This window comes from Arvicola amphibius, chromosome 3, assembly GCF_903992535.2.
Source record: "Arvicola amphibius chromosome 3, mArvAmp1.2, whole genome shotgun sequence".
NCBI classification, from domain to species: domain Eukaryota; kingdom Metazoa; phylum Chordata; class Mammalia; order Rodentia; family Cricetidae; genus Arvicola; species Arvicola amphibius.
The window spans coordinates 84929283-85505998 of NC_052049.1; the positions used below are offsets into that span (position 1 = coordinate 84929283).

General features: G+C 43.2%; 1 protein-coding gene across 2 annotated transcripts; it reads right to left on the reverse strand.

The window, feature by feature from the left end:
- Positions 1-19199: 19199 nt before the first annotated feature.
- Fat3 (FAT atypical cadherin 3) lies at positions 19200-478305 on the reverse strand. 2 transcript variants are annotated; one of them, XM_038323652.1, is made up of 27 exons: positions 475017-478305; positions 346222-346536; positions 183163-183224; positions 135549-135863; positions 134228-134438; positions 125351-125490; positions 112855-113130; positions 110296-110506; positions 102420-106493; positions 98748-98944; positions 97457-97610; positions 94544-94777; positions 73091-73480; positions 70469-70683; positions 69434-69571; positions 68470-68613; positions 65384-65581; positions 62403-63201; positions 50231-50365; positions 47889-48046; positions 40574-41042; positions 28966-29119; positions 26248-26900; positions 23356-23469; positions 21163-21222; positions 20427-20462; positions 19200-19807 (listed from the first exon to the last, which is right to left on the reverse strand). In XM_038323652.1, exons 1-27 carry the CDS (start codon positions 478303-478305, stop codon positions 19200-19202), a joined length of 13749 nt encoding a protein of 4582 aa, XP_038179580.1. The 2 variants fall into 2 exon arrangements, with proteins under 2 accessions (XP_038179580.1, XP_038179581.1); XM_038323653.1 differs by lacking the exons at positions 20427-20462; positions 21163-21222.
- Between the last annotated feature and the right edge of the window lie 98411 nt (positions 478306-576716).

The following is a 576716-nucleotide window of genomic DNA, read 5'->3' on the forward strand; positions in this document are numbered from 1 at the left end:
GTCCAAGATGTGGGGGCACATCTTCCTAGTGGGTGATGTATTGCAGAATGCAGAGAGAAGGGCACACTCCTCAGGTAGGGAATGGTGTTGGAGTCTGATGTGGCATGCTTGTCTGCTCCCCAATGCATTTACCACTCCTCACATGGTCAAGGTCCTTCAAGTGTGCCTGGGACCCGAGCAAACTCAAGGTGGAAAGGATCACCACTGGGGTCTCCTGCAGAATGCTCGAGACCAGTAAACACTATTCCATGGAGACCTCATCAAGAACACCGCCAGGGATACTTCCCAGGTTCTTCATATCCTCAGGGACCTTCATACAGCTTGGGTAGCCCAGGCTCTATTTACAAGGCTAGAGGAAGGAAGTGTAGCCTTGGAAGTGTCTCCCTCACTCCCGTCAGACATCCACCTGAAAGATTAGGGAGAAGATGCTCATCACTTGAATGAAAGGCCCTTGTCCTTGGTTTTCTGGTTCTGAAGCAAGTAGATAGCTTGGGGACAAAGAGACAGCAGCTGATGGACATTTTATGGCCTACATGAATGCATCACAGGTCAGAAGAGTCCTTATGCACCACACTGAAGAGTTCTGTGAATTGCTTTTGAGTTTCTGGGGACTGTCCCTATGCTGTTCAGCTCTATGTGGAATTTTGGACAGCCTGAAGCTCTACTGCCGCACATATGATGTGCCTCTCTCCCTCTGTGTAGGATTACCAGGAGTATTTGCTGTGCGTCAGAGCACAGGAAGCCTGCAGGCAGGTCTCTTCAAGAATAGATAGACCACATGTACACACTGCTATTGCCCATCCCTATGTCTCCAGTCAGGCCTGAAATACCTCATTGTGCTGGTGAACAGGACAGAATTGACTGAATTCTTACAGCACCAAACAGAATGCTGAGAACTCCACTAATGGTGAGATCCTCCCACAACACTTTGCCATGGCTTTCATGCCTGTCTTAGACTGCAATAACATGCAATAACACGTTTGAGTTCAGTACCGGGGTGTCAGGTGGCTGGGCAGTACAAATGGCCTTGGACTGGGTGCCAGAAACCACATCCCAGACTCACTTCCACTCTACCTCTGGGCAGGGGCTCTTCTTCAATGATGAAGAAAAAGAATAATCTTATGGGTGACTGGTAGGAGTTTTGAACTCTGCCCTTTCACCTTCTTGCTGGGCCAGCATGCCTCTGAGGTCATCACTCCAAGAGTGTATAAGATTGTGTGAGGTGGCTACAGGCTGGGCAGAGTTGAGAGCAGAGTGCTGATCTGATTGTGGCTTATCAGGGTTCAAATCCTGTCTCTTTTTTGATTTGGGGTAAAGTACAAAAGCTCCCTGAATCCTATTATTGTGGGATATAGCATCCTCAGCGCCTTCTAGGATGTGCTATTGTGTGCACATGGGCCCTGTTACCATAGGAGGAATTTACTGCACACATGATCGGATATCTCTTGCAAAGACCACATACCTCAAATACTGATAATTCTGACTTAAAATGGGTCACTCTCCAGGAACCCGCTTGAACCGCGACTGAGTCAAGCTGGGAATACCATTACTTCTGTTTCGAGATTCTGAGGTGGTGGGCTGGAGGTGTCATTCTTCAGCTTCTCAGCTATCAATAACATTGCCTTTTTCTCCTGTCAGGTTGGCTCCCTTTCAGGTTAAATCTCCTGGGAAACCCTGACCCAGCACAGACCTGGAAATCATAGCAGGAAGCGATCAGACCTGTCACGAGACAGATATCAAGAACTTCACTCAGTCTCCTGTTCTGGGAAGCCTGTCAGAGTCCAGCTGCTGCCAGCATGAGCCCATGCCTACTGAGACCCAGACCAAGCTGCAGAGCACCTAAAGCTGCCAGTGTCATCAGAAGCCACCTGTGCTGGACGGGGATCCAGGCAGGTGAAGGGGCGGTAAGGATCAAAGGCTAAGTGCTCACATGTTGTGCCCACCTCTTTTTTGAGGCCTGCACAAGATGACAAACCATTTCATCCAAATTTCTTTGTTTACGTTTGCATGAATCATAATTACAGCTTTGCTGAAAATGAATGAGAACTAAGCACTTATCTCTGAAGCACCCAGAGTTCTAGTGTCACCAAATAAGCACTGTGCAATGAGAGGACATCTCTCTCTCTCTCTCTCTCTCTCTCTATATATATATATATATATATATATGTGTGTGTGTGTGTGTGTGTGTGTGTGTGTGTGTGTGTGTACGTATATATATACATATATACATATATATATGTATATATATACGTATATATATACTGAGATGAGTGAAGGCATGAATAGATGTCAGCTCACTCTTAATTCTCAAAAATTCAATGCTTGCCATTGAGGATGGCTTCAAAAACTAAATTTGCAAAGAAAACTTAAGACATCAGTTGTCCTGATGTGGTTCCTGTTGCTGCGATAAAACACTGGCAAAAAGCAACTTAGGGAGTAAGAAGTTTTGGTTTGAAGCTTCTCATCCATCTTGGAGGGACGCTGAGGCAGAGAGGTGGAGGCAGGAACAAAGGCCACAGAGAAATGCTGGTCACTGGCTTCCATCTTAGAGCCTATTCAAACAGACTAGGCCCACCCACCCAGGGGTGGTACTGCCTACAGTAAACTGGGACCATTTACATCAATCATTCTTCAAGAAAGTGCCCCACAGATGTGCCCACAGGCAATTTCTCAACTGCTGGTCCCTCTTCCCGGCGACTCTAATTTGTATCGAGTCGACAATAGCTGATCAGTATATCAACTAACTCTCAAGTACTTGTCCTCTCCTAGGTCATTTCTCAGTGGACATCCAAAAGCACCTTTTAGGGAAAAGGCAATCATATATTTTCTGATGCGTGGGCGATCCAGTCCCATGAGTATTTGGGGCAGCCCTACAATAAGGCAAGCAGATTTAGAAGTTTCATAGCAGGTAATGGCTGCTACATGCAGACAGAATGTAAGAGCTACATCCCTAGATAGAGAGAAAGGCTGGTAGCTTTCCTCTGATAGGTCGGTAGGGGCTGGTGATCCAGAGTCCTACACAGACCTTAGCATAATGTAAACGTATCAGAGACATCTTAGTGGAAATTATTGGCTGTTTTGTGGTTGTGTGTCAAGTATTAGGAGTCTTTACTAGCTCCATTTGCTGCCTACTGGGCAGTACAATGAAACAATCCTCTGCTACTCACATTTCCATGAGAAGTTTCAAAGTGATTAGGTCGTCTTCAGATTCACATGATCACCCTGCTCCTTGTATCCAACTGAATCTAACAGAATGGAGAGTGTCCCAACTGTGCATGGCGATTGTGGTGACCTGGAGTGAGTGTAGGCTTTACCACCCAGGCCTCACAGTCTAGTAGGGGGAGTCATACATGTAACAGAAGACCAAATGCCGGCTGTCAGAAGCACAGCGATAGGGGAAACTTAGTAGGCTCTGGAGGAACCTGAGATCTAACGAAGAAAACTGAAGAACAAGAGGAAACCGATTCAAGAGGCAGAGGAACTGACCTATGTTAAAGTATGTGCTAGGGTTGGCATGGTGAGCATGGGGGACAGATGGCTGGCCTGCAGCATGGATAGACGAATAAATGGCCATCTTGTGTGGATTTTACCCTGACCGTCCGAGCTGGATGTAGAGGCCAAGAAAAGTCATGTAGGATATAGCTGGCTGACTTTTCTCTAAACGAGGAGTGTGAGCTTTAAGCTGTCTCAGAACTGGAGTTGGTTCTCATCTATGACATAGGCCATACCTTCTTGACCTGATATGGCCCAGTCAGGATGAACTCTATGTCACTGTCATAGAAATAAATGTTCAAGACTCCTATAGACTGAGATAGTCCCTTCTCTAGCCATAGGCATAACTGAAATTCTGAGAAGATTCTCTTATTTGTTGGGACACAATTGTTCTTGTGATATTAATCCAAGTCCTAGACAGAGGAAACAGAAACCTAGGCTTCTATTGTCCGTTCAGATAAGCAGCTGCGGTCTCAGCTTCTCTGGGATGCGCACCAGCTCATGATGTCAGAGCTGTTCGAGTTTGATGGTAACACAATCCAAATGAGAAAAGTCACCCTGTTTTCCTTCTAGTCGATTCTACTGCCACACATAACAATATGTCAACCACAACACGAATATTACCAGACTAAGATTCCTAAAGAGAATCCTGCCCCTCACCACGATGCTCATCCTATTTTCCTATCAAGAGTTGGAAATATTTCCATGGATAAACCTTTCTCTACTTATGTTCCCATTTTCCCATAATTACCAAGTCCTCATTATTTTCTATATTGTCTCTGCCACATTAGTTTTGGGAGACAATGGTGCATAACTCAAACACAGGGCCAGTCTAAATGAGAAACTGGCAGAGGGCTCTCGGGACAACTGCATTATTCATGAAAAGACATCAGAACAATTGGAAGATAACATTAGCTTTTACATCACAGCAGCAATTACAAGACAATTATCCCAAATAGTATAATTGTCTGAGCTACGGGTTGTGGGGCGGAGCCCACACAGCGTCTGTGCCACTGTCTTACAATGCCACCATGAAAACTGGTGTGCATATTGTGACAGGAGAGTCTAGAGAGGAAAGCCCTTGACTTCTCTTCCCTCCGTGGAGCCTTCCAGCAAATAGCAAGCTACCAGACACTGAGTGGGAAAGGCAGCCTGAAGCCACGCTTACATCATTGAAACCACTTGCTTCTTCAGGATGTGTCCCCATTAGCTGCCAACTCCTGTCTTTGGATAAAAAGGAGTCATCACAGAGCCCAGTTCTCACTTCTAGATGTGGTCCCTCAACAGGAACCCCCTGTTGTATGAAGGTGTATGTTTGGGTCAACTAGACGTCTGACCACTTGCTGACAATGGACCTGGGCACCTACTAAGACGCCTCCCTTGTACTCGGTGTGTATCATGGATGTGTAAGATAGCTGCCATGCCTTCCTCATGCAGCGTCACTGAACTTCACTCTGCACACATTCATTTTGTAAACAGGATTTTACCCATGCCTTCCTTTGGTTTGGGCTCTGCTCTGAGAGCTTTTGTTACATTACCAACAGATCACAGCTGCGCTTCCTGGGGTTTGGCTAGTGACAGTGGTTACACACTGTCTGTGGAGGTACAGGGTGCTGTCTCTGGCACTGACAGAGCAAGATTCAAATGGGGGTCACATACTATCTTCTCTTTCCTAATTCCGTGTCTCTCATGTTCCCTCTAGTTCTCCCATCTTTTCTCCTCTGCTATCTAGGACTTTAGAGTAGAAACTGGAACTCCAGGTCCCACACAACCGTGTGTTTCCTTGGCACTCCAAGGAAGTATTTTCTCCAGGCAACTCCTGTGTCTCCTGGTTGTCACTGACCCTTGATGTTCCTTGACTTGTAGAAGCAGCACTCAGCCTCGTGGCCACATGACTTTCTCTTTGTCTCTTTCCTTCTTTTTGTTGGCAATGGTTATTTTGAATTAAGAACTCCCCTAATCTGGTATGTCCTTACTTTAAACTCGCATACATTTGCCAAGACTCTACTGCCCAATATGGTTGTTCATAGGCACTGGGTAAGAAAGCATGAAATATCTAGTCAGGGATACAGTAAACCTCAGGACAGGACAAACCCAAGTCTCTGAAATCCTGTGTGAGGTGCTCAATCTTCATAGTGCAATTAAGGGAGGAGCTTTATCGGTGTAAAAATAAAAATCAGTACATACTAGGTGATCATTAAACAGTCTTGAACACTCTCACTGGTCAGTTGAGGAATTCATCTGTGCCATGGGAAGCCTTGGAAACTCTGAGAGAAGCACTGCCTGGAGTTATGTGGAAAGCAGGAAATTCTGAAGCTGTAGTAAACTGTAGCACATGCAGATGCTGGGTTTCACACACACACATATATATGTATATATATACACATACATACATGCAGAAATGTATATACACATATATGCACACATAAGCATACATACACATACACACATGCAAACAAACACAAATTCATATACACTGATACATACCCATACACTCATATGTAGATACACATACAAAGATTCAATCATACATATTCATATACACACATACAAAAATACATACACACAGGTACCTATACACATATACACAATAGACACATGTGTACATATATTCACAAAAGACATAATACATACACATTCACACATACACACATGTATATGCACATACATACACAGATTATAAATAAGAGTGATTATAGCTTCATGTCAAGGATGACACAAAATTGAACTAAAACATTTCCTTCAGGTATTTTTTCATGTCCTACAATCATTTCCCTAGCTTTGATTCAATTATCTGGTGCTGATTTTCACTGGAAAATCAAAATCAAAGGAAATAACTTAATTTTCTGATGCCATTACATAAACATCGCTCTTCACATTACCCGAATGCGAGTCTATGCCATGTGACCAGAACATTACGTTCTCTCATTGTTAAAAATAATCAGAATAATTGAGCAGAATGCCTCCAGGGTACGGCTCCTCTAATTACCTTGTATCCTGAATTCTTAATTAATTATATTCTGAGGCATGAGGAAGCAAGTCCCCTTATGCGCTGAGCCCTCTGAAGCTGTCTCTGGGCTGGATGACTTGTCTCTTTTCATGGTCTTTCAGGTTGTCCCTGAAGTCGCTGTCCTTTTGGTCATTTTGATCTCATCCCTCTCGAGTCAATTTCCTACCATTTAGAACAAGCACTCAGAGTGTTAGCGTTCTCCAGCCCAGATTGCCTCACCTGTCACCTCATTCCTTTGTGACCTAGTTAAATGCTGTTTCTGGGTCACAGCAATGATGCGGTCCTAAAGCCTAGCACTCAAGATCAGCTTCTGACATTGATGGGAATCTTGACTTCCTTAGAAAGTGAGTGAATGGATGAGAGCCTGCGTGGCTGGGTGGCACACTAAGACCCCAGTGCTGGAGACACTGTTCATCAGTTGGCTAGGCTGGCTGGCCAGCATGCCCCAATTGCTCTGCTTGTCTCTGTTTCCCCAGAGCTGGAAGTTCAAGCATGCTGTGTCACACTCGGCTTTTAAAGGTAGGTTCTGAGGATCGAACTCACAACCTTATGTTTGTGCAGCAAGCACTGTCCCAACTGAGCTATCTCCTCAGCCTGGACATGTATACTTTAAGGATGATTTGGGGTTTTCCTATGTTGCAGAAACAGGCAATGCTAAGGCTAAAGGTTGTAAAGTCATGACCATTCCAATGTGAGCTTCTGTAGTGGACACCAGTATGAACTGCTTATGTGAAATCTTTTCCCACATACTTTGCTGTCCAAGCATCCAGCCTGAGAAGAAGGTGTCTGGTGCCTCTGAACATGTAACCTCTACAGTTCTGGCCTTCCACATGTGCTTTCTCTGTACAAAGTGAGGGACACTACAATTGACAGTATCTATGTCTTAGGGTTTCTATTGCTGTGTTGAAACACCAAGGCCAAAAACAAGTTGGGGAGGAAAGAGTTTGTCTTACGCTTATTGTTGTTCATTACTGAAGGAAGTCAGGACAGGAGCTCAAACAGGACAGGAACTTGGAGGCTGGAGCTGATGCAGAGGCCGTGGAGGGATGCTGCTTGTTGGTTTGACCCCATGACTTTCTCAGCCTGCTTTCTTATAGAACCTAGGATCAGCACAGGGATGGCACCATGGGCTGGGTCCTTCCTCAATGATCAGTAATTGAGACTATGCCTTACAGCTGGATCTCATGGAAGCATTTCCTCAACTGAGGTGCCTGCCTTTCCGAGGACTCTAGCTTGTGTAAAGTTGACACAAAACCAGCCAGTGCAATCTACAAATGTGGAAGCTGAGAAGCCAGATTTGGGGGATGGTAGTGAAGGGCCACGGCATTGGAACCCAGGGTCTTTTGGGAATCTTAAAGAACATAAAATCAGTTTCACTTAGCTGACAGAGTGAGTGAATTGAATAGATTGCTATATGTGGAATGTGTAATATTCATAGGATTATAAATTATTCTATTTATAATTATTGAATTGTCTCATTGGTAGTTAAAATGGGAAGAAATTCTTAGAGTTAAAAACAGACAGGCACATCTTTTGACCTAAAATTTTCTCTTTCTGGAAGTCTGTCTTCAGGAACACCTGCAAGTGTGCCTGTTTTCACAACAATGCTCACTGAAACATCAATGTCAGACATTAGCCTATCACTAAGAGTTTACTTTTATAAGCCATAAACTGATCACAGTGCAGTGAGGAGCACAACCATTGAACAGAGACACACAACAGACTAATGATCCTAAACCCCATCAGTCAATCCAGCTTGGACAAGGGAGGTGTTTAGGGTGGTAAGCGACACAGCGAGTCTCATGAAAATTTATACATACAAAACAAATCTTGTTATGAACCCTCCTTTCACCTGTACATGGGACTTAATGGGCTACATTTGTTTATTTGGGATGTGATTACTAAATATTATAGGCTAGAAAATGTATAAACAGCCAAGTCTTGTCTTTTGCAGTTTTAGAGAGTGAAAGTCTGAGATCAGGGTCCCCGTATGGCTGGAGTCGGGGGATCTCTCCATTTTGCAATGCCCACTTTTTATTATAGAAGAAGGTAACAGAAGTGTTCTCAGGGCCTCTCCTCTCATAGTAAGGACACTAATCCTCTTTGTGAGAGCTTCACACTCATAACTGATGTCTTTCAAGTCCCCACTTCCCAAACCAGAACATTAGGATTGGGGTCTCAATATGTGTATTTTGGGGAGACAGAATATTTAGCCCATAGCACATATATGTGAAGTTGCTTCATCTGAACTTCTCAGTGGTTATAAGGTTCAGTGAGATTACCCAATCAAGGAGCACTCCTTGCAAGAAGTCTAGGGGGAGTATGCAAAGCCAAAGAAAGGGATCCTATGGAGAGCAGTGGGGATGTCTGAAGAGCTGATAGGTCATAAAACCCATGAAAAAGAGTAGCACAAAAAGGTGCTGATAAAAGAACATTTTTTCTGTCTTCATTTTCTTGGTTTGTAATGAACTTGTACTGCTCAGGAAATAATAAAAAGAAAGAAGTAATACAACTTGGACGTCCATAATCTGAAGCTCCAAGTGCTGCAAAATCTGAAACATTTGAGTAGTGACACACCACAATAGGATCACTCTATATTGGACCTCACATGACAGGCTCCAGGCCCACTAAATATATCCTTGATGTGAAACGTAAATGAACTGCATGTTTAGACTAAGGTCCCATCTTCAACACAGGTCATTATGTACATACAAGGAGTCAAACTAAACAAAATTTGAAATTTGAAACACTTTTGGACCCATACATAAGGGATAAAGGATAATCAGACTGTAGTAAATAAATATTTAATGAAATAAATAAATAGAAGAAACCCTTTTTTAAGAGAAATGTCTTACACGTCTGTTTATTCAGCTGTAAATGTAGGTACAGCCTAAACAACCAAAGAGGAGAGGTGACGGCAGGGGACAAAGTAACGGGGGAGGACAGGGTGGGCGGAAAGACATGAAAGAAGGCAAGGGGTTAGGGAGGACACACTACTACTGTGGGAAGATACTTTTGCACCCTGGAAAGATTTTTTGCTCATATTAGCTTAATAAAATGATGATTGGCCAGTATCCAGGCAGGAAGTATAGGCAGGGTGACCAGGCTAAGAGAATTCTGGGAAGAGGAAAGACAGAGACGCTGCTGCAAGTCAGAAGCAGAGGAAGAAAGGTGAGAATGCCTTACTGATAAAAGATACTGTGCCATGTGGCTAAATATAGATAAGAATTATGGGTTAATTTAAGTTGTAAGAGCTAGTTAATAATAAGCCTGAGCAATAGGCCAAACAGTTTATAATCAACATAAACCTCTGCATGTTTATTTGGGACTGAACAGCTGTGGGACCATGTGGGACAGAAACTCTATCTATACAGAATGGGGCATCAAGGTTGAGGCTGAGGATAAGGGGGGTGAAGAACCACTAAAACTCACTTTGTTCAAGAAATCATGGTATGTGACACCTTATATGTAAATTTTTAAATATTTATTTTTCTGTTTAAGCCATTTTAAAGCTTGTTAAAGTTATATATTTGTATGTGCATATATATGTATGTGTGTACAGGTAAATGTTGCCACTTAATGTTTGATGTGCAGATTGATCCAAATTTTCCTTATTAAAATGGTATAGTGTTGGCAAAACTGTTTAAAATTTAAGTTGAATTTTAAAAGCAAAGGAGTAAGGCAAAAGTGGCAGAAATTTTGAAAAAACAATGCAAGTAAACCAATATTTCTCAAGATAAACTTCTGGGTGGAAAACTCTTCCCTTCTGTGCAGATAGCCTGTTCCTAACCTGATAGTGAGTTTTGGTGATGTTGTACAAGTCCCATAGTTGACAGAATCACTCCGTTGACCTTCATGTGCTCACACAGGATGCTCTGGCAGAGGCATGGAGGGTCATTGCCTCTACTGCTGTGGAAAAGGGAAGGGAAAACCATAACAGGGGTGCCTGTGGGCTCTTAGCAGGCTTCAGCTCCCCACAGCGCACTGTGAGAAGCAGAAACCATTAACTGCTGAGTCTGCAGAACCAGGGATGTCACTTTGGTGCAAATCTTAAGGAACTGTGCTTAAAATTTCTTTAAACTTGACTGCAGTCCTGTGAAAGATTGGCCCTTGATGGTATCTGGGCACTGGGCTTTGGTAAGGCTCTGGTAGTTTCTGCTCAAAGGGATTCATTCTTCAGTGTTTCTGCAAAACAATGAAAATCTACGAACAGCATTGTTTGTAGTTCACACCCTCCTTTCCCCATGCAGCTGTTTTTCTCCCTGTATTTCCTTTGCATTCTTTCATTTAGGGAAATCATAGGTGTAAGTATGGTTGCTGTAGCGTCATGTGAATCTTCCTGGTGAATGTCAAACTGGAAGTAGTCTTTGGGACTGATCCAAGGAGAGAACTTTTGAGAGAGTTATTTCCAAATTAGAATCCTGATCTTCTACTTCAAAGACACAGCACAGAAAGCAGGCAGATGAAACCTACTCTCTTTCCCCATCTAAGATACCAGTCTCATCTCTGGGTTGCCTTACCATTTTACAAGGAAAGGGGAAGATTTAAGTCAAGGCTTTCCTGCAAAGGGAGGCACAGGAAGACACATCTGTGATTGAATGTCTTCTTCCTGCTCAATACCTGAGCACATTGCTGTGTTGGCACAGGCCTGGGCCGAGTGGGATGGAGTAGACGGGATGGGAAGAAATGTGAAGTACTGGTGATATAGATATGAATAATTTGCATTGATATGAATTTTGCTTTAGTGATTTAAATTTAAGGTCAATTTTGTTATATGCATATGTATTTCTGATCTTAATTAAGGTATTATGATTGTGTAGTTCATTTTAAAAATGTACTGTATAATTAGAAAATATAGGTTGTTAATGGATAATCATCAATAATAGTCAAGCTTGTAGTCATGTTAGTTAGATGTTCTAGATGTGAATAGATATATTTCAGATAGGCATTCTTCATATCTTTCAAAGACTACAGAATATGGCATTTAAATGTTTTAGTAACTTCGAGCTTTTCATGACAATGAGACACATCTGCTCCTGGCAGCACCAATTTACTTCAAGAGGAAGATGGGCATCGAAGAGGCTCCTTATTGAGTTTGATAGCCATTTGGGCAAGAAACTGCTCTTGCCTGGACTGATGCATAGACCGGACACAAAAACCCGCAGAGAGAGGACTGCTGAACTTGCCTAAATGTGAGATGATTCTTTGGGGTTCCTGACTTATGAAAGAGTCTGCGAGAGATTCTATAGGACACAACAGATACTGACTGAACTGCCTTTGAAATTTCCTGCTTCATGGAAATATCTGCTGGATACTATGGGCCTGTAGGCCGAAGATGGATGCCCCAATGGTACAAAAGAACTTTGGGTGACTGTCCAGGTAGCAAGATGTCTCTGTGATTTCTAGAGTTTTGGAAGTAGCTTACTTCTTGTTCACCTATGTAATATTATATCTTTCTGGAGTCTTTGATGGAGTTGAAGAATAAATAGATAGAGTTTTCCTTAGTTATGATAAAAGATAAAGTAAATATAAATATTGTAACTGTAATTCTTGCTTGATAACTGTTTTGTTATATGTAACTTTACTATGTTAAGGTAAAAGCCTTCTTCTTTTTTGTTTAAACAGAAAAAAGGGGAAATGATGTTGGAGGGTCTTCTGTTTGAGTTGATTTCATTGGTTAATAAAGAAACTGCCTGGCCCATTTGATTGGCCAGCCCTTAGGTGGGCGGAGTAGACAGAACAGAATGCTGGGAAGGGAAGTTAATAAATCGCCATGGCTGCTCTCTGGGTCAGACGTGATGAAGCTCCGGCCCAAGATGGACATACGCTAGAATCTTCCTGGAAAGGCACCACTTCGTGGTGCTACACAGATTATTAGATATGGGTTAATCAAGATGTGAGTAAGAGGCTAGAACTAATGGGCCAGGCAGTGTTTAAATGAATGCAGTTTGTGTGTTGTTATTTCGGTGCATAAGCTAGCCAGGTGGCTGGGAGCCGGGCGGGAGGAAAAGCAGGCCTGCCCACAACTCATCACTACAATTATAACCGGAATAAACATTACACAAAGGTTAGTGATGAGAGACAGGAATTGAATCTTTAAATTGTGTGTTATCTAGAGAGTCAACAGTCTGCTAAAGCAGCAGGTTAGCACCCTAAGGACTGTCTTCTATCTCATGCCCAATGGACTTTATGAGAAGCATGAGGAAACAAAGGGAATGAGTTTTCTTGAGTTTACTTTTGTCCCTCTGGTCGGATGTGAAAGAGTTCTTACAGCACAAGGACATCTTGGCATTTGGGAGCCAAGGGATACTACCAAGTCACACCACGCAGCAAACTCACACGAGAGGTTTACTGGGGAGAAGAATAGAATGGTGACTGCCTCTGCCAGGAGCAGACACAGTGCCCGGCTGGGCAGAGGGGCAGGCCTTTTGTAGGCCTTTGGAGCATGCCCAGTGAGATAGTGCAAGAGTATGGACAGTTGCTTCTGGCTATTAACGCTGAGTCGTTGGGCTGGGGGTTTCAGGAGCTCTGAGTCAAGCCCAGGGCAGGGGGCGGTCCCTGATCCCTGGTGTCTACATCCTGGCCAGCCACGTTTCTGAGACTAACATCTGTGCTTCTCTCTCCATCATCCCTTGCTCTCTTCCTTTGCTCCATGAATGTTTGGGTTCTGGCATCTTTTAGATAACAAGTCAAATTACTATTTGCTGATCTCAACCTTAATCTCCTCTGGGTTAATGCAGAGCAAAAGACTGACATTGTGTGTATATCCTAAGCTGGTAATAATACATACATACAGATTCATTTCTACAGTATGAAATTCAACATATTACAATGAATAATATGAAATTCTCTATCCATCCCTTCTGTTATTTAACCAAATCAGCCGCAATAGGAATATTTATTCAAAGAATTGGTGTATAAGTTGGTGCCTATCTTCCTAACCAACTTTCACTACTTACCTGTGTCTCACAAGTCACCAAGGGTTCTCTGCCGAAGGGGAAGCCTTGAGCTCAGAGGATTTCTCTGAAAAGCCTGAAGGGGACTCGTGCATAGCTGTGGTATTCCAGCGGGCTTGTGGTTGAAGACTTTGGCATCCTAGCCAGAACCCAGAAGGTGTAGTCCCACAGTGGATGGAGTGGATGAAGGAACAGCCCACTTTCCCAGAAGCTCAGGTGCCTTTCCTGCTGACCCTGACCCACCTCGCCAAGGGGAGACACACAGTATCCCTTTTTCAAAACCTTCAAAGTCACTTCCTCAGATTAGCATTTGAGGCCTACTCTCATGAGAGAGAGTAGGATTGGCGGGGTGGGGGAGTGGAGCCCTGCTTTGGAGAGCTGGGACTGGGCGCAGTGATTCCAACTGAGGTAGAAGTTGGTGACCTCTGCTGTCTAGTCTCCAGTATTCAGTAGTTCATGCGTCAAATGCCCACAGACTATATGCCCATAAGACATTACATAGATTTTACTATATTGGCTTCAGAATATCATTTAAAAATATCTGAGATGAAACAAAAGAACCTATACCATGTCCTTCAGAATAGAGACCCTCTCTGAGGCATCGGCAGAGCTGGATGAGTCTTCCTGTCAGAGCACTTGCTCCTGAATGCCAGAGGCATGTGAGGCGACATTTAAGAAAAGCCAACACGACAGAGTTTCATAGCATTTTTTCCCTTTTACTTGAAAACGTGTTTTAATGATCAAATTTGGCAGTTACAAACCTGGACACCATGGGGGAGATTTTTTTTTTCTTGTTTTAGTTTTTGGCTGTAATTTTGTATCCTTTTATTTCATTTTGTTTTCCTTCATTTTTTTCTTTTGTTCTATTTTCTTTTCTTTTTTTTCTAAGAAAAAGAACATAAGACTGAATATCGTCAATAGCAATATGTGCAGAACAATCCATGTCTGTAAGGGGCAAACTTCAATGAAGTTGCCACTTTCCCCTTTGCATAAGGTTTGCATTGATGTGTGTGGGAGCTGAGGCGAGTGTGCATGGAGCTGAGGCGAGTGTGCATGGGGCTGAGGCGAGTGTGCATGGAGCTGAGGCGAGTGTGCATGGGGCTGAGGCGAGTGTGCATGGAGCTGAGGCGAGTGTGCATGGAAGTGGCAGACTGACAATTTATTCCATCTAGGAAATGGTGTGAAGGTCGAGTGCTTAATAACCGGGCCAAACACATTCATCTTTAAAAAAAGTCAATAGAAACACTTTTTTCTTTTTGAAAACGGAGTTAAATGAAAACAACAGAATCTAAGGAAAGACACAATATACTTTGAAATGAATAGAAACATCTTTTTCAAATCTAAAGTCCTCTTTCTTCGTGGGTATACCTCAAAAGTTTGCAGACAACAATGTGGATGACTAGCCGGGCGGTGGTGGCGCACGCCTTTAATCCCAGCACTCGGGAGGCAGAGGCAGGCGGATCTCTGTGAGTTCGAGAGCAGCCTGGTCTACAAGAGCTAGTTCCAGGACAGGCTCCAAAGCTACAGAGAAACCCTGTCTCGAAAAACAAAAAAAAAAACAAACAAACAAAAAAAAAAAAAACAAACAAACAATGTGGATGACTAAGAATTCTATTTGACCCTCCAAATTAAAGCATCCGGATAGGCATCAAATACTGTATCTACAAATGCCTGGAAAATGGAAACCACCTATGTACAATTTTATAAACATTTAAAACACCAAAAACATACATCTTTTACAAACCAGCCTGTTTATAACAGACAAATGAACACCATGGTCTCTGGTAACAGTGCTTTCCAAGGACCCCCTCCTCATTTCCAGACACATCTGTTTCTCCCCAAATCCAGTAGTATGGGCTCATAGCATTGTTAAATAGGAGCAATCCAGGGGCTGGTTTGCTGAAGGGTGCTGCAGGACACACTAATGGGCCCAACATACTCCAAATGACTACAGAATTCTCTAGTGAATTCCGAACACTGGAAGAGACTAATTATGGCCTTTGTGTATTGTTAAACACTTTGTAATTATTGCTTTTCATTATTACATAAGGAAAGAAATACCTTATTCTTAGCCATCTGGCTAAATATTTGCTGATGTCAAACCCATGCATGGCGACTTTAAACTCCCTGCGACACACCGCCGGGAGCTCAAAAGGTAGGTCTGGATCAGCAGTACAGCTGGAGGTTGCAAGACAAACGAACAATCACACTCACTGCCTCCTCACGGACCACACAGAAAGACAGCACTGAAGAAATGCCCCGTGGAAGCCCCATGTCCCACAAACCTAAGCACACACAACCAGGGTCTGCAGCAGTGAGGAGGCCGGACGACTGCCCGACAATCCACGCGACACGAACACTAGATCTTCCTGAATTATTTCTTCATCTATATGTGTCTTTAATGGTTTATTCTGATCCTCTTTGTCTTTTTGTTTGTTTATTGTGTTTTGTCCCCCCCCATCATCCCCTGCCAGCATCTGCAAAGAAGACAGAGCACTATGGGTAGGGAGTCAGCAGAAAAAGGCCAATAGGAAATGTTTCCTTTTCTTCTGAGATAGTGATTTCCTATGGCAGTTCCAGGTAAATCTCCCAGGCCTTCCTGTGACTCCAACAGCTTAAAATGTAAGATTATGGCCTTGACCTAAGTATATTGCTATGACTTTCTCATTGCATTTTGTGAGTGGGCAGGAAAGGGGTACACAGAAAGCAGGCATGGGATGAGGCTCAGCAGCAAAATCCTCTCAGAGGAAGGGGATGAGTGAAGCACATGTCTGTCCTTTATAGCCCTATAGCTCCCGCTTAGAGTGTGACAAAGGCTGACGGCTTCTCTCACACTAACCAGAACGTGTGCCACACATCTCCCAAGAGAAACACAGACACTCACTACACTGGCTAATTTTCCATCACGGTGAACAGGACAAGAACAGACAGTAGGCAGAGCTTATGAGGAGGAAACAAAAACATCAAAACCATAAGACACACTTAGTGTGTGTGTTATATACCATCAGTTTCACTACCAGGGACGCCTACAGTCTGAAGAGTTCTGTACTCACTCCATCCCCATCCTAGAAACATTCATTTGGCAAAAGCAGCATTCCGTTGAATGTCCAAATCTCTGGGCCCATCAGAGTCCCAGAGAAAAGGTCTTTGTTTTATCCTTGCATATTTCAGTGAAGGAACAGTGGGAAGTTAAGGGTTTAGGAGAAGGAAGCAGCTGCCGGCTCAGGGCAGCTTAGCGGAGTGTAAGGTTACAGATAAGGAGTTGTGCCTACGTGGATGGGTGGCAGTTTGGGTCAATGAGTTAACTTTTGTTTGAGCCTGGGCAAGTCTCTTCCTCTCTCCGGGTGAGCTTCCTCCCTTATAAAGTGTGGGGGCTAGCCTAAGAAATCTTAAGGACCCCGTTCTGCTAAACTGTGGTCACCCCATCCAAGATGCATGTGAAGTCACTGTACTCTATCCTCTAGTCTATAAGGAAACCTAATTTTTAGAAAGTGAAGAACCCAGTAGACCCGGCGCTCATCTGGATGTCTGTAGAGCTATTCTGCTGAAATTTAGCAGGAAGGTGTCCTAAAGAAGAAAGGATTTTATGTAGGTCAGAGGAGAGGGTGGGCAGGGATTTCTTCGGTGACTCTGCCACTGCCTGCAGATAGCTCTATTTATGCCTTCATTATAGGGTTGGCCAGGCATTCTCTCTAAAAGAGATGCTGGCTAAGCACGGGTGACTCATTGGTGTGGATCTCATCTCATATTTCCTGGGGGCAAGAAATGAATTGTTGGTTTTACTTTGATGGTTTTATGCTGTTGTGTTATTAAAAGCACAGCAGTGATTCAATTCTGGACCATTAGTTTGTCATTTTCTTTGTGATTCTTGCAAATGTGCTTCTTACATAAGAAAAAATACTAAGGACTTTATTCTTAAAAGCAGCCTTAGTGACATTCATTTATTTCAAGACCACAGTGTGGATAATGCCTCCATGAGTGAGTCTAAGCTAGAGAATACAAGAGAAAAGCCAAGAAACGGGACAAACATGTTCTCTAACTCAGGAAGTTTGGGAATGAAAGGACAGATGTTCAGAAACATCAGCTCCTGCAGAGAGGTAAGTGGATTAAAGACAGCCGCGGACTGATGGGCAGATCCCAGACAGCTCCCTTCACACATCCATACAGAGATTTGCTCACAGGCAGATGTGCAAATACGCATTCCTTTCCCGGGCTCACTGCAGAGGCGGTGGCCACAGCTGCTCAGAGTGAAAGAGCCAAGTTAACTCCACTGCCAGCTTTAACCTTCAAATGCTAGGTTTCTGTATTTTCAGTGGGATGAGTATTCTGTCATGGGAAAGTGATGGCCAAAGGCCACATATTCGATGGGAGGGAGACCCCAGGGTGTAATTAAATGTTACTCAGTTTCAAATAGTAGTTCTGAAAAATTAGAAAATACTGTCTTTAAAAAAATCACGGTACTTGCTTTAAGTTACTAGAAATGGCAGTACTAAAATAAGGTTAACTGAATTGGAGTAAGATATGGCATTTGGTGTTCCTGTTAGACTAGAGATCAGGGAAATCAGAAGGTGAGCAACAGCAATGCTTGCTCCCCTCACGATTTCAAACACTGAATCCTAAACCCTTTGGGGCAGCTTCCCTCAAGAGCAGCTGTGGTGAGTGCACGCTCAGAGCAATACTTAGGCCCTCCTCTCACACACACATGCACACACACATACATACAATTTAATTTATACATGGTCACTACCTATCTTTTTCTTTAAAAACCTAAGAGTATTTATAATGACACCACTACCAGTTTAGAACGACACGTACGGTTTTCCCCTTCAGTGTGAAGAAGTGTGGTCCCCTAGGGGGAAACGTCTGACAGCATCACATCCTGTCTTCCGCAAATCTGTGAATTCTGTTTAGGCTTCCACTACATCTCATTCTAGAGAGCAATAGACCAGCAGGGGCCTGTTCTTGCAGGAATGTTAGAACCAAGCTACGGCTAGGATTATTTGCCAGAAAACACAGAACAAGATCGTCACAGTCTTTCTGGTGTTTGAACTTTAACCTCCCCCAACCCACCCACTGGAGACTAGATAGCCTCTTATTGCTCTTTCATGGTAACTTTCTCAGAGATCACAAACCCAACTATATTAATCTGGATGCTTAACACAAACAAGAAAAAAATCTGAGCACACTAAGCATTTTACACAAATCTAATTTTATAGCTGAAAAATTAGACAGCTTATTTAAAAACAGAGCCAGTTTTAAAGGCTTCCATCCACCCTGTCAAACACTGCCATTCTTTTCTCTCATCTAGAACACTAACTTCTACGACAGACAGCCCTGCTGTTTTCACTTCCTTGGCTCAAAATCACATGCGATGCTGCCCCTCTGACGGTGGCGGGGCTAATACTGCAAGGACCTTTGCTTTCTCACTTTCCGGGGCACAATAATGCACAAAGCCATTTGTGTTCTCCCCTTTGACAAAGTAAACTCATTTCTTCTCCTTTGCACTCCAAGCCATAAACACAGGTATTCACAAACAAGGACTGTGAGCTCCCCCTCCCCCAGAAACAACGTCTGAGCCGCTCCTTGTCACTCTGGGAGTCAAGCTTGCTGGGACAGTGAGACTTGTGAAGGGGTTCCTCATAGACAATCCACATTTCCACAGACTTCTCTCCGTCCAGACCCAAGTGCGGCTTGTTTCTTTCTACGCTGTAAGAGTCAGGGCACAGCACCCACGGTGTCCTCTACACCTGGGTCTGGTGCTGCGTTTCCACGAAGGGAATGTGAAGGCTGGTGAGGCCGAGCTCACCGGCGCTTTCGTAGTCCCTCATGGCCACCTCAGAGTCGTCAAAGCCACGGTGGGCTGGCGTATCTGAGGACGAGGTGCCTCTGGGATTGTGCAAGGACAGAGACACGCTGTCTGCCGGACCCTGGTTCATGCTCACTGCAAAAGTACTAAAATCACAGCCAGAGGGTGGCCCCCCCAAATCTGTTTCGTTGGGAAGCGGGTGAGGAGGGAGGTACTGGCTGGGGTGAAACCGGGGCCTTCTGTTGCAGTCTGGGCTCATGGTGCCAGCTAGCGAGGCGGGCTGCGAGGGAGGCAAGGCCTCATACTGTTCAGGGAAGTCCTCCGGCAGCGGAGGAGGCAGCTGATCCTGACTTAGGAACTCTTCTTCATGAGGTGGGGGGTATTCACTGTCGATGTCGTATCCGCCCAGGTAGTAGTCGCTCTCCAGCTCTCGTGTGCTGCCCTGGTGCGCTGATCCTCCATCTTGGCTCTCGTAGTTGGGCATTTCCTCGATGTCAGACAGCCGTGCCCCGGGCATCCAGTCGGAGGTGTCCCAATGATAGGCTGTGAGAGGAAATCCAGATGATTAACTGCCTCCAGACCAGAGGTGGGTGAATGAGGTACAGGGATGGGCTGCCATGCACAGACCAGAGGTGGGGCGAGGGGGGATAAGGAGCAGGGATGGGCCTGCCGTGCATTACTGATGCCAAGGAAACCCCATAGCCAAGGTCATATGCAAACTCTCTGAGGACCCATAGGGCCAGCCATGCTCTGGCCTGCAGAGAGAGAGCACAGAGAGAAGGTGCCTGGCTGTGCAGACTCCTAATCATGAGGCCCAGAGCAATGGCCAACAAAGGCATGCTGATGGAACAGGCTCCACAATATCCACCTTTTCCCCCCTCCCATCCACATGCTGTGCACAAGGCCAGGCTGGCAACATGCGGGCAGAGTTGCACTGTGTTCCGAGAACTGCAGAGAGCATGGAGCCCTGCAGGAAAACGAGTGAGTTTCACACACAGGGCTTGAGGCTGCTAAATGCATGTGGAGCTGAGCACACAAGACGCCTGGAACATGCAAAACTCAAACTGGGAGACTCAGAGGGGATGGAGGGGGCATGGTCAGTATGAGGGGAGAGGTGCGAGACACAGAAATAAGCTGTCATCCTGGGTGGTGGCAGAGTCACCTCTGTTGTAGTTCTGTCCTTGGTCCATGACAGACACTGTTCAAACACAAAGTGAAAAGTGAACCGGGCCATCTAGGCCATGGGGAGACAGACAAAGCAGATAATTCAGAGGCGTGAAGATCACTCCTTAGGAACCAAGGCTAACACTAAGTTTAGGCTTTTAACCCCCTCCCCTCGTCACTAGTTAGGAAATTAAGAGATAAGTCCCATCTGTATTTTGTTATAATTTTATTAAAGCACTGACAAAATTAATCCTCATAAAAATTTTCATTTCTGATGATTTTATAAGTATCCACAGCTCACAGCAGGTATTCAAAAACATACTATAATGAATGTAATGTTAACTGATTAACCTGGATTGCAGATGAATGTTCTTTACTTTGAAGGCATTTGATAAGAGAACCTAGATATTTAAAAATATGAAGTAGATTTTCTCTCAAAATTATTAAGTTTATTGCAATCAATAGAGAGACATCTGGCATTGAATTTGATTTGTTTTCTGGTGCTGGAGAACAAAGCCAGAGTCTTGGGATAGCTAGGCCAGCTGTCTATCATTGAGCTACATCCCCAACCCCATTATCTCACTTAAAACCACTATCATCATGCACTTTCTGTTGGTTACAGTCAGTTCAGATAAAGTACCACAGAAGAAAACTTTCTAGATGGACACAGACATGCCACAAAAGGAGGAGACAGACAAACAAAAATCAAAACCAAAAAAAATAACTGTAAATACCTTCGTTCTCTATAGAGTCAACTACATTGTTGACAAGCTGAATGACAGTCACTATGGATGCTTTTGGCAGGAAAAGAAGACAGGAGGGAGGGGAGGGACAGTTCCTGGTTAGTCACATATTTCAAACACATGTTAATGACTAATAACAACAATAATGAAGACATTGCACACAAACTCCTTTCCACACTCTGTCCCTCAGGGCTGGTGTCAAGAGGACACTTAGATATGGAGGCCTGGGTTCTGTTGGAACAGAATGGAAACAACAGAAAGCTAGGAGGCCATACTTCTAAAAAAGCATGATTGTCAAGGATCCCTGTGCCATCTCTTCCCACTCTATGGACTGTCACTTCAAACCAGGAAGACGGTGGCCCAGGGAACTCATGGAGAGTTCTCATTAGCACCATCTGAGGCCCTCAGCGGAAGCCTATTCCTGGACATAATTCCTTGTTGGTCACCAATGTGCTCTGAATACAATGTCAACTGTGTAGGAGTTTGGGTATTGTTATGAGTCTGATGGCCTCACACATGCCACTGATGGTCCAGACAAACCTGAGACCTGTCTCTTGCTGCTGAGGCTTGGGGTATGTGAAGGAGACCTCTGGTCTATTTTAGTTGCTTTAGATGACGTGACTTCAGATGAAAGGGCCTAGCGCTTCCTGCCCAGATGCAGATCCTGAGGGGGGTAGGCGTGTGAGTTAGAGAGCCTTTGAGAGCCATCAGCCAGACATTATGGCTGGAGCTACTGCCTAGTCTCTGAAACTATATGTTCTCAACGTTTAACATAAAATGCAAGGTTGCCATAGTATTTTTTAATCTCACTGGAGGTAAAGAAGGGAGGATGCATCATATACCTGGGTTAGTGCCTTTATTTCAATAATGGCCAGAAGAAATTAAGATACATGGTTTGTTATCCCAGCAGATAGATACATCAGTGTGTGTGTTTGTATGTGTGTATTTATATGTGTGTGTGCTCATGCATGTGTGTTTGTGTGTGGTGTATGCATGTATTCAGGCTCATGGGCCAGTGCATAAGTATGGAGGCCAGAACAGAATGCCTAAATGTTTATCTCTCTCTCTCAGCCTCACTGCCTCGAGGCAGGTTCTATCAGTGGACAGGAAGCTTGGAATGTTGGCTTGCCGCCTGGCCTGTCTTTCTCCCAGGGCTTGGGTTAGCCATGCACCGCATGCATGTGATTTTTTTGTAGGTGCCAGGGACCCTAGCTCAGGCCCTTATGTACAGAACAAGTGCTCTTAACGTATGGAGTCATTTTCCCAACCCCCAAAATGAAACTTCTTCAGGGGTGGCTAGTGTTGGGGGGACCATGTGGGAGAGGTTTGGGTTACACATGAGAAAGCAAACTACAATTCTACAACTGCCTCTTGGCCACTTTCCCTGTTTGCTCAGAGACTGGGACTGTGTTGTTCTTAATCTTTTTGAAAGATCACATTGATTAGCAAGTGTGTTTTTTTTCTTGCCAACTGCTGTTAAAAGAGAGGCCACCTAAGGTGTTGGCTGGGGTGGGGCCGCCTGCCCCTGGATGATCATGTGAAATAATTCTTGCTTTAGCACCATGTGACAAACATTGCTAGTTGGACTTTCTTCTTCCGTCACTGCCTACCCTCCACAGCTGGTTTCTTAGCTAGAAACACCAGCATCTTCTCCATCAGTACAGGTTTGTGGGAGCTGGATGCACCCGACTTGGAGTTATCAAAGCAGTCTGTGAAGCACAGGGACTTGCGTGCGGCATTCTGGGCAGACAGGCATTTTTTCCCCTAAGAGTCTGTGTCACAGTTTTTAAATCAGTTCTCCAAAATCCCACGACCCCAAATGATTGATTAGAAGGGAAATTCAATTGAACAAAGGCATCACTGGCTCTACAGAATAGCCATCCTGTCTCCAAAGTAATGTCTAATGATGTGGTGGCTGAACGCAGGGGGTGCGAGGACACAGGCAGCAAGAAAGGGAGTTGCATTGTCAGGTTTGCTCTGAAGCATCACGGGGAGGAGGCAAATCTGTCACCGTCCAAGCCCCACGGACGCAGATCCTGCCCTGACCAGTGGCACGTTGGGTCCTCTGGCAAGGATTCTCAACAATGGGTAAAAACGGAAAAAAGCCACCACACAGACAAGAAACAGCAGTGCTAGCCCTCACCTCTTCCGCTGACCCCAGCACAGGACAGGGAATGCGCTTACCATTGTCGTCACCAGAGTCCGACTGGAAGGAGCTGAGGGACTGAACTTCGGAGTTGCTGCCTTTGTTACTGCTTGTGAAGCAGGTCACCTCTCCCGGGTCATCAGCCCCTTTGTCTTCATGAACAGGCGAGAGAAAGCAGAACCGTCACTCAGCCTTGTGCAATCCTTCAGTCTTGCTCTCTCCCTCCCTACCCCTTTTTCTTAGAAGCTTTCTGATTTGCTTCGAGAAAATAAGTTAGCTCCACAAAGGAAAATTGATTGTGCCATAGGGGGCAAAGGTCTGTCAATCAAGTGATTTACATTATGGATTTGGAACCCTTAACCCGTGGTAAATGAGCTTCCGAATAGCTGTCAGCTGAAAGTAAGTGTTCCTGCCTCCAAGTGAGGACTGTGGAGAGAGTGCGATGAGGATGGAGTAGCTGAGCTGCTCTTCATTCAGACTTAATTTATGTCATTTACATGAACCAATGTGGTGTCAACACCAGGTTAAATGAGATTACTTTTAAAACAGGGGCATAAATATTTTATAGGCAAGAAAGCCGTTATATTTCTCCCAGCTTCCATCTCCGGGGAGGAGTGGAATTTTCAGCTCTGCCTTCTAGAGGGCAGTGGCGCTTCATCTCGTGGCTGCCAATGTTCTCTGTCTGGAAAGAGGACAGGCTGATGTGAATTTTCCCTTATTCACTTGGTGTTTATTTTTCTATCTGTCTCTGCTACAGGAAAATAGCTAGACCCCCTGGATGCACACAAACCCCTCTTTCTAATTTGAGAGGTGTAGGAAGCAACAAAAAGCACCATATCTTGAGGTGGTCAAGCCCACAATGAATTAGTTGTCAGAAACTGTCTCGCTAGCTCTAACTGTGGCTTGTTTAACAAAGAGGAAAGCGTGCTCTATAAAATCCAATGATACTTCAGGGGGAAGTGTGAGTTTTGGCCTGAGGTCGATTCCGAAAATAAAGCTGTCATGTCATGAGGTGGTGACGGAAAATATTCTCCAAGAAATACTGCAGAGCATCCTGGAATGTGAGGGTGCAGAGACACAGACCTGTGATTATGGGAATAGTTACTTTGTTTTGCAGCTGCTGATCCCCCCATAAAGAGCAACATCAGGAGCAAACATGAGAGCCCCCACATGCTTTCTGCTAAGCCAGGGCCTTAGACAAACAAGTGATAGAGGTGTAGAGAGACACGTGCGTGCGTGCGTGCGTGTGTGCGTGTGTGTGTTCGCATGTGTGCATGTGTGTGTGCACTCATGTGTGTGTGCATGTGTGGGCGCGCGCGTGTGTGCGTATGCATGTGCCCGTGTGCGTCTGCACGTGTGTATTCACCTCCAACAGCCTCAACTCAAAGCTTGGCCATGCAAAGGACAAGGCGTTCATGACTGAACCCTGAGCACCGAAGAGCCTGCAGGTGGTCATCCGGCCCTGGGGGTGGCAGTAACACCTGCAAGTCCCTTGTTTTGCCTTTAACTCAAAACTCCTTTAATTTCCAAATAAAAAAGGAGTGTTTTGGCTGGGTGTGTGGTAGCATCAGCTTTAATTCCAGGACCTAGGAGGCAGAGGCAGGCGGAAACCTAAGTTCCAGGCCCTAGTCTACACAGTAAGTTCCAGGACAGGTAGAGCTGCATAGTGAGATCCAACACACACACAAAGCAATGACAACCAAGCAAGGGTCTCTCCACAGCATTCTATGATCCCTGATTCCACTTGAGAGCCCAGGGGATGACTTCAAAGGCATGTGTGTCCACAGGACGGAACCAGCAGGTGGCATGTTGGTGACATTAGAATAGAAAGACCTCCTCTTGAGTCTCCCCTCCCATGGAGCGATGCTCTCTCTACTCTGCCTTGCCTCTTTCCTGCTGAGAGCAGACTTGGGACCTGTCTGTGCCCAGATATGGCCTTTGCTTCCTTCAGGCTAGTCTTCTCCAGGAGCTGGTGATGATACCCGTGCTGCACAGCCCATCACATGGCAGACACACAGCACTGGCAGCTTTATCCCTGCACTCTCTTCAAATCACAGGGCCTATGTCTTCCTTTGTCTCGGTCGGTTCCTTGTGCGGCACACTATGAACCTTATGGACGTGCTCAGCTTCTGTAATAAACGCCATCTCTCTTCCCCCTTCTCTTGCTTTTCAGGGAGAATTTGTTTTTCATCCTGCTCTCTGCCCTCAAACAGGGATCTCCAAGTTTCTCCCCGAGGTCCAGCGGCCGACTTTCTCTTTCCCCATGTGCACATGATGGTCAACCATCATCTCTTCGACTTCTGGATTGCCCCCACCCCTGCATGCATCCTTATTATTGATCTAACAGCTTCCTGATTCTAGGAGCCCCTCTGCAATAGTTTCCTACTGAAATTGACTCATGCTTAAGTCATGTAATGCCTCCGTAATGTCTGCTTTGTCCAGGAGCACGGTTTACCTCCTTGTCTGAACATGCTCGGTAGGACCGTTTGAAACCCACTCCATCCTCCTCCCCCATATATAGCACAGTACAGAAACTCAGGCTTCTCTCTAGCATACAAAAAGTGTGCAGCCTGCTGATAAGCCAGGGGACAACAGAGTCTGCTTTAGTCTCACTCTGATGCCAGGGCAGGGAGCAGTCACCTGCTTTGCCAACACAGCCTTCCTTCTAAGTCTGATTCAGTCCCTGCCGGGTCTGTCAGGGCGGTCTTCAAAACTGTAACTAGCTCGTGCCACTCGCTTGCTTAAACACCTGCCTCCCTGTGGATGCTAAACCCCACCTTCTGCCCGATGCTGGGCGACCCCAGCCACACTCAACTCAGTCATGAGAGTGCCTTTTTCATTCCTCCTTCCTTCTCGGAGGTTAGCATGGCTTGAGTTGCTGAAACCCAGGGGCTTCCCAGGGCACCCGCCCATTATTGCATCTCACTCACTTTCGGGTCCTGTGTCCCAGCCGTTCTTCCGGATGGAATCGCAGTCCGAGCGACAGGGTGACACAGCTGGGAGATTGGGGGCCACGCTGCATACCACCACACCCCGACGCGCAGTCAGGATGCGTGGGGACTCCGGGTGGAACGTGCTCATCTCCTGTGGCTCACCACCCAGTACATCCAGGCCCTTGTCCAGATTGCTCCTGGAGTCGCTCTGGAAGCAGGGTGTGTAGGCCATGGGGCGCACTGGCACCTGAGGCGGCCCCACCTCCTGGTACACATTGCGCCCATCGCCCGCACGCAGGCTGCGGAATGGGATGCCGTTGCTCTTGTGCAGGAGCGCGGCTGTGGCTGGGTCCTGCACTAGCGTGATGTTGTTCCGAGAGTAGTTCTTTCTAAAGACCTTCTTGCGAAAGACGATGAAGAGCACGACCAGGGTGAAGATGACGAAGAGGACCACAGCAATGCCTATTAGTTCCTCCTTGCCCACATATGAGTGGCCAGCTTGGATGTTGGGCACGACCACGGGACGCAAGCCACAGTACTGACCCACATAGCCCGGGGTGCAGTTGCAGAAGAAGGAGCCGAATAGGTTGACGCAGGCGCCTCCATTCTCACACTCCTCTCGCTCACACTCGTCCACGTCATCCTCGCACCTTTAGAGACAAAGCACACAGAAGACCTTCCAACTTCAGAGCTCAGACAAAAGGCTTTAAAACAGACAGAACCCCCGAAAGAGGACCATGCCATGTGGCTGTGTGTGTGTATATATATATATATATATATATATATATATATATATATATATATGTAAGAATATGTTTGATCATATTCATAGCTGTGTGTTCATATCTGTGTGTGCATTGTGTACGTACACAGGGGCATACAGTTAAGGATGAATTTATATATTTCTGTGTCCACCGATCCCTTGCCCATTTCCTTGCGTCAAGGTGTGCCCTCTCAGGTCTCCATGGGATTTGGAGAAGGACAAGCTGGTGGGCGAGGAGCATAAAGGGAAGACCAGATGGTGTGGGAAAGGAACCCTCTCCCATCCTCTGGGTCAGGCGCACATTAGAATTTAAAACTGTGCAATTTCAGAAATAGCATATAGCATGCATTTCTCCCATCATGTAAAACACTTCTGCACCCCTTCCCCAAGGGTGCCATGTAGGACCTCATAATCAAGTCCCCCAATATTTCCACAGGGAAATATGGATGGTGGCACCAGGTGGGAGAAATGGACAAGGAAGGGATCTGTGGGCAGTTCTAGGCCTCTTTCCCCCGCCCAGTAGTATAACTACAAAGCAGACATCCAAAGACATTTTTAATTTTCACATGTGTGTGTGTTGTGAGTCTGTCTGTCTGTCTGTATTCCATGTGTGTGCAGGTGCCTGCACAGGCTAGAAGAGGTCACTGGGTCCCTTGGAGCTGGAATTACAGGTGGTTGCAAGCCATCCAGCATGGGTGCTGGGAACTGATTTCAGGCCCTCTGGCAAAAAAGCAAGTGGTCTTCGCCACCGGCCTGGCTCTCTGGCCCCCACACAGCAAGCCTTTAGTTTGATTTCTTCTTGAACACTGACAGCACGTGCTGGAGCTTCTGTCTTCCGTGCCTCTCTACTTAAGCAATTGTTCCAATATGCCATGGAAAAGGCTGATTCATCTATAGTTTTGGTAATCCACCTTTTAAAATGTAGTCCAAATATCCCCAATTTGAACAGATTGGGGCCAGGTCAGCCAGAAATTAGAATCACAGGGTGTTTAAAAATAAATGCGGCCTTATCAGTTTAAATCACTTCCAGCAGCTCAACATCAGCTAAGTATTTCTAGGTGGAGTCCTTAGAGACTCACTCTAATGAGCATGCCACGCTGACCTGTAATTAGACTAGCCCTCACCGAGAGCACACTCTGAAACCATCACGCATGCCTGGAAGTGGCCTTTCACTCAGAATTTAAAGTATTCCCTTTCCACCTGACTAACACTTAAATTTCCCTCATTTCCTGGAGGAAAAGGGTTTTCAAAGGACTAATTTCTCAGAATAGCCATTAAACATGAGATAGTAGAGTCCAGTTGGTGGGTTCTGGGAAGTGAGTTTTATGTAGATCTCATAATCATATTGGAAATTTTAGCTAATGCCAAGCACATTTGAAGTGCTTATAGAATACACAGGGATTGAATAAGCCTGAAAGTACAAAGGAATATAGTAAAATATACAAATTAGATGCAATCCTAGGGGTTCCCTACTGACATTGTAAGTACTTTTAAAAAATGTAGTTAGTGGTGTGTGTGTGTATGTGTGTGTGTGTGTTGGTGTGTCTGTGTGTGGTGTTTTCTCATCAGTGTGGTTGTGTGCACATGCCTGTGGAGACCAGAGGTGCACATCAACGTCTTCCTCTATCACTTTCCATCTCTGTTTTGTGATTCCCATCTCTCACTGAGCCTAAAGCACACAGTTTGAGTAGACTGACTGACGAATGAGACCCAGGAAATACCAGCCTGAAGATGACAAGTCTATGACACCATGCCCAGGATTGTATGTGGGTGCTAGGAAATCTGAATGCCTTCTTGCACTGCAGCCACTACTCTACTGAGCCAGCGCCTTTGAGTGCTGTGTGGGAAAGACAGCCGCATGTCCATTTATTCTCATGAACTACATGCTGGGTTGTTTTCTTAGGACAAGAAGCAGTGTAGAGAGAGGGGAGTCTGTGAACAGTCACACTTACGTGACGCCCGTGAGGCCGGCTTTACAGCTGCAGACAAAGGTGTTTCCTATGGGGTCACAGGATCCTCCATTCCGGCAAGGGTTGGGGAAGCAGGCTGTGATCTCTGCTTCACAGTTTCTCCCCGTGAACTGTGAGAGACAGGAACACTGATAGCCTGGGGAAAACAGAGGGCCTCATGAGCTGAGGATGCCACAGTGGTACGCAGAGTTCTTAGACTCACCTGTAACAAGCATTCCTAGCTCCTTATCTTGAGCAAGGCTCAAAAATGATCAGCACATTGGCTATGTGGAACCCATTTGCCATAAAATACCCGGGTAAAGTTTGGATTCTATATTAGTCCACAAAATATTCACCTAATTGTCTAGATTGGAAAGAATGCCAATGATATTGTCAGAGACACTAAGAGCAGAGACCAGCATGGTTAGCAAGGTGACAGTGCTTTCTCTATCACCTTCTGCAAATGGTGACAGCTCACAATGGGAAAAGTCACTGGTGCCATGCTCCCTCAGATCCTGAGCTCCAAGTGAGGCCAAGTCAACTCAATTGAAACTCAAGCCCTAACCCTTCACCTTCTCTATGCAAAGCCTCATCTCTGCATCTCCTTCACATTCTATTCATGAACTTTTCATGTAAAAGTAGGCACGGATGTCTGCACTACAGAAAACATAACTAGGAGAGGAATGCAGACTCTCTGAGTATTACCTGTGTCGCGGGGTGGAAAGGATACTTTATTACGGTTATTGTTTTTCAATAAGAAATTGTTGTTGCCCTTAGAGTTAGATTTACAAATGGGAGAGGTTCTTGCGTTCTGCGTTGTCAATCACAGTGTTTATACTGCCGTAGAAACGGCCCAGCCATCCCTTTTAGTATTTTTATCTTTTCTTCTGTGGAATGTTGGTACTTTGCGATTGTGTCTAACAACCATTCTCTGTTGGCTTCGCATTATATCTTTTATTTCAAACATCAATCACACCACATGTGGACAGTCTTCTTATGGCCTTCCTTCAATATGATGTAGTCTTTTAATGTTAATTAAACAAGCAGTATTTTCATTATTTTAAATAGCTATGTCACTGCTTAGCGAACTATGACTTTTTATTTTCATGCATGTCTTTGTCTTAAAAAATTAATCGAAGGTGGACCTGTGTTGTGGATTGCTCTTTTTCTGAAGACTTATTTAAATTGACCTCCAGACTTTTCACCAGGTGGGTTTCCCTATTTGAACTGCACACGGTGACTCATATTTCCCCACACTAAGGTCTCTGTGAAGCTTCTGGGAGCTCTGCCTCCAATAGTTGACCCTTTATGCAGCTCCTGTGTATACCTATGTTAAAACTCAATTTCGGAATCACCCGGTTTATTTGCTCTTTCATTTGGAGATTCTGTAATTACCTCCCAGGGGAAGGGGTTGTAGGAGGCAAATTTTATGAGAATTTGTATGGTTAAATCCTTAGGCCTCATTGAAAATTAGATTACATTAGGAAATTGAAACAATCTTCTGCTTATTGTTTTTGGGGAATCCAAAGTCTCTGAAGATTGTAAGAAGCCTGATTTTTTTTCTCCAATATGTTGGTAGGCCATAATTTTGGAATTTGATGAGCTTTAGCTATTCTGTGATTTAGCATGGACCTGTTCTAGCCTGTGCTGGATCCTCAGTAGACCCTTGTAATCTTGAAATTCTCATCCTTCAATCTGGTAAATTTTCTGGCATCATTTTATTGGTGATTTCCTTTGTTCTCTCTTCCATCTTCATGGAAGTTTTCTTATTTGCATCTAAGATTTAGACCTTCCCGGAACTCTCTATCTTGACTGTGCTCTTAAATGCTCACTTCTTGCTTGAGTTCTGGGGACAGTTTCTCATTTTGAATTGTTTTTGAGACTGACATCTTCCAAGCCCCCCATTTTTTATGTCACCGAAGTCCCCTCCCCCACCTCACCGGCCTTTTCTTTTGGCTAATGTACAGATTTAGCCTCAGATTTGTGTATTATGATCATAGAATCTTATCTCTCTGAGGATATTAATAATAATTCATGGTGCTTTTCTGCCTGTATAGTTTCTTCTGGAATTTTGATCTCTGTGATAGGCTACTTTGTGTTTTAGGCCAGCTAGGTTACTGTGCTTTTGCCATTTAAACACTGCCCTAAATGTTTAGGTGTTTGTAAATTTATCAACTTTTACAGTCAGCTAGGTCTCGCCGTAATGTGTGTGGGCCCAAGAATTTTTTCCTTAAAATCAACACCAAAGAAATGTTACCCATTTCCAGATAATTGGCTTGCTTTATGGATTATTATTTCAATGCTGCAAAAACCAGTTCTTAGATGGATTTCCAGCCGCTAGCCTGCCCTACACATTTTAGACTTGCTAGCTCCAACTCGCATTAGTAAATTCTATAAGATTAAATCTTTCTTTCCCTTTCTGTGTATGGGTGTGAATGCGCATGCGTTTGATATGTGGTTGGTGTGTATGTGGGGGGGAGAGCATGACAGATACTTCCTGTTGATTCTGCTTCTCGGAAGTACTCTCTCTTCCAAATTACAGAAATCCCTTCGTGATCTTCTGGAGGACGCTGTCTTGATGGAGCCGTCAACTTGACTGACTTCCTGCCTCTAAAGACTGAATGGTATGTGTTAGGTGAAGGTGCTGGTGCCGGTTCTCAGCAGTTGGGGTTTAGCAGGCCAGTTATTCCACCCCTGGTCCACCAATTAGAAACAGGATAATCACAGACATCAGCCAGCACTGCAAACCAGGGCCTTCACTTCAGTAGGGAGTGTTACCAGCACACACCCAGGAAAGAAACTATGAAAAGCACCGGGATCCAAGATCGGAAAAGATGTTTGCAGCCCAGGAATCTAGCTGTAGAGAAGCCAATACTTGCTCACACTCACTCACACAGCTGGGTGGACTTAAACTCAGGCCTGGTCAGAGTCATCCTGCCCTTTTTTCAACACCAAATATTAGTTCAACAACAACTCACTGCACATTTCTTAGTCATCAGACAAGAAGCAGACTGTCTCAGAGCTGTACTGTGACCTCAGACCCACAAGACAAGGGGTCAGAGGGCTCTGGGAACAAGCCTGCTCCTAAACCTTTAATTTTGGAGGAAGTTTTTGATACACAGTGCGAGAGGAATCAATGGGTTAAAATACTCAAATTAGATTTTAAGTCAATAATGACATCTATTGTTCATCCTCCTTGTGTCTTGTTTATCAAAATTAACCTGTTACTACCATGATGTTACTATCTTTATTCTGTCACAGAACTGTGTTTTAACAATCTTCACATCAGTAAGTCTGCCCTAATAGTCCCAAGTGATCTAGTGATTTGGATGTTACTTCCAGTCACTCAACAGAGAAGCACAATGATCCTAGGAGGGACAGGGGAATGGTCCACTAACATTCCCCCAAGAGACACTGGAGAGGCTATTCTAAGACATAGGACTGGTGAGTGACTGAGCCTGAACTTGAATCCAAGCTTCCCAAGTCCAAGAACTTTCTATAACAATGTAGAGTCTAGACGTTGTTGAGTGAGACTATGGCTTGCCAAGAAGAGCGGGGAACTTGTGATAATTTCACATAGTTCTCCCGGGAGCAAAAGAGAAATAGTAAGACAGACAAGAACAGACAATCCTTCTGGGATCCAAATAATCAGTAGATGAACAAAGTCATGTATGTTTCTGTTCTTTCCAAGAATTCCTGATGTTGCTATCACACATGCACACAAGCATGTACATACACACATGTACACACACTCTAACACACACATATGCATGCACACATACACATACTAACATATAATCACATACACCTATATGCATGCAATGTACCAACACATGCATACCTATATGCCAACACATATACACATTCACATACAGTTATACACATGTACACATTTATACATGCACAACTATACCTACACATACTAAAACATCAACACATAACATAACCTGTGCATGCACATACACGCATTCCTAGACAAAGTATCAAATGATCACAAATATTATCTAACAATGTCACAAATATAAAAGATAAAAAAATCATTCATTGTATAATTTCTCAAAGTATGAATAAGAATTGTCTTTGAGGGAGGTGGGAGAGAAGTTACAAAATCACTAACCAGAATAATAACTTTTCAAATGACTAGGAAAATGTCTAAGTGCTTTCTATAACGTAGGTTTCATTTACTTCTTATAACGACTGTATGCATCATATTCTTTAAACAGTAGTTATCATCACGGCTACTTTACAAATGAGAAAACAGGCCCTTAGGTAAGATGGTCCTCACAGGGTTCTGGAAGCCAGCGAGCAGATGGACGGTGAACACTTCTCAGCCCGTACAAAGGAAATGGTCCTTCTGGCATTGAAATGTGTGTACAGAAAGAGCCACAGCTTCTTTCCCTTCAAATCTTGGCGACACGGCAAGTGTATTTTTAAGCCTCGCTTCCAAATCTGCGTTCCTGTTTACACTCCCACTTATAGCCATGCAGATGGTTCTGAAACCTGTACCCAGGCAAATTAAAGTGCTTCTCCTCCCCTTCCTCAAAGAAGAACATCACAAAATTAAATGCAAAAAGTAGAACCAGAACAGGCAGTTATAGAGGAAATTTGGGTGTTGTAGGCAAATGATCAAGACCCTTCCTGTCTTGATCCTGCCTTGCCTGGGTGTTTTTCGACCCAGTTCACGTGGGCAGTGGCCTCAGCCTTCTGCTCTGCTCATCAGTGTTGATGAACATCAATTCTTTTGGTCCATTGTCATGATAAGAAAACAATGTCTTCAGCACTGATGTGGAGAGGCACAGACAGACAGACAGACAGACAGACAGACGCACGCACGCACGCGCGCGCGCACACGCGCGCACGCACACACACACACACACACACACACACACAGTATCCAAGACCTAGAGTTTCATCCTCTGCCACGCTGGCTGAAGTATGACATGGTCATGACTTGTGTATTTACTGAGGACCTGGGTCCAGGGCTGAGTCCTGGCTGTAAGCCATCACTGCATGGGGCCACTGCTGCCCATCACTGCATGGGGCCATGTCCATGACACTTGCCTTCTGAGAACCCCCTTGCTTTTCCTGGATCATCATACTCGTGAATGCTCTGCCAGAGAAAACAGGGTTCTAGATTCCAGAAGTCAATGAACCACACAGGTAGTAGGAGCTTTAGTGGATTGGAATCACTGTGGACTCTGAAGTCAGTCTCACCTCCCTGTTGCTTATAAACCCGATAACTCCAAGCAGAGGAGATAGCTCTGCCAGCCAAGTGTTTGTCTCACAAACATGAGGACTTGATTTTGGTCCGAGCCCCAGAACCACTGTAAAAAGTCCAGCATGATGGTGCGTCTTGTAATCTCAGCGCCTGAGAGGGAGTTAGAGGCAGGAGAGTCTCTGGAACTCAGTTAGCTTAACTAAATTATTGGATGCCAGAGATGTCAGGTGAGCCATGTGCTGAGGAACAACAGTGGAGGTGACCTCTGGCTTCCACTTGCGTGCACATACATGAGCATGTACATGCACCCAAGTGTACTTTTTCTTTCTCTCTGTCTCTGTCCCTCTCATCTATCTCTGTCAATGCCTCCCTCCCACCAGCTGAAGCCAGAAAAGGTTTTCACCATGAATTTTAGGCTGAGTATCAAGACCCCCAGACTCTGCAAACCCCAGCTAACATGGGAAATGTGGGGGGGGTGGGAGAGAGAGAGAGAGAGAGAGAGAGAGAGAGAGAGAGAGAGAGAGTTCAGGTGAGACTCATGCTAAACACGAGTGGGGATAATTTTACTGCTGATATTGTCCCTTATCATTGTCAGTTTGACTTTTTTTTTTCTTTTGCAAGCAAGGTACATTCAATGGTTTAGGAACCTGTCAAATGAAAACCTCTGGAGAATACTGTGTTGTTCCCCAGGACAGGTGGGTCACATTTCAGGTACTGTGTGTTCAGCCAGACCTTGGATAGGTTCCTTGAGGGTGTGTTAGCTTTTCTGTGCTCACATCATGAGGTATATAGTAGAATTTTATCTTCTAGGCTATTCTTTTGTGTCTTCTCATGACTTAGACCTTTTGAACTTTGCTGTTAGCATCTGTTGTTACTAATGCTACAAAAATAACACCTACAATTAATGAACTCATTATTTCGAAGAAAGTCACTCAAATATGAAAAACATTTTCCATATGTTTCAGAGTTCATCTAAATGATCTCCACTGTATAAGTACAGCCGTCAGATCCACTCTTCCTGCGCCTCTATTCAGCGGGCCGACAGCGGAGCACATGTGAAATGGAAGGAGAAGAAGGCTACACACATGGCACCTGCTGGCTATGACAACAGCCGTGGCACTTAGGACTTGATGTGGGTCAACACAATGCAGCCACTTGATAAAGTCTGATAGACGGAGCTTCTTAATTCTTACAAGAAGAGGAACTAAATACTTCACAAAATAGGGTCCAAGGTGGCTAAAGGGGCTTTATTGCCAAGAACACATCTGTGTCCATCTCTCTGAAACATCTAAGTGCCCATCATGGGACTTGATATGTAGAATATCCAAGGTGGGGGTTGGGCAGGTACTATTATTTTGACCTTTGATGATCTTGGGGTAACCTGATTTTGTTGACAAGAGAGTGATGTTCCAGATCTGTCCATCTGACCTTCAACTCATTTAAATGTCCTGGGTCTCTTTACCTCTTCTGGACCACACAGATCACATTCCTGTAGATAGAAAACTCATAGGGTCCTCTGGTGTCAATAGTTTTCATACTTGAATGTGCACAGAATTTGCCTTGTTAAAACAGAGATGCCTGAATTCCTGGAGATTCTGATACTTCAAGTTTGGGTCTCCTCCCCATTGCCCTTGAGTTTTTCTTGGTAAAACATCCAGGAGTTTGCAAGCATGATTTGGTTACCCAGCAGAGGGTTCTTCTGATGTGGACAACAGAAGTCAGAGACAAGCAGATATATTTCCTTTGAAACAAACAATCAAGAGCCACTTCAATATCAAGACCTCATTTTAACAAGTGTCTTGGGTCATCTGATGTTTCTTACAGAGAACCAATATCCACAACACAGTGGGAAACAAGAACTAGAAGATTCCCCAGATTCCAGGGCTACTCGGAGCCAGAAGGTAAAGTCAGAGTATTGTCTAGTGGACTTGCTGGGCTACAGACTGAACCAGCAGGTTCGGGTGGGATCTGAGATGCATCTTTCCAGCATCTTCAGTGATGGTGTAGCTTTTCCTGGGACACACAAGTAGAGTGAGGAATAAAATTCTGGCTTCATACTTTCCCTGGTGTGTGATGCTAGACTTTTTATTTATCTTTGCTGACGTATTTAATTTAAAGTGTGAGAGGGTGGTAGAAGGGAAGAATGTTCCCAGAGTATTGAAAAATAAAATGTCTTAGTATACAACCGTTTGCAAGGTAAGCAATAGTCCAGTACTCTGTGCACTCAAACTTGTACCCATGACCACTGAAAATTTGCAAGGGCTTCCTTTCAGGATTTAGGCTTCCAGTTTCATGCAAAGCTGTCTGAGGATTTGCTTCTAGCCTGGTGACAGCACGGCTTAATGCCCTGCTTCACTAAATTACAGCTTAGTTTCCTCTGTGTTTTCCCTTAATTGTCTGGAGTTGAACATCACGACGTATGGAGAACTGTGCACATCTTATTCAGAATGTGGGTGCTCCCTGGTCTGCGCACCACCCAATGGGTCTGAAAGTGTGAGGGTTAGAACCGGTCGCAGCCAGTTCTTCTTCATGGTGGTTGCTGTTTGCAGGTCATGTTTATGAGATGTATGTAATTTTAAGACATTATCAAGGGTGAACCTTTCTTCTGTGGTTGATTTACAGAGTCACGTTCCAAGCTTGCACTCTGTGTGCTGACTCCTTTGGGGTTCCCAAGGACTGCTTCTTGGGCAGGAAGAATTATAAGGTTGGTCAGAGCTGCTGACTATGCCATTCTAGGCTGGTTGATGCAACTCTTTGGTCTTTGTGCCAAGGCTCTTGTTGGTTCGGGGCAGTTGGGGGAGGAATCCATCCTGAAATGAAATGTTGCTTGCTGTGGGTTGACTGCTTTGCAGACTATTAATGTTCTGGAACACCATACCACAGTTTGAGAATGGAGTTTGTGACCACGAGATCCAACACCCAGTCGTCCAGTGTTGTTCCATGATCAAGGGGATGGTGATAGCAAATCATGCTCTGGTACCATACAGAGATCCACGGGGGAGAGTTAAAAACCAAACCAAACCAAAAGGAAAAAGCAGGTTGATGTTTCAGTGAACTCTGTCATCAGATTGTTGTGGGCAAGGGCTTACCTCTGTGACCTCAGTCTATGTCTTTAATTCAAATGTCCTCTTGGAATGCGGCATGTATCCCAGCTTTTGATCTGGGAGCCCAAGACTATGGCTCTGTGATTAGACCTCTCCGGCAGGTGTAGGAGTTCATGAGGCCATGGCTGTACTTCATCTCACCGTGATTTATAGAAGGTGATTCTCGTAAGTAACTTTATGATTAATTTAAGGTTCCATAAGCAGGAAGTAGAGGCCTGACTTTTGGCTCATCCCTTTCTTGTAACCCACCCCCCTAACTTGGCAAAAGGGATTTTTCAGGTAGGAAAAACAAGGACATGATAAAAATGCTCATGATAGGTGCTCGAGAGACAGCCCAGTGGTTAAGAGCACTAGCTGATCTTCCAGAGGACCCAGGTTCTGTTCCCACCATTCACATGGCAACTGCCTTTAACTCTAGTTCCAGAGAGCTTGATGCCTTCTTCTGGCCTCCCTATGCACCAGGCATGCACATGGTGCAAGGCATCCACGTGGCCAAAACACCCATACACATAAAATAAAACAAAAACAAACAACAAATCTTTTTTTTTTTTTTTTTTGGTTTTTCAAGACAGGGTTTCTCTGCAGCTTTAGAGCCTGGAGCTAGCTCTTGTAGACCAGGCTGGCCTCGAACTCACAGAGATCCGCCTGCCTTTGCCTCCCGAGTGCTGGGATTAAAGGCATGCGCCACCACCTCCCGGCTCAAACAACAAATCTTTTTAAAAGTCTTTTTAACAATGCCTTTGATATTAATAGAAAATGGAGATAAGAAAAATAGATCCTTTTCTTTGAGGTCAAGGCTTCATCCTACAGCCAGGAAGCCTGTGGGTTCCCCCTCACATACCGGAAGAGGATCTCTGATATTCTTGGTGGTTGTTCTACCTGGAGCCACGCTTCCAGAGCCAGGGTCTCTCAACCAGGCTTGCAGTGGCTTGTGGGATGGCTGCCCCTGTGGGGTCCGCTCAATCAGCAGAGCAGTGGGCTTGAGGCAAGGGAGTGATGGAGATGGATGTGAGAGAGGACGCATGCATCATGTTAGGAAAGCATAACTCTTAGGTGCAAAGAGAAGACCAAAGCTGACAAGAGACTACGTCATCTTGGAAGGAAGAGGGGCTGAGGAGCCCAGACTTGAGAAGAAAGCCCTATCATGGAGGAAAATAGAACATGGGGGAGCAAAGAGAGACAGTTAGCACAATACACAGCAAGTCTGACCCTTAGGGAAGGGAAGGAAGGAGTATGGGAAACAGTGAGTGTGCAGTTCAGCTGGTGGAATCCATGAGGCCCTGAGTTTGATCCCCAGTGCCATGCACACTGAGTGTGGTGGTGATGCCTGGGGTCCCAGTGCTCAGAAGGTAGAGGCAGGAAGACCAAAAATCTGAGCCTGTTCTTCGTTACCTACACATTAAGTCTGAAGCTGTCCTAGGATATAGGGAACTTTGTCTCAATGAAACAAAACCAAACAGGAAAAAACTGGGTGTTCCTCAGAGGGGCCCTGGAGCCATTTGGTTATATAACATACCTGCTCTGGGTACTTAGCTAAAGGATTTCATGGGAGTTAAAAATGCACCCTGCTGAGCCAGATTCCCCTTTGTTCGGTGACTGTTATTATTTTAAAGATAACCCTCTGTGGAAGACCTTTGCTTTGCCAGGAAAAAACAAGGCTCTGACATGGCTAAAGTATGTTACAATTTGTGGCTGCGTACCCAGGATTTGACATGGCGTGGTGTTCCATTTCAACCCAATTTAATTATATGGCCCTTTCGTATATTTTCAGTGGCTCACACTGGTAGAGCTTTTTTCGCCTCATGAAAAACTGGCCATGATTTCTCATCAGGGCCTGGTTTACAGAGCAGCCAGAGGAGAGTCACTGCTCATCATTCGGGAATTATGGAGCCATAACCACCCTTTATTTACATATACTGCTGAGACAGTGAAAACAGCAAATAGATTTCTTAAACTGAGACTGTAGACACTTCCCCCAGGGCGCTGGGCCCTCACTGTGACAGTGACGTATGTGAGTCTGAACAGCTCTGCTGTCTGTTCCTGCACCACATCATCCCACGGACAGTTTATAACATTCTAATAATAAAGCGGACTCTAAATTCAGAGTCAGGCTGCACGAAAAGTAGATGCTAACGCCGAGGAGTCTCGAGCGATTGTGAAGAACGTTTAAATCCACTACTCAGGCGGCTGCTGAGTAAACCTGCAAAGGGGCCGGGAGGGGACCAGGTGGGGCTACTGAGAGGCGGCAGCTGGCCAGAAGGAAGCCTGACCCAGTGGATCACCACACAGGCCCTGTGCCAGGTGGAAATTCTAAGATCTCAGGCTCCTGAGCCTTCAACAACTGGAGAGATGCTCAGTGGATCTGCCTCTCCTCCTTCCCCCTTCATTTCCTCCCCCCACCTCCCATCTCTCTCCTGCTCTCCCCCTCCCCCTTGACGATATCCCTGGGGAAGACACCCACCCTTGACTGGCTCCCCTCCTGAGATTCTCAGTATATTGTATATTTTCATCTCTATATAGAGTGTGTGTGTGTGTATGTGAGTGTGTGTGTGTGTGAGAGAGAGAGAGAGAGAGAGAAAGAGAGAGAGAGAGAGAGAGAGAGAGAGAGAGAGAGAGAGAGTAGGAGGGTGTAGTAAAGGCTAGAGAACATCCTTAGGAGTTATTTTTCAGACACCCCATCTTTACTGATTTGGAGATTGGCTGGCCGTCAAGTCCCCTGTCTCCCCCTTCCCAGTGCTGGGGTTACATCACCATGTCTAGCTTCTAATATATGACTCGTAAGGATAAAACTCAGGTTTTCACACCTGCAAAGCAAGCACTGGCTGACTGGAGCATCCCCCAGGCCCCTCTCCTTTATTTTGATGCCTTGCATCCTTGTAGAGTTAAGATCAGAGTTATTTTCAAGACACATCTCAAAAGCAGGCTCTAAAGACCCTTAACTCTTGATATCTTCCCAGAGTGGCAAGTCAACTCCTCCATTAATTTTAGTTTTGGGTAAAGTTCTATCCAAGTTCGGATAGCAGCTCCAGTCAGTGCAGGCTCCTGAAGTCACACCTTGCAGGGAACTGAAGTCTAGAAGGGTGTGGTGTGTGTGTGGGGGGGGGAAGAGGCAGTTGCATCTGCAATCTGGCATCCAGTTACTGGCTAACCTGAATCACCTGCAACCATCAAGATTCTGCAGACCAGAGGTTTCTCAAGGAGGGTCCTGGGGAAGGAGGGAGATGCTGGTTGTGAGGGCGAGCCTCCCACAGGTGAATGTCCTCCCCTGCCTGCACACAGGTGCACTTACCACCAGAGGGCAGACCGCTGCAGCTGCCCCCGTGCTGACAGGGATTGCGTTGGCATGCATCCGGGTAGAGCACGCAGCCCAACTTCAACTCCGTCAGACCCACAACTTCCGCGAAGCTGCTGCGCTTGTTTTGGAGGGGCAGCTCGTTGTGATTAAGCACCACCGAGTCCAGACAACCCTGGAAGCCACCGAGGACCTGGGTGACTCGTGTGTCCGTCAGACTGCGGATGTTATCGGCCTGCACCAGGGCACCAAAGAAGATGGCACTCTCGGTGCTTAGAGTCTGGAAGTACAGGGGCGCCCTGCGCCGCTCCACATAACTGTCGTCCAGGGCCAGGCTGGTGAAATTGCGATTGAGCTCCAGGAAGACCGAGTGCCAGCTCCCGTCGTTGACAGCTCGGCTGGAGATGCCCAGGATCCCAGGGCCGCTGCCACAGTCCAGCTGGAACCACAGTTTGCCTTCCACGATCTGCGCGGGGAAGAAATGCAGAGAACCTCGTGAGTCTAGCTCCGGAACGCTGTGAACCCAACCGGGCAGATGTTCTGTGTCTGCACCTGTGTGAACTAAGTCCTCCACTACCTGCCAGGAAAACATTGGCCTGAGGAAACACTTCTCAGATCTTCTCGCTACCTTTCATAGGGGCGACCAGGTAGCTCACAGTGGTATTTTAAAAAGGTTCTTTCAGCCGATCATCCCCGCTTTAGACTCACTACGATATCTTGTTTGTTTTTGCACCCATCTCAATCACAAGAATGATTTCCATGAACTCACCAAAAATCACTGGACACCCACCATGTGGTAGGCAAGAAGCTTACGCGACGAAGCCAGCCCTTCTGGGGCTTGCTAGTCTAGTAGGCGATTGGCCACATGTTAGCTCTGCAACATCCTCCCGAATCAGTTTGCAAGAGTGTGATGTAGGAGAGACGAGAGCCAGATAGAAGCAAGGCTTCCTGGTGCCCCGCTTTGTGGATACTGCGGATTTTAAACTCCCTGTGTTGATCACTGATGTCGTTTTTAAGCCTGGTTTTCCTACACTGTTATGGTGTAGACAAGAGGCACTCCCAGAGTGTCCAGGCTTGGCTGCTGCATACAGCAGGGGTGGCCAATCTTCTGTCATCCCTGGACTACACCGTGTGAAGAATAAATGTTTATATTCCTTTTTGTCATCTATAAAAGTATGAAAATTCATATCTGAGAACTTCACAATTGAGTTATAAAGTGGAAATCATGGAAAATCTAATAACATTGAAGTGAGTTTATAATTTTGTGTTGAGCTGCTTTCATAACTACACTAGAGTGCATTGGCTACGAGTTAGGCACCCCTGGCTTGGCGCTCACGCGTATGTAACAACAGGACCTTCTGGTCAGCTGTTTGCATTCTGGAGGTGTTCCAGTCCCTCGTCAGGGTGCTGCAGGGGAGACCTCAGGGCGTCCTCCTCATCTCCTGGAGGCTAACACCAGGGAGCATTGTCCTTAGGTGAGAAAGCTATACCACAGAAGGATCCTAGCTGTCCATGTAGACCCAGGCTCCCCTGCTGTTGAGGAGATGGCCTTTGATCCTTGCTTCTCCACTCTAAACTGTATTTCTTAGGAATGCTATATGGCATCAGGATGGAGGGATTGGGAACCAGGTCCCTTTGTAGCCAAGCTTAAACTTGGGATCTAGGAGATTTACAGCTGGGCACCATGAGACATGGTTCTGTGGACTCCAGTACCCAGTTGTGAATGGGGTGGGGTGGTCTGTTTGTCCTGACAGGGGCTGACACCTGCATTGCTGAGCATAGCGCAGACTTTCGTCGAGAGAGAAAAAAAAAGAGAAAGGAAGGATAGAAGTGACAGACCAACATGGACTCCTTCCATGTCACCAGCAGCTAGCGAAATGAAATGTTAAATGGATTTTTAGAAATGAGCAGCGCTGATCTTGGCACGGTGCGTTTTCCTTGTGAAGCTCCAGTGGCATCCACAGCACGCTCATCCTCACGGGCATTCTGTCTCCGGAAGTTCCAGAGTCAGACCATCCAGTGACTCTCACTTCTGCTTTGTGACTCTATCAATTGTCTCCCCTGCGAGTCAAGGTCACAGATTCATGCCCCATTAACACTGGGAGCCTGGAGAGCAGGGCAGAGCCAGGGACTCAGAGAATGCAAAGCTTAACTCCAGGTCTGCCTGCACCACCCTGCTCTCTGGATAGCATGGCTCTACCTTTGTGGGCTTGGGTTTGGAGAATGAAAAAATGTGCCATGGAGCCTGTTGCAGAATGGCTGGCATCACACATGGCACATCACACACACACACACACACACACACACACACACACACACACACTGCTCTGTAATATACCTATTTGGATGTGAAAAGGGCTGAAAATATACATTCATTTCCAAAGAGCTTTCACCTATAATCGTGTGCAATTGCTGGCTTTTGTTGTTTAGCAAACTAGACTGAATGGCTGTTGTAAATTGCAGCAAACTTGCGCAGGGACAGTGCACAGCTAATACCCACATCTGTATTTGCGTGTGAACAATAAACTGATAGAATACAGCTTTGGAGACACCTTCTTCCGCAGAAGCCCATCTGCTGTGGAGCCCCATGGCTACAAAACACTATCCCCAGTCTGTCAGAGAAAGTCTGGTGGTGAAGGCGCAGTTCATGGAAGTGTTCCAATTAACATATTACTTGGTTCATTCCCTTCCCCCATCATCATTGCCTGTGGGTAATAACCAGAAAGAATTGACATGTGTCTGGTACATGCACACACATCAAAATTCTGCAGCTAAGGAACTAAACTTATCCCCCGTGAATACTGAGCACGGTTAAGTCTCCTTCCCCCTTTTATAACATAACAGCAGCAGGATTGCTAAGTGAAAGAAGCCAGATGCCCATAGTTTTTACTTTTTTCCCCAAAGAAACATCACCTGCATCTTCATGGTTCTAGGCATTTTGAAGCATTAGGCTTGTTGCCATGACACTCTAGAATATTGGTGCCCAAAGTTACCCTGTGAGAAGTTAATAACAAGAGGTATGCTATGCCAGAGACAAAAGAACACTTTCTCCTCTTTGAAATATCTGAGTCACCTTCATATGGGAAAGCCATACTTCAATATTAGTTAATTTTTCTCTGTCAAGTTTTAAAGCATTTTTCCTTGCAAAAGGTGAACTTCCTCAAATCAGAGCACCAGTGAGACAGTGGGTACTGAAGTGTTTCTGGGCTGTGAAGGCCGGAGTCACGCCATTGAGATGGCTTATCCGTTGGGCAGGTGGGCGATTGTTTTCAGTGATATGCAAAATTCAGAGAAAGATAGATGCCCTTATGTTATAAAACATCTACACCTTTAGAGTTGTGTGAAGTCAGTGGTGTACACGGACCAATTTTCAATGGCTAGGGAATTAAAAGACAAGAAATCAGACCCATAAAAGTCATTTTCACAGGAAAGGATTTTGAGTTCAAATTTTAAATTATGGATCGCTTTGGAGCCTTAGTATATCTCTGTAGGGTTCAGTGTAGCATAGTCTTGCTAGAGGGCTGTGTTAGCTAGCTTTATCATTGCTGTGACCAAAATGTTTTACAGAAACAGCATAGAAGAGGATTTATCTTCAGCTTGCACTGTCAGGGGGCCTTGTGCATCCCACCCAGGAGGGTATGATGGGGAGCAGGACAGCTCCCATCTTGGTGGTCTGGAAGCAGAAAAAAAGTAGGCTCCGAAAGGAGTCTCCCACATTTGAGGTGGGTCTTTTTTTTCGGTTAATTATCTCCGAAAGCCTCTCCCAGCCATAGCTAGATGTGGGCCTCATGCATCCCCTAAAGTCTAATCAAGTTCTCCATTAAGACCAATCATCACAAGGGTCATTAAGTAGTCTCTGGAAAGGATACCTTCAGTCATGTCTTTTCAAGGCCACTTAGTGGCTACTGGACATGTCGGGTACCTTAAGAAAAATAATAACTGGATGAGGAAATAAACAACCGGGTGGCTGCCTCTTCTTGACTCCCGGGTGCCTCTAAGCTGCTCACGGTCACGCGTACTGTGGAGTAGTTGTTGCTCGTCAAAGACGTCTGTGAACTCCTCCAGGCCCCACTCCTCTCACAGGCAGACATGGGCACTGCCTTTGGGGTGGGGGTGGGAACCAGAGAGAGACACATGAGAAAGTACTCTGCAGCCTCTGTGGTCCGCGACGGAAAGACCCGTCCACACCACCTACAAACGCACCCTGTCTTTCTTTCAGTTTTGGGGTATCAAGTCAAATCAGAGAATAATCTGGTTAGATGACTTGTTGACATATCACATTCCTAAATATGTTTTTATATTTAAGAACATTTCCACGTTAGCAACCGAGGTTTCCGTCTGCTCTCCACTTGTTGCCAAAAGGTCTGATGCCAAGGCTCTGAGCTTTGAGTTGTCCTCATGTCAGCTCTGGAAATTGGACACTTTGCTCTTAACAGGCATGAAGGGGACTGAGCCCTTACATACTCTTTTGCCTTGGTTGCCAGGAAGCTCAGAAGTGGGTTTGTGCTCGACTAATGTATTTTCTATGCTGTTTTTTCAATCATGATATTTTTCTTTTTCTTTTTAACTTCATTGATTGCATTTTAACCTTTTATTTCCATGTCAATGGTGCTTAGATTTTTATTGCATTTTTGTGTTTATGGTAAGTCTCAAATCTCTTTTGGAAGCCAGGGTTGTAATGGGAGATGGAATGACAAGTGCTTTTTATTGCAGCTAGGATACAATGATACTTCTGTCCGTGAAGGTCTTTGTCCTGATCACCATGCAACTCTTTACCAGATGTCAGGGGATGCCCTCTGCCCCCTGATTGTCTTAAATACATTTTTACAGAACACACTCTGCTTGAGAGAATGCAGGCAATGAGGAGGTGCAATTTAAGCCAGGATTTCATATTAGTGGCTGAAGCAAAGCACAAGGTGTGCACTGTACCCAAAGCCAATGAGATCAAATCTTCTGTGAGGCTCAGTGTTCAGCAAGCCCCCTATGAAGATATTACCGGCAACATGGGTGAAGATCTGCCCCAGTTCAGTACAGCTGCCTCCTGCTCTCGGCAGACCCAACATGTGCAGAAGAACAGAGAGGGAAGTGATGGCCCACAACCCAAGGCCTTCACAGGGGGTCTCTTCAAATAGCAACCAGCCCTAGATTATTGGAATTCATATTTAGGAATTTGATCATCCACTTTCAGAAACACATTTGTTTCATGCAGTACCACACACCCGTGTGGCGAGGGCTCCTTCAGGGGCTTCTTCTTTTCTCTCCCCAGAGAGGTACACTGGTAACACACTTGCCAGGGACGGGCAAAGGACCAGATTCAATTCAGGATCGACTCATCCTTGTTGGATATTCTGTTCCCTCTCAAGCTTAGTGCTACGCGGGGATTATCTAACAGCAAATATTGACACCACTGTAACCTGTTAGAGCTTGAAAGAGGAGAGGGAGGGCAGAGGTACCAGGCCCTGGTGGCTCTGGTGAGGCTCCTTCCCGTTACATTTCTAGCTGCTCCTGTTGCATGCTCAGTTTTCACTGGGCAAGCACTGCAGACTCCTAGAGCCCTAGCAATAGCACAGTGGAAAAGAGGCTGAAACAAAAACTGAGATACAGAACAGGACAGATTATGGAAGGCTATTTCTCCCACACTCCCACGTCCAGACCCTGGATCTGGTCTTCTCTGTCTGCTAGACCCCAAAGCTAGATCTGATCTAGAGATGCGCAGGATGTAATCTGTGGTCTGCTGAGCTAGAACGTCAGGACAGTGAGTGGAGGGGAGCTTGGAGGCGAAGAGCATGGGGTGGGATATGCTGCTCTGTGGTCTCGGGCCTCGGCTCTCAGTAACTGAGCAACCTCGGATGAATATGCAAAACTCTCTGGGTTGTTCTTCTTGATCAGGTAAGTGGGGATAACATGTCCATAGAAGATTAATATTAAATTTGAAATTAGAAAGAGACAGATATATCTATTAGTATTCTTGGTGTAATCGTGAATTTTCTAGATTATTGCATACAAATGCCAGGTTTATTTTAAGGGAAATATGGCTAGTTTAGGCAAACTTTTGAGGTCAGAAAATGACTTAAAAATTGTTAACTTCGCCAGGCGGTGGTGGCGCACGCCTTTAATCCCAGCACTCGGGAGGCAGAGGCAGGCGGATCTCTGTGAGTTCGAGGCCAGCCTGGTCTACAAGAGCTAGTTCCAGGACAGGCTCTAAAAAAGCTGCAGAGAAACCCTGTCTCAAAAAACCAAAAAAAAGAAAAAGAAAAAAGAAAAATTGTTAATTTCCCAATCGAAGAGAGGGAGGAGTGATAATGTGAGCAAAGGGGTCAAGACTGTGATGGGGATACCCACAGAAACAGTTGACTGATCTAAGGGGGAACTCACTGACTGGGGAATGACAGTGAGGGAACCAACATAAGACCAAACCACGCCCTCTGAATGTGGGCGACAGTTGTATGACTGGGGCAGTCTGTGGGCCACTGGCAGTGGTACCAGGATTTATCCCTACTGCTTGAACTGACTTTTTGTAGCCCATTCTCTTTGGAGGGATTCCTTGCTCAGCTTAGATATAGTGGGGTATACCTTGGTCCTGCCTAAAAATGATGTGTTAGACTTTGTTGACTCTGTATGGGAAGCCTTACCCTCTCTGAGGAGTGGATGGTGGGTGAGGTGGGAGGGAAGGTGGAGGAGGAGGGGTGGGAGTAGGAACTGGTATTGGCATGTAAAATGAGAAAAGATTGTTTTTAAAAAAATAAATAAAAAAATTTAAAAATTGGGTGACTTGGGTCATGATAGGATATATAGAATATCTGTGCCCAAGGTCTCCTATATCCTCCCCAGCGACAGTGTGGCTAGCCAGAGTATGGAGAGACCTGTGGTGGACATGGATAGTCAACCGGTCAAAGGACTGGCCTTGTCGTGGGATTCATGGAGAGGTCTGTCCTAATGAGATATAGGGTGACTGGAATATAAATACATATTCAAGCCCTTTCCGTAGGTGGGTATCTATTCTCCTCCAGCCAGCTTTAAGATACAACTAAGCAGAAGGATGTTGGCACACTTTCCAACCCCGTTTCACTCTCTTTGTCCTGAAGTCTGTTCTGGTTTCCAAACTCACAAGACAATAATTTCAGTATCTCACAATCTAATAGTCAGTATAGCCATATAAGAAACGATTGTGTTGGGGCATGGTGGCTCATGCGTATAACCACAGCACAGAGAGGTTGAAGCGGGGAGGAATGTTTTAAGTTTGAAGTTGTCTTCACAACAATGCAGATGACTACAAGACAGAACTGCAGAAGCATGCAGCCATTTTACGAACCTTCAGAATCATGCAGGGGTTGGCCCGGGTGTACATTATAATCCCATTGCTTTGCAGGGTTCTCAGGCGCAGGGCTAGCTTGAAGTCCTCTTCCTTGCTATTTTCAGAAAGCCGGTACTTGATGTAGCTGTTTCCAGCAAAGCTGAGAGAAGTGTGCCCTGAAAAGACCATTCCAATGGCAAAGGCGTTCATTTAAAATCCAGAGATCAAGGACCCCACCCCACACACACCAGGAAAGCTGATTACAGACCACAGCAGGAAAGGGTGGAACCCAGGCATCTCAACTAAAGCCGGTTCACACAATTCTACGTCATTAAATTATTAACCAAATTCATGCCACTTATTTCATGTTCAGAGCAACTTGGTGAATTCCATAATGTGGATTTTCTTAGTATCATTAGATTCTTAACTCCCTCTTTCCAAGCTTTGCATTATTAAAAGATATCATTTGCTTCCTCCCCCACCATTGCCTTCTCTTAGACACGTGAGCGTGCCTGGGTCAGGCAGTGCATGACGGAAATCTCAGCAGTAGGAGAGGTTGCTGCAGGAAGCTCTCAAGCCTAGATTACAGAGTGAGTTCATTGTCACCCTGAATGACTTATTCTCAAATGAAAAAGCAAATGAAAGCTTAGCTCGATGATAGAGAGCTTGCCTTGCATATACGCAGTCCTAATTCAATCCCTCATAGTGAAAAATAAAATCAAATAAAAAGAATTTTCAGTTTTATGAAAGAAGGCCAAGGCAGTGATGCTACTCTTGTGGAATACTTATGTTCTCCAGGATCTCAGTGGCAAACAGCCATCTGGTGTCAGTGGTTGAAGAGAGGAAGCCCTCTGCAGTCACAGTTCCTTTTGCTGATCATGCACTACAAGGCTTCCTTTCTCAGGCTCTCTCTCTCCTCTCTCTCTCTCCTCTCTCTCTCTCTCTCTCTCTCTCTCTCTACTCTCTCTCTTTCTCTCTCTCTCTCTCTGTGTGTGTGTGTGTGTGTGTCTGTCTCTCTCTCTCATCTCTCTCTCCTTCTCTCTTAGAAAAGTGCAGGCTTAAGCTTGAGGTCAGGAGAAAAGAGGTTTTCAGAGGAAAGTCAGGCAGAGCGGCCAGCATGGCTGTGGGCTTCTCAGCAGAACCACCCCTTCCTAACCTGTGTAGCCCAACCCACTTACTCACCCGATTCTGAACCCACCTCGTTCTGAATTAACCCTCTTTTTAATTCCTTAACCCTTTCTCCAACACAATGCTGCAGCAAACAGATGGATAGCCATGTAGAGTGAAAAGCAGGGAGAATGGAAATAAAGCAAATGGATGATGGTCACGAGCAAACCAAAGTTCTCCATTTAGAAGTTGGCAGGAAGGGATGCTGTGTGCGTGAGATGTGTGCTGGGGTAGGGACCCCTTCATGACTTGCTCAGGCTTCCTGGTTTTCCCTTCATTTCATGGGCAGCTCTAGACTGAACACCAACCATGATGGAGTTTGGTTTCCATTTTTATAATAGGACTTCCCTTTGCAGAAAGCTTCTAAAGGCTCTGTTCAGCGAAGTGCCTTATACATAGGCACGAGAGCTCTTATTCCCACGATCACCAGTGTGATTATCATCCCTTACACTGCTCATCATTACCCACAGCCATGCTGTTGCGTGTGCATGAAATACAAGAAATAGTAGCTCTCTTTGGTTCCAAGATTGGCATCTGTGTGCCTGGGTGTTAAACACACCTCACTACCAGTGTAGCAAATGAAGATGCTTTGAGAAGCAAAGGGAGTGAAATCAAAGTGAAAGAAGTGGAGAAAAATGTCAAAGTGGATGAAGATCCGAAGTTGGAAATTATTTGGATGAAATGATGTAAACACTGATTTTTCTTCTTTAAGATGCAAAGGTGAACATCTCAGTTTTCTGCAATGTGGACTCAGCTAGAGCTCCACCGGGAAGAGCTGTCTTACTTGGTGTTCAGGGCTGGGTTTATTCTACGGGGAGCTGATGAGAGTGGCTCACATCTACCTCCTGCTGGCCTGGAGATTTTAAGGACAGCGTGGCACAGCCTTCTGAATACCAGCGGCTCTGTCTCCTCTGTCCTGATAGCAGCACCCTGTCTTCCATAGCTGCACACTCTCATCAGCCATGAAACACGGCCGTGCACCCAGGATACGGCCTCCGCTTTACACAAGGACCTCCGCCTTACCTCTTGTTAGCATAGACCAGCTGAGACATGTTCCAGTTAAACACGAGGGTGAGCATAGGCCATGTGTCGCATGGCACATCTTTTGGAGGGGCCTGGGCAGAGACATTCACACAAAGAGAATGGTTCAGGAGTGGAGATCCAACCCTGAAGCTGTCCATGGCACTCCGTACCTGAGCACTCTCCGAGCTTCCCTGGTGGACACTGGCAGAGGAATGGTCTCCTGCTGGCCTCATAGCCCACACATTGCATGTCCTCTGGACACGGCTTCTCCACGCAAGGATCATTAGACCCTGGACACACTCCTCCTGTGGCAAAGGCAGAAGAAGCATGATCAGGACACTAAAAGATCAGCACCAACTTTATGGATCATGAGAAATTGTCAAGGCCTGGGCTTTATGTGAATCTCAAGTGAGCTACAAAGGGACCACCCAGAAATGTGCATTAAGATGGGTCAACATGGGGTATTGGTGTCCATTACAGATCTCTGTGTCTGTCAGCATTTTAGGGGCAGGCAGAAGCAGGATAAGGGCAAAGGAAAATCCAGAGCTTATCTTATTAGGACAAAACATGCCAAAGTTTTATTTGAGCCAATTTCAACTAAAGAAAGATCACCCCCATCAACTCTGCCAGGAGGTACCAAAAGTTTCCAAAATCCTAGCGTCATTTGTAAGCACCGTGAGCTTATCTCTCTTCTACAGCCCAATACCACTCTGACTTGAGGGCAGATTGTAAGAGATGTTAGCTGTTGATTTCAGGGAGAGAAGGCATGTGTGTGTGTGAATGTGTGTGTGTGTGTGTACATGTGTGTGTGTGTACGTGCGTGTGTGTGTGTGTATGTGTGTGTGTAGGTGATGGTTAGGGAGTACATATTCCTAAATAAAAGTCTAACTGTAAATTGTGAAATCACAGCCTATTTAATTTCCTAATCCTTTCTGTCACATGGTATTTTATTGATTATCTATAATGAGCCCCTGACAACTATAAGAAAAAAAGCAGAATTATCCTTGGCTTCCACTCCACTGTTCCATTCATGCTTTCAGATGAAAGTTTAATCCCTTAGAAGGGAAATCCCTGGAAGAAGATTAAAATGAACTAGGGCCCAGGTGAATTAGGTCAGAACTAGGGTGAAGGCAGGTATCGCCTATAAGTCCCAGTCTCTGGCCTCCATCTTTGGAGGCCCGGTCCCTGTGCCCGCCAAACCTTGACCCCTCCCCCAAGAAGGGGCAAGGTAGCCAGCCAAAACCTTGACCACTTCCCCAGTCTATTTAAACTGCTCCCCGGAAAGTCCCTTCTGTGTTCTCCCCACCCCTGTGATCACGTTTGCAGTTTTCTGGTTTCCCCTCGGGGCCACCCTAAGAGCTCAGGAATCCCATTAAACCTGGGTATTCTTTAATTTGGCTTGTCCGTGATTTGGCTTGATTGGATTTTTCTTCGGCAGAGAGTTAGTGTTAGGATCGTCGGCAGAGAGCTCGTGTTAGGAATATTCTTAACACTGCCTTTCGAAAGAAGCAGGTTTTTCACAGGCCTCAGGGTATTTTAAATGTATCTTAGGACTTTTTCAGCCTGAAAGAATTTAAGGGTCAAAAGACTTTTGAAAAAGTGAATCAACTGAAATTAAGCCTCCAATGCAATGACAGATGCATTTGAGTCCTCAGTGGCTTAGTGCTCTCGCTGGGGTGCTTCTTCCACTGAAGGAGGAACACACCAGACTTCAGGTGCCGCCTTCACTGGTACGAGCTGGTCCTTGAACACACTCCTCTCCATGATGCCTTCCCTGGTCATTAAGACTGTCCCATGATAGTCATCTCTTTGTCCAGGAGAAAGCAGGAATATGGAGCTAACTGCCTACAAACATTTTTTGGAACTGTAGCCCTCAAGAGGAGCATCCAGTACCAGCAAAGTCAGGATTCACCAATCCCATCTGCCTCTAGCTGGGGCCCAGTTGCAAAGCTCACTCTTGGCATTGATGCAGCTCTCGGTTTAGAAGATGGAGGAATTTTAAACTCAATATTTAGAATAAAAGTCAATCTTGAGATTGATTTCACCCCAAGTCAGTATTAGTGAGATATCAACTGATGTTTGACCATCTCATAAGCCACTTCAAGGAGCTCTGATGACCAGTTTTTAAAATAACTTAGGTATATTTGTTCAACAAATAATAACTTGTTGTATTCATTCAACAAGAAAACTAAAAATATTAATTCAATAAAGCACGTGAGACCAATGAGCTAAGAATCCAGGGCCTACAAAGATGGCAGGAAACCATATCCACAGACATGAAAGGCACATATACATTTACATATCAGATCACTGTTTTGACAGGTGTGTGAGATCAAGGGATGTCCCAGAAAAGGGATGGTAACTCCTGGGAGAGCATCAGACCTCTTTAGAGAGGAGGAGGTTTTATCTGGGTTATCTGGGTAGACCCTTCCAGCTAACAGTAACTTCCAAGAAGCCCCACATGTGGTAGTTTATGTACAGAAGCCTGTTGCTCTTGATCCATTACATTCCTACACCTTTCTGCTTCAGGGACACCTAGGGATGCCGTCTCGGATAACTCTACATTTTGACACCGCTGTAGAATTTACATTCATTATCTGTTATAACCCTCACACGTTACTCTACACTTCTAAGAAATCTCACATTCTCAAAACTCTGATTTAAAAGCACCCATTGTCAAAGAAGAAAAGGTTGTTTAGGTAAGTTTAGACACGCGACAGCAATACATTTATTCCCATAAATGTTGCGATAATATTTTTAAAATTAAACTAACATCTGTGAATGTATCTAATGAAAGGTAATGATCATGCGTCAGAGGACATTCAGAACTGAGGTGTTTCTCCATTTCATTCGCGCGTGGCCTCTCACCGCCACTCTCCTCGTGATAATTAGCGCAGGACTGTTCACTTGATCTGCCGAATCTCTGACTTAGCGATAGAGCACAAACTCACTTAGCAGCAATTGGATTTCAAGCTCACAGCTCTTTTTCTTCTCAAGGCTTTGTGTCATAATACACAGAAATGCATGTAATTAAACCACAGCCACCAATTAATGAATGTTTTAGATCCAATCCCCACTAGGGAAAAGCAGCATGAGTATGTATGAAAAATAGTGATACAAATACAGCAAGTGAATAACAATATTCCATATATAATTATGTACATATGTTTTTCATTCTATCTGATTGGACTTAGATCATGTCTTCCTTCTTTTTTGCTTTAATAAGCTCTATATTGGGGAAGGGGACTTTTTTGGGTAAGGAATGTTACTCTGGCAGCTTTCGGTACCTGCAGGGGTCCCTTGGCCTTCATTCCAACCTGGGATCTGCTTAGCCATAAACAAACAGTCAATCCAGCTGCCTGTCAGAGAGCTCGGCTCACAGACCCACACTCTGGTGGCTTAAGGAACTCTAACATCAAACAAGAGTCTGCAGGCCAGTCTGCATTCAGTATGCTTTGGCAAAATGCAGTTAGGTCAACAAGTTTATTCCAAATAAATGCATAAAACTATTGAAAACAAGCTTCCTCTGAGCAGGGAAGTCTCTACATCAAACTCAGCAATTCTCTGCTCTCTGAAAGTGGCAAAGGAAGCAGGTCCTTTTGAAGCATATATTGTCTGTTGGCCTCTGATGGACCCAGGGCTGGGTCCTGGGAACACTTTGGGGATTCATGCTCTTTTCAGTGATGGTCTATGTTTTCTAGGTACAAAGGAATGCAAGCCTGCCTGTGTGGCGCCGAGTGGTTAACTTGATTTTAGAAGTCCCCATGTTTATGTATTCCTTCTCAGGCAACTGTGGACACCCAATTACTGTTGAGAGCTTTACAGACCTCTATCTGGTGGCAGAAAGCGGCTCATCAGCTCCAAGTACCAGTTAAGAGATGACAGTGTCAACTCCTGTTGGCTTCTGGGAGGAAGTTTATCTTATTAACTATCATTAATAATCCAGGTTTAATGAACTTGTGCTGTGCTCTGTGACCGCTCAGGGAGTGGGGGCCGTAGATCTGGCATGGTCTGCATCTCCAGCATCCATTAATGGGGAGTGAGCATGAAGGGAGAAGACTCCCACTCCATCAAGTCAAATGACTCTATTTGTCCTATGCTACTATAGGGTGGGCGGCGGTAGCTTCCCTCACAACACCAAGCAGGATGAATGAGCTCCCCTGGGGAAAGGGGGTGAAGTGTGAGGGGAAAGGGTCCTGATCTTATTGACAAGCTGAAGACCTGGCTAGTTATTTCATTTATTTACTCTGTGGTCTGAACATGTTGCTTGCTTTTCTGGATTGTGATTGCCTTTCAGAAATTTAGGACAAAGATTTTTCATAGCTCTGTGGAAAGTGAATGGGCCAGAGCCTGAGAAAATAGCTTCGTGGGAACCTTTGAAAGAGGCCTGCAAAGCTGGTGATGCTAAGACAAACCGCAGAAGAGACCCGATCCTTTCACACCTGGTGCTGGACTTGGGGCAGATTTGTAAAGTGAGCAATGACATTGAATACCACAGTGTATTGGAGGTATAAACTCAGGCCTGGAGCCCTTTGTTCTTCATGCTCACAGGGCTGGGGTAAGCTATGTGTCTATGCTTCCAACCCCATCCCAGGTAAAAGCCTCCTGCTTTCTCTAATCCCTGGGATAGCTCTTGTCTTCACCCTATGTACAGTCCCTTACCTCCACCTCCGCTCCAAAGCCATTGGTTTTCCACCTTAGGTAGAGTCCTTTCCTTCTCCATCTCAGGCACAACCCTCACCTCCACCTCAGGCACACCCCTCTCTTTCTAGGTCTCGGGCATGACTTCTCACCCTTCTCCACCTCAGGTACAACCCCTCACCATGTCCACCTCAGATAGAGCTCCTCACAGTCTCCATACCACAACACCGTCCTCACCAGGTCCACTTCAGGCACGCCTTACAGTCTCTTCGTCATCACAGTCCCTCAGCCTCTTCCACCTCAGGCACATCTGTTCCCTCCTCCTCCTGCTCCTTCTCCTTTGGCTCCAGGTGACTATCTTCCCTACCTCAACTATGGCTTGTTCTTCAAACCTCAGGGGAATGCACATGAGATGTGTTCTGTTCTCTGCAACTTTTCCACTTTCCTGAAGTTCTTCTCAGGTGGAATTTTGTTCTCTTTCTACAACACTGACAACAGAAAAGCCACCTGAGCATTCATACTTCTGTGCAGTTCAAGGGTGGTTCCATGGAGACTTTTGGAAGCTTTTGCTTCCATATTTACGATTCTCCTCATTGCCAACAGTATTCCCACAGCCCTTGGAATTAATGTCCTGATCATGGCTAATAAATACATCAGCTTCTAGTTGTAACTATTAAGCTGCCACTTGGAGCTGAGTCCATTTCTTGATTTATGTCATTGCTTCATTATGCTGAAGAATCCAATAACTAATGCTAAATCCCGATCCCAAACCCACAAGCTTTGCTGAGAGGCTGTGTCTTTGGTAAATGCTGTGTAAGTCAGTGAGATGCCTTCTTGATTCATGGCCTGCAAGAAGATATAGGACCTATTCCTCCTGAGATTTGAAGCAGTCTGTGTGACTCTTCAAGAAGCAGAGACACGGCCAGGGTATACAGTATGCTTGGCTCAGCCATGTTTATTATTATTATTATTATTATTATTATTAATTATCACACTAATGGCCAAGCTTTGTTTTATTCAAGATATCCTCCCTGGAGCCATCTTGTGTGGATGAAATGTCCTCAGACAATTAGCACCAACAAACTCTAGCCTGAGAACGAACCCAATTCAGAATTGTTTTTTTCTTTTAAAAAGCTCAAAACCAAGTTTCAAGTGTCATGTTGTTTCAGAATCCTTCATTTTACTTAACTATATTTACTAGAATGTGTCACGATAGCCATCAATCAATAGGCTCCCCTTCCTGTCCTATCTATTGGTATCTATTCCAAAGGACTGTTCTTTACTCCTTCCTATCCAGACCAGCCCAGCGCTGCTCACCTTCTTGATATCATGGTGCTTCATGGGAATAAGGACTTGGGCCAACTATTTCACCATGCATCTTCACACGCTGCCCAAAGTTTGAGCTATTTTCGTCACTGCTTCCTTAACTCAACATGCATTCCTGATTGGCCAAATCCCATCATTAAAAACCCCTGCTTCCACATATTCTTCTCGTCCTCTCCAATTAAAACTGGGCACTTCCTTCCTTCCTTTTTATCTCCTCTGTACCCCGATTTTGTCCCTTCTTACTCTTGGTAGCATGCTATTGTTTATATCAAGGAGTAAAAGAACACTGGTGTTTGGTTGAGAAAAGAGGACCCGCGGACTCAATAACCATTCCTGTTAGCTATCTGAGGGCAGGGTGCAGGGCAGGGATGAGCAGGCAGGGTTTTGTGTGTTTGTCAAGGCTGAATCTGTGGTGAGGCAAGAGGATGGATTTTTGGTGGAGCGGTATACAATCATCTGGAGAGACCCTGGGCTTGTATTTAAACTTTAGCTCAATTTTCACATCTGCGATGGAAGCAGACCAGATATCCTGCGGTTGGGTTGAGTGGCTTCCAAGCTCATCTTATAGCTGCCCAGAGGTAGCAAGGTACTGAGGCCAACAGCTGCTTCAGTAAGACGGTCAGATAGGAACCTGGGCTCAGCTGTTTGAGTTCTGCAGCTGCGAACCTGTCAACAGGTTCATCACATCTCGGGTTCATCAGTTTTTAAAGAAAGCTGATTCCTTTATAGGGTCACTGTGTCCAGGGTTATTCTAACAGTGTAAAATAGAGTTGGAAACTGGTCACGGACCAAGAAATATTAAGGCTTTTGTCCATCCCTACTTCGATCTGTGGGTGCACGGTACACGTCTTCATTTCCATGCCTTGGGTCTCACACTCTTCATCATGAACCCTCACCCCCTCCCCTATGGCCTCCTGCCTAATTCCAGGCATTTTGCCAGACCCCACTCAGTTCCCAGTGAGGCAATATAGAAAGACAGGAGAATTATATGGACCTTGGGAGAAAAAGGAGCCTCTCATCCCTGAGTCTGGTAAAGGCCTTTAGCCAGGTAAAAATCAAGAATTCTAGTACAAGTAACATTGACTGTAAAGACTGCCGTCATAGAGAAAATATTCCTATTAGAAATATTAAAATAATAGACTCAGCTTAAGTCTTGAATGTCTATGTCCTCTAGAGGGCCCCCCCTCTCTTCTGGATATTTCCTGAGAGTCTCACAAACAAGTAGACTGACTTTGTTTATGGTGAGTGACGCGACCCCAACTTCCTGCATCCTCGGCATCTACACGTTTATGTAATTAACTGTAGTCCTGTCTGATAAACCTCAGGAGCCACCTTGTGATCTTGTCTAAATCCCTTAGCAATCTTTCAGCCATAATAACTTCAAAAACACTCAATTCATATTTATGATTGTAAAAAAAAAAAGTAGTGAGCTGTGACTGTCTTTTGGGAAGCCCACACCTAAGCCCACACCCTTTCTTCCTGTGTGCCTCTCTACTAATCCTGGAGCTTAAGATCTGTGATAAATCCCTTATCAACTCCACCTCTACGCTCACAAGTGCTCTTCCCAAGTTCATTTCGTTGCTTAAATGTCCATTTCAGGCCTTATCTGAATGGAATTGAGATAAGGGAATCGTCAGGCTTCCAACCCACCACAGCTGACGCCATCACCTCCAGTGCCCAGACGCTGCTCTGCGCAGCTGCTGTGCCCGCCCTTGCTGGTGGAGGGCGTGCCTGCTGTCTCACTCATCCTGCCTATCATAGAGCATACCTCATAGGAAATGTCGCAGCCATCTCCCTGGGCCCTCTAGGTTCCATTCTCTGTTTCTTATCTGAATAAACATGACAAACCAGGCAGCTGCTTCCGCCACAGTGGCTATAAACACACTGACTTTAAATGCTGATGGTCACCTTGGGAGCCTATTCTAGACAATATGTCCTTTTTGATATATGTCTATTTCATATTTTTTGAGCAGCTAATGAAAAATTTAAAATGAGTATAATCAGTATTGTCTCACGTGTTGTTTTGACGCCCTTCCCTTTTGCTTACCTATGGGAGGGCCATGACATCTATCACTCCCTATTTAACTTGATGTCAGACTTCCTGACTGGCATGCCAACGCTCATTGACTTCCCAATGTTCACGTGGAGTCATCTCAGGACATCAGAACTCTCGCCTTGTCTCTCCGTCTCTCTAGTTTTGTTCAAAGGGATTGTCTCAGGGTAGCTGGGATTTAATGAGCTTATTTGGCAGTTAAATTCACATTGGATTCCACTTGTTAGCACAACTCAGCATTTTGGTTCAAGATGCTAATGATGATAATTGGACCCAAAAATCTGCATGAGAAAAAGATGAGCTAGAAGTTGGGAGGGGGGGCAGAGTACTGAGGCCAACTCTGTATAAACATCACTATATAGCCCTAAATGATCACTACATTCATTTATCATGCTAATTATTCCACCAAGTGGTGGGAAAGACCATTTAATGAATCTGTCAGTCTCCCAGGATAAACAGAAGAAGCGCCACACTAGTGAGTGAGTTAGAGAGTGGGTGTATGCATGTCTATGTGTGTTGGGGAGAGTAATGTCTGTTGAATTCAGTGATCCCTGATTTTTAATAAATGAAAAGATGCCTCAAAAGCTAGCACCTGCTAACTGTTTACATTCCTTTGTTCTACTTCCACTTCCACGGAAACTACAGAGAGGGACAACAGCTTGCCCCTTGAGCCCAAGGGAGAATTTATTCTTCTCTAACTTGTGACTCTCCTTCATGTTTGGTTTCCTGCTCATCAGCAGTAGAGGCACATGTGTTGACAGACTCCTGGCTATTACCCAAGCCTACTGTCTACACCTGACTATGAGGCTTGGCACCTGCTGCAAACCCGTTACAAACTATGTCTGAGACACCATCTGTCTTCCCGGGATCACGCTGACCACTCTACTAGGAAATATGATTAACTGAGAATTCTCAGGGAGCACATATCACTGAGATTCTCATTGATATGTAAAGAAAGGTAACTGCTATTATGATGGAGATCTGTTCCTTTTTGTTATTTCTCCCACCCCTTGCCTCTGTGATAAAATACCTGAGTAAACTAAGCTGAAACAGAAATGTTTGGTTTGGCTCATGGTTTCAAAGGCTTTGACCACTGTCACTGATCCTCAGTGCCTGGAGGTAAGGCAGACACCATGGTGAGAGACAGCGATGGAGCAGGGTTGCTCACCTCCTGGCAGCCAGGGAGCAGAGAGACACAGAAAAGAATTAATGAACAATCTCTTCAAGGTATGCTCTTCGATCCATCAGAGCCACCTCTACAAACTCTCCAACTATGTATTCATGAGTGGACTAATTCACAGATGAATTTAGAACTGGCAAGCTCCATTCACCTCTTGAAAGCCCAGCAGTGGGGCTGAGGTGATAGATGAGAGAAAGGACTTTCCAGTTCTGAATTCAGACTGCCCCAAACCCACACGAGACATCAGAGCACAGACTACAGTGACAGGGACAAGCTTACTAGATAGATTAATCAAATTAGAAAGCTCCAGAGTCAACAAGAGAACCCCGCCTCAATATATAAAATGCAGAGAGGACGAGAAAGATGCCTGGCATCTGGCCTCCATATGCACACACACATATACACATGTACACACGCAGGCACATATGTGTGAACTCATGTGCAAGTATACACATATTACATACACACACACACACACACACACACACACACACACACATTTTAAATGAATTCTATCAGCTGGAAACCAAGCCTTCGACACACAGGCCTTGAGGAAACAGTTTCTGATCTCTGTGTTGAACCAGGGTGAGGTCATATGCGATTTTGGTCAAGACACACAGCTCTCTTGTTGGAGGTTATCCTTGCATTGTCTGCTGAAGATGAGCCTGAGCCAGATATTTCCAACTCTATTTATAGTACATTTTAGAACTTTTCTTTTCAGCTTCATTTTAAGATTGACTTAGAGCCGAGGACTTTCCTGACCAAGCCAAGTCTCACTAGAGAGAGGCTTAGGGTGTGTTCGGAAGGCCTCCTCTTCCCTTCCCGAGGGGCTGAGTAACAAAATCATTCACATTCTAGGTTTATTGAGTAGAAAGATTTAAAGTGGCTATAGCAGTCCTAGGTGGGTACATGACCTTGAAACATTGCATTTATAATACAAGAATAATATATAAACCACAGAGCAAATCTTTGCATTAAAATAATAAACAAAACAATAAATAATCCACTATGTCTTTCCTATAAAGCTGGCTAACCCTTATGTCTTGAGCTTATATTTATATCTGAAGAGCCCCCACATATTTGGTCTCTGTGTAAACACTCCACAGAAGGCTTCCTTGGGCTACAGGAGGGTGCTTTCTCTCCCTGAGCTTCTTTCTAGCAGGCAGGTGCTAGCAAGGCTGCCTCGTCATCACGGGCTCCTGAGGAGGCTGCGCGCTTTGCATTGGAATCCTCACTGTCTAGAACATTGCTGCCTCAAAGTATTCTGCTTTCCTCTGAGTTCGCAGAGTCTGAGGATTGATGTGTTGCTGCAGTTTCCCCTGCAGAGTTTACCCCGTCCTGTCCCGAAATCCTTGTGAACCCTGCCGTGAACCACCACGTGGGTTCTTAAACACAGCTTTGCTGCGTAAATCAGTTTGTCTGCAAAGGACACCTAGACAAGACCTGGACAGCTGGCACTCATAAATTGTTCATGGTGGCATCTGCTAGAAATGCATTTCCCTAGCATGCTTGTGCTGAATTACTTCGTAGCTCGCTTTAGTACATATGCTGCAGATCTGGCTGTCGCTGCATTGCTGATGAAAATGCAAACAAAAGTCACTCGCACCAGAGGGCACGTGTCCATTCTTGAAGGATGCTCTGAGGCTGTCAAGATGGCTCTTGCAAGGGGCTGAGGTCCTCAGCTTTCCCTTTGATGAGGTTTTTCCCCAAACTGCAACCAAAATGGTGCTTAAGATGCCTGAGTTGCTGCCTGTTTTTAAGTCTCCACAAGGAATTTTTATAAATGGCTTCTCTTACAGCCACAGTCCCTGTGGACCGAATTCACGTTGGATAGAGCAACTCCAGTGTGGTTTTCTTAGAGAGGGCCGTGAATTTATGGCTCCCAAGTCAAAGAGAGGAAAAGAGTCAGAGAGAACAATTCTTCTCACTGATTACTGAGGGCCTGTGACTGTGCAGCTATGACCTTTGACTAGCCAAGGTCAAGGTTCAATGACAAGCAGGAAGCTTAGTCTGTTCTGCTCTGAGGTTAGCCTGCCCGTTGACTGCACTTGTAGACATCTGGCCTGCTTTTCAGGGAGGCAAATGGTGCTGCTATTAACCTGTGCTACAGCTTCCTAACTCATTCGCCAGCAGAACCCTCCAGCCTGCCTGTTTTGCACCCTTTGTAATGGACATACCCTACCCCATCACCTCTTCCCTTCTAATCAGTGGATGTCTCCTGCTGCTTCAGGGTCCTTCCTAATTCTTCATCCTAGCTAATGGCTGAGGGTGGATATGGCCCTCTCTAGTCTCATTTGTCATGGCTGCCACTTCTTCCAGAGGGGGAAGCATTTTCGTTCTCGCTGGGATGGGTTCCTCTCTCATCCTTTAAGCTTCCCTCAGGCAAACCCTCCAGTGATGATCCCTACCTGAGTTTATCTCTGTCTACAGGAAGCTGCCTTGGCTGAGCCTGCCGCGGGGGCGGGGTTTATACTCCAACAGTAAGATCAAAGCAGGCGGCAACAAGGGTCGCAGCATTTCGTGCATCAGCTGCTCTTTGTGCAGTGACATCAATGGCACTTGGGAGTGGTCATCCCTCACAGACTAAGCTACAGTTCCATGGCTATGGGGCCCAACGTTTCCCTTTTCTAGTTTCTTCTACAGCCTCAGCATCTGTATTAGGCACATGAGAATTACTGTTTAGGTGAATGAGTGACGGAATGCAAGAGCTGCATGTGGGTTTCCCTCTGAGTTCTCAGAGGTGGGAGGTGGGAGGATTCATCTTCACCGTTAGCTTGACTAGATTTGGAATCACTATAGAAATACCCATGTGTACCTACAGAGCTTTCTAGAAAGGTTTGATTGATCTGACAAGACTCCCCGTGAATGTGGGCAGTGTCACCCATGGGCTAGGGTCCTGAACTAAATAAAGAAGGGGATGAGAACGAAGCACCAGTATTCCCTGCTCTCAACGTTATGACTCCAGATACAGATGCCATCAGCTGCATCGATGTCCTGTTGTCATAACTTCCCTTCAATGACAGACTGGAGCCTCAAACTGTGACACAAAATAGACTCTCATTTGAGTGTCTTTGCCAGGTATTTTGTAAAAGCAGTGAGGAAAATAACCAATAAAGAAGGACAGCCATTTAGCTGAACCTACCATTACAGGTGCAGCGCACGTTCCTATAGAAACGCGGACACACAAAGCTGATGCGAGCTGTGCTGTAGGTCATGAGCGCGTGGGAATCCAGAGACAAGCCTTGCTCACAGTGCTGCTCCTGACAGTCCAGTCCTGAGCAGTTCTTCTCCAGGATGGCTGCTATATGCATGACGTTCTCCAGGTGCCTCCTGGCGTTGGACAGCTTCTGGATCAGGTAGGCTGGCTTGTAGAACTCGCTGCTGCGCATCTCCACAGCAAACAGCATATCTAACTGGTTGGTGCCCACCACAGGCTGGATACTGATAATGCGCAGGCTGTCCTGCTTCTGGGTGAGGACCGCATTCCGCAGGATGCGCCGGAACCCATGCATGTGCAGTCCCACGAAGTCCTCGGGGGACACATTCTCAAAGCGGATGGTGACAGTGTTTTGCAGCATCTCATGCACGAGCTGCTCCACGTGCACGACGACGTCGATGGGCACTTGGAAGCGGCCGTCACTCACAGAGACGTTCAGGACGTACTTCCCACTGTCCAGCCCTCCCAGGGCGATGATTTTCCCATCGTGACTGTTCACTTTGAACAAGCTCTTCTGCTCTGACTTCAGGGCGAATGTGAGCACGTCATACATGTCCTGATCTGTGGCATGGATCTTTCCAATGACCCCACCAGGAAAGTCATCCTCCATGGTGACAATGAAGATTTCCAGAGGGATAGCTGTGGGTTTGTGGGTGCTCTCCTCAATGACCCGCACCCGGATGTAGGTATGAGAAACTTGCTGCGGTTTTCCCGAGTCCTTTGCCTAAGGATACAAAGAGGCGAACAAACAGAGAGTTAAGACTAATAATTGAAATGTCACCCCGAGACAGCAGCTCTCGGGACCTTCTACCAGGTTCGCTTCTTCCTCCATTCCTTGTCAATATTCTGAAAACTGCGGAGGTGGGCACTCAAGTAGAGGAGCGGTTTATCACATTCTGTCATTCTCTGGGGCTGGGTGACGGGCAATAAAATGTGTCAACACAATCAAGCCAGTGGGGTGAGCCAGGCATTATGGGCAGGATGCTACAAGACCCAGCTTGCCCACACCAGGCTTGTCTTATTTTAATTTTGGACAGAAAACAGAAAAAAATATTCCATCAAGGATGTTCTCACTTGGAGAAGGAATCTTTGTTTTCTGTTGGATTCTTTCCTTTTGGCTGGACCAGGTGACACCTTTTGGCACACAGAAGAAATGCCATTACTTAAATGAGAATTACATCATAGAAAGATTCAGGATACAAAAGATGACACACCGAAGGGGAAGCTCAAAAAACCCCCTTCTCTCTTAACAGAGGAACTGGTGAGACAATCACCTTGACAACAGGTCTTTAATGAGCACCTGTCATGCATGATAGAGGGGTCAATGGTGTCATGTTTCAGAATAAAGTCAGGTCCCCATGGGTCAGATCTTCAGGGATTCAGTGACCCTGTAGACAGAGCTATTGCAGAGGAAATGTATCCTCAAATGTAGACGGCAGTGGGAATCCAAGCCCTGGGCATCATACAGGCTTTGAATCTTAGCTTTCTACACATTTTGTTTGTGGTTTTAAGTTAGTTTTACTTGATCTCTCTGAGCTTTAAGCTTTGCATCTTTAACACATGAATATAACAGTGGTTTCAGCCCCCTAGGGTTCTTGTGGGAATTAAAAGAGGAAGTGATTACAAAGTGTTCACCACAGGCATCGCCCATACAAAGACTTAGCGAGCAGTTGTGTGCACGGTATTAGCATGGTTACCACCAGTATCTGTTTATTTGGATATGTGAATCACAAGATGCTAAAACGGAGACTTCCCGGAGGTGGAAGGAAGTTTGGTAAATTAGGTTGAATCTGGAGTCAAACTGTGGCCACCTCGAAGGACATTGACGATTTTGAATTTCATAGATCTGCCAGAGGTTGCCAACCCCGGTGCAAGAGGTCAGACAACTATCAGAAAGGCATGATGTCACTGGACAGAAGGTGGCAGCACAGGGAGCCTGTGAAGGATGGTGAAATGATGTACAGCTAAGGACCCTGGCATTCAGAATCTAAAGACCAGAGGCTGAGGGCCCAGGCTTGCAAGGCTTGCCAGCCATGGACAGTTTTAGCTTAGCTGGTAAGCACTTTCCATAAGCACTGGGTGACTGTAGGATGTTTGGGTTATGTTATCTGTATAAACACCCAGCCATGTCTTTACAGCCCAGGGGCAGCCATAAAAGCAGACATCTATAGGTAAAGTTGTGCCCCGATAAAGCTTTTTTTTGATAAAATGAGAAAAAGTGGACTAGGGAATTTTCATTTTCTTGTCTCTTATGATACAAAGTAAAAGGATTGGCCTGGGATGGGCGCAGAGATGGTTTGGAAGAAAATGAAGCCGGAGCAGGCTCTCACAGAGAGAGTTTGAATATGGACGAGAGGGTAAAGTAACAGGGACCCTTGGAGGAAGAAAGGTTCTCGTGGATGTTTCCTATGAGGAAGTCAGAGGGCTAACTGTGGGAGATGAGATGTGATACCCAAGCTCTAGGCTGCGTGCAGAGAACTGTGCTGGGCAGTGAGCAGACACTGAAAATTCCCCTTTGTCCCTGGAGTCTATGTTCTGAGACAGGGCATTGTTTAGATAGCTGGACACCGTAGCCACCCTTCACAACGGTCAGGCAGCTTTCTGTGGGCAACAGCGGCTTGAGCATCATTCAGGTTTATGGCTAGAATCCAAATATTGGTCTAGGCAATGTCCTGGGCAGGAATTCCATGTGCTTGGCCATTCATGGCTCCCTTTTGTGATCCTTGCACAACTCGTGACCGCCATTTCTGCCTCTTTGTGCTTTTTTCCCCATACAGGCATTGAATTTGGGCTTAGAAGAGGAACACTCATTCACTACCATGAGCTACTATGTTGACTTAGTGAAGGCAGAAGGGACAGGCATGGGAGAGAGCAGCACCCAGTGTGGACAGACGGCCAAGCTGTACCTGAATGCACAGCAGGTATTCTGGGGACTCCACGTGCCGGAAGACCACCGCTGACCTCAGGATCCCATGGGAGTCCAGCACAAACTCCTCGTCTTCATTTCCCGACAAAATAGAGAAGGAGAAGGGAGGCCCGTTGTGAAAAGAGTCTCTGTCTGTCACCACAAGTTGTAAGATGCTGGTACCCACTGGCTTGTTTTCCTGGATAAAAGAGTGTTGCAAAAAGGAGGTTAAAATAAAAACAAAACAACAACAACAAATAAAACATCATTACTGGCTGGGAGTGCTAAGTTAGAGCCAGGCATTCGCCATAAGGAATTCCCCATGGTACTTATGTCTTCTGAAAACAGACTGGGGTTGCAGGTATCCTCTTTCCCTTCTGTAGTAGCCTCCTCACTGCCGTGCCAGGAGACCACAGTCTCTGCAGATGTGGGTCCTCACTCCAGTCACAACATGATTATGCTGTATTGTGATTGCGTGGAGGCCCATCACTGTAACACGGTGTCACATTAGACATTTTGGGGAGACATGCAAGCAACTTTCCAGTCAATATATGAAAGCAAGTGAACTTTCACAACCCACCCCACAACTTGGCTGTTCCATGTTCTTCTAGGGAAAAGAAAGTAGATAGAACATTTATCAACTTGAGAAGGGGGGGCAGTCTTCAACTTTTGCAACCATTTTGGAAACCTGGCCTCACAACAGGAACATGAGGATGAGTCATGCCTTCTTCTGGGGTCAAAGTTTATCTTCTTCACTCTGAAAGCCCTTTTTCTGTGTGAGCCACCGTGCTCAGCAGCACATAGTTATCATAAGTTAATTCAGCATATGAGCCTTGGGCTCCACCAACACCCTGTACCCTGCTCCTCATCTCTTGGGACCCAATCATCTTAACCCTGGTGTCATCAGCAGGCTAACTCCTAAAACCAACATCAGCCTAGACAGCGCCAAGGCCAAAGTCTAGTGCAGTGAGTCAAAGAGACCGATACTGGCTCACACAGGTATTTCTAGCAGTTGGGTAGCAGAGGCAGGAGGATTGTCATGAGTTTGAGTCCAGCCTAAAATACAGAATGAGTTCTAGAAAAGCCATGGCTACATATGCTGAAATTTAAATAACGAAAATTTAAAATTAAAAAAGAAAGAAAAAGGGAACAGGGAAAAAGATAACCAGGTGCTGGGATAAGCCCATTATTCTGGGCGTGAAAAAGGGAGGAAGCCTTGGAAAAGGAGGAGGAGCGAACCTCAGAGGTTTCTGTTCTGCCCCTTCTCTGCCTGCTTGAGCACCAGGCTGCAGGCACTGCCTCTCCTTGGAGCCCACCGTGGGACCATGTCATCCCAGAGAAGATTTACTGCTTTACACAGACAACATACTCAGCACCACACAAACAGAAGATTTATTGATTTGTTTGCTCATTCTCTGAAGGCCATTTCCTCCGCAGAAAAAAATGTAAAGAGTGAGAGAATGTGTGTCCTTGGGGTCACCGTCTAAGAAGGAAGGGTGTGAAATTACAGACAAGCCCAGCCTGCAGGGGAAGAAGTCCTGGCTGACTTCCGCATCTGAAACAGTCTGTGCAGCTGATGGATGCATGTCGTAAACGGAATGTTGAGAAGGCAAAGTGTATTTTGTCTGAGGAGGGTACAAGGGCGGGGTGAGGCAGAGTGCGCCTCGGGAGTTCACAACCACAGAGATCTAAGAGAAAGAGGGGAGGAGGGACGGGGATGAGGAAGGAGAGCGATCACATGTGTGGCTGCTGGCAGGAGCAGATGAGAGGTAAATCAGAATCTGAACAGGAAGGGCTGAGATTGCACTGACAATGGCCAGGGATGAGCAGACAGGGATAGCATTTGTTTCAGGAACATCTCAGCCTGGTTACCAGACAGCTCAGTGTCACTGTGTGAAGGAGGCTGGTTATAGACAGCCACACTCAAGATCATCCATCTTATCCCAAAGGGCTCTCTAGAGACCCGAGCACTCTCTCCTTCCACTCCTTCTCAGAGGCTCTGGGAGAACTTGAGAGCCACTGTGACAGCAAAGCCAGCACAATAATAGCTTCTTCTTCAGAACTCCTGTGCACCTGTGTAAGACATGAGCATCTCTAGCTGTGTCTCCAAGTCTTCCACACTCACAGTCTGGGTCAGCACATCTTCCTAGCCTGGCTTCCAGCCTCCAGTACCCTGCTCACGAGCTAACTGCTGAACAGTGGTCTAATGGAGAAGCCTGTCATCTACCCTGAAAGCAGAAGCCAGCTGTAAGTTACTCCATCCTGCAGCCTGACTTTAAGGCAAGCGGATTTAAAGCAGTAAACAAATTGCGATGGAAGCTGAGCTTAAAAAGGAGCTGCTCTCTCTGAAGTCCTGGGCTGGTTCCTATTGATATGTCTCCCACTCAGAACAGGGTTCTTAAAGATAGCCTGTCACTGCAGAAAGATTTTTTTGTATTATGTGTTTACATGATAGATTCAAGTTCGAATCCTGGCTGCTTTCCAGCTGCATGATCTTGAGAAGACTATTCACGCTTACAGATCCTTGGCTCTTTCAACGGTAAAGTGTGTGAGGATGGGGTGGGAGAGTGGGCGTCGGTATACATCCTCCATGACACACAGTGATGGGGACAGGCTGTGCATATGAAACAGCTAATACGTAGAAGAAACAGGACTCAATAACTCTTCTCAACAATTGAGGTGGAAAAATAGGTTGCTTTCATACCTTCCCTAGGAAGAGACAAGTTGATACTGGATATTCATAACCTACAGGCTATAACTACGTCCCAATGCAATGGTACTGAGAGACAGGTCTGTTGAGGTCCTGGAGTCCTCAGAGAGAAGCCTAAAGGAGCATGTTCTTCTTTTTTTGCCAAGTGAGGACACAGCTAGCAATCACCGTTATAAACAGAATGCAACCCTTTGCCAGATACAAGATCTGGGAAAGCCGTGATCATGATCTTCTCAGCCTCTGAAATTGTCAGCAGTAAACTCCCAGCATCCAGAGTCTCCAACTCTAAGTTATTTTCTATAGAAGCCCCACTCAACAAGCCAGCGTGGAGGAGGCTGAGCCACACAGGTAGTAACCAGCTGGCAAGACTTGCTTACCTGGATCACAGCAGTATAGTTGGCAGGTGTGAACACTGGGCTGTTGTCATTCACATCAGAGATATCAATGTTGACAGTTGTAGTTGAAGACATTGCAGGGATGCCACTGTCTACTGCTTGGATGAGCAGGGAGTATCCCGACACCTGACAAGGCACAGAGGTGGCGTTAGGAACCGCAGAGCCTTGGCCTTCTGCACATGCTCAGATTACCTGAAGTCTCTGGCTGTGTCACCTTTTCTCATATCCCGATGACTTTGGTGCCATCATCATTTGGGGCTGGCTCTCTCTCTGTTGGGAGCTGGTTTATGTATTTCAGGGTGTTTAAGGTTGTCCCAGCCTCTGCCCACTAGGACTGTGCCCACCAAAACTGCAGCCTGATAGTTCTAGCTCTTCCCCGAGGGGAGGAGCCACTGCCTTTAAGGCTAGGCCTGAGCCTCTGTTTGATACAACTGTCATCACTGACCTACACTGCTGATTTTGGTATTCCTGGGCTAGAGGGCTGTATCACTAGAAGATTCAGTTTGCCTCTTAGTATTATTGCTCTGGAGTTTGGTTCTAGATTTCCCTTTCTTTGAAAACATACATTTCAGTCAAGAATTATTTCAGTCTGGGACGAAGGGATTTTCGGAATCATTCTTTTCCTCGAGTGCCTTCAGATGATCTTTCCTGACCAGCTCACGTAGGGCTGAAGTTGCTGATGAAACCAGGGGCAGTGTCCTGGCTGAAGGGTTCTTTTTTCTCTGACTCATGAAGGACTAAAGTTCAATCTATGCAGAAAGGTACACATTTGTCATTTTTGCTAAGATCTCCAACGTCTGCCAAAAGCTATTATCAGTATAAAATTCTTTCAGAAATCTAACCCAAATGTCTACCTGCATTTCTTGCTACTCATAATGAGCCTATGCCCATGAGCCCAGTAATGGTGTAGGTGTTGGATGGTGAGGAATAACCCAAACCCACTCACCCGTTCCCGGTCCAGTTTCTTCTTAACCTTCACAAGTCCCAAGAAGGGATCCACAGCAAATTCATTGTCCCTATCTCCACCCACGATGGAAAAACGAATCTGTCCATTGGGCTTGCTATCTGCATCTTCTGCTATCAGCTTCACAGAAAAGAAACAAGCAAAGGCAAGGTATAACGCAAGAGAAAGACAAAAGGTTGATGCTTAGCATCTCTGGCTGGCAGTATTCTAGGACTACCCATGATAAGTTCCCAGGGGAGGAGATGATTGGTAGGACCAAAGAGGGCAGCAATAGCATGGGACATTTATTTCCTTATTAATTTGTACCTTCCCAGAGTCTGACATCAGTTGGGCCTGATTTTCATCAGGGTTTGAGATAATGATGACAGACCCCAGGGCTAAGGGACAAAGCTGTCGGGAATCACTTGGAGACACAGCTCTGAGGACTATTTGAGGGTTTCTATGGATGACATCATCCCTATGAGTTGGGGCCCTAGACGGAATGGAAAAGAAGATTACAGAAACCTAGTGGAGCATTGCTCTCTGCTTCCTCACTGTGTAAAGCACGTGACCAGGCTTGTTCTTCTATTGCCATGCCTGTCCACCACAGTGGGCCGTGCTCCCTCTTTAATCACGGGCTTTTCTCACACTCACAATGGAGAATCCCCACTCTCTAGTAGGACGATACCCATGTATTTCCTCTTTAGTCACGGTCAGTTACTCTGTAGTCGTGGATTATCTGCCTCGGAGCTTTAACAAGCTCATCTACGCTATCTTGCATTTTCTTTAAAAGTATATACTTCTGTAAGGAAAGCAATTACTAGAAATTTATAGCTTGATATAAATGAACCTGTAAGACGCTTTCAAACACACACACTGGGGAAGGAGCTCTTCAAAGCCCGCATGTGACAGGCATCCTTGGAGGAGGGTGTACTGAAACACTGGATGGGGGATGGGAACAGAGTCTAAGACAGACCTTGCTCATTTCTTCGCTGTGAGGATGTTTTGTCCCAGAATTCAGATGCTGCTGGCACCTACCAGAATGACAGAGTCCCCCTCCAAGGCATCCTCACTGATGACGGCGCTGTAGACATCTTGACTAAATCGAGGAGGGTTATCGTTCACATCTGTGAGGTCGATGCTGACGGTGGCTGCTGCGCTCAGAGCTGGGGTGCCCCCATCTTTAGCTTCTACCACCAAGTAAAATCTTTTGCATACTTCATAGTCCAGAGCTTCCAAGACAGAAATACCCCCTTCGAAGGAAAATAGGTAAGTTTATATTTGATTAGGGGGGAATCTGGTTCAGCTGTTCTGTAGGCAAAGTGTGATTTCTATCATTCCTAGCCAAGACTGCAAGTTTGGGTGTTTGCTTGTGACTCCCTGAAAACTTTGTGGAAGACTGATGAACACCGTCAGTTAAAGCGTGGCCATCTCTCAGACACGTTCCTGAAGAAATGGGCAGTGCTCACAGTTTCTGTGAAAATTCCAGGGTTTATTTGAGGCAACAGAAGTCTCTGCTTGTGAAACCAGAGAGCTGGACAGGGACAGCACCCTGAGCAGTGTCTCTCGAGTCTCTGAGTGGCCCCGGCAAAGGAAGTACATGTGATGTGCACTCGTGACTGGAGGGCACTGCCCCACTCCCTGTCATCAGGCAACAGCTCACAGCCAGCGCTGGACTGAATTAACCACACAGATGCTGTGCCTGTTGATAATGTGCCCGTCTGGAGTGAGCATGCACAGAGGGCGAGGACACAGGGAATCTCAAGGCAGGGTGGCATGAGGTGAAAGGGCTCCTGGAAACCAGCAGCTCTTCAGTGTCTACAGCCACATGGCTGAGGTGTTCACACCCAGGTAGCCCAGGAGTCCACACTTATGTAGCCCGTGTGTTCACACCCACATAACCCAGGTGTCCACACTCACGAAGCCCAGGTGTTCACATCCATGCAAGCCCAGGTATTCACACCCACATAACCCAGGTGTCCACACCCATGTAGCCCAGGTATTCACACCCGCATAATCCAGGTGTCCACACCCATGTAGCCCCAGGTGTTCACACCCATGTAGCCCAGGTGTTCACACCCATGTAGCCCAGGTGTTCACACCCACATAGCCCAAGTGTTCACACTCATGTAGCCCAGGTGATGCTATAAGGAATCACTTGAGCAGAACAAAAGAAGGCTTCTAGTTGAGGGTGACCTCTAACATGGACTCTGAAAGTGAGCCACCCATCCTTCTTGTCCCAACCCCATCTGGTAGTGACCGGGTGCAGTGCTCTCAAGTTGCTAGCTACCTACTGTGCCTAAAAGACAGCTCCCAGGTTTTGGTCTTTCTCTGGAAAACAATCATTAGGTCAAATGAGAGGTCATTTTCTTGGGCATAATCAGCCAGAGAACTCTAGTGCTAAGACTGCCAATAGTTTCCTTCAAATTATGGTGGAAACAAATCATATCTCTATCAAGAGCCCATTGTGATTCATAATTGGATTTTCTGAGCACTTACTACCCCTGGAGCTTAACTTTTCCAGTTTAGTTACCTAATGACAACTTTAAACTATCCTTAGCCACCTCCCCATGGTGTTCATATAGAATTGTCATAGCTGGACAGGGCAAAGCTAATGCATATTGTAATGAGTGAACTCTTCATCCAGTTGGATCTGAAGTAATGACCCTAATAAACACTTTCTGCTGGGAGGTCCTGCTAATGCAGCCTGTCAATCACACTTCTACTTCTTTTACTCTAGGGTACATTTTTACATTTGTACACAGTTATGTCATGACAGGATTGAGTGTGCATTCCTGAGCCAGGAAGAAAAAAAATTAAATATTAGATAATCCACTTACCAATAGCGAAGGGTGGGGAAATTATTTAACTGCTCAAAAGTTCCGTTTTTCTCATCTGGAATATATGAGTATACCCAAAGATTTCATAGGATGGCCGAATACTGGCAATGGTGATTGAACGTTGGTGATCCTGGTACTACCCTTTTCCTATGTACCGACTAAGGAGGAATGGCCTCCTCTGCCATCTTGCACAATAGCAACATGTTCCCCGAGTGGTTTAGGAAACGGGCAAAGGTCAGAGGTGTGAGGAACTTACCTCCTACCTGGAAAATGGGAATAGCCTTGACTATTAGAGAATAGCTCCTCCAGAAGGGTGCACACCAAAGGTTCGCTGAGCCAAGAGGAGTGGAAACCACCCAGATACACACTGTTTGGACTGACAACAAAGCACCCGTTTGATGTGCAGGGGATCATGGCCAGTGTCAGTCATAGTGCTGACCAGGGGAGTGGTCAGCTACCTGCAGATGGGGTACAGAGGCAGCTCATCTCCTGTTCCCTTCCTACCATAGGCACATGGGATCCAAAAAGAGCTAACGGAAAGGAGACACAAACACATTCTTGTGCTTGAATGTAGACATTACAACTTTACAGCTGTTACACAGAAAACACTGCTGACCTAAGCCTCCTAACTAGATGTTTTGTAGTCAACGCATGGGTCAAGAATTTGCTAAGTGAGCCCACTGCTTGGTGTTTGGAATTTAGAAGGATCATTGTTAGGAGCTGGGCACTGAAGTCTGCATGCAGGCCCTGCCAGGGAGGCAGGAGGATGACGGGATGGGAGAAGAAACAGGAAGTATTATTGGAATTGTCATGTACCCACCTGTCTTTGGGTTGATCCTAAACTTCCCTTGTTCATTCCCAGACCGGATGAGATACGTTATCTCAGCGTTAGTGCCGATATCTTTGCTGGTTGCAAACACAGAGAGAACTTGGGTACCAAAGGAAGTGTCCTCGGGTACCGTTACTAGGTAATCCCTCCTCTCAAACACAGGAGGGTTGTCATTGATGTCCAGGACAGTGATGGTGACCGAAGCGAGTGAGGAGAGGGACTGTCCAGGACTCTGGTCCGTGGCCCGGACACTGATGTCATAGGATGACTGTTGCTCCCGGTCCAGAGGCTGTTCCAGGATGATGACACCAGAGGAGCTGTCGATGGAGAAGACGCCACTGGCCGAGTCCTCCAGGGAGTACACAACCTTCCTGTTGATGCCTGTGGGAGGTGACACAGGATGAGAAGGCAAAAGCACAGCACCAAGATATTCGCTTTTCCTTATGAAAGACCTGCCCGGGGAAGAAAGCCATTGTGGAAATAGCTCTGGCCATACAGAAATGGAATCTTCAGTTTGAAAACGAGAACAAGATTAAAATTGGTAAATTGACAACAAATACCATAATTCTTTGGTTATTATTAATATATAACCTTTTTCAAATTAATTTCCCCTGAAGAAAATTTAGAGGCCAAATGGGTATTAAACCCAAGATTTGCTTCAGTCATTAAAATTCATAAGAAGGAAAGTAGGATGAATTCATTGTTGAAATCAGCTCCATTTTATTATAAAATTCTCTTTAAAATAGATTTTGTTTTAGTTTTTTAGTTATTTTGCGTATTTGTCTTTTTGTGAGGACGCACAAGTGAGTGTGAGTGGCTGCGGGCCCAGAAGAGGGCGTCAGGTCACTAGGAGCAAGAGTTACAGTGAACTGCCCGAGAGGGTTCTGGGAACACAACCCTGGTCCTTGGCAAGACAGTGAGCACTCTTACCTGCTGAGCCATCCTTCCTAGCCCTCGTAAACGCTCTCAGTAAGGAGAGCCACCTGTCAGAGGCCTTTGGCTATGATGACCATCTGCGATGCCATTTGTGAATCATGGTACCTGGAACACAGGTTTTTCTACTGCAAGGCTTTTTGTACATTTCCTAGCATGACACCTTGCCAGGAGGTGAGGGTGGCAGGCATTTGGCAAATAAGAACTGAACATTTTACTTCCCCATATACAGTTTCCTTGAAAAACAAACAAATTCCTGGCAAATCAATAAAATCAAGTATCTGGAAGGAAAGCCCTAAATCGTATTGTATGACTTTGACTAAAAGGCCACTGTAGAGAACACGTTCTTGGTCCCCTTCCAAAGAGGCCATTTTTTCACCCTAAGTTTCATCATTTACTTTTATTTCTGTTGCACAATAACCATCCAGCTATAAACATCAACTTCCAATATTTGTATTCAGACTGGAAACAAATGACAAATGGGCTCTCTTCTTCCAGTCTTGTCCCTTAACTGTGGCTTCAGGGAAGGGCTGAAAGAATAAACTCTTCCATAGAAATTCCTGAAGTGGACAGGCACGCAGAAAGGATCGAGTTTGTTCCTTTAAAACAATCACCTGGCTAAGTGTCAGAACAGGAGCTCTGGATGCTGCCTAGATTGTTTCTGTGTTCTCAAGACAGTGTTGTAAGCCACAGAGGAGTGTTTACAGGAACACAGCAGCGGCTGACATGAACACACCACACACGTTTTTTAAATCGCACACATTCCCTACAGGTTTGAAGACCACCCCCAGCATATGGCACACAGTTCTTTCCCAGAGCAGGAGGCTGAAAACCCAGAGCCTCTCGTGGGCTGGGAGCTACTAAATTCTTTCTGCCAGTGCAGGAGCCCAGGGCTGAGGGCCTGGCCTTGTCCTCTCAGCATCTTTAGATATGAGGGGCATGGAGCTAAGTCTTGCTTTTCCTGAATTCCTTGCTCAGCTTCTTGAAGGTGTTGTAGAAGATTTTATCCCTTCAGGCCCAAAGGTCAGTTAAAGAGAAAGCAACTTCTGATTTGCTGTTGAGAAACAAGTCGAATTAAGAGAGACAAGAGGGGATGGCTCACAGTGAGGTCAGTTGGAATGTGACTTTAGTGGACCTTGGTTCCCTTTATGGGGACAGGCAGTTGAAGTGTCATTAGAAACAATATGATGTCATTCAGTGGTGGCACACGCCGTTAATCCCAGCACTTGGGAGGAAGAGGCAGGTTGATCTCTGTGGGTTTGAGGCTAGCCTAGTCTACAAAGTGAGTTCTAGGAAAATCTTTGTTTTCCTAGAACAAACAAACAAACAGTTCCAGGTCTGCAACTTTCTCCTCTGACCTCCAAATTAGAGCCCATCTCTATGAGGAGGAGATGCTGTTCTCTTAACTCCGCGCTGGCCCTCCTGCGGGAGGGTTGCATTTACAAGGCTCATATGAGTCAGCCACACTGGTCCAGATTGATTCTGCTCTCTGTGACTTGGTGACAAGTCTTTCCTGCTTTGCTGTTACAGAATAGCAGAAAGCCATACTTCCAGCTCCTCAGAGTCACTTTTCCCAAATTCACCTCTCTAGACATTTTCGAATTCAGCAAATGGAGCTAATTCTCTCTCTCTCTCTCTCTCTCTCTCTCTCTCTCTCTCTCTCTCTCTCTCTCTCTCCCTCCCTCCCTCCCTCTCTCCCTCTGTCTCTGTCTCTGTCTCTCTCTGTCTCTCTCTGTCTCCTCTCTCTCTCTGTCTCTCTCTCTCTCTCTCTCTCTCTCTCTCTCTCTCTCTCTCTGTGTGTGTGTGTGTGTGTGTGTGTTTCCAGTGGACTTCCAGTTCCTCTTGTGAGGTGTCTACTGCCAGCATGAACCAGAAAATCCCTTCCCTGAAAGCTGGGCCATGAGGAGCTGCTGGAATCTTGTGGATGGAAAGGAAATGGAAGATCGACACTCTTCAGTGACTGCCCAAAATTCAGCCACAGAGCTTAAACAAAGTTTATTGCTTCTGTGCGAAACAATACCTTGTGTACTTGGATCATCCCCAAAGAGTCAACCCAATGTCAACACACTTAGCTTTATATCTGAAGCTGTCAACGGTATTAACAACAGCACCAGGTTTGAAAAGATGGTTCGGTGTTTGTCTTCTAAGCTTGGGGACCTGAGTTCAATACTTAGAATTCTCAGGAAAATAAATAAATAAATAGTCAGCCCTGTTACAGAATTCCAGAGCTGGAGTGGTGGCAGAAAAGATACTTTAGTTTCCCTGGCCAAGCAACCACCCTAGCCTACTTGGTGAATTCCAGTCGGTGATAGGGTTGTCTTAAAAAACAAAGTAACGTCCAAGGAATGACACTTAGGTTGTTTTTGGACTTCTACATGCACATGTGTGTGCACACACACAGACAGACCCACAGATACACACACACACATGCACACACACAGAGGCACACACATGCACACATGCATGTGAGCACACACACAACAACTCAAAATCAAATGGCAGGAGTCATCACCACCACAAGCAGAGTGAAATTACTTAGATCTGAGTTTTAAGATATGTGTGCTCTCCTTTTTAACAGGCTCTGTAGGCACCAAGAGCCTTCAGGATTGGCTGCATCCAGTCTGGTGTCTGATGCTTCTCTGTCCACCCTGCAGAGGCTTGTTGGCGACATCTATGTGCTCTTTCCACCTGCATATGGTCTGTCCCACAAGCCCTCCCACCAGACACATACCAAATGGCTGTGAGCGGGTCTGTATAGTGGAGTAGGGAGTACATAGCAGAGGAAGAAATAACTTGAAGAAATTTGAAAAGGTTTTCTTATGTAGTCTTTCTAGAAATTATTTTTATTTATTTTTAAAATCCATATGCATATTTGATGTATTTGATAATATCTGTCCCTAAACCAGGGTCCCCTTACGTCTCCCTCCTGCACTTAGGTACCTTTTATATTTATTTCTTGCTTACTGAATCTAATAAATGCTGTCTGTGTGCATATGAGTGTTGAGTCATTTACCAAGACATGGGGAACACTCCTAAAAATGATGTTTCCTCCCTGGCAGGCATCAACTGCCAGTAACTCATCAGATAGTTGTAAACCTCAGGTACCTCTCCTGCCTCTACGTTGGGATTCTTAACTAGCTGGATTTTATGCAGGTTTGGTGCAGGTGACCACAGCTGTTGTGAGTTCATGTGTCTACACAGCACGTCTTGTCTAGAGGACAGTATCTCACTGCTCTCTTCCCCACCTCCTCTCTCTTATGCTTTTTCTGCTCCTTCTTCCCTAAAGTTTTGATCACTTTTATTTCACTTCATTGAGGTGTTATAATTTATATGTAATAATAACATGAACACAGAACTCATGAGAAAATTCTGATAAATACCTACCACATGGAAATTGAAAAGTGAACTATTGAACCACCCCTGGGTTGAAAAGGAAATAAAGAAAGAAATTAAAGACTTTCTAGAATTCAACAAATTGAAGGCAAAACATACTCAAACCTATGGGATACTATGAAAGCATTACTAAGAGGAAAGTTTATAGCACTAAATACCTACATAAAAGCTCTAAAACAAAAAGAAGCAGACTCACCTAGGAGGAGTAAAAGACAGGAAATAATCAAATTGAGGGCTGAAATCAATGAAATAGAAACAAAGAAAACAATACAAAGAATCAACGAGACAAAGCTGGTTCTTTGAGAAAATCAACAAGATAGACAAATCCTTATCCAAACTAATCAAAAGGCAGAGAGAGAACACACAAATTAGCAAAACCGGAAAAGAAAAGGGGACATAACTACAGACACTGATGAAATCCAAAGAATCATTAGGTCATACTACAAAAACCTGTACTCCACAAAATTGGAAAAGGTAAAAGAAATAGATAATTTTCTGGACATATATCATATACCAAAATTAAGTCAAGACTAGGTGAGCAATTTAAATGACCTATAAACTGCAAGGAAATAGAAGTTGTCATCAAAAACCTCCCAACCAAAAAAAAAAGCCCTGGGCTGGATGGTTTTAGTTCAGAATTCTACCAAAATATCCAAAAAGAGCTAATACCTATACTCCTCAAAGTGTTCCACATAATAGAAACAGAAGGAACATTGCCAAATTCTTTTTATGAGCCTACTGTCACCTTGATACTAAAACCACACAAAGACTCAAACAAGAAAGAGAATTACAGACCAATCTCACTTATGAATAGTGATGCAGAAATACTTAATAAAACACTAGCAAACTGAATCCAAGAACACATCAAAAAATTATTCACCATGATCAAGTTGGCTTTATCCCAGCAATGCATGGATAGTTCGACATATGAAAATCTGTCAATATAATCCATCATATAAATAAACTGAAAGAAAAAAACATATGATCATATTATTAGATGCTGAAAAAGCATCTCAAATTGGAAAGGAAGAAGTCAAACTTTCGTTATTTGCAGATGATATGATAGTACACATAAGCGAACCAAAAAACTCTACCAGGGAACTCATTCAGCCAATAAATATCTTCAATAATGTTGCAGGATACAAGATCCACAAAAAAAATCAGTAGCCCTCCTGTATACAAATGATAAAGAAGTTGAGAAAGAAATCAGAGAAACATCACCTTTCACAATAGCCATGAATAATATAAAATATCTTAGGGTAGCACTAACCAAAGAAGTGAAAGGCTTATTCAACAAGAACTTTAAGTCTTTGAAGAAAGAAATTGAAGAAGATACCAGAAAATGGAAAGATCGCCCATGCTCTTGGATATAATAAAAATGGCAATTCTGCCAAAAGCAACCTATAGATTCAATGCAATCCCCATCAAAATCTCAACACAATTATTCACAGACCTTGGAAGAACAATAACCAACTTCATATGGAGAAACAAAAAACCCAGGATAGAAAAAAACAATCCTGTACAATAAAGGAACTTCTGGAGGCATCGCCATCCCTGACATCAAGCTCTGTTACAGAGCTTACAGTAATGACAACAGCTTGGTATTGGAATAAATACAGAGAGGTTGACCAATGGAATAGAATCAAAGACCCAGATATTAATCCACACAACTATGAACACATGAATTTTTGACAAAGAAGCTAAAATTATACAATGGTAAAAAGAAAGCATCTTCAACAAATGGTGATGGCATAACTGGATGTCAACATGTAGAAGAATGAAAATAGATCATATCTATCCCCATGCACAAAACTCAAGTCCAAATGGATCAAAGACCACAATATGAATCCAACCACACTGAACCCGATAGAAGAGAAAGTGGGTAGTAGTCTTCAATGCATGGGCACAGTAGACCACTTTCTAAATATAACCCCAGTAGTACAGACATTGAGAGCAACAATAAATAAATGGGACCTCCTTAAACTGAGATGATTCTGTAAAGCAAAGGACATGGTCAATTAAGCATAAAAGCAGCCTAAAGAATGGGAAAAGATCTTCACTAACCTCACATTAGACCAAGGACTGATCTCCAAAATACATAAAGGACTCAAGAAACTAGACATCAAAATCCAAATAACTCAATTAAAAAATGGGGTTCAGAACTAAACAGAGAATTCTCAACGGAAGAATCTCAAATGGCTGAAAAACACTTAAGAAATATTCAACATCCTTAGCCATCAGGGAAATGCAAATCAAAACAACTATGAGTTACCATCTTACACCTTTCAGAATGATAGATCAAAAACACCAATGATAGCTTATGCTGGAGAGGATGTGGAGTAGGGAACACTAATTCATTGCTGGTGGGAATGCAGACTTGTACAACCGCTTTGGAAATCAGTATGCCGGTTTCTCAGAAAATTGGGAATCAACATACCTCAGGATCCAGCCATACCTCTCTTGGGCATTTAACCAAAGGATGCTCAATCATATTACAAAGGTATTTGTTCAATTATGTTTATAGCAGCATTATTTTTTTTTGTAATAGCCAGAACATGGAAACAACCTAGATGCCCCTCAACCAAAGAATGGATAAAGAAAGTGTGGGACATTGACACATTAAAGCATTATTCAGTGGTAAAAAACAATGACATCATCCCATAGCCACACTGATGAATATCTTGCATATCACCATAGAACCTTCATCTGGCGATGGATGGAGATAGAGACAGAGACCCACATTGGAGCAGTGGACTGAGCTCCCAAGGTCCAAATGAGGAGCAGAAGGAGGGAGAACATGAGCAAGGAAGTCAGGACCGCAAGGGGTGCGTCTACCCATGGAGATGGTGGGACTGATCTAATGGGAGCTCACCAAGGCCAGTTGGGCTGAGACTGAACAAGCATGTGATCAAACCGGTCTCTCTGATTGTGGCTGACAATGAGGACTGACTGTGAAGCCAAGGACAATGGCACCAGGTTTTGATTCTACTGCATATACTGGCTTTGTGGGAGCCTATTCTGTTTGGATGCTCACCTTCCTAGACCTGGATGGAGGGGGTTGGACCTTGAACTTCCCACAGGGCAGGGAACCCTGACTGCTCTTAGGACTAGAGAGGGAGTGGGAGGAAGAGTGGGAGAAGTGGGAGGTAAATGGGAGGAGGGGAGGAGGTGGAAATTTTTAATAAATAAAAATAAATAAATAAAAATAAATAAAAAATAAAAAACAAAGACATTTTGAATTTAGCATGCAAATGGATAGAGCTAGAAAATACCATCCTGAGTGAGATAATCCAGACCCAAAAAGATGAATATGGTATGTACTCACTCATAAGTGAATATTAGGTATAAAAAAGGATATGGAGCCTATAGTTCATGATCCAAGAGAAGCTAAGTAATATGAGTGGAAGGAATTAGAATATGAGCAAAGAGCTCAAGACCATGATGGGTTCACCCACTGAAACAGTCTACCTGAGCTAATGGGAGCTCACTAACGTCAGCCAGACTGGGAAGGAACAAGCATAGGACCAAACTAGTCCCTCTGAATATGGCTGACAGTTGCATGACTTGGGCAGACTGAGGGGCCATTGGCAGTGGCACCAGGATTTATTCCTACTGCATGTACTGGCTTGTTGGGAACCTATTATCTTTGGATAGATGCCTTGTTCAGTCTAAATATAATAAGGGAGGGCCTTGGACCTTTTCCAAAGCAATGTGCCTTACCCTTTGAGGAGTGGATAAGGGGTGGAAGGATATGGAGAAGGAATGGGAGGAGGGGAGGGAGTGGGAACTTGGATTAGTATGTGTAATGAAAAAAGATAGTTTGTTGTCTTTTAAAAAAAATAAAAAAGCAAACAAAATGATGTTTAATTCTGTAGAAAAGAAAACTTGGTAACTATTTAATTTTCTACAATGGATACCAGCTGAATAAATTAGGGTCCATTGATATGCAGATAGAGAGCTTTGTACATGTCATTTAATATAATAGATGACATGGGAATCTGTTTATGAATCAGCATAAATATGCAGGTCATAAAATAGTATCAAGTTTATAAGTTTATTTTTATGAAGAAAAAGCTGAAGGAATTCAGCCGAAATGTTTACTATTTTGACATTGTTTTTCACATGTGCTTAACTTTCTAGATCATATACAGTAGGCACAGGACACTTTGAAATAAATAAATGAACTGTTAAAAAATTCATGCTCTCAGGAAACAATTCTTTAATACAAAGCTTGGAAAGTATCCAAGTTTTCAAGAGATTTTTCCAGCCCAGCTTTAATTCTTAATGTACATACCATTTGAATTAATTGTGGAAAATTAGCCTACATATTGTATAGGCTTTCTGCTGGTTGTTTCCATTGTTCATTTTAGCTCATCATGCTTAGAAAGATAGTAATGCGACTTAGAAAATTGCTTTTGTCAAAGGCCCCATTATAAAGTTACTGCAGAGAGTATTTTTAAACGAAATTTTACTCTTTAATTAAGGCAATTAAAGGAAATGGCTGGCCTAAAATTCCTCTCTCATCTTCAGTAGAAGGCAAATACAATCCCAGCGAGCCAAAGAGCTTAGGTTGAGTGCTCCTGTTTTATCTTCAAATATATGTTGGGATAATATAGAATTAAACTGGAAGATCCTATGATGAAGTCCAGGAACTAGCAATACTTTTAGCTTAGCAATTACTGTCCTTTTAATATACTTTCTAATGTCTTCTGCTTTAAGTGCCATTTAAAAGTTTTTCAATCAGTGATGACTAAAGCTGCCTCATTCTCCTGGGCAGAATATTAACTCCCAGGGTCTGAATCTCCCTTTAAAAGGTCCAAAAAGATAGAAGGCTGCCATGACTAGGTCAGGAAGACCCTGCCGTCTGTGCCCAGCATCGCCTGGGTGATTGCCAAGTAAGTTTGGCAGCAGCTGTTTCTCTGGGTCTGATGACAAGATTGTGGCCCCAACCCAAAACAAAACCCTAGGTCCTTTGTTTAGAAACATAAAGGCATCCAGCACAGTTACATCAGAGAATTAAATCAGGAAAAGCCTCCTATAAGTAAGGGACATTATTTTGCTTAGACAGCACTGTCTATATACCCAAGAAGCTGGCCCCTGTACAGTGAGATTCTCTGTGATATGGAGAAAGCTAAAGATCCCATAGCCTGGTCTTGTCCTAGGCCTGATGGAGTTAATTGTGGGTAAATTAATTAATCTACAAAGGGGGCTTTAGAAAAAACCACCATCTTTACTAGTATACTGGACTTCTGTGTTATGCTATGACCCAGTGATGATACTCCAGCATTGAAGATGAACACCAGACTAATTCATTGACTCTTCACTCATGCATCTGCTCGTTGGTGCCTGAAGATTCCTGCTGCACAGGACTTCTGTGCAACCTCAAAGGTCCCTAGTTTCTCAGGAGACAAACGTGCAGAATTATTAGGAAGGATTGGTCAGAAGTTTCTCAGAAACTAAAGTTACTCAGTCATGAAGAAAGAGTAGATGTCAGGAGTGCTGGAGCATTTGGGGAGATGCAAGAGCAACAGGAGTTATGGATGCTCACAAGAAGGCAAAGGGCTCCCTGTTGACAGCTCTAGCAGCAGTATTAGGCTGCCTGCTCTCAGCCAGCCGACAGTCACCAGTTCAGTATAACTGACCATTTCTAGAGTAAACTACAAACTAGGCCTAAGTACATGAGGAGGGAAATCAGCAAGGAGAGAAGGATGCCTGCTATGGGGGGCTTGGAGATGTGTGAGCAGAGTGTTCTGTGATTCCTAAGATGGAGGAACTCACCAGCAGATGATATACAGAATAATGCCTGTCAGGAAGGCCTCACGGTGGGAGGTGACTACAAATAAGAGCCTCAATGTGCCCTAAGAGACAGGAAGTCAAACCCTGGGGACCTTGGCGTTTTTACACAAAATGCCAAGAGTAGGAAGAAATTCCCCAGCTGCGAGTCTTCCTCGAGGCCATCCCTGCATTACTGTGCCTTGCACAGGGCCTGATCCAGTACAGAAAGCATGCCAACGTGTGTGTGTGTGTGTGTGTGTGTGTGTGTGTGTGTGTGTGTGTGTGTGAGTGAGTGGGGCGTGGCACAAGTCACTGTGATCACTTTGGGAGAAAATAAAATTCTCCATTTAAGCTTCTTTAGAAGGGATTCCTATTTCACTTGACAACTAGTGTTTTGATCCACACTTAAGAGAAATTGGGCTTTAGAAAGGGTAATGACAACAGTAAGTTAGGTGTCAAATGCAAAGTCTCCTAAGCTGAGCAAGGCATTAAAGTTCACTAGCGAAAGCAAATAGTTCAGCCCTGTTTACCTTACTTCAGTCTTCCCGAATCAGACCTTAGTCTGGAGCATGTCCTGTTGCTATTTTAGGATGTTTATTTCTTTAACCCTTGGTTGTGGAAAGCTTCCCAGAGGATTCTGATAGCATCTATAATTACAGCCAGGGGGTGGGGAACTTATTCAGATGGTTAGTAAAGGATGGGATTGCTATATTTAATCCATTTTTATATCCTAATGTCACTCTGGATTCATTCCCGAGTGTGACATAGAACAGGTCCGTGTCTCAAGCTTGTATTGAGCCACATGCACTACTGAAAGAACCCTGGTTCTAAAAGAAGGGAAAGAATCCAGGGGTCTTAAGGGGCCTTAGAGCCCTTCACTGTCTCCTAGCCACTACTGAACAGACCCCCGGGGAAGCCACTTAACTTTGAACAGTTTTTCCATCTGCAGGTAGGAGTAACAAGATCCTTTCCTTCAGTAATGGGGGTAGGTGTGAAAGTTCTTTGAGATCTCTGGAGAACGGCTTTATGCATATTATTATATATACACGCACACACACATATATGAAGAGAGACTCTTTGTATATGTGTACGTTTGCTTGAGTGTGGATACTTGCATGTCAGTCTGTGGGGCAGAAGTCAACCTTAGGTGTTGTTCCTCAAGTAACATCTATCTTTTTTTTAAGATTTATTTATTTATTATGTTTATAGTGTTCTGTCTGTATGCTTGCTGGCCAGAAGAGGCACCACATCTCATTACAGATGACTGTGAGCCACCATGTGGTTGCTGGGAGTTGAACTCAGGACTTCTGGAAGAGCAGTCAGTGCTCTTAACCTCTGAGCCATCTCTCCAGCTCCCATCTATCTTTTTGTTTATTTTTGAGATGGCATCTCTCACTAGTCTGGAGCTCACTGGTTAGATGAGGTTGGCTGGTCAGCAAGCCCCAGAGATAGACCTCTCTCAGTCTCTAATGTTGAGATTACGAGCATGTGCCGCTCTGCCTAGTGTTTTATTATCTAATAGACAAAAGGCTTGGAGTACATTGTTCTCCAGAAAATGTATTAAATCGCTCAGTCCTCACAGAGGGTTATTTAATTTTAGTGATATTTTAATAATTCCTCAGCATCTTCAAAGATTTAATACTTCAGACAATATTGGAGCTTGGGGGAAGGAACATACATACCTACATTTAGCCCTAACCTGTGCAGCTCAGGGGTAATGATTTCTAAGGCATCAGGAAAATCATTGATTATATGATGCTTAAAGGAGAAAGGTAGAAATTAGAATTGAATCTATCTTGAAATATTTTCTGGGAGAAATCACCATGACATAGAATATTGGCTAAAGGTGTTAGGGTCTTCTCTTCAAAGTCTTCTGTGGCCAGTCTCTAAGTCTCTTCAAAAAGTGACAGTTTGGTCTAGATTTCAGTAATGATGTTGTACACATCTACTAGGACCATGACTTTCATAGGAAACAGATCTCATATCCACCCATCCCACACCATGCCAAAGTAACTGTGGTGCCTGAACCTGTCTCTATGAGGCTTGCCATGGAACTGTGTAAGACAGTTCCAGAGATAACCACTCTGCAGGGAATTCCTAGCGAAGCATGGGTAGATAGAATTTAAGATTCCTATGAACTTGCCTTCATATATTTCTATATTGCTCCGTAGCAAGTTGTTTGGGACCCTAGCAGCGTAGTATAGTGAATGCATGCTATGATGTGCTTTCTAGGTATTAGAAATCTGGGTGTGACTTCGTTGGTTGTCTCTCCATTATGGTTTCCTGTGAAGCTGTTAGTACGTTGTCAGGTGGGATGTGAGTTCATCCGCCAGCTCAGTGAAGGGCAGCAGGTTGACTTTCAATCTGACTCATGTAGTTTTAGGTGAACCCTGGTCTCTTGCCACTTGGACCTCTCACGGCTCTGCAGTGGTTGTTCCCTAGTGTGCGTGATCCGAGAGAGAATGAGAGGGAACCTCTGGACTGACTATGACCCCTAAAATTCATGTGTCAAGGCTCTCGTCTTTAAGAGGTGGGATGGAAGACTTTTAGGAGGAAATTAGGGCTAAATGAGGTCAGGAGGAGAGCTTAATGGGAGGCAATGGGAGCTATTTAAAAAAAGAAAGAAAAATATGTTTCTCTCCCAGCTAGTATACACGTGAAAGGCCATGCTAGTCTGTAAATCAGGCGTGCCCTCCCCAGTCCTAACCAACATGTCCTGGCTCTAGAGAAGGAAACTCCAGAACTGTGAAAAGCAGTTTTCTTCTGTTTAAACTACCCAGTGGTTCATTACAGCAGCCCGAGGGGACTCAATAGAAGCCACAGCTACAGTGAACGTCATGACCTTCTTAGGCCTAATAGCCAAAGTGGTGCCAAGGGAAGAGCACATTACAGGAAGCAAGTCACTGGGCTCAGTGGTAGAGACAGCTACCAGAGGAGAGTAGCTGTGGTGCTTTGAATAAGAACGACCTCCATAGAATCTGAGTGCTTGGGTGTCAGGGAGTGGCACTATTTGAGAAGAATTAGGAGGGGTGGCCTTGTGGGAGGAAGTGTGTCACTGGGGGTGGGTTTTGAAGTTTCAGAGGCCCATGTCAGACCCAGTCTCTCTCTCTCTCTCTCTCTCTCTCTCTCTCTCTCTCTCTCTCTCTCTCTCTCTCGCCCTCTCCCCCCCCCCCCCTCCCTCCCTCCCTCTCCCTCTCTCTCCCTCTCCCTCTCCCCCCCCCTCTCTCTCTCTCTCTCTCTCTCTCTCTCTCTCTCTCTCTCTCTCTCTTTCTTTCTCTCTCTTTCTCTCTCTGCCTGTGGATAAAGTTGTAACTCGCAACTACTACTTTTCCAGAACCATGCCTGCCTGCATGTCGTCATGCCCCCTGTCATGATGAGAAAGGACTAAACCTCTGAAACTAGAAGTCAGTACCCAATTAAATGTCTTTTATTACAAAGGATTACCTGGTCATGGTGTCTCTTCACAGCCATAGAACAGTGACTTAGACAATCACTGAAATTTTCCTGTTCCTTAATCTCTATATTTGAAGGCGCGTTCATTTACCGACATAGGTAACAAAGCCAGGGGTGTATGCGGTGCCGGTGCCTTTGCAGCCGTACTGTGCTGGATATTGGTATTTATTATGTTAAAGAAGACATGCACAGTAATACACAGACACTTCAGAAAATGCTCGCATTTATATATTTAATTTGTAATATTCCTATTTTATGAATTACAAATGTTATTCTGAGAAATGATCTGTAGCTGTGACCTAGTGTTAAGGTGTTTGAGAGGCAGAAATAGAGTTCTTGAGTGGTTCTCACCGTGTGTGAGGAACGGCAGGCCATGCTTACCTGGGCACCATCTGAAATGTAAGTTACCACTGTGCTTTGCATCCTCAACCACTGAGTCCTAAACCCTGGAGGATGGCCCACACCAGGCGGCCTCTGGCAGTGGGACTTTTGACTCCTTTACATGGTCATCCTAGTGAGCTTGCTGCTGGCTGACTTCTGAGGGCTCCTGACTAGTCTGGAGTCTCTCATTTCCCTCCAGCCCTCAGGTGACACCAACAGAGATGGTCCAGGGAACTAATCCGAGCATTACTATCCCCTGCATATCTGTTCCCCAGTCCTCCTGAACTCCCTTTTATGATTCCTGCTGTCCTATCACCAGCTATGGTTCAGAACAAGCTAAATCTGCAGCTTACTCATAGAGTAAACGCAACAGCGACATGCCAACTGCAGGGTGGTTATGCAAAGTGGGGATAATGTATCTGAAGCCCTTGGCACAGAGCATGGCATGGAACAGCAGCTGTAAAGGTGGATGCTAATGGCTAATATCTTTTTTGCATTTTTAATTGATTTTTATTGAGCTCTACATTTTTCTCTGCTTCCCTCCCTGCTTCTCCCCTCCCCACTTCAACCCTCCTCCCTATAGGTCCCCATGCTCCCAAATTACTCAGGAGATCTTGTCTTTTTCTACTTCCCATGTAGATGAGATCTATGTGATTTTCTCTTAGGGTCCTCATTGTTGTCTAAGTTCTCTGGGATTGTGGTTTGTAGGCTGCTTTATGTTTAAAAACCACTTATGAGTGAGTACATGTGATAATTGTCTTTCTGGGTCTCGGTTACCTCACTCAAAATAATGTTTTCTAGATCCATCAATTTTCCCGCAGAATTCAAAATGTCTTTATTTTTTTTCTTCTGTGTAGTACTCCATTGTGTAAATGTACCACATTTTCCTTATCCATTCTTCATTTGAATGGCATTTAGGTTGTTTCCAGGTTCTGGCTACGACAAATAATGCCTTTAAGGTACCAGCTCACTTGAGCATGGTCTCTGGCTTGAAAAAGTAGCAGTAGCCGTGCACTCCCTTTCTTGCTTCGGACTCCGTTTCTGGCGACCAGATTCTTTTCCTGCTTGTGCAGAGGGCTGTTGTCTAGGATCGTGATTGGTAAGTTTTTCCCTTTAAATAAATAACCTGTTTATTAATCATAATTCCAAACTGGTGTGGGGTTGTTTTGTGACTTACTCCTTTACCTGACACCAAACTTGGGGCACGAACCCTGAGATTAAGAGTCTCATGCTCTACGGACCCAGAATTCAGTTCTGTCTACTCGGCCTACCTAAGTGCTGCCTTATTAAAAGGCCAACACAGTTTCTTCCTTCAACCAATGAAAGCAACACAGAGACAGAAGAACCTCCTACACCAAACCAATTTCCTCCTGATTCCACAGGCTGTCCCCTCCCCAGCACTGAAGGTGGTAGACACTTCAGATTGCAGATTCCCCTCTTTGTGCTTTTCTGTGTTTGCCTTTGAGGTCCTGTGAAAGGTGTCAAGTCGTTGGATGTTCAGCCACGTCCTGACCAGATAGCTCTCTCGGAGTAAGTGATGAATATATTTGCTTTTCCTCGTGAGGAGATCAGAAGGGTGATCATGGAAGCTGGTGCTTTACTTTGCCCATCAGATTTGAGAAGCTCCAGTGAGGAATAGAATACTCACAGGAAGGCCCAAGCAGTACTTCACACACCACTCCAGGGAGAGGCCAGGGCACTTGATGGTCACTTCCGTTGGTTCAAGCATTTCACCGACATACTTTCCTGTGCTCTTTATGGTTCTCAAGGAGTGACAGACTAGAAAGGAGGAACGCTGGAGAGGTTCATCTGAAATAGTTTTGTCAAAGGTATCTGGAAGACCCCCAGTGCTTCCTTTAGAGTATACCCCCCTCACGGAGTGCTTCCTTTTTTGTTCAGGGCCTATACTTTCAGAAGGAATAGTTGATCCAGCCCATTGAAAAACCCTGTATGCTATTATATGTACAGGAAGGCTGGTTTATTCCAGTTTTTGTTCCCTGACTAGTGCAGGACCCATTATGCTATGGTCCTCATGAGGGGTTTGCTACACAAATACCCAGTGGACTAAATGTGCTGTGTTTATCATGTGTCCCCTAGGAAGGACAATGCAGGGACAGCAAATCACACACTTAGGTCAGAATATAATAATTCTTCAAGAGTTTTCAGGTCCCTTGGTCTTCCTGATTCCTTCCTTTCTGTTCATAGAGGGATGTCTCTCCTGACTTACAGGAAGGGCGCCCACCTGGTAGACACAGAGTTTTTCACATCTATTAATGCATTATCTGTCCATACCACGTCTTAGTTTGAGCAGAAAGAACACTTGCATCTGTTTCCTAAGGTTGAGGTCTTGATGAGCCTGTCTTGCCATTGACCTAGTCCCTTGCCGACGTTTGCAGATTTCACACTGGAAGTCTCACTCCGGGCCTCCTCTGATCCTTCTCATTTTGGTCCTGTGGTCTTTCTCAATACCTTTATAGGATGTTTTTTCGTACCCTTGTGTGTCCTGCTCTAATCCACTTTAGATGCTCTGCTGTGTTAGTCTTCCGTGCACCCAGAATTGATTATCCAGTTCCTAAACAAGCTCATCCATTTTCTTTCTCTGATTGAGTACATGTTCCCTAGCCTTCTCGAATGATCATAGACACACCCTGCCCTATTTTCTGGTCCCAGCTCTTTTCCTCTGTCCTTGACTGTTTTCCCAGGTCTTTAGTTGGGTTTACAGAGTTCCATCTTTATGGCTTCATCTTCACGGTCAATATGTCTTCCTTAGTCTATTCTTACTGAAGATTATTCCCAAGTCCCACTTATTCTGTGGCTCTATATTTATGACTTGCTCCTTGACCTTTGAGTAGCTTGAGGATATCTCTCTAAATAACTTATCTGGGAAAGTCTTGCTGTCCCGTTTACAGTGCTTGTTACTTGGCTGCTCATTAAGTATTGACTACGTAGAAATAAAATACTAGAAGTGTGCTCTGAGCTTGCACACTTCTGAGATTCCCCAAATTCCAGTTCTTGTGGGATTACAGAACAAGAAGGGAGCAACTGTCTCATTAAATACAGAACAAGAAGGGAGCAACTGGCTCATTAGATCCATTCCTTTCTTTGTGGTCTTTATTAGTAATAAGAAAAACATTCCTCCCCACGTCCCAGTATCTAGAAATTGGCATTTCCATAAACCATGGACTGTAGCATGCTTTCCCTGCACAAACTCACACTCTATTTTCATGCCATGCTGCCTAAAATGGTCACAGTGTTTTTGTTCTGATCCTCCACACACTTGTTTCTTTTGATAGGGAAAATAAACCTCTCAAAATGAAATTCTGATGGGCAGAATAACTATTCATTTAATTAGCCACTGTATTCTTCCCTGCCTGAATAGTCCCCCAGTATAGTCTCTCTTTTTTAAGGTATGCAACCACAGTGCTTTGTAAGCCAGTTTGCTTTTCTGAATTATAAGAAAAGTATAGCTTTTCTTTTTTCTTATCTCTTTTCTAAGCGTGCTTTCTCGCATGCTTTTGGCTTCGCTGCTCCTCTCCAGAGCCCTTATCACAGCATGGCTGCCTGCTAAGCTGCAGAAGCTGACCTCCATCCTGCCTTAACTTAGCAGCATAGTGGTTTTGCCCTCTTCTCTTTCCCTTTCTCCTCCAGGAAATGGCTGAGATTTAGGGCTTGCTTGTCCAGTGCTTTTGTTTTGTTTTTGTTGTTTGTTTTGTTTTTGTTTAAATTAATAAAGTTGTCTTAATAAATTTTGGCTTTTTTGACTTTAGGAAAAACAAAGCAAAACAAGCAAAACCCAAAAAAAAAACCAAACCCTGAGCTCCTAAGAACTGTTAATAGCCTAAATGTCTACTAAATCTAGCATATTAACCCCAAGAGGTAATGCATTAAAAGACCAAAATTTCCTTGTCTTTACAGAAAAGATTATTAAACTTTCATAAATTTGGGGTCATAAAGTCATGTCACTATTTATGAAGCTGAGAATATATTCATTTTACAGGAAAACTAAGAACTTAATGCTAAAATCTGGATAGTTACCACACTATTTCTTAGAACTCATTAAATGGGTATAAAATTATCTTGTCTTCCTTTATTTTATTTTATTCCTAATGGAAGAAATTCTTATGACGTTATTTTTAGTTCATTATAAATTATTCACTGGAACGACCTGCTTGACTAAAATAAATAATATGTTTAAAATGAGAACCTAAAGAGTGAAGGCTTAAGGCTTCATAGCAAAGATTTTGGACTTGGGAATTCATGGAATCAGATTTTGGATTAATATCTTGTCATTTCTCAACAAAGCAGAGGGACCACGTATATAATGCAGCCGAATTATGGTTGTCACAGTCCACTTGGACCCACTGGTGTCTGAGGAGGCTGAGTCCTCCAAGGTGCTAGTCAGAAGGGGCACAGCACAGGCTCCCTCACGCTTTCTTGGTAAAGGCATCAAGCACTCTGTGGTCTACACTTTGTGACACGTGCCCCCTTCCCTCCAACAGCTGCATCTCAATGCAAACACATTAACACCAAGATGTCAACAAAAGCGTTTGATCAGGACACAGACGTTCATGAGCTGACACCAATGGAGCTGGTTTACCATTTCATGTAAAGGAATATCCCCCCCCCCCCCACAGACAGGGTTTCTCTGTGGCTTTGGAACCTTCCTGGCACTCGTTCTGTAGACCAGGCTGGCCTCAAACTCATAGAGATCCACCTGGCTCTGCCTCCTGAGTGCTGGGATTAAAGGCATGCGCCACCACCACCCAGCTAAAGGAATGTTCTTAACAAAAGTCTCCCGAGCTAAATGGATTCGTACTTCTCACTAGAAGTCAACTCAATAACTTGGATGAACCTGAAACAAATTATGCTAAAAGAAAACATGCCAACCTCAAAAAGGGTACAAATGATATGATTTTGGTGAGTAATATTTTAAATATTAATTATTCTTTAAATATTTAAATTATCATTTATTATTTATTTAAATGACAAATTATTTTATTTATCTAGATAATAAATTATTTTTATTTTTATTTAAATAATTATTTAAATATTAGTTATTTCAGAGTGATTTTCTTTAAGAAGGGTAGAAATTTCTTTATTCTTCACGAGATAGGTTGCAGCTGTGACTGGGTGGTACCATCAGTTAGTGGGGACCCTGTCTATAGAGTGGGTCTGTGGCTACTGATCAAGCAGCTGTAGCTATTTACCACACGATAGGACCTGAACACATGGAATTCTGATCTTCTGAGTGCTATGGTATTTATGAAGTGCTAGAGATGAAAACATCCAACAAGAACCTGACTTTTATGTAATAATAACGAAATCAAGCTCTGCTTGGCACTGTAAAAAGGAAACAAAACACACTAGACGGCTGGATTCAGCTTCATAGCTGAGTGGGAACTCAGCTTCCACACATTTGATTGGTCTGCATAGTGAATCCCTGACTCAACCACCTGATAGCCATCATATGCTGCTTGCTCTAATCTTTCACTTTAGGAGAGACAGAGAAATTTACCCTGGAGACCTGTGTGATATTGGGGCCACCACAGATCATGTCACGGGACACGCACTGCTGTGAGCTCTGATCAGCCCTCCCAGCACCTCCTCGGCTTGGCGCACAGGCAACAATAAGGCTCCCATTTGTTCTACAATGTCTACCTCGCTTCTTTCGTGCAGTAAGTTCTCTCCTTCCAAGTTTGCTTGCGTTTCATGATTTGATCTCAGGCTTCTGAAGTGAGCAAGTGACAGGAATTTTTAATTGCTGCGTCATTGGCCAGTCCAGTCATGGTTCTTTTGAGGAAATGAACAAGAGTCTGGCATCATGCAGGAAGTTTCGTAAGGCTGACATGAAGGCCAGGCACATCTATTTCCTACACTGGTGTCTATGGTACCCAGTTCCTTGGTCTCCATGGGAGGCTCTTCGAAGAAGCCTTCTACTTATCATGGAAAATGCGAAGATCAAGATATAATAAGATATCCTTTGATTTTTCTTCTTCCAGGACTTTCCAGGACATCCAGGACTGTCCGGATAAGTGATCAGAATTTAGATATCCCTCCCACCCCATCTGCCGACCTGGTGAACTGACCAGACAGACGTGAAGAAGGACACAAAGCTAACTGTGTTCTTCATCATGCACATCTCCTCTGGGGTCACATCTCTCAGTCCCGCCCATCCCACCCGCACATCGTCCAAATCGCATGTGCAGGGACCAGACTTGTGTGTCTGCTCTCTGGCCGCTTGAACACATCTGGTCACTTCATGAAGGGACTGAATGGCAGAATTCAAAGCTTTCAGCTTCTGAAATATTATCTATAGGCTAATTACACATCCTCAAGTCGAATTTTAAATTGTTAAAAGACTCATTAGCTTTAATTCTGTCCTCTTTCCCCAAAAGTCTCCAGATAAGAGTCCAGAGAATGTTTTCTAAACTTCGTTTGAAAAAGATTATTTGCAGTTATTACATAATTACGTACTAATAAACATCCTTTTCTGTTTGCCATTTTCCACAATAATATACATGCTTTTAAAGGCTTCATCTTGGCCTCAGAATTATGCTAATGTGAGAAGAGCAATAACTCAAGTGTAGCCTCTAATTTCTGTAAGGGGAAATATGAAGAGACCCTGGGTGCTACGTTCTTTGTCAGCTAATTATCATGTGTTTGCTTTTCCATTAGTCCAATAATTTTTCTGTCAATTCAGAGTTAAGCAGAAAGACAGTGAATTATATAAAGGCCTGCTTAGCATAACGGGCACACCCCATCATTTCCTAGCCCTCTGATTTACAGCTCTGTATGCCCCTTCATATTTATATTCCATCCTATAAATAACGTATGCACTCTTAGGTCTACCTCGCCATTAGCTCCAGCCCCTTCCAGCTCCTCATCTCATTATGGAAAAGGGTTTGAACATAAACTTTACTAGCGACTCCAGTTCCTGTTATTCCTTCTCTCTCCACCCTCACTCTGCTGGCGGTGCCTGTGTGTAAATAATGGGGATGGGGCTCTGGAAAACACCAGTTTAAAGAATCCACTTCGGGCTAGTAGCACATTTAAAAGTTGGTCTTTGCACCCCACCGTGGGGCAGTACGATGGAGATTGTCGTATTTCAGTGGAGGCCGTGACAGAAGTCTTCCTAGAAATAGAAATGAACTCTCCCTGCTGCACAGTGCAGTGTTTTAACTATGCGTTGGAGGAACAGGCAAATAAGAATGCTACTGTTTTTATTTTTTTTTAAATGAAAATCACAAAAGCAAAAGACCAGATCCTGTAAACTATCCCCACATCCTTAGTTACAAGGTTGAGGGATTCCTAGTTCTCTCTCTAGGACTAGAGGAGGACCGGGAAGGAGGAGGAAGAGAACAGGTGGGGTTCTTCCTGCATTGGAGGCACACCAGCTCAGCAGTAAAAATCTGGCTTACTGTTATGAGTTCTAGCAGGAGAAGCTCTTAGAACCTACTCCTAGGCGTAGTGTGCCATTGTGGGAGGAGCCTGGCCGGTGAACTGACTTACCAACATCAGGGTCCACTGCTTGCACTCTGGTCAACAGAGCCTTCGTGGCCGTGTTCTCGTAGACACAGGCAGTGTAGTGGTTGGAGGAGAACACAGGGGGATTGTCATTCACATCTTCCAGGAGCAGGAGGACATTGGAGTGGCAGAAGCGGCCGCCCCCGTCAGTGGCCCTGGCAATCAGGTTGTATACTGGGACCCTCTCCCTGTCCAACAGGGCCAAGGTCTTTAACTCACCTATGAAATGAAATAGCAGCATGGTTGTTATGGTTCTCAAAATGATCTTTTCAAGCAGAAAATCAATTGCATGAAGAATTCTAAACACAAGAAATACCAAGGACATAAGGCCTAAGTGCCCTGTAAATTGAAGACATACAGCAAATTCAATTTTTTTAGGCATCTGGGAAATATCACAAAATTTTAGATTCAATGGAAAACCAACCACTTGACCCTCAGATTAATTAATCCTTTCACCAAACTTCCTGATGTTTTTTTTCTTTTGGTGAATGCGGGAAGCTTTCACAGAGAGATGGCTCTAGGTGTATAATTGTCCCAGTGTCCATGACCCATAGACTCAGGGGCATAATATCCTGTTTCTAAACATGCCGCTTTTTACCCCATCTTTTAGAGGGAAATAAAACCACCCAAACTGGCTGGGTAACAGAAAGGTCTTGAGTGATGATTTTCAATGATTGTCAGTTTGGCAGGATGTACAAAGAATCAATAGGAGTCAAGGCTCCTGGCAGATTAAAGAGGGATTATCTAAATTGAAGCTCCTATGAGAGACTTTCTGATGATGCTGGTTGAGGCCTAAGGGCCCATCTTAAATACAGGAGGCTCCCTTCCCTTTCCTTGAGCTGTGTAAATGGAGAGAGTGAGCAGAGCACTGAATTCATTTCTGTGCCCTGACTGTGGAAGCAATGTGACCAACTAGCTACCCCACGCCGCTGCTGCAGGGGCCCTCATCATGATGGACTGGACCCTAGAGCTGTGAGCCGAATCCACCCCTCCCTGTGAACATTGCTTTTGCTAGGGTATTTTCCATAACACCTGGAAAAGCAACGAACATAGGTTCTAGCACCACAGGGATTAAGCTGAGTCTACAAAATAACCTGGTTCTAACGGACTTAGCTCATATTTACTCCTCATTACCATATCTCCTTACCTCCCTCTCTACAAACAGTCTCCCCTCTACTGTCACACCTTATAGGTAGATATAGAATTGGATCTTATTTTGCACGTGAGAGAAAATATGCAATATTTGTTCTTTCCTCCATATTACCCTCTCTTGTCACCTCCTTCTTCCTCCAAAAAAGCCTCTTTGTTACCTTTATGTCACATTCATATGAATATTTGTATATATTCATAACTGTAGAAATTACTTTTGTAGTTGCTTCAGTGTCAGTAGAGAATGGTAAGTGTAGCAAGAAGCCAGAGTAGTTGCTTTCTAGTGCATAGTGTGACTTCTGGGTGTCTGCTCCTCTTCAATAACATTGGTGCATTTGGAATAAGCCGCATGAGTTGTCAGTTGGCTCCTTCTCGGTTTCCTTCCCGAATATAGCCATTTCTCCAACACAGGTCACACTGAGTCATTTGCCTCTTTTTCAGAAAGCTCCCGGGGATTTATCAGGAGGACACCCAGACCCTGTACGATCTATTTCAAGATGCTTCTTCCTTCTCTCATGCTCTGACTCCTGCACCCTGCAGTCTTCTGCTGTAACTCTTGGAGTATTGCCTTGGTTTCCCGTCTCCTTTCCTCAGAACAGCAGTGACTTCTGTGGTATTCCTACATGACTGCCATTGCGTGTCTTCTGGGAAGTCCTTTTCTGTGCCTTTCCTTATTGGGGTTGCAGGTTGTCTATCTTCTGATAGGGCCCAGAGAGTTAGGGGCATATTCTCATGCAACTATACCCTTGCTTCCTGGTAGGATAGGTGGGCAAGGGATGAGGGGAAGGCAGTGATTTCTGAAGACTTAGCTCACTGGGATGGGCACAACAGAGGAACTATGCAGGCTGTTTGCTCTTTACACTTCATTTAAAAATTCCCGCCAGATGAACCACCCAATCCACAATGCAGAAATAATTTGCTACCACAGAAAATGACTTTTCCACCAGCTCTGACCTTCAATTCAGGCATCTGACTTTAGTTTACATAACCTTTTACCTTATAATTTTTGTCTGTTTATGCAAAGACATTTGGGGCCTCACAGCTTTGGAGAAACTAGGCATGAATGTCTAATAAAAACCAGACAAAAGTGCTAATAACAACCAGAAGGGAACCGAAGGGATTTCACCACGAAGAAACTTTTCTTACTAAGCATCACACCTAGTTTGCATGGTGACCAGCACTTGTGATGCAATTCCCCTTCAATCTTCGTCTCAATTCACAGAGCTGTGTGCTTATTTAACACTAGTAAATGTGGTGAAACAGATGGAAGGAAGGCAGGAAGGAAGGAAGAAGGAAGGAAGGAAGAAGGAAGGAAGAAGGAAGGAAGGAAGAAAGAAGGAAGGAAGGAAGGAAGGAAGGAAGGAAGAAGGAAGGAAGGAAGAAGGAAGGAAGGAAAGGCACGAGTAGAAGGAAGGAAGGTAATCACACGAGAAGGCAAGCTTTTCCGACACGGAAGCTTCCTCACGAAGGAAGAGGAAGGAAGGAAGAAGGAAGGAAGGAAGGAAGGAAGGCAGGCAAAGGGGGAGGAGAGGAAAGGGAAGTCCTGACCCTAACCAAGTCAAGTTCCTGTAGCCCAGAGTACCCAAGTACACTATGAACTGCTTGCTTATTTCTTAGCGTCTAGCACATCAGAGCCTCATATCAAGGCTCTAGCTGAGTAACTGTCTACTCATTATGAGACCCCACGGGAAGATAAACTCTCACATAAATATATAATGGCATTTTCACAAAGAATAAATTTCATCTTACCACTTTCTGGATCTAGAAAAAATTCATTGTTTCCAGATCCATAGAGTGAGTACCGTATATCTCCATTGGATCCAATGTCCGCATCCTTGGCACTGACCTTCAGGATGAGTTTATTTGATGGAATGTCTTCTGGGAGAGATGCTGAATATGCAACCTGGGCAAAGGCCAGCAAGAGTGAGTTAATCATTATTACCTGTGGTACAATATCCTCCATGAGTGTTACACCAGGCTACTCATTACTGACTGTGGTACAATATCCACCATGATGGTGTTACACCAGGCTGAATCATTACTGCCTGTGGTACAATATCCTCCATGAGTGTTACACCAGGCTGAAATGTGACTATCTGTGGTACAAATTTTATAGCCACCATTTAAGCAGATTTCTTTAAAATTCATTCATATGGTTTAATTTTTGTGGTTTCTTTTTCTTTGCCTGAGAGTACATTTCAGGGTGCAATGAAACTTAACATATTCATGTCCTTACATTTTCTGTGCGTGTTCACCTACACATATGTGTTGAGCACTCCCTGTATGTACCGTGCATGGATGTTGTGACTAGCGAGGACACAGTGGTGAAGAAACAGACGCATCAGTGCATCGCGAGACCTGACACTCTGACACTGATTGTCCATTTCTCTGTTGAGACCAGATGGGCTCCTGAGATCATTTTCAGTCTTGACAGAGTCATGGGCAACATCTGGCCTTAGTGTGTGAGACTAAGTCCACATACATCACTTTTCTAAGATGCAGAGCACAAATATTATCTCTTGGTCCACAGGTTAGAAAACATAGATTAACAATTATTTAATTTTGCCAAAAAATAACACAATCTAGTTCTTGTGTAAGCATTGTGCATTTGGACAGCAATCAAAAGGATATTTCACGGGGGATGTGGAGACCTCACTCAGCAACTGGGCTCCAGTAAGAGCTACGTGATCTGCAAACAGGCAACTCACCATATAGGGTCCATTTCTCATATCCAGAGATTTAGAAAGAGGCTATTAATTTAAAAGAACCCTTAAGAATTTCTTAAAAGTTAGCTTTAAGGCTCCTTATTCCAGTTTAATTGGGGGAGTGGCATAGGGACTGGGCTCACAATCTTTCTGGTTATCTAGATTCCCTTCACATTTAGGACATTTTATACCAGGTTCTGCTCCCTTCCCTCTTGTGTTCAATGGACAAGAGCAGATGCTGCTCTGACTGTAGGGAGAAATGTGCAATGAGTTTGGCTTTAATTTTGGAGGAAGTAAGTCGGTTTCTAAGAAGCAGTTTTATCCCTGAAGCTCACCTGATCACACACTGGACTGTTGTCATTTACGTCACTAACAATCACTTCCACCATGGCCTGTGTGACGAAGAGTCCATCAGAGGCAGTGATGTTGAGGAAGTACATGTCTTGTTCCTCTCGATCCAGAGGTCTCTTCACATAGACCTTCCACTCATTCTGCACCATACCCAGGGCAAACCGTCCTCGGGGGTTCCCTCCTGTGGTGGAAACAGAGTTTCTGAGGACTCAGAGTAGACACCCACATAAGAGCCCGTGGGGGAGCATCCAAGTGTCCCTAACTCTCTACCCTTATGATACTGGAAAGAGTAAAAAGTCCATTCATTTCTCCTGCAAAAAAAGCATGATATTTATATGCTCTTCTTGTGTGAGAAGTAAAACAGAAACTTCCAAGCAAATGAAGTCCTCTTAGAGAAGCTGGGGATGATCTTTTGTTTAGTCTCCCTTAAAGATAATCAGATTCAAACTGTGAACCATCAATTGGCTCCTCGGGATGTTGCAATTGGCTTTTCTCTTGGTCTCAAGAGAGGCGGTATTACACTGTAGTTCTTGTCAGCAAGACAATTTCATTAGCCGCTGAGTTGATTATACAATCAAGGAGAGGCAGCTAGCTTTGTTAAGCTATCTTTTAATGAACGTTTTATCATACAGCTGAGGTCTTCTCACGGGGACTGGAGTTTCGGGAGAAAAGTTGGCACCACACAGGACAAACTCCTGGTAGTAAGAGTCCCAACCAGAGGTCATTTAGGAAACAGTTTAAAGGTAAGCATTGTAATTCAATCAAATTGATGAGAACAAAGTTGTACAATGGGAGGGAAGGAGGCGAGATGGAGACCAATGGCCCAAACAGATTCTGCTTCCATTCATGAACCCACATGGAGACTAAAGCTTGGCACAGGTGGGAAGAGGAACAGAAACTTGACCTCTGCCCCGTAATCAAGAAATCATGCCAATTCTGACACCCAGAAAGGCTGAGCTAAAGACAATAGGAAGTAGTCAGAATGCAGAGGGAGGAGGCCATTTATTGGGCATCCAGTAAGTACTTATCCTCTGCGCTTGGCCACTGTTGGAGATGGCAGAGATTCAGCAGCAGATGAGACCACAAAACCTCCTGCTTCACAGGGAAGCTCAGGTTATAAAGGGGAAGAATGGCCATAGGTGGTGACCTGACAGAGTGAGGAGCTGAGACAGCCCTATCGCTTGGGTTCCTCTGTGTGTAGCCCAAACCCCCACTCTATGGAAATGCTAAAAGGTAGACTTTACCAAAAGAACCCAGCAGCTAACCTCTGTTTACTATTCCACATTCATCAACAATGTACACTTTGCTTTTGATTGCATGGGCATCCTGGAAGCCCGTATCTCTCCCTCCTGCCCCTTATCTCTCCCTCCTGCCCCTTATCTCTCCCTCCTGCCCCTTATCTCTCCCTCCTGCCCCTTAGGTGGGCCTTGAGCAGTCTGCAGCAGTTCAATTCATGGATTTTCTTTTCCTCAAATAAACTGTTTACCATTTTAATGTGAAGCTTGGTATGGCAGTGTGCACCTGTAATGCCAGCTCTGTGAGGCTGAGATGGGAGGTAATGAGTTCAAAGCCATAGTGCGCCACATAGCAAACGAAGAGCAAAACGCCTAAAGTCATCTCTGAGCACAACAAACAGAACATATGGAAATATATTGCAAACTATTATTTTATCGTTAGAGTCGAAGTGGCTCACTTCAAAATCAATCTTTTTTATTATTTTTATAAAAAGGTAAGCATTTGGTCCTAGAATTCTGAGTGTTACACTGGTTCCAGGATCTCTTCACTATAATGAAGGACACGGGAAGAATGGACTCCAGTCATATTAGATGTCACATTGCTCATCCAGGGCAATGGTTCCACTCTTTTTACAGGGATTTTTTATCATGTGTAGATATGTTTGGTTGTCATAGGATGTTTGTGAGTCTATACTGCTGGAATCCCATGGGTGGAGGGGTCAGGTGCGGCTGTGATATATAAAAGCACACTAGCTCCCGTCAGAGACTTGCCCAGCTCAGGCGGTGGTGACTGGGAAACCCTGCCCTGGGAGACTCAGGGTCCTCCCTGTAATATCACTTTCTGCTACCACTGACTAGAATTCAATTGTGCTTTAGTTGAATATGATTTCAGCACACACACACACAAATTTAACCTCTCTATTAAACGCCTTCAATGCCGGCAAGGCCACACCATTCCTTTGTTACATAAAATGATTAATGCTCCTTTGTTAGTCTGAGGCAGCATAGCCAACTTGTGCTACATCAAGAGCAAAGCTTAAATCTAATTAAAATCAGTTGGAGGTTGGCTCTGCTAATAGTATGAGGGGCTTTAAGCGGTACTGCGCTCATTACTGTAGAGAAGCTGATGGGATGGCCCTTTAAATCATCTATTGATACTTCAGAGACTATGAAAAAACAGTTGAGGCCTGGTATTTAACAATTCTTTCTAGTACAAAAGGGTCTCTTGGAGTGTCTTCCCTAGAAACAAAATACAAGTAAGTCAAAAATCCTTGCCTTTTTTCTGTCTCTCCTTACCAAGATGCTCTGTGTTTTAACTTCAGAAATACACTTTTTAAAAAAATGGAATAAAGAGGCCAGGTTTCAGAGACAGCACAAAATGTGTGAAGTGTTCTTACGTGAGAAATGCAGGCTCCGTAAAAGACTCAAAGGAGAACCTCGGGGAAGCGTGGCCTTCTCAAGCTTTCGGTGTTTGCTCCAGTACGATCTTATTCTGCAGTGATTAATTAACTTTTCCACTAACAGACTTAAGCAGAATCCGTGTCCTGAGGGCATCCTAATTAATTCATTTTTCACTCGGAATAATGTGGTTTTTCTAAGGGGAAAGCCACCTGACTACAAGCATTGATGGATTATTTAAAATCTTTTGGCACGTGGCTTATGTTCTGGCTCGGAAAGTCTCAGCATCAAGGTGTTGGCTGAAAGACCCCAAATGGTTTTTAAGAAAGACTGTTCCTGGCACTGCCAACTCTTCCTCTTCATCGCTGCAAGTGGGTCATCCCCAACAGCTGCTCCTGAGCAGGGGCAGACTTGTCACTCTGGCTGAGTTCTGCAGCCTCACAGGGCAGTGCTAAGACTTTGTGCACTCTCATTGACCTTATTCGTCCATCTTGGTTTTCCTGGTGAACAGCAACCTTTTGGGAGGGAAGATAGGCAGGCATTCCAAGGCAAAAGGGATGGCAATGAAAATATCCTTTGGTCCTAAGTTATAAACTTAGAATTTCTCAGCAAACGGTCAAACTGAGACTTCTAATTTTCATGTGTACAAGACAACACATTTCTATGACCAGAAGGAAGCTGCGCAGAAAGCTTAGTGGGTTCATCCTACTATTTCCTAGCATTATTAGAAGGTCAGAGGGGAGTAAAGTTTAAAAACACCTCTTCCTACTAAAAAGAGTCATTATTTTAATTTGTTCAGTTAAAATATTTTGCTTTTAAAAACAACAGGAAGTGATATCAAGGTTGGTACCAGCTCCTATACGAGCATTGTAGACTATGGCTGAGTGGTGAACCAACACCTGAAAATCCCCACATAATCAGACTTCTCCTTCAGAACCAGAAAGTTCCACCACTTTCATCCTGAGCTCACCTGCCTTTCTTTAGTAAGCAGACCACAGGACAAAACTGGGTGATGGGACTTACCGGTAATGTGGTAGCTCACTTGGCGATTTATGGTGGAGGTGTCTCTGTCCAAGGTGCTGAGAACAGCTACCACCTCTCCAGGGGGGTCGCTCTCCTTTACTTTTCCTCGGTACACCTCTTGAGCAAAGACAGGGGCATTGTCATTTATATCTGTCACCTTGACTGAGACCAGAGCCATGGAAGAAAGAGAGAAAGCCTCTCCAAGATCAGAAGCCACCACAGAGAAGGAGAAGGTAGGGTCTGTCTCATGGTCCAGGTCCTTCAGTGTACTGATCCATCCAGTGTTGCTGTCAATATTGAATGCTTCCATTACCTTCTCAAGCTGGGAATCTGAGTGTAGGGAGTAAGTGACTTGCCCATTGGCTCCCCAATCCATGTCTATGGCTCTCACCTGGGCAAGCTTGGTGCCGACAGGCATCCCTTCCATTATGATCGTCTCGTAGCTTGGTGTTTCAAAGACTGGCCTGTTGTCATTCATATCCAAGACCTTGATGTCTACATCCACTGTGAATACGATGTCCACCTTGTCTAGGGGTAGAGTAGCTGCTACTTTGAAGTGGAAGGCTGGGCTGACTTCATGGTCAAGGCGCTTGTCGAGTTTGATAGTGCCTGTCTCTTGTTCTATGATAAAGACACCCTCTCTGTTATTCTCTGGTCGTTCTCCATTAACCATGCTGAACCGGACACTCTGATTGGGCAGTATCCTCAGGGTGTCCACTGTGCTTCCAATGGCTGTATCTTCTGCAAGGGCAAAGGAGTACTGTGGCTGGGTAAATGAAGGCAGGAACGTTTCAGGGGGCAGGACATGGATGTAGACAGGGATGAGGGAGTGCCTGACGGGGATGCCACCATCTACTGCCTTCACAAAGAAAGACAGCACCGTATTTTTCAGTTGGTTAAAATTGCCCTTGGTCACCATCCAGCCATTATCAGGATCAATTTCCAAGAGGTCAGCCACTGAGACCGAGGCCTCACTGTAGAGGGAATATGTAATCCTAGAATTGGCGCCATCATCTGGATCCGAAGCTTGAACTTGAGTGACTAGGTGGCCCCTTCTGACATCAGCCCTGACGCTGGCCCTGTACTCCACCGTCATGAACTGTGGGGCATTGTCATTCTCGTCCACCACAATCACCCGCACAGTGCAGAAAGTTGTTCTTCCGCCACCATCCAGGGCCCTCAGATAAATGCTAATATCTCCTTCCAGAGGGTTTTCGCGGTCCAGTCTTTCCGTTGTGATGATCTGTCCATTGCTGTCTATGAGGAATCGATCCTTGGCAAAGTCATTGATGATGGAGTAGCTAATCTGTCCATATGTTCCTGGATCCCCGTCTGTGGCTGGGACATGAATGACCTTTGTCCCAGAAGCTGCATTCTCCCTCACCTCGGCTACATATGTGCTTTGTGAAAAGGCAGGGCTATACAAGTTTGCCCCCAGGACTCTGATGTGCACCTGGGCAGTGCTGGTAAACAGCCCATCGGACACAGACACATTGAGACTGTACAAAGGCTCCATGCGTTGCTTCCTGTGGCTAGACAGAGTGAGGACTCCACTCTTGCTGTCCATCAGAAAGCTGGTCCGATCATTCCCAGATAAAATGCTGTATTCCAACCGGTCAAAGTCTGAGCTGTCCGCATCTGAGGCTTGCACACAGGTTACAAAATGACCCCGGGGGGCTAATTCACTAACATAGGACTCATAAATGAGCTGATTAAACACCGGGGGGTTGTCATTGATGTCAGAAATGTAGATGTGAACCAGGACTTCAGTGCTCAGGGATGGAAAACCATTATCAGTTGCTGTGACCCTCAAGGTACAGTGTTGCACCACCTCGTGGTCTAGCATCCTCGCTGTCAGGATGAGGCCACTGGAGCTATCGATGTGAAAGTAATCCGTGCTATTGTAGGTATCCTGGACAATCTGATAATGCACCACCTTGTTGTTTCCTGAATCTGCATCCGTGGAGACAAGTTGCAGAACTGGGGTTCCAATGAGAGATGCCTCAGACAGTGTTGTGTTGTAAGTGGGCTGATCAAAAACAGGAGGGTTATCATTGACATCATCTACTAGCACATCCACTGTGACTTCAGCCCTGGCCCCTGTAAGGGCATCACTGGCTCTCACCGTCAACTTGTAAACGGATATGGCTTCATAATCCAAAGGACTAATGACTTTCAGGACCCCTGTGTCAAAGTCAATGTTAAACTGTTGGAAGGGATCCCCATCAATGATGAGGTATATGATGCCCTGGCCTTCCGGGCTGGTGGCATTGATACTGAGAATGGGAGTATCCATTGTGACATCTTCATTGATTGATGCTGTATAAAAGGGTTTATCAAACACAGGCATTGCTTTGTTAACAATGGTGATGGGAAGTTCCACTGAGTTGGACAGAGATGGATTGCCACCATCCTTGGCGAGGATGGTGACCCCATAGTCAATGTTGGAGAGGTCTGCATTGAATGCTTCTTTTAAAACCACATTCCCTGAATTAGGGTTAATTTCAAAGTGGCCATAGTCATCCTGCAAGACATAGGTCACTTCTCCATTGGCACCTTTATCTTTGTCGATGGCTGTCACCCGGTATACCAGAGTCCCTGGCTCAGCATCAACTTGCACAGCAGCATAGTAAGGGAGGCCCACAAAGACAGGAGAGTTGTCATTTACATCTTCAATGTTGACTCTGACTACCACCCTCGCCACGCGCAATTGGTCTAGCTCACGACTGGCTTCTACCACCAACTCATACAGGTCTTGTTCTTCGCGGTCAAAGGGTACTCCTGTGGTCTGAATGACTCCCGAGGTAGATTTTATCTTGAACTTATTTCCTGGGTTTAAGATGCTGTATTTCAAGGGCTCGTTAAGGCGGTTTCCAATTGCATTGACAATAGCGACTTTGGTTATGTTTGTGCTGTTCTCTGAGATGGAGGTGGAATAGAAAGTTTGTGTGAAGTGGAGGCCACTGTCCATGGCTTCTTTAACCATGATAGTGACCGTGGCAGTGCTGTAGAACTTTCCATCAGATACTTTGACTATCAGCATGTAATGATCTTTGGAGAGATTATTATTTTTTATGGTGAGCACTCCACTATTTGGGTCCATTAGAAAGTGATCCACACTGCCTTCCATGAGGCTGTATGTCAGTTCAGGGGGTACCTCAGAGTCAGGGTCTGTGGCACTCACCTTCAGAACCTCCACACCAACGTAGGTGGGGAGAAGTAAGACAGTCTCAAACACAGCCTGGGTGAACACAGGCGGGTTGTCGTTCACATCTCTCACCTCAATGTTGACTTCAACAGGGCTTTCTGCAGTCAGCTGGGGGCTCCCACTGTCTCTCACGTGCACGTGGAAATGGAAGTGTGCAATGGCCTCATGGTCTAGGTTGGCAATCGTTCTGATAGCCCCTGTGCTGGAGTCCACCGTGAAGAACTTCTTGGCTGTGGCCTCCACAATCTGATACACCAGTAATGCATTCTGGTTGCTGTCAGCATCAGTGGCTCGGATCACCAGTGGGCTGTTGTCTTGGCTCCTGACGATGCTGTTGATGGGTGCAGCCTCGCTCAGGCTGCCCGAGTACTGCGAGAAGAGAAACACTGGGGGGTTATCATTTTCATCCACGATCTGAATGCTGACGGTGGCATTGGAAGCCATGCCTGCCATGTTAGTGGCCTGGATGATGAGTTGATAGGCAGAGGTCTGCTCGTAATCCAGAGCTCTCCGAGTGGTGATGACTCCAGAGTATGGGTTTATGGTAAAGACCCCATTGATGTTTCCATCTTTGACCTCGTAAATGAGAGTTGACTGGCTGATGGCAGAGATGAGGACGACAGACGTTCCAATATCAACGTTTTCATTTACTTCAGCTTGGTAGTCTCGGTGAGTGAATTTGGGGCGGGAGTTATCAGACACACTGATGGAGACACGCACAATCGCCGTGGCAGACATTGGTGGGGAGCCTTGATCTGTGACTTTAACTGACAGGACAAACTGACCCATTGCTGTCATGTCTGGCTCTTTGGAGATGGTGATGATGCCCAGGACGGGTTCAATCTTAAACGTGTTACCTGTGTTTCCTGAAAGACAGAGACCAATGAGGGAGTGAGTTACGTGTGGGTCCTTGAAGCCTTTCAGTGACGAGAGTGAAAGCAAAAGGAGAATTTTCTTTCTAAGATACTGAGAAGCATCCCAAATGGTTCCTAACAAAATTAGATCAGATCAGTAGCTTCCCAACCCAGGATAACATTTCTAGCAACAATATAGCATTGTGTACACATCTGAGCTGGGAAATAAGAGCACTTATAGAGGAGTCCCTTCTGCTTGGAATATGTGGGGTTTCCTCATTCTTGGACCCAGGAGAAGAGGGATAGCTGGGATTGGCATGTCCCTCCACTAATACATCTGCCTCTGCCTGTGTGTATGTATGTATGCTATAACTGTAAATATAAAATGGATATATATACTGGTACAGAATAGTGCTGCATTTTCTGTCATAATCTTTAGATAGGAGCACTGTAGGAATGTGACTTGCTTTCAGCTTGTACCACTGGTAGACTTTGGATGTGGGTGCCATGCTACGTTTTCATATGAAAACTGGCTTTCTCCAAAGGTAACTTTTGGTCAGGTGGGGAATTCTTCTAAGTCATTGCTTGCTTTGCAAGTTTTAAGGATTTTTTTCAGAATTCCTCTTCCTTTATTCTTTTCTTTTATCCCTTTCCTATACTGTATGAATACACACAGGCATGGACCCAGGCATAAAAGCAGCTATCAGAAACACAAGATTGTTCCTCTAATCTGTAGTCACGCTATTTGCTCGCCTTAGAGAGCTTCGGGTGAAGGAGAGGAGCGATGATCCTGGAAACTCTCCTTGACACCAACAGGGGTCTGTTTCCTGGGAAATGGTGGCATGGGTGCTACTGTGAGATGTCTGGCATGGGAGCTAAGAAGGCTTGGCGTAGAAACAGCATCCATGTCAGCCAAGCAGTGGTCCTCCCCAAGAGATGCAGAAGCACACAGCTCTGACCAAAGGATGCTCACAGTTCATGTCCATGCACACTGATGTCAATGTCCCACTTCACAGTGAGTAGGAGAGCCCTGCCTCAGTCTAGGTCAGTGGATGACACTAAGGCTTCTTTTTACTGCAGTTGGCCTTGATACCCCTGCTGTCCCTTCTTTGTGGAGCCACAGGATACACCCTTCCAGGGTGCTGTGCTCCCACATCAGGTCCAAGCTGGGCCTCTCTGCTTTTTCCCTCTTCAATATATTGACCTTCCCTTGGAATTGGCTACATGCTTACTCTTTCCTTCTACTCATGAATCTTTGGGAAATTAATATCTGATTATTATACAAGATTCAAAGCTCTGCCACTGCCCCACACCCAACTTTGTTTTAGTCCAAAGTTAAAGCTTCAGTATGACTTTTGAGGCCAGGCAAAAGATAGGAATTTTATATCCCACTGGAAAAGAGCAAAATCTGGCTTATCTGAGGCTTGGGAGACAAGTTCAATAAAATCCAGAATCATATACAACCACCTGTCACTTACTTCTGTTTCCCTAACATTAAAGGAGCTTGCTCAGCTGCTCTGTGAGGGCCCTGCAGGTCCCAGGTCTTGCTGTGTGTGAGGGACAGGCAGGCCTAGGGATTGGCTGTGTGTGTGTGTGTGGGGGGGGATTAGGCAGGCCTGGGGATTGGCTGTGTGTGCAGGGGGAGCGGGGGGGGGGGTCTGGCAGGCCTGGGGATTAGTTGTTTGTTTGTTTGTGTGTGTGTGTGTGTATGCATGTGTGTTTGGTAAGGGACAAGCAGGCCTGGGATTGACTGTGTGTGGGTGTGGGGAGGGGGTCAGGCAGGCTGGGGGGGTCAGTCAGGTTGGGGATCTGGCTGTGTTGGGGGGGCAGGCAAGCCAGTGTGTGTGTGTGTGTGTGTGTGTGTGTGTTTGGTAAGGGACAGGCAGGCCTAGGATTGGCTATGTGGGTATGGGGAGGGGGGTCAGGCAGGCCAGGGGATTGGCTGGCGGGAAGGGGGGGTCAGGCAGGTTGGGGATCTGGCTGTGTGTGGGGGGTGACAGGCAAGCCAGTGTGTGTGTGTGTGTGTGTGTGTGTGTGTGTATGTGTGTGTGTGTATGTGTGTGTGTGTAATAGGCAGCTCTGGGATTAGGCTGGTGGGGGCTTGGAGGCCAGGTTGGGGATTGGGCTTTGTGTGAGGGACAGGTAGTCCTGGGATAGGGCTATGTGTGTGGGAGAGATAGGCAGGCCCAGGGCTGAGCTGTGTGTTTAGAAGGGGCTGAATGACTGTGACAGGTTTGTCATATACACTATAATTCTCATTAGACTTTTATGCATGCAATTAAAAGCTGTTTTTTTTTTTTCTTGAGATAGTTATCATTCCCAGAACTTTGTTTTTCTGGAAACTTGGGTTTTCTATGTAAAATATATTTTAAAGGAATAGCTTTCCTTTTGTACTTTAGTCAGTTGTCAAAGCAATGACTGAGCTCCATACTACAGTCCTGGAGGGAAAATGTAAGGGAAACAGTATTTTCAGGGATGTAACTAATATGTTCCTTGAGAACCTAATAGTAGTTTGAAAGTTATTTGAAGCACAGGAATAAAAGTAGTAAATTTATAAATATAACAGATATAAATATCCCTAAAATGATAAGAATGGCAGAACTAAAGGCTTCCACGCAGATGCTCGCAGTGACATGAGGCGATGCGTATGGACGGCACAGGAAAGGAAGAGATTAGATGGACCTTAGGAAGGCCAGCTGAGGATGAGAGCCTGGAAATGCTCGTGTGATATTTCATAGTCATTTCTTAGTGTCCTGCTTTGTAATCTAGAAGAACAAAGATAACTTATTGTTGTCATAACATTACTCTGGGGTAACCAAGAGCTGCTAAGTAGGTCTAGATCTGTGGAAACCCCAGCAGTAACATGTGGGGAAGCTCTGCGGGTGCCTGGCCATTAGCGAGCACCATCTTCTATGTGGATGGCAGCACTGACCCATTTTAAATATGGCACCTAATCTAAAAGGTAGCTTTTAGATTATCATTTGATAATGGGGATTTTAACATTATTGGCTTTGCTTTTTCTCAAATTTCTATTCCTAAGTGACTTTCCTATCCTGCTTATTTTAATTCAGATGCTCATTCAAATGCTCTACATTTAAGAGAAGGGCAGGAAGCTGTTCCTTTGCTGCCATGGAAAGAATGTGCACTTGGCATTGCTCACCACAGACAGGCTACAGAACACTTTAGGAACATGCAGCGTTAATATTCAAAAATGGCAAGATGGGGAGGGACACAGAACAGATAAGGGAGACTTGTCATTTTTAGCTTCGTGTCTTTTATTCTTCCTTGGATATTCATCTCTGTCATAACTGTTTATCTATCTACCTTCAAACTGTCTATAAACTGTTCTTCAAATGTTAACATCCTTGGAAAAACACCAAGATTTAAGACACATGCTCTCGTTTATTTATCGTCTGGTTAAGCAAACAATTTAGGTATCATAGGCACCAACTGCTCTGTTGCTCAGACTGCCTCCACCCTAGGCAAGGTGTTTGTGTTCATGGTGGTGTGCCGGGCTTCCTGAAGTCTTCAGTCCACCCACTGGGAAGTTAACCCAACTGTGGTTATTTCAGTCTGAGTCCATGGTTTGCTGATTTCTGGGTCTGGGACACTGAATTCATTACACACTTCTTTTCTTCATTTCGGAAAACTCCAAGATTGAATGCAAGGAAGGAAGCTCTTCCCTTGCTGCCAATATTGAAAGGCTAAGAACTTTATACACACCATTGCACAAATAGGTTGGTGAGTTCATGGGGCGGGCTGTGCTGCGGAGGGAGGGTGTCATGCTTTGTGCTGAGGTCTCTGCAGCTCTCACCTGCTTCTATGGAATATATGAGCTCTGCATTTTCCCCTTTGTCTTTGTCCAGAGCTGTCACTTGTAGAACAACTGATCCCAGGGCAGCTGATTCGAACACCGATGCTTCGTACAGTGGATTGGTAAAGTAAGGGCTGTGATCGTTAGCATCCTCCACGTTCACAATGACTCGGGCCAAGTTTCTTCGGTAAGGAAATTCCTGATCTCTGACCTTTAGGCAAAATATAAGAAGCAGTAGGACTAAAAACTTGAATCTCAAAGAACTCACATGGCTATGTTTGTTGAGAAAACAAAATGAGATCATGCATGCAAAGTGCTTGACCCAGGCTTACACAACTACAAAGCACTCAACAGTGGTACGACAGGAGATGGGATGGGGGATGCATTGAGAGAGGTTGAGATTAGGAGCCATCTGAAAGCAGGGCAGCAGCACCTCTGTTGTTCCACTGGATGCCCGGCCTGTGATGACCTGGGTACCACAAACCCAATTCTCTCATATGGTTTCCATAGTCATTTATTTCTTGTTATATACTTATATTCAGTCATGGAATGGTAGACAGAGATTCTTCTAAGGGGTGGGATTAATGATACAGTATTGTTATATTCATTCATTCATTCGTTCAACTAACATATATTTCTATCTGTGATGTTAGGTTCTTGGCATACATAGGGTGGTTCAGTAGTAAACTAGACAGTCTCTACCTTCACGAAGATTAGGATCTTTGAAATGGGTGATACAGGCAAGCCATAGAAAGGCATACAACCAGGCAGTTAAACGCCAGCATGGGATACAGTTAAAGGCGCTCATAGTGAGTGCAAAGAGGAACATAACCTAACATTCAACTTCCTGGAAGACAGAGCAAGGAGAAAGGAGAAGGAATAACATGATGGTGATGGCGACAAGTGACGTTTTTAGGGGGGCAGAGCCCAGAGCTGTTAGAGAACCTTGACCAACAGGAAGATGCATTCAACTACAACATCTAAGACCCCTCAGTGGGATTTTGCCAGACAAATTTGATTAATGACTTTAAAATTAACCTGAATTGCATATGGCAAAAGCTTATAAATGTGGCTCTGTTATTATTTGACATATTGCTTATTGAATTAATACACTTGCTTTGTTCAGTTTTAAGCTGCATTACTCCAGAGCAATGTGAAGACATTGGGCCATATACAAGAGGAACTCTCAAGGAGAAAAGTGTTTCATGACTGTACATGGGAGCAATGAGCAGGTGAGGCTTGGAAGAAGGTGGCCTAAAGCGGTCTTTGTTCTAAGCATCTAACTACACAAATGATGAACGATGGGCAACCAAACTGATTTTTGAGTTTGCTGAGGGAAGGATGAACAGAAAAGACTTGAAAAAAATGAGAATGGAATTATTCAGCACTCTGAGGCTTCTGTTTTTAAAATACCATGTAAATATCACCTTGGTCAGTGTGCCATGATGGAGTTCTATAGCTTGGTCATCCACACCCAAGAAAGAATACAACTGAACTCTATTTGGAGATTTTTTTTTGTTGTTTTTGAATGAATTGAACACTAGACCAAAGAGTTTGAGGACTTTGTCTATCTTGGTACTTGTGAGATTGCTTTCTGTGTAATATGTGCTCAAGAATATTTGTGAATGAATGAATGAATGAATAAATGAATGAATGGGCATACGAGTGAACCAGGCAGCCTCTGGGAACTGCCCGTCTGTCTCCTGGGGTCTCTTAAGTGGCAACCTTAGCTGAGGGCATGGTGCTCAAGTTGCCTCTTGTCCAAGAAGATTCTAGTGAAGGAAAAAGTTGTAACTGTTGTGGATGACTTGGGAGTTCATAGATTTAGTCATCTCACACTCAATTAGTGCAGGAGATTAAATCATGGTCAGCCTTCCTGTTCTTCAGGAGTATAAGGGGGCCCTGACAGGCAGAGGCTGTGCATGCCAGTGTTGTTCTGGGCTTATTACAGGGACAGAATATAGGCCATAAGGGAATCAATCAATGATGCTTCTTACTCTTCACTGGATGATTACCCCAAAGCCCCACTTGAAGCGCAAAGTCACTTCTATGTAATTTGAAGGAAGGCATGTTCAGTTCTTTTGGGATCAGCAGTATTACCCTTAGGTCCAACACCAATGAAACACACCATACATCGATGTGGATTGAGAGAAGAGTTGCCCTTGTGAAGAACTTCTCTCAAGGGGCTTCTTTCAAACTTTCCCACACAATCGTCTGGCTCCAAACAAACCCCTGAGTTGGGAACATTTGTCTGTTGCTTTCTTCTCTAAACCATCTGTCAGCAGCATTTTCTGAATAGCCAACATCTGCAGAATTAATCTGATATTTCAGGTTGACAAAAACTTTGGAGGTACTTTGTCAGAAGGACGACTCCTTGACTGAAATACAAAGGTGAAGCGGAGTGCTCCCTGTCAGCACAAAGTGGAGTGCTCCCTGTCAGTCAGCACAAAGGCTAGATTTACACACCTTAAGGGCCCTGGTTTTCTGAAGACTGGGGTATATATGCCCTGGCTGACAAATGGTTCTGTCAGGAGAGAAAAACGAAGAGTCTGGTCCTACCATTATGTTGAGGATGTGCTTGTCCTGGGCCTCGTGATCCAGCCTTTCGGCAGTGTAGAGAACGCCCGTGTTGGGGTCCATCCGGAACTTCCTCATGCTGATGGCGTCGATGCTGCTGTGGATGGTGTAGCTCAGCTTGTGCTTCTCGTCTCTGTCTGTGGCCTCGATCTGCAGTATCTCTGTGTCAGGAAGCACATCCTCAGAAATTGTCACATCATAATGTGGTTGGGAGAATTCGGGGCCATTATCGTTATTATCCAACACTTTGATAAATACCTGTAGTCAAAGGAAGACAAGAGTGATCAGGAACCCCAGCATATTCACTGCTAATGAAAGAGGTCACCTTTTTATTGCCTCTCTCTGTGTATCCCTGCATCCTAGCTTTTAGCAGCAATCTCAACATAGAGCAAGCTCTCTTATAAAAAACATTCTGCCGGTAAGTAGCTGACGACAAACCATTAGTTCACAGTAACAGCAATATCAATTATGATTGTATCTATAATCTCATTAATAATTAAAGAGCTGAGGTAGCCATGAGACGTGGTAATTCCACAGACCAATCTGAGGCACAATGTGAATGACTAGAAAGTGGCCTTCATTTGGAGGTTTCTGTTACCTAAAATCTTATCTGTACACCATTTCTTAAGGTGGACTAGCGACAGCAGTGCAGGGAGGGATTAATCTTTGTCACTTTGACTGCACCAGAAATCTCTTAGGAGACGCGCATCTTCTAGATACGGCTTTGAGATTTTTTTCTAGAGGCTTAACTGATGATGGAAGACACGTCTTGAACTTCAGTGGTAGCATCCTGTGTGCTGGGGTACCGGATTGAATACAACAGAAAGGAGAAGAAAGCAAGCTAATTAGTGACTTCACACTCCTGCACCTGTGCTTCCCTGTCGTGGAATGTATCCACTCGACATATAAGGAAAAATAAACCCTCAAGGTTTTTTTTTTTTTTTTTTGCCAGGTCTTTCTTTTACAACAGCGAACAAAGCAATTAATACAAGGTGGGAGAAATCAAGATTAGGCAGGGAGAAGGAAGGCAGGGATGGGGTGAGCTGGCTGCCCTCGGAGCTCCTCAGTAGCCACAGTATCAGCCTGTGCTTGTTCTTTGAGAGATGACTAGCCAAAAGCTTGCTCAGATGGCTCCAGTAGGAAGCTACCATTGTCTCCTCGTGAGGTCCTGTGTTATAGAATCTTCTGGGCAGGTAGAGAAGTGTACCATTAATCACCCAGCTTTGACAGCAATCGGTGGCTTCAACTGTCTACCTAATCATCCCCACCTGCCACCCAGACTGTTTTGAAGCAAATCACAGCTATCATTTCAGTCTGCATTTCTAACAGGCGGGGACTCCTAGAATAAATAAAGTCATGTGTACAAACATCTACCAGAGCATTGTTGTCCCTAACTCAAAAAGCAAAAGCAACCCCAGGAATTCTTTAATGTTAAAAGTGCAGCCTATGCCAATATTTCTCCACTGTTAAATATGCTGTATGTATGCATATATAAACTTTTAAAAATCACAACATAAAGGTTCAAGCATTGTATTCAACGTGTACTTTCACATTTTAACTTACAGAATTTCCCTCTGCCTCTGTAAATTTCCCTGATTCTCTTCCCCGTGCTGACTACTGCTGCGGAAGAGACTGAGATTCTTTCTGTTTAGTTCCCAGTCTGAATTTTGCTTGCAGCATCCCTGTGGCTTTTCTCTACACGATAAGTCCTCATATTTGTTATAAATTGGTAGAGCGGTCAAGGAGTCATGGTGTGATTCTGGTTCAATTTCCTTTCTAGTTTTACTTACTTTTATAAACATTGTTCTTGAGTGACACATGCTTCTTCTGAAGATGTACCCTATCTGATTTTGTCTCTCATACTACGATGCCCACAGTCACTGGTGATCATTAAAGACTAATCTATTCATAAAATGTTTAATGTTCTGATTCTATGATCCCTCTCTCATTTGTTATCTCTCCTTTGCATGCTGGAATGTTGACCGGCTTGATCCTGTTCGGGTGACCACAGCTGCTCTGAATTCATGGGTGCCCACAGTCCTGTCATGCCCAGAAGGCAGTGTTCACTTTAGCCCTGCCCAGTCTCTAGCTCCTTCCATCCTTCACTCTCATCTTTGTGATACTCACTGAGTGCTAACCAGCATAAGGGGTGATGCAGGTGTGCCATTTATGGCTGAGCACCATGCTGACACTCAGCCCAAGGCTGATAGGATTTCTAGCACAAGGAGAGGAAGAAATTCGCCCTTGGGTGTTGTAGCCAGCTTGATCGTATTTGACTGTCCCATTGGTTGAAGCATTCATGTTTACTGCATTGTGCATAGTCTCTCCTTGGCCAGAAGGATTGTCCTTAGGTTGGTGCTTGAGTTTTTCTGAAACAATCCTTATATTCTTTGAATTCCCCTCCCCTTTCTTCTTTTCTCACCTTTTTTCTCCCTTCTTTGATTGATTGATTTTGATGTGCTAGGAACTGAACCTAGGACCTTGCTGCCCTAAGTCAGCACTTTGCTAATGAACTGCATTCCCAGCCAGCTCCCTTACTTTCTGAAAATTGCAGCTGGTATTATTTCCAGAACTGTCCTGAACATTTTCTATTTTATTCTTGAATTATCCATTGCTCCAAAAGTCAGCATCTCCATTTCTTTCTTTTGTTAGAAATGATATTTGGAGATTACAGTCTAGTACTGGGAATTCTTCTGAGTGGATTGAGTTCAGTTTTGCTCTCATTCACTGAACAAAATTAGAAAAAAAAATTTTAAAAAATCATCAAATTTTAGTGAATTCACAAATATGTTTCCAATTGTAGTGATTTTACTTGGTGCCATTGTTTCTGCATTTGTTTTATTCTTCCTCTGAAGCTGACTTTTTTTATAATTAGTCATTTTGGTTTAAATATGAGTGCAAAGGACTCCGGATAATAAAGCTGGCATTTATCTTATAGTTATTCAGAACAAGTTGGTGCTGTGTTTCAGCTCTCTTCTTCCTGAAGTGAATCTCCAAGGAGAAACCCAAAGTTGAATGAGATGATGAACGTCCGTTACCATATTCTCCTCCAGAACTGGATTGTCATGTAAGATAATTTGTTTCCATTTATTTCCATAATTTAGAACTTCTTCTTAAAGGACAGACAATGACTTATGATCTGAACCAATAAGGAGTGTCCAGGGCGTTACTTTAAAGCAGCACCTTGCTGATTTATGAAGAAAGCCTGGGGACTTCATTATGGAACCTAGACAAGCTCACAGAAGACAGCACTGGGGCAGCCAGATTCCTTCGGGTGCCGAACGAGCTCACCCCTGAGTATGCCCCGCTTATTAAAGTTTGTGTTAAAGAAGAAAACATGTCAACTTTGTTTGGAGCAGGTTTAAGTAACATACTTGCTTTTTCAACATTTAATTTCTGTTTTTTTTGTCATTTTAAAACCATTTTAATTTTGTAGAAATTTAGGTTCTCAATGAGTGGGTCATGAAAAGGCCGTGCAGGTAAGGGGAGAATTGTCGGGAAGGAGAAGTGCATAGGGAGTGGGGGAGGAAGAGAGGGCGTGGGGTGGATATGATTAAAATATTTTATATTTTTATTAGACTATTGAAGAAGAATTTAAAAATTTAAAGAAATTTGGCTTCCCTACTGTAGACAACTTCTACTAAAAACAGATGGTTTCTCATCTCTTTTTCAATGTAGTGATACTATATACATTTTCGCTACCACAGGATTCACTTTGTATTAGAAATTACAATGAACAGAAGATGTCCATTGTTCTCAGGTATCTGGAGATGGATTTTGTTCTGATAACTGAAGGAAGGAGTGCTGGTGGTATCCATTGGGAATGGGGCAGAACTGCTTGCTGCTATTGGCTTGGGCAGTGTTGAGGACCCCGCTCGATATCCTGAAGATAAATCGGCCATACAGAAAGAAATGTTCTTCCAGGGAGCATCGTGGTCAGTCATCCTTTACGGACTCATTAAGATTTTTCTATTATTTGTTCTTAGAGTACGTAAAGAAAATGAATGTGCTTATGTTTCTTATTAATTTCCCTGGCATACAGTCCTGTCCTTGCTGTAGGAGAGTTGTTTGATGAGACAGTTTTGTGTTCCCCTCTTCCAAGGGTTCATCAATGGGCATTCCTCCATGTATGCAAGAATGACGCTCCAGCCTTGCCAACAAAGTCTGTGGGAAGACTTGGTGCCTTTGCCAGCCTGCTAGATGGAAGTGGCACCCCAGTGTTGTTTGCATCTGCATGCTCCTATTAGGAGCGAGGCTGAACTTTGGCTCCTACGCTACAGAGCCCTTTGCGTTTCTTTCTCTGTTAAACTGCTTATGCCAGTTCATTCTTCTGTGGGCTAGAAAGTTTACTTTCCTTTTTTTTTTTTTTGCTTTTGGAAACTCAGTGATAGAGATGACAAGGTGGTGCTAAATTCTGTGTGGGCTTTATTCTGGGTGCAAGTTTCTTTGGCACGCCACGCAGAAGGAAAGGCACCCAGCGTTTCCTCTGTTGTTTCCGGGTGGTGAGGCATTTTGAAATATTTTCCATTTTCCGCGATGCAGACGAACACATGCAGCACTTACAGGTGGCATTTGTGTGCTTTCCTGTTTATCACTTTCCGCTCCTGCGCAGTGGGAATCTTTCCTGCACTGTTATGTGAGGCCAAGATCTAGTTTCATTTTCTCTACGAGGCTCTGCATTTCTTTCTGTGTCTCTTTTTAGGGATGGATGTGAAACAAGAGGTGGTCTTACATTTTCCTTTATAATTCTTCTGACTCAGAGCTGGATGTTGCCTGGTTGCCCTGTGTCTTACAACACAGTTTTACACGGCAGTGGGTGTGGTGCCCATTCTATCTTACTCCTGACTAACAGGAGCACCATGAACGACTTTCCCGTTTCACTGTATCTTCGCATGTGACTGCGTTCTAGAAAATATTGCCTTTTATAAAAAATAAATTTACGCAGACATACTACCCTGACAAACAGCTGCACAGCTGCTTACAGTGGTTGAGATGTGCTGTTCTGAGTGGGGTGGTAGCCACTTTATCACCCCTGTGGCATGACCATTTTCACTTAGGAGAGATACTGGCAGGGGCAAGCTTTGTGCCCTAGCTTGTACTTGCAAAAACAGTGGAGAAGTGTGCCAAGAGGGTTTGCGGTATTGTTTTTATCTCTAATGTATTTGCAAAACCATATTGTATTCTTTGAATGCCAATTCTTTAAAAAGTTCAAGTAACTTAGTCAAGATGCTAAAATATTTGTTTTCAGAGTGGCAGTTACATCAACAGATGTAAAAAGCCTTTCTGGCCAGCAAACTGCCCTGACCTTCATGAAGTTTCAAAGCTGATGTGATCTTGAAATGCTTGCCTCTTTCTGCTTGCTTTGTCCTGAACCTAATCTATAGTCAGAACAAGTGTTCCTCTGTAAAAGACTTCCTTCTCCTCATTTGCTTTTTATTTCCCACAGTTGGGGCCATTTGTGAGCTCCTGAACTAACAAAGCAAAGTAACTCTCAAAGATGTTGTGTTCAAAATGGTAATTCAAAAGCTTACAAAAGCACAAAGGACTCAAGGCAGGAGGGAACCCAGCCTTGGGAAGTATCTCCAGGGCTGGTTCAGCGCTGCCCCCCACAAACATGTTGCCTTCCACAGGCTCTTCAAAGCTAAATCTGGGTAGGTGCCAAAGCCCTGCTTTACAAAGGCTCATGGTAGAACAGTCCGTGGGGGTGAATTGTTGGGCAAGATCAATTAAGTCTAAATTACTGGAATTCTGCTCTGCCTCTGCTGGCGTTTCTAAGACATATTTAAAACATCTTTTCCAGGGGAGAAGTGCCTCTCATTCTTCTCAAATGTGTGAATTTTATTTTGGATGTATGAGTAGAAAACTTATATCACACTTGCTTCCTGTATAGAAATGTGCATCGTATTTGCTCCTTGTCTCTATTATATCTGGTTCTTCAATGGAGAACCATGTTAATGGATGTGGCCAAAGTCACAAGAGCAAGGTCGGATTCAATTCTCATTTGTTCAGAGCCAGTCCTGTATTCATTCATGATCGTTCTCATGTGCATTTAGGTTACATACACATTAAGAATAAATTTACAGTGTATATATGTTAACACATGTGTCTAACTCTCACTTTTTTGCTATAGAGAAACACTAACTCACGAAACAGATAACTGGCATAGCTATTCTCATCTTGGGAACATTAATCAAAGAATTATTTTAATAGAAAGTTCCCCGCTACCTTGAAAATGGGAATCTATTTTCAAAAATTGGTTTTCATAAGGTGCCAGCAATAGATCTATTACATATACTGAAATTTTATCATTCTTTGTTTCTTTTTTTTTTTCTTTAAGGAAGTCTCATATGGTATTTTATCCATATGCAGCTGGCTCTCTTCGGCTGGGTCTTAATGTAACTAAACACCAGAGGAACATTGGGGTCAGCGCTGTCTTCACATGTTAGAGGCAAATGACACTAACGTGGACGTAAGAGAACTCTAAGTGGGAGGAGAGCTTTCTGAAATGTCTCCTGAGATAACAAACATCTTTAGAAAAAAATCATTCTCTTTTCTGCCATCTGAAGCATATGTGGATGGAGAATAGGATCAAGACAGATGACACATTTTCACGGTAAAATTTGTTCTAAGTGAGCAGGGCAGTGAGGGACTCCAAGCAGCCTTAGTGATAGGATTCACAGGGTGGGGTTCAAGTCTTGGTTTGGGAATCTGGTCATAGCTCTCCTCACTCCTACTCCAATCATTGCAGGCCACACTCACGTAGCTGCTTAGCAGAGCCAGAGAGTTTTGGAGGATATGGAAGGAGATGTTTAATGTCAGGCTTGGTCGTAGAGCCACAATTATAAGCTTACTCTTTTAGCTTTACAAACACAAAGCATGCCCTGAATAAGAAAAGCATATTAAAAATCGCAAACTCTCTAGTAAAAGGTGAAATATTTATACAATCTGGAGAAGGGTAGAATGGGAGAGGGGAGGAAGGAAGGAGAATGGGAGAAAATGTGTAGCTCAATAAAAAACAAACAAACAAATCACAAAATCAAATATCTCAAGTCCCTGAAGCAAATTAACATAGCTTTTAGATTACTATTTGGCCAAGACTATCTCTGTTTTCCTTCATATATAACAATAAAGGTCTCTCATGTCATTTATAGCTATCAGGTATGTTTCAATTTAAAGTTGAGTATCAGATTGTCTTAATAAAGTCTGTATACATTCAGCATGTGATAGTTCCAAGAGCCTTCTCATTTTCAGTATTACAACAATCTATGAAGCACATAAGATTCTTTCACAGTGAAAAAGACTGATGTGGCCGGGCGGTGGTGGCGCACGCCTTTAATCCCAGCACTCGGGAGGCAGAGGCAGGCGGATCTCTAAGTTCAAGGCCAGGCTGGTCTACAAGAGCTAGCTCCAGAACAGGCTCTAGAAACTACAGGGAAACCCTGTCTCGAAAAACCAAAAAAAAAAGAAAAGAAAAAAAAAAGAAAAAAAGACTGATGCTTAGAGTAAATGAGCTGCCTTCCATGGGAATATACACAGGTCAAGTGCCAACTTGGACTTGTGCAACCCAATTCTGTGTCAATACTTTTTCATTCTACAAGATACTTTCCCTACTGGATGAAGATGTATATTTTGTAACCATAAACATGTAAAGGAATGTTTTACTAATAGCATGTTTTTGCAATGGAAGAAATGGGCTTATATCTCTTTCCTGTGAACCCAGGCATCCATTTAACCAGTCTGGGCCTTGATTTCTCCCTGAAAAAGAATGATGATAATTCCAGATTCAACTTTTCCAAGGATACTGGTAAATAGACATTCCTAATGAGACTTGTTGAGTCTCACTATGCAAACATCAAGTTTTATATATTTGTGTGCCTTTTCATCCATAAACCTTTGGGAGAGCCATGTTCTACATTGTTTTACATTTTCTATGAAGATGCAGTAGCTCTGACTGATTTGGCAGATGTACAGAGAGTATTAATATTCATCATGGATTGTCCTTAGCAACATAAGTTCTTGGGGTTGAAATTATGCCAAGAGGAATCTGGACCTAGGACAGCTAGGAGATAGTCTGATGGTTACAGGTATCGTGTTTCCCAGGAGACCAACTTAAATAGGTGTACTTCTTGTAACCGCTGCCTTAGAACAGACTCTGAAGGCTTAATGTTGCCTTTGAGAGCTGGCACAGTACAGTGGATGAAAGAGCAGGCTCTGGTATCTGCCTGTGTGGGTCTGAGTTCAAGTTCTCCTCAAACCACTTGACATTGCATTGGGCCTTTGACTTAAATAGTAAAACATAAATTGCAGTAGTCAATGGGTTTCATATTTCTGGCACAAAACATCATTATCAACTTAGATAAATTAGGTGTTAAAATAACACCTGATATTATTATTATCTCATGGCTCTGAATACTGAAGTCAAGGCCAATCTCAAAGGATTGACATAGATGCATTCGTTTTTAAATATTCTCTTTTCCCATTCAGGCTCAATATAGTGCCATCCAGTCATGGGACTAGGGTCCTTGTTTACTTGCTGGGTCCCCAACATCTTGTGGCCACCTATATATTCAAATAGTCTCGGATCTGCCTTGCACTGAATTTTCTGTCTTCTCCCTTTCCTTCCTTTCCAATTCTAGCTGAGAAAAGTTGGCAGTCACATCTTTGTTAGTAGATAGGTCCTATGTGGAGACCTTTGATCTTAATTATATATCTTAAGTCTCTTCTGCCGAGTTAAGTAATACATCGAGATTCTAAAGTGAACATCTAGAGTATGAATATTTTTGGAGGGGAGGTAGGATATACCAATTCTGCCTGGAATAAGTATTTTTAGTACCTGTTTTATAAAGTCATTATGAAAGTTGAGGGATCTACTCATCTTTATCTAGTGGAAGCCAATTTAAGTAGCTTCTGGTTCCCCTTTAAATGACTCCATGAGTCTTTAGTAGGATAATGTGACTGACACTCTTGCCCTAAGTTGTGGTTAGCTATCTCTATAAAGCATCTTAGCTCTTTTCTAATGCAAGTGGCAGTGTATTGTCTGGGAACCAGGGCTGGGATCCACTTAAACTTCTATAATTCCACTTAGGTTGAGGTAGATGGTGACTCCTTGTTGGTGATGCATTCCATTCTCCGTGTGCCCCCCAACTCCCTGTATACTTTCCAGTCCTGGTGCTTAGGACTACCAGGGCTCCCGAGATTCTTCATCTTTGCCTGAAGCAGACAGTCCAGAGACAGCTTCTCCCTTTCCTCCTTCCCTGTCAATGTAGACTTCCTAGCTCATCTCTGGCTTTCTAAGATGACATGGGAATCACTTCCATACTGTGTTGTAATATGAAGAGGACAACAACATCCTTTGGCAAATCCTGCACAATTTCATGCAGACGTCTTCGTCTTCCTCATCAGGTGGCTTCTGCACATGTGGGGATGCTTTGGTTTCCTATTTTGTTCTTTGGTGTCTTTGTAGTGTGAAATGCACAGGTCCCTTTACAGGCTGCACTCAGCCTGGCCAATCCCCAGAAAGAAGGGATATTTAGGTAGCCTCAGACTCTGTAGCTCGGAGGCACAAGAATCTATGAGAGTCAGAAGAGCAGGACTAGACTGAAGACGAAGTGAAGTTTCATGTTGACACTGAATCCCTGAGGCTCTGATTTATTTGGTATTTGTGAAGTAAAATTCACCATGTTGTTTATGGCTGCTGAGAAACCCATGTTCCCACTGTGTTTTATGATCTCCTGTGAACCAAGGAAAGATAAATCACCCATGGAGCTCTGAACAGGTGTCTTGTAAACTCCAGGCCATTAACATTACATGGAGAAAGGCGTCCGTTTGGTGGTAGAGTCATTGCATTGTCTAGGGTCATGGATTTGAGTGCATTTTAGCAGTTCCTAAAAGAGTCTAGAATGCTCTGTTTATTTCCAAAACATTCTATGGTTCAAATATGCCTGACGCTGTTGCAGAGAACTATTCCTGCTGCCATGTTCAGGGAAGTCTAGGCTGACCAACTCTGGTAAACAGACAGGTTCAACACTGCCATGGCCTTCCGATGGTGACAGTCTTGATGAGGACAGAATGCGTGCTTTGGAAACTGAGTTCTGATTCCTTCAGGGCATGGTTCCTGAGAACAGCATGGCATGGAGTATTTTGACAAGAAAAATCTCATGATGTCCTTTATTAACCTCTTTAATTTGCTCTTGCTAAGGGGACCTATAAGTTCACCCCAATTCTCAGGCTGCTTATGAATGGTCTGGATTAAAGTCTAAATGTTTATAAGCTTGGAAAAGCATTTTTTTTTCAGATAAATTCTCCTTTAAAGGTCTCATTCAAAGACTTGCAATTCCATATTATTTTAGTGAGTGTAGATTAGACATTTGGCCTTAAAACTGCATTACTAGCTTAGTGTGGTGAAATGTGCCTTAGTTCCACCCACTATGTGACCTGAGGCTGAAGGATTGCTTCGGCTTAGGAGTTTGAGACCAATATGGGCAATACAGTGAGATCTTGTCTGAAACAACAAACAATTAAAACTTATCCACAGTGACCTTAAGCACCTTAGTTACCTGAATATGGCATGGAATTCTAAATGTCTTTCTACTAACTTTTTCATCGCCATTGCTAACATGAATGCTTTATGCTTCAGAGATCTGGTGCATCTTCTAGATAGATGCTGCTGGATATGTAGAATCTATTCATTCATTCTGAAAATATTAATAAATTATACATTTTAGATACGCTGAATACTGCTTTATTCCACTGGTTTTAAAACCCAGTGGAAAGCCTGGAAATGAATAGGATTCCATGCTTATTTTTATCTTACTAGACTATGCTTTGGATTTTTAATTAGCACAGAAAAGCTGGGGTTGGCTATGATAAGAAACCATTAATTTTTTTATAAAAATAGTTTGAGTTCCCATTTAAAATGAGTTAGCACTAACAACAGAGCAATACTGCACTTGGATTGTTTGGCAGGGATCTTCTAGCATACTCTTCTACTGCCTAGTTCCCATGGAATCTCAGCCAGGAGGCCTCATTTATGTGTCTAGATTTGAGTTTCAAAAAATGCCAAGGGTTGGTGTGGTTTTAAATAGGAAGAATATGTAATTTGTTGTTCCAATTGGGTCAATTTTCAGACACTATAGGGTGATATTAATACATATTTCAGGTTAACAGGTTTAAGTGAGACTCTCTAAGGCAAACAGGGTCCCCGATAAGCAGGAAGGGACCAAGTGAGAGTCAAGAGTGGTCACGCACTGGCGAATCGTTTCTGTGTATAGCTATATTCAAATGGAAAGCAAATGGTCACTTGGAATAAACCCCATTGTCCCCTCCACTTCTACTACTCTCTGATTACAAGGAAACAGTCATGTGACACTTTTGCAGCATCTACAGACCAAAAGACAGTTGTCTGGACAAGCATATGAATTCTCCTTCCTCCTGCTTTCAAATTTCCTGGTTATAAAAGTGTAAATCGTATTTAAAATAAATCATCACTTGCTTGCTTCTAGCTTGGCAAAGCTTTCTTACTCACTACCTAAATGTGTTGAGAAGAATTCTGCATATCCATCTGGGTCCAGTAGAGAACAGGGTCCAGATCAGTCATTCCTGTCTGCTGGTGTTGTGGGGACAACAGAGGGAAGCGGGGAGAAAGAGCGGAGCTGCAGTGTGTGCCATATGGGGCTGGGCTTATGGTTCTGAATAACAAAACAGAAAACTTTTATTTATGGTAAATCGTCTGTGTTGAGAGCTAGCACTGGGTCAGTCTCCCTTGGGAAGAAGTTCAGAGGTGTTCTGAGTCCGACAGTAACTCGGAAGTTTTCTTCTAACTCTCAGTGTCTCTCCTTGGCACTCGAGAAGCAGAAGAGAAGCTCAAGCCCAGCTGTATGGTAACATCAGCAGGGACTCTGGGACTGGATTCCAGATGTCAGGACTTTGGCCCTGCTCTCACCATGCTCCAGGTCAGAGGGTATGAGGTGCAGTCGGGACCGAGAACCCCTTAACACAGAGACTACTGTGGGTACCCAGGCTTCAGTCTTGTCCTTTATTGAGGCTGTTTGACCTTGGCTAGGTAACTTCTATCTCAGGACAGAATTTAACATGGGCTCCTCGGTGTCTCTAATTTAAATTTCGGTGATTGAAGAAATGAGGACGGGAAGAATCTCATGCTGTGCTAACACTGACAACATAGACGGGCTCTTTGCAAGTTGACTGCTGTCAACTACAACAGTCTACAGTAAATGACCAGAAGACACATGCACACCACTCTTGCATGAGCAAACAGCCACAGTCATCTCGAAAGAGGCAGCAAATAATTCTACAACATCACTGCTAGACCCTTTCTTCCCAGTTGTTCCCTAAACAATTCTCTGAACACTAAACATCCATGGACATAATTTATTACTCCCTGGATCTCCTTTTCATTGCTTCCATTTCTCTCTTTAGCAGATCTTTTCACATTCTTACTCTCAGTAACTCAACAGCTTACCTGAGTGACAGCAACATTGGTTCCATCGGTGACTTCCACGCTCATGTTGTAGACCGACCTTTGCTCTGCATCCAGAGGTTTTGCAATGACAATTGTCCCAACACCCTTCTCTGCATCAAAAGAGCTGTCAAAATTCCCCCCTGATGATTTCACAGAAACAACATGAAATTAGCACATCTGAGAAGGTATTAAGTGTCTGGAGGCATATATCTTTACAGGGTGTTTTTATGTAGATACATATTCTGGCAGGCATCCCTATGGCTCAATTTCATAAATCTTAAATGGGACCTTACTATTTCTAACTTAATTAGTATTTCAAAGCAATACTCTATAAGCATAACAAAGGACCCCCAAACCAATGAATTGTAAATAAAAACGTCAGCATGAATGTAAGACTCCATAAAATACCAAGAAAGCTAACAGCCCTTCAACCCGTCTCAGCTACCATGCTGCAAACTTCAGGAATTCTTTAATCTTTTCTCCGACAGAATACATTCTCAGTAAAAACTATTCCAATTACAATAAACACAAATGAGTTGATACTTTTAGATCTATTCTAGGATTGTTGGTAAACATTTGGCTGGTAGGATTCAGAGTCCCTCAATTAAATGTCAGAAATAAAATTATGAATAGAGCAAGATGAGAAAAATTTTAAAAAACATATTTCACATGAAAAAGTCTCTCTGAACATTGAGATATTCAGAGACATGTTTTTGGCATCTTGGCAGTGTAAATTAATTTTCTACCACGTTCTGTTGGTTTCACAGAAACAACATAACATCATAAAATCAGAGGGGTATTAAATGGATATTATATTGCTGATATAACACCAGTGAACTTATAAGGCAATTTACACAAAGGTTTAGAAAAAAAATTGTCTTTTGTCCTTTTGTCTTGAAAGACATACTTAAGATTGTTAGAATTGGGATCATTTTATCTCTGAACAGAAGTGTCACTTACAAACGTCCCCAAATTAGAGACCTTTTTAAGGAAGAGAAAAGAGAGTGGTCTAAGTGTTGGAACAATTTTAATTAAATGTCAGTATATGTTCACCAGTGCTATTTATTTTTGTCGGGAATTGCATGTGTGAAATACTTTTGATTTCAGATGGTAATTTTATTTAACTTTAGTATGTAGGGCAATGCATCTATTGAATTTCATATTTTAGGACAGAGAAGCATGGCTTTTTTACTTCCTACAGTCTTGGGATTTTATTTTTATGGTCATTTAACAACACATTTTCATGATATTACAATATTAAGTAGGCAGATGAGTGAAGGGGGTAAAGAGTCACATCTGAATTACTGAAATTTGTGCTACAGTGAAAAATAAACAATATGATTTACTTTCTAAAAATATAGGCATGTATAGTCTAAGTGCCAACTGCTTGCAGCTACCATGTTCACATAGGATTCTTTAATTACTGGAGAGAATATAATTGCCTTTAACATTTAATTAAATCTGTAGAGATACGGGGGTACCAGAGAGTTGCTTGGAGATGATATATGTTCCCCAAAGTTTCATCTAGAAGAGAATCATCTTCCAATTACTGTCATTAGTTGATTTACCGAGAGGCACTAGAAGCTAACTCCAAAGAAGAGTTTTGAGGACTCGGAAGAGGGGGTTCCTGGCCTGAGAGGAGAAGCGGGTCTTAGCGTGTGACTTCTTGTTGAAGGCAATGCTTTCTTGATTTGCTCATGGAATAACCCAGAAAGCTGATCTGGATGGCGGGCAGCAGTCATCTTAAGTGGCAAGGCCGATCATTTACCCCCAAGAAGTAAATGCTGGGGAAAACACAAAACAAAGCAAAACCACCTTTGCCATGGAAACCCTCAAGGAAAGCTAATAACAACCTCCAAAGCTGTGAGAGAAAGACAAGGCTACAGCTTCTCAAGCTCCTTCTGGAGGCTATTAACTCCTGGTCTCAGTCTCAGCTCAAGTAACAGTAGATGGTCTGCCCCCATCCCTGGTGCTGCTTACTTTCCTAAAGATGAAGACTGAGAGTTTTGTGTAAACTGCGGTTGTTTTGGAGGAATAGTGTTCATACTCCAGTGTCAGCTATTTAGGAAAGTCACACATGTGAGGGTCAAAGGTAGGGAATGTGCAAATTATTTCTCATCTGGAAGATGAATGAAAACAGAGCTGAGGGGCAAGAGGAGCAAAGAAGTCCAGTTTCCGTTCTTGCTCTCACTGACTGTGGCCCTTCAAAGTCTGTGCAAAACACACTTTCACCCTACCTGTGTAGGGGTATAGCATTTGAGTATTTATGTATTTATGTAGATTATATGTGTTTTCATAATTTCTGCTCTTGTTAAAATTTTGGCAACTTTTGCAAATTTGTTTTTATAATCCTCTCGTTTCCTCTTTGCACACATATGCCATGTTTGTATTTGTTTCTTTCATTAGTTTCTGCAGTTTAAATACTCCTGATGAGATACTTTTGATGTCATAGAAGAGCCAGATCATTAGCATCCTTGGTACATTTTCCCATCTACCAATGTGGCCAGCATGCTATAATACTCATTTCTAGGACATTTGCTCCTAATTAAGCCAAGATTTCATTTAAATCAAGATCTTCCCAAGTTTCCAAATGAATTTCTGACAAGGGACATAGAATCTGGACCAGCAGTTCACCATCAACCCCCCCACAATTTAATAACCTACACTTAAGCATCCTATTTCATAAGCGACTCCATGCCTTTCCCCCAGGTCTTGTTTTTCCAAGCTCCATTTTAGCCTGAAAGGTGATTTCAATTTTGTGAGAAAACAAGTCCAAATCATCTGGGGTGAGGCCATTAATCAATACGAGGAGTCCGTCTTCACTACAGCATTCCGTTTAGGTAAGATGTGCTTCCTCAGAGCCAGTAACAGAACATGCAAAGCCAGAGTGTGCTGGGTGCAGCAGCATGAGGCCAAAGAAAAGGTGGGCAGGAAAGGACACTGCAGAGCTGGCCCGAGTCCTAGCAAAGTGGGGTTCAGAAATGTCACAGCCTGTGCGTTGCTGCGGGGGTGTGCGGCAGAGGTAGTTAAAAGCAAGGTGGTGAACAGCCCACATGACAATAATTCACTTTAGGGACGTTTCTCTTGAACCATTGTTGATCAAGGCAGGTGTCACAGAGTAAAGGCAGAGCAGAGGAGGCATACTGAATTTCTCTTATACTATTATTAAATTTGATGTGTCAAGGAGGGGCCCTGGAAAGACTGTAGAAATGGGACATGGATAAAAACACTTGAAGCCAGCATCTACTGCTCAGTTCGCTGGGGTATAACTGAATTGAGCTCTTTTGTAAAGGTGGGTATCCCATTTGAGGTTTGAAATTTGTGGATTACATCATCTCTCCATCTCAAAGGGTAGGGCACACCTGACAGAGGGAAAAGGGCCTGCTGGTACTGTCTCTGCACAAAGAGACCCATTGATAAAAACAGCTCAGTTTCCAGGTTCTTCCTCTAAAAAATAAGTCCGCTCTTACACGTCTAATTATAAAAATACCAACCAAAATCTAGTAGTCACCCAGGGGGAGGTGTGACTGAGGAGCTTCCAAAATCCTGAGCAACTGCATCTCAATGAATGGAGGGAGCCGTGCACAAGCTGTTCGTTCAAGTTCAGCATGTACACCCTACTGAAGGAGAGACAGTCAGTGCCAGTTACGGTGTGATTATGAATACATTTCTGCCTTGGAATGAAGCAAGCACACAGCAGGCTGATATTTAAATGGCGGGCTGGAGCTGAGGGCAGGAAAGAGTGGCAGGAAGGGGGAAAGAGACCTAGAATTTACTCCAAGGTTCCTTTTCTTAAAATAATTAATATGTGAAGTATTTTTAGACTTTCATTATTTTTCTAAAATTTCCTCAGATATGATTCCATAAATGACACTGTTGCTATGGAGAAAATAGGGTCCTATTTCAGATGAAGTTACAGCATGAAGGTAAAATGGGAGAGACGAAGTGTTTGATGTCCACTGACTAGCTGCACAGAGTTCACCCCGACCGAGGAGCAGACGAGTTAGAAGTAGATGTGACTACCTCGTTAGAATGGACCTTGGGGTGCCCAAGCTCTGAGGTGTGACCAACCTCATGTGGTGGAGAACAGTTATGATCGTCAACAAGGCCATGACTGGTCTTTTCTAACAAGGTTTTTCAATGGGGACAAGGTCTTGCTTTATCTTGATGAAGTCTAGTTTATCAGTTCAAGTTGTTGTTTTCTTTTATTCTTTACTTTTTAGGGGGTGGCTGCCACCCAGTTCCCAAGTAAATCACAGGCACAAAAAATTAGAGAATTAGAGACTTATTTAAAACTCAAGATTTTCTTTCTTTCTTTCTTTCTTTCTTTCTTTCTTTCTTTCTTTCTTTGTTTTTCTCTTTCTTTTTTTTAACATTTAGCAGAGTAATTGTAGTTCTCAAGCATAGCTACATGAACTTGGAGGATTATATTATGTGTCAATTTCACAAGGTTGGACACACCTGGCTGAGGATGAAGCTACTACCAGTGCTGTGGGGGAAGAGTGGCTCACCTACCTGACCTAAACCTGCATCATCTGTGGCTGTGCAGGAGACAAGGTTACAAAAGGACAGGTGTAACTTGAGACTGCGACAGCCGAGGATTCCAAGTCACAGAGATCTACAACCCACTGAGGACCAAGCTAGCCTTTGTCTATTCACACAGAAGTATGGTCGAGAGGCCAGCACAGAGGGCTGGCCATCAGAGATCCCTGTTAATGTTGGCTTTTTCCTTCCTGACATTGGGTGAGGCAAGTCAGGTGATTCATGCGCTATCTGTATGCAAGGTAAAGCGTCTATTTGGTTCAGGTAAAAGCTAAACACTGGAGACCAGCATGCCTCGATTCTTAGTGCAGATTGTTAATGATGACGGCCTTTACAATTCAAATATTTGCCATCAGGATGAGATTCTGGGGCGAGCCGAGAACCAGATTGTCTGCACATTGGAGGGTATGTAAATTAAGGGATGGCTGAGGGGAAGTCGGAGCCTCCTGAGAAGTGTGAAGATACATGACAGAGCCACAAAGGATTGTGGGTTATTTTTGTTCCCTTCGTTTTCTTTCCCTCTTAACAAGGAGAGGGAGCATGCTGTGTGTTGGGCTGTTCAAATCCACAACAGCTGAACTTTATTATGTTTCCTTTTAATTACAGCTCTCTTAGCTTGGTTATAAGTAGGTCTTGTTTCTGAGAGCTGAAGAGAGTCTCTCGCTCCAGAGAAAGCTGTCTCTTTGGAGTCAAGAGAATGCAAGTGTCTGGGCATGGGGACAAAGTGCTGCTCCCATGGAGTTTCTGTGACTTCCGGATCCGGTAGGAGGCAAGGAAACTCATGGAAGTCTGGAAATGTGCAAGTGAAAGCAGTCTGTCATGGGGAAGGGGAGACTAAAGCATTTTTTGTCATTTGACTGAATGAGGATTCGCCACACTGAGTGGTTTAAAGCGGTACATGCCAGATCAGGATGGTGTTTCCTGGGCCCTTCAGTGTGTTCTTCGTGGGTGTCTGGATGCACTAGGTCTGTGGTGGAAACACGGGTTGGCGTATTCTTCACAAGTGTACTTGGGCCAAACCTGTTGGGACCCGAGGCATCATTTCAGATTCACGTGAACCTTGCCTATCCCATGCTTAGTCTCTGTATTTCTGCACTGGTCATGGGTAGCATTAAGTGATGGAGGACTCTCATTGGTTAATAAAGAAACTGCCTTGGCTTTTTGCTAGGGCAGGATTTAGATAGGTGGAGTAGACAGAACAGAATGCTGGGAAGAAGGGAGGTGAGTCAACCACCTCAAACAGTCGCCATGAAGCCAGCCACCAGGTCAGACATGCTGAATCTTTCCCGGTAAGACACCACTTCGTGGTGCTACACAGATTATTAGAAATGGGTTAATCAAGATGTGAGAATTAGACAATAAGAGGCTGGAACTAATGGGCCAGGCAGTGTTTAAATGAATACAGTTTGTGTGTTGTTATTTCGGGTGTAAAGCTAGCCATGTGGGATCCAGGCAGGATGAAAAGCAGGCCGGCCTGCTCGCAGTCCTCACTACAATTAAGTACTAAGAAGCATTGCCCACTCTTGGTCCCATCTGTGCTAGTCTGATCAAAGATGGTGCTTAGGCAAGGAGGAAGGGAAGGCTCACAAAGGAAAAATACGCAAGAAAATTTGACAGTAAGGACGAAACAGCTGAAGATGATAAAGCAAATGAAGGGCTTTAAAAGAAGGAAGAGCATGTCAGCACACTGGGTAAAATATGACTCTGGCAGACGAGCTGCGTCTTCAGAAAGGAGATTTGGTAGAGGGCAGCATCTCTCTCTACTGAAAGCCGCCAGCACCTGGGGGAAAGGACCTGACATCCTACAGTGAAGGAAAAAGTTGGCATCTCAAGACACTGTTGGCGGGATGTGAGGATGGAAATAAAATCATGATCTGTTTGGGCAGAAGGCCCAGTAAGTTCAATTTGTAGAAGAAACTTGACAAACTGTTACCAGGTTTACAGAGAAATGTCTGTGATGGAGAAGTCCAGACCAATGTGCAGAATCCCAGTCCTGGGATTCTTCATTGAAAAAACCATTCTTACTCATGCAGTAGAATGGATGGGGAGGTAGGTAATCTATGGAAGACAGCCCTGGTTAGAGACATGGAAACTAAGGCCGTACTTTGCATATCATTCCTGGATTATATTTGGATGCCAGGAAGGAAGTTCTCTATAAACTCCTCTTTCTCCTTGGAGTAGTGAGGCTACTGTGAGTGGTGTGCAATGGAAGGTCACACTGACCCTGGGCAGGGCCAAGGGTGCCCAGTAGGGTGAGCATGGCTGCCGGAGGCATCACCAACAGTCTCTGTGCTCTTCACTCCCATGACGGTGCAGAATGGTGATGGGATAAACATGAATGGAAACATACAATAGCACTGATAACATAATACAAAAAGCCTGTGCATGCTAACCTGCATACTTGTGGCCATGCTGAAGAACTGAAAACTGGCCCAAGTAATTGATGCAGGTGACTGACCATACTGAACATCTGAGAAAGGTATGCTGGTGAGATTTACCATTTATGGGCAGCCTGAAGTAAGCGGGTAGAGTTGTCTGCTCACGCAAGGGATGGGAAGCACTGTTATCCAAGAAGAGATGCTTGCAAACTGAGTTGGTAAAGGTATGGGCAAAGGTGTCTAGGCAGACAAAAGGCAACTCCCTAGGGACATGTGCAATGCTTTCTTGCATCAAGGAAGAATAAACTGGACAAGCAGAAAACTACTGAGATGGTGGTAAGACACTTCTCATGGGGCCAGAAGATGTTCCAACTCAAATATGTCAGCAGAGATGAAGAAGGAATTGAAAGGATGGTCATATGAAAAAAAATGTTGAGATTGATGTCAATTAAGTAAGACAAAGATACCCTATGTTTTGCAGAATAAGATGCAGAAGGCAAGCCCTTATTTGTTGGGAGTTCAGAGGACTCTTTGAGGTTTGACCGGGAGACAGAACATTCTTTTACTATGCTTCATTAAACCAGATGTGGAACCTCCTAAATGCTTTCCCCAGACCCAGCTGTTGTGGAGGAGTAGCTGGTTCCTACCTATACTGGCCAGACATCATGATTCTCCCACACTGGCTCTCTCCTGGCTACTCCACTGCTCACAGAGAATCGTGGGAAGCGAGCTCTGGCTCAGCCCTGATCAGCCCCTGGCAGGCATGCTCGCCCTTTCGCGGACAACAGCCTGTTTCATTTCCCCGTCCTGCACATGTTTCCTCTCCAGTGCTCTCCCTGCAGGTTTGTGGAAAGGCTGTTTTGCCCTTTTCCTTTTGCAGCCTGGCGTGGTTGCTTGCTTTCTTTCAAGGAATTTAAAGGTTGGCTCCCAAGGACTGCCCTGCCCGCTTCCTTCCATCTGCTTTCTCTATTCAGGGTGAGCGGAGGCTTGCTGGCTACACAGGCACATCTAGGTTCTGCTTCCTGCCCTTCCTCTTGTGGACAGCAGCCAGGGGACTCTCCTGTGGGGCTTTTAGTCTGAATGCCACTACTGCTGAAAAATAGAGGGGCGGGAATACATTTTCATTTATTTTCAATTGGAAAATTCCCAGTTAAATAAACTAACCTACAAAAAAGATAAAAACAAAACAACAAAAAGCCCACATACCTCCAAAGCAATGGAAGAAAATCAAAACAATCCCCCCAAACCCCAAACCCATTTAATCTCAAACAAAGAAGTCATTGGATACGGGTAATGAGATAGCTGTTAGAGGCATGTATGAAATCTGTGGGCTGCATTTCAGTCTGTCACAGGCAGTTATGAAAGATGTAATTCAATTTGTTTAAAAAAACGTAAAAGGCAGATTGGATAGCTGTATTTTAGCAAATGTGTTTGCACTAAGGGTACCTTCTGTTGAACAGTTCTGCCCACAAGCTGTCTGTAGAATATAGAACATCTCTCGAGCATGCTTGCCACCTTGAAGCAGGGCAGTCGGGAGCAGAAAAAAAAAGAACAGAATGCAGAAAAAAAGGTGAAGAAAAAGAGAGAAATGAAGGAGAGCAAGTCTAGTACCATCAATACATTTAGAAATGAGATTAGCCAAGTGTGACAATAGAATTAAAATGGCACACAGAAAGACATCAAGTTTGCAGTAAATAACGTACTATGGAAAAGTCCAGCCAGAGAGCACTTTCTGTTCAGCTTAGCTACAGAGTTGGAACGAAAGCACAGGTCGGTTATTCATTTTACTGGCTCTTTTGCATTCCAGCACTACTTTGAACCTTAGGCGTCATTGCTAGGCTTTGATTTTTTTCTTTTGCCTTTTAAATTATTTTAAAATGTATTAATTTATTTGTTTGGCTAGTTCTTTCAAACAGTGAAGTTCATTTCCTGATCTGCTCCGGAGACTTCAACTTACCAATGATGTCAAACCACAGAGGGGTGTTAGCTGGTTGCACAGACACCACCCCTACAATCTCTGTCACTCTGTCACTTTCCATGACTGTGAAGTTGTAAAATGGCTCATCGAAGGTCAGCGGGATAGGCGAAGGTGGGGGCTTCTTAATCCATTCAATATGGAGGCGAGCTGTGGAGGATTTCTGTGGCCGGCCATTGTCCACAGCCTTGATCTACTCACACATGGAGGGAACACAGAAAGGGGGCTTAGCGCTCGTGTCTGTGGAAGGTTAACTCCTTCACTAACACAGTATGGAGCTAAAAGACCATTTTCTGCAGTGTCACGAGAAGAGTGGGATCCTGTTAAGAGTGAACTCTGGAATGGGAGCCAATGATCTGTTTGGGAATAGGACCCACACTACGTTTGCCAGAAGCCAACTTTTAAGATGTAAAACCATGAAAAATAAATGTTGTACCTACAGTTCACAGTATTTCAGGGGCAAGAGTGATAGTTTACGTGAATAAAGGTCACTAATTTGATTTGTCACAGCATGACTCTGATGTCACCTCTAGTGAGAGCTGGGGAAAACTGAAGAACATGGGAGTCCCTATGTGTGTGGTAGCATGTATGGACATGTGCATACATTTGTGATCATGTACATGTAAATTTATGGATGTGTAACTGTATGTAAGTATATCAGATGTGTAAACATGTATACACGCATATGAGTGTAATTTTGTGCATAGGTACTGAGTATGCATGCTTCAGTCTGTGCATTCACACGTGAATATGTGTAAATACATTCTATGTGTGCATGCATATGTGTTTATGCATGTGTGATGTACACGTGTGTGAGCATGAACATGAGTTTTTACAGCATGTGAGAATATGTATGCACATGTGTGGGAATATGTGTGCAAATGTGCGTGCATTTGTATGACATATACATGTGTGCACATATGTATGAATGTATGTATGTTTGTGTCCCTGTGTGTGAGCATATGATGCCTGTGTGCGTGTATATCACAGCTTCTTCTGCTTTGCTCTAGATACATACTGTCCTTTATCTACAGCACCTTGAGAATGAACTAGGGACCAAGATTTGTGGTTGGGAGTAGAGGCAGTGGAATTGGAGAAGGTTTGCCAATAAGACTCATCAAAGGAAACTCATTATTTAGGACCTCACCCAACAAGGTAAGAGTTCTCTCCTGTAACTGGCTCCCAGAAGGCAGCCTTTCACAGCTACTTCTGTGCTCTGACATGAGAGAGTTACTGATCAAAGCAGTAGACATGGATAAGAGGGCTCGCCCTACCCCACTGACATTCTGGAACTGAATCTTACCGTCAGGATGTCATAGCTCCCTGCCGTGAATTGCTTTCTGGAGGAGACCATGCCAGTTTTGGGGTCAATAAAGAATTTTCCATCATCATTCCCATCCACAATACTGTAGGAGATTTCTGCATTAGGGCCTTCATCTCGGTCAAATGCAAAAGCCCTGTAAATGGGTTCTCCCCTCTTCTTGCGGTCACGTTCTGGAAGCTTGATCTGGTAAACCTTCTCCGGGAACTGGGGCTTGTTGTCATTTTCGTCCAGAACCTGAACGACCACCCAGATCGCTGACTGTTTTGGAGAAGACCCGCCATCTGTCACGGTCACCTGAGTTTGGAAAGGGAAAGACGATGCCATCAGGAAATATGCATTTTGTGATCTCCTTGTCCCCGCCCATCCCACACCTGTCCCATTTACACATCATCTCAGTTCTTCTGAGTACCATTATTTATATAGAATAGACACATTTCTCATAGTTATCGCATAAGAGAGTGAATGCCTCCAAACCAGCAACAAAAGTCATTGCTGAAGGGACAGTAGCAAAACAGAGCAGTTTGTAATTGGTATCTGCTGCTGAGCAACATGCCATGTACTAGTGACTTTTAAAGGCAGAATTTATTTGAGTGTAGAGCCTGGGGGAAGAGGCTAATCCACTCTCTGAGGTCTCCCAGATAAGCACTAATAACCTAGTCAGTTCACAAAGTCCCTCTTTGTGATGCCACCTGGGATGGTCATTTCTACATAGGAATTCAGTGGGGGCATCACAAAGAAGGCCACAGCAAGGGATTATTGTTGAGTACAGCAGAGAAGAGTTGACTTTGCAAACTTCAGACTATATAAACTAGGTGAATATAAAACATGCCTTCCCAACAGGCACAAAACACATTATATAATCATTATTACACATTGACCCATGAGGGTTTCATCAAATCCACAGACAGAGCTTTTACCATCCAAGCTCTGCTCTTCTCTTTTTTCCCCATCCTGCTGTGAGCTGAATTGTTTTCCCCTGGAAGCTCAGGTGCTGAAGCCCTGCTCCTACTTGGGCCTGTTATGCAAATGAGATCCTCAAAGAGAGGGGTTAAAAGGTTGAGAGTCCTGACCTAACTGGGTTCTTTATTAAAGATGATGTCTGATGTCACATTTCTCTCTGCCATGTAAGTGCACAGTAAGAAGGTACAAACCAAGAAAAACCCTTCACCAGAAGTAAAACCATGTCAGAATGTGATCAGGAACATCCCAGTCTCCTGATTATTATCTTAGTGTTTGTCTCATTCTTAAATTCTGGTTCCCAGTATAACAACATTAGCAGATGTGGTTAGTCATGGATGGGATTAGAGTCCTTAAAAAAGAGGTTAAGAAAGCTTGCTCGTCTACTTCTGTTACCCTAAAACACATCCAGAAAGTTCCATACGTGAGGAAGGGTACACAGCACATGGCTATTCACGGGTTCCATGTTTGTGTGATCAGTTTACAAGGGAAAACACCTTAGAGTGGAAATCTGTGAACAAAAGATGTGCTCACATAGAGTTGCAGAGCCTGGGAAGTTCACAGTCAAGGTCCCAGGAAAGTCTGTCTGTGAAGGCCTCCTATAAAAAGAGAGTTCTAGATGTGCCTCTGATGACAGACAGGTACAGACAAGCCCCACTGACCTTTTTAAAATAATGGCACTAACTCCATTATGATCTAACCATACTTAATGGTCCTGCCTGCTGATACGGTTGTAATGGGCATTAAGACTTTGAGAAGACAAGCATTTAGATAAGAACAGGGAGAGCAGGGAATCCAGCTTCCTGCTCTTACTTCTGGGGAAGGCTCATCCTGGCTTGCAGACCTAGCTTCATACCTTCTGTTCAGAATTTATATTGTTATGGGGCAACAAGAAGAGCATGAAATAATTGGTTTGTGCTATAATGATACATAATTTATAATTCACATAGCATATTTTAAATAAACTTAAGAGTTACTACAACATAACAGGAATAATGGGGGGAATCAAAATTATTGGAAAACAGATTAAAGTTTCTTTTATAAGTAGAATTGTAATGTAATTTAGCTTCTCTTACGAGCTGCCTGGTAGGGTAGCCTTAATAGACTCAAGATAGATTTCTATCAGAGTTCTTGTTTTTGTTGAAAAAAAAAAAGAACCAATGCAGTTTTCTTGTAATGTTCTGTTCTCTGTTGGTTTTCTGGGCTTTGTGAAAGTACCACTGAGGCCAGACGTATACCCAGGCTGGATGTGGGCTCCTGGGCCTGTGAGTCCTGAAAAGACAGGCTTTGTCCTGCCAGTGCTCAGATTCTACTCCAGGAGAACTGTGTTGGAAGAGGACTCTGCCACTTCCCTGCCTGAGCAGTTCTTTTCCAAGTTAAGGCAACTCTGGCTCTTGCTGTTTTCACTGTGCCTCAACCTCCTCATCACCCACTGTCAGTATGTACCCTGCAGAGGGCTCCGAAGCCAGGTAGCTGAGGAAAGAGACCCTGCTCATTGGAACATCCCACCAATTAACTAACAGCTCGTGTACGGAGCATGCAAACTTCCAAGTGCAGGCCCTTTCAGTGTGTGGAAGTACACTGACTACACCAGCTCAGAAACATGTTCTCAGGTGCACCAAGTGGGGAGTGGGGGGGGTCCATTGCCCCTCTGACATCCCCTTCCCATATGATCTCATCCCCTCACCCACAAATTCAACTGCTACCTCTTCACTGGAATTCTCTCCCGGAGCCTGGGGTTCTCTTAGTACTTGCTGCAGTATGTTACCAACCTCAGTTTCAAATTCTCATTATTGCTTCTCTAAATACCCTCCTCTACATTGCTATGTTCCTTTCTGGAGTGTGAGGCACCAATGACTCATAGCCTCAGACCTTATTACTCCAAGCTGTCTATTCTGATTTGGATGTAGAGTGTTATCACAAAGAGCCCATGTGTTGAGTTCTTAAGTCTCTAGATAGTGACACTAGATGAAGAGGTTCTGGAAACTTTAGGCAGTTGGAGATTGCTGGTGGAAGTTGATCACAGTGGGTATGTTTTGGGGACCATACCTTGTTTCTCACTCCTCTCCTTTCCTCTTTTTTGCTTCCTGTCTGCCTTGGTGTGAGCAGCTTCATCCACATGTTTCCACTGCCATGATGTGAGCAACTTCATCCACATGTTCCCATTGCTATGACTTCTGTTTGTTTGCTTATTGTGTGTCACCATGGGTTCAGAATTTACAAAGCCAAGAATTATGGACTAACATGTCTAAAACCACAAGCCAGAATGAATTCTTCCTTTCTTAAGTTGTATCTCTCAGGCAGTTCATCATAGCAGCAACAAGTCTAACTACTACAGTGTCCTATGCTCAGCACACCTATTGGACTTTGCCAATATGGAAAGAGCAATTGCATTGGAGATCAAAGCAAAACCCACTGAGGCAAATCCTCTACAGCTTCTCTGTGTCATTTCCTATGCCAGGCTCCACCATGCTCAGGCAAGATCCATGTGTAGGTGCCCTGCTTAGCTGTGGCCTGACAAATAAACACTGCTATTCTAACCTAGGTTTTCTGATCTTCTCTGTAGATCAATAATCAGTAGCACCAGCAATTAATCAGAAGCTTGAAAGATTCATTTCTTATGGGCCTACAGCTAACTCCTAAGAAAGGGGGCACAGACAAGTGTCAGGGTCTCGACTTTCAGGAAGTTACACTTCCATGTTCTGTGCCTCATCCAATGATCACGAGAATATCTGAGAACATATTTACTCTATCTGAGCTGGAGAGTTCAAATTTGACATTCCTTCCTACTGTCAGCTGATCATAACCAGCTATTCCAAGGCCAATATATTTAATATTTCAAACCTTGTTTGAGGAGAAGCCTGCATGTTCTACATTTGTCCTTGACAGTAGAACATGTTCTTACTTTTTGGTTTTGTTTTATGAGCTTATTTGTTACATTTCTTTACAAGATATTCATTAAAATATGAAACCCAGAAAGCATGACTCTACTCCATTCTGTCCAAGGATATTTCCTGCCATACAGAACAGTACTATGAAGGTCAGTTTTTGTTGTCAATTTGTCCCAATCTAGAAATACCTAGAATGACAGCCTTAATAAAAACCATCTAGATCAAGAAGGGCTTTGGTCATGTCTTGAGGATTGTCTTGATTGTCAATTGATGCAGGAAGATGCAGCCCACTGTGGGCAGCACTATTCCCTAGACACAGGTTCTAAACAGTGTCAGAGAAGAGCAAGCAAGTCAACAAGCTTGGGTGCATCATATCTTTCCACTTTTGGCTGTAGTCATGTTGTACTAAGTTCTTGCTACGGGAACTTCTTTGTTACGATGGACTATAAGCCATAATTGTAAACTAAAATGAACTTTCTTTCAGAGCATTTTATCACAGTGACAGAAATGAAACTCAAATAAATGCCTGGAATATAGTATTTAATACATTTGTGTAGAATAAATGAAAGTTATACCCAGGGGCTGGAAAGAAAACTCAGCAGCGAAGAGCATTGGATGTTCTTCCAGAGGTCCTGTTTTCAATTCCCAGCAACCACATAGTGGTTCGCAACCATCTATAATGAGATCTAGTGCCCTTTCCTGGCACGCAAGTATACATAATAAATAAATCTTTAAAAAAATCAGGCTTCAGGCAAGTCTTAGGGCATTTTCTTAATTAATAAAAGAAAAGAAAAGAAAAAAGTGATATTCAGTACTCTTCATGCAGAAACTTGAGTTGAAGCAAATTGGAAGATAAACTGAGCAACCAGCATCCCAAGAGAGAACCAAACTTCCAACATGGATTCTTAACACACACACTTGCACGCAAGCACACACATCCCCATGTCCTCTAAACTGTGAGTTTTCCAGGTTACATCTGCAGGAACTGAGGCTCAGAGGCTGCATAATTTGTATAAGGCCACACAGCCAGTTAGTAGGAGAGTGATGGCCTGCTCTGTGCCTCACAGTTTGGCACCACAGCCTCCCTGTTCACCTCTCTGACAGTCACAACCACCATGTTTACCTCCTGTCAGTCACAACTACCATGTTCACCCCCGTCAGTCACAGCCACCACGTTCACCCCCTGTCAGTCACAGCCACCATGTCCACCCCCGTCAGTCACAGCCACCACGTTCACCTCCTGTCAGCCACCACGTTCACCTCCTGTCAGTCACAGCCACCACGTCCACCTCCTGTCAGTCACAGCCACCACGTCCACCTCCTGTCAGTCACAGCCACCACGTTCACCTCCTGTCAGTCACAACCACCACGTTTACCTCCTGTCAGTCACAACTACCATGTTCACCCCCGTCAGTCACAGCCACCCTGTTCACCCCCTGTCAGTCACAGTCACCCTGTTCACCATGGAGTAGCATCTGATCACCATCTGTTTGCACGTCCCTCCGCAGTGACTTTGGGTTCACACCCAAGCATCCAGATGTCCGTCTAAACTCAAGCCGTCTGTCTTTCTTGATAGTTGGGAGCGCCTTTGGTTGTTTCCATTCTCTGGGCACTTTTCCTGTTCTCTGTTGCTTAAACCCTGACACTAGCCACAGGGTATGGGCACAGTATCCTTCAGTGTTCCAAGACTTAAGGCCCAAATATTTTGGGTGGGAATGGATTTTCTTTAGCCCCCTTCAGAAAACGTGCTGTACCATTCTGAACACAGAAGTGAAGCGGTCTGACTTCAGAGATGAGAGAAGATACGCAGTCCCAGTATTTTTCGATAGGCATCTCAGTTTTTCAGGAACTCCATTCTGTGTTGATGACGGTAGGCATTATGCTAAATTCATGGGAAGTATGAATTGTGTATCCTTATTGTGTATCAGTCGCAGAGAAAAAATGTGAGCACCATCTCCATGCAAGATGACAAAATGACACCAAGGCTTCTTCATCCAGTCTGTGGTTCCTATGCCTTCTCCCTGCCTTAAGCTTCCTCTCATCAAAATGCTTGCCTATTGGCACAGCTCAGTCTCCTTTGTCTGCACATAGTCCAAATGCAGCCCTGCCTGGCCTCAGCTTTGCCGTGTAGCAACAATGACAAGTATTGTGGCTTCTCCATCTCTGTGGCTGCTGTCCCTGGAGGCCACAGTAAACATAGTAGTTTGCTGTTTACATCAAAGAAGTTATGTGGCTTCATACCTCTGTAAGAGGGAGTTCAGCAGGCGGCGGTTACTGTCGTGGATCTGCCACCTTCCGGGCTAAATCCTTCCCTCTTGTTCCAGCAATCGTCTTACCTTGACATCTCCCCTTCCCTGCCAGCCCTTTGTTCGGGCCTCTTGATTGCTATGAGCTATTTTAGAACCTGCTATTGTTCTAGAGAAGACAATTCTTAAAGGAGGTTTACAATTTGGTACACCTTCTCATTATCTGCTCCTCGCCTAGATTGCAGGTTCTGGACAAGGATAAAGCCATTTGAATTAAGGGAGGGTGTCTGAACCCACGCAGCAATTAAGCTCAGGGGAACTGCAATACTGACCCTGGTAACTCCTGGACAACATGATGGATCATTGCTCTAGAGTTTTCCGGCTGGGATTAGTTTTCTCCTCATACCTAAAGGCAGCATACAAGTATTGACATGTTCTTTGAATATCATTTAGAAAGCCCATTGACAAATTACTAATGCACAAGCATGTTACCAGTCTCTTTGATGTCATCACAATTTAAAAATTGCTTAGATGATAATGTTTAGGGAAACAAAGAGGACAAATGGTTCTAGGAGTGGGGAATACAAGGCAGGGAAGGCCATGTCTGGAGGGGAATGTGTTCAACACACAATATTCAACTGTATTGAAAGGCCTTATACAATGGCCCTTTTGTACAATGGATATAAACCATGAAAACTTTACAAAGAAAGAATCGTAGGCTTGCAGAGATCGCAGAGTGCAAAGGACACGCTGATTGGGTAGAATTTCAGATACAATGGGTGTTAAAATAATCTTGATGAGAATAACTTTTTTTTTGAAAAGTTTGTGTATGTGTGTGCATGTTTATGTGTATGTGAAGATGCCTGGGTTTCATGGTGCACAAGCATGTGAGAGTCAGAGGGAAGCCTTGGTGTGGTCCTGTCTTCCACCTCAGCACAGGTCCTTCTGTGAGGTCAGGCTAGAGGGCCTGTAAGTTTCAGGGATTCTCCTCTCTCCACCCCCTCTTGCCATTAGAGTGCTGGGATTAGAAACCTGATGCTATGTCAGGGTTCACATGGGTCAAGGGATCCAAACTCTGGTCTTCATGGTCATACAGCAAATCCTCTCCTAGGCATTTACTTGGTGGATGAGCTGGGGGTGGTGTGACTTTTGTTATCTGTGTGTGCTTGGGTGTTTCCCTTCCTAGTCAACAACATGAAGAGGATGGATGAAGGGGCCCATGACCGAGAACTTTCAAAAACAACTCCCTTCATGTACCTGCATGCCCCCAGAAAGCCCACAGCGATTAGGAGTACTAGGGAGGAACAGGTGTGCCAGCGCTCTCCTGGTTGAGCTCGCTCAGAGGAGACTGAGGTCCAGAAAGATGAGCTTCTTATTCTGACATCATTTCACCAGAAATAACCTCAGTCAGCCCGAAACATTGGTACCAAGATTCCAAGCTGGTTTTCAAGATTCAGACAAGACATGAATTCATGAATTAATATGAATTTAGATAATTTCACATATGTGTATGGTGTATATGCACTCACAGTCAAATATATGGGCATGTGAGTATATATATATATATATATATGTATGTATATATATATATATATATAAAACTACTGAAATAGATATACACACACATATATATGTGTGAATCTCATTTAGTACTTTGAAGTTTTAATTTATATATTTCCAGAATGCTGAGTGCTTTTTAAAAAGTTACTGTTCTATAGTAGATAACATATTTATTTTCCACTTTTTATCTTTAGGAATTTTTTAAAATTTTAGATGCCTAATTCTCTGGAGATAATAGGTTGAAAGTTACTTTATCTTCTCTTTGCAGGTGAAAAAACAGAGAAATGACCTTCTCAGAAAATACTCAGGAGTAGATCTAAGGGCTGGGTTGGGCTGCAGACCTTTCTGCCTGTGAGCTCAGACTCCTGCATTTCTGGGAAGACAAGAGCTTCCTGACACTGCTATGCAGGAAACTGCGAGCAAACAGTAAACGAAAGGGTAGGTCTCAAAGGAGCAGCAACTCTTGAAGATAAACTTCAAAAGGTGAAACCATAGAGCTAAAATTAACTCCAGTGGTCCCCCGCATTCTACACGGCAGAAAAGCCCCGGAAGCCAGCGTGAGCGCATCTACCTCTAGGTTGTTTGTTTCTATAAGCAGTTTCTGTTTGACGTATAATTTGGTATTAACAAATCAATTACAAGCATGCTGTTCTAGCCCTACACCACGCTGCCTGTTGTTTCCCGTGTTGAAGACCACACTTTCTGTGAACTGGGGATGGAAGTGTCTCTGTTCCTTTCAACTTCATTCAACCAGATATTTCTGGAAAAGGCTATATTAAAATGATGGAGATGGTTGACATTATAAAAGATCTTCTGAAAACAGCAATGAAACGGCAGAAGGGGGAGGAGAAGAAGAAAAGACCGAATGAGGAAAGAGACAGGAAGGAAGGAGCAAAAAGGACAGGCAGACCTGTTATGGACCTGTTGTGGAGGGGCGATGCAGATACATGGAGCAACATTGTGAGCAGAGGTGAGCACATTGTCGTCTACACAGGGAGGATTTTACACAGAAACAGGAGAACCCACTTGTTACATCTTGTGATTGTTTGTCCCTTGCAAACAGATGGGAAAGCAGCCGACAGGGTTTGCTTTAGATTGCTTTCTGTACACAAAGTTTGTCTTTCTGAGTTCTTACAGGGATTGACACAGCCGCAGATGCTCTGTTGAAGATGCTGCCTGATCCCTGGATCCAGGATCCTCAGACTAGGACCACAAAGTCACCAAATTCATCTTCTGAAGATTTATCTTTGACCCAAGAAACTCACAGCATTGAGAGACTCAGGAAAAACTCAGACCCTAGTCCCCACACAGGGCCCTTTTGAGTACCTAAGGAAGTTTATTCTCCCTTTCCCCCTCATCTACGTGGATCTTACTCTCTCAAGTTATTAAGCCACTAAAGGGGATAGCATGGTGCCAGCTCAGGGCTGGTTCCCTTCTGTATTTGTTGGTGGAAGGTACTTGTGATTCTGGCATCTAAGACTACAATAACATCTTTTCTCCACCACGTTAGACCCATCAAATCCTAAATGACAGGGTTTTTTTTTTTTTTTTTTTTTTTTTTTTTTTTTTTTGAAAGAGCCATGACCACTTTGGTAGCACCTACTAAAATTGTAGGTTTCCCCAAGCCTCTTCCTAACACTTTAGAAAAACAAAGCCTTTTCCAGCCTGACGGCCCTCCAAGCTTGGTAATCCCCCCCCCCCCCCCCCCCCCCCCGGGCCGAGAGGTGCGGACCAGCTACTAATCTCACCGCATTTCCATTTCCTTGCAGACTTGTCTGTTCATCATTTTCTATTCACAAAACTGGCTTGATTCTAATCTTCCCCATCATCAGGGACTAAACACCTCCACCCGGCTCCTCAGAAGGTGGGTGATTACATCCGTTTGAGAACTCCCTATTTTGCACAGATGGATCCGAATGGTGTGCTCACACGTGCGCTTTAAGAGTCTTGCCATGAACGGAGCTGAGACATCATGTTAGCTTCAGGACTAAATCCTTCCGCACTGTTTCACAGTCCCCCTGACGTCCAGGTCCTTACTGATATACTGCTCCATATTACTCTCCCTGGAAAACTGAATCCACCAGGCTTGCACTTAACAAATCACCTTCCATTTCCCTGCTCTGGACCTCATGCTTTCTGTTTCTTTTGTCCTGGAAGATTTCTGTGCCCATGCTCTACTGATGGTGTTACTTGTACTTAAACACTAACGCTTCCATACATATACACACATATATTACGTCTTTCCGCAGCCAAAGCTTAATGCAAAAATAAGGACTCCGTTCCAGTTACTGGCTCAGGAAACAGGGATTTTTCTCTTCCCACTCAGAAATTCAACCTAGGTTTTCAGGGCAACTTAGCAGGTCATTTAACACCCGTCTACCTAAAAATATGGATTCTAAACTCTCAGAGAAATCAGCCCCATGTGTATAGAGGATAATCCATATGGACCCAGGTAGAGACCGTAAACCGTGGCCAACAGGTTTGCTTTATTTACTCCAGGAAGCCTATTATAAAAATTTCTGTGAACCATTTAAATTGTGCAAGATTTCCTATAAAAAGTGAACTGTTCGGTTCCTCCTGAAAAGCAAACCTTCTGGACCCAGCGTTCTCCCCTGCACCGCCAGCACTGCAGGGGTGTGGCTGTCATTCATTGCTTCTCTGGAGAAGCTGTTCTTAGGATGGAGACATGTGTCTCGCTACCCAAGCTCTCAGCAAGAGGTTATAAAATAGACACAGAGAGGACTGCTCACTTAAAAGCAAATGAAGAGCAACACATATTTTTTTTGTAAATGGAGAGATTTCCTGTCAGCATCATGCACAGACTCTTAGCCTGCTACACACTTTACTGATTTACAGTGCTTGAATGGATGCTGTAAGCCAGTGGACTGTAACTCCTGCTTCAAATCCCAGGAGAGGTTCTTTTTCATCCTTGCCATTGTTTTGATAGTACCTATACTTTAATACATGATAAAGATAAAACCTCAGCTTTTGGCAGAGTCTGTTTAGAACAACAGATTTACACATTCATTATTCCTTCTCTAGAGATATTGATTTCAGGGACTATATTTTTAAAAGAATTAAAAGAAGATTTTTTAAAAAAAATAAAAATAAAACAACCTTATCCAGGCAATCATGTATGCTAGAAATAGTCTTCCTCTGGGACACACCTCTTGTTCCCTCTCAACACCTGGTCAGTCACTAATTAAAGGTGCATACGTCTTCCTCTAGACTGCATGCAGCCGTGCACCTTAGGTGACATCTTCTCCAGACTGCATGCAGCCATGCACTTTAGGTGACATCTTCTCTAGACTGCATGCAGCCATGCACCTTAGATGACATCTTCTCCAGACTGCATGTAGCCATGTACCTTAGATTACATCTTCTCTAGACTGCATGCACCCATGCACCTTAGGAGACATCTTCTCCAGACTGCATGCACCCATGCACCTTAGGGGACATCTTCTCTAGACTGCATGCAGCCATGCACCCTAGGTGACATCTTCTACAGACTGCATGCAGCCCTATACCTGGTGCAAAGCTTGGCAGCAAAGAACAGAGGCCAGAGTCAGAGCACTGGAACCTACTTGGCGCTTTGTCCTTGTACAGGCCATCACCTGTATGTGCTCATAATTCTGACATGTTCTCACCTGGAATGCCAGTTATAATTTATGCCTTCTTCTCTATTCATGATGCCAAGCTGTCTTCACTATCTTCTCCTTAAATTGTGGCAATTGTGGCATCTGCCTTCTGCAGGGTCCTTTTACTTCCACCCTTGCCTTACCCATTCCGTCCATCACCCAAAGTCTTCTCAACTGAAATTAGATGCTTGAATGTCAATATTTGCTAGGAAACCTGTGATGACTCTTCATCACTCAGAGTAGATTTTACAAAACATGCAGAGAATGCCATACAGAGGGGAACTTGCTTTTGATTATGATCCAGGATCTCAGAAATTTGAGGAAGGCTAGTCCCCTCTTGTGGCTTTAAAATACACAGAAGAAAGTCTAAAAAATTAGCTCATCTTTTAAAACAAATCTTTCTGGATTTTATAGATAGATATAAGAACCTTGAGTGATTCTCATGAATGTCCCATGCCTGACATACAAGGGATGTGTTTAGGAAGTGCTTAATTATAGGACGAGGCCCACACTCCATTATTGACAAACAGGATTTCTGAGGTGTGATTCTGTTTGTCTGCCGGGCTTTCTTTAGCTGCAGCATCAATCCACCGAGCAGGTAAAGTTCTACTCACATAGCCAGATAGCTCAATTAACACATACTTGTTGGTGCTGGGGGGTGGGGAGTGTCTGGGGTCTGGCTATGCAGCAGTAAGAATAGGGACTTCGTTGAAAGCTCAAATATTTTCATTTTAGACCCTCGGCTACTGTTAGGGGTTCCCATGCACGGGATGTTCCTATATCTCCTTTAGTTCTTGCAAAACCTCCTGCAGCCTGCTGTAACAGTTTGCATCTTTACAACATCTCAGCACATTCAGGTGGGGTTGTTCCTTTTTAGATTTTGGTGGGCCTTGTTTATGCACCAACATACTTCCTGATCATACATCTTTGTCCTCTTAACATCGCTGCAGTCACTAGGTTATACATCCCCCGAGGGTAAAGATGATGATGTACCAACCACTGCAATGCTAGCCTCTGAGACAGAGGTCTGCTCTGTAATGGCTACAGATCTAACATCATTTTCATTTAGTGTTCATATGAGGTAGCAGGAACAAAGCCCTGCATCAGTAAATACATTATTTGCTCTATCCTGCTTCTTTCACTCATAAAGGAATATTGCTTTTATAGCAAAGCAAGGTTGTTAAATTACTAATAAATTAAGGAGATATGCTGTTGGTTAGAAACAAACATAATTCATTATCCCATTAACAGTGATTAAAAGCCCCATGCACTCTTGTATTCATCATACAACAGGTGATGTTTGCTCTTTACATATAATAAAATTAAAATCTCTCAGGAAATGAGTCTCAGGATACAGCCACTGAAAGAGACAGGTGGCTCCCCTTAGGTAGTGAAAGTATTAATTATGTGCACATGATGGCAGAGAGTACCTGTAAGTTTTAAATAAAGATCAACTCAGTAGACGTAAATGGATTCAAATTCAAGAGTTAAACACTATCCATACCAATATCTTAAGTTATAGTTTCTGTATCCAGCAAGTGTATTGTATCTGTATTGATATCCGTTAATCGTTGCTTTCGAGGGGAATGTACCACAAGGACAAGTATTAACTGTCGCTCTTCTGCTTCCTCCAAGTTCCTGCTCTTTTCCATCAAATGCTTTTGACCCCATATAAAATTATCTGTCTCTCCAAAGAGTAGATTTGTGGTTCTTCAAGGACGAAACTATTCTTTAATCTTTTAGTTATAGGGCCTGGGTCAGAATAACTGAAGGAGATGTGCGAGCCATATACTGCCAGAGACAGGGAAGCTCAAAGATGAATATGAGGAGTGAACTATTTTTGTTATCTAGAAAATAAAACCAATTCTAAATACAGAAGTGGCCAAAAGAAATGTCTAGAATTATTAATATTTGTTATGGTTTATAATGAGGCTGCTCACATCATGGCAGACAGGAAGCAGAAAGAGAAAAGGAGAGGAGTGAGAAACAAGGTTTAGCCCCCAAGAACATACCCACAGAGGTCAACTTCCACCAGCAACCCACTAAAGTTTCCAGAACCTCTTACTCTAGTGTCACTATCTAGAGACTTAAGAACTAAACACGTGGGCTCTTTGTGGTGACACTCTACATCCACGCAGAATAGGCAGCTTGGAGTAATAAGGTCTGAGGCTGTGAGTCATCGGTGCCCCACACTCCAGGAAGGAACATAGCAATGTAGAGGAGGGCATTTAGAGAAGCAGTCATGAGAATTTGAAACTGAGGTTGGCAACATACTGCAGCAAGCATTAAGAGAACCCTAGGCTCCAGGAGAGTTGCAGAGGAGGCTTAAGTCCCAGCCTCTAGTAGCTCACAGTATGTCAAGAGGTGAACACACGAATTAGTCATCTCAGCAGATTGCAGATGAATACCCACAGGGGAAGCACCCCGTTGTCAGGGTGTTCTGCCCTAGCACAAGTGCACAGCAACCGGGTCATAGAACCTTCAAACGAGACTTCAAGAAACATGAGCTTAAACAAATCCTTCTTTTTTAAAAAAATGCTTCTCTTAGGTATCTGGTATAGTAAAATAAAATGACTTAATGCAATATTTTAATAAAAATTCAAATAAAATGATTATGATGGTGCTCTAGTAGTTTGTCATATATCTTTGAAAAACTGAAACAACTATTGGAAGGATAGGCAGTTTTTTTGTGTATTTCTGTAACTTCTGAAGTTTATGTCCATGACATTAGTAGGAGAATCTATCCTTTGACTACGAAATCACACGGACTTAGAAACTTAGGAAAAGAAATAATCTCAAAGGATAATTTCTCGAGGCCTAAAATTTCCACCCAATTCCCAGTCAACATTCATCTGCTGTCACACCCAAAGTCAGGAGGAGTCTTCACTTCTATAGATGGGGAGGCAGAACATTAGGGAAGAATGTTCCCACAATGATGCCCCAGGTAGTCCCTGTCCTCAGGCCTAAATAATGTAAAAAGCTCGCTGTGGTGTCAAAATCGAGCTACATTAAATGTGCTAAGTCATGAAAGATAAATGTGAGTTACACTCCTTCAGGGGTCAATTAAAGACAGCTGAGTTAGATGTGTATCTGGACACTCTGGGAAGAGCCTTCGCCTAGTCAAAAAACCATGCCAAAGGCATTTGCAAGAGTCCCAGTCATCCTGTGGTGTCTATGCCAGGGAAATCCTAACAAACCTCCATCTGACAGATGAGGTCTTTGGTCTTGAGTTTCGCCCTTAGAGTGATATGGTGGTTGAAGTTAGGCCCCTTCTAAGAACTGGATCTGTTCAGAGCAGCGCTGCTCAACACATCAACCTGCAGCACTTGCTTGCAAGGCGCAGAATGACATTGCCAGAAGAGTCCTACTTCCTCTGCTTCCTCTCAGAAGGTCAGGCCTGTAAGTGCCTTCTCTGGTGGGAAGCCCTAAAGAGCACTGAGCAATGAATAATGGATGTCTCTTTGTAAGGACTCTCTTTAGCGGGCAGCCAAAGCTATTTTTACTTTATGGCAAAAGCACTTTGGGAGACATATTCCCAAACCACATTACAGGATGTGTGAGGTGCTGGAGACTGCCAAATGCTGGCAGAGTTTACCCTGGCAGTTCCTACTCGTGGGGTGTTGCGCTACGAGCACTAATTGTCCTGATAAGCCTTCTTCTAGACTTAAGCACAGAAGTTTGTGAATCAGTACCCTTATTTTCCTCCAGGCTTTTTCAAAAGAGTAGGCCTGGATTCAAAAAAGAGAAATTAATCTACAGACTATGTAGTTCAGATCTGGGGAAGCCTTGTACACCCAGAAAGTGGAATCATTTTCTGAAATTCACAAATCCATTAGATTTTTTTAGAATGAAAAACTCTGAGGGAAAGACAGACCAAAACGAATTTAGGAAGTGCCAATATTTGTGGATTACAGAGTTATCAACCTCCATGTTCCCATGTCTAGGAATATTACCATAGCACGAGACCATCTTCATTTCCTTTAAAGTTGGAAGAAGTCATACAATTGACAAGACAGAGGGACAAGACATCAAGGCAGTGCCTGGACAGCAGCAGAGGACCAGATAGCAAAGGAATATACCTGAAGATCTGGGCTTTGATGGACAGGAGTTTGGACACATCACTACACTGCCAGACAGACTGACAGCAAGACTCTCTGTCCTCTTAAATGGCTTCTTCTTGGATGGACCTTAATCCCCGAGTCACTTCAAGTCCTGATGTTCTTGGGTTTGGTGGATGGGTTGCCAGAGCGATAAACATCTAACAACACATGCAGGAGAAACCCATGACCTCCTGTGTTATTAGCAACGATGATACTGGGGCCATCTCCTTACATCCCTTTCAGAGCACTTTGCTCTCTGTGATCCTGTTTTAATCTCAGCAGCTTAGTAGGAAAACTGTTGAAGGAATTCTAACCCCATAGATTGTAGATAGAAGACTCTACAAGGTCAAAGTCTTTCCTCCAAGTTCCCTGACTCACAGGGCATAGGACAGTCTTGACAGACTTAGCACTTTGTAAAATATAGGCTTAGGCTCTGTAGCCCTTGGCAGACTTGCATGGTCCAGCAGAAATTCACACCAGGCCTAGAAAATATCAACTGCACACTACTGCTGCACAAGTGAAGGCATAGGGTATCTACATCCAAGAAAAAAAAATTGTATTGTTCATGTCAATATTCTTCTTGATCTCCATCTAATTCTTTTCTGTATTCACTGATCCTGGAAGATCTGTAATGTGAAAACCCTGTGGGAGACAGAGATGAGCATGAACTAAAATATAGCATCCATCCATAAGAGCTGCCCATCTCAGGAAGTGTCAGTTATGCTATAAATAATGAATGGGTGGAAGGAAAGAAGACAGGCTCCGTGTATGGGCTGTGTGTAAAAGCAATCGGGTTGAGAGTCCCTCATTGTCAGCGGTGTTGTGGTATTATTCAAATGCCACATCAGTGTTGTGGACAACTTGATATTTTAAAAGGAATGCCCTTTGCTTTTGGGAAATCAAACTTCTCTCCTAAAGAAATCGGTATTATTGAGTTCTCTTTTATAAGGTGATTATAAAATTCTTCATAAAACGGGATGCTTTGGAATCCATCTGGAAGCATGTATTTGTGCTGCCTTGGACTGCTGCCCAGAGAGTCTCTCAGTGTCCTGCTTATTCTTAAGATCTGTGCTTCTCACAAAATGCTTGGGGACAAAAGAACACAGAATTTTCACACCCTCTACAAACATAAGAATTATGAGTTAATGATGAAATGGGGTTATTTTCCTGTCTCCTGGTTACCACCCTGCCACCCTGTTTCAATATGAACAGGAGATCATAGCTATGGCCTCTCAGAAGACGGCACTGGATGCCTGGACACTGGGGTTGGAAGGACTGAGACATCATTTCCCTGAGCCTTCTTATCATCTGAACACCTCCTAGCACCACAGTCATGAATACTGTTTTGTGGTGTGTAATATATTTACTGAATTAATGCATGAAAGGCTGTTCTTCCCAAGTTATATTAACTCTTGATAACCAAAGTTTATTAATATATAGTGAAAATTTCCAGTATCTTATTTTAAGTGAATTCACACAAAACTTGATTCTTATTGAATGTCTGAATAATTAATTTTTTATATTTTTTCATTATGTGTATCTGTGTGTACATGCGAGTGCAGATACCAACAGAGACCAGAGGCATCAGATCCCCTGGAGCTGGAGTTGGAGCTAAACGTCATTGTGAGGTAACTTGTGTGGGCTTTGGGGATTGGACTTGGGTCCTCTGCAAGAGTAATGTGGTGATTTTGAATGAAAATGGCCCCCATAGACTCATGGAATTATTGGAGGTGTGGTCTTATTGGAGTAGGTGTGACCTTGCTGGATGAAACGTGTCACTGGGGGTGAACTTTGAGGTTTCAGAAGCTCAAGTCAGCCGAGTGGCAGTCTCCTGCTGCTTGTGGATCCAGACTTAGAATTCTCATTGCCTCTGCAGCACCTTGTCTGTCTGTCTGTGACTTGCCTTGCTTCCCGGTATGATAATAATGGACCAAACTTCTGAGCTTCAGCCTTCCCCAATTATGTTTCCTTATAAGAGTTGTCTTGGTCATGGCATTTCTACATAGCAATAAAACACAGAAAAGACAAATAGAATACATGCTTAACTGCTGAGCTATCTCTTCTGCCTCTAGGTCAATGGTTCTCAACCTGTGTGGCGCAACACTTCTGGGGGGTCACATATCAGATATTTACATTAAAATTCATAACAATAGCAAAATTACAGTTACGAAGTAGTAATGAAATAATTTTATGGTTGGGAGGGTCACCACAACATGAGGAACTGTATTGATGTCTTGTAGCATTAGGAAGGTTGAGAACCCCTGCCCTAGGTCATTAAATTTTGATATTCATATAAGATTCTGTTGTGGGTCAGGGTCACTCGTTTTCCTCAGTGGCTTAGGATGTAAACTTCTAAGAATGGCAGCCCCTTTATTTAGTGCCCTAGGACCAGGCCCTCCCTAGTGGGAGTGACCCAACAACGACATGCCTAACATGAAGCCTAAATTGCAAGAGGAGAGCCCAGGATTGAAACTGTCTGGATGGCTAGGAACTGGGAGTTGGATGATTCAGGGACCTAGGGGAGGGAGGAAGAATTGTAGCACCCAGAAGGATCAAGGACACCAGGAGAACACACCCCACAGAATCAACTAAGTAGGGCTCACAGGGTCACAGATACTGAAGCAAGGACTACACAATTTTGTGGGTCTGTGCTAGGTCCTCTGTATACGTGCCGTGGTTGTTTGTTTAGCTTGGCGTTTTTATGGGTCTCCAAACAGTGGAGTGAGGGGTGTCACTGACACTTGCCTGCTCTTAACATCCTTTTCCTCCAACCAGCTTGCCTCATGCAGTCTTCATATGAGGGTTTGTGCCTAGTCGTACGGTGTCTGTGTATGCCAAGTTCTGGTAATGTACTGGGAGGCCTGCTCTTTTCTGAAGGGGATGGAGGAGCAGTGCACTGGTCAGGGGGTGTGGCAGGAGTGGAGGGAGGAGAGGCTGTGGTTGGAAGGCATTATAGGAGAGACAAATTAAAAAGAAAAAAAGGGCAAAAAAGATTTGGTGTGTTTCATTCTGAATAAGCATTTATATATACAAGCTTGCTATCTGTACAGACTGGCACAGACGTACACACTGTGACCGTAGTTAGGTGAGATCCTCAACCTGTCTTGGGATTGCTGCAGAGATGGATAGAGATCAAGTTCCTTGTATCCGCAGCTACCACATTATAGTGTAACAACGCTCTCGCTGTTCCTCAGATCCTCAGTACCGTGGCTATGCAGAAAGACCCTGATGGTAATGACAGGATCCCACATGAATGGAAATCAGAGACTAAAATCAGGCTGGCAATCCTCTTTGTTAGAGTGTAATCAGTAGACCAGGCAGACTATTCAAAATTCCATTTTCTTCCCCCCTCAGCTGACACTACATTTCACCTGCTTTTCCAAACATTTTGAATTGTGACTTAGGATCCTCTGAGGTTTTACTGTTTCAGCCTTCGGAAAGTGGCAATTAAATACATTCTAAGCAGATGTCACCTTGCCATGTTTTTGGAAGGGTAACAGAGAGGAAAAAATTAGCCATCACAGGAGAAGAAATCCTAGTTAAGGCTCTTTCTTCTCTCGTAACTGCATCCTGCTCTGTCTTCACAGCAACAAAGGTCTGTAATCAGCCTGGCTCTAGCTCTGTGCAGGCACCAGAGGGAGGGCCCAGGCAGAAGTTGTCTCTCTTTTCACATGTATGAAAGGAAGAGGAAAATAAAAGACCACCTTCGAAGTGACTGAAATGGCATCTGAGTGGCAGAACTTTCAGATAAATGCATCCTCCAATTAGGACTCTATAGCCCAGACACTAGGAATGTTTCCATGTCAAAGAACAGAAATTTGTCAGATTTATGACTCTGTAGTTCTGATAGCTACTGGAGGCCTAAGAATGTCATAAAGTCTTTGGTAAGACAGAGTGCTAATGGCTTGAGATGGAGAGAAGAGGCAGATTCTGTAAAATCTCCCTTATTCTTTGAAGTCTGATGGAGGTTTGATCAAATACTCAAGGATCACCTGGGATGAACTGTGTCCTATCAGTTGACAATTCTTCCTCCAAATCCACTCTTTCGTGGTGTGATCTGGCCCTATCATATGGGCCTTCAGTCACATGCAGCTATTTCAACATGGCAGCCAGTGATTGGGAGTTGTGTTTGGCTCTGCAGAAGGTGCCTGGCTGGACTGGGTGAATGGCCTGCAAGCCTGGGGCAGGAAAGTCATTAGCATAGTCTCTTCCTGCAGCTTGTGGTCTGTGGCTGGGTTTCATTTAGAATAGTCTGTGTCTATAGATCTAACAAGTCTGGAATGAACAAAGAATTCAGTATACACAGTATGTCTCAGAGGTGGATAAGAATTTGATAACAAAAGCTCCATAAATTTTCCTGTTCCTGACATCAGCCTCATGGAATAGCCTTAATGTAGTTGACTTTGTCCTAAGACAGTGACATCATCTTCCAGGAAAACCCTCCCTCAATCTATATTTATTCCCTCCAAACTGTAAATCAGTTTTATAACCATGAAAATGACTATGATTAGTGCCCCAGTGACCTGAGTTAATGCTACTTCCCAAGGTGTAGCATGGAAACACAGGAGTAGCGTGGGTGCAGAAGAATCAGGTTCTTCGCTCAACAAAGGTGGGTGGGGGCAACTCTTTTCATGCCGAGCCAGTGTGCTCTGAAGACATAGGGAGCTTCTGAAGCGTGCCTGCCAGGATCTCTGTGTACCGTTCACACATTCACTTTTCCGCAGAGTTCTACAGATTCTAATACCCAAGCCTATCTCACATGTCTCTCTTCTTCATCCCGACTCCCGTTCACTTTTACCCCAAATAGGGCCATGACATCATATTTTACTTTGTGTACAGCTTATGTCTCCTTTGCAAGTACAGAGAAAACAGTTTCCAAAGTATCTGTGCCGGTTCATTTGTCGGCATTCTACTCTGGTCTGCACAACAGCCACATACCTGCCCTTTGTGAACACCATTCTATACACACACCACTGCTTCTTTCTGTTATTTGCACACTGTTCCTTTATCTCCTTGTCTACCTGACAAATAACTACCATTTTGTCCTTCGTTTTCAAGTACTCATCATGTTCCAAATAAACAAAGATGCTGCTTTAAAATGGATGTGTTTCAGAACATAGCCATTAGGGTGGCCAGTGGAAATTTCACATGGAACTGCTGGAGCAGATAACTTAGCCTTTAGGTCTGAGTGCAAACTTATTGCACTGTCATTTTTCCCACTCTATGCCCCTGAGCAAGGTCACCTCTGCTGTCTCTAACGCTTTACAAACCATCTAGAGTCCTCTCTTTGACCCCTTCTCTACACTCAACTGTAACTGTTTGCTTGATTTGCCCAGGTGACAATGTGTTAGCCCTCGTTCTCTAACCCAGTGTCTGACATACATTAGGACTTAGAATGGGGGTTTATGGACACGGGAGACACTAAATTAACCTCATGTAGCTTTTCCCTACCACTAGAAGTTATTTTTTTCTCTAGGAAAATGTCCATATACAGGATCCAGTTATCAAAGATTCTTAGCATAATTTTCCTAGCTATGCTTTTCTTATATGTTAAAACCTCAAAGGCTGGTGGCATATCTCAGTGGCAGAACATGTGATTAGCATGTGGGAAGAGTTGGGCTTCAATAACTAGCACCCCAAATATGAGGAAACAAATTGAAATGTTGTTCAGTGTTTTGGGTGATGATAAACTTGGCACAGCTTCTGAGGAGCCAATGTGTCACAAAGGGGTAACTGAATATGCAGGGCACATTGGCATGTTAGGTAGCAGTGCCTATTCAACTGTCAATTCCCAGCAGAAAAAATAATGCTTAATCCACCAATCAAATGTTACACCAAAGCATGCAATCCATATTATAAAAACTCATTTCAAAAACTGACATAAAAATCAAGAACTACTTAAGTCTTCAAATAGTCTTTTCTGTTCTGAGATTCCCAGATCTGTACCTCCAGCTTCAATGTCAAGGACAGCTTTGATCGTCTGCAATCAAGGTGCTCATGGGAAACTTCCCTCCTGTGTATCTTAAACTTACTCAGCCTACACGGTCTCTCTCAAAGCACAGCTGTCTGTGTGAAACTAAATGACCCTTACACTCAGCTTGCTGAGTAGGGGTCTCTTTCCTTTCCACAGTGTGGATTCTTCAGTTTTGAAGTTTTCTGTCCGTCCCTTCATTTCTCTTTCAGCTACTTCACTTCTCACCCTTCATAACTTGATGATGAAGTCCTCGTTAGACATCTGCTATGCAGTCCTCATGTCTTTTCTTCATTTAGAACACCATACGCATGGCTCTGAAACCCTCTATAGTGTGACAGAAGAGAGACCATCAGAGCCACCACATTCCACCATAGCCTCATCCATTTGAATTGAATTCTAAAGCAAGCCTTGGGCTAACAGAACCAGAATCTTACAAGTGTACCTGTTTTCATAGCAAACCTTTCAGAACACAGGATTAGTAGGTTCATTTGTTACTTGGCTATGGAGCATGATTCTTGGCTATGTCCAAAGTCTCCAGCAAGACACACAAAGTCTGTTCATATCCAGCTTCATGCCTTGGTGAATTCTGCTCAAATTTCCACTGCCCCTGTCTCCTCCCCTCTTCCATGTCTCCCTCCCAGAGTCGCCAGCTAACCATTTTTCTCTGTTTCTGGAACTCCTACTCAGATTCATCCTGGGTCCCGCCTTTATCATTTTTTACTGTCAAATTCTCTCATGGTAGCTGGCTCTCCTCAGCTTTCCTCTCATGTCATGCTCTGAGGATCTTCCAATGGCCCTCAGCAAACAGCTTCCGGAGCTTTGGCTCCTACTGAGGTTTTATTTTATGAGGCTACGATTCATTTGAGGGGATAAAATACCATCATACTTACCATTGTGCCATGGACATACAGTAGGCATGTGAACAGCCTATAGAATGAGTAAGTGTTTGAGGAATGCATAGCAAGAAATCCTACTCTACTCAGAGGAGCACATGTTGAGGCTTCTTTTGCAAACTCCTGTATGACCTAGTGATGGTTTGAAAGAAAATATACCCCATAGGGAATGCCACTATTCGGAGGTATGGCTTTGTTAGAATAGGTATAGCCTTGTTGGAAGAAGTGTGTCACTGTGGAGGTGGGCTTTGAGATCTCATATATGCTCAAGCTTTGCCCAGTTCACTTCCTGATTCCTGTGGATCAAGACGTAGAACTCTTAGCTCATTCTGCAGCCCCATGCCTGCCTGCACACCACCATGTCCTACCATGATGATAATGGACTAAACCAGTGAGCCACCCAAATTAAATGTTTTCCTGTGTAAGAGTTACTATGGTCATGGTATATTGACAGAGGTTGCTAGTTCACTTCCCGATTGTCCTGACTTGAAATGATCACACAGAAACTATATTATTTAAATCACTGCTTGGCCAATCACTTAAGCATATTGCTAGCTCTTATATTTAAAATTAACTCATTTCTATTATTTTATGTTTTACTTTGAGGTTCGTGGCCTACCAGCAAGGTTTGAGCTGGGAGCTCACATCTTTACATTCACACCAGAGCACCACATCCTCTGGTGGCTCCATTGCTTCTCCCTGACTCTGTCTTCTTCCTCCCAGCATTCAGTTCAGTCTTCCCTGCCTAGCTCTATTTTGCCCTAATCACAGACCAAAATGGCTTCTTTATTCATTAATCAATAAAAGCAAAACATGTACAGAAGGACTTCCCACACCAATGGTGTCTCGTCACAGCAATAAAACCCTAACTAAGTAGACCATAAGCCTATTTTATCTTTGAATCAGCTTATCACGGCACTAAGACCTTCTTTGTATAATAATTAAGTCACCTACTGCTGCCATGATCCTTGCATTGTCTTTTCCTGGAAGACCTTTCAGTCCTTGTTACCATGAATTAGGTGGAATTAAGTGGGGGGTAACAATAGATCCTTCAGTCAGCAGAAAGAATAAAACAGAATTCAGAAGGTGACTGGGATTCATGCTCTATAACCAAGCATGATTCTAAATCACACAATTAAAGCCATTCACTCAATAATCAGTTACTAAGTGACTTTTATGGGTTGCTATTATGAAATAACTGAATTAATTGAGGACACAAAAATCCATAAAAATTTAAAAATATAAGAGAAGACAATGGGAGAATGGAATATCATCACAATATATTATTTACAAGTGACAAACTGTCAAAAGCAAAAATGATTTTAAAAGAGAACAAAGGAAAAGCAAATATTGTTGTATCATAGATGCAAAGACAGACACTATCGACTGAACTCCTACAGGTCCTTACAGAGAGGAGTTTTTTTTTTTTTTTTTTTTTTTTTTTTTTTAAGAAAGGACTCTTAAGACTCTCAGAAACCCTTAATGATCAGAAAGCAGGATATTTTCATGACTGCACATGAGGACATGAAAGCCACTGACATCTCAAGGACACCAGGAAGAGGCAGAGTGCATCTCCATGACCTGACAGGATTGCCTCTCCCAGTCTAATTGCAGGCTGTGTAGGATCCGTGTGTTTGTGTCCTTCATTGGAGAAGGGGCTCAGCCTACTCCAGAGATGGAACTGGGCGAGAGTGCTGTTTTGCTATCAGGAGCACTTCTTATATTAGGGGTCATAGAGGTCCTCAGTGTAGGGGCTATCCTCCGTGAGCAGGTTAGTAGCTTCTTTAGGCTTTCCCCACTCTAAGTCTTGTACTAAGAGAACAACAACAAAATATCTCCAGACTTCCACCTGTCTTCTAGGGACAAAACTAGTCTTAGCAGGGAAATATTAATCTATTTGATGGGTAGAAACTATTTCTAGGCTTTAATGTTTTCTTGAGACAGGATTATAGAGCCTTCCTACCACACCCAGACAGAAGCATTTCTAGCTTTAATAGAGAGTGGAAAATGAAACAGCACTTAACTTCTGCATTTACAAATCCACGACTCAGTAACAAACACTTAGTTTTAGCGCAGCAATACAGTGCTGACCTGGTGGGCGTGGCAGACATGGGTGGAAAGGGCCAAACAGGAGATTAACTTATAATCAAGTTTTGGAGGAAAGTTCAATGTTCTAAAAAAAATCTTATTCTATTCATTTTATATAAACTGAATCAACTCTTAGGTGTAAGAGTACACATATTAAGACCAGGGAGGTTAAACATTATTTGAAATTCACATTATTGAAAGTTGTCTTTTACGAGGTCTGAATAGATAACTGAAGATAAAAGTGGGCATTTCTCAGAAATAAGGATGGCTGTGCAACTATACACAGTCTTCGTAAATGTTAATCAGGATGCTCATAAACATATTCAGAGCTGCTAGAGATCCCATAAAGAAACTGGGATGGGATAAGAAAAAATATTTACTTCCCAAACATACTTATAAAGAAGTATTTAGGAGGACTATTCCCAAACTCCAAGAAAGTTAAATTCTGACTCAGTCACTAGACTTGCAATCGAGAGATGAAGCACCATGTCTTTGCACAGCTCCCTGCTGTCTGAAGGCAGACAGTGGTGCAATGCTGGATCCCCATCCTCTAAGTGGAGGAAGAGCATCCCTCTCACCGAGCGTTACCCGAAACAATATGGTAGAGAACATAAAGGCGGAAATAGAACACTGGGGGACAGGAGGGAACTAAGGAGGAGGAGACCAGGAAAGGTGATGGGCAAGCAGGGGTAAAGTATAACAACAGACAAATATAAAAATGTCACCATGAAGCCCACTGTTTTAATCACTAGTTAAAACATTTCATAGGAGAATAATCTGGAAACTCTAAACCCAACACAAATATATCAGTTTCAATCAACTTTTTATGTTCAACATAACTTGATGAAGCAAAAAAGACAGAAAAACCCATGATTTCATTAGTGACTGGAGGTAGTCATTACTATAAGAGACCCTGAATAAGGAGCTGACTGTGGATTCTAGAGTAGTCTCTTGAGTATTCAGATTCAATGGTTACTTAAAATGTTTTCTAATTAAAATTTCATTTAATTTTTAAAAGAATTTGGGGCAGGCAGTGGTAGCACATGCCTCTAATCCTAACATTCAGGGAGCAGAGGCAAATGGATCTCTGTGAGTTCAAGGTCAGCCTGGTCTACAGAATGAGTTCAAGGCCTTCCAGGTCTACACAGAGAAACATTATCTCTAAAAACCAAATAGATGATAGATAGATACGTAAGTAGATAGATAGATAGATAGATGATAGATAGATAGAAGATAGATAGATAGATAGATAGATAGATAGATAGATAGATAGATAGATAGATGATAGATAAAACTCTTCCACTCACCTACCACTGCTTCCATTTTTCCCCACTAGAAGTTCAGTCTGTCTTCCCATATGTGGAATTAAGCATCAGCAACCCTATTCATTAACATCTTTCACTGAAGACGATGTCACAAGAGCCCTATTCAGGGTGGTTAGGGAAAGTGACTACTTTACATCCTCTAGCAAACTAACCCAACAGACCACCCAACTTCAATACAAAGGAAGCTTTGGTCAATGTCTCATGAATTTTGATTAACAGTTAAAATACTAAAAAACTCTTACAGTGGGCTGAGTGACAGCACCAAAGGAACAAAACCAAATCCTAGAGACTGCATGTGACCTGATTCAGAAATGCATCCTTCCAAAGATGACCAAACATCTCTGGATTAGCCTGATGGCCCTAGTTGACCCCACAAGTATACTCATCATATAAACATAGGGGTCACCCATGGAGAACCTGCAGACAGTTTTGAGAAAGGACCTACATAGCAAAGCTGCTAGAAGTTGCTGGAAGCTTGAACAAAAAAAATCTTGCCTAGAGTCTTGTTAATTTTGACTCAGTAAAATTAATATTGACCTTTTAGCCTCTACAAATTATTTTTGTTGTCTTAAGACAAGGGTGCAGTCATTCGTTGGATAGTAGTAGCCTTAAGCAAATATTAGGTGACTAAAACCGAAGCCAAATCAAAGCTGGGCTGTTGCTCACTGCAGCCGCCCAGCTCTTCTGTGTTTCAAGTGAAAGCTTTTCTCCTCTCTTCTGTGTTAGACTCTGAGTTCTTGATTTATTAAAACAAGATTTTGTTTTATGTCCATAGGCCTTGGACTTTTTAATCCTCTTACCCCAACTTTCCATGTGCCTCGATTATTGGAGTACCACACCTAATACTACCCCTAAATTTTTTTAACCCAACTACTTACATTTCACATGTGTATAATATTGCATTCATATGCCATAATCAAGTCACACACATACATGTACAAATATAATATAATCCACATACAAAATAGTATACACACATGCTGTTTCTTATCTGTTTTTAAATAGATACTTTGTAAAAAGAAAAGTCAGACCTTCCTTCTCATAATTAAATATCTTCTAGTGTTGGTGAAGCTGAAAACATTGGTGGCCTCAACTCCAGAGCCCAGCAACTCTTAGATTCCTGAAGTGAATAGGGGAAAGTTTCAGATCTCTTCTTAGAGACAAATGTCAACTGGAAACCACTGAACTGGTTTTTGGGAACCCAATCCCCAAGCTGGGTTGGTTGCTCAACCTTGATTCATGGGGAGGAACTTTGTCCTGCTTCAACTTGATATGCCATGCTTTCTTGACTCCCATGGGAAGCCTACCCCTTTCTGAATGGAGACAGAAGAGGAGTAGATAGGGGGAAGGAGGAGAGGAGGGAGGGAAAACTATAGTTGGTATGTAAAATAATTTAAAAAAAAAACCTGTTCAAGTGGTGAGCATTGGAGATTTTTGAAGCATGTTCTCTACCCCATGTCTGTGTCTTCTTGTAGCTGAATTGTATCACCTGCTCCCCTGGTAGGATAACCAAATAGCCAACTCTCACCTTGTCTATGTCCATGGGTGGAAACTGAGCTTTTTATTCTACAGATTTTCCACTATGGACTGAGTAAAGGGAGTTCTGTTCTCAGGTTCTCCTCCGGGACTCTATTTTCTCATCATGTTTCCTTAAAGTGATTATCAAAACTCCATGTAGGATTGTTGTGTCTTCCCTTAATTCCTTTCTTCCTTTCATACCCACAGACCTCAAGAGCAGAGGAGCAATGCCTCTGTCACAGTATACACCCAGGTCCCCAGCCAGTGTCTGATAGCGTTTGATGTACATTTTTAAAACGAATCTTGGCATATCCAGTTTGTTCTCTAAGGGTACCAGATATGAGAAGAAAGCCAGTATGGTTAAAAAAATCAATACATCGAAATAAACAATACACAAAATGACCAGTTTGCCAGAGGCCAATTTACCAAAAATCAATGTGCTAAATTTACCAAAACATTACTTTCTTGTAACTGTTTGCATATCTAATAGAAACTCATATTAGATTCGGCAGTTTGAGCAGCTTTTAAAGACGTCAAGGGAGTTGGATTTCCTTGTTCTTGAAAACAGTGTTTTATGGGCATTCTCTCTATTGAGAGAACCAGAGTGTCTTAGATTTCTGCTGAGAGGATTTATCAGTGAGATGCCTTTCCTAACGCCTGTTCTCTCAAGGAATCATATTCTTGCTTCTTTCCTACTGCCCTGGATGATTCCCACTTCTCAGGTGAAGTCTATATTTACACACATCCAGTCAGATGCCACATCCCATTTGCCATAGACCCCACCTGCCTGGAACTAATGGATTAGCTACTAATGGATTAGCTTATCATTTGTGATGGGATGGTTTTGAACAGTTCAGGTTTCTTGAGCTGTTTTTGTACACTTGCATGATAATTCCCTTAATGTTTTCAACCAGGATGACTTTTCAACCTTAATCTGGTGCTGGAAGCAAGCTCCTTGTTAACTTTCTTCTTGTCACATGTGGAGAGTTTGCTTCAGGCATTAAATACCAGTTCATTGCACAAGCACCATTTGAAATACTTAGAATTTAAGCATCTTTCTAAACAATACACATAAAAACATATATGTATATATATATAACATAATTCATGTGATTAAAATTCATATTTTAATAAGTATTTAATAAAAATTTAGTTTTATTTATTGATATAGTTGACTCATATCTTTCTATATAAAATTCCATATTTACATATGAAAATTTAGTTATTGACCACTAAATATATCTGACTGAATATTAGACATAGATAAAAAGATAAAGTCACTGTGCTTTCCAATTTGAGAACATGAACATCCTCAAATACTGCTGTGAACAAAGAAAGGAAAACCCTGGCCCAAATGCCCCTGGGCTTGTCATAGCTGCCAGTCAGCCCATCCAATATGAGCTCCACTGAACACGGTATTTGAGATGTTAGTGAACTTGATGGAGTAACTTATACTTTATAACTTTAGAAGTAGGTATTTTGGTAAGTTGCTAATTTGAAAATTAAAAATATTATTGCTTAAAAAAATGAACTGTGAACCTGTGGCTTGGCGCCCAGCAAGGCTTTTTGGCATGGTTTCTTCCTCTTTTGGCTCCTTCTCCTCCTCTCCCTTTCTTTTTTTCTCCTCTCTTCTATTTTTTAAAGTAGAATATCTCAGTGTTGTGGCTCAAAATGTGGTATTCACCTGGTTTTTTATCAAATGAAATTTAAACAACATTGACCAAACTTTCTGTCACTTCCAGTCCAGAGTAACTAATTCAAATCGTACTAAGTATGGAATGCTCTGTGCATATTTAACAGTACTCAAAGCCAGAGCCTCCTCTTCACAAGCTAGGATAATATTGATAGATTTAGCTGCACTGTGGGAGGGGACTGGAGCACCTACTTCCACCTTCTCCTGATCCTCCCAATCAGTGGGCTCTATTGCCATGCCCTGTGAACTTGTCTTAACTTGAAGACTTGCTTTAGTCGTTGAAAGACAGTCTAAGGGACAAAGCTATGTCATGATCCCAAGCTGCAAGAGCCTTTCTAGTCTCTGCCCTTGCTATACGTGCGAACCTATACATGCGAACCTAGACCATTACGGTGTCACACTAAACAAGGAGAGGCTGCACGGAGGAGCGATGACGCTCTGCTTGTTGCAGGACATGTACAGTCATTCTCGACTCCAAAATCACCGTCTGTGTGAGCCCCATGGAACTCAACTGAGCCTGTACACTGGAAGGCAAAGCAGGCGAATAATTGATAGTTACACCATCAGGTGTTGCTATATGGCAATGAGTTCACAACACAACTGTGTCTAATACTTTATAGGTTTCAAGAACAGACCCATCCAAATGCAACCCAGCATCACCCGCTGAACAGTGTGATTAGGTCAAAGGCTCTGAGTCTCAAAAGATTCAGTGGAAGCCAACAACAATTACCTGTTAGAAGGGTCCTCAGCGGGATGACATTGGCTCTGAGAGCCACGGTTGTGGCCTGTCTCAACTGTGGGAGCTTTAGGATCACACTGTCTCCACATGTAAACCACACTATTATTTGCATCCCTCACCAGGACACAGGTTTTACTAACACGCATGCCATAATATCCACTTACCCAAAGTATGCAGTTAAAATGTTCTTCTAAAAATTACAGGCTGCCACAATTATTACAGTAATCTTACTTTAAAACACACAAACAACTCGAACAGGACGTAGCTGTTTACTTCCCGATTTTCTATGGCCAACAGTCAGTGAGCTTGGACTTGCTGTTTCATGGTCAAGTATTTCTTCCGTCAACCTGATTTTCCCTTTGTGACGTGTGCTGTGCGCTTTACTCCTGAACTCTAAGCTGGAGTCCTAGAAGTTGTGGAGAAACCCTCAGAGGATGATAAACACTTAAATTAGGGCAGTGAATTTAACAGGGCTTCCTGAATCTGAAAGTAAGGACAAAGAAGGGAAATAGACGGAGATTTAGGGGTAGGACGAAGGAAGGAAAATAGATGGACAGTTAGGGTGCATTGCACGGCTCTGAAAATGTTTTACTCCCCTTGTGCAGTGTGAAGCAACACCGACCGCTACATTACCTCTTTCATCAACTCCATCACAGCTCACTACCTCAAGCCATGTTTTTGACAAAAGCATAGCTCCAATCGTATGAATAAAAAAAGAGAAAGAAAAATAGATTCCTTATAGAAACTGACCATGGAGCTCAACTTATTGTGGCTTTCTAGTCCCTAAAGAAAATTAACTGAATTATATTTGTAAGCATTTTAAATTAAAGGTTAAACAATCATATTAACAATGACTTCTTGTCTTAATTTTGAGCATCAAACTCTAGGTCTAAGAAGATAATCAATCCTAGAGTTACAAAGATATTAAAGTTCTCTGGAAGATCAATTGGTAATTATTCCACCATAGTTTTCAGGGCCTAAGGGTTAGGCATTGTATTAAACAGTGAGGATATAAAGGTAAAAACGTCCCTCAGCAATGTCCTTTAGGCCATCTCTGGAGAGTGTATGTGTTTCAGATTCTAGATGTCTGTAGCCTACAAGTTGTGGGCACAAATATCATTAACCAAGCTCTTATAGAGTGGGATAAAACCCAGGGGAGACAGCCAGGCATTGTGGCATATACATTTTAATACCAACATTCTGGAAGAACAGGCAGGTAGATCTCTGAGTTTGGGACCAGCCTGGTCAGCAGAGCAAGTTCCAAGATAGCCCGGGCTCCACAGACAAACCCAGCAGCACAGGGGAGAGCAGGGAGCAATCAGAGCAATGCAACAAGAAGCATTAACCCTTAAATAGCTACAGGAGCAACAAAGAGCTGCATGCCATGCCAGGACAGAGGCAGACAGCTTTGCCCATGGCTTTGTCCATGTTCCAGGCCCTGCTAGACAGAAATCCTTGCACAGCCAACTCTGTTTCAGAATAAGATCCATTACGAATTACTAATATGATGCCTACTGCCAAAAAAAAAAAAACTTGAAAAGAATTACAGAAAAAAACTCCCTAAATAAGTATATGAAAAACATATATAGAGAATATAGGCACGTGTAATTAACATGAAAATAAAGGACAAGAGCTAGGGTCATTGTGAGAACAATAAGAGAAAATGCAGGGGACAGAAAGCTAGCATGGTTTAGCAGCCAATGGTTCATTATGCAATAATTGGCTGCCGTTCCCATCTACCATGGAGGAATGAATGCCTTCCTGCCACCCAGCTCTCCACTGTGAGATGCCTGCAGCACGGCTCTGTCCTTAGATGCACGAGTCAGAAAGCAAGTGCCATTCTGAGCAGCATTGCCACCAACTATTCTGAGACAGCTGAACAGTATAACAACTGTAGCCCGAGAATTCAGTAAGATCCAAGAACACAATACTTTTAAAACGTTGCCATGGAAAGCTACATTGCCCCACTCAATGTATATAGATGACATATATTCAGGTGCTCAGACATGACATGACGATATACCTCAAAGCATGGAGGAGGACACAGGCTCACATTTCCAGGCACCCCTCTGGGATAAACCTGATAGGAGGTGTGGCGTGTAGTTTGAGACACCAGCAATGCAGCTGTCTTTGTGAATGGCTGCCTTGGGATTCTATTTAGCAGCACACCTGCAGAAGTTCGCTTATTCCCAAACATTCCTTGAAAATTTACTGGTTGCCAAGCATTGATCTAGAAGCTGTAGAATCATGGAAAACAATGTAACTTCATCTTAAAGTGCTTATGGTCTGGGGAAAGTAGAGCAATAAACACTAAATAAAGAAAGCAAAAAAGTAATTCCAGGTTCTATGTGCTTAAAGTCATGCCTGACAGAATTTCCAGGTTGAAAGTTTTCATTTTTCAGACCCCTCACATGGTCTCCTGTGTGCTCTGTGTGGGAGCACCCTTGGATCCTCACACCTTTTGTGTGCTCTGTGTGGGAGCACTCTTGGACCCTCACACCTTCTCCTGTGTGCTCTGTGTGGGAGCATTCTTGGACCCTCACACCTTCTCCTGTGTGCTCTGTGTGGGAGCATTCTTGGACCCTCACACCTTCTCCTGTGTGCTCTGTGTGGGAGCACTCTCAGACCCCCTCACGCCTTCTCCTGTTTGCTCTATGTGGGAGCACTCTCAGACCCCCTCACGCCTTCTCCTGTGTTCTCTGTGTGGGAGCACTCTCAGACCCACACACCTTTTGTGTGCTCTGTGTGGGAGCAAACTGAAAACATGAAGCTGGAATGTTAAGTATGGGTGAGCCCAAGCTCCACCTCACTCCAGCCAATCACTGCACAACGTTCCTAAGGCAGCGTCTTCTTACTTTCAAAGTCATTCACAGACCAGCTTGGGGTCTACCCTATTTTACCCAGAAATTAGAGCATCCTGTCATATGCTCTTGGTGTCCTATTGAGCCTCAGGAGACAAAGTTTGGAAGAGAGTACTCTCCTCTGGAGGGATCATCCCATGGAAACATGTCACTGTCTCTGGATGCAAAGGACAGAAAGAGTTGGATGGGCTTCCATGGGGGTCAGGCTGAGGGCCTGGTTATTTTAAATTCCACTGTCACTTCCGAGAATGCTTAGCAACGTTCACATCATCAGTGCTGTTTGGACAAAAGTGTTTCATGGAGTCCATGACTGACCATTTGCCTTGATAAAGGCTTCCCTGGGTTTCAGAAGGTGGGAATCCAAAAAACCATGCCTTGTTTGTCCTGGTCCTCATCATGCTGAGGCCAAAAGCTGCACACTCTCGGCCATCAATGAAAAGCTGCAGAAATGATCTAAAATCAGTTTTAAGTGAAGAGCAATGCAATAGGCAAAGCCCATGGCAGGAGTAGGAGAGAAAAGAGGTTTGGTACAACCGCTCTGAAGCACAACCCCTTCCTGTGATCCTCGTGCAGAGTTCTTGCTTGTCAGTCTCTCCAGATTTAATAGCATCAAAGTGAAGGCTCTTGTCACTTGGGTGACAAAGCCATCCCATGCAATTCTAACACGCTAATGACTCACTTAACCTCCTCTGTGGGAGCATGAGTCATGGCGATCCTCCTGACAGGTCCTCAAGGTAAGACTGTAGCACTCACTTTCTGCTGAGAAGGTGCACCCTGAAGGGAAAGGGGTGTCCTTGATGGTGGCCGCTGCTATATTTTCATGAGCATCAAAATACCTTTCTCCTTTGTATTAATGAAACAACATTCCTATTGAATTACAAGTCTAAGAGGATTAAACTAGCTTTGGGACAAGGTGGGATTCTATTATGTGTGCCTTTTCTTTTTAAGTTTAAGAAGCCAACCAACAGTAGTGGCACCAATGCCAGGCGCCCCCTCCTCTCACTTTACTCTTCTCTATAGCATCTTAAATACACAAGAAGCTGGTTGTCATCATTCCCATTTGTAGCTGGGGGCAATGAAATTGTCATGGAATAATAATTTTCTCTCACCCAATTCAGTGATATCTGGCAGAATCTTTAATGCAATTATGGTTGGCTACTATCATGAGTCTCTCCCCACACTGGGAAGAATGGCGCTGGCGCAATGAGCTCTTCCCTCTAAGCAAATACACCATAGGCTGCTGCGCCAGGAAGAAGAAGGCTTACTATGGCAAAAAGAAGAGTCCAGCCCTACCCCAGAGTCTCTACAACAGCATGCTTCTGGGACACTTTCTTCAGATAACAGCGCACAGCTAAGAAGGAAACCGAGATGCTCAGGCCTTAAGTCAAGCTCCAGTGTTTGGAAACAAGGCAATTGATCACACCCTGTGAGTCAAGAACTTCATGAAAATGAGCAAAATTGAAATAAATGTTAATCTACAGGAAAAACTAAATACAAAAGGACCTTTTGCTTTTCTAGGAAATGTCCTCTGGAGCATCTTTCCCACTGACATCACATGTATGGGGAGGAGGAGATAAGCAAACAGGGGACTCCACAGAAATGAACTGAACTCATGATGTCTGTACCGGGAGCTGCTGGCTCCAGCTCTGACCTCTGGGACAGATTAGGATCTTCCCTCTTCTTTTCAGAATCCCAGAGTTCCGCGCACTCCTTCCTCGCTCCACTTTCTTCTCTCCTGGTGTGCTTCCCCAGGCTGTGAAGGTCAGACCTCACAGCCTGCTCCTCCTCCTCCTCTCTAGCCGGATATCAGGCTCTGAGTACAAAGGCACCCTCCCTTGGCGATCTTTTGTATCCACGCATGTCAGTGTGTTGGCATCCTGCTCAGGCTTCACAGCCCTGCATTCTCATCCTCCCTCCCTTTCTAATTCTTACTCTGCTTGCCAGTCAGGTTCCCTGCATCACCACATCCCAAGAGTACCACATGCTTTACTACTTAGATTAGTGCCAGAATCACATATGTTATTTTCTTTGAAATTGTTCTCCTTCTTATCCAAGGCCTGGAGCGCTCCCCTTTCGTCTAGGTGAAGTCTTGGACCCCGTCACACGGAAGTTGATTCTCATACTTTTATACATATTTCTGTTATATATTCTCCCTCAATTAATTAGCTGATCCTTAAACGGGTAGCTCCAACCCTTTTTAGGGCAACCTTTCTGGTGATTCCTATGTTTTATAAAGTGGAAAATCTATATATGTGTCTAGTTACATCTGCCCCTAGCTATTATTTATCATGGGCTGTGTGATAATAAATCTTTATTGTCAATTTTGCTACATTTACAAGTATCTAGGTGCTTAGTAAGTATACCTTTGAATGTCTGCGAGGACATTTCTAGAGAGGATTAGCCAAAGGGTAAGGCCATACCTAAAGATGGACAGCATCCATCCATGGCGGGGCCAGCAAAGGCCTGCTCTCCCTGTGCCTTCCCAGCTGAGCCGCTGTGCTCCACCTTCCCTGCCATGGCTGACTGAAACTTACGACACTACAGCCGACAAATCCTTCCGTTTCTAAGTTGTTATTTTGTCACCGTGATGCAAAACCTAAAACTGGCTCTGAATTCACATGAATAATAATCCACCTTGATTTCATAGAATTTAAATATTCCCCACAACTGTATTTCATTTCTTGATGCGCTCAGCTCTTCCGGGAGTCTAGCTACCCTATGGTTTCCAGTGAGGCGAAAGGAGGAGCTGAAGATCCAAAGATTGCCAGGTTCCCAAAATAGCTTTCTCTTCCTTTTTTAGAAACAAAATAAGCAAGACGGGAGTTTCTTATAGCTAGCTGGTGCTTCCCTTTATGGAATATCTATTCCTCAGATAAACAGTTCACAGTGCCCAGTAGGTGCCCCGAATTATGTCAGTACTAAAGACATGATTGATTAAAAAAAAAAAAAAACAATTCTCTGCGATTGGGAGTATGGGCCTACCTGCCGTGTGGGAAACTCTGGGTTCCATTCTCAGCATCGTGAAAGAAAGGCAGACAAAACCACAGCTGTCTGTGCCAGTTTCTATTGAACCAAAAGGAACTTTGACTTCACTGGAGAAATTTCGGGAAACTGACAGATATTACTTAGTGGTAGCTAGGTCAAGCTCACAGGCTGGGAGGGGGAGGGAAGCGGGGGCGGGGGGCTGGGCTGGGAATGTGGCTTCCTGGTCACTTTTTATTTATTTATTTATTTTCTGTTCCAGCATCTGCCGGGATCATAGCATGATTGAAGATGAGTAGAGTGGATTAAGTGTCATAGACAGACTCACTTCTTTCTACTTTTCTTGTTTTCGTATGTGTGTGTTCAGAAACAATGACGCAGATGGCTTTGAGGACAGAGATGGGAAAAGCCAGTCAGCTAAACCTCTGCATTTTCGTGTGGGAAGGAAAGTTTCTCTGATTTTTTTTTTTAATGAATTCCTGGACAATTCTGTGGCTTTGCTCCAAAAATGTCCCGCTGGAGTAGAGGATTACCTTACATGGGTCATTACACTTCCAAAGCTCAAAGAGGGCATTAAATTAAAATTCCCTGCACCTAGTAGGCAGAACATCGCGACCCTCAAAAGCTGTGAGAGAGCGACCCTCAAAAGCTGTGAGAGAGCTAAACGAATTCTGAGCGCCAACATTACCGGCACAACATATTTACTGAGTTCAGTGGGGTGCTAGGCACAGTGCAGACAGATTATGCAAGCAGCCCCCACAAAAGAGCAGCAACAACCATCTCCTATGAACTCAGCCTTCCATTGACTTTGGAAATAGACACTGTAATTTGACTTGTTAGAAGCAGTCTCCTTTCAAAAGGACCTTCAAGGTTCTCTGTGCCTTTGTTTGATTTGAAAGTGGCTGATTCTTTGCAGTTTACCATCGATGAATGTGGCCAAGCCTCCCAATTTCTAAATTACCATAAGAATGCTGAGGGCATTGAACTGAAGAACTCATCCCTTTGCAACTGAAAATTACCGATGAAACCTTGTGGGAAATATTAAACATATCAGTTGTAAAACAGATAATATACTATTACATATTTTTTAATTTAGATAGGAAAACATGCATCTTCAAAATTAATAATGCTCGTCATTTAAACCAGTCTGCAATTTCCACACACACACTCACAATTTCATGTTCAAAAGGCATTGAAAGAATGTCATCATTAAAATCAACTATTTACTGTTAAGTATCAAGCAATTTCCATTTTTTTAAATTTATGTGCATTGATGTTTCGCCTGCATGAGGGTGTTGAGTACCCTGAAACTGTAGTTCTAGACAGCTGTGAGCTACTGTGTGGGTGCTGGGAATTGAACCAGGGACCTCTGGAAGAACAGCCAGTGCTCTTAACCACTGAGTCATATCTTCAGCCCCACAGTTTCCATTTTTTAAATTAACCCAAGCACAAAGAGAGGTGAACTAAGATGTGCATGAGATGCACAGAGGCAAGACACATGTGTGGAACCAGAAAGAGTGACTTTACATATATGGGAAAAACTCAGTTTAAAAAGCCTGGCTTTCCTTATGTAAATGCTAACCCATTAGGGTTAAGAAAAAAAATTAAGCACTTTAGAGAAAATGGGTTATAAACTGTCAATGTTGAATTTAGTGTTCTGACAGCTTTGAAAGTGACTACAATGTAATTTCCCAAGTTGGTAGCCACAATAATAGAACATCTGGATGTGATTGAAATGTGTGTGGCAATTAAAAAGAGAGCAAGGCGGCAGTGGAACAATGCTCCCCCATACCTGACAGCTCTCGTGGTTTTGAACGTATAAGCCAGGTCTCAGGTGTGGCTCTCCAGGGCAGCCCTTCTTTTAGTGGCTCACTGGCATCTGTGAAGTGCGTTCATCTCTAATCTTATCTCTTTCCGGTCTTGCTTCCTTAACGTGCTGGGTCAGGCCTTTTGTCCAAACACCTGTGGAAGCCCTTAGCATGTAATCTCAGGTGTGAATTGGCCAGAGTGCCGGTCTCGGCATCATGTATGTTCTGTCCTACTGGGGTCAAATAAATTCATGGTGGGTCACGTAGTAATGTGAACTAAGGGGTCCAAGTTCGTTTTTCTTTCCAGTTGGCCTCCACCTAGATGTGGACCCTTTCTAGTGTTTCGGAAGTGGGTTTACCTACAGTTTCCTGTTCACAGCTCTGGAAATGTCCAGCACAGTCCCAGCTATCTAGAGCTCCTCTTAGGTAGGAGCTAGTTGCAAAGTTGAGTTGCCACTCAGTTCTCCCTCCTCAGTTTAAACACACGGAGCAGTGGACAGTAAAAGAGCTTTTTAGTTCAGTTTACCAATACTTAGGGTCTAGTAGGTTTAAGCTCAGTACCAGGAAACAAAATCAGTCTTTAAGGATCCTATAATCTTTGGTCTTGGTGCACTCATATCATAAATAATATATTTACATATATTTTACCCTCAAAACAGGGCATTTCATTGACGTGTATTATTTTCTCTGCCATCCCTCCCTCCAAAGCACACATCAAGATTGTGGGAAAGTGGGTTTCAGAGGGCAGCATCCAGGGCAATAGTGACGTATTAGCGTGCACACTAGGGGTTTTTGGAGTCGCTCCACAGCCCAGCCTTAGTGGACACACATAGGGGTTATGTCAACAGTTGCTTCTCTGTTTGTTGCTGCCATGGGTATCGTCTGACAAGATTTTGCTTTGCTTTTTTTTTTTGAAAAAAGGTTTATTGACTTCTATTTTATGTTTGGCTACATTATGAATATGTACTATATGTGTGTCTGGTGTCATTGGAGGCCAGAAAAGGGTGTCATAACCCCTGGAACTGGAGTGACACACAGTTGCAAACTGCAGTGTAGGCGCTGGGAACTAAACTTGGGTGTTCTGCAAGAGTAGATAACGTTCTTAACAACCGAGCCAGACTTAGACGCCGGGATCGTTCTTTCTAGCCTGGGTTGTCATCCGTGCCCTCTCAAAGACACACAGGCCTTAGCTACAGTACTGATTCATCTCCACTGACATCAGAAAGAGTCACTTGTAGAGGGGGCAGGCAGCAATGATAGATGTGAATGTGGCTCCATGCTCGGATTTGGTAAATGCTTACCCTTAATGGAGGGTTTTAATAAACTATCATCTTGACTAGCTGGGTCAAAAGTATTGGTTAATGGGAAGATTTTAAGGTTGTGTAGGATTTATTGATTGATACCTTTGGAGAAAGATGGTTACGATGTGGCTTCAGTGAGAACTGTGCTGTGGTGTAGAATGTTAATCTGTCCTGAGAGTGAGAGGAATAGCTGGTGTCTGAAAGTTGCTGTGGTACCCAAGGGTGCACGCCTGGGCCAGCGAGGGTCCTCTGCTCCTGCTTTAGTACTGTCTGACCCAGCCGACTGTTAAGTGCTGTTAGTTGCTTTCCATAGTCTGTGTTTGAATTGCTTCATGAACAGGTCAGTCAACAGCCTCTGAGTGAGCTGCATACCAACAGCACAGACATTTAAGCAGAGAGCCTAGAAGGAAGGCCGGGCAATATCCATGCAGTCCTCTGATGGGTGGTTCCCTACTTAAGGTCATTACAGAGCAGCACAGAGTACTGTTTAGTGAGACCCCATTGTGTGTGGGGGGGGCACATAAATTTATCAATATATAAATGAAAATTGTTTTTAAAAGAATATTTACACCATTACAGTATATTTGACAGCTTTTAAAGATTTATATGGATACAGATGCCTGCAGGTGCCCACAGAGGCCAGAAGACAGCCGAGCTCTGGGAGCTGGAGATACAGACAGGGAGCTGCCGGATGCGAGTGCCAGAAACCAGACTCTGGGCCTCTGCAGGAGCAGCAAACGCTTTGAGCACCGAGCCTCTCTCCAGCCATGTTATGTGGAAGAGATGTGTATACATACTATGTAAATGCAAAACTGTTCTGAAAGATCATACAAAAAATAGAGAAGTGATTACTTTTGGTTGGGGAAATTATGGAGGCTAACAAAGTTTTTCCTAGTTGTTTATGTCCTTTCGCATGTCACTCTCTGTTCTTTTCTTCCCTACAATGAATATGTTTTGTATTATATGCTTTTGTGCATCAAAGGTACGTGTTTGAAACCATTTCATAATTCAAAATAACCGTACTCCTTAAAATTCTACCCTAGTAAGTCTAAAATTTTAGGAGTTTATAGTAGTTTAGTTTTTTCTCCCTTTCATAAGTGTTTATGTGTGTATGATGTATATACATATATATTTATGTATGTATGCATGTATGTTTGTGTGAGTAGCGTTAGTGGGTGTGTAGTGTGTGTGTCTGTGTGTATAGATGTATGTGTATGAGTATGTGTATGTATGTGTGTTTGTGTGCATACATGTATGTGTAACCAAGTATATGCATATACGTACACATATGTGGACATATAGGCACACACGTGTATGCATATGTGTATATGTATGTGTGTATATATGTGTGCATTTATGTTGGAGGAGAGTTATCTGTCTATATTACTTTCGTTGGTTAATTAATAAAGAAAACTGCCTTGGCCCTTTAAGAGACAGAAAATTAGGTAGGCGGAATAGACAGAACAGAATTGTGGGAAAAAGGAAGCAGAGTTGGGGAGATGCTTCAGGCAGTGGCCATAGGCAGTCGCCATGATTCTCCTCTCTGAGATGGACGCAGGTTAAGATCTCTCCTGGTAAGCCACACCTCGTGGTGCTACACGGATTACTAAATATGGGTTAAAGGAAGATGTGAGAATTAACCAATAAGAGGCTAAAGATAATGGGCCAGGCAGTGTTTAAAAGAATACAGTTTCCATGTAATTATTTTGGGTAAAGCTAGCTGGGTGGCAGGAAACAGCCCTGCCGCTTCCATTCTACACATTTATATTTATTGTGCACACATACTTGTGTGTGTGTATGTATGTATGTATGTATGTATGTATGCAGGTATATTCTTGTATGTGCATGTGAGTGTATATATGTATATGTGTATATATAAGTATGTGGGAGTATATATGTTTCTTTGCATATATGCATATAGGTCTGTGTATATTTATATGTGTATATGTATGTGCATGTGAGTTTGTATTTATTCTATTTATATATATGCGTATATATTTATAATTATGTATGTGTATATATTTCTGTGTGTCTGAGTATCTATATATGTATGTGTGCATGTATGCATAAATATGTGTATATATGTACATATATAGGTATCTCTGTGTGTGCATGTGAATATGTATAGCATGTATGTGTGTGCATTTATCATATATATGCATATGTATCTATCTGTGTGTTTGTGTGTGGATGTATATGTTGTAGAATGTTATTTTAAGTAGTCAAAAAAAGTGTTAATTTGTTTATGCTGTGGAATATTACTTTAATTGTGTAAAGGCGTGTTACATTTGTTTAACGATGAAAGGCTATGTGCTTAATTATGAAAAGATGTGTGACATTTATTTCACCTAGGCACCTGATTGGTCTAACAAAGAGCTGAATAGCCAATAACTAGGCAAAGAAAGGATAGGCTGGGCTGGTGAGCAGAGAGTTTATAAATAGGAGGATAAAAGAATGAGAGAAGAACAAGAAAAGAAGGAGGAGAGAAGAAGCCTGGGACAAAGAGCCAGGCAGCTGCCATTCAGCAGACACGAGAAGCAGCAAAAGTAAGATATACAGAATGTAAGAAAAGCAAAAAGTTCCGAGGCAAAAGGCAGACAAAGAGAAATAGGTAAATTTAAGTTAAAGGAGGTCGCCAGAAACGGCCCTGAGCTAGACAGCGGATTTATAACTAAACAGAAGTCTCCGTGTTGTGATTTGGAGCTGGCTGGTGGCCTACAAGTAAAGGTCTGCTACAGGTCTCTGCTTTAGATCATCAGAAATTGATTGGCCCTCCTCATATGCTAATGCCCCTTGGTCTGACAGGGACTTTGAAGTGCCTTGCTCTTGGAAGCATTTCTGAGGCTGGGCAGATGGCGCTGCACATGTGTTGAAGCCCAGATCCTGGCTTTATCATGGCCTTGGGCGGGGGTTGTGATTTTTCAGGCAGAGGCATGCCCTGGCTATGGCTAATAGATACAGAAACGCATCCTCTGTTTCCTAAATGCTGAATAAATAAAAACCCTTATCATGTTCCCTTGTCAAAAACAAACAAGAGGGTCTCCAATTCCTGCAGACTCTGGGAGCCTGTTGGCTGCTGGTTTGGATCTCTGCCAATGCAGCTAGAGTTAAGCTTTGAATTTAACATGGCTTCCTGCACTCTCTGTCACCTCCTCAAGCCCTTCAGATGCTCATCCTGGAGCTTGGAAAGGTGAGACTTTCCTGAGGGATTCTTCCTGACACAGAGGCATGTAGAACGAGCCATGCCTTTCTCCAGTGGAGAAGACATTCTAGTTTAGTCTGACTCCTCTGGATTCTGGCTGCCTGTTCTGAAGAGCTTTAGAAGGTACAGTGCTAAAGTATACATTGTAAAAACAAATGTTGATTTTTTTTCTGTTTTATTTGAAGTAGTCACCTGGAAGTACATACAATATCAATAGTGTCATAGGAAAGTACGTAATAGCTCAAGGCTTAGCTCCATGCCTAATCCTGATGCGTCGGCATCTTTAGAAGCGCACAGTGGCCAGGAATTACAACAGCTATCATAAAAAAATTCTAAGATGTCTTTCTGAATTAGATCTTTATCACCTCCTAGGGTTGACAGATTCCAATAGGGAAATATGACTTAGGAATTGTTCCTGGGCTTCGAACACAGGCTGTGGTTCAAACAGTAGCCTCTATGCTGAGTGGGGTGGCATGAGACAAAAGGCTCCTCCTTCCTTCATACAACAGGAAAAGTGGCTAATACAGGACACCCAGGAGACACCTTCCAGTTCTCTTAGGATTAAGGTCTGGAAATAGCAGTGTGAAGTGGGGTGATGCTTGTCTTTCTCCAGAAGTTACCGTGCCTTCCAGAAGCAGATGCTTACCCAGGTAGGGAATTCCCAGAAGCACATTCACGGGCACACGGATTGACATCCGAGCCAAGGGGAAGTAGGACACTAACTTCCCAGTGGGCAGCACATTCCCTTAGTGTGCGGAGAGAGTAACCTGGAGCCTGATTAAATTAAGTTACATACCTGGATAAAATTACCAAAGGACAAATTAATAGGAAAGTGAAGAGACTTCCAGGTGTGAGGAAAATCAGAGTTACATGAGTTGCACCCTACAGAAGATGATGGACGGGTCTGAAACACAGACACCGAATAGCACACATGCCTGCAAGTCTCAGGTGCATCTCTGCTATGATGTGGTATTTATACAGATTCTATCACATAAAGTCTCACCACATTCTCTCAGGTACTTCAAGTTATACGCACATTGAGGATTCTTTCTCATCTACTGCCTCTGTGCAGGACAGGGTCTTGACCTGTCATAGCTTTCGATTTACAAATAAAGTATTTTCTCTGTTCTCTTTGGGAGATTTTAATCAGAACATCCAGCCCTGAACAGGGCATCGTTTCAAAATCAAAAGAGAAGAATAGTCATGCTCTTCCTGCCAGTAAGATAAAGACACACACAAGTAAGGACTGTGTGTGTGTGTGTGTGTGTGTGTGTGTGTGTGTGTGTGTGAAGAATAATCACACCAATATGAGAGAGTCAACTGCTAGAGCAGTTATAGAAAATAAAAGTAACTGACAGGGTGGTTTTTGAAGACAAGGGAGAAAGGAGGAGAAGGGAGAGGGAGGGTCAGGCAGGGTTTTGGAGACTGTGAGTTCCTGGCTCTCTGTGCCTTGTGTATATAAAGCAAGGTGTTGTTATTTCCATTTTACAGGTAAAGAAAACCATAGTTGGAGACAATTTAACTTGGCAATCCTCATGAAAATGGAAGGAGGCAGAATCTTTAGACTTCTATCTCGAGCTCACACCGTTTAGCATGTGCTGATAATGACCCCAGCACTGTCTTTTCGGGTGACACTGGTCATGGCATACACACTACATCCAGAGTTTCCCAGGTGTAGAAAACCGGCGAGGAAGCCAGTCTGTACTGACCACACGTCCACTGCTCACACGCACATTCCTTAGCAACCACACGTGGAGCACCTTCTGGTTCTCATTCATCCACCTTTTATATCAGCCGAGAGGCAGGGAATGGTCCTCCTCTTTACAGGGAGGACTGGGCAGGGGGACTAGAGAGGTCCAAGGATGCATCTGAGCTCTGAGAGTCTACCAGATTCAGGCACTCTTGAAATGAAAGCCAGCCTTCCCCACATGGCCTTGATTTAATACCTCAAGAAATGGAGTTTTGTGCCTTTGGGGAGCTTTAGAATCTGATAGGTGAGAAACCAGTCTACATTAGCGATTATACTGCAAGGGACAGCTTTATTCCTTATTTTGTAGCTGACCTCTCTGAAAATGGGGTAACCTGAACCAAAGATAAAACTACCAAGGCGTGATCCTTATTCACTAATTAATGCGTCCATTTCCAACACTCTGCAAGTGTAGGAACTGGCCTCCCACACCACAACCACAATAGCCTGTCAAGAATGTATAAACTTTGAATACGTGAGCTACAAACCTAGTTTTGCACCTGTGGAAGTGAGAGAAGAGCAGCAGAATATCTGAACATAAGTGACTTCCCAAGGTGCGTGAGAATTAACCCAGAAATCACCCAGGAAAGAGGTACTGTACATGCAAGTCTGTCTGCATTCCTTGCTTCTCTGCCTGCATTGGCAAGTTCCTTGGACTCTGGGAATATCCAGCTTCCTCTGGTATCCACATGGTGTTTGTTTGAGAGACAGTCTCACTGTGTAGACTACATTAGTCAGAACTGTGGTTCATCTGCCTCAGCCTCCTGAGTAACAGGGCTATAGGTGAGTCACTACAGTCATGACAGCCACAGGTTAATGTGACTTCTCTACAGAGTTGCAAGACCATGCACCCCACACATAACAAGAGTATGTGTCAGTGTAAAACTGAAGGGCCTTCTATCATGAGGATAGCAACCAACTCCCAATCACCCATGTCCTCTGGGTGTTTTTTTTTTTTTTTTTTTTTACAGGGTAAATGTACCATATTGGCTTCTAAACAGGCTCTTTCAGGAAAAGTCAACTCCATCTTATTGGAAAGGAAAAATATGAAAGAAACCAGAGATTACTATGAGCATTAGAGGATCATAGTGTTACCTGGGCGATTTAACTCTTCAAGAGGTTAATTCCCACACTTGGGACTTTCCAAATGGATCAGAAGCTACAGAAATTTGTGTACAATGGAAAACTCTAGTCTGCATTACAAAGCATTATTTTTTTCAGGACTATTCATTATTAGTTATATTAGTTAATTATTAGTTATATTAGTTAATATATAGTTAATATAACTTAGTGTCATTTATAATATTCCTCTCATGGTCAATTAAATAAACAAATGGGTATATTGAAATTCCTATAAAACCATGACTATAAGATAAACAATTTAAAGGTTGAGAACAAGAGAATAGAAGAGGAAGAAGGAAAGGGGAAAGAGGGAGGAAGAGGTAGAGAGAGAGATGGGAAGAGGGGAGAGAGAAAGAATAAAGAGAGGAGAGAAAGATTCAGCTGGTGTTTGAGTCTCCGTAGACTTTATTTATTTATTTATTTATATTTATTTATTTATTTATTTATTATTTATACAATAGTCTTTCTGTGTGTATGCCTGCAGGCCAGAAGAGAGCACCAGACCTCATTAAAGATGGTTGTGAGCCACCATGTGGTTGCCGGGAATTGGACTCAGGACCTTTGAAAGAGCAGACAATGCTCTTAACCGCTGAGCCATCTCTCCAGCCCAAGACTAAACAGTGTGCTCCAAGACAATGAGGTGTGCCCTGGGGCAGCCTGGTCTGATTCTGATGGCCCAGAGCCCTTCAATTCTCAACTCTGAAAGCTTTAGAAAGCCAGCCTCCTGCTGTCCCCGATCCCCAATGGGGCCTGAAGTGGATAATTCCCTCTTGATCCACATTGTCCTCACTCTCCTCCAGGCCACACTGACCTAGCTGGGTCTCACTAAAACTTCCCAGTCTTCCACTGTCCCTGCTGCCTTGCCCCCACCCTGACTCTGTAATCGACTTGTCAATGGGCTAATGGCTGTTTGTCGCACCAGGACAAATATGGGATCCTTACTGCATCGATCTGCTTCTTTTCACTTCGACTTCCCATCATCTCTCCCTCTGCCCCTGCTCCACATTGATACCCTCCTCTACTTTCTGTTTCTTGGACAGAATCTCAGACCCAAGCAATCAAATGTCACCTCTTTAAACAGGCCTTCCTAATCAACCCATCCCCCACCCCATACACTCTTGCGTCCCCATGGTACCTTTCTTAGTGGCTTCTCCCTTTTACATCGCGTGGCTAATCATTCCTGCCCTCAGTCTATTGGGGGTCTGGGTGGTGCCTAGCTGCAGCCAGAGACCAGGCTGCATTCAGTTGCCCAGGACTGCTGTTTTCTGCATCAGACCTCAAGCTAAGCAAGTTCAAAGCACGGGCCTGTTGCTCCACACTTAACTAAGTCTCTGAGGAGTCAGAGCATCAATGATGTGCACAGTAAGGACGCCTACTGACCCCACACAGCCTTGCATCACTTCTCCGCAGCACAGCTCCATCCCTCTCTGAGCCACACCCTCCCGAGGATGCCATGGGCTCCACCTAAGGAAATGCTGTCTTCTTTTCCTCCTTCTGGGTTGTGACAGGGCTAGCTACCTCTTAACAAAGCCCTTCCAGGGCTCCTGAGCTCGTCCTGGGGAGTAGAGAAACACACAAGACAACACTGGCATCAACAACCTGGGCCAGTTCTCAGTCCATTAGCAGGATTTTGGGGAAAGAATTATTATAATTATTGTCAGCCTGTAGTCTTTATCTTTATGGGATAAAGAAGGTATTTGAAAAGATTATCACGTTTTTTTTTTCTGTAATAACACTCTATTATGTGTGGGACTTGGAGTTCTGGCAAATACTTCGCTATAGAACACAAGATTTGATGCTAACAGTGTCCCTATAAGGTATAAGTACTATGCATGTTCTGCAGTGCTTCAGGGGAAGGAAAGAGAAGTTGAGGGTGATTAATTACACAGCATGATGAAAAGCTTTAGGCTACACAAGGCAGAACACTTCAACGCCCAGTGTTCCTTACAAAGCTCCTTCATGGTGAAAAATAAATAAAGGAGGATTCCAAAGAGATTCCTGTATAAGATCTGAGATCTGTGTATGTGCAGTACAGGTATGTGTGTTTTTGTATAGGGGTATGCAGGTGTATGTTTAAGGTGTGCAAATGTCTCTAGGCATATAGATGTGTGTGCAGGAATATAGGCTTATAGTTGTATGTAGGCGTGAATGTATATGTCTAGGCATGTGTGTGTGTGTGTGCAGGTGTGGTACATGTGAACAAGTCTTAGGGATGAAAGAAACAGCTCTGAGCATCATCCTCTATTCCATACCACACTGTCACACTTAAATCATGGTGCTATAAAACTCCGTCAAGCTACCCAATAAAGACCCTGGAAATGCAGAAGATCTGCAGCGCTCTCTCGTATCTGTCTTCTCATCTGTTGCCTTAGACTGTCTTTTAATCTCTCTCTCCCTCAGAAGTAATGCTCTTAGAGTTTTCTCTGTGACTGCTCCTGTCTTAATGAATTATGGCTGTGGATTTTGTAGTTTCGGGAGCAGTCATCTCAGGCTGTGAATCAAGGCGCACCTCTCAGCCTCAGCCGTCTCCCCACGGTGAGAAATGAGGTGAGCAGCGTCCTCTCAGGTGACACGCTTCACTCCGACTGCAGTGCCGCTGCTTCCCCACCCCCGTACACATCTGGAGCTGAGGCTCTTGGGGCTCTGCCCCATAGTGTTCTTCTCTGATTACTGATAGCCATCTGAAGTCCAGGCAGACGTGTGCAGGCACCTGCCTGTCCTTACCAGGCTAAGTGTTCTCTGCAAGCCTCTCTCTGCTCACAGGCTCACAGCGGTGCTTGGATAAGGTTGCCCTGGAAGCCTCTGCCTTCAGAATCAATCAGGCCAGGAGGAGCACCTGCCTCGGAAACCCACTGCTTTGACGCGTTAAGGTTCTCGCTTGTGATGAAGGTGAGGGGAGTTTACTGAAAGTCAGTTTTAATGAGTGCTGCTTCTCTCTGTGCGCTTACCTCCAGAAAATGTTCCGCCTGCTGCTCTCGATCCAATTTCCTCGAAGTCGTGGTAATCAGACCTGTGTAGAAATGAGAATATTTGACTTTTAAATATCTGGGGCAGGTAGCTCATTGAATATGGCAAAAAGACCAGTTAAAGGGAAAATAAAAATGTTGGAGAATGGTACCCTCCAGTTCCCAGGGAGGGTCACATTATTCTTAAAGGAAAATCAAACGTAGTAAGAAATGGTGGGTCATGACCTCAGGTCTATGTAACATGGAAGAAACAGTGCTGCCTGGGAGGAATGCAAAAAAAAACTCTTAGGAAACATTGTTTTTCTAATATGAGGCAACCCAAAGATTCGTTTACCTAGGGATGGAGTTCTCTAGGAGCCACGCTAAAGGCTGTTAAGTTGTTAATAGGTAGTTGACACTGATTAGATTCTGGCTATCAGATATCACTTTTTTTCTTATTTAACTTTATATGCTTGGAATTATATTTTCCAAGAAGGTGATTTCTGCAATAGCTACACTCGTACACATAACTGTCTCAGTTCAGTAGCTCTCACAACAAACACCGCACTGTAATTTTTCTATTTTATGTACCCAGATCTTTGCACTAAGGTATCCCAAGCGGAAGGACCTGTATCTTCTTTCAATGTCTATAAAGACAGAAGACATGAGAAGGCAGACCTTGTAGGACTCTTGGCTCATTGCACAAATTTGTCTTTTGCACAGTTTATTGTTTTTATTGTGAAATGGAAATTAGGAACCTAAATTTATTTCCCACTTCTCCATTATAATATCTCTGAAGACAACATGAGTTTGATTTTTCGGTGTGTGCTGATTAACGAGGAAAGAGCAAAGAATAGTCATATATGGAAAAGGGTTTTGGGGTCTACAGGGAAGTTTTTGACCTCAAGCTGCTGAGCTGTAGATAGATAGGGGAGGACATGGGTTCTAGAGAAACAAGAGGCCATAAGAAATTAAATTATGTCTTAGTGACATCCAAAATAACATCTCAGTTAGACTAACACAGCTCTCTACAAACTGGCACATCCCCTTCACCCTGGCATGCCAGAGTGGATCACAACCTGTGCTTCATTCACCCTCACTAAGACCTCATTCATGTGGTTCACCCTAGGTTCTCTCTCTCTCTCTCTCTCTCTCTCTCTCTCTCTCTCTCTCTGCTGCAGGTTGGCTATAATGATATAACTAATAGACTGCAAAGCGATGTTATGATTCATAAATGACATGTGGGGAAGTTTAGCAAATGAACTTACCTATCAATCACATAAAGGTGAGACCATTTGAAACACACATTCTTAGCAAATTTGAAACATATAAGAAGCACACGATTATTAACTTGTTGTACCCATAGGCTTTTCAGATGGCACTCTTGTTGGCTAATCCTATATGCCAATGTCGCCGGTACATTCCTCTGTCGTCATTACAATTTTGTGCTCTCAGGTCTGTGATTTCCCAGTGGGCACATGGACATGACCTGATGTGAGTGCCCTGCCATGTGCTTCCAATGCTCTTGCCTATGTGGTGTGGGGGCAAAACCACCCCCACTGTGTTCGGAGGTCAATAACTCCCTCTCCTCTTCACCATCACAATACCCCAATGTTTAACACCACAAATTTATCACTCTCTGGCTTCCTGTATCAGAATCCGGAAAAGAGGACTCAGCATCTGAGAGCAAGGAGTCATCCACCTCGACTCTTCTTCCTACATCTCACTCTTTCCACTAACATTCATCTTTCCGTCTGTTCAGCCACATCTAGAAGCTTCTATAACAAGGAAAGGCAGGAAAAGAAAAAAGCCCGGTTCCTGGGTGCAAATTGACCGAGGGTCTGTGTGGTCTGCCTCCCACTCTTCAGTTCCGGACCATGCTGTCTGACAAGGTCATATGTCATGAAGGCTCATTTCAAGCAAAAAGCAGCTGTTTTCACACAGAGTGAGGAATGGAGGCCTTCTCCCAGCTTCCAGCCTCCTCAGAGGGAGTCTATGTTAGAGGACACAATGGGAATGGGACATGCTTGCTACATGTGGGGGTTGGAGGAAGAATTCTGCTTCCTATTGCACATCTGTGACTCTTTATACACACATGCATGCACACACTCACACACACATGCACGCACATGCGCGCGCATACCCACACACACACAAAGAAAGAGAGAGAAGGTGCCACTGACCTCTGCTCCCCTGAGTTCTCTCATGTTACCAGTACTCCTGAAACCTGGGCTCAACGAGCATGGGTGCCCAGGGCGACAGTCTGCTTTCTCTCCTGGGGATTGCTTGGGGACATCTCCAGAAAATTTGCATATTTTTTACAATGCTCACATGGGTCTCAGAGAGCAGCCCAGTGTCTCCCTTCTGTGCCCTTCACAAGTGAGTTTATCAACTCACAGAGAAGGGAACTTGAGACACTTTTCTCAAGCAGTGGGCTGGAGTTGGGAAGCTAAGTAGTTACTGCTTCTAGAAGGAAGGCAGTCGGAAGTCCTTGCACACTCCAGTGCTCTGGGCTTCCAGCCCCAGTGTGTTCTCAGATGTCAAAGGAGTAAAAAGTAGAAATCACTAGAAAAGCAGACGAGGTTAGGTGGGAACAGTGAAAGTCTACCGGTAAGGACATGGGTTCTTTGGCGAGCAGTGAGAGTCCTTTATGTTACTATTGTGGTGGTGTTTGTGTGGTTTGTACTATGCTACGACACCTGAGGAACTGCATTCTTCGTGTGGGCAGGTGTTATTTTGTGTAAGTTATGTGTCAACAAAGTGGTCAAAAATCTGTGGAAGATCATAAGCTGCCTTTCAGGCTTTAACAAGAGTTTATTTTGTGAAGTGAGGATACATAATGAATGAATCAAAGAGCTTAGCAATCAGGCTTAATTTGGTGTTTCAATGAATGAACAGAGTTCTCATCTTTGTCTATAGGAATCTGGAACCAAGAAATAGTGAGCTTCTGGGGCAGGCAGTGCTAGAGTGTTAATTCATGGTTATTTGCACTGAAAATTATCTTGTTAAGAGTTCAGTTCTAAGAAAACCCAGAAAGGGTGAAGTTTACTTTCTACAGAGGTACATGCTTGGGATGAAAAGCAACATATCAAATGGTTGGCTGTTGTCTATGGTCAGGAAGAACTTCAGGGAGTCACCACTCCTGGTCTGGAGGGATTCGTCAGAAAGACCAACTTCATTTCCACGGTTGTGTTGCACACAAATGTATTGGGCATTAAAACAAAGCAAGGGATCAAAGAGAGCAAGGCTTCCTTTTAACTGCTCTGACTTGGCCATGTGGGAAGGAATCCCATTCTGCAACCTATGTAAGAGAGAGGCATGGACACTGTGCGTGGAGCTGTAGACACGTGAAACACCTGTACTTGGAGACTTAAATGTTGAAACGGAGTTGCCAAAACAAACCAGAGGCCCACTTTGGAGTGTGATTGGGCTGTAAAAACAACCACATAATTTCATATGGCTCCTTATGCAAACTTCTAATTAGGGAAAGATGCCAGTCATAGATGAATGACATTTAGTAAGGTGATAAATGATTGGAACAGGGCAATTGCTTTAAAAATAGCTGGCTTTCATTTTTGTCATTGAGGGGGCAGGAGACTCAAACATGCTCTCCCTGAGAAGCAGACAACAACAATGTCACTGCCTCTTTAAGAGGAATGAAATACCCGGAGTAGCTGTGGCCAGCACAACGACACACATAAGAATGTCTTTTTTCATCTCTCTCCCTGTGGCTGTCTGGGACACAGCTGTGTAAGTACGAACAGGGCATTCACATTTGCTTTAAGAGCAGCTCCTGGCTGGTTCAGCGTAATTCTCCCAGAGGCCAAATGCCGGGCTTGCTACTAAAACATCTAACTGGAATTAGTGCTGCCGTGTTTCATGCTTAATTTCCCAGGTCCAAGCCCAGCCCTCTGAACTCTTCCCTGTCCTCACAGATGGCCCACGTATTACTTTTCCCATGCAACCTTCCTAGATTTCCCTTCCACACAGAGCTGCAGGAAACTTATCTCTGGATCGTCCTTGAGTGCACAGTCCACGAAGCCAGAGCCTTGAGGTGGTCCCCCAGTACAAGCGCCCAGGTCAAGCGCTTGCCTCATTTGCTGGATGCATAAACGCAGCACTGAGGGCACCCAGAGTGTTTCTCTGTTTGTTGAAGTTTTCTCTAATAGGACACAGCAAAGGGACAAGGAACGGCTATGAATCATCTGGTACTCTTGATGCTTAATAAAGAGACTGTGCGATGCAGAGAGAGGAAACCATCCTGAGGAGAAGGGAGGGTGCAGTGGGTCACTCTTCCAGAATACTGAGTGCTGTTGTTTTATTCTCAGTGCACAGGGATGGGAGCAGCTGAACAACCCCTAACTTCCCTTAACCTTAAACTATTGCTTAATTCTTCCCTTCCCTCTCTTCCTTCCTCCCAACCCCTCTCTTCCCCTCCCTTCTTCCCTTCTTAATATTAAAAGCAGGGTTTTAGCCCATGCCTAAAGTAGTTATATTTGATCTTGTCCCCATGGATTCTCAGACCTTTCCACATTTCTCCACATTCTGATTTCTATCTAATTAATGGAGAAATGTGGAGGCCTAATAATATAGTAATAGCTAATACATAACATATATCAGGCACTGTTCTAAAAAGTTCACATATATGGCATTGCAGGATCCCACAATAAACCAGCTACTGTACAATCTCAGTATGTGCGCTTGTATGTATACTTATGTGCACATGTGTGTGGGCCATTTTCCTCTTTTACACTCCACCTTGTTTTTTGAGACAAGACCTCTCTGTAAACATGGTGCTTACTCACAGGCTAGACTGGCTGACCTGGGAACTCCAGGCTCCACCTGTCTCTCTTCAGCACTGGGGTCACAGGTAGATGCTGCAGCCCATCATTTATGTGAATGCGTAAGATGCAAGCTCAGGTCTCTAATGGACGAGAACAGAAAGTGTTCTCCTTACTGAGACATCTTTTCAGGCACAGTTCTACTTTTTAGGCAGACCTAATAGTTGTTTTCACTTCAGGTTTATTTTTCTTCTCTTCTGAAATTCCAGAAAATTACGCTAAACTCTCATGATGGTTAGTCTTCACTGTCAACTTGGCTGGATTTAGCATCAGCTAAGAGACACATTTCTGGATATGACTTGAGGGTGTTTCTAGAGGGGCTTGGGAAGGGAAATATCTGGATCTGGAAGAACTATTACATGGGATGGGCTACTTGACTGAAAAAAGGGACGAGGAGACCATTTCTTGACGATAGGTACAATATGACCATCTGCCTCACATTGCCATTGCCATGTCTTCCCCACTGTGATGAACTGTGTCCCCTTAGACTATGAGCCCCTCCGAGCCTTTCCTTACATTGCTCTTTGCAGACATTTTACCACAGCAATGAAGAAATAACTCATACTGAAAATTGCTACCATGGAGTGAGTTGTTACTGTCGTGATCTGACTATGGGGTTCATAGGAATTTGAACCAGTTTGTAGAAGAAATATAGAAGAGTTTGGACTTAAGAGCTAGAGATGCACATGACTGTTGTAAGCAGAATTTAATGGACCATTCTGGTGTGAGTATGAAAAATAAGAAAACAGATAGTCAGGCCGTAAACAACATGCTCATATAGCAGTAGAAGGGACACTGGAGAATTGGGCTGGAGTGCATTCATGCTACTTTCTCACCAAGAATTTGAAAACACACTGCTCATGTTATGCAAGTTTAAGCACAAACAAATGAAAATGCACTTACATGTCTGCAGAAGAAATTTCAAGACAATGTAACATGAAGGCTTTGTCATGACTATTGACAACTGATCATGACTATATAATTCGTAGTTAACTCTGAAGTCAGATGGAAAGATTTAAGAAATAGTGTGGGACAGATCTAACGGGAGACCACCAAGTCCAGTTGGAATGGGACTGATGGAACAGGGGACCAAACCGGACTCTCTGAATGTGGCTGACGGTGGAGGAGGACTGAGAAACCAAGGACAACGGCAATGAGCATGAACTCTACAGCATGGTCGGGCTCACTATGAGCCTTGTCAGTTTGGTTGCTCACCTTCCTGGACTTAGGGGAAGCTGGGAGGACCTTGGACTTAACTTAGTGAAGGGAATCCTGATGGCTCTTTGTCTTTGGAGAGGGGTGGAGTTGGGGTATGGGTGGAAGGGAGGGGAGGGAAGGGGGAGGAGATGGAAATTTTTAATAAAAAAAAATGAGAAAAAAAAGAAATAGTGTGGTTAGGAAAAGGGCATGAGTGAATTTAAAGAAGCAGGCAAGGCAGTTTGGAGAAAGTTATTATTATTGCTAAAATTGGTGTCATTAAAGAAAAAAAAAATCTATGCTATCACTGGGACAAGAGGAAAGGTGCCCTGAGGACAAGATCCCAATCAACAAAGGCTCCAACCTGTAAAAATGGTAATTTGTAAGAAAGGAGAGTGAATTGGAATTGGTAATGCAGTTGGCAGGGGGTGGAGATAAGACCTTGCTTGAAAACAATCAACTAAGGAAGGTGTTTCAAGATTGCCTTACCTAGGTACACAGAGGTCAGTACAGAACAGTGAGAAGACCCTACTACAATTCCTGCTGCTAACAAAACTTGAATGTCTTGTTCACATTATACTGAGTTTGCAGATATGTAAAATTCAAGTATTACAATGTCATGAAGACTTACATGAAAGGTCCAGAACGCTACTGAGGTCAGGCTTGGCGGGGGCGGGGCTGTTGCATGAAGTTGTACAGGTAAAGAACAATGGGGGTGCTGGAGGTGCCTCGCTGTGGGGTGTTTTCTAAGGAAAACCCCAGCCACGGAGAATAGCCAGCTTGTGAGCTGGAGACAACAGAAGTGGAGGGGCAGAGCTACCAAGCCTGGTGAAACTCAGATGATACCACTAAGAATCCTAGAGTTGTCGGAATTCATGCTTACCCTGCCTGGTTTCTTTGGCTCTTTTTTGCTATGCCCTCATTCCTCACTCTTAGAATGGGAATGTTTGATTTGTTCTGTTGTGTGTTGTAAATATACAACTTGAATTTTGTTTTGCATGGCCCAACAGTTGAGTCCCGAATGAGACATTGGGATTGTGGCTTTTGGACAATATCGTACTGTTAAGCCTTAGAGGACTCTTGGAAATAAATGAAATGCATTTTTTATGAAATGTCTACAAGCTTGGAGAGTTATCTGATGGAGAAAGTGGTTTTTTGTTTATGATTTTGATCTCATGTAATATGTTTAAGTGTCAAGTTGACAAAGGTTATGCTTCGGGTGATTAATTTTGTCAGCTTGACTAGATTTAGAGTTACCTGGGCGATAGACCTCTCATGTGTCTCCGAGAGTATTCCCAGAGAGGTTTCAGTGGAGGAGACACAGTCTGAATGTAGGTGGACTGTCCCATGGGTCACAGTCCTGAACTAGGTAACTAGAATAAAGGGGAAGATGAAATGAGCATCAGTAGTATTTACCCCTGACCCCTCCTCTCTGTTCCCTGGCTATGAAAGCAATGTGACAAGTCACCTCATGCTCCCGCACCAGGCTTTCCTTGGCATGACAAATGTTTCCACTCAAACTGTGGATCAGCTCTACAAAAAGGCGATGCTTGACCAGAAGGGGTGTGCTCTCTTCTTGTTCGTTTGCTCGTTTGTTGACCCCTCACATTAAACACCAATGCACAGATTCGCCCAAAGGGAAAATGAAAAAATACTCTAAAGTGCACGCTCCTGGCGGGAAAACCTACACATTGATGATTGTCACCCTTCATCCCTTCCAGAAGATTTTGACTTACAGAATCTTTTCTTTCCTTAGCTTTTAGTCCTAAAATTTTTTTCAATGCTACCCACATTATTTTCATATGGCTATGAGGCTCTTTGCTGAACTTGGAAAGAAATAAAATCGACACAGAGCAAACATGAACTTCAGACTTCGAGGTATAATTAACCAAACTCCCTTCTGTAATTTCAGACTCAGGAGAGCTGATGTTCTCCCAGCATCCGTGGGCATCAAGCATGCATGTCTTAAACAGACATATATGTGGTATTCACATGTATAAAACATCTTTAAAATATAAACAAATAGAATAACTAAGTAATATGCAATCTTCGATCTGAATATGTATACACACATATATGATTTCTTATAAAGGAAAGAATAAGCAGAAAGGTTGGGAGCTAAGATATTAGTTATGAAAGGGTTAAAAGGGATTATGGAAACTGGCCCTATTTGATGTGCTTCTTAAATAAGGGCTGCTTCGTCAGGCGTGAAGATCTGGTGTTGCTCCATTGAGCACACAAGCGCTGCTATTAAATTTTCTTAAGAAAATTTGACAAGAGACACCAACAGAGCTTAGGCCTGTAACACATGCATTTCTTTATAAATAGTCATTTACAAGATGCTAATAGAAGCTTTAGAACTCCACCAGCGAGCGTGTGTTTTAGACAGAAGCATGGAGACAACGTGGCACAAGCACGGTTCACAGCTTCTGGCTCGGTAACAGATACACTTGGGTTTCTGGCTGTGCCAGCCAGTGAATGGCATTTTTGCAAGTCTGCCTTAGCAGCAGAAATTCTCGGTGCTCTTCTCTGCCGGAGACACTTTCCCATCTTGATTGAGGATTCTATGACTGCCACATAGGAAAGCCAGCTTTCGAAAGAAAAGTTAGGTGCACACATGTCTTCTACCTTCCCCTCGTGCCTAACTGGCGGAGAGAGAGGCCTATAACCTGGAAGGAGCATTCTGAGACCCAGACAGGCCCTTATCCATCGCAGTGCTGTTTGCTGTAGAGTAGATGGGTGAAGGCTTCTGGGTCAAGGTGATATTGTCAGAGTGAAGAGTAAGGTAGGGCCCGCAAGCAAAGGAGCAATATGATGATGCCGAGGGGAGAAGCTACTCCCGATTCCTCCTTTGTAGAATTCTGTGTCATAGCTGGTGTTTCTGCCTCTCAGCCTTACATGCACACACCTTTGCACATGTGCACACAGACATAGAATTAGGACTGTTTTTTTTTCCAGGATGCCTCCATACCTCCCAGGCCCATCTGTTCTCACAGTTCGTCTCCTGATCAGCATCCTCCTCATCACACAGAACCTTTGGGCTCCGCTCTACCACTCTGCCTAGGTGGAGGAAACATTTATGCACCTGAAAATGTCTCTAGGCTGTTTGGCTGCACTTTGGATGCTTAATGATTTCTTCGGAGAAATTAAGCTGCAGATGGCAAGCCAGTATTAAGGATGTCATATGAAATGATGCCATCCTTAGGTGCCATTAACACGTCACTGGTGTGTGGACTCAGATGTGCAATATGGCACACATCTCTTTTATCTTTCTGCCAAGATATTTTTGCATAATTCCAAATACTGTGTGATGAAAATAAAGAAGCAGAAATCACTGGAAATCTAAACTCAGCTAAATAGAAGGGCCTTGGGGATTATCTGATATGGGAGGTATTGGGGTTTTGCTAGCAGCAGGGCTGGCCTCTGTGTCTAGCTTCTCTTGTCAGATGGAGCCCAGGCAGCTGCATGCCTTTTGGCAAGTTACTTAGCTTCCAAAATTGTTGCAAAATGAAACTTATTAAATTAAGTAATCCATTAAAAATTCTTGGCTTGGTTCCTCCCACAGACTAAATGCCCGGATGATATTATTATTCTTATCAACCAGAAGAACAGCCACAGGGCTATCCTAAGCATCCCACAGTCTAGCCTTGTTTTTCCCATCTTGAGATTCCTTCCTACCATTTCAAATGTTAGTGTAACAAAAACCATGTCTATTCCTTAGCCTGCTCTCTGGCAGATAAGGAAGCTGTTGTTTATGGCTTATGCAAGTTACTCAAAGACTTACTGGTAAGAACTTTCAATGTATGTATGTTACAGATCATTGAGAGGAGAGCATAAATCCTCAGTGATTGGTATGACATGGATTAGTACTGGGTGTTTCCTGGGAAATGGTGGGCAATGAAGAAGTAGGGGCTCTTCTCTAACTATCGCTGAGTTTTAAGGTCAGTGTGTGCTAGAAGCAGTTGGGGAGTTTTTATACATGTTGAAACTAGGTCCCACACCTAAAGGCTGTGTATATTCTGTGATTGGTTGCTTCCTAGGCCTAGGGTATCTCTGCAACATCCTTTGTGGTGCCCTTGTTCTGAGGTTCAGCCTAGGCAGGAAGCCACTGTCTGGACAGGTACTGTATTCTCAGTGATAGGGTTACAGTAACCAAGCGGTGCTTACCAGGCTGATTCGATTTCTCCATCACAAACCATTGCTGTGCATAATTAGCAATTCATGAAAGGTATGTGGTCCACTGAATGCTCTCGTCTGAACTCCATAGAGCTCTGTTCCAAATCCCTCCAGCAAAGGACCACACTGGGTAGATGCCACGTTCCCTAACCCTGACTGGATGTATGCCTCCACCTGTCTTACTATGACACATCTTGGTTACAGTGTTACTTCATTCTGGAGTTTCTGTTTTCTTTCCTGGTTGTACAGTTCACCCTGCCTTGGTCCTGGTGGTCCCATGAATCCCCTAGCAGAGGTTCAGGTATCACCTCCTGGTGATGGTTCCTCTTTCCACATGTCTGTCTGAACAAGGCACAATGGGAGGGGGGGGCTAGGCACAATGGGGGGGAGCTAGGCACAATGGGGGGGGGCTAGGCACAATGGGGGGGGCAGGAGGTGAAACATTAAGGCCACTGTTGGCATCACAGGCCTGAGGGTCCAGTGAGGAAGATGGACACACACTGAAAACATTTCAAAGAATGCGTGATCGAGCACATACGCTAGGCAAACCAGGGTGCCCTGAGGACAAATCACAGAGAGAATGTGCTGTAGAGAGGTAAAGGAGTGTAAGCTGCACTTATACCTGAACATGAGTGGCCAGTAAAATGACCAGATTACCAGAGGCCCTGGAAAGGTTAACATGCCAAATCAGTTTGAGGTTAGGGCAGAAGCTTGAAGGAGATAAAGTAGAGTTTAGACATTGGCTCTGCAGCTTCTTGGCCAGATGCAGAGGAGGGTTCAGGGTACTCGGACCTCAGCTTTGCCTTGGAGAGAGTGCACAGGCTTAGTTAGGAGGCACATAGGTGACAGATTAAGCTGGAGCTCTGAGGAGCTGCAGGGAGGCATTCCTTGTGTCTGGCAAGAGGATTCAGATGGGAAAGTCGCTTGCTACGGAGCCTGCTAACCTGAGTGTGACACCCAGAACCCAGGTGTAGGAGAGAACCGACTCTATAGAGTTGTCTGTCCTCTGATCTCTGCTTGTGTGTCGTGTACAAGCAAACCTGCACTCGCCACACACACACACACACACACACACACACACACACACACTCACTCACACACACACACACACAAGAGTGTTTGAATATTGAAAGAAGTAAAGCAGGCATGCTTCTACTTAAAAGCGGTGCTGCCGCTTTCCTACAAACGCTTCAACTTCCTTCTTTATCAATGGAAAACTAATCCATTTTGTATACAGGCCATATTCCTTTTGTCCATCCCTCTGCTGTGTAACTCGGTTCTTGTGAACAGTGCTGCAGAAACACTGGTGTGCAGTTATCACTCTGATGTGATAATTAAAGCAACCGAGAGCATCGCATGAAGAGAATTAAGCCAGGTTCAGGAAGACACAACAGATGCTTTCTCTTGCTTTTGCTTCCTGGGTTTTGTATGGAGACATAAAATCATCATGTATGATATATGACAAGAGAGTACCTATGAAATTGTCTGGGGGAAACAGAAGAGACTGGGAGGCAACATGGGGATGGAGGATATGCTCAACATACAATTTTAAGTATAAAAACCTAAAAATAATTTTTAAATTTAACGAGCAGTACATATTTTCTTTTGGTTAAAACCCTTACGAGCACAGGGTGCTATTTCTCACTGCACTCAGGAGTCCTTGTTATCTCGGCTTGGGCAGTCAGACAACGCCTGTGAATTCAGCAACCAGACAACCGAGAGATGAAGTTTCCTCCAGTTTGTTCAGAAGATCCTGAACATTCTTTAATTCACTCCAGAGGTGTGAAAACAGGCTCTGCGCGCCCCTAAGAAATTATTTCACTGCAAATAATTTCTTCCCACATCTGTTTCCGTGTGACAGCTAAAATCAAGAGGCTGGATAAAGTGCAAATTACTCAGAGAATGTGTCAAGTCTGGAAAATACATGTGTGCCTTGAAAACACGCTACTTCGAGACCATTTTTATGCTATAAATTAGATGAGCTCTCTTAGTAGCAATGTTGTGAAATCAAAGTAATAAACACTACTTTTTATGGAAAGTTTTGCGCATTATCAGAGAGAGAGAGAGAGAGAGAGAGAGGAGAGGAAAAGGCACGTGCTTTACAGTTGATTTTCACACCACCCAAGCCTTTGTTTTAAATTCGCATATGCAACGTAAGCTCTCGTTCTTTTTGTGCCACCTGTCTGAGGATCTGTGATTGCTTCATGTCTGGTTGGAGTTTACCTTTCTGCTGTCTTGGTAAATTAGCGGGATAGAAAGGTCTCAGGAGGCTATCTAATGATTTTGAGACAAACAATTTGTGAAGCAGTTTAACTTTAACCACCACCCTTTGATGTTCTGGCTGCAAACAGCCTTGGTAGCTCCATCAGCATGTGTCCATGGGGCTTCTACTCCACAACACTGCTTTAGCAGCAGTAACTCTGTGTTAAAAACAGGAAAGTCTCACTCCCTGAAACACGCTGGAATCTGCAGTTTCCTCCTCTACAATTTTAGAAACTGTACTACATTATTTATTACGGATGTATGGGGTGTGTGTTTCCCTCCCAGTGAACTGAGTGGAAGCCCACTGTTTCTGCAGAATTTACTTTCTCCTTCCTATGCAGCCCTTAGGACTGGACTCAGACTTGGTGGGAGTCTCATTCTCCCTAAGCCATTTCAGTGGCCTAGACTTTGCGTTTCCCATGGCTCTAATTCCCTCCTCAATGAGATCCTGAAGGAATGGAAGTTGACTGCCTGGTCACCGTAAGAACTGTGGGTTCTCTGTATCATCATTTATCAAAATCAAGGACTTGGGCCTCTTTCAAAGTGTTGTGAGCTCTAGTTTTTCCCCCTAAAGTAACAATGGCCTTAAGGGTAAAGAGCTTCTTCCCCACTGGGGGTAGCATGTGAAAATTTCTTCTTACATAAAACAAAGTGGAAATAAAGGAAGGGTTTAACAGCACCCTGTAAGAAAGGCCGTGGCAATCCAGAAGAGGAGAGCTGATTGGGATTCTCCCCTATATGCTATGGATATATTTTATTATCATTGGTTAATAAAGAAGCTGCTTTGGCCTACAGCAGAACAGAATAAAAGTAGGCAAGAAAACTAAACTGAATGCGGGGAGAAAGAAGGCAGAGTCAGGCAGATGCCATGTAGCTGCCAAGGGAGAAAGACACCAGAAACTTACCAGTAGGCAACAGCCTCATGATGAAACATAAATTAATAGAAATAGGTTAATTTAATATGTAAGAGCTAGCTAGAAATATGCTTAAGCCTTTGGCTAAACACTGCTGTAATTAATATAGTTTTTGTATGATTATATGGATCTGGGTGGCTGGGAAATGAGCACGCAGTCTCTGTTTACAAAATGGTACCTACCATGTGCCATGGATCCACATAAGACCTAAAAAAGCTTAGAAAAAAATGAACAAAATAAAAAAAGGCTTCTAGACCCACAAAAAAGGGGAGCCAAGCACAGCTTCTTGGTAGCTGCATTTTTTTGAGATAGGCTCTGTTTGCTGGCAGCTCCTTTAAGAGAAGGTTTCTTGAATCAACATAGAAGCAAAAATTGTGGCTCCTTTAAGAGATAGCTTCCTGGTCTGTGCTGGTGGCATGAATGGCTATGGCTGTATTGGAGCTTGAGCAAGTTCCTGCTTCATGGGTTATCTGCTTCCCTGAGTTGAGGTAGTGAGCATGACTCCCATCTGGCCCTCTCAGAGCTGGGGGTAAACTACCTCGGCCATGTTAAAAGGACAAGAGAAGTGGAGCCAGGATCCAGGGCCACTGTGACCACACTGCTCACCATTTCAAAAGCTCTCCTTGTCAGGAAAGGATTTCAGATACACAATAGGACAGATTCGGACATTAAAAACCTCTAAATGAGACACAGCGTATTTAAAAAAAATGTATGTAGGTTTGGGTGAGAGAGAAAAAAGAGTATAGACAGTAATAAAAAGAATAAATAGTTTTAAAAAATAAAATAAAGTATTTAAAGAGACAATAAATTAATATAAAAGCATTCAAACAGTCATAGAATAAAGGAGTGAAAAAATTACCCATGTAAAGATGGAATATACATAGACAGTCTGGATTATGTATATTATTGTGTTTTCTTTGGATCTTTTGACTGCTACTGAGTTAATTTCTGAAAAACATTCGATTCTGGGGGCCATTAAGCTAAATCAAAGTATATAGTTTAAAGGTATTTTGACTTTAAAATTTAAGTCTACGTATATGTTACTTTGGAAAAGACATTCTGCTTGTTTCCACATAAGATGAGAACCTGTGGCTAGGCTAATGTGGTTTGATGGAACAAAACCCTCTTGAAAGGTCTCCTTGAACCCTAAAAATATTTTGTGCAATAAACAGCAGAAAGCAGTTTGGAGAAAACAATGCCCAAATTTCCAAAATGGTTGTTTATAAATGTTGTTTTCATTTAAAGGGGGTTGATTATAATTGGTTAATGATCACAGGCAAAGTCTTTATAAAGAAAAAATGGGAGGGGCTATGATATAGAGATGAATACTTTACTTTGGTATGGACTTTGATTTATTGATTTAAATTTAAGGCCAATTTTGTCATATGTATATTTTTACTCTTGTTTAAGGTATCATGTTTATACAGCTCATTTAAAAATGTAATATATAATTTAAAATTACATATTAATAGATAATCATCTATAGTGGTCAAACTTGTAGTCATGTCAGTTATGTTTCCTAGATGTACAGACATATTTCAGATGAATAGGTATTCTTCAAACCTTTCCAAGACCTATTGCATATGGCATTTAAAAGGTTTTAAACATTTAGGCTTTTCTTGACAGTGAGACATGCCAGCTTCTGGCAGCACCAATTATTTCAGAGAAGCTGATAGGCATTGAAGAAATGCATTATGGAATTTGGCTTCAATTTTGCAAGGCTAGCCATTTGGGTAAGAAACTGCTCTTGCCTGAACTGCTTGACTGTGTGCTGTATAAACTGGACATGTAGGACTCACTGAAACATGACTGCTGAACTTGTCTAAAGAAGGTGAGACAGTCTTTCAGTGTTCTTGCTTCATGAAAGATTCTGCCAGACTTTATGCAGGATACAGAAGAAAGTGGCCGACAAACTGCCAATACAGGCAAAGTAGTCTTTCAAATTTCCTGCTTCATGGGAAAGTCTGCCCCAAATTATAGACTTACAGACTGAAGATGGATGTCCCAACATTACAGAAGAACTTTGGGTGACTGTCCAGGCAGCAAGATGCCTCTGTCAATTCTAAAGTTTTGGAAGTTGCTTACAATGTACTTCCTGTTTACTTAGGTAATATTATGTCCTTCTGGGGTCTTTGATGGCATTGAAAACAGCTATATTATAGATTTCCTTAGTTATGATAAAGGATAAATTAGATATAAAACTTTAGATTCACAAAGAAATATTGTAACTGTAATTCTTGCTTGATACCTATTTTGTTTTACATAATTTTACTATGTTAATGTTAAAATCTTCCTTTTTATTTAGACATAAAAGGGGAGATGATGTGGTATTCCCCTCTGTATTCTATGACTATGTTTTATTACCATTGGTTAATAATGAAGCTTCTTTGGCCTATGGCAGGGCAGAATAGAGTTAGGCAGGAAAACTAATCTGAATACAGGGAGAAAGAAGGTAGAGTCCGGCAGATGCCATGAAGCTGCTAAAAGAGAAAGATACCTGAACCTTACCTGGCAAGCCACAACCTCGTGTTGATACATAGATTAATAGAAATGGGTTAATTTAAGATGTAAGAGCTTGCTAGAAATACAGCTAAGCCATTGGCCAAATCGTGTTATAATTAATAATTTTTGTGTGATTATTTGGGTCTAGGTGGCCAGGAAACTAACACACAGACTCTGTTTACAGAGAGATATATCCTTCTTTATGAAAAATGCTATAAGCAGCCCCATTTTGAACTCTGCATGTTTTTTTCTGCAGTAGCTTGTGATTTTCCCAAGTCAGCCATGATTTTAATCACATCGTGTTCATTTCAGGAAGATAAAGCTACTGTTGGTGTCTTTTAGACTTAGCACAGGCTCTGTAAAAGGGGACCAAGACATATTAACAAACTTAAGAAATAAATTACAGGAACCATATGTATTAAATAATCAGATGAAGTATAATGCATCTAGTTAAATAGTTTTTTGCTATGTATACATATGTGAGTGTCTGTGTGTGCTTATGTGAAGGTCAGATGTCAACTCTGAGCAATGTTCCTCAGGCATTGCCCACTTTGGTTGTTTGTAAGTGTGTGTGTGTGTGTGTGTGTGTGTGTGTGTGTGTGTGTCATTGGGCAGCTGTGGAAGTCAGAGAACAGCCCATAAAATCAGTTTTTATTCTACAGTAGGCCTTGGGGATTGAACACACAGGCCACCAGACTTGGAACCAGATGCTTTGACTTGCAGAGACTTCAGATGTGCTCTCGTTCGTTCTCTGAAATCTGTCTCACCAATCTGGAACTTTCCCAGTAGGCTGGCCATGAAGCTCAGAGACCTACTAGTCCCTTCCTATGCCGTACTTAGATTGTGGGTGCTGTTACCAGGACAGTCTTTTTTAAGGTGGATTCTGGCAAGTGAACTTAGATCCTTCTGTTAGTGAGGCTAGGACTTATTGACTGAGCAATATTTCCAGCCCCATAGAAAACATTCTTTATGTAAGTGTGTATGAATAAATTACATATGCTCTCTGCTATTCAAAGCAGGTAGTGGTCTATATTGTGAGAACATTCACTCAGCATTGATAGCATGGATTTTTAAATCATCATTTCCTTTGTGGAGCTTCCAATCAAACTCTGTGCTGTGATAATTAATGTCTGGGGCATTCACTGTGAAAACTTAGAGGTTCACAAAAGGCCATGTTGTTTTAGTCCCACATCAGAGACATCAGTCCGTGCAGTTAATGAGGTTAATAAGGGGGAGGGTGGCAGATTGCCAAAGTTCCTGACTTTCTAATATGTATTTTATTTCTCTTTTGCTTTTACTTTTTATCTAAACTATGTTATTTATCTAAGAACGTGCCATCTATGAACAGAGATTATCAGCTTGTCAATAATAGAATTTAGCTGATATTTCACTTTCCAAAATATAAGAAAACATCAACTCCAGATTATTCCTTCCAAAATGTCTGTGAGAGTCAGTAGGAATCCACGATGGGTTGCGTCAGCTGTGTCTTATCTAACAGGTAGGTTATCTGGCATTTGAGAATTGTCAATCAAGTCAGGGAATGGCTGCAAGAGTTGAAAAAATTCGAGGGGAGAGGAAGAGGAGCAGTCACTGACTCTGGATGTGAGCAGGGAGGGTGGAGGGAGACGGACAGGCCTGAGTCACACTCTGGGAGGTTCAGTATCTTCTCAACAAATGGTTAGGACAGAGTCTGAGGGTGAATTCTCAACCCACTTGCAACACTAAGAGCTGGTGCGGAGCTACTGAAGCTTTTATTGGCAGATAATTTGCTGTATGCCCTTAAATTAGATCCTGGTTTCGTACTCATCCAATGAGATTATTTAACATTGCTGTAATTTTAATTCTTTTGAGTCTCCTTCGTGCCCTAGTACAAGAATGACCTGGGCTCAAGACTAAATCAATTAAGGTTGAAATTGTATCAGTGAGTTTTGTTATATTACCATGGGGGAAAAAAGTTTTTAGAAGACTTTTCACTAGCAAACAAAAACAGATGGAATTGTGTAGACAATCTTGTCTCCTCTGGGTGCTTGGATTTTGTTTTCTTTTTGATAGACAGACAGACATTGAGGGTCTCTAATTAGAAGTTAATTTCTGTTCTAGATTCCTTTTTATTGCTGTGAGAAAATATCCTGACAAAGGCAACATGGAGGAGGAACGATTTTGGGGTTACTGTTCTAGGTTACAGCCTATAACTGCAGAGAAGCCACAGAGACAGGGAGTTGAGACAATTCAGAGAGAATTAAGCAGAGAGAAACAGAGGAACCTGGTTCCTCTGTTTGCTTGCCTGCTTGCCTGCTGCTGTGCTTTCTTAGTTGTCTATTGTTTTCCATAGTTCAGGATCCTCTGCTCAGGGGATGGTACTATCCACAAGGAGCTTGGTCTTCCTCTATCAATTAACAGTCAAGAGATTGCTCAAAGAGATGCCCACAGGTCAATCTGATCTAAACAATCCACAAGACCCTCTTCTCAGGAGATTCCAGTCTGTATAAAATTGACAATTAAAGCCAATCCTCACAATTACAGTGTTAACTTTATTTCTGGATTGGCATCTATGTACTTGCCCTTTAAAAAGTGCTGAGAGTAATCTGAAATGTGTAGTGAGTGTAGGCAGTTATATAGAGAGGCACAAAGAGGTGCAGAAGACAAGGAGGGGTTGTCAGGTTGCCGTTAGTCAAGGAGGTGAAGCAGCTTTAGCTGTGCTCTAAAGGGGAAGAAGAATGGCAGAGGTGAAGGATCTGCTAAACTGTCCCAGCACGGCTCCAGGATATTGTAGGATAAATCTTGAAATTGTGTTTTATATGCTACTGGGAAAGAATTGAAAATAATTAGACTAAGAAGACATTAAACCCAAGCCACTGGTCCCAATCAAACTACAAGTCTGGAGAAAACCAGTCTGTTGCCTTGAAGGAAGCCCCTTTCCACCCTCTATCCCCATCCGCACCCTGTCTTCCTCTCAGATGAAAAGCATCTATAGGGACTTTGAGAGAATTCTAGTATCAAATCCAGTATCAAGTCTTGTACAAGCTGAGCTGGTTGGCTGAGCTTAGCTGCAAACCACATCTGGGAGCCGAACCTTTGCTATTCACTTGTTAAACAGAATAAGCTCGGTGCTGGATCTTGGGGACAGTGCTTGAAGTTGTCCCTTGACATCCACCATGGTTTGCAGTTGAGGAATCTCGGGTCCAGTTCTCAGCTCACATAGGCGAGGCTCCTGCTCAGAGACTCTCAGGGTTGCTCTAGGACTCCCTGTTGTCTTGACCCAGCTTCTCTCACAGTTCCAGAGTCTCTCCACGGGCTCCTCCTGGAGCAGCTGACATCAAGTGGCAGTTTCTGACCATTCCCTACATGCATACTAAACTTTGTTTATCTCAAAATAATTCTGAATTATTATTGCTAAAAGACTGTGCCAGTCGACAGGTGAGAGGTTTGAGTACTAACAGGATCAGTTAGTTCAATGACAAGGTTTTAAAATTCCTCCATGTTGACTGTACTGTAGCATCTTTTTTTTTTCAAGACAGGGTTTCTCTGTGTTTTGGAGCCTGACCTGGAACTAGTAGACCAGGCTGGCCTCGAACTCACAGAGATCCGTCTGCCTCTGCCTCCCACATCTTTTTTCTTAGTCATGAGGACACAAGACTTTCCTTCCTTTTAAATTCTGTCCTCTATCTTTTCTACAAAATCACTTCATCAGTAAGTCCTCAAACTATATATACATGGTTTTCCTCCTGAGCACCCCATTCCCATTCTTTCATCCTTCATCCTTACGCTAATTACTAAGTGTGTGCAGATAATAAGGCTCTGCCCTTGGCCATAGGCTCCTGGTGGTCTGGGGAGTCTCTCTTATTTCCTTTTGCCCTGTACTTCTTCAGGAAGGTAACAGTTGCGTATGTGGGAGAGCTTTCAACTTGAGATGCTGGCCTGTCTAGGACCTCTTCACTGAGACCTGAAGGCTTTCAGGAACTTACCCTCAGGGTTCTGCTAAGCCTACATTTTCTAGATTCCAGAATTTCCTTCAGAGGGATTTTTCCTCCATTGCCTGTGTCCTTCTCCAGTTCCCCTCTTGCTAAATACTTTTTTGAACGTAGTATTTATACTCAGAATAAACTCCAGAATTCACTATATTATTATTTATCACCAGACTCCAATCCGCCCTGCGCTATCACCACATATATCTTATTTCCATTAATCATACTTCCTTAAGCCATTGTCTTTGGCCTTCCCTTGGCCGATGTTTCTTTCCTGCTTTGGTCTACACAGCTGTCTCAGTGGCACGGCTCTTCCTAACAACAGTCATTGAAAAGATCACGTCAAATGTCGCTCTCCTCCCTTGTCACTTCCCTGAGGTGTGCCAGGCTCATTTTCTTTCTTCTGACCTTGTGGAGCTAAAACTATCCTGCTGTTATACATGCCACTCACTATCAGCAGCTTGCCATCCTCCTTGGGAACATGTGCCATGGAAAGCCTGTCCTGCGACCGTGTACTGAACCTGTAAGGCCTGACCTTAATACCCAGTACTGACACATTTACACCCTCAGACTACGGCACATGCCGAGGCCTTCGTAAATGACTGAGGTGGAAGAATGGGCTTCGGTGTGAGAAAGCAGAGCACGGCTGTAATCCTCATATCACGATGCTTCAAGAATTTCCATGAATTTGTTTATTTAAATTGTTGGTTTGACGCCACTACTGTGTCTTCTGGGTATGATCAGAGCGGAAACCCCCCCCCCCCAAAAAAAATAGGGGAGAGGAGAATGTCCAACTTCAGTGGTAAGACTAATTAATGCTTCTTAGCTCAGTGACGGTGAGCAGAGGACTCTACTTTGGCATTTCAGCTCCTCTACCATGTGATGGGAAGGGCCAGATCTGCCCTCTAGACTACAGAGAGTGCAGAGAGAATAAGACATGCTACTTCTGCATTTCAACTCTTCTAGCCATGTGATGGGAAAAGCCAAATCTGCTCTCTAGACTACAGAAAGCGCAGAGAGAGTAAGACATAGAACACCATCTGCAACATGACAAGCAGTCAGTGTGGTCCTTGCTCTTCTTGTACGCTGACCTTTGTACTGTTATGTAGCTACCCAGATAGAAATGACAACCAACCACGTTATTAATTAATTTGAGCTTGGAATATGTTCAGAAACCCTTACAACAACAATCTATACTTTAACAAAGATGTAGGAACTGAAGGGCTAATTATCAGGGAAAGATACTTAGCAGTTTGTTCCTACAGCAATGCTTTATGGTCAGACCTCCATGACCAGTGAATTCCAGAAATATGGATATATATTCCAGCAGCACACAAAGCAGGTCAGCATGAGGGCTTACATGCCCAAAGTCTCCTTGTTCAACAGTCTGAACTTAAAGCTGAAAGCATTCCAGTCTAGTAGTCATCATAATCAACAACTTTTGCTCCTCTGAGGAAGCCTGAATGCACTCCTGTTTGCGCATGTGTGCCCTGCATCCTGCAAAAATGGCACTTGTAGAAATGAGTAGATGCCTGCAGCTGTTTATTTTCTTTTACCTTGTTCTTCTTTCAGATAAAGGGATTGCAGCTTTGGGAAATAAAGGTTTTGTCAGAAGATGATAAGGAGGTTTTTGGAGTCTAGACAGCAAGGCTGACCATCCTCCTGCCTGCACCTGTATCAGACATAATGTAACTACTAAAGGGCATCATTCTGGACCCTTCAATGAGTCTTGAGAAAGGATCCAGGTCAGAGACGTTTGGTTCTCAGATACTCATAACCCAGCTGCCTCTGCCTCTTAGTTTTCCTTTGCATGGTACTAACGCCCAGTTGTGCATAAAACACAAGTTTCGAGATTGGCGGAAAAGTTTTATTTCATAATGAAAGCATTGATTTCTGCAACAAGAAAACAGCAATTAAAGTCTCTCGCTGATTCTGTCTCACCACAGTCAGAATGGCTGTCATCAAGAATATTGATGACAGCAACAACAGAAAAGAGAAAACAAGCATCAATTGTTGGCAAGACTGTGAGGAGAAGGGAATCCTTATACACAGCTGGGCGGAGTGTAACTGGTGTGGCCATTACTGGAGCCAGCATGGATGTTCCTCATGAAAGTGAAGCTAGAGCAACGGCGTGGTTCGCTGTTTCCACTCCTGCACTTGTTCCCTAAGAATTCTGTGTCAGGAACACACAGCAGCCTGCACTGCTTATCACTGCACTACTCACAGGAGCCAAGAAGCCGAGAAGCCTAGATGTCCATCAATAAACAACTGGATAGAAAATTGTGATAAATTTACACAGTGGAATTACAGTCTGTTCCAAAGAATGAAATGATCCTGTTTGCTGGAAAACAGAATTGGAGAAAATGGGGCTGGAGAAGCCAAATAAGCCAGACTCAGAGAGTGAAATATCACCCCCTGTCTCTCATATGCAAAGTCACCCCCACCCCCACATGAGTGTACACACATGTGTGTATGGGAGAGACATGGCAGTAGGAGGGGAGCCATAAGAAAGGAAGATTTAAGGTGGAGCAAGAGAAAGGAATGGAATAGTCTTTGCTCTCCATTTTCAATATAAAGATGTTAATTAAAAAAGCATATGTATTAATGAGTTCTCCACCATTCTGTAATAGGAGAGTCTCACTTCAACTAAAATCCACTTCTCACCTTACCTATTTAAAAACACAGCTTACTTTTAATCTAATTTTGTTGATGCTCTTGACAAAAATGTATGGAAACTTATGGCTGTTGAAATGAGAATGGCCCTCACGGTCTCATGTGTTTGACTTCTTGGTCCCAGTTGGTGGAACTATGTGGGAAAGATTAGGAGGTGTGGCCTTGTCGGAAGAACTGTGCTATTGGGGGCAGTCTTTGAGGCTTCAAAAGACCATACCCTTCCCAGTTCTCTTCCTCTCCCCTCCCTTCTCTCTTCTTCTTTCCTCTCTCCCCTACTCTGTCTCTGCTTTGTGCTCATGGAACAGATACATTCTCAGCTACTGCCACGGTGTCATGTCTGTCTGTCTGTCTGTCTGCTGTGATGCTCCCTGACTGTCACGGATTTTAACCCTCAGGAACTATGAGTCCTTAGCTTAATGCTTTCGCTTATAAGTCACTTTGGTTGTGGTCTTTCTGTCGTAGCAGAAGAAAAGTAAGGCAAACCCTGAAACTTCTAGGTGAGATGTTTGAGATCCTAACAACCCCTGGAAGTTTTCATGGGGACAAGATTGCCATTTCATGCCTCTGAGTATGTAAGACTTCTCTGACAGTCAAACAGACCTCAGAAATGTTTGAGCAGCAGAGTGAGGCAGGTTTTTGTTTTCCACTGGATGCTCTTTCTGCTCCATCAGGTGAGAGATAATAAGAATCTAACACGATCAGTAGTAAATTATGATGATGCATTTAAATCACCTAGCATTTCAGGTGAGGTACACCTGCGAATACCTGCCTGCTACCGGCCTCAGCTAGAATCAAACACAATCCAGATCCACTTTGCAATAATCTTTATCTTGAGTAAATGTACTCAACTGCAGCAAAGGCAACTCCAATCCTTATAAACCACCATGGGCATTTGCTGGGTACCAGTTCTTAAGCACCCACTGTTCTTGGTTGGTACCCTGTGGTCTCCACTCTGGCAGAATCTCACTAAATGTCCTTGTCAATTCTAAGGATGATCTAAGTCAAGACTAGAGCTCCCAAGAGACACTACCTTCTTTACAACTTTCTGCTAAGTAAGAGTATTGAGTAATCACCCCAAATTATCAAATCAGTGTAACGGGGGATTTTTCTTGGCCTGCAAAACTTTTAAACAAGAACATTGAAGGAAACGAGTCTTGTGATTCACTCCTCTCAGAATGGCGCTTAGAAGAAAATACAATCAAGTGAAATTAAAGTTCAGTTTGACCCAAATTTTTGCAAGATAAACACACCTCAAATGGAGGGTGATAGCAACCTTATTACTGCGAACTGGACAAACGACCCAAGGCAACATGATTATAACCTGGCAGCAGCAATGGCTTGCTTAGCAAATGGCTTGAGCCTCTGCTGGGAGCATTTAACACCACTTGTATTTTGAAATCACAGACTGCATCTACAGGCAATAAAGACAGTTATCTCTTCGATTCACTGCAGTCAAGAAAACACCCAGTTGGTTCAGCTAGAACACATCTGCCCAGAGAAATATTTACTTTTGGAGCCTCCTGGGTATGCTTTAAATTTCTCTTAATAGCTACCCACCAAGTTCTAAGCTTAAGTGCTGTTGGGATGGACTGTAGGTCTTTCAATGCTGAGAAGTTTGCAGCTAAACAGTCAGAAAGAGAAAATCTCCCCAAGAGCTAGCAGGGCATTTAGGAAGTGTTTCCCCTTCCTCCAATTGCAGATAAGCGGCTCCTGAATTGTGAGGCTTTCCTTACTGCTCATTTGGCCTCTTAATAAAACACAGGGAAAGCAAATGTCTCTCGAGGACCACTAAGAGAACGGCACTCATGCTTCTGCCTGAGAATTAAGTTTTCTCAGCTACTGAAGCTGTATCCTCTGGGCACCTTTTCAAATTATGAGGGTAGCGAGCATTCTTATCCAATTTAAATGATGAGAAGAGTAAGCCAGGAAAGGCCTGTTTTAGAGGAACAGCTATGAATAACATCTAACAACTCCAGTTCTCAAAGAACACCCACATTAGGAAGATATTTTAACAGTAGTTTTCATTTATCCTTTGATAATTATACATTCTTTGATAATTATATTATTCTTTGATAAATATCCTTTGATATATATATATACACATAATATATTTTGATCATACTCATTCCCTACTCCCCACCCTGTTGTCTGTTGTCTCCTGGACACCTTCAAATTATAAAAATTTCTTAATGAACATACCTGACATGTCTTGCTTTTTCTAAAATCCCTCTTGCCACACACACTTTAGTTGATAGTTTCCACTCAGGGGCTTTACAGAGATTAAATGGATCACAAGACAAGAAAAGTCATGATTCTGGGAAAGGATCAGGAAGGAAGGAGAGTCTGTTGAAGGGTCGGAAGTAAGAGAAAGCAGGAAGAGCAATCTGAATACAGTACATACTTGGATGACATTGGGAAATCAGGTTGACAAAAGAATGAAGTGCAGCGTTCAGAGAGGGGGCGGAGAAGAAGGAGTGGTGACCATCTGTCTCGGGGCTCGTGGAGTCTGTGCCAGCTGAACACGTGCTTCTCAGGGTCCCACATGACCCCACAGTGCACCCTAACTTGCCTTCCTTTGGCTTCCTGTCCCAAACCCGGCTCTCTCAGACTTCCCAGGAATCAACACAAGAGGAGTTGACCTCCAAGCCGTTGCATCCCTCATGGCTTCCATATCAGGCCCTCACAGCTCCTGGTCTGGAGCCGAGGATGTGTATGTATCAGCGACTCGGGGATGTCTCTGAACTCATTTATTTTCCTATCAGTCTTCCGGTTCAGTACTATGTCCTTGCTTTTAATTGGAAGTCTAGAATCCAGACTAATGTTAAAAGTAAATAGCTAGGTATTAGTTAATAGCTAAGAAAGAACTGGACAGTCTGACACATGAATAACTGTGTGCCAGCCCTGAACACTTGGCACTGTCTGAATACCAGGATGCCAACCCAATTGCAAACTTATGCAGAAGAGGATGTGTGGCTTGTCCTTCCTTGCACCTGATGCCTATTAGCTGACACTCCTAGAAGCCTCTCTCCCCCTTTTAAAAGTGTGTGTGCTATGTACCTACTTGATTTAAGAGGACAGCCACAGTTGTCGATCTTCAAAAAAGCTATCCATCTTATTCTTTGAAACCAGATATTGCATTGGCCTTGGGCTCACTGGATTACCAAAAGACAAAGAGATGGAGCCACCATGCAGGCTAAGGTTTTTACATTCTTATTGGGATTGACATCCACTATCCCTCTGACAGGAATGCCTATCACCAGTGACAGCTATGTAAAGTCAAGAGCAAAGTCTCCAGCAGTATCTGCCTTCAAGTCCCAATGTGTGGAAGCATTGCAGAAGCCTCAAAGTGAGTGGAGAGTCTGCCTTACAGGGCCTTTCCGATGACGTGATATCTGAATGCAAGCCCCGTGACCTGTAACTAGATGGGTCTGTCTGTGATGAGCTGATAACCCTCATATGCTCTGTTAGGTGAGCTTTGCAGTGAAACACACCATACTCTCATTCACTCATTAATTTGCCCCATAAGTCGCCTCAATAAGCCCCATTATTATCTAGGCACTTTATTCATAGCAAGAAAGTAAGATGAAGAAGCAAGCTGGGCTCGTCTTGGACCTCATGGAATTTGCAGTCCGGCAGGAAAACCAGTGTTGAACACGCACACCGAGGGAAAGCCCGCTGAATACATGGCAGTGAGAACAGCAGTTGCTGCTCCGAGTAAAGACAGTGAAGCCTCTAAGGGGGAAGGACTCAGACGACAGTGTCCAGAAGAAATAAGCTTAGCTCTGACAGAGGCACAATTAGAAAAGCTGAGGGAGAGGAGACACTACAGACGGGCATCAGTGTATGGCAGGAAGACTCCCTGGACAGAGGCCAGCATGGAGTGACAGTCAGCTGAGGACAGAGACACTGATTCGGCATGAAAGAGTCCAAGGAGTGAGCCTGAGTCACAGGGTGCCCCTGTACTCTGAGGCAGGAGGCCCTGTCCCGTCTTTGAACGGCAGTCCTAGGCTCTTGTTCTACATTTATTTTTATGGTCATGGAAAGCTACTTAAGGGTCTTTGAAGGAAGGAGAGACATGACTGATTATCAGCATGGGGCTCAGTGGCCTCCTGCACCTTCTCCCCATCCTCTGCGTAAGCTCTGGCTAGACGCGGAGTGTTTTTTTGTGTCCAGACAGTGTGTCCACGCTAACCTGTCTCATTCTCCCAACGCAGGTGTGACCCATTTATAAAATGCTCTTTCTCTTTTGAAACCCAATCCGTCTCTTCTGCAGATGTTATCACAGTGTAAATAATCCAGCTCCTGCTTTGCTGCAGCTAAATTCAGGAAACTGGTGTCATGAAACATTGTCTGGCCTCAATTCCCAGGCGCTCTACAAGCTGGCTCTAAAGAAAGCTGATATGTCAACACAGCTCATCTCCCCAAACAAGGTGGTGCAGCTCATTAATAAAGTGCTTCCTCCCCGAGGTAATCTGAGTATCTGCTAACAGGACGCTATTTGCAGCATTTTGTTAATAAAGAAAGAAGCAGGGAACATGGTTGCGATACTTTTCTGGGAATATCCCCATGGTGATTTGATCAAATACGACAGGGAGAGTCCCTGGTTTGGGTGCTGATGGGCTTGGAGTTACCAGAAACTTGTGAATTGCAGAGGTCATTTTAAGGAATCTTCCACAATGGAAAGCAATTATTTCAACAGGGAAGGAATGAAATGTCCTTGTCATAAAAAATATACCTTTGAAGTAAATGACAGCCTGCCTATGCCTCAAAAGCATGCCGGCACAAGAAAAGCTAAGTTATCAGGCAGTAGGAAAAGACACTCAGCGAGCACTAACCAGGTAATGAGAGCATGGGGGGAAAGCAATGGTTCTTGTAGGGTCTCATAGCTAAGGCGGCCTCCTCATGAGAATGGTTGGGTCTCTGCTTTGACTTAGATGTCACAGATAGAAAATGGGAAACTCTCTTCTGTGGTGGTAGAATTGGGTTTTGGATCTGATCTATTTCCTACTGCCATCAGTACTACGTCTTTTGCTAAGCACTGTTAACTTCTTTGGTGTGTATAAATGTGTTTGCAGGTATGCATGCCCACAGAATCCAGAGGACAACCCTGGGTGTCATTCCCTAGAGCAGGCTAGGCTGTGGCAAGCCTCTGGAATTGATTTGGTTCCACCTCCCTAGAGCTGGGATTATCAGCACATGCCAGCATGCCTAGAATTTTTATAGGGATTCTGGGAATCGAGCTCAGTTCTCAGGCTTGAGTGGCCTGCATTTTAGCAGATGAGCCATCACCCCAGCTAATAGCAGTATTATTTACAGAACTAATAGAGTAACACGCTTTCACACACCCATACACTCACGCTTAGAGCTTCATGTGAAGAAGACTTATTATGAATCAGGTACAGGGATTTCAACATTAAAGGTTTCTTACAATGACCTGCAGTTAGAAAGTGTTTAGCGTGGCGCTGGAAGCTATGGTTACCTTTCTCAAAAGCACATTCTTCTAGCAACCTAACACTGTCTCATTGACTCACAACACAACGGTTAGCCTATTTTGTCCCAATCCACAGTGGAAATGGAGCTGTTTTTCTCGTGTGAGCCATGGTAAAACTGGTGATGCACAGAGAGTGAGACGACTGGCACGTTGCAAGCGTAACACAAGAATGGCCGGGTGGTGGTGGCGCACGCCTTTAATCCCATCTCAGAGGCAGGTGGATCTTTGTGAGTTCAAGGTCAGCCTGGTTTACAAGAGCCAGTTCCAGGACAGCCAGGGCTACACAGAGAAACCCTGTCTCTAAAAACACCAAAAAGAGAAAAAAGAAAAAAAATCATGGCTACAATCAGCACAGGTTTGCCTGGGTAACTGTGGAGGGAGATTGCATGCTGAGGACATTGCTATGTGATTGTAGAGGGCTTGGATTATTTTATCCAGTGGTCACAGGAGCTGTGTAGGTCCAGGGCCTGCTCTAGAGGCTAGGTATCTGAAGGGATCATGTGAAATCTGGGAGTCAGAAAGCTTGCAGGCACAGGTGGTCTGTCTAAAACCAGACCTGAATTCTGAAAGGCCCAAGAGTCAGCTCTGTATACAGAAACTGAGTCTCACGTGAGATGGGAATAGTTGATTTGGATGTTTTCTCACAGGGTACAGTACAGGGAGAAAGCATAAATAAGTGGAGAATGTTCTAGCTAAATCATGGCTGACAGCCCTGTAGAATTGTCTTGAAAAGCTAGGCGTGTTTCAAAGAAGCCATTGAAACCAGCAGGCAATCTTCAGTGCTGTTGTCTAAATGTCTTGTTTGGTGCCCAATAGCCACATTTTATCCTAGTCTTTAGGATAAGTGCTGCTCTTTTTATTGGAAGACTTTTAGTACCTTTTGAACACAAAACCTTGTGAGAGTTTACTCCAACTGTGTGTGCCTAGGTGCTCAACGTAATGATTGCTCTAAGGCTTCCAGTGATCCTAGAGGTCGATCCAATTCCCTGGTTTTACAGGTAGCAGAGAACAAGGCTTAAGAAAGTTAAATCACACAGCTTGTAGGCAGTGGAGCCCAGACTCAAACCTCCATCCGGTGAGTGTGAAGCCCACATTATTGCCAGCAATCTATCTCTACAAGAAGGATCCCTTGCAGCCTGGGGCCAATGCATCTGACAATTACCAAGACGCCTGGAAGAACAGACCTGCCCAGGCGCTTCCTGCCTCTTTCAGCGTCCTGTGGTGAGGATCTGGTTTGTTCTTATACCTTCTACCTTATGCATAGAGAACACAGGGGTGCGAAGGACCCACATTTTCGAAAAAGATTCCTTCCTGGTTGATGGTCAGTATTGAATGCCAGCTTTACAGAGTCTAGAACCATCATGGAGAAGCCTCTCAGCATGCCTGTTGGGAAACTGAGAGATTATACTAATCCAGGTGAGAAGACCCACTGTCAATGTGAGTGACACTCTCCTGGGGGCTGGGGGCTAAGGCTGGATGGGAAAGAGAAAGTGAGCTTAATGCTGTCATTCACATTGCTGTTCCTGGACTGGGATGGGGTGTAAGGCGCTGCCTCGTGACTTCCTTGCTGTGAGAGTTGGTATTCCTTTTAACTGTGAGCCAGAACAACTGTAAATTGCTTCCCATTGACTCGTTGAACACAGCAACCAGAAAAGTATCAAATACTCTGTAATAGAGAGCCACGGGTGTTTGTTGAATTGGATTGACAAACCGGAAGGAATCCATCTAACAACATCCTGTAAGAACCCCACAAGCTCCGATAACTTTGTTGTGCTGCCACTCAGCTAGGAAGACACTTGCTCCAAGAGCAGATGAGATTAAAAAGCACAGCCTGAATTCTTCAGGCCAAGCAGACGTGGTGCTGCCTCATCTGGTTAGGTCCCTAAAGGGAAGCAAGGGTTAGGTCCCTGCCCTACTCTTCCCTGAGATGGGCCCACCTCTCTTTGCAAAGGAAAAGTTCATGCATCATCATGTGGCTAATAGAAAGACTTCTATGGCAAAAGTTGCCTGCAACTTTTATATGTGAGTCTGACATTTGCATAGCAGGATGAGAGTATAAGAGGGAGAGAGAGAGAGAGAGAGAGAGAGAGAGAGAGAGAGAGAGAGAGAGAGAGAGAGAGAGAGAGAGAGAGAACCTCAAGCCAATGACATTTCTGTGGGAAAAGCCCCAGCAGCAGAGTAAGTGAAAGTGGCAGTTAACCCCAGTATGCTTTGCTGTTTTCCAGTCATTCCAAAGCACTGGGACCTCTGGAAGGGGTGCAGAGAGAGAAAGGGCTGCTACCTCTTGCTAAGGATGACATCGCTGCTCCCCCCCACCCCATCCGGAGCAAATATTTTTCAGGCGGTTCATCAGCACTGGATCCTCCTCATGGCCTTTCACTGAAGTCCCAAATGTCATCTCTCCCTACTTCTGCTCCCTGAGGCTCAGTGGGTATGCCTGGCCCAGGAGCTGTTTGGCTCAGGCTTGAATCCCCTTGGAGGCAGGGCTAGCGGTGCAACAGTTTTCATTTGCTGTTTCATTCATGTCGCATCTGTTTACAAGCTCGCTGGGTTCCGTAGGAAGTAGAAAAGGAGACTAAGGGAAAAAAACAAGCTCACACTATACCATGAGGACAATAAAGGGGCTGTGTGTCTGTGAATGCATGTATGCATGTCTGTGAATGCATGTATGCATGTGTGTTGGTGCATGCATGTGTGCATGGAGACCAAAGGACAACCTCTGGTCTCATTCCTCAGACTTGCCCGGTTTTCTTTTTTAGCAGGATTTCTCGCTGGTGTGGCCTGGAACTTGCCACGTAAGTTAGGCTGGTTAGTTAGAAGGGTTCAGGGTCCACCTTTTTCTATCTCCCCAGATCTGTGAACATGGTTCACAAAGTAATGTACCACCTATCTTTCTAGTTCTGAAAGTTTCTTTATGTGTTGTGAAATTCGTCTGAGAGTTAGCTGTGTAAGACGTAGCAAATGCCAAATCAGTGACACAGATAGAAGTTAGGAGTGGGAAAGTAGCCATAACCTTCTTCATCTTCCAGGTGAGTGCAGTGAGGTCCACAGCCCAGCTCTCCTGGTCCAAATCTTCTGCTGCCATGTGAGTAACCTGTTCAGCTTAACAAATTATCATTTTCCTTGGGCACACATCTGGACTTCATTTCCCAGTCTCCTCTGCACTGACTGGTGTGGCCATGTGACTGATTCCACCAATGGAATGTGAAGAGATAGGATCAAAGCCGCATTTGGGTGTCCTTGTTTTCATGATCTCTGCCTTTCTTCTTTCTTCTTGTTCCTGCTGCAATGAGCAGTAAAGGTTGTTTGTGGTTCACCACCCTTTTCTTCTGGGCCGCCTACCACCCCTCCTCAAAGTGGGGCCACTGGAGTTGAGCTTTATCAGGTTTACCACCTGGAATCTTCCCCTTGGGAATATATTATAACAGTCCTTTGATTGGATCTTTAACTTTGGATTAGAAATAAAAACCAGGATATGCTAAGCTATCAGATGTCTTCTGCCCCTGGTCAAATAGCTTCACAAACAATGTCATCTAACAGCTGCTTTCCTTACGGTGACTCCTTTCTCGTTCACAGAAGTTCCCCTTCCCAATGAGCTGTGGATCGACACATCTTGCTAATAGGTAATGTAAAATTTGCATCAAATGAGACAGAAGATTTGAACACAGTGCCCAATTGGGAGGAGGCAACAAAAGCTCAAAATGAGCATAACTTCTAAGTCAAAGAAAAGACCAAATTAAGGGATCTGGCAATATCTCCATCACCATCATACGACTGACACCATTTTTACTACACAGGAGTGAAAACAGGCTCAATGGAGACTGGTGGAGAACAGAATATGGTATCCCAGTTGAGTCAGACCAGAGGGCATGGTGTCGAGATTGTTTCTCTCCTGGCAGGTGGAGCTGACCATAAACCAAGGCGGAAGGACTTCACATTGGCTTGACCACAGCTATCAGCTGGGGGGTTGGTAATGAGGAATGGAAGAAGCATCTTATTCTTGACAAGTGAATTTCAAGAAGTTTTAGACCCTTTTGTGGAGGATCTTTTTGTGGGAAAAAATATAGGTTTTGTGGAGAAACTTTTTGTGGAAAAAATATACAGGTTGAGAAAGGATCTCATATTGTCATTACTTTTCTTTCCTTTCTCGAATTTTCTTTTTCATTTCTCCTTTCCATTCTTATGAATTAGAAAGAAAACCCTCGGAAACAGAACAGATGAGATAGCCACAGTTGGTACCTGATAAATGTTCAAAGGTCTCCAGTTTTCACTGGACTCATTCTTTTGTGCTCAACATCTTACTGTGAGATTGCTCAACCTTTCCTCCCTGGGAAGTGAACCCTGAAGACAATGTGGGATCAGAAGATATGAGGCTGCTGAGTCCAGAGAGGACAGCATGCATGGGCAGGCAGGTCTGCAGAAATGCCATGGGTCTCTGAGGCAAACAGAGGTCCTTCTAAACTTTCCAATCTCTCAATATTGAAATAACTTTGGCTAAATGATAGCGTTGGATAAAAATGACCTAACAAGCCCTCACTGGAGCTGTGAACCAGACACCAGAGCTGAGAATGGATCCACGTTGCACCCAACACAGTGGAATAAGAGACCAGTGTGAATCCTCGCTGAGGAGTTTTAGAGGAAAATTTACAGAACAAACCCATGACTAAATGATTGCTTTTGTATGAAATCTAATAAAATGAAGTGCGAAACAAATAACCCACCTCTCATTTTGGGAAATAGAGGGGCAAGAGGGAGATGGGAAAAAACAAATAGAAGGCATCCATCTAAAAAGCAGTCAAATGAAGAAACTCATATTTGAATTTATTATATAGGGACAATGTTTCCCTAAGGTATCATAAGTTAATACAGTGTTTAAAATTCAGGGGTGAAAATCCTCCAACGAATATAACAAATTCATTGCATAGTTCATGTTTTTATACCTCAGCTACACTGGTAATCATTATTGTTTAAAGGAATGTAAGTGCTCATTTAAACTGTGTTGCATGGACAGGGGCAGCATTGGCCATGTAGACATTTTTTATTGTGATTCTGATTATATTACTTTCTATTATTACTTTGGATTCTGTCACTTTCTGTTTTCTCTTAAACTGTGCCTGCATGTCACTTCCTATGTACTAATCTGTACTAGGGTCTTCTCTCTATAAAGAAACAGAAAGAATTAGTGCAAAGTTCTTGTCCTCATTTTTTTTTTTAAATTTGCCTTGGTGTTTTGCCTGCATGTATGTCTGTGTGAGGATGTCAGGTCCTGGAGCTACAGACAGCTGTGAGCCACCATGTGGATGCTGGGAATTGAACTCGGGTCCACTGGAGGAGCAGTCAGGGCTCTTTAGCCTCTTATTCATCTCTTCAGCTCCTCACTCTTAAAGCATATTATGACCTATTTCTAAACCTTTTTTTTCTTATCTCCTTCAACCTGGATGTTCAAGAAAACTATTTACTCAGTGTACCCCAAGTATGTCCCTTGAAATTTGTTTTTATTTTCCTAGCTTTATACTTTCTCTTTCCACATTTACTTCATAGATTGAAATCTGAATTTTGCATCAATTTCCACCCCAAATATCAGTACAGCCTTAAAGTGTCTCCAGCTGGCTCAATGGCAGTGCTCTGTTGACCCTCTAGGCATCGGTGGGTTCATGGCTTTGGTGAGCTAATCCTTCCTCCCCCAGTCTGCCTTCGCACAGGCCTAATGAACCAGCTTCCTGCTTTGGAGCAGGACTTTATTGGAAGCATGCCCACAGGATGTGCTGAATAAAGAGGCACTGAGAAGAAGTGCCTCCTTGGGCTCAGCACACATAGCACACTCTGCTCTGCTTGTGGGTGTGCAGGGTCTTCCTCTCATTCACAGCTGGTCCCAGCGGGAATTGGAGGACTGAGATGATGTGATGCAACATGACAAATGACTTAGCGGACTGACAAACTACGGAGATTAGAGCGCCCTGATCCCCGTGCTTGTCTAATGTGTCTTCCTGTCAGGACCCTTCCTGCCCAGCCCAGAGCTTCCCGATGGCTGTGGCAGTGCACAATGAGGGAAGCACATTACCCCAACAGTTTCACTGTGACGTTTCCAAGTTTATGAACTCATCAAAAACAACATGACATCTTATAGGAGGGCATGGAACCTTAGTTGTCAATAGTTCAATACTGTCCAAGAGAATAACATATCTCCAGCTACAGTCAAGAAGAAATGGCCTTCAGAGGCCAGGACAACATTTTGTAAATTTTTCCACTCCCCAAAATTAGGAATACAGAAACAACTGGGGAGATGCTCCCCATCTCCAAATGTGCCCCTCGTTTCTGCTATACTCCGGCGAATGACACCAAGTTCGTGCCCCTGACAGTGCATCTTGTTAAGATGCTCTCATCTGCTCAGCACCACACTAGCTTGAGGGGGGTCAGTATGAATGGGTGTGATGTGTGTGTCCTGGCCTAGCAAGCTAATATTGCTTGAGCAATTCTAAGTACAACAGTGGGGATATAAACAGAGAAGTAAGGAAAACATGAATCATGTGCTGGGATTTCACGAGAGTCACTTTTCTGTTTAAAAGTCACCACGCTGGCAGATATGGATGGTAGGCATATTACATCTGCTTTCAAAAACAAAGATCTTTTGTATCTTCCTGTCCTACAATTCCTTTCTCACGGGCTCCACCTGGATTGTATAAATAGCTGCAGTTTATTTTAGGAAAAAGTTATATGCTGATTTATTGGTAATTTATAAAAGGCCTTTCTCCTTTTTCCAGATCCTTCTGAAACAGGTGCTTTTTAAATTCTAAGGACAAATGGATTCTCCCCCACATCCAAGTGTATTGATGCTTCCAAACAGATCGGTGGGGATGAGAAAGTATATTTGTTTAGGAGGACATGTGTCACCATGCTTTGCAGAAAAACCAAGATCAGAGAAACACTGTCACACACATTAATGTCCATCCACTATGCCTTCCAACCCATGTGTGCAGCCATGTCAATAAATCTGATGCATGTGGGGGTGGTCCTCAGAGGCAGGACATGGATCTTGGGAGTGAATTCACTTAAGGCATCGCTCCATCTGGAAAGACCATCTTCTCTCAGAATGGCAGAGCGATGCTGCACCCATGGTTCAGAGGACCGCATAGCTTTCTGTCCCCGCCGTGTAATTCCATTTTATCAAAGCTTTCTGGGAACATTTCTGAAATAGTGTGTTGGGCTTGAAAATGGAAAAACGGCATCTGAATGGCTCACTGCAGAGCTCTCTCTGGGCAAGGTCCTTCCTTACCCTTGATTACTCTTGTTCCAGCTCTCAACTACAGTCTCCTGTGTTGTAAGCTATTCACACCACCATGTGCCAGCCTTCTGGTGTAACTGTTTGTGCTTTATAACAAGGAATCAAAGAATTTAAATAAAGAATGATTAAAACACACCACACCACACACACACACACACACACACACACACACAGAGAGAGAGAGAGAGAGAGAGAGAGAGAGAGAGAGAGAGAGAGAGAGAGAATATCTTTGGATCTGGAATAGCCTTGAAGACACTATGTGACTAAAGATGACCTCCCAAGTGATGGGATTATAGGTGTTACAGGTGTGTATCAGCACACCTGGTTTTTATGGTGCTGGGGATCACACCCTTCTTGGCTAAGCTCGCTATAAAACTGAGCTACATCCTCAGTTCCCTTAGGATAATATTTTTTAAAGATCATTTTTGCTAAGTCTGTTGACTTAACTTTTAGAGCCATTAAGGTCAAACTTTGAAACACCCCCACTTTGAAGACAGCTGTTGCTGCTTAAGACGTGATCTATGATGAGAAATTGTTTATGTTCTGTCTCTTTAGAAGATTTTGATTGACAGCTGTATACAATAAAATTCTTTCAGCTAATAGGGTCAGTGACAGACAACTGAGTTTGCTTTCTCTCCAAGCCCTGATTCTTAGTGCAAGGAACAGCTACGTCCACATTTTTAGACACAATTGAAATCATAGAATGAGAGACCCAGAGAACTTTCCTATTAGGATCTCATGAGTTCTTACAGTATTTACAATAACTAACTAAGCACCACTGTATGGTACCACTCCATCACATGTAATAGCGAGATTTAATTAGGAGGAGCAGCCTGGTTGGCGTGGTTGTTCTGTACTGTGGGACTGGTCGTGCATTTGGACATTTTTATAGGCAGACCTCTTTTCTGGATTGTTTATCTCTCACGCAGCAGTCTCTGCAGGCCCGCATGTATCCCAACGCCTGGCATTTGTAAACATTGTTAAAGAGCCTGACACACTCTGAGCATCTTCATCCAACTTGAACACTTGAGTGTCAGTTTTGGAACACATTTCTTTCTTGCTCTTAATATACCACTACAAACTCCCTGTCTTTATTCCCCTGTCCTGGAAAAAAATGTGTGTGTGCTTTAAATCAGTACTTTTTCCTTTAGGTTAGTTATTAAAACAGTCCACCGAATGGGTTCCCATTGTGCTCCTCCTATGCAAAACTCCCCATGGTTCATCAGATCAAGAGGGGGAGAAATGATGCTAAGATACGTGCATAATGGAGAAACCAGTTCTTCCTTATTTTTGTTTTCCATTCTTTTCTGTGAGCCCTGGAATATACAGCCATATTCTGCACACATGGCTAAGGGGAAAATTTCAAGAGTGAGCGCTAAACCTTAGTTGATGTTTAACCATATTTTTACCTTGGTACCTTTCTAACCTCTTTTCAAGAGAGACTACACAGCAGCAGTGTGTTCCAGCTTGCTGTGCACACGTGCACTGATCCAGGTTGAGTTTCTTTGCTGCTCTCTGTAGCTGTTCCTCACGTCTCCTTGATGAAGGATCCCTGCACTGAGTCTTTATCCCAGCACCCAGCACTCTTCCCTCATGTGGTAAAAACCTGATCATCTACCAGCGGCCTCCCATATCCTTCCTGCTGCGTTCCCGGATTCACAGGAGTGGTCCAAGCCTTGGCAGTGGCTCTCTCCTGATATTCCTTCCCAGGAAACACGTTCTCTGATTCCAGCACCTAGTTTCTTCTGTCTGAAACTTCCTGTTCTGCCGTCTATACAATGAAGATACCTCTAAGGAAGAGCAGAGAAAGCACACAGGCTAACACAAGTGAGCATTCGCAGAAGAGAAGGAGAATGTAGAGTTTGATGACTTTGAAATTTGCAGGCAGGAAGGAGGTTTCCCATGTGCTCTCTGGGCCAATGCAAACATCCTGTTCTGACTGAGCTTAGCATCCATCACAATTACAGTGAGGGTTTGCAGTACGGTTGTAGCCCCTGAGCCCTGTTCTCAAATAGGCTTCAGTTCCTGTGGATTCATACCTGACCTCTGCCACGTGATCCAGGGAAAGCTCGTCAACCTTTGTCAGTGTTAGAGTTGTTTTCAACTGTGAGAACAGAATGAAGAACAGCCCAAACTGTGGAGACCACCTGGAAATGCATTTTCCTTTCTCTTCTTCACCGTCTGCACAGATTGGCCAACGGTACAAGAATCTATCATAAGAATTTCCCGATTCCCAAACAGTGACCTAAAGTGGGATATCTAAGGCATAATGGAGTGAAGGGTGCTAGAGGAATGAGGGGTAGTGGTGGTGCTGATGGTGGGAGAAACGGTGATGTGGATGGTAGCGATGCAGGTGATGGTGGTGACAGGGGCAGTGGTCCAGGCACTGAAGACAATAACTGCCTTTAGACTCTCGGCCCCACAGGGCACTTACCGCTCATTTAACAAGGCTTATGCCCAGCTGCTGAAGTATGAAGAGCCAGCTGTCCTTCCAAAAGGAAGTTCCTGTATTCAGAAAAGGAATTGGGTCCTTGAGGACTTGAATGAGCACGGGCACTTTGGGAGAAGGACTTAAGAAAGCAGTAGACAAAAGACCAGAGAACTAAAACTTCCAGGCTTTCTGTTTTGTTTTGTTTTCTTTTGAATTGGGAAGGCATCAAGGCAAGAATAGAAAAGTGCTTGGGCACTGGTTTTGAAAAATTGGACTTGAAGGAAGTTACCAAAACTCCACTCTCCATCCCTCTATCCTCTGGGATAAGCCTACACACTCTTCCTGCTCTGCCCACTGTTTCTCTGTAAGACCCTGCTTCCTGGGGACTCCACCATGTCTCTCTCTACATGGAGAGTGGACCTTCAACATGGTACCCACTGCCCGCAAGTAGCTGGGAAGACACAGACTGGGGACAGTATACCAGAGAAGCTGACTTTTAAGTTAACTCACTTTTAAATAGCTCAAACTTAAATTTTAAAACTGATATTTAATTTAATTTTCAGAAACATCTAACAATTTGGATTTGTTAATTTGATTTTTCAACTATAAGTTTTATGAAATTTAAATACAAATGAATTATTTCTGGTGAAAACTTAGTGTTCAACTGAAGAATCTGTTGTGAGTATAAATATACAATAGATTTAAAAAACAATTTGAAGAAATGTAATGCATTATTAATATTTTTATATTTATTGAATATTACAATTGTAATATCTTTTATATTGTGTTAAAAACATTAGAGTTGATTTTGGCTCCTTAGTGTGACTAGTGAAAATGTGAAACCCACACGTGTGCCCTCCAGCACTCCTACTGGATAGCACTGGTCTACAAATGTAGACGTGAATGTCAAATTCAGATATTATCTGACAACTAAAAATACCGTGTGATACTGAAAATATCATGTGATCTCTAATGGATTTATTAGGTCTAATGGAGGCTTTGGTTCTCCAAGCTAAGTTTGAGTCTGTCTTCTACAATTTTATCATCAACTTGCTCTTGTCATTTGAGTTATTTCTGAATCTTGATATAATATTTCAAAGTATTTTTATCCCCTTTCATCTTTATGTCCTCTGAAAATTGATAAATATGGCTATTTGTTGGAATGGCAAAAGCTGTATGCATTTGGGAGAAGACGTAGGAATTCCACAAAACACTCAGCTTCCCACTGCTGACGGTAAGCACCAGAGCCTTTCCTTTCCCTGCTTGATGGAGGGGTCCATCTGGACTCATGTACTTCACAGCCCTGCATACTCAGGACCGCCTCATCCTTCAGGCCACATCCTTCCTTTCTATGTGCATGGTACAATAGATCCTTAAACCCTGCCAACTGAACTTCTGCCAGGAAAGTGTCACCCAGGAAACATGAAGAGTTTACTCAGCGAATTCTGCTAGCTGTAGTGTGCTGGGAAGATGACCAGATGCCCTGCAGGGAGTGTGACTGAAGAAGGCCTAGCATTCAGGGCAGCAGCAGTTCAGACCCACCCACGCCAGGGACTGGAGGGGTCTTTGCCGTGTCAATGGAAAACAGCCACACTTTGGGCACAAGATGGGAAAGAACCTTAGCGATGAGATAGGCTATTGTTCAATCTAAGTTTTCACTCAGCAGACCGCAGAAGAGCAGTCTCTTCTATCTTTGTTCCTGATGCTGGCCATTCATTAAGTTTCTATCTTTCGTGACACAACTATACTGCCCCAACACACGCCACTATTCTCGCTCTCCTCTCTCTTTCTCTCTTGAAGCATAAATCTAATTAATCTTAATCAATAAAATCCAGGAGTCAGATACTGGAGTAAAACCTGGAAGATCAGAGTACCAGAAGAAGCCGCCAGTTGCTACCTACCTGTCTCATTCTGCATCCACAAGGTTGAGATCCTGTCTACATTCCATCTCATCACTTTCTGTCCCCACTTTCTGAGTGTTAGGATTAAAGGCCTGAGCCATGAGTGCTAGGATTAAAGGCGGATGTCACCACTGCCCAACTTCTATGGTTATCTAGTGGCTAGCTTCATCCTCTGATCTCCAGGCAAGCTTTATTTGTCAGAACACAGACAAAGTATCACACAAACCCTCTCTCTCTTGCACCATCCCCCTTCCTACTTCAATCTTTAACCCAGGCACTTATTGAAAAGGCAATTTATTTCATTTAAAAGAGATGAGGGGCAGAAAAACATATGATAAAGAATTGAACTTCAGGAATCATGTATGAGTCATTGTGAATTTCTCCACCTAGAAAATATCTGAGCTGATAGATTCCTCCACCCTAGGATGTAGCCTTAATTGATTAATTAATGAACATAACACACTCTTTAGAGTTCAAAGAATGCCATTAATGCTAAGTATTTTTAATACGGAAACCATTTAAAGCAATTAGCAAAATTACAGTTGCTCTGGATTAGAAAGTGGATTTAAACTTGAGAATCCATTACTGGAATAACAAAAATAGCAGAACTAAGGGTGGTCTCTGCTACTGTTGTGGAAATTTCATGTAAGTGCCTGATGGTTTGGTTAGCTCATTACATTAAGGTAACTGCTGCTATGCAATGAGCCCGGGGTTAGCGAAAAAATGTTGGGAAGTAAAGCAGCACAGGTAGTGCAAAAGCTGAAGTAGAAAAGAAGGCACTCACTCTTGTGAACCTGCTGGGCCTGGAGGACAGCGAGGACCCACTTCTGAGCCCGGGGGGCTGCTGGGAAACTCCCTTTAGAAGAGATAAGAAATCAGCAACCCGATTGAATCCAGAGCCAGGATAAAGAAGAGCTCAAAGAACCTGGTCATACCACCAAACTCCACAGAATTTCATTTCTACCCACAAGATGAATTAGCAATTAATGTTACCAGCATCAACATTTGTTACAGACCAAAGCCAATTGGTGCAGCCGAAGACAGTTTTGGCAACCCCACGTCAGTGGTTCCTAAAACCCACAATGTGGAGGCTATGGGCCTTTGCGAACATGTCAGGGAGCGTGTGTGTGTCTCACAGCCCATCAGTGTGTCTGGGTGATATGCAGTAACGGATGTGGAAGGCCTAGGATATCCAGTAGCTCAGGTTCCCGACAGGAGGCTTCTCCTATTCATTCACTGCATATTTGTGAACCGAGGAGCAACTGTACACTATCATGCAGGGCAACAAGAGGCTACAGAGCAGAAGCCCCAAGCAGCCTGTAGCTATCTGAAACACTTGAGACTAGGTGTGTTTCGCATTTGTGAGTTTTGGAGATTGTGAAATAATTATATATTCCTTATCTATACACTTAACCCAAAACCTGAAATTCATACTGTTCCAAAAAAAGACACATTTCAAGTAACACATTGACACTCAGAGAATTTAAGATGTCTGATCTTTAAATTAGGAATGCTGAAACGTAGAATATAGATCAGAGTCAGAACGTATATGCAGAATGTAAAGGCAGGTCCAGAGACAGAGAGGGGAGGGGATTAAATTAATGATGATCCATTTACAATAACGCCAACTAAATAAATACATTCTACCCATTACAATTCTCAGAACACTGAGGGGCAAAACATAAATGTTTAGCATAAGATGCAGAGAGTAAGGGCCTGATTTAGGGCAAACAAAGGGAGGAAGTCTGGTGGGGGTAATTCTGACCTGGAGGGGATGGAAAAATCTACAGAGTGCCTTTCTTGAGCTGAGCCCAAAGGTTCTTAAGCAGGCAAATGAGACAATGAGAAAAAAATAAACACATGATGACAGATGTCTACTTTGTTTTACTAAGAGTTTTATATAATTATTATACTTTGTCCTGACAACCAACTCCAGAGGCAAATGAGAAATAAGCCCTATTCTCCCAGCATGCAACAGCAGAACCGGTGTTTTTGCAGCCATTCCGTTAGTCCTTTCTATCCAATATTAGCTGTCCGTCTACTAAGCTCCAGGATTCATTCTAGGTGCTGAGGACACAGAGCTTTCAAAAAAATCCTGCTTCTAGTCTAAAAGAGATTGTGTTCTGCTCAGAAGAGTAGAGTAGTAAATCCTCTCATTTTCTCATTCATTATAAAAAGTGATAAATACCAGGGAGAGGCTACAGCAAGAGAAGGACCTTGTGTGTGTGTGTGTGTGTGTGTGTGTGTGTGTGTGTGTTCTTGAGATGAATATTTTAGTAAGAAAGGCTTGAAGGTATTACTAAGGGTGTCATTTGAGACAGGAACAATAATAAGCTCACGGGAGAGGTCTCTGTAGACGGAAGAGGCTGTTCATGCCTTGGGATGGGAATAAATGGGTGTCACTGAGAGCAGGAAGCAGAGACCCCAGCACACAGCATGATGCATGGAGAAGACAGGAGACAAGGTCTCCCAGGACACTGATCATTGATGTCCCCAAGGACACCCAACCAGTGAGATGCTTCTTCCAACAAGGCTTCACCTCCCGCCTTTCAGCACCTCTCAATGCCATCATCTTCTGAATCTCTCAGGATCAATCCATAGAATACAACCCCCTTGATATGTCGCCAGAAATCTACCACGGATCCACTGGGCGCTACTTAATCCAATCAATGGGGAAAACAAAATTAACCATCACAGTTGGATGATAGAAGCACTGGCTAAAAACAAAATAAAATTAGAAAAAAACATTGAGAAAGGGAGGAACAGAGGAAGGAAAGAGAGTAGCGACAGCCGTGTTGAGGCTACGGCAGGAGGCTTTCCCATGGGAGAGGAACGCTGTAACGGGCAGTTGGACAGTTAGGTAGAAGGCACCATCATTTGAGGAGATGGGGGGAAAAGTAAGAAGGAGAAAGTTTAATCAGGAGTAAGGCGCAGGCATGCAGAAATCAAGAGTTTGATTCTTTAAATCTTAATCTGAAAATAGCCTTCCGATTGTTATACAGAAGCCAGGCTGCCTAGGTTGGAGCATCGCAAGGACTCATTTTGGTATAGATGTTCCAAGTTCAGGTCTCTCTGATTTAAAAACCATGTTCACACTAGCTGAAGATTCAAGAAGCAGAAAGAGAGAAAGGAGAAAGCCAGGTTGGAAGTGGGCTGGGAGTCAGAAGCGAACAACTAGCCACTTAGCTTGTGCCCCCAACAGCTGCAATACTTAGAGCCCATTAGGGAAATGCATTCCTGCAACTGTTTTCAAGAAAACTTCTGCAAACTAATTTGAAAATGTGCTTCAGGGTAGAAAGAAAAAATGATTTAAAGTGGGATGATTTAGTTGTTTGTAGTGAAATTTTAAAGCAAAAGATGGAAAATCGAGCAATATCTGAATAGCTCCCTGGGATGTGTGGATGGGCATTGAGAAGTAGGAGGTGACGCATGTTAGGATTTTTTTTCTAGAGGCAGCATAAACAATCTCTCCAGTAAAAGTAAAATCTGTAAGGGGATGGGGATTTAGTTTACTGGTAGAGTGTCTACCTAGCAAGCTTAAAGTCTGGAATGCAATCTTCAGCAAAATAATTATAATAATTACTATTATTATTATTATTACTTAAATAAAATAGGAAAAGTAAGTCTATTTAAAGTTGACTCAATAATTAAAGGGAGCTACGTTCTTATTTTTGCAGTGAGAAGATGTGATGTGTTAGCTTCACAGTTGGGAAGAATAACAACCAATTAACAACCACAAGGACGACTACAATCCCAAGAAGAAACAGCAGTGCAAAGACTTAGACGCATTGCGATGAAGAGTTTCTAACTGCCAGAAACAGCAGCTGCTGGAGTGACAGGGACCCGGGATGAGCACATTCCTATTGGAATAGTTTATTGTTCCAGAAACAGACCTGATCTGAGAATTAGCAGACACACAGAGTCATCGTGGTTCACGGTGGGCTGAAGGGACGGCTAATGGCTGGACTCCAAGCTCTTATGTTTCCACTTAGATTGGGATTTGGCAAAGTAGGTGTATTCACAGGTTGTAATAGCAGAAGCAGAAGAAGAGAGGCCAAGAAGATACCATACTCCACATAACACAGCAAAGAAGATTCAGCAAACTGGTTTGGGGATTAAAATGGGCTTCGTGGAGAGGGGCAATTTTACTTGGACACTGAAGAACATGTGTATACCCACCCATAAGCACATATGGACTCTGTCTCTGTCTGCTTGCCTGTCTCTGCTCCCCCCCCACACTCTCTCTCTCTCTCTCTCTCTCTCTCTCTCTCTCTCTCTCTCTCACACACACACACACACAATTTCCTCTTGGCAAGCAGAAAAGATTATGTGAGTAACGTATAAGCGCAGGATCGATTTACTGGAAAATGTGAGCTCGGGATTTTGTGTAAGTTTATCTCTTCAAAATGTCTCAATAAATTCTTAAAAGCAGTAAGTTTTATGGCCGTCAAGCACAGTGAAATGAAATACTTAGAAATCACACTGTTTTGAATATACTGCTTGTGCAGGGGTCCCTCTATTCCTTCTGCAGAAGGTTCTGCCCCACCCCCATCAGCACCGCGCACCCTGCACTTTGACTGGGTGAGACAGAACAGAGGAGGGAAGTGTGCTTTGATTCTGAAGCAAAATGAAATGTGTCCAATCCTTCCTGAAAGACAGGGTCCCTTCTGAGTCACCAGAGCAAAGCCACACGCAGCTTCAGACAGATGAGAATAATGGTGGTCTTATTCACTCCCTCTTGGCAGAAGCCACATGCCAAGAAGGCATGCTCCATATACTGTAGCTCCTGACGCAGAGTGTATTGACTACCAGGTGTTTCCTTTAGAGGAAACCTCCAGAACCAATACAGTTTTCCCCTCCGTCTTCCCGTTATGTGTTCTTGGTTCAGCATGTGTGTCTCTCTCCTATAAACTGCCTGGGTGATGTGCCATCATGCTCAGGTATCTCTCCTCCCAACATCTAGCACAATCTATTCACGAGAAAGACTGTACCACATGATAGTTACTTGTTAAATAGGGTTATGGACTTGCAGGAATGAACAGGGCCGTCAGCACCAGGCTACTTGAATTGAATCCTTAATGGAGGCCGACTCCTTTAACAAATTTTAACAGAACTAATCATGGCTCCAGAGAAAGAGACGGACAGATGATGAGATTAATGTGTCTATAACACCTATTTAACTATTTTTCTCTTTATTGGCTGGTGAAGACGTGCCCCTTGCAAAGCCATGTCTAACAAAGCAGTTTTTCTACCTCGGCAAGTAGAACTTTAGGCAAATGCTCGCTAGGGCTGCCAAGGGTAAGTCCTTGCCTACGTCTTTGTGTGCCGGCCCACAGCTGTTACAGTCTCATCTTTACCAGCGACTTGACTGAGGTATCTTGAAAATGGCCATGGTGGGAATATTTACACCACAAGAAAACTGGCAAGCTGATCAGGGTTCTTTTGGTGAGCCAGGTCATTCCAGCATGTCCATTTCTCAGGATGCCTGGTCTGAAAGTCTCTGGTGATGAACCACATTCCTTATGTATCCAATAAAGAATAGACACAGACTCAAAAACAGCTGGATGTTAATGAGCAGGACACCTTGCAATATAGACTGCAAACAAGCTAGCATGCAGAGAGACTATAAATTAAAGAATTGGTGCTCAGATTTGTCGGGACAAAGACTGCACCTGAAGACCCCAATTTCCTAGGAGTTATGTCATTGTAAGTAGTTCTACCCTTCCCCACCCGCCAGGGTGCCCTCTTCAATACCCGGGAGGAACGGAAGACCCCACTCTCTCTGTGGCAATTAGCATGGGTTCCATTCACTGCCATAGCAAGAACTGCCAGTTCAGTCATCTGAGCACGGTTTCTCTGCTGCTTGCTCATTCTGGGGGCAGGGTGGGTGAGCTGTTGAGGCAGCTCTTCTCTGTGATATCGTTTGGAGTTGTGTGTTTCTGTGGTGACACAGTCCAAGCATACGCTCTGTCACTGAGCTGTAGACCGGTAGATCTATACCCCCAGTAATGATTTTAGAAGGAGGTTTAGTTTTGATCTATTTGCCATGGAAGTAAACCCCGAGAAAGAGAAGGAAGGCATATAATTACAGAGTGAGCTCCCAGAAAATGGTGCTAATGAAATAACAAAGAAAGGTTTCCTTTATGATTTCATAGGTGGTCTCTAAGCAGCTATGGTCTACATCTCTGATGCAATGCCTTAGGAGGACACTGTGTCCACCTTCCTCTTTACAGAGCCATGTGTGTATGTATATACTAGAGCGGTCAGTTAAGAGAGTAATGACTGCCACGCCACTTTGAAGAGACTCTCTCTAAAACATGGTGACAGAAACAGAAAAACATGACAGGAAGCAAGCTCTTTACCACAGTCAGAAGAAGGAAGAACACAGGCAAAGGGAGAAGAGTGCCAGTTTCCAGAAACTTCTGGGGCTCTGTGTTCACACAGTCAGCCCAGTACCACAAAGACAGCTGGGGAACATTTTCAGATAAAGTGCAAGTGATCCTGCAAGATGTAAGACCCTAAGACAAGCACCAAGGCCTGATTTCTATGAGGCTCTGTAGAGTCTAGCATGGCACAAAACATTGTCCTAAGATGGCTATAGTGTGGACTTCCATTCTGAAATTTGTAACTCTACACAACTTTAATGGAAATCAATAGACCCAGGAATCTTATACTCTGTATAATTTGTGCAAAGTATCAGTCTTCATCACAACCCGAGAGACCTACTTCCTCATAAACCCAGACACTTTTCCAGGCACTGCACAAGAAAGACAAATATCACCATTTATGCCTCACTGGGAAGGTACAAGAACCTGAATTATAAAGACAGATGGAGGCATTGGGATCCAGTGGAGAACTGCAGAGCAGTAGATGGAAACACGCAGAAAAGAAATGGTGCACGTCTGCAGAAAGTTACTCTGACATGCTTGGTGCCATTTCTGAGGGATCCACAGATGTCTGGAGAGGCTAGGATTGTGGGGTCTCCCTAGGTCTAATGTATACATGTGCCTTCATGTAAAAAGTAAATAAGCGGTTTTTATACTTTTTGTAGCTGGTGCAGATCTCAAATGTAGCTTCCCCAGGAAGCAGATCAAGGTGAAGGTGTGTGGGCAGGTCCCAGACTATACAGGGAGCAGAATGGAACGGAAAGAGGACCTGGATTTCAAAACTTGTCCCAGCTGATCCTTTGGAAAGGCTAGGCCTTGTTGTATAACACTTTTCTTTGAGATTAAAACTCTCTATCCTGTCTGGAAACTCCTTAAGCACGAAGGTAAACAACTCAAAATGGATTCAGGAAGTCCCTGAAACTGACCAAATTCTCTAGGCCCCTTCCTGGCAGAATAAACCATGAAAGCTGAGAGTCCTTCTCAGACAGAAGGAAGCTGAGCTGCAAAGCAGATTCTCAGAGGAGAAAAACTTCATGGAAGAATCTAAGCCCCGACCAGCTGCCTGGAAAATTCAGAAGCAGCCGAGTTGCCTGAAAGAGGTTTGGACCAACAGAGGTGTGTGGAAAAGATACACTCTAACCTATGCAGCTGCCTGCAGGCTGTGCAGTGTGCTCCAGGTTCCCAGCTGTATGAGCTGCCACCCACACTGGAGTGGCTTGGGGGATACGGCTGCCTTTGAGTCATTTCTGTCCCTGTAAGTAACCCTTCACCTATAGTACATCCAATGAGAATCATTGGTTCACCAAGGTGGATTTTGGTGGTATCTGTACTTTAGTTGCTCCTTATCTGGGCTGATCAGAGGTGTGTGCCACATCTTCCCAGGAAAGGATCTGTCACATGACATCCATGCAGGCTATCCCATCTTGATGTGAGCAGGCTTCTGTATTCTCATTGATTAGGACTGTCCTCGTCCCTGTCACTGGAGATGAGAAAATGACCCTCCTCATTGAAAAGCTATGTCCACATACAGGATCCATGGTGTTTGTCAGCTGCCTGGAAGCGGAAGGAGGAAGTAATTTGACTTAAAGACCATGTCCAGCATACAATAGCATCTGCCACGCTCTCAGGTCTGAGTGGTCGAAGGCACCACTCACACATGACTCTGAAAATGCTGTTCCTGACCTTGGTGGTGTCTGTGATCAAAATTTAGTAATTTATTTTTAGATGGGGTCTCTTGCACCACAGGCTGACTTTGAAATTACTGTGTAGCTCAAGATAACCTCGCTCTGCTGCAGGGACCACCACATTTGGCTCTCAGCTACTCCACAAGTGACCACCTTCCTGTTTTCTCCATCTGCTGTTTGCACCCCAGAAAGTCCTTTGCTATCTTCACTGTTGCACCCAATCTACCTTTGCTAGCGTGGTGTGGGCAGATTATAACCAGAACAAAGAGAAAACGTCTACCTTCTACCTCTAACTCCTGCGATCTACACACTAACAATTCTCTGAGGAGAGTCAGCTTGACAGGATCTAGCATCACCTAGAAGACAAGCTTCTGAGCATGTGTTCTAAGGACTTTTTAGGTGGGGTAAATTGTGGTGGGGAGATGCACCCCACGTGAGAGAGGCGCCATCCCATGGAGTGGGGTTTCAGTCTTAACTCACAAGACAGTGAGCTGAGCTCCAGCGTTTCCTCCCTCTCTGCCTCCTGACTGTGGATGTCATGTGACCAGCTGCCTCATTCTGCTGCCGCTATTTCTCTGACACTGGAAGCCAAAACAAACGCATTTGTAAGCTGCTTTGTTCAGGGAATTTTTCCCAGTTTCATACCATCCCTAAGGGTTTAAAAGTGACATCCCCAAACCCGTATCTATTGGATATGTATACAGGAGGTACACTTTTGGATAGTGTTCACACACAGGATGGTTAATATTGCCAATGTGGCAGGATCAGGAGTCACCTCTGGGCTGGGCCTCTGGACATTTATGGAGCATTGCAATGACTGTATTAACTGATGGGCGAAGATCTTCATAATTGTGAACAGAGCCATTGTCCGGGCAAGGGGATCCTGGTCTATATAAAGCAGAGCAAGAGAACTGGACAGCAGCACACAGGCATTTCCTGATCTCTGCTTGACTGTAGATACTGTGAGACCAGCGGCCCAGGCTTCTGTTACCTTGATTTGCCCATCGGGATGGATTGTACCTTGACCTATGAGCCACAACCAACTCTTTCCCCTAAGTTACTTTTGCCAGAGTATTCTACCACAGTAATGAATGGTTAACTAAGATAGATAACATACCATTTATTTAATAATTTTCTGCTCCACACATTCAATGTAACTAGGAAGCCCTGTTTTTTTTTTTGTTGTTGTTACTTTGCTTTTGTTTTTTTTTTGTGCCAGAGTTGTCAAAATCTCAGATCAAGCATTGCATGAGGTATTTACCAAGTCCTGTGCTTTTTGTTTAAAGGGACAAAGGAGGTAATACCCAGAGGCATGAGGAGAAACTCAGCTCATCGAATAGCCTTTTAGCTTGTCAACAAGCCGGTGCTATGTCCTCAACTGAATTCTATGCTCCCTAGAAGCATGAGATGTTTCTGTACGTCCCTGACATCCTCCAGAAGCTACTGTTCCTGTTGGGACCTCGATGCTTTTAGAGTAAGACGTTTGAAGGACTCTGTCCTATTTCCTGTGTGAAGGATCAATTTTGAAGAAAATATCCATGAAATATTTACCTTCTTGAGCAAGTACGTTCTGTATCAGCTTGAAGCACCATGTCGTATTGACATAGGGCTCTTCAGTTAGGACTGAGCTTTGGGGAAGCACTCAGCCGTGCATCTACAGCTCGTCCCGTTCTGCTTATTTTTATCAGTGACCTCATTTTGCTGCCCATCCTCTGATTTGTTGCTGTCCTTAACAAGCTCCTGCAAATACGCCCTCAGCTAAATTGTTTGTTCATTTTGGATAAGGGTCTATTTTATTTTGTCATAGCCATATATCTTTTCTCTCACGCTGAGCACATTAAGTGCTTAGCACATGATTGCCAATTGATTTTATAAAGCTTTTGAGGTACATTAAAGCAAAAAGATCATACAAGGGACGAGGCAAAACAGAAAGACTTAAAGTGTTGTTATCAGAGAAGAGGAGATGTTGCAAAATGGCAAATAAAATTAGAGGTATATAATTACACTTGAGACTGAAATTTGGGTAGAGCTTCCCGGAAACCAATGGGGAAAAAAAAGAGATTTCCTGGCTTTTGTGAAAAAGAAGACAGCAGATTAGGCCTAATGCAGCTACATCTGGCATGAATCTGAAAGATAACACTCACGTTGATTCCAAGAGGAGGGACACAGTGGACATTTCCCGGGATTGTAGCTGGGGGTTTGGGAGATGGCTGAGAAGATAAGAGCATATGCTGTACAAGCCAACATTCTGGAGGACAGAGACTGGAGGACCTTGGGGCTTGCTGGCTGCCAGCCTGCGCCAAGTTCAGCAAGAAGCCTCATTTCAAGGGCATAGGATGGCGAATAATGGAGTGGGACACTTGACATAGTCTTCTCATGCACATCACACATACATGATCTATGCGGGACACCTGGCATAGTCCTCATGTGCACATCACACATACATGTGCATATACATGATCTATGTGAAACACATAGAAATAAAAATCTGGCTGGGACTCTGTAGGTTGCTTCCTACAGTGTCTAGTCATGACATTCTATACATTATCCATATTTAAGCTTAAATTTAAAACCCATGTTTAAGCATCAAGTTCTTTGAGAATGTTCTTCCATTATCTTCACATTTTCAGAGCTCTTCCTTGGGACCTCTACACAACACCAATAATCTCCACTCTCGCCTCATTCACTGAGTCTGTTTCTCCATTTTCATGCTCCTATGTGGCTATGTGTCTGGTATTTGCTGTTCTTGTTTAATTCTATATTGTTTTAAGGTGTCTCAGCAGGGACACTGTTTGCTTTTTAAACAACATGACATATGAAAGTGTCTGAATTTTTTTTCCTACTTCTCCATGTAAGGAGAGGTCCAGTTACTTTTTCACTGAATCAGAACTGTCCTTGCCTGAACATGACTACTGAATGCAATATGTATTTTTGCAACTTTTTACCTAAACAAGCAGAAGAAAATGAAACAGAAAATAAACAAAATCTTGAATGCATCAGCACATGCTAGACCAGTAGAATTTGGAGTATCCTCTCAGACAGCTCCATGTTCTGTCCTGACTGCTTAGAACCCGAAGTTGCTGTGTTGCAGAGAACCTAGGCCACAAGGACAAGCCGCACACTGGTGTTCTAATACTGCAGCCAAGCCTGGCTTCGGGGTGTGAGAAAGAGACCCTGTGGAGCTCTTAGACTTGCTCACCAGGAAGCCAAGGATCACTCATGGCTTATGTCAGTGCCACACAGAACGAGAGTTATTCCTCCCAGTTTTAGATCCAATAAAATGTTAGTTGCTTAAAGACACTATGTTCTGGAATTGTTTGTGTAATGCTTGATAACAAATTGGCCATAGGTGTCCAGAGGCTGAAACCATGCGTTTGACTTCATTTACCTCTTCACGTCTCCAGATAGCTATGGAATACCTGCCAGGGGCCAGACGATGCTATAGGAGTTGAAGATAAGTTCAAATGAATGAGGAAAAACCTTCTGCCCTAGAAAAACCTGCCATATGAGGGAGCAAGGAAGAAAATGAATGTGTAGACAAGAACATTGCTTTTGTGATACCTAAATTGCTTGAACGTGATTACTGAATGCAATGTGTATTTTTGCAAGTTTTTACCTAAACAAGCAAAAGAAAATGAAACACAAAATAAACAAAAATTCAATGCATCAGCGCATTCAGAAGACTCATTTTATTAACATGAGAAGTCAGATAAGTCAAAGGAGTTTGTAAACACCATGTTTCTGGTACAATCAGCAGCAGGAAGACCTGTTTACCTATTTCACTGAAAGACAGCATCTCCTTTGCCTGAGGAGTCTGAAAAATTTTTATTAACAAACATGGGGTAACCCCCCAGTTTTCAAGAATGTAGGTTGTCCCCTAACCAGGGTAGGAAGTATTGCTCCATAAAATGTCAACATCAAAACAATATAGAAAAAATAATTACAGACAGTGTTAGTGCTGGAAGCTGATAAGGACCAGATGGTCTTTTGTATTTACGGTTTTCCTTATGCATACAAATGCTTTGGGGATCTAATTAGCCTTCCACAAAACTCAAACTGGGTAATTACTATCATTATCTCCTTTTCAAATAAATCTGAAGTCTAAACTGCAATTACGTTTTTATCTTGCATTTGGTATTCATACATTTTAAGAATTATTCTTTGCCATCTACTCAGGAACTTCTTCATGTGAACTGCAGTCAAGTACTGCAGGATGATATCAAAAAGTACACTTTTAAAAACATGGCTAACTCTGTTAGGGAAAGTGCTGACCACACCAACCAAGTATGCCTCCTCCATTAGCTGCACTGCCACGCGCATTGAAAGAAAGTCCCTGTTCTCTGAGACTTTATGTTTTCCTACAGGTAGGCAGAGGCAGTGGAGCATGGTGGAACAAGAGTTTCCATGCAGCGTCCTGTGGCAGCTACTTCAATTAACTTCCGACTCTGCCTGCAAAGTGCAACACCTGGGCCTGCAATGAGCTGTGGAGAGTTAGCAGAGCATGCAACAAGCTCGGAAGGCCATCTTTCTGGGGCTTTTGGCCTTGGGACAAGAGAGTAGCATGTAACATCATTTCCAAGCTGCAAATGAAAGTAGGTATCACCCCTATTAGGGAGTTCACCAAAGCTATTTCCAGGGAGATGCACGCTTGAGAGGGGCTTCAGAAGCCAATCATTTTATTTTAGGCATAAAGCCAAGGATGGGAGTTATCAGCAGCCATGTGTGTTTCCATGGCCAGATGGAACATGGAGAGTGGTACACATCTGAAACTAGCTCATCCCTAACATCTAGTGAGGAGGTCGGGATAGTTAGAGTGTCTGCCTGACGTCTCTCAGTGCAGCATCATGCTGAACTGATCTGGAGGAGGGGAGGAATCTGAAAACAGGGACATCCAGGTTGATGAACTGGAGTCAGGGGTATAAGTCTCAGGAGACACTTCTACCACAGAGCAATGCTGTGTGTCAAAACAGCTTCAGGGTTGTCCCATGGCCTGTCTGACAGAGACACATTAGCCTTCAGGCCCAGAGATGGCCCTGGGCTGCCCTGGTAGCAATGGTACAGGCATCCAGGCAATGACAGGGATAGGTGCAAGGTCAGCACTTCGCCCAGCCTGAAGTGATGACAAGGATGTCACAGAACAAAGGAGGAAATCTTGAAGATGTACTCTCACTTTTAATCATTCCACAGACATGATCTAGGCATCCACTTAGCATGAGGCAGCAAGGCAGGAAGTGAAGTCTGCAAGTGCAGGCGTCAGCAAGTTATTTCTTCCCTACTGAAACCATTCTTCTCTGGGAGAAGAAAAGATGCCCACGTCATCTCAGGAAATAAACAAAGGTTATAAGTCTAGGTAAATAAGGAAAACTGTCCAGTCTCAAGACATTCCTGAAACCAATATCCCTAAGTTTTCTTAAGCTGTAAGAGCTGCTAAGAAGAGAAGAATGACCGATTGAGCTGCCTACAGCGAATGCAAGCAGCCCCAGGGATGCAGCTTTGTGGCTCTTCAATCAGTGTTGCATGGGGTTTTTGGTGACTGGGTTATTCATACTTCTGATAAAAGACCGCAATAAATTCACTAATTCTTTCAGCTAGGTCTGGGAGAATTCTTTCTCTGGTTTGTGGTCTGTGCCTTCTCTGAACTGACTAGTCATTTTTCCCATTTCCAGGGAGAGAAAAAGAACCCACTCCCCACTCTGCTGTGCTCATCTTAGAGCCACACTGCTGACCTGTTGCTTGGAATGGTGGCTATGTCTTGTGTCTTAGCCTTCTGTGGTAGCACCGGTGTTCACAAGCCATGATCAAGGCTTGGAAATTAGTAATTCCAGGGGCTGTCTCCAGCCATTCCTGAGTGTACTTGAATTCTTGTAATAGCACACTCATGTTATCTATATAGTTCATGATGTGTCTTATTCTCTGGATCCTTCTTGGGGTAAGCGTGAAAGGTGGATTATCCTTTTTACAGATGTCCAAGGTGAAACAGAGGTCTTAAAGGGTATATCTAAAGCCAAACAACGAGTAAGAAGCCCAAGTAGGGCTCACCCGAAGGTCTTCTCACAATGGACCACTATGCAGACATTCTTCATCGTGTCAGACTAGCTAGCCCTCCTGACTCGGAGAAGTTTTTGTGCCAGGTCAAACCCTTCACAGGACTGCCTGAGCAATCTGTTCAGCTGGTTAAGGCTGTCTGCCTTTTTAGAAGGCCTCTGTAGTTCTGAGGGTGCGGGTCCATACTCCAAGGGGAGAAAACTTTGAACTGGGGCAGGATTAGGACATTCTTTGCTGTACATCTCATGCAGCGGAAAGAGCTGATGTCTAGCCCACACGAGCCCCACCTCATGGCTGGACTTCTCTGGGACCTAGCTTCCTCACAGACAACCACCTCTGCAAGTGGCTAACAACCGAACACAGAGTGCAAGCACTGCATCCCATGATTGAAATAATATGTTCTGCTTCACTTGTTTATGTCAGCAGCTCAGATGAGTGGCGCGAGGATAGAGGGAGCCATAATAATCACACCACAGGGGCGAGGCCCGGTGACAAGTAAGAGCTAGTTCTATTCCTCTGCCATGAATTTCTTTTGGGCTTATGAGTTCTAGTCTAGCCAGGAAGAGAGGTAGCTCATAAGAGTTCTCATCATGCAGCAGGGGAGGGATGGTAGCTCTGTGGGTAAAGTGTTTGTTTTGCAAGCACCAGGACTTGAGTTCAATCCCCAGCACAGACTTAAAAGCTGGGCACAGTAGTTTGTACTTGTAACTTGAGAGCACAGCAGCTGGAGGCAGGCAGATTCTAGCAAATCCTCTCTTAGAAAAGGAAGTGCATGTTTCCTGAGGAACAACACTCAAGGTGGACCTCTGACCTGCACAGGCACACACATGCACGCACACACACACACACACACACACACACACACACACACACAGAGAGAGAGAGAGAGAGAGAGAGAGAGAGAGAGAGAGAGAGAGAGAGAGAGATCATAGGCAGGTCTAGCACACTAGAAACATGATCTACTTGTTCCCCACATGTCAACATAGAGGCCAAAGGAAGCACTAGCCATGACAGAGTGTTTTTAGGGTCCAGGATCCTTACCTTGGTGTTCTCCAGAAATGCTCTAGCAGGCATCAGAATTTCACTGCCTGCTTTTGTTTAAGAATATACATTAAAAGGGAGAATCACAGTAGCAATCTCTGAATTATTACAAGGATTTTCTCTTGATTTGCATACAATATCAACTCTCTAACTAGGATGAAGGCCAAAAATGCCTTCTAATATTCCCTTAGCAAAATGGCTTCCTAGAAGTCAAATGTTTGAGTGGGGTCCAGAAAATAAGTGTGATGACAGTCCAATCTTGTCCTAGAGGTTAAAATATGCAATTTCCTCAGCTTTCTATCCTAACGCTGAATGACCCTGCCAACATTCGGACAAACACGGGAAACTGGGTCATGTTCAGACACTGCTAAATTAGGCTCCCAGGGATCCAGAGGCATTGATAGGCTAGACACAGGAAGGAAGATGAGGCTCAAGGTCCAGGCAGATCTGGCTGAACTCTCTCCTTACCTGTCCCATGGTTGCTTTGGATCCATTCTCTGTCACAGAGGATGCTTCATAGCCCCTTGTTCAGAGTCATACAGGTGAGACCAACACAAGACACCAGGGACATGGTCCAGGCTGGACAAATCACTCTTCTAAGATCTCAGTCTTCAAAGTTCATCTTGTGAGCATGCTCTTTGATCTCGCAGTCTTTATTAGTACAGAGCTCAGTATGTCAGTATTATATGGTACATGACCATCAGTTTCCACTGTTATCTATTCTTTTTGTTTGCTTTAGTTTGTATAGTTATATAGTATATACACCTCACTCTGCACTTAGAATATATGATAGAAGCAGTGATGGCTGCATGTATGTAGAAGTTGTTAAATGGTGACTCCTTATCAGATGAGCTATGCACATCTTAGCTACAGAATTTCTTGTGAACTTTGAAAAAGGATGTTTGAGAACAGATTTAAGTGCCTCATGAAATTATCTTGGATTACTGGGGTGGATCATAAACCAATGACAGGTGACATTGTAAGAGATAACCAGGAGGTAATATAGAACACAGAAGAGAAGGCCAAGAAGAGGAGCAGAGGTAAGGTTCATATAGCCCAATACCAAGGAATATATGGCTTCCAGACCTGGACAAAGCAAAGAAGGATTCTAATAAGAGAGCATTGCCATCCTAAACTATAGATTTCAGACTTCTTCAGAAGTCAAATACAATATTTAAGATATTAAATTTTTGGTGATTTATAGAATTTATAGAACACTAAGAAGCTAAAATTACACATATATAGTAAGAAGCAGATATTAAACATTTTACATATGATGTGGGAGAGTCTTCTGTTTGAGTTGATTTCATTGGCTAATAAAGAAACTGCCTGGCCCATTTGATAGACCGCCCCTTAGGTGGGTGGAGTAGACAGAACAGGAAGAGGAAGTGAGGTAGAAGGATCAGTCAGATGCCACGCCTCTCCTAAGTTAGACAGACCACTGTGCCTCTCCTGAGAGAGAGGCCAGACGCAATGAAGCTCCAGCCCAAGGTGGACATACACTAGAAACTTCCCGGTAAGGCACCATTTCGTGGTGCTACACAGATTATTAGATATGGGTTAATCAAGATGTGAGTAAGAGCCTGAAAATAATGGGCCAGGCAGTCTTTAAAAGAATACAATTTGTGTGTTGTTATTTTGGGTTTTAAGCTAGCCAGTGGCCGGGAGCTGGGCAGGATGAAAAGCAGGCCTGCCCACAGCTCCTTACTACAGAATACATATATATGTATTTATATATAAATAAATTAATGAGTCTTTATACAGATATATAAATACAGAACAAGTGAGAATTATAGTATTTGGTGGAAGATTTGTTTTATCACATGGCATCTAAATTTCATCATCACCTCAGGCCTCTTGACAGGGCTTTAAAACACTTCGCACAACCATTGACTTGTGTATTGGACGATGGGAGAGCTGGAGTAAAAACTGTGCCTCATCTGGGGACACAATGCTAGTCCAAACGATAAAATATAAATTGAGAAGAGAAAAAACCCTACTAGGCTATCTCAGGAATAATCATTAAATACCAGGTCAAGTTTGTACTCATTGAATTAATAACATATATAACTGGATGAGAGACATTGGGTCTTCCATATTCTACAGCACGAAGTTAAAGATAACAGTCCCCAAAACCTCTGCGAATTGTTCTCTTATTTTTATGTGCATGCGTTTAGAGTAAGCGTTCCCATTCCCAGCCAGCTCTATTAATAACAATGAATAGCTGCTGTGATGGTCATAATTAATAATTACTGAGCACTTACAGTGACTCGGGCTCCACTATGAAACACTGAAGCACATTACCTTGGTTAACAAATCTATATAGAAGTCCTCCGAGTGCGGCTGTTAGGCACTTGGTTTTTTCAGATATAAAAGCATTCACTGTTCTTGGCACGATGAAGCGATTCTCCTGAGCTGATGTTCTTTCTCATTATGAGAGGGGTTGATCAGCTTCTGGCCCAGCTGTTGGGATCCAAAGCTCAGAAGCATACAGCTGTACATATCAAGTCAGGGAGCAGGCGAGTCCTGCACTCTATTGTGGGATTCTCTTGTATCCTCCTTATTACCAGAGGTCCCTGATGAGGCCTCTTCAATTGTTCTGGCCCAGTATTCTGAGTGAGATTAAAAGGTGGTGGTGGTGGTGGTGCTGTGTGTTATTGTTGTTTGTTTATTTTTATCACACGACCGAAGTAAAGTCTGTGCAGAATTGGGAGGGTTAAAAATGGAGATCAGGATCTATGCAGGGAGAGTAAAGGATGTGGGTGCTCCAAGGAGGAGGCGGGTACAGAGAAGAATGTGAAGACACACTGGAAAGCTGGACCTGGCTCTGTCCACTGAACTCTTCGGAGCCAAGCTCATGCGCAGTGCCCATGTTTTCCCATAAGGGAATTAAGAAGTTGGGTTTCCATTACAGAAAACAAAGCAGAAAAGCAGCTGAGCAGAAGCAAAACCTACACAGTCTGAGAATGCAGGGTCTTCACTGTTTACTAGACAAGGAGGCTCGCAGCTGTCTGCAGTTCCTCTTTCAAGGAACCTAATGCCCTCTCTGACTTCTGTGCACACCTCTGTGATTATGGAGCTGAGCCTTGCTGTGGCACATGCTAACGCTTTTTTTTCCACCTGAAAACTCCACAGAGGGTCCACGTCTGTAGAAGAGATCCTAGACTGTATTGCTGACGCCATGTTCATCTAGATTTAAATACAGTAGCTAGCAGTGTTGTTACTCACTGACTCTGAAAGTTCAAATGTATGCATAGTATAAATTAATCCCTTTAGAAGTAGCAGAAGAATCATAAAGGTGCTAGCAGAACCAACAGGCATGATGCTGCATATGTAAGATCCGAGTAAAGCAATCAGGCTAAAGGATGCTCAAGAGAATTCATCTGGAAAGGTCCAGATTATGTTTGTGTTTTAGGGTAAGGAAATGTCCGGTAAACCATGGGAAGACCTGAGTGTTGTATATGCTGGCACACACGTCTACACTATTCATATTGTTCAGTGTATCTGAAATGTTAGGTGTAAAAAGCCATCTTCTCTGCAGCCCTCAGTCCGCTCAGAAACCATTTTAGAGATCTGTTTGTTGCATAAATATAAATGAAGCTGATGAGGTTGCTGTGTCCACATGACTGTAACCCATCCCGAGGTATACATTAAACATCACGTGAGCTCCATGAACACCACAAACCTCACTGGGTATCTTTTACTTGGACAATGAGAATATAGAATATCAAGGCAAAAAGGACAATGTTCAAACAACATGTAGCTTTCATTGAGCGTTCATTTTATTTCTAGGAATTCTACGTGGCCAGCACACTAGTTCATTTATTTTAGAAAATACAAGCCCGTGTGTGATGAGGCTGTGCCATTTCTGGAGCATGACGGAGTCAGAATCACTTCTACACTGTAGAAAACACTCAGAAACCTGACAAGGAAGGATGAGTCGGTCATCCAGCTTTGGCTTTTGGGGGGCTTCATAGCTTAGAGCAGTAAAGACAGAGAACCCCACAGAACTCCACGCATGCTTAAATCGCTGTGGCTGCAATTCAGTAAAACTGGAGTTTGTGTTGTTGCTTGCCCAGCACTTCTCAGAGAATCACTGGTGACTTCAGCAGCATTAATGGAGAGCCATGCCATGGCCACTGTTGTTGTTCATAAGGACTCGCTGCAAACACCAGAGAACTTAACCCGATCTTTTCAGCAGGAGACGAAGCATGTTAATCACCTCTGTTTTGTCCTTAATGGGATAAACCACGTGAAAACAGAGCTGGTGTTTCCTGGCCTCCTGGCTTCTTCTAATCCCTCTCCTCTCCCAGGCATCAGGAGAAAGCATCTACCTGTGCCTGCATCAGATCTGGGGCTCTGAGCAGAAGCAGAAGGAAAATATCCAAGGCTTTCTATAAAACCATTAGATGAGATATACGGTTCTGTTATGTACTCTCGAGCAGACAATTGCTTGCTACAGACTGAGGCTTCATGGGAAGATGGCCTTTCTTTTGAAGATTTTTTTTTAAACTGAAATAAAATTGCTTCATATTGCACCCTCCCATTCCTCCCTCTAGACCCTTCTTTCAGGTCCTCCTGTGTCCCTTTCAAGCTAATAGCCTCTTTTTCTTAGAATATGTATATGTATATATGTGTGTGTATATATATATATATATATATATCTTTATGAGAAACTTGAGTGTGTTTTTGTTGTTGGCATGTATGTGGTATGTTAGTATGTATGTGGTATGTATGTTGGTATGTATGTGGTTTCAGGGATAACTGCTCAGCACTGGACAACCAAATAAGGAGTGTCCTTTCTTTTAATGCCTTTGTATCAACTTCTTTCGTAGATCTGAACTCACACAGCATAGTATTTGATACTGATAGATTTTCTCAATAAGGCTTTCCTGTAGTGTGAATGAGTCTTTGAATATTGTTCATCAGAAACATGCAAATTGGAGAACAGAGGAATGATTATGAAAAGATATGGGCTCTTTGTAGTGACTACCAAAGATCAATCAAGATGGGAACTTGGGTACAGACCCAAGTCATGGGTAATATTGTAATTTCTAATTTAATTTATGTAAGATTCGTCATTAAATTGAAAGGATTGATACTTACGTCTCATTTAGAGCTGAACACTCCATAGTCTATTATTCTTTGCATGTTGATCAATTGAAGGGCTCTGTATTGATCACCATTTACGACAAAAAGAAACTCCTCCAATGAGGGTTGAGAAGCACACTATTCTGTGGGTATTATAATTTGTGCCAGTTATCCTATGCCTATTTAACTGGAGAGAGAAAGTTTTCTCCAGAGAGGAGGCTCCTGGAGAGCTGCTCCTTCTCAGCTTTTCTGAGTATAGTCCTAGGTCTGCGCCATGTAGGCAGCACTGGGAGAGGCAGAGTGCCGGAGAGAAGTAAACAGTGGTGGGAGGGGAGCTGGGGAGAAGGGAATGGGAACGGATCTGAATGAAACACTTTGTGAGTGTACGAAACACTCAGTAGACAGTGGATAGGAACGAAGAGGCTGAGACCGCCAATGAAAAGACACATTGGGGTTGCTGCCATTTTTTTCTGACAGGATGGGGCTCACTCAGCGATTCAACTTGCATCTCTCATGTGAACACTGGAGAAACTGTGAAGCCGGAAGCCAGGACAACACAATCTTCAGTCAGTCCCATGCTGTGCTTCTGAGCAGAAAGCCTAACAGCTGTTAAGAATCTTGCTGACCTTGTTATTGCCTTTATCATATATTGATCTCTCTTTTATTGTAGATTTCTGTTTCTCAGAGACTGGTAAGTGCCCTAGGAGGTTTCTGAGAGGCAAAAATAAAACCTCCTGTCCGACATTTTGATGGACTAATCCGTGGAACTCTACCCGAGCCACTCCACACACAGACACAGGCACACAAACAAAACCTCCCTGTCTGACATTGTCATGAGCTGAGCCGTGGAGCTCTACTCAAGCCACTACACACACACACACACATACATACATACATACACACATACACACACATACATACACACATACATACACACACACACAGAGAGAGAGAGAGAGAGAGAGAGAGAGAGAGAGAGAAGGAGGAACACACACACACACACACACACACACACACACACACACACACACACATGTCCCTAAGGCTGTGAGTCCTTAAAGAAGATAAAATGAGAGACTTGAATTATCATTTCTGGAGAGCTCCAGCAGGAATTTGGGTAACGGATATGGTAAAGACAAGTCTCTGATTCATAGAAAGAGTAGCCTCTGGGATACCTTGACCTTAGCTTCTTCTGTATAGTCATGCATTACAACCAGTCAAAGAAAGATTTCCTGTCTTCTCCACCTAGATGTTCCCCCAATGGAAGCTGCTAGTGCAGAGGATTCTAAGGCTTTGTTACTGAGTAATGGCCCACTCAGTTTTCCTGAAGCAGCTATAGTTCTCTCTTGTGGAAATATTTACTTTGTCAGAAGCTAGAACACTCTCTTCCATGCATTACAATACAAAAGACTGCATTTCAATCACTGGAGTAAGATCCAGAGAATAACCAGTTTCTGTTCTCTGTTAAGTGTTGGCTGAGTTAAACAGCAGCTCTGTTTCTAGAAAGATAAAAATGTCAAAGATTAGAGAGAAACAGCAGGCGTTCTGCGGGGTTTAGCTGTTGAATGAATGTCTGAAAGGTGCTTCAAAGTTAATTTAAGTAATTTTTAAAAAATTACACCCTGAGTTGAAGGCTAAGAACTCTTTAACTTCATATATAATTAAAACACAACGCTGAAGGCCTCATTAGACAGTTATTCCTGGTATTTTAATAATAAAGTAGGATGCCCACATCATATGGCTTATTATTATATCTGAATGTACTACCAATTAAATTAGTTTTAGCAGAAAACTACAGCATGCAGCAAGAGTCTGAATTAGAAATAGAATCTTTCTATGACATTCTCCCTTCACCAACGGCAACACAAAAATGTTTTCTAAATGCTCATTGGGAAAGGGTCATAACAATAAGGAAGAAAACCTTACAACCGTGTTTCATGCTAGTACATGCTGAGTGGTGCCTATAGCACACAGTGAGGATGGTTGATGTGGCCTGGCCTGACCGCCATGAAGAAACACTACAGATGGGCAGCCCACGGCAGGCACGGATGGGCTCACGGTTCTGGATATCGAAGCCCAGTGTCTGGTTTCTGAATACATCGTTCTTGGTCTGTAGACTACTTTCTCGCTATGGCCTCACAGGATTTTTATCTTGGCACGCTCTTGGAGCTCACGTGGGAAGAGATGGGGTTGATAAAGGCATTTAGAGATCTCTTTTCTTTTCCTGTGATCCTACTGGGTCAGACCCCTTCCAATGAGCGTCAATCCCATCATTGGAGCCTCTTCAGAATTTACAGTTACAGTGACTATTACAGGCTCAGTGTGTGATAAAGTAGTCATACTGGCTTTTACGAGTTCGGAGGGTGTAAAGGCTTAGTGTGTGGTTGCAGAGGCACTGGGATTCAGACCATAGGCTACTCAACAAAGAGCGTATGCAGAGACTTGATCTTCTATGTCAGAGGCCATCTTAGGCACAGAATTCTGACTGACTCCTCTCGCTACTAGCCATCACTTGGGGAACCCCTGATTTTTGCTATAACACTGGGGAAAATTGGTGTACGATCTAATAGAAAATCAGCTTGGTGATACCAAGTTATCTGTGGATTTTGGGAAACAGATTATAAAAGAGGAATCTGGGTTGTCAAAGTAGTGAAGAAGCTGCAGTCCAATATGAATAGCACAAATACTGTCACAGCAGACCCTGCTAGTTACACCCCCTAGCTACCCATCTAAGGCTTTGCTGCTAGGCTCTCTGAATAGCTGAATCTATTGTCCTCTGACTAGGACTGCTGTGGCCAAGGAGGTAGCTACTACACAGTAGCCTTCTACTCTTTTTACCTCAAGACTCACAGGAGGAGGCACTGAGCATGGTAGACAAGAGAGGAACTGCTGGTCAGTATTCTGTATAGGAAGGAAAGTTCGTAACCACTCGCCCTTAGGCCCAGAGTCTGCTACTCTTTCCCTACACCAGTCATCTCTGCAAAAGGCAGTGATATGGATGACTCCCTATAAATTTAGTCAGCTCCATTAGCTCTATGGACCCAGCTTGATATACGAGCATTTGTGGAGTTCACTTAGGCAATAAATCCGTTCTTAGGATTTTGTCTGTAAAAGAATGCAGTGGAAATCACTGTTTGACAATTTATCTGGCTTATGGTGGCCTGAGAAACACAGGAATCAAATGAACTATTTTCTACAGACACCCATTGGATAAGAAATAGCTGTCTGAGCTTCCTTGAGTTCAGGATGGAAAACTCTGTCTTTTATATTAAGAACTGAACTAATTGGGAATGGAAAGATGGCTCAGTCCATACATAGAATGCATACCAAGAAGCATCAGGAGCTGAGATTCCCAACACTGTGCAAAAGCACATGTCTCTAAGCTATGTACTGGAAGGCTGTTGGTTCAAGGGTCCCTGGAGTTTTTTGGTTAGCCTGTTTAGCCAGTTGGTGAGTGCCGTGTTCAGAGAGAGTTCCAGTATCAAAAAACAAGGTATTGGATAATGAACAAATACATCTGACATTGACCTCTGACCTACACACACACACACACACACACACACACACACACACACAAAACTCCCCATCTCCAGAACGCACAAACTCATGATCATGCATTATATATATATATAATGGTAAACTGAATCTTGACTGACAACTTGCCAGAATTTAGAGTTTGTATGGAAACACGTCTATGAGAGACTTTCTAAATTGGGTAATTAAGATAGGAAGACCCATCCTAAATAAGGCTTTGTTTTGTGGCTAGGGACATGGACTGAATAAAATATAGAAGATGAGCTGACCACAGACACAACGTAAACAAGAGCCTCATGTTTCTGCTGCCACGCAGTCTCCACCACAACAGCCGCCATCCTTCAGCTGTGGATTAAACAAACTCTTCCTTCTTGACGTGACTTTTGTCAGCTATTTTGTCACAGCAGTAAGAAAGGTAACTAAAGTGTCATGTGTGTGATAGCGCATTAAAGATGGCAGGAGATGAAGGACCATAGATAAGCTCATCAAATGCAAACTACAATTGTGAACCTAAGACTTCAACTGCTTGCGGTCAGTGAAGAGTAGCCTTGGTGGCAGTGTCTTAGAGGACACAGAATGCTCTTTTGGAAGTGTTGCTGAGAACTGCCCACCTTCTCCACGTACTCTCAGAGACACTGATTCTCCAAAGACCGAAACGAGACAGGTCCTGTCTCACCAGAGGCCCTGACAGGATTAGCGCCAAGTACATCTCCACAGGGAAATGTGGACACAAATACACCAGACACCAGGCGACATGCCTGGGGCTGCCACTGCACCTGCATTTGATGGGGTCAGAGGCTGCTTTCCTGCCGTAATGCATGCATGGTCTCATGGCACCTGCTTTCCCCACCTCTTCTCTCGTGAGCTACTGCGCTGGTCTGACTGAGGACGTCTGACTTCATGCTGCGGAACAGAGTGACTGCCTGACTTGCAGAAACAGACCCGATGACAGGCAGCAGTGCTGGCGCTAGCTGGGTTTGGGGACTAATTTTGTAGCCATGGCCTGGGCTCCTGTCCTCGCCACAGCTCGTTCTACATCACCATGCCTGACTTTTAGCCATTTGCTTCTCATTAGCGCCTTTCACGAAAGTGAGCTGGGAAGGAAGGGGATGTGGAACTCAAATGACTGCCAGTTTGACAGCAGCAAAAGATATAAAACACTGTGGGCCTCTGGATTTTTATATTATCCACGGCGCTAAATTCTCCACAGCACGTCTGGGCCTCATTAGCATGGAGGGTGGAAGTCCAGGACTTGCTAGAATGGCTGTGTTTACTCCATGGCAGATTATGTTGCTAACTAGATTCCACAATCTCACAGATGTTCCATTTGCTCCTTCAAAAAAGATGATTGAGAAAAAAAATACTATGAATACAATCCCAAAACAGCACCTATAAACATAGGCTCTCAACTGCCACTGTCACCCACAGCTATGCTCAGTGACTGACTTAGCTGACGTCTTTTCCCCAAGAAGCTATAAATGCTCTATAAAATAAGACATAAGAAAGCTATACACTGGAGGGACAAATAACAAGAAAGAAATACCAAACAAATGAAAACACAACAAGCACACACACTGGTGAGTGGAAGGGAAGCTTGGTGGTTTCCATGAGTTCACAATAGAGAGATGATCTCCATTCTCTGGGTTGCCAGCTTGATCAGACGCACACTTGCTCCCATAAAGTATATCATGTGCCTGAGGTCCTGAGTTCGATTCCCAGCAACCACATGGTTGGCTCATAATCACCTGTAATCAGATATGGTGCCCTGTACTGGCATACAGACAGAATACTGTGCACATAATAAATAATTTAAAAAAAAACCAAAACATTAATTTGGGGCTGGAGAGATGGCTCAGTGGTTAAGAGCATTTCCTGCTCTTCCAAAGGCCCTGAGTTCAATTCCCGGCAACCACATGGTGGCTCACAACCATCTGTAATGAGGCCTGGTGCCCTCTTCTAGCCTGCAGATATACACACAGACAGAATATTGTATACATAATAAATAAATAAATATTTTTAAAAAGTATATCATGTGACGACTGGTCTACGAAGGGGAGAGGAAGGCCAGACTTTTCTCAGTGACCTTTATCTGTCGTCCCTGCTTTCTGATCTAACACAAAAATTAAAGGATTAGCAAGCAGGCTGCCATGGTGACCCTGGTGACAGAAGAGACTCAAGTCACCCTGAAAATACCTATCATGCACGACTAAGCTTAAGATCTCAGGGGAGACCACAGAAGCCTGAACAGTTAGGGTTTGTGGCAATGGGATGGGAGGAAGGTCACTTTGAAATGGAGTAGCCAGCTTTCTCTCAGGTTGAGGAAACATTCGGTTGACCTAGTTTCATGCTCAAGATGAAAAGGAGGAAAATAAATTGTAAAACTCTACATTTAATACCATTACCAGTCTCGCTTCTTGGCAACTCAGGTTTTAAACACTCTGGCCCTCAAGCTCCTTGCTTTTTATGTTTGATGTGTAAGTGAAGCTGCCCAAGGAAGCAGCATGCTGAACTGTCCATGCTTCCATTCATCTCAGTCTACTGATAAGTGGCCAGGCACTCTGCTGGGTGCTGAGCATATGGAATGAAGAGGTCCTAATTCCACAACCTCATGAAGCTAAGCGTCTAACAAGGTGCCAAGAAAACAGACTTCTGCTGGCTCCATGGGAGAAAATGGTCTTGAGGGACCATGTGGGTCTAAAGGTGGGACGCTAAGAAGAGACACTCCAGAAGTATTTCAGAGGACAACTGGAACTTCTGCAAGTATTTAGTGCCAGGGATATGTTATACCAAGACAGCCTGCTGGCGAAACATTCCCTGCTATGTTTAGTGAGGATTCAATGCCTCAGCTTTAGGCACATTGAGTCAAAAGGGAATATAGGCCACAGAAACTTAGCACGTGGGTAAATACATTGATCTGAAGCCCAGAGTCTGTTGAAACTTCAGGTACATATGAGTGCCATCAACAGTGGTAGGTAAGTGTGGTATCCTGAGGAAAATTGTCCTTTAAGGAGGAGGGTGAGAAAACAGAATCTGCGAGGATTTTAAGGAATGGCAAAGAGAATGGGAAGGCATTTGCACCATGGAACGAGGGAAGAAAATTTCAAAATGGGTACGGCCAGGCTTGTGCATCTTTTGCAGTGGATTGGCATGCTTTGCTTTAGCAGGGAGGGAGTTTCCTGGCAACTCCAGGAGAATGCAAGCTCTCTGGTATAGGGATAGAAGGGCTGCGGAGTGCATGGGAGGAGAGGGAGTCCGGAGCAATGCGGACAGCTGAGGGCGCTTCTGTCGGACAGCTCCAGCATCTCTCAAGGATCTGGCTGAAAGGCTGAGGCCTGAGCCACATTCTAAACCTCTGAGCCCATGAAACATGACATGCGTATCACATATGCTTTCCTGGCTATTCTGGTGGGCGGCTTGCTCGGGGAAAACAGGTTAGTTTTTGTAGATAGCAGAAAATAGAATGAGAGACGTGGGGCAGGAGTCAGAATTAGGTGCAGGCTGAGCAAAGGGTTGGAAGAGACTTAGACACTTTCTTAGGTTGACGTTAGAGAAGGGGAGTGGAGGTTAAGGTGTGGGGAGAGAGACAAGAGGCCAAAGGTCTTGGGGATGGTCCCCACTTAACATATAGAAAGAATTCAATAAATCTGAGCCACCTCTCTTGGCCTTTACCCTTTTGCAGGAATTTCTAGCTTAGTTTGACTCTTTGAATTTGCTTGATTCATTTCCAATCACACTGATTAATAAAGAATGATCTGCTGTAAGGAGAGATCTGGACGGAAGCTACAAGTTAATTAGCCTTGTTCCAGAGCAATACAGATTTAGTGGTATCAAGTAAAACAAGCTGTACAGCTTTCTTTACCTTGTCAGCCTCTTAAGCCTGAATGACTGAGAAGCCAAGCCGTCAAAGAGCAGAAAGTAAGTTTGACTATATTAGGAAAAAGGTCTGATGCATTTCTCATGAGTTCTGTGGCAGGATCACTTCCAAAAGAAACTCCTGCAGGGTGTGTGTGTTGGGGGGGGGTGGGTGTGTGTGTGCGCGTGTGTGTGTGTGTGTGCGTGTGTATGTGTGCGCGTGTGTGTGTGCATGTGTGTGTGTGCCTGTGTGTGTATGCACACCTGCATGTGCACGTGTGTGCATGCACACCTGCATGTGTAAGTGCATGTGTGTGCGAATGGGCACCTTCATGCGTGTGCACTCATGTGCGTGTCTGCAGACTTTTATACTAGTGTCACTTCAGGGTCTCTGGCTGCTAAGTCACCACTTTGTCAATTGCACACACATGACATCATAACAGTCTCCACAGCAACTGGGAGTGACATTACAAACCTGTGTGGGATTAAACGGGTGAAAAAAAATAAGAATGGAATAGTGGACGATCTCCTAAGCAACAAATGTGCTTTTTCCATGGAAACACTGCCTTGTGGAAAAGAAAGAGAAACAGAGATAATAGATGCAGGTACACAATAGAGCCTAAATATAGCATCCAACTAACACTCTTTCGATTGCAATTTAAAGACTATTCAACCTACAAGAATAATCGCTGGAAAAAAAGCTTCCTCCAGTTTAATTCTCAAGAGCTGAGGGAGAGATACTGTTCTTGACACCAGTGATCACACATCACAAAGCTCACACCAGAGGGCAAATATGAGCAAACAAGATATGGGGCCTGATGCGCTTCAACAAACACCAAAGACAAGAAGCCGAACTTAATAAACCAGATAAATTATATGTAGATAATTAGCACCATAAAATCTCCAATGAAGAGAATCAAGATTTGAAATAGCAAACTCCCCAGGTGAACATAAGATAAAATTTACATTCTAAGAGGTAGTTAAACAGTGTACTTTAAGGAGTTATTTGCAAACCACGACAGCATGTAAGTTGTGAGCACACGCAGTGTACGGTAGTAAGGTAGTAAACACCTTCTCTTTGACAGCCCACCACAGGCAGATCGTTTGCTCTGAATGAGGTATCCAGTGTCTAAATTATCCCATAGAATAGTAAAATGAAGTCGGCCCTGCTTATCCAGTTGCACAATGGCAGGAAGGATCCTGAACATCAAGTTGCTCAGAAGGTATCAAGCTACAGTTGAGACCCCCCCCCCCCAAAGCCTGACACTCTTCTCATGGGGCTGGGTGGCCTTCACACAGCCTTGTTCACTTATGAAGCTTTTCAGAATACGAGTTCCTGTAATCTTTCACAATGAATGTCAACTCTTTATAACGCTGTCAGCCCACTTAGCAACAGCACCATGTTGTGTCTGCCGTATCATCATCAGCTCTTAGAGGAAGGCAGAATGTCAAGAGAGTACGTCAAGCTCTCTTGTTTCATTGTTAAAGGAAAAATGTTGAACGAGTAAATCCCTGTTCCATAAGTGAGACCAGAAGCCCTGTTCCCCCAGTGCTCACATCACCTCCTGTCTCCACCATACACACCCGGGACCTGAGCTGTGCTGTTTCTTCTCAAGACATCATTCTCTAACTAAGCAGCTCTGTGCCTGGTCATGTGATTTTTCCATCCGCATTCAACACATTCCAGGAGAGTTGAAGTCAGATAGCATAATACAGTGCAAATCTCAGGGAACACTTTAACAAAAGGTGCCAACTCTGTGGAGTGCTTGCTAATTGCCTCAGAAAGGCAGCTTTCTTCTCCATTTCTCTACAGTCCATCCTGAAGCTATTCCTCCCTATGTGGGGTTCTAGCCCTCTGGTCAACAGAACCTCTAGAACCATGCCACGAACCCTATCTGCTTATGGAGAGCCACTAAAATGTCTCTGACTCCCTTGCTAACCTCTGCGCAAAAGGATCATCATCTTTCATCGGTGACACTTGTCAGTGACACACTACGAGCTACGCGCTTATTACAGGAACACCCCTCTGAAGTCCTCTAGAAAGGACAGCATCCATGGCAGATTACCCACAGCTCATGAGAGGGGATTTTCCAATAGATTAAACTTCAGAGAAGGAATCAGTGCCCATCTCAAGGTTTCCTAACTAACATCAGTTCCTGTTTAAAAGTGGTCCATTTTCTTCTCCTCAGAGAATCCTGGGGTGCGTGCAGCTGCATTGGATAGCTTCCTGGGGTGAGAAGATGATCTGTCTCTCATCCCAGGGCTTTCGAACACCTGTCCCTTCATTCTGGAGACACTCAGGAGCTTCTGGGCTAGGATGTCAAGACGATGGAGCGACAACCTAAAATACGCCAGCAAACTTAGTAAGAACAGCATTAGACTCTTTTTATTTACTCTTTTTAAAAGAACACATAAGTGGGACTTCATTCTTACTTAAAATTTTTGTTTTTATGATTTTTTTTAAATTTTATGGTCTTTCTACCTAGTAAAAATTGATGCATTAAATTCATGTTTGAATCTCTCCACACCAATAATTCTTAGGTTGTTCTTTCTCCAAACTCGTTGATTAAATAGAAATTAAGCCCAGCTACCAAATTAAATCCCAGGCTTCAAAACTATTATCTCAGTTGTCTATCTTTAAAATGAACTCTCCATAATAATTCAGACCAGTAGAATTCCAATGTCTTACTTAAATTGAAATAAACAACAAGCTGAGATCAATCTGCAGCCAGGTTCTGGGGCTTCTCCAGGGAGTATAAAAAAGACTTTTCCAGAGGAGTACTTGGTCTCTTTCCAAACCTCAGGCATCCTCCAGCTAATCTTCCATTAGATGTCATTTGTTTGGTTCACTTCAAAGCTTTGGCTACTTTCTTGCATTTTTCTGAAAACAGGGAGTTATCTGTGGAAATCATTTTGTCAGGCAATTTGGCAAGTCACTTACAATACTCATCAATTTCAGTACTTTAATTAAAGCCAGGAAGTCCCCTGGCCCAGTGTGGTTCTCCTGTCTGGGTCACACTTCGTCTCTGCCTTCAATAGGACCCAATAATTTAAGGTGACAGAAGAGGAGATTCTCAGCCTCGGGTTTACTAAGGGTGCCTTGGGTTTGACTAATGTCATTTTTCTTTAAAATGGTTGAAGGAGAGAAACATGTTTATTGACCAGGTCACTGGCTGTCTCCTGCTTAGCTCCGCAGTACAGCACCAAATGGGCAGAGCCAATGACCGCTTTGGGAAATAAGGAACTGAGGGCATGCTAGCGGAGTGTGCTTGGTGCTAACTTTGACAGCAGTGTCTCTACTGTCTGGACCGTTGGGCTAAACGGTCTAACTTTCACTGGAGGCTCCAGTTGACATGATTGGAAGGAGTTTTCCTAGGCTGGTTATACTGTCCTCGGGTGTCTGTTTTGCAATGACAGCTAGTCTTAGGGCAGGGCATTTGAAACACAGATTATTGTCATCCAAGCTGAATGACTTTGAAGCTATGGAGTCTGACGGACTATATATGAGTTGGGCAGCCTGGAGTTTCTCCACAACCCCTCTCCCTGAAGCACAGTCAGAATACTTAAACTATAGAGCAAAAGGATCACACCAAGGTGTGGCACAACATAATCTAAAATTCACAGAGGCAGGCAGCCTATGGACCATCACATGCCCTTATAGCTAGAGAAATGCAGGATGGAGATCACAGCCTGGACCTAGTTCAGTCTCCATGTACATAATCCCCTCTTACTTTCTGTCTCAAGCAGTCATCTGACTCTTACGGGCACACTGTATCCTGTTTCGAGAAGGGTTCTCTCTATATTATCAAATCAAAGTGAAGGACATTGGCTTCATCTACTGTAAGAAATATTCTTGCAAAAGCAGGAACTTTGGATGTAGACAAAAGACAGGGGGGTGGTGATCTGAAGAGGCACAGGGGTAAATATGACTTCTTACCATCCAAAACATCTGGAGCAAATTCTCCACTTAGAAAAAATGAACATGGCTGCAGCACTCATTGTAGATTTATGTCGTTTAAAACCATAGGATGATAATTGCCTGCTGCTGAAGTCACCTACTTGGCAGTTATGTTATATTAGCCGTTGCTAGTGAGCTGTTGAACGCTCTTTCTCATCCTTTGACTTTGTTAGGTTACTGTCTCTCACTTTATCACTCTAGGAAATTATGGAGGCCTGGAAAGATGGTCCAGTGGTTAAAAGCACTTGCTGTTCTTCCAAGGGACCCAGGTTTAGATCCTAGCACCCGTACTGTGGCTTATAACTACCTATAACTCTAGTTTTAGGGGATATAAAGTCCTCTTTTTGAATCTGCACATACAGTACATATATGATGAACATGCATACACTCAGGAACACATATGTGCACACAATATAAATCAATATATTTTTACAAATGATTGACTTTTGGTGACTGAATTCTCATGTTTGCTGAGAGGTCTACACTGCCGAACTATTTCCACATATTCATTTTAGGTCCTACTGGGTTCAGGGTGATGATGTGGCTTTAGTCAGCAAGCCACCCCTTTCAAGGTGTCAGCTGAATCAACTGCTGGATCTTTATCTAAAATTCATGCCAGCTTCAACTGGCTCTTTAATCTCACAATTTTTGCAATTCTAACTTTCCCTGTCACTTCCCTCCATTTTCCTTGCTCACTTCCTTTCTTCTCTAGTTTTTTTTCTTTCTTGGTATGTAGCTTGTCCTATAGTTAACGGTCACTTCGAGTTCCTGATCCCCCTGCCTCCACTTCTCAAGTGCTGGTATCTCTTTATAAATGTACTTTTTTGCTTTCTTTGGATATCATACCCTTTGTCCCTTAGTGGGCACAGCACCCCATAGCTGCAGATAGCTGTCTTTCTCCTCAGGCATCTTTCTGGTAAACTTTCTCATCCCAGAAGGACTTGATTCTCTGCCTGGATTGCGTCCGCAGGAGCGTGCATGGCTCTCAAGACTTGCTGAATCTTACTGCAATAGCTTCTCCCCCGTGCAGGTCTTGGGAGTGGCCCATGCCTTGTTTGCCTTTGAAGACTTAACTGTTTTAGCATCTAGCATAGTAATCAGCTCACAGCAAAGAGTTCATAAATATCTATTGTGAGGGGTGGATAGTTTTAATATTTAAAAGCAGTACTTCCATATGCTATAATTTTAAAAGCAATCACAATATGCAATCTTTACTTCACAATTTATTACTCTTTCTAATGCAGTAAGAAGTAAATTATTTTACTTGCCTACAACATAATGTGGCAGAATTTCAATATTTTTGGTACACGTACCAAAAACTAATGAGTTGGCATAGCCTATGCTAACCCATCTTATTTAAGACCAGGTAGGTCTTCAGCTCCCTTCTAAGTCACTCCAATGAGCACGTTTGCAGTATAAACGCCTCTGTGCTGAACAGTAAATAAATCACTGGAAGGGGTGGGCCTGGGAGAAGGTGGATATTAAATGGAGTAAGACAAGATACCGCCTTAGGCTAGCTCTCAGGTTACTGGGGGAAACTCATCTTCTTTTCTATAGTATTTCACATGGATTGACTTGCTTGTGTAGTTCTGGGGAGTTGGCACGACAGAACTTTTTGCATGCATTTTTGTGATTGTTGTTATTTCCCAAGCTTATAAGATAGTGTAGGGCTGAATGTTACAGATTTCATGAGAAAAGACCTTCAAAGGCAGCAGTTGGGTCAACCTCATTATGAGAGTTCCTTGCAATCTGACTTGCTGGGAGGCCTCTCCAGAGGTCTGGAGGTCAGTGACTGATATATTGTCCCAGAACCACCCAGGAACTGGGCCATAACTCTTCTTGTAGCTCATCCCCACAGAAAAGCATGCTTGTAGCTCTGCAGCCAAGTGTGTTGCAGGGAGTCTTGGGGAAGAAAGCTGTTTCAGGCAGAAGATTTAATTTCCCTTTTCCTAACTTTCGTGCCTCTGCTGCAAAATGCCAAGAGCTTAGATAAGAGCTCCAAGTGCCTTCACCGTGGAAAGCCTTCTTCCATTCCTTTGAGCTGGGTTTTCAGGACTTCCTAAAATCAGGTGAAAGCAAGTCAGGCACAAAGTCTGAAGGTGATGCTTCAGCTAAAAGATTGATATGCAAACATACAGCATTCCTGTTTCTTCTCAAAAGGGAGAACCTTGGATGCTCCCCAGGAACAAGGCTGAGGAAGCGGCAGTGGTGGGTTTACAGTCCACCCTCCCCCCCAACAATGATCTCTCTTAAGCCTCTCTGCTTGCTTATGTAGACACTTGCTGAGGATGTACCTGACCTATTGGGAGAAATAGCTCCTATTGGATGCTCAGGAACTTTGCCTTTAATCGATAATTAATACTTAATGCAATATAACTGTGTCAGTAAGTGTATCAATTGCATTAATCTCAGAAATTCTGAAAGAATTATGATCATGGTAACAAGTCTTCCTTTGGGAGCAATAACCATACTTTAATATTGATTGTGCCAATTCGTAGAAATTCCATGTATGCAAAACATCATTGGATTTTACATTTATAGAAGCTAGAAAGCAAATAGAACATGTTCCATTGCTTATGTCACGGCCAGAATAGAAAGGAGCAGCTTCTTAATAGTTGATATCCCAGTGAGGAGAGTTATTAAGTTGAACTTTCAAACAGGCTGGAATGTGGGTTAGAAAAATAATCCCCAAAGGCAGGGGAGAGAAGAGAGGCTGTGGGTAGCTAAGGGATGGTAGTTGGTGAGCCTGCATGTGTTTATGTAATTTTCAACATTTACTTTCTCACCTCTCACACTTCCTGCCCTGCGCCCTCATGCGTCCCCCTTTCTTCTATTGCAGTTAGTGTGTTTTGAGGGGTCTATCTTCATCTTTTAAAACCACACCTTTATTTCCAAGTTTCTTTTCAATGTTTCTATCTCTGGGAAAGCTTCTTTCCCTACACACTCTACACACTCCCTTTGGTTAGTTCTTGTTCGGAGGTTACATGGCCGTATATCTTGGTCTCCACAGTGCAACTAAAGCTTCGGTGTGTGCAGGCTCTTCTGTGCTTACGAAACACGCTCCTCTCTCCTCAGGAAGGGCTGGCCAATATTCAGATTATGTAACTCCCTGGCCTTTTTCGTTACAATTCTCCACTCTGCTGTCTGTCTAGCCCAGCAAAACGGGGCTCAAAGCCATGACAGCCTTCAAGTTTCTCAGGTTTTTCTTTTTAACTGACAAAGATTCATTAAGAAACCAACCGTTTTTTATCTTTTTAGATGAGGCACTTCTCTGTATCAGTTTGCCAAGTGGGACATTGGCAGGAGAGATGAGAATGGAGCCAATTGTCATTTCTATGATTGCTTCAGAACTACAGGAAGAAAGGGTTGGTGTACCATGGAAATTGTCTTGTATGGAAAACACTATCAATATCAAAAGAGAAGGAAAATGTAGAGATGACATCACCCTGTTTAACTGAAAATGCAAAAATAACAAAATGATGAGTATTACTGAAGTTGCCTATTATGCTTAGTAATGTGCTAATTCAGTATTATTCCTGTACATTTTTTTATTATTTTGTAAAGCCATGCCACCTTCGTTGTGCTTTTCTTTTTCATTTTGAATATGAGGAAATGAGAAGATGAAGGTCACACTCATTAAATGTCACCTGGTGAGAGCCAATATGTGACCAAGGTTTCCCTAGTCTCAGCCAACCACCCTCCTCTACTTCTAAGGCCTTCAGGTATGTAAACATCCAGCCCCTGAGGTGTGCAGGCATCCAGCCCCTGAGGTGTGCAGGCATCCAGCCCCTGAGGTGTGCAGGCATCCAGCCCCTGAGGTGTGCAGGCATCCAGCCCCTGAGGTGTGCAGGCATCCAGCCCCTGAGGTGTGCAGGCATCCAGCCCCTGAGGTGTGCAGGCATCCAGCCCCTGAGGTGTGCAGGCATCCAGCCCCTGAGGTGTGCAGGCATCCAGCCCCATGGCGGACAGATATTCAATTCTTTTGCCCACAATCACGGAATTTTCTGATTAATGATTAAGCTCCTTTGCAAGTTGATCTTTCCTTCCCTCGATGACTCCTAAATCACCAGACTGTCTAGAAACAGAAAGAAATCACTCAATAATCTTGTTTGGCTATTTACTTGTTTCCCCCTTAACTAAGGAAAGGATATAACTAAGGTGATCAAAGACATAAACAAAATATTATCAGAAAAGGACATATAAATGATTCAAGGTCAGAGAAACAAATCTTGGATTTGAAAGTATTTTCCTATGAATGCTGATTTAAATGTTTCTGTCAGAAGTATCTCCTTTTATGAAGGCAAAGGTGGGAGGCTGCTTCTAGTCTTTACATATTTAGCATATAATAAAGCACCCACTGTGTGCCAGATACTGCTGGTTTGTATCCTGAGAAGCCAGTGGGAGCAAGAAGGACAAATCACAACCAAACATCTGACTGTGCATCCGTTTATGGAAAGTACTATAAAGATGTGTAAGATCCTTTGCTTTATAGAGGAGAGAACCCAGGCTGACCTGAGCCGCTAAAGAAACAGCCCTTGGGTACAAGATGTTTAAAGTGAGACTAGAGAGAGGAAGGGAGAAATAGAAGAGAGAGGGGGAAGAAAAAGAGAAGGAACAAGGGAGGAAATGAGGGAGGGGGAGAGAGATATGTACATACACACATCTGGAGTCTCTGACTTTCAAGGTAGATTTTGTTTTTGAATGCTAAAACATCTAAATGGGAGAAGATAGTGCTAAATACCAGTCTGAATTACACAAGGGATCAAATTTTGGAATACACTGAAAAAAAAAAGCTGCTTAAATAAAACCCTCATCTTAAAAAAATAAAATTATAGAATAAATGTCATTGAAGTCATTTAGGAGATATCTCAAACCTATTTCAAGACCTAGGGCACTCATTAGAGTTACTCTACAAAGTCCTGCTAGTGGATAAAATGTGAACGACAATGCCTGTAGATCAGTGGCGGTGTGCTGGCCTACTGTGTGCCAGGTCCTGTGGCGGTGTGCTGGCCTACTGTGTGCCAGGTCCTGTGGCGGTGTGCTGGCCTACTGTGTGTCAGGTCCTGTGGCGGTGTGGTGGCCTACTGTGTGCAAGGTCCTGGGGTTGATCTTTGTCTAATTCAAAAAGAAGAGTAAATGCAGCTGAGGACCGCTTACCCAAGACTAGATGCCAAAGGAGATGCTGTGCTGCTGTGGAGCAAAAACAGAAATGCCCGTTCTTATTTGTTTATTTTCACTAATTTAGTTTGATTACTCAATTCTGATAGCAGGTTCTTTACACAGTACAAATTCAAACATCAACTCAATCAAAGTTAATTGACCTAAAATTTTCACTTAATCTCCACTTACTCAAGTTTATATCAAATGGAAAGAAAACTTCATAAAAATATGTTCTTAAAGGCTTCATGTAGTGTTCATGTGAAAAAATGAGAAACCCTACTGGGATGTTTTTTCTTGAACTATTGACTAAGGTCCAAACTTAATAAATAAATCCTCATTTTTCTTACTAACAAGGAAAGGCAGCTTTGGTCTGCCAATTTCAAGTAGTTCAGTGTCAATTATCCAGTGTCTGGAGCTACAAAATGATAACAAATGATACACGTTCTGGGCCAATTTGTAGAGGAACTGAAACAATATCAACACATCAACAGGGAAGTGTGTGCTTAGACTAAACATACACACATGTACACACGCACACACTAACACACACAAGATCATTATACACCAATGGGAAAGCGTGTGCTTAGACTGCACTTTTCTCCCTCTCCATACACACACACACATTCATACACATTCTTATAATAAATACACACAACTCACACACAATATAAACATATTGACAGTGTGTGCTTAGATTGCATACACACTCACACAAGCACACACGCACATATTCAAATACAAATATCAATAAATCAACACGAAAGTAGTGTGTGCTTTGACCCACCTCCAACACACACTCACACACACTATCAAAATACCCACAGGAAAGTGTGTATTTATACCGCACACAAGCACACACATACACACATATTCACTCAAACACAGTCACACACACAAAGAAAGAGAGGAAGGAGAACATGGCCTTCTAGCTTACTCTCATATCCAATGTGAATGCCAATAGCTAATAATTTTCACTTTTATATTTGATCTTTGCTATTTATTTTTTCTGTTTATATTCACAAAACAATCTCTGAAACAAAAAGTGTTTTGCTTTCCATTTAACTCAGCTTAGAGGTATCCTCAGTCCATCTGTTTCCAAGAGTTCATAAAGAGAATATGAGTCTATATTTGATCCCATCAGGATGTGCGTGGTTAAAATTTAACATCCAAGTTAATACGCTCTGTGGTTTGGATGTGATGTGCCATACACAACCATCATTCTTGAGGATCAGTAAGAAAGGAAGGACTTCCCTGGTTAGTGCCAAGTGAATTTAAAGCACCTGCTTGAGCATTTCCACAATCACAAAAACAGGCAGAGAGGTTTGTTTCTTTTCTTCTGGGGACAATATTTTCTACTGAGCCCCAGTGATACTTACTTTCTCCTAAGTCTGCTCAGCAAGCTCTTACAAACAGAAAACAGAGAGAGCATTCTCAAGCTCTCAGATTCCCAGAAGTACTTCACCTTTCCATTGGGTTGACCCTGGAACAAAATCCTACAGTGCTGGATGAAAGGAGTTTTAGTTATTTCTGAACTCATGAATTCACAGGCAACATGATCTATCAGGTTTTATCAATTCTTGATTCTGCTATGTATAATTACACAAATCCTTCCATGTAGACAGCTAACCCATTCTAACCCACATCCTACCATGTAGATGGCTAACTCATTTTACCCTTTCCCTGTATGCTGTCAGGGGAGAGTTGGGCCGGAGATGTTCTGAAGTCTAATGCAGGAGAAGAAGGAGGGAGAAAATATGGAATCTACAAATCCATATATTTCACACTCAAGCATGATTTTTTCCATTTAGTTTTTTATTAAAAGCTGAGTAATTGCAATATGAAAGTGTGAACACAAGATTGAAAAGTAACAGCTACCCGCTTATCATTCCATAAGGAGCTGGAAATGAAAAGTAAATTAACTGAATGTCGGCAAGTATCAATATCCTGGTAATATAAAACCCATCAGGGCCTGTGTGTGTAATACTGCCTCAAACAACTTGCCAGGGATAAAAGTAAAATGCATTAACGTTTGATGATTTTGAGGTCAGGGAGCTGGTATTTGTTCATGGTTCCTTTACAGAGGTGTGCAAGTCAGTACACTCTTATACCATTATCTCTCTGCTCCTGTGGGGTCCTAGCTTTTAATATCCGGAACACACTTACAACCCCAACCACAATGTTGGATGCCATAGTATTTATACCATTCAATTATATTAGGCTTAAAAAAGAGGATTCAAAAATGGTAGATATTCTTTTTATGTCTAGGTATCTCAAGTTTGAGAGATGATACTACAATGTCTTACCAGAGAAAAGGAAATTGGGTGGAGAGGAACCAGCAATATTAAAAGCATGCAGAAAGTGGACCTAAAAAGAAAGCAGTGGGAAAAGTAAATGCTGCCCCTTCATTTAAAAGTAAATGAGAAATTGGTAATAGCATTATGACTAAGCAATGTGACTCATGGGATGAGATGATTGTGGTATTTTGTAGCGCAGGATATGCAGGCGCATGGAATTCACAGGATGTCTAAAGTTTGAATTGTTTACCTTATTCTTAAATGCATGTTTAAAATACAGTTCTGCTTGGTTAATTTGAATTAAAACTGAACAGCAAAACAATAATTATCCCCTTGTATATGCAACAGACTCCTAAACACTTGCTGAAGAGCCAACTTCACAGGGGAAAGCAGATAAAGTTCCCTAAAACCTCAGGATAGTCTCTTGCTAATCAAATGCCTCTCGATGATAAAGGAATGGATATAAATGCTGCCTTGTTTAGTTAATCTAATGGTGGCGCTGCCAGCAAGATGCAAGCCTTTGGGGAGGCCACACTCCGTCTCCCACGACCACCGTGCTGCTTCGCCTGCCAGAGTGCCAAGCCAGAATGAGAAATAGCACAAGGTGAGTCAGGTATATCACCAAGAAAAACCTAAGCACTGTCACCAATCACCAACAACATGTCTCAGCATTACAAATATTCAAATCTACAGAAACTCTAATTGAATTCCAGGTTTCAAGGTGAATACTTGGAATCAAGGGTACAGGCATGAAGAGAGAGGTTCTGAGTCAGAATCCACTGTTTCATGACTTATGAGGTCAGCTCCACGGCTGCATCAGTCATGGTGAAAAGGCTTGAAGCAAAAAAGAGAGGGACATTCAGCAGATGACAGACACTCATCTGCAATCTAAAGTACCAGACGTACTTCACCAACCTATTTACCATCCCTTTGCTGTTCCAGCCAAGCAGAGGCTCCCCTGGGAGACTAATGGTAAGAAATTAAGGTAGATGTAGTGCCAGGCCTACCTTACCTTTGGGATTCAGACTTGGAATTTCAGACAGAGTAAGAAAGCTGAGTCCCATTTTCAGTTTCTAACTGAGCACCACGAGCAAACAATTTCAGTGTGTTCAAGCTCAAGTCTCTTCAACTCTAAGATGTGATTTAATAATAGCAAACTTGAGGTGAGGCTAAGCCATGCAAACAGTTAGCTGAATGACTGGCAGACAGCGCTCTCAAGGGATGAAAGTAGAGTCAGTACCGCTATCATTCATCTCACAAGTGAAGAGTCTGCTCATAGTGAGTTTGAAGGAAGAGGTGGTAGGGTTCAACCAGAGACATTGAGCATCATTCCATCCTGGCTGCCTCCCAGTAAGTACCCAGGGATTGGGAATGGAGGACACTAGATCCCTTACATAAACAATAATCCATTCCTGCAGGAGGTGGTGCATGCTGAATGCTCCTCCAGAAAACAGGAAGCTTACAGCTCAGGCAAGTCTAGATATGATGATGTGTTTTTTCCCCAAACAAGAAGAGAGTGGAATAGAATAGAAGGTTTGCCTCATAATTAAAACAAAGTGATGGAAATATGTGGAATATAGGTAGATGGATGGATGGACGGATGGATGGATGGATGATTGATGGATGTTGGATGAATAGATCAATACTTTAGAAATTGTTGGGTCAAAATTGTGACCATTGCAATAGAAATATCTGGCCTCTGATTGAGAGAACATAGTGGTGCTTTCTTGACTACAGAGGAGAAAGGCAATAGGAAATAAGAACTGGACTTTTGCCACTAGTCGTTTAAGGTTGGATGAGGGGAAAACTATATCACACCCCTAGCTCATTCAGCTCGTAAATGAGGATGAGCAAGTATGAGGTTTTGTGTAAAGGGTGGCATTCTGTGTTCACTGTCTGTGTTTCCTCACCTTGGTTCCCTTTGAGAACTCTTGTGTGGAAGCCATTTGGAAAATGTCACAAGCTTGTCTCTCACCTAAGTAAAAGGCTGCAGAAAGTCTCAGCAGGTGTCTAGACACTGCCACTCACAGGGTGAGGACTGGAAGTAGGTCAGGTAGTCTCAGATTTGTGTTCTTGTTTGTGTAAGGTGGCAATCTTTTCTAGTTTTCTCTTTTATTATTTTGAAATTTTGTGAAGTCTGCCTCCAAGGACTTTGTGACAGTCTGCCTTATACTTCAGGCTATGAAATCCTCCTGACTCAGCCTCCAGAGTACTTCCATTACAAGTGTGTGACTCCAGGCCTTGTGATCATAGCTATAGTTACATCACCTAGAAGTTCATTTTGATGAGGTTTGACTTTGAGAGCTACGTAAGAAACAGGGTACTATGTAAGTAGTTTCAATTATTATGGTATCATTTTTGTTATATTTTTCAGAGAATTTACAAACCATACAGGGTTATCTCCTCCTCCTTTCTCTTTTTTTCTGTAACATTTTCATTATCTTCATCGCGCTGCCAGCGCATACACCTGACACCACTACATTTGCTGCCTGGGATGTGTCTGTCTCAGTCAACAGTGGCTGGTAAGTACTTTAGGGAGCCACTGCTTTGCCCACTCAGCAATCTTAGCAATTTGATCACTCACAGGAGTCTTCCCAATGCTTCCTCTGACAATGGTCCTGTCATTCTCCCTCCTTAGTGAGAGGCTGGGAACGTTCATGGATAGAACTGGTGTCACTGTTTGCCAAGTCCTTCCTGCTTGTGAGTAGGTAGTTGGTAGGAAGAGAGATGACCAAGCTCACACATGGCCTGGTAGGAAGGGACCAGCAGATGGGCAGGATGGAAGGTCCTTTCGAGACAGTGGGTCATGAGGGGAGGCAGGACGAAGACGTGGTCGGTGTGAGCTTCAGACACCGCTCACAGCACACTGCTGCCGTTAGAGACCTGCCCCTGGATCTCATTTACATCCCCACAGACCCAGCACAGGAGGTACCATATTCACAGATGAAGGAGACCAAGTTCAAACAGTTACAGCATTTACTCACGGGTGCTTGCTAATATTTAGCACAGCACTCCAGCAAACATGATTTATTTAATTCCTAATCCTTTGCATTTTCCATGAGAGAGCGTAGCATAGGATCCCTGGCTCTGGAGAGCAGGGTCATAGACTGAAGAGAATAAGGACGGGAGAACAGCCTGCCAGAGGTTCACCTCTGGGAGAAGAGTGGAGAGATAAAGCGCGCATGTGCACTCGTGATGACACACAAAATCCAGCAGAGGTAGTTAGTCTGCTTGCTACAGTCTGTACTCATCAAACACCATGAGGCTGGACCTGAGGGAGGGACGGTGGTCAGACTCGAGGGTCCCCAGGGTGGGCTGCCTGCTCATCCCACCAGAAAAGGTGATTCCTAGAGCACCGTTTCTTCAGAGCTCCCAGCTGCCACTACGGATACAGAAGTTATTAAAAACTAATTAAATATTGTTAAGTTTATAAGGTTAGTCTATGTTCCCCAAGCGCAGATTCTTAATAAAACTGAAAAAAACCTCTACCCAGCAAATTAGACCACATATATTAACATTTGCTTTTAAAAACAGCATTAAAAACCTTCTAATGTTTGCTCTAGGAGACTGCAATCTCTCAAGAGGCTGACCCTCTGCAGCAATGAGTGGGGCAGAGCAGGTGCCAGGGAGGCTGTAACAGGAAGCCATGAAGACACATGGTCATGGATCCAATGACCTCCTGTGAGTCTGTATGTTCCTGAGAAATGTTGAGACTCCAGAACTCTGCTGAGATTGGGGTGCAATTCTACCCATGGGGCTGTAATGAAATCACAACTGCATTGACAAGATCAAAGAGCGCACCTTGAGGACCTCACAGCTCATGCTTCCTGTTCTTGAGAGCCCAGGATCTTGTCTCATTTGTTAACTAGTTTATATACAAAGAAAGTCAAAGCTATTGCAGAATGCATGGTCCTGGAAGTGATGCCCCCAGAGCAGCAATGGTAAAATCAGCCCTCACAGGCTTCAATCACAATAACCAGGAGCTTTCAACAGTCTGAGGCTCTCACTAATGACCTAGAGACACAGTGAAGCTTACCAAAGTCCAGGAATTACTGAGAAAACAGACACCTTCCCAACAGGACTCCCGCCCATTCACTCTAATTAGTGTAGCTTGGAGATAGATGTCTATGTCTATATCTATAGATCTGTATCTATAGAGATCTATAACTCTCCAAGCTATACTAATGTATATATAATATATAATGCATATATACATTTTGATATCATTTTTATATGTGTGATATATATGATCTATCATCAGCTTGCCTCACAGGACATGAATTGAAAGTAAGGAAGTCTTTGACAAATTAATGTTCTGCTGACAGGACCCTAAAATAATGGTCAAAAAAGCCAGTAAAAACTGTCAGAATTGAAGGATTTTATTTTGAGACTGATAGCTGACAAAAGAAACAACAAACAGAATAGGAATTGGGCGATCGGAGTCTACTGACTTCTTTGTTCAGTGGCTCGGAAAGTTGGTTCTACTTATTTCATTTTTTTTTGGAATATTTCCAAGAACGAATATCCACCAACCAAATCTCAAGAAAGGAGCTACAGGGGGACAATAGTGGATTAGAAAATCTGTTCAGAGGTAATGAAAACCTGCTGGCTAAGGTTAAACCGAATCACAAGCCCGAGGGGCTGCTCATCTGAGTGACCGTGGTTTTCAGCATGCTCTCGTTCCACCTACATTCTGAAAGTGACTTGTTAGAACACGGCCTCTGTAAGGAGAGAAAGCTGCCTTTGTTTGGTTTTTGTTTTTGATTTTTTTTTATACCATAGTATTTTTATTTATTCTCTCAAGAGTTCCATACAGGTGTACAATGTACCCTGGCCATTCCTCATCTCCAACTCTTATCAGTTGCCCATCTCCTCAACTGTCAGTGCCATATCCTCCCTTTTCCTTCTCTTTTCTTCCAAACATATCAAATCCAGTTAACGCTGCCTGTATGCGCATCAATGTGGGCCATGCGCCGGTGCATGGCCAACTCACCAGGGACTCCTCCCCTAAAAAAAGCTGGCTCTCCCTCCCAAGCAGCAGTCAGCTAGGGTGAGCCATGAGCTTCCTCGCCCATCTGTGCTGGGAGGTTGACAAGCTCCAGCTCTATCTTTTGCAGGCAGTTTCAGTTGTTATGAGTTCATGAGGGCATGAATACAAGGGCCCTGTAGACTGGGCCTGAAATCCAATTAAAAAGTGTTTGGCTACCCGTATAATGCCCATGTCATTATACCACCTGTGGCTGTATCTTGCCAGGCTGAATATAGTTTGAAGCGTTCACAGCTGGGTGAGATTGTTGGTGAATTTCTCCCCTAGCAGACTACATCGTACCTTTCAGTACTGTGAAGTCTAGCCAACTGGGAAGCTCCTATGTTAACACCAGCTCCACTCCCTCATGTACTATTTTAACCAAAAGGATCTTACCAGAGCAATGTTTTTCTTTCTTGAGTTAAGGTCTGTTGTAACCCATTCGGGCCTTGGACTCACTATCTTTTTTCCTTCCTTCCTTCCTTCCTTCCTTCCTTCCTTCCTCCCTCTCTCTCTTTCTTTCTTTCTTCCTCTCCCCCCTCTATTTCCTTTCTTCTTCCCTCCCTCCCTCCCTCCCTTCTTCATTTCTTATTTTTGTTTTGTTTGAGACAAAGCCTTATTCTGCAGTCCAGAATGGCCTCAAACTCAGTAATCGTCTTGTCTCAGTCTCTGAAATGCTAAGATGAAAAGTATGAGCCACTATACCAGACTTCCTTTCTATCTTTTTCTCTAGTACCGTTTATTCTTTGAAAGGTTTTCCTTTCTTTTTGACTTCCTTGCCTGTGGTGTGTCCCTTTACTTTAACATATATTCTGTTAAAAAGGCTGCATGTTTGGCTTCCTGTGTCACAGTAAATCTTGAACATAGTGCCCAACAATCATTTACTGAGTGAGTTAAAGAGGGATTCGTGATTACACAGCTTTACGTAGTTCACTGAGATTTATCTCAAGTTGTTACTCTGTGAAGACTTCTCTAACATCTCTACCTGACCCAGCTACTCACAGACATACTTTCAGAAGTACTACTTTATCATAAGCATGCCTTTCTGTTTAAGTCCCCATCAGGGTTTTAACTTTCTTGAGGGCAGCAACTTTGGCCATCACAAATGCAGCCAGTGTTAGGGGTGATCAATAATTTAAGCATTTAACTCACAGGGGAGGCCAGTGGGCTTCACCAGTGTCTACATACCCATATTTAGGCACAATTTTAGCAAGTGTGATTGGATCTTCTTAATTCACACTTGCATGTTGCAGAGGAATTGTTACAGGCAGACAAAAAACCGATTAGTGAAGGTCTGAGAAGAGAGTCCCAAGAGGAAGGGGTCCAGAGAACCGCTATACAAAGGAAAAGGTAGGACCATAGCATCTTTAGCACAGATGGACACCCAGAAAATGGCCAATGACCTGCTCTAACTGTGTGTGCAGGATGAGGAAAGCCAAGTCGGTGAGGTGTTGTGTACTCATGGGTGTTCCTCCGTTCAGTCAGCATTGCGCATTTTGGAAACATCTCCATCAAATCTAGTTCTTCCTGCTGGGTGGCTGGTTCAGAAGTATGGTCTGTACTTGGCATACAAAAGGTCCTGGCTTTGAATTACAACTTCTAAATACAAAAATAATGATTAATTGTGTCAATGGTTAAAGCTACATGACTCAGGTTTCCAGACTTCTCATTTGCGTGTGTGGCAGAGCCTCCATGGTGAGGTGAAGTAAAGGAGCTATTCGTATTGGCTTAGCTCAAAGCTGGGCTCATAATTTTTGATGAGAAACATTTTCTTAGAAGGTGACTTTTCATCTCTGTAACCAATAATTCAGTTTCTAACAAACCAGATTTGATTTGATATTTAACTGGGATAATTATAGGGTTGGGGTGGAAGTTATGACCTTCTATTGATGTTCCTTTTGAGGAGTCTGAGATTCACTCTCTAAGAAGACATCTCCGCCCTGGCAGTGACATCGAGCACAGAGATCTAGAGATGCTAAGAGATGCTCTGTGTTCTAGCTCCAACATAGCCCAGTCAGAGCAGCGCCTGTACAGGGAATGGCATGTGTGGGGGTGTCAAAGTCATCATTACAACAGGAAAGGACAATGACTGTTTCTTTTGTGCTGGATGCTGACTTGGGACTTTTATAAATGACCTTTCTCAGTCCTGAACTCGGTTCTAGTCAACATTTTTAGGGTAAAGAACTTGGGTTTTCATCAGGGTCAGCTAGAAAGGAAAACAAAGCAGGAGAGAATATTCACTTTCTCCTCTGTAGACAATAAATACTCTGTTAACTTATGATAAAACTTGGCAAACTATTTATTAGTGTGTGTGTGAAGATACAATTAGAGATACGTAGAGACAAGGTCTAATCAATTTATGAAATGTGGAATGAGCTCATGGACCAGGAGACAGTCGAGTAAAAAGGGAAGAAAGGGAATGGTCATGAACGTTAACAATTCAAGAGTGTGAGGAACAAATCTATGCAATCTTCATAATTCAGGGTAGGAAGCTTGGGAGGGGGAAATAGATCTACTTTTGTTAAGCCTCACAGTGAACCTACCTTCAAATGCTTAAAAAGCAAAGCATTAACACATAGTATAATTATTTTAAAATTGATGTTTATGTTCTGAGCCTTTGTGAGCTGTGAGTTAAAGGTGACCTGTAAGACCGCTTCCATAGCCTTCCGACATTACTAGGTACTTGGACACCTCCATGTTATAATCTTCCCAACACAGAGACTACCCATCACTCTCTGGGTGTTGCTCAGAAAGCAGGGGAAGGTGTCCTGTGCTGCTTCTCCTTCCAAGACCATGATAGCAGTGCATAGAAGCAAGTCAAGGAAGCCTGACTGGCACTGCTGTGTTGAACAGCAGTATCTTCCTACATGGGCAAAAGGCCAAGTGCAGCTCGCGCAGGTCACATGTAAATCCATTGTCTGATGGCTCATATGCCACCAGTGAGCTCTTTGTGTTTCCAAATGAGATTTCTCATGTGCCTTGGGATAAGTGTGGGAATGATCCTGCCTCTGTAAAAAACTTTATGATTATTTCTTCAGGAAAGGTTTTGTTTCTTTTGTACTTAGTTCATACTCCAGTAAAAGAAAGACCAAGGTAAACGACCAAAGAAACCCTGGGTCAGAAAGCACTATCACTATGTCCATAAAGAAAAGCAATTTGTGCCACAGACAGAACGCATTTCTGTCCCATTCTAACCACAGCCGTTAAAAGGCTGTCAGGAAATAGGTGGAACATCTTCATTAACCACCCACATCCTCATGCTCAGGGCAACTGATTCCAGTTTCCTCACAGACGCATTTTAAGGTGAGGTCAAGAGGACACATGTGTCAGGGAGTAGAGGACTCTTTAGAGGAGCCTTGATAGAGATGTGGGTTCCTTAAAATAGAAGCGACTCGGTCTCTACTACCCTCTTCTGAGCTCATGGGCTACCAAAGTCAGATTCAACTAAGGAATTCCCATCTGGCACATCCATCATTCCTACCAAAAGAGACTTCCATCATACCTAAAACAAGGAGGCAAGGGAAATGAGGAAAACACAGGATTAACATGGATGTATGTGAAAAATCAATAAGATTTTTATGCCTGGCTGTAAAGAAATGATACTTGAGAGTATGTACTTCACCCTGTGTACTTTCTCTAACCCTGCACTGTACTTTATACTAATTCTGCTATATTTTTCCATAGACAATCCCACCTGATGCCCATTTTAAAACAAAACAGAAAACATTCTAAAGCATAATGTATTATCTTTTTAACAGTAGATCTCAAGAGAGTTGGGACTAGAACTTATGGTAAAGCAACCTGTGGTCCTATCAGACACATAACATCCTTCATCCAGTACCATCTCACTATGAAGCATCCATAAATACCTGCAGACTTGCAGAGCCAGAATTTCAGACACTAACTACTAACTTACCTTTTTTTAAACCATTGAAAAATACAAAGAATAAAACCATATATGCAACAGAAATCTGGCTGATTGACTATCAGTGACTGAGTGACTAAGATTGTAAGGGAAGTTACACACAGAGATGAAATGATATCATTTCATGGCTCAGAATTCATGGAGAGAGAGCAAGGGAGATCATGTTAAATCTTTCTTATATGACGCAGTGTGTGTCTAAGAATTGGCACCCATATGTTCCACAAGCTCATCTGGCTAGACCTGTATTCTGACTTGAAATTCTTGCTAGACCTGGTGCCGCATTGCTACCATGGCACTTGCCATTGCTTACATATGGAAGAGCTGAGCACAGGGAGGAGGGGTCCTGGCTTTGATTTCCTGGGCAGGTAATGGTGAGTTGGGTCTTGTGTTTCTCATAATCTAGAGTTGGTGACATATGTTGCTGACATGATGCTTTATAACAAAACTTAGCCACACATAGTCACCATGTCCCACACTGGCCTTCTTGTGGAGTAGAGTCCCTGCAGTCCTGGCATGGGTTTCAACAAGAGATTAGTAAATGCATTCGATACTATGCTGGTATCATGTGAATCCTTGATACATACTGTATCATCTTGGACCAGTTCTGTAGGCCCTGGACCAAAGGGAAATCACCTTTCTAGAAACTGCAAGATTCGGAAGCACCTGATTGTTGCTGATATTACTAAGTCATGGTGGATCTGGGAACTGACTATACAGGAAAAAATCCTGGAAACTGCAGACCCCAGCTTGAAGTCTTTACCTCAGTGTGTGCCCATGAATGGTGTTAAATAGACCTCATCTCCACTACCCAACTATTCAAAACAGAAAGAACACAAGCTTTGGTGAACACATGGAGCACTGCTTGTGGGGAGAGGACACGGGGGCAACTTCCACAGAAAAGCTTGGGATTCCTCAATAAAATTAACTCTGGCCCAGGAACTTCTCCTTTGAGTAAAAACCATAGGCAAAAATGAAAAAGAGACTCAATGGGTATTCGGAGATGTTAAAGCAGCATTATTCACTGTAGCCTGAAGACACAGCGATACAGGAGACTTTTGGTGTGTGTGTTGATGTGTTGACTGACCTTTCAAAGAAAAGGGATTCAGAAACATTCATACCATTGGACCCAGCATATCATTCTAAGTAAAATAAGATGCTTATGAATACCTAAATGCCATGGTATTCTACTTGTAAGAGGTACTTATAATAATTAAATTCAAGTTCCTGGAGACAGAGTGGTTGTCAGGGACAGTGTGGTACTCAGGGCAAGTGTAATGGCTCCATGATAGCATGAGTTCTCAGATGATGTGACCACCAGAGTGAGCTTGACGCTATTGGTATGTGTGCTTAAAATAGTTGAGATGATACATCTTACACTGTACCTATTTTATCATAACTAAAACTGCAAGTTGGATAGAAACAAGCCAAGTTAAATGTGCCCAATGAAATATTCTTAAAGAACAGAGCTCAATAGTATCATAAACATAATGCTAAATGCCCAGTCACCTCACAATGTTCTAATTAGTATTAAAAATGACTCATACTTCAGAAATAAATGTTATTGTCTAAAAATAATTTAGTGTCTACATGAGCTTGGAAGTGATTCATTCTCCTTAACCACACACTAATGGGGCAGCCTTATTTATATTCCTAAAACCTTACAGAGGGAGATGACTTTTTCAGCTGAGCCATGTCTAGGACAAGGTGTTCCAGAGACACGACACAGGAAATGTTCATTTTCCCTTTGCAGTAGTTCATGTGTCAGAATTTGGGTGCTCATCTTCTGAGTGCAACTAGAGACGTGATTCTGTGCTTTGTGGGGGAGGAGAGATATTTTAAGCTTCTGTCATGAGTTTTGTAAAACAAACGGTAGTTTTACAGTTTTGGATGGATTTGGTATTCCTCCATGTCTCCGCTATTGTGAAGCTGCATCCGACTTAAAATTTCTTCCTGGAAATGCATAAGTGCATCACACTGGAAATTATGAGATTAAAAACGATATAATTAAAATGAGTTTTTTGGCTGCTTTTTTTTTTGGTTTTTCAAGGCAGGGTTTCTCTTTACTTTTGGAACCTGTCCTGGAACTAGCTTTTGTAGACTACGCTGACCTCAAACTCACAGAGATCTGCCAGCACCGTGCTTCTCAAGTGCTGGGATAAAAGGTGTGCACCACCATCGCCTAGCTGAGCTGCCGTTTTGTCTTTACATATGGTTGCGTATATGAAACTAATGTGCTCTTTGAACTGATAGGAATGCATAAATACGTTCAGTGCTCCTGAATATTGCTAAACTAACTTCTCCCTGATATTTCTCTCTTTGTATATCCTGCTTTTGGGGAACCAACCTTGTGTGGAGAAACCCATTAGCATGAAGTGCCTGGTCTATTAGGAAGGGCGAGCTGTCTGCTCACTCTTATTTGTAGAAGATGGATATTAAACTTCAGCCTAAGCGGATGTGAGAGCACAGAAGCCACATCCTACAATGCCAGAAAACAATCAAAAGTTTTCTAAATGCATTTTATTACTTTGTTCCAAGGGCAGGTAAATTTCCATTTGACTTAGCCATAGAAATCTTTCCAAGGGTTATGCATCCGAATTAGCATTTTGGAGCCTGATCATAAACCTTTGAGAACATTAGCTCTTTTGTATTTGATTGAGAACACACAAAAGAGCTCAAAATAATTGGACTTAACTTTGGATTCCCTATACAGGAGCGGAAATGGGTCTGGGCTGTTGACACTGTAGTTTCTGAGCCATCTTCTCTGTGGTCATCAACTGAGCATAGTTTAGACCCTGTGTTAGAATCCTAGTTCACGTGATTTCTTCCTGAAACGAGATACAGGCTTGATAGACAAAACGGGGACTACAGAAAATAGGGGAGACAAATCTATCATCTGTAACATATTCTGTCTCTCTGAATGAACAAACTCTGGCCAGCATAGAGTGAAGAAGCCACAGCCTCTGGCTTACTGACACAGGGGCACCTGACTGAGCTGGGGGACTTCGCCGAGGCCAAGAGTTCTGACAACACAGCAGCTCTAGTTCCAGGTCCTCCTATTTTCTTTACCTGTTCAGTCAGCTATGTTAAATCTGTGCAGAAGCATTGTTAGCTAATAAAATATGAATGTGACTTTATGAAATTTATACTTTTGAAAGCCTGGTTACTTTCTACCATATAACTTCTCAGATACTTTCAACCATCTACTAAATGGCTTCTAACCATTGCTGTGGCTTCCCTCACTCAACTTCAGCTTTCTCTATCAGGATGAACTTCAGGTAAAGCCTTCCATCCTTGTGTCCCAGTCTATCTGTCAGGACAGTTTTCCTGTCATGTGTTCCAATCTACAGTGTGAAGATCAAGTCCAAACCTTCTCTCTCCCAGGGAGCTTTGCTAAGGCTTCTTGTTTGGATGTTGAATGTCCCCTAAAGGTTCATGTGTTGGAGGTTCAGGCCTGGGGATGACTGCTGGCCATGGTAGAATCCCTAGGAGACAGGGCCTTCCTTCTGGAAAGTGCTTAGCTCACTGGAGGCATGCCCTTGCGGACCATGAGTCTTCAGTCCTCTCCTCTTCTCCCTGTTGTTGTTCTCGCAGGTACAGCTGATCTTCCACTGTCCTTGCAGTGTGAGACACCTTTTCTCCAGACGCCTAAGACAATGGAGTCACCTGACCTTAAAAATGAACTTCCATAACTATTGCTGTACTTTTATTTACCTTGCTGTGATAAAATACTGTGACCCAAACAACTTAGAGGAGGAAAGGTTTACTGCAGCTAGCAATTCCAAATCACAGAGTGTCCCCGAGGGAAGTCAGGGAAGGTGTGTAAAGACTATTCTTGCATGCTATTCCACAAAGCATTGCTTCCAACCAAGGAAATCATTTCACAGAGAAGTAGAGCAGGCACCATGGCGGATGTGGATTGATAGTTGGTTCACAGGTAGACTTAGACTCAGCTAAGTTTCTTATACAGTTCAGGACCATCTGGCTAGGGATGGTGCCACCCACAGTGGGCTGGGCCTTCCTACACCAAATTAACAAGCAAAACAATCCCTCAAAGACATCCCCACAAGCCAATCTGATCTAGACATTGTCTCAACTGAGGCTCTTTTGTTATGTCTCTAGGTTTTATTAACTTGACAAACTAACCAGAACAATCAAAAAGACAAAACAAAATACTTCATTTTTATAAGCCAGTAGCATCTACTATTTCACTGTAGTGACAGAGAGGTAACTAATATCATGGTCTCATTCTCTGTACTACGTACATATTAATCATAGTACTTATGAGTGGCAAGCATTTGAATTATATGCAGAAGCTGAATCAAAGAAAATTCTTATATAACATTTATTTGTATGGTATTAAATGAGACCAAAAGACAAGAGAAATTTTTAAAAAGTAAAAATGTATAGGAAGGTAAGTTTTTTTTTTTCAACTTAAAATGTATTGGGATTTAATTGAGTCAATTTGGGCAAATCATGAACTTTCAGACATCCATTGATATTGCTTTGATGGAGTGAGCTGGTGTTCCATGTGGTTGCTTTGCTACAAGATTGATTTCCTGTATTTAAACATTGTCTTATGACAAACGGTGCTTGATATAGATGTAGACAGCAGCTTCACAATATGAATGGCCTCAATTAGGCCTCACTTACACGTGTCATATCTCTGTTACTGAGATCTGAGTGGGAATGTTGTTTACAGAGAGAGATAGAGAGAGAGAAAAAAAATAGAGAGAGAGAACCCAAAGTCATTCAAGAAGAAAAACTCACTTAGGGAACACGGCATGTCCACTTTGCTGAACCATGGAGCAAGCATAGGCTTAAGAAGGAGGTATGATTACATTAAAAGGAGAATCTGGTCTCTGTAAGTGTTTGCTCTTGGCCCAGACTAGAAATCATAAACATTCTTTGTGCATTCTTTGTACTTGAGAGCTACTCATGCAGCCAATATTGAGTGGATGCTCTCAAATGCTCAAACACTAGCCAAGGAGAAAGGGCCATAGCAAGTGCACCCTCATTCACTGGGATCTGGTCTTTGTTTTCACAGCAGCGAGAAACCATGGCCATATAGCTGGAAGCTTCAAGCATTCCCCAGCCTTCTCTGCAGCTGGATGTGGCTATTCCCAGCTGGCAGAAGGCAACCGTGAGCACTTTCCAGGTGAAAGGTGAACTGAGCGCCGTATAGTTCTGTCATTTCCTCTTCTGGGAGACAGAAATGAACATGCCTATGACCCAACATCATTCATGGAGAGGGCGAGAATGTCCAAGAAGCTGGTGTGGTCAGGACATGGAAAATCTCAGCCCTCGTTTTATTGGGAGAAATAGAGTTGGCTAATATAATGGATATATCACACTCACTGTAGTAAAGAGAAAGAAAGGCTTCTAAACTTTAGGAGTGTTTTTGTAACAATGGCCTAATTTTACCTCAAAAATAACTCATCATTAATTCCCTAAATAAATCTCTCCAACTATGAGATGGTAGCTACAGTTCGCCTTCTTATTTACATTCAGAGCACAAACAGGCTGTGCTTAGCCATATTTTTCAAGAGTATAATATGTCTTGGTGGCTCGTGTGTTAGCCTGGGCTACTGATCCTCCCCAAACACACCTGGCAGCTATGTGACAGGGACTGCTCCTTCCTCACTCCATCAGCCGGTCTCAGTTGCCTGACATGGTCTGAATAAGGTCTCTGGCTCTTACATCCCCCCTGTGCAGTGTTTTGCTAATTGATGTCAGTAGAGCAGAGGCTGCTCCAGGGCAGGGCTGTCCCTAAGCCCCCTTCACCCCAACTGCACAAGCAAGGCTGGAGCTAATCACTCAGGAAGTAAAGTCGGTAGGCAGTTGTCAAGAGGGTCAGACTGTAATTAATCAATGAGGTCACTGCCAATAGTCATAGAACCTTCTGCTATGTGTGTAACTGGATTTAATGGATGTAGCACACTTGCAGGTTACTGGAAAAAGAAAACACTTTATCTCTGCCCTGGAACAGCATCTTACTGCAAGAAAACAAATGAAAAAAATGTGTGATCCATGCCAAAATGACCGAGAGAAGGGATGCCGAGCAAGGCATTAAGAAACGGTAGTGCTTTAAAATCAGGCTGCAGGGGCATGGACAAAACTGTGAATGAGAAGTTGCCTGTTCCCATGTCTCCTGCATGAACCCCCCGGGAGGGTCCTCCATTCCAACTATTCCACCCCTGAGAGGGAACGGGGTGGGGTAGGGGGAGGCACCCTTTGAGAGGGAAGGAGGAGGGGAGGCACCTTGGAGCTGAGTAACTTAAAGAGTTTGAGCAGCAGACAGTGCTACCAACCAACCCTTCAGTTTCACTTCAGAGAGGGAAAACATCCAAAGAAGCAAATTCCTTCCCTGCTCTGATCTGGCTTTACATAAAGTCAGAAAAAAAGCTTATAGGAGAAACAGGAAAGATCTTTGGCTCCAATTTTATGCCAATCTTATTTCCTAAAGAAATAAAAGTAAAGAAAGGAAGGAAGAAAAAAGAAAGAAGGAAAAAAGGAAGGAAGGAAGGAAGAAAGGAGGAAAGAAAGGAACAAGGAAGAAGGATGAAGAAAGCAAATAAATAAATTGGTATCAGTTCTAATGAAATTATACCAAGAAGCAGTCTCATCTAATTCAACACATCACTTCCTGTAGATCAATACGCCTGTCCAGAGGATCCCAGATAATCACTGACTTCATTTGAGTTTTAAAGAATTATGAAGGCATGCCTTATTTAATGGGAATTTTACAAATCTTTAGAAAAACTCATGTCAGTGTTGCAGTTTCTTAAAGCAAGTAGGGAAAAGGGAAGAAAGGCTGTGGGTGAGGGCAGCTCTGGACCGGCTGCTCTGGGCCCTGCTTCCACCCAGATGGGCTCGGGGAAATGAGCTGTGTTGCTATGCACACCATGTCTGCCTTGTCCTTCACATCTGAAATCAATCCAAGGTAAAGAAACCTTTCCCTTAATTACCAGGGACCTGTGTTCTAAAAACCTCTCTTCTTCAATTTGACAAAAGCAATCCCGGGAAATTGGTGGGCTGAAATATAGCTCATTTCTTAAAAGCATGGTATTCAGTGAATCAGAGCACACTCCCCAAAGGGAAGGTATGAAAAGATCGCCATTATTCAGGCTCATTACTTGCAATTAACAGAGACTCATTTAAATACATAATTAGTAGAGTTTTATAATCTCTGATTCTGGAAATCTGGTCAAATTCCCTAAATTTGAATTTGCTGAGAAAAAGAACTGGAACAAGGGGGCTTCCATCCTGGTTGTCATCGTTATGTATCTCAGTTTTTAATTATTTTCAAGCTGTTGTAAAAGATGATTAAGAGATAGAAAAATGAACTTAGACATGCGTATGAACCTTTACATGGCTTTCTAAACAGGACCTGCAAAATGACAGCACCAAATGACGTTCTAACATGGACGGGGAAATGTCATAAGGCCCCACACACAGATGAAGAGTTACAGTCAATAAATGGATGCTAAGAGAGGGAGAATCAGTCTTCTTCAGGGATTGGCTAGCCAATCCCAACTGAACACACATACACAGGAGTTATACTTAGTAGACTTGAGGGTTATATAATATATAGATATGCATCTGTTATAATAATACTTAAAGAAGAGGTCCCGAATTTAGGAGGTGGTAGGGAGAGACATGAAAGGAGTCAGATGAGGAAGAGGTGGGATATCTAAAACTTTTCAATAAAAACTGGTAATCAAGGGACTATGGAAATCCAAGCATAGGGTTGACCCAAAGCGAGGGCAAAGATGCCAGGCTTTTGTTCTACTTCAGTTCCCTTGTAGCCCATGGAGAAGCCCGTGTTTCTTAGAAAATTTAACTCTGAAATGTCTCTTCTATTACGACCCCACCCTGGAGTCCTCAGAATGGGAGGCCATGAGGGTCAGGAGACTGAAGACGGTCTTCCTGAGTGAGAAGACAGACACAGAGCCCACCCAGTGGCACATACAACCACACTCTTTGAACATAATGGGCACTGTTAGGACAAACAGACACATTTTAAGACCTTTCTAAGGAAAATATGCAAAGGTTCATATGTGTGCCTGTTCATTTGCCCATCTCTACATCTTCTACAAAAGACTGAAAATTTTCCATCTCTTACAACTTCTCAGGTTGCTCTTGGTCATGGTGTTTCATCACAGCAATGGCGACCCTAACTAACGGAAGTGGTTTAAGAAAATGGCAGCAATAGGTTCCCCTGTTTCTTCACGACCTCACCGGAAATGGGTAATTGTCTGGATTTACAGTATTAGGCACAGGTTCCCTCCGGCTGAGTGGCTTTGAGTCCAATTAGTGGCTGCTGTTGAGGTGTCACTGCTGCACCCGTAGGCATCGCTTGCCCTGCTAGGCCCTGCTGTGGTTTGTAGGGTTCCCAGTCTTTAATTGGTGTATCGAGGTGAGTGGTCGAGTCTGTTGCCACTGTCAGGACTTCTGTAGAACCAGGGTGACACGGGCAAGCTCCAGGCCCTGACACAGGAAAAGTCTCAGATCTACTAATCTCCAGGCTTTTCCCTCAACACATCCGGGCCTTCCCGAACTAAGGAACATTTTGTGTATAAACACACATGTGCACAAATACACACACTCTTGCCTTCATATGCATTTCCTAGCTCAGTATACCTTGAAAGCATGCTACCACTGCAGAAGTCCTGGCAGCCTTCCCCTTTCCCTGTTAGCAATACTATTCTCCCAGGACAGGGACAATGCCCACCTGTTTCAACTCGATATGGACTTTACTTGGTCAATACCCAGCATACCACCAATCTCATTTTCTGGTATGACCAATGTGCACCAATATCCTCACCTTTCCTGACCTCTGACCTCAGTATGCCACACTGCTTCTGAACCTTCCTTGAGTGGGCTCAACCCGATCATCTTCCCCCCTTCACCAGGCGGGCTTGCTTTTTCTGAAATATAAATGCGGGTGGAGGGAGAAAGCGGGAAGGAAGGGAGCAAGGAAGGAAAGAATGAAAGAAAAAAAGGAGGATGGAAGGGAGGGAGAAATAATTCAGGAAAGAGAGGGGACAGATGATATACTTATTTTGATAGCAATAAGCATGGTGTAGTCAATGACATAAAAGGAGGGTGAGAAGGGAGAGGAGGAGGAGAGGAGGTAGAGACAACGGTACCATGGCTGTGAGCTCAGGGCTATGGCATCACCATTCCTGGGTTTGGTTTGGAAACTGCTGTTTCCCAGCTTTGCAAATTTGGCCAGTTTAGCTTTACCTTTCTCTGTCTTTGCATCTCATTTTAAAAGCAGGATTATGAACTATTATGCAGACCGGCTCTAATGACTGATGTGTCCCCTTTACACAACACAGAACAGCGCCTGCTTCTTTAGAAGCAGCTGTTACTGCTTGTCTATAGCAGTTTGCAGCTGTCTTCGTAAGGCAGTGCTTACAAGAGAGATGTTTGCTGGTTTGTTTGTTTGTTTGTTTGTTTAGTACTTGAAGATATATTAGCAGGATAGAAAACTGAGATGGAATAAGTCCCTTTTGCTAAAATGCACTGTCTTCTCACGGGGGCCCCCATGGCATATAAGACTAGGATAAGATCTTGGCTTCTCTGAACTTTCATGTCCGTCCCCTTAACTTTGGGTCACCTGTCCATCTTTGCAGACTAGAAATCCAGTCATTCTAAGAATGTCCATGGAACCTGCCTCAGCCCCCTCAGGAGAGAAGTCACTGTCCTAAACCCGCAGACACCTCACATTCCAGTAAGAATGAAAACCCCTAGGACAGACCCCAGGCCCAATGAGGACTATTTTTTCCCATTGTCCAGAGGGCCAGGTTTACTTTGGTGCAGGAGTGGGTGTCATGTGGGAACCAGACTTACCACACAGAGAGGATGTTATAGGACTGTCTGGGCCACTTTGTAGAACCAGAGTTGGGACAATAACTAGAGAGAGCACACCTTACCCTGGACTGTTTAAATGTCTACCCTTGGTGTTACTGTACCCCTTTATGTGTTCCTCACCCTAATGTAGCCACACTGAGTAAATCCCTGTTTTGTTTTCCACTGCTACCCTTCCCTTTAACTGGTGTGTCAGGGACAGGGGGCTGAACCTGGCTTTCTGGGCTGTTGGAACCTAGGCTTTTATACTAAAAATTGAGCTGTAAAAAAATGAAATTCTCATAAAAATATGCTAAACATGTTCTGGGTCTAAAAAACATTTTATTAAGTGAGGTGACCCAGTCTCAGAAAGACAAAAATCATGTCTTTTTCACATATTTTTAATGTTTTAAGTGTGTACATAAGTGGAGGTATGGAATGTAGAACTAGAAAGGAGACCATGAAAGGGCAGAAAGATGCTGAGAAACGGAACTGGGGGCAGTAGGACATCTGTGGTGCTGAAGCTGGGGCTGGGGCTGGAGTGGGGTTAAAAACCTGGGAGGAGGATCAACAATGGCAGACTTGGGCTTTGTTTGGAAAAACCCATATTGAAACTTAATACTGTGTCTACCAATGACAAAACTTTAAACAGAACATGTTATAAAAGAAAATATAAATAAATGTGTTGAACAATTCAACTGTCTAAATTAAAATCTTTTTTATGGATTTACTACATTAAATCTAAAACAGCAAAATAATGCAAAACAAATCCTCTGGTATCACCGACATATGGAAACTAGGTTTATAGCCACTTCTATTTAAAACACGGAACATGGTTAGCACACCAGCCCTGCTCCTTCCTGCTGCCTGTCTCTCTTTTCTGTGGAGTATCTACACCATATACCACAGAAGGGCGGTTCTCCTGGTTATCAAGGTTTGAGACTATTCCTCTCTCCCAACATCACTGCCAAGGGCTATTGTTATCATCCCTGTCTTTTTCTTCTCCCCTGCATAATAGTAAGGGTATTTTTGCGCAGTTAGCATTTTTAAAATTCAAGCTTTTACATAAATACCAAAGGAATATCATTTTAAATTACGAATCTCTGCCTCAAAGAACCTGAGTAAATCCACATTGGGTCAAGGCAACGTTCTACTCTCCAGCTGAGATAATAACTTAATTTCCCAGTAAGTATTGTTGATTCATTTTTCCTGATTCTGAAAATGTTCTTCCATGTGATTTTTTAAAAAATGAAGATATCCCCCAAAGAAATACTCTAATTTATAAATAGCTATCAGGCAGACATGTTTGAGGACCAGAGATGAAGAAAAACTAGATACATTCTCCATCTCTGCCCATCAGTTCCTCTGTCTTGTCAGCACTCCGTAGAAGACCTCCACTCCAGTCTGCTCTGTCAACACAACATTCCATAAATATAGTGCTAAGGTAGCCAAAAAGCAAAGGTGGTAGAAAAATTACAGATGTATTTTTTTTTCTCTCATTAGGAGCCTGTGTGCCTACATGGTACCTCACAAGGCTTTCGGTACCATAAAACTCACTCAACAAACATTCTGAGTTACAGCTGAATGAGTTCTTGTGAACAATTACCAATACAAAAAACCACAACAGGCATTGTGATCAAGCTATAATCCCATCACTCACTCCGAGAACAGAGGCAGGAAGATCAGGAGCTAAGCTCATTCTTAACAACACAGCAAGTTAGAGGCCAGACCAGGCTCCATGAAACCTTTCTAAAAGCAAGACACAAAGGGAAATCTTTGCAGGATCCAAAAGCTTCTGCTGTCTATGTGGTTGCCCAGGTAGAGTCATTATGCTCTGGGAGGGCTTGGATGCTATTGAAGAGAGCACATCTGCCATTTGTCGTATCAGCTGCACACAACAGTAATGAGGACTACAGATTCAGAAGTTGCCAGGACATCCCTTGCTCTTTTAATTTTCTTTGAAAGACAGGATAGTGGCTATGTTTTAAACTTAATTTTGTAGGCAAAGAATGAATCAAAGTCTATGAAAATTGCCTGGGATCAAAATTGCAATAACCTTGGATGATCCCAGAAAGAGGAAAGCAGGGGAGGACAGTTCATCTCCCAGATGAGGGTTACTATCCTTAAAGATGGGGCTGAACCCTGGAGTGAACCTGACTGTCTCTTAGGAACCAGCTTGATTCCTGATGGTACCCTTCTCAGCCAACATTGCTGGACCAGAGCTAAGCCTGTGATGGGCAAGAAAGCCCTCAATTATGCAGATACCTTGCTCTTGTTCCCATTCTTACTCTGTTTAAACCCAAAGCCCAGTTCCTTGCCAGAGTCCTGCAGACATATTTGGGACTCACTTCTCTGTTCCTTACAGTGTGGTTCCATCAAATTTCCCCTCTCTGCTTTGTACCCTTGAGGAGCAGGGAATTGAGGAAAGGCTGTGGGAGAGTCAAAGCTGGGGCTTCTGCCCTAGAGCTCCAGTTGCATTTCTCTGTTTTGGGTTCTAGTGAGCCATTGTTGCCAGAAGTAAGACATATGCATGTGAAGGGAAGATGAGGATGTGATTTCTGGAGAGGTCTCAGGCCCAGAACCAAATTATCAATGACTGTCTTTGTTCTCCTCAGTCGCCAATCAATTACCCATCTCTATGTCTGACCTAACATCCTTGTGACCATCAGGTAATGACTTTTAGAATGCATGATGTCAGAAAACTCCTAGGTTTTCACTCACCAAAAACTTAAGAGCGTCATTAAATAGCATGTGAGGACTGTATCAAGATCTCCCCAGTCACTGTCACTGCCTACGTCATCTTGCCAACTTGATAACAACAATCAAGAGCCACCTGGAAAGAGAGTCACCTTTGTTTTTTAAAGATGATTTGTTAATGTATCCAGGTGCCTGCATGTATCTCTGCACACCACGTGCTTGCTGCACACAGAGGCCAGAGGCAGGCATTGGAGGCCATGGAACTGGAGTTACAGGTGGTTGTGGGCCACCCTGTGGGTGCTGGGAATTGAACCTGGGTCCTCTGGATAAGTATCCACTGCTCTTCACTGCTGAGCCATCTCTCTAGGCCATAACTAAACCTTCTGTTGGGTGAGACAGGGTCTCTCTATGGAGCCCTGACTGTCTGGAACTTGTGTAGACCAGGCTAGCACTGAACTCAGAAAGCAGGCTGCCTCTGGAAAGGCATTCTCGCTGACAGATTATCCAGATCAGGCTGGCTGTGAATATGTCTGGGGATAGAGCCGTCCTGGTTATCTCTAGTTCTGTGGAAAGTCTTAGACTGAAGTTGGACCATGATTGTCTGGTTTGGGCCCTGGACTGTACAGGAGTAAAAAACATCAAACACGTAAGCATTCATTTCTCTTTGCTCTTACCATGAGTATCTGCTTCAGGTTTGGGATTTGCCTTATCTGCAATGATGGGCTGTAGCATAGAGTTGAAAACTAAAATAAACCCCTTTTCCCCTTCAGATAAAACTTCTCAGGGAGTTTTATCATAGCAACAGATAGGAAACTACAATACTCATTTACCTGATATTTCTACCAATGCATTTGAAAAATATCCTGATTTATGGCTTTTTGTTATATAACAATAAATATTTCATGAAACCATTTCAACAGTGGAATAAGTCTTTTATTGACAACCTGAGGGCCACTGTCATTCATATTCAGTGCAAGACTGAGCAAATTCTCTCTTATCCTTTGAGGAGAGCCTTGTGCTTTGTCGCCACATTCAATGCATTTCCATTTGGATCCATATTCTGCAGCCAAGAAAATAAGGTCCTGGCCCTCCTTCCCTCCCTCCCAAGCATGGAAAGAAGTACATATCGTCGAACCTGGGCAGCCTGGAAGAAATTCCAGATTTAGGCACAATGTTCCAAGCAGAATTTTCTCTCTATCTCATTAGCAACAGCTAAAGTGGGGTGGCCTGAGCCCACGGGCATTAGAGGTCATTTGGGCTCAGGAGAGGTGAGCTGGGAAAGTGAGAAAGTCTCTAGAGCAAGGCCCTGCAAGAGGACCATTGGCAGAGAGGGTCCAGGAAGGATGGAAGCAGGGCTCAGAAGAGGAGGCAAATGGGTAGGAAGCCATGGCGACAGCCAGCAAACACCCTGCTGCTTTTCATTTTAACCAGGATATTTACCAGTCCTGGTGATGTGAACAGGAATAAAAACTGGTCAGACAGGGCGGGCACCTCAAAGTCATCCTTTGAGAATGTCCCTGCTGGGTGATGGAACTACCAGAGATAATTACAGCTCCTGTCTCTTTCCCATCTCCTGAAGGATTCATAGAATCACACAAGACTGACAGAAGAGTGACTTCTGAATAACTGTCTGGGACATCAAGACTGACCAGTAGTGACCATCGTTGTCCCCAAGTCCCACTGTGATTTTTGCCATAAGTCCTTTGAAAAACCCAGACTAACTGAGCCATGGTACCCTCTTTCCTGGAACCCTTCTACTACACGGAAATTCCTCTCTCACTTCCTCTTTCTCTCCCTGCTTCCTTTCTTAACCTCCCACCTAAGAATCTACATTAGGGGCTGGAGAGATGACTCAGTGGTTATGAGCACAGACTGCTCTTTCAGAGGTCCTGGGTTCAGTTCCCAGCACCCACATGGCAGCTCACAATTGTCTGAAAGTCCAGGTCCAGGGGCCACCTTTGCACCAGTGCACATAAAATAAATAAAAAAGAAAAAAACAAAAACAAAAAAATTAGAGTTTACAATAAACTATCTAAAATCTACCCACAGTGGTCTCTGAATTTCACTCCTCAAATTCACAAAACCAAAATATCGAAAGCCTCAGTCTCAGTGCAGCTCTGGTGGCCAACAAGTTTCAAGGATCCTTGTTCTTTATCAAAGACTCTGTTGTTGTCAAAAACACCTTGCCCTGAAAGAAATCAGAGAAACATCCCCCTTCACAATAGCCACAAATAACATAAAATATCTTGGGATAACTCTAACCAAACCAGTGGAAGACCTGCATGACAAGAACTTTAAATCTTTGAAGAATGAAATTGAACAAGACACCAGAAAATGGAAAGGTCACCCACACTCTTGGGTAGGTAGAATTAACATAGCAAAAATGGCAATCTTACAAAAGAATGCAAGGCACATCAAAATCCCAGCAAAATTCTTCACAGACCTCGAAAGAACAGTACTCAATTTCATATGGAAAAGCAAAAACTGAGGATAGCCAAAACAATCCTGTACAATAAAGGAACTTCTAGAGGCATCACAATCCCTGACTTCAAAGTCTACTACAGAGCTACAGAACTGAAAACAGCCTGGTATTGGCCTAAAAACAGACAGGAGAATCAATGGAATCGAATCTAAGGCCTGGAAATCAATTCACACACTTATGAAAACCTGATTTTTTACAAAGAAGAAAAAAACATAAAATGAAAAGAAAGAAAGCATATTCAACAAATGGTGCTGGCATAACTGGATTTCGACATGTAAAAGAATGAAAATAGGCCCATATTTATCACCACGAACAAAACTCAATCCAAATGGATCAAAGACCTCAACATAAAACCAACCACACTGAACCTCATAGAAGAGAAAGTAGGAAATACACTTAAACGTATTGGCACAGGAGACCACTTCCTAAATATAACCCCAGCAGCACAGATACTGAGAGCCACAATTAATAAATGGGACCTCCTGAAACTGAAAAGCTTCTGTAAAGCAAAGGACACAGTCAATAAGACAAAACAACAGCCTACATACAGAATGGGAAAAGATCTTTACCGACCCCACACCAGACAAAGGACTAATCTCCAAAATATACAAAGAACTCAAGAAACTTGTTCAAAACAACAAATAATTCAATAAAAAATGGGGTACAGACCTAAACAAAGGACTCAACAGAGGAATCTAAAATAGCTGAAAGACACTTAAATGCTCAACATCCTTAGTCATCAGAGAAATGCAAATCAAAACAAATCTGAGATTCTATCTTACACCTGTCAGAGTGTCCAAAATCAAAAACACTGGTGACAACTTTTGTTGGAGAGGATAAGGGGTAAAGGGAACACTCATCCATTGCTGGTGGGAGTGCAAACTGGTACAGCCCCTTTGTATATCAGTATGGCGATTTCTCAGAAAATTAGGAAACAACCTTTCTCAAGACCCAATAATACCACTTTTGGGTATATACCCAAAGGATGTTCAATCTTGCCACAAGGACATGTGCTCAACAATGTTCATAGCAGCATTGTTTGTCATAGCCATAACATGGAGACAACCTAAATGCCACTTGACCGAAGAATGGATAAGGAAAATGTGGTACATTTACACAATGAAGTACTACACAGCAGAAAAAATGACATCTTGAATTTTGCAGGAAAAATGATGGATCTAGAAAACATTATTTTGAGTGAGGTAACCCAGACCCAGAAAGACAGTTATCACAGGTACTCACCCATAAGTGGTTTTTAAACATAAAGCAAAGAAAATCTAGCCTACAGCCTACAATCCCAGAGCACCTAGACAACAAAGAGGACCTAAGAGAGACATACATAGATCTAATCTACATGGGAAGTAGAAAAAGACAAGACCTCCTGAGTAAACTGGGAATGTGGAGTCACAGAGTGTGACAGAAGGTGAAAGGGCAGAAGGGGAAAAAGGAAAAGGGGAGGGAGGCAGAGAAAAATGTATAGCACAATAAAACAATAAAAAAACCAACAGTTCTGTATCAGTATAATATGGTTCACAGAGGTCGTGGTAGTTTCTGTTGGTGGCATTGCTGGTAGCTTGGATTTTTGTCCAGGTGGAGCCACTTTCCAGCGGGACAGGACTGCCCGCTTCTGCCCTACCCTAGCAGGGCCTGGTTCCAAGCCCGTCAGTGCCCTACACACTCTGATGAGCGACTCTGCTGCAGAGTCTGCTGGACAAAAAGCAGACAAGCCACTATCACAATGACCCCTCAGAAGATGCTCTTGGGCAGGGAACTTGGCGGTGAGTTCGAAATTACACTCACACAGGAGAAGTGACACTCAGGAGGTTGATTGTTTGGGTGCTGTGACTTTCATTCTGGGCCAATAAATAAAGCTTCTGACTGGGTGTTTATTGCAGCAACAGATACCACCACACCTCTCAAAAGACGTACAGGGTTGGAACATAGGTGATGCTGAAGGCATCCCTCAGAAATCCTAAAATCCTGCTCTCTACAGACCAGGCTGACGTGGATCAGGTGAAAACCAGCCCAGGATGGTCATATCTTAAGCAAAATCGCAGTTCCTTCCCAAGGCTGCAGGTATCCAGCTCCCCACAGAAGTCTAGCTTCCCTTCACAGGTCATCACCTGTGAAGCTTCCCACCACATTTCTGTCTTCCCGCACAGAAAGGAAAGAAGGAGAAAGAGCTGCCTGCAGAACTCTGACCCTCCCCAGGCTTCTCTGTCTGTAGGGAAGCCATGTCTATTCAAGGGGAGCATCTCCGAGTCCTTTCTGCTGGTGGGAAAACTTCTGTAGTGAAGACTGGACAGGGAGTCTAAACTGAATTTAATGTAATGTTACCATAAATGATGGGTGTGGGGGAAATTGTTAAAAACGCTAATATGATTGAATACGTTAAAAAACGCTGATAATAGTATCAGTCTGATAATGGAAAGCAGTATTTCAAAAAAAAAAATGTTAAACAAAGAACAAAACAACTATCTAATGGTGTTTAAACAGCACTTTATCAAGGACAGCATGTTGATCTCCACTCCTCCCACACCCCTCACAGCTGGTTTTGGACAGGGGCTTGGCTTTCAATGTTCAGCAGAGGTCTGTCTGTGTGTTAACTAATACTCAGTTCTGCCTCATGGAACACTTGGTCAGCAGCAGGAGACACGAGGATGATCCACAGCTTATGCAACTAACTCTTTAAAGCTGAAGGTAGGCAGCCCTGGAAGGATGAGAGGCCATGGTTTATGGGTCATTAGTCCCTGAGCTAGGGCAGTGTTAGAGAATGCATGACTTCTTGGAATAATAAACAACCCCTTTGAGTGCTGCTCTTGACAAACTTCTCAACCCCTCTGAGCTTTTACTACTCATTTATGAAACACTAGCTGTCATATATGCCTTCCTCTTGGAAACGTATAATTACCCACTTAAAAATAGAGGATATCCATCTGAATTTTATTATCGAATCTATAATAAATTGCTTTCAGGATAAAAATTTTGAGATATCACAGGTGGGTCACTTGCAATATTCATGTTACAAATCCAAGATTTCCTCAATTTATTGAGATTTTCATAGATTTATTGACTTTCTTTTACCATGGTTGTGCCTTCAGATACCATGAGAAGGCATCAGATCACATGGAAATGGAGTTGCAGACGGCTGTGAGCTACCATGTGTGTGCTGGCAATCAAACCAGTGTCCTTTGGAAGAGCAGCCAGTGTTGTCACCTGGTGAGCTACCAATCTAGACCACAATGGTTGTTTTGTTGGACAGGGTCTCATTCTGTAGTCCCAGCTGACCTGAAACTTACTATGTACCTGATCTGTCCTCAGACTGACAGCTAACTTTTTGTTGCAGCTTCCTGAGTGCTGAGAGTGTAGGCAGCACCATCATATCGTGCTGATGTGGTAACTGTAGGTCTTAGGAACGGCCCACAACTCAGCCGCATCATCCCCAGCTGCCCACATGCAACAGGGATACTCTTGACCTACTCTCTTGTTCTCTCTCACTCTCTGTCTCGCTGACTTTCTCACTGGTTTCCTCCATCTCTGTCCCCTTCTTTTGTCTCCACTCCAAGGCAGAGGCAGTTGCCCCCCCCCCATCTCCAATAACTCTCTAGACTGAGAGCCGTTGTGTGATGTGATTTCTGCTACATTCCTTGGCCCCATCCAGCCAAGGTGCTCCTCTGCTGCTAAACCTTAACTGTAGTCATGCAGGGTAAATAAAGCAATTGGCATAAAGCATATTATCAAACTTTACATATGGTGGTGTGTGTATTGACGACACACAATCAGACGTACAGACCTGTGTGTATGCACAGTATTCTGAAGAAGGTGACATGGCATCATCTCTACCATGTAGGGCTTGCTGAGCTAGTTGGTAATACAAGATACCCATTCCTAAAGCAAGAGAAAATAATAATCCATTCAAGGTGAAAGTTGTAGGTACTACATGCGTACAAATGGGGAGAAGTTGGGAGGCTTTAATCCTGCACCAAAACCCATGGAGGAAAGAAGTGGATACTGAGTCACAGTGGAGGAATTGCTATTGAAAATAAGAGTCCTCGAGAAGGGGGGATCCTCAGGTACCATCTCAGGGCAGCAGGAGGTCAGATGGGAGAAGAACAAGCCTGCTGTCTTTCAGAGTCAGTAAGACTTGAAGCAAGAAGGACCTGTTTGACAAGATATGGTGGAAAAGCTCATCCACTGTAGATCCTCTCCCTAAACAGGGTGAATGCTGGCTGTGGATTATACTGTACTAGCATAGGAGGCTGACCTGCTAGATCTACAGAGCCCTGAGATTTCTCCATGTGAAAAGAGGGAAGAGGGGAGCAGAGCTTTAAACAGCTGTAGTCTCTCCTGGATATTGAAAAGTGAGTGACAGTCTTTACATTCGTGCTGCAGTGAATGTGGGGGGATGTGGGGTACATGGAGTCTGAGGTCAGTGGCTTGGAAGAGCTGACATGGAGGAAGGGCCAGTCCTATCCGGCTGGAGTGATGATGGGGTGGGATTGGTTAGAGGGGCTGAACCCACATATATGGAGGCAAAGCAGACATTAGGAAGCTCCCCAAAAAACATGGCGGAGGTACTGAGACGTCAATGCAGAAGGCCATGGACCACTGAATCATAGCCCTGGGATTTATTTGAGTGGAAGATTTTGAGGTTTTCCAAGAGAAACTGTGGTGTTCTAGGAGTCAAGCAGACTCAGGTAGGAGAGATGTGTCAAAAATTCAAACAGATACAGCAAGAGCAGCACAAATCATAATAGCAAAAATGGGGTAGACAGGAATGTTCAGAGACATGGAGGCAAATGTAAGGGCAAAGACAGAGGTAAAGACAGTGGAATAGCTGGCCTGCACGTGTTCCATATGTACAAGGTCAGGAGCCTTTCTGGAGAAGTTCAGGGTGACACCTTTGAAGGACTGATGATCAAAAAAGAAAATAAAGGGTAGGACAGAAAACTCTCTTGTGGGCTAAATTCAAAGCAAAGTGCCATGGGTGTGTGCATGCTAAAATATCCTCCCAACCTGAGGCTTAAGATGGGATCAGGGAAGCTTTAGGTCAAGGAGGAGGATACTGAGAGGCACAGCTAGTCATGGGGATGACCATTTCCCACATAGATGACACACAGAAGTCACAATAGTATCATGGGAAGATGCTGCAGATAGCCTGGAGGATCCAGGAGCAGTGAAGAAGGCAAACACAGAGAAGAAGAAAGGTAAGATATCTGGTAAGGAAATGTGTGAGCCACTGTTCATCCCCATGTGCTGTTCTATGCTAACGTAACAAAAATAGCAAACAAAAATAAGATCATGGCCCCAGAAGTTTTACTTGACTAAGGCAGTTAGGGCAGCTGCTGCCCATACTGTTCTCGAATAACTGCATAATTGCTTCTGTAGCATTTACTAATTATTTTTAAAACACTCAGAGATTACACACTTGTTAGCTCTCAAGTAAACTTTTTAATGCTTTTAAAGAAGACAACCAAATTTTCACCGCCTCTTAAGGAACTGAGGTGTCTCAGTGGTGAGGCTAATACTGCCATGTGTACACACTGCTTTGTCTTAGCAGACGCTGTTAATAGACTTTCTGAGGCCGAAGCTAAGATCATCAGAATGCAATGAGAAAATGGCAGCTATGCGTTTTTCTCTTTAACACAGAACATAGGCTTTTACCCAGCATTCCCAGTACTGTTTGATTGGAGTCCTGAAATATGGCAGCTTTTCCAGTGACACACTTCCCTCAATGAAGTAGTATGTCTCCAAATTTAATTATCTTAGGTCATAACCACAATCTATGATAGCATGCTCCCTTTTATCCGCAGCCTGCAGCAATTTGCTGAAATGGAAAGGTGGCCTGTTATTGAATATGTCTCTAGAAAAAAAAAGAGATTCCATAAATTCTATCAATAGCGCATTCCAGTTGCTTACAGCCTCAGAAGCATTGGGGGCTCCCCTGGGTGTTCCCTGCAAGCTGCTGGTCATAATTTAGACCAATTTCTTTCATTCTGTTTTCTGGTCACCATCTGCTGCTCATATTTCTCTCATTTTTCGGCCTTATCTTCCACTTTATTTTACCCCTCCAACTTTTCCCAAGCAGGTTCTGTCTCCTAATTCTTTAATCTTTTCCGTGGATCCCTTCCTAGTCTTTACCAAATGTTTCATTTCTGTTGGATCTTGGCACAAGAGTTAATGAGAACAGACTAAAAGTCTTTTATGTCACAGATTTTACCGCTCATGTCCTCTGTACTTCAGCCTACAGCGCTGGCTCTCTATAGATACTCATCTTATGTTTAATAAAGAGCTGTCTCCGTGAAGCGGGCTCAGAAAAGTCCTTATAAGGTAATAATACATCCCGCTCACCAAGATAGCTATTTTTATTTTCATTCCTTTCTACGCTTCTGTCAAAGCCACATACTTAATTACCTTTTCAGTACTGGCTTTATGATATATTAGACAGTTATGGTAAAAATGTAACTTTGCCATGCACTTTAATTCTGAAGAGCATAAAGATTCTTTCATAAGTGATCTAGCATGTCCTTAAAACACTCATCCCTGGGAGATGGGAGGTTTTATAGCCCCATTTTATAAACAGGGGAAGAGAAGTCTGGGAAGACGACATGATGAAGGTGGCTGGACTGGAGAGGACACTGGAACAGGATGCTCTCCTAGCTCTGCCACTAAGGCAGCTGTGCGAGGGGACTAGGGAATAACTCCCCAAACTGCCGTTCATTGTCGAGATAGGAAATGGCTGCCGTAGAACTCTGGATAACCCTCTATCTGTACAGCCCCGTTGGTCCAGGCAAGGACTCAGGAAATTCACCCACTCTGAATTCCAACGTCGCTCATATTCTCTAGACCTGTGTTTGGTGACTGGTCACTAGGACAGCGGGGAACTCACGGGGTGAGCCACCCACTGACAAGAGTGCCGATGGGGTCTGAGGAGAAAGCTCAGCAGCTAAGAGCACTGGCTGCTCCTCCAGAGGGCCCGGGTGCAGTCTCACACATCCACACCGGGTGGCTCTGAAGCATTGGTTACTCCAGCTCCAGGGAATCTGACATCTTCTTCTGGGTATACACATGGCATACATTTTCACGCATGTTCACTTGCATGCATATGCATGTGCTCTCTCTCTCTCTCTCTCTCTCTCTCTCTGTGTGTGTGTGTGTCTCTTTCTCTCTCATACTAATAACAAATCTCTTTTTTTTAAGGGGATGTTTCTGAAGTGGGTTTTGGAGATTACCTACATCGAGCAAGTCACCTTCAAATCCCAGAAGTTAAATGCACATTCTGTAACATTTCAAAACATCCGTCAAGCTCCCAGTCTTAGCACGGAAAACAAACACTGCCATGACTCTATTTGATCCTGGTGGTGAAAAAATACTAGGAACAGTCTAGTCAGTATTGGTCAGAATTGGTTTCCTTTTGCCTGTCTTTAACATTAAAAATTCAAATTGCTGATTGCTGATTGGTGGGAACTACTTTGGCATTTCTTTAGGTTTAAGCTTGCTGGCAGATAGATGATTTTTAAGTACAACGTTTGGCTTGAGTTCACGCGTGAGCCCTGGGGAATCCAGCACACGATGATGCTCCAAGGATATCTGAAAGCCCTGCTGGCATTCCACACACACACACACACACACACACACACACACACACACACACACACACTGCATATTTATACATACTGCACTGCTTTAGTTCAGTGTTCCCCATCTGATCTTTCACCCTACTAGACTTGATGGAAGGAGATGCGTTTCTGCTTCTCAGCGGACAGGAAGTGTCTATTAGCAACAGGTCTGCTTCTGACTTTCAGGATGCCTGGTATTTCTGTGCTTTAGGCTCCTGTCTTCAGGGAACTCAACTCTACCGAATTAATTTCCTCCCAGGCAGCTTCGCCTTGCGGCAAAATTTAAAATTATAGCACAACCAATGCACTGATTATGCCTTTTTGTTACCAAAGCAAAGTCTAAGTTCAAGAAGGTCAGCTTCTGATCCTCATCTTCCTGGACCCCCTTCCTCCCTACCCCTCCCTCTTCCTTAAAGAAAGCCATTCATTGGTCATGAATAGGAACGTGAACTAATTCTATTTTTCTCCCTCCTATATATGACAAAGTGTCAATTGGCTGCAGTGTTCACCTGGAGGTTCTTGTTACTTTCAGTGGGGGCATTCCTGAATATATAAAGTTAAAAGGCTTGCCCAAATCTGTGGCCTTTGGCACTTCATCACAGGGGCAAGACTTTGAGTCACCATCCCCGCAATAACAGCGTTTCGAGGACTATACTCAACTGTGGTAGCATATTCTGCTCCTTCAGCCAATAGCCTTTAAGATACTAGCCCACTGGAGCATGATCATTTATACTTTAAAAAGCAGCGGGAACTGAGCGCCCACTCTCTTGCTTCTGGCTCCCGTTCTGGCTGCTAGACTCTGTTCCTGTTTGTGCTTAGAGGACAGTTGTTTAGGATGGTGATCTGTAAGCTTTTACCCTTAAATAAATAACCCTTTTTATAATCAATAATTCTGAACTGGTGTGGAATTGTTTTACGGCATCATCTGGCGCCTGGCTCTATTGCCCACCCAGCTTGGATTGTGCCCGGCTTGGCACGAGCCCTCCCTCGGCCGGCTGCGGCCTGTGAATGGAGCCAGCAGTTCATATAGAATCTCACTGAAATAGAAGCAGCATGCACATCCTGCTTGTCAAGGAGCACTCAGCCTACAGCACAGAGAGATAACCACCCCCTTTGGGCTACAGATTTATGAATTTACTTGTGATGCAATCTACCTGTTTGTAATATGTGCCACCCCACCCCAACAAAATGTTCTTTAATGACACTGGCCAGGTCATGTTGAGGTTGAGACCCACAAGTAATTTACACCAAATCAAGAAACTAGATATTCTTCAGGAATTAGCTTTAGGGACTGATCCACAGAAAAACACGTAGCTCTGTACCACAGCTGCTTCCCAGGTCCCTTCAATTTGCATAAGTTACAGAACCCAGTCCTGTGTCTGAGCAGTGACCTGTGTCTGCCCAGGCTGTACCTCAGATCAGAGCACATCGTTAAACTCCCAGTTTTGAATTCATTACATAGAATACCAAAGTCATTAGCACATAAATCTCATTCTTCATGCGATATTATTTGAGTGCAAGTTAAAAGGAGAACAGTCAACTATTTTAAATATCTTTCCCATAATCCAAGCTTCAAGTTTCTATTCCTAGTCTCAAAAGCACAAAACAAAACAAAAATAAAAACAAAGCAAAGCAAACCAAAAAATAAACCAATAACACCCCCAAACAGCCTTGTAGCTCTGCCTCTTTCCTTCTGCCTCATAACTTATTGAGAGTCTTAAAAATTAAAGATAGCAGTTACTCTCAAGAAAGAAGGTGAAAAAGTAGAGAGTAACACAATTCATCCATGTTACTTAAATCACATCACCTAGAAGTTCTGGACTGAGTCAGCATGAGCCTTGCCCTGTCATAATGGCAAGTTTGTGACCACACTCCACCCATTTTACAGACGGAGGAGGAGATGGAACTGTCACACTGATGATGGAGGTGCCTGCCCTACACACTCAGCACTCACAAACCAACTAGTCTGCAGGTCGTAGAGAGAACACACATATCCTACACTTAATTCAATTGCAAGTGTGAGAGATTTCGTACACTCTGTACGTGGAGGCAAGTCTGTTCATTGAGGACATCTAGTTCAGAGTCCTAGACATCTTCCCATTGTTCCGTCGGCTGCAGGCATTGCCTGAGAATCAGAAGGAGACACCTGGTTGGGGTGGAAAGGGATGCAGAAATCCAGAGGGGCGATGTCTCCGAGGTGTGGATCTAGGATGTGTTTGCGTGCATGAGCTGAAGTCCCCCATACATCTCCCTTAGTTTCAGATATAGTCCTCCCAAAATCGCGAAAGAGAAAAAGCACACATTAGCCCAGGAGCTAATAAATGAGAAAATCTGGATAAAGGTGAAATTACGACCTGACTGTGTTTTAGAAATCAAAGCCACAGGACATATAAACAGCCTGGTGTGTTCTTGGGCTCTGAGGACATCGGCTGAATAGGAACCAGCTGACACGCTTGACTGCTCTTTCTCACTTTTTGGAGGATCCCGGGTAGTGATGCCTAGGGTTTTATTTTATTCTGCAAAGTAAGAGGAGATAATACTGCCACGATGTTGTCGTAAGACAACCATGACATAAACTCAAGAATACATTCTGAAAGCTTAGCACCACATACGAGGTGCAGCAAGTTGCCACAGGCTGGAGCCATCAATGCCAGAAGCAGCGAAGACCATGAAGCACACAGATGTGTGTGAGCCAGGACATTCACTAGAGCTTGATATGATCTCGCTCAACTTCAAACCCATTCAATTAGGCAGAAAGAAATTTCACCTGTTTCACAGTTTACAGGCTGAATTAGAATAAAACAAACCAACTGTCATGAAGAATCGAATTGTTCTTCCCTACGCTGTGGAGGCTGGGCAGCAAGGTTTCCTGGGCTGACTTTCATTATCTCCGAGTTCATCAATAATGCAACAAAATCTGGCGAAACTCAGGCTGGGCTCAAGGCACACAGTCGAGAAAATGCGGGTCTCTGAGCTGACCCCAGGTGAGCTACTGCCAAGAGATAGGGATGGAGCCGATTGTGTGGTCTGAGAAGAGGGTGCTGCAGAAGGGAGGTTCTGCATTGCTGAACTGCACTATGCACACACAGCAGGATCACCTGTGCACTTACTATGGGCACCGGTGTTTGGGGTGGGGTCTTTATTTCCTTGGTTCTGTTGATTAGGTGTTATCTGTGACATTGCTGTTTAACTTCGGCTTGGGAGCATCATAACACTTCTATATAGGTGTGTGGGACAGCTGGCCTCATCCACTGCTACGCTGTTTCCAACCAGCATGGAGACATAAATCAAAGCTCTCTTCTCTCTGGGCCCTGGGGATGTTTGATTCATGTCAACCTTGTGGAGATAGCATTTGCTCTTTTGTTAAGTCTGCCTTGAGAGGAATGTGCCAGTTTCACACTGTGGCCAAAAAGAAGAACTTTATTGTAGGTAATTTCAATTTCCTTTATTAATTTTTCAATTGACTACTTTATTAGTTTCTTGGGATGTCATAGAAAATGACCACAACCTGGGCAGCTGAAAAATACACAGGCATTTATATCCACAGTTCCAAGGCTAGAAGGTTCAAAACTAAGGTATCAGCAAGGTTGCTGGGGAACAGGAGCTGAGGATCCGAGGTAGAACCTGGTTCAAGGTACAGTTATCTCGCATTTGCTGGAAGTCTGTGATATCATTGGCGTGTGGCTTTGTGGCTCCAATACCTGCCTTCATCTTTCTGTGCATACTTATTGTGCCACCAGGTCTTCTGACTCAGAGACATCACTTGACTCAAGCCCACATTTTCCAGGATGACATCATTTTAAGATCTTTAACCTAATTATATCTGAACAGTTGGAAATGAGATTGCTTTCTCAGTGCTGGTGTTGAGGACTTGGACTAAGATTCGTAGAAGCACCGTTCACCCCAGGACAATCAGCAATAGCTGTGCTGAGTCCCTACTTGATAGGACAAAAGGCAAAGGGAGGTTTGCAGGAACATAGCCAGTGCCTGCTGAAAGGAAGCCATGCTCCCGCGGGAGGGTCCTTTATTCTCCACCACTCAACGGCCCAGGGGGGGCAGAAAGGAGAAGAAGAGTTGGCCAATCCTTCAGAGATCTTCTGAAGTCACTGGCATGAGTGTTTGTGATGCAAGGCCACCACCACCTACTGAGGGTTTCGCACAGGTCCTCGGCTTATGAGAAACAGAGGCACTCTTTTGAATCTATGTGCACTGAGCACCTGAGCAGGTACCCTAACCTATTTGCTAAATTAACACAGATAAGCTCCAGGAAAAGATAAAGTGAAGGAAATAGACCAGAAGCTAAAAGACAAAGTAGCTTCAGTCTTAAATACAAATCTACCATGACATTTGTCAGGTTTTGATAGGGCCGATTTGTAACACTGTGCCCTCTCCTTTTCAAGGGAATTCTATGTATCATCTTCACAGGGCTTCTGTTTCTCTAATTTGGTTAGCAAGTACCACATTCTCTGCAGTTAACTCATGAAGAAATGAAATCTTTAAATTGTTTCCAGTATATGTTAGGAGAGATGAAGGGCTCTGTTGTCATGGCAACAAAACAGGCTGAACAAGGACAACTCACCCATTCAGCAATTAGCTACTCTAATTACCAGCTAACTAGGTGGAGGTACCCCCACATAAATTCATTTCAATTCTTCCGTTCCTCTAAGACCCCTAATTCTTATTCCTCTCTTACATGCTGCTGGTTATAATGATGGGCCACTCCATGCTGCCTTTTATTTAACTGCATCATTAAGATCCTGGTGTTGGCAGGAATTAAACAAAGCTGTGGTCAGATGTTAATAACCTGATTCAGGAGCACAGACCTCAGTGCACAGGAGAGATGCCTGACTCTCCGCAGGGCATTCTCCATTGCGTTTTCCTCACTGGGATGCTGACAGCATCGCTTCTGAAGCTCATTTCTGAGCACATCAGCTTTGGGGCATAAACATTACCCACCCACGAAACTCACTGACATTGTTACTTAAATGGTATCTTTAAAATGCGAGGCCCCAATAAGACAGTTCAGCTTCACTTATACTCTCTCTAGTGTGTTGGGGGGAAACAGTATCTCAGCATGAAGTACACTGAGGGCAGAGACTGCACTCACACAAATGTCCAGTCATACCAGGGACATCACACAACTGGAATGGACAGAGAGAACAGAGCTGCAAGAGTCAAACGTTCATTTAAGGGTGAGATTTGAAGCTCTTTTTCTCTCCCCAAATATGTGGCAGGCACAACATTGCAGTTTTCAGATGTCTTTAGAAAGGTTTGCAGCAATGCCACAATCTCAGAGCCAAGCTGTGAATTAACCACAGAGAGGGACTTAAATGAGGAGGGAGCACACAGGAAGAAGGCGGGAAGAGAAGAACCGCCAAGGACTGTGCTAGGAGCTCGAAGGGCCCACAGAGAAGCCGAGAGCAGGAACAGCCATGCTTGCCCTACCAGCTCCTGCAAAGACGCTGGGCTGAGTTTCCCACTGAGCCCTGCATTCAAAATTAGTTCAAAAGTTACGTTTCACCGAATTCATCTTCAGCTTTCATCCAAACTAGAAAGAAGTATGGTGTTACTGGATGGTGCTATCATTACCATGTGAAAAAAATGACCTCAAAGTCAAGGCTAACACTGGGGATGGAATTCTGCCAGAGCAGGAAGGAGCCTGCTGACCAGGTCCACAGTGGTGGCTGCCATTGTTGACTCTCAGACCCTAGAAGAAGTTCACTGTCCTTCTAGCTGCCCTTGCCCCAGCATGGAGTGGCACAGATTTGAAAAGGGCAGCTCATCCTTAAGGAATCTTCCAGGAGCCTCCCTCATCCTTCTCTCCAGCTGACTTCTTCATCCATGTTCCTTCCCTGTATTCTTAATCTTTAATCCTCTCTTCCCACGTCATTCTTCATATCTAGGATCTCCTAGCAGAATCCAAATGGTCTTGGTGCTTCTAGCTGGAGCTGATGCTGAGAAGTCTATTTGGTCTTATGCTTTAAATCTTGGTCCCCAAAACACTTCCTGGCACAAGATAGTTATGAAATGGGAATTGGTAAGTAATCTTTTCAGAAGTCTTATTAGATGGCAAGCATTTCATTCTCAGAGTAAAACCTTGCAGGAGAGTTTCTCTCAAGCACGATCAGTGCTGGAGAAATGAACAAATACACATGCTTCCACACTTTGACACACTGAAATTATGCCCTGCTCATAATTTAGTCTCATACAGAATAGTTCTGTGTGCTCAAAAAACAGTAACTAGAAGATGGGCTTGCCTCTTTCAGGTGGTCATTCACAGTACTCCACGGGGCTTTCTCTTAGCACAACCCTTGGAGACTGACAATATCAACTAAAACTGTGCACTTCTCACTTACCAAAAAATCTGCACAAACATGTCAAAATCAGTCCGATACATTGTAATCCACCATATAAACAAACAGAAAAAACCCCACTGATAATCTCATTAGATGCTGAAAAACCCTTTGACAAATTACAACATCCCTTCATGATAAAGGTCTTGGAGAGAGCAGAAACACAAGGAACATACCTAAGCATAATAAAGGCAATATACAGCAAGCCAACAGCCAACATCAAACTAAATGCAGAGAAACTCAAAGCGATCCCACTGAAATCAGGAACAAGACAAGGTTGTCCACTCTTTCCATATCCAATATAGTACTTGAGGTTCTAGCTAGTGCAATAAGACAACCAAAGGAGACCAAGGGGATACAAATTGGTAAAAAAAAGAAGTCAAATTCTCACTATTTGCTGATGATATGATAGTTTATATAAGTGTTCCCAAAAACTCTACCAAGAAACTCATAAACACCTTTAGTAATGGAGCAGGATACAAGATTAACTCAAAAAACAAAAAAAAACCAGTAGCCCTCCATTGTACAGATGACAAATGGGCCGAGAAAGAAATCAGAGAACTACCACTCTTCACAATAGCCACAAATAACAAAATATATTGGGGTAACTCTAACCAAAGAAGTGGAAGACCTGCATGACAAGAACTTTAAATCTTTGAACAAAGCAATTGAAGAAGACACCACAAAATGGAAGACTTCCTATGCTCTTGGGTAGGCAGAATTAACATAGTAAAAATGGCAATCTTACAAAAGCAATCTACAGATTCAATGCAATGCCCAGCAAAAATTCTTCACAGACCTTGAATGAATGGTATTCAACTTCATATGGAAAAGCAAAATCCCAAGATAGCCAAAACAATCCTATCCAATAAAGGAACTTCTAGAGGCATCACAATCCCTGACTTCAATCTTTACTACAGAGCTATAGTACTAAAAACAACCTGGTACTGGCATAAAAATGGACAGGAGGACCAATGTAATTGAATCAAAGACCCAGATATTAATCCACACACCTACAAACACCTGATTTTGACAAAGAAGCAAAAAATATAAAATGGAAAAAAGAAAGCATATTCAACAAATGGTGCTGGCATAACTAGATATCAACATGTAGAAGAATGAAAATTGATCCATGTCCATCACCATGCACAAAACTCAAGTCCAAATGGATTAAAGACCTCAACATAAGACCAACCACATGAACCTCATAGAAGAGAAAGTGGAACATATACTTAAATGTATTGGCACAGGAGACCACTTCTAAATATAACCCCAGTAGCACAGATACTGAGAGCAACAATTAATAAATGGGACCTCTTGGAACTGAGAAGTTTCTCTAAAGCTTTTCGTATTTTTAAAATAATTTTTATAATCAAACTTTATGAAAATTCATTGAGACAGTCACTAATGAAAACATAGCCCTGTGCTGGGATTCTCTGTCTTTGCTGGGCAGCTAGTGAGCACATGGTCATACCAAATTAGCCTCAGTGCAGACATGGAGATAGCCAGAGACCCTGTGTTGTCTCTAGGTGCACCGCTGGCAGCTGTTATGTAGCAGAAGCTGAGGCACGCCACTGAAGCACAGAGGAATTTGGGGTCAGTTTTATTCTGTACATTTTCTAGTGGTGGTGTACTCATTTTGTAGTTTTGCACCTTCTGAGTAGTTGCCTATTTTCTTTGTTTTGCTCGACAGCCATCGCTGGATTTGGCTGTGTGATGTCTTAGTGCAGTGAGTACAGGCCACCATTCTCACTGCCATTTGAAACAGGAGAGTTTGGAGACTGCTGTCACATACGCTAAGTGAACCAATCCAGCCAGACAAAGGCAGCAGCCACACATCAGAAGGCTGACAAGGAGGCCTGTGGTGAGATCAGCACCAGAGTCATAGCTGTGGTGGTGTGAGCTGCTGGAAATCACTTTCCCAACCAGTTATGCCACCAGCCACTGAGACAGGAAGGCTTGCAATTCCCACTACACACACTAGGCTGCTAACGAACTCAGAGAATATTCTAGCTTTATTAAATATGCAAAGTGAGAAAATTAAATGGGGAGTACCTTAAGCATGCAGAGAAATGCCCACTAAATTTCTCATGGATTCAATAGGACTTAGAGCAAAGTTGACCCTCTCTCTTGGGGATGATGGTAAGAACTACAATTATGTGACCAATAGTGTTTCTGCTAAATTTTCCACAAGGGCAATGAGAAGCTCCCAAATTTACAGGCCTCACTGGTGAAAGCTGGGGTAACTCCCAGCTTCCTTTATTCTTCCCTTTAGTTGACATCTCCTTCCCCCCGTCCACTGTATCATGTTTAGTCAAAATAACTGGCCCGATACGTCATCTCTCTCTCTTCATGAAGGTTATACTTACATTTGTGCAATACATAGATTTTGCATCTGAATCACAAGTAGCTAGCATTCATGGAATGTTCTATAAGTTTTTCCGACATCATCGCATTATTTCATCTATGGTGATGGTATGGAAAAGTATGCTTATCTATAGTTTGCATAAAGAGAAACTGAGGCCTGGAGAGGTACATAAGATGAGGCAGACATGCTATGTATCAAAGGAGGGGTTATTCCGAGGTTGACTGACACTCACCTGTAGTGATGGGAGCAGGCTGTGTTCCTGCCACCCAGCTTCTGGCCGCCTGGCTAGCTTATGCCCCTAAATAACAACACACAAACTGTATTCATTTAAACACTGCCTGGCCCATTAGTTTCAGCCTCTTATTAGCTAATACTCACATCATGCTTTAGCCCATATTTAGTAATGTGTGTAGCACCATGAGGTGGTGTCTTACCGGGAAAGATTCAGCATGTCTGACCTGGTGGCTGGCTCCATGGCATCTGTCCCCAAGAGGAGAGGCATGGCAACTGCCTAACTTCCCTTCTTCCCAGCATTCTGTTCTGTCTACTCCACCTATCTAAATCCTGCCCTATCAAAAAGCCAAGGCAGTTTCTTTATTAACCAATGAGAGTTTTCCATCACTCACCCTTACCCAGTGCACTTTGCACTTGCACTAGATGGCTTGGAACCTTGCACCATGAATTTCAGTCAAACGGCAACCGATGGGACACAAACATTGGAGGAATCTTTTCAACCTCTAACAAGCTCTGTCTAGGATGTGCCCCTGCCACCCCTGCTCCACTCCCAAAGCAAATGGCTTTCATTTCCCTGAGGCCAGAGTAGTGCCTTCCAGTCCCTGTGTCCCCGTGTAGTGCCGGAAGGAGAGGAACACAGGTGATTAAAATCCGGTGCCCTGAGCATTGACAGGTATCCACTGGAAAATGCACCAGGATGTCAGAGCACAGTGTGAGCACCTGTCTGGAAACCTCCAGAATGACTTCACAGGGGGGATGATCTTCCAGCAGGGTTTTGGAGGATTATTTGGGAACTGCCAAGCAAGCAATGTGAGGGTGACATTACAGGCATAACACATAACAAAGGGGTTCCCAGGACTAGAAAGCCAGGCTGGGTCACAGCCTGGAGGTCTTGCTTGCCCCAGCAAAGAGAAAATACAGGCTTCATCTGGCATGATTAGAGGCATTCAAGACTCCTAAGGACCATGTTAAAATTTGTACAATAAGAACATCCTAAGCTTAGCCTGTTAATTTTTGCAGCTTTATGAACTTGGCCTAACAGGGATACATGTTTCATACTTTGCTGCCACAGCTGATTCCAGTGATCATCATACACAGCTGACTTTTTTGCTTGGTTGGCATAAAGCATATGCATTGTACAAGTCTGTTCAATGGTCCTTACCACAGTGTGTGCTTTTAGGACATTCTGGACGTTGCCCCTGCTGGTTTATCAATGGTAAAAGGACAATGACCAGGGCCATCTTTGTGTTAAATATGAATACACTTAAAATTCTTCTGATCCTGCAGGTGCTTGAAATAAATGTGGAATTTAAAAAGAAATAGTAAGTTTTTAAAAAGTTAGACAGAATTCTCACTATACAAACCACAGAATGTGATGCGAAAAAAAGAAATGGAAAAAGAAATAGCAATAGCAAAATGCATTTTATCACCTCCATTCTGTGGACTCCCCCCTGCCAGTTTGATTTGTATAAAAGCAGATGGTGATGGGCTCCTTACACTGCTCCTGGTGCCCATGTTGTTTAGAAGGCATTGAACAGATAGTTTTGGATTGGTGAAGTGGAATCATTTCTAAGCAAGGTTTTATAGGGTGCTCTGAAGATTAGAGCCAAGGAAGTGCGCCTCAAGCATTTTTTGAATTTTCAGTTAAGAATGATTTTTGTGATTTCCACCTTTCTTTGGTTCAACTGTATCTTAAAGGCACCAAGCATTTATTTTTTGTGTGAATAGGTCTCGAGGTGTATTGCAGATTGCCCTAAAATCCCTGCAGAGCCCACTCTACCCTTGAACTCAGGAGCCCCCATTGTGGCTTCCTGGTGCTGGGATCACATAGTGTAGACACACTCCTGACCTGACTGAGGTGCTTGCTTCACCTATAGCAACAACCTCCGCTGAAACAGTGATATATTTAGATGAACTTTGACTTTCTGAAGTTGGCTTACATAAATCTATTTTTCAACCAAACACAAAACATTGGGTCGGACATGGTTCCTGTACAAAAATGAATTATTCATAGTAGTGCCCACACAAAGGTTGGGAGCCCACATTCTTAGAAACTCACAATTACTTACAAGCCTTCTCTCAAATATGCCTGCTGTTGTGTCTATGCAATCCATATTAGGTACAGATGACTCTGCTCTATTTGGAGAATTAAGTAGCTGTCCAGAAACCAATTAGAAAATATTTTCTGAGCAATTACTCTCAGATGACACTGGGCTGAGGGAAAAAAGCTTTGTGTGGAAGAAGCAGAGACACTGGGTCCAGAATCCCTTTCTACAGCACATTCATCGGTTTAAGTCGCCAGTCATCCACCCGTCAGATGCACTGCAGCACTGTGGTGATGATATACTTATCGCCACGGGGATGTCCAGATAGGTGTAAACATTACTTCTGCTGTGTCTATCTATAAAGGTGCTCCTCGAAATGATTCACATTTGAATCAGTGGACTGAGTAAAGAGGATCCCTGTTCATTCCAGTGTGTATCATGCAAGCCTCTGAGAAACAGGATGGGAGGATAAAAATGGATAGAGGAAGCGTAAATCTATTCATACCCTGCCCTCTTCTACTTCTTTCCTTTGCCAGAATATCTACTATCTTCTGCCCATGAACATCAGCATTCACGACTCTTGGAATTACGTCATAATTATCCACATCCCCACTTCTCACACTCCTGTTCACAAGCACTCCGATTGGGTCTAACTTACACCCCGAGCCTCCTCCATTTCCATCAGCCACTTAGAAGCCATTGGTTCTAACCCTGGCGAATTCACACTGTAAGATACTGTGATGGCTTCTCTTGGTTGTCAATTTAGCTGCATCTGGAATTAACTAAAACTCAAATGACCGGGGACACCCTGTGAGGGATGTTTTTCTTAATTAAAGCATTTGAAATGGGAAGACCCAATTTAAATTCAAACCTTTGAGGTGGGAAGATAAACCTTTAATCCAGATCTTTGAGGTAGAAAGACATGCCTTTGATCCAATCTTTTATCCAGATCTAATCTAGCCCAAACCTTTTGCTGGAAGCCTATATAAGTACACGGGAGAAGGAAGCTCATTCTCTTTATTGGCTTAAATCCAATCCTTCACTGGCATTAGAGCCTACTTCTTCAGGATTCTTGTGTATACTGAAGACTACCTGAGACATCGTTTCCTGGCAGCCCAGACTCCCTAAATAACTGCATAGAAACTGTCTTAATTAAATCACTGGTTGGCCACTTACTTAAGCTTATTGCTAGCTAGCTCTTACATCTAGAATTAACCCATCTTCATTACTGTATATTTTACCACGAGGCTAGTAGCCTAACAGCAAGGTTTCAACACGTCTGTCTCCAGTGGTGGCTCCAAGGCTTTTCTCTTGACCCCGCCTTCCTTCTCCCAACATTCAGTTTAGCTTTCCCCACCTAGCTCTGTTCTACCATATCAGGCCAAGCCAGTTTCTTTATTAACCAATGGTATTCACAGCATGCAGAGGGGAATCCCACATCACATCCAGCATAATGGACTGAGCAACACTCTCAGACCACTGAACCTTCCGTTCATAGAGAGCCATTGTTGGATTAGCTGGACCATGCAACCTGTAAGTCATTCTAATAAACTCCCATTATATATGTAATGAGAGACCCATTCTATAAGTTCTGCTATTCTAAAGGACCTTTACTAATACAGATACTATATCTATATTTTAGGTAAGAAGACTGAAGCTCAATAAAGATAAATTTTCCATATCAGAGTAACTGGTAGTAGTAACTACACATAAACAAGGAACATGTACAGAACATATAGAAGATGATGGATGGTCTTCTATACATGGTTTATTCTGGAAACCATGAGAGATACAGAAGGAGACCCAGCCAGCAGTAGGGTGCATAGGATGACTTCATCTTCTATACACTAGAGAGGGCTGCCTTGAATAGGATGTGGACACATAGACAACTCATATATGAATTTGAGCATTCAGTGCTGTTTCTATGTATCCAACTTAATGATAGCTAGTGATGGGCCAGAAACTATCAGAGATCAGTAGCATCAGGCATGGCTCAGTGAACACTGCTGGCCAGTAGGTGGAGGCAGCTCTGAAATGGGACAAAGAGAGAGAGGACAGCCAGACCATGAGCAGGTATTTAGTTACCCAATTTAGTGAATAGATATAGACATTATTAAGATTAACAAACACATCCTCTTTCTTCCTGGGCAAAACAGCTGTTTCTATTTACTGCTTTTCTTTCATTTTGAAATTACATTTGTGTATTTATTTGTGTGTGTGTGCATGCGCGCACACGTGTGCTTGCACTTGCACATACATGTCAGGGCATAAGTGTGGAGGTCAAAGCACAGTTTACAAGAATTGGTTCCTTCCATCATGTAGGGTTTGAGGAGCAAACTCAGGTTGTCAGCCTTGGTAGCAGCCTTGCCTTTATCTGCTAACCCATCGTGGCAGCCTGATGTCTTGTTTCATGTTGCCAAACATTTGGTGTCAATTTGAGATAAAAATTAAAGAAGAACCTTATGAAAAGTTTAAGTCTATAAGATAATATCTTATAGACTTAGATAAAATTTTGGTAATCTAAAAAAACTTTAGTTATCATCTTAGTGGAAAGTTGTGTAAAGTTATGGAACACAAAAATATTTATATGAATGACACACTTATCTTCAAAGTGCTCTCAAAACATTGTTGACATATTAGGTATATAAAAGGTCATTAAAAACCATTTGGGGCAAACACATGCACACATAAACCCAGACACGGACACATACACACACACACACACACACACACCTCTGCACATATACACACATGCATACACACAATGTATATCTAAGTGACTACCAATTTGAAAGAATAGCTATGAAGGTGTCAGCCACATTGTGTACACCAGGGGGCAGGGAGTGCTAGAAATGCCTGGGAAACCTGGAGACTGGGAGTGTCTCATCTAAGGAACTAGCATTCTCTTCCACACTTCAGTGCTCCCTAAGAAGGCCATAGGTCACCCTTCCAAAATTTTGTCAAAATGTTAGTACTATGATAAAGAGCATGTGGGTAGAGGTTGTTCCTATCGCTGAAAATTTATCTTAGGATCTTCAAAGTATAAAAAGTTCTTTTGAGAAGTAGTTTTATAAGAAACTGATAGGTTACATTCTCTAATGTTTCCATAGAAGTACTTTGTCTGGTTAACATGTGATACAGTAGAATGATAAACAGGAAACAGCAAACACAGAAGCTTAAGTACACAGGTCATTGACACAGTAACCAACGAGAAACACCACATGCTGACCAGAGGTTTCCTGGCACCTGTATTAATCAAACAGTGATGCTGGATGGGCAGAATGCGGTTTTTAGAAGTCCCAAAGCTGGACTTTTCCATTCAATTTAAGTTTCTACAACCTAAGAATGGATTTGCAAAAAAAGGAGGTGGAGAAACATTGTAGAAGAATAAATTCCATTAGTAAGCAAAAAAAAAACCAGGATTGTTTTGTGAGTGGGTCTCCTTAGATTTATCCATGAATTCTTAGGCATGAAACCAAAATTATTTGCAACAAAAACAAACAAAACTCAAACTATTCTTAACTGAAACTAAAGTTTAATAGGATGATTTGCCTAAAGAGACTCTTAAGAAAGCAAAGGAGAATCCTGTTGCTGCCAGAATCTGAGCCCTGATGCAGTTAGCATCTGAACTCTTCCCGCAGGCTTCTGTGTTGACACTTTGTCTCTACCTGATGGGACTCCTGCAGAAGGCTGGAGAGACCCTTAAGAGAGGAAAACTTGCTGGAGAAAGCAGGTCACTGGGGGCATCAAGGTTATTCTTAGTCTATTGTCTTTTCCGCTGTTCCCTGTCTGGCTAAGGATCACCCGTTCCAGGCTCCTACTGCCATGGGATGTTGTTCAAGCCCATGGGTTGAGTCTCTGACACTGTATTCCAAAATAAATTTTCAAATTGTCTCATGTATTTTTGTCTCAATAGTGAAAATGACCACAAGAAAACCTAAATGTTAGTAAATTATATATCTTATATTTGTATCTAGACTGCATATAGAATTCTTATACTTCCCTAAAAGAAAATGACCCAGGATAAAATTGGACGAAAGATTTACAATAGATTTTGTATCCAACAAAAAGGAACAAATGGCCCAGAAACACCTGGGAAGTCATCCAATGCCTAGAGCACTGGCCACACAGACCTCAAAGCACACGAACGTGACACTCCTCAGGGATGCTGCTAAAAACAGAGAGTGCAGGTTTGCTGAGTCTCCCACACCCTCCTAGCTAGAACAGAAAGTAGAGCAGTCTCCAAAACATGAGGCAGGTCCACAAAGAATTAAATGAAGACTCACCCCGAGGCATAGTGATGCACCTCCTGAGTACACTCTCAAGAGAAGCAGAAGAATCCATTACATGTAACTTCATGCTCAGATGTTGTTAGAGAAGTGGCTCAAAACAGTCAAAAGGTAAAACTAAACGAAACAAAATATCCATCCTGATGGACGGATCAGCAAGGAGCTGTGTGTGTGAAATAAAGAAGAACAAAGGTTGAGGAGTGCTGTAACACATGGATCCGGAGGACATCGGCTGGGTGAAAGACACGTGTAGGAAGGACTTACAGATGCGTGATTCCATGTGATGGAAGCAGCCGTGGGCTGAGTCACATCGAGAGGCAGAGGGACAGTTGTTTTCTGCCAGGGTACAGGGTTTCAAGAGTGATGACAAACAGGTACAGGTTTCTTCTCTAAGCTAATACAAGTCTTCTAAAATTGGTTATGGTAGGGGTCGCAAGAAATTTGTATGGAGTGTGAATTGCAAATCAATATACATATTACAAACTCACTCCGCCAACAAAACAAAGAATCCAAAAGCCCCTCACAGCGATGGGGACGTGGCTGGGTGCTGCGGTTGCTGGCGAACACACGCAGAGACACGGCTGAAGTCCGTGTCACTCACAGCGGGAGACTGCCATACAGATTTGGATTCCAGTAGCACCAACTGACTTTTGGAAAGGTACAAATTATCTCTAAGCCTCGGGTTACCACTTTGGAAACAAAAGAAGTGGCAGTTGTGCAAAGCAAACAAATTACAATAAAAGCATCCTGCTTCCCACTAGTACTGGGGACTTTCGTGACCTGACATCAGTGACCTGCACTGTCCCCTGACAACCATAAATGGGTGCAGGATGTCAGCTGCTTCTCAATAAGGAGCAGGTGTTGGGTCATTTGCAACCCGAGGGTCAAGCCCTGGAGAGCAGGGGTAGGTCCAGAACAGAGATGGGAATCTCAGTGCTGGGAGCCACGCACAGAAACCTGAAGGCGGCTTTTAAATACGATGAACTGTGAGGACAGCGGGGCTCTACTGCCTACTGGGAAGACTAAGTAAGATAGGTGGAGAAATCTGGGAAAAGCTTAGAGGTGATAATCATACCAATATTTCTTTAAATAACCAACAGAAAGCAGAAGAGTATTCTGTCGTGGTGTTACCATGCACTAAAGACTGTTCATTGATACGAATAACCTCTAAAAGCCTCCTTGACCCACACTAAATTGGACTCAGGGGTGCATGAAGGTGAGGAATGGAGCCCTGGAAGAGCTCCAAGGTCCGCTCCCTGGCTTACAGATTCCTAGCCAGGTACACAGCAGCCATTTGGAAAGGCTCCTGAAAAAATGCCTCGTTGGGTAATCAAAATATAAAAACAGCACACAGACAGTTTTGTTCCTGTATTATTAATTACCTTTTGGGACTGAAATAAAACAAAACAAATTACCCCTGCTGAACAGTGTGATAACCAGAGACGGCACCAGACGAGCTAGGCCTGTTCCGTGCCAGAGACGAACAGGACTCGCCCTGTGCCAGAAAGAAATTGGACCGGCTCATCTCCTGCTAGAAAGAGCCCTCAACATACAAATGCAGGCTTTGAGTACTCAGCGGCATAGGCGCATGCAAGCAAGCATGCCACGCTTGCACGCAGGAGTATTGCATGTCACATCCACGGTTGGGCTTCTGAGAGACTATTGAAAAGGTAATTTAATGCTGGTTAGGGAGAGCTTATCTTCCAGAAAGGAGAATTCTCTCTTATCTAAATAAACACTTTCTGGAGTTATTGAAGTAAATCCCTATCAATAGCTCATAATTACATTCTCTGGAAGAGGCACCTGATAGCCAAGGGTCTTCAAGAGGACAGAAAATAGCACCTCCTCTCCTGACTGCTGCAAACCTCACTGCCCCTGCTGCCATAGCCCGGGCCCTCTGTGGAAAGCGAGCACCCGGTGGAACGAGTCACGCAGCTAAGCCTTTCTTACAAGCTGGAGGCAAATGGCTGGATGTGATAGCAGGAGACATTTACCCAGCCAAATAGACGAAGCCACTCCAGAATAAGGCTCGTGAAATGTGGGGCAGAGCCTTCGTGCCTAAACTAAGCGTGCCTGTCAACGGTGCCTGGCACAACTTCAGCCCTCAGGAGCAGTGGATGAGCTTTGGTTTTACTTACTAAATGCAGAGCATTTTTAGGTTTCTCGTAAATGAGGCAAACATTTCAGAATACCGTAAAGCTAAAGAACTGTCAATTCTAGTTGCCCCATTTTGGAGCAGGACAGCCTTACTGTGTAAGCTTTACCACCTGTCTTCTGCCTAGGAAGAAATATGGAGGCTTCCAAAGTCTCCCCGGGGCCAAGGTCTGCAGGCTGTACTTACATCAAGGCCTGTTCACACAGGGCACAACAGCCCTTGACGCTATAACTTGTATAGAATGGACCAAGCCCTGCCCATTCTATTAGGAATCTACCTAGTAGTGCAGGGAGCTGTTAATCCAGAGAGGAGTCATGCTAATTCCACTTTAGGTGATTCAGGCCAAGTCCTTTGGATTGGTACTGAGTTTCAGGCCATGGGCCTGGCACAATGAGATGTACAGACAAAAACGTCTTTGGGGCAGCTACACCCCAGAACCTCCCTCTTGCTCCCTACCAAGGGTAGTAATTATGACAAAAGGACAGAAAACCTAAAGGGAAATCTGGGGTATTTGTGTAAATCAGTGTATCGGTACTTGCAGTAAAATCTGAACCAAATTTTCCCACAGAAAGTGAAGATGAAAACTCGGGAACACAGACAAGCTTGTAATAAAACCTGGAATGGGTATTAAAGGCAGCACAGAAGAAAATCAAAGAAGACAAATAAACATGGAGAAATGGATTTGTCAAGCAGCATCTAGAGACTGAGCTAGGGTTGAAATAAGGAGAGACTGGATCCAGTTTTAACAGGTATTATGGTACACTCACCACGCTTCAGGTTTGAGTCAGGGTACGGACGCTGACAGGACGTGGACAGGAGCTCAGGGGAGAGCCGAGGGAAAGCTACATGTTGGGTGTGAGTGATACGAATGGCCCTTTCGGTGATGTTTGACAAAGTAGCTTTCAGTCAGACTGGCTAGCAATTCGGTCACTTTTTCCTTCCTTTACTGGGGCTTGACAGCCTGAAGACAGCAAACTAACCGACAGCCGTGCTCACCCAGAGCTACAGCACAATGCACTGGGGCGGAAGCTGGTGTGTTTGGAAAATGACTGCCTTGCTCTTTGTCTCCACCCAGCACCTCGGAAAACACGTGGAGCAGCACGGAATCTGAGCACCCAATTTTAGAAAGAAAATAAGAGCTTGAGCGAATGAATAGCCCACCATGGTTTTCAGCGTTCGGACAGGGAAAGCAGACCAAAGGGCTGGGAGGACTGTTTCAGGGGTATGTCGTGATGAACTTGTGCAAGCTTGGCCCTGGCGTTGAGCTGAGGTTATAAGGATGCTTTCGATAGAAATGATGAACTTTGAGTTATCTTCCTCACAGGCACTGCAGGTCCTGAGATAATGGTACGGGTAGGACAGAGCAGACAATGGAAAACTATGAGCACAGCACATGGCTTGCGGAAGACGTCTGGGAGCCTTAGATAAAAGCTTAAAGAACGGAGGGAATGCAGGCCGTGAGACTGGATATAAATTACCTGGGTCCTCTCCTCTCGCACTGTGCTAAGTCGAACAAGAGAAGAACTACCTAAAATGGCTTGGAGAAGAGCTTCGCTCTTCCTTTGTGGTGAACGGAACTATGGAAACCCATATATACAATGTAATCACAGTGAACATTTCTTGAGTGCCTATTATATCGCAGGTGTTGAACTAAACACTACGTGCTTGGCTGAGTTAGCCACGGGACTATCAGTCGCTATCATTTCTTTTCTCCAAATGAGCAGACAGGCTCTCTGAGTTGATGTTTCGGCTTGCCTGGTCATAAGCTGATAGTGTAATCAGCACGCACACACAAAGTGTTCCCTCTTAACTAAGTAGGCTGGAGAAAGAAGCAAGGGAATGCAGAGCCAGGGGTGAGAATTGTAATTTCCAAGTGTCTGTGTGCCTTTGATTGAGAACGTAAGCACCATAGCTTCTCCCAAGGATTCTGTGAATTCTGCTGACTCCGCCAATGACTGAGCAGAGCTGTGTCTGGTCCATCCAGAGGGGAAGTGTGGCTGCCAGGATTAGTCAGCATGGGCCACTGCATTTCCTTTCAGCTCAGAGGCAAGTCACAAAGAGGCTGTGATAAGAGAACAGTCTCTGCTCAGCTCAGCCTGGGAGTTAGCTACGAGGAGCTGATCAGAGGTGGCCTAGACACGCTCCAATGAACAAACCAATACAAGTCGCAAAGAAAAGGCAGACTTGGCCCAGTAGCCAAAGGTGCACAAACTATTATCCGCTGACTTATCAGAAAAGGAAAACACCCACAGACACCCACTGCCTCTGTTTCCAGAGAGGGCAAATTTTATGGCCGGTGGTTCAAGCTGTTTCCATGAAAATATGAATCGTATGAAAAGTTGCATACGATTACTTTTACATAACCTAAAGATGCACACCTTCCTGTTAAATACCTAGTTAAATGGTCAATGCAGCTCACAATTCCTGATACATGTACAAGTGTGCATGGGATGGATTCCTGAACTTTCCTAGTGTGTTTAGAGGCAGGGGGATCAGAAACTGGCAGTGGAGTTAGCCTGTGACTGCTGTAAAGCATTGGCCTCTTCCACTAAGTCGTGGGTTACTTCCCCCTAAGTCCAGGTCCACTTAATGGGGGGTTTGAAACAGACCTGAGATGATACCATTTATTTCCTTTCTTCCTTGGGTGAAAGCTTTTTATACTCGGCATCCCCAAATGAGCAAGGCAAGGAAGGTTCTGGAATTGATGTCTGGAATGTCCTCACCATCTAACTCTGCCCCTGGTGTGGCCAAAGCCTCTCATGCTGCATGATGTTGCTCAGAACCTCTGGTTTTCGTTCACAAAGTCACATTTCCCCATTCAAAAGCCAAGCAGATGTGTGGTGTCCAGCACAGCCTGGTGTGTCCCAGCTGTAACTTAATTCTTTCTAGAAGAAGCAACCTTCTAGAAAGTTCTAGACTCTAAGTTCTTTGAAGCCGAATTCCTTGAAACTGTCTATGTTTTTGTACTCACAGGACTAAGACACAATGCAGGAAGCTCACAAGCATTTGTTGTCTAGAAACAGAACCCAACTGTTGATGTAAACAATAGTGAACCTTGTCGGCAGAGTACAGTCTATAAAGACTGCTGACTTCTACAATACCATTGCACCATTGCACGGTACCATCAGAGGGGGGATTGGCCTTGGAAACCCAGGTTGCTTTTGGGAAACCTGGAAAGACACCGAAGGGTTGTTTGATTTTTCTTGTTATCACCATCCATTTCTTTTTATCTTAACATCTTGCTTCCTTTTTATACCTGTAAATTTCCAATTACTCTTTTCTTTCTTTAGTAAATTATTTAGTGTCCATTAATAATGTTAAATATTCTTAAAACAATAGCAACTGTTGCAAAAAAAATCAATAAATCCTTTAAGATTAGGGCCTTTGTTTAAAGCTTTTCATCTTCCAAACAACAAGCTGTGACTTCACTGGAATTCAGGGATCTTTTAAAAAGAATATTCTTTTTAAAAATCCTCTTTTTTAATGCAATGTATATGTTTACCATTCTTCCCCTCCTTCAGCTTCTCCCAGATACCCCACCCAACTTCCTGCTCTCCTTCCTCTCAAAAAATAAAACCAGAAAATAAAAATAGACAAACAAAATAATAATAATGATAAATAAAAACAATAATGCAAAAATATACCCAAACAAAAAGTGAAAGAAACAAACAGAACAGCCCACGGAGCCTGCTGTGTCCTGGCCAGCTGCTCCTCAGAAGAGGTCCTGCTGTGTATGGCTGAGAAGCTAATGATATTCCTGCAAGGGACTCAGGAACAATGACACAGATGCATTTCTTCCTGTGATTCTGGAGGCCTCGCCTCTGTTTCCACTGGGAATGAAGCACATCCCTACATTTATTGAATATTGTGAGAATAAATCTCACCTTTTATGGTAAAGATGGAATACAGATTATTTTTTCTCCTCCCTAACAATCTTAAATGTGAGTTATCTTCAGGTACGTTTCTCCATTTGAGTGGTATGCTTGTTATAAAAGGGATAATAATATTATTTCAAAATTTGATTAAAAATTTTAAATTAAGATATAATGTTATATAAATACATCACAGTTTACTTTCAAGAAAGAAACATTGCTGGGGCACAGAATAATAGAAGAATACTTGTCTAATGTGAACAAGATGCCCTGTTAATTTTTACTGAGGAGAGAGAGAGAGAGAGAGAGAGAGAGAGAGAGAGAGAGAGAGAGAACCAGAAAGAATATCTATCCAGTTGGTCTTTGTAGTTGGCTACGTTAATTCAGTGATTTCGTGATGCTGAGGTGCTTGGAATTTTCAACTGAATTCTTATATTTAAATTTTTACATCACTGCCTACAAAGACCATGGGCAATTTGTAATGCTAGCAATTTCTCAGATGCTGAATATTAAAAGCTACTTTTGTACTTCAAGGGTTATTTCTAATTACATGTGTATTTGCTGTTCCATCTGCGTACTACATAGATGTCGGTGGTTATATATGCTTGAGTGATTATTGAAAATTAAATAACATCATAAACAGTCAAATTAATTTCTTTGAGCATACCAAAAGCAGGAAGCTTACCCTAAGATAAAGCATCATTTGCCTCAGCAAACAGGGAGACAGGCTTTCTTTATTCATCAGTAAATCTGTCACTTTTTACTTGATAGAGTTAAGAAAAGAAAACCTTGAAATGTGAGCAGGCAGTTCCCAAAGTACATTGTGAACAGCAGCACACCTTGGCTGGATAAGCAATGTAAGATTTTAGTTTAAAGGTTTTTCACTGTCGAAACAACAAGCCCATCTCCTGTAATAATATGACCAAATAGAGGTATTTCGGTAAGAAAGGGCTTCCATGAGAACGGTAAGGTACATGGAATCATAAAGGAAGAAAGATGTCCGAGTAGATTCCTCTGTCTGCAGCAGCAACAGTTTTTGTAAACTGTGCAAAGTTAGACTGCAGGACTTAAGAAGAGTGTGTTTATCCAGACTTTACAGACAGGCTAAAGAACAGCCTGCTGATGAGAAACAAACACACACGGGTATATACAGATGTGTGCATACACAAATAGTTTCAATGCACACACACACAGGTATGTACACAGATGTGCACACAGCCTTGGGGCTCAACCAGCCATCAAAAGAACAATTCAAGAAAACAGAGATTAGTTGGCGATCTAGTTTAGTGGTGGATTGATTGTCTGTTATGCATAAGGCCTTAGGTTTGATTCCTTGTACAACACATACTCACACCAAAAAAACATGTGCTCACAGATATAAGAATTCTGACTTTCAAGCTCACCTGGATCTCAGAAGTTCAGTCTAGAAACAGAGTCATAGTCAAAGAATGAATCTGGGGCAAGTCCTGGGTCAAGGGCCTGAGGTCTAAGCTAGTGGTAGTCCAACTGTAAGAAGGGCAGACACGAGTACTGGTTCACAGAGGAGTGGTCCTTCAAAGACTGAGTGTGTCTTGGGAACTAAAGAAGCAACCCGGCTAGGATGCTCATATGCTCCCAGGACAGGAGTGGGGGGACACAAGGGGGCCCCACCGGGAGCTGCCCACAGGGCATTTGGCTGCTGGGGCCAAGGACACCCAGATTCTATGCACTCTGGATTCACTGTGACTACTTCACTGTCTCCAGAAGCATAAGCATCGCCAGCTCTGCAAGCCATGCTTTACATTTTACCCAACTCCTCCATCACTAATAGTGAAGAGCAAGGAGGGAACAGACTCCAAGAAGAGAGCCCTACATCCTAGAGAGCCAAGCTAGACTCCGGATCTGTTTGCTGCCTTTGCGGCCTTGCAAAGTTCTTCAACCTAAGTTAATAGCTTGCTGACCAAATTAACACTGTGGTGAGAATCAGGACAGATACTGCAGGAAAAGTGCTTATCATGGTGGCTCCCTTGTGACTCTTCCCCAGACATGCTGCTCAGTCTACCTCTTCCTGCGAGCCTCTATTAGAACACACCTTCTCACACATCATTTCTATCATACATGCAACACACACACACACACACACACACACACACACACACGTACCCTGGAAATTGAGAATTTAGGAAATATCGCAAAACTTAAGCAGGTCACCTTTTGTTGTCTCCCACCTGGCACTGTAGATGCTCTCTTGTTAGAGATGCTGTGTCCTACACACTGAGAGAAACATGGCCACACGTGATCTAAGAACTCTCTAAGTCTTCCCCAATGTACAGTTGTATCATATTCTTGTTGGGGCAGGTGTTCTCTGCACAACTGACCTGACTCCATCAGACCTCAACACAAACAAACAAACAAACAAACACACAAAGTCTTCATTTCCAAAGGGTCCTGTGTGTTTGTCTCAAAATTTAGCCAAGTAAAATTTGTGTGTTTATCATACCAACTTGTTTTATTGTCTAGACCTCAGCCATGAGCCTTGTAAGCTTGAGGAAATTCTGCTATTTTTTCCCCTATACAACCCACCGCTTGAACCCTAGTGTCTGGCTTCAGTGCCTGTGAATGTCGAGTTTTCACAGATACTTTTCTCAACTTCCCATCACATTGGAGTGTCACTCCCCAGTCACCTCTGCATGCCATTTGACCTCAAATCCCAAATGGCACCTTACTGAATTATCCAGGGTGTCTGGACAGTGCTGACACCAGGAGCAAGAATTCATTCCATCTCTGTGAAAAATTAAATGGTGAGGTGTTCTCAACTGTTAGCTCTTCATTGGTCTTTCCAGACTCCTTGTGGCTCTCCTTTCCCTAACTACTAAAGTAACTACCCCACATCGTGCTCTGTCCCTCATCATCTAGATGTATGCTGCGTATGGTCTGCGTGCATGCGGATGGTTCTCCTACAAAAATATTTGAAAATAGGGCTTTAGAGATGGCTCAGTAGGCAAAGAGCTTGACATACAAGCTTGAGGCTCTGAGTTTGGATCTCCAGCCCTCATATGAGAGCTCAGTGCTAGTGTTAGGGAGGCTGCAGATCCTGGACGATCCCAGGGCCTGGCTGGTCAGTCAAGCTGGCTGGATTGGTGAGCGCCAGGGCCAGTGAGAGGGCCTGTCTCAAAAACTAAAGTGGAGAGTGATTGAACAAGACACATTGACCCTTCCTCCTCATGCATATGCACTCACATGCACATAAACGCGCACGCGTGCACGTGCACACACACACACACACACACACACACAATCACATACAAAGTTAGCACTATTCCTTTGATGCCACCACAACCTGTGGCATGGCTACTAAATGTATCAAATAAGGCTAAAGACTTTATTGTATCAATTAAACATTATGCATGTTGATAGTTTCCTCTTCTGAGAAGTGAAGATTGCCTAAGTCATGAATCATTTTTATTTTGTGTTAATATTGAAGAGAAAAATCAAATGTCTCTTGTATCCAACACATGCAGACATAGTGTGCTGGCATGCTGATAATACAATTCATCTCACACGCTTCAGTGACACCAATGTGGTCAAAGCCATTTCCTAGGCCTCCCCTCCCCAGGAAAGTGTGGATTTTCATAGGGAATGGTATACATGCTTAGTACCTAGAGAGACTCACATGCAGTTGTGCCAGGAGACTTCAGTCTGGAAACTGTAAAGAAGAACACACACGTGTGTGCACACACACACGTGCAGGGAGTTTTCTCTATTGTTTTGTTCTTTTAAAGAGTGAAGCATCCACGAGGTGAAAGGACCAAGGTAACTCCAAGGCCCGGCTGTCTCTTGGCAGGAAACTGGGGAAATAGGCTGCCAACTGCTGCCAACTGCTGCCAAGGGCCAGGACTGCTGTGCTTCAGTTGCTGGCAATGGTCACCTATTGTTTGTGAATTTCTGTCTCAGTGGGGACTCTGCAGAGATGGGAATCTGGGCAGCAAGGAGGGACAGGTCAGTGCTCGCAGAGGTCATCTGTGCCTAGGGCAGACAGGGCCCAGTGATAAGCTTAGGAGGCAAACCACCCCACACGGTTCTGGAAAAGACACTGGCTCTTCAGTCCCAAATTATACTTACATTGGCAGATGGCTATTTTTACTGAAATATTAATCATAAAATAAATCTAATGATTATCCCTTCTAATTACTGAACACTCACCGCCAGCGGTTTTCTGCCTCCTCTCTTGGCAGGTAGTCTCTGTTTAAGCTCGGTGCAAGACAGTTCACAATAACCCATGCAACTTGAAAAATGACCCCTTCAGGAAACTTCTGTTTGGAGAACTGAAATACAGACATCTTCATGTTGCCTTCCTGCTTCTTTCACACAGTCTGCTAAGTCCTTAATGGAGCGGTTTGAAAAAAGGGGGACTTTCAGTGTTTGAAGGCTTTCCTCTTTCCTGGGCACTTTTGCAGTAGTCTAGAAACTGCAGGACACCAGAGCATTGGTGTCAGCTTGTGTCTGTAAAACCTCTGTCTGGGACCCTTGTCTGAATCTCTGTGCTCCAGCATCTTTGTCTATGTAAACTTGATCCCTCTACTTGCTTGTTGGAAAGACAGCAGTGACAGTGCCTATGTGAGCCAGAGCCTTATTACTTAATAATAAAAATAAACCAATTAAATAATAATAGTAGTAGTAGTAATAGTAGTAGTAATAAAACCAGTCTGTCCTATGAACTGCAGGCAACTGCTGAAAGAAGGAGAATAAGCCTCACCGAGGGATGAGCCCCCTAATTGATTAGCTGATGCAAAATGATCAGCCCTGAAAAACTATATATGCAAGTAACAAAAACAGATTCAGCAGGCTGGATTTATGTATTTGTACATCTCTATCTGTATATCTGTATGTAATTATTAAATCAAGGAAAATGAGACTATCCGTTTGAGATGAGGGCACGTCAAGGGTTAGAGGAAGGAGGAGAGAAAAGAAAGCAGTGAGATAATTATATTTTAATTAAAATGTATTTAAAGAACTACGAATATCTGCCATGTCTAATTCTCCCCATGGTGTGTGTTAGCCGACATCACATGATCTGGAGGAATCAGTGAATTTAGCATTGGGTTCCAATTGTGGCAGTTCAGTCGAGGTTTTTAACTAGTTAGATTCCTGAACCACTCTCTACAGCGATCTTTTAGGACTGATGGCGCCATTGCTCACTCGTTAGGTGTAACTTTGAGGATCTAAAGTAGATGCTGTGTGCACTTGGAGAGACACTGAGGAGTGCTTCATCCTCCTCCTCATTGTCCCGCACCTTCACCTAACACGTCTGCAGTCTGCCTTCCTCTGCTGCTGTCTGAGTTCTCATGCTGAGTCTGCAGACTCTGTTATTAAAGAAGACATTTTGAGCCAGATCTTTGCTTTGATATTCTAAGCAGAGCAGACATTTTATGTGTGCAATGTATGTGTTCTTCTCCCCCCTTTCTTTCTCTCTCTGTGTATGTATGAATGTGTATATATGTGTGTATGTGTGTATTTGTGTGTATACGTATGTATGTGTGTATTGTGGGGATGTGTGCATGTGTATGCATGTATATGCAGGACAGATGTCAGAGTTAATGTCTTACTTGATGTCTTATCTTTTGATGCTCTCACTGGGGCTGACATTGAGCAGTGCTGAACGATTGACTAGATTGTCTGGACAGTGAGCTCTGGGGATCTGATCTGCTGGTCTTAGCCCCTTTGGCAGCAGGGTTACAGATAAGTACCACCATACCCAGCTTTTTGACATAACTCAGGTCCTCATGTTTGAATGGCAGGCACTTTACCACTGAGCCATATCCCTCAGCCCCTTTTTTGGGGGCAACTAATCAGCCACTAGATTTTCAGATTGTCACCTTTAATATAGGGCACTGCTTGTCTTAGAATAAGATGTCCTGGTAGTAGGGACAAAGGCTCAGATAAGAACACAAGTCTGAGAAAGTGGGCATCTGGTGATAATGGGGCTCACCATCTGCCAAAGGGACAGTGGTGGCATTTTTAGGCACTTAGAGATACTCTGCATATAGGTCTCAGTCAGGGACCAAGGCAGATACAGCCGCAGGACCATGCAGTCAGTACTATGAGCTTGCTGTGCTTTTTCTCTAGGATTCCATCAGAAACAAATGCCTTAATACACTGAAGAGAAGAGACCGTGGGCTCAGTGCACAGCTCAGTGGTCAGCACCATTGGTCAATAAAAACGGCTAAGACCAACTTCTGCTTTCTTCCTAAATTCCAACTTCCAGGTCAATCTGTCTTCGAATAGAGAAAAGGCTTTGGTTTAAATGGTCTTGAAGTTAATATCTTTTAAGAGATTCCCCTCCGCCTTCTTCCCTTCCCTCTGGGGCCTCCTTTTCAAAGAACTCTTACTGAGGTGAGTCATGCAAACGATCTTGGAGGTTTCTAGGGAAACCTCGCCAAGCACCTAGAGTCCAAGTCCTTTACACAAACTAATCTGAAAAATTAGACGGTGCTTTGAAATTGTTCTAAGGACCCTGGAATTGTAAAGATCATTACTATCAGATTCTGTAATCGACAGAGGAGCTTTTTCACGTCTCAGCAGATTCCTTTTTGTCATGAGAAAGAGAAAGATTGAGCACGGCAAAGGCAGCCCGAGATTGTCCTTGCATCGAAACAGAGCTCCACTAAACAAAATGGCTCAGAGATTCACAGGAGACCATACTCCTGGGAAAAGAATGGCCCAGGACACAGAATACTCCAATTCAGTTTTGAGATGGGTGGGGAAAGCCAGATGTGACAATAACATCTGCCCACTGAGGACTCCAGAGAAACAAAGGGGGCTCTGGGAACCCATGTAACACAGCAGCAACAGGACTAAACAGAACGTTTGGGTATTTCTGACCCAAACACTTGTGTCTCTTTACAGGGTGTGCTGAGCTTAGCGACCCTGAATTCTCCTTTTGTTTTTGTTTGTGTGTTTTGTTTTGTTTATCAAGATATGGTTTCTCTGTGTAACCTTGGCTGTCCTGGAATTCGCTACATAGACCAGGCTGGCCTTAAACTCATAGAGATTTGCTGCCTACCTCTGCCTCCCGAGTGCTAGAATTAAAGGTGGAGGCCACCACTGCCTGGCTAGAATTCTCCTTGATAAACTGAGGCCCCTCTAAGATTTCATCAGGAACAAATATTGCACAAATCAATGATCTAATCAGCACTGTCCCCTTTATTGCAGCCACCAAGGAAATTAACTGCCCATGCAGGGCAGAAAGTCTCCAAACCATGCGTCTTTCCAAGGGTCCGGAGCCCAGAAGACCTAGGAGATGTAGCTCCTCCATAGGCCCTACATATACCACCTAAGTCCAGGTTCTAAACGAAGTTCTGGTTCCTGAGATGCTGGGTTCCTCCGCTTAAGTGACAAGCTGCCCTGATTCTCTCTGATCCTGTCAGGTTCATTTGCCTGGTAGCAGGCCACACCTTCCCAACACATGAGGATGAGGGCTAGTCAACCATGGGTCTGCCGGAGAGAGAGAGCACAGTTGCAGAGGGGCCCTAAGGCAGAGAGACCACGGTCCTAGGATGAGGACGTGAGCGAGGTATGGGGTCTCTTCCATCCCATGATACTCCTTGCTCTCTCAAACTGGGTTTTCAGGTTTGAACATCTGCCACCATTAGCGCTGGAATTGGTCTTACCAACAGTTCCATAGGGGGATTCTACTATCTTTCCCCACTTTATCCTTGCAAAGATGCTATCTTCTCATCTCTTGGATCCCAGACCTCTGAGTGTTAGAGCCACCAGCATCCTGTGCTTAGCTGGCATGCAGATCACTTCTCTTTGAGGTGAGCTGATGCATAGAACTATCAGAAATTCATATGAACCTGACACCTTCCATCAGGTCTCACAGAGCAGCCACACAAGTGAGATGCTTAGGACATGATTTCCCACTGGGACTAAATGAAGGCAATCTTCTGAACCCAGTGGACTGGTCCACTGGGCCCCTCTTACTGGTTTCCAGCAAAGTTTTCAGAGGCAAGTAAATCCAGTCGTTGGCTGCTTTTCAGACAAAGCAAAGCAAAACAACATGATGTGGGCTCTGCTTGGCCACATCACACCCCCAAATGTCACCTGTGCCTGAGCAGGCATCGAACCATAAGATTTTGGGTTCAAGGACAGTGAGTATAAGATAAATCCACTCCCCCAAATGGAATCATGGGCAGAATTTATCTAGTTGAGTTTGAATAAACAGACTGGAGTCACTGGAGTGGTCAAAGGGGCAACTCCAAGCCTTGGGACTGTCCCTCTGAAGACACAAACACCTTGTCATCACGTAAACTAAAGGGGAAGCCTTTAGCCTCAGCCTTTCTTCTGCTTAGAGTGAGCTGGGTGAACAGCCAGCGAAGGGAGCCCTTCCTATTTTTGCTAGCAGAAAGAAAACAACACTTCTCCAAACACAAAATCATCAGCTCTGTTGAATAATAGGTTCAAACAACAAGAATACAGTTTGTATCCCCGTGCTGGAAACAGAAGCTCTCAGAGAAGGGCAGTGCTATTCATGCCTCCTCACACACGATGGTTTTGTTGCAAAAGCAAAAACCATGACCAGCTTATTTTGGTGAAGCCCTGAAAATACCAGCTCAGAATATGAGAGCAGCATTAATTACTGCTTCGACCTCGAGCCTTCCTTCCCTGTTGTCATTGTGGATTAATCTTAAGGGCACTGTTCTCCTGTTAAAATATGGAGTTAGAACTGCCTGTAATATGCAGGTTAAAGTGCTAGAGAATGTGAAGATGTCAGAAAACAAATCCCAGAGAGGAATGTAACACTGTTTTCCTTAGCTTACGATTACCATACAAATAGGCTCCTTCTGAATTTAAATTACAATGGAAAAAAAGTCCCTTACATTTGCTCAAAGCCCTGACAGAGATGGAGGGGCAGGGGCTCCCTGCTCGGCAGTTTCAGGGCAGGCATGGTCTGCGTTGCAGCACAGGCGGAAAAACGCCACCAGGCAGCATCCTCTCCCTTGGAACTGGGAGAGGATCATGTTGTAAAACATTACAGCAGACGGCGTTTCTTGAATTAAAAGCAGAAATCTGTTATCTCCAACCGCAGGGAAAAGTTATGATAAACAACGTACGGAGAAAAATTGAACAAGAGCATGTAGAGAGAAGTAGGAAGCAAATGACAGATTTGTTCCAGGAGGAAATGTTTAACATCAGAAATGCTTAGTTAGGATCTCACGTGATTGCTAGGGACAATAGAGCCAGAGGAGACTTGGTCTGCTGGTCCGGTGTGCAGCGTTGGACTGAGCAGGGGATGGAGCTGCCCAGGTGCTTGTCCAGGAGAAACCCAACATCCCAGGTTAGCAGTTTCTGGACAAAGGGCACATTCAGAGTCTATGGCTACTTACTTTTGAGGAGTACTATTAAGCCAATCTGTGTTAATTTATCTGTGTTTTAAAATCCATTCAACAAATAAATGTTAAATAACTGGGCAGTGACAGAGTTCTGCATAACTTTGCTGAGGCACCCCGGGGAAAGCCTGGCCTTTGGGTGTGACTTGTTCCTCAGGTTCAGAAATGCAGGCGCTGAGGCTCAGAGGTTGTTCCAGCATCCTTTTGATTGGCAGCTACAGCAAACTGGAAGTTCTTCATCTAGTGGGGGAATGGAGTTTATCGGTATCAGCATCCTTCAGTAGAGTGTGTTAGATTCTTTCCCCATTGTTTCCAACCTGGGAAGAAGCAACTTCAGGAGAGGAAGCTTATTTGGCTCATGAGCAACAGACTGAGCTGGCAGCAGCAGAGAAACCAAGGCTGCAGGAGCAGCTCCAGTCCTCAGTGTGAGAGGAGGCTGGCTGTCCACAGCCTGGTGGATCTGGGAGCAAAGAAAGGGGAATGATGGTGCTCACTAGGGATATGTGTCCCTTGATCCAGTCAAACCTGTCAGCCCAAATTAAACCGTCACCCAAACACATATTTTAAATCCTAGCAGGGGATTCTGTCCCAGACGGTTTTGTTGGGGCTTTGCAGTATGAGCTCTGACGCTGGAGTCACGAAGCCTAGATCTCGAGCACAGAAGTTGTCAGAGGACAACCTACAGAGTCTGTTCTCTCCTTTCCTACTTGGGCTCACGGTCAGCTCGATTACAGCGTCGTCAGCTACGGAACCGTCTCACTGAGCCACGTGCACAGAAGCCTTAGCTCACAGTTCCGTCTAGACATGGAACTTAGTGCACAGAGGAAGCAAAAGCTGTAGCGAGAAAGGAAGCGTTCTTCCATACAGATCAACAAAAACGAGATTAGTGTTTTGAGACACAGACCCCACATCATGGGGACTCGGGTGTCATACGTTCAGCACATAGGGCAATAGCTGAATTGGTTTTCATATATGATTGTTCATTAAGTAATTCATCTTTAATGTGAATTAAGCAGAATAATACAGTCACCTCACTAAAGAACAGAAAATTCTGGCTAGCTTATTTGTTCGTGACAGTCAGACTGGTAAGCATGACTCACTGTGTTCGCGTTTGCTCGTGGTGAGGTTGACAAACATCTGTTCGCGCTGACGGCGACGCCCACCGCTCTCATAGTGTGCTGCTATAATGGTCGGCCTCCGGTAAAAAATGACAGGCCTAAGCGGCAGCGTGGTTCTGACACTTAGCCAAGCTCCTCCTGCTTCTGAGGTAAGGATTCTTGCTAGAGAGCTCCCACAGCAGCACTGGGAAACATGGACAATGGAATTTCCTAAATCCATCACAGACAGAATACGTAAGGCCACTGCTGTGTAGCGTAAATTGCATCAGAGTTAGGATGTCTGCTAACAGAGGCCAGCTCCTGTATTTCTCCTACGTGTGAAAGTAAAGGCATTTCACAATACTTACTAACCTTTACCCCTATGTATTAGATCACCTTAAAATCAAAACTAGAAGCGGGATCATGCCACAGGGCAATGACACAGGAGAAATCCAAATGTCAAATCCGACACGCAACCAGGTGAAAGCCGTTGCTCGTACTAGCCAGTGTTAAAACTCAGCACTGATGTGTGTCACAAAGCACCTGAGAATAAACTGACTTAAAGGAAGACTATCAATCTCGTTTTTTTTTTTAAAAAATGTATTTATTTTTTATGTATATAGTGTTCTGCCTGGATGTATGCCTGCACTCCAGAAGGGCACCAGATCTAATTACAGACAGTTGTGAGCCACTATGAGGCTACTGGGACTTGAACTCAGAACCCCTGGAAGAGCAACCAGTGCTCTTAACCTCTGAGCCACCTCTCCAGCCTGAGACTACCAGTTTCTTAATCTTCCTTTCTGGACATGTATGAAAGCACCAGTACTGGGTGTATCCTGATGACCCATCAATAAAGAGGCTGCTTTCAATTCCTCAGAGGCTGGCGAATCCAGGGATGACGTTTTGAAAACACTTCAAAAGACCAGGCATGGTGGTGCACGCCTTTAATCCCAGCATGCAGGAGGAAGAGATAGGCAGATCTCTGAAGCCACCCTGGTTTACATAGAGAAACTATTTCAAAACAAACAAAAACATTCCAAGTGTTAAATGGAAATATAAGCAAAAGCAACTGGGAGAACTTCAGCCTCCATTAGATTTTAATAAGGCCAAGTGCCTACTTGCTACAAAGAAATGTAGAACCCCAGGTTTGATGGGAGCAATACAGAAAACCTGAAGCCTGAGTTTACCCATCCATTTACTCAACCTTGTCATGGGGTGCTCTGGGGGAAGCTCCATCCCAGCACCTGGCACCCACATACCCAAAGAATCTGGGATGATCAGGTGGAAGCACCACCTCTCTCTCTGCTCAGACCTTGCCCCCTCAGAAAGCCCACCAAGAGTTAGCCCCTCCCAGGGCTGCTCAAGTCCAAGCCTACTGGCTATTTAAGACCCCGCCCACAGATCTGCTGTGTGTGCCCTCCTGTTCTGTCCCTGGCCTTCCTGAGGGCCACCTGGGAGTGCTCTTCTTTGCATTACCCTGTTTATTAAATCTGGATTTATTACTTCGGTCTGATTTGCAGAGGAATCCAGCAACCAGGATCCATACTTTCAACGGAGTAACTGAAATGTGGGAAGTCTTACTCTTGTGGGCTACAACCAGTTCTTTATGTTACCAGTGATTACCACACATGCCTGGCAACTAGTTAATATACAGTAAATAATACTTAGGGTTGAACAAAGAAAGAATAAATGGTTAAATAAATACTGGATAAGAATAACGCTCCTGAGGGCTGACAAGATGGTCCAGAAGTTAAGAGTACTGGGTGCTTTTCCAGGGGACCCCGGTTGGAATCCCAGCATCCACATGGGAGATCACAACCGTTTGTAACTCTGGTTCCAGGGATGTTTTCTTCTCGCCTCCATGGTCACAGCATGTCCATGGTGAACAGATACCCACGCAAGCGAAACACTCATACCCAGAAAATTTATTGTAGAGCCACAGTGACATCCAAAGGAACCTGACTAAGCACAGTAAGCAGTCTCGATTTAGTAGCAAACCCGAGAAGGAGATAACCTGTATTTGTCACTTTTCCCCCCAAAACAACCTCCCAAGGCTTTTATTTGCCACTGTGTAGAACAGGTGAGTGAAGGAAGAGGGGATTGCTAAGCTATGTCTTCTACCCTGACTGTCTTTGGGCACTGTCTGCAGAGACCTGCGATGTGGATTCCACCTTTGGCAACTTTATTCCCTAGGACAAACATTGATCTGTATTTAACAAGTATTCAGACTTCTTCTTATGCCCTATAGGATGCATTTGCCACCTTCATTCCCCACCAATTGAAGGTGTGTAAACTATGGGGACATTGACACTGCCCATTTGATAATGACTCAATCTTTGCTCTCAATGGTTTCAACCTGAAACACCCTTTACATTGAGATGCAAGCTGGCTTGCATTTATGGGACTTTTGTTTGCTGACAAAATAGTTCTCTTCTGGCTGAGCAATGGTGGTGCACACTTTTAATTCCAGCCCTTGGGAGGCAGAGGCAGGTGGATCTCCATGAGCTCGAGGCCAGGCTCGTCTACAAGAGATAGAAACCCTGTCTCAACCCCCCCCCCAAAAGAATAGTTTGCTTCTGAACTTTGTTCCAATTTATGGTCCTGAAGGCATTTCTGACAATTCTGCATTTGTTTGCTTATCTATAAATAAAGAGGCCCTTAAAATAAAATAAAAATTGCATTTAAAAGAGGATAAAATTCTCTCCTCTTAAATAAGCATTTGTGTTGTGTTGTTTGTTTGGTTCTGAGTAGGCAGCACACACCAAGAAACAAGACTAGCTTTGAGCTCATAGAGATCTGCCTGACTCTGCCTTCAGGGTGCCAGCATTACTGGTCTTCACAGGTTCTCAGGCAAACAAGTCTGATCTCCAGATTGTTTGAGGCTCAGCATGATTCAAACTTCTGATCCTCCTGCCCTACCTTCCAAAATGTTGGGGTTACGGGCATTTACTCCATGGCGCCTGCTTTATGGGGTGCTGGGAATTAAATCCGGGACTATTTACATTCTAGGCATGCATTCTACTAAATAAGTTACCTCTCTGTTCTTAAGAATCTTATTTCTTTGTAGCTAACATATTTTTTCATCCTATAACTAGTCAAAGAAGTACTAATAATACAGTTGGCTTTGTTTCCTATCTACTTTCTTTAGTTACCATTCAGGAATTAGAAATAGTCATTAAAATAAAAGTAAAACCCACATTGGAGATTAACTTTGACCTTTCATGCATTTGGTAGAAGACTGAGCAGACATGGATAAACAGTTATCACAAGCTATATGAATAGCTTGGTGACAAGAATCTGGGCTATAAAGGTTCCCATTTAAGACAAGACTGTTCCAAGCAAGGGGTCTTCAGGATTTGAGAACAGTTAGAAGACAGATACAGAGATTATTGCAATTTAGTAAGTCTAAAAGGTCACTGAAATTTTTTAACCTATAAGATACAGAAAACAAGAATCTCAGTAGAAGAATCATCACCCCTTAAAATGATTTGGTTATGACAATTTTCTTTCCACGGACTCAAAGGAGGACTGTGTGCTTCCACCGGATGTCTCTACAAAGAGAAATTTTTTAACCTATAAGATACAGAAAACAAGAATCTCAGTAGAAGAATCATCACCCCTTAAAATGATTTGGTTATGACAATTTTCTTTCCACGGACTCAAAGGAGGACTGTGTGCTTCCACCGGATGTCTCTACAAAGACTGCATGCTGTCATCCTGGGGGAGAACGCTGGCTGGGGATTCCTGACCTAACCTTTGCAGGGCTTGGCTGCTAATATGGGATATTTACCTTTTGGGAGCGAGTTGTCTTCAAGGTCACCTTTCAAATCCTAGCCCGCTTAGTATTCTAAGTCTTACTTATATGATGTTAACACCCGCAAGAAAGAGCAGGTTAGTGGGCAAAGCCCTGAATGAGGAAGGCTGAGCACAGAAGAGTGTGCTAGCAAGCTGAGATCAAGGTAGGGCTCCAGGATTTACGCCTCCAGGTAGCCCAGGTTAAACACACAAACGAAAATGAGGTTTGCAGAATGGGTTACAATATCGCAGGGCCCAGAGCAAAAGGCAAATACAGTGCCTTTTACAGTTCAGGAAGTACATGGGGCTGGGGACAGGTTATGGGACCTCCCAAGAATGGGTCTTTGGTCACTGTAGCTTGTTTCAAGAGACTTCATGAGAAATTGAAGGGGAGTAGTCCAGGATAACTGTCCTTTTGTTTATGAAGACACACAACGGTTTTGGGTCCACCATCTGGAAAACTGTCTGTGCCTACACATCACTTGTCTAGCTTGAGAGAAGCAAGTCAGGATCACACTTCTAAGACAAATCTCAGAAACAAGCTCAAATTCACCCTGAAATCAGACTTTCTTTGTTTGATTGCTTTGGCTTTGCCTGGAGAACAGAATCTGAGAAGCCCTGGGTTTCCTTGTGCTCTTTCCTTGCAAATAATCTGAAGTCAATAAGCTCATTAAGTTAGAGAAGGGAAAAACACCAACTGATTTACATCATTAACTGGGTTCTCCAGCCCAGGGAAGGCTCAGCAGAGTTCCAAGGAAGCATCCCTGACATCTCTCCACATACACAGGCAAGAAATAAATCCACCAATGATTTTTAATTAAGGACAAAAGTGAGAATTCAGAGACTCTTGTTATCATGGGCTGCTTCACAGTAAAAGTAATTTCACTGGGCACCAAAAGTTCTTAAATACTAACTAAAACTGTAAGAAATATAACCACTGCTGGTTTCCTAATACACTGTTTTAATAAATGTCCCTATTTCCCGGACCGAAGCATCATTTCTTCAGAAGAAAGCATTTCTCACCATGGCAGAAAACAATTTAACTAAGTAAAAAATGGACTATTTAGGATGTACACAGCCAAAATGAAGCATGTCATTATAAAACAGCAGATTTTACAGAGATGGGAAATTTGCTTAAGTGGTGGGAGGGAAAACTGGATTCACACTGCTTCGACAAAGCATGCAATGCCAGCGTGTTTAAAGTGGTGCCCCGGAAAGGCTCCCCATTTTTTCCGTGTAATAACCTGTTTTGAACATGATGAATTTATGTTGTTTTTCCTCATTCATGTTCATGGAGATTTTCTGCCTAAAACCACTAATTAATGTCATAAGAATTTATCACTATTAGAAATGTAATGCTCACACAAAACCCTTAATATAAATTGCTGCATTCTAAACTGGGTGACAGGAGCAATAATATCAACTGCAAAATAATTCTGGGTGGCGAGATCTTAAAGGGGAAGTTTATTGTTTTATTCCTTCTTGCTGTCTGTCTTGTGCCTATCACAGTTCCTGGTGTGTAGTATGTACTCAGAAAACATGAACATATAGTAGGCATACAGGACTTTTGAGGCTTCTCATTGTACTGCTTGCAATCAATCTTCAAAACAAGATTCATTTTAAGCAAAATTTTTGAAGGGGAGGATTTTGAATTTATTTAATTCTAGTTATAAAAGTTAATATTTGTTAAATATTTCATTTGCAAAAATACCTAGAGACTTCATAAAATTGAGCAAATCATTGAATTTAGCTATAACTCATTTGCTCTCATAATTACACTGATGGGGAATTTGATCCATAAGGGAGTTAAGAAACTAGCCCATTTCCGTGTGGTTGGGGAACCACCCTTCATAGGTGGATTTCTCAGGACACAGCTGTGAGAAGTTAGGCAGTTTCCAGGCACATCTGTTCAACAGACCATAGATAAGCTGATTCAAGTAAACTAAAATCATTTTTATCAGAATGTTAGGAGAGTTTTCTTATGGAACATGGGATGACTAGTTTTATGTAAAAGACACAAGCTAGAGTTATCTGAAGGAAGGGAACCTCAACTGAGGAATACATAAGATCCAGATGTTAATGACCGATGGAGCAGTGCCCAGTCCATGGTGGGTGCTTTCACCCCTGGAGTGATGCGGGGTTCTGTAAGAAAGTAGGCTGAGTAAGCCACGGAGAGCAAGGCCCTAAGTCCTGTCCCTCTAGGGCCTCCATATCAGCTCGTGCCTCCAGATTCCTGCCCTGCTTGACTTCCTGGTCTTGATAACAAACTGTTCAATGGAAGCGTGAGTGAAATAAACCCTTTCCTCTCCAAGTTCCATTTGGTCATGGTGCTCCATCACAACAGTGAACCCTAACTGAGACAGAAAACTACGAATAAAACTTAGATCAGCACTTTTTATCTAAGACCCGTTAAAGAGATCTGAGCCTCTGTTGAAGCACACTGAAGATGATGTTATTCAGAACATGCAGAGTTTTACTGCGAAATGAGCAGTGATTCCAAGTGGTACAGATGGAGAGACTTGTCAAGAGAGTGTATACGCATAGACACTTCTTCCCTAGACCAGCACGTGTAAAGATACAGGCTTTTCCTCCTCTTTAACATCCCCCAGTAACAGGGAGGCGGCAGCCTCACTCACGGCATGGTTTCCACAGTAACAGACTGGTATGGCCCTTTCAACTACATAACAAGAACCCATTTTAAACTTGGAAGGTAAGCTGTGCATCAGTACCAATAGATTAATGATCACAGAAGCCTGCCGGAAAGACTTGCCATTGTGTTCTTCGGGACCAGCCTGCCAGGGCCAGTCCGTTCATCTGTCTATATGTCAACTGTACCAGCTCAGATTTGCAGCTACATTCCACTACAGCCAGATATTATTTCCGAATGCTAGTAACAAATTTCTGGAAGAAAGACCTTGGTACAAGGCTCTGCCTCAATCTAACTGCGACAAGTGAGAAAGGACTGGAGGTTAGTAGTCCAGGAACAAAGATGCTGCTGCAAGCTGCAGCTCGCAAGGAGGGGGCCCCTTTTCCAGGCGTTCCTTCCCACTGCATATGCAATACAAAATACAACTCTTATCTTCATCTCTTCTTTGGCTCATCAAATCCTGAGTCTATATTTCTCTCTCACCATATTCTCTCCTTCAATGTCACTGTCACTTGAGACGTACGACAACCATGGGTAAAGGTTATTAGACTTCAGTAGTACGTAGCTCTATCCCTAACATCGGCCCCCACCAGTGGCTTGTCGTGTTGGGTGCCAGTATGGGTAGATGGTAAGATAACAATGCCATTGCTCAGTGATGCCTGTCCAAGCCAGTCCAAGCAGACTATGAGAGGTTGCTACCATTGATTAACGATGTCTGCACGGGTAACAGAGAAGCAATCTAGGGTTAGGGTGTGTCAGGTTTGATCCTTGTTCCAACCCTCATTTACAAGTAACAATTCAGAGGCTGAGGCTGACACAACAGATATAAGCCTGCCTCTTGTTGTCAAACCAACTAAATGGCAGGGCCTGACCTGGAATTTTGAAAATCCCATTGCTCCTGTGAGTTTTCAATGCATCATATTGTTATATGATTAAAAACCAGACAATCTTGGATAGGCAGACAGGTTTCTGAGTCTGTGTCTTTGGTGTCTTTACTGTCCACTTGGCAGACACAACTCTAGTGATGACATTCACAGGCGCCAACATAGCGGCAATCTTAATCACTCGGTGAACTTAACGGACCTTGAGGAGAGTGTTGCATTCGGTCGCAGTTTGCAAACACAAACTGTCTAAGGCCTTAATCATGTACTGTGAACGCCAGTTAGCTGAGAGAAACTGCATGTGCAGATTTGTTTAATATGTAACATTTATTGAGAGTGTGCCATGTGCCAAGTGTTCCTTCTAGTACTTTACATACGTTAAACTATTGGATCTTAATCGCAAACCAATGTGCTATTAAGATCATTTGCAGTTTCTCAGAGGAAACTGAAGCCCAGAAAGGTTAAGTAATCTGTTCAACATCATACAGCCAAGTTCTGTGTTGGATAGTTTTAAATGTCAAGTTGCCATAACCTATAATCACCCAGGGAAATGGCCTAAAGTGAGAAATGGTTTAGATGAAATTGGCCTGCGGGGAATTTCTTTCCTTGGCAATTGATGCAGGAAGAGCCGGGGTTTTATGGACATCACCATCCCCTAGGCTAAGCACTGAGATGTGGAAGAGTAAAGAAAGCTAACAGGTATGCCAGCAAGCATCTTGGGAGCATTCATTTCTTAGTACTTTTAACTTTGCATATGGTGTGACTAGATGCTTCAGTCCCTGGCTTGACTTCCCTGAAACAATGGACCACCGCTTGAAATTGTCAGCCAAATAGACCCTCTTCTCCCCAAGCTGGTTTTTTTTATCATGATATTTTTATCACAGATGCAGAAAAGAAGCTACCAAAGTGACATGGCTGGATGCGAACGTGAGGACATTTGACCCAATTGTTTACCCTCTTGAACGCATTCTCTGGGGCATAGTTTGTGTTCAGGTTTATCATCATGCCTAACTGAATATGCAAAGTAAAGCTGATGTCATTTGTCTACAAATTAATATGACAACAGTAAGGGCTCACCACAGGGTGGTTTGAAATTTTATTATTGGCATTCCTCATGCTCTCCTAAATTAATCTACCTCGGTGTGAAGAAAATGTATAGATTTTTAAAACACTTGCATTCTTCCATAAAACTTTCAAGATGCTAAGAACAAAGTAACTCAAAAATGACAACCACAAGACCTGAAGAAAAAGTGGCATAGAGGCAAAAATAGCATTGGTGTTCTCTAGTCTACAAGGAAACTTCAACTCATGTCACGGTAACTGCCCATTCAGGGCTTATTTACAGGGGTATTTCCTGATAATGTGAGCCTGACAAATGGCAAATGAGTAAAAATAGATGAGATCTTGTTTTACAAAATACTAAAAGTCAATCAACAATGACTTCCATACAAGCTCCTAAGTGGAGGTAAAGAGACCTAAGAACAGGACAGCATCACCGACAGAGGAAGCTCCAGAAGTCCCCAAGTGGTTATGGTTTGTCACACCACACACATGTCCACACACATCTAGCTAAAAACTAGGGCAAAGGTACTGAAGTTCCTAACTTTCGATCCAGAAAGAAAAGACTACGTTGGGAACTGGCTGCTTCAAATTACACCTTGCATAATGTTCATGGGTCTAGCTACTGAGGGACTTGGGACCAGTGCCCTATGAGCCAGAACTTCTGTCTCTTCCCAGTGTTCTGGTGGATGCGAACTGAGGGATACTGGAACGCACTAGCATGCCTCAGCCTTAGCATGTGCAAACTCCATTAAAGCGCTGGTAGGAGGTCCCAGACCAGAAACCTTCCAGGACACTTTCACAATGGCAGCAGTGATTTTAACGGAAGGTGTCCCTCACAACAGAAGACTGCAATAAAAACCAGCACTGCAAATCACTGCTATGGATACAACACTCAGATACAAGAAATAAAAGAGAAATTTATGACCTTAGTCAATCTCCTTTTTAATCATAAATACATCTGTATCATCTGCTTTCTTTGTATGACTCCATCATCTTCCCAAATAATCTTCAGGAATTTTTCACAGCTCTTCAGTGCGGCTGAGCTTGAGTGGAGGGAGGCACAAGGAACAGGGCTCAAACTGGCCTCAGGGTTGACCAGCACACTGCATCTCAGGCTGTCTCTGCCCCCGCCATTAACATCCAGGGATGCAGTACCATCACGGCAGGCTTTAATTGTGTAGCTTCTGATTGTACACCTCCCTCCTTTCATCAAAGCTCCTATTTTTTTTGATGTCATTATGAATAAACAACACTTCAAAAATCCTTTCCCAAGTAATCCTATCTACTCAAACACCCAGAGCCACTTCTTGTAGGTGACACAAAACACTTACCATTGTCTAACTGACAGCCTGCTCTTTGGAGTTTGTATCTACTTGGGGGGTCAAAGAGCTCCCCTCTCTTGATGGTTGTGCTCTTTTTCCCTCAGCCTCAGTCTTTATGATCTAATGATGAGTTAGGACCAGGCTCAGCACCCAGGAACCCTCCCCCTGCAGTTCGCTGCAGTTCCTATGCATAGCATGGCACGCTTGCTGCAGACACCAGGAGTCCACAGAGGCTGAGCTGTGCACTAGCTACCAGAGGTGGGAAAAGGTGCAGTGCCCCTCCTTCACCTCCCACGACCGTAGGACTGAGGTCACATTGTGTGCCTACCCATCAGAAGGCTGACCTTAAGCAGCAACAGGATTTGGAGCTACAAAATGTTTCAAGCCTAAAACTCTCAAATAATCTCTTCATGCTGTTTTCTGAAGAGAGCTGCTCAAAACAGACTTGAACGAGAGCGTGGTCGCCAGCTAAATCCTCTTCAAATCCTAGGGAGCCGATGACTTTATAGCGTTTACTAGGCTGGGAGTTTTGCTATTGTGCGGTTTCCTTTCACTTCTAATAGAGTTGACATCAAGTGTTCACTGGGCCTTTAAAATACGAGGAAATTGGAATTAAAGAGGGACAAGAGGTAACTTTGGATTTCTTCCTTTTATATTTTTCTTTTCATTTTGAGTAAAGTATAATTGCATCATTTCCCCCTCCCCTTCCTCCATCGAACTGCTCCCACGTATTATTAGAAATAATACACACTTACATATGCTACATATGTGTTTTGCTGTTGTTTTTCTATGACTCTGACCTGTCATTTATCTCGAATGGACCCTTTGCAAGCAGCCATGAAGAATAGGTCCTGTGAAGGGCTCCACAGTACTTCAGTGCTTCTCAGAAAGGATATTTCTCTCCATAGGCAACAATTGATAATGTCTGGAGAGGTCTCCATTGCAGCAGCTGGAGAGTTGTGCACTAAGGATGACGTACAGGGCACGAAACTGCTAGATTCTTTAAAGTGCATGAGCGCTCAGATAGAACATTATTGGAGTTAACATGCTAAAAGGATTTGGGCTGAGAAATTCTAAGATTGTCTTCAGCAACACGTACCTTCATAGAGCTGGGCCCCAAAAGGTATAGCCAGTGCCTGTGACAAGAGGGAGCATATTTTCCTTTGGGGATGGCCACTCTAATTATCCCTCAGTATCCCAGAGGTGCCATGATCCCAGTTTGAATTGTGAGTTGGTCCAGAGGGGATCATCAAGCTTCCCCAGGGCATAAGAGCAGTGCAGAGACTTTCCTGTTGCTCTTGTTCATCTCGAGCACATTGGCATGGATGCAAAGGTCATCTCTGAATTTTAAATAGCCCATGATAAATCTGTATGAGCCCCATTCGTTCTCCTGAACTTGCTAGATTAAATGAATACAATTTAATATTCTATAGGACAAGGCCTCCCTTCATGGCTGAATGAAGGGGTAAAGGGTGATTTACATCCATACTCATTTGCCACATTATCTACTCTGTGCCTGGGTCTTAGGAATACCCTGTCCTTCTGGCTGCCATTCCCTATGAAGGCTGTGCAAGGCAGCAGCAATGAAGACCAGCACTGCTGTTTGCCCGGTGACCTCACCTTGCTTTTCATTTTCCCCTTGAAATCGCTGTAATTCTCCAGGCGATTTCCTTCAGATTTCCTAGAAGAGATGGTGTTCTAAGCAGATTACCCCCAAATGCAGCTCTGCATAAGCATGGGGTGTTCTAAGAAGATTACCCCCAAATAGAGCTCTGCATAAGCGTGGAGCTTAACTTACTTTGAAGAGCAAATTATTTTTTTTTAATACTGCTATCTTGTGAGGTAGTATTTCTATGACAATTAAGTATTCAAGCGATTTACTAAAATTGGATAATGATTGCTTGTTTATTAATGTAGGTCTAAGCTGCATTTTCCCAGTTCTGCTTTGCTCTATGTATAGGAAATAACACAAAGAAAGGGTGCGGATTTGGGTGTGGCGGGAGTGGAACATATCTGGGATGAGCTGTGGGAGGGGAAACCACGATCAGGATATATTGTGTGAAAACTATCTGTTTTCAATACAATTAAACTCATAGCTAAAAAAGGGTACCCAAATGTTATAGAACATCCATCATTTTTGAGACTCTTTGATATTTTACTCATAATGACAATGAAAGGGACATGATTTTCCTTTTTACTTAATTCATAAACCGGGAAAGAGAACAAAGGTGTGAGAACTGATTGGAAATGGCTGGAGAAGAAACTTGGAATTCACAGCTGACTCTCAAAACTACAGCCCCATGAGGTGAGAGACTGGGGTAATTTACAAAGCTGGCTGCCTCTTCCGCAGGGTTTCTCAGCCCTGGTGACCTCCCTTAGGTCAATGATGTCTAGAGACTGCACATTAAGCTACTCAGGGGAACTTCACCTCGGCTTGGAATTTGTCAGAAACACAAATTACCAGGCTTCTCCACAGGCTGCCTTAGCTAATAAGATCACCTGGTGATTACCAGGCTGATGCATGGCTTGGCTTCCTCAGTTAACTCTCTTATTAATGGTGAGAGTTACCTGTTATCTCTTACACTACATAACCAAAGGCAGGAAGCTATTATTTATAGCTGATTGAAAAAAAAAAAAAACTCAAGCCATCCAATATTTTGATATTGGCTATCCACATGTCTACATCCCAACGAACCAATAGACAGGTTGAACTTGAGGCCTTCCCATGGGAGACACAATTTTGAAGATTCCTCTTTCTCAAATGATTTGGGGATAATGTGTGTTGGTTTTTTTGTTTTTGTTTTTGTTTTTTTATGTGTGTGTGTGTGTGTGTGTGTGTGTGTGTGTGTGTACAGCTAGTATACTTGATAATAAAATATGTTTTGGTCAGATTGATCCCAAGATGCTCAGCCTAAACCACAACCATTCAAGTGCAGGCGAGACAACAGACCCAGGAGCAGAGAGAGGAAGGGTCAGAGATCAGAGGCAAACATAGCAACTGTGGACAGGAACTAAGATATTTCAAGTCATGATAATGATCCATAGAAAGAACTGGGTTAAACAAAGACCTGTTTCATAGACACATGCTATCAACACTTGGATGCTATGTCTGAACCTGTGTCTATCAGAGGGAAGAAATACAAAACCTCTGTCTTCTGTTTGTTTCCCTTCTAAGCAATCACTTAAGAGGCAGGCTTCTCAAAGAAAGATGTAACAGGAAATCTCAAGACGCTCTGAACCCTAAATACCATCAAACCCCCAAACAAAAGAAGTACAAATATCTGGAGACTATGATCTCACATAGCAGTTATAAATCTCTTACAATCCCCTCTATAATAATAGCATGCATCTTGGAGTAGCTGAAGTATATATGGACTGGCTTTGGAGGTTAATTGAACTAGTTTATATTCCCTGGGTGGTGATCATACCTCTGCCTCTGTAGACTAGACTATTCCTCTGTACATTCAGGGTTGCTAAGCTCCCCTATCCACCTTCTTGGTCTGATACTTGCTAACTTACTCCTTGGCAGAGTTCAGTAGTTCATACTTTATGCAAGTTTTCTTACACAGTTGAATTGCATGAAGTATGATAATCTTTCTTCTCATGAGACTAAATCTCCTTAGCTCAGAAGTCATCTTCTCTTATGTTCCTATCCACCAATACTAGGTCCAGGTCAACAGTAGTACCAAAAATACTCTTCACAAAACTGAATGGAAGGTCGCAGAGCTACACAGCAGACAGCGACCCAAAGTCCCTTCTAGAGTCACTCTTTTAAGACAGCGGGATCCAGATGCAGTCTGCTTGTAGTGTACAGTCCTTTGTCAGTGAGGAACACCGACTGATAGCAATAACATGTCTAATGCACAGTGAGAGCTCTACCAATTGCTAGCCTGCTGATGAAGAGTGAACACAATAGACAAAAATAAAGCAGGTGTTCTGAAGCTGTAGAGAAACGTCCAACCATTCCTCCCTGTTTCTGTTAGCTTGAGCACAGGTTGGTCAGCTTGCATCTCTCTGCAAGCCCTGGAAGGAAGAACACTTCCCCTTCACCTGAGTCTGAACATTGCACAGCCTCTTGCTCATCACATGTGAGCATCAAGGAGCTGCATTTGAGTGACCTCACCTGCTCTGTCTGGAACTAGTACAGGCCAAAGAAGACTTTCCAACTGGACAGCCTTTATTTTCTGCCTAACCTACAGAAAGAACTTGAAGGAAGTCCACAGCCCACTTATTTTTACATGGCTTCAAATCTAGTAGAGGAAAACTCAAATGGACCTTTTGGCTCAGCAGAGAAATCTCTCTGTACTTGGGGGTCAGTGATATCCATTATGTGCTATAGACTGGAGACCTAGAATATTGGCACAATTTACATTTACATTTAATTGTTTTAATCTTTATTTATCCTGTAGCACATTTCCAGAACAAAGCAAAACTCTTTAAATTTTATCTCTATCACAGAGAGAATAAAGTTTACTATAATAAGCAACATTTCAGTTTTAAAAATCTAAAACACAAATCTTTGCTTTGTCCTGGTTAGCTATATCTCCTGATTCATTGTTGAAAAACACTGTATCAAAGTTTTTGCCACTATTTAACACTAATGACTTTATAAAGACAGAAGAAATTCCAAAAATTAAAACTACTATCAGCGAGTCAATCAGATTCTCCCCACAAGAGCAATATCCTGAGCAAGGAACTCACAGGCTTCAGTGAGCTTGACCCCCAACACTACAAAAATGAAACAAAACGTAGCAATCATAGTGCAGTAAGCAAAATGCTTGCTGCATAAGCATGAGAGGACATAGGTTCAATCCCCAGCACACACATAAAAAGCTGAGCAGGATAGCATGGGCTTGTAATACCAGCCCTGGGGTGATGGAGACAGCTGTATGCCTGCGGCCCACTGGTAAACCAGTATAGTCTAATTGGCAAGCTTTGGGCTGTTGAAAGACTCTTCAAAAAGGAAAGAAATATAGAAAGGATGAGAAAGAGAGAGGGGGGGAAGGAAGGAAGGAAGAAAGACAGGAAGAAGAAAGAGTGAAAGAAAGAAACAAAAGAAAAAAGGAAGAAAGGAAGGAAGAGAAAGAAAGAAGGCAAAAGAAAGAAAAACAAAGAAAAGAAGCAAAAAAGAAAGAGAGAAAGAGAAAGAAACAAAACCAAGGTGAACAGTATCTGAAGAATAACACTTGAGTTTTGAGTTTAGTCTCAGACCTCCATATGTCTATGTACAAATATAATCTCCCACCCACACAACATATACACACCCAAAAAAACTTACACACCATCTCCACTCCAACATAAAGAAAAAGAGATTGGTACTAGTTACAGACATTTCTTATAGAGTTCTGCATTTCACTAGCATATTCTATATGCACTGTGACTGCCATGGTCCATGACTAATAACCTTGCTGTAAGCAAAGATGTATTCACTTTCCAGAAAGAAACCTAGGCTTAAAGACATTAATGCACATTCCTACCATTAACATAAAGCAGACAGGACATCATCATTTATCATCGGACTTTGCTGAGCTAGGTTGTGTGGTTACATCCTCCTGGGAGTCCCAAATTCCTCGTAGCAATCCTTACTCATTGTTCTAGCTTCATTTCTGTTGCTGTAAGAAACAACCTTACAAAAAGCAACTTAAGTAGAAGTTTATCACAGTTCATAGTTCCAGCTCGCAGTGGGAGGAGCTTGAGACTCTGGTCACATTATACCCACAGTCAAGAGCAGAAATGAAAACATGCATGCTCGCTTGCTTGCTTTTTCCCAGTTCAGTTTCTTCACTTTTACATGGTTCAGGATTGCTAGGGAATGGTATCACCCACAGTGGGCAAGGCATTTCTGTATCAATTAGCCTAATAAAGATAGTATCCCACAGATAGATCTACAGAGGGAATCAGTAACTTGTCCAAGGACAGAAAGCTGCTAACAACAGCACTGACTAATTTACTGTGTGTTCTCTGTGGTGGTCATAGGGTTTCACATTCATAAAGTCCAGGGCAAATATTTAAAGACAGGATTCTAAACATAAAGCAATTCTTCCCTGACCATCACTCTTGCCAACCCTATAGTCAATAAAACTCCTGTACGCCAGTGTTGGTTCTGTTGCTGGTCACAAGTGTCAACTGTTCTGTGACTTTCATAGTACTTCTCAACCTTCAAAAGCTGAAAACATATCTTAAGCTTATGATCTTATTTATAGGATTTTGATGTGGGATTTCCCTCTGTATGCTGTGATTACCATTGATAAATAAAGGAACTGCTTTGGGCCTATAGCAGAGCTATAGGGGAACAGAGCTAGGCAGGGAAAACTAAATGGAATGCTGGGAGAAAGGAGGCAGAGTTTGGAGAAACCATGGGGCCACTGCTAGAGAAAGACATGCTGAAACTTTTCTGGTAGGCCATGACCTCCTAGTGATGCACAGATTAATGGAGATGGGTTAAATTAACATGTGAGAGTTAGCCAATAAGAAGTTAGAGCTAATGGGCCAAGCAGTGATTTAATTAATGCAGTTTCTGTGTAATTATTTTGGGCCTAAGTGGCCGGGAACTAACTAGCAGCCTCCATATAACAAATTGACATGCCAATGTGGCCAACTAAATCCACTTAAAAACCTGAGAGAGCTTGAAAAGTAATTCTAGACACAAAAACACAGAGTTTAACACAGTTTCTTGTTGTTTGCTGGCAGTATGATACAGCTCCTTTAAGAGGGGTTTCCCTGACTCAGCAGTAGCAGAAAAAAAAGCTGCACTGTTTTAAAATACTGGCTTTCTGGGACATACTGCTAGTGTAACTTCTGGCTCTTTCAAGAGACCAAGCATTTAAATGGCCTTTGTGACAACTTGCTTAATAGCAACATAGACCGGCTATGTACCTAAAAATGGGACTGTGAGCATGGCTCTCAGAGGCAGCAAACAGCTCCACCATGCTGAACTGGGCAGAGCAAGCAGGCAGGGACCTATTTTCCCTAGTAATGTGGCCACTTAAGTTCATAAGAAGGGCTTAACATTTTAAGAAGTGCTCCTGGACAGTAAAAAATTACAGATATACAATAGGACAGATTCAGACATAAAAGACCTCTAAATGGGTCACAGTGTTGGATAAATGTACATAGGCTTGGGAGAGAGAAGAAAAGAGTATAGAGAGTTATAAAAAGAAGTAAATGGCTTTGAAAAAAATCAAAGTCTTTATAGAGACAGAGTACAGACAGTCATAGATTACAAGCAGTAAAGAAAAATAAGTCACAGAAAAATGGAAAATTCACAAAGAGTCTGGAATATATATATATATATATATATATATATATATATATATATTATACCTATATACTATATATAGTGTTTTCTTTAAAATTTTTGACTGCAGAGAAACATTTGATTCCAGGTATTGGTAAGCTAAAGCAACATATATAATTTAAAGGTATCTCGATTTCAAAATATGGATCTAAGGATATATTGCTTTGGAAGAAAGGTTCTTCTTTTGTTTCCATGGAGGATGAGAACCTATGGATTGCTTCTAGACTAATGTGGTTTGATGGACCAAGACTCTCTGAAATGTTGCCTTGAACCTCCCTCAAAAAATTACTTCACCCAATAAACAGCAGGAAGCAGTTTCGAGAAAACTATGCCCATATTCCATAATATTGTTTACAAATGTTTGTTTTCATTTAAAAGTTGATATGCTATAGAGATTTGCACTGGTATAGACCTTGGTTTATTGATGCAAATTTTAAGTCAACTTTGTTATATGTATATTTCTGTTCTTGGTTAAGATATTATTGTGTTTGTGCCACTCATTTAAAAATGTAATGTAATAGATATTTATCTATAATAGCCAAGCTTGTAACCATGTTAATTAGGTTTTCTAGATATAGAGAGATATATTTCAATTAGGTATTCTTCAAATCTTTCAATGACCTTCAGAATATGGCATTTAAAATGTTTTAAGAACTTAGGTCTTTTCATGGCAGTGAGACACATTTGCTCCTGGCAGCACCAATTACTTCAAGAGGATGATGGGCATCAAAGAGGCTCCTTATGGAGTTGGTTAGCCATTTGGGCAAGAAACTGCTCTTGCCTGGACTTATTGATGAACTGGGCATGCAGGACCCACAGAGAAATGACTGCTGAACTTGCTTAAAGGTAAGACAATCCTTTTGAATTCCTGCTTCATAAAAGAGTCTTCCTGGCATTCTGCAGGACACAGAAAAAAGTTACTGACAAACTGCCAATATAGGTGGAACTGTCTTTGAAATTTCCTGCTTCATGGAAAAGTTTGATGGATACTATGGGCCTGTAGGCTGAAGATTGGATGCCCCAATGGTACAGAAGAACTTTGGGTGACTGTCCAGGCAGCACTATGTCTCTGTCAATTCTAGAGTTTTGGAAGTTGCTTACAATGCATTTCCTGTTTACTTAGGTAATATTATATCCTTCTGGAGTCTTTGATGGAGCTGAAGAATTTATAGTTGTAGTTTTCGTTAGTTGTGATAAAAGATAAAGCAGATATAAGCATTGTAACTAATTATTGCTTGATACATGTTTTGTTATATGTAATTTTACTATGTTAAAGTTAAAACCTTCCTTTTCATTTAAACAGAAAAAGGGAGATAATGTGGGATTCCCCTCTGTATGCTGTGAATATCATTGGATAATAAAGGAACTGCTTTTTGCTTATAGCAGAGCTATAGGGGAACAGAGCTAGGCAAGGAAAACTAAACAGAATGCTGGGAGAAAGGAGGCAGAGTTTATAGAAGCTATGGAGCTGCTGCCATAAACAGACATGCTGAAACTTTGCTGGTAGGCTCTGACCTCCTGGTGATGCACTAGATTAATGGAGATGGGTTAAATTAATATGTAAGAGTTAGCCAATAAGAAGCTAGAGCTAATGGGTCAAGCAGTGATTTAATTAATACAGTTTTGTGTGATTATTTCAGGGCTAAGTGACCAGGAACTAACTCAAGGCCTCCATACAAGAGGATTTTTGAGATAAAAAGAAATGAGTGCAATAACCATAATAACTGAATAAACAAGATATATTATTTTCTTATATTATGTCTGAAAACCAAGGCATGCTGTGCATTTCCTTGGGAAAATTAGACAAGTTAGATGAAAATGTCATTCTGGGTACATTTTTTTAAAAAAAATCTCTGGCAAAGACAGAGAAATTATGAATACAATTAAGGTTCTTATTATGCAATGTAAGCCACATTATGATAATGTAAGGCTTTCTGAAAATTAATGAGCATAAAAGACAGTAAGCACAATGCACCCAACGTCTAGTCAAAGTTCTTCACACCAGATACACATTATCTGTGATGGCCATCCTGTATTTCAAGAATGTGTGTGTATGTAGTTGGGTACACGTGTGTGTGTGTGTGTGTGTGTGCGCGCTGTGTATGTGGATGCCAGAGGACAACCTTGAAGGTTATTCTCAGCCACACTGTCTATGTTATTTTTGAAACAAAGTCTCTCAATGGCCTGGAACTCATTAGGCTAGGATGGATGGCCAGGGAAGTCTAGGTCTGCCCAAAAGAAGTATTTTTTCAACTCTAAGTAAGGTCAGTAGCCACTGAACTTGTTCCTCTGTAGAGTCTTTTTTTTTTTTTTTGATTTTTCGAGACAGGGTTTCTCTGTGGTTTTGGAGCCTGTCCTGGAACTAGCTCTTGTAAACCAGGCTGGCCTCAGGCTCACAGAGATCCGCCTGCCTCTGCCTCCCGAGTGCTAGGATTAAAGGCGTGTGCCACCACCGCTCGGCGAGTCTTTTAACTCAAAAGCAGGGCGTCCGGTCCTCTGGTGACTGAAATGACAACAGGTCAAGCAGCAATCGCATAATGTTGAGTGTAAAGCATCAAGTGTCACAACTCATTTGTCACTGTTTTCCTTTGCTTTTCTCCCTCCTCTTTCCCTCTTCTTTCTCCTTGTTAAATCTATAAGGTTTTTGAATTCCCTTTTCTCCACATTTTATAGTCCTGTGTTACAGCGCAGAAGCGGAGCAGGAGGTCTTCTTGGTGCAATAAAAGGACTTAACCCTCAAGTGTATGGGGACGGTCTGTGCTTTGTGCTCTGCAGATGTGGGGCCAGGCTCCTTTAGCTGAGCTCTTGCCTTCTGGCACACATAAGCCTTAGCCAGACATTGCCAGCTGATACCACCTTTCCTTTACAATAAAACAGAGGTCAAGTCCTGACCAAATACTTGAAATATGCTGGAAAATTGATTGACTGACCCAGAAGTAGGGTTATAAAAACAAACAAACAAACAAACAAAAAACACCAACCTTCAAAGTTTGTGAACTAGAACTTGATATTTACAGAGGACATAATTTCCACTGAATCTTTCTCTTTTCACAAATAAGGTGAATAATTACCAATTCCATCAGGGCTCCTGAGGAAAGTCTATCCACACCAACAAGCATCAACCAAACCCAACGCTGACCAATGTTAACCCACGGGCCCAGAGCAATGTGAATTCAATTATTCTCAATATCAATTAATTAGAACCCCATCCATCACGTTCTCCCTGAGGGCTCGATGTCTTTGCTCAGATCTAACAGTGACATAGTACAGGAGAGCAGTAGCATGCTGGGGTTGACCCCACCACAAAGCCACGGTCCAGTGGGCATCCTGGTCAGGACACACTCAGTCAAAATCTGCATTGCCCTGATCAGTGTGCCTTTGCAAGATGCACTTAACAAATTCAGTTCTTATTATAATCTTTAGAAACCTTCTGAGAAAAGGGTCAGGTCAGAAATCAAATTTTGCTGATTTTTGTGCAAATATTCAGACACAAACATGGGAAATTCTCTGGAACACTGACACTTCATTGATAGAGAACGTAGGGATGAAAATCTCTGAGCTTAGATTTCAGTCTTTTAGGGGTTCTTTTACAACAAGCTGGAGTGAGGTCAAGCAAGGCAGAAGGACTTAGAACTAGAGACCTTACAATGCTTGCTCTCATAAAGAACCCAGCATAGGCCAACTGCCCTGCTCTCGAGGAGAGGAGGCAGCTGACCGTCTGAGTGGTCCTGGACCACATGTTGCAATGATCAGAGTGAACCTGCAGCTGGGTTTCTGTGTTGCTTCTGATTCTTACTGCATCAGTTCGCCTTGGTGTTAGGTGAGATTAAAACACTTCAAGTAGACAGAAAAAGCATCCACCTTGGCAAAAACTACTCCTAGAGAAGACGACTCTGTCTTCTGGACAACAAAATAGAAAAACCAGCATCAGCAAGGGCCTGACAACACATGTAGAATTGGACAGCCAATTTCAGTTCAGCCAAGCATGCCCTTACCTGTTTTGATATTGATGGCAAAAAAGTTCTGTGGGTTTCCACTTGTAATCCTATAGGTCAGTTTTTCATTGGAACCAGAGTCAGGATCTTCAGCTTGTATCTGAATGACAGACACATCCTTGGGAGAGTTCTCCATGACAACGGGATAATAGATGGGTTCCGAGGTCAGTGGGGCATTGTCATTCACATCTTCAACTTCTATGTAGACCTCAATGGTGGAATAGAGAGGGACCACGCCCCTGTCTGTGGCATACACCGTCAACCAGTACGACCCTGTTGTCTCTCGATCAAGAATGTCAGCAGCCGTGATGACTCCTAGGGAGAAAACACAGAGCACGTGACAGCTTAAGCAAAGGAAGACAGTTAAGTGAGTCACCCCGAATTCCTGAGGGCGGCACAAAAAAAATCTTGGTGTATTGAAGAAGAATAGCAAATGCATAATATAAGATTAAATCGAGATGTTACTCTTTACATAAGGAAACGACTTTCAGCGGAACTCAACTGTATATTTATTTATTAACTCGAATTACACTTACTTTGCATTTCCAAGACAGACATGTAAGATACATATGTGCTTGTATGTATGCACACATACCCCCTCCACATGCACATAGATTATATGAAGGAATGAGGGAATAAGAAGACAGTTGATCACACGCACAAACACACGCACACACACACACACATTACATACACACAAGAGACAAAATGGAAGAATGAGAAGACAGTGGGTCTCTCTTACTCTCTTTCTTACACACACGCACAAACCACACACACACACACACACACACACACACACACACACACACACCACATCCACACACAAAATGAAGGAGTGAGAAGAGAGTGAATTAAGAGACAAAATAAGTCTCATTTGCAAGCCAGTCTCTCTATTTGATGTGACGCTGAATTGATTTCATACAAAACAAACACTCTTCTCGGGTAAATTATTTTATCTACTCATTTACAGGAATCAAGTAGACCCTTCAAATATTTTCTTGTCTGTCAGATTGGAAAATGTTTTACCTGCAAAGATAGAAGCCTGCACCATCCTGTTTTCCCGAAGAATCAAATGTCACAGCTATTCTGCAACAGTCAGGGAAGAAGCCATATCAATATACTGTCTAAATGAGCTTCATCTCCCTCAAGGACTCTACTGAGGGCCTTGAATAAATTCTGAACCACTCCGAGAGAGAGGCTCATGGGCAATCATTTTAAATTAGGTGGAAAAAAGTCGCCTAAACTACTTTCTCATGGCTTTCTTATTTCATAGTTGAAACAAAAGCCAAACAGAAAATCCAGTAACAGGAAGAGATGCCTAAAAGACAATACTGAGCTTTCTTACGCCACATCGCAGCCATCACCCCAGTAGCCAAGCCACAGAAAGTTATTACAGGGATAGGGCCTGAGCACAGTCACTACTAGGAAAAACCAGATGCCTGCTTAGGACATCTCAAAATTAGTTAGGATGCTCTTACAAGGAATAGGGTTCACTAAACCCTCAAGCTACAGAAAGTCCCTGGAAAAAGCCTCAGGAGCCGGTTCCCCAGGATCCCTCTCAGCTCCGTCATTCTTCCTGACATTTTGTCTCCTTTGGCATACAATTTGACCTGCAGAGCTTGTGAAAACAACTCTCAGGTATTGCCACTGGAAAGGGAGAGAGAATCTGTACAGACCCAGAATGGCATCGCCAACGATGAGTGCCCCACAGTACAGGTGAAATATTCAAAAGAGATGAGGCAGCTGATGTTGCAGCCTCAGCACCAAAGTTATTCACCACAAAGAATTTGGCACAGTGATGTGCCAGAAACAGCACTCACCATACGCATAATGTGAGATTAAACTGTGATGCCGCTCTTTACGTAAGGACATGTTTTTGATAATAAACCCATGCTAAGAAAAAAACGCTTTTAACTCTATATTTTTCTATTCTTCTTTAAAACAATTTACTTTTTTCTTATTTTTATTTCATATGCACTCGTCTTTTGCCTGCATGTATGTCCACATGAGAGCATCAGATCCCCTGGAACTGGAGTTCCAGACAGAGATGAACTGCCATTTTGGTGCTAGAAATTGAGCCCAGGTTCTCCAGAAGAGCAGCCAGTGCTCTCAACCACTGATCCATCTCCCCAGCCCTGAAAATAATTTCTTAAGAGTTAAATTTATGAGGCAAAAGAATGTTTTGTGTGTTGTATGTGTCTGTGTGCTTTTTTATTCACTGTGGATGTAGGCACTTGCACACATGTGATGTATACATGTGGAGACCAGATATCCACCTTGGGTTTCTTCCAAAATTGCTAGCCACCTTTTTAATTCCTTCCTTCTTCCTCCCTCCCTCTTTCCTTCCCTCCCTCCCTCTTTTCTTTCTTGCTTTCTTTTCTTGTTTTTGACAGAATCTTTCATTGGTCTGGGATTTCTGGTTAGTTTAGGCAAGCTGCAAACCAGCCTGTCTGTTTTCCACCAGTGCATGCATTATAGGCACGTATTTTTATACCCAGCACTCACACATGTTAGGGAAGAAAGGAAAGCAGTTCACCAAAGTCATCTCCCTATTCCTGCACACCATTGCTGAGTGTGCTTGATCTGTTAACTCCCAGAATGTGTGTATCAGGAGCGGGTGTGCTTGGGACACTGCTACCAGAAATCTTCGTCTTTATATAGTGAGGAATATTTATTAGGGAAAATACAAAAATTAAAATACACTATACTCCATCACCTGGAATGGTAACAATTGAATTCACCAGTCAGAATGTTTGGATCATTCTTTTAAATTTTAAATATAATTAGTACTTTTATTTTTGTGTAAGTATGTGTATGCATGTATGTGTGTGAGCATGTGCCTGTATGTGTGTGCACGCATGTAAGCACATGCGCGTGTGCGTGCGTGCATGTGTGTGCATGTGCCTGTATGGGTGTGTGAGTGAGCACATGTGTGTGTGTGCATGCATATGTGTACATGCATGAGCATGTGTGTGTGCATGCGTGTGTGCGTGAGTGTGTGTGTATGCTTTCAGGAGTTTACATGTGCCAGTGCAGCTCAGAGGACTTCAGATTCCCTGGAACTGGAGATACAGGTGGTTGTGACCTACATGATGTGGGTGCTGGGAGCTGAACCCATGTTCTCAGCAAGGGCAGTAAGCACTCTTCGCCACAGAGCCATCTTTCCTGTCTTTGAATAATTCCTTCCTCAAGTTTAATGATTTAGCTCAGTGACAAAAGTGTCCCAGTTGTAGTAAGACAAAACCCCCTATGATTGGCAGAGATGATGCTAGCAAGTTTGTTATAGCTTGCTAGAGGTATAATTTTAATTAAGTCAAAATGTGTTCACAGCACAGAATTCTTTAGATTTAAAAATATGGAGGGTTCTTTTGTTGTTGTTGTTTTGTTTTGTTTTTAAAGGCGTGCACCACCACTGCCTGGCAATATGGAGGTTTTAGATGAAAAGTCCGAGCATGACCTTTGGCTCTTAAGATGAGCATGCCTTAATGGGATGTGCTGTAGGTATTAGTTGTACCTCCATCCAATCTTTAGATCTATTTGCTGCAGGTCCTCATCTTTCTAACTCAGGATAGTGTTTTGGAGTCTCCTAGAATGCAGACTGGGAATTCCAGCTTTGCTTAGAAAAGGCTTTCCTCAAAAGGCTCCCTGAACTGAAATGAACTCAGTAGCTGCTCTGGTGTGGACTCCTGACCCGCAGAGCTCAAAAGTGCCAATTTTATTCTTTTTGGAAGACTTCCCCATGCTTCTCCTACAGATAAGAAAGCAGCAAGCAAAGCGTGTAGATTCAAACTGTATACTTAGAACTTAGAAGGCATAACAGGAGTAACAGCCTCAAATAACTACCCAATAAAGTAGTGAAAGCAGACACTTCGCACGCTCTTTCCCCAAGAGAATGCCTTCTGACCTGTGTGGTGATTTGATGTTTACCTAAGAAACCAAGGTCCCACCAACAGCTGCACACACCATACAGAGGCTACTTACCAAACAAATAAAGATCTGGCTTTATTTCCCAGATCAAACTCGTTCTAGGTAACAAAAATGAGACATACAACAGAATAAAGGCGATCAGGTCAGAGTTTAGTATTGTTTCTCCCTCAATTACGAGCAATGACAGAAAAAGTCCGTCTGCGTCTACCAAGACGTGCTTCCTGAAGCTTCCCATGGGAAAACCCCTCCACAAATGTTCTGCTTTGTTTCATTTATTCATGGAGAACCTCGCCAATTTACTTTGTTTTCTTTGGGCAATGATGGCGAATCATAGAAAATGTCAAACTTCTCTAATCAGCTTTGGCTGATCAGATGGTAGGGAGGGCTCAGACACAAAGGCACTAGAGCACCCGAATAACAGTGATCGCAACTCACCTTTCTTTCCAATGGAAGCGGTAAGCCCTGAGCCTCTCTATTTATTTATCATCAAACAGGCCGCCACAGCAGCATAAAGAAACCAAACCCCCAAAGGAGGAAAGTCTATAGTTTTTCCTAATTGAGTTTCCTCAGTTCTCATCATCTGTAGATTTCTTGGATTGTTTTCCAATTTTCATTTGAATTTCATCCCATTAAAAGGCTGTAACCTCTGACACTTCCCTGCCTTGCATTCTTCTGCTGCTCCTAATTGAGATGAAATGTGCCCACTTGGGCTATGGACAGCGCCAGAGGCACTGAGGAGACCTAGATAAACACAGCGCTAGACTGTGCTAACAAGGAGACAAAGGGACCCTATGGTCCCCATGACAGAACTCTGGGAGGAAAGCTTGTGGATTTGTTAAGTACCCAGACGCTGACTTTGAATGAGGAGAGAAGAAGACAGGAGAGAAAAAGAAGGCGATTTTTTAGGACCACCTTGTTACCATACTGACTTTGGCCGCACGTAAGAGAATTTAATCTCTTAAAATATTTTTATATTTAAATGACTTCATGTTCACAAGCTATTTAAATAACAATTCAGGTTAATGATAGTTTTGATCACATGACTGAGATCGGTGAATTGATCATCCTGTATTCGCAAGTCATGGATGAAAAGTTATGTTGATTTTCCTCCCGTTGTAAAAACATTATTTTAAGGAACTACCTATAAAGCAAAGTAAATAATATGTATAAAATCAGAAACATTTATGATTTTCAAAAATGACAATGATACTGGGGAAATACAAGATTATGCAAACTGTCTTGATTCATGTTGGTATTCTGCCTGTGTCGTCCTGGCTGGGACGATCAAGGTGTGCGTGGAACTGTAAGACCCTGGGATCCAGAGACGAGAGAGCTGCCAGACTGGCAGGAGGTGTGACTGGAGGTGGAGACCTCCATTCTGCATGCACATCTCTCAGTTAACTGCAGAGCATTCTACAGAGACGCACAGAAATGCTGGCTGATTTTAGAGATGAGGGTTTAGGGTTCTTGCAGCTGTGTATTATTATATGTGGGAATATGTGCACATGTTTTAAAATCAGGTGTCATTCCTCAGGAACCTTGGCTTTTGAAATGGTGAGATTCACTAGGACCTTGATCATGCCGAGTAGATGAGACTGCCTGGCCGGCACACTCCCGCTATCCTCCTCTATCTACCTTCCCAGCGCAAGGGTTATAATCATGAACCACCGTGCTCTGCTTTTCTCCACGACGCTGAGGACCAAACTTAGGCCCTCAAACACGTTCCCAAATGAGTCATTTCCCCAGCACACACAGGAGGCTGTCTGCTCTAAACCTCATCCATGCTTAGCAGTCGTGGAAGCCCTGCCCTGTCCTTCTGAGGGGCGGGTTTATTCAGAGCCTTAATAATGGAGGCAGTGGCTCTCCTCCACTAGCCTGCTGACGCTGGGGCCCAGGGCATAGCAGACCCTGTCTATTTTACTCAGCACGAACCCCACACCTACAGAGTACTTGACAGATACTGTGTATAGTGCGCACACAATAAATTAGGCTTGAGTGTGTGTGTGCTGCTTCTATCTCCAGAGGCCCTGTGGCTCCTGATATATGGGGAAAACCTAGCAGAGAATTATCATCCTTTGTCATATCCATTAATGGTGTCTAACGTGTGGCAATAAGCTGTAAAGCAAAAGAGCACACCTAGGCATCCCAGGAAAGCAGAGAGAGAATGAACTGTTCAAAGTAGGATTTAATTAAAATAGTAGGGGGCCCAGCTAAGAAACTCTCAGTTCCTCACCAGTGGTGCCGGCTGTGCATCACCCACAAACTTGGCAGATGTAGACCTGTGAGGTCACTCTGCTGCAGAGACACCTTAGAGTCTAGTAAGTGGTACATACAAGAAGCAAAACACCATGTTTGACCTCTGACCTTCAAACACGCCTCCGTCACATGGCCAAAAGCGACGATCAGACATGCATACAGACCCCTAAGTCATGGTGAAGGATAAGAGCTGTTCCTCTCTAACAAGGCGACACAAGGACGCATTTGGTGGTAGTCTTCCAATGTGGCCTAAGAGCCCAGTTGTTACCTAGAAAATCTGGCCTGAGTATGGCCAGACTGGTGAAACAGCTTCAGAGTCCCTTGAGAGGACGTAGCAAGTGGGATGCCTTCTACTGAAAGAGTCCCCTTCTAATATCTCCTCAGTTCAGGCTTCATCTGCCAAGAATCTCCATGTACAGTAAATGTCTCCCCATATTACCATGTTACAATCCAACTGGAGTAAACCCTCCCCTAACACACACTCACATGGGTGTGCACACATACACGCACATACACATGTGCACGCACACATGCACTCACAAGCACACACACACATACGCATGTATACATGCACTCATGCACTCACGGCACACACACACACAAACGTAAGCACACAAGCATGCGTGCACATGGGTGTGTGTGTGTGCAAATAATCTCTCTTCCTTCCTAATTCATATTGAACACTTTGCTTTGTAAAATTAGTAAACAAGTCCTCAAGCAGACATGACCTCTATTTTCCCGCTGCTATTATATTCAGCTTTGTGGCATTTAGTGCACAGTCCTGCAGTTTTCTGCCTGCCTGTCTGTCTGTCTGTCTATCAGTGTCTTAAGGGAGCAATGTCTAACTCATCCTTTGCCGTCTTTGTGCTCAGCACAAAGCATGAATGAGAAAAGGAAGCATTCCTGAGCCACTGCCCTGCACAGCAGCTCCTTGCCAGAGACCACACCAGCAGGTAAAGACCGTAAAACCTTGTTAGGAAGACCGTAAAACCTACTATGACCACTTTTTACAGCAAGGATAGTGACCAAGGGAGGTAAATGTGAAATATATTTATTCATAACAATTAAGTGCTTCAAAGACATGGCCGGCACAGGATTCTTGAATTGGCTATAAAAATACTTTATTTTAATGAGTGGGCTTAATTGGCCATTTGTGTACATTCCTGCAGAGGAACAAATATTAAACCTCTAACTAACACTTGTTCACAGCCAAAGGACTCAGACACACCATATTCCCCGTTTCTACCATCAAACTGGAGTAGCAAGCATAGACCAGAGAGGTTTCACATACTGGTCCAGTAGACAGGTGTTGTGACAGCTGGGAACCGTCCAAAAATGATGAGGGGGAAAAATAATTCCCCAAACAAGCCTGTGCTGCTCCCCTGCCTCAGCTAGGCAATGACCTCCCAAGAAGCCTGGCTCCTTGGGGAATCTGTGCGGCCTGCTGGCTCGCATTCTGTTTTCCATGGGCGGACTTGTCTTTGGAGGGATCTGAATCCAGCAGCCACAACTGTTGTACAGTGAAAAACTACAACGATTTAGCTCCCATTTCGTAATAATTCACAGCCTCCAATGCACGGGCACCAGTCATTAGGGTTCCTGTTTGGAACAGCGTGTCTCTTGGAGTTCAGATGACAGCAGTAATTCGTTGGGATAATGTGATTCATGTAACGTCCCTCTCCTTCACTGTAACCTTTGCCATGTTGAGATGATGCCATGGCACGGTACCATCTCAAAGAAGTCAGAAACAAGTCCGTTTTTGTCCATGAAAACTGAATCGAGCAGTTGGAGAGAGAACACTATTTTTAAAGCAATGCAAACAATGAGTGCTTATTTTTTAAATTTATTTATTTATCTATTTATTTGTTTGTTTGTTTATTTATTATGTATACAATATTCTGTCTGCTTGTATGCCTGAAGGCCAGAAGAGGGCACAAAACCTCATTACAGATGGTTGTGAGCCACCATGTGGTTGCTGGGAATTGAACTCAGGACCTTTGGAAGAGCAGGCAATGCTCTTAATCGCTGAGCCATCTCTCCAGCCCTAGTGCTTATTGATTTTAGCAGTAATTAGTAGCAATCAGTTCATAAGATGGTGAATCCCTGCTGTGACAGTTTCATCTTACTTTTGTGAGTGTATACAGTGGGTGTGTACATGTGAACTCAGGCCCCAACACTTGCATGGCAAGTAATTCTTACCCATTACACCATCCCCCCAGCTTGGTTTGGTCTTTCAAAAATTAGATACTATAAAAAAAAGGAAAAAATAGGATGCCTGCATAAAATAAGAAAGAAAACACACTTGATACTTGCATGTATGGGGGGGTGGGGGGACAGACAGGCTCTCGACACAACACAGAGAGAGTGGGGCCAAAGGCCTAGATTTCTCCTTTGTCCTTTGGTACTGATGTCCCCTGTAGAAGGCATCGCATCTCTCAATATCACTTTCTTTGTCTATCAGGTGAGGACAACAGCTCATGACAGCTACAGCTTTGAGGACATAATTAGTCCGCTTTTCACAATTGTGAGAAAACTGTTTATTATGCTTGGTGTTTAGCTAGGTGCCCAGTCTGTAATCAATATTTTAACTATTAGACCTTTTTGATGTTTACACGATTATTATAAAATAGGTAGGTTTTTGTAAAGCAATATACATACTTCAACTACGTATTTTCCTAAATCATAGGAATCAAATATTACTTATTAAATTCTATGAACATGACTCAACGTAGACATGGATGGAAGCCCACGTCTGTCCGTCGCCATACACGGAGACTTCTTAGCAACAAATTACCCCCTCCCTCAGCTTTGTCCGCTGCCATATAAACATCAGGGGTTTGTCAAACAAGCTGACAGACTGCCTCTCTACCCTGCATTTATGCATCAGGAGTCTTTGTATTACTTGGCACTTTTTTCTTGCCTTGCTTTAGGTCTCCATTTCCAAACTAGAGGCCATTACAGCTGATAATTAAGTCTTTCACAAAACTAACCATTCTTTTCTGCAGTCCACACCACGCTGACACAGAATGTTGTTACACTGAATGATTGTAAACCGTCAGCCCATTAAAAACAGGTGATTTATACACATATGCAGGCATACATGTGTGTCTACATACACAAATAATAGAAATAATGAGAGGTTACCTTGCTTCTCTCATTAAACTGCAAAGTCTCTGAGCTCATGAGTGATGCCTCTGTTTCTTCTGAGTATATCATGTGGGCCCAGAGGTCACCCCACTCATTTGGACTGAATGATTATTAATTTGCACATGTCAAAATTCACCGGCAGGACAGATGACAAGCCGAGAGGAAAGATAAAACAGCGTGCGTCTGAAGTACAGGTTCAAAGGCAGCAGCAGGCTCGTGTCAGTTCCTTGAACTCAATCCATCATCGGTGGCAGAAAGTGGAAATCCATATTAGAAAAAAGTCAGAGGAGGGAGGGAGAGAGAGGCAGAAAGCAAGCGTGTATGTGAGCGTGTTCACGTCCATACATATGCCCCATGCACAGCTGACTGCTGTGTTCCTGAATGGTGCTCACTTTACACACATGAACACTGACATTTAATGGCATCAGGGCCCTGACTCTGCACCACTATTAATAGACACCCGATTAGGACTTTTCTATTTACAGCTTTCCACAAGCGTCATGATTTCCCAGTGCATATTAGCATTCATTGGTAAAGGGCACTCTAGCACAATAGCTCAACCACAATGAAAACAATTGCATTAGCTGACCTGGAGACAAAGCAAAGGGGGCTGGGAAATTCCCTGCAATATTTTACAACCCGAACTAATTAAAGATCACATCCCCCATGCAACCAGAGAGCAGACGCAGGGAAGACCCGCAGCTGAGGACTTTTTGGTTTGATGGTTACTATAATGAATTTGGTCCCTGAAGTATAAGATAACAGAAAGCAGCTTCCAGCTGAAGGTATCAGGATGAAAGTCTGGCGTCCCTTGACTCCAGGGCACTTCCTTCCCATGACCTGTCCTTCTCACAGGACCGCCACCAGCTAATTTTTCTAGGAGAAACACGGAAGTTGTAAAGGGGGTGGGGAGATCTCACTTTAACCTGTTAAATGTCTTCTGTAGATTTCGTGTTGACAAAGATTAAAAATAGCATGTCATGATTGTCAGGCTAGGAGCTGGATGGATTTCCTTTATTAACTTGGGAGAACTGTCCCTCACTGAAAGCAGGCAGCAGGCTAAAAAATGTTTTTACCATGTGATTAAAGTACCTTTACTGAGGCAGCCCCAGGCACCTCGAGTTATTGCTCTGATGCCTGGAGGTAAATTAAGGTGGCACTTTCTTTCCCCATCTCTAATAAGACTGTACATTCTGCATTCTGCTGCTGGCAAAACCGATTACACCATTACCCACCGCAAAAGCCTCATTTCTGAATGCCGAAGTGTGTTCTGTCACAATGGGCTTGAAAAAGAATTACCTCTGACTACTTTGTTCTGATAGGGGGAAACTTCCTGGAAGTGTTTTCAGGAAGACTGAAATGAAGAGATGTAAAGAGAAGTCTCCATCCCCGTGTCATGCCTTGAGTGTGAGAGCGGGCAGATGGCTGTTTTTGGAAACACCAGGGCACATTTCCTACTTTGAACTTTTCACACAACCACACTGATCCTGTTCATTAGCATTTTAGAACTGCAATGGCCCAATAAATGCAGGTGCTTTAATCACCCACATAAATTCATTCTTAGAAGAGAAAGCATCACATCGATAACACCACATTAGATATGGATCTCACTGACATCAAATTAAATTAAATTACATAATTCAACCTAAACTAATGCTTTATAGCTCAACACAAATATTTGTGGAGTGATCTGTAAAGAACAAGAAGCTTGGGTGAGCTTGGCTTCACATTGTCAATGGTGCTCTTAGCTCTGGTCAACCAATGCTTCCAGCTACTACTCTCTCTACTGGCTCAGGCAGCCTGGAGTGTGAATACAGAAAGGCCTCTGGAGCCTGTTGATTTGACTCCAGCTCAACTCAAGTCCGAGGATCAGCAATTTCTCACAAACCCTTCAGCGCATGTGTTACGTCTCCCAGACTCAGGGCCCACTGTAGACTCGTTCGGCTTTAGGCTGTCACTTTGCTGAGAGAAATCACAGTTCTTGTGCATTTTTCTCTAACACAAGGCAACTGACTGGCTGGCTTTCTAAGTTATCCAGGCTCAATCAAACAAAGGATGGCAGCTTCTCAGGAAGCATCCACGACTTGGTTTTTATCCAGACTGATTCAAACAGACACAGAAGATAGCCAAGGCAAAGTCAGAGGTAAAGGAGACTCCTGCTGTCTTTGTCTGCAATCTCTCTCCCAAACTGAAAGATGAACTTTGTGTGATGTAATGAAGTGGATGGAACCAAGGCCCCTCCCAGGAACCGAATGCAGCAACTGGGTCAGCTCAGGCCACGTGGAGATTTTCTCTATACATTTTCTACTTCTTTTTCATAGGTTTCGTCATTCCCCCTTCTGAAATTCCAACACAAATTTCATGTACCACCCATAGCCATTAGCCACTATGCATCAATTTCCATTTTAATATTCCATCTGGGCATCAAAGGTCAATAGTCAACAAATGGTGCTGGCATAACTGGATATCAACCTGTAGAAGAATGAAAATAGATCCATATCTATCACCATGCACAAAATTCAAGTCCAAATGGATCAAAGACCTTAATATAAAACCGTTCACACTGAACCTCATAACCACTTTCAGTAATGTAGCAGGATACATTATTAATTAAAAAAAATCAGTAGCTCTCCTGTATACAGATGATAAATTGGCTGAGAAAGAAATCAGAGAAACAGCACCCTCCACAACAGCCACAAATAGCATAAAATATCTCGGAGTAACTCTAACCAAACCAGTGGAAGACTTGTATGAAAAGAACTTTAAATCTTTGAAGAAAGAAATTGAAGAAGACACCAGAAAGTTGAAAGATCTCACATGCTCTTGAGAAGGTAGAATCAACATAGTAAAAATGACAATCTTACCAAAAGCAATTTACAGATTCAATGCAATGCCCATCAAATTCCCAGAAAAATTCTTCACAGACCTTGAAGGAATAATACTCAACTTCATATGGAAAAGCAAAAAATCCAAGATAGCTAAAATAATCCTGTACAATAAAAGAACTTCTGGAGACATCACAATCCCTGACTTCAAACTCTACTACGGAGCTACAGTACTGCAAACAGCCTGGTATTGGCATAAAAATAGACAGGAAGACCAATGGAATCAAATCAAAGACCTGGATATTAATCCACACACCTTTGAATACCTGATTTTTGACAAAGAAGCAAAAAAAAAAAAATCAAACAGAAAAGAGAAAGCATATTTAACAAATGGTGCTGGCATAACTGGATATCAACATGTAGAAGAATGAAAATAGACCCATATCTATCACCATGCACAAAACTCAAGTCCAAATGGATCAAAGACCTCAACATAAATCCAGGGACACTGACCCTTATAGAAGAGAAAGTGTGAAGTACACTTGAACGCATTGGCACAGGAGACCACTTCCTAAATGTAACCCCAGCAGCACAGACACTGAGAGAAACAATTAATAAATGGGACCTCCTGAAACTGAAAAGCTTCTGTAAAGCAAAGGACATAGTCAACAAGACAAAACGGCAGCCTACAGAATGGGAAAAGATCTTCACTAACCCCACTTCAGACAGAGGTCTGATTTCTAAAATATGAAAAAAAGATTCAAACAATCGGTCATCAAAAGAACAAATAATCCAATAAAAATGGGGTACAGACCTAAACAGAAACTATCAACAGAGGATTCTAAAGTGACTAAAAGACACTTAAGGAAATGTTCTACATCCTAGTCATCAGAGAAATGCAAATCAAAACAACTCTGAGATTCGATCTTATACCTGTAAGAATGGCCAAGATCAAAAACACTAATGACAACTTATGCTGAAGAGGATGTAGGGTAAAGGGAACACTTCTGCACTGCTGGTGGGAATGCAAGCTGGTACAGCCATTTTGGAAATCAGTATGGTGATTTCTCAGAAAATTGGGAAACAACCTACCTCAAGACCCAGCAAAACCACCTTTGGGTTTATATCCAAAGGATGTTTAAGTGTACCACAAGGACATGAGTTCAACTATGTTCATATCATTATTATTGGTCCTAGCTAGAACCTGGAAACAACCTAAATGCCTCTAGACCAAATAATGAATAAAGAAGATGTGGTACATTTACACAATGGAATACTACCTAACAGAAAAAAATAATAACATCTTGAAATTTGCAGGCAAATGGATGGATCTAGAAAACACCATATTGAGTGAGGTAACCCAGACCCAGAAAAACAAATATTATATGTACTCGGTCATAAGTAACTTTTAGACAAATCACAATCCCAGAGAACAAAGAGGACCCTAAGAGAGACAACATGGATCTAATATACATGAGAAGTAGGAAAAGACACGATCTCCTGAGTAAATTGGGAGTGTGGGGATCATGGGAGAGGGTGGGGAAGGTAGGAAGGGAGGGGAGCAGAGAAAAATATATGATTCAATAAAAACAATAAAAAATTGTGTCAACAACAACAACTACAACAAAAAAGTCAATAGTAACTGTCTCCGTGTGAAAGCACCTAGCGCAAGAAAGGGCACATAGGTCTCCCATGAATGTTGCTAAAATAGCAGCATAAACAGAAAACTACCCCATAGATGCAAAGAGAACGAGGCCCATGAGTAAACAAAGGTAAAGTTGAAATTCCTTTATAAGTCAGGCTGCAGGAGTGAACTAGATGCAACGCAGTAATGAAGAATGAAGGCAGTTCTGTCCTTTCCCACACCTCCTCTGTGCTCCCCCTTCACACCCAAGCTTGCCTGTAACCACAGGGTTATAAGTGGGACAGAGCACCTCAGAAAAGAACTCTCAGCTACCTTGTTTCTTGTAAGACTTTCCCAAAGCAGCCACAATTGCATTCCTTAATACAGTGATTGATTGACAGATTCTGACCAATTTAAGCTGTATTATCTCAGTAATTACCAGATGATGTCATGCCATATAATCTGGAGACACACTCGGGTCAGGGTCTGACTCTGTTGTTAAGTGGTGGTGTGACCTTTAGGCAGCCAATACATTTCTCATCATGTCTGTTTCCATCTTCAGGAGATGAGGAAGATAACAGGAAAAGGACATCCAATCTACAGGGCCGCTAAGATAACTAACTAAGAAATGCCTCTGAAAGTGCTGGAAAGACAGATTGCCCTGTTTGTATAAAATACACTGAACAGAAATATGTTTCCATCAGAAGCTTTTTTGGTCTGTTCCTGCCGATAGTGTTTAAAATGAACAGACTGGGTTTTAACTTGTGTCTCCCTGCGGAAACAACCCTCTGATACAAGTTTATCATGTTACAAAAATGGCTCAGACCTTTAGTGCAGTAGAGATCAGCCATGCTCCCTGTTGAGTTGGGGTGACAGGCTGCAGGATGCAGGGAAAAGGGGGATGTTTTGCTGTGCCTAAGGGTGATGACATGGGATACAAGAAGGACATGAAGCTTCCCTTGGACCTTTAGAGAGCAGTTCTGTGGAGACTTGACTGGAACTGTCAGGTTCAAACTAACACTCACAAAAGCTACCGAACATCCCCACTGTTGTCAGGCTCATTACAAAACACCTTCCACCACAAAGGAGGAGGGGGAAAAACCGCCTCAGGATACTGTGTGTTTAAGTTGCCTGCACCATATCTGTGTGGTAGAAAGAACATGGCGCCAGACACTAAGCAGAATTTGATCACCTCCTGCCTATCAAATGTTACCTTTAATGCTATCTCTGGATCTCTCCAGTAGAAGCAGGGCATGTCTTCATGCTCCAGTCTTCAATCATAAATGATATTACCTTCTGCCTTTTCTTAAAGTGCTTTGTGAGCAGGGGCATGTACAATTCCTTCCATCTAATTGATGGGAAGCTAGCAAATGTGTGACCACCATCCCAGAGAAAAAGCTGAATCCTGTAGACGTGTCTAGATGTACCTTCACCTGTTGGTACAGTCTAGGAGTCTATGGAGATGCCCCAAACACTGGCAAGGGATGCCTAGGAAAACAGGTGTCAAGAGGGTGGCCATGAACTCTATCACAGATATTCTATATGATTTCCAGGAAGGAAGGCAGCTATGGGAGAATTGTAGCAGACTCCACGTTGGACTACCTTTGGACTGCCAGCCCGAACTAATAATGTACTTCTTATTAATTATGAAAGCTTAAACTTTAGCTTAAGTTTGTCCCACTAGCTCTTATAACTTAAGCTAATGTATGTTCTACCATGTGGCTTTTTTATCCTCTTCTCCACTTCTGTACGTCCAGCATTCTTTGCATCCCCAGGAATATCTATCTCTACCTCTCTTCTTCTCACTGTTCGTTCTCTCCCCGGAAATCCTGCCTGTTTCCTCCTGCCTAGCCATTGGCCATTCAGCTCTTTATTAAGCCAACCACACTGACACATCTTCATACAGTGTAAAGAAATGTTCCGCAACATTGAAGAGATTTTATAACATGGGATAAAAATACAGGATGTAGGTTAGAAATGGGAGACAGAGTGGGAGGTCTGGGTACAGATCCTGAAGATCTAAAATAGCTCCTTATACTCATCCACATATCCACTAACTAATGTATCTGTTAACTAACACATTTTCCTTTTGTTTTCAGGTGCATACTGTACATTTACTGTGCAAACGTTGAGTCTTATTATGAGTTTGCATACATGTGTCTTATGTACTTTGGCTGCATTCCCCTTGAACTTATTCTCTTTTATATGCAACTCTATCATCCCTTGAGTCCACTTGCTTTTCCTAAAGAGTGTTCTCCTACTACCACCACCCCCTCCCCGTGCGCACGCATGCACACACACACACACACACACACACACACACAATTTTTACATATTAGAGAACATACAGTATTTTTTCTGTCTTATTTGGCTTAGCATCTCTAGGTCTATCTATTTTTTTCCTGAAAATGACATAATTATGTGATTCTTTATAGCTTGTTAAATCTTTCCTGTGTACAAAGAAAATGTTTTCTTTATTGATTAATCTGTTGACAGACGCCTAGGATTGTTCCATGAATTGGTTATTGGACTCATGCAGCAGTAAACATTAATGTGTACACATTTGTGAGGTGTGATAATTCTGACACTTCTGAATCCCCAGTAGCCATTTAGTTCAGCTATACAATAGTTTTTTGGGGGAGGGACTTCTATACTGAGTTATATGAGCTAATATTTTCTGAACATCTCAGAAAGGTTTCCTTTTCCTCCCACCATCAGCATTTATTATTCTTTACTTCATTGATAATAAGTATTCTGATTTGGAGTGAAATGGACTATTTTGTAATTAAGTATTTTTATAATTTTTTCTTATATAACCTGAATTTTTAAGTAAAAGTCTGCCTATGCTAAAAAGACCCTGGCCTTTTGTTAACTGCCCACTATGTCTGGGAAGCAGCCAACAGGATAGTTATATCTGGCAGAGTGATCCTAACCCATGCTTACATCCATAATCTGCACAAGAGATGAAATCACTCATCAGCCCTTGAGTTTATGCGCTGAATGTTGTCAGTACTCATCTTTTGGATGGATCAACAGCAGAAAAAAATGCCACATCTTTAATGAAGATTTTACAGATTACTAAAATAAATAGCCAAAGCTTGGACGCAGCTGAGAAACTCTGATTTAAACCAGCTGATTTGGATCTGAAGAGCTAAGAGTTTATGACCAAAACTTCAGCCCATGTGGCATGTACTACAAAGAACTCTGCTAAATTGCTGGGTCATGGATCCCAAACTGAACACACTGTGCCCATAGTTTCATTGCTCTCTCTGGGCCTCCTGATGGATGCTGACTCCCGGAGTTGCATGGATGTCCTCTCTGTTTCAGTCCTGCAGGGATATTGCTCCCAGCCACGCCTTTGAGAGGAGAACAGGTGTTCCTCAACGGCTTGGACTGCTAACATCTCTGCTCTGAAAACTTTCTAGGTGCCTAGTAAACATCTTTCAAGCACATCATTTGATATCCTTCTGCCTTTTTCCCGCACACCAGCAAACTGGAGGTAATGAGCTCCCGGCCCCTTTACAGTAACAATGAGAATCCCTGTGACAAATATCTTCAATTGTCTTCAGTCAAACCAGCCAGTCAATACTGGTCGAACACACCATTGTGTACAAATTGTGGCAGCTGTCTGATCCCTCTGAGATAGGCACTGGGGAAAGGCACGCTGAGCAGACCTGGATCTCAGCCTTAGCTCTGGCACTCATTAGCTGTGTGACCTTGTATAGCTCACCCTAAGAGCATCGGCCATCTCTCTTATTTACAGAGAGTAGTGAGTGACTCTTGCCCTGCCCACCTTGCCTGGTCGCTGCTGTGTGCACTGAAGAAAAGTTGAACGAAAACTCCTGGAAAGTACAGTTTGCTAGCCAAGACACTCTTCTGCTATAAAACAGAAGTGGCTATTAATTCTTAAAGAAGGTATGAACTCACAAGAAAGAAATGGCATGCTAGAATGAGTTTTTAATTACAAATTAGTATATATTTTTTGCCATATTGAGTTCATGTCAAGATCCTCTAAACCAGCTTCCATGATGGCCCTAAATTATAGTCAGCTGTTGAACCAATTAACTGAAAACAAGCAAACATGTATTGAGCTAGTAACATTTTGGGGTTCGTCTGGTGCTATGGTCCATTCCTGTGGGGTTGGAATTTGAAGATCTGAGGTACAAAATTTTGCAAGGTATGGACCACATGCTCGTTGTGTGCTACTAAAGTCCCTATAAAGTGAGAAAATGGGAATGTCGCCCAGGCCTTGGGGCTCTTCCTCATCCCACCAGGGTGCTTTCGGGACCAGTGCTCAATCTTGCCCTTTTTCAGCAGTGCAGTGATTGCTCTTCTGTTATCCTCACTCCAGGTGCAAGATTTCAATACACCAGGAGGGCGAACTGAAGCACCGGCTGCTCGGCGGCACGTGTCTTCATCTTTGCGCCCTTTCCCGTTTGTCTCTATCTCCTTAATAACTGCATCAAAGCTCACCCTAGAAGACTCAATAAAGACTCCATTTGTGTAATTCCTGTCCTCTACGATCTCTATTTAGGTTATTTTCAATAGAAGTTTCTCCCTGAGCCGGACTAGGCAGTGGTACCTCCTCTCCCTTTCTTCTAAAGTCATAATGACAAACTGACGCTTGATTCCATTAGAGTTCCCTATGAGGAGCCAATGAGCTTCTTGCACTTACTTACAGTGCATGAGTAAGGGCTTATTAAAGGAGTGTGTGTGACCACCAAGCAGCCCATTGTAAAGTATTCACTGAGCATGAATGATCGCTTTCCCATAGACAAATAGAACCATAGTCTCATCCCCTCATCTTTCCGAGCCTGCATACTCTATTATCCCCAAGACCACCTAGGATATCTGCAAATATGGCAGCATCTTCAGAATGAATGGGATCTTATCAGCACTGGAGTCTGAAAACATAACCGAAGATAAAGTTGAAGCTTTCCTAAGGTATCTGCATCTGGGCCCTATAGGATTTCAGGCAAAATACCTGTAAGAAGCTGGTATCTACAGTTCATAGATGATAAACAAAGGGCAGGATCTCTGAGCACCTGTAGAAAACATCATCCTAACGTCTAGGAATGAATTCAAGCAGATCTCAAAATGCAAGAGCAGAAATGTAGGCACTGAAGAAAAAATCCTGGGAACTCTACCCAAGGACAACCCTATGCTGGAGGTAAGGAGGTAACCCAGGCAATAAAAGGGCCTCGATGCTTCCTTTAAGGTCAAAGTTGTCTATTATAGACTAAAGCAAAGAAGTTAAGTTTCAACTCGGAGAACGATAAGTGAAGCTGAAATCTCCCTAAGTTTGAGAACGAGAAGAAGTCTGGAGGAAAATAAAGCTGAATAAAACAGAAACAAATTTTCACCTCTGACTTTTATTTAACCTCGTTTGTGTTTGCCAGTAGTAAAATCCTCAGAAGATCTTGCTGATGGCTGCCCTAGGAATAAGGAAATCAACGTTGGTACAGAATCTCTGTGTGCCAAGAATGGTAAATCGTTCATTTCATCCAACTCTCTCACATCTCAGGGCACTTCTCAGAGAAGTTAAACAAATCTCAGGCAGGGCTCTGGCCGCGGGTGGTGACAGATCTAGGTAGCAAGACAAGGCCAGGTTAGGAGTCATGGTGGGTCCAGCTGAAGAGTTCTGGAGACTGAGCTGCAAAGACGTGGGTGGGTCTGATTAATCCTTAGACTTTCCAGACTATAATTCAAATACTCAGCACACCTTCCCCACCAGCCCACAACAGAGATAAGAATAAAAACCTACCATCTGTTGGGCAAGTCAGACATCTCTTTGGGGTGTTCTGCACATCATTTACCTCTGAATACAACCTCACTGGCTATTACCGAAGTCACAGCTGAGGTTTCACAACAAGGAAACAACAAAGCCAATTCCAAGCAAGGTTTGCCAGAAAACTTGTGAACACAATTCACTAAAGAGTTTATTTAACCAAACTGAAGCAAGTGCCTGTTGCAACATGCCCATATATAATTATAAGCTTCCTCAGAAGCACCCAGGTCCAACAAATTACGTTGGCTGGAGATCCACACACTTCAGGCCTGAACTGGGCCTCTGAATCTCATCCCACATGCTGCCCAGGCAATCATCTCTGCAGAGCTGATGTGAGGTACAGCAGACAGACACAGGGCTGTGGATACAAAAGCCAGGGAAAGTATGTAACCCAGAACGGTTCCATATTGAAAACCATTTAAGAGAGCCATAGCCTTTAGATGCCCACCTAAGGGAAGCAAACTGAGTGTAACTGTGTGTCTACTGTGTTCCTTTAGAGAAACCCCTCCGAGACTCTTTTCAATTGCTGTGAAAGAAAGAATTTATCCTCAGGTTAAAAAAAATGAATTTTCAATTTAAGTCTTAATGTGAAGTGCTCCTGGAATAAAAGAGGCTTTCACACATTGTTCTCTTTCCAATACCCAGGACTTCCTCTTTGAAGTCTGGAGCATGGTAAATTTTGTTTGTGCTCTAACAAATAAAACTTCCTAAAGATCAGAGGTTGGAGCTAGTCACTAGTTAACTGTAGAGACCAGGCAGTGATGGCACACACCTTTAATCCTAGCACTTGGGAGGTGGAACCAGAAGATCAGGAGTTCAAGGCCACATTGGGCTACAGGAGATTTAACCAGTCTAAAAGAGAAACAGAGCTCACGCCTTTAATCCCAGCACTAAGAAGGTGGAGATGTGGCTAGGCAAAGAGAGGAATATAAGGCAGGAGGAGACAGGAGCTCAACCCTTTTTGGTCTGAGGATTTTGTAGAGGTAAGAACTCTAGTGACTTGCTCTTTTGTTTCTCTGATCTTTCACCGTTTACCCCAATATCTACCTCTAAGTATTTATTATTAAGACCAATTAGAACTCATGCTACGCTATCATAGCAACACCAAAGAGCTCAGAATTGAGAACACATATATAGCCTAGCTCTAATTCAAAATATTAACATTTACAATCTTGTCCCAAGTTCAGCATGATTAAGTATACAGCCCAGATTCAGGTCAGAAAACAACATACCCATCCATTCTCTGGGTCAGGAAGATGACATAGACAGCCGTAATCCAGATTTAGAGTGGCTAAATATACAGCCCTGATTCAGGCTTAGAATAACTAAACATAGCCTGGCTCTAGGCTCAGAATAGCGAAACAGACAGCACGGCTCTAGGCTCAGACTAATATAGTACACAGCACTATTCCAGGCTCAGAATGACTGAGTGCACAACCCTGTCAGGTTAAGTTACTACAGAGTTCTACTCCAAGTTCAGAATGGCTAAGTATTTATCACTGTTCTAGGTACGTAGAGTCACTATGTAGATAGCACTGCTATAGGCTCAAAATACATATACAACCATGTTTCAGGCCTACACAACTTTTCAAATGCCTTCCATTGTTATCTATCCTTCCCTTCCCTTCCCTTCCCTTCCCTTCCCTTCCCTTCCCTTCCCTTCCCTTCCCTTCCCTTCCCTTCCCTTCCCTTCCCTTCCCCTCCCCTCCCCTTCCCTTTCCTTCCCTTCTCTTCCCTTCCCATTCCTTTCCCTTTCCTTCCCTTCCCTTCCGTTCCTGGAGAATTATGCTTTAGATCCCAGTTTTTGTGTTACCTCCTTCAGGATCCTCCCTGGCTCCTCTGGTTCTAGCAAACTCTCTTAACTTAGAACTGTTGTCACTTGGACAGAATAATTCATTGTCAGGAAAATGAATCTTTCCTGTTCATTATGGGATGTTTGGAAGCATCCACTCTAATGAGTAGAGACCCATTATTAGAGGCTAGGGACACCTGTCCTGTTGCAATAAAATATGCCTGGGACCTGTTCTAGTGCCTCCTAGGGACTAGGGGCAGTGTAGGAGAACCACTAGTTGAAATCCTCTCATCCTACATCTCTTCTTTGACTACCCTGCTCATCTTTAAATCTGATCTACATGTAGAGAGAGTGAATCACTGGTGGTACTTCTCAGCAATGTCCCTCTGTTAACACAGAAAGGTTAAAATGGAAAGAGTCTGAACAGTGCTTTCCTGTGGCAAACCCAAGACTCCTCACTGGTCTGTGTTCAGTCTTCTGCACCAAAAAGATCTCTAAAAGAAATGCTTATAAGGTCAAGGGAATATTGAATTCTAAAAATCAAAATTCAAACTTTGAGCCTAGGTCATCTCATCTAAAGAGTATAACTAATTTTAAGTAGCTCCCAAAGTTTCTGTGTTTAATGAAATATACACATTAAATTGCTTTGCAGGATCACTTTTCCTGTTCTTGTAGACAGGTTACAGTTTACAAAAATGATTTATAAAGTGTATGACTCTTCATGATATGTAATGGTGTTTTCAAACACCTATGACAAGAGTTGACCCGTATGCTCTTGGTACAATCCAAAGAAATTTTGAAGAAATTTTTGAAAGAATGCTTTGGATTAGAAATAAAATCCCAGGCAAATGAGGGGCCCCTGGCTGCTTACAAAGTCTTGTCACACAGGAGGTCTTGTGATGGTTCACACTGCACAGGGTGGGGTAACGTGAAAGGTAAGCAGGCAACAAGCAAAAGCTAAGAAACCATCCCAGTTTCCCAAGGCTGAGACGTTGGTCCAGTTTGCAGCAACAGACCTCTCTCTACTCTTGGTTCAGAATTCTGAAGCAATACTTAAATTCAGAACAAAGAATCATTCAGCCCCAACTTTCTGAAATTGGAATTGCATTTTTGTATGCAAAACCAGGTAAACAGTGGAGGCCATTGGAATTGGTTGTGTTGATGGTTATCATCGTTACTGGAAAACAAACCAGCATTAAGGATATGCAGATATTTAAAAAAGAGTCATTTCTTTTGTCAAATGCAATTATAATTCTCAAAAAACATGTATATGCTCAGTCCAAATCAGATGAAAGAAAACGCCAAGGAGGGAGATGGGCTCCCTCTGTACTGCACACTAAAATTCTTAATTAAACCCAGACTTTCTTAAGGAGCCTCAGAAGAAAGGTTAATGAAAAGGGGTAGGAAGGGAAGACGTCTCCAGAGAAGCCTGCATATTTCAGAGCTGTCTCTTTGTTGCTCTTGAGCAGAAGTTTTAAAAAAAAATCCCTACAAAACGCATGTCTCTTTTTCCAATCAAGAAAGGCAGAAGGCTACTGTCTAGTCATCTGTGGAGGGCTATGTCACAGTGTCTTTTGTTATTGTTGTTGTTGTTGTTTTTGTTTGTTTGTTTGTTTTTCAAGACCGGGTTTCTCTGTAACTTTGGAGTCTGTCCTAGAACTAGCTCTTGTAGACCAGGCTGGTCTCGAACTCACAGAGATCCACCTGCCTCTGCCTCCCTAGTGCTGGGATTGAAGGCGTGCGCCACCACCACCCAACCCTTTTCCAGCTCTCTTACCAGCACTGAAAATGGGTAGCAAGTAATGAATACCCAGTTCCTGATCTCCAAGAGAAGCTCAGATAATTGTGTTTGACTCAGTGATGACCTGTTAGCATTTGGTAGATGTTAGACTCCGGAAAACCTTTAAAATAGGTTAGAAGATCCCAATAAGCAAGATGCCCTAGTGTTTGACAAACGTACAAGTGCTGCAAGATTACATCGATGGTCCATGAAAAGAAACAGACTCCAATTGGGGGCGAGGAGTTCACCTGAATCCCATATTTTCTCAATATAGCCAGTAAGTGAAGAGGAGAAAGCAAGGGGTGGTGTTTAGTGCAGAGAAGTGCACTCCAAGCATGAGGAACGACTCCACAGTGAGCCAGGGATAGACTTCCTGGAGGTCTGTCTCTGCGGTGAACTGAGGTTTGCCCCTCTGGATCATCTATGTTGTCCAGGTTGCTCTGCACAGGCAGGACTCTGTGCTCTAGGTAGGGGTCCACGTGCTTTATGCATTTTGTTCTCCTAATCTGCTAAATAGCTTCCAGTCACCATTCAATTTTCAATGTAGACGACATTAATTTTCCAACTTAAATGAAGTTACACTTTAGTGTATAAAAAACAGAACCACAGAAAGAGTAATGCCATGGTTCACTGTCCACTGCCTGGAAGTAGTGGAACTGAGACCCAAACCTAGGCAGACCCATTTCAAGCACAAAGATCATGTGTCTCCCAGACTCTAAATAAGCACAGGTGAAAGAAGTGTTCACTGAGCAGGGGACAGCGAAGCTGAAAACAAGGGTACTTTCAGCTAAAGAGAGGAGGCAAAATACGGTGAGCAAGAGTGTTGGGGGGTTTTTTGAGGCAGATGATGGAAGCGAGGGGACAAAATGAGGCCAGCAGCATGGTATTTGGCTGATGGGGCATGAGCAGCTGTGGCCATGGGAACACACCCTAGCGGGAGGTTCTACAGGTTTATCTTAAAGCTGTGTGGAGCGGCTGAAAACCATCTAGAAAACAGTAACAGAAGACCTTCCTTTTCAAAACTGTTTGGCTTTTGTGTAGAAAACAAAGATTCAGAGAGTGGTTGTGTAGAAAGAGGGAAAAAATACAATGGTCTAAGTCAAGGCCAGGGGTTCTTAGACAGTGGCCCCCAGGCCAGTAACATCTGTGACTGCTGAGGCCCTTGTCAAAATATAGGTCTGGACACAGCATCTACTGAATCAAAAACTCTGGCACGGGGCAGGCATTAGTTACTATGTGGTACATAAATACACATTCACAACACTCGACAAATAGAGTGTTTATCATTTCATAGTCCCTGTGGGTCAGGAGCCCAGGCAAGGCTTAGTGAGTCTTTGCCTCAAAGTCTCAAAGGGATGGCAATCACAATGTCAGCCAGGCTGTGTTCTCATCTAGAGATTAAGTAGGTGGGAAGCTGCTTCCAACATTATCCAGAGTGTTGTCAGAATTAATCTGCTTATGGTTGTAAAAAAAAAAAAAAAAGACAGTGCCTGCTTCTAGAGGCTGCTGTTGGTCCCTGGAGCCTGTCCACAGCCTCCTTATCATTTGAGCGTGCTTGACATGGTGCTTACCTTGTCAAGCCTGCTGAGAGTCATGAGCAGGGTTAAAGTTTTTGCTATATAAACATAAGGACTAGAGCTTGACTCTCCAGAATCCCATGTAAAGGACAGAAAAGTATGGTGGTCCATCTGCAAGCCCAGTGTCTGGGAGATAAAGATAAGAAATCTCCCTGGCAAGGTGGTCCGATAGAATAGCTGAATTGGCAGGCTCCAGATTCAGTGAAAGTACCTGCCTCAGTAGACTAAAAAGGGGTATCAAGGATGACATCAGCATCCATTTATAGCTTCTATATGGCCACACATACTAAACATGTGTATCTGTACTCACAATATGTGAAGACACACACACACAAACACACACACAAACACACACACACACACACACACACCTCTAGAATGAACCTGCTAGTAAGACGATCATATATTATTGTATTGCAATAATAAGACTCACCTTTGCCATAGTCTAGTGGTTAGAAGGAAAATATCAATCACTTATATAGGTGGAGAGTATTCTACCAAGACACGAATACCAGAAGGCGGGGATGAAGGAGCACCAGACATCCTTCCAGACAGACCCAGTTATCTGCTGTAACATGCCTTCTTAGTTGAGAATCTCTAGTTCAGTCAATGGCTTGGACAGGCATTTCCAAGGATTCTTGAAATTTCAAAAAATTCTTGTAAGTTTACATTAGCACTATATTTAACACAAGGACTTTGGAGGCAGAAAGATGTGGTTCAAGTCCCTGCCTTTTCCTGCATCACCTCGGTAGCCCACTTAACCTTGCTGAGCTCGGGCCCTTGTGTGTAAAGCAGCATTCCTCTGGGTCTCCCGTGAGAGTTAGAGACCACCAGTGCAGTGGTAGCTGGATCTCCGCCTCAAAGGACGAGTTCAGTAAATTTTTCCTGCTGCTCTTAACAACTATGGGCTTTGCTTGCTTCCGTGTGTGGTGTTGATAGAGGGATTCCATAAAGCTCCCGAGTGGAGAGTTAACCAGGTGGGAACTCCTTCAGAAGGCAGTGTCTCTTCCCACAGGATGCTGCAGATACAAGATTAAATACCCTTCAATCAGAGGGCACCCTGCTGTCTCGGGAGGGAGAATTATTTTGGAAAACATGATATAATTTAAGATCTGCTCTTCTGTCTCTCCTGCACTCAAGTTTCTACATTCCTCCTCTTCAGGCAAGGTTGAATTCACCAAAACTTGAGATTTTCACTTTAAAAAAATGACGGCGACAAGGACCCTCAGGGAGCTGAGCACAGATATTGGTAGAATAAAATCAAATTAACTTCAGGTGCTCCTGTGGTTCTCTGTACCCATAACATAGGGATCAGAGTTCATTTTTGTGGAAAGCAAGTGGATTGATCACTGGGAGAAGGAAAAGAAGCAGAAGGTGTATCTGTGTTTGTGCGCATGTATGCTCATGTGGAAGCAGGCACCTGTGCACATGTATGTATGTGCAATGTATATCCATATTCAACTGTGTGCACATCTGCATGAAAATGCATATGTGCTTGTGCATATGTTTATGAGTGGTGTATGATCATGCTTTCATGTGTACCTGTGGGTGTGTTATATACATGTGGTACTTGTACATGTGCACACATACGCATGTGTTCATATGAGCTAACGTGTATGTGTGTCTGTGTATGTGTGTCTGTGCATGTTTGAACATTCATGAGTGTAAGCAACATTGAGAGTCTTCCACAATTATTCTACTTATTTCTTAGAGCAGGGATTCTCACTGAACCTGGCACTCACTTATTCAGCTAGGTTGACTAGCCAATGAGCTTCAAGGATCTTCCTGTGACCACCACATCAGTACCGGGATGACAGACATATGTCCCTGTGCCCAGCTTTAAGGGAATGCTAGGGATCTGAACTCGGGTCTTGTTGCTTGCCTGGCACGCACTTTATGCAATGTACAATTTCTCCAGCCCCTCAGCAACTAGGATTTTAATGAAACCTGATTCTGGCATCTGTCACAAATAGCATGTCTACTAAATGCTTTTAGAACACGCCAAGGCATGAATGGATGGGATGAAATCCCACATCCCTTTCCTGTACTCTCCGTTCTGACCTCTCATTGTTTACTATCAAGTTATGAGACAGACAGCATCCCAGCAAACAACAGGCTTGTGAGAGAAAAAACCACAACAAAGTGTTTGGATAAAATAGGAACCACCATCTGCCTGGGTCGCAAAGTATAATTTAGTAAAACAACAGGCAGAACACGTGGTTCAGAGACTATTAATGCACAGTCAATAAAGTAACTAACCAATCCGTAGTAACAGCCCCCCAAAGGACAGTTTCGAAGTGTTTTATTCGGAGAGCAAATTAAAGCAAAGCAAAGATGAGTTTAGCAAAAAGCCAGCAGCTTCTCATCTACTTCACATATGAGTCCTCAGAGACAGTGGTGAAATTATCCACGTCTTCCCTATGTCTGCTTTGTTCACATACAAATACACCATGTGAAATCTGTGCTTGTGGCCTTGCTTTCTTCAACTCCCTGCACGTGGCATGGGCTTGGAGGTACCTGCCCGCGAACAGCATTGATCCATATGTGGCCACACAGAGATTGACAAGCCTGTAATTACCCAGCAAACCAAGGAATTGTCCTGTTGTCAGATCATCATGGATTTAATTCAGTACAATTCGCAGGGTACAGAGAAGCTGGTGTTTTCATTCTTCACACGGAGAATCGTTCTTACCTTTCTGGGCTGCTCGGGCAGAGTGCTTCTCAACCTTGCCATTGCTGTGAACTTTTAATACAATTCCTCGTGTTGTGGTGATCACCAACCATAAAATTATTTTCATTGCCACTTCATAAGTGCAATTTTGTTACTGTTCTGGATTGTAATGTAAATAACTGATATGCAGGATATCTGATATACGACCCCCAAGGGGTCAAGACCCACAGATTGAGAAGCACTGCTAGTAGATAATTGAGAATTCCCATGGGCACTTGGTACGTATGAATTTGTAACTGTGATTGTGTGTTTGTCTGTGTAATGAAGAGAGAAGAAACAAATGTTTTCATTCAGATAATATGTGGGCAAAGAATAAGCTGTTCATGAATGGGCTTCTTTGGGCCCTTTTCTTTCCATATAATCTATTCAGTGTGACATCCTCATTATGATGATTAAAATAAGCCATTCTGTCAATATACAGTCTACAGTGATCTCAATAGTCTGGGCAGAGCTACAGTCAGGGCCTCGTCTATCTCCACGAAATGATTTTGCAGCTCATGTCTGCTTCTTTGTGTCCACACAGATACTTTGGTCTCTGCAACATCTTCCACATAAGATGTGTCAACTAGCAAATAGGATGGAAGAGATGAGCAATTTTTTTCTATCTTTGGCATTTATTATTTTTTATGTGGACTTTCTAAGTTAGCGTGGAAAGAGATCGGTTTCCTTATGGCATTTTAATTGTACTTTGCTCTTGTTCAGTCCTTCACCAGCTGCCCTCCCCTGGCCCTTGCCCTGGTCCCCTCTCTCCCCTGAAACAGCCTCAATTACACTTTAATGCTGCATTCGTCACATGACGCTCTCCGCCCCTCATACGCCTTTCCACACTCAACACACACACACATTTTCAAAGACATGTCTCAAAAATTACTTGTCCAATTAACTTCTTTATGAACACACATAAATTCAGTTCACCAAAAACTCGGCACAATTACAGTCTAGCAGCCTGGGAGTCTGATTTCAGAATATTATAAACAGTATTTATTAGCAGAAGATGCAAGGTAGAAGTGAAAACACAGGGTGGAATTTACAGTTATTGCCCTACAGAGAAGAGGCAGTGGCGAGCCAGTCTTCTAATAAAACTTCCATATAATAAGCTGGGGTTCGGATTAAGTGATTTGATTTTTTCCCCTGCAGCTCAGTGACTTACACAAGACAACACTGATGTGATCATATTATTTGTTTCTCTTCTTGCCAGAGACCTGATGAAAGCTATATCCATTGTTCTAATGTAATTTTTATTTTCTCAGATTTATCTCCTTCTGAGAGCCGTTCTGCACTTGTCTCTTTCTATCCCAGATAGGAAGATGGGTGTCCTTGACAGCGTCTTATGCTGTATCTCCCAGAGATTTTTCTTGTTCACTAGTCACACAAATTGCCCTTTCCTGGATGTTGTATTATAAGACATCTAGGCCAAGAGAATAAAACAAATCTAAAAGCTTAGTGGCTCAGACCTGCAATTCTAGCCCTGAACAGCTGAGGCAAGAGGGAGGATTGCCATGAGTCTGAGGCCAATTTGGGTTATGTGGTAATTCTGAGATCATCCTGAAATAAACAGTGAGACTTTGTCTTAGACAATTAATAAATTAAATGATAATAAAAGTAAAAGAAAACGTAAATCTGCTAAGAAGGAAACAGCGCAAGATTGCTTTTTATAACTTATACAGCATGGATATAAAGGTAATTTGAAAGCCCTTTGTCAACATGGCAGGGCTGGGAGCAAAGGGTGAAATTTGTTTTAAAAAAAAGCGATTCATATATTCTTACTGAAAAAAATGAAGAGAACTCAGCCCCTGGTCACCTCTCTACATCACATTCTAAATCTTCCCTCATTAATAATGATGGCATGCAACGCAGCACCCTCTTTGTGCAAATCACTAACAATTCCCTAAACCAGGCAGCCTCTTGGAAGATCCCTACAGCAATAAGCAGCCAGATACTGAGGTCTGCAAGTGAGGGACATTAGTGGTGGAGAGACTGGGATCACATCTCTAGGGATCAAGAAGGTTTATGAAGTAAGTGGGCATTTATTGAGTGTTTTCTCTGTGTAAACACAACACAAAAATCTATGTTTTCTAGATTTTTTTTTGTTAGAGTTCATTTCCCATACCCACTTTTGTACCTCAAGAGATACAAAGTGCTTGGCAGCATTTGATGCAGAAGAGGGGCTTGCTTAATAAGCCTGGATGGAAGAAAGGTGGCAAGAAGGAGAGAGGTTGGCATAGGCGTAGATAAAAGACAGATTTGTGAGGACACCTGCAGATCTTGAAGTCTTAGCAGACAGGGAGCCACAAAAAGGAGTGTCACCTCTGTTCAGAAGAAAACAAGTGACATAAGACGCATGCGACAGAGCAAATAGAAAAAGAATATAAGAGGGGTTGGCTTTTCCTGACCACAAAAAGAAATACTTGGCAGATGTGCTTCTCCTCCATAGGATACAGGGCTTGGCAAACATGAGGTGCACTCTTGTTCATTTAGCTTGACCAGTTTGTTTGCACAGCTCTTCCCAATGTTGGGCTATAGGAGGAAGTTTCAGAGCACAGAAGAATGCCTATGCCTTCCTGTATTGCACATATAGTCACCTCATTCCCTGCCCCCCACTTATGTTTGTGGTGGCTAATTACATAGTCTACTTGGTTAGGTTAAAAAATGCCTGGGGTGTCATGAGACACGCAGAGCCTCCTGTGAGCACTTTCCTAGAAAGGATTAACTGAGGCGAAAACCCCTCTCTGAATCTGGGAGACACCCTTTCATGGTCTGGAGTCCGGGACTGAAGCAAGAGGGAGAAAGGTCAAAGAGAGTAGACGCCTTCACTCATCTCTCTCTGCTTCCTGAGACTCCTAGATATGAGCAGGCAGCCTCAAGGTCTTGCTGCTACAACTTCCCACCATGACGGAATGTCATCTTTCCAACTGCAGGACATGAGGGGCCCTTCCTCCATTAACTTGCTCTCCATCGGGGACTTACCACAGAAATAGTATAGTAACTAACAGAAGGATCACGGCTTTTCTCTGGGATTCTTTCTGCAACCGAGGGGCAGCTGCTCTCTGAGGGTGGAAATCAAAGGCATTGTAAACCAAGGAAGCCTAGAAAGAGCCATCTCCTCCATCCTCTGGGAGGTAGGGAGGCTGCATCTTCTGCACTCGCAATGGCAGCCGATGGGGAGTGGAAGATAAATGAGGCTAAAGGAGCAAGGGGTCCAAGCAGGGAGACACTCAGCCAGACTGCAGAGGTGAGAGAAGGAGAAAAGGTCTTGGAGGTTTCTGTATCAGGTTATCAGGACCAGAGCTGCAGGGCAAACCAGGAGAAGTAGCTCAAGTGCCACGTGCTGAGGACGGATGATTCCCTCCTGCTGTGGGGTATAGCGGTGGGGACCACATAGCTAGAAGTAGATACAGGGTAAGAAAGGTCTGGACCTGTGTCTGGATTCTGGGGAGCTACTTAATCTCTTGAAAACTTAACTTTATTCATCTGCAAAATAAAGAAACAAAGAGCCCACACAGTCAGGTTGCTGTAATGTTTAGATACTGTATCCATAGCAACAGACAGACACTTAATGAAGACTCCAGCATTACTAGGGGATGTAGTTTTGTTAATTCTAGAAAAGTCACTTTAAGTTTTTATTTCCATGAGTATTCTGAATGGAGAATTGGAAACAATGAAAAATAAAAACTTGTGTTCACCAATATGCACTGTGTGTGTGTGTGTGTGTGTGTGTGTGTGTGTGTGTATGGTTTCCTCAACAGTTTTTGATCTGAATCATTATGAAGAGTCATAACTGTCACTAGAAACTCAATACATAATAGGAAGAGGTTTATATTCTCCATAAACTGAATATTCCAAATTATCATTGTTAACTCTCAGTGCTGCCCAGTGGTATTTATTGGATTATGAATCTGGGGTTAATGAGGGCCTAGCATAATTTAGTATTTTCCTTGTGGTACAAACCTATACCAGGAAATCAACTCAACTAATAAAGCAGGGAATGTAAATGTAAGAATATATTGATGAAGTCTCGCTTTTAGTTGAGAGTTGAGTTTATTTTACAGGAGATACGGTCTTAATCCTATTTTTCAAGGACAAATCCTCCAACTTTGTTTCACTAGCTTTCCATTTACATGAGTGAATGCACAAGGACGTGCACATATGCATGGTTGCCTCCCTAAGGCAAGCTCCCCTCATCCACAGGACAGATGTTGGCCAGGCATTTCCATCACTACCTTCTCTAACTTTTTCCTAAGTGAAACAAATAATAATGACAACCTATGATTGATTTACATGAACTTTTGTCTACATATTAACACAAAGAAATATTTTACTCTTAAGTCAGACACTAGGCAACCTTGTATGCTTCTAACTAAACATTTAAGTTCATGTAAAGTCACAATAAAGCCTGTATCATTTCCATTCCCTAGACCATGATACATCTCTGATTTCTCAGGAAAATCATGGAAAGTTAGCCAGTTGGGGACTATTTCCTAATTATAATGGAGAACTAGGAGACCTCTTTCCTGAAGATTCACAAGACCAGGAAACACAGCATCAAGTGTTCTTCTTGTCTTTCACATTCTGGGGTGTGACGCCAAAATCCAAGACAGAAGAAAATTATAAAGCCCATCAGTGTGGTTCTAATATCAGGAACCTTTGGAAAGAAGTGTTTCCCTTAGCACTAGGGAAATACTCTGACTCAAGTTTGCCAAGCTGATGCTAAAACCCTCTGTGAGGCTCAGCACTCTGGCATGTGTTCAATCACAGTATGACACACTGTTCACATGAGACCAGAGGCTGTGTGTTAGTCGTATGGCCTCATAGTCCAAGAGACGAGGTTGTCACATGCTTCACAGAGCCTAATTTGTACACTCAAGCATGGAAAGGCAAAGGAGACTCTTGGTGTAAAAGCCCAGTGGTTCTGGTTATCACAAGATGATCTGATTGGTTTGTGTAAATAATTTTGCAGACTGGTAGTGCAGGAATATGTAGGGAGTTTACGAAGCTCCTTTGATAAGGGGGTACACTGAAAATATTAAGAATTAATTAAGTGGTACACCACAATTACATAGTAAATATTTATAAACGTTTCCAAAACTATTAGATGAATGAGTGTGTTGAAAACAGAACGGCCTACAACTTTGAAATTTGCTGTATTTGGGCCTTGGCCGTGGGCAAGTCATTGCACACCTCTGTCGTATTTTAATCATTTATAAACTGTTGAAGGTGGGAGCTACTTGCCTTTCCTATTTATCTTGGGAAGTAGACTGGGGAAATAAATTGCTACCACATGCGGACAACATCTTGAGTCCTTTGAGAGTTCTTACACATCCATCTAATTCATTTTCTCTGAGCTCCGGGCACACCAGACTTCTCTCAACCAACAGCCCCCCATTCCTTCAAGCAACTCGCCATAGAAGGTAAGAGATTCTCTTTATATGCTTTCACAACACCCTAACTTCCTTCTTCTAGCATCTCTACAAGCCCAATTGTGATAGTTTATTGGATAAAAACCTCTCAATGCCTGTATATATTATAAGCAAAAGACATTCGGTTGATAAAGTAGATGAATAAACTAGGGGAGAAGGTACTGCATGAGTTTTAAACACTGACCTGACATAGTATCGGCTTGTAGGACTTTGGCCTCACCCATCAATTGTGAGATTTCTTCATCCTAAAATCTGCATGTGTTCCCTTTTCCCCACCTTGCAGCTGAGTTGCTGCTTGTCCTGCAAAACAGGGTCACTTCCTTTTGGTTGGTGTTCAGGAAGCTCAGTCAGTCCTAACACACATGCCCAAGCTGGCTTTGGCCAGCAACCATGCCAACCACCCACACCATAGCGGGTATATTTTCAATATTTGTAGACAATCATTCTCTAACAATGAAAAGGAATTTTGGCACTGTCAGTAGAATGGGAGAAACCAGCTCACTCAACTGAGAAGTGAGGTTTCCATGATGATTTCCCAATGTTTTTAGAGAGTACTCTACAAACTTAAAAATCTTTTTGGTAGAAGAGTCTAAGGATGTCATGCTTTCCAGTCATTAAAACTAGAGAAACAAGTTTGGCATAGTGGTTAACACTGCTAATTCTATCAATAGGGAGTTTGAGGCAGGAGAATTGTCGTGAGTTCAAGGTCAGCCTGGATAACAGCTCGAGTTCTGGGACAGTTGGATAGAGAGTGAGATTGCTGCAAAGAAAACATGCAAAAAAGAAGGAAAGATTGGAATGGAGGGGGGAGGGAGAGAAAGAACAAAAGAAGAAAAATAAACAGAAGTTGATAGTTGTTTACCTGAGGTAGACCAGTAGCCTGAAGTCACAGGGATTGGAATCCACCATGTTCCCACCCTTGTTTTCTAGCTTTTTCCCCCTTCATCTGCTCATCAGGTGATTAAGAAAAACATGAATATGAAAATAAACAAACTCAAATAATATGAGAAAAAAACAACAAAAAAAACTTCACACATGTTTGAAAGTATTTACCACTGAGGAAATAGAATCTTTTCTTCTCACTGAAAATAAATGAGTGAATAAAGATGAGTTTTTAATTGTCAGCCAAGTAACCAAGCACACTGAGTGGCATTTTGGAAGCTGGGCCATTGAAACATCATGTTTGGAGGTGGAAACCCACCTACTATCTGTGACTCTAACTGTTCCTGGGGGAGTGCATATGGACAGAAGTAAAATGTTTACTTCCTTCCTCTAAAAAATTTCCATGGATGAAGAGTATGGAGCAGTGGGATAGTGTTCCCCTAGGGTTCCCGAAGCTCTGGAGTCAATCTATCACAAAATAATCATGTTATTATTAATAGTAAGAATAAGGCAATAAGAAGGAAAGAAAATGGTTTATATGCTAGGGAGGATTAAAAACAAGAACAAAGCTTTGAGTAGAATCAAGCTAACATACTAAGAAGGAAGAAGAGGTATTAGGCTAAACTATATAACATTTTTATATGTTCAACGATATATATTTCTATTTCTGTGAGGTAGTCACATAAAAAATCTGGTTTTTAAATAACTATTTACAACTATGTCAACTCATCATTTCCTGATAATAGATGGCATATTTGAGTAAATTCTATTTATTAAAGTCATAGACATCATTTCTAAATGTTCTTCATTTTATAGTCCCAACATTTTCATGACATTTGTTTCTCATCAGAAACAAATGAGGCTCGGGTAAGTCATCCTCATGACTCAGTTCAAAAAGCCACCTTCCAACTCTACTTGCTGCTTCCTGAGTTGAGCTGTTGGATTAATAAATAGTAGTAGTCACCAGGCCACCAGAACTGAAGGATAATGATGCAAAATCTAGAAGAAAGACAGGGTGTCAATGACTATGTAGACTGTAAACCCATAGAATGTGAAGTCCTGAGAAGAGATTTTTAATAAGAGAAGTAAGCAAAATGCAATGAGTTAAAATGACTACAATCTTTTAGGACTAGGGAAAATTATGCCATGATCTGTTGAAATATTCATGTCTTAAACAAGCCTGGCTATAGAGAGGACAAAGCAGTGGGAACTTCTGTTAGTTGTAGCTCTTCTATTCTTTGAAACAAATATTTTGAAAACTGAAACCCAAGTTTTCAAGAACAAAAATAAAAACTGCTTTATAAAGTTTGGAAATGTCCATGTGACTTGACAAAGCCAATATTTAATTATGACTAGCTTCCTTAAACAACGACTGTGTACTGCAAGATTCTCCAGGAGCACTTCACGAAGGTATGCACCTTCCTCGCCTACTCAAAGGTATGGATGTCTTCTGGTTTCTGGACTGGAACCATTAGCCAGGATGGTAATACTGACTTCTAATGAGCCAGGTCACGCTACTCTTCAGAATACCTCTTGCAGTACATTCTGCAGGGACTCTGGGGCAAGGGTGGCTTTAACTTGCATAGACCGGAGCTGTATAACCGCCCCTATGTGCCAATGCAGACACAGAATACAGTGAACCATGAATGAACTCAACCTTCATGCTGACTCAACATCTGCTCAGGGATCAAGTCACAGCTGTGCTAAATGTAAGAAGAGCTCCAGCGCCGCATACCACGGCTTCCCGCTTCAATAAGTCCACATCCACGCTTAAACACAGACGGTGAAGGAAATAGACAGACCAGTGAACAGTAAGTACTAAGAGAGCTGCGGAGAGGAACAAGTGAGCAGCTGATTCTAGTGACAATAAGGTCAGCAGGAGAACTCAGCAGAGCTCTGAAAAGCAAAAATGTGTCTACACAAACAAGTCTTTATGAAGAACAGGAACAGATTTTACCAGAAAAGAGGACAGACACATTGACTTTGAAGAATTTAGATTACACACACACACACACACACACACACACACACACACACATATCATTTTGGACCTATTTATTCCATCCCTAAACTAAGAGTCTGGCAGCTAGTATTTTTAGATGGCTGTGTTTGCCACCTACACGCAGCATGAGGCAATGGATAAAAATACGCATCATACCAGAAGCCCTCAAAATAGAGGCATCTTCATTGTCATCTGTTATCCAAAACAAATGGCCTCATGTTACCATAGAAATCCCCATTCTCTTCTGTGGGAAGGTGTTTTAAATAAAGCTGTCAGATGGTCTCAATTAAAAATAACAAATGAAAGACCAATTATGGTCCCGCTGGATTTACTAATAAAGTTCATTAATGAACTTTCCACCAGGTGTTCAGAATCTAAACGCTAGCACATGGAGAAAGTCCCAAGACAATGAGAGAATCCGACTGCACACTGTATTCCCACCTCTGACTCCTGGCCTTCTGCATAAGACTGGAGCTCACAACATGGAAACGTGTTGGTCATGGGGCAGAAGAAATAAACAGAGGATAGAGTTACAGAAAAGACGATGCTGGCAACACCTACCATGTTCAAGATGGAACTTAGTTTTACACTTCATTTTCAACTGGTTTATCTGATACAACAGTGCTCTACTTACTTGTCATTAGTGACCACGGGTTTCTTGTTTCCATCCATGTTGGTCCTCCTACCCCATACTAGCTTGTAATGTTTACCAGCTTCATGAGAGCAAGGGCTTACATTTCATTCTCCCAGATCAGTAAATAAACATTTTGGTTATTTTATTTTTCACCGTGAAGAAACTTGAGGGAAGACAAGTTTACTTTGGCTCAGTATTTGTGTGGGTAGATGTCCAGCATGGCAAGGAATGCATGCCCAAGTCATCTGTGGTGCTAGAAGCAAGGAGCTACTGGCTCATCTCTTCACGAACAAAGAAGCAGAGAGGGCAAGAAGTAAGGCCAGGCTATTAAACTAAGGGCCCAGATACCAGCAGCCCACTTCCTGAAGCTATGCTCCACCTCCCAAATGGCCCACAACCTCCAAGAATAGTTCTACCAGCTGGGCACAAATGGCCTGGGGACACGTCTCATTGGAATGGTAACAGTTCTGCACAGCTCACCTGCTGTGATTTGACAGGGACAGTGTGTTTCAGTGTCTTCTGCCCTCCCTTTCTACAGTGCCTCAGCCTTGCAGCTCGCCCTTCTCATACGTATGGAGCAGGTGGTATGGTAAAGAGCTGCTCTGTTGGTAAGTCATGAAATCCCAAACATTCTATAAAATACAGAAGCAAAGTGGACTGGCTGCGGTTTTTCTGAAAACTGAAATGTACTTAGATGTATCATAAAATGACTTTGAAACTGTTACATACATGGCATATATTAATATGAGTCTAGCACTTCTATTTGGACAGTTGATTGCAAGAGGTCCCAACAGAAAGTGGGTCCACCAGTCAACAGTTGCTTTGTTCAGTATTGTGTGGTTACCAGGTATCTGTCTGTCTGCTCCTTCCTGGTGTCCCCTCTCATGTGTTCACCCTCCTGCTGCCCCATCATGCACACATCCTTGCATACCTTCTCCCTCTTTTTCTGTGCCTCTGTCTTCCCCAGGCTCTCTCTGTCTCTCTCTCTCTCTTTCTTTGCTGGCTGGTCAGCTACCTCCAGATACATGGACCTTGAAAGGGAGTTTTTCTGTCAACTAAATTGTCTCATAAATCACTTAACCATCTTCCTTCGCTCCACCTTAACCTGTGCTGTTTAATTTCTTCCCTTTTCTCTTGATTTTATGACCTCTTCTCTCCATAAAGACTTTTTATGAAGGTTTGTATAGAACTGACTCCCTAAAAAGAACTTTAAATTTACCCTTCAGATTCTATCCCATAGTTTTAGAGTTAACATAGAAGGTTCCATGTGGCCCTTCACAAACACGGAGGCACCTGTGGCCAATGCTTCCTCTCAGAACTCAGGATAGTTCCTCTATTTGTCGCTCTCCTGACCTACTCTTTGGTTGCATTTTTGGTTTGTTTTTTTCTGGTCAAGAAGGGATTGAAGAACTGGGGCAAAGTAAATTTTGTCAAGATAGAAGCTGGGAGCCCCAGGCATTGTCTCTGAGGGAGGCATCTTGCTCACTTTCCTCACGAAGATTTAGGTTCTTTTTGAACTGTTTTCCTACTTCTGACACTAGTACCAGGGCAAAAGCAGTCCAGGGTATACCTTCACTAGTTTTCTGGCATACAAGTTCACTTGTTTTCCAGTGACCCAAAGACAACAACAAAAACCAGCCTGAGAAGAAGGGCCAACAGGCGATGCCGGTATGTGGAGTTCTCTGCTGAGAGAAGAGCCATGTCGTGGAAGGAGCTGCTGAGAACAGGGTAGGAGGATGGTCATCTAGTCCCAGACCCTCCACGCAGACAGAGAACTGAGGAGCAGTACCTCCGAAACCAGACAGACATACAGTTCCCACACCCAAGGATCGAGGCAGAATGATGGTGAAAGAGCAGGAAAACGTAGTTTCAGTAAATTGGTGGTGATTAAACCTAAAACAGCTGCTTCCTCCTCTCTAGGGGATACAGTAATGGGAGAAACTGTATTAGATCAGCTAGCTTCAGGAAAAGGTATTGCTCCCTCAAGACCCTACAGGTACAAGTTGACATGATAATATTATTGCTAAAATTGTTCCAAATGGAGAAAAACACGAACTGAATCCATCTATGAGAACAAGAGGCTAGCACGGCAGCCAAGCACATTGTGAGCTCTCTCTAGTGACTTCCCTCTGACTGGCTTCTTCATACTTGTTCTCAGTAACCTGGGACCAACCTTTTCAAGGTTGGTCTCCTCTCCAGCCTGCACTCTCTCTCTCTGTATGCTTTTCTTCTGATGATGCAGCTTCTCTTTCTCTCTCACCCCCTTTTCTCCTTCGCCCCTCCTCTTCTTCTCTTCCCCCTCCATAACCCACTAAATAATCCAGTTCTCTCTGCATGGCATATCTGTCTCTCATCTGCTGTGGTTTCCACCTGCAAAAGGACCCGCTGTGGCCTCGGGTCACCTGCCAGCTGCATCCCTTCATGGGACAGGCCTCGGAACACCCTGCTTTATAAATGATAACAACAACCACAGAGTGTTTGACAAAGGGGACTACCAGAGAAACCAAGAGACTCTTGAATGGGGTTTCAGGAAATTGGGAATTAGACACACACACACACACACACACACACAGAGAGAGAGAGAGAGAGAGAGAGAGAGAGAGAGAGAGAGAGAGTCACATACATGCACGTGTATACATACAAACTTGCATCCACATCCACATCTATTACACATATATACATAAGGGCACACACAGCCACATATGTACACATTCACATACAAACATACACATACACATATATGCATGCACACAAACACACACAAGCAATCTAGCATCAGAAGCATCCTGACAAAAGCCTAGGCTGACACCAGATCCCCAAATCACCACGATGCCTGTGGAGATCACTACTTCTCTACTCTGTCTTCTACACAGGAAGCCGAGAAATCTAGGCCTCACGCTGGTCTATGATTACAGGAATTATATATTCCTGTGTTGTGTGTGTGTGCATGCACATGTGTGTGCGTGAGCATGGCGTGCACTTGAGTTCAGAGGACACTTGTCTTCAACCCTGTAAATCCCAGGCACAGAACTCAAGTCCTCAGTCTTGACAGCAAGTGCCTTGAGTTTGCTTTCCACCCGTAAGAATGAATATTTCTTTATCTATGTGGAAAAGTACATTCTGAATTTCTTTTCAGTCTTTGTATTCACAAAGCATGTTCTTTACAGAACAGATTATTGGCCAAATTCCTTTCATCAGAAGAAGAGATAAAAACCTATGACCTGTGAAATCCTCCTCTTTAGGGTGAGTATATTTATTATAAATGAAAACCCAAGCAAAACAATGGAGAAATGGGCAGTGTTTTTTCCTTAGGAATAGGTCCTAAAATTCCACCCCTTCTCTCTGTTAATACCAAAATAAAGGAAGCAAAGCTTTGCCTACTAAATTTGGTGGCAGAGCTAAATCAGGTAGCACTTCAAATACTATGAAAACCTGGGTAAAACTTCAACATCATTGTCATCTACTAAAAATATTTTCAAAGAAAAATGAAGTGTCAAAGACAAATGGCTTAAAAACATGAACGTACCTGTTTTGATGACTGCCCTTTCTTTCTCCCCATTTCTCTCCCCTCTCTCCTATCCTTCCCTGCACCTCTACTTCTCTCTCTCCCCTCCCCCCTCACAGTATACACAACTGAGAACATTGCTAATTCCAATTATATTAACAAACATTGAGTGCTTTCTCTGCAGTAAGTACTATGCCAATTAAGTGTACAAACATGAAGCCTGCAGTCCCCTACTGTAAGAAGCTTAGAAGCCTAATTAGAGAGCTCGACACACGTAGGAAGGACCACCACGTGCAGACAATGATACTATGCAGGAGTGCAAATATATTGTAACTGCAGAAGCTAGGGAAAGATCCCCCCCAACATTTATGTTTAAGTCTTAAAGGATAAGTGGAATAGTAAAGGAGAAACTCTCAGAAAAGCCAGCAGCTATTTTTAGAACCACAACCCACTCAGTAGCCTGGGAGATGAGCCCAAGTGTGCCGCTGCTTGATCATGAACAGCCTCTAAGGCTGAATGAGTGGAAGGGCTGTTTGTCTCTCAGCATCTCTGGGAGGATTCAGTCCAAGCACATTAGTGAGTTGGAAAGAAGAGGGCTAACCAGTGTTGGGCGGGCTGGGGGCCACGGTGGTTATTCTATGTTTGCACTACATGGATGTGGACAAGAAGAACGTGTGAGGAGCTGAGCCTTTGTTTTGGTTGGCTTGATTTTGTTTTGAAGTTTTGCGGGTCCAGCCTGAGGCTTGACTTCTTTCCCGTTTCCTTCAATTAGAAGCAGTATTGTAACGATCATTTGTGCGCACAAGGTGTGTTTTCTTTGTGAGTGATTTGCATGAGTACATTTCACCTGTGCTTTCCTGAGTATCCTTAAGTCTTTCTCCAGAGCTCCTGAAGACCCCTCTTGCCTCCTCACAATAACCTGAGCTGCTGTTTTTCATAGGCTTAAAACAGGTGCTTTAGAACCAAGCACTCTTTTCTAATTTGCTGGATATGTAATGTTTCTTGGATGAGTCCTTGCATGGTTACTGAATATTTTCATTTTCTCGTGTATAAAATGTTTAGGCAAGATATTAGGCCATTTCTCTTTTAAGCTGCTTTGTTGAATTTGCTAGATTTCCTTCTACATAGTGATATTAATTATTTGTTGGCACTTACTCTGTCTTTCCCTGAATCTTAATTATTTTCTTTTCTAAAGTTTTTGTGAAGGACATGACTCCTTTAAAAAATTATTTTCGTGTAAACATATCATGAAGACTCAGAAGTGGGATATAGGAGAAACACTAATCTAAGTGACAGAATGTGGATAACTTCCCACCACGAGTCACGGTGAAAGCTAAATAAGACATATGTGCACACGTGTGCAGGACTTTTGTGTCTGAGTCCCGACACGTCAGCCTAACACTCAGGAAATGATCGTGTCGGATCAACCCTGTCTCACCTAATGGAAAATGATAGCCATGGAGTCCTGTGGGCTCCACGTACAGTGGAGCTCCACGTTCCCTGAAGGCTCACAATCTAAAGAAGATGGATGAGACAATTAAGACCAATAGACAAGAGCTGGAAAAACGTAATTTGTACCCACACCATGGAGGGGGCATGTGGCTTCTAGACAGAGGCTCACATTTCAGGACAGAGTAAGGTGATTCAGACTAGCTAATTGGAATCATAGCCAGAACTGGATACTGAGGGTGGCAGGAGAGAGCATACACCCATGTGACTGATGACAGGATACCAACCAACTTATACGGTGAAAGGGACTCAAAAGACACCATGACCTCAAATATGGCGGCCTGCAATACTAGAATAATTGTCTTCCAGTTATGAAGTGTATGCTTATAAAAATTAAGCAAAAATTTTTGGCAGAATTAAAATCAAGTATAGAACAAAAGGAAAAACTGTCTTTAGAAGCAGAGTTAAGTTCAGCCTTGGAACAATTACTAAATCATTGTAGACTAAAATTATTCATCACGAGGATGGGGATAACAGCAGGTATCAAATTTGATAACTATTGGGTCTTTAGAGACTATGAAAGTAAACAGGATGAGTGACCTGTCAGACCCACCCAGGAAGTAGAAAATATTAATTGTGGAACCATAGTGATTGCTTCCAAATATGAAATTTGATCACTGTACAATAGTTTCTAGATACGCAATGGCTAAAATAGAAACAAAACCAAACCTTGAAACCTTTGGTTAAAAGCCTGGTGACAGGGCATGAAGGGAACTCAGTAGGTAAAGAACCTACTGTGCATGCAGAGGATCTGAGTTCAAGTCCCAGCACCCACATAAAGATCCCAGTGGAGAAGTGTGCTTGTGATTTCGGGATTGGGATAACCAAAACAGTGGCAGCCCATGCTGCTGGCTAAGCCCCAGGAACCAGTAAGAGATCATGTTTCAACAACAAGCAAACAGCAACAAAGAACACAAGGTGGTTGGCTCCTCATGAATAATACACAAAATAAAACTCTGGCCTCCTCATGCATCCCTGTCCCACCTGTCCCCACACCCACCCCTCCCCTCCCACGCTCCTCCCCCACAAACACCCACCCCTCTGCCCCACCCCACCTCCCTGACATGCACCCTGCCACACATGTCCACTGGCAATATTTTTCAAATTCTACTTTTTCTATACATAATTTTATTTTTTCTAAAATATAATTTTAATATATTACAGAAAATAGAACCCATGGTCAATGGCAAATACTAGCTCCCTCTACTTCTTACTCATGTAAAATGTACCACTAATATTTTAATTTAGCTCCTGAAATAGAATCTAACAATTTTCCCCTTTGTTCGGCCAAAAAGAGACAGATGGTGAATCAGCTTATAAATCAGCCCCCAAAATTTTTGAAGGCAAATGAATGCTTTATAAATCAGGGTTTTTAAAAGGTCTCATTTTTATAACAGTTATTACTTTGAAGCAATCTTTCCCTAATTATCTTCATAAACATTAAACAGGGCTAATTTATGAGTTCCTGAACAATTTTGGGTTTTCAGATATAACCATCAGGACCCCACATGCCTGCTTTATCGCTCTTAATTGTCTATAACGTACAAGATGACCTTGATCGGCCTGATGGCTCGTGAAGTTACAACCCTGCTAGACAATGAAACCATGTGGTGAAATTAGTATTTGGCTCTAAAACTCAGAATACATTTGAAAATGATGTCAAGATGAAAAGACATGTTAGTTGTTTGTGGCCTAAAAAAATGAAAATAAATTATCAGGGAAAAATAATGATTTGTAGAGCCTGCCACAAAGTCTGTAGATGCTCTGCAGTCATGTGCTTCTCCAGATACTCTGCAGTCACATGCTTCTCCAGATGCTCCGCAATCACGTGCTTCTCTAGATACTCCATAGTCACTTGCTTCTCTAGATACTCCACAATCATGTGCTTCTCTAGATACTCCACAGTCAAATGCTTCTCTAGATGCTCCATAGTCAGTGCTGCTCTAGATGCTCCACGATCATTTGCTTTTCTAGATACTCCACAATCACATGCTTCTCTAGATGCTCCTCAGTCACGTGCTTCTCTAGATGCTCCGCAGTCACGTGCTTCTGTAGCTGCCCCGTCTCATAGACAGAAGGCAGAGTTATGGACACCAGTCCCAGCTGTAGACACTAGGCCAGGCCAACTGTATTCTGATCTAATCTATTTTACGATACAAATGTTATACTTTTGTCTAGAGAATGGAACACTGAATTCCTACAACACACATGACAGTGAATTATTTTAAACAGTGACACCGGTTAGAAGCAGGTTAATATTACTATTCTCTCCACAGTTTGAAAAGTCAAAATCCCCAAAGCTGTGATAGCTCATTGCCCATACCAGGAGAAACTGAATTAGAGACCCAACTGGCCTTTTGGGAGACCACACTCAGGGGCTGATGTTGATTCTATAGACCATTTGCTAATGAAATGTCAAAATATCTGATCAGGAGGCACTGCCTGGACCCTGCTGAGGATGCCACACGTCTGGTACATGCGTGTATCCTGTCTGTCATGCTCAGTCCTTATTGCATTTCTCGAGTTCTGGACTCGGAACTCTGTCTGATGCAAATGACTTAGGGACAGAAGGACAGCTGTGTTAAGACTTTTGTTAGCACAGAAGGGCAATGTCAGAGTCCCAGGCCTTAAGAAATGATGGAGGACACATTTATCCCTGACCAATGCCATCATGGGTACATACTCTGGGCTATGTACAGTGCAGAAGAAATAGCCACAGGATAAAAAGGGGCTGGTGACATCCAAGAGAAGGATTAATAAGCATATGCAGATGTGCTTGAGGGCAGGCACCTTATCCAGGGAGCCCTCTGCCTTGCTCCTTTCATAGCATTTGGAGAAGTACTATCCCTAGGTTTCCCCAGAAGGGGGCGGGAACCATAGGCAAGGCTTACAGAACTCAAGAAAGTCATGACATAAAGCATATGAGAGACTTTCTGGCCCTTTCTTATGACTGCCATCATTACATCTGTGACTGTGTCTACAGTACACTCATTGGGATTGTCGTTAATCATCTCTCTAAACCTTACTTATTTTTGAGGGCAGTGTTTTATAACACAGCCAAAATCATTACTAGGAAGCATCGGTTCAATTTTCACTTAGAAAATAATTCTGATAATTACATTGGCTTAGTATGAACTTTCTGGCACAAGTGAACCACAGTCTAACAAGAAATTCACCATCCAACATGCAATTCCATTAGCTTAAATTTAGTAGTTTTCACACGTACAGGAAAAAATAAATTGATTTAGCACCTTTCTCCTACCCATAGTAATACTGATGATTTTTTTCATACTGTTATTGTACCCTAGCTGCAGATATTAGTCACCCGAACTGCGTATCTCGTGAATCAAATAAATGCTCTCCCCCTCCCGTCATCACGTGGGCATCTGCTCTGGCATGTTTCAATGGCCGTCCACTGGAACTCATTAAGAAAGCATTATGTGTAGTAAATTAAAATGCGAAGTCTATGATCTTCAGACAGAAAGATGACAAAGCTTATCGAATGTCTGCCTCGGCCGTCTCATTAGCTCCTGGGTTTAACTGGCATTGTCCTCCTGCACAGTCCCTGAGAGTTTTCATTTCTCTGAAGCAGACAGGCTTTATGTGCTAGGAATATCTCAACATCCCAAAGAAACGACTTTTAAACAGAAATTGGAGGCGTAAAGGAAGAAGGCTGGGGATATTCTAAGAACTGCTAGGAAGCATTAACTTTTTTTTCCATACCCATTCTTTCCATATTCTCCCACAATTACCAAATCTATTCACTTTGACATCAGCAGCCAATTTGTTCCCGTACAGGTCTTTGAGGAGGGAGTGCACACACACACACACACACACACACACACACACACACACACACACTTCTTCTGAGGCATCAATGCCCCAAAGCCTTTGTAAAAGCTTCCCCAAGGTGGAAGGCAATCCTGCTGCCCATGGCAGAAGAACAGGGCACGGAGAAGCTGTAAGTCCCTAAGTGAGAATCAGATCATGCTGACTTGAAAATTAGAGTCAGGAGTAAATAGGACATTGCCTTTGGATACTTCAAGACAGAAGCTTCACCCAAGGTGGAGAGTTACTCTGCAGGGATCTGGACAGACTGCTCTGAAAGAATCAATAGCAAGAAAGCATGCTTTCATTTGCTGTGACATGTGACAGACTTGTCACTTAGAGGAGTGCCATTTGAGGGGGATGTTAAAGGACAATTCTTTTACCACATGAAAGTGCTTGAAATCTAACAGCCTTTTCTAACCACTGGGTGTTATTCTACACCAAAGTACCAGGCATTTTCTGGGCTCCTGCGGCAAACATGAAAGCACCTCCTTTCTCTGAACCTTCAACACCTAACGCAGTGGCCAGTACAGGTTTGTGAGGACAGCAGCCATGCCCCATTGTCCCCTAACCGTGTGCTGTGGACTTGCGGTGGAATAGCCTTGTTCTTTCCCCAAATTGTGAAGGAATAATAACTCCTTTTCCAAGTTAGAAAACCAAGAGTGAGGGAAAGCAAGTACACATCCAAGTCATGGAGGGGGCGGAGCTGAAGGGGCTGAGAAGGGCAGCATCCTTTTCTGTTTATAACCTTCAAGTCCAGACCTTCTCGTTCAAAGCCCCTGATGACAGATCTCGGGAAAGACGTGATGCCAGGTTACCTTGGCAAGAGTAAGCATAATGGTTGCTAGACGCACAGATGCTGAGAATTATCTAGAAGAGCAGATTGAGTAGGTCTCTGAGGACCAGAAAGCTGGGAACTTTAACAAATTCCTCAAGGCAATTCAGATGCTAACGAAACCAGCTTCCAGAGAAGCACTTGGTAATTTCCAGTCGCTACAACAAATGGTTCTTTCCATGGCTTATTTCACAGCCTTTCACAGTGCCATTAGCTAGTGTCCATCCCACCCTAGTGACAAGGAACTGGACTTGAAGGTCTTTGGACTTCCCAAGTCATGCCCAGGGCTGAGAAGTAGAGCTGAGACTTGCTTAGACTGCTTTCTTCTGAGCTAGCTATCCGAATCATTATACAGCACCGCACACACCTTGGTGTGCACACACACCGAGGATACGATAATTTGCTAAATAGTATCTGCTACTCATCTACCCAGAAAAGAAATGAGAGCATTACAGAGACTGTATTCAACAAACGTTTGAGTCAATACCACACGTGAGGCAATTTTTAAGTGTTAACATAAATATTTTCTCCTCTATGAAGCTTTCCAAAATAGCCCAACAGAATAAGCCTTCCACTAAGCCAAACTCCAAGAGCACATAGAGTTTTTCGGCATGTCTCACTCTAACATGGGGAGACTCTTCATATGCCTGGCATAGAGCCTGGTGCATAGCCCTGCCTGACCACAGCAGGCATCAACATGGATCTACAGAAAGGAAGATTAAAGGGCATTAAGGATGGCACGTGGGTGAAGAGGTGACTACCATGAGGTGGCGGGGAGAGAGAGAGGGCAGTGAGAGGGAAAGACAAACACTGTCTTAACACTTTATTGTTTTACACTTTATTGAATTCTACTCCCTAAAACATGGAGAATGTCAGTAGGGAAGAGCCAGTGACTTTAGGAGGGTGAAGCAGATGAGAGCTGATCTGTAACTTTGGTACAGGAAACCTCTCAGAAGCGTGAAGAACTGGGTGCGTGCGGCAGGCAGCACACATGAAGGTTTGCAGAGAGTGAGAAGAGGCTGCTTCTGAGCGCTCTGACTGCTGAGGTCTCCCCAGCTGTTCTTTGCACATTTGCTGTTTGTGGTGTAAAAGACACCATCTTCCTCTGCTGCCTCGTAAACCCGAGCAAAGCCCAGTCCTTTCTGACGGACTCTCAAGGAAGACACAGCTGCTCTTATCATCAGAGGGCAAGGAGAAAGGAGATTCTGAAGATGAATCAGCATGAAAGTGCGTGTGTACTGAAGACCACAGGGGTCTGACCCTAAGGCTCCGTGGACAGAGTGAGGATCTTTTCAGATCCTCAAATACTCTTTTTATTTTTTAGTCAGAACTTTGCATTGGAATGTTTGCCTGCATGTACATCTGTGCACCATGTACATCCAGTGTCCTCAGGAGCCAGAAGAATGCATCAGATCCCCAGGACTGGAGTTACAAACGGTTCTGAGACATCATCTGGGATCTGGGAAGCAAACCAGGGCCCTCTGGAAGAGCAGCAAATGCTCTTAACCAGTGGACCACCTCTCTAGGTCCTATGCTCTCCAAATCTCTTTTTAGATGAGTAACGGAGGCAACTGTAGGCACAGAGGGTGAAGGAAAAAGTGTGAGAATATTTCTCAGAGGAGTCTCCATGGGTCCACAAGCCCCTCTTCAGACTTCTGAGTTTCCCCTCCAAACTGTTTGCTTACTGTCAGTGCCTCACCTGCCCCAGACACATTGCTGGGCTTCTCCCTCACTCACCCTCTGAACACTCTCAGGTAAGTCTCTTTCTGGGGTATTTACCCTCACCGTGCCCTCCGCATGGAGTCCTCTGCCCCCATCATCTTGCAATGTGTCCCTTCTTGTCAGTGTCAACCCTCGAATCAAACGGTTTTAATTTTGTCACCAATCCCATCCCTAGCCTTTTGAACACTGCCAAGTCCCTGGCTCCATAGTACTTTGCATGCTGTGAAAAAAATATTCATAGATGACTTTCCTCTAATTTTTATAAATGTGTTTACTCTAATTTTAAATGTGTTTAATCTGATTCTGCCTATTATTGCTTCCAGATCATTAACTACATGAACGTGGGGACCGTGTCTGATTCGATTGCTGTCACATCATGAGGCGGGTAACTGGGCAACAGGAACAGTAGAGAGACAAAGCCCTTGTTTCTGGTGTCACCCAAAGAAAGTGCAAGGTACACCTCAGAGCGGCTGGGAGAAGGCAAGACAACTGAACACCACCAGGAGGAGAAATTTAAGTGGTGTAAAAGAAAAAGTCCATTCACACTAGCGAAGTAACATCTAGTCACAACACTAAAAACTAAAAACAGAATCCCCAATAAATGTTATACTATTATATTAGGACAGGAGCAACATTACTGATCTTTCCTTTAGGCTCCAGTAGCCACGAGACTCAAAAAGAGTAGCATTCCTGTGGTTCTTACAGCTCAGAACAAATAACAACTTCCTGTCTGCTTTCTGGGTGATATCCCCATGTATCTGTGGAGCTGGCAATAAAGGCAGTTCACCCAGGAGAAGCCCTTGCAGCTTATAGAGAACATTCAAGTGAAAGAAAAGCTTTCTTGGATAGGTCTCCAACACATCTGTGTTTCAGGTGTACAACACCATGACAAAGACCGTCACAGTGGGAGCACCGGACATGTGTTACGGCGTGGGTGAGAATGTGTTCATTGGGTGCTCAGATCTCTCCCTTGAGATGCGGCACTAAGCCTCCTCTATGTGGCTGGAAGCAGTCAGTGGCTTTGTGCTTCTAGCAAGCTCTGTATCGCTGGGCCACACCGTGCACAGAGACGCTTTCTAATACAGCTTTCACAATGTTTATCATTTCTAACAAACGCTCCTGCCTGACAACAAAATGACTGCCTAACAGAACAGTGAAATCTGAGCTAACAAACGCTGTCACAGATAAGGAGACAGAACTCCCAGCTGTTCATAAACGTGGGATTCAGACAGCAGTGCGGTTAGTCCTGCTCTGCTGCTGCCAGTGGCTTCGGGCTGGACCTGTGCCGAACACGGGAAAGTGGGCACTGGAACCATGCTTAATTCTCATTTCCCAGATGACTCAGGCAATTGAATGCCATCACTCATGCCCTAGAAAATAAAAACCCATCCTCGTCCTGTCGGGAACCAGGTAGGAGATTACTTATTTACCATCCTCGAATGCACATATTCAGAAGCTATGCTTCCCAGGCTGTCTGTCGCCCTTGGAAGTGATATGCAAATAAGTTCCCGACCTGACTTTACAGAATGCTGTCTAACCCAAAGCTGCACACAGACACCTAGGGCAGGTGTCACCAGAGAGGCGAAAGACACAGAACAAACACTTTCTGATACTGGGTAGCAAGCATAAGCATGGGAGCAACAAACCTGGGGGCAAAGATTACACAAAACAATACGTTTCTTCTTTGACTTGTGCTAAGTATGGCCCCTCCTGTTGAATGTCATACCCCGGAGGAGCCTTGGCAATGAAGCCGGGTGGGGCAGGGCATGCAAAGGCCTTTGAGGCTACAGAAGATATACATCCTGCCCTGTAGCAGGTAGAGTCCAGTTCTTAGGCCCTAGAGAACTGTGGGTTTGATGTCTGAGCACACAGACTGAGTAATACCAGCCCATTCCTGGTTCTATCAATCAGCAGGACGTTTACTCCACGCTCAAAGAGGCAAGGAACAAATGAGACCTCGTCTTTCCAGATAATAAATGTTTGTCCAGAGTTAAGTGAGCAATGTTTTACAATCATTCTGACGTGGAGAACTTCTGAGCACTCTTTCTTCTAGGCCTAGGCAGGGGAGTCAGAGAGTTGTGACCCACTGAAGTTAATTTAAATGAAATCAGCCCTTGGCCCTGATGTAAGTATTATCAATGCCATGAATGCACAGGGTGTGTGGGGATTTGCTAGTCTGCAGAGCTAGGAAAAAGCAAGGTACTGGGGTTCTCAGTCCTTAGCTCACTCTGTTTTCTCTCACCCTAAGGGCCATGGAAAATCTCCGCTGGCCACCGGATCTCCACTGGAGAGAAAGAGCAAAGTGGGCTACCAATCCTGCAGAATGAAGGGAGGGGACAGACAAGATGACAGAGGTGACAGGAAAGTTTGTGTAAGTGGTCCCCTTCCTTCTTCACAGCCCTCTTAGACCAATGAAACAGCAAAATCTCACAGAATCTTGTGACTTTTGGGGGAGGAGGGGTATAGTGTGTCTCACATGTTGTAAGAACCTACCACAGAGGAACTTGTCCCTTGAAAATGATAATGTCCTATACCACCTCGGAAACTGGTACCTGGCAAGGAAACATTGGCAGGAGTAAGGGCTGCTGACTTCAGCGCTAGATCCCCGAGTTCCACTGCCAATTATCCAATACAAGCTTGCACGCATTCTGACACGACCATTCTCCCCCGCTGAATTAGCGGCAGAAGAATGCATGTTCCAATCTGTGGAAATTTAAAGAAAACATTTTTGCAGAAACTAGAGCTATATAAGGACAAACAGCATGAGGAGATGTCAGTACTAGGACCAGTGGGGAATATTGTTTCCAGGTACAGATTAATCGGCACTGTGGCTGCTGATCTTTACCAGTTAGCCGTGAGTTTGATTATCGCTTCATGTCCCCAAGAACAAAAACGCAGCAGCATTTTATTAGTTAAAATATTTAAAACATGCGTGTGGAACATCATAATCTCACCACAGCCACGGACCATGGCATGAGAAAGGAAACGCAGGTCACCTAAGCACGAGAGGGGAGTGAGTGAGAATGGTCTGCTTTGGTCACAAGCCACTCTGAAGGGGAAGGCGAGGTCTTACTCCCAGCCACTAGTCAGGTGAGAGGCAGTTAGCTCTATGGGGCCAAGCTATGTCCCTTAGCTTTGCATTTGACTAAATCAAACGCTCTTAATGTGAAATGCTAAGGTGATGTGCACATGACGATTTTAATGGATTTTTTTTTAAATTTTGTTTTTAAGAAAAAGCTGAAGCTAAAAAGGTGTTTCAACTGCTGGCCTCAAAAGTATGAGGAGTCCCTAGAATTGGATCTCCAGAGCCTGATATATATATCAGGTGTGGAGAAATGCCATTTCATCCCACCAATGGTAAAATGGGAGTTGGAGACAGGAGGATCCCTGAAAGTCCCAGGACAGGTTAGTCTGGCCTAGGTGGTAAAATTCCAGGCCACTGAGTATCCCTGCCTCAAATAAAAATGTGAAAGACACCTGAAGCCTAAGCAAGGTTTCCCTCTGCCTTGCACACTCACACCATGAATGTTCACACACACACACACACACACACACACACACACACACACACACATGTCCTCACACAAACGTACACACAAAATAATAATAAATATAAAAAAATATATCCAATAATGGCAATTGACTGGTTTTCCTTCCCCCCCTTTCCCGGATAACCAGGATCGGCCCAGTCCCAGATTGCAAAGCAAATCACAGGCTGTTATCAGAGATTTCTTAGAGTGGAATCAAGCACACAATTGCAAATGTGCTCCCCAGAGCTCATAAGTGAAAACCACATCAAATTGTACATACGGGCTCCCATCTCAAGTAGGATTCTCTTTCTTTTCTAACTATTTAAAATAGGTTTATTTCCAGAAGTGCTGCTGCCCACAACTTCCCAGCTAGCAAAATTCTTGGTCTCTCTCTGTTCCCTGGGGCAGACTTATGTTGACCCAAAGGCTCTGTACAAGTCAGAGGACCACACTTCCAGGCAGACTTTTTTAAACAAGTGCAGGCCTTTCCAGGCTTCTTTCAAGGCATTCTGGAGTGTGTCTGAATGTTCTCACACACACCACACTTGCCTTCTGACCAGACAAGACCTTGCTCCTTTGTGGTTAGCCACGTCTGTTCTGATATCCTCCCCTGCCCAGTACACGGACCATGGCACCGACTCTTCCACCTTGCACTGCAACCAAACCATGAATCTTTCTTAGCCAGGATGTCAGACACAGCATAACAATACAACAACCTTCAAAGCTGGATAGGTTTGAGATTTCAGCTTTTAAAACTTGATTAATTCATTCATTTTAACAACCTGCGGCCTACCATCCCTCCTCTGTTCCCACTCCCTCCCCCCACCTCCCTTCCACTCCCACCCAATCCATGCCTCTTCCATATTCTCTCAGAAAGGGACAGGCCTCCCATGGGCAACAGCAAACTTGGCATATCAAGCTGCAATAATACCAAGCACCTCCCTATATTCAGACTTGGCAAGGCAATCTAGCATGAGTAATAGAATCAGCCAAAGACCCAAGGACATACCCCACTCCCTTTGCCAGGAATACCACAAATAGACCAAGCTGAACAAATGTCTCATATACACAGAGGGCCCAGGTCAGTCCCATGCAGGTTCCCTGGTTGTTGGTTCAGACTTTGTTAGTTCCCATGAGCAAAGATACCCCTTTTTGTTGGTTTTCCTCCGATGTCTGATGTCAGATTACCCTGACCCCCTCCCTCCTACAGTCCCCCTCCCTTTCTTCTCCAGCACTTCTTGAGCAAGGCCCAATGCTTGGCTGTGTGTCTCTGGATTTGCCCCCACCAGTCTCTGGACGACTGAGATTTCACTTTAGAGCAGTTATCACAGCATACTAGTACAAGCTCTCCATGTCCAGCAATGAAAACTCTGATAATGAGTCCCACTACGTCAATACAACAGAGTAGTGTTAGCCCCCACACAAGGTGCTGCTGAGAAAAGTTTTAATGATATAAAATATACATAATTTATCACTAAGTACAGGATCGGCTGTACCTATGAACCCAGCTCAGTAGTAGGTGCAAGGATTGACACAAGTCTATGACAGTCTGGTTTACACAGCAAGTTCCAGGTCAGCTAAGGATATAATCAAAACAATGGGCTAGATTGTCTGCAATTAATATAACAACTTCATTTCATCAAGTGGTATAAACACACAAAATGCGTATATATGAATATGGTTCAGGGAGGTGCTCACAATAGCTACTTTAGAGTGGCCCCATTAAGGGTCCGATTTGTCCCTCCCTTCTTGGTTTATCCATATTTTGTAATCTTTTTGCCATGTCCATTCATTGATTTTATAGTTAGAAAACATGTAAACTATTTTGTATTGTTATTTTGCTTTATGTTTCAAGTCATTGGAGGAAGGGATGATAAGTTTTTACAGACAAAAAATAATTAGAAATTAATGTTTTTGTCTATCATCTATATTTTATCTGTTACCTATGTATACATACATGTACATGAACACAATCAGCAGTGAATTACGGGTTACTCGTGTTGTGTGCTAGGTCAGCTTCCTCGGTGAAACTGTGACCATGCAAGCAATCTGACTTTCATAAAGAACCACAGTTGCTTGGTTTTGAGCTGACATCACGGGCCAGGCAAGGCTTTGCTCTTGTGATGTTTTAGCGCTAGCAGTGAGCCATCAAGTTGATACTCGTTATCTGTTAGAAGAAATCAAGTAGTGGAGTGACCTGCCAAGGCCACTTGGGAGGCAGTGGAGCAGAGAAATCACACCACTAGGAAAACTTAGATGCAAGATTTTCATTCACAGGTTCTGAGGATTCAAGACCGCCCGCCCGTCTCTCATCCGCCACTCCCTTTCTCCCATTGTTTCATGTGCCTTTTCCTTCACAATCAAAAGTAAAGGAGTACCAGTTTGTCCAAGTAACTCTTCAGTACCGCTAAGTAAATAGTCATGTGCTGATTAACAGAAGGCAACATCTTTTGAATGTCCTAGACTAAGATTTCGTGTTTGATATGGACTCGGTTATCACTCTTCATGCTAATAAGGGCACGGAAGGTCCGCAAGTTCACGGTTCTGAGGGACCAGCTGGAGTGAAAGTTCTAGTCTGGCGGACTCTCACTGGGCAGTTCACAGTCTGTGTCAGCCCCAGGATGAGACTCCCGCTGACCTGCAGCTATGAGAGAGAGGTGTTCCACAAACGGCATTCTCTCTAGCCATAGTTACGTCACACAACCCGGCTAGCAGAAGCTGACAACTGGCAGTGCTTTTCCTGGCCTCCGTGATTCCACCTTGCAGATCACTGTCTACAGGAAGCCAGGCTTCAGCCTGGAAAACATCAGCCCATTAATTAACAACATAATTACTTCATGATATCAGCTGACACCACACAGCAACAAGCAGGTGTCCCGGTAGAGTAAGATTAATGGCGTGGCTGCAGCAGGAGCTTGTCGGAGCCACAACTTCTGGGGACAGAGTCAAGCTGAAATTGCAAGGCATGGCTCCACGGGAGAAACACAGAGTGAATTTGACACTCGAGGAAAAGATTCAAATGGTCTCACGGTTTTCAAAGTTGGAATTTCACTGTCTGCGCATTCATGTCATTGGAGAAAATATGTGAACAACACTCTCGTGGTGAGGACATCCAGGGATATTACCGCAAAGGATGCATTTTCTCCAGTAGTGTACAGTTATACTATCCTGATTGAGCCTAACCCCCCTGCTCCTACAAGGTTGAAAATGGTTGGCTAGGTAGCATGCAGGATCCCCTGTCACAGGAGTCCCAAGAGCGTGGTACTGCGCGGTGGTGAGGACTGTGGAAAAATTCCTGTTTTCTTCTGCGTCTTGAGGCACTCCAAAGTCAGATGTGTCAGAGGAATGTGCAATGAACACAGAGCGCCCTTAAAAGGCACTAAGCATTGAACATTATTATGTTCTCTTGCCTATGACCATACACAGACCCACGCTATTCATGCTAGGCATGTCAGTTCTCCAGTCCTCAACATCTGCTCTGTGGGGAGAAGGCTGTTGCTTCGCTCCCAGCAGCTTAGACCCTAAAAAATCACACAGAAACTACATTATTTGAACCACCGCTAGGCCAATCACTTAAGCATTTTGCTAGCTAGCTCTTATATCTTAAATGAACCCATTTCTATTATTTTATATTTTATCACAAGGCTGTGGCCCTACCGGCAAGTTTCCAATGGGCAGCTCTCATCTTTTCCCTCTGGCAGCTACATGGTGTCTCATGACTCTGCCTTCTTTCTCCCAGCACTCGGCTTAGTTTTCCCTGCCTAGCTCCACTGTGCCCTATCACAGACCAGGGTAGCTTCTTTATTCATTATCCAATAAAAGCAACATGCATACAGAAGAACTTCCCATACCCTTACTCTGGAATTCAGCTCTTAAATCTTGATATATCTTAACTACACCCAGCTATATATAAAGCTTTCCATAAACTAAAGGTAAATGGAAGTCTGTATCATACCTAAGTAAGAGCAATAATGTATCCCTACAAGGCTAAAAGACGTTTCTAGATTACTTACTCCTGCTTTCATTAATTCATGAAGATTAATACGAAGTATGTGCCTTCCCATTGGTGAACTTGCTTTAGGAGCTGAGTATAGTCATGCCCTCTACTTGGAGGCTTCACCAATTAACTTGCGTGGCAAGTGGGATTCCAGGTGACATGGTGAAGGTGACATCAGACTGGTTGCACTACACAGCTGGAAGAAGGGCAGGGGACTTGTGCCAAGAGGCTGCTCAGTCCTGTGTGCTACATACAGGACATATGGGAAAAGCAAGGATTTTGAGGAAGTGGTTGAAAAGAACAAAAAAAAAAATCTAAAATAAACTGATTACATGAAAATAATAATAGTTTGGATATAATAGATTAAATATACTTGTAAAAGTGTTTTACTAATTTTTCACTTTCATCCTAGAAAAGAAATAAATGATGTATACCTGGCTTTATAAGGCTATGAGAGAGTGCTGAGGAAGACAGGGAGATGAGGAGAGAGGTGTGTGCTGACCCAGGGTAAGGCACATCTGCTTGCCCACTTTGTGTGTGTGTTTCTCTTTCTTTCATTTGTTTTCCTTCCTTCCTTCCGTCCTCCCTTTCATACTTTCCTTCTTTCTATTGAAATGGGGCTCTCACTGCACTGTGTTATTGGGTGGTCTCTAACTCTTGAGTGTGTATTAGCCTTTGGCTTCAGCCTCCTCTGTGGCTGGGATTATAGGCACACTCAGTTCATCATTTTGCTTACTCACACAGAAATACATTTGTTGACTTAATATACCACCTGACCCCTGATGGATGCTACTTTGAAATTAGCGTAGAGAGCATGTAGTAGAAAGCCATGATTCTGCAATGCATTTCAAAAATGCTGACTATCTATATATCGACTTATCTATCTGCCTATCTATCTATATTTCCATCATGCTGAATAAGGATAATCAAAGGTTTGATTAAGTTTTTAGACACATGATTTGTGTGTGTATACGTATATGTGTATGTATGTGTGCATGTGTGCATTTGCGTGTGTGTGCCTTCATCTGTATGTTTGTATGTGTATCTGTGTATGTGTACGTGTGTATCTGTGTGTTTGTGTGTGTGTGTGTTTGTGTGTGTTTATGTATGTGTCTGTGTGTGTGCGTGCATGTGTGTATGTATCTGTTGTGGGACGGCAACTTAAATGAGTCAGTTCTCTCCTTCTGTATGTGAATTATGAGGATCAAACTCAGGTCTCTAAGCTTGGAAACCAGCGTTTTTCCTCACTCCCTGAGTCAGTTCCCTGACCAAAGTATAAGTTTAAATGAAGCAAATGTCTTAGTTTAGGCCTTCCCAAAGTTACTAAGTGTATAGTGTATATAACACAAAAGACACGTGGTCATTGGCCTCAGATGTGCATTCTTTCCTGTCCTTGGATTTCCCTTCACCCTCTCTCTCCTCTCCTATTACCCTCCTCTTTCCCCTCCCTCTTCTATTCTCTTCCTGTTTTCTTTTATTTTCTCATAAAAAATAGCAAATTATTGTAGTTTTAATTTTAAATCTAAGAAGTTATAAGAAATGAAATTTTTGTCTCAAACCAATGAACTTGGAGACTGATTAAAACAGCACACTTCTAAGAAAAGACAAGGACGGTGGTAATAGTCTAGGGTAGCTATTTAGCTATGCCCTTTAACATGTTTGGTCACGAGGAAGATGTGCAGCCTTGTGTACCACTCTCCCTCCTGTCACTCCAGCCCTGAGTCTGGGACCTGTGTTCATCTACTGGACTCTTCCTCAGGGTTCAGATCTTCTCAACAGTGATTTTTCTGGGGAGAGCAGGCCACGGGCCACGACAAGTACATTGGTGGCTTAAGATAAAGAGGAAAAATATGGCTACAGGGTAAGATCACTGTGCTGAGTGTTTTGGAACATTTCATCTGCCTCTCCTTGAGTTTTCAACATTCCATTTCCCGCCCAGCAGCACAAAACCATGGTACAAAAGCAGAGTCCCTCTGAAGAACCTTAGCCATCTCTCCCAGCCTGCCGACAAGGCTCATCAAATCTGTGCTCTGCCCTGCCCACTGTGCCCTGATTTTACCCCTCAGAGCAAATGTACTAATAACCCCGAAGGACTCTCAGCACCTGTTGCTTCCACCATGTTCTTTCTGGGTAGTTTCCTTGAAGGTTCTAGAATCACTACGAAAACTGCACAAAGTCAGTCTTACAAACAGCTGGACAACCTTCGAACCTTCGTGATCACTGCCTGCCACCTAATCCCAAAGCTGGACACAGACCCCAGATGATGGACACCGTGTTCTGAGAGTTCCAACAGGAAACCTTCAGAGTACAGTACACTCGTGGTCACTGGCAGAGAGTATATCCACAGCACGTTCTTCTTAACTCCTGTTGTCTGAAAAAAAAATCCTATCAAAGCAATCTGTAGATGCTTATATATAGATTTATATTTTTGTAGGCTGTGAAGCTTTGGACTATATCTGCCGATCCATGAATGAACTCGTGATGGGAACTGCAGGGGAACCAGTGCTGTGTAAAATCAGAGCTGCTTGACCAAGTCTTTAGAAAGACTAGTGACTGAACAAATTCTCTGCTCAAATCTCAGGTGTCTACTGTGTGACCAACTCATATCTGACAAGGTCACAGTTTGGAAACATAAAAGGCTCACATACAATTTGCTCTGGTCTAAGGATATATACATATATATCCATATATATATATATATATATATATATATAGTTTATTAACTAAAACACATGTCTTATGAGATCATGACTTTGATGGCCAGAAGCCACGAAAACCAAGTATGGGATTCATGTAATCCTGTCACATGGGACCTGAAAACAGCAAGTTCCCTAGGGCTTGGTGGCCATCAGGCCTAGCCTACCTGATGATTTCCAGGCCAATAAAAGAGTTGTCTCAAAATATAAGTAGATGGCCCTGAAAAACAGTCCTTGAAACTCTCCTCTGACAGACAGACAGACATATACACATAAATAAACAAATAAATATGAGACTGAGTATCAGAAGTTGTTGTACCCACAAAAAGTTAATAAGTTAATATACCATACAATTAAATTCATCTCCCTATAAAGGAGTTTTTCAGTTCTTATCTCTGGTCCTTGATTCGGATACCGATAGTTACTGTTCTGTTTCATGTGCTTGTTACACCGAAGGAAAATGAAGAGACACTAAACTATCAAACTCCAGGAGACACCCCTGCACTCCCAGCCCACATGACAATGTTCGTTCCTCCCCTCTCAGAAACGCCGGCTTCTTTCCTATTTTAATGTCTTTCATGAATTTGGTCTCCAGGGAGCTCAAGCTGCTGTTAATTACGCGTATCAAGTCTCTGCTGTGCCAGAGGAAACTTAATTATTCTAATTTTCAAGGTCATAGAAATATCCAAAGGGGCTAGTTTGATATTCCAAAGGATAATGCTCTCACAAAGGAATCAAAGACAGAGTCAGCCATGAACACTGCTTACAACTCTACCTGCTGAGTGTGCCCTGGCTCTCCCCCCAAGTCCGCTTGTCTAGGACACCCTTCCCAGAGTGTCTCCCAGTGAATCTGGCCACAAGCTCCAACTCTTCTCCAGGGAGGAATTAGCACTCTGGGGAGGGAAGAATTCTCTTAACGAACAGGCATATGTTTAAGCAATCATCTGATGAGGATTCAGTCAGGAGGGAGAGAAAAAACTAGCATAATTGCCTGAGCAAATTCTAAACAAAATCGATCGCACACTTTCCCCCACAAAACCAGTAAATCGTGAGAAGTAAAGATGGAGTTTCTTTAGTCAGCTTCTCAACTTCTGGCGGCTCTTGAGTTTGGAAGCCCACATGAGGCAGGGTTTTCTGTCTCGTGACTGAAGTAGGACAGACTAAAAGACAAGTTTGCGACAGTGCCAGTCTGTCTGCTAATGACAGCTCGAGGGAATACGGCCTACAACTTGTCCTCTTTCAGGTCAGCTTAGCCACGAAGGCAGGGCTATTTCAGGATTCTAAAATTACCGTGTATGAAATAAGCAGTCTTTGGTGATTTCTTGGTTTGCGGGAACAGTTCTTGGCTCTGAAGGAGTTGTAATTTAACATTCCCTTGTCTCAGTCTGGTACGGAAGTTCCCACCTCCACCCCACTTCTGCATCTCTTGCAGCGGTTCTCACCGCTGCTGACTGGTTGCTGCCGCTACATGCGGTTTGCAAGGCCTTCTAGAAGCCAGCGGATCTGACTCGGCATCAACACCAGTCCTACTCTCCAGGCCACTCACTGAGCTCTCAGGAGCCCTCTTCGCCACAGTTACCAGCAACTGGTTCTTTAAGCACAGATGCAGACTGAAGCAGAGACCATCCCTGCTTGTTGCCTTTGAAGAAGATGCAGTTCGGACAATGAAAGCCAAGCTTGAGTAACTGTTTTGAAAGTAAGCATTTGTTTGTTTGTTTCAGACCTTCAGGCCACGCATCTGCCTGCAGCTGAAACAGTTCAATGTTGGGCATTTCTCACTTGTTGCTAAGAAGCCAATTAGAATAAGCCAAGATCAAGTCTGGGGAAGAGACACGAGATCCAGTGTGCAGTTTCAGAGACAGAAGCTAGCGGCCAAGGTAGCACCATGAGAAGAAGTGATCAGAACCACAAGAGGAAAAGTAGCTAAATCCATAAAGAAAATGCCTGCTTGTTCTTAGGGAGCCATCTAAGGTCTCACCTTGATTGGAGAATATGAGTGACCCTCACTCCCAAGAGCAGAAAGCGGGGGTCAGTAGCTCTGCACTGAGCATCTGACAAACTGGATCCCCACAGCAGGGAGAAACAAGGTTCTTCCTACGACAGAATTTCAGCTCTTCAGTTGGGCACGAAGCTCCCACTAAGCAAAGGGAGGTGAGAAGATACCATTCGAGTCAGCGCCTATGCTAAGGAACTAGAAAGCCTTCTGTGGGTTGTTCAATTTCCCAGGTTTCAGTTTCCTCATCTGAGCTTCATTTTGTGCTGGTTTCCATGGGGACAGCTTTTCCCTGAATGCAGTCCTGGTGTCCTGGTCTCTCTCCAGTACTTGATTCCTTCCTTTCAAATCTAGGAGGGGTGGCACACCGATCCAGTACACAAAAAAGTGCTGTGTTCAGTTCTACAGTTCTGTGTAACTGAAGGGCTCCATGTTTGCAACAGCCTGCACTTGTAACATAGCCTACACCCAACATTTGCATAACTGCAGGGCTTGGTGTTTGCCAATTGTCGGTCTCAGAGTTCCCAGGAGCCTGCCCTCCTCACATAGCCCACACCAGGCAGTTATACATCTGGAAATCACAGGTGTCTCAGCCACCACTTCTTCAGCTTGGAAACAATGGTGATCATCGATGGCTTGACTCAGGCATGTCACAATCTCTCCCGGCATGCCTACAGTTTTCAGATGGCATTAATTGAGGTATAATGTCACACTCTAAACGTGAGGGGCAATATTTCATGGATTGGGCTTCTGGTCTTAAAAGGAGATGGTAGGCTGAGCACCAGCGCCCATCATTCCTGCTTGCTGATTGTAGACAGAGTAGCCAGTTGTGTCAGGCTCCACTGACATAACTGCCCTACCATGATGTTGTTGTTGTACCTGAACTGTGAGCCAAAGCAAACCTTTCCCACGTGGCTTTTGTTGGGTATTTTGTAGAACTTACCCAATGATGTCTCAAGGAGTAGATCAGTAGGCATCTGAAACGACCTAGCAAGGAGCCAACTCTCACAAAAGGTTTCCCTGAGTGATGGATGAAGCCTACTCTCCTACCCTGTTGAACTTACAACCCACCAAGCACTGCCTGCCACCTAGCAGTGTTTGTCTCCAGACATCCAGCAGATGCTGACATCTGAGCAACCCCATGCTGCCATTTAGAACTATCTCGGTAGTGACATCTGTAAGGCTCTTCTGTGGAGACAGCCTGAAGGAGCCAAGAGCACAATGCAAGGATCACTGGCTCGGTGACAATAAAATGCCTGATATTCTGATGCAGCTGAACTTGGAGAAAGGAACCAAGGATACACCCAGGCTGCTTCCTCAATACACTTGTTCCAATCAACAAGGAAGCTAGATTGATGTTGAAGTGGCCAGTGGGAGCTCAGTCCAGTCTTTCCTTGCCTGCAGCTAGACTTGAAAACAGTTTAGAGAACAAGACTACTCTTGGATACTAAACAAATTCTCCTGCTAAATTTATGTTCTAACTTCAGTGATGTTCGACTATTTAGAGGGTCTTTCCGCCTGAGAATGTGCTCTGTGCTAATGTGTGCTTATTATACTCCAGACTTGGCATCTTAAGGATTAGAAAGGGCGAGAAGCAGTTCCTAACTGAAAAAGGAACTGTTTCCATGACAATAATTTATGTCAGAATGGGCTCAGGACTTCTAATTCAAAAAGCCTCACATCGATGCAACCCCAGGAAAGTATGAACTGCCAAGCATCATCTCTCACATGGAAATGCACCTAGGTCAAGGTTCAATTCACAAAAAAAGAGACAGCTCCTTGAACAGTAAGAACCTGGCCATGCAACCCTTGCATGTGTAGGTTTGCTATATATGCAGAACACTGGTATTTCTTAGTATATATGCTCTGAGCATTTCCATAAATAGATTTAATCTTGCCTCCTTATAATAACCCTAAAAATTAAGTGCTATTTTGATTCTCACTTTTAAAATAAGGGAACTTGCCACAGAAAACAAAACAAAACAAACAAAACACTTAACCAAAGCCATCAGCTGTTCCAAGCTTGAGCCCCGAGTTCCTGCCTGTCTGGTGTCAGAGGGTCACCACCCTGCACGTGTAGAAACCCTTCACTTTGGTGTAGACTGACCTTGAAAACAGTCCTAGCTGAAACCTCTTCCTAGCTCAGCCTCATCCTTACCAGCGTGTATTCAGCATGGACCCCTCTGGACCACCCTGGCTTCCTTTCTGACTTTCCTATCATTCTTTACTCCGTTCTTTCAACTTCTCCCCTTCACACCCCTGACAACTGCTATGCCTTGTGGCTGTGGGCAAGCATGCTCACATGAAGACCCTTGCCTGGCTCTGTGCACTGGGCAGTCTTCTCTTACTGAAGGACTTTGCTTAGATGTAACAGTCACCTCTACCGACTCTGTCCTATGACCATAAATGATCACTTATTATTAGTCATGACACCTACAAATTATCATTGCCATATCTAGTTTGTATTTCCAAGGGAATGTTTTTCCCCTTCATTTCAGATCTTAGTTTGTTTAGTTGAGGGTCACAGAGTTCAGGGTAAGGGTACTACAAACCATAAATGAATTTCCCCTGAAGACGCCAAACAGTATTTGATAGAGACAGGATTATTGGACAAATGAGTGAGGAATTAAACTTATTCTTCAGGGGTAAGCAGCACAATTGGTTAGCCCCCAACCTTACCTGAAGCACTGATTAACCTGAGCTGACAACTACGAACCACCGTGCCGAAATGCCACACCTGCTTTTTTAAATCAGCATAATGACCTCTATCACTGAAATAGCTACCACGGAGAAAACAGGCCTCCAGAAACAAGAGACCAGAGAGTGAGCAGGCTCTTTGGTGGACTGAGAGGTAAGTTTTCCTCGCTGAAGATAAGGTTTACATAGGTACATACCCAACACACAAATGTCAAGCCCTTCTTAATCCATCCCGTTACCACAGTCACTGCCACAGAGATCATTGTAGGTACACACCCCCTGGTGTGATCCTGCCAGACTGCGAATGACAGAACTAGTTTCTATGAATTGTATTTATAGATGCCCAGGCAATTCCATGGCAGCCTGCTCCAAGCTGGACCACTACTGAACCCCTTAGGATGTCTGATCTGAGACTGATGAGCATCAGTAACCCAGGCAGGGGGGTAGAAGGTTCCCTTCTCATTCTGATAACAACTAGGAGGGACCATCTTTGAGAAGAGATGTAACCTAGTGATTCTCAATACCAACATACTATGAGACTCCTGGGAACTTGGGAAAGCATGCATATATGGCAGAGATCGTGTTTTCCCTGCCCTGGGTTGGCGCTTGAGCCATAACCCTGTGTGGACTGCTAAGTGACCGTGAAACACTGTGATGGTTGGCTAGGACTGTCACCTGCCATGATTAAACACACAGGCCAGTCATGTTGAATAGCATAGTTTAATTCCTTATGCTCACACCTCTGAAGTGAAGGCACCAGCAGCTTTATTTTCTGTAGCCTCCTGATAGATGATAGATGTTTTCCCACTGTGACTTCATTCTGTTTTCCCTCTAGCTTCTGATTCCAAATTCAGTGACTTTTTAGTAGATAGGATCTGGTGATATATCCCAGTCTGGCCTCAAACTCACAATCCTCCTGTCTCAGTCTCCAATTGTTGAGTTTTCAGTGCAAGCCAATTTTCCCTTTTCGTAAGGATGTCAGCCACATGGAATCAAGACCCACCATATCTCAGCCTCCCACGAGCTAGGGTGACTGTATTTTAGATCTTAAAAGACTTTTTCTTTTATTATATCAGCTTGCTGGGAGGTTGTAAAGGATAGGAATTCAAGAAATGGTGGCCTTTTAGTTTTATAGAGCACCAGCAAAATGACAGAAACTTTCCTTTGGTGGCAGCATTTCCTGTCATAGCGCCTTTGAGAAAGAAAAGGCCAAGTTCGCTGGAAGCCACCATGAAGCCCTCTCCTCTAGTGGGTCTATTCCTAGAACGGTGTAGGAAAACTGTCCTTACTGGGACTCTCCCTGGCAATGCAATATTCACTGATATAATTAAAGTGTTTTCTGCCCAGGAACTTGGAGGGACCTCTGTGGCTGAAAGGGCCTGTCACAGTTGGTTCTCCTTTCTGCCCACAGCTTAATTTTTGCTTTTTTAATATTAATCAAATTTCTATGGTGTACCCACATGTGTAGGACATGGGCTTATAGCATAAGCTCTACTTTGGTTAGTTACATGAACAGCTGTTAAATAAACATGCATTCCACAGTCACACAATGGTGAAGATAAACTGCCAGAAGACAGGAAATGCCCCTGAGCGCTGAGGCTGTCTGCTTCATAAATGTGTGACTGCTCGTCTTCTCAATCAGCCAGGTGGCTGTGTAGAGTAAGTCCTTTTATTTATTTTGTTTTTTGTGGTGCTTGATGTCAAAGATGGGGCCTCATGCATGCTAGGCAGGTTTTCTCCCACTGAGTCACAGGATAACCCCGGGTCACCACCTTGCCCAGGTTACAGTGTAAATTCCCAAAACTGAATGCATGAGACAGAAGGGAGAAGGAACAGTTACCTAGAGAGGGCGGGTGCAGTCAGGAGGAGAGAGGAGAAGGGGACAGTATGATAAGTGAATAGGGACACTTTCCCTCTATTTCCAAATATTTTATTTACATATCATTTACCTTGTATTGTGTATTATAAATAAAATAGTTAAAAACTAAAACAAAGCCTACTCATAAAATATGGGAACTATTGACATCAAAATGAAGAAAAAACTCTTTTTTGTGTATTATTCTTGTGTAGCATGGAGCATTATAACTTGTGCCAGCCCAATATTTTTGATCAGCCAAATCTTTATTTCTGTTTGCATGTACAAAGCAGATTTTATGACTTATATAACGGGTACCATGCCCAGCTATAAATCAGGAGACAGGATGTGTGTGTTCTTCTCTATCCGTCCTGATTTCATCACTCTCTCTCCTCCCCTTCTCCGGAGCCTCTGCACCTTTCCTCTCTCAGTGACTCCCCTTCCCTTTTCTGTCTCCTGTAGTCTGTTCTGAGGATTCACACTGTTGCCCAGACGAGCTTCACACTCCCTGTGATCCCCCTGTCTCAGCCTTGCAAATGCTGGGATTATAGACCTAAGATACAATACCCGTCTTTATTGTCAAACCAGATGCAAACGCATGCAATCACTTTGTAAGTGATAGAGGCATGGATGGTTTGAAGGGTGTTATTGTGATCTTCACTTCCTCGCTGCTCTTCGTCTGCCTCCCTCTTCCGCCTGTAATGTCAGCATGATGATTTGGAACAGGATCAAGGAGAAGAGCTCACTGGGAGACTGCCGTCCTTCTGTGGAGAAAGGATTGGTTTCTTGCAGAAGCCTTCAGGAAATATCTCCAAATGTCATGTTTAGAACACACTTCCTGATGGACTGGCATTTTGATCGAAAACTCTCTGGGTGACTCTCCTGTGGTAGAGACCATATGGCCACTCGTCTTTGGTTTTTGGCCTCTTATGGCCAAGTCAAGAGCTTAAGTCACATCCTGCTAATATTTCCAAAGAGTGCAGAAGAACCTGAACATTTCGATGAAAACAGATTTAAGAGACAAACTGCATGAGGTTGTTAGAAGAAAACACAGAAGCAGGAAAATTGTTTGGTAGTTCAACAAGTAATTGATAACCCAGCACTGTGTATACTCAGGGCTTGGGGCTACTGGCATTCCAGATCTGCTCCCCAGTAGCTGTGCCAAATTAGGAAAGGTTCTTTTTAGAAACAATAAACCAAGAGCCTCTCCTTTTGCAAAAGACTGGTTTGATAGTGTTCTTTGTTTGTTTCCTAGCTTGGAAGATTTCAAAGTTGTGTCTCTAGCTTGGACAAGATAACATTGTGCAAAGGTAGGGAACATGAAAATGTTTCTTGTCTACACCTTTTCCATAGTTGTAGATACAAGAGAAGCAAAGCACACAGAGTCTAAAGGAAGGGCAGTGGGAAACAACGAGAGAATGTGGAAATGAATCTGTCATGAGAGCAGGGCGCCAATTTGAGGGAAGTAGTGGACCGGCGAGGAGATGGCAAGATGAGGGAACTGGACAAGAACAAATCATATTGCTATGCATGGAAAAGTCACAATTAAACCCACTACTTATATGCCAACAGCACTTTTGATTGAGAAAATAAGAGCCATAGATTAAAGTTAAGCCTAGGTAGTTGTAGACTGGCCTATCTCATATGCACAGTGTTCACCATTGGAGTGCAGATACCGTGTTGTGTATCAAATACTGTTTCATTTCTTATTGTATTTTCTTATTATATTTTAAAATTACTTATATGTCCAATTTTAATAGACACTTATACTCTCGGGAACTCAGTTTCTGTAAAAAATGGAAAGAAATAGAATGAATGCTTTTCTTGTGCATATTAAACAACCTCAAGAATATAGAGTATCAAAAATTAATTTAATTTGTGGGTAATTAATAAAATCATTAATATTATTTACACTAAAAATTTACTTATATGTGAGTGTGTATGTAGATATGCAAGCATCAGTTCGGTCACCAAAGGACGGTGAGGCCAGAACCATTGGCTCCCAATGAGCAGATGTGAGCAGTGAGATGGGGCTGTTGGAAAACAAACTTGAGTCCCCTGGAAGAAGAGTTTGTGCTTTGAACCACTCTCTAGCCCCTCATTTCTTATTTTAAAAACATGTTTAGAAATAGGACAGAGTAGAAGTTGATGCTGTTTTTGAGGACACAGAGCTTGATAAGGACAAGTCCCTCCTCTTTAGCTCAACCAAGCCTGAGCTCTGCAGAGACATATGACCTGCTTTTGCTGGTGTGTGTGTGTGTGTGTGTGTGTGTGTGTGTGTGTGTTTGTCTGTGTGTGTGTCTGTGTGCATGAGTGTGTGTGCCTGAGTATAAACCAGAGATCAAACCTGATTATTAATTTTCAGTTGTTATCGACTTTGTTTTACAAGACAGAGTCTCTCACTGGGACCTATAGATGAGGCTAGAATGGTGATCAATGAGCCAAAGGGATCCTCTTGTCTCTGCTTCTCAAACACTGGGGTTTCAAATTTGTGCTGCCACGCTCAACCTTTTGTGTGGGGATGTAACTCAGTGCTTATGTTTGCACAGCTGGTAAAGCTCTTAAACTGGTCTTCATCCTACACACAGCAGCGGTGATTCCTACATATTTTAAAGCAGATGCCAGGTGCTTTGCTGTTGGTGGTGTGATAATATCAGTCTGCTATGTCCCAGAGAAGAAGAAAGGTGGGTGCACTGAGCCCCACAAATGAATGGACACCCATGTATTAAGGAAACCTCAGTTCAGTTCAGCCCTTAGTTTCACAGAAAAGTCGGTGTCTGAGCCACATAGTCACTTTGTAAAGAATTCTAAAGCAGGACCCAATCACACAGAGGAGAAATTGTAGGATTCCAAATTCACAGCCTACCTGGGCTAGACGGCAGTTCAAGGCTGGGGGCAGCCTCATAGCAAATTCAAAGCAGCCTGGTTTAATGTGCAAGCCCCCATCACACAAAGAGAAGAATATTATTATTTATATGTCTATTTACAAACTATCGTATTTCTTATCGCTTAACAATCGGAATGCAGCTGGTATTTAGGTATATTTTTGAGATCTTGTGTCTGAAGAAGAAACAAATCATTACTTTAATGATTATGGTTTATCAAATCCCACAAAGCACCTTCTTAGAGAGATTCACTCAGTTGAAGTTATTCCTGCTCTACACAAACCTGTAAACGGGGAGGCACCTTCAGGTAGGAAAGAGTTTCTCTGTATCTTTCTGGAGTTCTCCAGGGCAGGTCACTGAGGAACAGGGGGTCAAACATGCTTGTCAGTGCTCCCGGCCTGGAAGCCGAGGCTCTATAGTGAATCTAGGCTGATACTGTGATACCTCGAATGCTTACCTTAGGTCTGCCACTAGCCAGGGGAGAGGAGGGAAACACCAGAAGCTTGGCATTTTATATGTGCACTCCCCTAATTGGCTCAAAATGCGATTTTCAGTTTCAGATCAGTGGGAAGAGAGCAGAGCATTTGGCTCTGCCAGACAGCGGCAAGATGAATCGGTACAGCAGACATATGGCTGAGAACTAACGGGCCCTGGCCTCCTAAGCGGGGTCAGCCCTAACTCATCCCCACCGCTCAGATCCTCTAAGGGTGTTTATTATCTTCTAGACACAATCTCCTCTTCTGATTATTCATTTTTCCTTACTATGGAAAGCAAGATTAAATTGTTTCAGCAGCAACTGCTTACATTAATCTTTCAAATATGTATTCCATGTAAAACTCTTGTCAGGCAAATGGATCTAATTGCTGCCACCCATACAGCCACAGATAAAAGTAATCCCGCCTGAAATAAAAGGAATTCTGGAATGTAGGGTGCTGTGGAAAACACAGGCAAAGATAGCACTCACCCAGTGCTGGATTCAGAGAGCGGATGGGGGTGGGGGAAAGGATGCTAGAGAGTTCATTTATTAGACCCAGGAAATTTATTCCATTAACATTTTAATTTCAAAAGTAATTTAAATTAGCACTTTATTTAACTGTGAAATTAGATTACTCTCTGTTTAACATGCAATGCACTTGTGAGCTTAATACATGGCAAGTGCCAAGGAGGAAGACCATATCTCCGAATGCCTATAAATTGTATTTCAGTGTCTATGAGACTGTCAACAACTGCCTCGCTTCACAGAATGAGAGGCACAGCCACAGAGGACTTGAGGGAACAGCCTGAGGTCGCACAGATATGCAGCAACACATACAGAAAGAAACAGGGACAGGAAAGAAGCAGGTTTGCGTGTATTTGGAGAGCTTGGTGATCAGAAGTTCTTTCTTCTATCACTTAGTAAGATACTTAACTCTTTTCCATTTCCCTTCCTACTTTATCTCTCCTTGTAACCAAACATGCAACTTTGAAAATAAAGATGAGTTTATTTGCTACCTTCTGAAAAGACTCTGTAAATAAATAAGATGTTGACTGTTAAATTCACTGGAGACAAGAACGAAAACAGTCGCTGTGCACTAAATAAGCAGCCACGAGCTGCTGTTCCTTCTTTGAGCTCAATCTACTGTGGGTATGGCAGCAAGCATACAAACCCAATGCAAAGACAGGGCGAGGTATAGAGCCATGAAGCCAGTGTCAGAAAACTGTGTTTTGGCAAGAATGGAAGCCCAGCAGTGTGCTTCCTTTGGGGTTTGCTCTGCAGCGCATCTCCGACTATGGCTTTTGCATAGGTAGCGAGGCCACAAAGAACAGGGAACGGAATATCACAGTGTACCTATCTGAAACTGGAAACTCATAGGGCAAAGCGTGCTGATAGGACCCAGAGCAGAGCACAGAGACCCAGGGTAGAACACAGAGACCTAGAGCAGAGCACAGAGACCCAGAGCAGAGCACAGAGACTCAGGGCAGAGCACAGAGACCCAGGGCAGAGCAGAGCAGAGCACAGAGACCCAGGGCAGAGCAGAGCATAGAGACCCAGGGCAGAGCAGAGCAGAGCACAGAGACCCAGAGCAGAGCACAGAGCACAGAAACCCAGGGCAGAGCACAGAGACCCAGAGCAGAGTACAGAGACCCAGGGCAGAGCACAGAGACGCAGGGCAGAGCACAGAGACCCAGGGCAGAGCACAGAGACCTGGAGCAGAGCACAGAGACCCAGGACAGAGCACAGAGACTCAGGGCAGAGCACAGAGACCCAGGGCAGAGCACAGAGAGGCCCAGAGCAGAACATGGAGACCCAGAGCAGAGCAGAGAGACCCCCAGATCAAAGCAGAGAGGCCCCAGGTCAGTGCAGAGAGGCCCCAAAGTGGGTTCAAGCTTCCAAGCTAGAGGATGACATCTCCAGAGCTTGCTTCAGGACCTGAGGAGGAGCAGTCTTTATTTTTACCCATAAGAAAAGCACACCTGACCAATTCGACCACTGGAGACAGAGCTCCAGGAACTGGGTCTGAAGAGCTGGGTCCTGAAGCACACTGAGCTGGCCATGCAGAAGCCTGTGGTCCTAACCTGTCCTTCTAGAAAGGTGTTCTGAGTACTGAACCAGTAGTGCCCAAAAATCAGCCAGCAGGTGTGGACAGACTAAGGCAGACAGCCATGAGACAAGACACATTTTCGTATGGTAGTAACAACACAACAACACGGCTCCATCAGGAAGACAGCAATCATGTGTAACTTAGTTTAAACTCCTCTGTGTGGGGTGGGATTTCTCAGGGAGCCTTGGAAAGCACCTTGAGGTTCTCAGCTCGCTCTTGAGAAGGCAACTTGAAAGGGGCTTGTGAATTACCTTCCTCTTTCTTTCCTTTTTGAGACAAGGCCTTGCTGGTTGGACTCACCATGTTCCTTCTGCCTCAGCTCCTCAAGCACTGCTGTCAGAGGCATGAACAGCCACGTGTGGCTAGAAAATTCCTCATGTGCAAATGTTGTAAAGCTCTTAGGGTAAATAGTGCGTCCTGCATAGACACAGTGTTTAGAAACATTCCTGTCCAAATAGTTCATAAATTATTGAACTATCTTTGGTTAAATAAATAAATACAATTTACATCTAGTTAAAAAGCTATGTAAATTAGCAAAATGATTTTTTGGTTATTATTTCTAAAACTAGCAAGGCCCTCATAACAACGATCAAGAAGCACGTTGTTAATGACTGCAATAAAGGTGGATGATGTCACCATCAAAAATGGAGACCCAGACTTGGCCCAGGGCTTGTAGCAACAAAAGCCTTTAGTTATGGGTAGCCACTGTTTTTTCTTATTTAAATAGCATGAGGTTAACTTTCTATGACTAGGTGATAGGATTGGCATTGCTAACCAGTGGGTTTGGCATAAACCAAATTCCTTCCTAATGTAGATGGGCCTCAGCCAATCAGTGGAAGGCTTTAAAAGAAAGGGTTCAGGTTTTTCAGAAGAAGCAGATCTCAAGATAGCAACTCTGTCAGTAGATACTGCTTGCTGTATCTATTGAAAAGCAAAGGAGGCTTTTCTCTGAGTAGACCTTGCCTGTGCCCAAATTTGTGGGAGCTAGTACTTCAGACGATATTTTAACCTTTCCTCTTTCCTCTTTAGTTTCTCCTTTCCTCTCTCTCATTTCTTCCTCTTACTCTGCTTCTCATTTACACGTCCATAAATGTCCTCTGCTCTCTAGCGAGCCCTACTTCCATATACAGCATGATACATCTATTTATTAAGTCTACTCCGCTGTCACATGGCTTGAGGCAAAAGTCCCTTCACCCTCAAAACATAGGTTGTGTCCTGGGTTGGATAAGTTCTATGACAATTTCATATACAAAGCTAAGGATATTTAAAGGTCTTGATATCTGATAGGCACAGGTTCCTTCACTTATGGTGGTGTTTTCAAAGTTCTTTGTGTCTCCCAATAATATGTAAATACATATATATATATATATATATTATTGTGAGTTATACTCATGTATATGTGTGTGTGTGCATGTATACACACACAAACATATGTATGCATATATACTGAAAACTCAAAGGGCTTGGTGATGTTCCTGTCAATACTCTACAGTGTTTTCAGTTGCTTCTGTTAGACAAATGAAGTGGGATTATAAGAGATAAACCAGCTAAGAGTGGGATTGCAGCGTGTCCTTCCTTTAGAACCTCACAGGTGCTGTGTGTTGTGTGCACACAGAGGGGCGGAATGAGGTTAGCATAGTGTGAGCAGCTTCATGCTGTCTCAGACTTCAGTCTTCTCTAGTCTATTTCCTTTCCCTTGCAGAGCCATAAAGTTTAGTTAGACCATCCGCCAGGCACTGAAGTCACTGATGGTGGCTAGCCATAGTCAATGCACAGCTTGCCATGCCAAGAGTTCCAGAAACTCTTCATTATGAGCACAGTGGCACCTACAACCACATTCTCACTCAGGCTCGGTGCTCAGCTACCCGGCCTCTCTTCCTATCACCACACACTTTTTTGTGCCCAGGTTCACTCCTATTTCCCTCCTAAAGCTTCCAGGCAAGCTCTGTCCTCACCTACCATGTCCTTCTCCAGGCTCTCATTCCTAAAGCTCCACTCAACATGCTGCCTGTGCTGGGTATTCTCAGAAGACAGAAGTACCTGAAAGGGTCCCATCACTCAGTATGGAGTTTGGCTTAAGACAAAGGAGACCAAGACCAACCTAAATATGTTCTCATCAAACACTGCTTCTAGACATTGACATATAACGGAAGCTCTAGGTGCATGGGCAAGAACCATAGGACAGAAACAGGATTTTGAGTGGCAATGGAAGGGACAAGCAGCAGAAATGCTCTCCTGGAACAGGTATCCAGGAGAAGTCGTTGCATATGAGAAAAGGAGCCAGGCTGAGCTTTCTGGTTGATCAGAACGCAGACGCACAGAGAACCTGGTGTCTCTATCATGTTACTGTTAATGAGGTCTGACTAGAACCCAACAGACTGAAGCAGAGTTTGTTTTCAATTGGATCAAAGCGCAAAAAGTCAACCATCGATAATGACAGTGCAACCGTATCCCAAGCTGAGCTGTGTAGACACATGGGAACTGAGATGGTCATCTCAGTCCAAGTACCAGCATTTTCATTTATCTGGAAGAGCTCAGGATGCTAGAGGCATTGGGAGAGCCTGTGAGGGCCTCTCTCGCTACCCAGAATTCTCTCCAATGTTTCTCTCTTCCCGTAGTTCACCCACCCTGTCATTATAGTCACTTAGCCTTCAAGAGAACAAACACACAAGATACATTTAAGAGGAAAGAAAAATGAATCATTATGGTTGTGAGGTTGTCATTCAACAAAAGCAAAATGCATTTTTAACTAAAATTTAGAAGATGCTACATTGGAAAGCTTCCTCTCCAATTATGTTTAGAGCAAATTTAAGATCTCTAAAATCTGCTACTGCAAATTTCATAAGCCCACGTAAGCACACAGTAGCTCAACTGCCATATACACAATGGCACATGCCAATGAAACAGGAGGAAGCCCGAAAAAGAACTCCAAAGACTTCTGCCTATAGACAGATGGAAAGATACTGAATAGTAAGAAAGCAAAGCTGAAAACTTAAATATAAGACCAGACATCTTCCCAATAAATTTTGCAAACAATAATAAATAAAGACTGAATTATATCTAAAACAACAAAAGAAGTATACGTTTTCAGAAGCAAGAAACTAAAGCAACAACCAGCAGGATCCGTGTGCTTAAGTTCAAGATGATATTCCAAGGATTCAACAAGCTGTGACAGGAAGATTGAGTTTGACTAAAACAAGCTGAAGAGTCACTCTTTGGGATGTGCTCAAGCAAAACAATCCAAACCTCAACAGATAATTCTGTTTTTTTTTTCTCCTGAAAGATGCCTTCCTATCATGTTGTGCAACATCAACACACAGGAGGATAAGCCGCAGACAGGAAAACATCAGCTAATGGGAAATGAGGAAGTTAATAAATGAAGTCAAATTGAGTATTTTACGAGCACTGCTGAAAACACACTCAATGACATAAAATGCCATCGTTATGACTGAGCATAATAAACTCATTACTTGTCTTAAAGGCTATGGCAATAGAAATAATTTAAATCAATTGAGTTACTGTTTCTTAGCAATTTGATAAAAAAGAAAAGTAGTGTAATTGGGAAGGAAGTGCCCCTTTGGGAGCTGAAGACAAGCCAGCTGGGTTTCTAAGTGTACTTTAATCTGTTTGTGTAACTCTCCCACCTTGTTAGGAAGAAAAGGAGAGGCAGAGGAGAGCTACTCAGTGGAGTTGTCGAAGCCCTGGGATTTGTAGAATTTCAGTGATTACCAAAGGTTTAGTCTGTTGAACAGCCTTTCTTACTCCTCTATTCTATCATTATGGAAAACTGATGGATAGTGTGGGTGCTTGAGATTATAAGAGAAATTACGCTGGGCAGTAAGTAAATGCAATAAGGTCTCCAGGGTTTCTCGGAGGCCACAGCTCCCAGAACCTTGTCTGGGTGATGCCGTGTTCATGAGATTTTGAGTCTTTCCCACCACCCCTTCCTGTATGGGTGCTAAGGAGAGGTTCAGCCACTCTGAAGAAAGTAGACATAGATAAAATATTTATTTTATTACCAATAAAATATTTTCTTGGTATGACTTATAATCACCAAATAAGAGAACCTGGTGAATATTAAGTGTCATTAATACTGTTAAGGCATACCTTGGACAGCTTTTGCTAAATGGACCAGACCAGGAAAATCCAGTCTTCATTATACATCACTCTCATAGTTAAGTATTAAACTTTACTCCCACACAGCAGTAGCTGATTTCCAATAAAATCACCCACACGTCAAAAGGAACTTAAAATCTAAATGATCTCTCTGCTTTTCCTGCTTCAAGCATCCTTACAGAAATGATCTTCCACAGCAGCAAACTTCCTACCCTCACAGCCTCTGAGATTCTAGCCTCCAAACACTGACAAACCTCAGGAGCTAAGAAGGCTGAAGGATCACATGGTGTGTGTTAGTAAATTAAAGGTGAGTCCAACTGATTCACTCTTACAGATTCTTCCTTATATCTGTTAAGATTGGTCAGGGGTTCTGGACTTTAGTGATAGGAATACAGCTGGAGATGATCAAACATGTAACAATAACAGCAATAACTATCGATAATGGAGGAGGCATAGGTAGAAATGTAAAATCCTTCCATCTTGCTAGTAGAATAAGTCCTTCCCCAACAAACCCAATGATATCAATAACAAAAGAAATTCAAAGTCTAACAGAATGACAAGGAGTGGCCCGTCTCTTCTCTGCTCTTGCGCTTGACCTTCAGGAGAGTCTCCAGCTTTGCCAGCCTTCAGCCTCTACCTAAGTCTCCTATTAACACAACTGACAAAAACAGGAGCCTGTTGGTCCTGAATGTGTGTAGGTTAACTAGATGTCTGTCATTTGCAGCATAAGACAATGTTTCTGAAAAGCCATGTCTCCTCAGATATGTGGAGTTTCTTTCTGTTGAATCTGAGTGTGCTTTAGGATAGTAGCATTGGGGTGTGACACCAAGGGCATAGAATTGTATATAGCAGCAGTAGTGTTGGCTGCAGGAGGACCATTTTATAAGCAGAATGATTGTATAAGGAGAAGAAAATACAGAGTCTTCAGGGGGTCTTTAAAAGGCAGCACTATCAAGGTAAGGTAGAGTAGCCTAGGGGTGGGGTAGAAGGAGCTGGTGCCCTAGGGGTGAACATATGGAATTTTAAGTCTGCACTCAGCTTTGGACGAGTCAGCTATGGGAAGGACAAAGCCTGTGTTAGAATCTTTTCTACTTTGTCTGAGTTTTTAAATGATAGATTGTTTGGCTGGAGGTCCAGATATGATGAAAATGTTTTTGGTACAGGACTAATGATTTTCTATAAGGCACAATAGGTAGATCTTTGTTTTGCAAAGACTGAAAGTATTATAAGGGCAAGGATTTATGCACACTGCCTAAAGGCTTTCTCAGCAGGATATTACAAAAATGTAGCAACACAACACAACACACACACACATAAACAACACACAGGGTGGGGTGGGAGAAAACTACTTCAATGCACAAAAGAATCTAAGGAAACTCTTTAAGCAAAGTCCATTCTGTGTCTCTTACTTCAGACAGAAATGACTGGCTCTTGGCGATTGGGTGGTGCTCAGAATGCTTCAGATGGGTCCCATGGATCTCCATGTACAGTGAGACAGACCTGTGTAAATTCTTTCTTCACCAAGGAGGTCAGTGCCTTGTGATGCCTTCCCATGCAGGGTCACACCAGAAGGAGGACAACCAAGGCAGAGTCTTACAGACACCTAGTGTTGTTATGATGGAATTTGTTTCTCTTATTAGGGGAGCAGGAAGTCTTTAAACTTTCAGTGAAGCTGTTGTTCTTGCTATTATAGTGATTATTAAATAATTATTTTTAAAGGTAGCTTCTTTTCCAGTATAGCAAAAGGTACCATCCAGCATTCAAGGCTACCATCTATCTGTCTATCTATCTATCTATCTATCTATCTATCTATCTATCTATCAATCAATCATCTATCTATCTCTCTATCTCTCTATCTATCTATCTATCTATCTATCTATCTATCTACCTACTTATCTATCTATCTATCTATCTATCCATTCATCCGTTTATTCATTCATCCATTTATTTATTTTGAGGCAGAGTCTCTCTACATAGCCTTGGCTGTCATGGATTTCACTATATAGACAAGGCTGGCCTCAAACTCACAAAGATCTGTCTGTCTTTGCCTCCAGAGTTCTGTGATTAAAGGCATGTACCACCACGCCCAGTTTCCCGGTTTCCACAACTATTATTATAGCTACTTTCAAATGGAAACTGAATAAGAAAAAAATCACTATGACTTCTTTAGAACTGTGAACAAAATCATGTGAATTCCTAAGAATCGTCAAGCCAGTGGATTGTATGAATGTACAATGGCAAGAGATTCTATTTTGAATCCCCAATGAAGTCCTGTAGAATCAGACAACTGCTTAATGCTTTCCTTAGTTACCACTCTCATGCTTTGGACTCAACTTCATCCTGCTTGACTTTATTTTTTAAGTCAAACTTCTGAGACCCTTGGATGGATGCTCCAGGACACGATGCCCACTTCTTCATCTGCATCTCTGCTCCGTTCTCCCATCAGAGACCCACTAAACAAAGACATCTGCCAGCTTACCTCTTACCTCAGTGAAACAGCATTCAGCAGGCAGTGTTTCAGAGATAATTGTTAAACTGGAAACATCTTTCCAAGGATGATGACAACTTCCCTTTGGGCTGCTTTTATGCCCAAGCAAGGACACCACAAAGTGCTGATAAAGTTTAGAAAGGGGCCTCCAAGAGACTCTTCCAGTGGCTTCTCATGTATGGTTTAAAATATAATTTTCTTTGTCCAAATTGGAGAAAAATATATAAAATACAGTGGCTCAACGATTGTATAAGCTAATCATGACTCATGTTATTATTGAAAGCTCCTTTTGAAAAGCAGGTTTTGAAGAAATATACATAATTGTGTGGAAATGGTTGGCAATGAAATGCAAAGGGGCCAGGCTCAAAACAACCCAAACCTCATGCTGAAATCTGAACTCTTTCCTAGACATGGTTATTCACGTGCTTTTGCTTTGCTAAAACAGTTGAGGCTATAAGACACCGTGAGGGGTGTGTTCCTGTGAGTGTGTATGAACCAGGGGTTTGCTGTCAGAGGACAATCTCAATGCTATTCCTCTGGTGGTCTCTATCTTTATTATTAGTTTTTTTTAAATGTGGTCTCTTACCTGGAACTCAGATAGTAGGCCAGACTGATCAGTGAGCCCCAGGCTCTAATGTTCTGGTATTACACGGCACCTCAATGTCCAGCTTCTTTACTTGACTTCTAGGGATAGAACTCAGGTTCTCATATGGCATGAGAAGTCCTTCTGTATATGTGTTGTCTTTATTGGTTAATAAATGAAGAAGCTATCTGGGACTATGGCAGGACAGAATAGAACAAGGCAGGAATTCCAAACAGAGATAGAGGAAAAAAGAAAGGGGAGTCACAGAAATGCTGTGTAGTTGCTGAAGGAGACAGATGCCAGAAATTTATTGGTAAGCCATGAACCTTGTGGCAATATACAGAATAATAGAAATGGGTTAGTTTAAGGTGTAAGAGTTAGTTAAAGAGAAGTCTAAGCTGCCAGGCGGTGGTGGCGCACGCCTTTAATCCCAGCACTCGGGAGGCAGAGGCAGGCGGATCTCTGAGTTTGAGGCCAGCCTGGTCTACAAGAGCTAGTTCCAGGACAGGCTCTAGAAACTACAGGGAAACCCTGTCTCGAAAAACCAAAAAAAAAAAAAAAAAGAGAAGTCTAAGCTAATAGACTAAGCAGTGTTGTAGTTAATATAGTTTCTGTGCAATTATTTTGGCCCTGGGCAGCTGGGAAACGAACAAGCCGTCTCCAGCCCTGAAAAAGTCTTCTCGAGAGTCTGTACCTTCTACAGTCAGCAAACCCCAGGAAAAGGTTCAATATTAATTAGCCGTGGATTTTAGCTTCTGTGGCCTATCTGCTGTGAAGTAGTCTTTTTCTTTTCAGTTATTACAAATGTTCTTTTCAAAATAAAGATGATTGTCTTATTTAGCTTTCTATTTCTGCGATAAACACCGCCATGACAAAAAGTGCTGGAGAAGAAAGTGTTCATTTTATCGTACACCTTGTAGTTCATCGCCCAGGAAAATCAGGGCAGGAACTCAAGGCAGAAACTGATCCAGAAGCCATAGAGAAACAGTTCTTATTGACTCGCTCATTCTGCTTTTATTTAGTACCCAGGACCACCATTGCATGGCCCACAGTGATCTGGGTCCCCCTACATCAACCATCAATACAGAAAATGCAGCACAGGCCAATCTGATGGGGACGGGGACATTTTTTTCAGGGGTTGCTTCTCAGATGACTCTAGCTTATGTCAAATTTCTAGCAGGGTCTCTTATTCGGATATAGGATGCCATCCTAAGCATCCTGTGTCTTCTCAAACCACAGTCACTGACACCTGAAACATGGGGCAGAGTCAGCTCTGGCCAAAATCACCCTTCTGAAGCTGGACAGCACGAGGCAAGTCAAATACTATCCTGCCGCTCCAGTGAAATGGAGCAGGCTAGTTAAGAGTCCTGGGCATCTGCTCTCACTCCAAAGATTCTTATCCCATGCCTTCCTGACTCAGATATGTCAGGAACACACAACAGTTCAGGAAAGAGATACCCTAGGCATGCAGCACTTGGATGATTGATCAGTCTGCAAGAGAACTCGCTGCTGAAAAAATTAGATCAGCTGAGAGCACATTTAAAATTGTGAAATGGTAGGATAATTTTAGGCTTGTAACTCATAAAAAGAACGCATTAAACAGGTACTGAAGTCATTCACGCTGGAATTGGCAGGAACGTCTCCCTCCCCCACTCCATCAGGGAAAAAAAGTTATGTGTTTTGCAATTCAGAATGTTCTGCAGCAGAGATGTCACTATAAAAAATATAAAAATCCATGCCAAATTTTTCTTAGTAAGTGTATTCTTTAGGTTTTATAAAAGCCCATTCTAAATAGGGCAGTGTATTTGGCTCTCCTGCCGTGAAAATTATCAGTTTATCACACACAGCTTTGTTGAACATTTTCTAAGGAAGCAAGCCACCCACATTCTTAGGTTTCATTCCCGTAGGCCAAAAGGTAGGAGAGGAACACAGCAGCGATGCCATGACTGGAAAAATACCATAAGAAACAGGTTACATATAAAATAAAACCTTATGAAATTAATTATGTTCTGATTTGCAATGCAAAACAGCCAGTACCCTTGAGTTTGGAAAAGGGAAATCACCTCTGAAGTCCAACATTACCACTAAGCTAGGTCATCAATTGCATGAAGTTTTTTTTCCTGAGTCCTATTCTGTTCAAGGATATTTCATAGCTGCTTTCAAATCTAGGATTTTGTTGCCAGTAAAAGAACTCAGAGAGAAACCAAAGGATAACAGAGATGCACCCAGGACAAAGACAGACAAAGATAATCCAGTATACACCTTGAGAACAATAAGGCCTGAGCATCACCGACCATACAGCAAAGGTGCGTGCTCAGACCTCTTCAAAAACACAAAGTAAGAAGAGAGGTCATGCTGCTGCCTGCTTTATAGTAAGCACTGAAGGCACAGCCACATTACTACCAACTTTAATATACAAATTCCAGAGTCAGGAAGAAATGGGGTCCATAAAAACACATGTGTGTCTTGACATGGGTCATTGGGCAGCCAAACAAACTCACTTCCAGGAAAAACCTCCATTTAGTTTTGATAAATGATATCCTCTATCAACATACATGGATATAATGTTCTTGGTAAAAATATAAATGATTATAGAGAAAAATATCATTTTTGTGCAGTTGAACAAACCCAACTAAGCCCTTTAAGTGCAAGCAGGAAAAGCTGCCATTCTAGGCCTGAGGAGAATGTAATGGACGCTTTGTGAGGAGAAGACACACAAGGAAGACCAGCTCAGACATGTGGAGTTCTCACGAGCAAGACTTCCGTCCATTTCTGCCTGAAGAAACATAACTGCAAGAACATGGTACTATAAACAGATGCAGCTAGAGATTGCACAGATGTTACCAAAATCTAGTTCGGTTAGCCAAGCAAACTACCAGGGTGGAGTAAAGGCAGATATAAGGCGGAATAATTTACATACAACATATCTACCATTTGTTAATGTGTACCATGTTCTCTTGAACATGACCATGTACTATATCACAGTAGATTGCATGGGAAATGATACTCTTCTCCCTAATTAATGCTGCTTCTACCTAATTAATGATACTTAATCTCCTGTGGAGATTAAGGCAGGCCACAGCCTGTCTGGTCTAATGTACAAACATATATTCTCATGCACAGGACATTTTCTTTATTGATTTCCAAAACATATCACATATGAGTCCATCTGTCTGATTTATAGAAAAGGAATAGTTGTGAAGAACCATAAGAATGATGCAATGTAAGTTTACCAATTGCATTAAATGCACCAAGCTAGTGGTGGAAGCTAATAAGCGAGGGGAGAGGCCAAGCATGTGGGGGAGCCAAGGACATGGGGAAAGTTCTGACTGCTTCTTTGTTTGAGTTATATATAAATATAATATATAATATATGTGAATATATTATATATAAAATGCATGTATATTTCTACTGTAATGATTGGATTTTGTTGTAACAGCACAAAAAAATAAAACACTTTTTGAAAGGTTAATCCTTGTTACAGTTACATACATTACGTGAAAAAGCCATGCATGTGGAGGTCATGATAGAGTTTCCAGACTCTGTTTTGATATTAAATAAATCTTGGAATTTCAGAACATGGCAGGAATGAACCATCCATCCTCTATGCTTACAGAAGCAAAGACCTCGACACAACTTTGATTTGAGTTTTGTAACTTTGGAGAAACACAAATAATTTGGGAAAAGTCCAGGCAGGGGCGATGAAAGCAACACAAGGGTTTGAAGGTAAGAAGAGAGGCTGACAAATGAGTATTAATCACCTTCCGAAGAAAAGAGCGCGGGGAACTAGGGAGCCTCCTTGAAATGCAGCAGAGGTTGTTGTATAAAATATGATCACCGTGATTCACAAGAGATTCCATAGAGAAGGAAGACAGAGGAAGTAGGCTTAGGAGGAAGCATAGCGAATTTAGATGAAATAGGGAATAAATCTTTCACTCTAAGAGGCAAAGGCACTAAAACAGGCAGCCGCTTTAGGCCTTAGAGCACTGTTTTCCCCCAGAGCCTTCTCTAGTTGAGCCAACTGCGCCTGCTTGCCTTCCACACCACCTTCTCCCGGAAGCTTCCGTGTTCTCCCCTTAACTGAGTGGAGCGCTTCCTCGGTATGTAGCAAATATCAGATCATTTCTGTAATAAATTCTACAGTGCCCTGGACATGACAAAACTTACAAATGTTCACTTTAACCTTCTTGCTAAAATGTAGGGTCAAATCAATTGACTAATACAATCATGGGTTATACAACTTTTAGTCTTTCTTTGTTGTTTCTTGCCTATCTGACTTTAGGAAGTTCTTCAGTTCTTATCTATCCACATGAAATTGTCCCCTGAGCCAACTGTAGCTAATGTTCAAAATAAACTGAAGAATAAAAATCTATTTGAGGCTACAGAGATGTCTCAGTGATCAGGAGCACATAACCCATTTTTACAGAGAACCCGAGTTTACGTCCCAGTACTGACAGCAGGTAGCTTCACAACTGCCTGTGACTCCAGCTCCAGGGAATTCCGTAATCTCTTTTGGCCTCTGTGAGCACCTGTACTCACATATACACATTTATTCATTTACACACACACACACACACACACACACACACACACACACACACACAGAGAGAGAGAGAGAGAGAGAGAGAGAGAGAGAGAGAGAGAGAGAGAGACTTAAAAATCCAGTGATGTATGAAAACTTCCTTCTTCTCATAAGGTTTATTTCTCCACCAAACAGTAGAGTTTGGGGGAAATTCTCCAAGATTATTCCAAGAGAACCGCACAAAATAAGCCATATTTCCCATTTTTGCTTACTTTACCTAGTTCTGGCAATGGAGCCAGGAAGGTCAACGCACAAATAAGGACCTGATGTGACTGAAAACGTGCGCTTACAGCTGGAGACTGCGCAGAAAGAGGTCTGGAAAATTATTCAGTAAGTTCATCTTCCTTTCCCATGAAATACTAAGGTAGCTCAATGGCTACAAATGAAAAGAAACAAATAGCTTAGAGCCTGCAGCGGCTTACACAAGAGTCCTTAGTGGAAAAATCTGGGGGGAACATGTCCCCGTCCTCGAGTTCACTCAAACTGACTTCCAGAAAGTCTTGTCAGGTTGTATGGTCAGAATGGAGCATGCGCTCTTCATCTCTCAGTTACTGAAGAAGTAGAATCAACCCTGTACCTACTTCCAGGGTAACGCCAGAGTGATTATTCATGGGTCTCAAGCACGCAGGCACACATGAGCACATGTGCGCGCGCACACACACACATGCAACATTCAGTTACAAGTACTAGAGAGACAGTCAGCCGGTGCAGTGCTTGCATAGCAAGCAAGAGAAGCTGAGTGAATCCAGCAGGCCTGCAAACATTGCTGATTGCCACATGCGTATAAACGCAGCACCGAGGAGCACTGATACTATGATTATGGAGATTCGTTGACTGAATCAGTGACCTCCATATACATCAAAGGACTCTTCCTCAAAAATAAGGTAAAGAGTAATGGAGTATGAGAGCTTCAACCTCCGGTCACCATATGTACACACACTGAGGTACCGTCCCCCCATACACATCTGCCTGTACTTAAGGGTGTAAAGCAAAACAAAAATATACACATACACTTTTTAGTTACAATGCTTTTTAAAATGGCAATAGAATAGAATTAGCTCATACTGGGGAAGTAAATTACATGAAGGATTTCTGCTAGATAGGGTGTCACTACTGCTATTTATATGACAAAGAGGTCACTGATCACCTTTTGCAGGGGATGGAGTCTGAATCCTGAAAAACCCTCCAGTGAGAGAAATAAAGCAAGTGAATACCTTTATCCTTACATTACTATCCGGGGGATTGCACATGTCTTCTTTTCCTTTCCGTAATAAAACAATGTGTGCTCCTTTGTTCCTCTACTTATAAATGGGCAGATGAATCTACACACTAGCACATTCGCTAGCCATAAAGAGAAAGTCGGTTTTGATGCTCTTTAGCCAGGAAAATGAAAGCCCCCCTCCCCATCACAGTACAGAACGCTGAGCCTGACTAGGCACAGAAGACAGAAGACATTCCTCGTGCGCCTTGTCTTCAGAACTGTCCAGAGAAGCACCTCGGAGCCGTAAGCGCCACCCTGCAATCACAAAGGCTCACACTGCAAATACGGTCATTATCTCCTGGAAATGATCTAATCCTGTGCCCAACGCCATAAAATGAAGGTTTCTTTTGAATACCAAATACAAGGACTGGGACCAAAAGAGGGAAAAAAAAGTGTCAATAATTTGACAGCGCTTTAAGGAAGAGTGGGTCCTTCCCTCCCTCCCGCCTGTCACAGCAAATCACCAAATGATAACGGTGCTGCGGGCTGAATGAATGGAGATACATTTGCTGAGCTGAGGAAATTCCACAGGCAGACTGCAGCAGAGGAGTTCGCTCATTAGTGGCTCCCGCACTCGGGTGCACATAGCGTGTTTCACAAAACTACAAGCGTGTTGGGATGCAGCTGTACATACGTGCCGGCATTTCCTTTCCACGTACAGAAGGAGGAAAAATGTGCTTATCTCTTTAAAAGTCTTGACGCTCGCATGGTGCTGATGTGTTTCTATGTATTTATAGATGTGCATGTGAAAGCTCCATTAATTCAACTTAACAAAGAAAGCAAATACACTATGGTGACATTTATGAACATCTGTGCTAAAATCATGAATAAGGACTATCTGTAACACTTGACCAGAGAAAGTTCATTTCCAATACCATGAACAGAGAGCACAGAGACGAGGGTGACTCTTTCCTTGTGAGACTTATTTGCTACTTAGGAGGCATAAATGGACCTTCTCCACGTAATGTTTCATTCATTAGCAGTTGATAGTATCACTAACGAAAAAATATTTCAAGACGGGGACCATTTAAAAATGGGATTCTGCTGAAAATATTCACTTTATTTTCTCATCAAAGGCTTCGGCCTAACCCCATAATTTAGGGAATAGAATTAGGGTCACCCTGATATCTAGGGATAGCTTAAAATGCTGTTCTTATAATCACCTCAGGAATTAGCCTCTGTGGCAACCATCTTCTCGTCTTCACGCCGTCACTTAGTCTACATTCTTGCTAATCTATGATTCTGAGGTGTTTGTGCTCTTCCCTGATGAAAAAGAACCCAGTTACTGACAGGGACATGGGCACACAAGCTGTCTCTGCAAACCCCTAACTCTGTCCAAGCAATGGACAAGTATCCGTGCATCCATGGGCTACCATACCAGAAGAGCCCACATTGCTGCCCATCCCCAAAGCAAGGCATTTCGTACAATAGTCTCATTCTATGCAGTGTTCTGACAGTGATGAGGATTATTACTATCTCAGTAGATGGTATGTAGAATTTTTATTTCCAAAGAAATTGCATTAGGAATACCTAGGATATTACTCGCTCGTGCCTCGGTGTGTATGCATGTATTTGTGAAGGTGTATTCAAAGGGTTAATGCCAAGTAGAAGATCTTCTCTTGAATTTGAGAGATGCTACCACATGGTGTCCCACATTGAGTCCCAGAGTGAATAGCAAGAGGAAAGTCTGCTGTTCCTCTTTCTTCCCTTCTCCCTGGTCCACTGTGATGTGAGCAATGAGCCCCCTGCAGCTTCCTGAGAACTTTCTAGTTGCTCTGACCGCACTGCCTCAACACAGGAACTAGGGCCAGTTGTTGTCCTTCAGACTGCTTTGTGCTGTGTTTTGTCAAAACTGGTGCATTAGAGTCAGACTAACCATGGCTCCGAGAGCCTCAACAACAGCCACTCAACTACCCCAGTGCTGAACTGCTGCAGCACCTTTTAAACACACATGTTGAAAGGTCCCAAATCACGGAATCACCACAAATCCTGGTCCATAAAACCATAACTTAAGTGAGGCCATGGAGACAGGCTCTCATCTCCTAGGCTCAGTGGCCTCAGAGGGAAAGGCACCCGAGTGCTGTTTTGCTTACTTTTTATCTCCACTTTGAACAATCAGAAGCAAATGCCTGTGAGAATTAATCCTATCTACAGGCTAGGAAGAGTGTTAGCGAATACTGAACACTGGAAGTGGGATCCCTGGCCTTGACGTGTCCCGTTGTGTTGTAAGACATGCCACGCCGTCTTCTGAAGCATCTGCTACAGCAGCTGAGCAGACAAACACCAGTTCACGGGGACACACTCTCCCACCACTCTGCCCGGGAGCATGGGGGACTCATTCTCCATCAGATTCTGTGGCAAAGCTTCCCTATGAGCCTCCTGGTTTTTCATTGTCTCTATTAGCAGCATCCATGCGAATGAGATGCGTGATGCTGCTGGAGGATCTTCATGGTAATCTAACTGGAATTAGCGCCCTCTTATTAGAAAGCACCGTGCCCACCACTGTGTCACAGTCAGCGACAACTGGAATTAATTCATGTCAGATGGACGGCACGGAAAATCCATTTGTGACCCCGGAGTTACAGAATTTAGCATAATCACACATGCTCTTGTTTAGGTAATTTTTTTTCTCTGCTCATTGAATTAGTTGCCTACATTAGATTTTAATCTGATCAGTCCTAACCAGTTCTATTTCTGAAATCAAAGGCATTTCCTCTCAAATCAGCCCACGTAGACACAGGAAATTATAGTCGATGTTTAAGGCCCAGCTAAGGTACAGCACCTAAACAATCACAAACAACAGGATATGTAACAGATAAATTTAATAAAATCGTTTATCCATCTCATCCGTTAATAAATATTTTCTGAGTAATTGCCTTGCGGTAGGCATGACTGAAGGTGTTTGAGGGTTGTGGAGTGAAAAGACCTAATTCTAAGAAAGACTTCAAAAGCATATTTGACATTTGTTCCATTGCTAATGGAAAAATAAAACAAACACACTTCTGAAAAGATACCATGAAATCTACCTAGTCCATCTATCTCCATCTCCCTCTTTCTCCCTGCAGCCCATCACCTTCCTATTGTGTGACTCTTTCTGGATGCTGTATGGAAATGTCATTAACCTTGGGTAGGGTGCTGATGGATGACTGTCCACATCCAGGGAGATTACCTGGGCTGCTTACAGGAGCATGGGTAACTCATGAGAGCTGTATTTCTGAAGCCTCCTGCACAACTTGCAGGCAACTCACCACAGGGCCTCCCCTCTCCAGAAGTTGCTGCTTCTTCTATAACCTGGAAGCTAGGTCACGTAACTCTCTAACCTTAAAATTCCTGACCCAGGTAAGATAGATGAACTTCTCTCCAACCTCTGAGAGGCACAGTTTCAGCTCAGGGGGGCATGACTATACAACACTCTCACAGTCTCTTGGAATATCTTTTAAGGAACTTTTCTAATAGTATCCTGTGGGTAAGCCTGAGCATCAGGGTGCTATGAGGTTAGTGCCTGGAATAACTGTTTTGCTTTCAAAAACGTTTAGTTTATAGTGGCCCTTTTTGGAGATAGTCCCCAAGGGTGGAGCTTTCTAAGACAAGATGAAGAGAAACTATAAATCACTGGCTAAACAACTTTGAGAGAAACCAAAGCCAGGAAACAGTGCATAGCCTGTCAAGTCTAAGCACTGCCTGTCAGGACAGCTCTGTCTAACCCACATGGGATGTTTCCATTGCCTGAGTTCCAGAGCCACCTGGCCTTGACACACTAGAGAACTTCCAAGATCTGCTGTTACTGGTTCCTGAGAGGATGTGAAATGTAATGTTCCTCCAAGTATGGCTCATCCAGAGAACCCTCCTAGAATCACACAGACAAATTACTTTCCTTTTGAAACAACTCTGACAGTCCACTACAGGCTTTTCACACCAACAAATTAAACATGATAAGAAGTAGAGACCAGATTCCATCCAGGGAAACAGGAACACCATTCCCTTGGTTACGCTAATTTTGGATGCACTAAGGTATTCCCTTAAAGAAGGGAACAGCTACTTTTGAAAGAATATTTAAGGGCTCCGCATGTGCTGGAAATAGAATCAGAGAGTAAGATAAAACTGTTTCTCAAATGTGGCCACATTCTGTGAGGGCCTGGTGTAACACATGGAACCAGAAATAAAATAGAGCTGGTCTTTCGGACTACAATTCTAAAATAGTTTATTTCTCAGAGCATGTCACATTCTACACAGAAACAGTTTTCAAAGCCATAGAAAGGATGCTGAAAATGGCAAAGGAGCCTTCCTACCAGATTTTTAAAAACCTGAATTTAGTGGAATCTAAAAGGGATATTTTAAGTAGTTTGTTATAAATCAAGCAATGTGTCACCATGAACCAAACAATGAAGGGATTTTTTACAGCCTTTACAATAACAAGACGTATTTTAAACTTCAAGAACATGTCTTGAAATAGTCAGGGTTTAAAAATATTCACAGATTTGACTGGGGAAATGGGAAGAAGACCAAAATAATACAGTTTTTCTAAAAGAGAGTCAAATGGAACCGTTGAAAGAGTTCTCTGGTAGATTAACACATCTTACTGTGTGAACCGGAGCTTTACTCAGATGACATTCCAAGATGGCAGCGGAAGAGGTATTTTAAAAAGATTATAGTAGAGAAACTATTGCCAAGCAATAAGTCTCCTTAGACAAAGGCTTACAAAAGATTGTCACTCTGAATTTCAGGGCTTAATCTAACAGTGTTTCAGGAACGCTTCCAGGACATAACACCACGGAAATGCAGATTCTAATAATTCATATCAGAGCAATAGGAAACTGCCCAGCACCTGGAAGTGGCGCATCTGCCAAGCAAACAGGACAGGGCTGATGGGGCAGGGTCCTTGTGACACTGCCTCACACATGGCCATAGCCAGGCCTTCAGCAGCACCACTGCTCCAACTCTGTGCCTTCATCTCATCTTCCTGGACTTTGTCTCTGGTCCCTGCTTATGTTCTCTGATGCCCACACAACACGTCCTCACATTGCAATGGTTTCTGTCTAGTTTGCCCTCTCTGGGGATCTTATTTGCATCACAAAGGTCATAAGAGGACACAAGACTGGGTGTGAAAAGCACAGCAAGTTAATAAAAAAAAAACCCTACAAATTAAGACATTTAAGAAGACACAAGGTCAGACTGGAAAGATTTGGTAAATCAAAGGAAAATTAGTAGAAAGCTAATGGAATCTGTCTCTGATTTCCTGTGGCCATTACAACTGGGCCCTGACCTGCCACCATCGAAAGAGTCTGCTGTCTTCTTCTAAGAGACAATACTAGAGGAGAGCTTAGGCTCTGGTGTGCAAGTCAAACTCACAGTTCAAACAGTTAGCAGCTGTATGACTCAGTAAATAGGTTAGCTTCTTTCATGTAATATATTCAACAGTTTTTAAAATTGTCAAATTTCTTAATGATGAATAAAGCTTCGAATAAATAATACATGGAAATACTATTATCTTCTGGTAACACTGTTAAATTTGTTTTTTTTTCAAATATTTTACTTGGGATTTTCATGTGAATGTCTACAAGAGAGAACTGCCTATAATTTTGTTATCCAGAGTGCATCCGTTTTGCTAAAAATGTTAGCAGTATAAAACACATCACAAGACATAGTTTATAAATGTGAATCTCTGTGCCAGGCACAGGTTTCCTCCCTATGAGCTATTACTCAGAGTGGTTTCAAAGGCACCCAAAGCAAGACAGGCTGATGCCACTGCTCTTGGTTGCCTCCCATAAAGGCCTGGTAAGACATTTGCTGAAGACACCACACTTTGGGTGCAGGAAATAGAGACAGCAACCTTAAACTGACTAGGATACTCTTTCCCTGATAGGTAACTTTCATAGTATTGTAAGGTGCCATGCAGGCTGCTAGGGGAGAAGGATATTAGTGGTCTTATCCAGCACAGGCTCTGCATGTTCCAACATGCACCTGCCTTACAACCTGTTCCCATTGGTCCCATAGTGGCAAGACTGTTTATGGAGATAACCAACTGTTCTTCTGATTTTATCAGAAGACTGTTCCATGGGATGGGATTCATACCTGGTAGTGTAACATGGTTAAAACCACGGTTAGGGAAATGATAGGCCCTAGGAGATAAGCCCTTGATGTTGTTTTCTAAACAGTCATACTGTGAAATTACCTTCTAAATATTTATGATTGTACACATGTGTTTGTGCTTCTCCCAATCTTGATTTGAGAAGCCAGGGTAGTAGTCAATGAAGAAATCTATTAGTGCTCAATGTGCTGAGGATAAGCAACTGTGAATGCCTTAGATGGGATTCTATATTAGCCCTGGCCTATGCATGGCCCAGGGAACATTGAGGAAGAGGAGAGACAGAAGAATGGCAGAGAATGGAGACTATGCTATCATATAATATCTTTGGATATAGCTGGGCTGTTGCACATACAAATTACAGCACCTACAGGGGATAAAGGCAGTTCAAAATCCGAACATGACTTCAGGAGAGCATCAGGAGCTATAGAATTCAGGAGCTTTGGCAACTAATGGCTCATGAGGGAGGAAAAGTCACTTTTCTTTTGGAGTTGGTCCACTGTTGGGTTTCCCATTTCCTAGTGAATGACCCTATGCCCATGAGCATATGGACAACACTAATTGAACTTATCTGGTTAATAAATGGATAAATAAAAATAACAAATAATAAATAAATATAAAACTTATAAAACATGAAATTAAGAGGGGGTTGTGATGCAGGGTCTTTCGGGGAATGAGGAATGGATATGATGAAGGTACTTTGTATAGATGCATAAAATTTTCAAATAAATTTTAAACAAAATCAAATATAAATGCATAGTTTTTCTCTGCTTTGTTTTCCCTCTTTCTTTCATTTTCAGAAAGACAATTTCTAATTTCTTAGAAAATTATTATTTGTCTTGAAAATCAGATAGATACTATTGCAGTCAAACTGGTCGCCCTGGTCTTGTCAACGAAGGAAGCATGGCTGAACAGAGTAGATCATGGATGATGGAGGACACTCGCATCTGGATTCCGCAATGGCCCTTCCTCAGATTTTTTTTATGATTCTCTCTTTATATTTGGTTTTCCCAAGTTTAAATATGACACGTCTAATTATGGGTTTAAGTGTAGGATCTTTTGTTGTTTATTTACAATTTTTTCTGAATGAATTCAGAGGGTCTTTAAGTGGTATTTCCATCATCACATTAGGAAAATTCTAGAATCATTTTACTTCAATTATCTCTCTTCCTCTACCCCCCTTTTATTCCTGGTACCACAATCATGTGCCTGCTACATTTATTAAGAAGTCTCACAGTCCTTGAATGTCTCCTTTTTCCTATCTCATTTTCTGTTCACATATCAATTTGGCAAATTCTTTTAATTTACATTCACACTCCACTATTCCCCAAGCTGTCTGTTTTTAGTCTATCTGAGGGTCTTTCAAAGGTTTGCATTTTCTGCTAATGCCCTTTCTGGTTTTAGAACTTACTTGAATTTCTTTTTCATATGTTACATATGTCCCTATTCTTCTATGTTGCACGTTTCCACTAGTGCCTTTAACATAGTAATTATAATTATTTTAAATTCTCTGATCATTGCAAATTCAGTGTCACATCGGAATCTGCTGCTGAAGATCATTCTCTTCCTGCTCTTGACACACTTTGTGTCCTTTGCTGCTTTGTTGGAAGCCACCAAAGCTGTCCAGGATAATGGGCACCAAGGAAGCAAGGCATTTAGTGTGGAGTATTTCTGCTAAACTAAGATGAATTTACTGCTTTTTGTAGCTCTTACAGCGAAGCCTTTGGGTTTCAATGGTAAGCTTCTTGGTTTGCCTCTGCCTAGCCCTGAGGATTTCCTCTTTGCGGCTACTCGGGCAGTCTTTCTCAGAACGTTCTCAGTAGAATCCCACTGTGTGCAATGGAGTGTGTTCCTGGACAGAAGTGAAGAAGACTTCAAGGATCTAGACCGAAGGTGTGGTAGCTAGAGAAGGGATGAGGACCATGGAGAGGGAAAGCTCCGCCTAGAAAGAGGGAGTACAGACACACCCCTGAAGTTCACAGCCCTGAAGCCCTGGCTCCAGCACACAATGAGGCCTGGATGGTCTAAGAACACTTCTTACTCCACTTCTGTTCCAGGGAAGCACATGTCACAAACCCAGTTCACTTGCATTTTTCTTTAATGGCAAAGGTTATGGTTTTCAAGTTTCCCCTTGTTAGAATTAAATGGGAATGTCCCATTCACGATTTTCACCTCTTCAGGTTTCTTAGTTTTCTGTAGTCGATTTAAGTAAACTGTGATTTCCAGAGGTTTTTCAATCTAAAAGCTTTCAATATTATGAGGAAACATATACTGACAGTTACTCAGTTAGCTGTGCGTGTACTCATACAAATACCTTAATTTCCACTAACCTGGAAGGCATTCATTCTTTTGGTTTGTGCTTCCTCAAGGTTTTGACCATACCAGTCTTTTTCTACATTTCATTGGATGTGGTATTAACTTTCATATTTATCTTTTCTCGTATAGAGATCTCTCAGCCTTTTTACTTCTCTATCACTGAGTCCAGGCAGCCATTGTTAAGATGCTCTCACACATATCCACAGCTGAACCCTTGAACTCGGCTGCCTTAACAGACATCCCAAGGCATGCGTAGGCATTTGGACTGTGACAAGCTAGAATTTTTAGAGAATTGCCCTTAAACATTTGTGAAAGCCTCTAAATGACTTAGAGATTAAAGTAACACCCAATCCCATGACATTTTTGTTGTTGTTTGTTTGTTTTGTTTTGTTCGCTTTTTGCTTTGCTTTGATTGTTTGTTTTTCGAGACAGGGTTTCTCTGTAACTTTGGAGCCTGTGTCCTGGAACTAGCTCTTATAGACCAGGCTGGCCTCGAACTCACAGAGATCCGTCTGCCACTGCCTCCCAAGTGGTGGGATTAAAGTCATGTGCCACCACGGCCTGACTGACAGCACGGATTCTGTCAGGACCAAATACATTACCACACAGGCAAAAGATGAACTCACTCTTCCCCTTCTGGTTTTAAGAGCTAAACACAGTCATTGTCTTCATTGTTTTGTGAGTTTTTTAAGCCAATTTTCAGGATCTTTAGCCTGCTTTTCTATATGGCTATTCTGATTATCCCCTAAATAAATAAACTAATAATATCCTTTGTTCTCCACAAGACACCATGAGATTTTACTGTAGGAAGCAGAGTGGTTCGTGTGTGCGGGAAGCGCAGTGTCTGACTAAAAGGAGCGGAACTGTCAGGCCACACTGCCACTTAGTGCTGTTCACAGCACTTTAATTTCAGATACCCACATCTCGGATTCTCTCAGACCTGCCTCTTGCAAGTGTTTGCCATTTGTAGGCAACCTTATCTTCTGAGCATTATGCATGCTTGTTGAGGACTGTGACCCATGGAGAAACTTGGAAACTTGGAAAAACACAATTCAAAGCGGAAAGCGCATTCCTTCTCTTGGTAAGCCATCCAAGGCTGGAGCAGTTACAGTGAAAATGGCTTACCGTGCTTCTGGCCAGCCTGGAAGCCTCCTGTGGGCTTCTTTGCCATTGCCCTGCCAAGCTAATAAATCACCATCTGACATTTCATAATAAATACCTGATGAAGTTACGCATCTGCCTTTCTAAAAGCTCAGCTTATATCTATTTGCTAGATAAAATTATGAACATAGGCAAAGAAAAAAATGTTACATATCCAAGTAATGCAGGCAGCTCCACGATGGTATTTAGTTCCTGGCCACCTCAGAAGCCCGGAGCAAGAACCAGCAACAGCTAATAGTTTTTAACCACAGATGATGGCCTGGATCCGAACTCATACCAAGGTCACCCTTGGGAGACAACGGGTTCAAGCAGGCACAAGTACCAAGCTCACTTCTTTCTACCTATGTTCCTCCTCCCTGGCCTCCTGATTGAAAGTCTTGTGTTCGTGAAGAACACTTGGTCTGGAGATGTGGAGATCTGAAAAACCCCCCTCACCCACCTAGGCTGCTCGTGGCTGAGAAGAGACCAATGTAAGTGGCTTTTAAAACATGAGGGTGTTTTTAATCCACTGCCATGTACCTAGCTCTGTGTGCTGTTCTCCACTCTGTAAAACAGTAGCCATGCCCTAGACTAGGTTACATCAGTTCATCGAGAGAACATCTGCTCCCTGTCGTTAGCGCTGGCTTTGTGCTGTGAGCAAGCTACATTAATTTATACATTCTACTATAACTTGCTAGGAGTATTTTGTAAACGAGTTAAATATTTCACAAGTCAAAACTATCAGTCTGAACAGAAAAACAAGTTTATAAAATCAGGCACCAGTTTCAAGTAGGGGGGCTTCATAAGAAAATAGCCTTCCATATACGAGTACAGAATCCAACACTCAGGTTATTGGGGATTTTCCATTTCCAACCTATTTTGGGGAGTCTGCAAGGGAAAACTGCAGGTCACCTAGACTTTAGTAAAGGAAAATTATGTAAACAATGGGATTCCTAACTAAATAGCAGTGAAAAACGAAAGTGCAACTCACGGTGCAACCTTAAAAGCCTCTAGTGGGAACATTCACATACTACAAGTAATTGTAATCAGCGAATCGGGCATTAGCTGGCCGTCTTAATTAGCAAACAACTAGAGGTCTTAACTGCATCAGATTTACCAATGATTCTGAATGGATTCTTGGAGCTGACTAATACTTATGGATACCTGATAATTTGCTTTGCCTTTATTCTGTTTAAATTACCAAGTACTTTCTGCAGATTCTATCTAGTTCTTGCTAGAGTCCCATAAAGTCAGAAAGAGTGATCTATGAGAGTAAAAGAACATCAGGAAAGCCCCACACTGAAGCTCAAGGTTTTTCTTTTCTTTTTTTTTCATGGTTTATTTTTTTATATTTAAAAATTTCCATCTCCTCCCCTCCTCCTCCCCCTTCCCTCCCCTCCCCTCCACCCATACCCCCCCTCCCTCCCTCTCCAGGCCAAGGAGCCATCAGGGTTCCCTACTCTATGTTAAGACCAAGGTCCTCCCAACTCCCCCCAGGTCCAGGAAGGTGATCGACCAAGCTGAGAAGGCTCCCACAGAGCCCGTCCATGCAGAAGAATCAGAGCCCAGTGCCATTGTCCTTTGCTTCTCAGTCAGCCCCCACTGTCGGCCACATTCAGAGAGTCCAGTTTGGTCGCATATTCCATCAGTCCCATCCAAACTAGAGTTGGTGACTGATAGGGAACTTACTTTAATGACATACAGCCAGAGTCTCCTAAATGAAAGATCAAAATAGAATAGCCAAGAAGATATTTTTCTGTGAGTTATTTTTTTCTGTTATGAGTTGAAATGTGTCTCCTGAAAGGTATTACTGGGTTCATATTCTCTGCCTCCAGGCTTTATGTGCTGTTGAGATCCTTGAAGAGGTCATCAAATTAAAAGTCAGTATCATAGGTGCTGTGTGATGTGTCTGGAGTTCTTATCACAAGATAGGCCTGAACACAGACACAAAGAGGTGGGGAAGCTTTCATGGGAGACGACAGCCTTGGGGCTGGAGGGACCACCTTTGCACAAGAGGTGTGAGGAGACATGACAGCATGCCCAGGGATCTTAACTGGAACCACATCCCTGGTAACATCTAGACTTGGTGACTTCAGACCTCTGTTACATGGAACTGAGAGTACAAATCTCTATTACTTACCCATGCTGTATTTGTAAATTAATTCTGTATTATTTTGTGAACACTTTTTGTTTTTGATTTGTGTGTAGGAGTGTATGCTCGTGTGTATATTCTGGGTTAAAGTGTAAAATCCAATTTTTACCATGGATTGCAGTAAAAGGAAGATTTCAAAACAGTCCAATAAAACAAGCAACTAGATTATCTCTCGCCTTTCAAAGCAGGATCCAGAAAAACATGTAAACCATAGAAAGTATGGGTAAGAAGATATGCTATGTCGGAGGGTCAGGATAAAGAGCAGTGGCTTATGAAAAGGGTATGGGTAGGATGAGCAACATCATTACATAGAGAGGCTAGTGAGCTGGTGACACACTGCGTGAGACTAGCATGTGGCATTTGCAAGACTGCAAACAGAATGAGCTGCTTTTGGCAGTTATTTGGGGAAAAGGTTTTAGCCATCTACTTTGCATAAGTAAAAATGATTTAACCCAGCCAAAGCTTCAAAAGAAACTATGTGAGGCATGTTAATGATATTGGGATCTCCATGCAGACAGGGAGGAAATCAGAGTGACAGAAAGGCAGACCTTCAGGGACCCATGTGCTGTTGACAGCAGACGGTGGGAGATTGCTTAATATTCTTACACAATTAAACTAATTCCCTTTAAGCTTCCGCCGTATACCACGAACAAGACATCCATACCCCTTAGAAATTAGCTTGTTGCATCTGGGAAAGTGTACTTCTTAATGCCCAAATCCTCAAAAAAATCCTGGTTAAATTTTATTTTTACAAAGGCCAAACCAAGAAGCACTTTGCAAACAGTTTTATGCTTGATGCAGACTAGAGTAACACATGTTGGCAGTACAAATCATGTGACACCAAATGCCTGCAATATAGGGTACGATTTTCATTGGCTGAAAAAACAGCATTATCATAAGGCTCACTTACTTATAAAAGTGTGGCCAATAAGACTAGCAAAAGAACACAAACTAAAGCTAAGGGCTCATTCTGTCACATGATGGGCTGGGTAGGTTGTATGTAGCTGGCTCCTCCCAGGTTGTAGTTTCTCATCATCCCCCAACCTTCCATGAGAACCTGAGGGTGCTCAGCTCTGAGGAGAGGAGGCTTCTTCATACCTCACTCTTTGATGGAGGAGAGTTATCTGTCTATGTTACTTTCATTGGTTAATTAATAAAGAAAACTGCCTTGGCCCTTTAAGAGACAGAAAATTAGGTAGGCGGAGTAGAGAGAACAGAATTGTGGGAAAAAGGAAGCAGAGTTGGGGAGAGCTTCAGGCAGTTGCCATAGTGAGTCACCATGATTCTCCTCTCTGAGATGGATGCAGGTTAAGATCTCTCCTGGTAAGCCACACCTCGTGGTGCTACACGGATTACTAAATATGGGTTAAAGGAAGATGTGAGAATTAACCAATAAGAGGCTAAAACTATGGGCCAGGCAGTGTTTAAAAGAATACAGTTTCCGTGTAATTATTTCGGGTGTAAAGCTAGCCGGCGGCCGGGTGGCGGGACGCAGCCCTGCGGCTTCCTTCTACAACTCCTCCCCAATCCCAGCTGTCAGCAAAGACTTCCATGATAATACCAAGCCCAAGCAGGGGAAGCAAGTGGTCAAACATTTACAGTCTTCAGCTGGGGATACAAACCCCTTCCTTGTGGGTGGTGGGGTAGCAGACAAAGCCTTGTGAAAAGGGTTTGGATGAAGAAGCAAACCCCAGCTTTGCCCTGCTCTCCTTTAAGGTTCTGCTAAGTACCTCCACACCTGAGGCTTCTCTACATCAAGGATACATGGCTTGGAGATTCATACCATTCCCCTCAGATTTATTAAATGCAACTCCCTTTTAAACCTATTCTGTATGTGATGAACCCCCCACCTTGTCCTGAGTGCTGGGATTACAAGAATGAGCCATGGCACCCCTCCTGGTACTGCAGACTCTTGACCATCCAGAGACTGACTAGGCTGTGGGGAAGAAGGCAGGAAGAGCACAGTGGGAAAACTGATCTCATTCATGAAGAAGTATGGCAGAAATTGTTGCCCTACAATATAACTAAAAAATATGGGCAGATGGACACATAAGAGGCTAAGGGTGACAAGAGAGTGGTTGGAAAGGTGACCCTGAATCTTGTTTCCGGGGTACCAACAGGGGGACTTGAAACACTAAGCAGCTTTGTAGAAAATTGAGGAAAGTGGTATTCTTGGCAGGTTATGCAGAGTGAGAATCTGTCACTCACAGGGAAGACCTGGGCCTCCTTGCACAGTTTTGCTTTTTAATATTAATGCATGGCCAGGAGCCAGACAGAGAGAGGAGAAAGTCAATAGCCACACAGCTAGGCTGCAATGACCCAGGAAGTACTTAGGGAACACCTAGTCCTCTATGAGTGAGACTCCAGGTGCTAAATAACACATATGCCCTCAGTTCATTCAGTTTCCCCTTAAAACCGAAGTCTTTTAGTTTTATAGAAAGACAAGGAAGAAATCTGTGAGGGATATAACAAGAGCAGCGCTAGGAAAATTGTGGAAAAATTCTTAGGACCCTGGATTTCATTATGATGAAAAGTGTTAAGCAAGGATGTAGTCATACATGGACCTCATGGCATCCTGACTGTTCATTCACTCTCAAGTGCGTGCATGGGTGTAGCTAGGGGCTGCTCACCGCATGCACTGTTTGTGGGTTCCTGTGATGTATTCTCCACCCTCTGCCAGGATGTCTATTCTTTGGGAGTAGGGGAGGATATAAAACAAAGCAAGCACATTGTAACACACATAAAGCAATCTAGATCAATTCCTGAAATACTGTAAGACAGCACGTATATAAAATTCCTGTCTCAGCACCCCCCGAAAGTAGATACCCCCAAACAGAAGTTTAAAAATTCTCCCACATAGCTAAATAGCAGTTTCGGAGGGAACCCCTCCACACAGCCCTTTTTAATGACTGCTCACCAACAGGCAGCCAGCAGATTGTATCATGGAAAATACTGCTCTCATGGAATTTAATTAACACATTAATTACACTGTCAATAATAGCAAGTCACAAGTAAATTCAGCATTATTTTTAATACCTCTTGTGTCTGAAAGTAAAATTGCCAGCTCCCTTTCCCTCCCCTCCATTATTTAAATCACGCAGGAGCCACGTTGTCTCCTGATCGCCATATTGGCCATTGATCTATGATGCCTTGCTCCCCGCAAGGCTTGGGATGAGGGCGTTCCTGCTGATGAGAACATATGGTTTGGATGGCTTGGCAAGCAGAGTCCTGGCAGAAGAGTCTGGAGGCACCGGCAGATGCTGCTCAGCTCAGACGTCCCAATGTTGGCCTAATTGCCGCTGTGCTTTGATGCCACATGTTTCCTGCGATGACAGCGATGTTTCTCACAAGGAAACTGGGGGCAAAACAGAAGCCCTCCCCAGTCCCCAGACAGCCAGTGTGAGTGTGCACACACAGGCACACACTCACACACGTGAACACACACACACAGACAGACAAGCACACACAAGCAAACATGTCTGCAATAACAGACAAGGTCCCCTTCCCTGCATACCATCTATATCTTTCCAAGGGTATGAAGCCAGCTAGGAAGGGACTAGTAACCAGAAAACGAGCTTGGTCTTTGCCCCCAAAGCACCGCTACCATTTAGCATGCCCTTAAAAAAAAAGAAAATACAACCAGCCTTTCAAAGAACTCGCCAAGACTAGAGAAGGGAAGGCCTGTTAACAACTCAGACAAATTGCATATCTGTGCTCAGCCCCAAGCATTCAATGCTAAGCAAAACAATCTAGACATCTTGTCTCGACGAAAAGACTGAACCACGTAAACAGACCAGCATGAGACAGTTCATAATCCACTAATAAGAAACGGTGGTGTGGACCCTTCAGGAGGCATGGCACTTCACATGCATGGGGAACTAGGGAGGAATGGGGGTCATCCCATGACTACTGAGAGCACACTATAATCGGGATATCTAGGAAGGACACACAGCCCAGCAGAGTGGACAGAGGAATTGGTCTATCATGTCAAATGGGAACATGTGATTAACAAGCATGATCTTAAATCATGGACAGCCATCACCATCCTCAGACTGTGGTGAGAAGGGGAATGCGGTTCAGCTGGGCTAGAGCAGGAAGCTTACGGTCCCTGTGCTCTGTGGGTAGAATTCTGAGCTTGAAGGACGTCCACCTTGTGTGGGGGGCTGGAGGGTGGCAAGGCAGCAGCCAGCATTTGAAGCAATGCACAGCACCCGAGCAGCACCAGGACACATGTCCTGCAGCCTCTGACATGGTAGAGCACTGGGACACTGGCTGGTGTTCACAGCCCTGGTTCCTGGCACTGAGGCATCAAATCTGAGTCCAGAGCGGACAGGTACAAATACCGGGAAGCATTGCCACCACCGCGCTAATTTAGATAAATCTCTAAGTCGGAATGAGAAAATGATTTAATAGCACAAAACTGCCGAGCTGTCTGTTTTGAATGTCAAACATTTGCATAGCCCACATTTGTCATTAACCAGATGAAAAGTAGACAAATTAATGAGCTGACAGAGTAGAGATCTCACCCACATTTGAATAATAGCCCACAGAAAGCACGGCGCTGTCCCACTTCGCAGAAGGGTGAGCGACTCTGATGGAGTGAGAAGGAAAGATTATACACTGGGGTTTTCAGCATGTGGGCCCAGGACCTGAGTGGCTAACCCTTTGTCTGTCACCCCAGCAACAACAGACCGCAGTGGCTCGCATGAGGATGAGGGCACACACAACCTAGGAATAATCAAACGAGGAAAACTTGGCAGGGTGGTTAAGTGTCAGGGTGATTATTTTTGTTTTCGGGGTTATAGGTATTCCTCTGGCTCTGCCACAGTCTGTGGACGAGATGCCAGCTGCCATGTGCCTCCCAGTGCAAGCACTAGCAGAGGTGGAAGAGGACGGAAGGACAGTGTGGGTTCTGGGTCATGCAGATGGAAATGCCAATCATTTCCTCCCGCAGCAGCTTCTCTCTTACACAGCATTGGACTACATGAAGTTGTTAGCTCCTGTGGAATTTGAATTCCGAATCTCAGGTCTGTGTAAACTAATTAATAAGGCCTTCACTAGGCAGTTTGAATACCAATAAACAAGCAGTATGTAGTTCCAATGGCTACTCAATGTCCACAATCTGAAGAATACTGTCTAAGCTGCTGCTTTCAAACTCACATGGCAGACTGTAGCACCAGTCCTCAACTGCAGGGTTCCCGCCTTTCTAACAGGTCCTTACATATTCTGCTCCACGACACCAAGACTTCTTCCTTGTCTCTCCTACCAGCACCTATCCATCCTGTGATGTCCCAGCTTATTGGGTTCCACCAATCTCAAGTAGCTATCTATTTTATTTTATTTCTTATTAGTGTGTGTGGAGGTACATGTCATAGCCATGGTGTGTGTATGTATGCTGTAGAGTTGATTCTCTCCTTCCACTTTTATATGTGTTCTCAGGACTGAAAGCAGGTCACAGGGTTTAGATGACCAACACCTTCACCTTAAGCAACACTCCACCAGCCCAGGAAATCACCCTCAGGCACTTTTTACTCCTCTTGATGTACGGAGATTGTGCCAATTGCTTTTCTTTGTGTTGTTCTGATTCTTCTGGTCATATAAAATGGAATGGGACTCCCCAACAGGGTGGCTCACATCAAGGTTTGACATAGAATTGGAGTCACAGGGAAAATGTATTGATTCCGGTAGGTGATTCAAAGGCAAAACACAGACAGCCATCAAGGCCCAGCTAGCCATGACAGGAACCACAGTAGCTCCTTGACACAAGCGGCTTAGGGTGCTCACCAAAAAGGTGATGATGAGGGGTTGAGCAGGGCCCCCACCCAGACGTGCCTGGCTATTGCCTGGCACATTCTCCACACCTGGTTTTGCTCTGGTCTCTCCAGTGTTGTACTTTAAGAATTCCAGTCCTAGCTCAGACCTACACAACTCATTTGAGAGACCTGAGAGAGGGAGAAAAGCTTTTAGTTATCCCTCTGGCTCTGTCTAATCCATCATATCATAAGCTACATTCCTAGCTGTTTTAGAAGCTTTTCTTTTTCCTGTATATATATATGTATATATATATATATATATATATATTTTTAATTTTTTTTCAGTCTTTTCTTTCCTCCAACAAAACTTAGCTCTTAAAGATCAAAAACTTTGCTTTTAAAACTGTCATTTTGATGTGGTCTTCAAAAGCCTATTTTAGAAAGGTTTTTTTTTTTTTTCGTCTTTTTTTTTCAAGCAGTTTTTCTCCCCCTCCCCACTTGGCTTTGCTCTAGGCATGCCTCCTGCTTACTCTGCTCCCTACCTGCAATTCCTCTGATTCTCAGAAGGTCCTGTGAAGACCACTGGCTGTAGATAAGACAGTGGAGAAAGGGAAGCTCAAAGCTCACTACCATCAAATGTGAGCTGCTGCAGTCCCACACAGTTTAAGAGACTAAACCCGGGAAACAGCCCAGCTACCACATCTGACACTTCCTCATGGGCAATTAGCTCACCAGGGCCCGTTTCATCATAAGTAGAAGGAAGAAGCAATTGTCTTCATTTCTGACTGCTGCCTGGAAACCAAATTATTCTAAAGGGCTTTAGTGGGAACCTCATGTCTAGAACACCTACTAAGTGATGCTTCCTGGGAGATACCAGGCACTTGGCAATGGGGCTTATGCTGCCTAGAGGAATCAGTCTCTGTTACTTGTATCTATTTTTCTTCAACCCTCTTCTCATGTAAACCTTCTTCGCAAATATGACTTCAAGTTTTTATGGTTTCTCACTTGTAGAGCAATACTAAGAATAACCTGCCTGATGAAGCTGTAAGCATTAACAGACCTGTTTGTGAGTGTTGCCCCAGTTTAAGGCCGAGAATAGAGGCCATCCTGTTACATTCCCTATAGAACAGCTAGGTGCCCAAGAACGTTCCTATGCCTAGCTCCAGGAAGTGATTGCAATCACAAGAGATGCGCCAGAATATATGCAAATCCTTGTGTCCTACCTGTCACACAGGCCACGCTCTGTGGCAGGCCAGGTCTTTGAAGTTGATTTTGTCTTAATTTTATGTTTCTGTTGTTGTTTCTGGAACTATTCAATGACACTTTGTCAACTCATTGAAGGATGTATAGATTAAGGAATTCAATCTTTGCATCACTAGCGATCTGTGATAATGTCTGGTGGGGCACGGCACCCCAGAACCCTATTTCCCTCTTGCCTTGTCCAGTACAACTCAAAACTGCACCTCAGTTTCCAGACTGTCTCCATGGGTTAAGCCTCGTGTTCTCCCTACATAAATGGCCAATGAGACAACCCCCTTGGGTGCCTACCTTCCTTCAATTTCTTATGATCTCAGCAATACTCGGTGTTATTCCAAATTACCTCCAAATTCAAAGTACTGGATATTTGAAGGCAGAAGTTCATATTTAACACGACACAACCACACAGTGACTGTCTCCCAACATGGGAGTTACAGCTAATGAAGACAGGGTTTCAATGAAAACAGATGGACAGAAAATACAGAGTTGGCTTTTGCTCTCGATGAATCATGTGACTTTGTGGGCTGAGTAATATGTTTGTCTAAAATTCATAGAAAGTCTTATTCCTAGCATAATGGCATCAAGAGGTGAGTCTTCAGAATGCAAATAAGCCATGCGGGTGGAGCACTCATGAAGGAAACGGTTATCTGCCTTAGTCCAGATCCTCTAGCTATGATGTAGTATCTGATAGTGGGGAACTACAAAGAAAGAAGTGTAATCAGAAGGCAAGGGGTAGGGTCTACAATACTTAGCTTCTGGAAAGGGACTCAGGGCAAGAAAATAAGGCACAACGAACAACTGACCCCAGCCCTGCAGCAACTGAACCAGAGGTGTGAAATTGAGAACTCCTTTCTTTTCTTAGGAAAGGTGGGGCATGAATCCCATTCTCCTGACCCAGCCTGGGTCTGCCATCCAACCCCATCACACTGAGATACAAGCCTCATCATAGGCCATCCTTGCAGCTGTCAAAAAGAGCTCTGTCCCACTTGCTGCACACGAGGTCATGGACAGAAGACAAGTCTCTATGTTAGGAAGTGCACCAACCGACACCAGACCTGTCTGTGTAGAATCAGGATCACCCATCCCAGACACATAGGAGAAATAAATCTCAGATGCTTAAGTAGGCCGTCTAGCAGGCCAAGCTCACGAAGACCCTGCACATCAATTCTGTGAGTTTTACTTTCCCTATCTGTAATACAGAGGCTATCACCAGCAGCAGTGTTCTCTTCTGAGCGCAGATTATCAGTGGTCACACAAATGATGCTTGCTAGGAAAGGCACGGCAGAGAGAGTTGGGAAGACGGAGATCTTGTCCTGAAGATGTCCTGGTACAAGGTGTAAACGGTACACATATCTAAGAAAATGATAAAGCAGGGCCCAGGCAAGGGACTGCAGGCAAGAGGAGTGCTTGGTCCAGGAAGAGTCATGACCTTCGGCAAGATCAAACCTGCTAAGGTGTTGTGCAGACAGCTCTCTCAGGGCTGTCTGCTCTGATCCCTGTTCCCCTCTCACATCATCTCTCCCACCGTTTAGAAGACGTTTGTTCAGTAGGCCATCTTTCTCGGGAAGTGCAGTCTTCGTGAGGATAGAGCTTCTATTCAGCGGGTCTGTATACGTGTAACCCATTATTCCTCTGCTAGAAAACTCACTCCTCTCTGACACACAGCAAGAAATCCTAAACAGGTGTCATTGAAACATAACCAATTCTTTATCTACTATGTCTGAAGTATGTGAGTAGAAAATTAAGAAATAAATGATAGCTATGTTTTCATCCTCCTTAACAGTTTCGCTGTCATTTCTCCTCTGCAAAATAACGTTACCTGAGGCAATGTACATGCTAACACAAATGAGCAATATTAGCAGGCATCTCCTCTAGAGGGTTTCATAAAATGACCCCAGCCAAGTAAATAGGAGATGAGGAAGGAGTGGACAGGACCAAATAGAGTCGGCCACCAGATGAAGACAAATTTCGGCAACAATTTCATTTCCTGAACCAAGAGAAACCAGATAAATAACTGTGGTATGTTCACAAAACCATTCTTGTATAAAATTTGAAAATTTCATTACTCTATCAGCTTGGAACAAAAACATCCAAACCTATAATCAGTGCTAATTTACCTCTTCCAATTGCCTAGTGCAGCTTCACACGACTTGATGAAACCTCAGAATGGGAACAAGCAGTTCAGATGAAGACCCTTGGCTAGAAAATATCGTTGTGCCTTATTTAAAATAAGGACAGAGCACCGCGACTCTTTGCTGACTGGACAAACAACTCTAAGAAGGTGACCTAGCGATGACTGGCACCACTGGTAACTAAGGCTTACACAGAACACACTGCTGAAGCCCTGGCCCGAGCCACTTCCATCAGTTTTTGAGTACTGCTGTCACCATTGAACTGGGAGCAGAACCACAGACAGTGTTGTGCCGCGTGGGAAAGACCCCATCCAAGAGCTCATTTAAGGCCTTCTCCAGCACACATTTATGGGCCACTCATGAGAGTGAGATTCAAGGTCTTTTATGTGTTCCAAGGCATTTACTTGAGGTGAATGTCTATGTTTTACCAAGGAGGAAACTGAAAAAAAATAGCATTAAAGTTGTCTAAATGTTGCAAGTGAGCAGTCGCAGAGATGCATGATAAATCAGTTAGAAACGGTCTCTTGTTTATTACCTCAAATATTTAGAGTGGTAGAAAAAAGAATATTTAACTCTCTGAGCTATTAATTTTATTATTCATTCTATTTTTACCAATTTTTCTCTTTGGGTTTTTCTACATTGAATATGCAATCTTGGCTATAATTTTTATAATAGAGAAAACACTGGCTGTGACATGAGAACACTCACTACATGATAGAGAAAATGTGCAGAGAGCTAACGAAATGCCAAGATGAGCTGTCTAAAAGGCAGCCTGAATCGGGTTCCAAACTGACCACCCATGGGCAGTCATAGTTGCCTGCCTGCTTCTCCCCCAGAGCTGTCACAAGCACAGACTCAGTTGGGAAACACTCATTTTGTTGAAATGCAGGAAAGATCTGACTTTAGGAGGCAACTGAGAAAGAGCTGATGGTTGTTCTAGGTTGAGGGTGAGGTCTTATGATTTCTAGAAGGAAGCAGTCAGGGCCAGGTGCAGCTGCAGTCCCAGAGGGGGCAGGGACCAGGCATGCCATGATGTGCTGCCTGCTAGGAATTCCCACCTCTCTCTCTCTCTCTCTCTCTCTCTCTCTCTCTCTCTCTCTCTCTCTCTCTCTCTCTCTCTCTCTCTCTCTCTCTCTCTGTGTGTGTGTGTGTGTCTCTCTGTCTCTGTCTCTCTCTCTCACTTTCTTTTTCTCCCCCCCCCCCCCCCCCCCATCTGCAGGAATCTGGCCTGTCTGCAGGAATCTGGGTCACTCCATCACAGGGCTGACCCACATCTCCAGACAAGCAGTCTTCCGCTCCTATTAGAGAAACATCAGCTCTGTGGAAGCAAGCCTTATGAATAAGTAAATTTACAGATAAGCCTGTTTTAATTAGCTGGAGAAGAGGAGCCCCACTCCTTCTCCCACATCAAGCCAACACTGATTTCCTTACATCTAGGCACATCTGTAAACAGCTCCCCACCTCTGTCTCTTCCACCACGCTGATTAGTCTCTTTTAAATTCCTTTTGAGTGTAATTAATTTGCTTTTCCACTCTTTCAGTCTGTACATCAGCAGCACTTGGAAGACTCACTCTTGCGGGATGATAGCTGTGTGTGATTTCCCTGAATCGGTTTGCTTAGATTGCCACAATAAGTTCACCAGGCAGTGGGATACAGAACTCTGGGAGGAAAAAGCTTAAAGGAGTCAAGAGTGGAAATTCTTTTCTGTGCTTTCCTAGTCAAAATATGAAGCCACACCCATTCCTGCTCCTTGTTTCCTCCCCATTCCCCGCCAGAGAAATTCTGTTTTTGTCATTCAAATCTGCTTCCCAATTGCTCATTCTCCTCAGGGCAGTGACTCACCCTGATTTCCTACTTGATGCACAAAGAGAATAGACAAAGTCATCAGAACCAATCAGCGGTGATGGAGGAGGCAGGGTGCACCCTCAGGGTGGCCTGGGTGGGAAAGTGAGGCACGACCCCTTTGAAGCCTTTGAATTGTTTTACCCAAAGGTCCCTCTCTGTACCTTTCCCCAAACCGCTGCGTAAGAATTAGCACCCCTTCCCATCACACAAAGAAGGCTGAGATTAATGACATTCTAGGTCAGCCCGCGTTTCTGTGGGGGCGGGGATCTGTAAAATGCACATGGATTTCTTTGTTAAGCTGTTAGTGGCTGCTGGAAAGCAGCCTTGCAATCTGAGGCTTCCATATAAAGTAAGTCACTCATTACTTTGCTGATTCTAATTCTATGGTGGGATGGTCCAGAGCAGGAATATCATCTAAATTAGAGGTCACACCACTTCTTTTTCTCTCTCCCTCCCCCCCCTCTCTCCTTCCTTGTTTTCCTCCCCTCCCCCTCTCTCTTCCCCTACCTATTTTCATTCTTTATCTTTTAAAAAGCGTGTTTGTGGACCTGAATTCAATTCCCAGCCTCACATGATAGAGAACTGATGATCATGCGACATGCTCTGTACCCCACGTGTGTATCATGACATGTACAAGCACATGTGCACACACACACACATACACATGCACACATTAAAAAATAATTTAAAGTAAAACATATTTGCTGAACTGGCGGAACAAGAAAAAAATTGATACTTTGACCTGTGCTGATGTCAGCAAAACAGTGGTCTCTCTCATGAGAGCCCCTGGGCAAGGAAGGAGAAATGTGGCACCAAACGAGACGGAGGGGGTTCCTAGAAGAGTTCCTAGAAGACGAAGACCAGCATTCGCCAGGCAGAGTGCCCACTGGACTGGGTCTCTAGTGGCTTGCCTTGGGCTCTCAGTTCAATCTTCTACCTGCAGGAATGTCCTGGATCATGCCACCAAAGGCTCACGTGATGCAAACTGGGACAAAGAACAAACATGCAGATGAAGCTCAACTCTGACTTTCATATTTCAATCCAGGGTTTCTCAGAGTGTGAATGGTCTACCTGCAGGAGAGAAAGGCCGGCATACTGGGGCTGTCTTAGACTTGGACCTGAAGGAAGAGACAGATGTTTGGTTTGCTTTCTTTGAAAGTTCTTTTGGGTGGGTATATGTGTGTGTGTGTGCACTTGCATGTGCATAGTGTGTAAGGAAGCCGGAAGGCAGCCTCCAGGAGCCTCCCATCCCTCACTACCTTACATTGCTTTAAGATTCAGTTGTTTTATTTTATGTAAATGAGTGTTTGACTGCGTGCATATATGTGAATGTGCATCACATGCATGCTTGGTGTGTGAGAAGGCCAGAAGAGAACTGGGCATCAGATCTCCTGGTACTGGAGTTAACTTCTGATTTTGAACCACCATGAGGGAGCTGGGAACCGAACCCTGGTCCTCTGTAACAACTACAAATGCTCTAAATTGCTGAGCCATCTCTCCCGTACTTCTATGGTAGTTTTTGAGACAAGGTTTCTCACTGAACCTGGAACTCACTGACTCTCTAGACTAGCAGACAGATGAACCTGCCTCTGCTTCCACATTGCGAGGACTGCAGGAATGCATGGATCGCGACACTGTGTTCACTTAGGTGCTGGGTGTAATGGTAAAAGTTAAGGCTCCCTTCCCGGGACCAGCTGCCTTCAGAGACCTGCAGTGTTGTCTCGCGTCGTGCCCATCTATCTGTCTCTCCTCGTGGGACTGGCTGCCCCGTCGAGGTCTCTCACCCACCACACGGCTCCTTGATTGGGACTGGTTGCACCTCGTAGCCCACTGCAGCCACTTGGGGAACTGTGCCATCTCTGCCTGCGACTGGCTGCTCTAGGGACATGCGGCCGGCTGCGTGCTCCCCACCCCCAGCCCCTTAGGGACCTGCGGCGTGGTCTCATGGCCCGCTGCCCGCTGCCGCCACTCGGGAACCTGCAGCGTTTTGTTTGTACCATTACACTGAGGATTTGTTGAGGTCTACTTGCCCGTACAGTGATTTACCCACGGAGTGCTTTTTACAGCTCTTGTTCTGTTTTTTAACTTCAGGGAAAAGCCAAAGACTATTCAAGCTGAAGTCTGGAGGGATGGTCACTAGCAGGTGATGAAAGACAAAAGGTTAGCAGGTAGCCTCAGGGCAAAGGGGATGCCCTTCTGGGTAGGACCTCAAAGTGCGCACCTCGCTGAGCATTGGAAAGGGCTTACTACAAGGCCTTCCTGGATGAGAACACCCCAGCAGGCAATTCCCTCAGTTTCAACACTTCGATGACCCCCAGACACACCACACAAGCACTGGAGTAAACCCCCAGGAAAGAGCAGCGGAAATACTGCCTGTTCCTTAAAATGACACTCCAGCAGAGCCCCCACCACGAGGCCCTGTGTTTTTTATAGTTTAAAGACTGGCTCTGTACTCCACTTCGGAGGGCCTGTGCAACACGCATGCAAAATTCACACTTGGGGAAATAAAAAAATGTATGTGAAAACATGCCTTTTTTACTATTAAGTACTAGAAGCTCATATTAAAATCCCAACTCAAAAGAAAACCCAGCTCTTTCCCCTTGATGTCAAAAACTGTAGAAGCCCAGACGCCGGGGTCTCCTAAAATAACACATGATTGATTGCAGGCAGAGTTCAATTTTCTCCCAGAGTTCCTCATGCTTTTATTAGACTTTCTTCCCCTGAAGAAACTTCAGTGTAGCCAGGAAGAAGTAGCAACACTGACGGAGCTTTCCGGGAGGACATAAACTGCCTTCCAGTGTCTCAGAGAACACAACAAGGGACGCTCCCTCAGTTCTGTCCTTAATGTATGCATACCTTTCCATAAGGCGTAACCAACTGATGTCTCAAAAATACTACCCTATAAGAAAATGGATAGAATTATGCACTTAAATGGAGGATAAGTTGCAATTTTTCCCTAGACTGCTGCTATGATTAGGATTTTTTTAAAATAAATAAGAAAATAAAGCATAAACAAACAAAGAAAGGATTAGGATGCTTGGGAACATAGCCCAGGGAAAGAGCACTTTCATGGCTTATGTAAGGTCTCCGGTTCAATTCTCAGTTCCCCACAACAATCAAACAAAACAACAACAAAACAGATCAGAATCTATTTGGGCATGGTGGCTCACATTATAATCTCTGCATACAGAAGACAGAGACAGGAATGTTAGTCCCCATGCAGTGACCTCTGTCTCTTCTGCTGAGGCATCACATGGCACCAAGACTTTCTGGAAAACTTCAGCTGTGCTACATACCGCCTCTTAAAAGTGCCTGTCGGCAACAGTTCTCCTTCTTGCTCTTCTTGTTCCTCTCTTGCCTGTTCTTTCTGTCCGCTTCTCTCATGTCCCAACTCTGAGAAGGCTTTCACTCTCTCATTCTCCCCTCCCCCAATAAAACCCCTTGAATTGCCATGGTGTGCTTTCTTAGGTGCATAACATGGCAGGGCCCATTGAAGATACCCCCATGATGTGGGAGTCTCCTTTGAGTGCTGTGATTACCATTAATGAATAAAGAAACTGTCTTGGCCTGTTGAGAGGTCAGAACTTAGGTCGGTGGTGAGGACTGGGCTGAATGCTGGGAGAAAGAAGGGCAGAGTCAGGGACGCAATGGAGCCATTGCCAGAGTCAGACTTGCCAAAACTTTGCCGGTAAGCCATTGTCACATGGTGATACACAGATTAATGGAGATGGGTTAAATTATGATGTAACAGGAAGCCAATAAGAAGCTAGAGCAAATGGGCCAAGTAGTAATTTAATTAATACAGTTTCTGTGTGATTATTTCAGGGCTAAGTGGCCAGGAACGACACAAGAAGCCTCCTCCAACACCTCCATTCCTCATTTTCATCTTTTCAGAGAAGATTACTACAAGACCAAGTCCAGCCCCATCTCTACAGTGATTTCCATGCCATCTAGGGATATATATTGTGAGCATTTCAAGAACAACTGGGGAAAAATAAGCAAAACAGAATAGCTCATCAGTTCATTACATTCTAGCCATTTGTCTGCTTGTTTGAACAGAATTTTATCTATTTAGTTTCTAAGGTCAGGCAAGTGTTATTTTCAAACCTCAACTCCAAGATGTGTAAGGACCTAAAATTTCATAAAAATAGATTACAGTTTCAGTTTCTAAGATTCTGCCTTCTCTCCTGTCACTGCAGTTAATGCTACATCCCGTCCTTCGAGATGACTGTGCTCTATTTTTTTAAGGAAAGGTCTCATGAAGTCCAGGCTGACCTCGAGCTCTAAATGCAGCTACCGACAAACTCCGACCTCCTGGCTGCTGCCTCCTAAGTGCTGGGATTACAGATGGGTAACACCGTGTCTAAACAACACTCTGTATTTATAAAAAGCATAAGCAAAGTCAGAGAATGGATTTGTGGTTGCCAAGGGGTCACAGGAAGGAGAATGGAAATGATTACCTCTCAGGTTTAGTGTTGCTTTCTAGGGTGCGGAAAATGCTAAAAATAAAGAGAGTGATGGATGTACAATTTTGTGAATAAAGTAAAAGCTACAGGAGTGTACACTTGAAAAGAGAAATGTGAGCTCCCCGAATTTCCTCTCAACAAAACAGGCAAACAAAAATCGTAAAAATCCTACTTTCTCTGGGGATTTTGTCTCATCAGTAGCTCCCAGACTCAGAGATGTCAACCAGAGGCTGAAGGAGAATGCAAGTTTATTTTGCAGTACCTACTGACGGAAATGTGATGCCCATGTCTTTTCCAACCTATAAAAAATAAGTCTAACAGGGTAATCAAAGGCTAATGTGTCACCAGGAAGAAGGCATCTCTCAAATGGTAGGTTGTCTGAAGGTTAGGGCAACTGAATGTGCCTCAGGTCCTTGAGAAAACTAAATCATGCAAGCAGTGCTCTGTCTCTGAAGCGTGGGTAATTGGGCCTCACGAGGCTAACAGTTGGTCACATGGGTACTGCCTCACAACATGGTGCTCAGTCAGCAAGATTTCTGTTGTGGTGCTCAAGAAAGGAAAGATAGGCTGATATGAACTGTATTTGACAGGTTAAACAAATGTAACCGAGGAAGATGGGGAGGAAGAAGTGATAGGAGGCTCCGAGATGCTGGGAGCCATGGCTACGTAGACTCAGTGAAGGCCATGAATGCCATTGAAAGCCATGGGAAACTGATACTTCATGTACCAGGTCCACACTGTTCATTCCAAGCATTCTGGAGAAGCACGGGAAAGGTCATAGGCCACCAAAAAGAGCATTTTAGATATGAAACACATTTACTGCAGGTGGCAAGTGCACTCATTCATTTTCTGGCTCTTTCATAAATCTCCCTAATAAAATTTAACCCCAGTTATCCAGAGAACAAACATCTCCACCTGTCTTCCTGTCTCCCATTTCCATTCCTGTCTTCCTTGGGCATCTACAGGTGCGCAAGCACACACACGTGCACACGCGCGCACACACACAAGGACACACACAAGCATGTACAGGTGTGGACACAAAGCTGTGATTAACTGGTAGGCAAAGGTGCCATCCATTCATCTCTCCTGGGCTTGTCCCCCAAATTTTTCTCTGACTGATAACCAGATCTGGTAGTGTGGTCCTCAGCCTCTCCTGACTTGATAGCCACAATCTTCTACATCAGTCTTCTACAGCCAGGTCTGAACCCCTTCTTGAAGTTCCTCCTCCTCTAATGTTTAGAAACTAGAAGCCCAATTTCCTCTACTTCAAAGGTTCTGTACCCCCAAACAGTGACACAGAAAAGCTAAAAGTCAAATGGAATGATGAATGTTATCCCCATGGTCTCAACCTTTACAGATTATGACCTTGACTTTGAACAGATGGAGACACCAAAGCCAAAAGATGGCTTAAAGACCTATACATCACAGCTGCCCAGCTAATACAAAGCCAAACTGCGTCCCCTGAGGCTCAGCCGTTTGTTGTTGTTTGATTTTGATTTCATTTTCCACTCACCTACAAATCCACGAAAGAGAGTTTTCAAGGCTGCAAGGAAAGAGCAATGGCCAGTGATGTGAGTTACCAAGCAACCAGAGCACTGTGGGATATAAGGAAAAAAGATGAGCCTTATCCAGAAACGTGTGGCTTCTCCTTAGTCCCAAAAAGCAGAATAAAGCTCTCCAAACTAGCTCATGCTATCTGCCAGAAGAGAGAAGTGGCTAGGGCTTGTTTAGTATGGAAATGATGAATTCTTTACAATCGTCTGTTTCAAAACTGGAGTTTCTTTTGGAATGAGGAAGTCTGGTGTAAATCCATGAGGAATCTGTTCTATACATAAAATTGCTCATTACCATCCAGGACGGAAGGGATGTGGAGAGAATACGCTAGCATTTTTTCCCATGCTGATGTAGAAGATACAGAACTCTGAAGGGGTCAGAAATGTGCTGCCTACTAGAAGTGCATGGAGCGTGGGTCAGGAGGGGCGAGGACGAGGGATGGCAAGGCCGGAGATATGGAAAAAATGTAGCTCCGAGGTCTGCATGTTTGTCTTTCCAAAATTAGTGTGGAAAGCTCTTCACCCTGGCAACAAGACTAGGAGCTTCAGCCTCTGGGAGAGGAAGAGGAGTGGGACAGCGTGCCCATGAAAGGGATAACAGCCCTTGGAAAAAAAAGGCCTGGGAAAAATTCCTCATCCTTCCCACTATGTGAGGACCCAACCACAAGACACTGACAAGGAAGCAGAAAACAGACCTCAGCAGACAGGGTTCTTTAATAGCAACCCAAATGGACCAAGAAAGGATTGTTGTAAAGAAAAATCAAAAGAAGTTAATGTATAAAAAATGGATATATATATATATATATATATATATATATATATATATATATATATCAGAGCAGTGAACAACAATACCCTGGGCACAACTGAGATAATATGGAAGACCTTATGAAAAAAGCTGCAGTCAATCCAAACCTGAAGCTTCGCTCAAGGTAGAAAGTGCCTCCTGAGGCAAGGCTGTGGTGCTAAGACACAAGGCTGTGGGGTTGATGAAGAGTAGAGGCTTCCACTGACGGGAAAGAGAGAAAAGATGATGGCCATCCTGAAGATAAAGCCTCCTAGATAACAAAGCTTTAAAAACTGGTCAAGACAGTGTTAAACCTATCATTGTGGAAAAGCAAGCCAGGTGATGGGAAAATACCAGGAATCCAAATAGATCATGTACATGAGAGTGTACTGGGAAGATCTCGGATTTTCTTTTCTTTCTTTTTTATTTGTTGAGAGAGGGAAAGAGGAGGTGTAAGTACAAGCTGGAAAGCTCTGTTGGGGGCCATGAAACACGGTGAAAGTTATCCAACAGTAATAATTTTCAGTTTGGTTTCTCCAAACCTAACCTGTCATCATCTCGCTCTTCAGAATCTTAAATGGCTGAGGAAAAAGGATGAAGAACCCAGTGTTGCAGTCCAGGTCTTCAAAGACCCCCAGTGTTTCAATTATAGTTCATGGGCATATGCATTATTCAAAACTTTAACCACAGAAGAACAAAGGAAGCAGAGCAAATTCTTGCGGGATTTGAAACCGGTGTGCACATGGCATGGCTTCTTCATGTTACTCAGAGTTTTCAAAACAGCTGCACCAAGACCCTCAGCTGCTCCTGCCTGTGCACAGGAGGTATCTCTAGCTCCACCACCTACCTACAATGCCAAGTGGTGAATGACCCAGACACAGTGGTTCATCGGGGAGCAATCCTAACTTCGAAGGACTCACAGACAAGTGGGAGTAGATCAAACAGACAGCTGATCCTGAGGTATGGGACGAATCACCAGTGTAAGATGGGTTATAGGCCTACAGCTAGAGTGTACTCAGTGCCCTGAGAAAGGGAGCGGACTGGTACGGCTGGTGGACGGCACAGTCAAGAATCCTGGTAGTGTGAACATCAAGTGGAGAAGCCCTCTCACTTGCAAGCTGGGCAGCTGAACAGGAACCTCGTTTGTACTATTATTGTTGTTATTGCTATTATTGTTATTGTTACTGATTATCATTATTTCATTTTCTTCCTATAAGAATGCATTTTATTTTAAAAATAAAACAGATTTTTAACACAGACAAAACACATAAAAGAATCTGATTTTACTTTGTGAGCTGACAACAACTTTTGTTTCTTAAAGCAGTGTGACTTTCCAAACATTAGCTAGTGTGAAAATAGAACATTTAGAACGGTGTGTGTTGTGATACACACCTTCAGTCGCAGCATTGCAGAGTGCAGGCAGGAAGGTCAGCAGCAGCTGGCTACACAAAACCTTGCCCAAAACAAACAAACAAGTAAACATTACACTGTCTTTACCGACGAACAAAATTCTTGCTTCTGGTTGGATGTTACCAGAACACACTCCGACTCAGATGGTCACTGAGATATTTTGCATTCATGAGATGCACAAAGAACTGAGGGAAATCGCTGAGCCTTTGGGCAAAGCTCTAAACTTTCCTGGGCCTCTATTTCCCCACCTATAAAATGGGAAGAGGACTGGGTGACTCATTTAGTACTTGTAATAATGAAATAAGTATGAAATTAGACCTTTGAAATCCTTAGCGTGTGTCAATACAGAGCCCGGTGTGAAGCTGGGCCTATGCTGTACACATCTGCTCCTATGCACCAGCCCCCGTGCAGGCTCGTCCACTTCTTCACGTTCTTACGTGGACAGAGCGCTCAGGGTTGGAAATCTGTACCTCAATATCCCTCTGCACTTTAAAAAGCTGCTTACAATTGAGAGTCATCGTTTTAATGTTCTCCAAAAAAAATTTATACTGTATTTATGGCCTGGACATAATCATTACCTTCCTATAAAAATGACTCATTAAATAAAAAGCAATTTTCACTAGTGAGTTCTTAAAATATATTTGCTTACTTATGGAAATCCAATAGCCTCTTGCTCAATATTTTCTGCATTTTTCAGTACAATTATTTGGGGCCCATATGTCTCTTCAAGACTTGTCAAATCAGAACAACTTAGAAACACTCAGATGACAGAAAACCACAGCAGCAAGCAACCAAGCAAAAAAAAAAAAAAAATCACTATCCGAAGTGAATGACTCCAAGGTTCATCAGAGAAGAACAGTGGCCCAAGGCCTTCGGTCATCTTCAGGTCAGAAGCCAACACACAGCAAGACGGCTGCACCCAGCATCACTATTGCGAACCCCACAGACCCTCCGGGAAATATTCCCCAGCATAGAAGTGTATCCTAGAGGGCAATAGCTGGCTGGCAGGCTGTGCCTGTCAAGCAACAGTCCCATCCCAGGCCTGGAAGACCATCACCGGATGGAGAGCCAACAGCACACCTGCTCATTAGCACTCAGGGTGCCTTCCAGGAGGCTTTGTCTGCCTGGAGCCAGAGCAGACCCCAGAAATAGCCACCAACTTAAATGAAGTAAGGGCTGAGAAACTGTCCCCACAGCTGGAGAACCTGCAGATGACCACGAAAGTCCCTCTTCTCTGACCCCAAGAAGTGTTCTGGTCAGTGAATTCCAGCAGAGAAATTTTAGCACTCTTCCCCACTCATGCAGCCCTGAGGAGACGGAGTGCAGCAGGGCCAGACTCCCGACATGCACTGCCTGCAGGCACAAATGCATGGATTGTGTTTTCCATAACCTTCTAATATTTGCTAACAACACAGTGGTTTGCATTTTAGTGCTGGTGTTTTAAAGTCTGACTTACTTATATTGTCACAGTACAATAATTAGGGAATTAAAAACTTTGAGGAGGCTTTGCATGAAATCTTGGCAACTAAAAAGCTGAAGTTGTGTGATTTTTAAAAATGTCCTTCCATCTTTGTTCTGAATGTTACATCTTGCTTTTCTCTTTGTTTGTTTGCTTTTTAAGTCAGGAAAAAAACAAATGCAAATCACCAAGTTGTGAGACACCATCAAGGTGAAGTGGAGAGGTCTCTCAGGGAGTGGACTTGAGAGGTGGCTAAGGGGGTGAACTGGGGGGTAACCCAAGGGGTGAACTGAGGGGTGGCCCAGTGAGCAATTACTCTAGCTTGAGGGCTTGAGTTTGGGTCCCCTCCATGTTAAAAATAAACAAAAGCTGTCATGGTGGCATGTCTCTGTAATCCCAGAACTACAGAGACAGGCAGATCTGCAGTAGATTGGTCATGCATTTCAGATAGACAGTAAGCTTAGACCCCTCCCCCAAAGTAAGGTGGAAAGCAGCAAGTGAAGACACCCTGTGCTGACTGCTGACCTACACACATACAGACAGGAGAGAGAGACACACACATAGTCAGACATACACAGACATACACACAAACACACACAGAGATACAGACATAGAGACACGCACCACACAGAGACACACATAAACAGACACATGCACACAAACACACACATAAATATGCACACAAACAGATACACACACAGACACACACAGAGACACAGACACCACAGACACATACAGCCACACACAGACACAGATACATACACACACAGAGAGACATGCACACATACAGAAATACACAGATACACACACAGAGACAGACACACACACACACACACACATGCACACATACAGAGACACACCAGGATTACCCAAAACATTATAGTATAAATATTAAATGTACACACTGGCACCAATTCTAGCAAGAAGCAAAGACTTTTTTAGAGCCTTATCAGAAACAAAACCTTTGTGGAGTCAGTTAAGATGATAACCTCAAACGTCAAAAGTACTTTCTAGATTATGAAGATAGCCTTGAGCAGAACAGTGGCCATGTTGGCAAGTACTGGGTTCTAGGCTGAGCTTTCCCATTGATCAGTAGAGAGCTCTGGGAAAATCACTTGACCTCCCTAGTTTCGGTTTCTGAAATACTGACTCTGGGTGTTTCAAAAAATCAACAGTTATAAAAATCCAATTCATTCACAATTTAAGTGTTTTGAGTAACTAATTCTTTGGAATTTGGCAATTTAGCCATTGTGTTTATTAGACAATTTGGTGTCCTTTCCTGTTCCCTGCATGGATGTCGACTCTCCAGACTCGATGCCACTCTTCTCAGCCATGGCATCTGACAGCTGGCTGTTCCAGGCACCGTGTTTAAAGGCAATGGATTTTATAGTAACAAAACCAGACTTGGTAAAAACAGCATATATGAAATGGGTCCACGGTGAGGAGACGAGATGCGTGTGCATAGCTAAGAAGAATGTGGCATCTGGGTACTGCAGATTTGCTGCAATGGAACAGATTTGATATTGGGTCCATCTACATGGAATCTTGATTCATCAGAAAAATATATTCCAACAGGATGCTTTAAAGCCTAAAAAACCTCTAGGTACAACTGTATTTTAAACCACATTCTTCCTACAGTGTTGTTTTTAAATTTTATTTTTAAAATTTATGTATATGTCTCTCTGTGTGTGCCCCCATGTGTGCAAGAGACGAGAAGAGGATGTCAGATCCCCAGTGCTGGAGTTACAGGATGTCGCGGGACTCCCAACGTGGGTGCTGAGAGCTGCACTTGACGTGCTGCTGAGCTATCTCCCCAGCCTCCTTTTATCTTTCTTTTCAGACCAATTATCACAGTTTGTGGCAAGCATCCAAATCTGTTCTAATCATTTTTTTCCTTCCTGCAAGTTAGAGACGTCATCAGGAGGCTTCTTAGGGAAGTTTCTTCCTACCCCTCTACTACCTATGTTTGCATCTCAAGTTGCCTGGCTTACTGCCCCTTGCATTTATCTGTGCTGATAATGACTCTCTGCACTAGAGTGAACGGTAGGGCAGGTTGAGGGAGGCTGGAATAGCTCCAACAGCTCTACTTCAGAGGATGCCTTTGAGCACTGCTGGGCACCCGAATCAGTGACAATGAGCAAGATCTACCGTCACCCAGTGTGAGTGAGCACCGAGCAGAGGAACAGAGCAAAAAGAGCATGGAGGTGAACTTTCTTTTCTGGGTCTGAAACACTGTATCTTCTCCCGGGACAGCAGAACCCAAGGCTCGTCTGCCTTTGATCTCTGGGATTTCTACCAGTGTACTCATCTACATAAGATAGTTGTGGTATGATTATGAGCAGTCCTTCTCCATGTGATGGATGAAGTCTTGGTGTCCAACTAGAGGCACAATAGGAAGATTGCTGGGTCATAAAAGTATTGACTTCATCGAAGAGTTAACCCATTGATGAATTCACAACGATGGACTGGCTCTCTGGGGATGGGGCACCTGGATTACTGCAGGGAAGTTGCTGAAGGTTGTCTTTTATCCCTGGCCTATTTGTTACTCTTGTTTCTTTGATTCTCTGTCTAATTCCTGGTTCACAATGAGCTTCGTGGCTCTGCTTCAGCCAATCATTGCCCTGTGATGTACCCCAGCACCAGCCCAAGAGAAAGGATGCCAGTTAAGAAAGGACTGAAATGATGAGACCCAGAAACTGTTTCTTCTTTTAAGGTTGTTTGCCTCATGCATTTTGTGGCAGGGACAGAAAGTAACTAAAAGCCGCTGGAGCAAGGCTGTAAGCCTAGAGCTGTAACCTCTTTCTGTCTGGAGCTTCACTGGCTCTCCTGCTTAAAGACCTGTCCTGGAGGCCTCCAAAATCCCATAAGACAGATCCTTTACTACCCGGCTCCCTTCCACACACGGGGATGGCAGGAAGGGTGAAGCCTGAAGCTCAGCACATGCCATTCCCTTAGATCTCAACCCCAAACTCTTTTCTCTCTCTCCACGTCCCGCTCACAAACTCACACATGGGTGCTTGATAAAACTGCATTCTGACCATGGATGCTCACAAGAAAGGGAGGGCACGAAGCTGTTCCAGTCACACTGATCAAATCATAAATTATCCTGTTCTTCTCATTGTATGCTTTTTAGGATTTTATAGTCCAGAGATGCAATTTGTGGGGGTTTGACACACCAGAGTCCTGGGAAATATGTCGTCTGTGTCATGGGTTTCTGAATATCAAAATGCACTCCCCTCAAAACACACGCAAGCATCACAATGTGTGGGCTCTTGCCTTGCTTTTGGGTTTTCTTGTGGATACAAAATCTTTCCATGCACGGTTCGTTTCTGCCTGCTCTTCAGATGGTGCTCTGCCAGTGGCAAGCCTGCACCAAGGCAACATACTGCTTCTCTTCTCTTCCTGCTTCCCAACTGGAACTCTCCACTGAAGCAGCATAGCACAGATCCCTGCCTGCCACTCCCAGCAGCCGCCATCAGAAAACTGGAGGTGGTGATAGCTGCAAATGGATGAACTGAACTGCGAAGTCCTGGCTTCCCAGACATATCACATGGCATGGCTAAGAAGTCATAGCTAGGAAGTTGGTTCTTCCAGCGATCATAGGAGTTCAGGCATGAAGAGGAGACAGTAACGCTAGCCTCTGCTCAATTTTCTTCTAGGTCCAGGCTGAAATTGTTCTACCCTCTGGTTCCCCGTGACTTCCTGAAGACACACAGGAGACTGAGAAACAATATGGTAGCTGTGATGCTGAGGCTAATTTAATAACATGCCAGTGTGTAGTTGGCCTCCCTTCTATCTGGCCGGGTTTCCAGTTGTCCTCACCTGTGTACTCCCCTGGGATTGCAACCTTAGGACCTATCAGGTACTGTGGCTTCTCCCAGCTCTGTTTTAGAGGGATCCTGGACAAGGGTGATAATCCTGGCTTTCATTAACATTACTATCTCACTGTGAGGTAATGAAGTGATGAACTCTTTCTGCCTTAAATCCGCAGGGGAGGCTTGGGGCTGTTAATCCTGAAAATGGCTAAAGTACCCTGATTTAACTCTCAGAATCCACTGCTGACCTGCCTGACCCAAATTGAGGCTCCATCACAAAACTGAAGGACTCAGAAAAGAGCTTCCAAAGCAAGCTTGCTTTCTCGTGGGAGAGATCTGGAAGGCTGTAGTGTCCACCTGTAGGTCTTCCTGGGAGAGTAAGATAACACTAATTCACTACCTAATTACAAAGTACATAGTGGGACTGTCTAGGCATCTCGCTTGCTGCAGTTCACAAACCTTTTTGGGGAAAAATTTCTGCTTTGCTGTCTCTGAATGTCACAGGATTATGTGTGTGGTAATCGATTTTATTAGAATTATGCACAGACTAACATAAACAGGTTATGGGTAAAGTATAAATTTCTTAAGCAAATTTGCTTTGAGGGTGGATTTGGAAACTCCCAAGAGTAGATTTGCCTACATCCTCCTTCTTTAGGGTGCCCCACCAAATTCTGAAGCTCTAAATTAGCCAAGCTATGATTATATTCTTTGGAACCATGTTCTGGGCCTCTAAAGTTTAGAATTCTGACCTAATATTAACATCTGTGAGCATCCTGCAGCTATACCTGAATGATTCAACAAGAGCACACCAGCCACATCTCCACACACACCCAGGTGAGGTGGGAGAATGGTGAGTTCTGTGTGTGTTTGTGTGTGTGTGCATGTGTATGTGTGTGTGTGTGTGTGTATCTGTGTGTGTGCATGTGTCCATGGGTGTGTATGTGTGTGCATCTCTCTGTGTGTATGTGTGCATCTGTGTGTACATGTGTATGTTTGTGTATGTGTGTATCTGTGTGTGTACATGTGTATGTGTGTGTATCTGGGGCATGTGTGTGTATGTATGTGTATCTGTGTGTATGCATCTGTGTGTATTTGTGTGTCTGTGTGTGTGCACACGTGTGCATGTGTATGTGTATGTATGTGTGTGCATCTGTGTGTATGTATGTGTATCTGTGTGTATGTATATGTGAGTATGTGTAAGTATGTGTGTGTATCTGTATGCATGTATATGCACATGGTATATGTGTGTGTACATGAGTAGAGTGTATGTAGACACATGGTTGGTGTTGATTTCTCCTTCACATTCTCCATCTTTTATTTACTGTTTTAAGATCTGTTTTGGTCTATGTTTGTATCTGTGTCTGTTTGAGTGGATATACACTTGGCTATAGGTGACTGTAGAGGACAGAAGAGGGTGTTGGGTCCCTTGGAGCTGGAACTATAGTCATCGGCTGCTGGAATACAAACTCCAGTTCACACAGTTGAACAGCACGTACTTTTGCCTTCTATAGCATCGCTTCGTTTCCTTCTATTTTGTTATTTGAGACAAGGTCTCGCTCTGTACCTGGAGCTCACCAAGTGCAGGTAACCTAGCTTGGCGGTCAGCCTTCAGAATCCTTCTGTCTCCCTTTTATGTCTGCCCTGGGAACCCAAACTCAGGTGTGTGTTCTTGTCCAAGGAGCATTTATCAAGTGAGCTATCTCTCCAGCTCCCAAAGTGCTGGTTTTACTGATATGGCTCAGTGTCTTTGTCCTTTCCCTCCAGATCCTTTCCACTGTAAATTTCATAAGTAAGGCAAAGAACCTATAAGCATTCTAGGGTTCTGATTATCTTCTCTACATAAAAGAGAAAGATCCAGAAGGTTATCTAAGGAAAGTGACCAAGGCAAAAGACCCAGCACTTTTTCTTGGATATTGTGTGTACACTCTGGCTTGCTTTCTTCAAATAATCAGATGCATATGAAAAAGAGTTTGATAGAATATCTTCCAAAGTTCAATAGCTAGGTTGAAAGTTTACATTACATTAGCAATAACAAGTAAGCCTGGAAAAAACACGTCTTCAACTCTCAATAATAAAACACAGATTTCAGCCATCCACTGTGGAAGATAAGTAAGTGGCATTTCCATGCCTTCTGCAGTAGTGATAACAAAACTGCCATACTACAGAGAGGCAAAAGAACCAAAGATGCAGCCAAAAATGTAGGCAAATATGAGGGTTTGATCAATAAAGTATCATGTCGTTTCTGTGGGTTTAAATGATGCTTGTGGTATTTATGAACTTTCCAGTTTATAAAAGTGTAATTTTTTTCCTCACTGCAAAGCATACACTTTTTCTGTCATAACTTGTTCTTTCTTCAGTGCAGTCACTCGATGGTGGGTCTTTGGCCCTGAGGAATCTGGGTTCATTGCTGGGCTTGCCTCAGAAGACCGTCTTATCAATAGCTCACTTCAGTGTTCCAAGTCTCTCTCACATAGTCTTTCCTCAGAATGGAAGGAAATCATCTCCCAACCCAAAGGTGATATTAAGGCCACAAGAGTGGCTAGCAGATGCTTACAGCTCTTGTACACAATATCCTTTGCTGTATTATGTTTCTCTGTCTCTATTAACAGCTTTTGACTCAAGCCACCATTCACGCTGTGCAAAGCTCTATAACAACAAAGAATAGGTGCGTAGTTAGTATTTGAACTTGGGAAGAAAGAGGCAGACGGTCAGAAAAACATTTTAGAGGGCTCAGAGGTAAACTTCTATGCTTTAATGTTCTTATCAAACTATCTTTTAATGTGTGTGTATTGTGTATACCGAAACTTATCTTAATTTTCTCAAATTTTATGCACTTTTTAGGTCCCTAGGTTTCATAGTCAATTTATTTTTCTAGCTATCGTTTTAGCCATTATGTTGCTTTTTAAAAGCAACCAGAATATTAACTATGCTATGCAAATGAAAATCTGTGAATTTAATCACAAAGAATGGCCCAGGGGAACCAGTAAATCCTACAGTGTCCAGTGGGAGAATTTGGAGAGCCCTATTATATTTAATAACTCATAGAGCAGCTTGCAGAATGGAATCTAAATCAAGCCAGCTCCTACTCACAACTCTTTGCAGATAGTCTCTGGATAGAAAGACGTGCTTTCCCAAACAAACAAACAGAAAACAACAGCATCACCACCACCAACAAAATCCTGGCAACCTGAAAATACAGACCACAGCCCGTTTTCATTTTCATTTCGGTGAAACACTGTGAGGATAGTGGCATCACATTAATTTTTATCAAACTCTATAATTCTTCAAGGTGTAACGATAAATGAAAATATCCTTCAAGGTACATGCAAAATACTTCCAAAGATTGCCCTGGTTAGAAAACTGAACTGGCGAAAGCTATCTAAAGTCATGGAGGACAAGAAATCCATCCCGACAGCCTCTGCACAGCCTGGCACACAAATATGAACAGTCCCTGATATCGTATGCCTTTCATGACTGCCCATGTCCATTTGTAAATGTAAAAGGAAGACCATACATAGAGGCAAGAGCACAAGCACAGGTGCTCAGCTTGCTACCCGATTGTGCATTACGTCTTTATGGTTGCCGCTACTCTCATTTCCTGGTTATCCAGGAACAATAACAGCCCAAGACCGATACACAGTGCAGACATGAACCAGCAGTCCTCCATTAAAGCTATATTGTCTTCAGCCAACAGCTGAAAAAAGGCCAAGAAAAAAGCACCTGCTGAAAACTGTGGTAGACACTCGCTCCCTATCATTTCCCAGAAGCTTCTCTTGCCTTTCCTGCCTGACTTACACGACAGCTCCTAAGTTCATCAGAACAGTGTGCACTGCTCAGTGCTCCTCTGGGAGACCTTACTGTTTTTCTTGCGAATCATTACAGGCAGAAATCCCAGAGCCAAGAAAAGTTTCTGTTGTCACTTGATTGTAACTTCATTCCTCTCCTTTGCTTGTTCGGATCCCAAGGGAAGCAAGGGCAAGTATGGGCCAGCATCTGTGCTTTGCTGAGTCAGATGAGCTCTAGTAAGATATCACATCTGAAGCAGATGAATAAAAGAAAAGCAATTGAGAACTAAGTTGGCTTGAATTGCACCAAAATCTCCAAATTCATCGTGAGCTTATCCAAGTGGAGTTACCAGTGGTTTGAAGAAAGGTAAGAAAGATAAGCAAACGTCTGTAAGACAAATATTGTTCCCAATGCATCTAAAACTGAAGGAAAGGAAATTCAGAATGCAGTAAGTCAAAGATGCTATGGTGGGGGTCAAGCATCCTGTCAAAACCTGGGCTGGGATCACAGTTTTACAATTGCACAGAACTCTTCAGTTTTTTCTAACAATACAATATTTCCCTTTCTTGGTTTGCATCCACCTTCTGAATTATCTGGTGATAAGACACTACAGAGAAATGATTCTAAACATAGCACTGGCCTCACTGCTTCAGTGAAACTAAATATATGCTACTCAGCTCATGTCTTTATTGTTGCCTTGGCTACCAGGTGAGATGTAGCTGTCTTTTTGCAGAGAACCAAAGCACAGCATGACAATGATGGAGAGTTTGAAATATTCGGGTCACTCTATTGTCCACCGAGCCCCTTTCTTTTGCAGCTGGTTGGACTGGGTCTTTAGTAAAGCAAATGGTGTCTATTTGTGATGGTGGAGATGCAGGCCAGGAGTTTGATGGCAAGGGAAGGACCTGCCTTACAGTCCTCCTTTTGAAATAGATAGCTATGACCTCCATGCTGCCTGCAATCCATCTTATCAGGGTTATGGAAACCACACTTAATAAAACTTGCTGGAAAAATTCTTCAAAATACATTTAAACTTAAGTCTGTTTTAAAAGCATTTACCTAAGAAGAATATGTTACAAGTTAGGGTCCTGGAAGAAGCTCACATTACTAAACCAAGGAAGAAGCATATATTCAATACTCCCCAAACAAAGGCAGGGGTGAAGGTCAAGAAAAGTCAACAGTTTGTATGTGATAATCCAGGAATAGTGATAGCCCAGTCACCATGGGCTGCCCACAGCACCTAGTGTGAAAAGAGACCAATGAAGAAATACCCTGAACCCAGGCTTCCTCATGCTTCTCTTAATGTCAGAGAACAAAAGAGCAAACTTGTCCATAGTCTTCTGGACACACAACAGGATACAGAGTAGATTTGATGAGTCAAATGAACATACCTATAAACTTATAAAGTTTTTTTATTGGTTGTTGGAATAGATTGTCTAAAAGAGCAACAACTTTTCCAATAATTATTATGTCTCAGAACCTTCTGTGCTTGTGAGCTTTCCCTGCAACATCAGAGGAGTAAAATCTAGAGGAAACAAATCGTGGCTCCTGGGACTTCGGAGTGTGGTCACACCATGGGCATATTATGAAAAACGTGTCATGTAAACAAATATTAGCGTTGCTATCCTGGAACATTCTGGAAAGGCCACCACTATGGAAGGTCCATCTCTTTCACATTACTATTGTCTGCCCAGTGTTTCTCCCTTAGGTAAAATCAGCTCTTGTGAGATGAGATAGATAGTAGTCTCTGTTCTCATCACTGCTTCATTGTGCCATCATTTAGCAATGATTCATTGTCTGCTCTCTCCCTTAGTAAAGGAGCTCTCATCAGCCTGGACTTCTATAACAAAACACCTTAGGCTGTGCAGTTTATCGGCAAACATAAAAATACTGCTTACAGGTTTAGAAACTGGCAAGTCCAAAATCAATGTGAGAATTGACCCAAAGTCTGGCAAGTGCCCCTTCCTTGTAGATGGTTACTTCAACGGTACTCTCACACAATAGAAAGGGAAAGAAATCCACTTGTACTGCTGGCCTAAGGTTTATGTCTTGTGTATGAGGGTGGAGCCTTTCCACAAAACCCACCTCATCATACTACTCCCAATGGCTACTAGATCCCAATACATGGATTCTGGGCTGATGCTGACTTTCAGGACTTTATGACTGTCTTTCTTTGTCACAAATCAGTGCTGAGCTTGTCCTAGAGCTATGCTCTGACTTTCAGAACATCAGAAGGTTCTGCATCGAGTCTCTGAGTGTCTCTCTGAGTCCAGCATCCCATCGCGTGAGGAAGACACAGGGGCTGCATACGATGGCTTGCTGGGTGCAGGGAAAGGAATGGTGTAAAACTGAGAATCTCTTCCACTAGGTTTCAAATCTCAGAACTGCTAGTGACCAGATACGTGATCCTGAATGGGAAAGCCTTTGAAACTATCTCATTGACTTTGATAGCAACTTCTCCTGGGCCTGGCCCTTTATAGGGATTCAGTGAGTAGAAGAAATAAGTAGTAATTATAGATAATACAACATCTTCTCAATTATCTCTGACTAAAGTCCAAAGTAGGATTGGTTTGTCTTAATTAAATATTTTTAATGAACCTCAAGTAAGCAAATTAATAAAATTTGTACTGTAGTTTGTGGTATACGAAACAATCTGACATAAATTCACAGTTTAAAACATATATTGTGGTTTTTTACAATGTTATACCTCTGATTAGTCATGAATATGGATTCCCGTTGTGCCAAAGAGTAAGAATTCATTCTTTGTGAAGGAAAAACTGATTAAATCACATCTTACACACTAGTGCTTTAAATTGTGATCAGACTCAATGTAGCATGAGGAGAGTGAATCCAGCTCCTGTGAATATTATTAAACATTTCATAAACGCTGGTGCGTGGGGAAGAATTCTAAAGGTGTGGTTTTGTGCTCTGAGTGCCAAAACGTCATGATCATGAATCTACGAAGTGCATTACCTATCCCAAACACTTCCTCTCATGAGCTAAAAGCTCCCATAACGATTGAGGCACAGATAGGTTTAGGAAGCATCAGAAAGACATTCAGAAAAAGATTACCACTGAGGAATAATGAAAAGGTTTACTTGAATTACAAGACTGGATTAGAAAAGCAATGTGTCTGGTGCCTGAGTGAAATCATCTGCCATTTAAATGGATGAAAAAAAGAACTAAGGAGAAAATGCAGACTCTGCCAGCCGCTTTCTTGGGAGCTTAGGGTTCGGACGTACTTTCAAAGCCTGCGTGGCAGGAGCACTTACAGAACTGACATGAAGCAGCTCACCCACGATCTACTCACTTTATGGTATGGGGCCTTGCCAGGGATCACACATTGTAAACAAATCCCCGGGATTCTTGCTCCAGATCTGCAAGCTGGTGAGGCATATAGGACCCTGGCAACCTTTGTCAGCTGACTTCAAACTTTTAAAAGGCAAAAATAAAAACAAGCGGAAATCATGTCTCCTTCATGGGACATAAGGGCACAGAAAAGGATAGGCCTGAGACTCAGGAAATGCTGCCAGGATCAGGTACCATTCTCTCAGTCTTGGTTCCCGTGATGCTTCTCCACACTTAAGGGCAAAGAGCAGATGGATCCTTAGAATCATGTGGGCCTATGAACAGTGTGTTGGTGGCTTTTTGTTGTAACCTTTCCAGACCCCTGGACCATGGCACAAGTGCACACAGCAATTACTCAGGAGCTCCTGGGCTTAGATCCTGAAAGTTCGGGTCAGTAATACCCAAGGAAGAAATACGATGTAGACTATTATGAGAATTCTACTCTTCAGCTTCATGTCCAGGCATTGTTTCTATGAGACAGAGGGGTGGCTTCCATTGTCTAAGAGAAGAAAATGAGATAAAAGGGGGAAGGACACTTGCTATACCTTTACAAACTAAAAGGTGCTCTGAGAAAAAGATCTCAGAAACACAGACGAATGTGGAGAAACACTGTGTTCAGTCTCTGGGATGCAGGTTCACAGTCCGGCTGACTTCCACATTTAATGTAATGACAACCTTCACACTTCACTTAGCGTTGACCCAGTGGAGCTACTGTTCACATCAAATGAACTTTTAGTTTATCAAGTAGTGCTACAACACAATTGGCATTATTTTTATGAACAAAAAAGTCTATTTTTCAAAGTTCAGGATACAATGAAACAGATATTAACTACTGAGGGTTTATTTGTAATTTTTTGTTTGTTTGTTTGTTTGGTGGGGAGTTTCCAAGAACAAGGATATTAAATGTTTGGAGTCATTTTCTAAAATAAAAACTCAAGTAAAAACAATAAGCCAATGAGCATATGGACAAAGTATAGGCTACTCTTGTCAACTTCTCCTGCCCTTGGCTCTTTGAATCAAGCCCAAGCTGTAACTTCCTAATTGAATGAATTACTGAAGCCTTGACAGCAGTAGTCAAGGACTCAGCTGTACCTCCCTAGTGACATCCACCTGAGTTACAAGCCTAAAAATGCTCATTTCAGGAGGAAACTAAAACCCCCTCCGTGTGGGCATAGCAAGATGGAAGTCCACAAGTTCAGATGAGGCCCTATGCTTTGACCATGTGGCTACACTGACCTCAGGCCTCCAACATCCATATCTAAGAGAATTAATGTCTTTTAAAGCCACCCATGGTGGTGGTCGACTTTTATAACAGCCTAAAACTGAGTAAGAGAGGTAGCAAGCAATTCTATGACTGTTGTAGAAAATTAGTTAATATGTATGTATTTGTCCTGAAAACACAACACACTAATGCCACCACTCACAGCAACAGAGAAGATGCATTTTCTTCTTTTGAAATATTTAGAATCTACTAAGAATAGAAAATATGTGGTACTAACAATAGAAGATACATGCGTGCACATACGCACATGCATGTACACACATGTCCCAAAACACATGGGTATAAACTCACACATGGAAAGGGACATACAAACATTCATGCACATATACATATACACATGTGTCTAGGCATATTTACATTTGTACAAATGATAACCATGGCAACCATTTTTAAAAATGTGTTGCTATCTATGATGGAAGGTAAGTAGATAGATTCAGGCAATAAAATATTTGCCAAATTTGCTCTGTATTTTAAAACATTTATAAAATCAATTATAAATAATGTGTTGTACAAAATTCCCAGATATTTTCAATAAAAGAAAAAAGATATAAAAATAAACTATTAATAGTCAAAGATGTCTTATAACCAAGTTTTTATGACTAGAATTTATAGCATGATTCTCTTCTCTTATAGAAATGCTTTTTAAGTCACATGCATGTCATGACAGAGGATGAATGCCCATTGTTCAAGGGCTGGATATACCCGTTCAACATTAAACACCAAGCAATGATTCCCTACAGCAAAGCTTTACTGTAAAGGGAAAGATTCACATATAAGATGCATTTGAAAATCAATTTCATACTTCTAATTTAAAGCTAATTCAAATGTAATTACTGTATCAGGACCATTCATTTGGTGAGGGTCAGGAACACAATCACCAGGGGCAATAAGGACGAAAGTTTCTTAGAAGATAGCCTCAGAACAGTCGTGCTGAGCAAGGAAACACAACACAATACAACACAGATAGGAGATGCACTGGGTACTGTGTGGACTGATCTACTCAGAAACCACACCACTCTAAGACATGGTTCATGCTCTATTTCTTATTTCCTCTAATAGAGAACCTTCCTCATCTGTTCCGAAGCCCTGATTCATACACCATCTCCAACACTGGCAGACAGAAGAGGTGATAGGAGACATTGAGCACAAAACCCCACACTTACCACTCTCATCATCTATGCTGAATCTCCCGAGACCACTCCCATCTCTGATGGAGTACTGGATCTCTCCATCCCTACCAGAATCCTCATCATGGGCAGTCACCTGCAGCACGCTTGTTCCAATCCGTGAATTTTCTTTTATAGATCCAGTGACAGCAAAGTCTGGGAAGTAGGGCATATGGAGGTTTTCATTGACATCCACCACCTCCACCTCCACGAAGGAAACTGATGACAGGGAGACAGGACGCCCTTTGTCTTTGGCCCTGACTGTGAGGTTGTAGAACTGCTGCTTCTCATAGTCCAGCTCTTTGCTCAAGCGGATGGCGCCACTGGCTTTGTCTATTTCAAATCTCCCATTATAATCATTGACCAAAGAATAGCGCACTTGACCCCCTAATCCAAGGTCAGGATCTTGAGTCTCAAGCCAAGCAATGACTGTACCAACGGGGAGATCTTCCAGAACCTTCACACTGTAGCTAGTGGGGATGAAAGCTGGGGAGCAGTCATTGACATCATCCAGAAAGATCTTCAGGGTGACAACAGAAAACAGTTGCTGGCCACTTTCTGCTTTGTCCCTGGCTTCTATTTTCAAAGAATAGTTGGCTTTGGATTCCCTGTCCAACTGGTCAGCTACGTAAACAATTCCAGTTGAGCTATTGATGGCAAACTGCCGTGTATCTGTCAAAACCGAGTACATTACCTCACCATTAGAACCCAGGTCTTTGTCTCTTGCTTCCACTTGAATAATCTCGGTGCCAATACTTGAACTTTCAAGAATGCTGACTGAGTAGCTGTCCTGCAGAAACACTGGGCTGTTGTCATTAGCATCCTCCACATTGACTGTCAGCAATCGCCATGAGGATTTCTGTGGCTTTCCGAGGTCGTAGATGGTTATGTTGAGGAGATAGAGGTCTGTGTGCTCTCGGTCCATGGGCATGAGAACTTTAAGCTGTCCAGTCTCCATGTCGATATTAAAGCAACTGTCCGTGTTCCCATCTGATATTGTAAACAGCACCTTCCCATTGAAGCCAGAGTCGGCATCGTATGCTTTAATCTTCAGGATGTTACTCCCAACTGGCATATCCTCCTTCACGGCCACATCAGAGGGGAAAGACTTGTCAAAATGTGGTCCTTGCCTGTTAATTGAATAAAAGTCAAGAAATCCGTCTTCTACATTCAGCTTCCCGTTAGCTTTTGCTTTAATGAGTAGTTTCTCCGCCAATTTCTGAGCCACTCGAGTTTCTCTGCAGCTGAAGCTCTTTGAAGACACTTTCCCGTGGAGGACAGAGATGTTAATGGTCATGGGGTCTGCAAAATGCTCCCCATCTGTAGCTGTGATTCTGAGGGCAAAATTACCATTTTTAATGCCAGAATTCATCAGTGGCTTTTTAAGCTGTAAAACACCAGAGTCTGGGTTCAAATAAAAGAACCCAAGTTCATTTCCTGAAATGATCTTGTACTTTACAAGTTCGAGTTCATCAATATCAATAGCAGAGACAGCTGTAATGTGACCTCCAACAGGAAAGTCATAGGAAATGACTCCCTGGCAAGCCACTTTTTCGAAGAGAGGGATGTTGTCATTGACATTTCCTACCCGAATGGTCACGTTCACCTCGCTTTCATGGCGGTACGGTGAGCCCCAGTCAGAAGCTCTTACAACGAACCTGTACGTCTCTGGGGAGGATTCGAAATCTAACTCTTCAGTGGTGCTGATCACGCCCGTGAACTGGTTAATGACAAATGGTAAAGGGTTCAGGCTGGCAATGCTGTAAGTGATGTAGCCATTTTCTCCTTTATCCTTGTCAGAGGCTGACACAGTCAGAACATTTGTTCCGACAGGGATACTCTCGTTCACAAACGTCTCATACAGTGACTGCTGGAATTCTGGGGTGTGGTCATTGGCATCCTCGATCCCGATGGTGACTTGTGCCTTCACCTCTCCTTCCTTGTCTGTCACCTCCAGCTTATAAACTTCTTTCTTCACCATATTCAGGGGCTGCGCTGTGACAATCAGACCTGACCGAGGGTTGATCTTGAAGTACTCGGTATCTTTTCCAGGAGAGAGTTTGTATTCCACATCCAGCGGCTCAGGATTTACCTTGACTATGGCCACCAAGACACCAGGAGGGGAAAATTCACTTATGCTGACTTCATACACATCTTTTTCAAACCTAATTGGGATACTGTCCTTCTTGGGGTTGGCAATGTGGACTGTCTTTAGTTCTGAAAACTTCTGCGGTGATCCTTTGTCTTTCGCTTGAAGAGTGAGGTTGTAGCCGTAGGAGAAGCTTTCCCAATCCACCTGCCTCCTCTCCTTGACTTTATATTCATTCATCCACTTGCCTTCTTTAGCCAGGAAGAACTGATCCAAAGGATCTCCAGCCACGATGGAAACAGATTCAATCTCTCCATTGGCCCCCTCATCCAAATCATCAACTGTCACTACTGCGTATGTTGGCTCCTTGTCCAATGAGAAAGGGGTGTGAGTGACCACATGGATAATGGGAGCATGTTCATTTACGCGTTCAATGTGAACATAAAGCTTCGCAGTACTGCTAACTCCGTTATTGCCATAGAGTTTCATTCCCCGGTCCACTGCTAAGATTTCTAGGTCATACCTGTTCTTCTCATCATAATTTAATCGTCCACTTAAAGAGATGACACCACTTGTGGGGTGGACTGAAAAAAGCTCAACCTTGTTCTTAAAGTAGTAGTAGAACTCTCCATTGGAACCAATGTCTGCATCTGTAGCCGTTACCTGGGCAACGCTAGTCCTAAGTGGTGTGCTTTCTGCAATGGTGACTGAGTAAGTGGTAGGTGAGAACAGAGGCCTCAGGTCATTCATGTCTAAAACCTGGATGTTCACTTTGGTCCATGCTTCCAAATCTTCTCCTCTGACTGAACCTTTTATGATTAATAAATAATTGTCTTGGATTTCCCTGTTTAATATGGCAGAATTGCCACCTTTAGTTCTTATCCTGAGAAAGCAGAAATCTGCAATGATGACCTCCTCAGCTTTGAAGAAACCTTCCTCGTCACCAGACACTATTCTGTACTTGATGTCCCAGGATAGGTCTATTAAGGTGATGCCCATTCTGCTTTGGCTGTTGACGTAGGTCCTCGCTGCTGAGTTTTCGTACACTGTAGCATTGTACACGGAATGTGTGAAGTGGAAGCCCAGGGGCCCTGTTCCTGGCAGTCCCTGGGAGACAGTGGCCAGCAGCTTCAGCAGCAGCAGGACGAGACAGGAAGGAGGCCTTGTGCCCACACAGTGTCCCATAGTCACACCCATCACATCACATGTCCATCCTGCAGGGAAACACAGAGGAAAGGTATAAATTAATTCAGAAGACAGAGAGGGAAAGAAACACAAAATAATTGTCATGAAATGATGCTTTCAGAAGGCTTTATTGTAAAAATATTTTCATTAAAGCATCAATAAAAAGTCTGAACTGGCACTAGATAATAAAGAATTCAAAGTCACCAAGCTTTAACCTTATCTTGATTGAACTTTGTTAAATGATTCTTTTCCACTTCTTTTGGGATTGGTTTGGGGCACCAAATTTATTATATGTTGGAGGTCAACTTAGAAATGGATAATTGGAGACCTTAAATGCATTTAACGTTGGCCTATAGTAGCCTTTTATATAATTATACTAGGAAGCTATTTAGTTATCTTCATCACTGCACAGTTCAACATTTAAAAGGAAAATCTCAGAAGATACTAAAAGTCTATCAATAGAAAATTAAATAATTTAGAGTACATTCTTAAAATACAATGTAGCCACAAAAATGATGGTTAGAGATAGACACTTTCGGTCGCTGAAGATGAAGAACTAAGATAAGAAAAGGTGGCCAGGCTGCATTTAAGAGTATTCTGTTTACATATGGACACGGACAGCTGCATCTTTAGCTTTGAAGTGCCCGCTACTGAGGTACATGGTGACATCATTTCACTCCCCACTTCTGTCACTGAACATTGCTCAACGACGGCCACTTAGTTCCTTCCACACGATTATAACCTTGTAAAGGTCTGCTTCAAGACATCACTGTCTTCTACCGTGCCTGTTTCAGAACTGATCAAAATAAGTGGACAATTCAATGTCCTGAGAGTAAGCACTTGGTAATGAAGGACAGGTGACAGTCCCTAAAGGAGCTGCATAACCCAAGGGGCCCTCCTTGGTGGCTGCCGTTCATTGCAGAAGGTGGATAAATGCACTTTCCCGAGAAAGTATATACAAGATTACAAGAGTGGCCCCTAGCTACTGCTTTTCGGCTTGGTTCCAATGAGGCAAATCTCTGAGTGTGCATATGCTGAGTTCCTATGGGATGGTGTGCCTTGCTGCTGTCACCATCTGAGCCAATCAAAAATGCTGAGCAGCAGGGGAGAAAGCAATTCCACACAGGGATCCCATAAGCTCGTAGACAGCACAGAGAACAGTGAAAAGCAGAAAAGAGGGAATAGCCTCCTATAAGAGAAGTTAATTTCATATGCAGCTTTTCTGAGGGTCATCGGGAAATGTCTTGTGGGCTGAGAACATAAATAATCAGAGCTGTGCTATTCATTGCTCCTAGAGCCAGGAATAAGACCAGGCATATGACAGACAGTGAGCTCGTCAGTAGGTTTCAGAAACACAATATTTGGCTCCTGGGCATTTCAGAAGTGATTTGATTTGTATTTTGTGTTGTACACAATTAAAATCTGAGTATGGCAGCCCCATCTCTAGCAATCACACTCTGAAGCTAGCAGAAGCTTTAATGATATTCTGTATGCATTGATGTACTGGTCTTGTCATCTTTTGAAGATGCCTAGGACCAGTGGAGATGTTGATTTCAGCCATTGTGACTATGAAGGCAAGACAGGTTCTCACAAGCAGGTACAAAGGCCACATTCTATTCTCTCAAAGGGAAACCCTGGAGTCCCACAGTACAAATCCAGTGTCTGCCTATTTCTCATTTATCCTGTTAACTTTGGAAGCTGTCTATGGGAGCAGTTTGGCTCATCCTCCGCTGGAAGAATCTGAAGTCTACAACTACAAGAAAGAAACCGTTCCCCAGTGCTTAGCTCCGGTCTTTACATCCCCAGTCTGAGCTCCTATGGCAGAAAAGCTGAAAGAAACCCCGCTTGTGCCCAGTTCTGTCTCTGGCATCCAGTGCAGTGCCCACTTTACATGAAACAATCATGCTAGTACAGTGAACAGAACCTTTTAGTACTAATGTAACTAGAGGGTTTAACACACTCATTTCAATGGCCCCCAAGGAAGAACACCTTATTTATGAGAGAAACAGAAACAGAGAGACAGAGACAGAGAGACAGAAAGCAAAACAGAGATGGAGAGAATCCAGAAATTACAAGGGTTAAAAAGCAGCTTAAAAACAGTTTCCATAAGGGGAAACTGAAGCCTGAGGAAGGAAAATGCGCCCCCATACTCAGTCCTCACATGTCCCAAGAGCAACAATGTGTCCATTCCTATCATATCCACTGACCAACAACAGGACAATCTGAGAACCAGCACGCATCAACATTTGGGATAATCCTTGTGCTCCAAGCCCTGCTTACACCTCTAGGATATTGTCTCTTTGGAGCAGTGCTCTGTGTGACGGAGGGGTGGTCACCCTAACAAAGCATTTTATGAATCCTTCAAAGCAAAGAAAGCTGCCATAGGAAATTGACTGTTCAATTTAACTAATCAAAATTGATGCTTGCAAAAACTGAGCTATTCTTTCAGCAAGATCTCTGCTGCTTCTCTCTCTTAGAAACTAGAGTGAGTGGTGTTCAAGACAATTGGAAATAGTTCAGAACAGGTTTAAATAGAGTTGTATTACTGTGTATAGAAATTTGTATTGAACTCACAAAAAAGAAAAACAAACAAACAAACAAACAAAAACCACTAAGCAAGCGTACTTTTGTCAGCTTCGGCTGTCAAACCCAAAATATCTCATACTACATTTCTATCTGTGGTTTTGAAGTAGGAAAAAAAAACCTCTCCTGGCAGAAAGGCTGCCTGACAGTCTTCCGCATGGGTTTCAGGAATACATGTATGCTAAAAGTTAGGGATTTGGTACAATTGCAAAGTAAACAGTAGAAGAAAACCTTAGTTTCTGTTTTTAGCATGTGAGATAACAGTTTTTTATTATTTCAGCAAGGTATTAGTTTTTCCATACACAAGCCAAATCTGTTGAAGCTATGATAGTTATGATGCCTTAGATGCCCTGTACATCGATTTAGCCTCCTGCTTCTGGATTATTTTAAAGAAAGCACCTATTTCTGAACCCCAGAGCCTATTTTATACAACTTAGCAACATAATCAATATTTTTATACAACCCCCAAAGAGATCACTGAGCCATCAATCTCGGAGACATTCGTCTTTCGGAGTCAGTGCTGGCAGGCTCTTGGCCAGGCCTTCTCACTGTGAGCATGAATCTCAGTGTGGGACTGAGATGAAGCGTGCAGATCTGCCTTTCCAGGGGACGACTAAAGACGAGAGACATTGGGGCAGGAACAGTAGCGCCTGGGACAGCTGTGACCCTGTGTGTACTCAGGCATGAGCTTATAATGTTGCTGATGATTTTGTTTTTCACATCTAAAACTGTTAATTAGGTCATTTGGGAACAGGGAAAAACTACCTAAAAGAATATTATACTTTCTCTCTCTATTTTTCTGAGTTACTCATTTTGAAATGGTGCATTCTCCTATATGTCCCTCAACTGAAGAATGGATAAAGAAAATGTACATTCTACACAATGGAGTACTACTTAGCTGCTAAAAATATGACATCATGAAATTTTTGGGCAAATGGATGGAGCTGGAAAAAAATCATCCTAAGTGAGTTAACCAGATCCATAAAGACAAACACAGTATGTCCTCATTCATAAGTGGATATTAGATGTAAAACAAAGGATACAATCCACAGACCCAGAGAGACCAGGTAACGAGAATAGTTCATGGGGGGACACTCAGATCTTCCAGGGAAGGGGAAATAGATTTTCTAGGTGGACTGGGGTCAGGTGGGTGGAAATAGGAGGGATCAGGTGGGTAAATGAGGGGTGGATGGAGAGAGTTGACTGGAATTGGGTTCACTTGTTGGGGGAGGCAATGTGGAAACCCAGTGCAAAAGAAACTCAGAGGATAATACATATTAACTAACAAGGAATCCTAGTAATGGGAGGTTTAGAGCCCAATCTAGTCATCTTTTATAGGCAGGCAAGGCTTCCAGAGAAGGGGCTGGGCCACCAATCTAAGACACAGAACCTAAGCAGGGCTCTCACAGAGTCTCACAGGGTCTCATAGGGACTCACAGGGACTCACAGGGGTCACAGGGGCTCATGGGGTCTCACAGGGGTCACAGGGGCTCACAGGGGCTCACAGGGGTCACAGGGGCTCATAGGGACTCACAGGGGTCACAGGGGCTCATAGGGGCTCACGGGGGTCACAGGGGCTCACAGGGGCTCACAGGGGCTCATAGGAACTCACAGGGGTCACAGAGGTCACAGGGGCTCATAGGAACTCACAGGGGTCACAGAGGCTCATAGGAACTCACAGGGGTCACAGGGGCTCACAGGGCTCACGGGGGTCACAGGGGCTCACAGGGGTCACAGAAGCTCACGGGGGTCACAGGGGTCACGGGGGTCACAGGGACTCACAGGGGTCACAGGAGTTCACAGGGGTCACGGGGGTCACAGGGGTCACAGGGGTCACGGGGCTCACAGGGCTCACGGGGGTCACAGGGGTCACAGAGACTGGAGCAGCTATCATTGAGCCTCCAAGTGTTCCGCTAGCTCCTCTGCATACGTGCCGTGGTTTGTGCAGCTGGATGTTCTTGTTGACTCCTAACAGTAGGAGTGGGAAGTCTCTGACTCTTATGCCTCTTCTTGGGGCCCTTTTCCTCCCACTGGGTTGACTCTTCCACCCTTGACAAGGGAGTTTTGTGCCTAGCTTTACTGCATCTTGTATGCCATGTTCAGTTGTTATCCTTGGGAGGCCTGCTCTTTTCTTAAGGGAAACAATAGCAGGATTAGTGAATCTAGGGGATTCACTGGGAGGCTGTGGTCATGATGTATAAGAAAAGAAGAAAGAAAGAAAAGAGAAAGGAAGGAAGAAAGGAAGGAAAAGAAAAGAAAAAGAAAGTGTCTCTTCTCCAGAAAGTCCTCAAAATGTGTACTGTGAAGCTGTGTAGCATGCAGCATCTCGCCTACCTGTGCCATTGGAGAAAGATGGGCGAGTTCTAACTGTCACCAGTCCGAAGTGCACTGTGGCAGAGCTCTCGCCAACAAAAGGCTGCTTAAGTTACAGAAAATACTCTTTGACACATGACCTGGACTTAAATCCGAACTCTTCCTTTAGCTGTGCAAACTTGGACCGTTCTTTTAACTTCGGTTACTTTTATTAATAAAAAATGAGAAAAATAGTGCCAACCCAGCAGGATTTGAGTTAAAAATATGAACAACTTCAATTCCTGGCACAAGTAATTATATGGATTCAATCATCCATCAGTTACTAAGGTAGATGTTAGAGACTAGAACTCTTGAGTCTGTGGAGGAGACCCATGACCTCCATGTTTTCTTCTCTAAGAGGAGCAGGGACTCTTAGGTCAAAGGAAAGGAGGTCTCCTTCTTGGGCCAAGGCTGTGGAGATTAGTGTCCCCATCACAATGACAAGAGAAACCTGAATCAAATTTTGTTTGAATTAAGTCTCAGTTTTCTTGTCTGACAAATGGAGTTTATAACAGACCCTACTGCTACTCCCAAGGTTTAGCAATGGGTGGGTGTAGTGTTTTACACATCATTCCAAACTTAGGAGGTGGCCAAAAGAAGAATCTAGTTGAGAGGCTGGCCCGAATGAACTACATGGGGAGCTTGAGATCAGCTTGCCTATAGAGCAAGACCCCATCTCAATAAATAAACAACAAACAGTTCCATAAATACTAATGACACTATAATTACTTAGATGCTCAGGAATAATACCAAAAAACAGGAAACTAGTGAACACCAATGGTTTGCTCTTAGCCATGCTGGACATTCTTCCTATGAAAACTACCATTCTCAAATCCCAGATGCACACTAGTGGGCGAAGTCAGCATCCCTGAAGATACAGGGCTGTGCAGGGACCTGCTGTCCTGGGCCTTATGATCACATAGGCAGATCTGGCTTGAATTCCCTAGATCTCCCTTTGTGAATTGCTTGTCATAGCTTGGCACTCTGGGTCGTTGCTCCTGAGGTCAGCTATAGGCTGCCTGCTGACACATGAAAGGATAAAGCTGTGCTGTGGCACTCATGTTAATGACCGCCAGAAAAGAAGAAAAAAGTTTAGTGTGTGTGTGTGTGTGTTTATGTGTGTATTTGTGTGTGCTGAAGCATGCTTACACACATACACATACATGCACACACACGAAACAGTAGCTAGAGACAGTACAGGATATAGTAGTAGTAGCTATTTGGATCACAAATCATTATTGTGGCAACGCTGTCACAGGTCAAAAATGACATATTGAACGAAAGTCACTTAAAATCAATGAATGTTACAGTCAAAGGTATCTTAAACTAACCTAACGCTGAACTTTTACCACACAAGAGAGCCACCAGTTTACTTACTGAGGACAAGATCATATGGTTCACCAGTCCCAAGGCTGAAAAGGGTCCTCATATCTCCAGTGTGAACCTGACATCAACACTTCTCTGTCTCCTATCCATGCTCAGGTCAGTCACGGATGTCTACAGATTGCGCTTCCCTTCCGAGGTTTAGCCTATGAACTACCTAGGCAGTGTCCAGGGCCCACCGAGCTGTCACTGAACCCGTTACACCTGTTTCTGGTCCCTTCTCCTGGGGTTCTGACTATTGACCTAAGGCCAGCAGCTCTAACAATTTATAGCTCTAACAAAAATCGGAAACACAGCTTGGCAAACGGTCTGGATATTTCTAAAATTTGTATTATCTCTTTTTCCTTAGCCAAACCAAAATTACCCCAATTACTCTGAGATGTTAAACCAAATACCAATAGCATGTATTCTCCATCTGGAAAATGTTGCTTGCTTCCCCTGAGTGCTCATCTAAGCAGTGCTTTCTAAGTAACTAGAATATTCGATTCACAAGGCTACATCACCTATTATTGTGCAACATGAACAGGGAAATCCCAAAGCCCACAGCGCCTTTTGCCAACCAGCCAAAGATGCGGTCCTTTTCTTACTAATAACAATATGAAGTCTAACTTGTTGCCACTGTCGCAAATCATTTTGTTTTCACAGAGTGACCTAGGAAAAGTCAGGCAGTCCGAAGTAAGAATCGTTTAAGTTTTTTCAGAAGAAAATGGCCACATAGGCGTGGGTTATGAATTCCTTCCTTTATTTCCTCCCAGGTGATGGAAACATTTCCATACAACACTGGTTAATGTCAAGTATCATTTCATCAGTAAACGCTTCAAATTCAGGGGTAATTCAACCAGGGGCTACCAGAAGGAAAGATTAGTATGTTGTTCAAGGCTTTCAGAAATCACTTCTCTCTCTGGAGAAAGAAATTCATCATAGTAGAAGAAAAAAATGTGTGGAGAGAATATCATTTGTTCCTGTGCTTGGCTGTCTGGGAAAATGCTTCAGAAAAAAATAATAAAATCCCGATTTCAGATTTCCTCTGGTGGCCTCTCTCACTGAAAGCAAAGGGTAAGTAAACACATTAGCATTCTCTACAACTCTAGTTTAAAACAAAAGCACAACAAACAAAGCCTTTACACAATGACAATGTTTACTTTGTAATAACTGTGGGAAAAAAAGGGCCAAAGTGTTACAATGGAACAAATAGCCTTAAAAAGTATCAGTTCCAGGAGTTGTTGGGGCAAACGCAGCCTAGAGGGAGGTGGCTCTGTATCCCTGCAATAGATTTTTAAACCATAGATGTCACCTTTCCAGTTTGTCCCTGCTGTTCTTCTAAAAGTCATCATTTGCGTAATCATCCATCCCAAGTGCCAGAACTGGTTCTTCTCTGAGGGAAGGACTACTCCATTAGAAACAGCGAGGATCAGGAAGGGTGCTGTGAGAAGAAATGACACACAGCAGGCCTCTTTCCTGTGAAGAAAGGAAGCCCTGGGGGTGGGAAGAAAGGAGGTGCATGTGTGTTTATCCGACACAAGCGGAGAAGGGGGAGTTGAACTGAATGTTAGAGATGTGCTGTTGGGCGGCCCAAAGTTGCAAAGGATTTGATAAAAGCAACTAGATTTTCAGTGTTTCTAAGGTTACCCGTGGGTCAGACCTCCTCCTGGACAGAGGAGAAGGCAGGCGCAAGTGGGCTGCTTTGAAAGCACCTGTCCATTTGGGCAAACACTTACACCAGAATATAATGCAGAACATTGAGGTCTCCTATGATAGACAAATACTGTACAATTGTTGCTAAAGGAATCTAAGGAGACAAGAGATGCTGAGCTTGCTACAATATGATTCCGTGTTTTCTGTTACCTCCTAAAGGCTGAGAACGGGTGGATGGAGAGAAACTAAGAATATGGTGCGGACTATCTCAGGGTAACAATTGGCATGAGAGATGGGAACAAATGCCAGAGAACTTTGCACAGAGAAAGCTGAGAACATGGTGGAGAGATTCAACAGAGCAAGCAGAGCCAGGAGGAAGTGTTTGGGGATATATAGCAAGAAATGTTCCCCGGGGATCTGAACCAGCTTGTGTGTGGACCTGGGGACGCCGTCTAGGAATCTTCTGAGTATTTGCTATGCCAGTCTCGTCTCATGTTGCCATCACTGACAAGCGTGCCTCAGCAAATGTGGACCGGGTTGCTTTGGTTCACCCATACCCCACATCAAAATTCCTGGTCACTGATGTGTTCTGATGTGGGAAATATACTTTGGGCTCAAGAGCCCTAATGGCTGATTTAGCAATCCTGATCAGCAGCCAACAGAGTCACACAAGAGTACCCAGTACCTCAAAATAGGCCTGAACAAGCATTGTCCCATGGAAGCTCCACCACAGAGCTCAGGACAAGTGTCTGGTAGCTTCTGTCCAGGGGAGTAAAGAAGAGCAGGCATGCACATTCAGCAAAGGGGTGTGGACCGACTTCCTCTGGGTCTCTGTGAGTGAGTCCTGCTGCTTCTGTGAATCTAAGGATTCAGTATTGTAGAAGAGGATCATTATTTGAAATAAAGTTACTCTGTTATCTAAGCAACCAAGGAAGCTAATTAGGAAGATTGGAACTGCAGGCCACGGTGGGTTACAGAGTTCCTGTCCAAAACAACCCAAACAAAAAGCAAATGAAACAACCACAACAAAATAAGTTCAGTTACCAAAGATCTTGATCCCACTCCAGGTATCATTTTTGAAAGTGAAAGCCAGATGTGGAAAAGTTCAATTGTACCAGTGTCTAAAGAAATGAAAGCAGAGCACAGGTTCAAAGCCAGGACCTTGGGGCAGAGCAGATCAAACCTCAGGCGGAGCAAGAAGAATGGTAGTACGCCAGGCAAAAGAGAGCAGCATCCTGTTGCTTCAGCTCTCCCGCTAGCCTGGTTATCTGCTCAACCAGCCCCAGCATTCCTGCTATCCCCTGTTAGTCCCACACCTGACCCTAAGTGCATCTCAGTCACCAGGTCAGGTGGCCTCCTGTCAAAGACTTTCTGAAGATTCCAGAACAACAAACTTCAAAGTTGTCTGTATAGCCTAGGGATTGTGGTAAATCTGGCACTGGTCTTGGGCACTATCTCAAACCTTTCTCTGCCTCCTGGCCATGCTGGCCTCTGTTCTGTTGTTGCTGTCTTTCATATGCTTCCTGAGTTTAATGCTCTTCCCTTCCCCAATGTGCCATCAAAACAGGCATGCAACCAATAAATTACAATGCATTATAAAAAGAACAAGACTCTCTCTAAGGGATGTTACTGTCACCCACATTAAACACCGTCCATCCAAAGTGGTAAGTATTCAATACATTTCTACTGTCTCATAATGTTCAGAAAATTATCAGATCAGAGAAGATGAGTTGGGGTCCATTTTTCTCCACAGGAAGTACTGGGTGACAAATGTAAATCTTTTGCTGTTAGCACAGCATCAGGACAAGTAGGTCACAGGTGACATTGTAGAATCTCATGGGCCAGCCCTAGAGCTGATTATTATGTTAACATGCCAGCAATCCTGACTCCAAAAAGACTCGATTAGAGGAACCAGGGCCATTATTTTGAGGCTAGACCCAAACAGGTAGAAAAGCACAATTCTCTTTATCAAGGTGATTGCCTAGAAGGTCTCTGCTCCCACTGAAAGGTTCCCCAAAGAAGGTCAATTCTCAGGCCTTCAACAGATGGGGTTCTCTTTTTTTAGTGTTGAGATGGATCCCATCTCCAGTTAGTTAACCCAATGGGTTCTGAGCTCCTTGCTTACAACAGAGACTAAAAGAACCCCTGCTGCTCGTGGTAGAACCATTTGACCTCATTCCTCCAGGAAGCATTCACATGTGGCGAGACCATCAGTCACCCTGACAGCTAGAATCCCTGTTTGCTCTCACCAACCAGTGCTGTGCAGGCTTCGCCCAAACTCTGTTGGCTCTCACTCTTTACGGGAGCATTTATTCTGCCAACAAAATCAAGACCTTGGAAGATTGATCTTTCCAGGTCAACACAGGGTTGTGTCTCCAGAGGTTTGCTTAATTTTCTCTGTCTGTCTATGAAGACTGTAGACAAGTATCTGGGAAGCCACAGCTATCCGCAGCCCCAGAGGTTGATTTTGTTCTGCAGTTTTGTTCACAGGGCAGGGGCTGTCAAACTCTGCACTGGATGAAGGACTGAGCACAACTCCTCAATTCTACCCTGAGCTACAATAACCCAGACACGGTAAAAACAGCGCTTATGATCAACAGCTGCTGGAAAGGAAGTGGGACTGCTGCTCTGGCAAGCTTTAGACCTCATAGACTCATTTCACACAGTTAAAGAGTTTTCTTTGAGTCCACCCCTGAGTATATGCAGTTAAAAACCAAGTGTACCCTTTACTGCTAATTATGTATCACAAATAAATAGTTTACACGAGCATCTGTAAACGGTGAGGGGGGTGCCCACAGCAGATGTTTAGGGACAGCTGTACAGTAAGGCTGACACGAATGGAGATGAAATTTATTTTAAGCTCCCTCAAGAGTGAGAGAAGGTTTGTTTAACCTTTTACCAAACTCATCTCTCGAGGGGTTCGGGTCTGAATGCTCCTTTCGAATAGATTCCCATTTTGTTTAACATGCCTACATTTCCTCTTTTCTCCCCCACTCCAGAAAGGAGCCCGAGCGATTTGACCACTTTGAGCAAATGTCACTCAGACATTACAAATATAAGCTCAGAAGCTTGCTTTTGAATGCCTGTGTGCTATTAGCAAATCCTAGGAGACACGACTAAATGATATAAATTTAGAAAGAGAGGTCTGTGTGGCAGCCCCCGTAAGGACCCACTAGGCTATACTGCTGTTTTTTAAGAACCACCACATTCCACATCAAAACGAAAAATGTCACCCTCAGTGTCCCGGTGACAGCAATGCCACCCAGTCATTACTCATGTTATGCACTGCAGAGCTAGTGAGAAGCTGTTTAAACTAAACAGCCTTGACCCTATATTTGGGTATATTCCTTTTGACTCATGTGTATGTACTCTCCAAGAATAAATATTTGGCATCCATGAAGTATTCAAATTGGTAAATAATAATAGATAGCACAGCAGGAAGGCTCTTCTCCTTGCTGCATCTCTTGAATTATTGTTTTAAGATGTTCTGCAGTTTGGTTCACAAGGCAGGGTCCACATCTTCCTGTTTAAGATGACCCAAAGGTGGAGTGTCTAGAGTCAGGAGTGCAAAGATAAAGAACCACGGGCAGTGCAGAGCGAGCGAGCCTTTGCCTCAGCTGTGAAGTGGCGGTGCGTGGAGCTGAGATGATACTCCACAGCATAGCCCAAGGGCTGAGTGCACAAGTCCCAGACCCAAACTCGGTGGCTACAGTAATACAGCATTTCAAAGCGATTTTCTCTGGGTTGAAGGAATACGCTTATTGATCATGCTCTCATCGAATCTCAGGTGAAGGTCATGTGATCTACAGTCTTCCTAAGGTTTTCTCTGAAATCTGTCTCTCAGAAACCCTCAAGAAACATTATCTGATAATTAAATTATCTGGTTCCGCTATGAAACAGTTTTGGGTGATTTTATTCCAGTTTTTTAAATGATAAAACTTCTTTTTGTTCCTGGCTATCATAATACTGATCTCTTGTTAAGTAATTATAAGCAAATCAACTAATTAGGTGTGTAATTATAAGACATAAAAGTCACATAGAATATGTAAAGCCATGAAACTCAATACATATCAACCTGATGCTTTTGAACTTTTGTTTTGCTATATTTGATGTGGGGAGAAAATTTAGAATGAATCTTTGTTCTATTCCATTTAAATTTCTTCTCCTTAAAGATTCCATTTAAATTTCATTTCTGTCTTACACGTTCACGTCGATGTGACACCATGTCCCCTTATTCCTTTTTTAAGGCCATTAGTTGAAGTTGAAAGTATCAGTGCACATATACTAAGTGAAACCTGCAGCACTCTATTCCAAAGGGGATAATAAATCATCTGTATATTTTATATGTTTACCTACTATTTATATTTTAAGATGTTTAAATATAAACATATACACAAATTCTTCAGGATTGTGCTTTTAAGCTTTTTGTGTGAGGGTTCTTTGCTTACATCATTCAGAACATCTGAGCTTGTTGCAAAGCCTTACTTAGTTTTTCTTTTGGAAGACGGGAGAAGTGGGCAGTTATTATAGAATATGTAATTTCAAGCCTTAACAGAATCCCAGGGGAACTTACTATAACTGCAATACGCTAGTTAATGTCCATCACCAAACTGTCTATAAAAGTCCTTGAACTTAGAAAAAAGGTTATAATCAATCAGTTAACTTAAGTGAAAAGCCACAGAGTAAAAACCTTCAATTTGAAATAATTTAAGACATTTGGTAACATTCAGTACAGGGCTAAGTCAGGAGGGAGAAATGGCCATGATTCCCTGACCCTGACGTTTTTAAACAAAAATGAATATTTAGGTTCCCAGTAGGTCAACAGAGAATGAAGCTCTCAGAATGAGGGCTGTGAGTTGTGGGAACTCTACATCCTCTAATGGGGCAGGTGACTGATATGGGTGTGGCCAGTCTTGCTGGTGAGCGTGTCTAATATACGCAGAGTTTAGCATGATCCTGATAATTCGTGTCCCTTCTGGATAAGAATCTCCTCAGGTCTAATGTGTGATGAGCACATGCTCCAGCCTGACATCCCTATTGCAAGCCTCATTTAGTTGTGGATGAATCTTATCCAAGTCAGTGCTCTGCTGACAGGAGAGAACTCTGAGCAGGCTTCCTGGTGCCTTCCAGAGGCTGTTCAAGGTTTGTCAGGAGTTGAGGCAGATGTCGTTCTCCTTAAGGTGGTATTTCCATATTCTACTGTGAGTGGGATAATGAACTCTATAAGAATGGAAATGTCTATTTGTTACGTTGGAGGGAGACCCACTTCTTTTTTTTAATTTATTTTTAATTAAAAATTTCCACCTCCCCCCTCCTCCCCCACTCCCTCCCTCTCCCTCTTCAGTCCAAAGAACAGTCAAGGTTCCCTGCCCTGTGGGAAGTCCAAGGTCCTCCCCCCTCCACCCAGGTCTAGGAAGGTGAGCATCCAAACAGACTAGGCTCCCACAAAGCCAGTAAATGCAGTAGGATCAAAACCCAGTGCCATTGTCCTTGGCTTCTCAGTCAGCCCTCCTTGTCAGCCATGTTCAGAGAGTCCGGTTTGATCACATGCTCCATCAGTCCCAGTCCAGCTGGCCTTGGTGAGCTCCCAGTAGATCAGCCCCACCATCTCAGTGGGTGGGCGCACCCCTCGCGATCCTGACTTCCTTGCTCATGTTCTCCCTCCTTCTGCTCCTCATTTGGACCTTGGGAGCTCAGTCCAGTGCTCCAATGTGGGGCTCTGTCTCTAGCTTCATCCATCACCACATGAAGGTTCTATGGTGATATTCAAGATATTCATCAGTATGCCTATAGGATAGGACCATTTTAGGCTCCCTCTCCTCAGCTGCCCAAGGATCTAGCTGGGGACATCTCCATGGACACCTGGGAACACCTCTAGAGTCAAGACTCTTGCCAACCCTAAAATGGCTCCCTTAATTAAGATATATACTTCCCTGCTCCCATGTCCACCCTTCCTCCATCCCAACCGTCCCATTCCCCCAAGCTCTCCCCATCTTCCCCGTCTCACTTTTTTCTCCCCATCTCCCCTTACCCCCACACTCTCCCCACCCCCCAGTTTCCAATTTTTGCCTGGCAGTCTAGTCTATTTCCAATATCCAGGAGGATAACTATATGTTTTTATTTGGGTTCACCTTCTTATTTAGCTTCTCTAGGATCATGAATTATAGGCTCAATGTCCTTTATTTATGTCTAGAACCCATTTATGAGTGAGTACATACCATATTGGAGACCCACTTCTTGATCTGTGATTTCTTTAAAGACAATTGAAATTAAAATCTAAAGAAAGAAAATCCAGGTACTGTATTCACCCTGTGATAAAAGCAATAAAATGGATTCTGAAAAAAGCCATAAGTCATAATCTTATTATGATTTTGATTATATTAGCATTACTCTTAATTTTAAAGATCTACTAAATATAATGTTGCTATTCTCCTCAAATTATTATTCCTCCTTCCTTTACCTCCTTCCAGAGGAAAAGAATATGTGTTGTGTGTGTACTGGAATAGTGGTTGACCAGCTACCTTGGTTGGGTAGCAATCAACCCCTTCCCTCCTCAAATTTCTTGACACTTAGAATCCAGTGTTCTTGGGAAATAATGAAAACTCTTTCTCCATTTGATTGTCCTCTGGTGGTGATGTTAGGGGAGGCCATGATTACTGAGCAATTTGAGAGGAACTTTAACTCTTTGCTGCTCAAGTATGGGACAAGCCAACATTTAACCCTTTGAAGGTAACTTTCACTTGACTGAGTGGACTTAACCTAAGGCATATTTATATAGTCAGGCTTGGTGATACCTATCTGCATCCCCACTTCTCAGAAGGCCGAAGAAAGAGGATCCAAGTTCAAAGCCTGCCTCCATTTCATAAAGAGTTCAAGACCAGCCTGCTCTACTGAGTGGCCTTCTATCTCAAAACACAAAGAAGGCCATGGATGAAGCTCGGCAGTAAAGACCCGGTTTCAGATCAACAAGGCCCAGGCTTCAGTCACCAATATTGGGGAAGCAAACAGGATGCATTATAACCTGAAAAAGATTAGGGCATGAATGAAATTTCTACAGGGCTACTATTAGTCTTTGGTGTTTCAAGACCAGAATTTTTGAAGAGCTAAACATCAGGAATTGGAGCTTGATCTCTCAAGACCACACTCTTTGAGATTGCAGAGATGGCCACACCAAACTCAACACACCTCCATGGTCTTTGTCAAAGACCAAAGCCAGTCACTGTTTCCTTGAGCTTCATTCTCTTGTTTCTAGACTTTCAATTGTCCCAGGACAATCAGTTGGTATTTATTAATACATAAATCACATTGCTCTTATGACTCGATGAGAATCTAGAACTCACAGCAATCACTTTTACAATAAATATCTGTTGCTTTGAAAAGAGTGCTGCATGGTTGAATGGACTCCCCAAAGCTCTTGTTAGAATAAGGCCATGTTGGTAGGTAGGGCCTGATAGGAATCTAGTTCTTTGGCCCGCCTTCCTGAGTGGATGAATGAGTCTTGCTGGAATGGTGTGTTCTCCCAGAAGGCCGCTCCTGCTGCTGGCTCACCCTCACCCTTTCACACTGTGCCCTGAGATGATACAACATGCCAGATGTTGGCACCATGCCCTGGGACCTCACAGCCTCCAGAATCCTGAGCCAATAAACTGCACAAGTTACCCAGTCGGTAGTATGCAATTACAACAAGAGAAAAGAAGGTAAAAAGACAGATGCCAATCAGACCAGAGGTTTCAAAGCCAAGAAACATAGAGACAATTTGCTAGCCAGTTGAATGACTCCACTCCCTTTCAGTCATCTAAGGAGATCTTATACGTAAGTATCTGGCCTTCCATTCCATTACTTTACAGCTTCATGTTCTCTCTATATTATGCAAGTGTGAAGATTATGCTCCCACCATATCTTTGGAATTATAAATAACACACAAAGAATTATTTCTTTCCCACTAAACACCTGGCAGAGATAAACCTGTAGGAGCTTACAGGAAGAAAATGGCAGCAGAGCACTATAGCGTGAGCAGAACATAGCAATAAAATCTATGAATCGGGAGACTCTGACCAATATTAGCAAGGGCCATGAAGTGGCAGAATTGTGGTCGTACACTGTTACTGGATTGTTTAACTTGATTCCCACAGTAGCTCATTATGTCCACACAACAGATGGGGAAACTGAGGCTGGAGAGCTTAAGCTCCTGGCCCGCATTGTGTTTCTTCATACCTATTAAAGCTGCATATTTGGCATGGTGTGTCTGACTTCCTTGCCTAGCTTCTTGGCACAACACTAAATTCCTATCTGAGGTGTTCACATGGGCAAAAATGATTCTAATAGTGGGTGGCAATCTTTCTGTTTCAGAACCAGAGAGCTCACAGGACATAAATCCCCATGTGGGAACAATAATGGGAATGTTCACCGAGAATTAGTGACCTGGGTTCCCTAAACCAGAGGAAGCTGAAGCGCAAGGTGGGTAGCACTCACACCCTAATGGTACAGAGCTTATTGGGGGGGGGCAATTTGGGGAGCTTCCCTGCTAAGTTTTCGCTTTTAATGTCTAGGTAGCCTCTGGGAAGGAAGCGTTGCCTCAAGGAGGCAAGAATTTCTTGGGACTGGGATAGAAAGTTTCATATTGTAAAAGCCAGTCCCCCATTCAGCTTTTTATTCTCTCCAGACTCTCCTGTGTTGTCTACTCCCGGAGCCTGAAGCAAGGGGGCTGGGGATTCATTGGTCCTGGATGAAGGACAAGAACAAGCTTTGGTTTTATATCCCCTTTTGTTAGAAGGTCAGCTGCTTCCAAAACCCTGGTGACAGACACTTTAATAAGGGGACTTTATGGGCTGAAATACAGTGCTCACCTGCCCTGGGGAATGATGGCCGCTTGTCTTCCCACTGCCATTATTCTGTTAAACAAACCACAATATGACCTGCCTGAAGAGAAAATATTTATTCAGATCAAGGAAAGGACTTTAATATGTGAAAGAGGTTTGAATGGAACTCTCATGGAGAAGGAAAAGAGAAGAAAGAAAACACTTCTTGCAAATTACATTCTGCTAGCCATTCAACCCTGGGATACTACACAACCATGTTAGGGCATTGTGAAATGAGATCTTCCTCATCTCAGGGATAGGTTAAAATCTTATCTCAAACAGCAGTCCCTAGTGTGTGTTAAAATTAAATAAGCATTTAATTTTAGACCTAAGTATGTTAACATTTACAAAATTGTGAACATCATCCAATGATAATATTTTAAAATTCATAGATACAGTTGTACAACCTGCACACACAAACAGGCACACATATTCACAAGCACACATGCACAGGCACACACACACACACAAGCACACTAAGCACAGTGTTTTCTTGTCAGTTTCTCTAGCAAGAAATTCCTTCCTTTGTTCTGTTACTGTAATTCGCAAACCAGTCAATGGAAACTCATTAAAATACTTCCTATTACTAAAGATGTCCTGTGTTTAGCAGGTATCGCTGCCAACGTGTTAATAGTTTCAATAATGAACAGTTGACATATTGTGACGTCTAACCACACTCAAATGAATATTTGCTTATAATATATTCAGGGTTCTGTAATGCCTGTCTCTGGCCCTTTCCCAGTTTCTTGCCTTTTTGGTTTTCTGAGAGAGTGTTTTGTTATATAGTCCTTGTTGGCCTCAAACTTACTATGTGGCCCGGGCTGGCCTTGAACTTCTTGCCTCGGATCTTCAGATAGGACCTTGGGACCACAGGCAGAAGCACCATGGCAGCTGACAATTCTGTTTTCTTCCTTCCTGTCTCCACTATCCTTCAAGGGTTTTGGAAGTGCCTGTGAGTTTCCCCATATGAAAGATTCCCAATCTTCAGTTGAAGACATGGGAAGCAGAAAGTCATTTTAGAGTTTGGCTTAAGAGCCGGCTTGGTTTCTAGTAATGGAGAAAAATACATTCAGATGAAGTTGCAGTTTATTAAGCCCAGCTAAAGGCTCCCTATTTATCAGCCCGCTAGCCAGCTTCTTTCCTTGGGGACATTTATTGCTGTAGAAGCAGGCCAGTTTTGGACTCACTGATAGGTGAGACCCAGTGCTCAGGGAAAGCTGTGGCTAAGGGAGAGGGCTTCTGTCCTTACTTTTGTTTTCTTTGTCATTCAGCAGCAGTCCTTTCCCCCCAGCACGTTTAGGGGCCTGTCTGAAGCTCACAGACTTCACAAAGGAGCTGGCAGCCATTCCCCTCTGTTTACCGTCTCGGCTGGGAAACAAAGGAAGATAGGCGCCCAGCAACAGAAGCACAGCAGGAAGAATTTAAGTTGGCCCCAGTGTTCAGAAGCCGAAGTTAAGCCAGAGAGTCAATAGCAGCCTTCTTCTCCCAGAAACTCCTTGACTCCGCTGTACTGGCTGGCAGGGGCTGTAAGGGAGGAAGTGCAAACAATGCTTGCAAAGGCAGACTTCAGACCGCAGAGAGGTTGGGCCTGTTGAACTGTCTGCTATGAACCGTTTTCTCCTCAGTTCTCCAACGTTGAGGTTGGCTGTCCTAGGTCTTTGCAGCAATCTATGACAACGTAGACAAAGGGCAGATAGATGCTCAAGTGTCTCCACAGCCCTGTAGCTCCAAGTGGAAAGAGGTGGGGATGCTTTCTGCAGTTCAAGCATTTGTAGTTTGTCTTTTTCAGACATAATCCAGAGACACCGTGAGAGTCTAACAGGGACATTAGCAGGGCTCTCCCTGTCACAGGGAACTCAGGAGAGTGTCTCCCTTACCTGTGACCACCAGCAAACCGCTGTGTATTACCCTGTATGAGCTAGTCCTTTGACACCATCCTCCAGCAGACAGGATGAGCTCTGCCCTCTGACCCGCAGCTCCCCACATCTCCTTTCCCTTCTGATGTCACACTCTTTAAAATGTATTTGAATATCACCTGGTTCAGGGTGCCATAATACAATGCAAAACTTTTACTAACATAAGAAAAAAAACTTGATCTATACCGAAAAGATATCCAAAAAATATTTCCTGACCAATTATAGCGCTAATACGTGAAAATCTCTGCCATCTGCACAGTTTTCAAATTCTTGAGGTAATTTTTCAAATTTTTCTAGCTTTTTCTCCACAAGCACTGTTTGAGTAGGGCAGCAATTCCCCTTACCTGCAGCAACAGTAACTGAAGGTCAAATGCCATCAGATGCTCAGTCAACAACCTGAGGATAACTGTCCCAAGCCATAAGCCACATTGGCACAGTGTATTGTTATGACTCTTTGGCTGTCCCACAGCATAAGCCACAGTATCACCGTGTATTGTCATGGCTCTTCGCTATGCCACTAGTCACTGTTTCTCTTATCTTGTCCCTTGTATAAACCAATTAAAGTCTGTCATATGCGTGAGTATTCAGAATTGGAAAACACATGATATATTGCTCCTCGCACTGTTGTTCATAGTTTCAGGCACTAATTGGTATTCTCAAAAGTTGTCCTCCATGAATAAGAGGGGAAATGTGTTTCTCTTCATACAGTGGAGAAGCCAAGGCTGAGAACAAAGAATTAACTTTTGCTCTGAGACCCAGAACAAGGACTGATCTCCCAGGTCATAGAAGGTCCTTGGTGCATAGAAGCGCTACTCTTACAGACATCGAGGGTTTTAGTCCATTTATGGCACCGTAAATGCCACAGAGTCAATGATTCTTAAGAGAAACCAGCAAAGTCTGAAGGAGCCAGTATCCCACCAGAGACCTGTTAAAGCATGGCAAACTCATGGACAGAGAGCACAGAATAGAGACGTGAGGCTCTGGTCTGCTTTCTTTTTTACAGCCACTAATCGCATTCTGGAGTCCTACCCTCAGGACTGCGATGTATCCCTCATTGGCTCCCAATGGCACACACACCATCACCGGTGAATCTGGGGATTAAGTTTCAAACACAAGAACTTGGGAAAGCACAGACAAGCCAAGCTCTGCCATGGTTTCAGACAGAGAAAGGAAGCATCAATACACAAGGGAATTTGTTGCTCCTCAGTAGATGGTACTTCACACTATAGCTGACTGACTGAAAGACGAGTCATGGGCCGTGTTTTCTGAAAGAGTTTGGATGTAGATGTGATGGCAGCATATGTGCATGCAGACGGATGCAAGGGGGAGGAGCTGGGGAGCTCTCAGTAGGGGGCTTCATCCCAGCCTCCTAGCATCCATCTTTGGAATGCTAGGCAGAAAACTCCATTCCAAGCTCCCTCCCCTGAGAGTTGCCTCTGTCCAAGAAAACCCGCCAAATGGTGACCCCTCCCCAGGGAAGGTCAGGACCACTCCCACAGGCTATTTAAACTGCCCCCCCCCCCAGAAAATAAACATATGGTCTCCCCTTTTCCTCTCTTCTCCTCCGTGTTTTCCTGGGACCACCCGAGAGGTCTGGCACTCAATTAAACATGGGTATCTTTTAATTTGGTCTGATTTGTTCTAATTGGGATTATTTATGTCAGCGGAGAGATTCTTCTTAATAAAATACTTAACTAGAACCTTTGGGATGCCTGCATACTTCAAATCGTTTCTTACTCCCTCCCACAGAACTACAGGTAGTTTTAGAGATCTCACAATAGGTCACAAGGTCTTAAGTGAGCTATCTCTGATGTTACACATCTGTAATCCTAGCACTAAAAATGCTGAGGCAGGAGAATCATACCCAGGCTGGGCCACATAGACAGACCTAACAACACAACGAGCAAGAAAGGATCAGAGAACTCAGTTTTCATTTTTTCGAAGAAAGGTTTGCTGAAGTAGACACTATCTCTGTGTAGTTTTTGTATAGCGTCATTTACCTTATTTACATCCTAAAGGCTGATGCTGCTGTCTGAGTGTACTGTTCTGACTTGTGCTTGTCCTTCCATTCTGCACGAGTAGCTCAGGAACCCAAGCTATAAAAGCCCAAGTGTGATCTGCTGCACCCCACTGAAACTTCTCTTTCCTGTAGGAAGTCACCCCTCAGATTAAGCTGCTCACAAGGAATTGGCTCATGTGATCCAATCCCTCTTATGAATCCCCAAACCTCGAGAGACCAGCCCTAAAGCACACGTCAGGGGCTGGAAACAGGGGTGCTCTGTGGATGGCTCCTGGGATCTTGGTGGTTGAACGGGGGCAGTAGATTATTAGTTCACTCAAGGGACTTTCTGGATCCTGGGTCACTAGGAGCTCTGTGGGAGCTATTCTGGGCTTTCCTTTCTGAGAATAATTAAACTTAGAAGCCTATCAGGAGTTCTGTTTGGATAGGAATCTCAAAACCAAAACTAATCAGCATACATAACTAAAATAAGACAGTCAAGAAAGAATGGAAGTGGAGAGAGGAACAGAGAGAGAAGGAGACCATCAAGAAGAGGGAGAGCAGAAAGGAAGGAAGGGGATAGGTTGGTTGGCTGCTAGAAAAAAAGTCACAGTAATTCTACTGCAAGGTAATAATAATAATAATAATAATAATAATAATAATAATAATACCACCTAGCTTCATTTGTTACCCTAGGGTCAATTACATTAGTAAATCATCCAGGAACTCATTAGATTTGTTTTAATGTAGAGAGCATGAAGAAGCCATCAGGAGGCAAGGAGTCACATTGTGAGGCAGAAGACAAGTCTGGGTTTGGAATGGGAGTTGACAGTACTACACATGCCCAGACAGAATGAAGCAAAATGAAATGGGGGTGGGGGGCAACTAAGGCAGATCCTAAGAGGAACAAGGATAAAGAACGGAGCCTGCGCAGAGAAGTGCTCAGAGAAGGTCAGGAGTGACAACCTCAGTGTCCGGGGTAGCACACTGTCTTCTGTGGGGAGGGGGAAGAAAAACAAAGACCAGGGATGGATGGCAGTGCCTCCCTTTTCTCTATCTCTCTCTCTCTGTCTTCTTTAGTAACTCTTAGAGAAACGACCTTCGGTTATCTTGAGAAAATGCACACTCAGAAGTGAGATGAATACAGTCAGTTTAGAAGTTCAAGTGGTCAAAGAGCTGCTCTGTTTCACATTCTCAAGGTAAATGACTTCCTCGTATTCTCTACTCCAAAACCTGTCACCAGAAGACCAAGTAAGTAGTCCAAGGCCCACTGCTTCAGCTACGGAGGCATCAGCAATTCCGGAACTCCTGCAAGGGCTCCAGTCGTGGGGAAGGATATGCAAACACCGCCAAACCCCAGAAAAGTAAGGAACTGTATATACACAGTGCTTTTTTAAAATATCTTTCTGGCTGTCATACACTGTAGTGTTTGTGTTCCAATTTTTCTGAAATCCTCATTTCCCGAATAAGAACCCACCAGTGTGAGCCCCGGCGACTGCTTGCATCTCAAGCCTTTCAAGTTGTCTGACCTATTTCTGTCCATTCTCTGCTTCAGTCTGCTCAACTACAAAGAAACTTGGATCCTCTGATTCCATGGTTCTGACTCCTGGCTTTGCAGGAGGGGGGGTGGATTAATAAAAGGAAATCCTCCATTCAGCCTAGATGCCTTTTAATATGGACTCTAAAGAAGTCTTAAAAGGAAAAAATAACCGAAACCAACTTTCATGGAGAAGGAAAGACACCAACACAAGCTGCACGATAAACAAAACAGCCTTGGCTTTTAATAAATATGATTTTAAAAGACTCTCCAGCGCATAAGGGATTCCTTCAAGTCATAACCACGCCTATTTCACCTTGAAAAATGGCCAAGTGAAATAAAAAGGCCTTCAATTTGGTTTCTCTACCACAAGACCAGGGTAAGAGAGCAGTTGAGCTATTCTGGGTTAGTGAACACCAACTCCAGAAACCTCTGTCCCGGCAATTACTAAACAGTTCTTATGTGAAACCAAACAAGCCACACTCAGAGAAATGTGTATCAATGAGGTTTTTTTTAAAGATGCTTGTGCACGTGCACACGCACGCACACGCCTGCACACGTCACATGTGTCTGTTGGATATGAAAGTAGACGGGACAATAGAAAGAAAGGGAGAGGTCTATCGAAGAGGGAAGATCAGGAAGGGTGTCGCCATATGTGATGTGGAAGCAGAAGGACCATTTGTGAGTGAAAGGGAAGCAGCCAAAGGGTTAGGAGAGGATTGGAGAATGGAGGGAGAGATGTTAGTGAATAATCTTTTTGTATACTGTGAAAGAGTGTCACTTGGATTGGTTTAATACAAAGTGAAATGTCCAATAGCTAGGCAGGATTTGGGGAGCAGAGAGAATGCTGGGAAGAAGAAGGTGGAGTCGCCATCAGACACAGAGGGAACAGGCATGCAAGAAAAGAGGTAAAAGCCACAAGTTGTGTGGTAACACATAGACAAATCGAAATGGTTAATTTAAGGTACAAGAGTTAGCTAGAAATAAGCCTATGTTATGGGATGACCTTTCTTAATTAGTAAGAATTCTCCATGTCATTTATTCGGGAGCTGACTGGTGGGACAGAGAAAGACTAGCTACAGAGAGAGCATGTAGGGGAGGTCAAAAAGAACAAAGTAAAATGGTGTAATCGTATCACAGTGAAACCATGCCTTCACATGATAGCCAGGATTTCTTAGAGTCAGTTGGTTGACAGAGGAGAGATATTTCCAAACAGACTACTGAGCTAGGGAAAGCATGTGAACAAAAGGCCGACAAAGTCAAATCAAAAGGAACTATTAGACCTGTCAATAACACAGATAATAACTCAGTTTGTACTGGTTTTAATTTGTGCATTAGGTGCATAGGTGCTAGGAGGAAATAAGCCACTTGTCACTAATGAAGGAAGGGATAGGGCTCCTAAAACAGTGGCGTGGATATACCAGGTCATTGTCGTTTATCCCCATAGTGTAGATCAGAAATATCAGGTGTCCTGATTGCTTGTCTGGATATCCTTTGATCAGGACTATAGACAGCCCAACATCACATCCATTAAAACCTCCATCAGCTATCCTCATCCTAAAGTTTGCGATGCAGGAAAATCTACTGCAGTTCAAAGTATGGAACTTGGAACCAGAATTGGCTGCTTTCAGTGGTTTCCTTTTTGTCCATGATTATTAACACAGAATACAGATGTTCACTGTAGCCAGTTCACATACAGAGAGTAGACAAGCTAAAATCAGCCATGTTTTTGTCCCTCCAATTCATAAGACTGCTTGCACAGGAGAAAGATAGAGTCTGCAGTGTGGGGTAAGGCTATTCTAGACTGTCTGACATTTTTGGCCATGGTGTTGCTTGGAGAACAGTACATTTCATTAGAGAGCAAACACTGACCCCAAGAGATGGTCATAGTTGATGTCTTTTATAGATAATATGTGAACCCATCAAGCAAATGAGGATACAAAAATATTGAGCAGAGAGTGAAGATGCCCCCAACTAGATACTGAACGGCAGATAGAAGGACCCTCCCCTCTCTTCCCCTTCTTCTCTTGAATACGGCAGTTATTTTGCAACCAGGTAAAGGGGAATCTAAGAGAATTTCAGAAACACTGACTCTAATATACTGACGTCATGGGTCACTGCTGGACAACTGGTTAGACAAATCCCTTGTAGGCTACTGCAGTGGGCTATTTCTGGTCATTAAACTGGTTACAAATAATGTATACATATTTTCTATAAAGATACTTTAAATATTTTTATATATAATCAAGGGAGAATATCTCTAAAATTGGGGGCCAATAAGAAAGCTTTTCAAAATGTGCAATAAAGCCTGACAACATGAAGTCCAATTTCTAAAACTCACAGAGTGGGAAGAGACCCAACTTAGACAAGTTGTCCTCTGACCTCCGCAAACATATCTTAGCATATGTGTACCCGCTCACATATCTTAGCATATATGTACCCACAAACATATTTTAGCATATGTGTATCCACTCACATAACTAATTAGATGTGATTTTAAAATTTTTAAAGAAAAGCTAAGAAATAGCACAAGCTAAAAGAATGCTAGTTAGCTCATAAGCCAAGGCTTGCAGCTACTGCTGAGTGTTCACGGTCTCCATGGTATCCTGGAAGAAGAGATGTGTCCATCAGAATTTTTATCCCACTTTCACAGACCGATAGACTTTCATGAAATCACCCTTGTTAGCTAAGAAGATGAAAAATACACCTATTTTACATCAGAACACTGGCTCACTAATCATACAACCTTGTCTGTGTGCTTAGCACAACCCAGCATGTTCAAGGCCGTGTCTTGTTCCACCATCATAAAACTACAAAGTAGCTTTATTAGCTGTGTGTCACAGGGGAGTTGATGGAGAAACAGGAACTTCATACTAAACTGCTTGTCCAAACCACATAGTTAGCACATGATGCAGTGTGTGCCCCAGTACTGAGCGCAAGGTGTACAGTGCTACCCTGTGTATGTCTTAACATGAATATGCTTGGGAACCAAATGCCTTCACTCTTCCATACAATAGAGAATGGGCTCCCATCTACACCATGTCATGGTCTTGTGTTCCAACAGCACAAACACCATGTGTCAAATGGGAGTTAAGGGAAGGAATAATTGCTGAAATGAGACAACACCTGCCTTCAACTACAGCATATGAAAAGAAATAAGAAACAAACCAGGAGAGGAAGGTGCAGGCAAACCACTGTGATGTCTACTCAGTGCCCCTAGGGGACATTGATTAACAGGCCCATTTGACAGGACAGCACACACCAACTTCAGAATGCCTATCTTTTCTCAGGAATGATGTCCTGGAAGCGTCTCTAGCCACAGGGTGTTTTGGGTGTTTACACTGTTTGTTCTCTGAGGAATAAGAGCCCTCTTTGGGCTTCCACCAACTGCTCAGAGCTGTCACAGCAGGCAGAGACATCAGAAAGATCAAGTCAACCCTGTCATCATCTTAGCAATTTCACATACTACATGTGGGACCCTCACCTGCTCTGAGTGTCAAACAACAGTCTCCATAGAATGTTCTGATTCCAGAAGTATTTTTCTGGAGACTTGCTGTAATGCACAAAAGAGGTTTGAAATAAGTCTTTAATGTTATCACTTTAAGAGTTCAGGTTCAAGGATATCTCAACAGACTCCTCATCCTCAGATTCTGATGTGAGCATCTTGCTAAAGTCTCCAGAAATCTCACAGAGGTTCCAGCTTGCAGTGACATTTGTAAAGCTTTGTCTTTTCAGCATACATTTAGATTGATAGTACCAGCCATGATACGATTACCATTAGTGCTCTGGAATGATTCTCTATTACCCTTGGACCCTCAGATAAATCTTACACCTAGCCAGAGTCCTTATTTCAACAACCGAGACTTCTAGTTTCTATAGACACATTTCCAGAGGCTAGTCAGTGCCTTCTAGTCTCAATGCATCTGGCCTTGAGCCTCAGTCACAGCTGACTAATTGGAATGATAGCGTGTACCTTAGGATGACTTCCATGGGTAGAAATTCAAGCATGGGTTTTACCAAAAGCAGTGTAACACCAGGCAGCACCACACTGATTTTCTAGTTGCAAGTTGCACTTAGATTTTTTTTACTAAATGTTAACCACTGTTTCTAGAGTGATCAATAGACATTTTCTCTTTCTATGGCAGTGCTTCTAGATCCAACAAAATGTAATCAGGAGTTCAAGGTTGCAGTTTAGCCACAAGCTTTATTCTTAAAGATGACAGGAGAGAGAGAGAGAGAGAGAGAGAGAGAGAGAGAGAGAGAGAGAGAGAGAGAGAGAGAGAATAATCTGTATCTTTATAGGCGATTTTCCATTTTTCTGCCTGCTCAAGTTTTTGTTTCTGTTATGATGAAGCACCCTGGACAAGAACAACATGGGAGAAGTAGGGGTTTAGTGGGCTAACAATTCCTGCTCAGGGTTTCAGGGGAAGTTGAGGTGAGACCTGATGCAGCTACTACTATCACATACATAGTTAAAAGCAAAGAGAGAAGAGAGAACCAACAATGAAGGTCATCACCCACAGGCTTGCCCTCAGGCCAACCTGATCTAGAAAGCTTCTCATTAAGACTTGCTTCCTAGTTGACTCTGGCTGTGTCAAGGTGTCAGTTAACAACAAACCATCACATCCCTGCACAGAAACACTGTTTTCCCATTGGAGCCAGAATTTCTTCATTCTTCTGCCCATCCCTTCTGCCTTTTATCCCTGTCTTTCTCTCCCATTTCCTTAATTCCTTTTTTCTCTTCTTTCTCCCTCCTCTACCTTTTCTTATTTGACTAATTAGATCACTTTTATTATGTCACATTACACCATTGAGGTAATATTTGGGGGGGGGGGTTTCGAGACAGGGTTTCCCTGTAGTTTCTAGAGCCTGTCCTGGAACTAGCTCTTGTAGACCAGGAGATCCTGGTCTCAAGAGATCCGCCTGCCTCTGCCTCCCGAGTGCTGGGATCAATGAGGTAATATTTTTTATTATTCTTCTGACCTGCCTCTCTTTAAAGACTTGCCCACTTCATAAAATTCTGGCCATATTTACTCCATATAATTTGTTATCTCTGAGGAATTGGTTTTCATAAATGCATTACCTCTTAAGCATTATTCTCTAGAATAATTAGAAAACATAGTTTTCTCCTTATTACTCAACCTCTGTGAACATGTCAGCTGACAAGAAGACAACAAAAGACTAAGAATAATGAATTATGCACCATTAAAAAAACATGTGTTCCCACACACAGGCATGCTCTTCAGTGGCCCCTGAATGTTAACACACACACAAAGTCAAGACTCAAGCTGACAACTTGCCATCTATATTTTAATCCTGTGTAAGGGAATGTGCTTGCTAGCCCTTTTTAAACCACTGTACCCCAGAGAGTCAGCATGTACTTCTGGAAGAAGAGGGGTTCCACTGTGTCAAGCTGGGCCAGTGCTTCCTGCAGGTTGTGGGCTGTCAGGGTTATCTGGGGCCAGGTCTGAAATATATCAACTACCTAAGAGAAACTAGAGCTACCTAAAAGGAATCTTCCAGATGTGTCTTGAATACCAGTCATCAGCTCTCAGTTGCTGGAGTTTGGAGTCAGTGAGGCTCTGGTGCCAGAACTTTGGGATCAGAATTCCAAACAGAAAACTACTGCCCAGGGTAGAATACTGTATGCGCCTCAGTGAAAAAGCCAAGGACAAAGCACTTGGAAGAAAAGTCAACTCACTTCCTTTAGCCAGTGTTTAAAACTCATTCAGCTATGGAAAACTCATCTGCTTTTCTCATTCGGCCTCCACTCAGAACCAGAATCTACCAAATAACAATATTCCATTGAATAAAATACGGGGAAAAAACAAATAAAAGGAAATTCATGGGTGTCACAACCTTCTACAATTATACTCGGGATCTTATTTTCACATATACTTGACCAGAAATGACAGATAATTCCGGCAGATAGCTCTCCAGTGCCGTGGTCCTCATCCAATGTCCCTTATTCTCATGTACATATATTTTCAGAAAGGTACATGAAAAAAATGACTTTTTAAAAGCCGATTTTCATAATCCCTTGAATCCCCAATCTTCTAAGTTTCTTGAGTGTGGGGAACAAAGCTTTCATTTTCCCATGAGTATCACACTGCACAGGACATAAGAGGAGTCAATATTTGGTATCAGTGCTGATGGGAGAGACCCACCCAACTGCATTTCGTCAACATGGAAAATTATTAAAGCCTTTGTAAAAGGAAAGAAACAAACTCATTTAAAATAACACATAAAGGACCATGAGTGGAGAATGGCTTGATGCTGTCCAAAGTCTCAAGCAAGCAAATAGTGTTTGAATTAAGTCACAGGCATGCGGGCACTTTCCCACCATTGTCTGTCAGGCAGTGAATGAGTTCCGTATCACGTCCACCACTTTCACTGGCTCTAGAGTGTCAAGAAATTACCTCTGCCCCCTCCCATTAAGTTCAGCAACTAAAGAAAAACACAGACCACTCCGAGGAAAGCATTGTGAAGCCAACTGATCACTTGACCTGTTACTGCCCAGAATCTTCCCTAGTTTCCAAGAATCAATTGACCTACTAGATGAAGGTTCCACAAGAAGGCGCTTGCTGTGCTTGCTGTGCTTGCTGTGCTTGCTCTGCTTGCTGCTGCAACAATGCAGCGCTTAGCACGTGTTCTGTAGTAGCCACCTGGATGAACATAGCTGCAAACTTCACAGTGAGCATGATTACCTTCTGACAGTGCAGATTTAGACCACAGCACCTTCCTTCCACCTACCTTTGTTGCCACCACACTCCCATCTTGTGTCACCTGTCCAGATGTGAGCTTTCTCGTTTCTGAGGCATGTTTCCCAAATGTGTATCTTCAACTAAACTTTGCTGAGACTTTTGCTTATTCAATAAAAGGGCTCACTAATGTTGACTGTATTTCAGCAAAGCAATGCTTTTACCTTTATGGATGTTTTAATCCAAAATCCTATAAATACATTTATTTCTGTAAGTTGGAATTCTTCTACCTGACTTCATGTCCCAAGAATCTAAAGCCAAGGGGGAAATGGTCAATTAAGACTAAATAAAAGGAAAAGGAGGAAGATCCTTTTCTTAGGACAACAAGCATTCTAAAACAAAATATCTCACTGTTAGACATCACTATATTCTTGCCCTTTAGATATATCTCTACTTTTTAAAATAAAGCCCAAATCTCCAGAACCTTAGCCATAATATAAAGTTGTAAAGGTTGAGAAAGCCTGGAAAAGATTAATTTGGAAAACACAAAGAGACCAAAGGCATAGAACACCATCTTTCCATCCATGGGGAAGCAGTCTTCATACTCGGAGAAGTTCCATGGGAAATCACTCCCTGATTTGTTAGCTGATCGATGAGGGTTGGGACATCAAGGTTGTCATTCCCTTGTCTAGGTCTCAGTTCCACGCACACTGAGGTCAGGATTTGCACTATACTATAAAATGTCAAGTGACTTGTGGTTTGCCAAGTCCTTCACAAAGCATTTTGAACGTAAAGACAGAGATAACTTCCCTCAAAAAAATTCTGGAATTGGCAGTAGGTTTATAATAACCCTTCATTTCTGTCTTTCTGGACCAGGCCTCCCTGACAAGTGGGGTCTTCTCTACTGAATAAATACAAATAAAACACAGGATTTTTAGGATCAAAGCATCATGTTGCTAGCTTGAGGAGGCAGGATCTCTTAGAAGAAGTCCTCCAGGCTAGTTGGTTCAGTCTCCTGGCAAGGTCAGACTCCTTCCCACGGGTCTTCAATAAGTCAAACATCTTGTCATGGAACTGTAGAGCCGCCAGGAGAAAAAACTGTGGGAAAGACGAACAATGTAAAAAGATATAAGGTGTCACTATTCAGCCTTGAGTGTGTGGTGACTGCCATGGAGAAGCCATAGGCAATTGTAACAGATGTTGGTCTAGCAATGGAACTTGGTAACTGGGAACATCCGAGAGCCTGACCTCATGTATATGTTCCTCACAGCACACTTGCCAAGTGTCCAGGACTTTGAAGGACAAGTTCCTTCCTCAATCAACAGCCATGTCTCTCTCTGAAAAGTGCCTTTTGCTAATTCTAGAAGCAAATACAGTTAAACAATGTAGTGAGAATTGGCGGGGCTGCGTCCCGCCACCCGGCCACCGGCTAGCTTTACACCCGAAATAATTACACGGAAACTGTATTTTTTTAAAACACTGCCTGGCCCATAGTTTTAGCCTCTTATTGGTTAATTTTTACATCTTTCTTTAACCCATATTTAGTAGTCTGGGTAGCACCACGAGGTGTGGCTCACCAGGAGAGATCTTAACCTGCGTCCATCTCGGAGAGGAGCAGCATGGAGACTCACTATGGCGACTGTCTGAAGCGTCTCCCCCACTCTACTTCCTTGTTCCCACAATTCTGTTCTGTCTACTCCACCTACCCAATTTTCTGTCTCTTAAAGGGCCAAGGCAGTTTTTTTTTATTAATTAACCAATGAAAGAAACATAGACAGATAACTCTCCTCCATCAAATAACAATAACAAACTCAAAATACAACCAATCAAACAGACAAAAACCCCTTTAGCCTCAGGTAATGTGGTAGATCTGTAAGTGTTGAACTCTAGCAGAAAAACTGAAGGGACATCCAGTAGGGAAAAGAAAACAAAACTCTGATGTTTTCTTAAATCAAACTAATGCCAACACCAAGGAAGAATGGCACAAGTCTCCATGTCCTCTTGCTCAGAAGGAAAGGAAGGGAAGTATTTTGCTCTTGAAACTCCTGATTTTATTTATCCATTCATTTTTGTTTTGACAGCTGCATTGAGGAATAATTTTTTCTAATAATGCTAAGTAATCAGAACATTCTAGAGTGTCAGCCATATTGAAGTGGATTGAAAACCATGTCATGAAAAAGAATAATTCCCTGTGGCCCCGAATCTAGCACCTCCTTGGTGGCACAGCTCACTTATTTAGTGACAGGTATGGACAACATGACAAGGAGCCAGATTTGAGAGGAGGACAATGTGGTCATTAATTAGTCTCCTTAGTTCAACACACAACAGTTTGATGTCTCCTTGTTCTCTCCTCTCCTCTAGGCCTACGGGCAAAGCAAAACTGGTTGAAAGACAATGATTCCAAATGTGACTTGATCATTTTTTTTCTCAAGACTGATAGAAAGTAGGAAATATGAGATTCTTCCAGTAACTTATTTTCATGTGCATTTTTAGCTTAATTTTAGAAAGCATTTAGAAAATTGATTGACAGTCTGGTTATATAATTTGCCAAGACTAACCTAAGCAGTTAATTGTGACGGAGTCAAGAAGTAAACCATCTCCAGTTTACCTCTCATGGGTAGCCGAGGGCATAGCTTTGGCATGATATTAAGAGAATCATTTTAATAGAAATTCATTTAATTTTTTTATAACAGAGAAACTAATAAATATGCATTTGGTATGTATTCTTCGCGAACAAAGAGTTAAAACTGCCAGTAAATGTGTTATCGCAGGGCACAGGTTGGTTCTGAGTCCAGAACCCTCACTTTGCTTCAGCTGAATGCGACCTCCTCCGCTTACGGAGCTGTGCATGGAAGGCGTGTTCTGTGCTTCCTGGCAAGTCCGTCTTCCTAGTCCTGTCTAGTCCTAACCATGCTTTGCTGATGCCATAGCATGGGATAGCAGGCTCTGCAGAGTCTTTGAAGGTCGGTCAACCTAGCATTTTCTGCTCATTCTTTACTCGAGGACTCATTTATTTTCACGATAAACCCTTTGGGAAATCTTTTAATGATCTCATCATTTTTGCATGGTGTGTGAGAGAAGACTTAAAATAAAGCATTTCACTTGAGATCAATACATTATTAACGATTTTATCTCAAAGTTCATTTAATACAACTTTAATAATATTCATTATGTATGAAGACAAATTTCAACTTTCCCTCATGTATAAGTAATATATTCTGTTTAATTTACTTCACATTTATTTTATTAGAAAAAATTGTAGTTTGTCTATAATTAAAGTTTGAAATAATATTATTGCAGGTATTATTTATTTATCTAGAATCAAGTGTTCAACTATTGGATATCTTAGCAAATATAAACTTGATTTTTGATAATGGAAAGGTATATACCACATAGCTTAAAAATCTACCAATTTTTTTTCCATTTTCATTATTTCATGATTCAATTTGCAACCGATTGACAAGCATAGAGCACATGGATAATATATAATCTCCATGATTAAGAAAGCAAACGAGACAAAACAGGCACTTCGGTTTGCATTTTTTACAACCTGATATTCAGTATTAGCATGTTGATCAGCTCAGCTTGGAAATAGGCTCAAGACGATATCAACAGCATCAGCAGGAATGCCACTTTCCAGTTTCCTTTCAGTTTAAGGATGCTTCAGTGTTTCTTATGATTCCTCTTCTCAACCCAAAATCTATTCATGTAAAACATCATGCATGCTCAAGAGTTAAAAATCAGGTTGAGTATGTCAAACACACAGGCAGTGAGCCTGGCTCTCAGGCAACTGTGCATGCTCATGTGCTCTTTCCTTACTATGGCGCCTGTAACCAGGCAGAAGGTCTAGTGAAGAGGTTGGAGAACTCTTTTTAAGAAGTAATTAAAGCCCCTGGTTATTGGCCACAGAGATAACACATGGGGACATTGGTTACTACAGCCTTAGCAATCACCCTAACCCCTGCCCCACCCCAGCACCAAACCCTCAGTTCCTTACTTTGCCTGAAGTACAACTTTAGAGGTGAAATAAACAGTAGCCCAGCATGAAGGGGCAAAGGGTTCCCTTCAGCAGGAAGTTGCAGGGAGTTCCTTGAGCACGATCAGTCTGTAACTCCTTGTGGTCTAAAGTCTCTTGTGGCTAAGAAGATGACTCAATGGCTAAGGTGCCTGGCAACACAGTGAAAGCCAGCGTTCAGATCACCAGCATCACAGAAAAATCTGGGTGAACAACTGTGGACCTCCTCTGAACCTATGCCTATGAAGCAGAGAAGTACAAGCCAGACATACTAAATCCGTGAGCCCTCAGTTCAAGAGACCTGGCTTCAATGTGTAAGGTGCAGAATGATCAAGAAAGACATGTAACCTCCAATCTCAACATACAAATACACCACTTATACTCGTGAAGAATAAAAAGAATGATAAAGTCAGAATCAGACAGGAAAGCCCAGATCCTGTCCCGATGCCCACAATAAGCAAACACTAGAAGCAAATAAAACAAGCATCTAGCATAGGGTTCTTCCTAACTCAGTAAGACTAAAATTTCCTTACCTGCCACCAAACCAGGAAAGGATTGTTTTATTCTTTGCTTAGTCCATCAAAAATATAGCAATGTTTTTAATAGAGTCTTTTGTTTTGTTTTGTTTGCAATCCCTGAAATTGAACTTAGGGCTTTGAACATGCTAGGTAAGTGCTCTCTTACTGAGCTATAGACCCAGCCTTTCTGTAAATGTGAAAATTACCACGTCTGGGTTTGTTTGATGAAATTTCATACCAAAACATACAACACAAACGTCACTATGCTCTCCTTTGAACCTTAGAATCAGGTAAAATTTTTGAATGCAACTATCACAATTATTTATTAACTAGCCAAAGATTACAAAAGTTCTTAGGTTAGGAAAAAAATTGGAGAGGAAACTACACTGAGTTTTGCATATGTGTAGAGAAAGACACTAGGGCATGATAACTATGCTTAGCTCCTACTCTCTAAGAGTTTATCATACAGTTGGCTTTACACTAATAAAGCATGTACATTCTTAAAATTATCTGTACTCTGCAATACCACACAGTAAACCAAATAGGCAGAAGAGGCTTGGGGAAAATCACCATCAAAACATTGCGTATAAGTTACCTTTCGGAAAGCAAGAAGCTTTCCAAACAATAACAAAATGGTAGCAAATTGTATCGTGTTAAATGGTTGAAAACTATATGATACTACAGTAGAGGTTGTGATTTAACTTGTTAAAAGGTCCTAAAATTTGCTGGGAAGATGGCAGGGAAAGGGATGTGAGCCACCCTGAATTTCCTGATTTGTTACTGTGAAGTGGTGGGAAGCCTGTTCTGAACTCGGATGGAAAGTTGCTGAACCAGGAGGATGGTTAATGTTCATAAGATGGACAAGGGTGCTCTTGTGGCATTCCCGTGAGGCTTCAGTTCTGGTTTCTACATCACTTGGTGCTTCTTGAAGGATCTCCATATTCTGAGCTTTGCTGCATTGCAGAGCACCAAGAATTCCAAGGTTTTTCAAGACTGTCTGAACTATGGAAGGCACCAAAAGGAAGAAGTTTTGATGGGAAAAACACATGCTTTGGTCACAGATCAACCCTTAGTCTGTGGTTAAGAGGCCTCAGCTGGTAAATTAGGAGCACCTGGGAATCTTCTGCATAGGATAAATATTTCTCTGCAGGAAGAACATTCCTTCTGTTTAAGGAGACGATGAAGCTCACCCAAAACACACAGGCAAAGAATGGTTTCAACTGGCCGTGCTTTCCCCACACATCACCGCGAGGCTCCTGTGACAGTCAGACTGGAGTTCACAGCAATTTCCAAGGTAACTATTGTTAGTATGGTTGATACAGGAGCCAGTTCATGTCTTGTGTGGTAGAAAATGACTAGTGGACCCCAAGAGTCTTTCAAAGATAACTCAGTTATTTTCCGAAACTAGGGTATCTTTCCATAAGAAGTCCTGCTTTCTCAGCTTATATGAAAGACAATGGCTCTTCTCCACATGCAACAAAAGTGGGGCGGAAGAGAGCCACTCTTACTCAGTAGGCTTGTCAGACCCCGAGAACCCTCCAGGATGTCACATTCAATGAACACCCACTGTGACCTTGACAGTGGTGCAGATTTATCAAGGCTGCATTATTTGTACTTCACAAGTGAGTCCATTGAACACAGTTCTAGGCGTGGCATGTGTACTCTGACCTACTGAATGGCCTGGTCTCTTGAGGGAGTCCTATCTGATGGGATAACTAAGAGGTGATGGAGAGAAGCAACAATGGACCCTGTCGGTGGACTCTAGCTTGATCTTTTCCTTCTGATACCCTTTCTGTTTCCTAGCTGCTGAGATGTGAACTGTTCTCCTTCACCATGTTCTCACCATCATGAAGGACTGATGCCTTTGAAATCCTGAGCCACAAGTCTATCCTCCTATAAGCTGGGTTTCCTGGGTATTTTGTGACAAATAAGTCCAGCTAATGTAAAGAGGCTAGTGACAAGGTCAGGGTTAATGACCCTAAGACCAGGAAACTTCCCCATATAAGCACCAGGAGTCCTGGTCAGATCAAGAAAACAAACCTTCCCCTTTAATGGGTAACCTCTTGGGTTTGATATCTAGATGGCTCTTGGCTCTGCTCGAAGTCGATTCACTAAGTAGAAACTGCACTTTTCTCCTATCAACAAATTGCTTAAGTGACTGAGTCAACAAATTCTTTGGAAGGAGAGAGACCCTGCATGCTCTTTGAAACAAATTCTAGAAAGAAAAATATAAAATAAGTTGATATAAATTGGGTATTCAAACATAAATTCTCCTTCATTTCTGACTCATTGGATAGATTAATAAACAGAACTACAAAGTAACACAGGTCACACGCGGAGCAGCAGCCGTAAGAGAAAATGCCATTAGAGGGATCTCTAGCAAAATGCATCAAACTCCCCTACCAAAGACTCCCTGTAAGTCACCAGCTCTTGCAAAAATTATAGAAAAAAAGTGGAGTCTTGGTAAAAATAAAACAAAAAAGTTCAATTAGTTCCCAACTGTATGAATCCAAGGGTGGCATCCCATATTTTTGATCTTGGTCTAATTTTTCTATAAGATAACTAGCTACAGGCATTCAAGTTCCAATTGTTTTATGGAGGTAAGGTTGAAAAAACACAATCTTAAGATCTATATATTTCTCATCTGATTCTTATAGCTAAGATTCTATTTACCTATGGTTCCATTTGTATTTGCATCCTGGATGGCAATTTTCATCACTAACTGACCAATGGGTGGAACTGCCAACAGGTGTAACTCCATTAATAATGACTGTATATCTTCACATAGATTACTAATGTTGTTTGTAATTTTTAATTGACAAGTCACAAGGTGATGAATTAAAATAGCTTTGTCTTGGGAATATCATAGCTCCTGATCCCAAAGTTTACTGGCATCATTGTAAAGATGGCCTTGTATATGCTACATCTCTTCAAGGCCAAAAAAATTGTAAATGGAAAAAAACAGGGAATCAAAAGTTTGTTGTTTTTCCTTTAAGACAATGAAATACATTCTGTCTACAGTTATAGATTGCTCTGATTGCATTCCATTCAAATATTAAAAGAAAAAAGACCTAGAGAGGTCTAATAAGATGAGCTACAGAAGTCAAGAAAAAAAATCTCATTTTAATCTTCCCTCTAGACCCAATTAGTTGGAAGCCTTAGAAAGAGAACAATGCACCAATTCTTTTGCAGCAACAGATTACAGAAGCCCTTCCCTTTTAGTCAGAGTAGTGACAGATAACAGCATAATAAACTCAGCAGGCATGCCTGCAATACACACTTCTCAGTGAGCGCCTCCTCTGGTCCCTAAAGAACTGTGTGTCAGGATTTCAGCCTGCCTGCTCCACCCTTCATTCCCTGTCTGGATAACAGGAGCCAGGCAAGGCAACCACTCTCTTTTTCTTAGAAACCTTATCCTGGAAGAGGAGAGAGGAAGAAGGAAGGAAAAAAAATGGAGAGGGTCCCGATAATCACTCACAGAGTTGAAGTACTGGCCATGAACCCAACACACAGCAAGGAACCCCTTATCTTAAATGGTGCTCCTTACAAGTCCTGAGCCTGCCCTACTTCTGTCTCTCAAGGAAAAAAATGTGTGCAGTTCTCCTCTCCCTCCATGTGTGTGTCCATATGTGTGCAAGAAAGAGAAAATGCACGCACCAATGTATGGATGAGGAGAGAAGGGCCAGAAAGAGAGGAACCACATATGCGTGCGAACGACATATGGAAGGTGCCTCATAACAATGAGGCCAGGACCTCCAAGGGCTGCATTCTGGGCCAGCAGGTTTTCAAAACAAGACTTCATGGCTTTGCAGGAAAGCGGGTTGTGGAGACACATAACACAAAACAAGTAACTGAAAGAAGAAATCAGACAGAAAATGAGCTGGCTGAACTGCCAGTGATCAGTTCTCTATATGTTCTCAGTTTTCATTTTCACGCAGCCTGTGGATTGACTCCACCCCCTTGCTAGAAAGTTTTGGTTCCCCAGGGTGCTGAATTCCAGAGGACCCAATTAACACCATACTTGGCTAGCTCCCTGGTATGATCTATATGAAATAAGCTGCCTTTAGCAGCACTTGAAAAGAAGAGAGCCTGCTCTAATTTATACCCTCTGTAGAGTGACAGCCAAGTGGGGTGACGGGGGGGGGGTACCCACATGTCAGACACGAAGTAGGCTCTGAGTCAGTGGAATCTGCTTTAGACTTTCATGTTGAGGGGAGCTTTGAGTCAGTGAGTTGCCTAGAGGCACTTTCAGGCTTTTCTAGGTTGGCTGACCACTGGTCATGACCTCATTCTGGTGATTCGGCCTGGGAAGTGTGACCTTGTCTCCTGACACAGTGACCTTCACAGGAGGTCTTCCTTACTAATTTATATTTTGTCTTACTGGTTTTAATTCTGTTTCATTGTCAGAGGACTGAAGTTTGTCATAACCCAGAGATTAAGCAAGATGGCAAACAGCACAGAATTTACATAGTCTTCTTGCTGTCACTGAAAGAAGACTCGGCTCTTCTGAAGCTTGCCTTGGCTCTTCATTGTATTGTTTTCATGATGACTAGCTTCATCTGGGATACACTGATTTCCAGACCCTATGCTTGACACACCTTGTTTTCTCTCTCTCTCTCTCTCTCTCTCTCTCTCTCCCCCCCCCCCCCCTCTCTCTCTCTCTCACACACACACACACACACGATAAGGGACTTGAAAGAAAAGACCATGCTTTTCCTATTACAGCTCTAATCCTCTGGGTTCAGGGCTGTGTGGCTAGAAATAGAAAGTGCATGGTTAAGTTCAGAGCTTCAATAGGACACACACATCTGGCTACATCACCTTCTGATAAAATTGTTAAGGATCAAATTTCCATAAGAATGAGCTCAATTTAGAATTTTCATTAAAAAAAAGACCACTAATTCCCATGAGTCCGTAAAGGTCTTAAAGAGTTAAGTCACAGATTCTGAAAGCCTGTGTTTAAATAATCTTCAAGCAAATGACACAGGCTGAGAAGGGACATAAAATTAGTAAGTGCCAGGAATGAGGGGCTGTCAACACTAACCCCGAATTTCATGCTTCTTGGCCTAATGCTGTGTTTTATTTAATACAGATCTCCCTATGAATAATTGGTCTCTTCTTGTGGGGTCTGGTACTCTAGCATCTACTATGGAGGAACTTCGTACTGTGAGCTTATTTGAGAGGCACATGGCCCAAAGAACCATGTGTGCAGGGTTAGGTCTGGGCTAGTAGCTGGAACCTACAGAGGCCTTTAATGGAAAGTCTATGATGCATCTCTCCCCAGCCTCCTTTCCTGGCCTCCCTCTCCAGCCTCTTAGGGGCATCCCTCAGGAACACGATTGCTTGGATGAGCAAAACTGGTCACTCAGCTCTCTGGAATGTTGCTTATGTCTTACTGGATTGTATTTCTGCCTGGCCAGGGAGTGAGCCAAATTAAACAAAGGAAAGCTTCTGAAATATTGTATTTTGGCTTATAGATCATGTTGTTTTCTCTTGTGCTGTTTTGGAAAATGAGTTGGGTTGAACTGTCCTGCAGGAGCTTGTGAGAGAGAATTCTCTGGCATCAAAAGCAGTCTAGGTGTTGAGAAGCCTGATGCTAACCCAACATGGGAAACATATAAGTTTTTCCAACTTAAATGTAAGTAAAGATCCCTGGGAGAAACAAAGCCTTTCAGAACTTCAGCCAGGAGAAACTAGGGAGCATCGCTATGGATGATCATGCCATTGGACAAAGCTGAAAGGCTCTTCACCGAAACAAGACATGGAAGATAATAGGAAGACAGTCACCTTACAAAGCTAAAAGTAAAATAGTAACAAGGAGATGCCTATTGTCTACTCCTGGAACACAAAGTTTCTCTCCACCCTTCCCTCAGCCCTCCCTGATGCTGTTAACACATAATAGTTGTCACATGCTAATTATACGTTAATTATTGCTGATATTGGGAACTAATAAATACCTCGCTGGTTCTTATTAAAGGCTGCACGTTATGTCATTTTGTTTGTTCAGAATTCAACACAGGAATCTGCACAGATATTCCCTGTTGCGCTACCTCTGTCTCCCCAGTCTATAAGATCTTCTTAAATTTTGTCTCTCACAATGTTGGCATTTGAAGAGTGATGGTTTGTAGTATTGCGAACTGCCTTGTAGGAGGAGGCTGCTTGTTCATCCTGGCCACCCAGCCATGAAATAACCACTCAGAAACTGTATTATTTGCAATACTGTTTGGCCAATGGCTTAAGCATATTTCTGGCTAAACTCATATCCTAAACTAACCCATCTCTATTAATCTGTGTATCACCACATGGCTGTGGCTTACTGGCTAACGTTCTGACCAGCGTCTGTCTCCAGCGGCTCCACGGCATCTCTCTGACTCCGCCCTTTTTTCTCCTAGCATTCAGTTTAGCTTTCTCTGCCTACCAAAGTTCTGCTTTGCCATAGGTTCAAAGCAGTTTCTTTATTCATTAATGGTAATCACAGAACACAGAGGGAAATCCCACATCACTGCCTCTTAGTTTGCTTCTACCTGGTGCATTCTCAAGATTAATTCTAGGGCTGGAGAGATGGCTCAGGGGTTAAGAGCATTGCCTGCGCTTCCAAGAGGTCCTGAGTTCAATTCCCAGCAACCACGTGGTGGCTCACAACCATCTGTAATGAGGTCTGGTGCCCTCTTCTGGCCTGCAGGCAAACACCCAGACAGAACATTGTATACATAATAAACAAATAATAAAAAAAAGATTAATTCTAACACCATATCCAGAAGATGTGATCATGCCAGAAATCCTGACATGCAGAAATTTGGTCTTTTGTGACTTTCCTAGGCCTGATTATTATGAATTAACAGTTTCCCCTTTTAGTCTATGCCTTTTTTTCTGGGGCCTTACTCTGGGACTCAGGGAGTATCTTGCTTTTGGGACCTTTTACCCAGTTACTCTGGCACCCATTCTTGACCCTTTGCTTTGATGGATGCCACATGGTGATTATTTGTTTCACTGTTCTCTTGCATTTATCAGTCAGGATCCCAGTATAAGAAAAAAACCCTTTAGAACAATCATTTAAAAACTTGATGACCCTTAAAGCAATATAATTGTTCTATATTTTAACTGCATAATAGACTCTCTTGGTGCTGCCTTCTCTCTGACAAGGTGAGAAAGCACCAGAGCTCTCCTTCTCCGGCTTCTGCTGGCATGTCGAGATCTTCAGCAGCAGCAGCAGGACAAAACAGGAGAACAAAACATGTCATCAGCTTCCCATGAGTGAGGGCTTAAAACAGGAGAACTCTGAAAGCAGTGCTAACTTCTTTGAGAAATGCTTATTAAGCTCACAGAATGCCCCATGCATGTGCTCTTTCCAGCCCAGCTCAGGGTCCTACAGTTTATTGAATCGTCATGCCCACCCCAGCCCCGCAGTATGAAGCTGTAGGGTGGCCCCCACATCAGTGCAGTCCCCCTCTGTTCACAACCATCTACCTACTTCTCCAGGCCCCCACATGTCTGCTTTACCTCAGCCTGACTTTACCTCATCCCTGTCTAGGAAGAACGAGTCAAGTTGCTCTCGGCCACAGACCTAAGTTTCCCTCTTGACTTTCAATCCTGAAATGGTGCCCTCCCTGCTAGAATAAGACTGATCTCACACTTTCCAGCCCCTCCCCCGTGTTCTCAATGAAAACAGAGCCCAGAAGTCATCCCTCTTTGCCATTTCACATCTATAAACAAAGGAGACCATTGTAGAGCCAGCTTAGCTACCACCTGTTGGACTTAATTTTCAGTGATGAGAGTCATAGAAATAAACTTCATTCTCCTAGGAGGAAACTTTGTGAGTGCCACACTGCTGCCAAGAATAGACACCTTTCCAACCAGCCAGTTTTCAGCATCTTTTCCTTACAACCAGGAGGTCAAGACTCCAGCCCAGAAGCTTGCATCCATATCCGTCAGATTTCCAGAAAGATGAAGTCCGAGAAGCAAGTGAGATCAGTTGCTTCTAAGGAAGCCGTTCCAGAAATTGGCACACAGATGCAGACAGAGCCCACTTTTCACTGAGGCGAAGGTGCAGGCCACACAAGACCTGCTTCCAGGCCTGCTGAGCCCCACAGCCGCAGGCAGCAAGGCACAATTAGCTCAACTCCTCCTTGCCTCTGAGGAATAGAACCCCACCTGAAGAGGATTAAGGGAAACGTCTTATGGGGCAAACAATACAGAGAGGATTGGAAACCATATTGCATAGTTCCTGTATTTTCCAGATACATATTTTTAAAACACCCTTTCAAAACTTGAAAACACCAAACAGAGTCTGTTGTCAACTCTTTTGGGCTTTCAACTGAAGTCTTCATATAAACATGCAATTCCTAAAACAGGGTCTTGTTTCATTATTTATTATTGGTTTCTAAAACCCTCTAAATTACACTTTACTAGACTGTCAACACTTTCTCATGGTTTATAGCATAAGCTGCTAAATTCTTGTTCAAAATGAAATGTTTGAGCAATAATTTGATTCTCCCGAACTCAGTTATGACTCGCTTTTCTGACTGTGCGCCCCAAATACAAAAGTCTCAAAAAGAAAACAAAAACAGGGAGAACGCTTCACCTAAGCTACATAATAGGAACTCTGAAATGAATAACTAGTTTTAGATCATAGGAAAAGGGACATAGAACCAGATAACGGGTGTGGGGGTTGCTGGGAAAGCATGTCTTCTTGACGTGACATGGCCTCTTCACCCATGGACTCACGGCACCTGGGCAACCAGATCAAGATGTAAGCCAGATGAGGCCAGTCAATATTCTACTCTGAATAGGGAGGGGCTTTGAAAGTTACCGTCTCTTCAATGACAAAATGTCAGTTTCCCCAGTGGTATAACCACTGGTAAGTGCCTAAACTCCAGCAAACAGCCCCATCCATGCTTATGCAAACAACCCAAATTAACCTCAGTAGGTCACACACACACACACACAGACAGAGAGAGAGAGAGAGAGAGAGAGAGAGAGAGAGAGAGAGAGAGAGAGATGTGGAAATAGGAGTGAACCAGCTAGAAAAAAAGGTTTTAACAGGAGAAAGAACAGGTCTAAAAGGAGCCGGGTGGGGTGGGGTTAGGGAGTGAATTTGATAAAAAATATATTGTATACATGTCTGAAATTATCAAAATGTTTTAAAACTTAAAAACGTTTCTTACTCTTAAGTGATTTTTATGGAAACATATTCAAAGACCTTCTAGAGTCCAGAATCAAAAAAGAACCAAGTTCTAAAGCTATCTCCACTTGACTAGAAGTGTAGGATTCAAATGCTATGGCAAAGTCTGTGACGGTTTTCAAAGACCTCAAGGACCTGTGCCTCCAAGGGTCTGAAATGCAGACGATCTCTGAGTAGATCCTTATGGCAATGTTTACGCCTCTGGGGCTGCTATGTGGTGACAATGGTAAAAGTGACCAAAAAAAAAAAAAAAATCATCTTCTGTCCCTGCAGAAGAGAAAATGGTGCAGCAGAAGAACAAAACCTGGGGCAAAGTGTTAGTGTCAGATGGTCCTTCCCAATTCAGAGAACATCACAGCTTGGAAAACTAGCCCATTCAACTACAATTAAAGTAGTGCCCTAGGGTTTTGTTGGTTTTTGTTTTGGTTTTTCACTTGGGCACCAGTGGCTTCAAGTTGTCCGGAGTACTGCATCTTCCTCCAGGATGGCTATCCAGTGAGAACCCAAGGACCAGTTCACACAGCAGTGATGCAGGAGTCACTGGTCCAGCACACAGGTTGTAAAGAGCTTGGAGACCCATCCACGACTCACACCCTGGGCAGAGCTGGCTCTGCGGATTAGCTGTGCACAGGCATGAAGACGGCGCAGCCTGGATCTTCACTCATCCCCACCATTGTTATTAAGTAAATACCATTTTGGTGAATAAAATTAGACTAAACCCACGTAAGCAAAATGACTTCTTTCCCTTCCTGGAAATCTTATTAACATAACACAGCCAGATAATTAATCAGTACCAGGCAATTGTTAAATGACTAATAAAAACAGTGATTAAAATAATAAACTCCAACTTGAGACTATTTCTTATTCAAAGAAGACTGTGTGCTGTGTTTGGAATTTTCTAACTAGGAAAGGAAATGCATCTAACTACTGAGTCTGTTTGTACACACAGCAATTCCTTTGTCGCTCGAGTGGGCTAATATTCTACCCAGGTGATTTCCACTATCTGCTTTTAGCAATTGTGTTAGACTTTTTCTCTAAGCTAAATGCAAAAATCCAAATAAAATGCAATAATGCTAAAAGAAAAAGGGGTGAAAGAACTTGGGAAGCAAAATAAGAGCTTGGATGGTAATTACAGTTCGCCTCGTCATAATAAAACTGCTTGAGGGTTCAGCCGATTAAACACTAGTTTGGATCATTGTGCGATCATTCTAAAACAATGGCTATCTTTTTCTTCTCTTAGGATTCCAGTTTCTCTCTCAAAAAACCAGTGAGACCTTTAATTATTAATATCCAGTAGTATTTTAATCTTCATAGGGAATAGTATGTATCTTCTGTTAGGCACTTCTTACCACTTTCACCTTCAAAGAAATGGCAAACGTGATTTTCTGTGCTGGAGGTCATGGTACACACACACACACACACACATACACACACACAGACACACACAGTGTATGTGTACACGTGCATATTCACATGTGAGCATTTATCTAGCCCTAGAGTCGAGGTAAGTGGTGATCATGGCCTTTCCGTGGAATTCTTGGATGTTCTCCAGAGTAAGGCTGTACACTGATGACCCACAGCTTCTCCAAGTCTCGTGGAAACAGGGGAGAAGCGCATCTTAACCTAATCAATGCACACACAGCAAGCTCCAGACCTAACATGAGCCTCGCAGAAATGATGAGGCCGTACATCGGATGTGTCTGTCAGTGGGAACTCTGCTTCCGTGCAGAGGCTGTAAAGTAAATTTGAAGCTCCGTCAGCATAAAGGATCATTGTTATTGAACTGGCTTGTCTGAGTCTCCAGGTGGAGGCTCAGAGGGAGAAGGGAACTTGCTCAGTCTACACAGGTGCTGGGCCTGCTGTGGAGCAGAGTTGGCTCGGCATCTCTTTCACCCTCTCCCAGTCCCAGACGACACTGAAGCAGACACGTGGAACAAATATAAGGATGGCTTGGGTTGCTGCAAAGCCACCTCTGGTCATTCCTCTTCATAAGAGCAGTGGCCCCTCCAGGGGAAGGAATCCATGTACTCCCCAGTCACCTGAGGCTAAGTGAGGGGACTCTGCATCCAGTACACTCGTTAGTAGCCCCAACTCTAAGCCTTCCTGAGCACGTTAGCCATCACTGCAGAGCTGTCCTGTTTGCTTTTGTTTTTGTCAGCATGACACAAGCTGGAGTTGTCTGAAGAGAGGAACTTCAATTGAGAATATGCCTCCTTCCAGGTTGCCTTTGGCAGGTTCTGAGAGAGTGTTTCCTTGATGTAAGGATTGAAATATAAGGATCCAACCCACTGTGTACAAGAAAGCAAATGAGCAAACCAGAAAGCTAGTAAGTGACTCTCCTCTGAGCTCTTTTATTTAGTTCCTAACTCCAGGTTCCTGCCATGAGTTCCTGTCTAGGTTCCCCAGTGACGGACTACAGATTGTAAGCTGAGTAAACCCTTTTTCTCCCAGCGATAGAAACACAACTGAGACACAGGCCTTCTCTCTCGTGGTAAGCTCTCATCCTCTTTCACCAAGTGTCTACTCCTAGTGGCACTGTTGGCCATCATAAGAGAAAGACAAAGCCTCTCGAATAACTGCTACCCTCTCAAGTGTGGCTTTTGTCAAGTCTGAGTCCCTGGCTGGGTGGAGACCAACTGTAATGAGAAACACAAGTGAGTTCAAAACCGTACCCTGGCCAGTACTGCTAGTCAGCAAAGGAAGAGGAATGATAGACAAATGGGTTCTACAAAGCCAAGATTCAGGGCGACTCTGTGCAGCACCTGCTGAGAAAAACCCAGGCACTGTTGGATCACAGACCAGATGGGACAAACACAAAACAGCATCATGTTGCTCTGAGATCCCTGGAGCCAGCACCAGTCCGCAGCAAGACATGGGAGCTCCTGCCTAGCAATTAAAACTTTATGTTTAGTCCAGAACCACAGGCATGTGGGGAAATCAAATGTCCTCCACGTGTTTGATAAACACCCACCAAGGCTTTCCACAGGCCAGCAAGGCTCTAGGTGCAGGGCACATGGAGAAGGAAATATGAAGTCACCATCACTCTTTGTAGCAAGAGACAGAACCAAAGCAAAATGCCACACAATGGCCCATGCTAAGAAGACGATACACCTCGCCAAATGATGAGGGGACGCTAGGGTGAGGGAAACAATCTGCTTTAGGTAAGGTGTTCCCAGGATGCCTCTCTGAGAACAAAGGCATCGGTTCAAAGATCTGTGTAAAAGCGTACAAGACAGAAGGAACAGCAGTTCAGAGCCTCGGACAGAGGAGCTTGGCTGCATTTCTGAGCACGTTCGTTGAACTCCTCTCAAGAAAAACGACAGACTGCCTACCTTTGATATTCTCATAGACTCGTGGGGGTCACAGACGTAAGAACATACTAACCGAATACATGAACATCCATAAACGCCAATGGAATGAGTTCTCTAGACAGGTATGGAGACACCTGTAGTTTTAGCCCTTGGGAAGCTGAGGCAGAAAGATTGACGTGGCTGAGAGACTAGCTTGGGTTATGACGTAAGCTCCAGGCCAGCTGGAACTAGAGACCCTGTCTCAAAAACAAAAATAAACAAATGGCTCATGAGAGTTTCCTAAAAATGCAAACTTGATTGAGCTAGTGTAAGAGTGACGATTAGTAAGACACCAGCATGACAAGCAAAGGCAGGAACTCCAGGCCACCTCTGCAGCCAAGCTGTGTACTGTGGCTGAGGAACACTGGTGAAGCCACTCTACACAGCCGCAGTTGATAGAATGTGAAGGCCTGAATCTGCAAGGTTACAAAGTAGGGTTTCTTTATGTGCACACTCGGACCACTATAGGCTTTACAGTTCACAAGAAAATCCAGATGCAGATGAATTTAAGCTATTGACCCAAAAGTCTCCCTTATACAGCTATCATGGCTGCTAATATATTTTATACAGCTCATGAAGCTTCTTTATTATATATACTTAAATTTTTTCATTATTATTTAGTTGCATGAGTCTGTATGTGTACTGCATGCATGTGTAGTGCTCTCAGAAGTTGGAATAGGCATCAGATCCCCTGAAACTAGAATTGCAGACGCTTGTGAGCCTCCATGTAGGTGCTGGGACTCAAACCCTGGCCCTCTGCAAGAGCAGCCAGTGACCTTCACTGATGGACCCCTCTCCAGCCCTACTGATATTATTCAAATGATAACATGGTCTTTTGTTTTCTTCACTCAAGAGACACATTATTTGCAGTTAGTTTGCAGACATGAAAGATGGTTTTAAAAGGTTGGTAATTACTTCCAAGCAGATATTCCTACTGCTATTACCACATCTAAGAGTTCATTTATTCCCTGGGATCCACCCTCGTCATTATCTTGTTCCTGTGGAATCAGTCAGTCCATATGAAAGATACACATCTGAGTCAGAAAGAGACCATGATAGCCTTTGGAAACGGCAGAAGGGTTTATGGCATCTCTGTTGCTAAGGAAGGGCCTCCCCTGTTTTGGGACTTCAGGTGTGCACACCACATCCATTTTATGCAGTGATAAGGATCTGACCTAGGTGCTTTATGCATGCTAGGTAAGCACTGAACCAACTGAGCTAACTACATCTCTAGCCTTGTCCTTGGCTGAAAGATCTAGTCCAAAACAGTATTCTAGTATCTACAAGAACTCAGAGATTGAAGGCTGATGCTTTGCCTCAGACTGACCAATTCACCTTACAAGCCATCATTACAGGAAGCCTATTATGCATTTTATTTACTTTCCTGGGCTTCATTGTCTCCCCCACAACCTCCTCCTTTCTCAGCCTTAGACTTGAAGCTTTGAGAAGACTGTGCACATCAGATTGCTACATGGTAGCTGTGCTCACCAGCAGGAAGCTATGAGAAGACTGTGCACATCAGATTGCTACATGGTAGCTGTGCTCACCAGCAGGAACTCTGGTGCTGAAGATTATGCAAGCAACACTTCTCCAACCACAAACAGCACAGCTCAAGTACTCAGGGACATAACCCACTAAGGTGAGCTAAGTGTTCTGAACATCAACAAAGAGGCAGCAGAAAGTGTGGAGGGCAGCTGCTGGAATGAATGAATTCTTTCCTTCAGAAAGCCGCTCCCCCTTCCAGTGTGGGGTCAGGGGTACTGTTCACAAAGCTCAGTGAGAGTCTTAATCTCACCCACACTGTGACATGCTCAAAACATCGATTTACCTTTGCTGAGATTAAATAATTTTAGCTAATTAGAGGATGAGGTTGATATGCCTGAAGAAAAATTAATAAGTTAGAAGTGACTTAATGGCTATCTTTAATAACATGGAGGTTTATCACGAAAAGTACAAATGTATATGTTCATCTTGGGATGTTAAACAAAGACTCAAGCGATTAGAGAAGGCGGGGACTTCAGTAAGAACAATAACACCACTTCTATGCTACCATTTTTAGCTCCAGTTGCTTGCAAACGACCTAATGTAACCTCTGTTTTAGAAGTAGTTTAGAGTAGAGCAAGGTCCTGTGTATGAAGCTAAAACAAGAGAACACACAGAAACCCAGAAAGCAGTGAAGTGTTAGCCACTGTCTCAGGGCACTTCATAGGGAAGGATTACACATTGTTCTTAAGAGCACAGCAAAGACCCTCCCCAATAGTTGAACATATTTCTATTGACTGTGCAGAGCCCTTTTCTTAAACAGAGTGCATTGGTCTAAAACGGAAAACTCTAATTAAAGTTCAGATGACAAACCAAAGACATGCCATACTCTCAGATCCCTTTGAAAGAGTTAAATGTCCCCCTGCTCGCATCCCCTCTCTTCCTGTGCTTCGAGATAAGTACCGGGAGATTTATGTGCCATGAATTTCCAATTACCCATCTCCACCAGCTGGGCTGTCAGTCATCACTTGCCTCATCCTGGATGCCTTCGCCACCCCCACAGAAACAAGCTAATTCCTCCAAAAAGAGCTTACCACTAGCCCTGTAAAGGCTGGTTTATTATGTCCAGCACATACTGGACAGAATTTCTTACTAAATGATTGCTATTCCACCTTCTCACCCTACCCAATAAAGCAATACTTTCCACCGATTGTGAACAATTTAAGATTTCAAAAGGAATTGATAGGCAAAATTATCCACCCTGCATCCTCCCAGTATCCACTGAAGCAGAATTGATGAGCTCTCAAGAGTAATACCCCCTGCTTTGACATCTGGAAGCAGGTGGGAGAATTCTAAATGGTAACTGCACTCACTTACAAACCTACAGAACATAGGAAACAATATGTTTTCACATTCATGCTCAAAAAAATGATTGTGGGTTTGAAAGGAAAAATTAATGTTGGAAGATCTCCACTGAGTTTGGCCATGGGTTAAGTCTAGAGACTGGATTAAGGTCTAAAGTAGTATTAAAGGACTCTAAATGATCTGGACAACAGCCTTGTAGTTAAATATCTTTGTACGAAAAGTGGCAGCTTTTTTTGTATATATTATAGGGATACATCTAAAAATTATTCTAATTTTCAAATTATCAAATACTTCTCAAATAATGATGGAGTCACAGTCCAGTAAACTAATTGGAAAAAATGGCAATTGTCATTTGATGATAAGAATAATGGTGAATTTTCAAATGGTTCAAATTGATTTCTTATATTGTCCCTGTGTATATTGATCTAAGTCATGAAAAGTGAGTTCTTATATGTAAAAGAATACGTCAGGTGCTGAAAAAGACTAAAAAGCATCTAATGCAAAGCCTTTTTATGAGATTCTTGCAGGATTTTTGTGCAAGGCAACAGTGAGAGTTCTGCAGATTGTGCATCTGCTTAGGATTGAAAGATGGCTTCAGGAAGGAGGATTTTGCCAAAGATGGGCAGAATGCACTCAACTACGATCTTCTAGTAATGTAGAGGAATCTAAGTTCCCTCCTCATCCCCGTTCCTTGTCTCTGCTGCCCTGTGCCTCCCCTTCTTGCTCCTGTTCTCATCCACAGCATTGTTTGTTACTAACTACGACTCTGTACTGTTTCCCAAACTCTGTGTGGGAGCTGGACGTGGAATTCTGAATTTTAAGCCAGAACAGCAGAAAGGTCAAGGTCAGAGCTGGGAAGGAAAGATCAGTCGTGTCTAGCCACCTAGGGTTTGATTGACAGCCACTAAGCCAGGAGAAGCCTCGATTCATATTTCATGTCCTGCGTATTCACCAGACTATGGCCCCACACCAGCTCTGCGCAGACCAGATCTTGGAGCTCCCTCCTGTCATCAGATCTCCAGACGGTGCACTGGAGACTGAGGTCTCACCCAAATGTCTAGGTCTTGTGTGGCTTTTGATATTTGTTTTCAGTGTGCCCAAGATGATATATACAAGAGCATTTATGACTAGTTCACAGATAAAACCCGAGGGCTAAAGGTCCATTCTGGGCACATTCAGAAAAGCAGCAAAGAGAGCTGGCCTTTGAAGGATGCACGTTAGTAAACCTTTGCCGACAGAGTATGGTTCCTCCAAGAAGAGAACAATTTCCCAACTGGAACCTAAAATTTGAGGAGCAATGGGAAGAAAATCTTTAGAAGAATCTTTTTTCAAAAGATCAATATACAGTTATAACCAAGACTTAAAGTTTAAATCATTGATAATGGTGGAAGATTGGTATATGTTTCCAGTGAAAGATGAAGCTAATTTTGAACCTGTTTCCATAACTCAGTGGAAGAACCATATTTAACACAGTGCAGCCCAGGATAGCCAACATACAGCTTGCAGGTCACACTCTTCTTGCTCCTCACATTCCTTTCTAGTGATCGTTGGTGTTACCCAACACTACCTCCTGGCTGGGTCTCAGTCCCATTGTGGCTTCACTAAGCTAGTACTACCTCCTAGCCGGGTCTCAGTGCCTTTGTGGCCTCACTAAGCCACCACTACTGCCTGGCTGGGTCTCAGTGCAGCCTTAGAAGATGTCTTCTTAGAGAAGAGAGCTTCCTGGGAGCAGGAAAGAGATGAGAAAGAGGAAGAAAAGAGGGACAGGGCAAGATTATAGGGAATGAATCAGAGTCAGGTACAATGATATATATGTATGATCATGTTAGGAGAGAAACACTGGGCACAGGGTTTCAAGCAACGTCCATGGACCCATCCTGGGTAGTGTCTCCTACCTGCAGCAGCCTCGCTGCACCCAAGGCTGCAGAGCTCTCTCTAATGCATTACAAAGTCAGTGGTCCCTAGAAGTAGCGAATAGCAAGTAGCAAGTGCTCGGTAAATGTGAGCTGAGTATATGAGAGCCCGACAGGAAGCTCCAGTTTGTGGAAACCTCCGGCTCTCTATGTCCTTCTTTGAGGAGATAAACCGAGACTTCCAGGTTCCTCCTTGCAGGGTTCTGCAGGAGATGCAGGCGGAGAGAAGAAGCTATGCCCACAGCCACTGACTAAAGCAAGCAAATGGCATTAAGAGAGATCAGGAAGGATTGCCAGAGATTATGCAAATGCTGCTCTATATTCAACCAGGTCTTTCGAAAGAGGAGACTTGGAAGAGGGAACAAAAGGAATTGTGCCTGAAATGAATATCCCACAAATACCTAGCCTCAGGTTGTGTTTTTTGTTTTATTTATTCATATTGCCAGCAAAACCAAAAATAGATTATGGGATAGAGGATTTTTGTGACTTACGAAGTTTGGTTTGTTGTAGCAAAATAATGTTAAACACAAGAAAATAAGAAAGGGAAAACCAATTGTCCCATTCTTTAGGATAGTTACTCCATCATAAACTCTTACTTCTTATGGCCTGACTCATCAGTTTCCATTAGAAGCCATGCTTAACCTGTGGTCCAGTACACACTTATTTTCTCTCCAGTGTGATGTGCCAATGGCTTGTGGTACATCTCTGTCTCTCAGAACCCTTAGCAGATCAGCAGCAATGGGAAATGGCTAGACTCTGTGGAGTAAGCATTGGGTATGGAGTGTGTGTCCCCAGTTCACATACTGATGTTCCAGCACAGTACCCTTACTAGAGATGGAGTCACCACAGAAACCAGGGCTCAAGTCTGAGGCCTTGATGTAATTGGCTTGGTGTTCTCATAAGAAGGAACACCAGAGAATGTTTTCCCTTTCCATGTGCAAAATCTGAAAAAAAAAAAAAATACAGTTGAGACAAACAGAAAAGAGGGTGCGTGTGGCCTAGAAGTCAGATCTCAGCAGAGACCAGGTGTCCCAAGAGCTGCTGGCTGATTCCCCAGCCTCTAGGGCTGTAAAGAAAAACCAGTGTCCCTGGTTTACTGCTCTGTGGTATTCTGTTATGGCCTCCTGAGCAGACAAAGACAACCGAAATTGACAAGTTTAAGTAAGGTAGGGAGATCTGAACAACCGTTCAACCACGTCAGTGTGGGCGATTCCGTAGAGATCTGAGCATCTGTCCGACCATGTTCAGTGCTGACTAAATAAAACCACCTTGTGTACTGTTAGCGGCACCATTCGGGTGTGGAACCCTAAGTGACTGGAGGTCTCCATGGACACAGGGCTGTGCTCTTATCACAACAGAACTGGGTCCTTCCTCTGGCTCTGATAACCAGTGTCCATGAGTGAAGAAGGAGCAGATGTCTCCATTAGACTCACTTTGAGAAGTTTTGTACTACAAGTCTATCATTTTTAATTGCTCAATCAAGAAAATCGATTGCTGGTAAATTAAGTAAAGGGTATGCACCATATATTCAAACTGGATAAGAAAAAAATGTTCTATAGGTGGCATTAAAGGTTTTACTTTGAAACAGAAGCAGTAATTATATATCAGAGTGACTGAACAAGAAGTATGATCATAATTTTCTTTTTATGAACTGAACCAAGCCCCAGTTCTCTGCAAAAACAACATGCATTCTTAACTTCTGAGCCACATCTCCAGCTTTGGCTTTTCTCTTTACAGTCATGTGTACTTTATAGATTTCCAAAAATGGTTGAAGTATGTTTGAATTAAGAAAAAGAAGCTAAAGGCTCTCAACCTTTTGAGAGTACTAGTGGCTTTATCCTGTTTTCAGAAAATGCAGGGAAGACGCACACATACAAAGGACAGCTACAATCAGACCCACAATCTCACAGATAACCAAGACCGACATTTTGAACACAATAGAATTGCTTTCTTTACACAGTTTGATAAGCTCCCTGCAATCTCACAACTAAGCCTTTTTACCCAGTAACATCGGTACGACCTTCATTTTTGGGCCCCGACCTCTGCTTCTCACAAGCACCAAGAAGGCTCTGGGAAGCTATGTGCTCTGAGTCCCTCAACTTCTACTCCCCTGCAGCAGCTCAAGGAGTAGAGAGCTTTTGTTTTCAGAAACACATGGGTTAGGTCAGCGCCTGTGGTGTCTGTGACCAGAAAAAATGTCAAGCTTTGTGCTCCCAGGCACAAGAAAGATTCTCCATAAATGTCAATTCTTTCTTCTTGCATCTAGCCCCAGGCTTGGCACATAGGAGGCTATTGGTAAATGTCACCTCCTACCCCCGGTTCCACACTTAAAGATATCTTTTAAGTAAACATGTCATTTCAGGTAGGAAGAGTTTTCAACATACTGTGTAACATAAAAAACGTTATGCACCGTCCCACAGCTTTGCAGAGACGCAGTTCGGTTGGCTTGGTAAACGCAGTGGCAGCCCCTTTGTGTTTTAAAGCTTCACACACTAACATCCCAGAAGACATAAGGCAAGTGTCACATAAATGACGTCTTCACAGACAAAAGCAAGTGTCTCGTCTCACCGCTCATTTCGGTGGTCATGTTCAACCTGCTCTAGCTTTGAAACTTCTTCTGTTAGGTAAGTTTAAAATAAAGAAAACTATAGTTCTGGACATCTGGATTCATTAAAAAACAGCCTGCTGCCTTCTCTCCCTATGGGTGATAATGATAAACGTATGCTTCACATAGTCACACACTTAGGCTAAAGATATACACTTGGCATCTTTTACAAATTATTCTTCAGTTTGGCATTAATCAAAGGTTTTATTTAACCAACAGGCTCTGTTTTGGTTACAAGCCATCAATATCTGTTAATGGATGTGCTTGTCTGTGGTCCATATCCATGGTTACATTTTGTCTTCTATTAGGTAAGAGGGATTTAAGCATTAGCCAAGCTTTTACTGGCATTCACATATGTCATTACGCAAATTAATATTTCATATTGAGGAATAAGCAGTAAACACAGAAGGACATTGCTGTCTCTATTTCTTTGGGAACTTTTTGAAACTAATCCTGTTCTCTCTCATGGACTCAAGCATAAAGGTCAGGTGGCAGTTTCCAGAGGAATAGAGAGAGAAGGTTTCATCGGAAAGGGAGGAGAGCATATTGATCCAGGCTCAGAAAGACATTACCAGGATGGAGAACTCACTCACTGGGGTACCTTTGCAAGATAAATGGCACAGATCCTCACACACCAAACCAGTCTGAAATCTTGTCAGCTTGGAGACCTGAGTGGCTTCGACTGTTCTCTGTGGTTCGGGTCTGGGAAAGAGAAATCACTTCTGACTGCCAGAGCCTAGTGTACATTTAGACCAAATACCTCTGTTTAGAGAGAGCAGGTGCAGGCTATACCTTTGGCTAGTTATGATAGTGACTCTGGATTCTTCTTTCCTCCTGGATTTCTAATTAGCTAATGGTCCCCTTCTCTGTAGGCTGGAGACAGGGGCTCTGGATTACTTATTGTTCCAGCTCTTGCAGTACTAATTTGGCAATGTCTTCCCCCTGCCCTCTGCACTCAAACCTAAGCCTGATTTCATCAGGGCAGACATAAGGTTTTCAATGAAAGCAAATAGTAGCTCCCATGTAGGAATAATTTCTTCAGCTACCATGTTTCAGAGAAAACAACTCTACTAAGTAAAGTATGCAATAGACATTGAGGTTAACATACTGCTGCTGTCACTTGACTTTTAAAGAATGACAAATTACTGTCTGTCTTTAAATTTCAGAATATTTATTTGTAAAATGGAGACTATCTATCTACCTCCCCCGGGAATGAGGGAGGGAGAGAAAGGAAAGGGATATGGAGAGAGAAAGAGAGAAAAGAGAGAGGGGCAGGGTGGGAAGAGAGACAGGGAGAGAGAGAGAGAGACAGAGAGAGAGAGAGAGAGAGACAGAGAGAGAGAGAGACAGAGAGAGAGAGAGACAGAAAATAGCTTAGAATAAACACTGAATGTATCTTATCCAATTTGGTTATGGCTGGTTTCTCGAAAGATCAGTTGGGGCATCCACTTTCTTGGATGTCTTTGTAAGCCTAGACCCTCCAGGTTAGCATTATTATTAACAGTATAACTGAGTGGAAATTCTATGATTAGGATGTGAAATCTTAGTGTTACAAGGTGACTAATGTGCAGCTGATGAAAGCCATATAAACTCAATCTATTCCCCCACCTACGATCTTGGAATTTCTCTTATTAACTATTAACACCATGGAAAGCAAAGCCTTTGAGCCACGAAAGAGTAGACTTTTTCTGAAAACCATCTATTCATTCATTCAACATGCTGAAGGCTTTTCATGAGATAGCCTTGACTCAGGAACGACTAATACAGACCCAGACAAAGATGATAAGCTTTTCTCCCTGAGAATCTATGATCTAGGTGAGTGAGAAGGGAAAGAATGAAGACAATACCTAAGTAGATGGAGGTCGGAGATGCCAAGGACGGTGAAGAGAGAAAACACAAGAAAGGAACCAGGCAAAGCATTAAAACCAGGTCTTGATAAGAAAGGGGCCCACATGCAAGGGTGTGGAGCCAGAAAGAGCGAGCTACCGCTGGGAGGAGCGAATGAGAGCGAGGCTTGCAGGCAGGCCTAGCGAGTGGACAGTGTGGCAAAAATCCATCCATGGAGAAAGGTCAGACTAGTTCAGTGAAAAGGAGACCAAATTATGAGCATTTTTGCAAAGGTAACTTAGGATTAACTAGGAAGCCCCCGTATTTATAGCCAACGGGAGATGGAGAAATGCAACCAAGGTTTAACAAGGTTTTCAGCTGATTTGTTACTAATCGAACACAACAAAGAAAAACAGTGTGTTTGTCACTCTGCTCGCTGCTGTGACAAAATGTCTGATAAAGGTAACTCAAGGAAAGAAGGTGTTTTTGGTCTTACAGATTGAGGGTTCAGTCCATTATGGTAGGGAAGACAAGGCTGTAGGACCTAGAGACAGCTGCTCACGCTGCAAGTGCCTTCAGGAAGCACTCAGTGGAAAATGCGGGCATTCAGCCCACACTCTCCTTTTTTTGTTCTTCTTGCAATTCAAGACCCCACTTCAGGAATCACTAAGTGGTGACACACATGTTTAGGGTGGGCCTTCTCACACCTCAGTTAAGCCAGTCTGGGAAATTCCTCACAGACATGCCCAAAAATGTGTGATTCTAGGTCCCACCAAGACAGCAAACAATATAACCTTCACAAGGAGAATCAGGGGGACCAGTTAAAGGACAATGTGAGAATTTCAGTTTTTTTAATTAAAAAAAGGGAACGGAATGGGCATGGGATCCCCTAGACTCGGAATTACAGACAGTTGTGAGCCACCATGCGGGTTCAGGGGATTGAATCCAGGTACACTAGAAGAGGAGCTAGTAGTTCTTTTCACCATTAGGAAGGGGATCTCTCCAGCCCCACTGCAGTGATTTCTGGAAAGAGTTGGTGATGGACTGGAGGAAGACAGTAACAATGAAATATATCTATACTTGGAAATATTCCAAAGTTAAGGTCATGGGATTTGTTCGAGAGTTGAATGTAGAACAACAACAACAACAACAACAACAACAACACACACACACACACACACACACACACACACCCACACCCATCTGAGGCTCCAAGTTAGAAAGATGATGAAGCATTTACTGATTTACTGAGATGGGACAAATATGAGGAAGGAGGAACTTAAGATCCATTTGGGACATGTTACATTCAGATGCCCATCGAAGAAGCCATCCAGTAGGTAATTGCAGACTGTTCTTCTTAAGAACAGAGGATGTTGGACAGCGATTAGAAGCAAGGAAAACTGATCACCAAAGCTCATACAATCACTAAAATCATCCAACATAACCCTTCAAAAACTGGAAGTTTCTAAACCCAACATGTGTGAATTAAATCACAAAGGGCATGATTTAGGGAACAGGCATTCTTGCATAGATCAGAACGGCAACATAGACAATTGTTTTCACAGCCTTCCACAATTCTGCATTAAGGCCTGACCTGGCCCTCTGACCTCAAGGCAATGGGGAGCCCCCAAACAGGGCCCAAAGCATACAGTGAGTTTTTGTTCAAGTCCCACAGTTCTAAAGGAGAGTTCTGAGCACATTCACAAGGAATGCAAATGAAGTCCTTGCCATGGGAAGCTTTTTTGTTTTTCTAAATCAGGCTTAACAATCTGTCACCAAACAGCTAAGTGTGTGTCAGTAAACCTTGAGTTTGACACTCATACCCCAGCAAAATGTTTTGAGTCCTCAGAGGCACATGACAGGGTTTCAGAAGTTGTCAGTTCCTTCAGTGTGCACAGTGTCCTGGACTTCATGTATCTCTAAAGCTCTGTTACACAGAGGGGAAGCAATTCAGGATCAAATGCCTGTTGATGCACAGCAGAGTTGCAGCAATGGGTTGATGAGCCAGGACATAGTGATTCCCAGAATGTGGACACGCATTCCTTTGTGTGCTGCCTGTCCTGGGAAAGCATTCAACATGAGAAAATGCACAGACGCACCACCAGTTAGAGCTGAAGGACAGGAGACACGGGAAGCAAGCTTGTTCTTGTAGGTTGATGGCTACAGGGATGTCTTTTCATCACTCTGAGCTGTTTTCTTTATCCCTAAAGCAAGGGACCAAAGCAGATGAACCTTCCTTGCTGAGTATTTGAGGGTAGGTTAGGGTCACAGTCTACAACATTTTGTGTTGGTTTTGTTTATCTCGGTCTCTCTTTTTTCTTCCTTCCTTCCTTCCTTCCTTCCTTCCTTCCTTCCTTCCTCCCTCCCTCCCTCCCACCCACCCTCCCTCCCTCCTTCTCTCTTTTACTCCCTCTCTCTTTCCGATTTGGCTGTGTATGTGTGTGTGTGTGTGTGTGTGTGTGTGTGTGTGTCTGTTTCTGTCTATTTGCCTGTCTATCTATCTGTGTGCATGAAGAGATCAGAGGTCAACTTCAGGTTTCATTCCTCAGAAGCCACCCATCTTGTTTTTTATTCAGGGATCTCTTTGTAGCCTGAAGCTCACAGAATAAGCTAAACTGGTTGACTAATGAGGCCCATGGATCTGCTTGCCTGTGCCCCCTAGTGATGAGATTACAAGCATGTGCCAATCAGTTTGTGCTCACACAACCCTCCAGGTACTCTTTTATGTGCACATAGTCCTCTGCCTATAAGTCCGTGGCAGAACACATTTACTCTGCATTTGTTCTGCACATGTGACATAGCTTTTCACGTTGCCACTTGGGAAAATTCCAACATCCTCATTTTGGTGACATCCCAGGGCTGTCAGTTCACAACAGAGATGCTCTTTGGAAGAGCTGCCCCTGAGGACCAGTAACGATTCTCAGCAGCTCCACTCGCTCATGGAACCAACATCTGGGGAAAAGAGATTGCTTCTTCAGTAAACACCAGACCTTCTGATAGGCACATAAGAGAAAGAAGCCACCCACTAGAAGTCGTCCCAGGGAAGCATTCGAATGTGAGAAGGCCGAGGGACATCTCTGCAGCTAGGAAGGTCATAGGACAGAAGGACATCTGAAGGACTCTGGGATGGTTTATTATCTCTGTATCCAATGCTAACTGGCAACAACACTTCTGATTTGAACATCAAGGTGGGAAACTCAGCTCCACAAGAACAACTGAAGATGACAGGGGCGTAAAGGGTGATCCTGTGTGGAAATGGAACGACTCTGAACGACTTTGGAGCCTAGAAACGAGTTTCTCAACTGTGTTTTATACTTCCTGCCTTAGGTATCACAGCAGGTCTTTACTCCAAAACATGTGGATGCTTAAACACCACTTAAATGACCTTCTCCTCAAAGAATTAAATTACCATTTACAGCCTACTCCTCTATTAAAAATTAATGAATTTACTAGCTCCTACGATGAAGGCCTAAATTTGTTTCTTAATGAAGAAAGCTTTGATCCTCAATTCTCCAGGGCTATGATTGTTTTTATTCTTCTGCTCTCCTCATTAAATATAAATACCTTCATTCTCTGAGATACACCTGCAAAGCACTTACAGCACTCATTTGAACAATAGGAAACCTATTTTTGTCGCTTGCTAAGAATCCACCATTTAAAGTCCTGCTGTAGCAAGGAAGGCGCTTTCCCCCAGTACTCAGGCACTGATATGGATGGTGGAATACCAGAATGGAAGGTTTGCAGCTGATCACTGTTTACAGAGCAGACTCAAAGGGAAATTTCTCCGAGTGCCAGACCTGAGCTGTAACAAGGATTCTTCACGTATTATCTTTAGCTGAAGGAGGAGGGACCATCCAAGCAAAAGCCACAGTTTGATTTATTGAATATTTCAGGCTGCAGCCTTGATGCAGCACCAAGCACCAGCAGAGGCCTTCCCTGGCAACCGCCACAGACCTAATAGCAAAAGGCAAATGAGCCCTTAGTGCACACTGAGAGATGGCTGACAGCCACTGGAATTCTTCCTCCTGTGCTGCTGTTGCTACTGCAAAATGCCCTTAACCATGTCGTAAGTGTTATGTATTATTAAAACAGGGACACTCTGGCGCTTTTCTAAATTAACTACTTAACAAAGACTATTGCTATTTCAAGTGTGATCACTCAAGAATACAGCTACCATAAAAATAAAGTCTCATTCTGTATTTGAATAGTCCAATTCATTTTACGATCTTACCATTTCCTGGTTACACTAAGGATTGCGTGAAGCATGGAGTGTTTTCCTCTGTGTGTTTAAGATAGCGGGACAAGCTGTTTCCAGGAGTTCGCCATTCATACCCATTACTCGCTGATAGATGATCCAGGCTTTGATGATATGAAATTTAGAATAAGTAAACACCCTGGCGCTGTGATTGTCTGCCTAGAAGTCAATCAGTGAGACTTGAACCTTGACGTTCTCGGCCCACAGACCCTGCATACAGATTTCGGCAATACATCAGCAGTTGGAATGACAAAGCTTTACCAGCATTGTTATTACTTTTGACAAAGTTGGGGGAGTCGGAATTGTGTCTAAGCCGCAGCCTGGGGCTGGCAGAGAAGACACTTTTCTGTCTCCAGGGAGGGAAAGTGATGTGTTCTGAGGTCTGAGGTACCAGCTCCTGCCAACCCTTTCTTCAGAAGGAGCATGAGCTCTGGCACTCAGTGTTGTTGCCAATCTGTTTACCCACTGCCTGCCACACTGCCCACAAGGTAAAATAGTCAAGAAAACAGAAAAAAAAATTCCACCATGAACCGCCTCGACACAGAACACAGATACAAATACATAATTGACTGAGAAAACTTTTCCTTAACTTTGGCACTGAATTAAAAACATATGAACGCCCTTATTTTGAGACAGATCAAGGAATGTGCCAAAAAGGGACCAGATACATGATCCTTCTGCCAAGATGATTGCTTTTCTCGGAGCATAAAGGCGATAATTTCAAATTTGGCTGAGGTAGGTGACTTTATAAGAACAGAAAAGACGCAACTGCCTGTCCCCAGATGTCACAAGATGATCCAACAGACACTGGAGTGCGCTTCCCGATGACTTCACTGAAGAAGCAGGAAGGGAATGATAGGCCAAGTTTAGCACTTGACAGACTCCTGAGCTGCCTAGTGTCCTAATCGTCACTCACACACCCTGCAGTTGGTTTATTTCCACCACAGAAAGCCCAAATGTTTGGCATACTAACAATGTCAGTCATAACACTAGATTGTCAGTACTGAATAGTTTTTCCATACTTAAAAACTGTGCTTATGACTAGGTGGTGGTGGCGCATGCCTTTAATCCTAGCACTCGGGAGGCAGAGACACACAGATCTCTGTGAGTTCAAGGAAAGCCTGGTCTACAGGGAGAGTTCTAAGACAGCCATGGCAGTTGTACAGAGAAACCTTATCTCAAAAAAACAAAAACAAAAATCAGAACAAACAAACAAAAAGCAAAAGGAAAACAAAAGAACTGCGTACAGCGTGGATATGAGCAGGGAAACAGAAAGAGGGCACCTACTTTTTGAAGATGCCACCTCATTGCTGCACACGGCACCCGCACACAGGGTCTGCCTTGCCATGCGCCCCCTTCTCCCACTTCTCCCCACCAGAAATGGTGGGTGTCAATCTTCTGTCTTCAGCACAGATTTCAGTTCTTGCGAACACCCCCAGTCTGTGCCCAGGAAACGACAAGTGGCAGCAGTCACTGCCCTCCATGGCTCTGCTCACCACCATTCCCAATGCACAGATGAGGCACAAAAATCATGGCTGTAGTGGCATTTTCCTAATAGACACTAATTCTATCATCCATGAGCTATAAGCCTCACACATCAAGCTAGACAAAAACTCCCGCTTCTGATGTCCCTGAGGTGATGGTATCTTTGGCTACATTTCAGGAGCTCTATTCTACTCAGAAGATATTTATAGGGGACCGTCTGCTTGCCAGCACTGCACTCAGCTCCAGTGAGACACAAGAACATCAAGCTGCCGTCCTGCTCATGGGGAATATTGACTGGCCAGTGTACTCAGACTTGTGTTTGGAGGAAGAACAACAAAATTAGCCTAGGACTTAGGCTCTGCAGAATTCATTTTCTGAAACATCAAGAGGAGGGCTTGCAGACATGTGTTGTACCTCAAGACTGACAAAGGAGTTTTGCATGCAAGAGCTCAAAGGCCTGACTCCCACCCACCCGAGTCCTTCTGCTCCGCAGAGGATTTTCCAGACTTTGGCATCTCAGGACACTACCCTTTATGATCCCTTCACGTATCATATATTCTAAACCTAAGAGATGGATCCTTTACCATTGGAAAAAACCCAGTGGATAAAAATAGCAGTAGATATTCACTGTCTCCTCTTCAAACCTGCTGTCAGACCTCCTACCCCATTCCCAACACAACTTCTGCTTTCCCCACTGTGAACCCTGTACTCCACTCCAGGGGAACTGCCCTCTGTCTGTGCCTGACACCTGCCATCCTCTGGAGTTCACAGGGGCCACTCCTCTCCACACTTCCTAATGCTGGGTGTGCTGCATACAGAACAGGGCTGCTGCCCCACATGTCCTGTGTCTAGCCATCAGCCAAGGTAGACAGTACCTTCTCCATGATTGTCCGATGGATAGCATGAACTTATCACATACTCAACTCCTTGCTTACTCACTCATACATTTTCAGGGGGTCCAACTCTGATGTGTTTGGTGCTGGGGAATAGGAGTGAATGAGTACAGTTTTGTTCCAAGCTCTCAGAAATCTCTTTGAAGTATAAAACGACCAAGTCACAACACAAAGGGATAAGAGATTTAATAAACTCCCAATAAATTATGTCCCTCGAAACAAATCAAGGAATAGCAACTGCTTGGGTGGCTCTAAATTCTTCCAGGAAGAGGCACCTGTCACTCCTGTAAATCTTAAAATAGTTGAGGACAAGGTGTAGGGCAGGCCAAATGTGTCTAGGTGCAGTAGCCATAACAGTCTGGAAATGAAGGAATGAGAGAATCGCACTGCTTAGCTGTTTCTGAATTGCAGGTGAAACCAGAGCCTCTTCAAGTGAACACAGACACCATCATTAGCTGTAAAAACTGCAGATAAGCTGATTTTAGTCCCAGAGCCTTTCGGGAGCTGCTACCTAAAATGTCTCTGAACCCCAAACCAGGATACTAATGAGTAAAACTCATGGAAGTGTCACAAGCCAGAGTCAGAAGAGACCTTGGCTTATGTGGCTGTCATAGCACCTAGGGTGCTGCAGAAAATGATTTAAGGTTTAATTCTCAGGGTGGCAGTTTGGTGTCAAATAATTGACTGATGATCTTTATAATGCTCAACCTCCGTGTCGAGTAAAACGCCCGAGATGCCTTCCGAATCCTGAGCAAAGCGAGTGATTGCAAGAAGCCCCAGAAATGTTGTTTCAGTGGGGATGCAAAGCTAGTAGAATGGCACGTTCTGGGGCAGGGGCGGCTCCAAGGTGCTTTAGCAGGGAAGGGGGTTGCTCCTGGTGTGGAGCCTACCCGGCTGCGTTGTAACAGTGTGTAACCTGGATTTCTGGAAGAGTGGGAATCTGAGAACAGGCTGCCAGTGCAAACGTTGGAGTCATTTGTTTTATGCCTCTGCAGAAGTCATCCAGCTTCTACACCTTCAGTTTTCTCATCTGTGTAACAGGGATGCTAACGTCAAAGTCTCACTCTACAAACTTAGATCACCTTGTAAACTTAGGGTCCATGCAGTAGGTACGAAGTGACAAACCACTATCTATTGAGGTTACCTGTTTTTCTATCAAAAAATTAATATTCAGCATAGATTCATACATAATTTTCTAAGTACTCAGTGCAAATCTGCCCACCTCAAATATGAAGCCTTGCTCTGTGAATGATAAAACAGAATAAGGAGCCAAGTTCTGTTGGGTACTTAAAGATGTCCACACCACTCTGTATTATGAACCCTAAAATACCAGACACTGACACCATCATTGGACAGTCTTTCTAAACCACAGTAGGCTGATCATGATGGTGAGCACCCTATATCGCTCCTTGCCTCCAGTTTCACCTCATACGGCTTACCTTTCCCAAGCCTGCCTCACCCACATATGCTCAACACAGACTGACCTGGACTTAGAAAACTCCCCTGCCTTTCTGTCTGCTGCCCTCTTCTGTAGCAGGCAAGTGGCCTCTTGGCCATCCTCAAGTTCATCTCTTCTTTTCTGACTTTTGTCTTTCTGTTCCAGTCAGCCGCACAGTCTGTCTTAGTTTTCATCCTGCTCTCTAGACCTTACCTGTGTCTTGAGACTAACTCCTAGTTTTAATTTTCTTCCTTCCTTCTTTCTTTTTTATTTTTTAAATTTCAAGTGCATTGCTGTTTTGCCTGCATGTATGTCAGTGTGAGGATGTCTGATCTCATGGAACTAGAGTTACAGAGAGTTGTGAGCTACCATGTCAGTGCTGGGAATTGAACCCAGGTCCTCTGGCAGAGCAACCAGTGCTCTAACCACTAAGTCATCTCTCCAGGCCTCTATCTTCACTTTTCTAAGAACATTTTTCTGCATTCCAAGCTCACCCTAAGCAGCATCAGCATCAACCCTGTTCTTACTCCACTGATAATGCACATGCCCATTACGTCAACGGAAAATGCACTTTCTGCTGGACACTGAGTACAGTTCTGTGAGCCAGAAGCGGGGCTCAGGCGCCTCCAGCTTATCTGGAATTCTTTACACAGTGCTTTATGTATAGTGATCATTTAGCCTTCTGTTCTTTAAGATGAAAGAAGTTTATTCCTTTTTTATATTTATTCCACCTCGACTATTTATTCAAAAACAGATAACATTTGAAAAATAAACATTTGGTTTTTAGTGTATCTGATAATAATGATGCCTATAGAGGAAAATAAAATGAAAATATGATCACAGATATAAAGCTATTGAATAAAGAAAGTTTTCTATTTTAAACTTCCTCAAAATTGATGTTGTAAGTAAAGTCATGCACAGAATACCAGTGAGCAGCAGACTGCATGAGGCACTGCTGGCGACTGCCATCTAAATGAGACGTTGTTTGATGCTTATAAATTTTTCCACGTAATGGTGAAGTAAATATTACGTTTATGACACAGACGATCATATTCTGAAGTGTATCCACTGTAGCATCTTTAAGGCCTTTCAGTGCAATGACCAGAGAGTAATTGCTAATAATGTAAGAGACGGTAAGTCCAGATAAAGGGATTTAAAATCTATTCATTTTAAATCATGAGCTGATGCGTTTGAACCTGACTTTAAAAAGACAGTTTTTACAGTCAGAAGGTGGATGTGAAGATCTGAAATGTAGAACCCATAAACATGAGAACATCAAGACGCTCCTAAAACCATTCATCTAAGCATGTAATAATTTCTCCCAGGCTCCAGTGCTCAAGAGGTAGACACTGTGACACGGGACCAATGAGTGATTTGAGAAAAGGTCTTCTTTGTCAGTTTACTCGTGAATTACATTAGTCGAGCACTCACTAAGGGCAGTCACCACGTTGGGCTGTTCAGGAAAGTCGTGTGATAACCCCACCCAGTCTTAAGATCGTGGTGTGAGGACAACCGGAGGTGCTCAAGGGTGGGCTGGTTGTCTCAGAGGCACTGCAGACGCTAAGCACCAGCCTGAGGAAGTGCAGAAGACAGGTCAGTGAGAGAGCTCCTGGAAGACAGCACAGGCAGGCCTCTCCATGAACTCAGTAGCATGTGTTCAATTAAAATTATTTTTCTTGATTATGAAACACACCCACACTTGCATACATTTGTGAAACATCATCTATGATATAAAGAAAAATTGGGGGGCTGGAGAGATGGCTCAGAGGTTAAGAGCACTGCCTGCTCTTCCAAAGGTCCTGATTTCAATTCCCAGCAACCACATGGTGGCTCACAACCATCTGTAATGGGGTCTGGTGCCCTCTTCTGGCCTGCAGACATACATGGAAGAAATGCTGTATACATAATAAATAAATATTTTTTAAAAAAAGAAAAATTGGAACCACCTGTAAGTTCATCCACCAGTTAGTTATTAACTTCAACAGATAGCCTCCGGGGATGCTGGGGTCCTCTCCTTCCCCCAACGCTTACAAACATTAAAATATGTAAAAGGTAATGCATATACTCAAGCTTGTATTTGTTTTTATGTGATTTAGTAGTATGTTTTAGATGCTCCCCTTTGTTATTAAAAGTCAGTGGAGATACGAATCTAACAAATGCCTGATGTACCATGGTGCCGATATGGATCCCTATGGTAGAGTACTTGCTAGCATATATCATTTTCGGCTTCCCTTTCCTCCTTCCAAGCCCTCCTATATAACCCTTCTTGCTCTTTCGAATTTGTGATTTCCTTTTTCATTAATTGTTGTAACATGCATATATATATACATATATATAAAAATTTATATATGATCTTCTGTGTTTATATTTAGGAATATATACACATATATGTATGTTATATACATATATATCTGAGAAGGTCATATCTATATGTTGTATGCATATAAATGTAGCATATATATGTCATTAACACACACAACATGCATATATACAAACATATCTCTAATATGTTTATACTTAGGAATAGATATAACATGTTACACATATAAGATCTAATATATATATTTTTAAATATAAGAATAAAATAATGTATAGATGATATATATGCATACACACATGACATTCTCAGTCTGTGTAATGTTGCTCATATTTGCTTTCAGGGCTGGCTATGCGGTATTGAGTGACCATTTCATGTGACTATTTCTGTTGCCCTCTACATTCTCTTCATCCTGATGGCCATTGACTAGTGTAGTCCTCATCAAGAAGTTCCTTTATCAAGGAAACTTCTCTTTGGTGACTGAGTTTTACAATAATCCCTGTGAAGGAGAAGTGCAGATTATTTCCCCACTTAAGAGAGAAGGCGTAGCTTGCATGCAATATGGATTCCCAAACAATTCTACATGCCCTAATGTCCAATGTGCCCTTCAGGTTCTCTGCAGAATGTCCCTTCTTTTGGCACTGACTTGGTGATCCAGCTTATTTATGACAGCAATGAGTCCTTAATAGCTTAGGGCTCTGTCTTCAAAAGGACATAGCTCATCCGTTGTACCTAAAGACTCAGCAGCAGAGAGGGAGGAAACTAAGTCACACATTGGGGTTGATCACAGTGCAGGCAGGGGCACACACACTGATGAATGTCTAGATTTGGAATAAAAACAGAAAAGAATCAAATTATGTACTACAGGTTTGTGGAGTCTTGAATAAAGGCATAGCAATACCATCCAGAACTGGGTACAATTTCGAGGAAAAAAATAAGAATAGAAAAATAACTGAAGCCAATTATCACAGCATTAGAAATCTGGACCTAAGAGTTTGCTATGCAAAGGGGTGGTGGAAAGTGACTCTGGCAATGTGGGCAGCTTAATAGGGAGAAGGCAAAGAGGGTGTCTTAGGGGCACCATGCTTAACTCAGCCTGAGAAGGCTAAGGTCTAGCCTAGAGTTGTAGCAGCCTAACTGTGAGAGAAAGGGTGGGTGTGGGGGAGGCTTCCACTTCTAGTGCAAACCCAGAAAGACTGGAGCCCATAGCTTAGAGCTCCTGCCAAGGCACCAGCCATGTTTATCACAGCTGTCTAAAATCCTGGAGGAAACAGTCATTGTCAAATAGGTGATCTTGTGGGTCCTACTTCTAAAACTGTTCTAACAGTCCCCACTTACAAAGTCACTGTCCCTGTGACTCTACAGCTTCTACCAGCCTTTCCAAGCTCATCATGTCAGCAAACCAGCAAAGTGGACTGTCATAGAGTGTTGTCATGGTTTCTGTCCTGCCTAGTTCCTGCAATCGTTAAGTCCCAAAGAAATCACAGAGAGGTCTACATTAGTTATAAACTGACTGGCCCATTAGCTCAAGCTTCTTATTAACTCTTATAAGTTATTAGCCCATCATTCTTGTCTATGCTAGCCACATGGCTCGGTACCTTATTCAGCAAGGCAGTCACACCTTACTTCTTCTGTGGCTGGGTCACGACTGCTGACCAAGCTTTCCTCTTCCCAGAATTCTCCTGTTCTTATTGCCCTGCCTCTACTTCCTGCCTGGTTGTCCCACCTATACTTCCTGCCTGGCTACTGGCCAATCAGTGATTTATTAAAATACAATTGACAGGGTACAAACTATTGTCCCACAGCAATGGAGAAGCCCAGACACCATACTCTTGTTCCCTCTGGTTCTGAGCAGCAACTAAGATGGCAATGAAACAGACACAATGTATATGTGCCGCATTACACTGCTCTTGAGAGAGTGGAACAGCAGGTGCATGGAGACAGCAAAAGAACACTTTTTTGTTCTTCTTATAAAGTAATTTTAGAGTTTATACCCTTTGCTAAAGTGTTTTCAAGAAGGGTATCATAGTTAAGTATTTAATGATGATTTAAAATTAGTACATTACACATTCACAAAATTTGAAAATAAGCTCAAAGCCATCAAGAAAGTAAATACATCTAAAGGGCCCCAAGATCTAAGTACCTAAACTTAAAATCACTATTTGATATCTATTTAAAATATTGAATTTCTTAACAAATCCCTTTTAATACCAATACAAAACCAAACTTTAATTGTTTTCTAATATTTAATTAAATACTAAGTCATGGGATCTTTATTTTACTTCCTCATATTGTCTTGGTTATGAAAATGTTTCTTTTCCAAATGAAGTCAAGTTCTCGCCTTTAATTTCACCCAATCATTTCTCTACAGCTATAGTCTAGAATGTGTGTATGTAGAAAACAGAGAAGAAACTACTCCCAGGAATTGTGCAACCTCCAGAGCTTTGGTGTCCAAGGCAGCCGAAGATACTACAAATAGATCAAAACAAGAAAAGCTACAGAAATGTTGAGGGCTGGCTAAGGAAGTCAAAGGAAGCCGATATAGGTTCTCGCTGGAATTTCCTGGGCTCTGAATTCAGGCTGCAAGCTCTCAGCTCCTTTCCTTGCACCAGGCTAGGAGCACTGACATTCATTTGACTTTACTCAGAAGCTCCATAACAACTCCAGCTCTTTAAATTATTCCGAGAAGTGTCTGATGTTCTGCAGTTATCACAATGAGGACTGCAGGAAACATAACTGGATGGATATCACCACCTTCCATTAAGTGGAGATTCTGGCAGTAAGTTCCTTTCACTGCTCGTCAAATCCTAAAACACCCAAGATCTTGCTTATCATGGCTTGCGCAATCCCTGCAGGCTCAACCTGTGCGGAGGAGAGGGCAGAGGAGATGGAGGCGAAGGGCTTAATGGAGTTGCTACAAAGATGTTGAAAATTAAATTTATTTCTTCCCAACAGCTAGAATTATTTTAAAGGAAGATACATGTTCTCTGTGAACGTATTTGGCCTCACTTGTATAAAACACACAATATACTCAGGATCTTGCAGTTTTAAAAATACATATTGGTATAAAATTTGTGATTTCACGTAGTATTGTCTAGTTTACAATTTGCTTAATTAAAAAGAGACTGCTCAATAATTCACAAAATTTTATAGACTTACAGAAACGCTAGATAGTTTACTCACACTAAAGCCCTTTAAAGTTTGTGTAGAAACAGAAACCCTCCAACCAGAAAGCGGGCATGGCCCATCTACCTCCTGCTCTACTTTGTATTCTGCTGGATGACTTCCAGCCAAGTGGGACTGCAAAGAAGGACGGCGCTGAGCACATAATCCCACTGATCCCTACCACTGCCTCCTAAGAGCTTCATCACTTTTCTCATTATTATCTCTGCACCTGATCTGGGCAGGACTGGGAAGCAAAAGAACAGTAAGAGAGCCCTTTAGTGCAAATCTGTGGCTCAGAGCGTTGTGTTAGGGGACAAGGACTCTGAGAAGGGTCCCTCTAAAGTTTTACACAACTGGATAATGAAAAAGATGCAGTCTCAAGGCAATCACAGCCAACTCGAGAACGAAATGAAAGGAGCCACTTCTTCCAAGTGTCACAGACTGATTAAAAACTGGACAAGAGTTTTGCAGCACAAGATACACCGTCCCTAAGTGGGAACCCGGAGGAAATCAAGTAAGGCCAAGTCACGTTAAACGGATTTATGGGATCTGACAGCTTGGTTGCTTCAGATGAATGGGGTAAAGCCAATTTACCCAGCCCAACCCATCAAGGGAGATTGTTAGCTCTCCCTTCCAGAGATAAATCATAGGTGGCCGCAGGAGTGAAGAGAAAAATGCAAGGTGCTGAATGTCAGTCAGTGAACGGGCATTTAGGGAGCAGATATTCTGTGACAAGTGCAAGGCAGTGAACCCAAGACACGCTCTTCTCCAAGACTGGATTCTTTTGGTGGAAGACAGAGAGTAGATTATAAATACTGGCTATTTTCAGCTCTAATATGTGCTTCAAAGACAATGAGATAGGATCATGCCAAGTTAGTGGCAGAGAGGGATTGTTTCAGCCGGGGTGGGGGGGGGGGTCTGAGAGTGGGAGTAAAGGCTTGACGCAGCCCTGGGATGATTTGCAAGAAATCAGACACAAGGGCAACACAGCAAAAATCAGTGGGAGCTTTACGGCAGAGAAAGCGCCACAGGTCACGAAAGAGGGAAAAGAAATCGAGGCTTGGAAGGAACTCTGAGCCCGAGGTGCAGGGTGAATGGCACGTTGGTTTCTACCCATGGGAAAGCATGAAAGGTTCCAGACACAGGTATGATGTGTGGGTCAAAAAATAATCTAAGAACATAAGAAGTACTTAAACCAACGGGCTAGGCAATATCGTTAGAGGTAGAACACAAAGAGGCAGGTGCTGAGAATGAGTTCTGAGATGCCGGCAGTGTAGACATCAGTACGAGGATCAGTAGAGGAGCCGGAAAACGATAGACCAGTGTGGTGGGAGACACTAGATCAGGATAGAGTAAGTCAAGCCCAGAAAATGGAGCTCTGAAGACTAAAGCGGACTAGCCACGTATGTCAAATGTTGCTGAGATCTCTCTCAATCTGGTCATCTAAAATTCTAAAGGTCAGAGGAACAAGTCATGAGTCACCTGAGAAGAAAGTGCTTTCAAAAGACGTGGGCCACAGCTGAGGCCAAAGTGAGCATCACACTTACAACCCAGTGGCTTCTCTGCCACCTACTTTGGAAGAGTTAAGGTCACAACTTAATGTATCTAACCTGAACAACTCTTCAACAAGTCGTGATGGGATGGATTTTGGAGTTCAGTGGGATGAGACCAAGTTGGAAGGGGCAAGACACACATTAGCTAGACTAGCAACTAAGACTGGAGCTCTAAGACTATGTTCCAAAACATCATTTCCTCAACTTCTAAAATGGTAATATTTAATACTTCATGTGCTCTGCATAAAAATAATTAGGAAAGGTGTATGGTCATTTAATCACAATACAGCTTGGCATCTACACCTGCAATCTCGGGTTTTTCTTTTTGTCTTCAACTCCTAACAAGAAATATGAATTTTATTTTTAAACAGGGTCTCCTGTAGCCCAGACTGACCTCAAATTCACTGCTTAAGATGGCCTTCAAGTACTTATACTTCTGCTTCCACCTCCCAAGTGCAGTTAGGATTACAGACATGCAATATCACACCAAGGTCATGCTCTATTAAGTTGAGATTAAGCCAGGGCTTGCTGTGTGCTAAACAAGCATTCTGTCAATTTCTCTGTCCTGTTTCTGTGACAAAACTGTGCAGAATGACAGACAGCATAAGGGACAAAAGGCTTTACTGGCTTAAAGCGTCAGGTAAGAAGATGCAAGATGGAAGCAGGTCACATCATATGCACAGCCAAGAGCATAGAGACTGCTCACCACGCCCTCACTTGCTTCCTCTTGTGCTCTGTGACCTGCCTGGCGAACGTTCTCCATTCTTTCCCAGTGCCTATGGAATGGCGCCACTCACATACACAGAGGGTCTTCCCATATCAGTTAACAATCAGACAATCCCTGTGTGCCCACAGGCCAACTTGATCTAGATCATTCTTCAAATGAAACCTTTTTTCGAGGTGATTCTCCACTGTTGACATTTATAGCTATCCATACCAGCCCAAAGAAATATTCTTTTCTTTCTTTCTTTGTGTGTGTGTGTGTGTGTGTGTGTATGAGTGTGTGATGTGCATGAATGTGCATTTATGTGTGTGGGTGTGAGGGGAGAGAGATGGAGGGTGAAAGGGAGAGGCGCATATGTTTGTGAACATATGCCCATGGTCATCCTTTGGAACTGATAAGCAGAATTGTCAGATTCCGGCTTTATCACTGTCCACCTTAGATGCTGTTGAAGGGTCTCTCACTAAACCTTGAGCTGTCTTATACCCAACAATCCCTCTGACACCCCCCTACAGGGCACTAGAATGCATAGGGTTAGGCCTGGCTTTTCATGTGAATTCTGGGACCCAAACTCTGGTCCTTATGCTTGCCCAACAAATGCTCTTACCCACTGACCCATCTCCCCACCCTCTAAGAAAAACTCTTCATGTAGTTTTCCTCTCACAACTTCAAGCCCAAGTTTTTCCAATAAATAACTTAAATATCAACGGCAAAGGTGAAGTTCTGTCTGTTCAGATCACGTCTAACAAACAGGCTCACTTTTTTTTATATAAGATTTGGTAATTTTAGAAAAGAATAAATCTAAAGGATAGTGTTCACTCTTCTTTCTTTGAAAATAACAGTTGGTCATCTCACTTACCGTGGGTCTCAATGCAGACTTACGTGACCTCAATTCAGAGCACTTCAGAGTGGCCAGAGACAAAACAGCCAGGCATGCCTGCTTGTGGCTCATTAAGACCAACACCTCTCCACTCCTGGGGCCTGTCTGGAATCTGTCAACACCCTGAGTCGTATCATAACTATAAGGAAATGTTTTTAACTTAACTTTTGACCTTAAGTCTAATGAGTCTACTAATTCTACCAGTCCAGTCTGCTGAAATATTCAACAAACAGCGTTCTGACCCAAGGCAGTTTACAGCATGGTGGTATTTTTGCTCTTAGATAAAGAGGAAAAGCTGAGTCTGCATTCCACTGCAGCTCAACATGCTGAAAACACCAGAATACATCAATTTTTTAATTCTTCCTGGGCAGAGTGAGACCTGAAATGGAAGGCATAATGTTCCCAAATCATAATCTAACCAGTTTAATCTACATATCTCCAACCCTCTTCATTAAGGAAAAAATTGCTGTAAATAAAAGCAATGTTTTCCAGGGGTGTAGGCTGCACTTGTGTGCAAATGCCAGCCAGGAGCTTTTAGAAGCTGAGCATAGCTTACTTTTAGTCAATCCTCTATGAATTTCAGGGAAATACATTACACATTCATCACGGTTGCCACAACTGCACAGCCATCACTTGAATGGAAAAGAAATAAATAGAGAAGACAGACCAGAAATTAAAATAGGTTAGTGATCTATCTGAAGGTTTAATTATAATCTATGCAGAAATTCAACCATTAAAAGAGAAAGGAGGCATATTAAAATTACTACCTTAAGGAAAATTATTTTTCCTTTAAAACTTAAGAATAGGAGCTAGGGGCGGGTAGGGTGGTGGTGCGTGCCTTTAATCCCAGCACTCAGGAGGCAGAAGCAGGTAGATCTCTGTGAGTTCAAGGTCACCCTGGTCTACAGGAGCTAGTTTCAGGACAGCTAGGACTGCTAAACAGAGAAACCCTGTCTTGAAAAAGAAAAAGAAACGAAAACTTAGTAGCGATATAGTAATCTCTTTTGCAATCAGTGGGCAGGATCAAAGTCATCTAGGCTAAATCACACAGCGTACAAAAGCTCACCAGGCAGTGTATCAGCCACTCAGTCCATCCAGGCTCCGTCTCAGAGCATATGGAAGAGCACCACGTAGGGAACCAAAGGCACTAGGTACCGATCTATTTGCCATCACTTAGAAAGTGTGATGGCCTTCACTTGGGACATGGGAAATCATGGACATAAGACATATAGGTGGATCTAGTTCACACTTCCTCTGCCTCTTTCTGCGTCTTTCTGGGCATGTCCCTGGCCTGGCCTTTCTGAGCCTTCTTGACCCACATAGGAATTCAGAGGAGCAGTGTGACTCTGTGGTGACCACTTTGCTTTCTTCCCTTTTAAAGTCTGCACTGACTGGTTCTTTGGGTACCTTCTGGAGGAGGGTCTTGTGCAGAGACAGAAACCTTTGTTCTCCGAAAGACTTTTCTGCTTCCAGTCCACAACAAAGGAGAATACCCTAGGTGTTCCAAGTGTCACCACACACATAGGGAATGAATATGCTCCATCCAACCTCACTTCCCAGACCCTAGCAAGTAAGTTTCAATGTTACCTGGTCGAGGACACAACCTTAAATCTGTCAACGTTTCTGTTGCTGTAATTTTACAAAAATTATTTAGGATGGTAGGTGATATCCTAACAAAGGAAATAATTTTAGCCAATAATTTAGCCAACCTTCCCTGAGAGCTTCTTTTCTCTTTCATTTAATAATCCCTCCACACCCCATTTGGAGGGTATCAGAGACAGACAGCTGGTGTGGGGTCTAACTGGGAGAGCCTGGTTCTTGGACTCACTTCCCATCCCCACCCCCACTTTTTTCATCACACAAACTTTGAAGCTGTTGCTGTCTAAATTCCATTGTCTCCAAGAAGCTGCTCTTGCCCAAGGACCTTCTGCCAAAGCCTGTGCCCCTTCCAAGACATCAAGCGGCCTGCCAGACTCTGATTTCTTTTCTCTTTGCTCAGTGCAAATGAGCCCCATCATTCTCTTATGCTTAAGGTTAGCACGTTACAACTAATTAACCCATTAGGTGTCTGGTTAGAGGTTTCAAAATGCACTTATAAACTCCTTGACTACCAACAGAGACTGGGTCTTCTACAGCACACAGTGTTCTTGGAATTTGTCTTTTGCCCCATAGTTCTAGGCTAAGTGAGCACAGGATGAACTATCAAATGATAAACTAGCTTATTTTTTGGTGAAAATTGACAGCAAATGGGTTGTTACCAAAGTGAGCAAAGTGGAAATCTAGGGAGCTTGGTCTTTGTCAGGTCGTGTGTGCTAAGTAGGTAGTTTTCTATGCCTTTCCACACCAGGTGCAGTGGCTAACTACAAAGTCCTCCTGAATATATAGAGAACAACGCACGCACCCATGGTCCATTTGGTCATGAAATGTCACTCCATGGGTATCATACCAGAGATCATTAGAATTATGGAGCATGAACCCAGAAAGAAAATGTCATTGGATGAAAGAGGAGAAAAGTCCCCTCCCTCCCCCCTCCAGCACTCAAATGGCCAACAGCTTTTCCTGACAGTTGTGGCAGGAAAAGCATTCTGCAAAGCCAGCTGGAAAGGGGAAAGTCCTTACAGATCCCAGGGCCCCTCAGCAAAGGGAAGGAGCATGAGCCTCCTTCAGGACACCTCAGTCTCAGAGGCTGATGCCATGGAGCAGGGAGAGCCTCACATTCTCTACACAAGACTATTGGGCTGTCTTCTGGCACAAAGTGTACCCACTGCAGCTAATAACGCAATGGAAGCAAGTTAGATTAAACTTAATTTCCTGACACAGCCGAAAACCAGCCAATCAGCACTCCACTCCACTTTGTATGCCTACCTACGGATGCTTTCTCAAGGAGGAGCTTATGTGTCAGACATGGGACAGATGGCAGTTTATTCTTTAAGACATGTATATGTATCTATGGCTACTGCCCATATACTAAGGAGAAAACACACTTGTTAGATTATCCTGACACCATCGTTCACAGTGAGACAAGCTTCTCAAACTGCAGAAAGAAAAGAGGAAAGAGCATGCTCAGAGAACCAAATTTTGAAAAGAAATGTGGCTTATTTATTACCCAATTTTGTTAATTAAATGCTTGTAGGCATGATTTTAAGGGGCATTTAGGCTACAGACAAGACCCTTCCAAATTAGAGGCTTGGAAGAAAATAACACAAGCTGTGTCTTATAATTAATAATGAAAAGGTACTTAATGAAGCTACAGTTTCAGCTGAGAGTCATGCTCGATATTAACTCAAGAACCAGAAAGCTATGCTGGAGGAATGGGGAAGGAAAACAGGATGTGGGGGTCTCCCTGGAGCCTCTTGACCTTTATCCAAAGTGCGAGGATTGGGATATCTGTGGACCATGTTGTTCCTGTAGAGCACACTTCTCAGCTCTTCCTCTGGTGGATTTCAGTGGGATTTCAGTCCAGCAATTCACATCCCAACCGCCCCACACCTGAGCTGTGTTGCTGTTCAAAGACATACTGGAGCTGCCCGTAGCTCTTCTACCTTCCCTACTTAACAATGTGACCATGGCAAACAGCTTTCTTAATTGGATAATTGTCTCTTTACATTCAAAATTCTTCCAGTAAAGAAATGGAAATTTTTGCCTCAGAAAATAATATCTTTTCAACACCCTCCACCTCAAGTATGGGGACCGAGGAGTGACTTATGGAGCAATACCCATCCGATGCCTGTGGCAGCATTTTAAAATATGGATTATGATATGGCCCCTCTCTCTCAGTAGCTGTCCTATAGTAAACTCTCAGACACGATCTGCAGATAATGATCCAACCATCTTGCTATCCAAACTGTTTAATATTGCAGACAGAAGTGACTCAGATAACCGCTACTTAAGTCATTTTGCTGTCTGTCTTAGCTCCTGTGTATAGGCATACACAGCCAGCCTGCTGTTCTCAAACCACCTCAACGTTCCAAGAAGGCTCTTATTGTGTTCACTATAACTCATTAGTGATTGGCCATAGCACCCACGTGGGCAGCCTAACACCACAGCATGTTGGTGTTGGTAAAGACAAGAGAATGCTCATAATACCTTTAAGTTGTGTTCATGAAAAATACATAAATGAAACTTCTGGTCTATTGTGGATCCCCACCTTCATGGGGACTCACTTCGTGGGGGAGGGGGTCTTCACTGCAGTCCTTGAAAAAAAAAGCTACCAGAAGTGGGATTTTATAAAGAAATGATAGCACTTGTAAGGAAAAGCCAGATAAGGGAAATAAGGCTAGCTGCTTTTGATACCATCTGTTTCAATTTCATGCCTTATCACTTTTATAACCGAGTAAGAAAGCTGATAAAGACCTCTGATCTTCCTTTTCCCTACAGGGCAAACTTCTAGAGCCTTAGGTCAGATTTTTTTAATGTGACTCTTAGTAGCACAAAAATGAATATTCTTAAAACACAAAACATATGTCCTACATATTCTCTCTCTCTCTCTCTCTCTCTCTCTCTCTCTCTCTCTCTCTCTCTCTCTCTCTCTCTCTCTCTCCTGCCCTCTATGAGCTGGTAAATTGGGGCATTTCTACCTTGAAGAAACAAGATCCGTGAAAGAAGAAGAGCAGAAGGGAAGAGCCACAGTTAGGGGCTGCATCGAGTCAGGAAACAGGGCACACTGACAGCTCTTCCACTGGGTGCTGTGGACATGTGGCAGCTGCAGAAGGTGCCTCAGCTCTACTTTGCTGCCTCAGAAAGGCAGCTGTTTAGTGCATAATATGTACACTCCCTGGTGAGAAAGACTTGAGGGTAAACCTCAGCTCCCTTGTAAGGGCACCCCAAGCATTTCCTCTCCTCTCCACTTCACACATGGGCAACACCAAAAGATGACATGGAAGCACACAGGAATCACGCACTTTGAAGCTGAAGGTCACTAGGTCCCTTCCAACACCCCAGATAAATGATTCCATTGGATTTCAATGGCACACCAGGTCCTTCCTAGTTCATTTCAGGTCAGCATTTCTCCTAACTAAGAAGCCAGGCAATTGTTTCCACTGATATGTGTTGAGATATGTTTCAGTTCTTCTTGAAAAACTACATTCCAGGCACAGCATCACACACACACACACACACACACACACACACACACAAACACACACAAACACGCGCACACACACACACACACACACAAACACGTGAACGCACACGCGCGCGCACACACAGACTTGATCAGACTGACCCCACTGCCTGCCTACCAGTTCTCAGCTTCCCACAATCACTCTGCCCGATTTCATCTCTGTGTTTACATCATTCCTTTCTCACCTAATTCTCTTAATGCCTTCAACTTTTCTTACTATAGAACTTCTAATCTTTCCCTCGAACAAACTAGTGGGCAAACTGGCGATTTTTCTTTCATGGTCTTTCGTTCCTGACCCCTGTGGTCATTGTAATCTTCAAGTGTTTCCCATCATCACATTCACCCTACTCACCTGCCTGTACTGCAACTCCGCTTCTCCTCACCAGCGTGCCTGCCATCTTCATTACACAGTGCCTAATTCCATTGAACTCCATAATAATCACGGCTCCCACAACAAGGCCAAGTTCTCAAGTTCAAGGTCCCTTCTTGACATCCTGTGCTGTTCAACATTTAGCATCAATATTACCAATCACAACTCACACACAGGCAGAGTTCTGATGGAACGAAAGGAGTCACACATTCCTTCCACAGCGTATCTGTCCCCAGCACTGGGTCTTTGCTCTGGTCCTGTTTTCAGTTGAGATGTTCCTTTGTAGCCAACTCAACACTACAGCTATGTCTCAGGTGCTATCCCATCGAAGCTCAAGCCAGGACAAAGTCTCCTCATTGAATTTCACACGACACAATTCCTTGCAGGTCTTGTCATTGTGTACCCTGTGTTTTAAATTCTCCTGCAAATGACTTGCTTCTCCCCATCAAGAGAACAGGGAGCGGGCATTAACAGAGGCTGTAGGTCCGCTGTGCCTGTTACACATTAGAACATTAGACACGCAGGAAGCTCTCACGTTTATTCTTTTTCAATGACTCTATTGGGAATCATCCTGTACTGAAGTATACGTATTCCCAGAGCTAATAATGAAAATATAATAAGTAAGAGAACAAATAGATGCTTTGTCATCCCCAGGGCACTCTGGGTAATAATAACAAATCACATTAAAACAGAAAATGTGTTGTGATGTACCTGGTATCAGTGGGAGAGCTGGAATTAATGTTCCTGGACCCAAGAAAATTCCAAGCAAGAGGAGGGGATACTGAAGTGGGTATATGTGAAAACTGATTGCTGAGTGGAGCCTTTGATCAGAAAGTGCTGTACACAAACAGCTAGAGCCAGTCCTCAATTGCCTTCGGAGCTTTGGAAAAGTAAAATAGTCATAATTATGCCATATTTTTCATTAAAATATAGTTCCTAGGTTAGTGAGATGGCTCAGTAGGCAAAGGAACTTGCTGTTAAGTCTGACAACCTGAGTTCAGTCTTTGGGACTTACATGGAAGAAAGAAACCTGTTACCTGTAAGTTCTCCTCTGATCCCCCCACCCATGCAAGCACAATATATAGACTATATACTGCATTATAGTAATATATAATATATGTATATTATATATTCTGTACCCAAAACAATCTTGAGAGGAGCTGAATCACCACATTCATTGAGGATTTATTGTGAGTTTTCAATCACATGCCAAGCCCATTTCTCTTCCACATGTCTGCCCCTTGCTGGTCTCTACTCAGTGGACACTCCTTCTTCAAAGGCGCCACAGGAAGACAGGGGTTTATAGTTCTGGAGAGAAATGGAAAAGGTTGTGGGTTTCACGTTTTTGTTGTTATTTTTAAGGTAGTTTTTTCCTTTCTCAAAATTTTCAGAGATGGAGAATCCATTAGGTAATTACGTCCAGCCCAAGAGGCCAATTCATGATTGCTCCCTGCCGCTCACTCTCCAGCAATTTTCCAGTCCACTTCCCCAGGGAAATGTTAAAGCCATCTCTCCCACAGCTACTTTCAAATTTAGCTTGAACTTGGTACCGCTATAAAGCCTTCGAAGTAAACTTTATAACAAGGCCTGAGATGAAATTGCAAGCAGCCATTAAAACCAAGATCTCTCCTTTCATTTTTTTTTCTAGGGGGTGGAGCAGAGTACCCAGACCTAGGTGGAAAAAGAACACATGAGACTTTTATGCATTTCTGGGTTAGTCTCGCACAGAGTACTCTATTTCTCCTTGTGTGCTGCTCTCACACGAGGTTTAACTGAGGTTTTATGTACTTCTGGGTTAGTCTCGCCGTAGCTGCTCTCACACGAGGTTCAACTGAGAAACACTTATTTCTGGTTCTGAAGAAGTGGCCAGAGTTCTAAAACCCTCAAACAAGTAGCAGAAAAGAGTATCAGCATTTGACGTTTGTCCCCCAACCTAGAACCCTTTGTTAGTGTTACAGTGCATTTGAGCTTGCCAGGCTGCCTAATTGTGACTCAGCGTACACAGCCCTGAGACCAAGATAGAGCTAGATTCATATCATGGATACACAATTAATTAGCCATGTGATCTTAGACAAAGTAAGTAACATCACCAAATATCTGTCATTTCAACATTAAAATGGACATGGCAACATCAATATCTCACAGGAATAATTAAGAACATGAAACAAATATGGATATATATATATATATATCACGCTATATTCCAGAATAAATCTATAATACCATAATACCAGTGCTAACACAAGACAAGTTACTAATAAGACTCAAAGAAATACTGTACTTAGTACTTAGAATACCTAGATTCTTTCATGTCAAATAAAATTTCTTTAGTATTTTAGTTTTCAAATTCCATGTCATTCATGCATACATACATAATATAAAGATACATGCATGCATGCATACATACATAAATGCATACATATACTTATTATTTTTAAAAATTTTATTTGGAGAAATATTTGCATTGTATGTATAAAAGCATGTATGTATAAAGATCAGAATTGCAAATATGCTCACTCATATCTGGAGGCCCAAGGTTAACTTCAGGAATCTTTCCCAGTCTCTTGTTTCTGAACACAGCCAGCACGCTCATTGGATGCCACCCTCTGAGCACTGGGACTCCAAGTTGGTTATTTTGCCTACTTAGCATCTTACCCGGGTTCCAGGGATCTGAACTCTAGTCTTCAGGCTTGTACATCAAAGGTTTGGTTCACAGAGCCATCTCCCTAGTTCACTGAAGGATAATTTATATTTTATTCTGTGGTTTACAGTGCCATTGTAAAAGCTACTCATCTCCTCCTGTATCGAGATAGTCCATGTAAAAATCTGGTCACCAAAAATGCTGTTCACTTAGAAACACACTGGCTATAAGAACCAATATTGAAAATGCAGTCTCTGAGGGAAGCCAAGAGCCTGTTCTGCCCATGCTTGCTTTATACACCACTGAGGATAGAACTCGGGGTTCCGCGTGCTAGGCAAGCATCAACCAGTTGGATGCCATTTCCAACCAGAATTCTGTACTGAAAAACAGTTATGCCCTCAAATTAAAGGCATTTGGATCAGAGTTCAGCCCTCTAGTTTACTTAAAGGTAAACAATTGTCTAACCCGTTCTGCTACAATGGGATAGCTGTCACCTCTATATGTCAACTATTTACGTAAAGAACTGTCCATAAGGCTTCACGCATTCAGGGCATGTCTGTCACGGGAAACGTTATGCCTGTAGTTAGTGGCACTTTGAAATGTGGATGGCAATGGGACCTTTCCCTTTGTTCTCTAACGGCTCATTCTTGTATATCTCCCCTGACACGCGTGTCTTATCCATGGTGTGCCAACCTGTTCATAGTGATGAGACTTTATAAGGTAGCTATCATTCTTATCGTGCCTTTACAGAGGACACTCAGGCTCAGAAAGGTTAGACAATTACTAGCTTCAAAGCAGCTGGGTGAGGCAGAATAAGGTTCTATGCTAGGTGGCAGAATCTTCAAAATATCTCATTTGCACTGATGACAATGTCCAAATCCCATTCAGGCCTTATTCCATCACTCATTCATTTATTCAGTGCACTTTCTGAGTTTATAATTGCAGCATTTCTCCCTTCCTTTTCCTACCTTCAAACCCGCTCATATACCCAGCCCCGCTGACCTTCAGATTCATTGCCTCTTTTCTCACTAATGGTGTTTATATACACATAGATTCATGTATATATGTACATACAGATACATTTCTAAACATAACCTGTTCAGTTCATATAATGTTACTTGTATATCTGTTTTCAGGGATGAGCATTTGGCACTGGACAACCAATTGGTGTGCTCTTTTCTGAGCATGATCACCTCTCCTGCTCCCAAATTTCTTCAGTTGCCTACAGTTGCCTACAGTTCTTTGTAGATCAGTGATTCTGTTCTATAGGGCAGAGACAGAAATGGGGGGCTGGGATTGGATAATGGAAAAATTGGGGCTAAAGTGATAGCTCAGTCAGTAAAGTGCTTGCCTTGGCTGCATGAAACCTGGGCATGATCTGAAGATTCATGTTAAAAGGCAGGCATGGAGGAATGTCACTGCACCCGCAGTGCTGGGGCGACAGATAGAGAAAGATGGCTGTAGCACACTGGCTAGCCAGCCTGACCTCCTTGCCAACTTCAGCTGATGAGGAACATTATCTCAAAAAGTGACCTTGTCCTCTCATCTGCACAAGCATGTGCACACGTACAAATGCACCTGCACACACGCAAACTCACACACAGGCATATAAAACTGATGATAGCTGATCTGAATTAGCTTAAGCATTCAAGTCCAATTGTGGGAATCTCAAAGCAATCCAGGAATCTTTTACAGTAGGACAAGTTCAGTTCAGAATTCATCAACACTTGCAATTGTTTTAGTGCAGGAACCCCACCACCGCCCCACATGGCCCCTTCCAACCTGAAGATTCTATCACACAGCAAATCTGTCCTCGGCCTGTATAGTTCACCTTGGACAGTTTAATAAACAAATTCCTCACAACGGCTGGCTTTCTTAAAACTCACTGCTAAGAAAATGGACTGGAGAAAAATCGTGGCTAAGTCCCAGCTACAGTTTTGACTTAGAAAAGCTTTATTTCCCATGGAAAGAAATCCAAGTTTCTGTGAGGAAATTCTCCCTGTAAATCCCAACACTGACTAATGGCCCTTAAGCTACCCAGTTGGTTTCCTTTCCAAGGAGTCAATAAATATGTCCTAGGTACTTCTGGCAAATGAATACACCAGCTCAGGTCCAGAGGAAACACTCAGAACAGAATAAGAAACAAGGAAAATTTATTCAGTTCTGAATATGTGCGTATAAGCATGTATGTGTATGTGTATCTCATTATACAGATTGAGCAGGTTAGGTAGTATTTATGTATTTAGAAATGCAGACACACACACCAATGAAAGGAATGGGAGCCATGAATTAGCAAGAAAGTAGAACGGTGCATAGGAAGAGTTGGAGAAAGAAAACGGAAGAGGGAAAACAGTGTAATTATATTTTAATTTAAAACATCGAAGATCACAAGAAAAGCTGATAACCTGTGAAATTAAGTGTTTTACAGGATATATTTAAATATGCTAAAGAAAAAAAATGTCCACTGGTGAAAGCCCTGCACAAAGAGAAGGAAGCAAATTTAAAAAACGTTGTAAGGAAGGAGGGAACAGAATCCATCTCAGAGGAGGAAAGATGGGCATATACTCATGATGGACCCTTTTGTCGCCAATGAGTGGACACTCTCCACTCAGTAGCAGGAAGTAGGAGAAAGAGCTTCAGTCTTTCAGCAAGAAACCAGGACTCCATGACTCCCCAAAGGGAAGAGAATCAAGCTGCTGTTGCCTTGTGGATATGAAAGGAGGAGAATTTATCTGCAGACACTGCTTGATTCTGGTAAAAGGCAATAGGTAGAAGGAAGGTTTTGCAGTGTAGAGAAAAAAAATCACCCAGGCTAGATTCACGCTCCTAATGTGATGAGAAGACCCTCTTAGGGAAGGAAGGTTTGTGAGTTTGTCTTCTGTCCCCAGAATCTATAAGAGGTAAGGGATCTGGCTAATGAAAGAGAAAGGACTTCTCAGAAGTATTGCTGGCCATGATTCAGAAATAAATAGTCTTAGTTCTGGTAGAGGAAGGCTTACAAGCAATTATTTTGATTTTCTATACCCACCTATGTGGCCTAAAACAGTAAAACCAGGGAAATGATCTTTCGGGGCTCCTATGATTTTTTGGAGAGCCAGGTTTGAGGACTGAGACTTGAAAGTAAGTTTCATACCAACAAGTAACTGCTAAAGTCAACTTTAAGGTTGGTGGAACCTCAGGAGACTTGAGGAGAAGAGAGGAGAGGACAAGAGAGGAGGGGAGGGGAAGGGAGTAATGAGAAGGAGGACGATAGGCTATATGGTTTCAGTGATTCTTGTAGCCAGGTGTGTTCTTGAAGGTTCTCGGCAGACTTGGATTAGGAGAAGACTGTTTTTAATGTCACTTCGACGTTCACTTAATCGTGATATTGCTGGGACAAACTCACAGTTCTAGTCCCAGCTGGCAGCTGTGTAGCTATTCCTTCTGGGCAATAAGACAGACTGGTGTGGCCCAGACGGTCACAGACAATGGCTATAAAAGCCGAATGACTTGGGTCCATGTGGTTCTGTGTTACTGTTCCTCTCCTTATGTAGATGTGCACCTTCAAGTAGAAGAGAGTCCCAATTTTAAGGATTGCTCAAGAGACATGTCCTAGCCAGGGTTGCCAAATCGATTCCCTGTATCCTCTCTCCTGCCACATGGTCAATCTCCTTGGAGTATGGTTTTCAACTCTCTGGGAGTCTGGAGCAGCTGCACCCAGTCAAGTGGCTTCTGAGTTCCTTATTGGTTTAGTTTTTTCGTCATCTCAGGACCCTCTTCCCCTTTCAGGTCATGGAGTGGCAACTGATGACAGCGTAGTGACACAGAAAGCCAGATAGATGACTTAAAGATTTCTAAGGTAAGAAACAGTGTACGTCTGTGGGGTTTTTAAGTATATTAAGACTAAGTAGTGAAGACGGTGGGGGTGTCTCAGTTAAAAATGAACCATAAAACAGCAGTTAAAATGCAGTCTTGATAGTGTGGGATTCGCCTCTGCAAGCTGTGAATGTATTTTATTACTACTGATTTTAAAAAAAGCTGCTTTAACTGATGGCTCAGGTGTATTTCTAGTTAACTCTTACACTTTAACCCATTTCTATTAATCTATGTATCGCCATGAGGCTGTGGTCTACCAGTAAGATTCTAGCGTCTTTTCCCTAGGCAGCTACAAGGTGTCTGCCTGACTCTCACCCTTTAAGATCATAGATAATTTAAAGTAGTGGGTAAAAGTAAATTAGGTCTTATCTCATCTTCTTTGTTCACATTTTCCCTTCCAAACCAAATCATGAGTCTCACAGGAGTGGACCAGGTCTTTCTTCTTAAAATTGGCTTGAAACATAGTATCTAAGCTCTTATTTCCCTAATAAACTCATCTAAAATTGAGAGTTATATACTTTTGTGAGCTTTCCCAGAAGTGTTTATCCTTTAGAAATTATATGCCTACTGTAATTAATAGTAAAATTTTCATCCTGAAAATAATTGCCTGAGAAGTAGGCAGTGAGGATGTTAGGACAGAAAAATCTATAGTCATAATACTAGTAGAGAATATCACTTTGATAACATCATCAATTATTAATTCATTTTAAGTGCCTCCCCTTTTTGCTCAAATGTTGCCTTCTATACAGTTCTTCTAAATTAATAAATACAAATAATTAGATGCTTCCAGTCACTATGAGGAGATCTATACTACAGCTACGAGGAGAACCTTGGCCTTGGACACATCAGAACTCTCCCACTTCAGGTTCAGAGCCCACAGCAGCCTAGACTGCACCTGTCTCCATAGTAATGATATTTGGGACAGGCCCTTCAGTGATCAGCTCAGGATCTGTGTGGCTCCTTGCAAGTTGTAATACTTCTTTTTATGGAAGCACTTGAGTTTTGTCTAGTTTAAGGGGGATTCCCCCGGAGCTGTGTGTGTTTACTAAATCTGTCTCGCGTAAATACCACATGTACAGCACTGTTTGACTGATCTGCAGCAAAACAGGGCTGTCTCTATCACAGCAAACTGCCGATCTGACTCTCTGTAGCAACACTGTGAGTGCGGATGTCATTTTACTAAATGGTACAGAAGACACACTCGTGTCTATAATTTCTGTTTGCAAACTCCATAAAGAAGTGACAGCCAATGCCAGAAAGCTTTTTCTCCCTGCTTTGTCTCTTCCTTACGGAGAAAATGAGAGCAGTGGCTGTAGTCAGGGCCATGGAAATGTTCTGAGACCCCTTCTCATGCTTGTCATGAGTTTTCCCCAAAGCTCTGCTCCCCACAGCCACTTCTCACACATGGGAGGGCTCAGCAGGCCTCCGTCAGCAAAATCTCTCAGTCACACACACGGTCAAAGGTAGAGTGGTGACCCTTTCTGCTTTGGATGTACTCCACTGGCAGTGAGAAATTAATTCAGAAAGAAATAACCAAATGACCTTCAAGTTAATATTAAAGACAGTCTGAATCCTGTCCTTTGTTTCTAATAGTGGACCACCAACCTACAAAGCTGGCTGACTTGCTATTTAAAGGAATGCTGGGTGTCAGTGTTGGATACCCAATTACCATTCCATAAGGAAAAAAATTACTAGTGTATGGTAGAATAAAAAAATGCCTAGATGGAAAAAATAGAAATGGGTATTTACAAACCAGTTTGTTTTTGTAAATGGGAAAAATGTTTAAGACCTACCTATAAAGGAGAATTTAAGATGTTAAATACCTGGTTTATGTTATAACCAAAAACACTTGGGTGCTGTGCTAAAAATAGGAAATGTACCTTTGCAGAGTCTCTGTAGCCATTTTGTATCTATGAACAACAATAAATTCATGGCTTAAACTTTCCGCACAAAGTCACTTTAATGATTTGACTTTAAATGCTCAAACTTGAAAGAGTGGTGGATCTTTTAGAAATAAATTAATTACAGAATATTGATACCTAATACCTACATAACTGAAAAAAAATAAAGTGTGAAAGAAATCGCAGGTTTCTCTCCTCAAGTAGTGTTGGCCATAGGCAGCATAAAAGGCAGGCCTTTGAGATGAGAGCATCTGCCCCATCTTATCCTAGAATTATAGATTTGCAATCACGTAATGAAGTCTATAACTAATTGCAAAGTGGAATCCCACTGTGCAATTAGTGTAAGTCCACTTTGGAGTTGTAAATTCTCTCCAGCTCTCATATAGGCAAAGCAAGAGCTTCAATCACATCTCAGAGGGCTGGCTGACAGCTCTGAGAGGTTTGCTAAGGTGTCTCTGCTGCCTAAAACCCGCTTCTTCAGAAGGAGGCTTCTTTTGAAGCCTTGGTCTGCGTCTAAAACTGAAGAAGGGGCTGTGAGCACTCCGTTGCGGCGATTCCAGTATCCATCTTTCTCAGGGCTCTCTGTCAGCACACACAAAAGCCGAGAAGCCTCTTAAAAGATGTGACTTATGAACTTGTAAAACCCGGGAAGTCAATCAATATGTAATGAAGTACAGCGGAAGAAAAGAGCTCTCGGAAGGAAGGCATGCAGGTGTGGCAGCCTGCTTGGTCGATGGCAATTACTGACACTCCCGGACTGAGAGCACCCGGCCCTCTGGCAAAGACCTCCACTCAGATGAACGCTGATGGATGGGTGGTCCACTCGGCAGGGTACGCATTTACCTTGGCTTTCTCTGTGGTAACCATTTCGTGTCAGTGACTCCCAAAAGTTCACCTAAGGAGACAGGATTTGTTCCTAGAATGACCAGCACTCTACATCCTGTATTTTAAACACGAACTGTGGGTACTCTAATCTACTTTAAAACCAAGAATGGGTTTTCCAAAATGCCCACCATCACCTTAAAATTTTGAATAAAAACAAAAAATCTGAAATGCTCCAATCCAGCACATGGTGAGTCCTAGAAGTCAAATTTTAGAAAAAAAAAGTTTCTCATCTTAATTAGATTAGAATTCCTCTGTAAGAGCACATTTGAACCTCTAAAGTCCCATCCATCCTGAAATGCCGCACTTCTTACATCTTGACCTCTTTCTGCCCAGTGCAGAGGACCGAGGCCTCCCACAGGATAGACAAGTGCTCAGCTCCTGAGGTGCATTGCCAACTCCTGCCTTCACTTTCCCTGGGAGGCGGAGCTTCACTAAGTAGTCCAGGAAGACTTTGAATTTGTGATATTCCTGCCTTGACCTCCTTAGTACCTGGAATTGCAGGGAGGAATCACAGGTCTGCCTTCATTTGGAGACCAGTAATGTATCTGCCTTGTAGGAACTTATTTTGCCACCTGAACAGAGTTTTAGTGCCGAATCCCATGGCTCATTAGCATATGTGTGGACATGTCACTCCAAAGCAGGGAGAGCTGAGATTTTACATTTAGAATTCAGGTGCTGTCCGTCACCTGTTCTTTTTCACTTTCTGATAATATGTTTTTTCATAGTGAAAATATAAATAAATAAGTTTGGGCAAGAGCTTTCAACTTTTTCAGAATTTGCTTTTTGATGTCTTAGTATTTAGAATATTCATAGATGTCAAGTATGGATCAAATTTGCACAAATTTACTCAAGAGGTAAATGGGTAAACCTTTATGCATCTGAAAGAAAAAAGCAGATATCAAGTTCAGCATGCTCTGTCCCCATTCTGACACCGTGTCCATGTCGCGGTTTCCTTTCTCCTTCTTTCTTTTGACCCCGTGGAGCTGGACAGAAACCAGGCAGAGGGTCACTGTACCCACATATCACAGGGCGCCCAGCACAGGGTGTGCTGGTGTGAGCGCTGACGGGTGAAATGATTTCTAAGGTTTTCTTGTTCTCTCAGTAACACACGAGAATGTAAGACACAAATAGAGCCATTGTTAATAAGAAAACTCAGTGACACAGACCGATTTAAAATATCAATGTTTATCTCAGTGGGAGAGAGAAAAGTATTAAAATAATCAAACATGAAGAGACAAAGAAAGAAGTGGAAAAACAGGGAGGTATTTATTCAAAGATGGAGCTGCTGCACAGAAGCCATTCCTATCGTACTCATCATCCTGGGTTTAGACTAACATAACTCCACATGCTTATGGGGAATCGTGATGTCCCCACTTATGTGCACACTGTATAATGCTGGCATTAGGTAATTAGCTTATCTATCATCTTTTAACATTTCTTTATGGCTGGTACATTCAAAACCATCTTTCTACCTATATTGAGATATTCGTCATATTGCTGTTAGCTTTATCCTATTGTGGAAAGATCCCTAGCCCTTAGTCACCCTGCCTGCTGCTGACAGGATCACTGTGATGGGCCGGCCTCCATTCTGCTCTGGATCCTAAGCACACTTTGCCTCTCACTGCTCTCTGATTAGCTTGTTTGGTCTCCATGAATGAGATCATGTGATGCTTGACTTCCTGAGCCTGGCTTATTTCACAGAAGGATGCCCAGTTCTGCCCGTGCTGCTCCATCCCTTGTCAAGGCTAAGTCGTACTCCCGAGTCTGTTATATGGGCCACAGTTTCTTTACCCCTTCCTCAGCTGAAAGACATTTATGTTGAGCCTATTCTTCAAAGGGGTCTCTTCAGTACTGTGATTTTAATCCCCTTGACTACTCTGTGCCTAGTAATGGGACTGCTCTCCCATATGGTTCATGAATTTTAATTGTGTGAGCAACTTCCATGTTGTGTACTATATTAGTTTACCAGATACAGTCCACAAAACATAGAAAGAACCTGTCCTTTCTTCACCTTCTCATTAGCATCTTGTTTCGTTCAGTCTTTGACAGCAGCTTTCCTAACTGGGCTGTGACAGTGTGCATTTCCTCTGAGTCTACACGGTTGAACATTTGGGTGGCATCTTTCAAGACATTGCTATTCGTTATGGAGCATCTGGTATATCACCCCTTCCCGAGGTTCAGGGAAGGAATCTCAGATGTGAAACTGTTTTCTGGACGTAGCAGGCCTGTTGCACACATGAATTCACAGTAGCTGTGGTGGAATACACAAGACCCGCATAAAATCACAAAGCCAGAATTCCAGCATGGACGGGGGAGGAGCTCAAGAAGTACCCCCTCCCCAGCCAGCAGGTAAGGCGCTATTGAAAGCTGATTACTGTGGAGTCAGAGTCAGCTTTCTTCAGATATGCTGCCCAGGGAAGGTGGCCGATGAGCCAGCTGATGACTGATACCCATGGGTCTATGGAAGCACTGATTGGACTGAAACTGGGGCTGAGGAGTGAGGGATCCGGGAGGCACTAGAGGTGGAGATGACAAAAACATTATATGTTTGTGTGATGTCTTCAAAGAATGAATTTAAAAATGAAACATCTATTCCAATTTTAAATGCTTTTTTTTATTTTTGGAGAATGTCACAGAATATATTTTGATCTTATTCTTTGCCTTCCCCCAACTTTTTCCATATTGGCCCCTACCAACCCACTCGATTCCATGTTATTTCTCTTCCAAAAATGGAGTCTAGCTTAGACTGGCCAACTACTCCTGAGCATGAGGCCTGACCTGGCGTGTGACTGATAACCCAGGGTCACTCTATTGAAGAAAATGTGTTTCCTATCACATTAGCACAGCTTCTTGTCTTGTGCACACCTTCCATTCATGCTGTTGGGATTTTGTCTGGACTGAACGTATCCAGGTCTTGTGCATGTTGTCTCAGTCTCTGTGAGTTGACAGGGGTGCCAGTCCTGTTATAGCTGGAAATGCTATTTCCTGTGTCCTCACCACCTCATGGCTTTTCACAATATTTGTGCTTCCTCTTCTGCTTAGATCCTTAAGTGAGGAAAAGGGTTTTATAAAGGCACCCATTCATAGCTGACTGCTCCAAAGTCTCTCCTTCTCTGCATATCGACACCTAATGTAAGAGAAATCTTCACTAATGGGAAGTGAGGGACACACTGATCTATGGGCATCACAATGTAGCAGAAGAAGTCATTTTATTACTCTGTTTATTTAGCAGAATAATAGTTGAAGGTTTCACACTAGGTTCCACAAACTGGCTAGTCTTAGGTTCTTGGTCTCATTAACAGTGTCAGATACTAGTTTCAGCTCATGGACCAGGCCTAATCCAATGTTTTAAAATCATGGTTGGGCACATCTATAACATTGGTGCCACTATTGCATAAGCAGGTATGTATTGTAGCTCACAGTGTTCATAGCTGGGCGAGAATGATGAGTCCTTCTCTCCTCTTGTCGTACGTACAGTGCGTTCCAGCACTATGAACGCTAGTCAGTAGGGAGTGAGGCTTCTGGTTGATGAGTACTTTGATTTCTTCACAATTAATGAAATAGCACATGGTGCTGTCAGCAATAGGGTCTTACTGTGAGGCTGTAATCAATAAGTGTAATCAATAGTCTTGGCAATATCCTATAGTGTTAGGGGAGGTCTACAGGACCCCTGTGGCCAAAGCCTCAGAAAGATGTAACCATTCCTGGTACTTGGGTTTTTATTTGGTTGCATATAATGTCTCATTGGGGGTATTGTCTCCCCTATTACATGGTAACTCCGTTTAAATTCTTTTCATATATGCATTATTTTAAGAAGTTGCTTTCCATATGACATTTCAAGAGACTTTTAGGACCAGTTATCAATCTCTACATTTGTTTCTCTACCAGGGATAGATCCCATGCCTTCCCCCATTTAATCCTCCTGTTCTACTTTCCACTTTATCCTTTTCTAACACTATCTTCTATTTCCCCTTCATTGGAAAATTCCCCTCTTCTTCCCACTTTTACTACAGACCCAGCCTCTGTGGCTACTCTAAACAAAACACGCATATTTAGATTTTAAAAGTTAACTTCCATGCATAAGAGAAAACAAAATGTTTGTCTTTCTGGGTCTGGTCTCTCTCTTTCCCTCCCTCTCAGGATGGATGTTCATTGCCCTATTCATTTTCCTGAAAATTTCATTTTCATTTTTTCAACAATGGAATGACAAACATCTGAGAGAGAAGGGAGCAAAGCCTTTCACAGTGACTTCTAGTCCGACTTGAAAACATTTTTTAATCAAGTTTTTTGGGTTTTCGATATTGCCTTCTAAATGCTAGATGCTGACTCAGATATATTCTTTCTAGAATATTCTTTCATTCTGTGTTTTGTCTTAGCTCTTTTGATTACTTTCTTTGATCTACAGTTATTATTTTATTTTGTTTGACATAATCCTATTTGTCAGTTTTTGCATTTCTGGCTCTATTTTAGGGCTATGTGAATACCTTTGTGCATGCCAACATGTGGGCATGTCTCACAATAACTTCATAGCATTAATCTAATACTTTAATCCTTTTCTGAATTTATATATGAGAGGTGGAAACAAACAATTGTTTCATAACCTTCAATTTCTATTTAAATGCTAAATATTGAATTCATTTAGTTATTTCCTGCATGGACTTGCTTTTATTTATTTATTTATTTATTTACTTACTTACTTATTTTTGAGGCAGGATTTTGCTATGTAGTTCAGTCTGACTCAAACTGGAGATCTTTCTAGCTCAGCCTTCTGAGAGCTAGAGTTACAAATGTGTAGCCTTCTGCCAGGACCCAAATCCTTTTAATGCAAGTGAGTCTGCTGAACGTCTATAAGATAATTTGTTATAAGAAGGAAGACTGAGAAGGGAGCTCAAACATTTTGTGATTCAAGTGCCAGCTTCCTTAAGGATGCCTGTAACACAGAGTGACCACCAGCACATGTTCAGCAATGCCTAGCAACCTGCAGTGCCTCACAGGGGTTGGGGGTGCTGTCTTTCATAGAGGAGGCTCCCTCTAAATAAAGAGAGGACATTTGTTGACTTTTTAATGGAGGAACTTCATTCTCTCTCCTAGAAGAGATTTTCTCTGGGCAGCTTGCTTTCTCATTCCTAGGGAAACCGTGTTTTATCATATGGGAGGCTTGTGCTCTCTCTCTCTCTCTCTCTCTCTCTCTCTCTCTCTCTCTTTCTCTCTCCTGTTTACTACTCTCTCTCTCTCTCTCTCTCTCCTGTTTACTAGCTCACTGTTCTATTCTTGCTCTTCTTTCTCTCTCTTTCCCTCCTTCCCTCTCTCTCTTCTAGAGGAAATTGGAAATCATTTTCCCCTTGGACTTGGAAATGATAGACACAGAAGTCAAGTCACAACCACAGACATACTCTCACTTGTCTGGAAATTTTCTTTATGCTTCTGCCAGGTGGAAGAATGAGTAGAAATACATCATAAATTACTTAAGTGGTCACAGAAGCAATGCAGCACCCAGACAGGGGTGGATGAACACAAAAGCAAGCAAGAATCAGAATCACATCGAAACACAAAGAGAAGGTGGGGTGTGGCTGAGAAAGGCAGAGGATGCTTCATCCTGCTGAGGCAGGAGCAACCTTGGCTCAGAGATCCTCTTAAGTGGATTCAAGATCAACCCTGACTAACTACACAACCTGCTCACCTTAACTCTACTTCAGAAGCCCAGGACTACACCTAGGGCTTAAGCATTCCTTAAACTATCATATCTCTGAAATCACTAAGATCCCAACATCCTTCATTGATTTTAACCTTTCTTTAAACATCTCCAACTCCCCTTTCCTTTCAGACCTGTTCTTCACCTGTGCCAAGATGTCTAAAGCCTGTAACAATGAACTGGTCGTTGCCCCTTTCCATTCTCAATAGAGCTCTCTTACATCAGATTATGTTTTGTCCTTCACCCTCATTTTCTGACAACCTGCTATTCTCAGTAACTCCTCAGCTTTTTTCTCCATAACTCCTAGGCTGTCATGGACTTAGGGAACGTTCCCCAGGACAGTGTGATGCATGTTCTAATCAATGAGCCCCAACTCATACCCATCCCTGAGATTCTCCATGTCAAATCTGCAGTGATGGCCGTTCCTGTTGCACCTAAGGCAATCAGCTGCAGCAATGGCTGGTTCTGTTCCTGTGACAGCACGCTGTGGCCAATCAGCCTAGGGACAAAAGACTGATTCTGGCTCATAGTTCCAGAGGTCTCAGAGCTGGCCTCTGACTCCACTACATTGGAATCTGCGGCGAGATGGTACATTATTGTGGATTGCTATAACTCACTGCCTGTTTGCTCCATGGTGGCTGGGGAATGCAAAGATGGGCCAGAATCTGAATATCTCCTTCAAAAGCATGCCAGGTCCCTAACTTCCCCGACAGTTCCCCTTCTGAAGGCTCCACCACATACTTCTTTTGTGTTCACTGTGCAAATTCCATGCCCACCGCGCAGTGCAGACTCCTCCATTCCCATGCCCACTGTGCAGTGCAGGCTCCATTTCTCTGGGATCTCTGCTTTCTCCACAAATGTCTTCAGTCCGACCTGTTTACTCATAGTCAATTGAGATCTCTCTTATTTTTGCCTCTTCCTTTCCTGCCCTTCACATTTCTTGTGGGGTAATCCCCACCTTCATGCCCACTTTGCAGCCTTGCAGCACACAAGTCTCAGGCCCACAGAGTGCCCACTCCAGATTTCTAGCCCACCCCTGCTCTGCTCCTTGAGAAGGCTGTTTCTTTCTGCCTGGTATCTTTTATTTTCTTCTTTTAGCACAAGCTTCATGGATCCTGGAGGACCATTTACTGAAGTGGCAGCGAGTTCTCCACCCAGGCTTCTGTTTCTATCCATCCTTTCCTCTTCTGTCTACAAACAAGCTTTGCTTTCATTCCTGGACCCAGCTGTGAACTTAAGCTTAGCCCCACCCCTTCTTCTCCTTCACAGCCAAAGTTCTTGGAGGAATATCCAAATCTCTGGCTCTGGCCTCTTCTTCTGACAGATCACCTTCTCTTCCACCAACTCACTATGACTACCTCCTTTACTGTCAAATTCAACAGTCTCCTTCAGCTTCGCCCACTCCTGTGCCTATCATCACCATGTGACAGGAGACTGACTTGTGGAGGTTGCCAATCCCACTTTCAGTGAAAGTCTGCTCCCCCTGACCTCCCACCATCAAACACATGGCTCTTCTGTCCTCTGCTTAAACTTCGATTCACCCAGACTCCTGTCCAGGTTCATGTTTTCTCACCCTCAGGCAGATGTTGCAAATTTGCTGCCCAAACAAGTCAATGACCAAGAGTTACAATAAAGTTTTATTGAAATGCAGTCATAATACTTCATTTATGTATTCATCTGTGGCTGCTTTCATGCTGCAGAGGCAAAGTTAAGTATTAGTCATAACGATAGCATGGCCAACAAAGCCTACATGTTCTCTCTGGCCCCGTATAGAAAACATATGTCAGATCTCTCTAGCCCTTACCGTGGCTCCCCAAAGGCCCTAAAGTAGCAGTATCGGTGCTCCTTAGAGCTTTTAGAACACACAGCCTGTGAACACTATCCTAAACCTATTAAATGAGAGATTAAAGAGTGGGACTCTAAGAATCTCCTTCCAACAAACACTGCAAGTAACTGGTGCCTTTTAAAACTGGAAAGCTTCCGAACCGTCTGCAGGGCCCCAAGCGTAGATACATGGTGCTGATTCTTAGGTCAAGCTGAACTGCTATGTGGCTAGTGTTTCTGACTAACCACTAAACATTTCTACTGGGCTTTGATTTAGTCACCCAGAAAGCCCATTTTAGTGCCCTTTGTGAAATAAGATGTAATCTATGCAGAGGACATTTCCATAGGCCAATTGGGTCAATATGATGCAGGTAAATCTTCAATTGGGGTTGTCTTTTCCTGGGTGATTCTAGTCTGTGTCAATTTGACTTGCCAGAATCTACAAGCACAGGGTGTAATTCCCTCTTCTCAACTCTGTAGGCACTACACTCCTGTGCATATATGCACACATATACATATAATGCAGACCATAATGTCTGTTGTCTGTGCTGTTGCTGGAGGCCATGTGGCTGGCCATGGTCCGTGCTGTCTCTAGAAGCCAAGTGGAAGTCCATGATCCATGCTCTCACTGACTGTAAAAGGCAAGGAAGCTTCTGTTGCAGTAGTGCTGATAACTGCAGACTCACAGTTGAGAGACATACAAGACTTCTTTGAAAGCCTCTCTCTGTTCTCCCCAACATCCTCTGAAGAAGCAATCTAGTCAAGAATCCATTGAAGAGAACTCTTAAAAGTCGTGACAGAGGTCCTGAAATGTAGCTCTTGAGTTGATGGCTTCTTGCAGGGGGCTAGGGGTGGGGAAGGACTCAGTTTTCTTTAAGGGACTGGCCGCTGGGAGTTTGAACATGCTTCATTGAGTATATGGGCAACACAAATTGGACTTAGTATTTTTTCCTTTTCCTCTTTTTTGGGGGGTGGTCACAAGGGAGGAAGGATGGACCTTGGAAGACTGGGAAGTGCACTATAGGTACATTATGTGTAAAAATATTATGATGGGTAAAAAGGAAATGGATTCTCTGAGAAGGGGATGATCCTAGTTCTACAGTGGGAAGTGCTGAGGTTGAGGGATTGAGTCTGTGCAGGGTAAGGGTTAGGGTATAAGCCCGAAGTCTAGCTCTTCCCTGCACCCTGAACACAGGGAGTGGTCACATAGGTGAGGCTTTCTATTGTAAGGCATTTTAATGAAGCTTGGTTCTACTGTCTAAAAATGAGTTATAGTCAATATTCCATGATTTGGAATCAGGATCTAGAGTTTAATTCAAGACACTGTTGCTACTCCTCCCATAGCCCATCTGGTAGCATTTCACCACATTAGTAGGATAAGGGCCCAGGCAGAAGCCTTTCAGGTTGCGTTTGCTAACATCCCTGACAACAGAGAGCATAAGACATGCTCACCAGTGCTCTCTGAAACAAAGCAGCAGGCTTCTTCAATAGGCCAAGCGACATGCGAAATGCTTTACCTACTATTCTTTCTGAAGTTTTCTATTTTAAAAAAAAAAGACAAATTCCTAAAACATAAAGCAAACCTCTTTTTTTTTAGTCGAGTCTTCGGCAAAGAACATTGCCATCTAACTCTAAGCACACTCATTTTCAGAACGTACCCTCATAGCTCCAAATGAAACCCTGTGGCTGATATAATTCACCAAGCCGGAACACATCCAGCGAAGTCATTTGTGGTCATGGAAACAAGAACACCAGAGAAGGACGGAAGACGTACTTTCCTCATTTTAGCTTCCATGGAATCTCTACTTTGTCTCTCCTTGTTTAAGCAGAGTTGGTGAATTCTTGTCTGACAGACCCTGTGTCAATATCAGAGGGGAACAGGGCAGGACCACAGGAAGGAGGGATTGCCAGCAGCTGGATAATATGCAGCTTGAATAGAGAACTTTGCTCAGATTTCAAAACATTTAACACTGTCTTATGAGCTCAAAATTAAAACGCATATACTTTGTTTGTTAGTATAGAATAACTTGTAAGTTTTCTTCAGAGCAGCGTGTGGGTCACCACGCCTTTATGCGAGCTGAGCAGCCATTTCCCGGGAGTCTCATTTCAGATATCCTGCACAGCAGATATTTGCACTATGATTCATAACAGTAGCAAAATTATAGTTACGAGGTAGCTATAAAAATAATCTAGTGGTGGTGGGGATGTGTGTCTCCTCAACATGAGGAACTTTATTGAAGGGGTGCCGTAATAGGAAAGTTGAGAACCACTGCTCTAAAGGAAAAGATTTGTCCATGCTAAGGAGAAAGAAGAAGATGAAAGAAGAAGAAGATGAAAGAAGAAGAAGAAGAAGAAGAAGAAGAAGAAGAAGAAGAAGAAGAAGAAGAGAAGAGGAGGAGGAGGAGGAGGAGGAGGAGGAGGAGGAGGAGGAGGAGGAGGAGGAGGAAGAGAAGAAGAAGAAGAAGAAGAAGAAGAAGAAGAAGAAGAAGAAGAAGAAGAAGAAGAAGAAGAAGACCCTGCAAATACTCCTTGTCTTTATCTAGAAAATACGACTAAATATGACATCGTCCTTCAGTGTTATTCCTCAGAGATGACCACTTTGTTTCCTGAGAGTTTTTCTCTGAGACTTGGAGCCTGCTGTTTAGACTAGACTTGCTGTCCAGCAGGTCACTGGGATCCACTCGCCACCACCAGTCCTGACAGCGAAGCATGCATCATGATCCCTTTGTTTCTGACATGAGCTCTGCCCTTGAACTCAGGTCCTCGTGCTTGCAAAGGCCAGGACTTTCCTTTACAGCTCCTCTGTTTGTTTGTGTTCATACGTCAGCTAGCTTTGAGGCAGTTTTATTTTGTATCCCAGGCTGGTCTCAAACTCATCATGTTTCTGCCTCTGCCCCCTGAGTCTGGGATTCATTACAGATATACCAAGCCATACCAAACTTTACTTTCCTTTTGCTTTTTTCCCTGTTGAGACAGGGCTGCACCTTCTTTGGGTCTAGTGTGACTGAAATGCAAGTGTCCCATACTCCTCTGAGTTATCTGTAGGTTTTATCTCATTCCCCAGAAGTTAAGTTCCTTGAGAGCAATTGCTTCACCTCCTAGACTCTTCTAGAGCCCAGCAATCTGCCCACGCAGAATTCTTCCATTCTACTATATGCAGAGTGAGTCAGAAGAAAAGCAGGGTAGAGTTTGGGAGCCAGATTAAATGGTGCTTTTTAACTTTGACTTCAAACGTTACAATCACATGGCCATTTAAATACTTTTCCACTACTTTAATCATGAGCCATTTTCTAATGCCCTTCATCAAAACTGTGGAGTAATGCCCCCTCAGCAGAATTGAATATAACCTGTCTTTATCAGCTATCTGAGCAGTTCTTCATCAGCAGCATCAGCGGCAGACACTTAGATAAGACACTTGTTGTATGATTTATAAAAGCCAAGCGTAGCATCCTGAATGAGTTTTGTATATATTTCAATACTTAATCCAGAAATACCCTCTTGAAGAGTAAGTCAGATGCTCACACTAGAATTCTGTGTTAACAAATCACCCTTGAAATCAATGTGGTACCTCCTCTTTTTAATGTGGGGAGACATTCTAGTTCCTAAAGCTTCATATCTTGTAAAAGCATGCTTACTCTTGCATATTGCCAAGAATCTAGACATCTCCAGGTCTACAGGTATACAAATGAAATTCACTACTAAAATAATGCTAATTACCACAAGTTAACCATCTCAAAGAAGGCAACTTTGCAAGCTGAGAAAGGCTCATTCAACGTCAGTTACAGTAGGAGATGGATGAACCCCTTAAAGAACACACCCATTTGAACATAGGATACAGCTCCATGGTCAAGTGTGTCTCTCTCATACACAAGGGCCGGGGTTCAATTCCCTGCATTATGAAGAGAAAACAACAACAAAACCAAAGCTACCCATTATACAAGTGAAGGCAAACATGGATAAACAAACACTAACTAATCAAGCAGATAAGAGTCCCAACAAGAACCTGAACTCAGTGCAAGTTCTCACTGAACTGAAATTAGATGCCAGCGTCTTCAGTGACTACTATCAATGCTTCTGCCAAATCAAGTCAAATCAAATTTGAATTTCAGATCATGTGATTTAAGTTAATTCGGGAACTTTTACCAGCATAGGCACACAGTTTTCCATAAAAATATCTGTGAGAACGCCTTGGAGATGTCAATGAAT

Excerpts from the sequence above, each read along its gene's own strand:
- Fat3 (XM_038323652.1), bottom strand. The coding sequence starts at position 478,305 with ATGGGTGTGACTATGGGACACTGTGTGGGCACAAGGCCTCCTTCCTGT. Across the intron at positions 65,582-68,469 it reads ACTATACTGCTGTGATCCAG|GAAAACAAGCCAGTGGGTAC; the intron begins GTAAGCAAGTCT and ends TCTTTTATCCAG. Across the intron at positions 41,043-47,888 it reads ACCCCTGCATGATTCTGAAG|ATCGTGGAAGGCAAACTGTG; the intron begins GTTCGTAAAATG and ends TTCCCCGCGCAG.